The sequence below is a fragment of the Homo sapiens genome, chromosome 8 (genome assembly GCF_000001405.40).
Source record: "Homo sapiens chromosome 8, GRCh38.p14 Primary Assembly".
NCBI classification, from domain to species: Eukaryota; Metazoa; Chordata; class Mammalia; order Primates; family Hominidae; genus Homo; species Homo sapiens.
This window is the reverse complement of record NC_000008.11, coordinates 20,652,036-21,228,751: the sequence shown is the minus strand read 5'-3', so window position 1 is coordinate 21,228,751 and position 576,716 is coordinate 20,652,036. Positions and strand designations below refer to the sequence as shown.

The window sequence follows — 576,716 nt, the reverse complement described above, 5'->3', positions numbered from 1 at the left end:
TCACAGCCCCCCTCCCACTGTGATCCACTCTGGCCTCAGATTCTATCTCAGTTCCATCTCCTGTCTTGGTGTGGGATCCAGCCTTGGGCTATGTGCCCTGTATGGGATGGGGCTGGAACAGGGAAAGGCAAGGACATCAGTGAGCCTCTTCATGCAGACCTCACACTTGCCCCTCTTTACTTTTCTCTCCCTTCCCCAGTTCCCTTCTCTTGTCTCCATCCCTAGTGGAAGTGGGCAAGGAGCTTGAACAATACAACCTGAACTCAAATACACAGATAGGTCACACATGTACTGCTTTTGGGTTCTTTTGACCATTTGTGTCTTTGAATAGACTGAGAATTATTCTTTGCTTCTCCTCCCATCATCCCTTTTACTCCGTTACAGGAATCCTCTGCTCCCAGGTCATCTACTCATTGCCTCCAGATCCTCCTGCCCATCTAAGCCTGCATTCCTCTGCAGACGCCATCCCTTCTTGCCTCTTCTCTATTTTCTGCCTCCTTTATGATTTCCTGTCTCGCAGGCACTGCTCTGGCCACACTGCCCCTAGGAAGCCTGTGCTGGCTACCCTGGCTCTGGCACACACAGGCCTGGCCCACTTCCTGGGTATATCTTCTGATAAAGTATATGTCCTGTCCTCAGCCTCCTTGTAAACCTATTAAGGAAGGAACTGGATGTAAAACCTTTAGCATTTCTGGTACCTGTCCAGAGTGTTTGGTGCACAAGTATTTGGTGGTGAAATAATAAAAATACAGGGGATCCCGTGGAGGGCATCCTAGTAGTGTTAGGGAGGTGACCTGCTCCTTCTAGCTGGGCCGTCTTGCTCAGAACACAGTGACTCATGATATTATTTATTTATGTCTGTGCTTCTAGCTGAAGAATCTCATTTTCAAATACAATATCATGCAGAGCCTTAATGTACTGAGCAGGGTACTAGCTCAACTACTAGGGAGACACGTGAGGAGGGGTCACAGCCCGTTCATCCTGACCCCTGTCCCCAAGAAGGTCCTACAGAAGAGAATTAATGCTCCCTGATGAGATGCCACGTGCCTCCCACCTCATTATGTTTGGGAATCCACTTCTTGGCGTTCCTGGAATGCTCCATGCTTGCTTGACAGTTTGGTTGAAATTTGATGTTGTCAATTTGTGTTTGGTTTTCCTTTCAGGATCTCTTCCTAAAAAAATAATGTGGTGAGGACTTAGGACAAAACACAGAGGGTTCAGTATGTTCTACCCTCCCCTCTCTCACCTTCTCGGAGCCCTGATTCATGCCTTGGCAGGGTTCAGGCAACCTTGCGGCTGCCTTGTTTCACATCAGACCTGTTCCTCACCCTGGACTGTAAACATCAAACTGATCTTTGACAGGTTGTGACACACTCTGGTGATGGAAGAATTTTTTTAGCTGTCAGGGAGGAGAGGCAGATGGGCCTGTCTCTCAGAACCTTTGCTGGGCTTTGGCACATCTGCTGGGGGCTGTGGAGACACCCTACCCCTCCAGGCAGGTGCTTCTTCTCCTCTCTGCTTTACTGATGCTGGGCTGGTCCTGGTGGGAGCTGGAGGGAACAAAGGATTTGGGGTAAAGCATCAATAACAGCTCCATTTCTGGTGTTTCTCAATATCCACTTGTCCTCTGTGAAGGTCTGAGAGTAGAACCTAGCGAGGTTGGTGATATCAGATCCATCCCTATTGGGAGGACATGGAAGGAATGCTATTCTTTGAAGTCTGTAACCTGTTGCAGCTTGCAAGGCATTTTCTGATGCATTATCCTCTGTATCTGTTAGGAGGTCTATGAGGTAGGTAGGGATGAGCCCTCATTTTGTATATGAGGAAATTGAGGTTAGTGTTGAAGTGAATTTCTAGCTAGTGGTAATTCTGGGTCTAAAGCTGAGGATACAACCATAAAGTGAGACCAATAATAATTGAAGGCAAATATTTTTTCCAGCTTTAAAAAAATCTACCAGGCATTATTGTAACTGTTTTACACATATCAGCTAATTTATTTTTCCTCCCAAAACACTATGATGCAGGTATTATGATTGTGCCCATTTTATGGAGAAAGGAGGTAGAGGTACTGAGAGGTCAGTCACTTGGCCAAGGTCATCAGCTGGGAAAAGGCTGAGCAAGAGTTTGAACTCTGACAGTCTGGCTCCAGCATTTTCTATGGCTGTTTCACCAATTCTTTGCTTGCCTACTTTGCAGAGTTGCCATGAAGTTCAGATGAGCCAATGGATGATAAAGCACTTAGAAAAGCATACAATTTTTATGCAAACGCAAGGTGATTTATGGACAGCTTGTTCCTTCACCAGATACTGGGATGACAGTCAAATTTGACTTTTTAATTAATTTGAAGGCAAGCCTGTCAGGTAGAGGCAGGGAACACCAGCCCAATCAGACTCTAAGAACATCTCTGTCTTTTCTGATGCCTTCAGATGGCTTTGGTCCTTTCTCATTAAATCCTTGATTCCTGGTCTATTGAGAATTTCAGTCAGGTATATATTTGTTAAATAGTGAGATAGCCTCATAGAATCAGACAGGAGCAGGCTTTGAGACCACTGAGCCACTCAGCCTTGTGAATATTTAACCTGGATTTTTTAAAATAACTATCTATGGACCTGTCATTTATGGCTTTTTCTAGGCCCCTGCAAAATTGATTTTATGTGTGTGATTTTTATATCACATATCATCCCCTTCTAATAAAGGCCGTCCACCCACAGACTCTCATGGAGAAGCAACATGGAACTCCAGAATCAATGCAGGTGGGCAGGAGGGGAGTCTGGGTGAGAAACGGAGAGAAGGATCTGAGAGGTCACCCCGTGCACGCCTCCAGTCCTCGCTCCCAGCACTGCCATTGGCAGGCATATCTGAAAGACTAGAGCAATGAGGAGCACCTGCCATTTGTACTACCACCCCATCGGGTCCCTATCTTTGACTCAAGTGGAGTCAGAACACATCCATAGTTGGTGTTCTACCTTTCTCAACAGTCCCGTAATTTTCTCGAGTGCACTCGGTTTTCTGCTTCTAGTTAGGTGAAAAGTCCAATCGTACACACAGTCCTTACATAGGACCACATCTTCTGGGCGGAGATCTGGTTGGCAGAATCGGAGCTTGACTTTTCTTGACCTCTTTGCTCCCATTGGCTTGTTCCTGATCTATTCTCACTGAGTTTAGGATTTCCACACCTTAGGGTCCTTTGCTTCCCAGGGCGATCCATGTTTTACCCTAAGTTTGTTGCTGTGGGATCCTGCCCTCACCTGCCTCTTGGGATTTATGACACCTGCTTGTCCAGTCTTTCCTTGCTGTCCACACATCGGGATCACTATGGTTTGCAAGAGATAGCAACAACATGAAAAAAGCAGAATGACCTTGAAAGCAATAAACTTGGTTCCACCAGTGATCAGAGAATCACTCTCATCACTCTTGAAGTCTAAAATCCGAATACTTAGAAGGAAATCTGTGAGGTTATAGCCATGTTTCACCTATTTTTTAAAAAGTTCTTTATTTTGTATTCTTTTCCTTTTCACCAATGGGAATCTAAGCTAAGGACCTCAAGGAAATACAAATCTTACAATACAACGAATAAAGTTTTTTAATTCTTATAATTAAAAAATCTTAAATTTGCAATCACAAGTGGAGCATGTTCCGTGTTTCGGAAACCATGTTGGGCATGTTACAGGTTTCATCTAGTTTAATAATGTTAAATTGATCACGTGAGGATTACACAAATGGGAAACGTCAGAGTCAGTATTCTGTACTCTGGGTAAAATGACTATTTGAGCTTGATGTAAGGTCATTGACTCCTTCTGATTACTAAACTGGGAACACAAAGACGCCACATCCCCCTGATGTTGTAATGGAGTTTAGTAGGGTGATAGCATTCCTCACACAGTGGCATAGGTGAACAATAGAGCAAGTGGCAAGAGAGGACCCTGGCCTCAGAGACTCATGGGCGTAACCCACATCCAGTCAGTCCTGAACATCAAGTGAGGTCAGCAAGCATGAATGGCCAGCTCATGATTTGCTCATTCCTGATTCAGGTACTAGAGAGATAGAAGGATCCAGAGGAAAACATAAGTCCTGGCTGTCTTCCTCAAGAACTTCAGAGATGTAGCCAACACAGTGGAAATATGCAAAAAGTATTAAGAGTGGACAGAGGATAAAGACCCAGGTAAGTGGGACAGCCAAAATGGAACATTTAGGATTCTAAATAAAACCCAATGGATCAAGCTGGAAAACATTTGTGAATGTTTCAAGCACTATTCTAAGTGCTCTGGGAATCACCAAAGCTGTAACAGGGGGCCATTCTCCTGGAAGAATCTGTACTACCATTGGAATCTGCATCTCATCAGAGAGCCAGAATTCACCTCGAGCCACCAACAGAAGTGCTGGACTGGGAGACACAGCCTAGAAGGCCAATGGGACTTTATTCTGGGGGATGATGTCCCTTTAAATTCCTCCTCCATTCTGTTTCTGTTCACAGATCCTTGGCTGGCACTGATGTGCCCTTCTTGAGCACAACTGAGAAGTCATAGTAGGAGGGGCTCTCGATGCCACCTGCCACATTTAACAGGGACGTAGGGTGGCTGATGAGTTCCACAGCTCATCCTTAATTAGGAATGCCGCTAAAAACGCCACCAGAGAGCCCTGCCCAGAGCTGCGAAGCCGTCTGTTTGCTAATGCCGAGTTGCTTGGATTGATTGATACTTGTTTTGCGATTCCTTCCGTCAGCTTTCTTGGGTCCAGCCATCTGTTTTCTACCCAACAAGAGGCACGTTGGCTCCGGTCCTTGCCTGATTTGCAGCAGTGATGACATAATGGTGGGTTGGGGGCTTAAACTTGGGGCTTGGCAGTGATTTGTTTTTGGCACAGAATCTTCGCTGAGAGAATGATGTGGCCATCTTGGGCTGGAAAGACTTCTTGGGCTTTGGGTTTTATTGTCTGAGACTCAGGAAAAGTTAGCAGAGGTAATCTGGAGCACCTGATGATTTTCCTTGACCTGCTGTCAGGAAGCTCACTGCCTTCTTTAAGTCCACTCAACAGCTCTTTCCACTCCATACCTCATCTTCCAGGACATTGTAATGTCTGCCCACTGGAACAAAGTCACACCTAACTTACACCTGTATTTGTTGTTGTTGTTTTTTTTTCTTTGTTTTGTTTTTTTGAGACAGTGTCTCACTCTGTTGCCCAGGGTGGAGTGCAGTGGCACCATCTCGGCTCACTGTGACCTCCACCTCCCAGGTTCAAGCAATTCTTCTGCCTCAGCCTCCTGAGTAGCTGGGACTGCAGGCTCCTGCCACCATGCCCTGCAAATTTTTTGTATTTTTAGTAGAGACTGGGTTTTGCCATGTTGGCCAGGGTGGTCTCAAACTCCTGACCTCAGGATATCCACCCACCTTGGCCTCCCAAAGTGCTAGGATTACAGGAGTGAGCCACCACACCTGGTCACATCTATTTTTTTTTTTTTTAATAGACGTTGTTTTACTCTCTCACCCAGGCTGGAGTGGGGCCTCCAACTGCTGGGCTCAGGAGATCCTCTCATCTGAGCCTCCCAAGTAGCTGAGACTACAGGTGTGAGCCACCACACCTGGCTAATTTTTTGTAGAGATGCAGTCTCACTGTGTCACCCAAGCTAGTCTTGAACTCCTGGCATCCAGTGATCCTCCTGCCTTGGCCTCCTGAACTGCTGGGATTACAGGTATGAGCCACTGCACCTGGACTCACCACTGCTGCTTTTGAGGCCAAGGCCTTCCTTTTCTGGCAATAATCTTATTAAAAAGTATATTGGGAGAGAAAACAAGAAAGTAAGGCATAACCTCTGCAGTCTGAGAGCTTATAGTCTTGGTTGGAAACACACACAAACATACACACACACTTAAAGATCTGAGGAAAATGAAGGAGGACTTAGAGCAAAATCAAGATTTAAATTATGTTAGTAGTAGTCCTAAGAAATGAAGAGATCAATAGAGTTTAAAATGGAGAAAAAGTCTTTAAAAGGGAGGCAACTCATGATTAGACCTTTAAGGCCTGGATAATATTTGGATAAGTGAAGCAACAAGGAATGGGTGGAGAAGAAATGTATTTAACACATAAATACAGTACATGTATGCTATGCATATGGGCTAAACTTTGCTTTTGAATAACAGCCTGGTTGTAAAAAGAAAGGCCAGAAAAATGCTAAATTGCTAAACTGTGTCTGCTAAATTACTTCCCCAGCATCAGTCTGAGGTTGTTGATGGAATCAGCAGAGGAGGAGGACTGTGAGCCCCAGAGGGAAAGTCCAGGAAGAGCTCATCCATGCTGGGCAGGGCTGGCTGGGTGAGGTGGAGTAGGAGTGGGTGGCATACAGCCACAGAGCGTGGCTGTGTTGGGGTTCTCTGGAGGGACAGAACTAATAGCATACACACACACACACACACACACACACACATATACACACACACACATATACATGTATGTATGTGTTTATAAGTTTATTAAGGAGTATTAAGTCACATGATCACAAGGTTCCCCAACAAGCTGTCTGTCTGCAAATTGAGGTGCAAGGAAGGCAATCTGAGTCCCAAAGCGGAAGAACTTGGAGTCAGATGTTCAAGGGCAGGAAGTATCCAGCACGGGAGAAAGATGTAGGCTGGGAGGCTAAACCAGTCTAGGCTTTTTGCATCCTACCGCATATTTTTATTCAGGCTGAGCTGGCAGAGTTGTCCCCACCCAGATTAAAGGTGGGTATGCCTTTCCCGATCCACTGATGCAAATGTTAATCTCCTTTGGCAACACCCTCACAGACACCCCCAGGGACAATACTTTGCATCCTTTCATCCAGTCAAGTTGACACTCAGTATTAACCATCACAGGGGCTGGGTAGGGGAGGTTCAGTGTTGTTCTCACCAGCATGCCAAGTTCTGGCTCCACTCAGTGGGCTCTGTGCACTGAGCAGGCAGAGAGGAGAGTCCAACCCATCAAATACCTGGGATGTTTGGCAATAGCATAATTCCAGTCATTGTTGTGGTTTGCAGGAAGCAACACACAACTGCAAAGCCCACAAGAATTGAGAGCACCAGGGGGAAGCCAGCAAGTTGAGGATCTGGGCACACAACTAGTTGTGGTGGGAATTAAATTCCTGACTAGGGTAAGAGAGGCAGAAGTTCAGCCACACACATTGGAAGAGTAGAGAATCATGTGCATTGAGGTATCTGTGGATTTGAGAAGCCAAGGTTCTCCCCTGGCACTTGGCATATAGGCTCATAGGTGGTAAGACAGATTCCAGAGCACTGGGATAGGGCTGAGGCCTCAGGGATGCATTCTCAGTTCAGTAAGGGACTGTTGATTTGAATTACAAGGGCTTCCTATTCCTGGCAGGCCTGAGCAGAATAGGGGCTGCAGACAGAGGGCATCGGCGGTCCTACTGAACTGTGGGGAGCTGGGACAGGTAAAGGTAAGGAGAAAGAGCAGTATCTGAACAACATTTCTAAAAGGTTTTCCAGGAAAACAAACCAAAAAAAAAAAAAAAACAAAAAAAACACCAAGGCCAAGGAAAACACCCAGTAAGGGGAGTTGAGAGCTTGTGACTCTTTGCTAGAGTGAAGTTCAGGCAGTACTGGCAGGAATGATCACTCAGAATTTAACTGTTTAGAAAAGCTGACAGCAGTAAAAAAAAGAATTGCTAAGTAAGGCACCAAGTTTGGGGTTTACAAGTCAAGAAAAAAAAAACAGTACATTTGTGTTTTTACTTCATTATCTTTACTGAAGATTTAGCATTTCACTTTTGGTTGCAAAGTGTGTAAACTACACTTTCTTTTAACATAGTAGTCATTAATTAGTAGTTAACAAATTAACTACAAATTTGTTTTAAAAATTAAAAGATATATATCTATGTTCATATACACATATGTACCTATATGCATAAATACATACATTGATTGACAGATGTAGTATAAACATACTGCTTGTGTATTTAAATCTGCAACCGAAGTATTTCCAAGTCCTCTAGTCTTGGGTCATCCTTCCCTTTTTTATGTAAATAAACTGATAGTAGGCTTCTGTCTTTTGCACTGTTGAAGTTTGTGCGTCAAACCCATCATTTCAGGCTGGAGTGAGTATATGTATGAGGGCGATGGAGATTAAGTTTCTCTGGTTCACTTTCTGCTGCAGTCTCAGTGCCTACTTGGGTCCTTCCTCATGTGGTTGTGAAACGGCATCATTGTCTGGGGTAAATACCCAAGGTTCGTCATCTCACACCAAGGAAATCAAGTAGGCATACACACAAGAGGTGGGTTTAGGAGTGGAGTTTTAATAGACAAAAGAGAAAGGAGAATAGCTCTCTCCTGTGAGTGAGAGGGGCTCCCGAATGGGAATTCTGGCCCAGAATGAGAGTAGACCAGATTTTATAGCCAGGCTTGAGGAGGCTGTGTCTGATTTACATACAGCCTGTGATTTACACACATACAGCCTGTGACCACCAAAGTAGCCCTGGAGGTACTTCAGTAATGACTTCAGGGTCATTCTTTCATTGCCTTTATGTATAGCATGTAGCTTCTCTCCACCCATATTAATCACCTTATCAAACATTCACTTGAATACACCCTTATTGTTCTCTCCTGAACATATTTTCCCGTTGTTTTTTTTTTCTTGCTCGCAGGCTGAAGTTTCCAAATCGTTAAGTTCTGCCTCCATTTGGATGACGAATTCTGTCTTTAATTCATTTTTCCTGACTTGCATCGTACTATAAGCAGTCAAGAGAAGCCATGCTGCACCCTCGATGCTTTGCTTAGATAGTTCTTCCACCAAATACCCTATTTCATTGCTTGTAAGTCCGTCCTGCTACAAAACGCTAGGACATGAACACAATTCAGTGAAATTCTTTGCCACTTTATAATAAGGGTCACCTTTCATTCGATTTCTTGGAACATGTTTCTCATTCCCATCTAAACCTCTTTATGGATGATAAAGAACAGCCTTTATCATTCATATTTGTGCTTTCTGCTCATGACCTTTTAGGTAATCTCTAAGAAGACTGAAACTTTATCTACAGCTCTCCTCTTCTGAGTCTTCACCAGAACCATCCTTAACCCATTTATGCCTGAGGTTGCAAGTTTTTGAATTTTCACAATCAGACTTTGGTGATGGCGTTGAGCAATAGGACATAAATAACTCCCACATGCTTAGCGTTCCAATAATGGAACTCCAGGCATGTTTAATTCACAGTAACACAGGCTTTTTCTAGCATGCACCTCCAAATTCTTCCAGCTTCTCCCTATTACCCAGTTCTGAAGCTGCTAACACATTTTTAGGTATTTGTTACAGTAGGACCCCACTCTTGATACTAATTTCTGTCTTGATCTGTTTAGGTTACTATAACAAAACACCCTCAAATGGGTAATTTATAAACAATAGAAATGTCCTCCTCATATTCTGGGAGGCTGGGAGGCTCAGGATCAAATTGTCAGCAGATTAGGTGTCTGGTTAGGGGTTGTTTCTCATACAAAACATCTTCCATGTGTCCTCATATGTCAGTAAGGCAAGCATCCTTCCTGAAGCCTCTTCTATGAGCACACTAATTTCACTCATGAGTTGCAGCTTTCGTAACCTATGTTGGACGTGTTTCATAACCCCAAATGTCAGTTTTTAATCAGCTCTCAAAGGTCCCACCTTTAATATTATTGCATTGGAGATTCGGTTTCAACAAAAAGTTTTTTGGGTGAAGGGAGTGGACACAAAATTTCATTCAGACCATAGCATACCCCAGATTGAATATTACACATCCCTTCCAAAAGTCCTTTGGCCTTTCCTGCCACTTTTTTCATAACCTACCTCTACTTCTTAAGGGCCTACCCTACCTCTTTCTCAGGGCATGTGCCTTACTGGCTGAGCTGTCAGCCCAAAACACAAACCTCTTCCACTTTATTAAGCAGAGCAAGTTAACTATATTTGTTTCTATCTCTTTCTGCCTAGTTTGGTCTGGGCCTTGCCATTTATTAATAAACCTGTGAATATATATATATATATATATATGTATATATTTGTAACAGTAGAGTCATCTATCCTATTTTTAATTTTAATATCACAAAGGACTAGTTTTGAAATAAACTTTGAAATAACACATGTGTTTAAGTTGTCCTGTATGAAATTCTTAGGCCAGGCTCCCTTTCCAGTCAATAATCTCTTTTCTCATAAATGGCGACAGTGAATGATGTAGTTCTCCTTGACATGGACGTTCCCCAGGGGACATACTTTGCTCTGGTTCTTTTGTCTCTTCATGTTAAATATCTGTGCTTGGCAAATGTGAAATTCAAAATTTCACTTCAATCGTATTTTTTTTAGGACACACTGTGTTCCTGGTACTATGCTAGGTTCCAGATAGGGCAGGAACTGTTATTTATTCTTTTCTATCTGAGGAGTTTGGAGTCTGGTGGGGGAGATGGACTCAAGTAGAAATATTTAATAGGATGTGGTAAATGCAAAGATCTAGAGATGCACGGGGCTCTCCAGGAGGTCAGAGGATGAGATATAGAACATCCTGGCGGTTCAAGTAAGTCTTCTAGGAGAAAACGAAGCCTGAGCTCAATCTTGGAGCGTCATTAGGATTAGCCAGGTGCAGACAGAAGAAACAACAATCTTGGCATGCAAAGGTGTATGGGAAAAAGCAGAGAGGCAGGGGAACAAAGGGCCTGCAGGGTCCATTTTGGCAAGATTACAGCACAAAGGAGAAGGCGTAGCCTTGCGGAAGACAAGACAGGAAATGAGACCTGAAACAGTCATGACAATCCTCTTTATCATGCAAAGAATCTTGAACTTTATCCTGTATACAGTGGCAGCTATTAGACAGGAGATGGACCATGGTCAGATGTGGACTCTCATGGTGTGATATTATAAAATATATGTTTGGTCTTTATCCCCATTTCCTGAACATGGCTCCTAAAATCCTTGCAGATGGGGGCACTAGGAAACTCTTTTGTTCTGATATTTGGTCTTTGATCCCCAATTCCTGACACAGCGCTCCCAAGACCTTTGTAATTTCTTAGGGGATAGGAGAGTCATTTGTTTTAATGAGGCAACTTTCAGTGGGCTCCTGGATAGCCTCAGGGTGGGCCTGGTTGCCAGGAGAGCCAACCATCTGTTGAGGCTTTCAGCTCCATCCCCTAACCTCCTGGAGACGGTAAGAGGCCGAAGGTTGAGTTGTTCACTAGTAACCAATGATGTAACCAACCATGCCTATGTAATGAAGCTAGTTTTCATAAAAACCCGAGAGACTGGGTTTGGAGAGCTTCTGAATAGGTGAACATGTGGAGGTTCCTGGAGAGGGGCATGCCCAATAACCACATGAAAGCTCCATGCATCTTCCCCTATACCTTTCCCTATGCACCACTTCCATCTAGCTGTTCACCTGTATCCTGTTCATTGCCTTTATATTAAGCCAGTATATATAAGTAAAGTGTTTCCCAGAGTTCTGTGAGCCACTCTAGCAAATTAAACCTGAGGAGGGGGTTGTGGGAACCCCCAATTTACAGCAGTTTGGTCAGAAGTACAGGCCACAACTTGTGACTTGCAATTGCATTTCAAGTGGGAGGCAGTTTTGTAGGACTGAGTCCTCCAACTGTGGGATCTGACATTTCTACCAGGTAGATTGTGTCTGAATTGAATTGAATTGTAGGACACCCAGCTGGTGTCTGCTGTGCAATTGATTGGTTGCTGGTAGGGAGAAACCCCCACAGATTTTGGGGACCAGAGGCAACTGAGTGGAGGGTAGAACATGATGGATTTTTCCTATCTCACAATACATGGCCATGACTTGGGACAAGATTGGTAGGAGGAGAATTATTTAGAAATGTAGTTGTAATTATTTAAGCAAGAAATGATACAGCTTGAAAGGAAGAGATTTGAAACATTTTGAGAGACTTAATTGGCTTTGGCAATCTGTGGGATGTTGTTGAGATGTGGACCTCAATGGTGTCCCCTCCCTAGCAGCACCACCACATCTCATGCAGCCTGAAGACATGGGACCAGCAAGCTCCACCCTCAGAATGATGAGACCACAACAAGGCACCGAGGAAACCCACTGGGAAAAATGGGAGTTGGTGGATCTGTTGAGTGCTTTAGGGTGCAAGTAAGAAGATCTTCCATCTCAAATGGACTTAAACAATAATAGACGTATCTCATGTGACATGTAACCCAGAGGTAGGGTGACCCACAGGCTGGCTAATCAGCTCAGTAATGTCAAGGGCTCAGAATTACTTTCCCATTCTGTGCTGCTGTCCTCAGCCTGAGTATTTGTTCTTGTCTAGCTGTCCTTCTCATTAGGTGTTATAGTCATACCTGAAGATGCCAAAGGACAAACAATGCCTTCTCTCCTGCTCTCTTTTGCAAAAAGGAGGAGAATTTTTGGAAAAGAATGCCTTCTCTCCTGCAGCCTCTTTTCCAAAAGGAGAGTTCCAGAACCCTCAACAAACATTCCTTCATCTCTTGCTAGCCAGAACTAACATGTCCATTGTTTGACCGTTGGCTAGCAGGAGAGGACTTCCATGATTGGGTTAGACCAATCAAGACAAACTCCCTGTACTGGAAAGGCAGCAGGATTGTTCTCCCTTGAAGTGTATGGCTGAATAAAGAAGAATAGCAAACCTGACCATAATCTGATCTCTGTTAGGAAGGACAGGGGAAGATATCTGATATGACTGGAGAGGTAAGTAGGAATTTAGTACACAAAGAAGCAGATTGCTTCGTTCCAGAAGGTGGAATCTACAAGCTTCCTAATCTCTAAGGTTTGGAGGTACAGATCCAGAGGGAGGAGATAGGAGATGGTGACAAGTATAGTTCTAGGGACTCATAACACTTCCTTCTAAGATCTGTGGGTCCTGACGAGCAAGGAGCTGGTGAGTGGGGCTTGGGAAGAAACCTCAAACTCACCAAAGGGAGAGTAAAAGGAAACGATATGCTTTTGGGAGTTTGAATTGCAGTGACAGCGAAAAAGGAAAATGCATTTCCCTGCCATGTAGAAACAGAATCCCAACAGGAAAGATGTCATTTGTGCCATTACCTCCAGGGCTTAGCAGTGCTCTATTCCTAGCTTAAAGTAGTTTGAGTAAATGTGAAATGTGGAAGAATTTATTGTGCTGTGTGGCAATCCTTTGTGTGTTACGTGATTCACTCCCAAGGTTCCACTTGGGCTTCTTGACAAATAAACTTCTTTCCCCTCTTACCCTATTTTACAGGTAAGGAAATTGAGTCTTGGGAAGAAGCGAGTGACATAGCTGAGGTCCCACAGCTAGTAAATAGAGGATTCCTGGCCTCTGTTCATAACATGACCATCGTCCAATAGCTTAGAAAAATGCTGGAAATAGTTTTATTTGCAAAGGAGAAAAAGACCAAATAAGAACAAAGCCCAGAGGTGGGCAGTGAAAGGGTGGATGATCAGTCTCTGCATCCCCTACCTACTTCCACACCACCTGGCCTTGATGCTGGGGTTGTGAGTCTTGAACCCACATCCATCAGAGAAGAAAGAACCTGCAATGCATGCGAGAGGTAGGGGGTGAATACCATACTGTTCTATTTTTCTGTCCCTTCCTAAAAAGTCTTTAAAATTTCATTTTTTTTCCTTTTTCTCCTAAGAAGAACACCACAAACACACAGCTTTGGCATGTGTCTCCCTCCAGCAGCTCCGCCCTTGTCCTCCCCCCTCCACATAGCCTCTCTCTTTATCCCTTCACACCAAACACTTTCAAAGTTAATTTCAAAAAGCTGGGAACACTTGATAGTTTTAATTAATCCTATGCCTGGGGAAATATGATTTTGTGCATCCGAGGCCTCTCAGCTTCTCTCGATAGATAGCTTGTTCTGGATAATGCTAGCGTTTCCAATTTAGCTGTGATTATGCCACCAACTCCGTTTGTTTGTTTGTTTGTTTATTACCTAAAAGAGAAGCTAATGCTGATGTGTGTCCTTAGGAAGGGATTTCTAGTTTTCCTAATAATGCGTCCTAGTTAAGCAGCGCTGTAGGTCTTTCATGGTGTTCTCACAGTAGCATCTTGGCAGGGACCCCATGAGACGGGGAGGGAAGTCACCATCCCCCACGCAGAGAGGAGGAAACTGAGATTCAGAGCGGTTTGGTGATGTGTGCGCAGTTGTTCATTTAGGGCAAGCGAGGTGCACACCAAAGCTGACTAGTTTGTAAATCAGGATTCATTGCACAACAACTCATTTTTCTTCTTGTGAGAATTCCACTGAGATACTGTGCAAACCACTGCCAGGTGGGCCAGTTGGAAAGGTAGCTTTTGGTCACTTTCAAGTGGAGGGGTATTTTGCAGTTTGGGAAATATTTATTGCTGCCACGCCGATTGAAGTTCAGGGTGCTGAGGCATGAGACCTGTATCACAATTCTTCCTCATATTACCTGGTCCTCTCCAGTCCAGCCAGCTCCATTGCACAGCAAGAGGGCACACATCATTTGACTAAAATGCAAGAGACCCTTGGAGTGCAAGAAACACCAGTAAGTAAGTGGTAGGTAAATAATTCCATATTCTTGGCTGGTTGCAATGGCTCACCCCTGTAATCCCAGCACGTTGGGAGGCTGAGGCGGGAGGATTCCTTGAGCCCAGTAGTTTGAGACCAGCCTGGGCAACAAAGGGAGACCCTATAAAAATTTTTACAAATAGCTGGGTATGGTGGTGTGTTCCTGTGGTCCTGGCTGCTTGGGAGGCGGAGGCAGGAGGATTCCTTGAGCCCAGAGTTTGAGATTGCGGTGGAGCTATGATCACACCACTGCACTCCAGCCTGGGTGACAGTGTGAGATCCTGTCTTAAAAAAAAAAAAAAAAAAAAAAAGGAATAGCTCCATATCTTGGCAAAGGTCCCAACTTAAGGTACCTTTTACAGTAGTCCTATTCAATTTTTATATGAGTTAAGTCTATTTTGGCTTAAAGTAATGGAAAATCCAACTCAACTGGTGACAAACAGTCCAGTTCTAAGTCTGGTGTAAGATGTGGTTTGAGGCGGGAGCTCAAACAATGTCTCCGTGATTCAAATTTTCATCTCTTGACTCTCCTTCCTACTGTCTCCATTCTCGGGCAAGCAAGCTCTCTTTCTGTGGTTGAAAGATGACCACAGTGGTTCCAGGTCTTGTCTTCTTTCAACTTCAAGTTTTTGAGAAAGAAGAAAAGCTTCTCCTGGTGGTCCCACAGAAACCCCTGAGGATCACTCTGATTGGCTTGGTGAAGTTATGTGTTCACTGAGGATCACTCTGATTGGCTCAATCTACAAACAGCTGATTGGTTGGGTGGAGGCCATGTGCTTCACACCTGGTGCTGGGGACAGAGTCAATCTCACCCAAAAGCTGGTGGAGTAAGAATGGGAAGAGGGCTCCCCAGGAAAAATCAGAATAAAATTATCAGCAGAGGAGGGATAGATGCTGGGTAGACAGCCCCCTGCACCCCCACAAAGTAGAGTGTGTTCTGCTTCCTTTTCTCGTTTTCACTTTGAAGTGAAAGTGACTGGAATGATTACATCCATCTCCCTTAATAACCAAGGAAGCAAAATCTTTTCTGATTGAGTCCTCAGCCCACAGCTGGGTTTTAGATACCTCATGTGAATGTCCTTCTTGGATTCCTCCCTCAGAATCTTCCTAAACTAAACTTCCACTTCTCACACCTCTTGGATTAGGGCTTCTAAATTCTTCAGGTAAGATAACACTCCTCTCGCTTCATTTGAACCCAGGGTTCTCTAAAAACCTTGTTTATTTACAATTTGAACTCTTGCCTCCCACTATTTACTTTACTTAGCATCACTAGCTGAAACCTAGTTTCTTCCATCCTGCCCTAAATGACTCCTACTTTCTTGGGAAGACTCCTTTATCAAGTGGACTTCTTTTGGTCATCTTCTTTTTTTTTCCGAGAGTCCATTTTTCCTTTTTCTCCCCATGGCTCCATGCATGTATGCACTCTTGGAAGTAGAGACACATGCTGGGGAAATTAGAATAGAACCTTTTTAGCTTCTCTACATGTCCCTCTCTAAGGAAATGGAAAGTAAACACAGCATGTCACCCACTAAGCCAATATGAATACATGCAATCATTATTATTGGGGCTTTGCCAACTACTTCCAATAAAATAAGCATGAGTCTCAATCTTCTCATCATATTTCAGGAAATCAGAAAATCATAAGCATGCTTGAGACTTCCTGGGAGATGATGCTACTTTCCTTGTCTATCCATTTTGTTTGCTTGGTTTTTTTTTTGGCCAGTGGGTGGATTATAGGGACACTGGAATCCTAATACACCTAATCTAATGAGAACAGACTTCAGAACACTCATCCCTGTAGGCTTTTAATAAGCAAGGAGATAAGAGTTCTCCCAGTTGTTGACTCAAGCACTCCATTCAAACCTCTAAGATATATTCACCCAAAGTGTTTTTTTCCCTCATGATTTTGATGAATTTGTCCCCAGTTCAAGAGATCCTCCAATAGTAGGGAGGATGTAGGTATGCATGGGCTTGGAGAACATTTTTTTTTTTTTTTTTTTTTTACAAAGTATCTTGATATTTTTGAAAGAAAAGTGAAAGTCAGGAGGCAAAGGCCAAGAGTGAAGACAAGACAGTGGTGGGTCTTCAGATGTGATCAAGACAGGTCTTTGGCAAAGCCCAGGGGCCTTTGGGGCCAGCAGCTTCCTCAATGCAGGTTGACTGGACTGTAATCACATGTGCAGCTCTTCATATTGTCTTGGTGGATGACATTCTGTGTTGACTTTCTTGGACTACAGTCTAGAATGACACATTTCTAGATGGTGGGGACAGCATCTTCATCTTATTATCCCAAAGGACTTCACATAGCTGCAAGTTCAGTGGTATTGATTAATGAAAGAGTGACTTACTATAAGGTTGGTGCAAAAGAGATTGTGGTTTTGCCATTGCTTTCAATGGCAAAAATTGCCATTACTTCTGCACCAAACTAATAAATGCATGCAAGTACAAATGAGTGAATGAATCAGTGTGAATAGAGCCGCTTGTAAAAGCCTGTTTAGTGTGATATGTCACTGAGTCCAATTCAACACCTGTTTTATTGATAAATTAGGGAAGTTAGGGACCTAATGATACTATAAACCTTGATAGCTTCATGCCTAAAAGCAGTCAGATGTGACAACTATTACTGAGGTAAGATAAGCTTGAAATAATTTAATTATTTGTTTTCCCTTATGAAATCATTTCTTTCTCTTAGGGGTCTTTTTATGTGACTCTTCCAGCTTCCCAAGAAGGCAGGAAGGTGAAACCAGGTGCTGGGACTCTTTTGTATGTAATGACACTGTCCTGATTCAGCGGCAAAGATGTCATGGTTCTGTTATCAGCCAAGTGCTCCTTCTGCTTGTACTGTTCAGGAGTTCTCCCAAGCCTGTTGACGGAGATGCCTGGTGGAGGTGGAAGACATCCACCATCATGGCACACTCATGAGCCAATGTGTTCCTCAATGAATTAATAAGAAACCTAGGAAAGGACATTGATTTGTTTTCAGTTGGGGAAACACTAGAATCAGATCCAGGGATCCTACTTCTCAGGCCCAGAGATATTCCCCAGGCCCTCATTGTTTTTCCCTTTCTGACTCTTGCAGAGCCTTCTTTAAGGCCCTGTATTGGGTCTTGAGCCTCCGCTGTCTAAGAACAAGGGACAAAGGCAACATCCTCCACAGCCTTTGGTCATCCCAGCTTGGTAATGGGATGTCGCATGAGAGAAGGTCTCTCTCTTACTGTTCCCTCTGCCTCTTCCTGCAGGCAATTTGTTCTGACAAACACATAGAAGCTGGGTAATGGGGAATGAAGCCCTCCGGCAGCAGAACAGGAGGATGCAAATTGATAAATAAATAATTGTTGAATTAAACCAGAGATTCACAAACTTCAGGAGACGTGGGGTAAAGGAAAGCTTCAGACCTATCCCTGATGATGAGGAAGGAAAGGAGCAAAGTATGGGGCACAGAAAGGATCCCTGGAAACTGTTCTAAGGTCTTGCTACCCCAGATTTGAATCCTGGCTTCACTTTTTATTAGCTGTGGCCTTTAGACAACTCAGTCAACTTCATTGGGCATGTGTTTCATTATCTTTATTATAGGAATAGTGCCTACCCTACAGGGCTGTTGTGGTAATTACCCAAGGCAATCCATCATTCGTTCATTCATTTATTCTCTATAGAGATTAGATATAGATAGATCTATATAGATCTATATGTAGATATCGATATCTAATCTCTATAGAGAGATATAGAGATAGATCAATACAGATTGATCGATTGATCTATCAATTGATCTATCGATTGATCTATCAATCAGTCAATGAGGGTTAGTGAAGTAAGTGCCTATCAGAGTTTCATATTTCCTGGCAGATATTAGGTTCTGAGAATGATATATTTGCCTTTTTGTTTGGGACCTTGGTTTTCTCCCAGGAACCATGCAGTGATGGTCTCAAGGGACTCATCTACTCTAACATTTAATAATACAGACAGTCACCCTCCCAGCTCAGCAACAGTCTGGCTGTGGAAGCCGGGTTTTCTGCTTACAGCATAGACCTGTCATAGAAGCCAGCCTCCCACCCTGGTGCCTGAGCTCTGCCATCCGGCTGGCTTTCAGGAAACCACGCCTGTGCAGCGGTTTCGAGCCAGTTAGCATCAGCTGGCATTTGCAAGCGACATTTAAAGGTCACCTCTGATCCTCCTGCCGGGGAAACAGGGAGGGAAGGCGCAGCAGAGAATGTGGACTTGGGTTGAATCTAATGAGCTTGGGCAAGAAGCTAGGAGGCTGCAACAGAGAGGAGTGGAGTGGGAAGGGCTTATGGGAGAAACTCAGGCAGGGAGCCATGCCCAGGAAGAGTGGGAGGATCCTCTCAGGTCTGGAAAGAATGGGGGCTTTGAGCTAGTGTGCCTCATCTACCCTGGTATGGGCATATGCAGGTCCTGGAGTTTGTGTCCTCTAAGAAGTATGCGTGGGGAGGAAAAGGTTGATGGAAAATGCATAAAGAAGGGTCCTTCCTTAGAAATCCTTTATCCTGCTTGAGGGACAAGTTCACCATATGGCTAGAGAGGTTCAGTGAGCATTTTTTTCTGAACCAATAATTAGGACATGTGTCATAAAATCTGACTAGCCAATACTCCATCGTGTGGGGGAGAGTTCATGGACATCCTATTTGAAATCAAGACTACCTTAGGAAATAGGAGACACTTGGAACCCATGTAAACAGGTGATTGGGACTAGAGCACCACTGTTCTCAAAGAAGACAGTGCTACTGATGGAAATCAAAAGGGTGATGCATTGATCCTGTGTTCAGAGAGCTCTTTGATAATGAGGACGATGGGGAACACGTGCCCTCCTGTCAGCCCTGCCAGCCCTAATGTGCTCATTAGCCTCTCCTTTCCTCCTGGAGTCTGGGCTTTCCATGCCTCTGCCATTCCCCTTCTCTCTACACCCCAACAATGACCCCAAGAGTTGCCTCTTCCCCACCATGCTGAAGCAACATCGTTGTCTGAGGTAATACCCGAGGTTCGTTGCCTCATGCGAAGAAAATTAAGGACACGGACCCACATGAGGAGTGAGTTTAGGAGTGGAGGTTTAATGGACAAAGGAGGACAGCTCTCTCTATTGCAAGAGAGAGGGGCACCCGAATGGGACTTCTGGGCCTTGGTGGAGTATGCCAGATTTTATAGACAGGCTTGAGGAGGCCGTGTCTGATTCACATAGGGCCCAAAGATTGTTTGGACCAGGTGTGATGTTTACATAGTGCACGAAGAAACTAAGCACCACATCCTAATCTTATTATGCAAATGGAGTCTCTACTTGGCCAGTCCCATGTTGACTGCTCGTTACTGTGCACGTGATTGACAAGGAAAGGGAAAGATGGAGCCGCCATGTTGGACATGCCTAGCCCCGGGTAGACTTTTCCTATTGGCACACTTGCCAGCATTAACCTGTGCAAGCTTCTAGCTTGCTTATGTCTGCAGCTTGATTTTGTAGGCTGTTCTTTGTTAGAAAAGAAAATGATTTGGGGGCTGCTTTTTCATTAAAAGGAAAACCTTCCTGAGGACTTCTTACCCTCACTACTTGCTTAAATACTTTGTTCTTAACTTCTATGTCAATGCCACATGCACTTGTGCCTGTCTGGTCCTGTGCACCCTCCAACTAGGGAAGGGATGCCTGCCTAGCATTGGTGCTGATCGCAGCTGGGCTTGGGTGTGGGGCACAGTAGCGATGGAAATGATTGCTCGTCTCTCTCTTAAGGGAGGCATTTATCACATGGTTCTGTTCTGGAGGCCGTGTGTGTCTTGCAATCACTTGGGAGGGGTCATGGAAATTGACTTGCTTTCCATCTTTTGTGTGAAGCCTATTGTCACCCCCCGGTACGCCATATAAACCTAAACCAATGTTGAATGTTAAATAAAACACTACCAAGGCTTTACAGCTTCCCCTCTCTTCCCAGTTTCCCTGTCCTTCTCTCCATATTTGAGTCATGCCTGGAATGCTCAGAAGTGGGTCTCTGGCCAGGTGGGATGATTCCTGAGCCCCTCCATTCCCCCAAGCCCTTTCTCCTGCCCTACCTTGTGCCCACGAGGCTGCGCCATTTCCATCCTTGAGGACGTTTCCACTATGTCTTCAGGAATCCCCTGCTAAAATGCAAGCACTCTGGGGAGGGTCTAAACTGCATTAAGCTAAAAGCACATTAAGCTGCTGTCAGTTTAGCCAGGACATTTTGGTGGGGATTAATTTATCAGGCCTCTTTCAGATGTGACACCTAGTTGAGAGGGATTTGGATTTAGGACTGAAGGAGTATGGTGGCAGGGAAAAGAGGGAGAGACAGACAGGAGGAGCCCTCAGAGGGGAAGCTGGCTGTGGGGGTGGGGGGTAGAGGGTGGGCGGTGGTGGTAGTGCTGGGAGGGAAGGTAGATAAAGTACACAGCTGGTGAGGACACAGGAAGGAGAAAGCTGGCAAGGGCTTCAGGGGCTGGCCTGGCCTGGCCAACAGCTGTGCAAGGGCAGGCCTCATGCTCCGGCAGCACAGATGCCTCCTTCCTGGCATCTTGGGGCCCAGAAGCCAGGACAGTCTCAGGAGTACAGCAGTTGACTGCTGGCAGTGACTCCCTAGAGGCAGCAAGCAGCTGTTCTGTTCCCGCCCCCATTTGTTCAGGGTTTTTCCTCTGATCTGTGAAATGCTTTGTGCACCCTTATTTTTACAGGCTGATCTCCACAGGGACTTTAGCATAGCTTCTCCCTCACCTTGCTAAGCATCGCCCAATCCTTGGCTGTTCCCTCAGGGTGAGAGATTTTTCAAAAACAGAAACAAAGGGGCTAGAGTCTGAGCTGTCTTTAGCCTTGGCCCTTCCTTGGGGGCATTAGTGACACAAATCTGAGGCAGCCTTGTGGCATTACACAGAGATCATCCGAGGGACTGGAGAGAGCCAGGTCTCTTGTTTAAAGAAGAGTCCTTTTTTTTTTTTTTTTTTTTAAGTAGGAAGAGAAGGCTGAGAATGAGGTTGAGGAAGAAGAGGAGAAAGGAGGAGAATGGTGTTTATGGACTTTCTGCTATGTCCCCAGACTGTGGTAGGCATTTCACACACACCTTGTTCTCTCCTGCCCCAGGCGTGAGATGTCACAGTCGTAATCACTCTAGTCCTGCATATGACTCAGATTCAGTGACTGGCCCAGCTGGTAAAGGGGGCTCTGGTTCCCAAGCCAGGGTGGTCTGACTCCAGAGGGGAGGAAATCAATGCGAGTAGAGCAAAGTGAAAGGAAAAACAAAAGAAAAAGCTGCTTCTGGTAGAATTAAGTCTCTGCCACACTCTGGCCCATGTTTATAGGACAGTGCAGTCAGGATGAGGTGGAGATCCTGGGATATCTTCCACTTCACTCTATGGACTTGCCCCGAATTCTTTGTTGTGTGAAGTCCAAGAACCCTCTCTTGGGGTCTGGATTGGGACCCTTTGCTGGTAACAATTCCATGACCATTCTCATCTTGAGACCTGTCACATTCAAAGCATCTAACTCTTGCCAGTCAGGACAGAGTGGTCTTAATTCCTTAAATCATGGCGAGCTCAGGTCCTAGGATACTTTCATGTTAAAAAAATTTTCCTGTGAGCTGCTGCCCAAATAGAGAAAATAAAGGGGCGAGGGAGATAAAACCAGGCAAGAAAAACATGTCAGCTGAGTCATAAGAGGCTGGATCACCTTCCCTCCACAGGGCTGGTTATTAATACTCAGAATTCTTATCCATTCATTAGTGTGGCAAGCACTGTCTAGTGACAGGTTAATTACACAGTTCTGGGTAATTAGAAAGTAAATATATGTTAAGAGGACACCACTGTCAAGATAAAAACTGTCTATTAGAAAGCCCTCTCGCATGGTGAATTCCACCTTCATCTTTTCAACCTGAAAGGATTTTTTTTCGTTGTTGGCTTGAGAAAAATCTCCTCTGCTGCTCCCTCTAGCTAAGATGTATTTAGTTCTGCTTCTTCCTCACCTCTCTGCCTCCCACCTTGGTCATGCATCTTGCTGGTCCACTTTGGAGCTCTGCTTCTTTTCTGGGGTAAATGTCTCTAGAGTCAAAACCCTTGCAGGTGGGACTTAAAGCTCTAGTGTGGTCTGGAGAGGTTTGGGAGGAAATTCTGATTCCTCTGGGGCTGGGTGAAGTGAAGGTCATGGGGGTAGGAAAGAAGATGACCCCGTTGAGCATAAATTTGACTTCTTCTGTTGCTGCATGACTAGGTGAAATGGAGGCACTTCTCAGACTGTTGCGATATAAAGTGTGGGTGCTATTAAAGCAGTGACACCCTAGAAGACGGAGATCCATTTACTCGTTAATCCTAACCCCAAAGACAATGCAGAGCTGGTCTCTGCAGGCTTTTCTCATGCTTGCTCTCCGAGGGTGAGCTCCCTTCCATCCACTAGCACCTGGAACACTGAAGTCATAGAAAGACCCATGGATAAGACTCCACGGGTGTGGCTCTGCCCACCTACAATGGCCAGAGACCCCACCAACCCTGGCTGAGGATTTGAACAACAATCACAACCATGTAAATTAGGCTTATTCTTGGTGAGGTGTAATGAATGACCATCTCCACGGATAGGAAGCCGTAGGCTACTATTTTCACAGGCATCTCTTAGCAAGAAAGTGCTCCACGGTGTAAACATTTCTGTGTAGTTTTAAGTGATTTGATTCAAGTTGCTTTAGAATCAGGGTCTATAGTTAGTCTAAAATACCATTCGTTCCTGGTTTGCTCTAGTATAGGGGATTAGTAAGTTCGGCTAAGCTCTCACATCTCCTCCATGAGCCACGCGTTGGAAACTTGAGCACTTAGCTCAAAACCCAAGTTGGGCCATTTCTGCATCTTTACCTCTCTCCCCACTCTAGCAGGCCTAGGGAATTTATTTTAAAAAGCCAATGAAAAGCCAGATGAGTGTCTGCGTCTACCTCCTTTCTTCCTTGAATTCATCCATGTATTCAACCAATGGTTACTGAGTTTCAACTGTAGCCAAGTGCTGAGCTGTGTGTTGGATACACAACTCTAAATTGACCAATCACTGCTCTCAAGGAGCTCATAAACATGACGGAGAGATGAATAAAGAGGCAGTTACCAGACAGAGTGGTAGGAGGCACTGCTTATGTATGGAAGTCATGAGTGTTGAAGGAGCAGAGATGAAAGCATGCCTAACATCACCTTGTCTATGAGAACACCTAATATTGCCTTGTCCGTGAGAACATCTAATATTGCATTGTCTGGAAATGCTTAAAGGATGAGATGAAATTTTCCCCAAGCCAATAACTGACCTACTTAAGAAAAATCTCCTCTGCTGCTCCCTCTAGCTAAGATGTATTTAGTTGTGCTTCTTCCTCACCTCAGTAGCCACAGAACCAGGTCTGGCACCCAGATCTTCTGATTCTTTAACTAAGGCATGGGGTACCAGCCACACTGTTGGATATCAGAAGCTGGTGCAGAGCTGTTGGTTAAATCTGAGTCTCAGTTATGTGTCATGGCCACTCTGTGGCTAGCAAGAGGCCACAGCTCCACTGGGGGCCAGAAGCCAGTTAGCAGTGAGAGGATGAGGGTCTTGGGGTAAGGGGAAGAAAAGCTCAGAGCACAAACACTGGGAGATTGGGGGGTCCATGGCAGATCTCAGGACCCCCACTCTTCTCCTCAGCACCTCCTTCTCTTTGGGACTGTCCTCTGACTTCATCTGCCTCTCTGCTGTCAGGGGCCTTTCCAAATGTGAACTGATGCTCTACTAAGCAGCCTGGCTTCCTGGTGACATTCCTGACATGACATTAATGGGGAAAATGGCGAAATGCATCCCTTGGGCCAAGGAACATTGATTTTTCGTTTAGACCCCTTCACTAAGCATCAACAACAGATTTGGCAGGTTTGATTAGGTTTTTCCACAAGGGCTTAAGGCTAGGCAGGAGAGAGTGATCAGGCTCAAAAGAATTGGAGAGTCAGGATAGAGTGGATGTAATTCCTTAAATCATGGTGTTGAAATGGAAGTGGGTGGTGAGTATAAAGAAGGGGCAGAGAACTGCGAGGACTGGGTTAGGAGGCACTTCTTTATGTATTTTTTTCATTGAGAAAGAACAATGCATTATGGCCTCCTTCCAAAGTCAAATATCTGTCAAAGCTCAGGATGCTGGGATCTGGAGTGCTTGTTCCCAAAAGAAGTATTATAACTCTTTTTTGAGGGAAACCTTTATTTATTTACTTACTTACTTACTAACTAGTTTAGAATATTCTACAGAGACAGGGTCTCACTATGTTGCCCAGGCTGATCTCAAACTCCTGGGCTCAAATGATCTTCCTGCCTCAACCTCCTGAGTAGCTGGGACTACAGGTGCTTGCTACTAGGCCCGGCTAATTTTTTTAAATTATTGTAGAGACAGGATCTTGCTATGTTGCCCAGGCTGGTCCCAAACTACTGGCCTCAAGTAAGCCTCTCTCCTTGGCCTCCCAAACGCTGGGGTTACACGTGGGAGCCACTGCACCAGGCCAAGAAAAAAACCATTAAAATACTTCCCTCTGGAACTGCTCCCCAGACTCTGTTGGTCTCATGCTTTGGCGTAGGCATCGGGATAGAACTGGTTTCTTATAACCAGCAAGCGCTGATCTTTTTCTTTTGTAACTAAAACTTTTCCTTTAAGAAAATAAAATATGATGGCTAGGAAATGCCCACCAGAGACTTCCACCCAATTAAAACTTTTCCTGTAGTTGGGTAGAGCTCAACTTGTTCTCCGTCAAAAAAAAAAAAAAAAAACCCTCAATTATCATGAAATGCATTCCTTGCTCTGGCACAATAAATAAAGCATTTCCACAAAAGAATAATATTTATATTATCATCAGGAATAGAAAAAGAAACACACCAAATGAAAGATGCCGGGAATAATCAGCAATGCCATTTCTACTGTAGTTCTTGAACCTCTTAATGCAGCAACACGCCAGCCCCAACCCCCTGGCTCGGCTCTATTTAAATATACATATCTCTCTGTGTGTATATATCTCACTCCCTGAATATATAGAGATAGATAGATATATATTATCTCTTTAAAATATTAAAATAAATTACATCTTTGCACAGAATACAGACATTAATTCTGTTTCCAGGAGATTTGTCAAATCAGTGGCCTCTGTTTGCATAACAAGCTCTTTGGTTACGCTGTGCAGAATATAAATTACCATGTTGTCAGCTCCAGATGAAAATCACCAGATTTTCAGCAGAGTCGCCTCCATTGATTAAGAAGAGCTTTATGTTATGTGTCCAGGTAATGTCTGTCAGTACCTGGTTCTTCTTGGAAGTAGCTGTCAGTTCAGAAAGACTGAAAATTCCAAAAAATAGGGAATGAGGGGTCATACTGTGATTGGAAAGCTGCCCTCTCCACGCCCCACCCCCTTTTATAGAGAACAGAATTCCTTTCCTTTACTTCATTCATTGAATTTCATACATGCAAGGGTGCATGCACGCACACAGAGACACACACAGCTTCTGTTCTGGGTTTTGAATTATTGGGTGGAACAGTGGACAACTTCCAGATTTAGGACAAAACCTTTGCATGCATTTGGATCATTCTGAGGTTTAAGGCATAGAAGGCTCAAAACAGGCTTACAAACTCCAAAATCCCGAGAAACAGAATTTGTTCTGTCTCTAAGTGTTGTAAATAAGGCTTCTAACAATAGTTAATAGTTCATGAATGCCTAGTATGTGTCAGACACTCTGCTAAGTGCTTTATGTGTACTGTGTCTATATCTAGTTCTATGATAGGTACTGTTACTATTTACCTGTTAGAAATTAGGACACTGAGAGATAGAAAGCTCAGGAAACTTGCCCAGGGACCACACACAGGAAGCTGTTGATCTGGAAATCGAATTCAGGTCTGTCTGAGTCAAGAGTCCAGGCTTCTGAGGCTTTTGACAGGCTCATGGCACTATGCTGCATTTTGATACCTTCTGCATCTCTGAGGACAGCATAAGGCTTCTCGCCCGGCGTTCCAGGGTGGTCAGTTCAAATGATAGTTGATTCCTGGCTGCTCTTGTTGGCTTGAATGGGAGATTAGATAAAAATGTTTGAGAATTTCCCTGTACTTAGTGTGGGAATTTGAAGAACCAGAATGGTTTAGTTACTTCCTGCTTCTCCCACTCCTCTGCCTCTGTTCACCCAAACGTACATTGTCATCTCTTTAATGTCCATGAAATTTGAAACTGAAAGGATGGTTAACTGGTCTGCATGCTTATTTTACACATGAGAATACAGAGGTCCAGGCTAGGCAAATGACATGCACAGGGCGGCTCAGTTTGGGGCAGACCTAGGGTTGGAATCTTCCCCAGTTTTCTGGATCCCTATGTATAGTCCAGAAAGAGTTCGTCTAGGCTGGCTTCGAATGGTGCAGAATCAGGCCAGGATGAGCTTCTGGAGCCATGCTGAGGGATGCTGTGGGCTCTGGGCTGGAGGAAAACACAGCCAGCCCTGACCTGACCCAATGCTACAGCGTTGTGTTCAGTGAGTGAACACAATGGGCATTTGGTTTGCTCCCCCTAGATTCCAGAACGCTAGGTCCGTAGGTGATTTTATGTTGCCTTTTTACAACTGTGGTATTTCCTCATGATCAGTTACAGTTGTAAAATATATCTAGAGTTGTTTTCAGAAGCTGTAAAATTTGCCTCTGCTCTGTTTCCTTTTAGAAATTTTCAGTTCAGGAAGATCAAAGGCCAATGGAGAGAACAAAATTTAACTCTGATTTCAGCCATTCTTTTTCCAGTCTTGAAATTTCTCCTTCCAAATTACATTTACATCAAAAACATTTCAGTCTGTAATTTTCATGACAATACATAAAAGTCATCTCTTGGTTGAGCAGACATAGGAAAACTTCCTGGGCTTCTCTTCAATGTTCACGGCAACCTTTGTTCCATCGAGCCCAATTGTCCCCTGAATAATAGCAGTAGGAACAGTGATCAAAATATGTTGCTTTTATTTTCCCATTTAGCAGCAGGACTAGATTAAGCTGACACCAGATGTGTCCAAATAGGTCTGAGGAATCCTCAAACAGATGATTTTTAGTGATTTTCTGCTACTGACAAAGAACATAGACTTAGGAATTCATAAACTGGTGTAGCAGAGACTCCTGGTTACTTCTGAAATTCACACTTCCTTTTATATAGTAACAGAGCGCAATTTTTAATTGAATACTTTGTTCTCCAGATAAAAGGGATTTCCAGCAATCTTTTGTGACTAAGGCCACGTGGTTAAGTTTTAGCCAATGATCTGTAAGGGAAAGTGTCAAATGAGGGTTGCAAGAAGTCTTGTAAAAGAAGTCTTGACAAAAGTCTCTTTTTTTTCCATTTGGATGCTTGGATCATAAAGGTGATATCTGGAGCTCTAGCAACTTTCCAGAACCATGACAACGAGGACCACATCTTAGAGATAGTGGGAGAAAGCTAGAAAGAGCTTCATCTCTGATGACTGGAGATGTGCTATGATACCCACTGACAGCTACCTCTGGATTTTTTATTTAAGAAAGAAATAAAACTCTATTATGAGATGCCAGTATTTTTCAAGTGTTTGTTAATCTCAGCTGAGTCTGGTCTTGGGCTCAAATTTGTCTTTTTTTCCCCAATAGTTTTTGGGGAACAGGTGGTGTTTGGTTGCATGAAAAAGTTCTTTAGTGGTGATTTCTGAGATTTTGGTGTACCTGTCACCCAAAGAATGTACACTGTACTCAATGTGTAGTCTTTTATCCCTCACTCCCCTTCCACCGGTCCCCCAAGTCCCCAAAGTCCATTTATCATTCTTACGCCTTTGCGTTCTCATAGCTCAGCTTCCACTTGTAAGTAATAACATACGATGTTTGGTTTTCCATTCCTGAGTTACTTCACTTAGAATAATGGTCTCTAGCTCCATCAAGGTTGCTGCAAATACCATTATTTCATTCCTTTTTATAGCTGAGTAGTATTCCATAGTATATATATGTATTTGTATGTGTATATATGTAAAGAAAATGTGATATACATATATCTATTTATAAAGAAAATGTGATATACATACATCTATATATAAAGAAAATGTGACATACATATATCTATAAAGAAAATGTGATACATATCATATATAAAGAAAATGTGATATATGTGATACATGTATATCATATATGTATATATGTATATATCATATATACATATCACGTTTTCTTTATCCACTCATTGGTTGATGGGCATTTAGGCTGGTTCCATATTTTTGAAGTTGTGAATTGTGCTCCTATAAACATGCAAACTTGTCTTCTATCATGCTGACCTTCAATTTCCTTGCTTACTAATTAGACTTATGGGTTTCTACTTTTAACATTTTCTGAGTTGTTCTGAGAGTTGAACATTTAATAAATGCCGAGTAGAGGCAATGCATGGCTCTGTTCCTCCTACTTTGTCTCTCCTAATATTTTCAGGGTGTTGTATGTTTCACCAGCTGGCTATAAAATCTGTGTAACAAGAAAGTTTAGCACAATCAAGAGGTGAACCATATGGATAGGTGGCCAAACTAGAAATACAGAGTGTCATTGCTCAATTTGGTTTGATGCAGGTGAAAGAACTGACCAGACTTTGAGTTTCTCTCTCACTCCAAGGTTTTTAGCTTCTTTCCACAGTGTAAGCCATAGCTCTTTTTCACAGTTGCCCTGTTTACTAAGGAAATATGGGCCTTACTGCATGTTTTCTTCAGGTATTACACCTGTAAAAAGGCTTAGCTTTGCTCCACTCAACTTCGTGATAATGTAATTCTTCGAGTCACACAATCTTTACTTGGAGACACTTCTCTGAATTTTTATTTTCTCTCTCGGCTGGTCTACTTCTGCTTAGCTGCGTGATTCCCTACTTTCAAGCCCTTTCTGATGCTCTCTAACTGACTTTCTAGTCAGAACATCTTTAGGTTAAACTTGCAGCTCCTCCAGCTAGAATCCTTTTTACTTTCCGTTTCTCTCTGACATCTCTGTCCTGTCTCACTCAGTTTATTTAATATATATTTTTAAATTCAGGCATATGATCTGTTTGTATAGTGTTCTGCTTTGTATTTACATATAATTTCATTTGATCTTTATAATCACCTTGCTTGGAAAAGGAGGTGGGCACTATTGTCCTCACCTTTGGCATGAGGAGACATAGCCTGGGAGGAGGAGTTAGAGCCTCATGCGAGAGCGCACAGGTTGTTCCTGATGGGGCTGGGTCCAGCAGCTCATCCTCAGATTTCCAGTTTTATGTTCTTTTCATTATGCACCAAAATTTCCTCACCAAATTTGAAAGCCAGTCACGCAGGCTGCCTATCAATGAGGTCTCAAGTTTTTATTATGATTTCTGCTGCATTCTCCAGACAGATTCATTCTGATCCACATTTATTTCTTGAGGATGAAGGATTTGTCACATTTTGTATTTCAGCAACATTTTTATACCTTTCCAAGTGCTTTCTTATACATTATCTTATTTGATATTCACTGTATGTCTATGAAATAGGTAAGGCAGGCACTTATTTTTCTCCCATTCTGTATATGAGGAAATGAATGTCTGAATAATCTAAATGATGGGCTCAAGATCACAGGGAAAATTAGTGACAGAATTGGGACTGTGTCCTCTGATTGGAGAATTACTATTTCAAAGGATGGATATGGAAAGTAGCCTCCTTTGATTACCTAGACCTGATTCTATAGTGAATACTAGGTCAGACCACATGTAAGTGAATCAGGGATGCGCATACTCTTTTTTTTGAGGTTCTGTGGGAGAGGACAGATCCTCCCTCTTCCTTACCATTCTCAGGTCAATCAGTTACCTATTGAAACACTTGTTTTTCTTGTACCTTGTGTCCAGCATTCTTTCGAGTACTACAGGGGCATGGTTCAGCAGGGAAGGCTAGATGATGACCATTTCAAAGGTGACCCTGTCCAGTGCAGAAGTGAGGCTTTAATACTATGAAAGGTCAAAGGAATAAAGTAACAGCGTGATACCACGAGTCCTCTGGGAAGGCTTTGTGGAGGCTGGGGGATAGTCTGACTCTCGGGTCCCTAGAGTCAGTATGGGATCATGGAATGCGCTCTGAACTGTATGCCCGTACACAATTTGAGCCTCAGCCCTCCCACTAACCTTCTCAGTGGTCTTGGGTAAACCACTTGACCTCCTTAGACCTTAGTTTCTACATCTTTACCATGAGAAGTTTGGACTAGCTTTGGAGGGCCCATATTAATGCATTTGGGCTGCCAAGATAAATACCACAGATCTGGTGGCTTAAATAATGGAGATTAATTTTTTTTTCACAGCTCTGGAGGCCAGAAGTCCAAATTCAAGGTGTCAGCAAGGTTAGTTTCTCCTCAGGCCTCTCTCTTGGCTTGTATATGGCCCTCTTATTCTCTTTGTTTTTGTATAGTCTTTCCTATGTACCTGTCTGTGCCCAAATTCTCTCTTCCTAAAAGGACACCAGTCATATTAAATCAGGGCCCATCAGAATAACCTCATTTTAATTTAATTGCCCCTTTAGGGGCCCTGTTTTTAAAAATAGTCATATTTTGAGGTACTGGAGGTTAGAACCTCAATATATGAATTTTGGGAGAACAGAATTCAGGCCACAACAGTGCCCACATTGGATTGATCATCTCAATTACCCAGGAGGCTTTAACAATAACATTTTTCTGAATTTAGAATCTACTGCCTAAGAACCACAAGAAAGCAATGGAGCCCTGAGATCTGCCTATTTCAAGAGGTCACCAGGTGATGGCATGCCTGGTCATGTGTGGGACCTGCTGCACTAGAGGGTCTCCAGAATCCTATCATCTTTAATGACCTTTGTGCTTAAGAATCCAGAAAGAGGAGGAAAGGGGACACCCTTAGGGAGGGGTGAGAGATATCTAAGCGGTGTCCCAAAGGGCTTCCCCTGCTCTTTGGTTTACAGAAACACTGAGACAGATGTGGGAGAGAGAGCCACCCCTCTCTGCCATTCACCCCCAGGATCCTCCTGTTATGTTAATAAAAGAGGCTGAGCTTGGGACTTTTGACGGTTAATTTTATCTGTTTATGTGACTGGGCTAAAGGATTCCCAGATAGCTGGTAGCACATTATTCTGGGTGTGTCAGTGATGGCATTTCTGGAAGTGATTGGCACATGATTTGGTGGACTGAGTAAAGAAGATCCCCTCTCACTAATGTGGGTGAGCATCATTCAATCCACTGAGATGCTGAATAGAATACAAAGGCAGAGGAAGAGCAAATTCATTCTCTGTTTGAGCTGGGACATTTGTCTTCTCCTGCCCTTGGACATGGACGTCGACACTGTTGGTTCTCAGACCTTTGAAACTGGACTGAATTATACCACTGACTCTCCCGTTTCTCTAGCCTACAGAGAGCAGAATGAGAGACTTTTTGGTCTCCATAATCACATGAGCCAACCCCCTTAATAAACTTCTCTCTGTCTCTCGCCATCTCTTTCTCATTCTCAGAGCCAATAGGATGTGTAAACACATCCATATATATATGTATGTGTATACACACACGTGTATAGGTGTGTATACACACGTGTATAGGTGTATATATGTATATATACCCATGTATGTGTGTATATGTATATATACCCATGTATGTGTGTATATGTATACACATGCGTATATATACATATGTGCGCATATATGTATATACGTATATACATATATGCGCATATATGTATATACGTATATACATATATGCATATATACATATATGCATATGTACACATATATGCGTATATGCATACATATGTGTATATACACATATATACGTATATATGTGTATATATATGTGTATATATATGTATAGGTAATATATATTACATATTGCATATGCACATGTATATTTATGTATACACCCTGTTCTGTTTCTCTGGAGAACCCTGAGAACTGATGAATACAGAACTAAAACAAGGGATTCCAGAAAGAATGAGAGAAGAGATGCTAGAGTGGAATACTCAGAGATTCTTACTCAGAGAGTTCTGACCTGTGAAGCAAAGCAATAACTTGGAGGGTAGTTCGCGTTGAAGACAGCATGAGCTTTGAAGGCAAACAGATTTGGTGCAGACCTGATTTCTGCCATTCACTTGTTGTGTGATGCAGGGTGGGTCATTTGAAGTTTCAGAGGCTTGGTTTCTTCAATACATGAGGGGAAATAATGTCAGATGAGCAGAGTGGTTATGAGAACTCAATTAGATGATGCTTGTAAAATGCTTTAGTTCCTGGCAATTAATGGGACCTGCATAATCAATTTCTATTTGCTCTTCTAAAACAAAGTTGATCACACACACACACACACACACAAGGGAGGGGGGCAGTGCAAGGAAAGAATAAGGAGGAGTAGCAGCAAAGAAAGCAGGCATTCCAACATTCTGTTCCAGACCTGCAGGATCCATTGCTGTTTAAGAGGGAAGTGGTTTCCCTTGTTGGGGGCTCATGCTCATTATCTAGTTGTTAAGCCAAAGGTTTCACCCTCAAAGAGTATAACTACCTTAGTGTTCAGCATATATTCCAGGAATGGCCATATAGTCTAATTTGTGCTCCACTGATGACATCACCTTTGACCTGTCAATGATAACAGGTAATATTTACATTTAATCCATCACTTTTTAAAACATATAAATGATTTACTTACACAGTTAACTTGCAAAGTTAAGAGCTAAAGGTTTAATTTTCATCTTTTTTTTTCTTACATCAATTCTGTGTTCCAGACGGGAAACCCAATGTCAGAGGTTAACATAACACCTAAAAATATGGAGCTCCTGATGAAAATCAAGGAAATTGGGGAAAAAAAGGAGGGGGTTGGCGCAGGTGGTAGGGCTCTGTGGAAAGAGCACAGAATTCATCTTAACATTGTTCTCTGGTTGTTCCTCATGTTGGCCTTTTCTCTGCAACTGGGTCATAGATTCCTTGAGGGGAGGTACCATGCCTGGGACATCTGCATGCCCAGTGGCACTTTTGTGCCACTGACACAGAGCAAATGGGCAATGTGCATGCTTGATGGGCTGAGTGGAAGGGACGTGGATGCAGAAGGAAGTGAGAGCTGCCCTAGTCTTGGAGGCTTTGCCTGGGGTCAAGGTGGGTGGTCCTGAGGAAATGGGCACCCCTTTGTCTGGGAGACATTGCTATTCTTGCTGATCATGTAGCTTTGGCATCACAAGATAGATGTGGAAGTAAAGCAGTATGATGGAAGGATCCTAATGTGCTTCCCACCTCACAGCCCCCTCCATGCCGCGTGAGCGCTTCCAAGGAGCCCAAGGGAGCTGGTTACAGTTTAATTTTATTTCTTTTAATTTTATGAGCGAGAACCCCTGGGTTGATCAACATGAAAGAAAATGGTAATTTGCAAAGTTGCTCTTCTTCCCTGCACACTCTCCCCGGTTGTTTACCCGAGGATAAAGTGTCTTTCTTGCAAGGTGCATTTTCCACTCAGCACATATTCTTCTGTGATTAATTTTGCTTTATTTATTGATTAACTTCTCTTCTTTAGTGTTCTGTGCTTTGTTTTGAGATAATTCTCTTCCCTGTCTCTCTATGAATTTAATCTCATTTTGGATCATTCATTTGAGATACAGCTTCTTAAGGGTAAGGACTGTATCTATTTGGTTAATAGTGCTGCTAGGGCTAAATGTTTCTATCCTTCCCAAATTCATATGTTGAAATCCTAACCCCCCAAGGTGATGATACTAAGAGGTGGGGTCTTTGGGAGGTGACTAGGTCATGGGTGCAGAAGCGTTACGAAGGGGATTAGTGCCTTTATAAAAGTGGCCCCAGGGGGAGCTTTTTTGCCCTTTCTACCATATGAGAATGCAGCAAGAAGGTGCCATCTGTAAACCCAATGAGCAAGCTTTCATCAGACCCCGACTCTAATGATGCCTTGATATTGGACTTCCCAGCCTCCAGAACTGTCCGAAATAAGTTTTTTGTTGTTTATAAGATACCTAGTTCAGTCTGTTCTGTTAGGGAAGCCTGAATGGATGATGATAAGAACCTTGCATTTGCCCTGGCTTTTCCTGGAATTGTGAGCCCTGACTTTCAACACCTTACATGTTTCAGGTGGTTGTCTGCACATTTTTCTTCCTCACTCCAAGGGTGCAGCCTCCTCAACCCTTTGCTCCAGTTGACAACCAAATGTCCTGGGGGCATGGTACCACCTGCTTCAGATGGCCTCCTCACCATCTCCACAGAAATCATGCTTCCCTTTTCCTCTGTCCTCCTTCTCCACAGTCAAGTAGAGAGCAAAGAAAATGGGCTTTAGAGTTAAGCAGCCCTAAGACTGACCTCTGGCCTCTTCACTAAACCTGTTGACAAAGTCACTTTCCTGTCCAGTCCCAGTCTATTATTTATTTACAAAATGGGGAAATGCCTTTTAGCAGGTTAAGATAAGGAGAAGACATGAGAGAACACAGGAAAATCATCCAGTGTGGTGCACAGTAAGCATGGAAAATGTTTCTTGGCTGCCCCCAGGCTTAGTCATCTCTTCCTTTCACCTTCCTCCTTCTCTTTCAGCTCTTCACCAGCTGGATCTTCTCTCCCTTTTCTCGTTCCATGTGTGCCTCAAAATATGGACAAAATCACAGCAAGAGGAACATACCTAGGATGCAGCACTAAGAATAGGACAAACTTTCATTTTGGGGGAAACAGTGCCCACATTTGGGCATCTGAAGTTGTGACCAAAAGTTGTCTTTAAATCTTCATAAAACCTCTTTACTGCCTCCTTCTTTTCCAATTAAATCCAGTTTTCTTCAAACGCTGGCACTTGTGATGAATCAGAAACACTCTTCCTCATTCCACGGTATTATTTTTTTTTTCTGTTTTAATGATTAGTATTGCAACAGTATTTTTCCTGCCATATTTCTTCACAAATATAAGTTATTTCAGTTACGTTATGGTTTAAAAAGGCTTTTGAGTAAGAGCCAGGGAAGCTAACCATCATTTTCAACATGGTTTTCTGTGGGAAAATATATTACCTACTTCAAAACAACCTTCTGAAACATGACTATGTAGAACACAGGCTACTTATAAGTTGAAGGTGGTCTCTTACCTTTTATTTCCTGAAAGCTATTTTATATGATTTACTTTGTTTCTCTGAGCTGGTATATTAGGCTGGGATGGCAGGACCCTGTGGTGTGGAGAAGTTAGGTCAGTGGAAATGAGTCACACAGCAGAGTTGAGCCCAAGTTTCCAGTCTCTGGCCTCTCAGGCCACTGCCCCTTCCTCAACCAGGAGACTTTCTAAATTAGTGCCCACTGGAGAGGACTGTGTATTGTGCATGAAACCACCTGTCTAGGTTCAGCAGAAGGCTACCAGCTGTGCCTGACCTCTAAGGTCCCTCAGGCCACCATTCCTGCTGCTCTGCTCCACGAGCCACATTGTCCCTTGTGGGGAAGCATGCTCATTGGTCATGCCATGAGGAGGGCACAGGGCTGTGAGGCTGTGTGTGCGGGAAAGAGATGACTAACACCCCCTGCCACCAGGCCACGTCACTGGCTGCTGCAAATGCCAAGCTGTGTTGGTTCATTTATTCAACAGATATTTGCCAAAGCCCTGTCACATCGCTGTGATAGGTGTTGAATGACACAGCCATGAGCAAACACTAAGGAGGTCCCCACTTTCACAGAGTTTATAGTCTGTTTACATTTAAACAAAGCAGCCTCACGAATGTCGTCTCTGGGACAGATGTGGCTGATGGAAGCAGGTTGAGTCATGTGACACAAGGGAGGGTACAAGCAGAATCTTTCCTTCTGAGATCAGGGTTTCCATTTTAAAAGTATTCATCAGAAAGTCACTGTGCCCAGCACTGTGCTAGACTCTGTGACAGTGAATAAAATGTGATCTTGACTTCAAAGTGCTGATAATTGAGTAAGAGGGGCAGGTGGTGGTCTATCAGTCAACCTTTGCTATGTCACAAATCACTCCAAAACTTTGTAGCTTAACATAAACATTTCTTGAATATCTCATAATTCTTTGGGTCAGAGCCAGGTCTGGGTTGGCTTGGCTGATGTCTGTGGTCAGCTGGCAGCTTTGCTGGGACTGGATGGCCTAGCACAACCTCACTTTGTTTTTTTTTTTTTTTTTTTGGTTGTAAGATTTTTATTTCAAAATGAGCTAAACAAAATGAGCCATTAATAAACTCAGGATTGTTAGTATTCTAAAGACATTTTTATAATTTGAAAGAAAGTAAAACATTCTTTTTGGCAATCTAAACTACCATGTTACCCACATTGAAATAAAAACAGAATTGGAAAATACTTACAAATATGTATTTATATGGGAATACTATCATGGTAAGTAGGTGAAACATATTTCAAAACCAGTAGTGCTAGTTCGGTAACTTTGCCGTGTCTGGGTCCCAACAAGTGAGACCTCTTCATTAGTCTACATTATATATGTTTTTTTTTCTTTCTTTTATTATTATTATACTTTAAGTTTTAGGGTACATGTGCACAATGTGCAGGTTAGTTACATGTGTATACATGTGCCATGCTGGTGTGCTGCACCCATTAACTCGTCATTTAGCATTAGGTATATCTCCTAAAGCTATCCCTTCCCCCTCCCCCCACCCCACAACAGTCCCCAGAGAGTGATGTTCCCCTTCCTGTGTCCGTGTGTTCTCATTGTTCAATTCCCACCTATGAGTGAGAACATGCGGTGTTTGGTTTTTTGTTCTTGCGATAATTTACTGAGAATGATGATTTCCAATTTCATCCATGTCCCTGCAAAGGACATGAACTCATCATTTTTTATGGCTGCATAGTATTCCATGGTGTATATGTGCCACATTTTCTTAATCCAGTCTGTCATTGTTGGGCATTTGGGCTGGTTCCAAGTCTTTGCTATTGTGAATAGTGCCGCAGTAAACATACGTGTGCATGTGTCTTTATAGCAGCATGATTTATAGTCCTTTGGGTATATACCCAGTAATGGGATGGCTGGGTCAAACGGTATTTCTAGTTCTAGATCCCTGAGGAATCGCCACACTGACTTCCACAATGGTTGCACTAGTTTACAGTCCCACCAACAGTGTAAAAGTGTTCCTATTTCTCCACATCCTCTCCAGTGCCTGTTGTTTCCTGACTTTTTAATGATTGCCATTTTAACTGGTGTGAGATGGTATCTCACTGTGGTTTTGATTTGCATTTCTCTGATAGCCAGTGATGGTGAGCATTTTTTCATGTGTTCTTTGGCTGCATAAATGTCTTCTTTTGAGAAGTGTCTGTTCATGTCCTTCGCCCACTTTTTGATGGGGTTGTTTGTTTTTTTCTTGTAAATTTGTTTGACTTCATTGTAGATTCTGGATATTAGCCCTTTGTCAGATGAGTAGCACAACCTCACTTCCAAGGCAGGCAGGCAGTGGCAGACTGGCCGGTGCAGGGCCTCAGCAGGTGGCTTGTCTCTGTGCCATCTGGTCTTCTCAACTTCCAGTAGGCGGGCTTTTCTTGTGGTCATGTCAGGGTTCTAAAGAAAAAAAGACGGTGGGCCGGGCACAGCGGCTCACGCCTGTAATCCCAGCACTTTCGGAGGCCAAGGTGGGTGGATCATGAGGTCAGGAGATCCAGACCATCCTGGCTAACACAGTGAAACCCTGTCTCTACTAAAAATACAAAAAATTAGCCGGGCATGGTGGCGGGTGCCAGTAGTCCCAGCTACTCGGGAGGCTGAGGCAGGAGAATGGCATGAACCCGGGAGGCGGAGCTAGCAGTGAGCCGAGATCGCCCCACTGCACTCCAGCCTGGGTGACAGAGTGAGACTCCATCTCAAGGAAAAAAAAAAAAAAAAAGGAAAAGGACACCGTAAGCCCCAACACATGCACACACCTTTTCGTCTCTGCTTGCATAGCATTTGTATTCTACACACTTGTCAAAGCAAGTCTGATGGCCAAGCCTGGAGTCGGGAGACAGGGGGAATATACCAGAATACGGATACAGAGAAGCGTGAACATATTGTGCGCCATAATGCTGTGATCTACCACTGCCACCTGAATTAAATCATGTGATGAAGGTAAAGAGAGATGTAAGCATAGGGGGACCACAGGGGACCAAAGAGGCAAGAGCAGCTAACACAGGAAATCAGGACAGGATTCTCAGCAGAGGCAACTTCCTGTCTGGTAGATGACAAAGAGTTTGCCAAATGTAGAGTAGAAGACAGGGCATTGAGCATGTGGATGACGTATCTCCTAGGGGAAGGTACAGACAGTCTGGGGGCTCCGTCCTCATTCTGCCTTTTCTAGCCCTTTGCCAGCAAATGACTGCATGTTATCCTTGTTTTCATAGAAACTATGTCTTTTGAAACAACCATTTAGGCACTCCCTAATCCCAATTTGTTCAGTATTTCTAATGGAATGCCATGAACAAAAATCTGTGTAATCTGTTTATTGAATTGTCTGATCTTACTGAGGCAGACAGTTTTTCTTTTTCACTCATTGTCTTTAAGAATGTTTGGTGAAATTCCCTTTCTGATCCCCTTATCAAATTTTGGAAAGATCCAAAAACTTTCTGGTCATTTTCCGTTATAAAAACCTAGACCATCCAGGAATGTAATATTAAGTGGTCTGTTACTATAATTGCACTGACATAATACTTCACATTATATAATACAACTCTTTGAACATTGAAAGTCTCCCTGGGTAAAAAGTAAGTTTTGTGAGGGCACAGACCAATTTTGAAGTATTTACTCTTGAATTGCTAGCATTTAGAAGAGTACCTCGCATATAATAGACACTCAAAACCTAGTTGTAGTATGGAATAATGAATATAATTCACAGCATTTAATGATAGAAATAGAACAAAGTACTATGAAAAACATTTGGGATGGAATTCAGACTTCGTGGCCAGGTGTGGTGGCTCATGCCTATAATCCCAGCACTTTTGGAAGGCCAAGGTGGGCAGATCACCTGAGGTCAGGAGTTCGAGACCAGCCTGGCCAGCTTGGTGAAACCCTGTCTCTACTAAAAATACAAAAATTAGCCAGGTGTGTTGGTGTGTGCCTGTAATCTCAGCTACTAGGGAGGCTGAGGCAGGAGAATTGCTTGAACCCAGGAGGCGGAAGTTGCAGCAAGAAGAGATCGTGTCACTGTACTCCAGCCTGGGTGACACAGCCAGACTCTGTCTTAAAACAAAACAAAACAAAACAAAAACCCAAAAACCAAAACCCAAAAAACAACAAAAAAAGAAAAAGCAAATTTCATGATAAAAGTGTTAATATAGTAGAATAGACAGATGTTTACTTAATTTGATAGAACATATCTGTATACGCAAACCAGGATTATGCATAATGGTGTAACACTTAAAAACCTTCACACTGAAGTCAGGACTAGGATAAAAATGTTAATTGCTTGAGGTCCTTGACAATGTAATTAAATAGGAGAAAGGGCTAGGTGGCATAAATATTGGAAAGAAGGAGGTAAAGTTATTAGTAATCACTGGTTGCATATACTTATATCTGGAAAGGCTTAAAACAGTTTTAAACTCTAAGAGAATTTCGTAAGTAAGCTGGTAGAAAATAATATTCAGATGTCAGAAGCCTTCATATACATGAACAACCAGTTAAAGTATATAATGGAAGAAAGAGACAGGTTATAATAGTGACTACCATGATAACATAAAATATAACCATTGTAAAGCTACAATAATTAGAAGAATGTGGGACATATGAGTAGAAAGATCAACACTAGCACCAAATGCAGAGGGGGAGACTGCAGGCAATAAGAGCAACAGTAATGACAGTGGACACATAGGGAATGTGCTTGGCATTCTCATCTGATATTTGAACCCTGGCAATCGGATCCAGAGTTTATGTTTTTAACTGCTATGCTATGATGCCTCTATTTTTTGCTGTAGGTACATTTGAAATGCATAAAATAAATGCTTCAGTTAATAATGTTGGAATATCTATGTAGTTATCCAGAAGACAATTAAGTCTGATTTGTGAATTACCTCTTACTCCAAAATAAATTCCAATGTATCAAAGAGGTGTACCAAAAAAGACACCAAAAGAATAAATGGGAATTTTCTCTTGTTGTTGTTAATCATCTCAGAGTGGGAACTATCTTTTAGAGTTTGACACAAAACCCAGTAGCCTTAAGAAAAAAAAAAAAAGACTAGAAAATGGGGCTGTACAAATAAAACAAATTTCTTCATGGAAAAAATACAACAAATAAGATTAAAACATGACAGAGAAGAAAATACTTGTGACATATCACACACATAATGTGTACCTAAACACCAATAAGACAAACAAACCTTAGTCGTCCAAGTTGAACATGAAGAAGAGCTATGAAGAGCTCACATAAAAGGAAATACAAATGATTCCTCAATATTAAAATATGCTGATTCTCACAGCATCAGAAGAAAAAATCAAATTAAAGTTATAATAAGATACCTATGATACTGACAAAAATAAAAGTTTGAGGATGCAAAGTATCAGGCAGGTTTTAAGTAATGGGGATTCCTAACTATTGCTCATGGAAATTTAATTCATACACTCTTTACCAAAAGTAAATGCACATGCCCTTTCACTCACTGATTCCACTTCTAGGAATTTATCCTGCAACTGCGTTTGCACATACACACAATGTTGTTTGCATCAAGTTATTTAATATCATTGCATACAATAAGGAAAGATCATGGGTAACACAAATCTACAATAGGGGCCTGGTTAAATAATCAAGATCACCATATAGTGGAATGATCTATTTGCATTTGGAGGGATGTGGAAGGCTTCAGGTATTGATATGGGAGTATCTCCATAAAATACCGCAACATAGGGTTACCACTTAAAACACGACGAATTTCTCTATTCATTCATCTATCCATCTGTCTTTGCATCATCTATCTACCCATCTATCCATATATCTCTCTATCTGCCTATAAATGCCAAGGATATCTCTAGAAAGACACAAAAGAAACAGCTAACAGTAGTGCTTTGGGGGAAGAAAACTGGGGGACTAGAATAGGAGAGACACTCGCTTTCATATTTTGTACCATTGGAATCTATAAAGCTGATATAAAATGGCACTTATTTCTATATATAAATGCTTGGCAATGACCATGCTATGAGTCCTCATGAAGTAGTCAGATGCTTACTTCTACTGAGAATAAGTTTGGATTTAAGAACTGATCAGAGGGAATTATGTACAAAAAGGAAAATAAAATGAAAGATCACAGATATGGGTAAATCCTAAAATGAAAACCACCATTTGGATAAGAATGAACAGACCTTTGTACAGCATAAGAAATAGCAAAAACATGACCTTGAGTAAAATAGAGTTAGTAGTCTAAGACAAAGTTTAGATTATCCCAGTGGAAAAATGAGAAAGCTCATCTATTTTTATAGATCAGCAATGGTTCCTACATAAATGTCTGCATGGCATTAGAAGATCATACAAGGTATGGGGTAATGCTCTGTGTTGTGTAGGACTGTCCCCTCACTGCAGAGCATCTGTCACATCTGGCCCTGCCCTCCAAATGCCAGTAGCCTGGTGGCAATTCTCAGTTATGGCAGCTGAAGACACCCCATCAATTTCCAAAAGCACCCTAGTAAGAACCAGCTGCTTGCTCTATGTCTAAGATGCTCAAATTGCCTTCCACATTTCTCCCTTCCTCCCTTAGGGGCTCCTTCTGTAGACCAGGAGGTGTGCTTGTCAGAGCTGGCCTTGGAGGATGCCTGTGTATTCTGCTTTTCCACACCCAAGTCTGCCTTATAAAGGCCCAAGGGTTGGGATAAAGAGAAGAGGAGCATGGAGGGAGGGAAACAGAGGCACGGAGGATGGGTTTGCTCTTGCTGGAGTGTGGGTGCATCTGAAAAGGGAGGATGTAAGCAGAGGGAGATGAGGGAGCTGGGTTACCCCAACCCACCAGGCACACTCAGTCTCCACCTGACCACTGGGCTGGGATCTCTGAGCAGCAGACACTGGAGCAGCAGACAGGGGGCATACCTGGAGGAGGGGCCTCCTGAGCAGGCCATGTTTGAGAAAAGGGGTGCCTAGTTTGAAAGGCTGTGATGGAAAGTCAATCCAAAAACGGATGCGTTTCCCCCACCAAAAGAGGGACACTGTCTCATTGTCTGAAGGACTCCTGCTTCCTCTCTTGGATGATTTTCCTTTCCTTGTCTGCTGATAAAGAAGGCTTGCAGAGCTCCTGCCTGGACGGGTCCAATGTCAGGGATCCTAGTCTGAAAGGATGTGGTCATGCAGTCAGTCCAATAATGGGAAAGCCCACACCTGGAAACACAGCCTCTGTTTCCTGTGCTTAGGGATCCTGTGACACACCAAGGCCCTCCCTGTCCCCACAGCAGGCTGGAGTTGGCCACATCCAAATGGGGACCTCTGTGTTCATCTGGCTGCCACTGGTCTGTACCTCTTATACCAGGTGACTGTATTGCCAATTAAAATGAAGTCACAAAAATGAAGGCGAAACTAAACTCTAGTGGTTGTAGTTAAATTCAAGTTTCATATCCAAGATCAACCTCATTTCTTTTCCTTACCCTTCAGTAGGCTTTTCGTGTGGATTGAGGAAGCTGCAGGGTATGTTTGGGTGGGGGATGAATGCCCACTCTAATTTTTTGTTTCCTCCTCTTTTAGCTCCTGCAGGGTTGAAATATAAGGACATGGAAGCACAGGGAAAGAGGCAAACATTTTCTTAATTAATTGAGCCTGTTGTTGGCAGTGGCTGCCTGGCCATCGCGCCCTTCTCTGCAGGAGTCCAGATACTGTTCCCTGTGGGGCACAGGTGTGCATGTTGGGAATTCTGAGGGGCTTCTCTTGCTCCCCACTTGAGCTCCCTGAATGGGTTTCCAGCCCATGGCTTCCTGTTATTGGGTCCTCTCACCTAGTGGCCCTTTGGTGTATTTGACAATGGCAATGCAGTGTGTCTCAGGGCACTCCTGGGTCTATAGTAGCTGCCACCTACTTGACATGCCCTGTGTTGGAGTGTCAGCTGCCCCACTACCAATCTCCTCCGGCTCTCCTCTCTTCCATGCAAGTATCGTATCTTCTGCTCAGGAGGGGATGCAGCAGTTTAACAAGTTCTTTGCAGAAATAAACATCCATCCTGGAATTGAGTACTAATAGATCAAAGCAAACATTTACAGTGCCCTTACTATGTGCCAGGCTGTGCTCAAAATTACCATCCATGTGTGTTTGTCTGCTCAGGCTGCTGTAATGGAATACCATGGGCTGGGTAGCTTAAAAGCAGAAATAGACCTCATGTAACCCTAATTACCCTCCAAAGGCCTTTCTCTAATTACCATTACATTGGGTGTTAGGGCTTCAACATATTAATCTGGGGAGATACAAATATTCAGTCCATAGCAACATGTAATCCTCACAATAACCACACGAAGTATCTACTGTTATCTCAGTTTTACAGATGGGAAAATGAAGTATGGGAAGGTTCAGTAACTTGGTCAAGGTTACACAGTTGGGGCAGCAGAACTGGGATTTGGACCTCGACAGGCTAGCGTCCCTCGGTTTTGCTGGAAACATCTGTGCTATGCTGTCTCAGCAGCAGGTGCTGTGTCTACAATCACAGTCAGTCTCAGCCAGTGCTCCCCTTGGATCCTAACCCCTCACTGGAGGGGATAAAAAGGCTACTGTACAACTGTGCACCTCAGTAACTGAGAGCTCCAAAGATACTCTCTCTCCAGCCACGGTTACCCTACAGAGACTGGAGGAAGGGAAGGGACGCGGGGGGTTGGGAGTGGCTGGTGGCAGTAGAGCCTACTCTGCCACCTTGCACTACATCTGGGTGGAAGTAGGGTCCGAGTCTAACTTTGAAAGCTTTCTTTATATATGTATTTGTATCATTTTATGGGAGGTACATGTGCAGTTTTGTTGCATGCGTAGATTGTGTAGTTGTCAAGTCACTCCTGTTAGGGTATCCATCACCTGAATAAGATACACTGTACCTATTAAGTAATTTGTCATCAGCCATCCCTTCACCCCCTCACCCTTCTGATTGAGTCTCTGTCGTCCATCAACCCACTCTCTGCATCCGTGTGTACACGTTATTTAGCTCCCACTTATGAATCAGGATGTGCGGTATTTGTCTTTCTGTGGAGGCTCTCTTTAGAACATGGCATTCTCAGTGCCTTTTTGTTGCCAGATAGGGGTTCTGGTTGTCAATTCTGGGGTACCAGGAAAAGTCTCTTCCAGTATCCTGTTACCTCTGTGTGGGAGAGAGACAGATGGTTGTTAAACCCCAAGAACTGGCTGACTTTACTTGAGGGAATGGAGACAAGAACAAGTCAACTCCACGAGATTCAGCAAATTCAATTACCTGTCACTGCTCTGCTCCAATCTCCTACGCATCCCATTACCAGCACTGTGGAGCCTAAACTCTTAGGCTGGCTTCACCCTATTGTTCCCAAGTACTTCCTGCTTCAGCCCGGAGTGAAGCTTTTGCTCCAACCCAGCAGCTCCATGCAACTCCTTCAAAACCACCATTTTCTGCACCTCCTTTAGGGATATAAACTTGAGAGGAGATAATGGATTTGAACTGCTTTGTAAGACACAGGTTGCTACACTAACAATAGCCATGAACCCAGGTGGAGCAGGGTTCAGTTTACAAAGTCTTTTAAATCAGTCCTTAAAGCAGCCCTCTGAGTTAGGAATGACTGTTCCCATTTTCCAATTGAGGGCACTGAGGCTCAGAGGGCTGAGGTGGTTTCTCCAGCCCCCCTGGCCAAGAGTTGCTGAGCTGTTGTCAGACCAGGGCCTCTGACTCCAGACCTTGTGCTTTTCCTCTTAATCTCTGGAGAAGGAAGAGAAAGAGGAGGAGGGGAAGAGGAGGGGAAAAGGAAGAGGAGGAGGAGGAGGAGGAGGGGAAAAGGAGGAGGAGGAGAAGAAGGGAATAAGGAAGAGGAGAGGAGGAGGAAGAGAAAAAGAAGGTGGGGAGGAGAGGAGAATGGGGAAGAGGGAGAGGAGGAGAGGAAGGGGAGGAGGAAGAAAATGAGGGGAGGAAGGGAGGAGAGGAGAAAAAGGAAGAGGGGAAGAGGGAGAGAAGGAGGAGGAGGAAGGAGAGGAGGAGGAAAAGGGGAAGGGAGGAGGGGGAGGAGGAGGAAGAGGAGGGGAGGAGAGGAGAAGTGTAGGGGAGGAGGAGGACCGGAGGAGGAGGGAGAGTCAATGACCATCTCTGATTTTTTGGCGAGCCTGAAGCTTCTAGGATTGGTTGACTTCTTTGTGGGGAGAGCCATCCAGTCTCTTTTTATGAATGTCATGTGGGAAACTCATGACTCTTTAAATTTCTAGGTCAGGGAATTTTTATTTCTGTTAACAAATACAGTGAAAATAATAGGAAGTCCAGAAAGGGGGCCAGGTGGAATCTCTCGGGTTCACAGTGCAGGGAAGATAAAAGCTTGCCAGAACACCTAATCACCATGTCAGAATGGCTGCCCTACACCTATACCATTAGATTAGGTTTCCTCAGGCCCAAGGAGAAGAGCAACAGCAAACATTCATCGGGCTAATCACTTTACATGGATTATCTCAATTAATCCTCACAACAACCCTACAAGGTAGGTGTTCATACCAGTCACACTGTACCAGAGGAGAAAAGCTTCATTCATTCGTCCTTGTCATCCAGTCTGTAATCACTCGGGGTCTACCTGGGAACAGTGAAGCTGGTTGTGCAGCTCTGCTCACAGTCAACTCCTGTTTTATGCAGAGAGAAGGGAACAGTGGATCAGGTACTGATGAGAAATACAAACATCACTTCAATTTAGCATTGGGACGTATGCCTCGCCCTGGCATTTGAAAATAGCTGTGTATGACGTTTGGAGAATTCCCAGTGCGGTAAGCGGAAGCCAAATGAGGAAGCTACCCGGTGATGTTCTGACTGGAAAAGGATGAGGTCACTGGCTTCCCTCAGTGCTGACAGTGGTCTAAATCATCTCCCAGTACCCACTTCCCCCTCTTTCTCCCTTCCCCTTCTCCCCACTCTCTTTTTTTTTTTTTTGAAATGGAGTTTCACTCTTGTTGCCCAAGCCAGAGTGCAATGGCTTGATCTCAGCTTACTGCAACCTCCACCTCCCAGGTTCAAGCAGTTCTCCTGCCTCAGCCTCCCTAGTAGCTGAGATTACAGGCATGTGCCACCACGCCCCACTAATTTTGTATTTTTAGTAGAGATGGGATTTCTCCATGTTGGTCAGACTGGTCTCAAACTCCCAACCTCAGGTGATTCATCTGCCTCGGCCTCCCAAAGTGCTGGGATTACAGGTGTGAGCCACCATGCCTGGCCCTCTCCCCACTCTTATTATTAAGGTTGATAATATCATTTTTAAGGTTGACAAAATTATTCTCATTGTCGCTAAGGTTGCCAGGCCTTAGTGCATACGTGTGAGCCCTCAGTGACTGGTCCTTCACAGCCACACTCTGTGGGATGCAGAGTCTGTGCTGGGGCCAGCTCGGGAGAGCTGACCGTTAAATTTCAGAAATGCTGTGAGTCACTTGTTAAACCTGTTACTAAAAATAAAATTATATAAACTTACAATGAAATAGATTACAGTAAAAACAAAGGCAATAAACACAATAGGGGCATTGAATATTTACCAGCACACCACTAGAAGTACTGTTATCCTTGTTGTGAATAAGAGAACTGAGGTTTTGGATAACGCCCATGTCACACAGCTGGGAAGTAGCAAAGGCAGACCTGGATCAAGCTGTCTCCAAGACTCTGGCTTGAGTTAGCTGCTCTTCCCTCTGACTGTGCTGTCTGCCGCATTTTGGTCCCATCCAGTTCTGAGGGGTGGGGCTGGTGACAGAGAGACTTAGTTTATAGGAACTACTGCTAGGTCTTGATTTGTCTCATAGGAGAAACCGCCACCACCAAAAAAATAGACTGTGGCAATAGCATTCTAGCCTTCTCTACCTGTGATATAAAAATGTGTCTAGAGCCAGAGGTCCCCAACTGCTGTGTCAGGAGAGAGGGCAAGGGGTCAGCTCTCCTACTTACAAGCATCCATTCATTTTCCATAGCGTCTCTACCTCTCAGTGAGCACTAAGGTCCCAGAAACGTTTGGGGCCACAAAGCTTCGTTCCCAGAGATAAAACTTACCCATGGGGACAAAGGGGTCAGACTCCAGGTCTTTTACATAGAACAAGAACAAGAGAGGACTATCTCCAGAGGCCATGGAAATGTTGAGAGATGGGAATGAGGAGGTGCATGGTGCCTCTTCATGGCAAAGCTTCAGATCCATAAATATATCCACTGGAATGCAGGACAAAACATAATGTATAAAAGATTGAATAGAAGATATATTATGCTATTGCATAGCAATACTGTCTGCAGGAATTTATAGCTTCGATATATTCCCCATTAAAAGTGGTTCAGCTAGCTGGTAGAGAAGCTCAATTCATCTTCCATCTGTTGAAAACCATCAATATTATGGTTTACCCATTTAAACTGGAAATGGGACCAAATATTTGGGCTATTTATAATAAAAAATATGAAAATCTTTGTATTGGTGTTCATCGCCTAACTTCTCCAATTTAATCAGAAGCCTGCTTATAGAGAGCTCAGAGAAGATTTCTCACCTTTGAAATCTCGAGGATCCAAGAGGCAGGAATGAGGAAGAACACTGGATGTCAGGTTTCTTTCTCAAAGAGCGAGGCAGGTGCCCCTAGCATGGTGAGCAGCAGTGGCAGTGAAAACCTTTAGTCACAGGAAAGCCAGGAGGGCGTTTCCACCTGCCATTGTTTACATGTTCAAGATCAGGAGGGATGGAGAAGCTAGAAGGTATGAATATGGAGAGTCAGTTAGCATCAAAGTGCAGTTAGGCTGGGCCTGGTGGTGTGTGCCTGTAGTCTCATCTAGTTGGGAGGTTGAGGCAGAACAATCGCTTGAGGCCAGGAGTTCAAAACTGCAGAGAGTTATGATCACAATACTGTACAAAGCAAGATCCCATCTGTAAAAAATAAATAAAAAACCAAAGTGTAATTAGCTGAGCCTAGCACATTCCCCATATATTAGGCTACGTTCTTAGGGAAAATGCGAGCTCCAGGGCCCTATCTTTGACAGTGGTGTTGAACCCAGTGTGGTGAAGTATGGTAATTGTGTTATCAGAATTCCCATGGATCAGACATTGATCCTCAGGGGAGGCACTACTGATAGTTGGCAAATTTGTGAGAGGACTTTGGTTCTCTCAATGTGGGGCCCAAGGCTGCAATGCCTAGGACAGTTCTATGCAACAAAAAATTGTATGCCTTATTTAGATTTTTTCCTAGAACAGCTCTTCCCATTTCCCTCTCCTGGGCTTTTCCACTCCTTGGTTTTGCTCCGGTTTCCACTATCTGCCTTAAACCTGACTTTTGGTTTCTGATTCCCTTAGATCTCTCACACTTGGGCTGTTCTCTGCTCTGGAGTCTTGTCTCTGCACCTGCACTCCAGGGCACACCCACAGCTCTGAAGGAGACCCCACTGTCAGCTGGGGTTGTCTGAGCTGCACAAAGGCCCTGTGAGCCCCTGCCCATCAAGGGGATTGAAATCAAGGATCACCTCTTTAGTCATTCCTGCCTTGACTTCGTTCCCTTGGTTGCCTGCTCTCCCTCTGTACTCCCTTGCTTTTACCATCACATAGCTGTCCAATCTCACAGCAGCAGGATTTCCTTCATGAGCTTAGACACAAGCAGGGTCAGGCCCTTCATTGTATTTGAATCCAGGAAGGCCTCTATCTGGGCAGCATCTTCCTGCTAAAGGCTGCTTGTTACACACACACACATACACACACACACACACACACAGAGGCAGGCAGAGGGCCCTTCTGTGGCCCTGCACTCCACACTGGCCTCAGCAGCTCCTGCAAGCCTTGTGGTGTGGGAAAGGGTCACTCCAGCTCAGCACTGGCATTCCTTGTGTCTCCCTCTTTGAAATACTCAGAGTGTCATTCTGCCCTTTTGGTGTGTGCCCAGGGCTTTCTGGGCTATTTTTGAACGCTTTTAGCACTTACTCTCTGTACCATTTGTTAGGATGGTTAGTCATCACTGTCTATGAATGTCGCCTCCTGACAGTGTGGAGTGCAGACAAGCCAAGCAACAGCCGGTGGGCCTGGGAGGAAGAGACTCAGGCTATTCTGATGAGCAGCTAGGGACCGCTGGAAAGAGTCCGGATGAGCATGCAGACCCAGCATGATCCAGGACATGCAGTGGGGTAAGGAGAAGAGCAAGGCATTTGTGGTTGGGTTTCAACATTAGCTCTGCCAGTCTGATGTTCCTAGACAAGTCCTTTGACCTCTCTGAATACCACTCTCCACATCGTCGACAGAGAATAGCCACGTTTTTAGGACAGACATTGACTGTCAGCTTGCATAGTTTCTCAGGAGGATACAGGATTGGAAATATACCATTGATTTTTCTGTCTACACTTACTGTTCCCCTGGATAGAGAGATTAGGAGAAAGACTGATGCTCAATGTATGACCAACCTCCCCCTTTTGAGTTCAGCTTTCTCAATAAAGAAACCCATTCTCTTTTTTTGACCCCTGTTCCCATGCAATGAGCCACCTGGTCCCCTGCCCAGGGTCTCCCTGCTTGCACATGTCTGGGGATCCTTTGCCTGCTGCTGTGGGGCCCTAAGAGACTGGCCAAGAGTCTTCAGGGAAGACATAGTTTTATTGGATAGGAAGAACTAACAAGAGACTCCATTCTGGTCCCAGGTCCAAGTCCAACTCAGCCTGACCATTAATACGGCTGATATTGTGATTTTCTGTGGCTCTATTTCTTAAGTGGCCAGTGTCTAGAAGGCAGGAGTCAATATCTCTCAAAGCTCAATGCATACTACCGTGGCAGGATGGTGGTGTGAATTAAAGTGTCTAGAACATTTCTTTTACCAAGTGGTGTCCATTATTCAAACACATGGACAAACTGAGTAACTTCATGAGGTCATCTAGGCCAACCATTTTACTGTTGACCCTCCTCTCCTAAAGAAAGGTGATCCTTGGAGTACCCATATTCTGAGAGTAAATCGTTTTCAACCCTTTTTTTCTTAAAGTTGTTTTTATTGCAGGTAAACTGTTTCATAAACAGTTAACATTTATTGAGTAATTTTATAACGAGGCATTTTCCAGATGACAAAAATGAAGCACAGGAAAGGTGTGCAACTTTCTCCAGACAACCAGTTGAGAAAGAGGCAGAGCTTGTAATCAAACCCAGGCAGGTAACTCCAGCATTGATGCTCTTAACCATTCTTCTGTACCGCCTACCATGTATGAAAGACTCCCAGGCTGAGAGTGATTACTTAAGATGCCCAAGCTCAACAAGGTAGCAGTGAAAGAGCTAGGGTTTGAATTCAGCCCTCTGTGCGACTCCAAAGCTTGGCTGTGCCTGGCCTCAGCAAGTCCCTTCCATCCTGGGCTGTGCCCATCCTGGTGCAGAGTGGGGAGCCTTCGGTCCTGTCCTCTTGCTTCTCCCTGCCCTGCCATGTAGCCAGAGGCCACTCACACCCCCTCCTTGTAGACTGCAAGGCTCTGCCTTGTTGGACCACAGGACAAAGGAAAAAGAAATGGATTTTCATTTTTTTAAACCAACATCACCCACCCTCCAGTAGTCCCTGCATTCCCCTCCCACGCAGATGGAAATGAACTAGAAACTCAGTTCCCGGAGACTACAAGCAGCACATTTTCTCCCCATAAACTGGTTATCAGCACTTTGAGCCAGTCAGAGATTATTTACTGGCATTCTCTTCTGCAACTTCCCTCGAAAAAGCTTGCACTGTAGTCCAGTCCCCGTGCTTGGCCCATCCAGGGTAGCGAAGCAGCTGATGGAGGTGAAGATGTAGGAAACTAAGATGAATAAGCTTACCTGCTCCAGCAGTGAGGACCTGGCTGGCAAGGAAGGGTGGTTGCCAAGATCCCCCACAGCAGCTCGTGAGGGTCTTCAGGGTTGGGTTACCAGCTTTAGCTTGTGTAGCTTGTGCAACACACATGTGTATATCCACGGCATTATTCATGGGCATCTGTGTACTGACAATGGAGATCAGCTTGCACCCACGTGTGAACATGTCTGTAAACCCATGGGGAATATTGGGTGAGGGCACAGACCTCTGTAACTACAAACATGTACATGCATAGGAGGAAGCAGTTGGCTGGGTGTGCAAGGACTTGACCTCTTTGCCTTTCTTTGCCGCTACAAGATCTTGGCACAAGGAGCCTCCTGTGACTTTGGGTAGGGCTGCGGTCTAGGCAGAGGGACTGGGCTAGAATCTCTTGTGGAGGTGGGCAGAGGGGCTGAGTCCTGCAGCTCCCTTTGTTCTCCTGCTTGTTGAATCTAGTTTTAGCTCTGCTCTCTTGTGGAATGAATAGGCTCAAAGAATATTTAAGAGCAGGGGTCCCCAATCCTCAGGCCACAGAGTGGTGCCAGTCTGTGGCCTGTTAGGAACTGGGCTCCACAGCAGGAGGTGGGTGCAGGTCTGTGGCCTGTTAGGAACTGGGCTGCACAGCAGGAGGTGGGTGCAGGTCTGTGGCCTGTTAGGAACTGGGCCGCACAGCAAGAGGTGAGCCACGGGCATGTGAGTGAAGCTTCATCTGTATTTACAGTTGCTCCCTATCGCTGGCATTACCGCCTGAGCTCCGCCTCCTGTGAGGTCAGCAGCAGCATTAGATTCTCATAAGAGCACGAACCCTATTACGAACTGTGCGTGTGAGGGATCTAGGCTGCACATTCCTTATGAGAATCGAATGCCTGATGATCTGTCACTGTCTCCCCACCCCAAGATGGGACTGTCTAGTTGCAGGAAAACAAGCTCAGGGCTCCCACTGATTTTACATTATGGCCAGTTGTGTCATTATTTCATTATATATTATAATATATTATAATGTAGTCATAATGAAATAAAATGCACAATAAATGTAATATGCTAGAATCATCCTGAAACCATCCCTCTCTACTCCCACCCTGTCTGTGGAAAAATCACCTTTCACAAAACTGGTTCCTGGTGCCAAAAAGGCTGGAGACCACTCCTTAAGAGGATGCGTCTTCATATTTCTGAATCACACAGTGCCTCCACGCAGCCTTGACTATTCCCAGATCACTTTCTCCAACCACAGTGAGGTGGCGCCGCCACCGACTGGCCCAAGACGCGCATGCTCATTCATGCTCCTGCCTTTGCGCCTGCCATTCCCCTTACCTAGGGTGCTTTCCCCATTCCCAACCTCCACGCCAAACACTATTGACCTTGCCATGACTACCCCAGTTTAAGGCATCTTTCCCCAGTGGGGCTTTGTCAGAGCCCATTAACTCTGTCCAGCTTTTCCTCCTTGAATTTAGTGGCTTCCTATTGCTTGCTTTAGACTTCCACATGTATTATCTTACACTATTGGCTGTTTGTTTCATCTGGGTAAGTCCTGTCTTCTGCAAATGGGGGAAATGTGGCTAACGACAAAGGAGGAAAAAGAGTAGCTTGACAGTGGAGAAACTTGGACCACACTCCTCAGCCTTGCGTCGAGGTCAACACTGAGAGGGATAAGGTACACACATCAATTGTGTGTACCCTTGATAGGGTGTGCCAAGAATGGCTCTTCAGCTGTGATCTTCCACCCCCAAACTCATACCCTCACTCTGATCATGAAGAAAACATTAGAAAAATTTCAGTTGAAGAACATTCTTGAAAATATCTGACCAGTATTTCTCAAAACTGTTCAGAACATCAAAAACGAGGAAAGTCTGAGAAATTGTCACAGTCAAGAAAGGCCTAAGAAGATGTGATGATTAAGTGTAATGTGGTGTCCTGGATGGGGTAATACCAGAAAAACCAGGACATTAGGTAAAAACTAATGAAATCTGAATTAATGGTGGACTTTGGTTAGTAATAATGTATCAATATTGGTTCACTAGTTATGATTAATGGACTATAAGATTTTAATAATAGGGGAAACTGGGTGTGGAGTAAATGGGAGTTCTGTATTGTTTTTCCAATATTTTTGTAAGTCTAAAACCATTCTAAAATAAAACGTTTATTTTAAAAACATACAGCACACCTGTGATCCCAGAGCTTTGGGAGTCTGAGGTGGGAGAATCACTTGAGTCCAGGAGTTCATGACCAGCTTGAGCAAAAGAGTGAGATCATGCCTCTAGAAAAAAAAAACAATAAAAAATTAGCCAGACATGGTCACATGCACCTTTTGTCTTAGCTACTTGGGAGGCTGAGGTGGGAGGATCGCTTGAGGCCAGGAGGTCGAGGCTGCAGTGAGCCATGATCACACCACTGCACTCCAGCCTGGGCAACAGAGCAAGACCCTGTCTCTAAAATTAATTAAAAGATACAGTAAAAGGCTGTTGAAAAATATTTGTCATCATAGATGGGATAAAAATCCTATCAAATGAAATAAATTCATATAAGAAAAAAAAGAAAAGAAACTGCAACCCAGCTAATGATGATGACACATCTGCTATGTGAGATGCTGTGCTAGGTACTTCAACGCATCTTAATTTACTCAACCCTCAACCACCCTCCAAGATAGATCTCAGGGTCTGTTTTTTTGTTTTTTTCTGTTTTTTTTGTTTGTTTTATTTTTATAGATAGGGTAGCTGAGACTCAAGTTGGGACTTGTCTGAGCTCAGGTGGTGAGTGGCAAGGCTGAGATGTGAGCTCAGGTCTGTATGATTGTAAAACCAAGCCTTTTCTCACTTCTGCAAGGCACATCTAGTTTCGAATCATTACAGCTGGGTGTTCCTTGACAGCAAAATCCACGCCCTGGACTTTTCTCAGTCCTCTGATTCTCCTACATTATTGGACACTTAATCTATGCTGAGTTAATATTGATGATTAAATTAGATGAAATGTATTAAAAACACCTAGTACATTGCAAGCCCTCGGGGGAAAAAGGCTTGTTGGTTTTTATTTATTCTAAAGAAATGGAAATGAGCTTGGAGGCATCATCTCATATTGAGGCACTTGGTCTCAGATCAGCTTCCTATTGCTATGCCCTGAATGTTTATGTCTTTCCAATATTCTTATAATGAAACCTAATTTTTAATGGGATGTTATTGAGAGGTAGAGACTTTAGGAGGTAACAAGTAGTGAAGGTGGAACCCTCAGGAATGGGATTAGAGCCCTTATAAAAGAGAACTCAGGGATCCTGTTGACCTCTTCTATCATGTGCGGAAGCAGTCAGAAGGTGCCGTCTATGAGAAATGAGCCCTCTCCAGCCCCAGGATAAGCTGGTGCTTTAATCTTGGACTCCTCAGCCTTCAGATCAGGGCCTAGCACAGTTCCATGTGCTTAACAGGGCTCATTTTATGCATTAACCTGCTGGTGAGACCTTGGCACAGATGGTAGGGCCATGGATTATGATGACAATATTTAACAATTGGCTCAGCATGGATATCCACCCATCAGAATAAACACTAGTCTTTAAAAAGAAAAGATGGAGAAGTTCTGGCGGCTGCTGGCTAAATGCCAGGCCTGGGTCATCTGAGGCTGTCTGCTCAGGAGCTGTTTAGTCTTTTTATGCTGTTATAACACATGCCATAGACTGGGTGGCTTACAAACAATAGGAATGTATTTCTCACAGTTCTGAAGGTTGGGAAGTCCAAGGTGAAGGCACCGGCAGATTCCATGTCTCATGAAGATCCACTTTCTGCTTCATAGTCAGTGCCTTCTTGGTGAGTCCTCATATGGCCAAAATGGCAAGGGAGCTCTCTGGGGTCTTTTTTATAAGGACACTAATATCATTTATGAGGGCTCCACCCTCATGGCCTAATGACCTCCCAAAGGCCCTCTCTCCTAATAACATCTCCTTGGGGGCTGGGATTTCAACATATGAATTTTATAGGGACAGACATTCAGTTCACAGCAGGAGCCATGATTGGGAGGAGCCCTGAGTTGAGAGGGCACACCTACCTTCACCTTTACTCTGTGCTGATGGAGGCAATGGCAATGCCATATAGTGATATCGAAATAGCACAGTCTTTGTAGGCAGGCAGATAGTCTGGAGCCTCACTGTAATATAGATCATTGATTAAATAATGCCTGGTTTCTTCCCTAAAGGATGGAGTAGGAGGAAAAAAATGTTATAAAAGGTGAAAAAGTGTGCCTTGGAACCAAAATGATATGCACTTTGAGGTAAACACATACCAGTTTCTTTGCTGTAGAAATGGATAATATCACCTCACATGGCAATGGTGAGGATTAACCAGGAGCTTGCAAATTATTTTCCTACTTCATAGAATATAAGTGAAAAGTCTACCACACATTAGGTGCTCGGCTCTGCTGGTGGGGTGAAGTCTGCTGCCCCCAGCTTAAGGCGCTTTGGTCTCTGCCTACCCGTCCTGGGGGCTCAGCCCTCTGCTCTCTCTCCTTTGACCCCACTCCTCTCTGTTCCCATTTCCTGGGTGCACAAAAGTTAGAAGGATGATGTGTGGAGAGGGTAATGATGGCCTCTTCTCAGGGAAGGATGGTTACTGGAAGTGAGGATATGATTTTTGACCCTTCAATTTCTATGTCCTGACTGAGAAGGGTCCCCTTGGCCTTCTCTTCCTGCCCCACTTCTGCAATTACAGTAACACAGGACAAGTGCTGGAAGAGAAAACCCAGGCCAGTCCTTCATCTAACAGAAGGTAACACTGAGGGCTGAAAGGGAGAGCATCCTCCTCCCCATCAAACAGCTGATGACCACCAGAGCCCTGACCCTCTGACCCCCTGCCCTGCAACTTCTCCTGTGAGCCACACCTCCTTCCTCTTCCTGGCTTTAGACAGGAATGACATTGATGGCAACAAGATGTCAAGTGGGATTCTCCTGCTGTCCGGGAATGGGGACTAAGGCCCAAATCTCAGCACAGAGAACACTAAGTTCCCCACCTTCTAGGTGCAGGGAGTCCCTGCAGCTGGGCCAGCAGAATCGCGCAGGGCTTACCGTGGAGCTGGAACTGATGCCTCCACTGTGCCCACCTCTGCCTCCCTAGTTCATGCAAGGGGAAGACGGTGAGAAGGGAAGTTGACTGGGGAAGAGGAAAATGATTTTTTTCCTCTATGATGAGAGAGGGAAGCTGTGAGAGAGTCACTCATATAGACCAGGGTTTCTACGAAGAGGCAAGACAGGCATTGTGTGCCCAGCCAGTGTCTGCCTATCCTGCAGGCTGGCTGATCTGTCCCTTTGTGACACAAACAGGCAGAAACAGCATGAGAGAGAGATGGCCTGTGGTTTCCCCAACTGATAAGGATGATGGAGTCTCTGGAGTTCCCCACCCTAGACAGGTGGGGTCAGCAGCAGAGATCTAGCAGCAGAGATTTGGCAGCAGGAGGTGAGAGGGGATGGCAGAGCTTGAGCAGAACTGAAGCCTCCCCCTGGGGGAATGGGGCAGTGGAGCTGGGTCCACGGCACCACAGTGTGTACCCCCTGGGAGCTGGCATGGTGATGCCCGCTGCACAGAGGGAGGTGGGTGATAGCCGGAGACTCAAGGGCAGCCCCTGAAGGATGCCTGCCAGCTGGGTGTGTCTCTGCTGAGGCCATCCCTGGGGCTGAGAACAGGCAGGGATGTCCAGGGATGCCCTGGAGTCTCACCCCAGGGTCCCCGGGTAAAATACAGGATGCCCAGTTCAAGGTGAATTTCAGATAACAATGAATATGTTTCAGCATAAATATGTCCTAAATATTGCCTAGGAAATACCCTAAAAATGCATTTGGATATTTTCATTCAATATTCAATATTCATCAGAAATTCAAATTTCACCAGGCACCCTATATTTTTATTTGCAAAATCTAGCAACACAATCCTCTTCATCCCTAACACACACACACACACACACACACACACACACACACACACACACACACACACACACACACACACCAGGCTGCTATAGCCACAGGAGGGGAGCTTTGATCTGAGTTTGAGATTGAAGTTTTAAAATGAACAAGACCAAGTCTTAAGGACCACTGTGATACTGTTCTAATAAATGAAAGTGGCTGGTAGGTGATGGAATTAGGCCAAGATGCCATTCAGGAAGCTGCTGCCCAGTGAGAGAGTCGGGGCTCTGAGAGAGAAGTGTGGAGGGACATTTGTTAGAAAAATAAAACTGTTTCCTAGTCATGGTCCCCAGGGCTGGCTGGCTACCCTCTCCTGCAACAGGACTCTGCTTTTGTAGCCCTTGTGACTTCCCTGGAAGATGCCATTTTCTCTTAAGTTCCTGTTCCTGCAGTGGATGGCATATAGCTCTTTTGTCTTGCAGGACTGGGGGCCCTTTAAGGCTCCTTGTATTCCCCTCTCCCAGGTGATATGACCCACACTTCCCTCAGGGCAAGGCTGAAGCTGCAGAAGATGGACAGGAGGTTGCTAAGGGCACATGTGGCTGACTTGACCATTTTGCTCTGAATTTAACGTATTCAAGTCTTAAATGCTAAAAATATCAAGCTCACAGGTGCTTCCTCCCAATCCTGGACTGGAAAATGTGGCCATGCCTCCTCTGCCCACTGATGTCACCCTCAATCTAACACCTGGGCTATTTATCTCCCCTTGGCCTGTGCTCTCCCTACCTTCTCACTGCTACCACCACTGTTGTCGGGCCAGAACCATCACCGCTCATAGCCTCTTCACCTGCCAGGCTGGTTCCCTGTTCCGGGTTCTTGTCCTTGTGAGCAGGTTGCTCTCATGCACCCCAGGAGCCGTCCTCTCCTCTGGGGCTCCCGTGTGGTATTATGGGTGCCCCCTCCCCATTTTTTCCAGCCTCCTTGCCGCAATGCCTATGCGCATGTCCGCGCGTCTGCTCTCTGCCTGGCTCCGTTCACATCCTGCAGAGGGGAGGGGGCCTCTGGGCTCAGAGCTGAGCCTTGTTGCCCTCACCTCCCTGTGCAGCGCCTCTTATCAATCACTCCTTCCACTGAGCGTTTGGTGGCAGTCAATGGGCTATGCGATGCTGGTGAACCTGATTTCTAGAGGGAAGACCCCAGGGTGGGGAGTTGAAGAGGGCAGTGGGGGCTGGGTCCAGTAGGCCTGAGCTAGGCTGGGCTGGGCTGGAGTGAACCCAGATAGCAGGGCTGACAGGAGCTTCACTAGGGAGAAGAGGCCCCACGGAGAGCAAGGGGAGGTGTCTGGGAGAGAAAATGTGGGATTGCCCAGAGGGAGGGAAAGCCAGACACGGAGGGAAAAGGGAAGGAGGATGGATGTGTGTGGAAACAGAGGGAAGAGTACGGAGAACGCAGGGTAGACGAGTGTGCAGAGAGGGAGGGACAGAGAGAAAGTCCAGCTGGAGGAGCTGCATTTTCAGAAAGCAGAGGTAATTTAGCTAAGCAGGGTATTTTTAAGGGAGAATGTGCCGGCCGTGGCCCCAGACTGTGTGTTGAACACACATGGCGCCATCCTATCAAACCCGCACACATCACTGACTTCTTCCTTCCGAGCCACTGCAGGGGGCATTGCGCTGTCCTCCCAGCTCTCCCGCCCCTAAACTCAGCCAGACGGTAGCACCATATGGGCTTCCTGATGTTCCTGTGTGAGGAAGTACAAAGAATCAGCTCTCCCCCACTCTCACCCCCTCGCTTGTCTTTCCAGGGCTGCTCCTGGAGCTGGAGGCAAATAGCCTAGAGATGCCTCCCTTGCCCTGTGGTTGCTTCCAGCGCAGCTACCGACAGTCAGCCTCGTGAGAGGGTAGAGCAATGGAAGGGTGCAAAGGGCAGAAGGGAGGGTCATGAGGAGTGTCTGTACGCATGTCAGGTGTGGGGAGGGAGGAAGGGCTGTGGGTGGGGCAGCATGATTGACGTCATGAGCCCACAAGATGCAAGGCTCTGAGGAGTCACCCAGTTTATCAGCTCCAGGGGTGTTCCTCCTCCCACCATTGGAGCTTCTGGGGCAAGGAGGGTCAGAGCCTGAGTCCATCCCCTCTATCCCCAGGAGGTCAGCAGTGTCTGAGGCCTCGGTGGTGAAGCTTACTGGGAGTCTGCCATTCTAGACTCTTCACTTGAAGGCAGCCTGCTTTGGCATCGTGAGACTGTGATGAATGTCTTCTGTATAACCGTGATGATGTTGATGACAAGGGCGGTGATGGTGACGAGCTCCCATTTCTTGAGAACTTACTCTGTGCTGACAGTTTTACATGTAGGAACCCAGATAATTCTTACATGCTCCTATGAGGTTGCTACTATTATATACATAGTTACATAAATTATACACACATACACACACATATATATATACACACATTATATATATTTATAAGGAAATTGAGGTAGTGGAGATACTCAGTTACTTGCCCAAAGTCACACAGCTAGAATGGAGGAACGCATGATACTATATGCATAGTGTCCACATGTGGAAAGCTCCAGTGACCAAGGTCGTCTTCACCATCATGTGCACTCCTCCAGCCTGGCAGCCTTGAGCACCTGGGCAATGAGATGCATTCTCATGGGGACACCAGGATGCATGAACCGTGCAGCCTTCCTGTGGGCCCTGGACAGCAGCACATCCTCTCTGGCTGGAGCCCAGGCTCACAGTCTCCCTACCTGGGAGAAAAAGGACTTTGACCAACATTTGGATTTTGTCCCGAGGCTGGCTGGATGAAAGAGAAAAAAGGCAATTGGTTGGTGGAAAGCCAAGCAGATGAGCACCAGTTAGTTGGAGAGCCAGGTGAGAAGCCAAGTCCGCCGGGCCTAGGGAAGCTGGGCCCTCTTTAGCGCATGATGCCATTTGTCTGTGCAATTCACACCCTTTCCTGCCTCTAAGCCACGTATGTTCGTCTCCCTCACTGAAGACCTCTCAAGGGAAGGAGAGCCAACAGCCATTCATCGAGCATTTATTGTGAGTACCAGATCCTGGGCAGGAAAGCCTTCTCCTTTCCTAACTGAGCCTGCACTGAGTTTAGACATCCACCATTCTCCACTTAGTTATCTCATTCAGGGCTGCACAGCCGTACCCTGTCCTGAGTGCAGACGATGGGTTTTGGCAAGGCATAACTTGTGTGTGTCAAGCATCCCGGGCCGATGAGGGCTGCAGGGGTTGGAGAGCTCCCGGGGAAGTTCTGTTTTTTAAAAAGATGGCAAGAATGAACGACTCCATGTCTTTCTCAGTGAATGGCAGCTGTCTTGTGACCCCGATGGGAGAGACCTGGAGAAGTTACCCTCATCTTGAACATTCTGAATGTGGCAGAGCATCAGAAACAAAACAAAGAACAGCCTCATCCTGTGAGGACGTGAAGTCAACAGAGCCACCTGTCTTTGGATTTTCCATGCTGTGAGATTGTAAAATTCCTGGTTGTTTGAGCGAGTTGAGTTGTACTGCCCGTGATTGTATTTTGTCTTGTTGGTTTTGTCGTTTGCAATGGACGCCCCACCCTGGAACAAAGTGGGTGTGAACTGAGGGAGGGCGAATCTCTGCTGCACCCTTCTCTAAAGGCTGGCAAGCAGCTCCACTTCCACATACCAGAGTTCAAGAGGTCCAGCTGCTCAAATTAGAGCTTGAGAATCATCGCAGGGGATCGCCTGGATTCCACTGGGGGGCAAAAAGACAACAAGATCTGTGAATTCTGAAGGTGCATGTCTTTGCTTTCTTGAAAGGGGGATAACAAGTATGTTTTCTCTTGGGAAGACTCTAGAACTGCCTGTACTCCCAGACCACAGAGAACATTCCCAGAAGAAAGCCTGTAGGATTTTCTTTGTGGTTTGACTCCTCCTTCCAAACCCGCCCTTAGTTTCACCTTCTCCCCTGTCCTAGCCCAAAACCTGGAGCATGCAGCCCAGGCAAATCTCCTAGGATGTATGCAGGCTGAATCTCTCATCTGGTGCTTTGTTGCAAGTCCCACAGGACCCTGTCTTAAAATCTTGGTGCTGCCATGTTGTGGGTGAGACTGGGCAGCCACGGGAAAGTGAAGCCCAGGTTGCTTCCCCAGAGAGAACTGTGGTCCAACAGGAATGTTTTGGACATCCTCCTCCAGTGGAGGGGACTTTCCTGGGGATCATGCATTACTCTGAGAGTGAAAAAGAACTGGAATAGAACTCAGAGGTCATTAAGTCCAGCTCTCTCATACTCAGATGAGAAAGTCAAGGACAAAAGAGGGAGGCATGTTCCCAAGATCCAGGGCTACCCCACTAACACTTGCCAGACTAAGCTGTTACTATTCCCCATGTCCCCATCCCCATTTCCTGTGTCTTCGTCTCTTCTCATGCTCTTTCCTCACCTGTGAAATGGGCGTTTGGACTTCGTAAACTTGTGATGAAGATTAACTGAGAGCCACTCCTAGTTCAAACTCCTGTGCAGGGTCTGGTACTCACAATAAATGCTCGATGAATGGCTGTTGGCTTTCCTTCCCTTGAGAGGTCTTCAGTGAGGGAGCTGAACATACACGGCTTAGAGACAGGCATTGGCTCTTCTGCCGACTGCTTGGGTGACCTGGGAACCCTTCTCCCAACTGGACCACAACTTTCTCTAGAGGAAGGACTGAGCCAGGATCCTCACTTAAGTAGCCACGTTCCTGGATCAGAGAGTGCTCGAGTCACAACTTAATAACAACGTTAAGGTTGTTTAAGAACCTTAAGAGTTCTAAGAACCCATTTATTGTGTCTAAGAACACATTTATTAGAGAAAAAGAGAAGAAAGAATAGGGTTTTTGCTGTTTTAAGAGGATTGGCAGAAGGCAGGAATCAAGGGAGAAAGAAAGTGGAGCAGGAAAGCCCAGTTTCATGGTCCTGCCTCCAACTGAGCCAGTCCCTCAGCAAGGTCACTGGCCCCCCATTGTATCCTTCATTGCCACCAAGCAGCCTTATTAAGTGACTGCTGTGTATCAAGAAAGTGCAGTGGGAACTGGTCAGCTCTGGATGGACAGAGGCAAAAGTCTGTAGGCATGAGAGGCAGATGGATATCTAATATCATAGCCAAGTATTGGAGCCAGGGCAGAGGTGGGACAGATTAATTACAATTGGGGCAGACAGAAAAAAGCCTGGCCACTGGCCCCTGGATTCTGTTGGTGGGAACAGGGTTTCAACCTCACCGGCAAGCCAGTGTGCAGACTGCATCAAGGCATTCTCGCAAAAGGATGAAGCTTAGGAACACACTTCCAGGAGGGATGAAACCCAGATAACCAACCTGCAGGCAGTCAGCCTCAAATACCCTCCTGAGTTGCTTGCAGAGTGTGGCACCCTAGCCACTAGTCTTCTCCCCCAGGGCTAGGACTGAGTGGCATGCAAAGGCTAACTGGAATCCTAAGAAACACACAAGGAAAAGATAGTGTATCAGAACAGGAACTTGGTACAGGGATCTAGGCAGGATACAAAGGTGAACTGGAGAGCAGGTCTGGGTCACGGGGATGCTGTCAGGTAAAAGGAAGTGTTCATTTCTCAGCACTGGAGCACTGCCTACTCCTAACATGGGAAGTAAATGGAGGCTCTGTCTAAGATAGCCTGCATCACATTTGGTCATGGAACCCTGGGGTAGCAATGAGCCTGCAGTAGCTCTGCTGAGAGGACGATGATGACTGCAGAGGCCCCAAAAGAACCCATCTGATGAACATTTCCCTCCTAAGAGCTTCCAGAAGCCAGGTAGCCAGTACAGGCACAGCCCCATGACTGAGTCTTTCTTTTTGGACTTGGAGGTGTTTAACTCTCCTGTGGGGGGCCCACAAGGATTTACGCAGGAAATGGCCATAATTAATTAGAAAGGATTTCTCTCTTCTCTTTTTCTCTATTAAATGTATTCTTAGACCCTGTATTGTCATTAAGCTATGACTCCAGCACTCTCTGATCCAGGAACGTGGCTATTTAAATGAGGGTCCCAGGCTCAGTCCTTGCTCTTAAGAAAGTTGTGGTCCAGTTGTGGACCTTTCTAATATCTTTCTAATTCATTATGGATATTTCCTGCTTGAATCCTTGCCTGCTTCTCTTTCTACTCTACGAAAGTTCTAAGGGAGATTGCATCTACCCCTAGGGCTTTGGGTGGCCCCTGCCAACCACATGTCAGGCTGTCCCTGCCAGGCCTCGCTCCTGTGCTGTGGAGCCACTTCCTGGAGCTGCTTTCTCAGCTTCCTCTCTTTTGCAGCTCGCAAGCACTGGAGACTCAACCGCTCTGAAAGTGAGCCTGTCATTTCTCCCTTGCAAATCTGCTTCTCACACTGAATATTTTTATTCAGCAAATGTCATTGTCATCCACCCAGTCACCAAAATGAGTAATTGAGGATTACCCCCTCCTTTTCTTTTATCTTCCCTTCCTCTTACCTCTATCATGGAATCATTTCCAAGACCTGCAAATTCCACCTTCTAAACATGCTCCACTCCCAGACCACCCCCTACCCCCGGCACCCATCATTACTGTAACAACCGTCTGCATGGATTCTTCTCTCATCCTCAGTCTTGGATGACTTCCCAACCACAATTCCATCTCTCCTCCTTGCAATGGGAGTCCTCTTTCTAAAGCACAAACCTGATCATGTCACACCCTTACATCATATCTTTCGGTGGCATCCCAGGCTCTCTGGGAGAAAATCCAGACTCCTTAGCATGATGTGCAAGGTCCCACTCCTCTCTTTGATCATCTCTCACTTCTTCCCCATAGAAACGGTTCTTTTTGGCCATATGGAAATACATGTGATTGGAGAAATGTACTTTGTCTTTTAAGTGGCCTAACCTGTGTATATTTTATTCCCTCTACTTAACCTTCCAAAGTCCACCCAGGCAGGCATAGCTTCTGTTTATCAGCATTCCTTGGCTCTGAGCAGGGTGTGGTACTGTCGCCACTATCCTTCTCCCCCAAGACTGGCAGAAACTGGCCCTTCCTGCCCCACTCTCCGAACAGAGCTTGGTGTCCTCTGTGCTTTCCACTATCAGAGCATTAAAAGTGCTAATTTCACTGATTGTTGTCCAATTATATGCTTCCAGGCTGTGAAGTTTATCTCTGTACCCTGGAGCCTAGCACAGTGCCTGGCACTTAGGAGGCACTTCGTCAAAAGCAGATGAATGAATAAATGAGTTCACTGGACACAGTTTTATTTTGATTTCTGTGTTTGTCCTTGGGAAACAGATCAAGGAAGGGAGATTTCCAGGTGTCTTCCCTTTGGAGGCTCCTATATGCCAGACACACACACCTTCCCCTCCTCTCCTTGGGGAGAAGGCCTGGTGCCTCATACAGCTGTGTCCTTAGCTAGTTAACTCAGAGGACACTCCTTCTGCCAGATGCTGCTTGGGTGAGAGGAATGGCTCGTAGCCTCCTCCATTGCAGCAGAGAAGGTTATAAAACTCCACAAAGAGAAAAGGTTGGCTTGCTGCTTCCAGACAAGAATTAATAGGTGCAACCCATAATCCTGTCTTGAGGGAGATGAAGGGAAAAAGGAGAGCGAGAACATAATGGCCAAATCCACCCGTCTTGCTGCCTGAGTGCCTCTCTGGTGTTTGAAGTTCAATGCATAGAAAACGAGCAGAGAGGCTCAGGAGTCAGCACTTTGGGGGAGTCCAGCATGTGGCAGCCTCCAGGGAAGCTCCAGCTCACCCCTGCCATCCAGCAGAGACGCAGAGGAGATCAAGGGAGCAGAGCTCAGGCTCGCTCTCATCCCACCCGCTGGGATGGCAGCTGCTGGGGATATTTAGCCTATTCTGGTACCTCTGACCGGAGGAGTCAGACAGCCACTCGGTGCTGAAGGAGATAGTTGGGATGCTGCGGTACAATCCCCTTCACCTTTTCAGGTGAGGAACCAGAGGCCAGGCCAGGGCAAGGGACTCTTCCTCTGGAGTCACACGAGGAGGGGAGGCTGACAGGGGCGGGGTTAGTGGAAGGGCCGGTTAGCTCACACAAACATACAGGATCCTCCCCATCTCGACAGCTTCAAAGTGGCCTGCTCCCCTAGGCCTGTGCTGGTGGGTTTGTCCATCCCACTGGGGACTTAGCCTGAATGCTTGCCCATCTATCTGGGCACAGAGCAACTGTCTCAAGCACCTGAAGTGGTGTGGGGTATGCTCCTCCCAGAGTTAGAGGCCCTCACCTGAGCTGATTTGGGGGCCCTTTTCAAGTAGGCCTTGCTTCTTCTCCAACCAACCCCAGCGTCAACCCCTCATGCCCAGAACAGTGATGGCCATGAGGGAAGGGCTCAGTACAGGGGTGTGGATGACTTGGATGATGTTGATCATAGTAGCAATTGTCAGCATTTATTGAGAGCTTACTGAGAACCTTGTACTTTGGATACATGACCTCATTTGTTCTTCCCAGCAAGTCATGACAGGCTCCTGCTCTTATGTCATGGGGATCACAAAAACGCCTGCCTCTCAGTCAGGGTGAAGATAGAAGGGGTTAATACCTGGAAAGCACTTTCACAATGCCTGATACCTAGGGAGTATTTAATCAATATCACTCATTCACCCCCTACACATTCATGCATTCCTTCAACAATTCATTCAACAAAGGCTTACTGTGTGCTCCGTGTTGGGAACTGTTCTCATCTCTGGGGATCTGTCTGAAACTAAACACTGTGCCCTCATAAGGATCAGTGCAAGCAAAGGGAGACAGACAATAAATAAATAAGTAAAAGGAAGATAATAGGCTAGATGGCAATAAGGACCATGGAGAAAGATGAAATAGGGAGGTCAGAGAGGAAGTGCCAGGGCTGGGGTTAGAGAAGTTCTCGCTGAGAAGGTAACATTTGAGCAAAGTCATGGAGCAGGTGAGGGATGTGTCCTCACATGTATATCTGGGGTAAAGGCTTTGCAGGTAGACGGTACTACAAAGGCAAAGGGCTTGAATCTGGAGGGTGCGTGGTCAGTTCAAAGAATAGAGTTAGGCTGGTGTAGTCTGGGCAGAGAGGACCAGTGAGATGAGGCTTGAATGGGAGCCAAACTGTGAGGGCAGAGCCTGTGAGGCCTTGTAGGCTCCAGGGAATGTTTTGGCTTTTACTTTGAGTGAGACGGAGACCCTTTACAGGATTTGAGGGGTGCAAATGACTTACATTATAGTAGGATCACTCCACAACCTTCCTGCAGCTGTACACTGGGAGCTAGGGAAGCTTAGAGATAAGCCAGGAGCTGATGCAGTAGAGGAGTTGGTAGCTTGGAGCAAGGTGGTGGAGATTTAGTTGGGAAGTAGTAGTTTCCTTGATACATTTTGAAGATAATCCTGGGAGACTGGGTTATTGGGCAGGAAGGACAAATCTGAGAACTGTGGCTTGAGCAAGCAGGAGGATGGAGCTGATGTTCACTCAGACAGGGAGACCAGGAGAGGCCTGGTTTGGAGTGGGAAATCAGAAGTTGAGCTTCAACCTGCTAAGTTTGAGACTCCTACTTGATATTCAAGCAGAGATGTCAAGTAGCACTGGATATAGCCTTCTACCATTCAAGGGAAAGGTATGTGCTGGAGTTCTAAATTTGAGAGTTACACGCTCACTTTACAGTAAATAAAACTGAGCGTGGCGGCAGGCGATTAACTTGCCAAGGGCTAGTAAGTGTGGTGGGGGGTGAAGCTGGAGTCCGTATCCACTCTGCTTTATTTTCTACCCTGAGGCATCCCGAGGACAAGGGCTGAGTCTTCTTAAGGATGGGAAGGAAAGAGTAAATGTGACTCAAAGGCTGTCTATGCAGGATGAGACCAGGGGAGAGAGGGTGACCTAGAACTTGGCAGGCCAAAGACAAGGCACTGTCCTAAGAGCAGTCCGGTAGTGCTAACTGGATGGGGGCACAGAGCCCTGTTGGTCTAAGTTTGGTCTGTGTGAGACAGTTACAGCTAAAGGATGGGAGAGTATTATTTTTTGGTCTTGCATGCCCCATGTGCTGAGGACATGTACTACCTATCCAGCATAGTTTGAAGTCCAACAGGAGAATGCAAAGTGGTCTGTATGCCTGGCTCTGCCCTAGTACATGCAGCATCTTAGCAAATACTTATTCTCTGAAAGGTTAGGGGGTCAAGGGAATGCTTTCTGTTGTGTGGAGTCTCTGGAGGTAAGAGATCTTCTGGGCACAACCTGCAACCTCTTCTGGTGGAGCGAGCATGGATGAGATCCCTCCTAGGTCTGGTGGTTGGGATCCTTCTTTCACAAGTCTGAAAATTCCCAAGGGGGCGTCCAGTGGAGTCACCCTTCCATGGCCAAGGTCATGACTGATGGAATGCTTGACATGATTTGAAAGGCAGAAACTCGCCCACATTCCTCTTCCTGCAGCCATCTCGGCATCACTCTGCTCCTGAGGCCTGGTGCTCCACCACTGTGGCTGCAATCCAAGGCACTAAGGCCTGTCTCACTTTGAGTTAAGATCTCACCAAGATCTTCTGCTTGTGAAGCTGTTATTAGCTGTTACTGCCTCGGCTTAGGGTATTATTGTAGCCAGCTGTGGGCAGGCATGTAAGGGGAGGTGGGGAGAAGCTCCAGAGCAGGGGCAGTGAGGAAACTTGACCTGAATGGAGGCTTAGGGCCTACAGGAAATGGGCAGGCTGGGCAGGGATGCTGCGGGGCAGGGTCCTGGGAGTTGGAAGGAGGAACATGCCAGAGACCCTAGTGAAGGAGTCATATGGAAGCCCCTGTTGATTGTGTTGCAGACAACCTTGTCAGAACTGATCCCCCGTGCATGTGTATGTTAGTGTGTGAATGTGGGTAGTGTGTGTGCAAACATATGTCAGATAGTGTGTGTGGGTATGAATATGTGAGTATGGATGTGAGATTGTGTGTGTGTGAGAGAGTGTGGATGAGTGTGGGGGTCTGTAAACGTGTGTGTGTAGAACTGTGTGTTAGGGTGAGTGTGTGTGAGATGGGATGAGTGGGCAAGTGAACTTACGAGTGTGTGAATAACTGAGATAATGTGAGTGTGTGTGAATGTGTGAATGGGTACATGGGTATGACTGAGTATGAGGTAATAGTGTGCAAGGGATGTGAACATGTGTGTGTATTACTGACATAATGTGTATGAATGTGAATTCTGAGTGTGTATGTCTATCAAGATAGTGTGTGTGAATGGTGTGCATATATGACTGTGAGACTAAATGTGAATGTTGGGTATGTGTATGCCTGTGTGTGAGACTGAGTGTGAATGATGAGTGTCTATGGCTGAGTGTGAATTTGGAGTGTGAATTCAGAGTGTGAGATTGTAAATGTTGAGTGTGTTAGTGTGTATGACTGAGATAATGTGTAAGTATGAATTCTGAGTGTGTGTTTGACAGTGTGTGTGAGTGTGAACGTCGAATATGTGTACGACTGTGAGACAGTGGTGTGTGAATTGAGTGTGTATGAGTGTGAGATAGTGTGTGTAGGTTAATGGTGAGTGTGTATGTGTGAGACTGTGAATTCTGACTGTGTATGACTGTGAGTTAGTGTGTGTGAATTCTGAGTGTGTGCCTGTTAGTGTGTGTGAGTGTGAATTCTGAATGTAAGTACGACTGTGAGATTATGTGTGAGCTAGTGTGTGGCTGAATTCTGAGGGTGCATGATAACTGCGTGTGATAACATGTGAGTGTGAATTCTGTGTGTGTGTGTGTGAATGATGACTGTGTGTATGACTGTAAGTGAGATAGTGTGAGTGAATGTGGTAGGAATGTGAAAGCATGGATGTTTGAGGAAGGAGGGGTGGACACGGGAAGAGGTTCCTCCCAGGGCAGCCCTTTACTAACCTGCTCTGGGTGATGCCCCATGGGAGCAGACAGGAGGCATCCCTGGCACCTGTGTCTGCATCTGTAGTTTTGAGAGCTTGCACCCTGCCTCCTTTCCTTAAGCATTTACATCACGCCCTTGCAAAAAGCTCCCCTCATCCCAACAGTGAAATAAAACGCAAAAGGCACAGGCCTGTGTGGGGAGATCAAAGCCTGCCCTCCTAGCCTGGGCTCCCCACTCACCTCCCGCCCCCTCCCCACCCCCGCTCCCTCTCTTTATTCTGATCACTCGCCTTTTCTTCAAAGGCCTCCTTTCTGGAAGAGGAATTGTGCATACTTTGTCTCAAACATGCTGTATTTTTTGTTAACAGCAGCACTGCACCAAAAGAGATCAAATGAGGGGCAGGGAAAAAAGAAAAAAGAACCCACCCCCCAAATAAATAATTTCACCCTCCCCAACCTGGGAAAGGGGGGCTTGAGAAGAGGAGAGGGTACAGAGACTTCAGCCCCCCTCGGTTCTTCCCGTGAGGTGGTCTGGAGGAGCCAGTGAGGGTCTGTCGGCATCCCAACACCACCTACTGCTATTTTACTGACACTTTCTAATTCTGCCTCTAGTCTGATTCTTGCCTAAAATTTTTGGCTGCCCTGTTTGTGGGTGAGGGAGTGGTGATTAAGGAAGGAAAAGGCATCCTGCCTAACTGGCCTCTGCCAGGCCTGAGCCCCCAGCCTCTAGACCCTGCCATATTCACACACTCTGATCCAGACAGAATTGCATTTTGTTTTTTAAACTAACCTGTCAGATCTGGTTATATTGCTGGCATGTATTCTTTTCTCTTGCATTCTCCCTGAATTCCCTTGTGTCCTTCAGGCTGAAAGTGTGGTGCAACTAGGTTGCAGAGTAAATTCAGCAGAAAGAGTAATTTCCAACTCTTGTAGGATGTAGAGTCTGGGATTCTAGGACCCTCGGGATTCCTGGCAAGCGAGCACAGATGAGATGGGCCCGGGCAATGAGAGTCAGACTACCAGGCAGTCTCAAAGGCCAGGTGGCCCTGCCCAGCCAGCCCTCTGCTCAGCACAGCAGGAGTGGCCCTATAGTTCCCTATGGGGTATGAATTTACACCAGATCCCAAAGGTTATCAGATGAGTGAGCTGACCAATGAAGGCAGGAGAAGTAAATCATCAATATCCTCTCTTTCACTGAGCACTTGATACTTTTAAGTCACCATAGAGGCTGGACATGGTGGCTCACACCTGTAATCCGAGCACTTTGGGAGGCCAAGGTGGGCAGATCACCTGAGGTCGGGAGTTTGTGACCAGCCTGACCAACATGGAGAAACCCCATCTCTACAAAAAATACAAAATTAACCAGATGTGGTGGTGTGTGCCTGTAATCCCAGCTACTTGGGAGGCTAAAGCAGGAGAATCGCTTGCACTGGGGAGGCAGAGGTTGCAGTGAGCTGAGATTGTACCATTGGACTCCAGCCTGGGCAACAAGAGTGAAACTCGGTCTCAAAAAAAAAAATTAACTGGGCATGGTGGTGTAAGCCTGTAATCCCAACTACTTGGCAGGTTGAGGCAGGAGAATTGCTTGAGCCCAGGAGGTGGAGGTTGCAGTGAGTTGAGATGGCACTACTGCCCTCTAGCCTGGGTGACAGAGAGAGAGACACTGTCTCAAAAACAACAACAAAAAGAAAGTCACCGTAGAATTACAGAGATGTGTATGACCAGTGTCTTAGTCCATTCCAGCTGCCATAACAAAATACCTTAGACCAGGTAATTTATAAACTACAGAAATTTATTGCTCACAGCTCTGGAGGTTTGGAAGTCCAAAATTAAGGCATCAGCACATTCAGTGCCTGGTGAGGGCCTGGACTTCATAGATGGCTCCTTCTATGTGTCCCACATGGCAGCAGGGTAAGGGAGACAAGCCTCTTTTATAAGGGCATTAATCCCATTCATGAGCCCTCATGATCTCATCACCTCCCAAGGATACTTTCTCTTGATATTTTCATAGTGATGATAAAGTTTCAACACATCAAACAGCAACATTAAGAACACAGCAATTGGTCTATGCAATTTAGGCATGTGTATTTTAGCTGAAAACTTGAGAATGGCAGCAGGAAACAAGCCAGGAAGGGACTGTGGATCAAGAAACAGTGGGATCCTGGGGGTAATGGACAGGGAAAGCCCCAGGGAGGTTGTGTCTGCACCTGGTATTGAAGGCCTGGCAGGATGTCAAGGTGCATGGGTAGGCAGAGAGTTGGCAGGAAGCATGAAGAAAGGCTTGAGTTGAGAAGCAAACAAGGTATGGTAAAAGGCTCCACTGGAGTGGATTCCTTGCAGAGGAGTTAGGAATCAAATGGCCGATTCTGGCACAGGCAACTAAGCATCCCACAAATAAATATCACTCTGGGTATTGGAAATCAATGGACATTTAGTGTTTCAAATAAAGATCGTTTCCAAGGTCATATAGGTTTTATCCTGTTTCCTTCTAGGAGTTTTATAGTTTTTCATTCTACATTTAGGCTCTTGGTCTATTTTGAGTTAATTTTTGTGGAGGATATAAGATCTGTGCCTAGATTCAATTTTTTGCATGTGGATGTTCAGTTGTTCCAGCACATTTGTTGAAAAGACATTTTTTCTCCATTGTATTGCCTTTGCCACTTTGTCAAAGATCAATGGGCATTTAGTGTTTTGTATGTGGTATGACACTTAAATAGTAGAAAATGGTATGTGGAAGATGGTGAGTCTCACGTGCACCCTGTCTCTCAGCTGCTCAGTTCTCTCTAATGGTAACCTGCTTTATGCTTCTTGCATGTTTCAGAGCAATTCTTTGCATATTCAAGAACTTATGAACACTGTTGATTAATTTATTTGTGGATATAAATGGCTATTAAACACATTGCTATGCATCATTCTTTTTTTTAATCTTAAGACTATTTTTATTTTTTATTTCCATAGGTTTTTGGGGAACAGGTGGTATTTGGTTACATAAATAAGTTCTTTTTTTTTTTTTTTTTTTTTTTTTGAGTTGGAGTCTCATTCTTCACCCAGGCTGGAGTGCAGTGGCACAATCTTGGTTCACTGTAACCTCTGCCTCTTAGGTTTAAGTGATTCTCCTGCCTCAGCCTCCTGAGTAGCTGGGATTACAGGCATGCACAATCACACCCAGCTAATTTTTGTGTTTTTAGTCGAGATAGGGTCTCATCATGTTGCCCAGGCTGGTCTCGAACTCCTGACCTCCAGTGATCTGCCCATCTCAGCCTCCAAGAATCAGTTCTTTAGTGGTGATTTCTGAGATTTTGGTGCACCCATCACCTGAGCAGTATACACTGTACCCAATTGGTAGTCTTTTATTCCTCACCCTCCCTTTCCCTGCAAGTCCCCAAAGTCCATTGTATCATTCTTATGCCTTTGCATCCTCAAAGCTTAGCTCCCACTTATGAGTGAGAACATAAAATGTTTGGTTTTCCATTCCTGAATTACTTCACTTAGAATAATGGTCTACAGTTCCATCCAGGTTGCCGCAAATGCCATTAGTTCACTGCAAAATTCCTTTTTATGGCCAGTGGTAGTCCACGGTGTGTATGTGTATGTATATGTATATGTGTGTGTGTGTGTGTGTATACATACACACACACACACACACACACACACACACACACACATAGTATTGAGAAATTTTGATTATATATACGCCAAAATTTCTTTATCCACTCGTTGATTAATGGGCATTAGGGCTGGTTCCATATTTTTGCAATTGTAAATTGTGCTGCTATAAACATGCGTGTGCAAGTATCTTTTTCTTATAATGACTTTAAAGAGTCTACTTCTAAATAGAAATTTCAAGTTCACTGAAAAATTGAGAGGAAGGTACAGAGAGTTCCCATATAATCTCTGCCACCACACATACACAGCCTTCCACACTATCAACATCCCCCAGTAGAAGAGCACATTTGTTACAATCAATGAATCTTTCTCCTCCAAATCCAGGGAGACTTCATTAGTTCAATTAATGGAGACTCCATTAGTTCAATGGAGACTCCATTGACACATCATTATCACCCAAAGTCCATAGATTATATTATATTAGGGTTCACTCTTGGTATTGTACATTTTATGGGTTTAGACAAATGTATAATGACACGTATCTGCCATTTTATATCGAACATTATGATACATCATCACACAGAGCATTTTCAGTTCTGTAAAAATTCTCCATGCTGCTGCTATTCATTCCTTCCCCACCCCTAACGCTTGGCGACCATTGATCTTTTCACTATCTCCGTAAGTTTTGCCTTATCCAGGATATCGTATAGTTGGAACCATACAGTATGTAATCTTTTCAGATTGGCTTCTTTCACTTCATAATATGCATTTAAGGTTTCTCAGTGTCTTTTCATGACTTGATAGCCATTTCTTTTTAGCACTGAATTCTATTGTGTGAATGTATCACAGTTTATCTGTTCACCTACCTAAAGAAATCTTGCTTGCTTCCAAGTTTGGCAGTTATGAAAAAAGCTGCTATTAACATCTGTGTGCAGGTTTTTTTGTGGATGTAAGACTTCACCTCCTTTGGGTGGATACCAAGGAGTGCGATTGCTGATCATATGGTAAAAGTATGTTTATCTTTATGAGAAACTGCCAACCTGTCTTCCAAAGTGGCTGTCCCATTTGGCATTCTCACCAGCAAAGAATGAAAGTTACTGGGCCAGGCGCGGTGGCTCACACCTGTAATCCCAGCACTTTGGGAGGCTGAGGCGGGCGGATCACGAGGTCAGGAGATCGAGACCATCCTGGCTAACATGGTGAAACCCCATCTCTACTAAAAACACAAAAAATAAGCCGGATGTGGTGGCGGGTGCCTGTAGTCCCAGCTGCACAGGAGGCTGAGGCAGGAGAATGGCATGAACCCGGGAGGCAGAGTTTGCAGTGAGCCGAGATTGCACCATTGCACTCCAGCCTGGGCGATAGAGCAAGACTCCGTCTCAAAAAAAAAAAAAAAAAAAAAAAGTTACTGTTGTTCCAAATTGTTATTATCATTTGCTGTTGTCAGTGTTCTGGATTTTGGCCACTCTAATAGGTGTGAAGTGGTATCTTGTTTTAATTTGCATTTCCCTAGTGACATAAGATGTGCAACATCTTTTCCTATGCTTATTTACCATCTGTATGTCTTCTTTGGTGAGGTGAAGTATTTGTTAAGGTCCTGGCTCTTTTTAAAAAGTGTTGTTTGTTTTCTTATTTTTGAGTTTTGAGAGCTATTTGTATATTTTGACAACAATCCATTATCATATGTATCTTTTGCAAGTATTTTCTCCCAGTCTGTGGTTCGTCTTCTTATTCTCCTGACATTGTCTTTTGCAGAGCAGAAGTTTATAATTTTAATAAAGTCCAGCTTATCAATTATTTCTTTCATGGATCATGCCTTTGGCATTGTATCTAAAAAATTATGACCATATCCAAGGTTGCATAGATTTAGTCCTTTTACCTAATAAGTAAGGTTTTAAAGTTTTTTAATATACATTTAAGCTTATGACCCATTTTGAGTTAGTTTTTGTGAAGGATATAAGATCCGTGCCTAGATTCAATTATTTGCATGTGGATGTTCAGTTGTTCCAGCACCATTTGTTGAAAAGACATTTTTCTTCATTGTGTTGCCTTTGCTGCTTTGTCAAAAATCGGTTGACTATGGTTATGTATGTCTATTTCTGGGTTCTCTATTCTTTTCCATTAATCAGTTTCTCCGTTCTTTCACCACTACTACACTGTCTTCATTCCTGTAGTTTTATAGTTAAGTCTCAAAGTCTGTTAGTGTCAATCCTTCAACTTTGTTCACCTTCAATATTTTTTTCTTTTTAAATTTTTATAGGTTTAGAAGGGTACAAGTGTAGCTTTGTTAAATGGATATATTGTATAGTTGTAAAATTTGGACTTTTAGTGTAGCCTTCACCCCAATAGTGTGCATTGTACCCATTAAGTAATTTCTTATCCTTCATCCACCTCCCACCCTCTCACACTTCCAAGTCTCCACTGTTTCTTATTCCACTTTGTGTGTCCATGTGTACACGTTATTTAGCTCCTACTTATATGTCAGAACATGCAGTATTTGACTTTGTTTCTGAGCCATTTCACTTATGATAATGGTGTACACGTTATTTAGCTCCTACTTATATGTCAGAACATGCAGTATTTGACTTTGTTTCTGAGACATTTCACTTATGATAATGGTGTACACGTTATTTAGCTCCTACTTTTATGTCAGAACATGCAGTATTTGACTTTGTTTCTGAGCCATTTCACTTATGATAATGGTGTACACGTTATTTAGCTCCTACTTATATGTCAGAACATGCAGTATTTGACTTTGTTTCTGAGCCATTTCACTTATGATAATGGCCTTCAGTTTCATCCATGTTGTTGCACAAGGCATGGTTTTACTTTTTTTGTCTGAATTTTCCATCATATATACATGCATACATACATACACACACACATACACATATATACACACATACTGTATTTTAGAAAATCTAATCATTCATTGATGGGCGCTTACATTGATTCCACATCTTTGCTGTTGCAAATAGTACTATAATAAACATAGGAGTGCAGGTACTATTCTGGGTCTTTTGCCTCTCTCTAAAATTTTAAATCAACTTTTTAATAACTGTAAAATAACTTGCTTGTATTTGGATTAGGATTGCATTGAATCTATATGTGAAGTTGTAAAGAACTGACATCTTGACTATATTGAGTCTTCCTATCAATGAACACGGAACATGTCTCCATCTACTTAGTTCTTTTATTTCTTTCATTAGAGTTTTGTAGTTTTTTTTAATACAGATCTAGTATGTATTTTGTCAGATTTATACCTAAGTATTTAATTTTTTGGAGTGCCAATGTAAATGGCATTGTGTTTTTGATTTCAAATTCTACTTATTCATTGCTGGTACATAGGGAAGCAATTGATTTTGTATATTAACCTTGCTTCTTGTAATGTTGCTATAATCACTTATTAGTTTCAAATATTTTTGTTGTTGATTCTTTCTGATTTTCTACATAGGAACCCTGTCATCTGAGATCAGAAAGTTTTATTTCTTACTACCAATCTGTATACCTTTATTTTTCTTTATACACAATATGTTTACATACTTATGGGGTACATGTGATATTTTGTTACATGCATGGTATGTGTAATGTTCAAGTTGATGTGTTTAGGGTATTCATCTACTCAATGTATTTATCATTTCTGTGTGTTGGGGCCATTTCAAGACCTCTCTTCTGACTATTTGGAAATATACAAGATGTTGTTAACTGTAGTCACTTGACTCTGCTACCAAACATTAGAATGTATTCCTTCTATTTAGCTGTATATTTGTACCCATTAAGCAATCTCTCTTGATCCCTTTCCGTCCCTACCTACCCACATTCCCATACTCTGGCATCTATCATTCTACGCTCTACCTCAATGAGACTCACTTTACTAGCACCTACATATAACTAGCACCTACATATACTAGCACCTACATTTACTAGCACCTATGTATAACTGAGAATATGTGATATTTGTCTTTCTGGCTTATTTCACTTATGATGACCTCCAGTTCCAGTCATTTTCCTGCAAATGACATAGTTTTAGTCTTTTTTATCACTGAATAATATTCCGTTGTGTGTATTTTCATATTTTCTTTATTTGTCTGTTGATGAACACTTAGTTTGAGTCCACCATATCTTTGGTATTGTGAATAGTCCTGCAATAAACATGAGGGTGTAGTTATCTTTCTGAACAGGCTGATTTCCTTTTCTTTGGATAAATAACCACTATTGGGATTACTGGATTACATGGTCGTTTTATTTTTAGTTTTTGGAGAAATTGCCATACTGTTTTCCATAGTTGCTATACTAATTTACATTCCCACCAGTGGTATGTAAGAGTTCCTTTTTCTCCATGTCCTTGCAGCATCTGTTAATTTTTGTCTTTTTAGTAATAACCATTTAACTGGGGTAAGATGATATCTCACTGTAGTTTTCACTTGCACTCTCTGATGAACAGTGATAGTGAACATTTTTTCATATACCTGTTGACCATTTGTATGTCTTCTTTTAAGAAATGTCTATTTATGTCCTTTGCTTTATTTTTAATGGGATTATTTGTTTTTTGACTGTTGAGACATTTGAATTCCTTGTGTATTCTGGATATTATAATGTCCCTTCTCAGATAAATAGTTTGAAAATATTTTCTCTTATTCAACAAATTGTCTCTTCACTCTGTTGATTGTTTCCTTTGCTTTGGAGAAGCTTTTTAGTTTAAGATAATTTTATTTGTCTATTTTTGTTTTGTTGCCTGTGGTTTTGAGGTCTTAGCTGTAACATCTTTACGTAGACCAATGTCCTGAAGTGTTGCTTCTGTGTTTTCTTCTAGTAGTTTTGTAGTTTGGGGGCTTATGTTTAGTTCTTTAATCCATCTTGACTTTACTTTTGCATATGGTGGGAGATAGGGGTCCAGGTTCGCTCCCTGCATATGGATATCCAGTTTTCCTAGCACTGGTTGTTGAAGAGACCATCCTTTTCCCAACATATATTCTTGGCACCTTTGTTGAAAATCAGCTGGTTGTAAGTACATGGATTTATTTTCAAGTCTCTATTCTGTTCCATTGGGCTGTGTGTCTGTTTTTATGCCAAATATCCTGCTGCTTTGGTTACTATAGCCTTGCAATATATTTTGAAGTCAGATAGTGTTATGCCTCCAGCTTTATTTTGTTTCTTTGTTTAGGGTTGCTTTGGCTACTCAGGCTCTTTTTTTGGTTCCACATGACTTTTTTATATTCTTTCTATTCCTGTGAAAAATGACATTGGTATTTTGATAAGGATTGCATTGAATCTGTAGATTACTTTGGATAGTACGGTCATTTTAAAGACATTAATTCTTCTAATTTATGAACATGAGATGTTCTTCAATTTGTGACATCTAAAATTTCCTTTGTCAGAGTTTTGTAGCTTTTCTTTCACCTTCTCAGTTAAATTTATTCCTAGACATTTTTTTGTAGCAATTGTAAATGGAATTCCTTCTTGATTTGTTTCTTAGATAGTTCATTATTAGTGTACAGCCATGCTACTAATTTTTATATGTTGATTTTGTATCCTGCAAGTTTACTGGATTTATTTATCAGATCTAAGAGTTTTTTTTGGTGGAGTCTTTAGGTTTTTCTACGTAAAAGATCGTGTCATCCGCAAAGAGGGACACGTTGGCATCCTCTTTTCCAGTTTGGATGCCACTTATTTCTTTCTTTTATTTGATTGCTCTGGCTAGGACTTCCAGTACTATGTTGAATACAAGTGGTAAAAGTGGACATTCTTACCTTGTTCCAGTTTTTTTTTTTTTTTTTTTTTTTTGAGACGGAGTCTCACTCTTTTGCCCAAGCTGGACTGCAGTGGCGCTATCCCGGCTCACTGCAAGCTCCGCCTCTTGGGTTCATGCCATTCTCCTGCTTCAGCCTCCCGAGTAGCTGGGATTACAGGCGCCCACCACCACGCCTGGCTAATTTTTTGTATTTTTAGTAGAGACGGGGTTTCACCGTGTTAGCCAGGATGGTCTCGATCTCCTGACCTCGTGATCCGCCCGCCTCGGCCTCCCAAAGTGCTGGGATTACAGGCGTGAGCCACCGCGCCCGGCCTGTTCCAGTTCTTAGAAGAAAGACTTTCAGCTTTTGTCCCTTCAGTATGATGTTAGAGGTGGGCTTATTATATATGGCCCTTATTATGTTAAGGTATGTTCATTCTGTGCTGTTTGTTGAGAGTGTTTATCATGAAGGGACATTGAATTTTATCAAATGCTTTCTTTCTGCATCTATTGAGATGATCCTATGGTCTTTGCCTTTCATTCTGTTGATGTGATGTATTGTGTTTATGGATTTGCATATGTTGAACCATCTTTGCATCCTTGGGATAAATCTCACTTTTTCATGGTGTATTATCTTTCTGATAAACTGATTTTGTGTCCGTGTTCATCAGGGACATTGGCCTGTAGGTATCTTTTGTTGTTGTTGTATCCTTGTCTGGTTTTGGCATTTGGGAAATTCTCACCTCATGGAATGAGTTTGGGAGAATTTCTTCGTCTTCAATTTTTGGAAATAGTTTGAGGAGACTCATTGTGAATTCTTCTTTGTAACGTTGGTAGAATTTGGCAATGAAGCCATCCATTTCTGGACTTTGCTTTTTTGGGAGGCTTTTTATTACTGATTAAATCTCATTACTTGTCATTGTTCTGTCCAGGTTCTCTATTTCTTCCTGATTCAATCTTCATAGGATGTACGCACCCAAGAATGTATTCACTTCCTCTGTCCCTAGGCCCCCCAGTGGTATGTGTGGACACTGGCTGTGCTGTAGTAGGCAGGAGCAGGGTGATCCACAGGCCCCTGAGAGAATGCCTGGGTGGGAGCAGCGGCTATACTAAGGCCCTGTTGCTGGGAGGGCAGGGTGCTTTCTTTGTCAACAGCCATAAATAGGTGGCTTGGAAGTGCACACTTCAGCCCTCACTGGTGGCTATAAGCAGGTTAATATTTCCTCAGAATGCTTTTAAATGCATAGTAGTCCTGCTACCGTGAGTGGTGGAGTTGCTACCAATGACACTCTTCAGCCCTGGTAGCAGCAGCCAGCAGTGGTGTCCAGCTGGGGGTAGGGGATGTCAGTGAGTCTCCAGGGATCTGAAGATGCAGAGACTATTGGGCCGTAGGGCAGATGCAGTTTGGTGAGTGCTAGGCTCTCAAAATGGTGCTGTGCTGTAGCTGCTTTGGACTTGGGGGAGTGTAGGACCCAGTTTGAGCTCCCTTAAATGCTGTTGTGTTGTATCCAGGCAACTGCCTATGTTAGTCTTAGGGCCCTCATGTAATGAGCCTCCCCTGTGGCTCGGACTGCAGGAGTCCATGGTGGAAATGTAGAGTACTGGAGGTCATTCATTTCCTCCTTTTCTGCACTGGGGAGCCTCTCTAGGCTCCCAGCAGATCCCAGTAGAGTAGGCCATCTCACTCTCCTCTCCTTTCTCACCTTACGTGTTTTCTTTTACTTCTCTGTGAGTTATCTGTTGAATAGACCATGCTTTAGATGATCTAGTTGAAGTCTAAGTATCTACTTGCTATTTTAGTCCTTCTTTATGGAGGAGGTGGGTACCAGATGTCTAGTCAGGCATCTTGAAGCCTCTCCTCCCAATCTGTATCTCTTTTATATCCTTTTCTTGTGTTATTACATTAGCTAGGATTTATAGGACAATAATGAAAAAGATGCACCTTGTTTTTTAAAACTAAAAATGTACCTTAAGTTTTTATCATATAGTTAATTATAAAAGTGTCTTGTTGTTTTAATGGCTACATAATATTTCATTGTAATACGGTACTATTTATTTAGCCAGTGCCCTTCTTGTGGGTGTTTAGATTTTTTTTTCAATCTTTGCCTGTTGCAAAAGATGCTATGATTAATCATCCAACATATTCATTAATTTTGCATGAGCATGTTACTCTGCAGAGTAGGTTTAGTAATGAATCATTGGCTCAAAAGATAAATGCATTTTAACTTTTATAAATATCATAAAATTGCCCTTCAAAATGTCATAAACTTGCACAATGACTTAGAATTCATGAAAACAGCTGGTTTGTCCTAATCTTGCCAAATAGTGTTATTATGTGTTTTATTTGTGGCTAATATGATAGATGTAAACATGGTTTATTATTGAGATTCCATTGTACTACCCTTATTAGGAGTGGGGCTGAATACTTTTTATTTAGGAGCTATTCATAATTTTTTCTATACATCAGTCTTTGTATATTTTCATATTGAGTTTTTGGTGCTTTACTGATTTGTGGGAGTTCATTGTATATTTGTTTGGATAAATATTTCTGATATTTTACATGTCATTTTTCTTTTAATTTTTTATAGTACTTTTGTTACTGAGAAAAAGTTGAAATTAATGTAGCAAAATTTATCTTGATAAATCATAATTGTACTACAGTCTTTTTTTAATGGCTTTGCCAAGTTGAGATTATTTTTTAAAAACTAATGTTTTCTTCTGGTACATTTGTGATTCCATATTTTGTATTTAATGTGCTGATTATTCTATAGGGTATAAGCTAGGGATTGTAACTTTCATTTTTTGTTGGATGGCTATTCTGTGAATACAATTTATTGACTCATCCATCTTTACTAATATGTGAAACCACATTTATTACATACTACATTTTTAAGTGTATTTGGATATATTTGTGGATTCTATACTCTGTTTTATTGATACACTTATTCTTTTTTGTTTGTTTGAGTCAGAGTCTCACTTTTGCCCAGGCTGGAGTGCAGTGACACAATCTCGGCTCACTGCAAGCTCTGCCTTCTGGGCTCAAGCGATTCTCGTACCTCAGCCTCCCAAGTAGCTGGGATTATAGGGCATGTGCCACCATGCCCAGCTAATTTTTGTATTTTTAGTAGAGACCCGGTTTCATCATGTTGGCCAGGCTGGACTCAAACTCCTGACCTCAGTTGATCCACCCACCTCAGCCTCCCAAATTGCTGGGATTACAGGCGTGAACCACTGTGTCCAGCCTGATAAACTTATTTTTGATTTGGTACCGTAATGTATTAATTGCCATAGCTTTGTAATATGTTTTAATATCTGATAGATATTTATGGAGGTTCTCTTTTCATCTGATATGGCCAATTAATAGAGTCAAACTATCTTTGCATTTTTGGAATATACATCATTTATTCATGGATAATTATTCTTTTGGTCTTTTGCCCGATTCTCTGCATTATTCTTTCATGTAGAATGTACACACTGATATTCATCAAATGAAAGTAGTTTGCCGGTTTACTTTGTATTTGATTTGTCAGGTTTTACTATTAATGCTATTCTAACTTTATAAAAGTAATTTGGAAGTGATCTTTTGTTCTAAACATATTGAGCAATTTAAAATAGTACTGGAGATACATGTTAGTTACATGGTAGACAATTATTTTGTGAAACACTTTGGCATTATTTTTTTTCTTGCAAGAGCTTCTTGACATTAAAAAAAAAATCAATTTCTGCCAGGCCTGCCCTCCTAGCTACTCAGGAGGGTGAGGCAGGAGGATCACTTGGGACCAGGAGTTCAAGGCTGCAGTGCATTATGATCAGACCTGTGAATAGCCACTGCACTCAAGCCTAGGGAACATAGTGAGACCGCCATCTCTCTCTATTTTTTTTTAAGACGGAGTCTCACTCTGTTGCCCAGGTTGGAGTGCAGTGGCGTGATCTTGGCTCATTGCAACCTCTCCCTCCTAGGTTGAAGCCATTCTCCTGCCTTAGCCTCCTGAGTAGCTGGGACTACAGGTGTGTGCCACCACACTTGGCTGATTTTTGTATTTTTAGTAGAGATAGGGTTTCTCCATGTTGGTCAGGCTGTTCTCAAACTCCTCACCTCAAGTGATCTGCCCTCCTCAGCCTCCCAAAATGCTGGGATTACAGGCATGAGCCACGGCATCTGGCAAGAGCCCCATCTCTTAAAAAAGAATAATAATAATCAAATTTCTTCTTTGGTAAATGATGGGTTTAAGTGGTGTGTCTCCTCTGTAATTTACTTTAGTAATTTATGTTTTTCAAGAAAATGAGCCCTTTTTTTCAGGTTTTCACATCTATACACATATAATTGGATAAGATTATATGATTCTTTAATATCCTCTATATCAGTTTGGTAGGCTTTTCTTAAAAGTAACCCATGAAATATTTTAATATGATTAATTAGATGTTTTATGCAAAAGGAAAACAAGTTTAAATGTGAGATATTTGCAAATGGCAAACTTTATGATTATAAAATGAAGGATACAGAGGTGGTTCCATGCTACTACCTTGAGAAGTTTTTGAGATCTCATCATTTAAGGATCAAAGGTCAAGGATAGATAGTGGTTTGTTTTGCCAGTTGAGAAGAATCCTCACCTCCTTTGCGGGTTTCATCATTCCCATTTTATTGATGGTCAGTGACCAGGCTAAAGGAGTCTAACCGAATTCCTCCCACTGAGATGATCTCTTTCCTGACAGCCACTTATTCCCATGCCTGGTCTAGAGTCTCACTTGGTCCTTTACAGTCTCACTTGGTCCTTTACAGTCTCAGGCTGGTCTTTTTCTGATCCTTCAAACCAACCCAGCTACGAGTATGAAGATCCCCCTCATCTGGCTCTTTTACTGTTCCCATAGCTTCCCTGTGGATCTAAGATAGCTAAACATATATGTATCCAAGAACTTCCATTCAGCCTTCTCCCAGGGAAGAGAAATGTGAAATGTCAAAAGATTCTCTTGTTCTTACATTTTGCTGGGACCTTCTGGAAAACACAGATGGTTCTTGCTCTTGATTTGCTGAGTGTGGAGGTGTTTCCTTCCCTAGCAGATTCATCTTCTCACTCTATGAGGGAGAATGCACAGAATGCTATCCTGAATTCTAGCAGAATTTGGTCTGTAAGCTCCCAGAGAGAGACAGGGCCAGGATTTTTATCTGTGTGGCTTAGTGCATTGAAAATAACTGTATGTGTTCTAATATCTGAACAGTCCTATATGTAAATATGATACTTTTTATGTGTAAGGGTGTGTGTGTGTGTGTGTGTGTGTGTGTGTGAGAGAGAGAGAGAGAGACAAAAGCTGATGGTTTCTAGAGAAAGGTACCCCTCTCTTACCTATAAATATAAGCCAATGAATATGATAAACAATTTTATCTAAAATTTAACTAAAATTTCATTATTTTTAAAAATAATTTTAACTAAAACGTGGAGCCCCTAATACCCGCTAGACATTGTGCTGGGTGCTTTGCTACTTATTGCTGGGTGTCTCTGACCTAAAAAGGTACAAAGAGTGTTAAGAGACGCTTCTTGTAGAGAGAGAGAGCAGTGAGATGTTAGAAGGTTTTCAGGAAGCTGGAGGTGGGCCCCAGACTGAGGCACACCAGAAAAGGTGAGATGTTGACAAGGCGTCATTCCCAAAGCCGCACTCTCCATCCATTTGGTTGGCCCATCTTCATTGACTAGAGCAAAGCAGGGTTTCTAAAGGCCTTGAGGAGCCAGGGACAGAGTGTAAATAGCTGGTAAATGGTATTGGGAGGAAGGCAGAAAGAGTGCTCTGGTGCCATGAGGCACCACCACCCCCAACATATGACTATGTATTGCTAGTGTGTAGGGGAAGACACGATACTTTCATCTATTGCAAGCCAGTTTTTCCACTCAGGTTTCATAATGGCTCCCCAGATTCTATCCTTCAAGACTGCTTTCTTATGGCTCTTTCTTTGACTCCTCATCTTTTCCTTCTTTCTTAGATAGTGATGGTCCTGACCTCTGTATATTCCTATAGAAATTGGCAAATAACCTCTACAGTAGCACCCCCCACAGTGTGTGGCAATGACCTCTTTCTATGACTTTCTCTTCCCCTACATCCTCAGTGCCTAACCCAGTGCTTGGCACATTGTAGACGTTTAGCAAATGTTTGCTTGAGAAATGAATCAAATAACTTCATAATGAATTCTGCACCTGAACCTAACTATCCTCAATACTATCTGAATGGTTGAGACCAAGCCTTAAACACTGAGTCCATTCACTGAAATATGATGAGTATATTTGGGACCAGCATTGCCTCTGCCTCTCCTGTTGTCCCAGGATTTGCTGGAGATGCATGACAAAACAGATGTGCCAGGGCAGCTTTTCCTCATGCCTTATTAGGGAATCTGTTATGTGAATTGGCTTGCAGATGAGGGAGTTTACTTTTGCTTGTCTGGGAACACCAGTCAGTTGCCTGGAATCCTTAATCAGGCTGCAGTGGGGAGGGATGGAGTGAGCCGGGCACACCCTGAGCAGGTGATTCCAATTTGTAATTTGGAAGAGCAGCAGTGGATTTAATTATTCCAACATTCTAGGTCAGACTTTTTCTTTTTCTCCAAGCTCTTGGCACACCTCCTTGGCTTTTGTTTTACAGCTGATTAAGGTGTTCTTTTAAATGAGAAGTCATGTGTGAAAGACAAGAGTTGAGGCTGGAGTCACAGGCATTATAATCTATGGCTACTTCCTTACCAGATGCTAGACTCATAAAGATCATCACATAGATTTTTAAAAATTGTACTGGATTACTCTGATGAGGCTGTGTGTGTAGATGAGGTAGGGTTAGGTGGGTGGGTGTTATCTTGAGGTCTCCTGGCTTACTGAGGCTCCTCATGTGGCTCACAGAGAGCTCTGTCCTTCTGGGCTCACTGACCTGGCTCTTCCCTCAGTGGAGGAGAGAAGGAAAGCATCTCAATCATGACTTTCCCCAGCACACGACCGACCAGTGACAAAGGACCCTTGGGAAGATGGATGGAGCTGGAGTAACTGTGTTCTGGCATACATGAATTAGAAGAGTTGTTCAGACAGAGGATTCACAGGGTGGGATGCCTGTCAAAGTCAGCGTATAGAGCTGGAGTGATGGGGACATTTAAGAACAGCGGGTGTACCAGGGAGCTCATGAGAACAGCATGCTGAGCAGCATGACACGTGCATGTGTTCTGGGGTATAAATAATGTCTAATTAGTAACTAAACTTTGGAAGAAAGCTTTCAAGATGGGACGGCAAGCATGGGCATTACTTTCTGTGGGTAGAGGCTAGGGAGAGGCAGGAGGCTTAAAAAAACAACAACTCATCTCTGCCTAAATGAATAGGAGATCCCTAGAAAAGTATCCCCAGAATCTTAAAAATCTGAAAAGGAATGTTAGCCAGTCTCTGGGTCCAGTCTTCTGTCTCCAAGCCGTTGATTGGCAAGGGGCTGAAGCCTAGCAGAAATCAATAAGGAAAAGCTTCCCAAGCGGGCACTAATGACTCAACTGCCAAAACCATGACTCATCCTAGCAAAGGGGTGAGCAACTAATTCCTGGAAATGCTGCCCACTTGGTAGCTAGTTATTTCCCTTGGTTTTACTTTTTCCCCTATGTTTATCCATATCTCAAGATGGGAATGACTTCATGAAGCCACCTGGTTAGATCCTCACAATGCCAGTCCCCAAACCAAAGATGTAGGTGTGAAAAGCACAGACATCATGCCCCCGCTCAACCTATAAACTCCCACAGTGAAAATTCCATCACCCATTAATAGGTAAATGACTTCTTGTTCTCTGGGAATATCTCCTTGATTCTTTTGAGATAAACATATCCAGTAGGTTCATCTCTCTATCTAAACATTAATTCTTACTTTCATTTATGCATATGAATATATAAGTGTGTCTCTATGTATATATGTATATGTACATGCTTATATGTATATCATATTTAGTAGAATATATGTAAATTTAGTGGACTTACATATAATATATTATTATATGTATATATTTTACATACACCCACATGTACCCTATTACAAAAAGGTAGCCATAAAACTGCCCTGCCCTCCTAGTAGAGAAGTTAAAAGGTATACTCAAGGATAAATTATTAGATGACTGGATAAGGCAAATTACAAGGGAAACCATAAAGTCCCACGGTCTAAAAAGTGAGAACAACTGGGGCCTGAGGAGGAGGCTCCCTGGTGCCTGGGTGATTTTCGAGGCATAACAGAGGAGGAGCATGAGCTGGGTTTTGAAGGATGGGCAGAATCTGTCTATTTGGAGAGCAGGTGGGAGGCATTCATTTGAGTGTTTTGTATTTTGGAGATACTCACACTTTTCAGAAGCGTGTTCTTCCCCCTCTACCCTCTAGCACCATCTTTGAAACAGCTTCTTTTGTTCTTTCTTTCCCAAGAGGACATGTAGCCCATGAGAATGTTTCTCCTGCTGCCTGCTTCTCATCTGGAATAGGTTCCTCTGTGATTGCATCTGAGCACAAAGACAGCTTCCCCCACCTAGATAGCAATCTCAACTTAAGGGTTGGTAGGATTGGGATTGAAGATGAGAGCCCCTTGCCTGGATGGTCCAGGCGACACCTCCTTTCACTCTTAAAAGGATTCTTATTTAGATGATAAGTTAAATGTGCCCCCCACCTACAACAGAGAGGGGGAGGGAAAGGAGGGTGAGTGGTATTAGTCTTTGACAGAAACCCTCCTGGAAAAGTATTCAGCCTTGGGGTGCAGCAGTGATGGTCAGTACCCTGTTGGGCTAAAGACGTAGCACCAACTCCTACAAAAATTCAAAGATGATTCCGTCAGAATCCAAGTGACTGCCAGAGGTTCTCAAACTTATCTTTCTGTCCTTGGGCCAATGGCACCTGCCCCAGAGATGTCTGTGCTCTGACTTGGTGACATCTGGGCATGGGATATGCCAACTGTGCTCACCTGCAGACTCTGCCCAGCCAAGGGCCAAGGCAGGCCCCTGAGATAGCCTCATTGAGCCACAAACAGAATCATTCCCCCATGTCCCCCTCCATCTCCTGCTAGGATCTACACTTCCACTTCAGAAACCAGATGGAAGTCTAAGAGAAACTATACCAACAGTTAGATGCCTGGCATTCTGTCCCTCATTGGCCATGCATTGTTAGGAAAGGTCACTTGCTTCCTATGTTCCTCAGTTTTCTTACTGTAAATAACAGGAGATAATGCTGCCAGACAGGCAAACTTTTTTTTTTTTTTGAGACTGAGTTATGCTCCTATCACCCAGGCTGGAGGGCAGCTGTGCGATCTTGGCTCACTGCAACCTCCACTTCCGGGGTTCAAGGGATTCTCTTGCCTCAGTCTCCCAAGTAGCTTGGATTACAGGCATGTACCACCACACCGAGCTAATTTTGTATTTTTAAGTAGAGATTGGGTTTTACCATGTTGGCCAGGCTAGTCTCAAACTCCTGACCTCAGGTGATCTGTCTGCTTTGGCCTCCCAAAGTGCTGGGATTACAGATGTGAGCCACCGTGCCCAGCCAGCCAGACAACTTTTGACAGTTGTTTGTAATGTCTGAAATTTTTTTGGTAGTCAATTGCTATTTGGGTAAGGGCTTTATCTTGCTGGATTTCTATGAGGGAGCTTGGCAAAGAAACTTTCTCCTTTCTAAATCCTGCTCTGTCCTTGGGCAGGTTTTGGAGTTATCTCCCTTCCAGATTCAGACCTGATATGGGGAAAGTCTCTTCCACCAGCAACCACTTCTGAGCAGGAAGGAAAACTTCCCAAGGGGTGGGGTCATCCTCTTCTTAGAAGTCAGTAAAAGCCTGAAGTTCTAGATTCTTGTGCTTATCTCAAAGGAGACCTGAGAATCATCTTAGGTAAGTGCTTTGACTTGTAATTTTTTTGTTTTGTATTTTAGGCCAATATTTATTCAGCATCTTTCTGTGCCAGGCACTGTGCTAAGATCTTAGCATTTATTATTTTATTTCATCCTCCTGGTATCCTGTGAGGCAAGGTATTGTTATTATCCCGATTTTACAGATAAAGAAACTGAAGCCACACCCATAATAACTGGAGAAGTTAAGATTCTAACCCAGGTTCATTTGCCCCACAACCTTTCTGTTTTTCACGTTTGGTATGGTATTCATAAATTACATGAGCTTCTGAACACTTTATTATAAAATAGGCTTTGCGTTAGATGATTTTGCCTGACTGTTGGTGAATGTCAGTGTTACAAGCACGTTTAAGGTAGGCTAGGCTAAGTTATGATGCTCAGTTGGTTAGGCATATTAAATGCATTCTGATGTAAATATGTTCAGCTTACAATGGGCTAATCAGGATGCAATCCCACTGTAAGTCAAGGAGCATCTGTATATGTTTAGGCTCACTCAGACTGAACTACTGGCACATTAATCATGATTCCAGGCAAGAGAGTGAAGACCCATAACTATTACCACTCCCTCCAGCATCTTCCTTACCACAGGCTTCCCCAACTATCTAGTGTTGTGAGTCACCAGCCCTTTTTAGGTGGATTGCCCAGAAATGATCTCATTGATTATCCCCAAAAGACACTCTTGAGAGAGAAAGATGCTCCGGAGAGACAGGAAGTCTCTGATCAGTGAGGTGGCTGGCTCAAAGCTAACAGGCAGTGGTTGTTTTGAGATTTCAGTGAATCCTAGGGAAGATTCTTGGAACTTGGAAACTATCTGGGCCAGGAAAGACCTTTCCATTCCACCTGAACATTCATTGAGTCAGGTGGTGTCAGCTGTGTCTCGACCTTTCCCACCTCAATTCTTGCTGCTTCTCCAGATGCCAAATTCTATTCCAGCCATTCAGAACCTCTCATCTGTCTTCAAACAGGTCACTGTTTCTTGGCCTCCGTGCATTTGCAGATACTTTTTCTCTTCCTTTCTTCTCTTTGCTAAATCTTGTAGTTCTTTCAAGACTCTGCTCAGAAGTCCTCTTGCCCTGAGAAATGGGCCCCGCTCTGTTCCTCCCTCCTGCCCTTCACCTTGAGCACTCCCTACTGGCACACACACACACACTCAGTGCTGGGTGTGTGGGGTTATCATCCTCTTCTACACTAGATCAGGAGGTGCCATGCCACCATCCCTGCATTGCACTTACCCCTTGCTCAGTGTCTGGCCCTTGAGATGTAGATAATACATCCATGCCTGAGGATGCATGTTTACCTCCAGGATGTCTACCCCTCTTCTCCCACATGCTAGTGCTACCAAGGTATGAAGAGTTACTCCTCTAGGGCATATTTGCTCTATAAAGGAGGAAACAGAGGGAGAGAGCCCAGTGTGACCCAAAAATTGCACTGGAAAAGCTAAAGTAATAGCAGCATTTTGGAAAATGACAAGCAGGTGGGAAAATGTGTCCGGGTGTGAAGAGACTTAGGGTGACTCCCAGCTCCTTCATGGCTAACACCTATCCCGTCGCTCTGGGCCTATCTCCTTTCCTGCAAAGGAGGACAAAGGACAGACTCTGACCCTCCAGGGCTGAGCTGTGCCTCTAGCCAAGGTCTATCCAGTGCCAAGCTCAGATGTCAGAGCAGCTTGTCTCTGTCCACGGAGCAGACCTTCACTCCTGCCGGTCATCTGTGTTCATCTCTGCAGCCCTCTCACCCTGCTTGCCCTCTTTTTATTTATGCCTCCCCTCTCTTGCTCCCTCTCTGTCCTCAAAGCTTTAATTTCCATTTTTCTTGGTGGGGGAAGAGGTTGAAGACTGGGGGGGCCTGAATCAGGGAGTGCCTCCTCACTCGTGAGCCCAACTCCTCCCCACCACACCTCCAGACTGGCATGGTGCCTGCTCACCCCTCCACTGCGGTCTGCTCACTTGGAAGCTAGCATGTTTCCTGCTGCAGCCTGATTAGATGATGCCACGAAGCCCTGTACTGCTGAGCCACTTCTTAAATCAGATGCTCGCTTAGCACAATCACCTCATTATGGAAAGCTTAGCACTGTTGTAATTTTATGTGCACTTTGACAATTGATTTTGGGGTACAGAAGAATTCAATTGTTGTGGGGTTTCACATGTTGAGTTTGCATGCATATTACATTTTTAGAGAAACAATTTCTGGCCATGGAGGTATTTATGAGGTTGGAGCTCTAACAAGAAACCCACAGCTGGTGCGACAAGGTGGGAGGCTTGCTAAGAGAAAACAAATGAGAGAGCAGGTTGGAAAAGGTGCTAGAAGAAAATTTCTCCTCAATTTCCATCCCTGGGGCCACATGCAGGGTCTGTAAGTTTGGGAGAGGACTTTTGAGGATTTCACATGTCCCTGTTTTACAGATGAGGCCATGGAGGCTCAAGCTAGTGGTATAGGCCCAGAGCCATACAGCCCCCAGCTAATGCTGTTTCCTATGACCTGTGTTAAAGGTGACTTTTCCTGGATGGGTCTCTTGGTCGCTATTACTAGAATTTCCCTGGTAATGATCTGCCTGGCTACAGGGCCATTTTGATGTTCTACAGTCTTCAACATTTTTAGAACCGAGCACTTAGCTGCTCTTACCATGGTCTTTCCATTCAAAGACCATAGAGCAAAGTTGTGTCCCAGCTGGTGAGGCTCACAATGCAGAAGCTGGTGGATTTTATCCCCCACTTCTTCATGGGTATCTTCCAGTGTGGATGGTTGTCATTGACTCTCCTTCATCCTTGTTCTCTCAAAATCAGCCTCTTAAGAGTTTATCCCACTGATTTTTCCTAGGGGTTTATTTGTTTCTTTGACAAGGTCAAGCTTCCTCACTGCCCCAGCATAGCTTCCTGGGACCTCCTTCAATTCCTTCCCCCCTCCCTTTATCCCATCATTTACACACTGTCCACTTCAGGGCAGTTAGAAGTTTGGCATAATATCCTAACTTTAACATGCATGGTAAAACTAGGGTCCCCTTCTCATTTAAGTGAGTCTGAGGGTCCTAGAAGGCCAAAAAAAAAAAAAAAATCTGACCACATTGTGCTGCTGGAACAAGGCTTGCATTTTCTTGTAGGCTTTTATCATCAAACCAAACTCCTTCATAGTGTCAGAGGGAGCATAGCTCGCTGGCTCTCATTCTACAGATGCAGGCCATGGGTGGTTGCAGGGTATCTGGGGAGGAGAGGATGGATACAGCCGTGAAAAGCATCGCACCTGCTGCAGAAAAACAACTCCAGTGCATATGGTGGGGCAGCAGTACTATCCCATGGGTACAAATTGATGGAAGGGATGGTGGAACATATGGAGTTCTTGGGTTACAGAGGGGTGATCTCTGTTGGCTCCATTCCTTCTGGGATTAACAGGGAGTGGTATTCCTGAAGAGTACAGGTTTGGGAGGAGAGAAGATCATCCAGGAGATCTGTGAGATCTCACAGAGACGTTATTGTTATGAGTTGAATTGTGTTTCACAAAAAGACATGATGAAGACTTGACACTCGGTACCTCAGAAAGAGACCTTAGTTGGAAATAGGGTCATTGCAGATGTAATTAGTCAAGATGGGGTTATAATGGAAGAGGGTAAGCCTTTAATCCGATATGACTGTTGTCCTTATAAGAAGAGGAGAAGAGACACAAGGAGATGCCATGTGACAGCAAAGGCAGGGATTGGGGTCATGCAGCTACAAGTCAAAGCCTGCTGAGGATTGCCAGCAACCAACGGGAGGGGAGGAGGGTGATGTGGCTCTTCCATCGGGTTCTCCTTCAGAGCGCTTGGAGAGAACCAACCCTGCTGATGCCTCTATTTTGGGCTTCTGGCCTCCAGAACTGAGAGAGAATACGTTTGTTGTTTTAAGCCACCCACTTCACTATGGCAGCCCTGGGAAACTAATACAGTCGGCCCTGCATATCTGTGCATTCATAAACCATACCAAACTAGCCACAGATAAAAACTATTTGGAAAAAAGGAATAAAAATAACAACACAACAATAAATATAATAGGAACCAAAACCACAAAATAACAACTACTCATATCATTTACCTTTTATGAAGTATTATAAGTAATCTAGAGATGATTTAAAGTATACCAGTAGAACGTACTCAGGTACCCAACCACCAACTGCTCCCCAATAACCTATGGAAATACAAATTTCTTTAAAAAATAAAGTATATGGGAAATGTGCATAGGGTATATGCAAATACTACTAAATGGAAGTAAAACACTCCTCAACAAATGCAAAAGAACTGAAATCATAACAAATAGTCTCTCAGACCACAGTGCAATCAAATTACAACTCAGGATTAATAAACTCACTCAAAACCACACTAATACATGAAAATTGAACAACTTGCTCCTGAATGACTCATGGATAAATATTGAAATTAAGGCAGAAATCAAGAAGTTTTTTGAAACCAATGAGAACAGAGACAATGGACCAGAATCTCTGGGACAAAGCTAAAGCAGTGTTAAGAGGGAAATTTATAGCACCAAATGCCCACATTAGAAAGCTAGAAAGATCTCAAATCAACACCCTAACATCACAATTAAAAGAGCTAGAGAGGCAAGAGCAAACTAATCCAAAAGCTAGCAGAAGACGAGAAATAACTAAGATCAGAGAAGAATTGAAGGAGATAGAGACACAAAACGCCCTCCGAAAAATTCAATGAATCCAGGAGCTGGTTTTTTGAAAAAATTAACAAAATAGACCACTAGCTAGACTAATAAGAAAACAGAGAAGAATCAAATAGGTACAATAAAAAATTATAAAGGGGATATTACCACTGACCCCACAGAAATACAAACTACCATCAGAGAATACAATAAACACCTCTATGCAAATAAACTAGAAAATCTAGAAAAACTTGGATAAATTCCTGGACACATACACCCTACCAAGACTAAACCAGGAAGAAGTCAAATACCTGAATAGACTAATAACAAGTTCTGAAATTGAGGCAGTAGTTAATAGCCTACCAACCAAAAAAACCCCAGGACCAGACGGATTCACGACTGAACTCTAGCAGAAATACAAAGAGGAGCTGGTATCCCTTCTTCTGAAACTATTCCAAACAATTGAAAAGGAGAGACCCCCCCCCCCAACTCACTTTATGAAGCCGGCATAATTATGATACCAAAACTGGGAGGAGACACAACAACAAAAAGAAAACTTCAGGCCAATATCCCTGATGAACATCGATGTGAAAATGCTCAAAAAAATACTGGCAAACCGAATCCAGCAGCAGATTGAAAAACTTACCCACCATGATCAAGTTGGCTTCATTCATCCCTGGGATGCAAGGCTGGTTCAACATACAGCAATCAATAAATGTAACCCATCACATAAACAGAACCAAAGACAAAAACCACATGATTATCTCCATAGATGCAAAAAAGATCTTTGATAAAATTCAACATCCCTTCATGTTAAAAACTCTCAATAAACTAGGAATTGATGGAACATATCTCAAAATAATAAAAGCTATTTATGACAAACCCACAGTCAATATCATATTGAATGGGCAAAAGCTGGAAGCATTCCCTTTGAAAACAAGTACAAGGCAAGGATGCTCTCTCTCACCATAGTACAGCATCATAGTATTGGAAGTTCTGGCCAGGGCAATCAGGCAAGAGAAAGAAATAGTTTTCAAATGGGAAGAGAGCAAGCCAAATTGTCTCTGTTTGCAGATGACATTATTTTATATTTAGAAAATCCCATTATCTCAGCCCAAAATCTCCTTGAACTGATAAGCAACTTCCGCAAAGTCTCAGGATACAAAATCAGTGTGGAAAAAATCACAAGCATTCCTTTACACCAACAATAGGCAAACAGAGAGCCAAATCATGAATGAACTCCCATTCACGATTGCTACAAAGAGAACAAAATGCCTAGGAATACAGCTAACAAGGGATGTGAAGAACCTTTTCAAGGAGAACTATAAACCACTGCTCAGGGAAATAAGAGAGGACTCAAGCAGATGGAAGAACATTCCATCCTCATAGATGGGAAGAATCAACATCGTGAAAATGGCCATATTTCCCAAAGTAATTTATAGATTCAATGCTATTGCCATCAAACTACCATTGACATTCTTCACAGAATTAGAGAAAACTATTTTAAATTTCATATGGAATTAAAGAAGATCCCGTATAGCCAAGACAATCCTAAACAAAAAAGAACAAAGCTGGAGGCATCACACTACCTAACTTCAAACTATACTACAAGGCTACAGTAACCAACACAGCATGACACTGCCACCAAAGTAGACATCTAGACCAATGGAGCAGAACAGAGACCTCCAAAATAACAAATCTACCCACATCTACAAACATTTGATCTTCTACCAACCTGACAAAAACAAGTAATGGGGAAAGGATGTCCTATTCAGTTAATGGTGCTGGGAAAACTGGCTAGCCATATGCAGAAAACTGAAACTGGACCGCTTCCTTAGACCTTATGCAAAAATTAACTCAAGATGGATTAAAGACTTAAATGTGAAACCCAAAACCATCAAAACCCTAGAAGAAAACCTAGGCAATACCATTCAGGACATAGCCATGGGCAAAGACTTCATGACAAAAACGCCAAAAGCAATTGCAACAAAAGCCAAAATTGACAAATTAGATCTAATGAAACTAAAGAGCTTCTGTACAGCAAAAGAACCTATCATCAGCATGAAAGGCAACCTACAGAATGGGAGAAAATTTTTGCAATCTAACAATCTAACAAAGGTCTAATATCCAGAATTTACAAGGAACTTAAACATATTTACTAGACAAATAAACAACTCCATCAAAAAGTGGGCAAAGGATATGAACAGACATTTGTCAACAGAAGACATTTACATGGCCAAAAACATGAAAAAAAGATCAATGTCGTTGATCATCAGAGAAATGCAAATCAAAACCACAATGAGACACCATCTCATGCCAGTCAGAATGGTGATTATTAAGTCAGGAAACAACAGATGTAGGAGAGGATGTGGATATATAGGAATGCCTTTACACTGTTGGTGGGTATGTAAATTAGTTCAACCATTGTGGAAGACAGCATGGCGATTTTTCAAGGATCTAGAACCAGAAATATCATTTGACCCAGCAATCCCATTACTGGGTATATATCCAAAGGATTATAAATAATTCTACTATAAGGACACATGCACACATATGCTTATTGCAGCACTATTTACAATAGCAAAGACATGGAAGCAACCCAAATGCCCATCAATGATAGACTGGAAAAAGAAGGTGTGGTACATATATACCATGTAATACTATGCAGCCATAAAAAAGAATGAGATCATTGTCCTTTGCAGGGACATAGATGAAGCTAGAAGCCATCATCGTCAGCAAACTAACACCGGAACAGAAAACCAAACACTGCATGTTCTCATAAGTGGGAGCTGAACATTGAGATGATACGGACACAGGGAGGGAACAGCACACACCAGGGCCTGTTAGCGGGTGAGGGTTGAGGGGAGGGAATTAAGAGGATGGGTCAATAGGTGCAGCAAACCTCCATGGCACGTGTATACCTAGGTAATAAACCTGCATGTTCCGCACATGTATCTCGGTTTTTTTTTTAAGAGAAGTAAAAAAATGTTCTCCCTTAATTTATTTTTAAGATTTTTAAATGGTTCTTGAAATTTAAGGATGGGAACTACTATGTAAGCTCTTACCAGGACCTCTCAAAGCCTGCGTCCTGCTTGAAGCCTTCCTTGATACTTCCAGAACATTGGGTCTCAGGAAACATTTGACAATGTCAGGAGACAGCTTTTGGTGGTCACCACTTGCAGGGGAGGTGCTACTGGCATCTAGTGGGTGAGAGGCCAGGGGTGCCGCTAAACGTCTTAGAGTGCGCAGGCTGGTCCTTGTATGACAAAGAATTATCCATTCCAGAATGTCAGGAGTGTCAAGTTGTCAAAACCCTGCTCCGTATCAATATAGGTTTACTCTTTTATGGTATTTTCAGCATTTACTGTGTGTCCAAAATCTGAATATGCACTTGTCCTGCATCTTGTTTTATATTGTTTAATTATTTCCAGGGTTAAACAGAAGTTTCAATCCTAGCTCTCCCACATATCTGGCTGTGTAATTTTGGCCACATCACTTAAGTAGTCTGTACTTCAGTATTCCATCTGTAAAATGAGATAATGATATTTAACTTGAGGGTTGTTTTAACGATTAAAATTAATGCATGTAAATAATGCAAAAAAAATGACATTTATTTAGTGCTTGTCATGGGCCAAAAAACTGTGGGCCAAAGATTAAGTGGGACAATAAACCTAAATCTTTAAAAAAGGAATAAACTTTATCATCTGACTTAATCTTCAAAACAACTCTATAAGATGAATATAATCATTATCCCTTTGTTTAGCATAAGTTCAGTAAATCATAGCCGTTTATGTAATTATTGTTTCTTCTACATGGGTGCTCTGTGTTGGAGATGCTGAGAGTGAGAGGAAGTACGTGATCCAGGCTCTTGACCGTGGGCATCTAATCTGCCTGTTTGGATCCTGGGTCCATGTCTAGCGGGAAGGGAGCTGGCTCAGCCCCATGTGTCTCCTCTTTCTGGGACCAGCGAGCTTACCCAGGGACGTCCTTCTGATGGAGCAAGAAACATGCTTCTGTGAGCAAGTTCATTTAAAGCCTGTATGCGTCAGGATTCTCCAGAGAAACAAAACCAGTAAGATATACATAGATGTATAGAAAGAGCGTTCTTAGTAGGGATTGGCTCATGTGATTATAGAGGCCGAGAAGTTCCGTGATCTGCCATCTGCAAGCTGCAGACCCACGAAAACTGGTGGTGTAGTTCCAGGCCAAACCCAAAGGCCTGAGAACTAGGGGGAGTCAATAGGGTAAGTCCCAGTCCAAGTCCAAAGGCCCGAAACCCAGAGAACTCAAGTCTTGAGAGCAGGAGGATAGATGTCCCAGCTCAAACAGAGAGCAAAATGCCCTCCTCCCACCTTTTTGTTTTATGTGGGCCCTCAGTGGGTTAGTTGATGCCCACCTGTATGAGGAGGGCCACCTGCTTTACTTAGCCCACCAATTCAAATGTTAATGTCTTCCAGAAACACCCTCGCGGCCACACTCAAATATAAGGTATTGCTGCTATCTGGGCATCCTTTAGCCCAGTCAAATGAACACATGAAATTAACCATCACAAATTCTTAGCCTGCTTTATGTCTGCTAATATCCCATTGGCCAAAGCAAGCCGCATGCCAAGTTCAGCGTCAAGGTGCACTGAAAAGTGATACGGCAAAGGGTATGGATCAGGAAAAGGTAAAACATTAGTTCAGTCTGCTGCAGTGCTTGCAGCTTGAACCCATTCAATCCACCACACTCTGGCCACTCAGAAGGAAGCTCTCACCACAAAGAAGAGAACCTCTTTCCCTGCCAGAGAAGTCAGGGGCAGCTTTGCAAGAGGTTCTGCCTCCTTTTTTCTCTCCATGAGTTATGCTGCACTCCAGGAATGCAATGTTGAATGAAGGTTCTTGGCCAGGGCCCAGTGCTGTCTTGCTAATGCGTTCCTAGCCGGGGCAGGCCTGCCTGGAATTTTCTAGGGAACCAGAGAAAGAGACTCAGGGAAGGTTCTCTCTCACCCCCAGCTAATAAAGCATTTGTAGACATAGAGAGAGATATTAAGCCAGGAGGGGGTGAAGAAAAAGGCCACTTTGAAGAGCCTTTAGAAAGCCTTCTCTCCCATCTGTTCAGCTTGTGGGAAGGCTCTGTTTTCCATACTTAAAGGATTTGTAAATTCATTACCAACAAGTAAAATGTATAAAGCGCACACAGAGACATCGAGGTCTGATTCACCATCTGCTGGGGAGTTGCATCCATGCAAACAGAGCCATGCTATTCCCCATCAGTGAGTGGCATGGACTCAGGCCCACCCAGGACCCAGAGGTGCCAACAGGAAGGGCTGTTTCATCAAGTTTCACTGCATGTGGGGAAGGGGCTGCGTTCACAGGTGCAGGGACCTTTCCTCTGTTCCTCCTTCTCCACATTTAACCCTCCAGAGATGGAAGGTGTCTATGGTTTGCCCTTAAAGAACATCATCTTAGCTTCTGCAGATGCTGGGAGCAGAGATAGAATAGAATGCATTTTAAGCTGCTGCAGTTGCTGAGCTCTGTGTTTCAATGCAGACAGCTTGGCCGGATGTTGGTGGGAAGGGCTGCTGGCACCATTCTCTCTCCTGCTAAAGAGATCTGCTCCCAAAGCCCTATTCCAGCCTCTTTTCTTGGTGGTTCGAGATAAGTCCATTCAGGTCTGTTCCCTAGGAAAAGTGTGAATGAGGCAAGTTCATGCTTGGCTCTGTGGTTTAATGACCTCCTGGCTCCCTGTTCCTGCTACTCTATCTCCTAACAGCTACAGCTGTGGCCACTTGACAGCAGTGTGCCAACTCCTGCTGCCTGGGCCTCTGACATCAACCACAAGCTTCCTGCTGGATGAAAGAAGCAGCAAGAGGATTACAGAATCTTGCTCTCTTGAACACCATTGTATAGTTTCTTCAACTGTCCCAGCCATGTTGTACATAGATATGTCATGTTATTATATATATAAATATATGTATAATTTTGTACTTAAAAAAAAAGGAAAGGAGAAGCTCCCTATCAAGTCCATCCTTGCTCCTCACACCCTTCCCTCACACCCCAGCTCAGGCACCCCATCTTTGGTCATGCCCAGAATTCCACCAAATGCACCCTATGCAGATCGGGAGGTTCTGAACTGCCACTCTGGTGGGTGCCCCCGCTCTTCCAGGGTTAGGCCAGCCTTACTCTTGCCAGTTCTCCCAAGGGAGAGAGTTGTGACCTTAAAGCCCAGATTAGCAGCTAGTGCCTGGCTACCACACCTGACATTGCCTGCCTGCCTCTGTTTCCCTCATTGCTTTGCTTCTCTGCTGTCAATCAGAACATCCCATGTGTCTGGATGATCTTTCTGCACTCGCTTGGAATTCATGTACCAACTCTCTCTTTCCTCTTAAGGCTGCTGGCTCAGCTTGCCCCCCTGCATTGCCTGTAGATGGACTGGCCACAGTCCCCTCTTCTGCCCCAGCAAGTATGCTGGTGGGTGTCCTCCGGGCCCACTGTCCTTCTGTCCACTGGCTGCCCAGGTCTCCTTGCTGTGTCACATCTGCCAGGTATTTCTTCTTCCTCCCCCTGCTGGAGGGATTTGAATGCTCTGTGTCCCAAGACAGGCAGAAGAGAAGGTCTAGTGTTCTCTGTTAATTCCCCAGTCCAACCACTTGCTAGCCAAGAAACATTTCGTTCATTTGATCATATACTTGTTGAAGAAGACGCCAGGCAAGCTAGGTAAGACCTCTGGCGTCAGGAAATTTACTTTGCCATTGATGGGAGACAGACAATAAAATCCAAACGGGGGAAGAATCCAGATGGGGATAAATAGTTACATAAAGAAAATAACAGTGAGTCATAGAGGAGGGTTTTGGGGGCGGGGGATGAAGGGAGAGCTTGAGATACAGAAGCTGAGAGAGTTCTTTGCGGAGCTGCTTTTCAGCAGAGACCTGCAGCATCAGAAAGAGCCAGTGAGCTGGTGACCTGGGAAAAGAGAGTTGCAGGCAAAGGGAACGGCCAGTGCAGAGGCCGTGGGGTAAGAATAACCTTGGTGTGCTCCAGGGACAGAAAGAAGACCAGGGCACCCAGTCCACTGAGTGGAAGGAAGAGAAATATGCCAAGGGTGGAAAGGTAAGCAGGGGACAGATAACTGGGGCATTAGGCATTGGTAAGCAGTATGAACCTTTCAGCAAATGCAATGGTCAGTATTTGTAAGGCTTTACAGGACAGAGATATTACCTGGTTTAATTTACTCTTGATGCTGCTTAGGAAGGAGATGCTGGTCTCTAGGGCTCCTAGGATAGCAGTGAAGATGGTGAGAGGGGGTCTGATGGGGGATAGGTTTGGAGGTACAGACAAAAGGACTTGCCAACACATTAGATGGGAGTTAGAGAACCAGGGATAACCAGGGGAATGAGAACATCTGTTAACAGTTACGAACTCTGGTGTCTTCGCTATAAAATACAGTAAGCCCTCAATTACCATCATCCAAAGGTCCTTGGAAACTGCACCTTTAGGTGAAGCAAGAGACAACAAAACCAATTTTCCCTTAGGCTCATTGGTATAAACAAGAGTTAAGGTCCTACAGTGTATTTCTTGTCATGAAAACATCACTAAACTTCTAAATGAAGACCCGAACACCTCTAATATTAAACACTGAAATAAATGTGGGCCAAACATACACTTTAGAAAGATTAATAAAAGGATAATTACTCATCAGATTTTTGGTGAATTGGTGAATGACAATGGTCATAGTGGTGGTGGGTTACATCAAGGAACAAATGTTTGCAAAGTGAGAATTTTCAGGAGCACCTCCTCCCACCACACAGTTTGAAACCATCACAAATCTTGTGGGCTCACTGAGCATTTTCATGCTGCATCATTTATTGTCATGCATTTGTATCATTATCATATACTTTACAAGCTTTCATTTTCCAATAATTCATTTTCCAAACTGCTTATTCCAGTTCAGGGTCATGAGTAACCACAGCCTATCCCAGCAGCTCAGGGTGCCAGGCAAGAGCCAGCCCTGGACAGGATGTCATCCCCCTACAAGGCACACTCACATGTACACCCACACTCACCCAGTCTCAGAAAATCGAGCAGGTCAGTTTGTTTAACATGCTCAACTGTTGGATGTGGGATGAAAACAAGAGCACCAGGAGAAAACTCATGCAGACATGGGGCAGAACATGCCAACTCTACACAGACAGTGGCCCTGGCTGCAAATGGATTCTTTTTCATCAACATTATAACGAAATGAGATTGAATGAAACAATGTTATTCAAGGACCTGCTATAGTTGCATATTTGATGGACATTCAACAATATAAGCAGCTACATAATTGAATGTGAACCTGCCCTGCTGATCTGAATCTCATTTAGCAGCAAAACAGAACAAACATGCAAAAGACACACACATACTGCCCTAGCCTGCCCAGGAGCAGCAATTTGGAATAGAAGGTTGGATTCACCATGTTCTCTCTCCTCTAGGCCTCTGCATGTGCAGTCTTAGAGAACTGTTCTCCCTCTTGACCCAGCAAATCCTCATATCTCAGGTCTCAAACACGATGTGAATGTTCCAGAGCTTCCTCAGATGTGGCTGGGTTCTTCTTTGACCCTGCTACTGAAATGATGGGCTATTTGTCTATTTCCCTTCTTGGTTTATAATTCTTTAAGGATTGGATCTAAGTTCTCACTGCCTAGCAGAGTTTCCAACTTGTAGCAAATATCGCATTTATGTTTGATGAATAGGTAGAGAATCCTGTTCTGCCTCTCTTTGTCCTTCCTTGCTACCCTGCTTAATCTCCCTTTGAGCTAAACTTTTGTCTTTCTCTCCACTGCTAGCACCCTGTGCCTTCTTAAATGCCAGTCATCCTTCAAGACTCAGTTCAAAAGCCCTCTTCCCAGCTCAGACTCATATTTCGTTTTCTAGAACTGCTCGCCTCTCCTTGCCGCTCCGTGCAGAGAAGAGTTAATGGAACAAACCTGACACCACTCTCTTTACAAAGGACTGATGACAAGGTTGCCCTTTGTTGGCATCTTGGAATGTAGCCAGTTTCCTATGCTTATATAATACATTCCCTAATTGATAAGGGTGGCTCACAGTGTCTACGTGGTGTTTATGCTGAACACCTGCTTCCATTCTGGGAAGCTGGAGTTTTGGTACATGCTAGGCAGATTGTGCCAATGCAGTCACCCCCAATAAAATCCTTGGCACTGAGTCCTTACTGGGCTGCCCTGGGCAGAAATACCACACACATGTTGCTGCATTTTTGTTGCTGAGGGTTGGACAGAGCGTGAGGTATCTTGCACGTGGATTCCACCAGACTCTGCCTGTCCCTTTTCCCCTTATGATTTAGCTAAGCATCCTCACCACATCATTGTCATGAATATTAGGTGTGAGGACAATTATATGCTGAGTCTCAGTAGTGCTTCCAGTGAATATCCAAACGTGGTCTCAGGGACCCCAGTGCATGCTCATTTGAGCACTTAGCATTATTGTACCATTATATAACTGTCTTTTACTATTATATAACTGGTTTGTGTATGAAGGCCTTATATTCCCACAAGATCCTGAAAGACAGAAATAAATCTGAAATGCATTTGTATCCTATTCAACTCGTTGCACAGGTCTAGACACAGCAGGAACTCAAGAAATACCTGTGAACAGAATGAATGAATAAATCAATGAAACATCAAGGCCACTAGTAGGGGGGGCAGTGGCCGTGTGGCAGACTGTGGGCAGGTAGCTGAGATGCTTTAATGTTATTAGAGGTGTCCCAGCTCCTGGGGCAAAGGGAGGCTGAATTGATCAGGATTTAGTAGGGTTTTCAAGTAATACCTGGCATCATAAGGTAGCCAAGGAAGGCTCTGCTAAGACACCCAGGAGATAGAGACTGCTGTGCACAAAAGCAGGAAGAAGCAGTCATAAGACACCTGGAGCTTTTTGCAGACTCTGTATCTGGAACCCAGAGGCTCACATCCTGAACACTGTACACTGTACCAGAGGGCTACAGAGTAGCTGTTTGTTTGCATATTTTTACCACCATAATTGTGGGGATGTGGTTACCTGTGTATATGTACATAGACATGCCTTCATATTATTTGCAACATTTTGAAAATGGGTGTATATGTTTACATGTGCATGAAGAGATATGTCCTACACACGAATGTGCATGTGCAGGCTCATGGGATTTGCTTAGGCATACAAGCATTATTACATGAGTTCATGCTTTGGAGTGTGCAGGCACGTGTGTTTGCATGCACCCATGCATGCCAGAGCAAGCCTGTATATATATGTGCACATGCATACCAATCCCTGCTTATCTCTTCTGTGCTGAGAACGGACAGCTGCTTTAATAACATCTGCAACTGAGCGAATGCGCTAACTGCTGTGGCCCCATCATCCTATCAGAATTGCTTCAGCCCTTTCAGGATTACCAGTGCTCAGTGCAGTTTAAATATATCTCTAGTCCTAATCCCTAAACAAAGACGCAATGATTTCTGCTAAATATGATGGGTCATTTATTAAGATAAAGTCAAGGATATGGGAAGCCACGTCTGGTGGAACACTGATTACCATTCAAGATGGGAGATCATGAAAACAGATGCACCCCCTTGCCCCTGGGGAGAAAGGAAGGAAGTTAAAGAGAAGCCAGCGAATGATAAAATCAGTCCATGTCCTAGAGGCAGAAAGTCCAGAAATGAAGTGACAGCCGCTCATGCAGACACACGGAGATAGGAAAGAGAACAACCAGACTTATCACTAGCTAGGATACAGTTTGGGGTATTCAATAAGGATCAGGGACCATGAGCCAGGCCTGAGGGAGAATCTCCTGTGACAGTACCCCAAAGAGTAAAGTACCTCTTGCTTTAAAAATATTCCCAGTCAAGGAATGGGCCAGGGGAACAGGAAAAGCCATTGCTAGCCCATAGGACATTTGGGGGTAGATAAAGAGGGTGCCTTCTGTTCTCCAAGTGGACCCAGTCCTGGACCAGGAAGCACAGCTTGGTAAGTAGGTCTGAGAGGATGTCAGATCACTCAGGAATCTTTGTTAGTGACTGTGCATGAGCAGATGTAGTACCCTCAGTGCAGAAAAGAAAGGGCAGAGGGGTGAAGATGAGCAAAGCTATTGCTCACTTCAGGGAGCAAAGAGGCCATATTAAGGAAGCCAAAGGCATTGCTTTTTATCTTGGGCCCTCCAGCTCTGGAGACATGGTACTTTTTCCTCCTCCACCTCTTTCTCTCCAGATCGCCTGCTGCTCTCAACAAGATTTTGGTACACAGAAAAAGCTCAGAGTCTTGAAATATCGAGAGGAAGTTATAGTCAAAACAAAAGCCACAGCTTTCTGTGTTAGCTTGGCTCAGTAACTTAACCTTGTTACACTTCAGCCTCTTACGTAGCATAGGAATTAAAACATTTTGTTGTAAAGTCCAAATGAGATAACATAGTCACACGTTATTCAGCCTTGTCAACAAATAGTGCTAGAACATTTGGATATCTCTATGCAAGAAAATAAACACTGGAGCTGGGCACAGTCACTCACACCTGTAATCCCAGCACTTTGGGAGGCCGAGGCGGGCGGATCACGAGGTCAGGAGTTTTAGACCAGCCTGACCAACATGGTCAAACCCCATCTCTACTAAAAATACACAAAATTAGGATGGTGGTGCACACCTGTAATCCCAGCTACTCAGGAGGCTGAGGCAGGAGAATCGCTTGAACCCCGGAGGCAGAGGTTGCAGTGAGCCGAGATCGCATCACCTCACTCCAGCCTGGGTGACAAGAGCAAGACTCTGTCTAAAAAAAAAAGAAAAAAAAAGAAACATTGACCCATACCTCTCACTGTATTAAAAAGTTAAGTGAAAATGGATCATAAACCTAAATGTAAGCCCTAAAACTGTTAAACTTCTACAGAAAACCTAGGGAAGGTGTTTGTGACTTAGGGTTAATCAGTGATTTCTTAGGTATGATATCAAAAGCCTGATCCATAAAATAACAAATTGATAAACTTCATCAAAAGTTACTTCGTATGTTATTTACAAGACTCAGTTAAATGAATAGAAAAGCAAGCCATAGACTGGTTGAAAATAATTACAAAGTACATGTCTAATAAAGGACTTAGAATATATAAAGTACTCCCCAAACTTAATAAGAAAACAAACAGATTTTTAGAAATTGGCAAGAGATTTTAAGAGACACTTTGCCAAAGAAATATATAGACAGCAGGAAAATAAAGCAACTGAAAAGCTCCTGAACAATATTAATCATTAGAAAAATGCAAATTAAAAGCATGATGAAAATCCATTACTTACCTACAAACACTGCATACTAACTACAAGTTAAAATGAAATATTAATACACATCCATTACAATAGCTAAAATTTAAAAGACTAATTTTACCAAGTATTGGAGAGAGTATGGGTCAACTGGAACACTCATAATTTGCTGTTGGGGATATAAAATGGCAAAATCTCTTTGGAAAACAGTTGAGAAGTTTAACACAATTAAACATAGATAGGCCATATGATCTAGCCATTTTGTTCTTAGGTATTTACCCATAAGAAAGGAAACAACGTATTCATACAAAGACTCATGCACACATGTTCATAGTAGCTCTATTTCTAATAGCCTCAAGCTGGCAACTATCTAAATGTCCATCAACAGGTGAAGGGATAATCCAACCGTGGTATATCCACATAGTGGACTATTGGGAACTAAAAGGAATGACAGATACACACATAAACATGAATGAATCTGAAAATGATTATGCTGAGTGAAAAAAAAATCAGACCCAGAAAACTACATAATGTATGCTCTCATCTGTATAAAATTATAGAATATGCAATGTAATCTATAGCAATAGAAAGCATGTATTCCTTGGGGTTACTGGGATGGGGGTAGTGAGTAGGAGCAAGAAGGAAGAAAAGTGTCGTAAGAAAAATCTGGAGTGGGGTAATATTTATGTTCATTTTCTTAATTGTGACAGTTTCATTGGTGTACCACATATAAATCTTATGTCAGTTATACCTCAATAAAGCTATCGAAGAAATTAAAAATAAAATGATTGATAGGTTTTAAAAATTTATAAATTTTTATTTATTATTATTATTTTTTTGAGACAGAGTCTTGCTCTGTTGCCCAGGCTGGAGTGCAGTGGTGCAATCTCAGCTCACTGCAACATCTGCCTCCTGGGTTCAAGTGGTTCTCGTGCCTCAGCCTCCTAAGTAGCTGGGATTATAGGTGCCTGCCACTAAGCCTGGCTCATTTTTTATTTTTAGTAGAGATGGGATTTCTCCACGTTGGCCAGGCTGGTCTTGAACTCCTGACCTCAAGTGATATGCCTGCCTCGGCCTCTCAAAGTGCTGAGATTATAAGTGTGAGCCACCGCATGTGGCCAATTGATAGGTTTTGATTAATTGATAGCGAAGACCAGGAGGCTTATTATAATAAGCATCTAGAGAGATACTCCACTCAGCAAAATCATTGCTTGATTCACTCCACATGATATTTAAATAATAAACTGATGCTGTAAAACATTCATTTATCTATACTCTTAGATTGGATGCATTTATTGCACATAAATTAAACCTCCTGTGGGGGAACAAGCCCAGCCAGATGTGAGATTCCAGGATAACAGAAGCCACAGATGATCATTATCAAGACTGAGGTAGATTCCAGCAAATTGAGAAATCTTGAAAAGGTCACTGATTATTAAGCTTTGAAAAGACATTAAATGCTTGTTACAAATAATCCTCTTTATTGAGTGTGGGTTGAATGTTGCCCTGCCCTCTCTGGCTGGCCTTTTATCCATAGGACAGATGAAGAAAGCCGTATGTAATAAAAGGGCTATGAAGCTCTACTAGAAGAACGTCATCCACTTAGGCTCTTTCCTGCTCTATGGGGAAACTGCATATATCCTAGAAAAACATGACTGAGGGTTGAGGCTCTATCATTGGAGAGCAGATCCTTAAAATGGCATGGGAATGGTAGATGCTAGTGGAGACGACTTTATAGTGTGAACATAAGAGGACAGTTCCCAGCCTTTGGATACTGTTTCCTTCTCAGCAAACCTGAAAATGGAAGACATGGGCTACCTAATAAAGAAGAATATGTTTTCCGGTGTTTTGGGTTTGGATGGGTTTTCAAACCAAACTAAGGAGATTCAAAACACGGAGCTGTCTAGATCTCCCCGCTGTGCGTTTTTATCACTTTGTTTTCTTGACCCTTTCTGGTCCTTCCTGGCACCTGTAGCATTTGGCTCTGGTCAGCACCATGGTTCACTTCTCATTCCCTGTCTGGGCATTCGCAAGTTCTCCTTATTTTGGTTCATCTCACAAGAGTTTGAGGTTTTGGAGAAAGAATTTTGTTAGAGGACCCAGAGAAAAACAAAACAAGTCAAAGGCAGAAAATAAAAATGCAAACACAAAGAAATGATGTAATAACAGAGCAGGGAGCTTTACCTTTTTATAGTCAGGCTATGGTGGCTACCACTTTTTTTTTTTTTCAGACTGACTTTCACTTTTCTTACCCAGGCTGGAGTGCAGTGATGTGATCTTGACTCACTGCAGCCTCTGCCTCCCGGGTTCAAGCGATTCTCCTGCTTCAGCCTCCTAAGTTGCTGGGATTAGAGGTAACTGCCACCACGACTGGCTAATTTTTTTGTATTTTTAGCAGAGACAGGGTTTCACCATGTTGGGCAGCCTGGTCTTGAGCTCGTGACCTCAGGTTATCCACCCGCCTCGGCCTCCCAGAGTGCTGGGATTACAGTTGTGAGCCACTGTGCCTGGCCTGGCTACTGCTGTTTAATGAGCACCCAAGGCCAATCTGAGTTGGGGCTGATTCTGCATCTTGAATCACCTCTTGGGATGTGAGTCCAGAAATATCCCTGCACGTCCCAGGGGTGCACATACATCACCTCTGCGGCTGCTTCCCTCTCTAAAGAGCCTCTTGATTGCTAGACACTTCCCATTTTGCCCCAGCTTTACAAGGCAGGGGTCATGTCTGTTCACGGTTCTATCCCCAGTATGCAACACAGCATGCAGTATGCAGTAGGTGCTCAGTAAGTGCTTGTTAGACTGAGAAGTGTCCCTGAACTTCCTCTGCTGCACTCCTCAGTCCATCTGCCCATTCACCTCTCCTGGAGTCATTAATGGCTATGGCTGCAAGAGTGTCTCACCTCACCTGTTGGGTATATTTTTTTAAACCTGATTTCAAATACTTGCTTGAAATCTGGTTTGATTTCCAGCTCTGCCATGGATGGGGGTCCTCTGACCCCATATTTTGCTTAGAGTGGGCATGAAAATCATAATTTGAGTCACTTAGACGGTTACTTCAAAGACTCCTTTTGCAAATGCACGGCGGTGTTTTGTAATCTGTAAAGGACTACACAGATGTCAGGTGTTGGGGCACAGGACACTTATTCTCCATTTGTCCTCTTCCAGGTGGGGAAGCTTCCACAAAGGGAGCTCTTGGGCCTTCATGACTTCTCAGATGGGCATGTTTGAGAGAAGGAGTAGAGCTTGTGTGGATGCGCTCCCTCCTCTCACCTTTCTCGAGCCAGCCTACCTGCAGCTGCTTCAGCTCCTTTCTCTCCTTCTCTTAGTGTGTTTTCTAGAGGCAGGCTTGAATTTCAGAGGGGTCTGAGGATGGGTGGACAAGCAATAACAAGGATAGAGTGAAATTAAGCCACCTAGACAAACCTGTTTATGATACAGTCTCTATCCTCACCTTTACTGGTAACAACGACATTGTTTTCACATGTCTTCATCTGTCCAATTCATGAGCCTCTTTCTCAGTTCTGAATTCAGGTGAAAGAAAGAGATAGTATTAGTTGAGTCTCTCCAATCCCAACATTTGTCTTTTTTTTTTTTTTTTTTTTTTAGACAGCGTCTCGCTCTCTCTCCCAGGCTGGAATACAGTGGCACAGTCTCAGCTCACTGCAACTTCCGCCTCCCAGGTTCAAGCAATTCTTACTGTCCTGCCTCAGCCTCTGGAGTAGCTGGGCTTACAGGCACCCATCACCATGTCTGGCTAATTTTTCTATTTTAGTAGAGATGGGATTTCACCATGTTGGCCAGGCTGGTCTCGAACTCCTGACCTCAGGTAATCCACCCTCCTCAGCCTCCAGCTGGGATTAGAGGCATGAGTCACCACGACTGGCCTGTCATTTTTTATTGTAATTATTAACAATCTTCCCAGGATTCCTTCTATTCAGAATTCCTAGGAGTGGTATTAAGTAGTTCCCACTCCTGGGTGACAGAACTTGAATTAAAGCCTCTAGAAACTCAGTGCCAAGGGCAAACAGCTGTTTGGTGCAGTGGGGAGGGGCTGGAATAGTTCAGTTCTCTGATCTCTCTTCCCCAGGCCCAACTTCATCCTCCTTCCACAGTCCACGGCCTCCCGGGTCTCATCTCAGGGTCCAGTCAGGGTCTTCTCTTGCACCAGGGCCATCCCTCTTTTCTTCTTCTCTCGCCCCAGTCACCTTGAGTCTAAGCCTCCCTTTAAATCTCCCCAAAGGAACCTTCCCTTTCTCTTGGCACCTGGTGATTGACTCTCAGGGTAAAGTAAGCAGTGCTGATGTGTATGAAGGGCACTCTGCAGAAATAAATTGTGCAGAGGATGAATGAGAGCTTGGAGTAGAAATGCTGGCCCTGGCAAAAGACATAAGAACTCTGGAGGCTGTGCCCACTGCTCTGTGAGTGATGGACCCATCCAGTCTGAGTTACTACCACATGCCAGATTATCATTTTGAATAGTTCCACGTGGCTGCAGGAGGCACAGGCAGGAGTTCACCAGAGCCACTTTCATAATCACCCAGGGTTGATTTTGGCCTGCAGTGCTTGCTGGCATATAGACACCGGAGGACAATTATTATTGTTATTTTTTACCTGGATGACAGAAGTCCACAAGGATTAGTGAAATTAATCATACCTTGAGCATGTTTGAGATCTTAGCAATTGAGAGGCCAGAGAGTGAACCAGAAAGTCAGTCCCGAGGTCCTCAGCTACCTGGGCGGGGCTCCCTTACATTCCCATACTTTGTACCCATTGTAAAAAGCCAGTTGTATGCTAGGTTTGTAGGATATTTGCCAGACTTACAGAGAGGCTTGCTTCTGAAGAGCCACGTTCAGAGGCATGGTGGTGTGGTACTAAGATCGCCCAGCTGGAGGTCAGAAGACAGGTTTGAAATCCAGGATTAGCCTCTGACTAGCTCTTTGACTCTAAGTGAGTCAGGCCCCACGAAGCCTCAGTTTCCCCACCTATGAAATGAAAAAAAAAAAAAAAAAATTATAGCTGCTTGCTGTAACCCACCGTGGTGGTGTTGGGATCAAAAGACATAATACATTTGAAATTACTTTCCAAGCCGTGAAACCTTTTTATAAACATGAGACACTGTCGGTGTCTGTGTCAGTCTCCTTTCCTTCGCTTCTTTGTTCCTCTCTCCTCTTTCCCTTCCTCGGGCCTGCTCTGCATCAGCCTAGGTCACTCACAGGGTGTCTATAGAGGAGTCCTCTGTATTCTGCTTATATTTTCCACGCCTCAACTCAAACATGTTTCTTCTATTCCTTTTCCTAGAGGTGGTGGGTTCTCCCCCAACCAGGGTGAAGAGCTCCTTCAGAGTCAGGCAGTCATGACATAATTGTCACTTTGGGGCACGTGCTACTTGATAGCATGTATTCCTATGAAGAAATGGAGCTGTCAGTGTGGAAATTTGGGGCAGGAGGACGAAGGTCAGAGCCCCTGAAGTCCCCCAGGCCTGTAGGTCGGGTTAGGTGGGGTGAACATAAAGTCGTGGAATCCACAGAGCTTAGTTTTTTTTTCTGGAGCCTGTCTCCCAGCACCTACCCACTCTGGAAAGCCAAGGATGCTGACGTGTGTATTAAGCATTTTGGTCCAGGAGTATAGTCTCGGAGCAGCCTTCTAAATATTACATTCAGGTTTGGTCTGGCTTTGAACTTGCTAGTGTTTCCCAATCCCTGGAATTTCAAACTGAGGGCTCAGAGCACCATGCTGTAGCCCAACCTGTAGTTGATCTTACATGCCCTGAGCCAAAGTGCCTGCAAGAAAAACTAGTCAAATCCTATATTTAACTTGGTGCATCATTCATACTTTAGAAGATGTTGCAGATCGATCAGAACAGGCAGGCTCTGGGGAAGCTCAGCCCAGGCAAGAAGAAATGGCTTGGAATGTAAGTGAATACCTCAAAGACCAGACAAGAAATCCATCTTTTATTAATTGCTTTATTCATTGATTGATTGAATCATTCATCCCTTCACCGAAATGCGTTGTGGTTTACTGTGTTCTAGGCACACCCCAGCAGGGTTTCGAGGAGAAGGACGAAATGTTTGAACTGAGCCTGGAAGGAAAAACAAATATCTTAGGAAGTGATACAGAAGAGTAATAGAATGGGCATACTGGCTAAAGGAACACCATCATAAAGGCTAAGGAAGTAGATGAAGTGATGTGTTAGTTATTAAATAGGGAAAGTGAGGAGAAGGAGTGAGAGGTGGGGCCAAACATGTGGATAGAGTGAGAATTCAGAGGGCTTGATGGAGCAGACTAAGGGGTCTAAACACTTTGCTACAGGCAGTGGGGTTCCATCTATATTTTTTGTTTGTTTTTTTGAGATGGAGTCTCCCTCTGTCACCCAGATTGGAGTGCAGTGTCACAATCTTGGCTCACTGCAGCCTCCAACTCCTGGGTTCAAGTGATTCTCCTTTCTCAGCCTCCTGAGTAGCTGGATTACAGGCACGCACCACCATACCTGGCTAATTTCTGTATTTTTAGTAGAGATGGGGCTTCACCATGTTTGCCAGGCTGGTCTTGAACTCCTGACCTCAAGTGATCCACCCACCTTGGCCTCCCAGAATGCTGGGATTATAGACGTAAGCCACCATGCCTGGCCCCTTCATCTGTGTTTTGAAACCTGAGACAGGATATCAACAGGCCTGTGGCACTAGAAAGGCAACCTCAGCCACAGCATCAAGGGAGTGGTGAAGGAGGCAGGGAAGAGAATGAAGGCAGGGAGAACAGTTAGAAGACTTTTGCCAGGGAGGCCACAAGGGGCAGGCATGGACCGTGACAATGGGAATAAAAAGGGGGAATAGCATGAAGAGATGCTCTGGAGGTGGTGCTGCCATAACCAGGCAGCTGCCTGGATGTACGGGATGTGAAGGAGAAGGAGGGGACCAGCTGGAAAGACCAGAGGAGGATGATAAGAAAACGTACCCAAGAGCAGAAGCAGGTGGTGAGTGGGAAGATGGACTCTGTTTTGGCCACGCTGAGCTTGACGCAAAATCCTATGAGACGTTCAAGGGAAGCTCCAAATCAGGCATTTGGAGAGGCAAGCCTGGAGCCCTAGAGAGCCAGTGGCTTCAGAATAGGTGGCTGTGTCTGTACGCTGCACTGTTTGGTGATGATGGAGCCTTCCGTCGACCATTAGAAGCTCCAAGCTGCCAGGAAAAGGTTGGGGGAAAGGGGAGAGCTGATTTCTTCCTTCTTCTTTCTTCTCCTTTTCCTACATGGTTTTTCCTTTCTACTCCAAAGTGTTTCATTTCGTAGACAGACAAGCACATGTTGCCCTCTCTACTCCAGCATCTGTCTGTCTCTTTTCTGTCTGTCTTTCTCTCTCTTTCTTTTTTCTCTCTCTCTCTTTTTCTCTTTCTCTCTCTCTTTCTCTGTCTCTTTCTCTCGCTCTCTTCTCTCTCTCTTCTCTCTTTCTCTCTCTTTTTCTCTTTCTCTTTCTCTCTCTCTTTCTCTTTCTCTGTCTCTTTCTTTCTCCCTTCCCTTCCCTTCCCTTTCTTTTCTTCTTCCTTTTTTTTTTTTTTTTTTTTTGACAGAGTCTCACTCTGTCACCCAGGCTGGAGTGCAGTGGCTCGATCTCGGCTCACTGCAACTTCTGCCTCCCAGGCTCAAGTGATTCTCCTGCCTCAGCCTCCCGAGTAGCTGGGACTACAGGCGCCTGCCACCATGCCCAGCTAATTTTTGTATTTTTAGTAGAGACACGGAGTTTTACCGTGTTGGCCAGGGTGGTCTCGAACTCTTGACCTCAGGTGATCCGCCCCCACCTCTTGGCTTCCACTCTCGCATCTTTGTATTCTCGTTGGGTAAATAACAGGAGGCCAGGGACTGATACAGCAGTCAGAAGATGGGTAGAACCCTAAGACTGGAGGAGACAAGGAAAGGATGATTCCCCCACTGCCAAATGGAGGCAGGACCCTATAATTAGTACATGTTTCTGCATATTTACTAAGGTCATGCTACCACCTAAGACCATGTATACTAGTTGATGAGCTTCTCTTGATTAACCTGGTTCAACACACCTTTTCTTTTCTCCCTCACAGGGATGTGGTTTCTACCCCTGGATTGAGAGTCTGGCAAACCATGTCTACCTCTGCACTTTGCTGATGGTATTTCTCTCACAGGGAAGTCTCTTCTTCCTTTCTCTCCTCATTATAAGTAAATTTTACCTTCTTTTGGATTCAGCATAATCCCCAGCTTCTCCAGGCCACCTTCCCCAATTAATCCAGCCCACTGGGTAAATTCACCTCCTGCGCTAAATAAAGAGCGTGCCCATTTGAACACTGAATTCTGTACCTCCTGTTTCTTAATGATTTTAATCAATTGCCCTCTCCTTCATGGGAGAGCACAGCCATCACTAAACTGTCAAGCTGGAAGAACACTTGGAGATCCCCAGCCTTTATTTTCTCCTCTTTCCTTTGTTGTGTGGATCTAGGTAATTGGTAGAAGAATGACAAGCTCTAGAAAGTTCATAACCTCTTCTTTAGAAAAGGCAAAGTGCTGCTCAGGAAAGAGTTAGAAGAATAATAGCTTGAGAAAAGCCGGAGAATGGGGTGGGAGAAGGCGGGACTGCCAGAGCTACAGTGGATCAGAGGTTTTGAGAATCTGGGGGACAAGTTTTAGAATAGCTGCTCTCCTTCAATGAGAACAAAGGTGAAAAATGGGTGGCGATGACTTGGCTTTTGTGGTTTGTCATGACATGCAAAGCTTTGGGGCATTTTAAAACTATTTAAACTGTTTTTTCTTTTATTGCTATTAATATTACAAAGAGATTCAATTGTATTTCTACTGTAATTAATAAAGTACAAAATAAATTACAAGTAACTTTGTGTCAACAATATTTTAAACTCTTACTGTCATTGAGAACAGCGAACAATCCCTGGGACATTTTAGAAAAAAAAAATCAATGAAATTTTTAATGAACATGGATTATGTGCCTTGCTTATGCTAGATACTGTGGGCAGTTCCAAAAAACAAATCAATAAAAATATTCAAAGCATTGTTTAGGAGAAATTTAAATTATACAGAGGAAGATGGTAGCCACCATCCATATGGCGCCATCCAAAAAATAACATCTTAGTCTTTGTTTTTAAGAAAAATTATCTTCTTTTAAAAAAGAAAATAAGTGAATGATTTAAGTTTTAAACAATATAGGAAAACACAGAGACGACTAAAAATCACCCTCAAATCACACCATCCAATAGCAATCATGATTTTAACTAGGTGAACATCATTTTGAATGTCTTTCTGTACAAATATAAAGATAGAAGGGGTAGGCTAGGCTGCACTTTTAGGGAAACAGTTACATAAAAGGCCCCTATTTTAAATTTAACATAATTTTATTATAATTTAACAGAAGGGAGAAAACTCATATTAAACTAAGAATCTCTGATCTTCAAATAATTGTATTGTCACCACAGGGGAGAGCTTTTCTTAAAAGATTACTTTCTATTTAAAAAGGGAGATTAAAACACATTAAGAGGTGAGAGTTGTTTTTTCTTAAGTGGTGTTTGCCTATTTAATCTCTCTGTCTCTCTTTTTAAAATTTAATTTAATTTAATTTTTTGGTCATCTACATTGACAATGATTATCTAGGCTACTTTTCTATGGCAGTAATTTGGTTTCCAGAGGTGTCTATTGTGTTCCTTGCTTTTCCACTTTTATTGGTAACAAATGATGTTTTGGTTCCTAGTTTTTTTTCCCCTTTTAGAATTTCAGTCTCACTTTTTATGTCATTTTGCTGTTTTATCATCTTATCCATGAATTCTCATTTTACTGACAATTTCTTACTAGGTTATTTTATATCAAGGATTGATGAATGATTTATGTAGATGGCTAGGTATTCAAATATTTTAGGCCTTGTGTACCATAGCTGCAACTACTCAACTCTGCCATTATAGCCTTAAAGCAGTGGCAGAGAATACATCAACCAATCAGTATGGCTGTGTTCCAATAAAGCCTTATTTACAAAAATGGATGGTGAACCATTTATGTATGTTTCCCTTGTTTAGCATCTGCTAATGATTTTGAGTGTGGGGGAAGTGGATTGCTATAGTTTCGATATTTGTCCCCCTAAAACCTCACATTGAAATTTGATCCCCCATTTTGGCAGTGGGCTCAATGGGAGTTGTTGGGGTCATGGGGGAATATCCCTCAAGAATGACTATTTCCACAGTAATGAGTGAATTCTTGATCTATTGGTTCCCGTGAAATCTGGTTGTCAAAAAGAGCCTGACACCTGTGCTGTCACTTCCTCTTGCTTCCTGTCTCACCATGTGATCTCTGCACTGCACATACCAAGTCCTCTTCCCCTTCTCCATGAGCGGAAACAACCAGAGGCCCTCACCAGAAGCAGATGCTGGTGCATTCTTCTTGTACAGCCTGCAGAACCGTGAGCCAAATAAACCTCTATCCTTTATACATTACTCAGCCTCAGGTGTTCTTTTATAGCAACACAAATGGACTAAGACAAGAATATTCCTCTTTAAAAATGTTTGTTGTAGAATAGGAGACAGAAAAAGTTAGATGTAGTTTCAAGTGATTGTTTTAACCCAAAAATACTGAAGGTTTTGTTTTTTGTTTTTTTTTCTAATTGTTTTCTGGGACATCAGTCTCGTGGTTATTGTGGTCATGGCTGAGACTGTGCTGAGACTGGCCACTGGTAAAGCAGTTCTACTTGGGTTCCATTTAGATGGAAAAAGTGAGGCCCAGAGAAGTGCAGAAACTTGCTCAAAACACATGGGAGATCAGTCTCAAAGGTGAGACTTGAATATAGATTTTTTTTTTTTTTTTTTTTTTTTTTTTTGAGATGGAGTTTCACTCTTGTTGTCCAGACTGGAGTGCTGTGGCGAAATCTTGGCTCACTGCAACCTCTGCCTCCCAGGTTCCAGTGATTATCTTGCCTCGGCCTCCTGAGTAGCTGGGATTACAGGCATGTGCCATCACACCCAGCTAATTTTGTATTTTTAGTAGAGATGGGGTTTCACCATGTTGGTCAGGCTGGTCTCGAATGCCTGACCTCAGGTGATCCACCAGCCTTGGCCTCTGAAAGTGCTGGGATTACAGATGTGAGCCACCACACCCAGACGAACATAGATCATTTTTTAAAAAAGTTTCACTGAGATGAAGTTCATAAAACATAACATCAAGTATTTTAAAAAGAACAATCAAGTGGTGTTTTGTACATCCACAGTGTCTGATCATCATGTGTATTTAGCTCAAAAACATTTTTATTGCCCCCAAAGGAAGCTATGCCCCATGAAGCAATCGCTCTCTATTTTCCCCTCACCCCAACCCCTGGCAGTCACCAATCTGCTTTCTGGTTCTATGGATTTGGCAATTCTAGATATTTTATACAAATGGATTTATGCAATACATACTGTTTTGTGTCTGGCTTCATTCACTTAGCATAATACTTTTGAAGTCCATCCACAGTTTTGCATGTATTAGTACTTCATTCTCTTTATGGCTGAAAATACTTCATGCTATGTATATACCACAGTTTGTTTATTCATCTGTTGACGGACATTTGGGCTGTTTCCACCTTTTTGCTATTTCAAATGGTGGTGCTATGAAGGTGTATGTAGATGGATTTGTCTAGTCCCTGTTTTCAATTCCTTGGCGGTATATTCGAGGTGTGGAATTGTTGAACCATATGGTAATTCTATTTTGAGCTTCTTGAGGAACTGCCAAACTTTTCCTCAGAGGCTGAACCATTTTATATTCAATGTGCAAGTTTTCCAATTTTGCCACATCCTTGCCAACACTTGTCATTTTCCGGGGTTTTGTTTTGTTTTGTTTTGTGAACACAGATTTTGACTTTCAGCGTTCTTATCTTAAGAGGTTACAGGATTTGTCTTACATTTTCCACTTGTAATTTTTTTTATCATTATAATACTTGGCATATTTCAAGGCACGTGACTCATATCATTAAATGTTTTATTGATAAGTTTTCTCCAGAAAGTATAAATTCTCATGAAGTGCTCACAGATCTTAATAACAATAAAATTTCAAAATATTGTTTAAACAAAGTTAGTTGTAATTCATTTTCAAGTTTAAGAATCACAGTTGAAATAACAGCTGAATCTCTTTATAATTCTCATTCTAGGAGAAATAGGAAGGCTGCAGTGCCCATCTGCGAGGGTTGATGTGGAGGTGTTTACTTCCTTGGGTAGGATATTGGACAAGATGGTTGCTAACGTCCTTTCCAACTATGTTTTTAAAATTAGAATTTGAATATTTATGGAGGCCTTTCTGAGAAAGTACAAAGCCCTGAGAATATTGTAATGCATATGGATTTTGCTATCTTGTTACATAGAGGAGAATGGGAGCTGATGACCCCAAATCCAACCAAGATGGGGTGTTACAAGTCAGAAGGTTAAGGGTCACTGCTCTGTGTGTTACCAGTGGAGGGTGTCCAGGTTCTTGGCATCTTGAACAAAGAACTGGACAGAATGCACAAACAAAACAAAGAATGAAGCAACAAAAGCAGAGATTTATTGAAAATGAAAGTACACTCCACAGGGTGGGAGCAGGCCTGAGCATAGGGGGTCAAGAGCCTGGTTACAGAATGTTCTGGTTTGAATACCCTCTAAAGGTTTCCCAGTGGCCACTTGGTGTACGCTTCATGCAAATGAAGTAGTAGACTGCAGTCAGTTTGATTGGTTGTGGAGAGCAACCAATAAGAGGCTAAAGTGAAGTTACAAAGTTACACTTCTATGCAAATGAAGACTTGGCCCCAATCAGTCTGATTGGTTGCAGAAGGCAACCAATTAGAGGTACTTTGAATTTTCCATCTGCCATGCAGAAAAGGTGGGGGCGATTTGCAAAGGGAATAGCCTCTGGTCCTTTTGTTACTTAGGTGTGGAAAGTTGGGGTTTTCCTTATGATTTAGTTCTAAGAAGTCAGTGTGATTCAGCCATAGGTTTCCTGCCTCCAGAACCTATTCTCCTGCCTCATGTGGAGAGCCTGAGAGTATAACAGGTAAGCGACTCTCCTAGTTTGACTCTCCAAACTGGCAGCAGCACTCCAGAGCAGCCCTAGGCTCTGGCTGTGGTTAGCTGGCCCATTTCCTCGGAATCTGCAGCTTCATAAATCTGCTGCAAAATTGGCCAGATGCATGGAGCCCAGGCCCAGTATTCCCACAGCAAGGAGAGGCGTAAACCCCTTGCATCTTAGCCTCCAGCTTGGCTGCACTTGGACCCATCATGAAAGTCACTCCTGGCTCTTGGGAAGGAAATGCCACTTTTCCATTTCTCTATCTCATCTTCTTTACCTTTGGCAGACAGACTTATCTTATGTCCCCATTGAGGACATTTTATTATATTGTATTGTATTGTATTTTTGAGACAGAGTCTTGCTCTATTGCCCAGGCTGGAGTGCAGTGGCGAGATCTCAGCTGATTGCAACCTCCGCCTCTTGGGTTCCAGCAATTCTCCCTGCCTCAGCCTCCCAAGTAGCTGGGATTACATACATTTGCCGCCATGCCTGGCTAATTTTTGTACTTTTTGGGAGAGACAGGGTTTCACCATGTTGGCCAGACTGGTCTGGAACTCCTGACCTCAGGTGACCCACCTGCCTTGGCCTCCCATAATGTTGGGATTACAGGCGTGAGCCACCACGCCTGGCAGAGGAGATTTTTAAAAGAAACCTTCTTCTTTGAGGTTCACAGTGCCCCAGGGAAGGGAACGTGCTATCTGAAAGAGATGATCACAGAAAAGCCCCTTTATAGTATGGGGCTGGAACGTACCTGTCCTGATGTGCAGAGCTGCAAATCAAGTGGGCCTTTTGCAATATATACATATGGAATGAGGTTTATTTATAAGAGGGAAGAAACCTATAAAGAAGAGTTATTAAGTCCAGGAGGGACTGATTTATTTCATAGTAAAATTCAGACTATAGTTCAGCTAGAGGAATGACAGTCCCTGACAGGTGTCCATGAATAAATCCCCCTTATTCTAAAGCATTCTCTTTTCACTAGCCACTGGCCACATTTTTCAGCTGGCTTAGAAATTTGCTCGGCCTGCTTTTCTCCTCATTTCCTTCCCTGTTATAATCTTCACAGGAGATGAGCGGGAGGGAGCCATACACTCAGCCAGCTTTGAGAAATCCTTGAGTTTTCATCACCCCACGCAGGTTTGCAGAGCCTAGAAACGGAGCTGTTTCCCATGGGCTGGTGGATACTGGCTAAGAGATCTGAGGAAGCCAGAGTGGGTGTCAGCAGAGATACCTGGCTTCTGTCAATAAACATGCAGAATCAAAGCATCCCCCTGGGCTGGAGTCCACAGAGTCCTGCCTTTTAAGACTGTTGGTAGGAACTGTTAATGAGATCCTGGCCTCCAGCAGCCATGGCTTCTAAGAAGCTCAGCATACTCAGATCTTGGGCCAAGAGTTCTGCACCCAAGGATGCAACAGTGACTGTCCTCTGTGGACCCAGACAACTGGGGCTTCCTTGGACTACAGACCTCATCTGCATTCAGGTGGGATGCAACATCTTTTCGGCATCTATTGGATTGGTTTGTGTCGGCATGTATAATTGTTCAGAAAGCACAGGCTGACTCTATTAACAGAGTTGGGATGCTGACTGAATAAATATGGCTAGAAGTCATCTACCTATCTTGATACCAATAGCTATTGTCTAACTTTGTATTTGTCTATTAAAGTAGAAAGTAATATAGGGTCCATGACCAAAATCTTATTAGGAAACCTGATCAAATGGACACTTCATGATTAACTACATTCTTTTCTTTCTTAAAATAACCTGATGTGGCTGTCTTCGTTGCAGGAATGAATATTATACATATGGAAACTCTTTGAGACACCCCTTTTGGCTTACTGTGATATCAGCCTGCTGAAGCCTTCCATCAGCATTCTCAAAGTAAAGGATTAAAAACATTTCCCTCCATTTTCCACTTGTGGCCCCAAGGCTTTTTTTTTTTTTTTTTTTTGCGGGACGGAGATGGGGGGTGTGGGGGAATGGAGTCTCACTCTCTTAGCCAGGCTGGAGTGCAGTGGTGTAATCTCGGCTCACTGCAACCTCTGCCTCCCAAGTTCAAGTGATTCTCCTGCCTCAGTTTCCTGAGTAGCTGGGACTACAGGTGCACACCGCCATGCCCAGCTAATTTTTTGTATTTTAGTAGAGATGGGGTTTCGTCGTGTTGCCCATGCTGGTCTCAAACTCTTGAGCTCAGGCAATCTTCCTGCCTCCTCCCAAAGTGCTAGGATTAATTACAGTTGTGAGCCACCAAGGCTTTTGTGTGCAAGAATGAGAGGTGGTTTGAATGACACTGAGTGCCTGATCTCAGTGCTCTCATTCATCAGTCAGGCAATCATGACCCATCTGGAAAGGAGGGGAGATCTTGCTTTCTGATGTATGGGTGGAGAAGAACTGACCCCAAGACCTTGTCCTGGCCCTAGGGTCAACCATTCTATTGCCTCCTCTTTTCAATCCTAGAAAGCTGGCATATCACTGCAAATTCTGTTACTGGTATTACCCAGAGCTGGGGAGGGAGGAGGCTTACCCTGCTCTCAGCTGTGGGATTAGCCCTGGAGCAGAAAATGTGTGTGGCTTCAGTGTGAGAGGTTCTTCCTCAGGGAGAAAGTGAAAGAGGATGCGGTCCTCTGCATAAAACAAGATGGACAAATCCTCAGAATTTTAGGTCAGAACACAGCTACTTGATACTTGCTACTTGATATCCTCTTTCCCATCTGTGAAATGGGGAAAAATCAAGCAACATATTCCTGATCTTTTTTTTTTTTTTCTTTTTTGAGACAGAGTCTCACTCTGTTACCCAGGCTGGAGTGCGGTGGCACAATCTCAGCTCACTGCAGCCTCTGCCTCCGAGGTTCAAGCAATTCTCTTACCTCAGCCTCCCAAGTAGCTGGGACGACACGCACTTGCCACCATGGCTGACTAATTTTTGTATTTTTAGTAGAGACAGATGGGGTTTCACTACGTTGGCCAGGCTGGTCTTGAATTCCTGACCTTAGGTGTTCCACCCGCCTCAGCCTCCCACAGTGCTGGGATTACAGACGGGAGCCCCCACACCCAGGCATACCTGATCTTATAATAGCATTCTAGATATTCCTTTACCTAAATCCTACCCATATTTAATGGGTCATTTTCACTTATCAGTCTTCCATTTATCTCTCCCTGATGCTTCAGGGAAAACAAAACTCAAGAAGAGTGCCTAGATCTCTCATGATCTGTTCTAGAACACATCATATCTATATCTATAACTATATCTATATCTATATCTATATCTATAGATATATATTTCTCTTAAAATTTCCCATGTTTAAGTCTCAATATTCCAGAAAAGTTTTGAGCAGACCTTTTGTCACATATACATAACTTGGGGTCTTCTGGGCATCCTAAATTAGACGTGGCAGTGGAATAAATGAGGGCTATAGAAACACATGTTGATGAGCATTGATCCTGAAAACTCTTTCCAGACTCTTAGATAACTAAATTGTATCAACCAGACTCCATTGTTCTCATGACAGCCCTGGAACTTCCTGATATGCCCAGAAGTCATCATGCAAGATGGCATTAAAAATAGACATGTTTGTCCTAAGACGGATTCCTGTCTTTACTACAGTCCCTGAGATAGCCTCTTGCTTGGAGGCTTCGAGTCATATCAGAAAGGCCAGGGAGGCTGGGGTGCAGTGAATGGGGGAAAGGATTATGGAAGATGAGGTCAGACAGTTACCAGGAACCAAGCCACCATGGGCTTGGGATCAGATTCTAAGTGGTTGAAAGCCATTGGAAGACTAAGCAGAGGAGTGATAGGATCAAACTTAGATTTTGGAAATCTCAGGTTCTTTTCCCCCTGCTCCTTCTCAGCCCTCTGTGGCTGCCCATGGTGGGCAGCAGCCCCTTCACCCCACAGTCCCAACTTCTGCATTCTTCTCCCCATACTGCAGGGGTCTGGCACGCACAAAACCGCCACTCAATGGATACAGTCAGTCCCAGTAAAACTGTACTGTTAACCCAATGTGTTTTCTATCTCATTTTTGTTCGCCTGCGGATTTTGTTGTTGTTAGCATTCACTGATCCCCTTCAAATACACGGGGTCCTTGAACAGTTGTGGATGATGTCCTTTAGAAAGGGAAGCCCTTGATAAAGTCATCTACGCTATGTTATTAGAGGCAACATGGATAACCAACTAGGTAGATGGAGGAAAGAATGGAGTGTTCGGGTTTTAACAGAGGATGGCTGAAAAGGTCAGAGAGGAATACAAAGAGATGTGTCTTATAAGAAGAAATTCCAAGCAGCAGTGGGGTGAGGAGACGCAGGTCTACCTTTGCTCTGATGGAAGGGTGAGGGTGGCCATGAACTCTGCACATGAGCCTGTGCCGTACCAGGAAGGTGGATGATGACCAGACCTCCCCACCAGGGCCCACAGAGGCTTCTGCATCTCCACTCTCAGCACTCGATAACCCAGTGGACTGGCAGTCTCTCCCCTTCAGCACACTGGCAGGGACAACATTCTTCAGAGGTGAAAGTACAGTTTAATTTCTAGGCTCACCCAGGCATGGACTGGGCTGCATATTGCAGCTTGGATGGAGTGAATGCATTCCTATGGAGGTCTGCACCCCTGTCTATCTGGAGGTGGGGAGAGTTCAGAAAAGCCAGGACTTTGTTGCTTGCATTCTTCATGTCCTCTTAGCAGTGAGATACCTTCACCTCTCTCCACCTCTCCTACCTGAACAAATGTGGAGGGAGCGGGAGGAGAGAACAGAAGAGCCAAAAAGAACCACTTCTTCCTGCATTTTCTCTGCTCTAAACTGAGATCCTACAGAGAATGGTATTTCTCTCACTGCAGTTTCCCAGTGACAATGGGGTCAAAGAAAGCATTTTTCAAAAAGAGCTTCTTTTCTCAATTTATGGCAGAGCATCCAGTAGCAAGCAGGAAAATGAAATAGGTCTCTGTTATCTCTCCCCCAAAAAGAGACAGCCCGTACAAGGGAAGGAGATAATTCCCGTCTGGCTTTTATATGTCTCATAAAATGCATTGTGCAGGCATGTAAAATATACAGGGCTGGGCAGACATATGAGGTGGAGAAAGGTACAACCCTGGCTCCTTGTGCTTTTTGGGTTGGCAGACAGCAAAGTGGAGGGATTTTTTTTAAATTCTCCTTTTTGTAAGAACAAGGATGACAGCAAGAGAAACCCGCACATGTAGCGCTTGCTCGGACATTTCATGGCAGATGAGCGCATGGGTGCGAAGAGTAATAATAATAATAATAATATGGAGAAATAGGCTGGGTGCCGTGGCTCACATCTGTAATCTAGCAGTTTGGGAAGCTGAGGCGAGTGGATCACCTGAGGTCAGGAGTTCGAGACTAGCCTGGCCAACATGGTGAAACCCCATCTCTACTAAAAATACAAGAAAAAAAATTAGCCAGGCATGGGAGCGGGCGCCTGTAATTCCAGCTACTAGGGAGGCTGAGGCAGGAGAGTCGCTTGAAGCTGGGAGGCAGAGGCTGCAGTGAGCTGAGATCACACCACTGCACTCCAGCCTGGGCAACAAGAGCAAAACTCTATCTCTAAATAAATAAATACAGAAAATAATACGGAGAAATAATCATATTAAAAATGCTTCTTTTTTCACTTTGTGGATCCACGACTGGGCTTTCAGCTTGCTGGGATCCAGCTCCCAACGTGGGTGAGGGCGCAGGAGATGGGGCCACCTCTCCCTTAGAGTCTTGTAGTATTTGGTCTGTCCGGTTGCATATCTCCTCACAATATTTAGCCCAAGTCACGTGTGCTAATTTGCACATGCACACACACTTGTATAGTGTCATCTCAGCCCCAGCCCTCCAAAACTTACTGTGGGTGCTCTTGCTGGAGGTGGCCTCATGAAAATGTATGCCAAGTTCACAGCCTTCTTCCAGGAGGGAGGATTGGGGCATACTGCAGGCGCCTGGTCCCTTTGTGAGGTGCATTGTCCTTAGAAAATCTCCCACCATGTCCTCTACTCTTTGGTCAAAGGGAATTCAGGAAGCTTAAATGGCAATGCATATCAAACTGTTCCTAAGAACTAGCTGGGAAGCAGGTCATGGAATGAGGGATGGAGGACCGACAGCATCTGTTCTCTGAAGACAAGACCATTTAGATTTGGGCCTGGAATGTAATCTTTTCTTAGTTCTAAATCTCAGGGACGCTGGGCACAGTGGCTCAGTTCTATAATCCTGGCACTTTGGGAAGCCAAGGCAGAAGGATTGCTTGAGTCTAGGAATTTAAGACTAGCTTGGACAATATAATGAAGCTCTGTTTCTATAAAAAATTAGCAGGCATGGTGGCACATACCTGTGGTCCCAGCTACTTGGTTGGGTGTTGGGGGGGGGCTGAGGTTGGAGGCTGGCTTGAACCCTGAGGTCAAGGCTACAGTGAGCTGTGATCATGCCACTGTACTCCAGCCTGGGCAACAGAGGGAGACTCTATCTCAAAAATAAAATAGCCTAGGGATGAGGACATCTGGGTTTTGAGTCAAAACAGAATAGTGTGGTGAAGGTGGGTGAGATTATTTATGCTTCTTCTTTTTTTTTTTTTTTTGAGACATAGTCTCTCTCTGTCACCCAGGCTGGAGTGCAGTGGTGAGATCTCAGCTCACTGCAAGCTCCACCTCCCAGGTTCACATCATTTTCCTGCCTCAGCCTCCCGAGTGGCTGGGACTACAGGCACCTGGCCTGGCATTTTTAGTAGAGAAGGGGTTTCACTGTGTTAGCCAGGATGGTCTCAATCTCATGACCTCATCATCCGCCCACCTCGGCCTCCCAAAGTGCTGGGATTACAGGCATGAGCCACCGCGCCTGGTGATTATTTATGCTTCTTCCTCTCTCTCCTCTTCCTTTCTGTTTTCTTCTAGCCCTTTCACAAGTAATTCTGAGAATCTCATATGTGTGGGGTACCGTGCTAAGGTTTAAAGGCAGCAGAGTTAGCACCTCCTAAGAATCTGTGTTCATTGATTCTCTAGTTCTCTAAACCAAAGTAGAGGCTTTTAGCAATCCAAGTTTACATTGCCTGCCCAGGTCCACAGCATCAGAACAGCAAGGGGATGGGGTCCAGGACTTTGTATTTTTAAAAGTTGCACAGGGATCCTCACAGTAAGCCAGTGTAGGAACCACCACCCTTCTCTACTTCCTTTTTCCTAGAAAGCAGTCAGCTGACCCAACCCTGTACAATGAAAGGGCACAGGATTTGAGAACAGGCAGAGCGTTGTTTCACATGAGTGCTATGATTTTCTGGTGCGAACCTTCACAAAATTCAAGCTCGTTACCTCTGAAGTGGAGATGATGATAGCACCCAACTTCTAAAGTTTGGGTGGGACCAAATATGATCGTGTATGCCAACATGCTTTCTAAACTACACAGGGCTGTGCCTGTGCCTTCCCTCCTCTCCAGCTCAAAATCTTTCTTCAGGGCTAGCAACTGCTTCTCTTTCCCTCAAGCTCTGAGGAGGACCTGTCCTTCCATCTGTTATGCTCTTACCACTGAGCAGAAGTTCCCACCCCTTTATACTCAGGGGCTCCACCAGCTCCTTTTCCTGCCTACACACATGTGTAGATCATGTCATCCTTAAGATCTCTTTCCTCAGAACCACTATTCTCTTAAGCTATCATTTTACTTCTCTCCTTTACTTCTTCAATAGACTTTTGAAAGTATAGGATTTCTTTGCTGCACCATTTTCTCTCTATCCCTTCATCCCAACTCCTTAATTATTGCAATATGCTGTCTATACCTTGCACTAAAGCTACTCCCCAAAAGGTAACCAATGGCCACCTACCATTGGCTAACTGACAGGTCTCCTGCAGACTCCCTGCAGTGTTCAGCACCATTGCTCCAGTACAACGTGTGGTCTGCGTCACCTTTTCACCACCTGTGGTTTCAGATGACACCTCTGTACAGATGCTCTCAGGTCTAAGTATGTGGAGCTCCAGTTCTGTATGAATCACTGCTCACTCTGTGTATCTACCCATTTATTTACCATGAGGGAACTTCCCACTCAGCATGCTTGGCTGGAGTTATCACCCTCTTCTCCTCCTTTTGTGTATCGGTTGGGATGCTTCTGGCTGCAGGTAATGGAAGGATGAACTAAAAATAGCTTTAATGATAATAAAATTGCATGCTCTCACATCCCAGTAAGTGTGGGAACATAATAGTTCTGGGTCCTGTTGATTCAGTGACATTAAGGGACCAGGTTGTTTCCATCTGCTTACTTTTCCATCCTGAGGGTATTGAGTTGATTTTTTTGGTAGGGTTCTCCTTTGGATCCCAAGACAACCATAGCATTTCCAGATGATATGTGAAGATGCAGTATCAAAAGGCAGGAAAAGAGACTGTTCTTGAAACAGCTCTTTTCAAGAGCTGGGAAAATCCATTCCAGTTGACTTCCGGGATAACTCATGTGTCATTGGATAGAATCACATCATATGCCCTGTCTAAATTGCTCATCGGGAAGGGGACTGGAAAGACCTTGATTGCCTGGGCCTCAACTCAAGCACTTGGTAGCTCTAGAATGTTCATGAAAAAGAAATGGAGGAGTGAGATGACGTTGGATAGTCAACCAAGTCAGCTGCCCATCCTCACCACCCCCTTAACAACCCCTCCAAGTTTTCCCATCCCTAGTATTGGGGTTCCATAAACCCCACCCTAACACACACCTACCACCTTTCTCTCTCTTTATCCCAATCATGCAATGATACTTCCATTTTCTGATCTCAATGCAAAGTACTGTGCCTCTATTCTTACACTGTCCTTTAAACCTGGAATCTGGTACTTTCTTTTGCTACGTGCCAACATTTTATTAGAGACTTAACCTGGCAGGGGAGGGAGTGGGAGGCAGGCATCACAGCTAGGGCAACCTCTTTTGTATCTCCACTGTACACTGGACATCTTTGTAGCCTCACTCCATTGCACTCTGTGCGATTGTTACTGTTGGACTGTGTTTTCTTTGAGGGCAGAAAACCTGCTGATTAACTTCTATATGCCTGGTGCTTAGCATAGTGGCAGCATGTAATAGGTTTCAGTAAGTGTAGGTCAGATCAAAGAATGAGTAAACTGTTGAATAGAGATAGTTATACCTGATGAAATTATGCCTCTGTGATTGTAGTCAGCCCACTCCCCATCCCCAATACACATACAGAGTTCTTTCCTGATGCTTCAAAGGCCATTGAGATCACTGGGCCCAGGGAAGATGCCTGGCTTTTCCAAAGCCCATATTAGGAACAGAATACTATTTGAACAAGATACATTTTGAAAGAAGCTTCTAAGTGAAATACAGACCAGAAGGTAGCCTGGCAAGTTTGTATATATCCTCCACAAAGTTCACACTCATCATATTCTCTGAGGTCAGAATCCTTAAGAAAACCCTACCAACTGCTACAGTCCATGACATAAGCCACAGAATATCTTAAGCATAAGGGAACCTATAAGAACAAGTGGATTTTTTCCCAAGCAGCATTAACATTAACAATACAATTTTGGGTGCTTCAGAAGAGCAGTGCCTTGATGTAGGGCTGGACTCTGTCCAAGTGTCTGGGAAAGATGCCTGCAGAATGCACATGTCTCTGGCTCATTACTGCCGAAGGCTGAACCCCTAAGTGGAACATGGGCTCCTGGGCTCCTGGCAGGGATAGGTTGGAATGTGAAGCAGGACAGAAGTCCCTCAGTAGCCCAGCAGGTACCTTGGGGAGAAGCCTGCCTTTATTTATTCAGAGAGATTGATCAGAGCTCCTGCAGGTCAGGCTGGAAGCACCTGGGAGGCCCCCCTCTGCCCTGGTGTGGCTATCTTCAGTTTGCACACTGTCCCCAGGCCAGCCAGCCATGGCTGCTGTGACAGGGCTGTTAGTACTAATAAAGCCACTGCAGCAGCTTATATAAGAAAAACTGCTGGGACCACTTTGCGTTTAAAGTTGGTTGCCCCCTTGGTGGGTACTTGAAGGTTTACGTCACACTGCCTCCCCCAGCTTTCCAGCACAGTTTGGCTAATATGGGTCAGAAAATCTGAGAACCAGTCAGGTGGCATCCAAACAAGTCTATAGGCAGGGAATTCTGTCTTCATATGGCCTTCCCACACCTGCCATTTCTGTACTCTTTATCTCTCCTGAAACACCATCTTTCCTCCCCACCGAGACAGACACTGCTGTCTCACCCAGCCAGCACACTGCTGTCAGCACAGGACCTCATCTTTGTCACCATGCCTGAACGTGAATTGAAGCCCCCCCCCCGTTACAACTCCCAGGAATAAATACTTGCCAATTAAACCTGCTACTACTTGTGGTATGAAAGACCTTGTTCCCTGTTCAGGTTTCAAGCCTCAGCGAGTAGACATACTCTATGAGCACACACGCATGTGCGGACACACGCGCACACACACATACACACATACACACCTGCAACATTTAAACTTGTGTGTTGTATAGTATTTGATCCTCACGACACCCCCATGAGACAGAAGGAATATTCTTAGCATCTTCATTTTACAGGAAAAGAAACTGAGGTTCAGAAAGGCTAAGTAATCTGTCTGAGTCACAGAGGGAATCCAGCCAAGATTCCTACAATTCCAGACTTGGCATTTCATAGTTTTGCAACTTTGAGTGGGGATAACCCTACTGGGAAGACAGTCCTATAGCCTTGAGATGGTAGATGTCTCTACCTCTTCATCCTGAAGCCAGGATCCTCCAAGTGACAAATCTGCATATGACCTTACCCTCCTCTGTGCCAGGTCTGGTATCTCACAAAGATACTACTAATCGCAGTGGCCAGACAGTTCTAAATGACTTTTTTCTCTCTAAACCAGCCAATCTCTTAACCTTTTAAGGTAAAGGGATTTCCCTTGCCCCTTTATATCCTTTGGTTTCTCAACGTCAGAATTCAATATTCTCACTTGCCCCCAGTTTAAAAGACCCTCTTAGTATCTTTGCTCTCTTTGTGCAGCCTCCCCAGAGACCAGGTGAGGAAGGGGTGTGGATAGGACCATCTGCCATCATCACTGGGCATGAGTAATTTGTTCTTGCAAATTGCTGGAGACAACTGGAAAAGGCAAAGAAAAAGTCCTTTTGGAAGCAGAAACAACTGGAGAAATATTGTGCTCTGTGAAACAGATAAGCAGAAGAGCTGTTTATTCCCTTGGTGGTGTGAGGCTCGGCTTTGAGGCAGATAAATCTTTGCTGGTAATACAGTACTTAAACCAGAACTGACACCTTTTTATATCAACTGCAGAGAATCGCTTTTGTGAGGCTCTGATACAAAGGCTGCTGCGGCTGTCTCTTGCATATCAATTGCGTGGTAGTCTGTTGCTTTTCTCAGTCCCGCCCTTTAGGCAGTTGCCCCTGGTCTCCATGTGGCATCAAAGTCCAAAAAGTGCAGAGAAGGAGGGATACCAAAAGGTAAGGGACCACTAACTGGAGCAGGCAGGCACTGGATAGAGTTGAGGTGTCAGTCTGTTGCAGGGATCCTCCTCTGGGCACCCCTCCTAGCAGGAGTGTGCTGGAGCCAGCTGGCAGAGCTGAGCAGATGGGGCTAAGTACAGCCACTGTGCATGCATCTTTGCCAGGTACCAGGGCCCGAAGCACATGGGCTAAAATGATTTTCAAGTTTGTTCTTTAATCGACCACTAAAATATACTCACTGCAGATGAGTTAGATAACACCGATAAGCAAAGAGGACATAAGAACTGCTCATATTTTTGTCTCTCCTTCCCATGGCAAATAGATATAATATATAGAGACATAACACTTTTTGAGACAGTCTTGCTCTGTCACCCAGGCTGGAGTACGGTGGTACAATTATGGCTCACAGCCGCCTCCACTTCCTGGGATCAAGTAGTCCTCCCACCTCAGTTTCCCATGTAACCGTGACTACAGGTGTGCGCCACCATGCCTGGCTAATTTTTTTAAAATTTTTTGTAGAGATGAGGTCTCACTTTGTTGCCCAGGCTGGTCTCGAACACTTGGACTCAAGCAGTCCTCCTGCCTCAGCCTCCCAATCCTCCTGCCTTGGCCTCCCAAAGTGCCGCGTGTGACACTGTGCCTGGCATCATATACATTTTCAATTAAAATTGTACTGTTATGGACTGAATGTTTGTGTCCCTCCCAAATTCCTATGCTGAATTCTACAACTCCCAGTGTGACTGAGTTTGGAGACAGGGCCTTTATGAGAGTAATCAAGGTTAAATGAGGTCACAAGGATGGGGCTCTGATGTGATAGCATTGATGTCCCATTAGGAGGAGACACCAGATCTCTCTATCCCTCTCTCTCTTTTTTTTTTTTTTTTTTTTTTTTTTTTTTTTTTTGAGATGGAGTCTCACTTTGTCGCCCAGGTTAAAATGCAGTGGCATGAACTCAGCTCACTGCAACCTCTGCCTCCTGGGTTCAAGCGATTCTCTTGCCTCAGCCTCCTAACTAGCTGGGATTACCTGTGTGCGCCACCACACCCATCTAATTTTTGTTGTTGAGACGGAGTCTTGCTCTGTTGCCCAGGCTAGAGTGCAGTGGCGCGATCTCGGCTCACTGCAGACTCCACCTCCCGAGTTCATGCCGTTCTCCTGCCTCAGCCTCCCAAGAAGCTGGTACCTCAGGCACCTGCCACCACGCCCAGCTAATTTTTTGTATTTTTAGTAGAGATGGGGTTTCACCATGTTAGCCAGCTGGTCTCAAACTCCTGACTTCAGGTGATTCACCCACCTCAGCCTCCCAAGGTGCTGGAATTATAGGTGTGAACCACTGCACCTGGCCCTCTTTCTTGCTTTCTCTCTCCACCATGTGGAGAGACCAACAAGAAGGAGACCATCTATAAGCCAGGAAGAAAGCCCTTACCAGCAACTGAATAGCTGGCCCCTTGATCTGGGACCTCTATGTCTTCTAAATGGTGAGAAATGAACATCTATAGTTTAAGCCCCCGAGGCTATGGTGTCTGTTAAGGCAGCCCAAGCTGACTAATGCACATTCTACATAGAATTCTGCTACTTTTGCTACCATTTTCTACTTTGATGTATCATACATGTCTCTCTAGTATGCGTACTTCATCACGCTGTTTCTGCACTCACAAATCTCTGACTCTCAGCTTTCTGCTTCTCTGCTTAGCTAGAGGCCTGCCTTCATCTTTCCCTCTCCACCTAACTCAGCTCTCCATTGGAGGTAACGTGGAATCTGCAGACACAATGTTGGCATGACCAATTATTCTGTGACTTTACCAAGTTAATATTACTGAGACTCAGTCTCTTCACTTTTAAAACAGGCTAATAATTTTGACATTATATGAATAAGGTGCAGATTAAATAGGAGAAGACTTACCAGCACAGTGGCTGGGAAATAGAAGTTCAGTTTTTTTAAAAAGGTGGCTTTCTGGCCTCCAGAATATTCTCTCTGCACTGGTGTCTTTAGCATCCTGTGATCCACCATGCTGGGCAACACCTGGGGTCCCTGGCTGGCTAAGACCTGGTCTGGCCCATTCCTCCTTCCCCAGTATGTTTGCAGTGCACCTTCCTTTGTTCCCTGGGCTTGTTTCTCCCTGGCCACTGCTGTCCTTGTTGCCCTCCAGAGCTCTTCAGCCTCCAAGGCTGTTGAACAGACAGAGACCTTGTTTTTACATATTTCTTACGGTTCCTTAAATTCCCAGGCCTCTTTTGATTTTGAGGGTTCGCTGCCAACTGCTGTAGGATAGCTGGAAGTGGGTGACAATAGTGTCCCACATGAAGGGGGACATTTTGCTTTTAAAGACATGGGTCTGGGCTTGACTAGATCAAGATCGTTCCCTGACTCTTTTTGTCTGTGGCCCTTAGGAAAGATCTCTGTGGCCATTGTCCTGGGAATCGATGTTAGTCTTTCCCAGCCCAGATTATGGCACCTATCCCATTCCTAAGCTCTCTGCTTTCTTCTGAAGCACTAGCTTATTCCCAGGATAATGTACCACTTGTAGCACAGAACCTGTAGCTGTGGGTTCTTGGCTAAGCTAGAAACCCACATCCCTGCCAATCCATAGCTTCCTTCCCAAGCAGCTGCCACCACACAATGGAATTAACATAAAACACAACTCGGCAGAGGCACATTTAATTTACAGGGATTATACTATCTATTATACAATACAATTTTAAGTACTACAAGCTCCCTGGAGAACGGGGGGTGGGGGGGGGGGAACACATGTAAAAAGAACCCAACCCTCTCCAAAATCACATAATGACAGAAGAATCTCAGTAACAAAATACAATTCACGGCATAATAAATAGTGTATTTTAAAGTACTTAACATTTCTCAATTCTCTATTTCATGCCCATCAGGAACTCAGTTTATTTCTAGTGGAGGGGAAATATATATATATATATATATATATATATATATATATATATCAACAATTTTAAATTCTGAGAGACAATTAGAGCCAAATGGGGGCTTTTAGAGGAGAATATTCCAGGGTGGATATTGGGTGGTTTCCAACTAGACGGAACAACTCACCAGTGCTCAGTCAGCAGAGACCTGGGCACCATGTTCTTGCCCTTGGAGAGCTCTGACCCTCAGAAAGATAGAGCCGTGCACTTCCTGGGTCCTGACCTCCAACTTCCAGGTCACGGAGCAGGAGCTCATGCTGTCGGTCCCCCCCACACTCTCAGGCCTCCTCTGTGTGAGGGAGTAAGTAGGGATGACACAAAGAACAGGAGCTCTGATGCTGGTCCAGTCCTGATTCACCTTCTCACTAACCCTGCGACTACAGTGGCCCTCTGTTATCTCATCTGTAGAATGGGAATAACATCAGCCACCTGAGAGTTGCTGTGAGACTTTGATGAGATTTCATAAAATAGCTAGTCAGGTGCATAGCATATAACAGGTGCTTAGTCACTTTTTATTGTCTTCCTGTTTTCCACTGTCTTCCCTTCTAAAGTAAATGGAGAGGCAACGCCTTTTGCAGAGGAATGGGTCATGAAAAAGAGGGCTGCCAGGTAGTTCTGGGAGGACCTTAGGCACAAGAGAATCTCTTAGGCAACTTTCAACAGCCCCTGAATCTTCAGTCTGGAGGCATATGGTTGCCTGACCCCATCTGGAAGCAGAAGAGTAGATTGAGTGGCCTCTGGGATGGAAAGTCACACCCCCCAACCTGTGGGGCTACAGCCTAGTAGGAGTGTTAAGTGTATAAGCAGTATGGTGGGTCAGCCTTAAATGAGAAGACAGAACAGACTAAAGTGAGGGCACCAAGGAAGGAGTTGCCGGCCCTCTGGCTCCGAAAGGTGGCAATGTGTGGCCTGTGCGTGTGAGTTACAGACAGTCACATCTGAACTCCACTCCTCCCAGCACACATCGCAAGGACAGTGTGTCACTCCAGGCCTCAAGGAAGGGAGGAGTTTCCACCCCTCTTCATAGTTTGTTTAGCAGACTTCATTGCCAAGATAACCTTTATTTCTCTCAATGCCGCACTTATGGACCGGGGCCCTGTGCTGCTGTAGCACACCCCAGGCCAGACAAAGAGTCACTGCAAAGAAGAACAGGAGCCCGCCCTTCCTTTGTAGAGTGCACATAACAGAAAATGTGCAGGAGTTTCAAACACTGCAGAGGACGGCGTGTGCCTTCAGAGACCTGGAGGTAAACCGAGACATGGGGCAAAAACAGGAGTTCCTGTGCTTCTGACTCTGAGCTTTCTGCTTAGCTAGAGGCCTTCCTTCATCTTTCCCTCTCCACCTAACTCAGCCCTCCAGTGGAGGTAACATAGAATCCGCAGACACAATGTTGGCCTGGCCAATTATTAGTTCTGTGACTGCCAAGTTAATCTTACTGAGACTCAGTCTTCTCGCCTTTAAAACAGGCTAATAATTTTGACATTATATGAATAAGGTGCAGATTAAATAGGACAAGACTTGATGTGGAGTGGGGACATTTCAGCTGAATGAGTTAGGTCAGTGTGGGGTTGCTGCAGGCAGAGGTGTGCCTAGCCCTAATTCTCATGCTGTACACTCATTTTCTCAGAGCCACACTTTAGGGCGGGATCCAGACCTTTTCATCTTTCTCTATGGGATGTAAGCTTAATGAGAGTAGAAAGATATTTGATCCATAATGATTCTTTTCTGTATTATGTGAGAGAAGTAGGTATCAATCAGTCCACACTTACTCACTCTGCACTTTATATGTGCCCAGTGCTTGGAGGGCTGAGCTCTGTAGGGGATCTAATATGATTACTGACATGTACAGTAATTAAGAGTTTTCAGAACATTTTAGTCCATAGTTTATTATGCAATCCTCATAACAAACCCATAAGGTCAGGCAAAATCTAGATATTAATATGAATATAATCTTACATATTATTTTAATCTTCCTTACTATAACCTTCATTTTACAGAATAATCCATGAGCCGCGTTAACTGGTAATGTCATGAAGTCAGGTCTTTGTATTCTAAATCCTGTGCTTTTTTTCACAATTCTATTCTGCCTCTTACAAATACATGTGAGCAGAGGTGTGCTGTTTGAAGATTATTGCTGAAATATCTAGAATGGTATGTAATGTGAATTCCAAAAATCTTGCTGACCCCTGGGTTGCATATATAAGTGAAAGAGGAAATAAATCATCCTTTCTGCTACGAAAGCACCAAACTCCAAACGTTTACTCATCTTAATGAAGTGCCAGCACAGTCTTGTAGGTTAACCTTCTTATTGGCCAAATTTTACCCCTCTTTCTCTCTGTTCCTTCTTTTCTACCATTGTTTGTTACAGAGTTACATAAGAGTGAAACTTTATATAAGAGTGAAACTTGACCCCTTTGATTGATTGATTCCTTCCTTCCTTTGTTCTTATACCCCTCTCCCTCCCTCCCTCTCTCCTTCCTTCCTTCCTTTCTTTCTCTTTCTCTCTTTCTCTTTTCTTTTTCTTTTCTTTTCTTTTTCTTTCTTCATGATTTCTTCCTTTCTCTCTCCCTTCCCTTTTCTCTTGTTCTTCCTTTCCTTTCCTTTCCTTTCTCTTCTCTTCTCTTCCCTCTCTCTTTCTTTCTCATTCTCTCACTCTCTTTCTTTCTCTCTTTCTCTTTCTCTCTCTCTTCTTGATTTCCTCCCTCCCTCCCTCCCTCCCTCCCTCCCTCCCTTCCTTCCTTCCTTCCTTCCTTCCTTTTTGAAACAGTCTGTGTCACCCTGGCTGTTTTCTTTTTTCCTTCCCTTCCGCCCTCCCTTCCTTCCTTCCTTCCTTTTTGAAACAGAGTCTGTGTCACCGTGGCTGTTTTCTTTTTTCTTTCTTTCCAGTGGATCCCTTTCTGCCCCACCAATTGCTACCCTTACACATGTAATAAAATTATTCTCATGTTCTCAGGGCATGTCTGGGTATGAGTCTGGAGATGGGGCCAGATTACAAAGATAATAATCCATGTCACTGTTGTGGTGGTAAACTGGAATAGATTGCATTTAAAAGTATGCCATTTGGCTTTGTATAATAACAATGACACTGTTCTGGAGTTTTCCTCAGAGTGAGCAGAAAAAAAAAACAACAACTATCAATCATCTCACTTGTATTGAGCACAAAGTCCCACCCTTTGGATTTCTCAGAACTTGGCTGGCCATTCTGGCTGTCAGGTCAGTGCTAGGATTTGGGTCCCTGGTCTCCAGGAACCTATTGGTAGAATACAGGTCTGAAGTGGATGAGACTGGCTTGGTTAGTGGACATGAGGCTGGAGAGAATGGGAATATTAGAAAGATTTCAAATGAAAATCGAAGTATTGTAGTCTAGCTTGTTGACAATTTCTACCTAGGAAATGAGAGGACTTCTATATGTAAAGCCCACTGGGGTGTCTGAACCACTTATCTTAATGATCTGGCGGGACTTGGTTTAGCTTCATGGGCTTCCATTTTCATATTTACATGTGCGTGGTATACCTTAGGGATTCAGTAAATGTTGAAAGTTAAAACAGGAAGAAAGAAAAGATGGAAGGGAGGGAGGGTGGAAGGGATAGAGGGAGGGAGGAAGAAAAAAAGGGAGGAAGGGAGGAAAGGAAGGAAGGGAAAGTCATTTCATAAAGACTTAGAGATGTCATGTTAGGGTAGGAACATTAAGAGATCTGCTAAAGTGGTACCCAAAGGAAAGAAAGTCCTACAGAGGAGGACATCATATCACATTTTTTTTTTTCTAGCACAAATGCTAAAAGGGGACCAGGGACAGGAAAACACTTAGGAGAGGAGATTGGTGCCAAAGACTGGTGCAGATATCTGCCTGGTCTTTACATAAGGAATACAAAGGATGAAGAGGAAAATGAAGAGGGAGGAGAGAGAAACCCAAAGAAATAGAGAATGAGGAGGTGAAAAGAAAAGGAAGATGAAGAAAGGGATATTGAAGAAGGGATTGGTGGTAAGAGAAAAGAAATATGGGGAAATCAAGGACAATAAAGAAAGGAAAGTAATTTAGGGGGAGAGAAAACATGGTTCCATTCTAACAATATTGCCACTGCAGGCGTGCGGGTGTTGTCAGAGAAGAGGAGGGGGTCCAGGCCATTGTGCAACTATTATTATATAATTAAGTCTAATAACAGTAATTCTCTGGGAGAGGTCATTGCCTGCCTTGTGGATGGAATCTGATTTGATGAGACTGTCCCTTCTTGTATTCATGCTGCTTGTTGGGGGCCAGGATGGTGGGGAGCCCGTTAGGAAAAATGAAAGGAATAGAGGGTGAGTCGACTTGTTCCCCCTCCAGCTTTCCTGAATAGAGGCTGCTCCAGATTCAACTGCATTCGTTTATTCCCATGTATAATTTTTCCAGTCACAGCCTTGTTTCTCCATTAATTATGGCGATTAGCTTGAACTATTGTTGATGCTAATTAGACTTTGAGAAACGTGTTTGGGCTGCTCATTGGTTGGCGTTCAGAAGGGGAGAAGTGGGTGGGGGGAAGTGGGGGAAGTGCCAGGCTTCATCTGTCCAGACTAGGCAAACACAGTGGTGAGAGCTGCACTAGCTCAGCCACAGAAGGAAAGAAGATCACTGGCAATGACCCTCCTTCCCTGGGTTACTCTTCTGCATCCGTCCCAACTTTGCTTACGGTTTACTCCTCTCCTCTCATTTTACCCTATACGCTGTGCACAGTTGTGACGAGACAAGAAAGTCTTACTCAAGGTTGGCCCCTTGCCACCTCTAAGCTGTTGGATTCTTGCCATTGCTCTGGACTCTGAGTTCATAATTGCAAAGAGAGAAAAGGACAATAAGAGGAATAGAAACTTCCTTATAGATTATGGTGGGAGACGGAGATAATCACTAAAAGGATGATTTAGGAACCGTAATTTATTGAACATCTATATGACTAGCCTTGTGATAGGTTTTGTGGAGGAGGCAAGAGAAGAAGTCTGTGCATTTGTTCACGGGGTATCCTCCCTTTGAAACACCCTCCTCCTGCCTTTCTACCAATCCCAAACCCAAAGATCTCCAGAGTCCAGCTGATGACCCCACTTCCTCCAGGAAGTCTTTCCTGACTACCCTAATTTCAACTGCAATCTCTTTACAGGAATTCTGTTGTTACTACAGTGGAGTAGCTTCATTAAGAACACAGACAGGATTTAGAGTTAGTAAAACCTGCCTTCAAGTTCCAATTCTGCTACAGCTAGCTGTTTGACCTTAGACCAGTTACTGAATTTTAAAAGCCTGTTTTCTCGTCTTTGTAATCTTGAAATAATTAATATTCTCTGCAAGTGAAATTGTGAGCAGGACTCATGTCTGAAGTTTCTTCTATCCAATTTTTCTCAATCCTAAGAACATAGATTATGCTTAATAAGTCCTTGGAGATCGATCAAACAACAGAGATTTCGGTACCTAACTGCAAGGAACTTTTGGAAAAATAAGTTTAGATATGAGAAGAGTTGATATAGAAAAAAATATATAGGCAATGCAAGATGGGAATTGCTATTTCTTTGTTATTAGGATATCCTGGAGTTGTGTTTCCACTATTATTGTTATTGTCAATATCTACACAGGAGAAAAGAGTGGTCCAGAAGTTAGGATAAGTTATGCTGGGACAAGAAAGTCTTACTCAAGGTTGGCCTCTCACAACACTAAGCTGCTGGATTATTGCTGTTTCTTTGGACTCTGAGTTCATAATTAGAGAGAAAGGGACAATAAGAGGAATAGAAACTTAATTATAGATTATGGTGGAAGAGGGAGATAATCACTAAAAGGATGATATATAGGAACTGTAATTTATTGGACATCTATGTGACTAGCCTTGTGACAGGTTTTGTGGATGAAGAAAGAGACGAACAGGGTGGCGGGGTCTCTGTCCTGGATTTGTTTCTGTGGCTTTCTTTTGATTCATTTGATAAACATTTAATGGGTACCTACCATGTGTTGTCTGCTAGGCTTGAAAGTTTAGAGTCTCGTAGGAAATCCTCTTACCCTCATGGGCTCAGTCTGGAGAGAATTTGAGCTTACATAATAGGGTGTGCACAGGTAGGTGGTAGTCTCTTCTGTGGCTTGCTACCCTGCTTAGTCATGTGGTCAGGTGGCTTTGCCCCTGAGGCTGTCAAAGGCAGGTCCCAGATCTCCAAAGAGCCTCTGTCCTGGTGGCTGTGGACCCAGTGAGGTCATGTGGTCTGTTATGGTCTTGCTCCAGGACCCCCACACTTTTCTGACAATCACTCCTTGGGTCTCAGAATATGCCCACAGGGGTTGGGTGCAGTGGCTGATGCCCCTAATCTCAGCACTTTGGGAGGCCGAGGCGGGTGGATCACCTGAGGTCAGGAGTTTGAGACCAGCCTGGCCAACATGGTGAAACCCCGTCTCTACTAAAAATACAAAATTTACCTGGGCGTGGTGGATGGCACCTGAAGTCCCAGCTACTCGGGAGGCTGAGGCAGGAGAATCGCTTGAATCCAGGAGGTGGAGGTTGCAGTGAGCCAAGATCGTGCCATTGCACTCCAGCCTGGGTAACAGAGTAAGATTCCATCTCAAAAAAAAAAAAAAAAAAAAAAAGAATATGGCCGCAGACTTTGATTCTTGCAATTGCCCAACCCAGGTTAATGGTCCTGATGGATTATTTCACCCTGCTTAGTCCATAGATTTGCTTCCCCTTTACAGGTTTTTACATCTAGCTCTCCCTTTCCCAAGCAACTAATCCCATCAATTCATCCAGTAAGCACTCACTAAGTGCCTATTATAGGCTTGGCATTGGTAGTTAAATATAGTTGTTTAAATCATAGGCTTTGGAGTCAAGGCAAATGGGTCCGAAACCTGTCTCTTCCACTTACTGATTGTGTGACCTTGAGTGATACACTATATCACCAAGTGCCTCAGTTTCCTCAACTTTAAAATCAGGCTCCCTCATAGGGTTACTGTGAGGATTGAGTTAATACCTGTAAAGTGGTTTAAACAGCTCCTGGGACATACTATTTGATAAATGTTTACTATTATTACCATCGTTATTTCTAAGGATGCAAAGAAAATTAAGATGTGATTCTATAAACAAAAACATGTAATAAAATGTTGTAAGTACTACAGCGGAAGCCTACATAGGATATGCTGGGCTTACAAAGGAGAAATGTATTATTGCACCTGGAGGGAGTGATGTAATGAGGAAAAGATTAAAGGGGGAGGTACAAGAAAGGAGTGATGGCCAGTTGGAGGATGGGGTCAGCCAAGGAAGAAGCATAAGTAAAAATAAAGGCTTAAGGGCACAAAACACCAAGGCAGTTTGGAAATTGCAAACTGGTTGGTGTGACGGGAGCTTAAAATATGATGCTGAGGGGGTGGGGGTGGGGAGACCTGCAGAAATTGGGGAGAATCCTGAAACTGAAATGGGGGATTTGAGTTTTGCTTCACAGTATCAGGAAGCCACTAAAGGGTTCCATCCGTGGCAATATCAGGATCATGTTGGTGTTCTGGTGCAATCACTCTGGGAGGGTCAGTTGGAAAGCAGGGAGACAAATAAGGTATGAGACTCTTAGAGCAGACAAGACAAAGCTGGGGGTTAACCTGGGCAAGGGCTGTGCAACTATGACAGTTAGAAGGAAGGTGTATTAGTCTGTTTTCACTCTGCTAATAAAGACATACCCAAGACTGGGTAATTTATAAAGAAAAAGAGGTTTAATGGACTCACAGTTTCATGTGGCTGGGGAGACCTCACAATCATGGCAGAAGGTAAAAGACACATCTTACATGGAGGCAGACAAGAGAGAAGTGAGAACCAAGCGAAAGGGGTTTCCCCTTATAAAACCATCAGATCTCATGAGACTTATTCACTATCACAAGAACAGTACAGGAAAGACCCACTCCCATGATTAAATTACCTCCCACTGGGTCCCTCCCATGACATGTGAGAATTGTGGGAGCTATAATTCAAGATGAGATTTGGGAGGGGACACAGCCAAACTGTATCAGAAGGCAAAGACTGAAAATGGGGACTGTGGAAGAGAGTGTATCTGGGTGCTGCCAATCACTTGGAAACAGGCGGAAGAGTAGAGGTTTCAGGGAGAAATCTGAGTTGTTCTGGACATAATAGATTTGAAATGACTATGGGATCTCATTGGCAATGTCAAGTAGAGTGACATTCCATCTGGAGTTCCAGACTGGTCTGAGTTATTTAAAGTAATGTTTTGGGAGTCAGTACCCTATAGGGGTAGTGGAAACCAAGGAAAGAATGAAATTGCATAGGAAGAGCATGTTGGATTGATTTTTATAAAAGGCCAAGAATAGAAAATTAGAGAGGCCAACTGTTAGTCAGTGGAGAAGATGTGTGAAAACAAGACCAAGAAAGAAAAGTTGGTCAGAGAAGTGAAAGAAGACCCAACAGAGAGTGGATTTGAGAAGCTGGAAGTTGGTATCAAGAAGGATATGGTCAGTGGTGTCAAATGCCACATAAATAATTTAACAGGAGGACTGAGAAAGTTGTCCATTGTCCTGGTCTAGGTCCCAGGCCAATGAGAAAATTGTAAACGACTCTGAAATATTTACCTCAGCTGTAGACTCAGGTATTATGGCTCAATAACAGAGTCAGTCCTGCTGCTTGACAACAAATTAGGGAACACAGAAGTCGCCATGGCCCCTGACCCTTGTCCTTCTTACCCCGAAGCACAGATTGCTCTCAGCCTTTGAGATTTCCATTTCTTTCCTCTGGCAAGTGCTGGAGAAAGAGGGATAATAAACTTTTGCTTTGGGTTGGGCAGAACACTGGAGTGCTTCATGTACTAATATAACTCAGGGTATGAGAGAAGCATGGCTATCAAACTGTAGCTGTTGGTGCTAGATAAAAACTGAAGTTTGGAAAAGGAAATCCTGACCTTGAATGTATATGAAAAAGAACTTTGTCCATGGAAAAGCACTGCACTAGTGTTGTTACTCCTGTTAATGTTGTTTCTGGCTGAGCCAAGACAGCCTTTACCACAACACGGATCCAAGGCACCAGAAAAAGTGGAGACTTCTTGTTTCTCAGGACTTCTTGCAGTAATTAGACTTCTTCCCCTCTTTGAGTCTGGCTGTACCAAACCTAGGTGTTAAATGGTATGCCAGTGCCAGAGACCACACTCCCAGAAGGGGTGAAGATAGCACATGGCCTGAAGGAGAGAACAGAGTGAAATGCAAGCAGCATGTCTGGCCTGTCTGAAATGAGCCCAGCTGCTGAGCAAATCCAAGACACCAGTCTGTCTTCATACAACATCTTTCTTATTAATAATGTAAGCATGATGGAGGCTGTTATTGATCTTCGATATGTAAATCTTACTTCTCTATGAATAAAAAATGTAATAAGATCTCAGAAATAAGCTAAAGACCACTGCCTGGGTCTAAATGACAGGGATAAATTACAGTACACTGCAAAAGACTGAAAAATGTTAATGGATGGCAGTCCCAGTTTGCTTACTAGCTGGCTTAGAGCTGCTCAAAGCTGGAGCGATTAGGAAGTCAGCAGAAGAGATCACTGACCCCAGGCCCTCTGTGGCCTGCAGGATAGCACCAGATCCATCACTGTCAAGGGCCCTGCAATGGAAATAGTGAAGCTCCCTTGCTTTGACATACTTTGTCACTTCCGCTTTCACGGGTATGGGTTTGTTGGGGTGGGGATGGGGAACAGATTAAAGCTTTACTACTTTCCATGGGACTTAAGGTGTCATATAAAATTAAGTATGATATAAAATGGGAAAATTAAATAGTAAAACATCAAAAAGAATGTTAAAATAGACATTGCCAAAATAGGAATTGCCAACCACTTAAGATCAGTTACCTATTCTAGCTGGAAGTGTGTTTAGCTCTGTGTTCCATTGCATCTAATATATATATATATATATTTAATATATATTGTTCACTGAAGGTTGCTTCTCTGTGTTCTGACCCTACTTTCACTCTGAGTTTTCAGTTGCACTCCTTTTTCTTCGTATGTCCCACTGTGGTCCAATCCACAGTTTAGGTGCATTGCTTGGTTTAGACGGTGGGAGAGGGCTTTTCAGGACGTGTATCTTATCCAGTGGAGGATGCAATGCGTAGAACAGAAACAGTCAGCTCAGTACTGGCTGAAACTTCTCAGTGTTACCACTGCTTCCACGGGTAAGGGCACATATTTAAAGTATAAAGTGACCTTTTCCAGGTACAGCCTGTTTTCATGTTCCTTTTCTGCTTTCCAGGAAAGCAATTGATAGCCTCCATTTGACCTTGGCAGAGTGAGGCCATGTCCATTTTGGTAGGCTCTTTTGAGACTATTTTGTGTGTGTGTCTCTGAGCTAAAGTCTGCAAGACATGCTCAGCTTTCCAGATTTTTCCTTTCTTTCTCTTTCCTCTCTCTTCTCACCCCCATCTCTCTCATTTTTGCCCACCCATTTCCTTCAAAGATCCACACCTACTGGACTCACCCCTTTCAGCTACTCTTCATCATGACTTCCTTCCCTGGACCAGACCATTTTGCGTCTATTCTCCATCTCTGGTATTGTCACAGATAAAAAGAGCACTGAATCAGGAGGGTCTATTACTCTGTACTCATGGTGTCTATTACTGGTGTCATTAACTTTATGACCTTGGACAAGTCACTTCTTTTACGTTCTGGACAGGAAGTTGAAGACTTTAGATTTCATATTCTCTAAGGCCCTTCCCAGCTCAGAGAAACAGGCTCTTACTTTCACTGTCTTCCTGAAATTGCTCTTTCAAAGGTTACAATTATTTTCTAATTGCAAATCCAATAACTTTTCTCAATGATCAACCTACTTGACCTTTGGGGCAACATTTAATTATTGATTTAGTTTTTCTTCTTGAAACTCTTTGCTTCCTTTCATTTCTTGGCACTTGGTTCTCTTGCTTAATTAAGAATTCTCATCTGACTCTCTTTACATATCCTCAGTTTTCTCTTCCATATCACCAAATATCGGAAAGTCATAGACTGCCTGCAGAATATTAAAACCAAGAACAAAACAAGAGAGAAAACAGAGACCTAAGAATTCCATATGTTGAAGAGTTAGCATTCATATGTGAGAGTCACAAAGTTATTTTTAGATGTGATTCAGAAATGTTACCACCAATTTATCTCTTATGAATTAAAATTACTCAATGAATTGAGGAAATAATAATAATAAAATGATTTAAAATGATAGTTGTTTTACAATAGAATTACCAATGAACAATGAAACTAAGTAAACATAGAATTATATAATTGTTATTGTTATAGCTGTGAAATATAATATGAATGTCAAAAAGTCTATTCTTATAAAATAAGATGCGTAATATGAATAATAATTTAGTGGGAAGATAAAAAATCAGAGCAGGCTAAGTTTTATACAGAACAAAGTTAATAGTTTTAGTTTCATTATTAATCTTGATAATTAAGAAAATTCATTTAATTATTTTAAACATTGCAACTATATAGTCCAAATGTAAAATGTATATAAGCCAAATCATAGGAGGGAGAAAAGAGAGGAAAAAAATAAAAGGAACTTAAAGGAAGTAAATACAATGAAGTATAAAGCAAGATAACAGAAGAAAGATAAAATATATTAGTCTTTATAATAATTGTTAGCAATAGTGGATTTACATATAAAGCATACAATCATGAAACTTTCATAATTAATATATTAATTATAACAGCAGTTTGTGGATACAAAGAGTTCTTAGATAAAATGCCAAAAGAATGATGCATAAAAAATTGATAAATTGGACTTCTTCACATTAGAAACTTTCACTCTGTGAAATGTCCTATGAAGGGGATGAAAAGAAAAGCTACACATGGGGGGAAAATATTACTAAACCACTCATCTTACAGTGGACTAGAATACACAAAGAAGGCTCACAACTCAGCTGTGAAAAACACAAATACTAAAGAAGAGATATGGATGGCACATGAAAAGCTGTTCAACATCATGAATCTCTAGAGAAATACAAATTAAAGCCACAGAATATCACTACATACCTATTAGAATGGTTAGAGTTAAAAAAGTAAAAAAGATACGATGAAATACTGTAAAGGATGCAGAAAAGGGGGATCTGGTGAGAATTGCCAGTGGGGATATAAAATGCTACAGCCACTCTGGAATATGGTGTGGGAGTTGCTTATAAAAACTAAACATGCACTTACAATACAACCCAGCAATTGCACTCCTAGACATTTATGCCAGAGAAGTGAAAACTTATGCTTACACAAAAATGGGGCATGAATGTGCATACCAACTTCATTGGCGATAGCAAAAAAGCTGGAAATGATATAGACATCCTTCAATGAGTGAGTGGTTGAACAAACTTTGGTACATCCATACCGTGGAATAGTACTCAGCAATAAAAAGGAACAAACTATTGATATATGCAATCACTTGAATGAATCTTAAAGGTGTTATGCTTAGCGAAAATAAAAAAAAAAACAGCAATCTCCAAAGGTTACAGGATATGTGATTCCTTCTATATAACATCCTCAAATTGACAAAACTCTAGAGATAGAGAACCAATTAGTGGTTGCCAGGGATAAGGATGGAGTTGGGAGGTATGAATGTGATTATCAAGGGTGGTACAAAGGAGTTCCTTTGTGGGGATGGGACACTTCTGCTTCCTGATTGTGGTGGTGGTTTCACAAATCTATATATTAGGTCAATTTGCATAGATCTCTATCCCTCTCTCTCTCTCTCTCTCTCTCTCTCACACACACACACACACACGCACAGATAAATGCATGCAAAAATGGATAAAATTTAAATAAGGTTTGTGGTCTAGTTAGTAGTATTGTGCCAATACAAATTTCCTGGGTTTTGCTGTCCTACTGTTGTAGAGGTTGTCCCCATTGGAGCAAGCCAGATAAAAATTGAAAAGATTTCCTGTGATTCTATAATTATTTCAGAATTATTGAAAAATTAAAAATAAATAAATGACATGTATTTCCTTGCTCCTTCAGCTGAGACGTTCAAGAAGCAATTATACCCCACTAGCAACAATTGTGCAGATGTTCTGTTCTAACACCATTCTTCAGTTAAAAGAACCAAGGCTTCTTCGAGAAATGATTGGCTTTAGGACTGGGATAGGAAATATGCAAAATGAGTCTGTAGCATCTTATGCCAGAAAGTAAGGAAGTGCTGAACTAACACACAAAACAATGGAAAGATGATGTCAGAGGGACACAGGGCCAACAGAGAGAGCTCTAAATGGGCAAAACTGCAAAAACCAGGGCAGCAATATAAGTAAAATGATATTGTATTTAGCCCAAAGTATATAATAAATAACCTGTGAGTTTATCTTGGTAGAAAGGAGTACCTGAATAAATAAGTGTAGAAGAATAGACAAATCACTGGTATAGAATTCTAAATAATCTGAGTAGATGCTCCACCCTTGAGGAGGTAAAGCATACCTACCAAATCTTTAAGTGTAGGCTGCTCATAGAGACTTACTCCCAAAGCGAACACTATGGAAACAGGAGCAGAAGAGTAACTTCACACTGGAGAAGCTTGGGAAACACTACCTCAGCCGGGTGATCCAGGTCAGTATCAACAGTGACAAGTCATGGTGGTGGTGCCCACCCTTGTTGTGATGTGACGAGAATGGCATTTTCCTTCTGTGGTCTTCCTCCCTCAAACCCATAATCTAAGTTTAAGAAAAAACATCAAACAAATTCTTGTTGAGGAACACTGTACAGAAAACCTGACTAGTACTCCTCAGAATCATCAAGGTCACTGTCACAGCCAAGATGAGCCTAAGAAGATGGGACAACTTAACATAATGTGGTTCCTGAATGGGGACCGGAACAGAAAATGGACATCAGGTACAAACTAAAGAAATCTGAAAAGTTGTTTAACTTTAGCTAATAATAACATCTCAATATTGGCTCATTAGTTGTGACAAATACACTAATGTTAGATGTTGTTAATAGAGGAAAATGAGGGTGAGGGGAAAGGAAATCATTATTAGTTTTGCAAATTTCCTATAAATCTAAAACTATTTTAAGATAAAAAGTTTATATAAAAAGTGACGAGGAAATATCCACATCAAAATACAAGGATTCTTAGATACATTGAAAAACTAAACCCATGAAACTGTAGATTCCACCTATATATATCTTACATATATATATAATATGCAGATATAATTTATATCTTATATATATATATCTTTATGTATATCTTATATATCTCATGTATATCTTACATATCTGTATATATGTTATATACAGATATATATCTTATGTATATCTTATACATAAGATATAACTATGACAAACATTACATATAAAATTAAAAAACAAAAGTATGTGAAATGATACATCAAGTAAATACAAATGAGAAAAAGTCATTACTGAAAACAGGCAGAGGAGAATTCAAGACAAAAGCAGTTAGGTTAATGAGATCTTTCATCATGATAAGGATATAACAGTCATTAATGTTTCTGTTATAAATATCATAGTATTGAAAATTTAAAAATGACTTTGGAACACATGAATAATCCCATCACAGAGAAAGGGAAGCCTTAACATAGCGCTCTCAGTCTTTTAATAGATCAAAATGACTGAGATAAATGGGGATAGTAATGATTGAATAATATAACAAGCAAGATTAATTTTACATATTGTATATCAAAATGTGTCACCTGAGGAAATACACTTATTTCAAATAGTCATGACATGTTTACAAAAAATTGTTCATAGTCAAGGTCACAAAATCTATAATAAATTCTTAAAAGTAGATTTGTATGATCATATCTTTGAATTGCCAAGTTGTAAAGGTAAACTCGAATCTCAATTGCTTTTATAAAATAAGAAACAGTAAAAATAAAAAATAAAGAATCCAAGAATTAAGAAAATAGAAAAAAATTAAAAATCAGTAGAAAAACAAGAAGTTATACATGGTAACAGTAGCATGGGAATTAATGAGTTAGAAAATGAAGAAGTAATGGAAATTGGAAATAAAAATCCGAGAGCCATTCTTAAAATATCTGATAAATATCTGACAATCATAATAAAGAACAAGAAAAAATGGGATTAAACATAAACACACTCAAGATGTATCATGACATTCTAAGAGTAATTCTTGAAACTCAAAAAGATATAATTTTCAACCTATGTTATTTCTTTAGAAAATTTCAATGAACTGAATAACTTACTAATAAGAAATACTGAACAAAATGAACTCGAAAAGAAAAGACAAGCTTCATAGTCTGATTCAAAGGAATGGAGAAAATTTAAGTTACTTTCTGAAATTATCTTATCATCTCATACATGAGCCAAATCTTCTCATTGCTTTTGTTTCTTTTTATTTGTCTCCATCTGGGCTGCTCTGGTTGTGCCTATTCTCCAGCAGCTGAAGCCAGGTCAGTCTCCTGCTGGAACTATCATAGCTCTTTCAGCATTTCCAAAGCTAGATTATTCTAAAACAAAGTCTTGAATGTGCTCCGTCTGTCCAAGTTTTAGAGTCATTGCAACATAAAACTCCGGAGTATTTAAAAGATACAACTGAAGAAGTGTCAGGAACTCTACCAGAAACCAAAATCATGGTGTTTTTTTGTTGTTTGTTTGGTTGGCTTTTTTTTTTTTTTTGACAGAGTCTCTATCACCCAGGCTGGAGCGCAGTGGTGATCTCTGCTCACTGCAACTTCCACCTCCCAGGTTCAAGCGAGTCTCCTGGCTCAGCCTCCCAAGTAGCTGGGACCACAGGCATGTGCCACCAAGCCTGGCTAAATTTTGTATTTTTAGTGGAGACGGGGTCTCTCCATGTTGGTCAGGCTGGTCTCAAACTTCTGACTTCAGGTGATTTACCCACCTCGGCCTCCCACAATGCTGGGATTACAGGTGTGAGCCCCCATGCCCGGCCCAAAATCATGCTTTTATTCAATGGGCAAGTCTGATTCCCAATCTAGAATATTTTTCTATTCAAGTTTATAAGGCTTTTTCTATCCCTGATGTATGGGGTTAAAACCATTATTCATGATTAGGAACCAGAAGAAACAGTCAGAGGGCACGCAAATATGGAAAGGTAGAAAAACATATGAGCAGGATATAAAGTCACCATTGGTTAATACGCAAAACAAATGAAACAGGTAGAAAGCATCTTTGTAGAACCTATTCCAAATACATAATTTTACTTGATTTCTTTCCCCCCTTGAGATGGGGTCTCACCTGTTGCCAAGGCTGGAGTGCAGTAACATGATCTCAGCTTACTGCAGCTTCTGCCTCCTAGGTTCAAGCAATTCTCCCACTCCAGTCTCTTGAGTAGCTGGGATTACAGATGTCCGCTACTATGCCCGGCTAATTTTTGCATTTTTAGTAGAGACGGGGTTGCACCGTGTTGGCCAGGCTGGTCTCAAAATCCTGACCTCAGGTGATCCGCCCTCCTTGGCCTCCCAAACTGCTGGTATTACACGCATGAGCCATTGCGCCTGGCCTGATTTTTTAATATCCAAACGTTGAGCAATTAAGAACAGGAGCTGAGAAATATCTGAAATTAGCAAAAAGGGATCTGAAAAAAAAAAACGAAATATAGAGGCTCAGACCAATGTAAGATAACAACAGATAGATCACAGAAACATCAGAAGAATAAGAAGTCCATAAAGTTTTACACATTAGAGATTTTTCATTCCAGTACATATTGATAAAAATTTAATTTTTTAATTTTTTTTTTATTTTTTGTAGAGATGGGGGTTTCACTATGTTGCCCAGCCTGGTCTTGAACTCCTGGGCTCAAGCAATCCTCCTGCCTCAGCTTCCCAAAGTGCTGGGATTACAGGCATGAGCCACTGCACCTGGATGCTAAAAAAATTTTGTGACTCCTTAGAGATAAATAATTTAAAATCTATTTCAGAACATTTGCAAGTTCAGAACATGCAGACATCTTCTGTAGAAGATACGTAATTTGTTTTATGTAATTTTATTAGATAAATAGTGGGGTAGGGTAATGTATGCCTCTCTCTTATTGCAAAGTATGGGTTTAATCATTCTCTAATCATCATATTATTAACATTTTGAGATCTAGGGAATAAAAGCCCTCCAGATATTGTTATTGATTATAACCTTGACTGGGTTTACCCACCCCCTGAGAATTTCAATCATAATATAGACTTATTTCAGAATGAGACCTAAATCAGTGTTAACCTGTCTGGCAGTTCCACAAACTCAAATATAGTCTGACTTATCCTCTTCCTAAGTTTCATTCCTTTTCTGGAGTACACAGAAATACTGCATTTCTCAGCTTCTCTTGCAGTTGGGTTGAGACATGTGACTAGTTCTGGCCAATGAGCTTTAGCACAAGTGACATGAGTCCCTCTGGGCCAAAGGATAAAGCAACAGTGTTAAGTTTGCTACGTATTCTCTCTTCTGATGTTCTGCTTTATTATGGAAGCACCTATATCAAGATTGGAGAGCCACAAACTGAAAGAACCTGGGTCCCTTAGCCAGTATTTAAAGGGAGCTGTCCTGGAGAGATGGAAGCATCTGCTTTGCATGAAGAAGAAATATTTCTTTTCACACGAAGCTACTGAGATTTCTGGATTTGTTTATTACTGCAGCCTCACCTAGCCTATTCTGACTAAGAGCTTTTCCTTCCCAGCTGGACATCACAGTCACTATTATTCTTTATTGAAAATATACAGCTCCACATTTTAGACAACTCATTGTTTTACTAAGAATGTAGAAATGTTTATTATTCCACATTTTTGTATGCCTTGTACCTCTGTCTATACTGTCATTTCTAACACTAGTCCCAATAAATCACAATTATTTGGGGGCTAGGGAATGTTCAATGAATGTATATATATATATATATATATATCCTGTCTTGAAGCCTAAGTTGTTTCCTCTGCCTAAAATATTCTTTCCCTAGATATCTGCTTGGTTAACTCCCTTACTGTCTTTAACTCTTTGTTTACGTCTCAATTTCTCAATGAAATCTATACTGACTATCCTGGTTAATACTGCCACCTGCACTACACACACACACACACACACACACACACACACTTCAAATCCCTCTTATTTCATTTTTTTTCTACAGTGTTTCATTTTTTCCACAGTAAGTTTTACCTTCTTGTATGTTACATAATTTACTTGTTTATTCCAGGCATTGTCTGTCTTATATTCCTCTCTGTCCTGATTGTAAATTCCATTAAGGGTAAAAATTTAAATGTTTTGTTGATTGCCGTAAGAGTGTCTAGCAGCTAGTAGGCATTCAATAAATATTTATGGAGTGAAAAAACATTCATTTAGAGCAAGATCTGGTGCTGGGCACTAGAAGAAATACAAAGATCTGCAAAATGCCATTTTGTGCTTGGTATGGGTGAACTTAAAATCTAGCAAGAGAAAAAATGAAATTCAGACATCACTGCAGTGTTACATATGAAATGTGGTATATTCAGGAGATCGTAAGATTATTTACATGGGAAATGTGGTATGTCCAGGAGATGGTAAGATTATTTACATATGAAATGTGGCATGTTCAGGGGGTGGTAAGATTATTTACATGGGAAATATGGTTATGTCCAGGAGATGATAAGATTATTTACATATGAAATGTGGCATGTTCAGGGGGTGGTAAGATTATTTACATATGAAATGTGGCATGTTCAGGGGATGGTAAGATTATTTACATGGGAAATGTGGTATGTCCAGGAGATGGTAAGATCATTTACATATGCATATGAAATGTGGCATGTTCAGGAGATGGTAAGATTATTTACATGGGAAACATATGTTCAGGATATGTTAAGGTTATTTACATGTGAAATGTGGCATGTTCAGGAGATAAGATTATTTACATGAGAAATGTGGCATATGCTGGAGATGGTAAGATTCTTTCTAGCTTCAGCCGTGTGTGTGTGTGTGTGTATGTGTATGTGTGTGCGTGCATGCTGAGTGTTTGTTTATACCCTATAATGTTTTAGGTGCAGTTTCCCTCCTAAATTTGTCCTGCTCTCTCATACCTTGTAAATTTACCGATTCACGCTGCAGTTAAATGGTGCGGTTGTACCATAACCCTCAATATTAACAAAATAGGAGTAGTCCCAGACAGTGGAGAGTGTGTGTGGAGCTAACAGACCTGTGAAACTCAGGGCTGAGTCTGTTCTCCAAGGCTCCTCCAGGGTGTTTCTCATTACATCCCAACATGTCTGCCTTACGGGGGCCCTGGGGAGAAATTCATGGAAGGCTTAAGAGTCTGGAATAGTTTTGTATCTGCAGAATGATTGGTCTGTTTTTATCATACGGAGGGTATGAATTACATAATTAATCAGGTTTTTCTTTTCAAATAGTCCATTCTAAAGCTTAGCACCAAATTTGTGGTTCATCATTTGTGAAGGCATGGTCTTTTCTGGCTTGTTTTTTATTCTGTTTTCCTCATTCCCAGCTCCATTTTCTGTCTCTACCCTTGTTTTGGTTTTTTCCTTGCCACCTTTGTTTAAAGTGTGTTTATTTATTTATTTTATATCCCTTTAAGCTACTTCAAATCCTTTATGAAAAGTTAGGGGAAATATAAAGAGAGCAGTCCTTACATGTCTCTTTTGGGTACATCAGTGTACTGGGTCTAGGGAAAGGAAGATGAAGAAGAGATGCAAGGAAGAAAGAAAAAGAAAAGAAACATGACAGTGTCCCTGCCCTCAAGGAACTTGGGGAGTGATGGCCCAGAGCTCTCCATGGCTGCACTGCTCATTGATTTCTCCCCTCTCTGAACTCTAACAGCACTTAGAGTCAATAACACCTAATTTAGCACTTGATGATATACTGCCTGGTACTGTCTGCTTATTGTTTTATGTGGCTAAGTGTTGCCTTTTGGGCAGGGACCTTGTGTTAACTTCTCCTGTCTTCCCATAGTGAATAGTGCAGTTGCTCAGTGGATTGATTGATCGAGAAGCCATCCTTACCAGGAGGAGGATCTATGCCCCTTGGAAGTCAGAGACTGGTGCAGAGACACCCTTAGACCCGCTAGTCAGACAATGGCATTGACTGCCTCATCCATCCTTTCTGGGCTGCTGGGGTCTCTGAAGAACTGGACACTATGTATAGCTCTGTATGTCAGGTTTGGGTCTAAATGTGTTATTGTAAGGGAAATTGAAATGGTTTAATAATTATTGCATTCAGCAGAGATTTGCTGTTTCCTTACCCTGTGCCAGACACTGTGTTATGCTTTTGTAATATGTCAGTAAACAAAACATCCCTGCACTGATGGTGTTTACATGCAGGCAGCATGGGAATGGGAGAGTCAGATGTTAAGCATGAGATGTAAAACAGGTAAATTATATAGCATGCTAGAAAGAAGTAAGAGTTATAGAAAAATTTAAGAAGGTAGACATGAGAATCGGAGATTGAAAGTGCTATATGTGGACAGGGCATTGCAATCACAAATACAAAACAGCTGTAGGTGCTATGACCTGTAGCCAGATTCTAGAAATATTTTTTGAAGCTGGAGGATACGGTATTTCTGGGTTTGGATGGAAGATGTGAGAGAATGGAGTCAAGGATGACTCCAAGGTCTTAGGCCTGAATAAAAGGGCAGAATTGCTGCTTCCAGAGCTGAAGAAGACTCTGGGAGGTACTGATGTGGAAGCGAAGATAAGGGGTTTAATTTTGGACACACTAATTTTTACATATCTGTAGACATCCAAGTGAAGATTGGATATACTAGTCTGCTAGTGGAATGCTAGTTGGAAAGAAGTCTGGAACGGAAATGTGAACTTGGGATCCATTGGAATATAGATGTTATTTAAAGCCCTAAGACTGTAGATCACACATGATGAGAGCTGATAGGTGAAGAGGACCAAGGAGGGAACTGTGACCTTCCATCAGTAACAGGTACAGGTGAAGAGAAGGGATCGGCAAGAGAGCCTGAGAAGGTGTGGAGCAGAAATTCAGGAGAGAGTGGTATCCTAAAAACCAAGTAAAGAAAATGTATGAATGAGAAGGGCGTTATCAACCAGGGCAGACTCTGCTGTAGGGTCAATTTAGAGGAGGACAGAGAATTGATTTAGCAATGGTGAAGTCATTGGCGACCTTGATATGAACAGTTTCAATGGATTGGTGTGGCCAAAGGATTGACTGGAGTGAGTTTAGGAGAGAACGCTAAAAGGAGAATTGAAGACAGTGAATGAGGATAACTCTTGCAAGGATTTTGCTGCAAAGAGGAGTAAAGAAATAGATCAGTCACTGGGAGGGAAGTGAGAATCATAAGAAGCTATTTGTTTGTTTTTTATTAAGATGAGAGAAATAGCAATATAGGGATATTTTGTATGCTGATGAAACTGTTTTAGTAGAAAATGAAAAAAAAATGATGATGCAAAGGAGGGTAGAGAAGGGCAGTATTGCTGAAGTAATGTCCTTGAATATGCAAGAGGGAAATAGGAAGGAGTGCAGAGAGCCTGGCTTGAGGTGGGGCAGAGATCTTGGTAGGAGGCAGGAAGAGAGTATGTGGAGAAAGATACATGCTGCTGGTGAGTAGAGTATTGTCGTATGAGAACCACCATTTTTTTTATTACATAAATAGAATGTGCTAATATCAAAATATCAAAATCCCAATATCAAAAATCCCAATGAGGTGGTAGTTATCCTCCATATCAAAAATCCTAATGAGGTGGTAATTAGCCTCCATATTTTACCTGTAAGGAAACTGAGGCTAAGAGAGTGAAAATAACTTGCCCCAGGTCACACCATGGCTGGCAACTGGTAAATGCCAGAATCCAAGCCCACATTTTTCCTACTCCAGAACCCATAACAGTGACCATTGCTCTCTGTGGCTTCTGTGGGGGATGAGCCTGTGGTCCCTTAGGCTGGGGTCTCTGGGAGAGTAACTGGGTATCTCATCGCAGATTCCCACAAGGGCCACAAGTGAAATGGGACTTAGAAGGGCTACAGTCAGGACAATTTGTCACCTTTTCTCTCTTTCTGTCTAAATACTGGATTCCACGTAGCCCCAAATGAGAAGTCCAAGGGAAAAGCCTCCCCCAAGGATGGCATTGGCATTTAATGTTACCCTCCGAGAATCGAAGACATAGGGACATGGTCTAGAACCAACTAAGAAGATCGGAGAAGGAGATAGGAGATGAGGAGTGAGGTCTGACACGGATCCTCCGACATTAAGCTCTGTGCCATCTGCATGCAGACCTGTGTTTAGTACAGGAACTGAGTCCAGTCTATTCTATCCTCTGTATTACCTCCTGTAGAAGATAAGAGTCAAAAGATGGTTAAAATAGAGACCGCTTAGTCCGATTTCCCACCCAGGGGAGAGTGCTCTCAGGAATGACTCTACCAGACTCTTTTTAAACACCTCCATTGTTGGGGATTTCACTGCCTTATTGGACAATTGGCTCTATTATTAGGCAGCTACAATCATTAGGGTTTTTCCTTAAGCATTGCTGAAACCTGCTTTTTTTTACGCTCCCCACTAACTGGCTGTAGTGATGTAGTCACACCTGCTGTGAAAGTCAGGCTTTTGAAATTTCTGAATGATTCATCCTAAGTAGCTTCAGTGGAGGCAGAGGAGAATACTTCTTTCTACTAGCTTGTAAGCTCATGTGGTAGTCATAAGAGAAGGAACAGACAACGGCTGAGGGGGTCTCTGCTTTACCGAGCACTTGGCTGTGATGCTTTGGACCTTCTGAGTAGGCAGAGGAAGACTAGATTTGGTGTAAGCTCTGACTCTACCTCGATGTCCTGTAACTTGAACAACTCAGTTTCCTTCATCTGCATGGGCCTGCTTTGCCATGATTCTCTTAGCAGTGCTTGTCTGGAAGATGGTGGGCCAAGAGGCTCCCTGACTGCCCCTTCTCTTCCCACCAGACTTCTTTGATTTACCTTGAGTACTCCTTGCTTGTAATGCCCCATCCTTGGGGGAACTCTGACTTTCTCACTTATCAAAGTGACACATAGCTTGAAAGAGAAGCTGTCAACTCGGAAATGCCATCTTTCTTGCAGAAAGAAGATCTGTGAGGTGCCAGGGGCAATGATGGTAAATGGTCTGGACATGGCATGTGTTCTTCCTGCCTTGTCACAGAGTAGACAGGAAAAAGCTATTGTATAGAGCTCCCCAAAAGTGCGCTACCACTCCGGGCCCCCGGTATGCCCAGGAAGACCCATTGCTGCACTGAGGTAAAAAAGGGGCATATTTTCTCCCCCTTTTTCTTCCTGGAATCTCTAAATTGTTTCTACCCATTATAATTTTTCTCCCTTAGAACAGCTCTGTGAATAAGCCATGAATTAACAGAACATAATGTTCAAACCATGTCCGTTGTGGGCATGAAGTTCTGCTTTCGAAGGGGACACCAGAAGGGGTCCCCGGGCAGAAATTCAAATGCTCTGCCCGGCTGGTTGTTCCCTTGCCTCTCCCACAGCCGTGTCCCAGACGTTACAGCCCAGAAGCCAACACTGACAGGGAGAGCTATAGGTAGCTGGGCTGCCAGTGGCCAAAGGATGGTCCACCTGAGTTTGGAAAGTAGAGGACATGGTAAGATGTTTGGGCATGAAAAGTGGAAGGAACATTTCCATTTAAGCCCATTCTGTGATACCTTAGTGAAAACGTTTCCAGGCTGACAAACTCTTCTGTGCCTCTGAAAAGACCTCGGTATTTAGTATTCACTCTTGACCCCACCACACAATACGGAGCAGCCACTGATGGTGCCTGGTGCCATGTTTTTGGTGCTTCTTGCTGGGTGATGAATCACAAGGAAGAAACTGAAACATGTCCTGAACAAGTACCATAGCCCAGGTACCATGCTAAATACTTTCACATATGCTAGCACATTTAATCCTCCTTCTTGTGAAAAGCAAGATATTACTGAATCTCCCAGATAAGATAACCAAAGCTTACAAATGTTGTATAACTTAGTAAAGGGCTGAGCTTTGGTTGATTTAAGGTTTATGATTTAAGGTTGTTTAATCCTAGATTGAAACATAAGGTGTTTCCCCTGCATACGTCAAATTATGTTTGTGATAAATTCTAGAGAAGTATCTTGATTCTTCTCTGGATTTTGATTGTACGTTGCACTGTTTGCAATAAGTGGGCTAATAGGGATTTGGTACCTATAATTTGTTTTAGGATTTATAGGATGTTTTTCTTTGGAGTCAGTACTATCTTTTGGAGGGTGTGTCATGGAGGAATTGTCAATAAATCCTATCCTGGAGACAAAGTGGACCTAAACTTTGCTTTCAACTCAGTTGAATGGGAATGTATTAGGCACACATTGTGGTCTAGCCATCTATGAGAGACCAAAGTACAGACATAATCTCTTTCATTAAGCAATTCACAAATTGCTTGAAAGGACACAGGATTCAGCTGTACAGATACACAGAGCAATGCCGGTAAGTTATAACAAAGGCTCAAGTGAGTCCTGGAGACAGTGAGAGTTATAGGAGGTCAGAGGAGTGAGTGATGAAACAGCTGTGGTATTCAGGAAACATTTGATGCAAGAGGGAAGCTTGAGATGAGCTTGAAAATGCATAGAATTGCTCTTGGGAAGAAAGAAGTAGAGATTTTCTAAATGAGAGGAGGGGGAACTGCTTAAGTGTGGAGGTAAAAATGCTACTAGTGTGTTTAGGGGATGAGGAGAAGCCCATTTTTGTTGGAACCACACAGGAAACCGTTGAAGATATGATAGGAAAGGCAATGAGACCTTGAACGCTAACTGGAACGTAAACCTTATTCCAATAGCTATGCAAAGCCCCAGCAGGTTCTTGAGCAGAGAAAGGTTGTAAGAAAAGGAGTTTTCAGAAACTGAATCTACAAATGGCAAGCATAGGAAGCAGTGGAACAATATTAAGAGAAAGGAGATCATTTAGGAAGGCATTGTCATGATTTAGGAGTGAAGTCATGAGCACTTAACCCAGGTGAAGGTGGGGGAAAAAAAAGAAAGGGGTGGGCAGGGCCCAACTCAGGAGATATTAACAGCAGGCCCAGGGACTTTCTATGGAGGGAAGGGAGAAGGAGGAATCAAGGGAGAGATCGTGGATTAAGCTTGGATAGAGTCAAAGTTATTCTCATTTGGGACCAGGCTCCATGTGAAGGGCTGTCTTGTCTGGGAGCTCCAGGAGCCTTGGGCTGAAGCCTTATCTCTGTACTAGTTATAGCCAAGTCACCTTCCCACCCACAGGCTTCACATTCTTTCTATGTAAGGCAAAGACAGTTGGCAAAATGCACTTTGGAAAAGTCTCTTCCAGCACCTTCATATAGAATTTTGTATGACAAAGTCCTAAAAAGTATGCATCTTTCTCATCCCTCCTTATCCCCATGCCTAGCATAGATTAATCTCCAAAAGGACAGAGGCTCCAGCGACCCGACTTCGATGTGCAAGAGGCACTGTGCTCCATTCTGCACCACCATGGGCTGACTGAGCATTTATGTTGCAGACTTTGAAGTTAACTAATATTCAGAGGGTAAGACTGAGCTGGGGTGTGCCAAGCCTCATTAGCTTTGTGGTTAGGTCACGGTGCCTGCCCATGAGGATGCTAAATGGCGGCATTGTCAGGATGAGACAATGTAACTGTCTCACTGCATTAACAACCCATCAATCCCTACAGCCACACTGCATGGCCCCTTTCCCCCAGCAGCAGCCTCCTTGGTGAGATGGTGTATGAAGGCTGCAGCTGGCTGTGCAGGAGGGATGCTCATCTGTTCTGTCTCCAGCTTCTGCTGATCGCAGATATGGTGCAGAATGAAGGATGCTGAGACCCTGGGCCTCACCCCATGACAGGACATTGCAGTGCCCATGTCATAAACATAAATAAGTATACAATGAAAGTGACCCCAGGTGGAACCTAATTTCTGCAGCCTTAAGAAGCTTCTTTTGTCATCTCAAGGGATACAGTGGCTGTGGAGAAGCAAAGATCAGAGCAGGTCTCAAATGCAGATGGACATGCAAGATTTCAAGCCAACAATAAATGTCTGACCTGCTCAAACGTAAATCCTCTCTCTTCTTAAGTGGACCTAAAATTCCCACTAGCACACATCCATTGCTCTAAGAAATTGCATTTTTGGTCACTAGGTGACAAGTGACCTCTTTTCAAGTTCCTCCAGGTGGGATAACACATTAAGTCTTTTAAACTATCCTATATATATATTTTTTTCTGGCCTGCTATTAATAATGTCACTTAACATCCACATTATCCTTTGCATACACACAGTAAGTTTTAATATTAAAACAGTCCTAAGAAATATTAACATTAGTCTCAAATTTTAAAAAAGAACAGATCAAATTTACTAAATGCCTTATTTCCTCCAACAAAGTACTCTTTGTTGGCATATGTTAAAGAGTCATAAATTAGATGTCTTACAATTGTTATATATATTACATATATAATATAGTTTCTCTCCCATTTAAAAAACAAATGGCTACTAAATAGCCACATCAAATTGAGGAAATCCAGTGTTAGCTGGCTAGTCCACTGGCAATACCCCAAGATATGGACTTTGGCCAGTTCAGTGTTGATGGGATGCATCAAAAGAAAGACTCAAACTGTGGAGTGCTATGAAGAGGAGGCATCATTGTACTGGGGACCAGAGTGGGTGACCCTGAGAAAGAGTCTGAAGGCTCTTTGCTGCTTGAGAGTGGGGATAGAGAAGAGAAAAACAGGTCTAAGGTTGATGACAGTGATGCATGTTTTTGAGGTTGAGGCCTTGAACTGTATACTTATTTTGTGTAGTATTTGATCTGTCCTCCCTATAATGCCAAGCCCCTATCGTCTACACAGTAGTGTCTTTTTCTGAATCATGGCCCAACAGCTTGTATCAACATGTCTCAAACATACTTGACCATCATGTACTTAGAAAAGTGGACTTAATTGATGAGCATCAACAAGAGCTGAATATAATGTGTATATTTTGTTGATATTTCCCTTCTGTGACACACCTATTGTGAGGCACTCTAGCATGGAGGTTTAGAGTATGAGCTCTGGAGGCAGATAGATACTCTGGGATTGAATCCTGATTCTATCACAGTCTATATGATTCTGCACAAGTCATTTAACCTTTATGTTTCAGTTCTTCCTATCCCTCCTCTAGCCAAAATTTGGCTGACTTTTATCAAATCTAGATCTTTATCCTTATTACCCTTGTATCTCAGCGTTGGGAGGTATGAAAAGTATTCTCTTGGCTACCCATTGCCTTTTCTCCCTCCCTTTTGTAAAAGCCTATAGTCTTTAAGGCTCAGACCAAATCAGCCTACTGCTTTCTCCCCCTTCTTCTAATAATCATTTGAGGAGCATCTTGCCTTGTGTCCCTATGCATTACGACTTGGTGCTGATTCGCTGTCTTCTCCTTTTCAACTCCAGTCCTCATCCTAGGCAAAGTCAGCATGCTTATGGACCCCACATTAGAGTCCTGGCTTCTTGGTTCCTTGAATTTCTCACATTCAATGACCTTCTTTACTTCAGCTGAGCCATTCACTCCATGATAAGATGCTAAACCACGTCATTCACAGAAACATCTCCACCTCCAAAATCAAGAACTTCCATGTTTGTACTAAAAGCTTTTATCCTTCTACCTCAGTTGTCCAAATACTTCCACTGCATGAATACGCTGACCTCAAAACTTTCAACTCATTGAAGCCCATTTCCATCTGTAAATCACCCCGTCTTCACTTCCCACTTTATCCATCTTTGCTTGCTTATTACATAACTTTAGTCAATCTATTTTAAAATAACTCCAAATCATTTGTTGCTTACTTTCTTTCCATTTCACTTACCTTGAAAAATGTTAATTCTGACAGAAACAACCCACTTTCTCTTGTCCACACCTGAGCAGCTGGGCATAGGAGGAAAACATAGAAGTAGGAACATAGATATAGCTATAAAATAATGAACACTGTCTTAGGTCAAGCTTCCTGGAAACTGATTCTGAGCTGGAGATTTGTGTGTAGGAGGATTGTTGGAGAATGGTCACCGGAATATCTCAAAGAGAGAGAGAAAGGCAGGAGTGAGCAGAGGGAGAATTTGACCTATGACACAGTTGCAGCAAAGGCCTTGGCCAACCTCACAAGAAGCTCTGGAACCACGATGGCTCTTCAGAGTTGTCACTGATTCAGGCAAGAGGGCTGGGCCTTTGAGGATATGGGATGCCTCTGGGAAGGGAGAGTAATTACCTTAAACCTTTGGCTGAAAGTAATTCCTGGGAAGTGACTCATCTGGAAGCCACCAGCAGCCAACATTTACATGGCTGGGGGTTCCTGAGGCACGGGCTTGGTGAAGCAGCATAGAACCCACTTCATTATAAACATTATAGTGCCTGGCTCTGCATTCTTCCTGCAGTACCCCTATATGTGAACAGCTTCTCCAAGATTCTGGCTGTTCTCATTTCCTGAAAAAGCTCTTGCCTTCCTGACTTCCTACTTTATGTCTATTTTAGGTTTTCCTTTCCCTGAGCTAGCACCTCTGCTAGCCTGTGTGACTTACCTCCTCGTGATGTGACTCATACGCTTATCCTCCAGAGGTCTGAGCCCCTGGTCAGCAAACTCCTCTTGGGCTGTAGCTGCTACACATATACCAAGTTACTGTCAAAATTGGGTAGAAAAGTGCCAATAAAAACTCCAGTGGATCACTGGAGAAACAAATGTATTTCTCTCTGCCCACCTTGTGTAAAGAATAGCCCAAACTCCATCTGATTGTTAAGGGAAATTAACCTGCCAGGACTGTGAGTGCTTTCTGTGCCAGCTGCTGATACAGCTAGGCCAAAGTGGCCATAGGCAGCAATAGCATGTTTTTGTTTTGTTTTGTTTCGAGACGGAGTCCTGGTCTGTCACCCGGGCTGGAGTGCAGTGGCGCAATCTTTTCTCACTGCCACCTCCGCCTCCCGGGTTCAAGCGATTCTCCTACCTCAGCTTCCCGAGTAGCTGGGACTGCAGATGTGTGCCACCATGCCCGGCTATTTTTTTTTTTTTTTTTTTTTTTTTGGTATTTTTAGTAGAGACAGGATTTCTCTCTGTTGGCCAGGGTGGCCTCAAACTCCTGACCTCAGACGATCTGCCTGCCTCGGTCTCCCAAAGTGCTGGGATTACAGGTGTGAGCCAATGTGTCCAGCCAACAATAGGAGAAGTTTTAATGACATTCTTGGTCTGTTCCCAGTGGAAAATTAACATTGGCAAACATAAAGGGTCACTGAGAGTGATGGTAAAGAGGGGTGCCCCAACTGCCATTCTTCAGTATCTGAATTTATTTCTATATAAATACATGTAGTATATGTATAATGGTCTTGAATTTAGGAAGCATGGCAGTGTTTTGCATCCTAGAAGACAGGCTTCCCATTCTTTCAGAGAATCATATTGAAACTGGCACCTCACCTGTATCCTCAAAAGACCATTCCATTGCTCTATCAGGCTGTCAATTTCTTAGGAGTCGTTGCATGTAATAAGATGAGTGAATTTCGTGGTTATATGCTCCATCTCCCCTCCCTTGCTGTAAAGTAGGTTTCCTGGTCTAATGTGATGTTGTGCAGGATCCCATGTTGCTGGATTAAACACTGATAAAGGCTTTAGACAGTGTGCTGGCTAAGGGCCTGGGGGCAGGGAAGGTAAGCCCATACCTGGAATATGTGTTTATATTATCAAAATGAACCTCTGCTGCTTCTGGGGTGGAAGAAGTTCCATGTAACCCATTTGCCATCAAACATCAGATTGGTCTCCTATAGGGATGCTGCCATATGGGAGACATAGCATTTGTCTCTGCTGGTAGGTTGGACATTTGACAGGGTTAAGAGCTAGAGCAGTCATGATAAGCAGGAGCTCATGTCCCTGAGTCTGTGTATCGTATCCATTGCTGCCACCATGGCCACTCCATTTCATAAACCCATTGTGCAAGTCAAGATTCTGTTATGAGAGCCTGGCTGGTGTCAGCTGGCTTAGTTGTTCTCTTTAAATGCTTATTTAGTCCTCTTCTTGGGTGGATGCTCTCTGGAGGGTATTAACATATGATGTAAAGATCTTCACATTTTGGGCCAGTCCCATAGGCCAATCCATTAGCCTCTTCTCCATTCTTTCTTGTCCCAATCTTCTAATCTGTTTTCTTACAGGTCCCTGATCAACTGGCGAAGACACTATCACTTCCAATGAGGCCATATAGAGCCTTACTTCAGGCCACTTATACTTCCACTCAACGTGGACAACCAGATGTCTCACCTGCTTGTAGTGCTTCTCTTCATTGCTCTTAGAGGATCACCCCCAAGAGGGGATACAGTGCAGCAGAAGTTCACTTTCAGTTTCTGCTCACATATCAAACAAACCCATCCATGCCCATGATGAATCTCTTTCTCCTGTGTCAGGTAGTTGTTGTCCAGAGGTGAGTTGAAAGAGAGATGCCAGTGTAACTGGTACAAACAGAAGGGTCTGGGCCACCTGTTGATGTGGCTTATTTAAAACCTTGGGGTCTACTTGTGCCTGGCCCTGGGGTTACTTTCTCTGAACAGTGGGTCATTGCTGAGCCTGCCTGGATATATTAGTTGGTGGATCTGGTAGAACTCAGCTTATGAAGGGCTGTTGTGGCTGCATAGCCACTTGACGTCTTCTGGTCAGATGTTCAGTTTCTATCGTGCTCTTTAGCTGCTAGTAGTCATTTTTTGAATGGTGTATTAGTCTCTGCTGTACACGGCATGGCCCTGCTACAGAATTCTAGTGGTCTACATTTTGATTCTCCTATTAGGATTTGCTATAATCTCCACATGGTATATTTTCCCTTCACAAATATCTCTAGTACCATAGGGTCTGCCAGGTCTATGGCACAAGCATTAAGCCTCCTTGCATACCTGACTGACCTGCTGAAGTACCCTTTCCTGGTCTGGGCCCCATTCAAACCTGGTGCCTTCCATTTTAGCCATGCAGTGGATTGGCATAGTATTCTCAAGTGTGACATATGCTTCCTTTAGCATCAGAAGAAGTATATTAAGCACTGTGCTTCCATTTTATTGCTGGAACATGGGAGAAGCCATAATTTGCCCTTTACTTTGGAGGGAATGTCCTAGCATGCCCCAGACACTTGGACCCCTAATATTTTCGCTAATGTTACAAGTCCCTTAATCTTCCTAGCTTTCTGCAGGTCAGGCTGCTTCTACCCAGCTGCCACATTGACTTTGTCAATCATTATGACATTGCATACACCTTGCTTTGTATGGTTAAATGCCACCACCTGGCTTCTGTTATTTCATGACTCTGTCATCTCTGTTATTACTAGGGAATTTAGTACTAGAACAGCCTCTCCTCTTATAAACTCTAGCCTGCAGAGGACAGCCACCACTGAATTTTTCAAGAATTTTGGTAATACTATGTTTTAGTCAGTTCCAGACTGCCATAACAAAATACCACAGACTGGGTGGCTTAAACAACAGACATTTATTTTCTCACGGTTTTGGAGGCTGAAAGTCCAAGGTCAAGACTGTTGTCAGCTTAGTTTCTGGCGAGGGCTCTCTTCCTGGCTTGTAAATACCTGCCTTCTCACCGTGTGTTTACCTGGCAGGAAGGGAAAGAGAGAGACAGAGAGAATGGGCTGTCTTGCATTTTTTTTTTTTATCTTACAAGGACAATAATCCTATGGGATTAAGGCCCCCTTCTTATGACCTCATTTAACCTCAATTACCTACTAAAGACCCTGGCTCCAAATAGAGTCAGACTGGGGATTATGGCTTCAACTTATGAATCTTGGAGGGATACAGTTTAGTCTATAGTATCCCCTCACCTATGCATTTCTTATCGCTTTGATAAATGAAGTGTCGTTCAGGTTGTCCCATAGAACATGGTAAGCCGATCAGGTTTTCTGGTCTTGTGCAGTATATCCATTCTAGCCTGGCAAATTATCTGAGCTTTGGTTTCTGTTTGTCCATCATCTGCCACTACAGTTTTGGCATTTCTCCTTCATTTAGCGGAGCCATCCCTTTATCCCAGCTTCCAAGAGATACCCTTTTAGCATATCAGCACCCTTTCTCACAGTACTTGCCAGGGTGTTCATCTTATGTCTTGGAATGGTGTTCCCATACCAATACATTTTCACTTATCCATGCTTGCACCCTGCCACCCTTGACCCAACACCCTCAGGAGCCGGTCTAGTGCTTGGTCTCTCATCTCCTGCTGCTGCGCAGGAGCTACAGCCCATAATCCCTGGTATATTTCCCTCTTCCTTGGTAGACCCAGCATTTCTCCAGTTGATGTTACACTAACTATGGATCTTGTGTCAAACAGGATACAAGTTAGGGTAGCATTTCATATGGAGGGTAGTATGCATGTTTTTCAAATAAGAGGCCTTTGCACACTTTTAAGCAAAAGGAGGGGGAGCATCAGCTTCTAAGAAGGAGGATGGGGCACCTCCATAGAGAGTTCATGGACATATGGGCTTTCAAGGTCCTTGAGTTTATCAACATAGATGTCCCCATCGCTATAGTCCCGTTCCCTCCTTCTCAGTCACAGCCCTAACCTTGGTGGAGCAGACTTGCTGAAGTTGAGAATTCAAACTCCTCTAAGGCTTTGCTCCCCTTGTAACTCAGCTTTTGGCCTGACCCTCAGTCTTTCTTGCCTCCTGCTGCAAGAGAGGGGGTTCTTGTTCTATGCTGCTAAGGAGGCCCTTTGACTTTCACACTTAGCTTTAACTTCACGAATAGTCCCCGTCAGCCTTTATTGTCTTTCTCTAATGCATCAGTAGCACTCAGCAAAGACATTCAATTCCATAAATTTGAAACTTACTATTTACCGATACTTCTCAAATGCTTGAGATATCTCACCTGCCCATACTTGCCCTTCCACTGGTATCTCATCCCAGTTCAACACAAATAAACATTCTAACAACCGTGCCAATACAGCATGCCAGGGACTAACAGGGACTCCAGCAGTCTCCACTGATAAAGCCCTCACTTACAGCTGACTCTACAGAGAGAGTGATAATGCTCCAAAATCCCATTTAAAAAATCTGCTTCTTGATACCAACTGTTTTATGTCAGGTTCTCTGAAAACAGACTTTGGAGATTTGCGTGGAGGACGTTTATTATGTACTCCATCAAGAGCCACACCTGTAAGGAACTGACGGATGCGGGACTGGGCTGAAAGAAGGGGTTGAACTGCAATGCGTCTGCAGCAAAACCTCAGCCAACCCCACAGGGAGTGCGGAGATGAGATAGATGACCCTGCGGAGTTGTCCCAAATTAATTTTAATGTAGTAATTATCCATCAGCCTCTTGATTTCTGCTTTTTGTGCCTTGAGAATTACAGTGAAGACATTATTCCAAACCAAAGGAAACATTTATTTTCTAATATTGTCTTTTATTTGTTTATATATTTACTTCTTTCAGCTCCTGATGGACAAAATCACCTTACATTTCACAGTTATTCCTCTTTCACTCCCCAGGTTGCTGTTGTGATCTTTGGGGAATCCTGGATTGTCAGTAATTGTCAGGAGACCAGAAGGCTAGTGTCAGGCCCATTTTTGGCAAGGGAATAAGAAATAAAATAAAACTCCAAAATGAATTATAAGAAGAGATAGTTTGAGAATATCCAGAAAAAGAAGCAGAGAATCCTAAGACCTAGAATTCTCTAAGAGCATGCCATGTCAGATTTGTCTTTTTTTTCTTAAGTAAAAGTGTTAGATTGCTAGATTAGGAAAGTGTGTTTCTGATTTTCATTAAGGCATCCTGGAAAAAATCGTAGCATATTACACCATATCTTAAGATGTATTCAGAAAGGATCAAAGCACTCTTAGGCAGATAACTTAGTGAAGGATCTAAAGATCTGAACTGATGATGAACTGGAGAGAAGTTTCTAGTGAACTTCTCCAGGGTTTGACTTCATCTGGATATTAGTCAAAGTTTTAATGAATGACTTTTATAAAGAAAGAAGCCAGTCATCAAATTTGTGGATGACAAGAATTTGGGACTGTTAGCAAATATTCTAGATGACAGAATCAGGTTCTCCCAAGTTCTTGACAAGCTGAAGGAATGAAATGAATCCAAAATGATGAAATTTGGCCAAGGAGAATATAACATTCTATATTGAGTTTTAAGAAAATCTCGCAATTACAGAATAAGATCATTATAAAGTAGAAGCAATACTTGTGAAGGAATATATACCTTCCTTCGTGGGATTTAGTTGGGAGTAAATTGCTGGTGACCACCCAGAGCAAATAGACGCTTGGCAACATGAATAAAACTGCATTGTCTAAAGTGGTAGAGGTGGTTATTTTGCTATATCCTGAGTAAGTGAAATCACACAAGAAGAAATGTGTTCTAGACCCCACACTTGACCAGACCAAATTTAGAAGAGAGGAACTAGAACAATGGAGGGCCATAAAACTTTGCATATTGGTAATTGTTTTGGAAGTTGATGGTATCTAGCTTGAAGAAGACAAAGCTGAGAGGAATACATGGTCCCTGGCTGCAAATGTTTGCAAGAATGCCATTAGAGGAAAGGGCTTGCTTGTTCTTTCTTTGCAAGCATTAGAAATGGGACCGTAAGTGGGGACCTCCGGAGAGATAGATTTAGGTTCAACATAAGGAAGAACCTCTATTCGGATTTAACTTTTGAGTGCCCTGCCATGGCATGAGCTGTCCGAGGAGGTGTGAGTTCCCGGTAACTTGAGACGACAGAGCATATACCAGATGATGACATCACGTGTGGGTTTAGGGAGAGATTCAAAATCTATCATTTGGACATTGGACTGGATGAGGATTGAGGTTACTTTCAGCCCTCAGATTCCATTTTACTGAACTGAAGACTAATATTTCTATTGATTTTAAGCAGGTCATTATTAAAATATGGTCTTGTGCTCAGGGCACAGCAAAGCTAGAATGAAGGGTGCCCTTTTAAACAAGAGCCCTTTTGAAAGATTGTGACCTGTTCGTATGCTGTTCCCATGCCTGTAAATATTTTTGAGATGCAAGCAACAGAACACAATACTCCACCTCAGTTGATCCCCTCTTTATCTTCTCTGACCTGCTGAAACCTGCTCTTATGTCCTTAATTCAAAGCCAAGCATACAAGACTAAAATTACAAGACTCAAACTGTTATTTCCTCCAAGAAATAAGATTGTCCAGGGTTAATAACTCCTATTTGTTAAATACTCTATGCCAAGCACTATGCTAAGCACTTGATTATTTTTAGCCATTTAGTCTTCAAAACAATCCTTTTAATGGATACCGCCATTGTTGTTGTCCATTTCCAGATAGGGAAACCAAGGCTTGGATAGTCAGTAGTCACAGTAAGTGGCAGAGATGAAACTCAAACCCAAGTTGTCAATCTAGTAATGAAATAATGCACACTGTTAACCACTATACGTCGCTGCCTCTCCATGGCAAAGAGAAGATTCTAGTTGCATGTAAGAATTCAGATGGCAACGGTGTCCATCGTGCTTTCTGGAACAGCTGAGCTGACCTAAGTGTGGAGCAGGGCACACTGGAGAATATGGTGCATTTCAGACAAGTAAAGGAGCAATTGCTTAGTGCTGACAACATTTTTGGACTAACAGCAGCCACAGTCTGCTTGCATAAATGGAGTCTTATTTCAATTGGCTCATTTGCTCAGAATAACAAGTACATATGCCAGTGTGGATAAAAACAGAAAGGCCAGAGACAGAGAAGATGGAAAGGGCATTTTACTGGTGTCTCAAGGAAACACACACACGCACAAGCACGCACACTTACTATGTTTTTTTCTCATCTCAAAGGTAATATTTCCTCATTGTAAAACAAATTAGAAAATACATAAAGCACAAGGAAGAAGATATCATTTGTAATCATCACACTGCCCAGATGCCTGGATGACCACTGAGAACATTTAGGCTCATATACTTTTAGTCGCATAGGAATAAATCCACACATATTTTTTAATAAAAATGCAAGTGTTCCCTGCACACTGTTTTGTAGCCTCTTTTTCTCTCTGAATATATTGTTGTGAATATTTTTCCACCTCATTAAATTTTCTTCTACCCTGTCATTTTAAATGACTACATAACATTCCACTATATGGACATGCCATAATTGGAACTTCATTTTTCACAAATAAATAAGTAAATCTTGGGTAATTTCTCCCGCAGGTCAAGCATAATTGCTGCAAGAGGTGGTAGAGCAATGCTGAGGCCAGGATGGGAGGAAAGGAGGAGCGCAGGGAGTGGGAATATTGGTTGGAGTTTTGATTTGAGGATCTACCAGGGGCTTTAAGAAATGGGAGCTGGTGAGAGACATTTAAAAGAGAAAAACTGCCCAAGAGGGAAGGAGGGAGGGGAGGTGATAGACTGGATAAGGTTTCTGAGATGGATTACATGGCTTGGCTGTGTCCCCATCCAAACATCTCCTTGAATTGTAGCTCCCATAATTCCCACATGTTGTGGGAGGGACCCGGTGGGGGATAATTGAATCATGAGGGTGCTTTCCTCCATACTGTTCTCCTGGTTTTGAATAAGTCTCACGAGATTTGATGGTTTTATAAGGGGAAGCCTCTTTCACCTAGTTCTCATTCTGTCTTGCAGCCGCCGTGTAAGAAGTACCTTTCACCTTCCACCATGATTGTGAGGCCTCCCCAGCCACGTGGAAATGTGAGTACATTAAACCTCTTTTTCTTTATAAAGTATCCAGACTTGCAATTGTCTTTATCAGCAGTGTGAAAATGGACTAATACAATGAGAGGAGATACAGGTTTCAGAGACTCTTCTTGGGAGAGAAAGGCTGTTTGGGGAGGGGAACGAGAATCTTGGTCTGAATAAAGAACAGAATAGGGTCTGGAGAGGACCATGATCAAGAGGGAGAAGTTGGAAGGCACAACTGTGTCTATTCTACTGTGTAAAATCCTATGCCTACGTTGCCTCCACAGGCACTGAGATGGAGTCCTCTGGCCCTCAGAAGGCCTGGACTGTGGCTACAATCCCTATGGGCTAATTACGCAAGAGAAGAGCTACAGGGAATGGGGAAGGATGAGACTCTGTGGTTGTATCTCCCTGGGAGATTCCCCAGCGGTGCCCCTCAGCTAGTGGCAAGGAGAAGGAGAAGGGCAGATTTGCTTCTTAGACCACAGAGTGCCTGGGAGCCACTGGATGGCCTTCCTCCTTTCTGTCCACCCTCCACTGCAGCCTAGGGACCACAGTATTGTACTGTTCTGTACACACGGGGCTCAGGGTCTGTAGGTGAAAATGGATGTTTATGGGAGTCTCCCCAGGTGGAGCAGACTGATTTCTCTCGTGGCCATGCCTCTTAGTCCTCAGCAAGAGGAACCCAATGCCAAGGGTCTTATGAACGACCCAGAAAGGAAGCCGGAGGCTACTGCAGCCAGCAAAAGGAATAGGGAGGTGCAGTGGGGTGGGATCAAAACTACCTCCTTTTGATCTCTGTCTTTACAAAGACAATCTGACCCCATGCCAGCCAGCCCTTTTACATAGGATTGAGGGGAGCACATGCCTAGCCTTTTCAGACTCGGAGGGGGGGATCTTTGGAAATCTTCCGTGATTCTTGTTATGTTGCCGAGGGAGCCTCAGGATTGTGTAAAGTCAAAATACCACATGCTCTGTGACCTTGAGCCATTGGATCTTAGCTTCCTTATTGATAAACAGAAGGGGTAATAAAAAAATCTATGTCATACATGTGGGGATTAAATGCCAGAATGCCACCTTTCTAAAGAAAAATTCAATACCTACTTTTCCCTGGGAGAGTGGTCTGTAAATGCAGGGTCTCAGGCATCTGACTGCTAGTTTTCTAGACAAATTCCCCCTTTTCTGGGTCCTGGACCTCAGTGTAGTGTCCTAGACCTCAGATCTGTCCTGTCAATTGAACTCGGATCCACTCGTTTACATTAACAAAAGCATCAAGAGGCATATGTTGGAATGGTACTATGAGATGGACTGTATGTAAGTTGCTCTGGCCTGTCCAGTCTATTCTTTCTCTGCACGCAAGCCATATGGGTCCAAAACTTATCAGAGGGATGTTTGAGGATCGTAGATTCAGAACCAGAGAAAAGAATTCTATGACTCCATTGTCAACTGGCTTTGTCAGACTGAAGCATGTATCTTTATGGCAGGTGCCTGCCTGTCAGATGAACAGACACTCACAGAACCCTGGAGGGGCAGGTTTGGAAGATGACTTTCTCCTAGGAAGGCACAATACGATTGATTAGGGTTCTGCTTACCAAATTACAATCTCACTCCAATATTATCTCTCTGAGTTTGCTCCCAAATCACCTTGACTGGAGTTTTGGGTGTTTATAAATCCTCAAGTCACCCAATTACAGATAATCTCTGCACTGACATTTTCAGTTGCCAAATCACTTCCACTGTGTGTGGGTTTTGCTAGGTTTAGCTCACAGGGGAAGATGGCATTCCCCATCCTGAATTCTTGGAGTTCTCCTTATCTCATGATTACCCTCCTGTAGACTACCAATGTAGAAGTAGAGCTGAACAACCAAGGGTTATTATTACTGAAACATTGGGGTGTGTCATCATTTTGTGTTGTTAATAACAAAAGTTAGACCTCAGATCTCAGCTTCCAGACTGGGGACTCTCTCTCCTGGGTATAAGGATAGTAAACTAATTTGTGAAGTGCCAGGAACACTTACCTGACTATCAGTGTCCAATATTCTCTGTCTTGATTTTGTTTGGTCTCACATAGCCCTCTTAAGAAGCTGATATCTTGACATATGTTAACTGCTCATTGCTTTCAGCATTAATGCAGTGGGTTTATTCCATCTGAGGAGCTGTCTTCTCCTCTGTTGGTACAGAACATCAGTCAGTGAATTGTATAAATATTTCTTTGATGCCTACTCTGTAACCAGATAAACACAGAAGGCCATAGACCACAAGTCATGATCTTTGAAGAGAAAACTCCTGAGTGTTTGGTCAGCAGACATTGCAAGTGACAGTAGGCCATAGAATCTTTTTAGGGGGCTGTGGGGCAAGCTCTTAGGTTGCCAGGGGCCCTCCTCTTTTCCTCTCTGCTTAGTAGGCTTCTTGCCTCTGATAACAGATTATCACCAGCAAAACCTCAACGGCAAACTCTCTTTGAGTCGGTTCTCATGGTTTGGAGGCAGCTTAGATTGGGCATTGATGACAAGGCCCATTAGCAGGTTTTGCCATTGCTCCTGGCCCCATTTATTGTCTTCTGTGCCTGCCCTGGCCCAGTGGCAGCTGTCTGAAGACCTCTAAGAGGTGATGTGTTGGCTCCTCCCTCCCCAGTCCGGGCAAGGAGCTGTGATCCCCTTCTCTAGTCCTTCCCACCTTTGGGGGGTCCATGTTTCATGACTCAGTGTTTTTTCTGAACTGGGAGGCTCTTGGGGCCCAGTCTGTTTGGAAGAATCTCCCTGCATCCAGTCCTGAACCTTCCATTGCCACTCCCTTCCTGGTGCTTCTGCCTGGACACTTAACAAAACCAGGGCGTCTGTTTCCACTGAATAGTGTCCAGCGGAGGGTGTGGAGGGGGAGAGCTCAGTGCTGTTTGTTTCTATCACACACATTAAAATCGATGGTGTTTGCTCATCTGGCGGAATGACAACTCATTCCTCTGGACAGGTTGGCTTCACAATTGCTCATGCAAGGGGAAATCTGGTAAGAAACGATAGTCTGGTCTTTGGGAGCATTAAACCGTTGTATTCTAATTTAAACTTGAGGCGCACTGACTGTCTTCTTCTCCTTTATTTATTTTTTGTTTCATTTTTTTTTTTACATTATTGATTTTTTGATTCTTGCTTTTTTAAGAAAGAAAAAAAATCCTCAAAACCAAATGACCAGATGAGAAAATTCAGTTAAGGTCATCACAGACTATCTGCAAAAACAAGGTCCCATCCACTCAGCCCAGGCAATATTCGGATGGCAGGAATGAAAGGATCCTCACACATTTCCCAAGGCTGTTGTGAAGAAAGAAAAGGAGGGTCAGACCCATCCATAGCCCTGTTGCAATACTGCTGTTGACCTATGGGGCGGTCTTTGACAAGGCCAATCTTTTGGCTGCGGGAGGAAGGCTGCATTTATTCTGAGGCATGAGCTGCCAGGATGCACAGATCGGGAAAACCATGTGGAATAATAATAGTAACGTTAAATACAATCCTTATGTTGGTTAAAGTGCTACAGTTTTCCATGTTCTTTCAATGCATTACCTTATTTAGAATCACAGAATTACAGATTATTGTGCAGGAAAGAATGATAGAGAACAGCTAGTTCAAACCATGCTTTTTAAAGAGGAGGAAATTGAAGCCAGGAGACATGAAGTGGCTTGCTGAAAGACTCACTCCCCATAGCAGCTCCATGAAGGGGCAGGACAGACAGGCTTATTCTGTGCTTTTTCATACCTACTATGTGCCAGCCACTCTGTTAGGCTCTGGATATACAATGATGAACAAGGAGAGTGAGATACGCTCACAGAGCTTAGAGGTTGGTGGATGAGACAGACAGAGAAACAATTACACCACGTGGTGATGGTTATGATGGGATGCGGTGAGACTCCTTAAGAAGGGCACCTAACCAAGACTGCATGCGATCAGGGAAGTTTCCTGGAGAAAGTGACTTCTGCAGAGGACCAGGATATGAAGAGCTAGAGTTAGCCAAGTGAAGGGTGGGGCTGGAGGCTGGTATGTGTAACTAGCCATGGAAAATTAGAGTGATCAAGTGAGTTCCTCCCCAGGGTTACCTTTTGAGGGATGAAAAAGAGTCTAATCCCAAGTGCCTGTCTCAGCACAGTGACCAAAAGGGACAAGGGTGGTGTGGCCACTGTGGGGCATCTTTAACATCATTGTCACAGCAGCTGCGGGAAGGACATAGAGCAGTGATCATGAAGAGGAAACTGAGTCACAGAGAAGGCTCAGTCATGTGCTCAAAGTCAGGCAGTTGAATGGCAATAGAATTAAAGCGAGGTTGCTGTATTTTAGGGACTCTGGGGCAGACAAATAGAGGTACAAATGAGCTCTCAGGAATCTGGGTTGGAAGAAAAATGTTGGGCAAGAAAAATATCAAGTTCTGGGTTTTGTCCTGAGCATTAAGCAATTGTGGGCCTCTGTGCCATTCACAAAGTGCACAAGATGAGAACCAGGACTTGACTGAATATGGAATTCTAGAGCTGAAAAGAGCAGCCTTTATGACCTGGAAGGAGCTGTATGTGAGTTCAATATAGGCTCCAAAGTCTGTTTTTGAACACACAGAAAGGCTGCAGTTATCCTAGGAGGCATTGTGAAACGTCTAAAATAAAAGAAAATTTAAATAGAATCAATTTAAATCAATTTTACTTTTAAAAATTCATGTGCAGTACTTTTAAGAAATGGGAAGAATGCAAAAATGAGCCATCTGCAGCTTCCCAGAGAGACGACGAAACCCTGTTCTTCCTTACACAGGGTAGGGATGAGGTGGAATCTAGACTGGCAGGTAAGAGAGAGCTTTTGTCAGTCTGCAGGAGCTGTGGGGTGTCCACCCTTCCCTCACCCTCATCTGCAGAAGCTCGGGAACATAGGCTGTCCAGGATCCATGCTTTCGGAGTGTAGTCTTTGCCCTGGGAAGTCAGAAAAGGAGAACCAAGGAGAGTGGCATGTATCACTGGGCCTATCTCCAAATGCTGGGTTCTTTCGTCTTTGTTTTCATGTCATTTGATTTTTTTAAAGAGGAATGTTTAGAGCATGTTAAGATGTATTCTCTTACTTGTCATCACAGCAAAGTGGAAAAAGCTGAAGTTTGCATCCCAGTTCTACCCTTGATTTACTGCCTGGTGAGCATCCTACTTAACTATTCTAAGTTTTGGTTTAGTTGTTACTTAAGTAGAGAAAATGCCTACTTCATAGCATTGCTGTGAAACTTAAATGAGTTAAGAGCTGCAAAGTGCCTAATATAGCATGTGGCACATCCTAGGTGTTTGGTACATGATGAGTATGATGTTTATTCACCTTCTCCCTGGTCTCATGATTTTAATACAGAAAGGAGGATGACTGTGTTCCTATAGAGAGAAGCACTGTACCGCAAAGAGGTTCAGTGCTGCTACTGTGATGAGAGTTGGAATTCGAAAAGAAAGGTCTTCTGACACTCAGTCCAGGAGCTTTTCAGCTCCACGGGCTTACAATAATATACAGCTTTAGCGTCTCTAGAAATCCTTTCTGATTTCCCTTGGAAGCAGTCATGTAGGCATTTACTGGCACTCAGCTTTATTCTAAATTTTGGTCCCAAAATTGTTTTTTTTAAGATAACATCAAAAGCTATTTCTGGATGCTAGGGAAAGAGGTTATTTTTCAGACAATCTCTCCAAGCAAACACCACCATGGCTCTTGCAGGAAATCTGCAGTGTGTGTGTGCAGCTAACAGGGGTAAGTGGCATTAGCTTGTACTAATAAGGAGATAGAACACCAAACCAAGGCACACCCTATACCCAGACTCTGTGTCATCACAGCCCAGGGTGGTCCAGGGTGGCCCAGGGTGGCTGAGCTTCCAGCCTCGGAAAGAGAGAAGGGTAGCCAGGCAGGAAAGTCTTATATGTGTGAATGATTGTCTGCATTCTTATCTTGAAATAGGAAGCTGGGCTCCTTCAGAAGCCCCCAGTGATGGGTCTTTAGAGAGAAGCAGCTAAAGTATCTACAATATCCAGCTCACCTATCCAAGAAAGGGTGGTATAAGGGACACTGAACTGAGCTCCTAGGAAAATTGGGAAAGTCTAGGAAAACTGGGACTCTTTGACAAACTGGGACAAGAAACTTAACCTTTTTTATGTAAAATATGCTTAATCATACCTGCTCTGCCAACCTCAGAATGTCATTGTAGGAATGAACAGGCAGGTAAAAGGTCTTTTGCAAACTGCAAATGTGATGTAGAGCCCTGTAGAGTATGGAGGTGGGGGTATGGGACAGATTGATGCCTAAAGGAAGCTACAGCAAAGAATCAAGTAGTTGAACAAGGAGAAATATAAACCAGATCTTTAGGGCTTTAAAAAATTAATTACTAATTAATAAGTTAGGCAAGGATTTATTTATAGCCTACTTTTTTTGCATCATGCAGTTTGCTAGACACTATAGATTTGGAGGAGAAAGACATATGCCCATGTTTTCAAAGATGCTGATGGATTGTACAGAGAAGCCTGTAAAAAGATACACTTTAATGCAATAGAGTAAAAGCTGTTGTTCATGTTATCTAATGCCTTGTAACAAAGTGCCCCACAACCTAATGGCTTAAAACACCAATGGGCATTTATTATCTCTCACAGTTTCTGTGGATCCAAAATAGGAACCACTTAGCTTGGTGGCTCTGGCTCAGGGTCTCTCATGGGTTGCAGTCAAGTTGTTGACTGGGAACACAGTCATCTGAAGGTTTGACTGTGGCTGAAGGATGCACTTGAGACAATGGCTCACTTGCATGCCGGCAAGTTGATGTGGTTAATATGGTTTGGATCTGTGTCCTCACCAACCCTCATGTTGAATTGTAGTCCCCACTGTTGGAGGTGGTGCCTAGTGGTAGGTGGTTGGATCATGGGGGTGGATTTTTCATGAATTGTTTAGCATCATCCTTTTGGTGCTGTTCTCGTGACAGTGAGTGAGTTCTCATGAGATCTGATTGTTTAAAAGTGTACAGCACCTCCCTGCTCACTCTCTCTTGCTCCTGCTCCCTGCAGGTGAGATGCCTTGCTCCCCCTTTGCCTTCCATCATGATTGGAAACTTCCTGAGGTCTCCCCAGAAGCAGAAGTCACTATGCGTTGTGTACAGCCTGCAGAACCATGAGCCAATTAAACCTCTTTTTATACACACACACACACACACACACACAAATTACACAGTCTCAGGTATTCTTTTATAGTGGTGCAAAAATAGACTAATACCTGAGTGTTGGTAGGAGGCCTCAGCTTTGTCCCCTTGGTCTTGGTCTTCCCCACAGGCTATTTGCAGGTTCCATGGCTGCTGGATTCCCCAGAGTGAGCCATGAAGGGAAAGGTAGAAGTTGCAATGTATTTTATAACCTAGTCCTGGAAGTCACACATTCTCACAGCTCTATCCTACTGGCTACATAGGTTATCTTCATTCAGTGTAAAGAGGACCAGACAAGAGCAGAAATTCCAGGACATGAGTAGGACTGAGGACCGACTTGTAGGATGGCGTTATGAAAGCATGAACAGTGTGCTTCAGGTGGGCAGAGGAAGAATAGATTTATTACCCCTAGGCTGTGAACCAGGCTTTGAGTGTACATAGGAGTTTTCTAATTGATTAAGACAGGGAGCAGATTTTCAAGTTGACAAGGAGTCATATCCAGGGGTGCAGAGTTGAAATGGACTCTTATGTCTGGGGAACTGTGAGACAGGCATTACAGCAGGAGCAGTTCCATGGTGGCAGAGAGCAGGAAGAAGAAGGTATGTTGGGGCCAATTATAAAATATCTTGAATGTATCTGAAGCCAAGATGTGTGGATTTCTCCTGGAGGCAGTAAGGAATCAGGATAAGATGATGAGCAGGATTTTAAAGAAGCCAGCTAGCAGAGTGAGCAGGTGGGCTCATGGAGAAGAGGCCAGAGGCTATGGAGAAGCAAGGGGAAGGTGACCCATGGCATCTTTTTAGAAGATGCAGTGAGGATGGGGGAGAGGCCTCCCTGAGAGCCAATCTGCTGTAGAACCAACAAGATTGGGGAGTTCTAGAAATCACTGAGCTTTATCCTTTTCTTTCTACAGCTGGGGAAACATTGAGGCAGAGGGACAGGGTTCATTCAAGGATAACGCAGCTTTTCACTAAAAAAAAAAAAATTTAGATTGCTGATTTCAGGCAACAGGGACGTACTCACAGAAAGAAGTATGTGTGTCACAAGAACTCAGAAAGGGAAAGGATGACACTTTGGGAGGTAGTGAGTTCCTCTAAATGTGGAATAATCAATAATGAAAGGATTGTAGGAAGACTTTGCTGATACCTTTGGCTGAGTTACGGTCCTCCTTTCCAACTCTATCTTAAATTTGTCACACAGCATTATAGTTGGGTCTCCACCTCCCACACTAGATGTGAGGTCCTTCCAGCTTCTTCCTATTTATCCCTGTCATTTCTGAATCTCTGGTACCTAGCCCAGTGCCGGACACATGGAAGGAATGTGGGGTGGATAACTGAAGGGGCGTTTAAGCCATAGCTCCATGGTTGGGCTAGATGATCACTAGGATTCATCAAGAAGCTTATGATGAAGGCAGGTTGCCCAATGTGGAGCGAGGAAGATAAAATAAGTTCAGCAGGAGATGATGGCAGTGGGAAGGGATAATCTGAAAAAGCTTTGGAGTCCATTTTAAGAACTTTTAATTGTATTCTTACCTTGACTTCTCATTAAGGAAGAAATTATAGTTCTAGAATATCAATCAATATTACATTGCCAGAAGGAAGAAAGGGTGACTTGGGATGAGGTAAGCAAAGGTGAGAGGGAGTTCTGAGGTCCTGCTGTCCAGACTTGGGTCCCCTGAGTGGGTAGGGTGGCACCAGTGCTTAGGCAACAGCAACCCAGCACCATCCTTCTGGGATGACAGGTGCTCAGTGGCCCTGGGACTCAGACTGAGGCCGGAAGAGCCAGTGACAACTATGGGACCATAGGAGGTAGCTAATATGTATGTTAAACATATGGAAATGAGAGCAAATAGCAGAGCCGGGGAAACAAATATTGAACAGGGTCTGGGCCTGAGACTAAACCAACACAGGGAAATGAGAGGCTGTTGCAAGCAAACGAGCTGCCCAGGGGAAGAGGAGGATGGGCAGAGGGAAAGACAGACTGAAATGGGACCTCAGGGAGCACGCTGCCGGCTTTGGCTGCAGGCTGGCCAGCCCTGCTGGGTGGCCCCAGAAAGACACTGTGCATGCCAAGACAGGTCCAGGCAAGCTGCGAGGGACTGAGTTTGTCCCGTTTGTTGAAGTTTCCCTTTCTTTGCACATTTCATCCCTCCTTAGCACCTTGTCCCCATTTTCAGGCAAGCCTGTTATATGCCCCGACCAAGGCTGTCTCAGGTTGGAAATATACACCCTACTCACTTTCCTGATGTTGCCGTTTGGTTGCAGTGACTCGAGAGCCAGCTCCAGAATGTCCCTATAATAGAAGCTTAGGGACAGACATCTGCATGGAAGTATGGGAAGACTGTGGCTAAGGGACTTTTCTTGAGGCTCAGTTTGCAAAGCAGACGTGCTCTTTTTACCTAGGGGGTAATGTTTAGGCTGTCACTGTCTGAAGACAAGTGGGTGGGATTCATAACCAACTTTCTTCTCTTCTATAAAACAGTCATGGCAGCTGAAATGGTAGTTCCACCCAACCCATGGGAGAGGGCCGGTGCACCAGCCGAGAGAGGAAGGAGTAAGCCACAGGCTGAGTGCCTGTCTGTCTGAGAGCACAGGACTGTGCCCCAGCTGCTTTCTGGGACACTGGGGGACAGAACAATCTGTGTCACACCAGGACAAAGCCCTGTCCTGAACATGTAGGGAGGCTCTGCCATCCGAATACAGGGACTGTCCCCTCTTGTTCTTCCAATGTGGAAGTTACTGTGACCCCTTGAGGAGAGCTTGGAGACGCGGGGACACTATGAGAGGGAGCCCAGGTCCCTCCAAGGTGTTTCTTGCAGGAGTGTTACATGTCTAGAGTGCTCCATCTAGACAGTAGATGCCACCTGGCTGGCCTCATTTATGAGATCCAGTTCTGTATGAAATAATGCCTGAGGACACACAACTCAGAACAGATCAGTCTTCAGTAAATTGTGCAGTTGGAAAGCTTGTGGGAAGAGGTGCTTTAGAATCAGGTGGTGGCAGGGGCCCTTGAGTCAGAAACATGGACAGAAAGGAGGGCGGAGCCTCCCAATGATGAGTCCACTCCATTGATTGCCCAAAGCCAACCTGAGAGAGAGCGTCTTTGGCCTTTATCTCCCAGAAGAAGCAGTGGACCTGCAAATGCTCCCCAGTCCCTGTCCCTCCAGTCCTGGGGCCTTACAAAGTACTCCCTTCCTCCATCTCTAGTTTCTATGACCTGTCAGGAGGCGTGCGGACTGATCTTAACTAACTGCACAAAATGTGTTGTAACCTCTGATAGGTTCCTTTTTTACGGGTGGGGTTAGGATAAAAGGATAAATAAGGCACTACTTCTTCTGTCTATGAGATGAAGGTTGACTGTGAGAGGCAGATTCATCCACAAATGGCTGAGATAAGATCAAATTGGATAAGAAGTAAAACACAAGCTTAAAATCAATCAAGAGAGTAGGAGAGGAAGGAGTTAACAGGGTTCTGGCCAGGAACAGGCCCCATGAAAGCACATGAATTAAGGAAGACCTCAGCATTGGGAAAGACTCCCAGATAGAGAAAGGGAAGGGCCTTCAGGCTTTGTAAACAATATGGATGGAGTGACAAATGGGATAAGGCAGTGAATACTCATTCCTGGAGACTGGTGGAAGCTAGGAATGAAAAGACAAACCAAACAAGCTCACAGTGGTCTTTGTGTGGCTGGATGAGGAATTAGGGTCCATGTTTAAGGCATAGTGCATTTCCTGAAGATTTCTGAAACTCAGAAAAATAATTTTCCTCTCCTTGACATCATACCTGGGTTTCTTGAAGAGAACCAGATTTGCCATACCAGCCCTTTAGGGACTGTTCATTTCTTCAAGGAAACAATACCTGCAATTGTGTAGCTATTAACTGGTGAGCCCAGGTGCCAATTTATGGCCCAACAGGCAAAGGAAACTAAGGAACTGAAATGAAGCCTAAGCTGCATTTAGATAATTTATGTAAGTCACTTGCACAGTGCATGGAATACAGTAAGTGCTCAATAAATGTTGTCATTATTACTGAATCTTTATTAAAACTCAATGAAATAGGTTTTATTATCCCCATTATATAACATAGTGAAGCTCAGACAGGTTATATTACTCCAAGAGTTTACAACTAGTCGGTGGAGCACTGGCATTTGGACCTGGGTCTGAATCTAAAGCCCATGTTTTGCCCACCATGCCTGTTGCTAGAGCAGATAAGCTGCCAGGTGAGGACAAGGGCTATTGGATCATAGCCAAGAGACATTAGAAACTTTGAGGTGCCAGGACTAGAGAGTGTGGGGAGGAGTTTCTCATCCAGTCCTTACTCCTGCAATCAGAACCTAATTGTAAGCACCTTGTGATGGTTAATATTGAGTGTCGACTTGATTGGATTGAAGGATGCAAAATGGACTTCCACTCACCAAGGCTGATCTGGCTATAGCCACCACTGAGTGCCTGATTGGCCAGTAGCAGAGACCAACAATGAGTCCTTGATATGGCACCATTCCTCTGGGTGATCGGCCAGCTACTTTGTGGCAGGTTGATTATATTGCATCATGGAAAGGGCAGCAGTTTGTCCTCACCAGAATAGACACTCCAGATAGGAGCTTGCCTATCCTGTACACATTGTTTCTGCCAAGACTACCATCTGTGGACTCACAGAATGCCTTATCCACCATCATGGTATTCCACACAGCATTGCCTCTGACCAAGGCACTCACTTTATGGCTAAAGGAGTGTGACAGTGGGATCATGCTCATGGAATTCACTGGTCTTACCTCGTTCCCCACCATTCTGAAGCAGCTGGACTGATAGAATAGTGGAATGGCCTTTTGAAGTCACAATTACAACACCAACTAGGTGACAGTACTTTGCAGTAGTGGGGCAAAGTTCTCCAGAAGGCTGTGTATGCTCTGAATCAGTATCCAGTATTATGGTACTGTTTCTCCCATAGCCAGGATTAACGGGCCCAGGAATCAAGGGGTGGAAGTGGAAGGTGGCACTACTCACCATCACCCATAGTGACCCACTAGCAAAAATCTTGCCTTCTGTTTCCACAACATTACCTTTCACTGGCCTAGAGGTCCTAGTTCAGAGGAAGGAATGCTGCCACCAGGAGACACAAAAATGATTCTATGAAACTGGAAGTCACCTGGCCATTTTGGGCTCCTCCTACCTCTAAGTCAACAGGCTAAGAAGTATGTTACCTTGTTGGCTGGGGTGACTGACCTGGACTATCAAGAGGAAATCAGCCTATTACTCCACAATGGAGGTAAGGAAGAGTACACATGGAACACAAAAGATCCATTAGGACATCAATCCCATGCCCTGTTATTAAGGTCAACAGGAAACTACAAAAACTCAATCCAGGCAGGACTGCAAATGGCCCACAACCTTCAGGAATGAAGATTTGGGTCCGTCCACCAGGTTAAAAACCACAACCTGCTGAGGTGCTTGCTGAAGGCAAAGGAAATACAGAATGAGTAGTTGAAAGAAGGTAGTCATCAAAACCAGCTATGACCACTTGACCAGTTGCAGAAATGAGGACGGTAATTTTCATGAGTATTTCTTCCTTATGTTAAGAACATGTTTGTATATTATACAATTGTACTAATACCTTCATTTTATTTCTTTTATTTTTCCTTTATCATGTGACATAAGATTTCTTGACTTCATATCAGCATTTAAGTGCTATTAACTTTCTATAACAGCATTTGGGTTAAGAATTAGTGCACTTCTGGTTGTGTGAAAGATAGCTGTATTATGTTAGGCATAATTATGACATTATTGTCTTTATTTGAAGATTATGTATGGTTTCAGGTGATGTGTGTGGGTTCAAGTTGACAAGGGGTGGATTTGTGATCCTTAATATTGAGTGTCAACTTGATAGGATTGAAGGATGCAAAGTATTATTCCTGGTGTGTCTGTGAGGGTGTTGCCAAAGGAAATTAACATTTGAGTCAGTGGACTGGGAGAGGCAGATTCACCCTCAATCTTGGTGGGCACCATCTAATCAGCTGCCAGCGCAGCTACCATAAAGCAGGCAGGAGAAGATGGAAAAACAGACTTGCTGAGTCTTCCGGCCTCCATCTTTCTCCTGTGCTAGATGCTTCCTGCCCTTGAATATCAGTCTCCAAGTTCTTCAGCTTTTGGACCCTTGGACTTACACCAGTGATTTGCCAGGGGCTGTCAGTCCTTCAGCCACAGACTGAAAGCTGTACTCTTGGCTTCCCTACTTTTGAGGTTTTGGAACTCATACTGATCCACCACTGTCCTCCTTGCTCCTCAGCATGCAGATGGCCTTTCGTGGGACTTTACCTTGTGATCATGTGAGTCAATTCTCCTTAATAAACTCCCTGTCATATATACATATATTCTATTAGTTCTGTCCCTCTAGAGAACCCTAATACACACCTTCATTAGGAAGTCATCACCATATTGGCTGAGAAGGCCACCACGGATTGGGGAGCTCTTTGGGAAGACAGCAGGTTCAATCAGATACAGCCAGACTCCTCTACCCCTGTGCGGCAGGTACTTCTTGGGTCAGCCTGGCCCTGGCTGACATCAGAACAGACCAAATGAGAGCTCCTCATTCTTACTTGTGGAATCAATATCTGCAGCATCCCTGGGGCTTGACACTTGTAGTGTCTCCCTTTAGGGAGAGAAAGTCTGCATCTTCCAGTAACCCTTCACACAGCAGGGCATCGTGGAGGGCATCTTTGTCAGGCTTTCTTGATAATCTGGCTCCAGCCATGTGGGAGTCAGTATGGCCCACAGAAGAACTGCACTGGATTCTACCTTCATGTTTAACAAGCAGTTGTTCACTTTGTTCTCTTTTTCCTTGCACAGTGCTCTTGTGTCTACTTCCCTCCTCATCCTCAATCTGAGCCTACAGGACCACCCTCAGGAGCCATCTGCGCCCTACCTATAGTTTAACACCCAACTTAGATTCAGGACTGTCCTGCCTTTGGAGTCAATTAAGAGAATTCAGCTTCAAGGTAGACTTGCTGCCAGCATTGCTCAGACCTTCTACCTCGGTTCAGGACTGCTTTTTATTGTGATTTCTAAGGCTAATCCTCCACTGGTATATGTGAGCTCCAGCACCCGGACTGGAGCTTTGTCTGGATTATTTGCCCAGTCAGTACTCCATTGCCTCTGGGCTGAGTTTCCACCTTGCTTTCTTTTTTTTCTTTTTTTCTTTTTTTTGAGACGGAGTCTTGCTCTGTTGCCCAGCCTGGAGTGCAGTGGTGCAGTGGTGCAATCTCGGCTCACTGCAAGATTCTCGTTCCCCTCCCCAAACAGCCTTTCTCTCCCCAGAAGAGTCTCTGAAACCTGTATCTCCTTTCATTGTATTAGTCCATTTTCACACTGCTAATTTTTTGTATTTTTAGTAGAGACAGGGTTTCACTGTGTTAGCCAGGATGGTCTCGATCTCCTGACCTCGTGATCCCCCCACCTCGGCCTCCCAAAGTGCTGGGATTACAGGAGTGAGCCACTGCACCTGGCCCCCCACTTTGCTTTCTTTACCAATCTTTGGAGTTGATGGTTGATATAGTTTGGATGTTTGTCCCCTCCAAATCTCATGTTGAAATGTGATTTCCAGTGTTGGAGGTGAGGCCTGGTGGGAGGAGTTTCAGTTATGAGGGTGGATCTCATGGATGGCTTGGTGCTGTCCTCACAGTAATGAGTAAATTCTCAGTCTATTAATTACCCCAAGATCTGAATGTTAAAAAGAGCCTGGTACCTCCTCTTGTCTCTCTTGCCATATGACAAGCCTGCTCCCCCTTCACCTTCCACCATAAGTAAAAGTTTCCTGAGACCCTCACCAGAAGCAGATGCTGGTGCCATGCTTCTTGGACAGCCTGCAGAACTATGAACCAAATAAACCAAACAAATAAAAGATCTTTATAAATTACTCAGCCTCAGGTATCCCTTTATGGCAGTGCAAAATGGACTGACACAGTGATGGTCACCTGTTTGTCTTCTCACATTTCCATATCACTGTCTCTGAATCCCATCACCTACCTTTTTTGTGGGTCACTGCTTATTGAACCCGGGAGTGCCTTCCTGCTACCATATACTGTCTGTTTCCTTTCATCATACCCTTTAGGATCAAACCCTCTCTCCTTGCCTGCTTAATCCTGGGTGGACTCTGAAGCTTCAGAGCATGTCTACAGATCCCTAAATCTCATGTTCTCAACATCAGCCAACAGCATAAGCTAGCCAGACTGGGCTTCCTGGACTGCTGGGCATTGGCCGACCTGGAGACCTATTAAGAATTTCATTTTCAAATCCCAGGTGATATTGACACACATTTTAGGGAAACTTGAGCAAATTTCATGTTCTATTAGTATTTGCAAAGTAAGAAAGTCAAGTCATTATGAAATGATATCCTATTAACTTACATTAATGAAAGTGACACAGCATAAAGTCATTCCTCTTGGTCCAGACATTGCCCCAGCCTGCCTGGTGGTGCTACCTGGTACCCAAGCACATCTCCAGCTCCCACTCTGTGCTTGGAGGGGTGCAGTGAAGACATGGCACAGGTTCCAGGTACCATCAGCTGAAGATTCCAACCAGGTGGGAGGTAGGAGGTGGGATAGTGCAAGGTGGGCTTGGAGGATGGTGGGGAGGAGGTGGGCTTGGTGGATGATGGGAAGGAGATGGGGTGGTGGAAGGTGGGGAGGAGGTGGGGTGGTGGTGGAAGGTGGAGGGGAGGTGGGGTGGTGGAAGGTGGGGTGGAGGTGCGGTGGTGGAAGGTGGGGGGGAGGTGGGGTGGTGGAAGGTTGGGGGGAAGTGGGGTGGTGGAAGGTGGGGGAGAGGTAAAGTGGTGGAAGGTGGGGGGAGGTGGGGTGGTGGAAGGTTGGGGGTGGTGGAAGGTAGGGGGGAGGTGGGGTGGTGAAAGTGGGGGGAGGTGGGGTGGTGGAAGGTCGGGGGGAGGTGGGGTGGTGGAAGGTGGGGGAAGGTGGGGTGGTGGAAGGTGGGGTGGTGGGAGGTCAGGGGGAGGTGGGGTGGTGGGAGGTGTGGGGTGGTGGGAGGTCAGGGGGAGGTGGGGTGGTGGGAGGTGGGGGGAGGTGGGGTGGGGGGAGGTGGGGGGAGGTGGGGTGGTGGGAGGTGGGGGGGGAGGTGGGGTGGTGAGAGGTGGGGAGGTGGGGTGGTGGAAGATGGGGAGGTGGGGTGGTGGAAGGTGGGGGGAGGTGGGGTGGTGGAAGGTGGGGGAGGTGGGGTGGTGGAAGATGGGGTGGTGGGAGGTCAGGGGGAGGTGGGGTGGGAGGTGTGGGGTGGTAGGAGGTCGGGGGGAGGTGGGGTGGTGGAAGGTGTGGGGGAGGTGGGGTGGTGGAAGGTGGGGAGGTGGGGTAGGGGAAGGTGGGGTGGTGGAAGTTTGGGGGGAGATGGGGTGGTGGAAGGTGGGGAGGTGGGGTAGGGGGAGGTGGGGTGGTGGAAGGTGGAGGGGAGGTGGGGTGGTGGAAGGTGGGGGGAGGTGGGGTGGTGGAAGGTGGGAGGTGGGGTGGTTGGAGGTCGGGGGGGAGGTGGGGTGGTGGGAGGTGTGGGGAGGTGGGGATGTGGGGAGGGAGGTGGGGTGGTGGAAGGTGGGGGAGGTGGGGTGGTAGATGGAGGGGAGGTAGGGCGGTAGAAGGTGGGCTATCTTGCTGGGGCTTTGAATCACCAGGTTTTCTCAAAATGACTAGGGATGCACTCTGGGGTGAAGAGCATAGTTTTGCCAGTCAATCCAAATAAATCTGAGACTCTTAGACTTAGAACCAACCCTGAACATCCTCATTGTCACAGTGCAAGGCAGACAGAAGTCCTTTCCTTCCATGACCACTTCTTACCCTCTTACAGCTTGTAATGTTAATTTGTGACAACTCCCTCTTCTTTCTCATCAGGGAGAAAGATGATGGCTATTTTAACCTGATCTGACCTTAGAACAGACATATGGGCAATAAGAACCAAATGGGATAAACAAGAGTAAGATTTTCCTCCCTCTCACCCAGTACAGTATGGTGTTCGGGTTCTCCAAGAAGGCCTGGGCCAATTTTCCAGCGCTGACTGGAACTTCTACAGAGGACCCTGTCACTATCCTTAGAGACCTAGCTAGAGGAAGCCCTGGCTTGGTTCAGGGGAGATTGACAAACAGTTAAAGTGATGCCTGGTGACATGATCAGTGAAATACTACCCCAGGGTCTGAGTCTGGGGGGCTTCCAGGGCCTCCTTTCACCAGAGTCAACTACAGGCAGTCCTTTCTCCTGGTATTTTAACCATACAAACCTGCATAAGAATACCTGTCATCAGGTGAGAAGCAGGAAGGCTCAGAGATACAAATGACCCCCTGAGACCACGGCTCTCTCCACAGCTGTCCCAAAGATCACTTGCATAAACGTCATGGTTTCAGTCCTGAAATTTTTTCTTTAGAGGGTCAGTCATCTGTCTCAGAATGTCAGAACTGGAAGTGACTTAGAGGTCATCGGGTACAGCCACTCTCAAACCTTCTTTGCTCACAGACCCCATTGAGAATCTGATGAAAATTGTGACTGTTTTCCCAGGTAAATGCACATGTACATAATACCCATTCACAGGAGTTCTCGTATATAATTTTTAGGGAATTTTTTGGCCCTCCAAGCCCATTCATGGGCCCTGGATAAGATTCTTTGATCTGTCTCTAGCTCTACATTTCTTAGACAAGGCACAGAGATGACACGCAACTTGCTCAGTGTCACACAGTCTAGTAATGGCCGAGCCAGAGTCAGGACAGTTTACTTCCTGCCGTTCCAGTGTTTCTCCAAGGCCTCCTTAAATGCTTAGGTCTTGAACCCTTTACAGGCCTCCTGTGTTTCCTCTGAAAATGGGAATACCTGAAGGGGTCACCCCTTTGACTGCTGCAAACTAGCAGGGTCCTAGGGGGCTGGCTGAGGGTCATGGGCCAGGAAGACATCTCAGGTCATCACAGGGAAAGCAGCATAGCTGTAGCTGAGCAGGGAGTCTGCGGTCAGCCAGTTCTAGATCAAATCATTTCTCTGCCACGTGACTCTCGGCAGGTTAATTAACTTCTCTGCACCTTAGTTTTCTCAGCTCCAAAATAGTAATGATAGCAATGCCAATGACATTTGTGGTGGGAGGTCAAGCACCTAGGGGGTATTGGACTGAATGGTAGCACCGTCCTTTTCACTTTGCTGTTTTTCTGGGGTGGCCTCAGCAGCCCCGGCCACACTGCAGCCTGCCACTGCACCCAGAGCCAGGTTGTGTGAATTTTGTACTTCCCCTTTAATCATTCTCCCCTAGCTCAGCCTTCTTCCTGGCTGGCCCTGAGTCTTAGGCCTCCTGGTCAGGAAATACGATGCCAGCAGCAGAGAAGTTCGGTCCTTAAATAACTGCCTCCCCTGCAAGGTTAGCCGCTGCCGCTCCCCCGCCCCTCCCCGCTGCCTGTCACTGGCTGGGCTGCCGGCTGCGGGGACAGTGTGCCCCCTGCTGGCCACCTGGCCCTGGAAAGCTGCGGGCCATGGCCAGGCAGTCTCCAGGCTGAAGGGCTGGAGGAGTTGGAGGTCGGCCTCCTGCAGGGGCTGAAGTGGGGAGAGATCTAGGACGAGGGGGGTGGGCAGAGCTGCGGTCACATTCCTAGGTAGTGCTAGTGTTGGGGGGAAGCGGAGCTCCTGGTGGCCGGCCTGCAGATCCCCTGTCCCCCACATATTATCCAGCTGAAAAGAACCCCAGGGGCGGTGTGGTACCCTGGGAGAGGGGAGAGGGGAGAGGGCGGGGAAGTGGAGGCCAAGGTGAAGGGCGGTGGCAGGAGAGGCCAAGGTTTACATCAGGGTCTCAGGCTCATAGGCTTTGGGTGTGTGTGTGTGTGCATGAGAGAGGGGGAGAGACAGAGACAGAGATGAGAGACAGAGATGAGATACAGAGACAGAGGCAGAGACAGAGACAAAAAGACAGAGAGGCAGAGATAGAGACAAAAAGAGAGAGGCAGACAGAGACAGAGAGATAAAAAGATACAGATAGAGACAGAGATGAGGGAGGGAGAGACAGACAAGTTGAGACAGAGACAAAGACAGAAACAGAGATAGAGACAGAGACAAAAAGAGACAGAGACAGAGACAAAAAGAGGCAGAGACAGAGACAAAGAGACAGATGTAGAGAGACAGAAGAGACAGAGTTAGAAACAGGCAGAGACAGAGATAGAGAAGCAGAGACAGTGAGAGGCAGAGTTAGAAACAGAGGCAGAGACAGAGGCAGAGAGGCAGAGAATGAGAGGGAGATAGAGATAGAAAAACTAGAATAGAGAGAGACAGAAGCAGAGAGGGAGGGAGGGAGAGAGAATATCTGACTTGTTCGGCACACGCCAGCCCCTCCCCTTTGGGCGCGGGCGTCCATGGTCTGAGACGCAGCCTGTGGCTTTGGGGATCCTGCCTGGTTCCCGCCACAGGACACAAAAGCCAGACCAGCTGAGGCAGGAGGCTGAGCAGGTGAACGACAGAAACGGCCCAGGGCGGCAGCGCCCCCTCCAAGTCGGAGCTCCCTGATGAAGGGACGAAGCAAGCGCATCTCTTATCTTTCGTGAACAGTTAAATTCCCCTACATCAAGCACAAATAGAATCCATGCCTGCAAGGCTGGGCTGGCCCGTTCCCGTTTAGAGCTGCTGCTTGCCTTTCAATTTAGTCTTAAGATGCGATGGATACAAATTGCAAAGGTTTGGTCAGCTTTTGAGCGGAAAGCAAATTTTACAGCAAGGAAAGGGGAGGTGGGAAGTGGCAGGAGGCAGAGGGGAAAATAGCTGAAATAGAAAAATTGCTGAAAAGCCTCCTGCAGCCTGTCAGGAGTATTAACTTAGGATGATGTAGGAGAAACGACTAAGTGGTTTTTGTGTCAGCTACACTGAATCAAACTTGTTCAAATATATGCATGTGAGCGTGCGTGGCAGCCAGCAGAACCCACCTCAGAAATGGGAAACAGCTTTTTAGTTTTAAGGGTTTCTTATGGTTTGCAAGTATGAGAAAAGCTATACATAAATTAGATTTGAAAGGGAAAGATGGATGGGGATGGCAGCTGTCTTGGGTTTCTGCTGGAGGGATGGCAAGGGCTGAGAGGCCAGGTCCGGGCTCCCCAGAACACCCCATCTTCCTCCAAAAGTAAAGAGAGCCAGGGAGCAGGAAGTGGGCGTGGGGGCTGCTGCAGGGTCCATTGGGCCAGGGAGAGGCAAGGCCTTGATTGTGAGGGAGAGTTCAGGGCCGGAAGGAAATGGGGTTGCACTCTGAGACCTGCAGGAAGGAAGAGTCTTTTTCCTGTATCTTTCTCACCCCCCAGTTCCAGATGCCTCCACCCAGAGCATAAACTGCTGTCTCTCTGCTCCCCAAGGGAGGTACAGCACAGAGAGAAAGAGCACTCTCAGGTCCAGGCCGTGCACGGTGGCTCACACCTGTAATCCCAGCACTTTGGGAGGCCAAGGCTGGAGGATCGCTTGAGGTCAGAAGTTTGAGACCAGCCTGGCCAACATGGTCAAACCCCGTCTCTACTAAAAATGCAAAAATTAGCCTGGCATCGTGGCGCGCGCCTATAATCTCAGCTATTCAGGAGGCTGAAAGAGGAGAATCGCTTGAACCTGGGAGATGGAGGTTGAGGTAAGCTGAGCTTGTGTACTGCACTCCAGTCTGGGTGACAGAGTGAGAATCCATCTCAAACAACAACAACAACAAAACCCAGCACCTTCAGGTCCAGGGTGGCAGTTCCTGGGCCTGCCTTTACCAGTTCCTGGGCCTGCACTAACCAGTCAACTTCAGACATTTGCTCCTTTATTCAGTGCTTGCTGCATGATAGGTTTTTTTCAAATTCATTCATTTATTTAAAACACATGTCATAAACACATATGATATGTGCTATGGACCAGACATTATTCTAAGTGCCTTACAGTTATTGATTAATTCAACCATCATAACTGCTGTTATGGAGGAAGCATTGTTGCAAATAATCATTTTACAGAGAAGGAAAGTGAAGACCAAGGAGACCCATTTGCCCAGGGACATACCCTACGGTGACAGTGAAGGAGTCAAGCCCTTGTATAATCCTCTCTCTTTGAGGGCAGGGGAACCTCTGACTTGCTTCTAAGCAATAAAATGCAGCAAAGCTGAGATGTCCCTCCGTGATCAGGTTACATTGTATTAGAGTGTGTCTGAGCAAACTGGAGAGAGACATGCTCTCCTGCATGGCCCTGGCATATGTGGGAAGGGCCACATGGCAGGGAGCTGTGGGCGGACGGAGCTGAGGGCCTCAGACCTGCAACCACTGGTTGCTAAATTCTGCCAACACCTGGAGACCTTGGAAGAGCACCCCCAGCTTCAGATGAGATCATTGCCCCAGATGACACGTTATTGTAGCCCAGTGAGATCCTGAGCAGGGGACTCAGTGTAGGGCCTGGGCTTTTGACCCACAGGAACTGTGACATAAGGAATGGGGGTTGCTTTAATCTACTAAGTGTGCAGTGATTTGTTAGGTGGCACCAGAAGCCTAATACAATGGCTGGGCCAAGTTTGAGCCCCTGCCTTTATGTTGCCCTGTGCTGCTGCTTGCATAGCCATTGTTTCTCACATTCCTTATGGCAACTCTGAAAACCAGGTTCTTTGATTTCCATCTTATGGTTAAGGAAACTGAGGCTTGGAGGGTCAGTGGACCGTAGTCCCACAGCTGCGAAGGCCCCATTTGGAATTGAAACATCTGTCCTTTCTCCACTACCTGACATTCTCTCTTTCTGTGTTCACAGCTTTAGGCTGGAGTACACTGTTCTGTAAGGTTAAAGGCTAGACTTGCTCTGTGGGTCTGCTGATGTCTGCTCACCTGTTGGGTGATTGCATTAGCCTGTTCTTGCACTGTTAGAAGGAAATGCTTCAGACTGGGTAATTTATAAAGAAAAGAGGTGCAGTTGGCTCGCAGTTCTGCAGGTGGTACAGGAAGCGTAGTGGCTTCTGGGGAGGCCACAGGAAGCTTTCAATCATGGCGGAAGGGGAAGGGGAAACAGGCAGGCCTTACATGGCTAGAGCAGGAGGGAGAGGGGGACGCACCACACCCTTTCAAACAACCAGATCTTGTGAGAACTCTATGGTAAGAACAGCACTAGGGGGCACGCTAGGAGGCTGGTGCGAAACCATTAGGAACTGTACCCGTGATCCAGTCACCTCCCACTAGTGCCCACTTCGGCATTGAAGATTACATTTCAACAGGAGATTTGGGTGGGGACACAGATCCAAACTGTATCAGTGACATTCTTACTCCCCTTTCTCCTCTCCTTCCTTGCTTTTCCTTCAACTTTTTCAACATCTTCCCTCTTCTCTCCTTTCCCTGCCTTTCTTCCTTTGTATCCTGCATCCTCCTTCCTGTAGTTTCCCTGATATCCAATTCACTGCCTTTTATTCCCACCTTCACTAAGTGCCTCACAAATGCTGGACGATGAGATGGGGCTGGAAGGTACAAGACAGTCCTTCAGTCCCATGTTTCTCTTTATCTCTCCACTTCTTTCCTTTTCCTGTCACTTAAATCATCTCTTGTGTTTTGCATCCCCACAGCTGGTCCTGAAGGTCAGCAATCTGGCACTAGAAGGTTCTGACCCATCCTGGGAATGCTGTGGGAGAAGATACCTGATTCCAGGGCGGTTCAGGAGCAGGTATCATCCTCACTGCTGGCCTGCCGCTCCGGGACGCCCCTCCCAGCCCTTGGACCCACCTTCACATGGTGACCAGCACTCCTGTCAAAGCAGGGCCCAGGCCCGCCCACCACTCCTTCCCATCTAGTTCCTCTCCATGGTCACCATTCTATTCCTGCTCCTGACATCACCTTAGCTAAACTGCTCTCTATGTGCTGATCATTGCGGATTGACAGCCTGGAGGACAGCCCAGGGAACGGCTGCCCCTCCACTGACCTCTTCCATCTGGCCTGTCCCTTGGACAGAAAGTGGGAAGACGGTCAGTGAAGAAACAGTTCTTGGCACCTTCACCAGAAGGCGGGCAAACCGTGCCAAGATTGCTTGTCCCCAGGCCAGAGGATGGGTGGCACAGCGCCCAGGAGGTTTCGAAGGCCCTTGTTATGATACGAGACAATGAAACCACTCTCAGCCCTGGGTTCTTTGCAATTTGCCTTCTCCATTCCCAGCCTGGACCTCCAAGAGAACATTGCAGTCAGTTCTCAATGCCTGCGATTGTGTGCACACACATGCATGTACACCCACACACATATACACAAACGCACATGGGCACACAGACATGTGCGTGCACACACATTCACATGCACGTGTAAGTGCATAAGTGTCAGGCCCAGGAGCCAAACGCTTTGTTTCCTTGCTGATATTTCTGCATAAGCATTAGACTTTTCCAACTTCCCCTCTAAGACATTTCCTCTGTACCTGAAGCTCCTTAATTTGAAACTTTTTCTACACTCTGAAAAACATACATAGGATAAAAACTCTGAGCTCAACATGCAGTTTTTATCAGGATCAACTGAGATAATATATGAGAATGTGTTTTCTGGTGTGTAAAGAGCTAGATAAATTTTTGCAGCCAAGTGTCCTAGCTGAGCCCCAGTTCATTTGATCTTTGTGTAAATCTTGCGATGGGGATCCAGGGAGCCTGCCATTTGCACACCTGTTCTGTGTTAAGGCTTTTTATTAAATATGCATTTTACCCTGTCTTTTAGATTCCGGGAGGTAGGTTTGTTTGCGTCTCTTATTGCTATTGTGACTGAGCTGGGGACTGATCAGAAGTGATGAGGAGAGCAGTCAGCATTTTCCTCCTGCCCTCGCTGAGTGACTGATTTCCATCAAGTGAGGAAGGAGTAGGCAGATTCAGAAGCTGAAGGGCTGGACTTGGTTGATCTGGATCCAAATGGTTCTGCTTAGGGGCTGAGGGTTTTGGTGTGAGGCATCCCTACCTGGTCCTCTCAAATCAAAAGTGGCTTTGGCGCCCTGAGGGTTCAGTGTGGATGCCGTGGACAGAGAGACCCTCTGAGGCACCAGGCAGTGCTGCACGGGGTCTCTTGGGCAGCTCTCTCAGGAACCCAGGCTCTCGAGGAGTGCCTTTTCCAGGAGGCCTGAAACTATGCTCCTGCGGCATGGGCAGTATGCCTAGAAATTCTCAGATGTGACCGGGAAGATGTTCAGGGGGCACTTAGCAGGGCTGGTGCTGCCCTGCACTCAGGATCCAGTCACCGTGGCCGTTCGGGGATTGTTACTGACAGGACCCAGTCGCTTATACCCATAAGTGGTGATACCCCAGGCACTCAGTTATAGATTATTATTGTTCATAGACATCATACCTAAGGAAGGATGTGCTGAGCCTGCACCCTCACTGTCAGTTCACAAGGTTCTTGGTTCCTCCTAAGGGAATGCCAAACTCAGACTCAGAAATGATAGAATCCATCTTCAGATATTTATTAAGCACCACCAGGGTTCCCAACACCGTCTACACTGGAGGGTGCACTGGAGGTTGTCTTGGGTGCCATGGATAGGTGCACATTAGAGCAAGGTGTGCCCGCTTGGGCCAGAAAAAAAAATGGCAAAATGATGCCTTCAATTACAAAAGGGGCTCCTTATTTGGACCAACCAACTAGAAACAGATCTCATGGTTTGTGGGTTTCAGTTGCTACATTGCATTTTATTAGGCTCGAATTGCACACCAGAGGTGAAAATTCCATCCCTTTCACAGGGAGCTCACAATCTAATTGGAGAAACAAGACAGACACAAAGGAAAGCACACTTGATTGTACACTGCTTACAAAGATTCTGTATGTGAAGAGGGATGAGGCTGTGCTGTCAGCCTTTTTGAAGGAGGATGGATGCTTTGGGATGGAAAGATACAGACTAGGAATATGGCTTGCTGGACATTCCTTCTTTGACTCACAGTGAAAACAACAGCCTTCCTAACAATTTCTAAAATACCAAACTGATTCAAATATATGACTCAAAGAGCCCAGGGTTCTGTCTTCTGTAGATACCTGTTTAGAAAATGGGTGTGTTGGCTGCGTGTGGTAGCTCATATCTGTAATGCCAGCACTTTGGGAGGCCGAGGAGGGCGGATCACCTGAGGTCACGAGTTCGAGACCGGCCTGACCAATATGGTGAAAACCCTGTCTCTACTAAAATTACCCAAATTAGCCGAGCATGATGGCATGCACTTGTAGTCCCAGCTACTTGGGAGGCTGAGGCAGGAGAATCGTTTGAATCTGGGAGGTGGAGGTTGCAGTGAGCTGAGACTGCACCACTGTACTCCAACCTGGGTGACAGAGCGAGACTTCATCTCAAAAAAAAAAAAAAGAAAAAAAAGAAAGAAAATGGGTGTGTTATGGGTCAGTAAACAACACCCCGCAACGAAAGCCTCAGAAGCAGCCCCTGAAGCAGACGTTTTTCTCTGCCCTCCTCCTGCCCTACTGTCTCCCAGTCCCACTCTCCCCTGACGGTACCCACAGAAACCAGAATCCTTTTCCCCAGTGGTGACTCCTGGAAACCAGAGCCCCTTTTGTTCAAAGCCAGCCAGAAAACCTAAAAGTATGACTCTAACTTTCCCTGTGCCTTTCTGTGTAAAAACTGGACGCAAAGAAATTATCTGGCCGAGCGTGGTGACTCATGCCTGTAATCTTAGCACCGTGGGAGGCCGAGGTGGGTGGATCACCTGAGGTCCGGAGTTTGAGACCAGCCTGGCCAACATGGCGAAATCCTGTCTACTAAAAATACAAAAATTAGCTGGGCATGGTGGTGGGCGCCTGTAATCCCAGCTACTTGGGAGGCTGAGGCAGGAGAATTGCTTGAACCTGGGAAGCAGAGGTTGCAGTGAGCCAAGATCACACCACTGCACTCCAGCCTGGGCAAAAGAACAAAACTCTGTCTCGAAAGGAAAAGAAAAAGAAATCATCTGACCTTCCTGTTTGACTGTAGGTCATGAAACCCTCCCCATTGCAGAGAGGGCCTGCCCCACACCCCGAAAGAAGGAACGCTGCTCAGAGTAGCCAAGAAGAATCCAGACAGACAAGCCTCTCTGGGTTTCCCCACTCAGTCTGTTAATATTAGATCACGCCCTTTTTGTTCAATCATATCTCTACACAGCTGTCCATATTTTGTTGAACCTAAGCATAGAAATGAACAATTTCTCCTGTATCTTTGGGTCTTCATTCTGAAGGCTCCTGTGTACACCCATTGAATAAGTGTGTATGCCTTTGCTCCAATTAACCTGCCTTTTGCAAGTTGATTTTTCAGCAAAACTTCAGAGGGCCCTTGGCCTCCATAGGTAAAATTGAAGTTGAAATGCATGAACCTGGCATCAACAGATTAAGGTCATAACTTGAACTTCTCTTGGGAATGGTGTCGTGATGCCATAGCCACAGTGCTGATATAATAACTACCAGTATATGTAGTATTTGTGGAGTACTTACTACCTGCCAGGCACTGTGTTGTGTATGTAACATTTCATGTAATGCCCATGACACCCTTACAAGGTACGTGTTAGTATATATAACATATACTTATGTATATAGTATATACAAGGTATATAGATAAAATTTTACGATTTTATAGATAAACAGGCTCAGAGTAAATAATGATCAGATAAAGAACCCTTGTAGAGTTCTTACTATGTGCCTGGCACAACTATAAATCCTTTATGTGTATTACTTATTTAATCTTCATAGTAACTGTATAAAATAGGTATGCTGTTTTTTTTTCCTAATTTACAGATAAGAAAAATGAGGCCCAGATGTGTTAAATCACTTGCCTAAGGAAAAAGAAAAAGCTCAAATTCCCATGGATGGCAAGTGAGAACCAGAATTCAGACCTAGGCTGGTAGGTCTCCAAAGCCCAAGACTGCATGCTCGAATATAGGACAGCATGGCTGAGCTTTCCTTGGATGGAGTCCCAATAGCAGAGGCAGGAACACCTACCCCAGGGGTCTGGGAGTGTTGCCTAAGGCAGCTAACTGTCAGTGTGAACTTTCTTTGAAGCCGTGTGCTTTATCTTAGAAAATGTTTGTGAACTTTGCATTCTACTCCGTAATTTATATTTTTAACATAAAAATAATGTTTTGATTTTGGCTGTTTTTCTCAAAATTTTGCAGAAAAAAAGATGCTCCAAAAGCCATGCTATGCTCACCCCATGGCTTGGCCTACCTCCCGGCCCACAGCTTGGTGCTCCCGGATTTCTACGTAGGTGTCCCACAGTGAGAATGGTTGAAGTTGAAAGTATGTGGGTTCAGAACCAGCCAGATTAGAGCTCAGATCCTGACTCCATTTGCCAGCAAGTTCTGTGACTTTGTCTCAGAGCTGCAGTTTCTCAACATCTATAAATCAGAGATAATAATGCATGCTTGTCAGAGTCGGGCGAGGCACCTGTCACTTAACAGAACTTTGGTAACTGGCACTCTTCCAATTGTCTCCTTATGGCTCGTCATGCCCTCATCATCCAGCAGCTACTATGGGTCCACTGCTATGCTGAGCAGATCATCTCCATGGCCCTACAGTTTTTGGGTCTTGTGGGTTTGGAGCTGCTGTTCATTCTCCTTGGGGAGGAGCTCTGGTGCGTTTGATGTTCCTGATAAGGCTATGGCATCTGTGGTGCTTAGGCGAGAGTTGGGGGCTTTCTCTCTCTCCTTTGCTCACATTTAGATCTCCCCTTGGCTTGGAAACGTCATGTTTCCTGTTGACTGGTAGCTTTACTCAGAAGAAAGATCACCTTGAGGTGTATTAATAATACACATATTATCTTTATATCATATTCACAGCATGTGCATATTGTGTTCAAATCTCTGCTTCAAACACTTTCCAAGACCCTCTAAACCTCCAACCAAGGCTTACGTAAAGAGGAGAATCAACTAGTCAGGTGTGATCTGGGAGGGGGCACAAGGAGCTCTTGTTGTCATTTAGGCAACTTTACATTTGCAGAAAAGCCAGTTAACCTTGGTGAGCCTCACTTTTCTGATTTGTAAGATGATGTTAACCTGGCAAAATAGGACCATTAGGAACACTTTATCACATTCATTATAATGGCTATAAGAAAAAAAATAGTAACAAGTGTTGGTGAGGGTGCAGAGAAATTGGAACCCTTTTGCATTGCTGGTGAGAATGTAAAATGGTGCAGCTGCTGTGGAAAACAGTATGGTGTTTTCTCTAGAATTACCATACGATCTAACAATTCTACTTTTTATTTTTTTATTTTTTATTTTATTTTATTGAGACAGAGTTTTGCTCTTGTTGCCCAGGCTGGAGTGCAATGGTGACATCTCAGCTCAATGCAACCTCTGCCTCCCGGGTTCAAGTGATTCTTCTGCCTCAGCCTCATGAGTAGCTGGGATTACAGGCACCCGCCACAGTGACCTGCAAATTTTTTGTATTTTTAGTAGAGACAGGGTTTCACCATTGTTGGCCAGGCTGGTCTTGAACTGCCAACCTCAAATGATTTGCCCACCTCAGGCTCCCAAAGCACTAAGATTACAGGCATAAGCCACCACTCCCGGCCCACAGTTCTACCTCTAAGTATGTACCAAAAATAATTGAAAGCAGAGACTGAAACAGATAACCTGCACACCAATTCATAGCAGCATTATTCACAATAGGTAAAAGGTGGAAGCAACCCAAATGCCCATGGACAGATGAATGAATAAACAAAATGTAGTATATGCATGCAATGAAATACTGTTCGGCCTCAAAAACAAATTCTGACACATGCTGCAACATGGATGAACCTTGAAAACATGATGCTAAGTGAAATAACCTAAACACAAAAAGATGAGTATTACATAATTCCACTTATATGAAATGCCCAGAACATTCAAATTCATAGAGACACAAAGAGAATAGTCATTACCAGGGCCTGGGGGAGGGTCTATGAGGAGTTCCAGTTTAATGGGTATAGAATTTCAGTTTGAGGGCTGGGCGTGGTGGCTCACGCCTGTAATCCCAGCACTTTGGGAGGCCAAGGTGGGCGGATCATGAGGTCAAGAGATTGAGACAATCCTCGCTAACACGGCGAAACCCCGTCTCTACTAAAAATACAAAAAATTAGCCAGGCCTGGTGGCAGGGGCCTGTAGTCCCAGCTACTCGGGAGGCTGAGGCAGGAGAATGGCGTGAACCCAGCAGGTGGAGCTTACAGTGAGCCGAGATAGTGCCACTGCACTCCAGCCTGGGCAACAGAGCAAGACTCTGTCTCAAAAAAAAAAAAAAAACAAAAATTCTGTTAGGGATGATCAGAAAGTTCTGGAAATCGATGGTAGTGATGGCTGAATGTCATTGAAGTCTGAACATTGAAAATTAGTTAAAGTGCTAAATTGCATTTTATGTATATTTTACCAGAACAAAGAAAAATTTAAAGAATGCTTTAAAAGTAAATAAAAAATAAATTGGGCTTTTTTTTTTTTTTTTTTTTTTTTCCTTTCTGTTCTTCACTAGAAGATTTGGAAGTTAAATCCTTCCTTGCCTTTGAAGAAAAGGGAAAAGTAGCTTTAGGCTTAGTAGATCCCTGGGCTTCATATCAGAAAGCTGGAGCTGGGGTCTGCGGGGTAGGGAAGGCGGCCTGGAAATTGAGCTTGGAAAATTGGCCTGTGACCTGCCCAGTCTCTTGGTTAGGGCTCTCGTTGCTTGTCCCTGGTGAGTGGTCAGGCAGACAGCCAGAGTCTGCAGAAGCCATGGCAAGGCCAATGGGATAAAAGCTCTGAAAAAAGAGTAGAGGAAGCTTCTTCCCTGTGATAGTGGCACCCGATATCCACAGCAGCAGCATGGCTTTGCGGAAATCTGAAGGCTGGGGATGTGTACCCTCTGCCAGCAGGTGTCATGACCAAGTATTCTCCATGAGAAACCCTCTGTGAGGTGTAATATGTAGACTTAGACTTTGGAGTATCCTTGCCTTCATCTTCTGATGCCTTTGCTCAGTCACTATTGCCAGTGAAACATTTCACCAAAGGTCAACTGAGAACAAATGAGAAGGGAGAAGGAGGGTTTTGCCAAGGAGACAATAGAGATGGGATTGGTGGGTACAAACCAATGTCCTGGAGAAGTGTCAGGGAGAGTAGACCTAGCCTTCTTTCTACAGCTTCCCAGGCTGCAGGAAGGATGGGAGAGAGAATAAATGTATGTGGTAAGACCCTAGGGTCTACAGGCTGTGAGGTCATCAATAGAAATAGAGACAGCCAGGCCGGGCACAGTGGCTTATGCCTGTAATCCCAGCACTTTGGGAAGCTGAGGTGGGCAGATTACTTGAGATTGGGAGTTCAAGACCAGCTTGGCCAATATGTTGAAACCACTTCTCTACTAAAATACAAAAAAATTAGCCAGGTGTGATGGCACACATGCCTGTAATCTCAGCTACTTAGGAGGCTGGGGCAGAAGAATCACTTGAACCAGAAGGCGGAGGTTGCAGTGAGCCAAGATGGCCCCTGGGTGCCAGAGCGAGACTGGGCGTCAGAGTGAGACAGAGAGAAAAGAGAAAGAAAAAAGAGAGAGAGACAGCCCCTGGCCTGCTCCAAGTGCCCAGCAAGACCTAAAGGCCACAGGGACCACCATAAGGTTCCCACAAGCCGTTGGGGAGCCGGTTATCTGCCCCAGAGCCTGGCTGTCTTTTCCCTTGGGGTCCTGTGTGGCCAGCTGGTCATTTCTTGGCAGCCAGAACCTCCTTTGATGGCTGCTCAGGGGAGTGACTGATCGGAGATTAGCACAAGATTTTGTTCAGTCCTTCAATGAATTACCCAAGTGGACATCTTCTCCCAGCTTCATGATGCTGCAGGACACACACTCAGCCCATGGCAAAGGCCACTGGGACGATGGACTTCACACTGGGTGAGGTAGTGCCGGAATTAAACCTGCTGGAGACCTTCTGCAGGAAAGAGTGGTTAAGAATGCCCTTAGGATGATACTAATAATAATGACGATAATAACAACAAAAATGACTTCAGAGATATTGAGAGAATTAAACAAAATGAGAAAAGGGGTCTTGGCACATAATAGTTACTCAACAGGTGTTAATTCACTCTTTCTTTCCCTCTGGGAGGGCGCACACTTCATCAAAACACTCCTCCTCTTTATTGTTGTTCATAACGCCCCTTCTTTCCTTTGAAAAAGGGTCAGCCTCTTTTTCCCTTCTCCCTCTTTCCTTTCTGTCCGCCAACCCTTCAAGGTCACATCCCACTCACCGTGAGCACAGCTGCGCCCCTCCTGCCAGGACATTCACATTCGAGCAGCTCCACTCCCCTGCATAGAAGAGACAGAGTGGAGTTCATTACCCCTATTCATCTTCACGACTTTTCTCTTTGTTGTTACAAAGATTTTTCTGTGTGGCACAAGAAAAATTCCTAAGAAAAATACTCCCCCACCCTCAGAAACACATTCTCCTTGCTCCGCTGGCCCTTACACATTTCCATTTGGATTGATTGCCTACTACAGCCTGTGAGCTTTTGAACATCAAATTTCAAAACAGAAACATAAAAGGGCTAACATGAAATGAGCAGCTCTATCCTGCCCTCCATGCTGGGGGACACGTGTTCTTGAAGTGAAGGAGATGGGGGCGTCTTGTCTCTCCCGCCTACATCGTCTCCTAGGCTTCTGATGCTGGCTCTTCCTGCGGCCTTGACAGCAGGGTGGGGATAGCATTTTCTATGATCTGAGCACAGTGCTGGGCACCAGAGGGTGCCCAAAAGTAGAGGACTTGGGGCATAAATGGATATTGAACTCTCCAATAAGATTCAAGATGCATAGGCCAGGCGTGGTGGCTCACGCCTGTAATCCCAGCACTGTGGGAAGCTGAGAGAGGTGGATCACCTAAGGTCAGGAGTTTGAGACCAGCTTGACCAATATGGTGAAAGCCCGTCTCTACAAAAATTAGCCAGGCATGGTGGTGGGCACCTGTAATCCCAACTACTCAGGAGGCTGAGGCAGGAGGATTACTTGAATCTGGGAGGTGGAGTGAGCTGAGATTACACCACTGCACTCCAGCCTGGGTGACAGAGCAGGACTCCATCTCAGAAAAAAAAAAAAAAAAAAAAAAAAAAAGATTCAAGATGCACATACATAGGGGATTAAAACCAAGGGAAATACTGAAAAAAAAAAAATCACACCGAAATGCTAAAGGAATAGACATAAGGGTATTTACTACAGCATGGCCATAAAGTGACAGTCAGAGAGTATGAAATAAGAGATAGGAAGGCTTACAGGCAGGGAAATGTACCTGAAATGTAACATGGTTGAGTCTGACCTCAACCCTTTCCACTCAAATTGGTAGACGTTATTCTGTAACAATCCATGTCTCTGTTAAAGACAGTTTCCACTTATTTAGTGACTCCAGCCAGAAACCTAATTTCTCCTTCTACCTTACCCTAAGCCAAGTGTTCACCATGTTCTATCGATTCTTTCTCAAATATCAGTAGAAGTGGATCTTTCTGTCTGATTCCCCGGCCACTGTCTCCGCCCAGACTTTGATCATGGTTACTTGGATTACTGCAAACATCTTCTAGCTGCTCTCTTTGATTCTTGCCTCGCACACCTCCGATTCCTTCTTCTTACTGCTGTTGAAGCCGTCTTTCTGGAAAGTAAATGTGTTTTTGTTAGTCTGTTATTTTAAATCCCTTAAACATTCCCATTCTCTGTAAGTCGATAAGTAAACTCTTCAAAGTGACATTCAAGGATCTTCATGATCTGACCCCTCCCTACCTCCTGAACATCACTATTGGCTGTGTACCTACACCCACCTCGTGCCTCAGCCTTTCTGTTCTACTGGAAGTTCTTTAAATAGTCTGTGTTCTCTTGTACCTGTTCTGTACCACTGTCTTTTCTGCTTGGAACAATGTCTCCATATGCCTTACTTAGTTCTCTTTGACATAGTCTTCAAGGTGCAGCTTGGGCATCTCTGGAGAAGGCCACCCAGACACCTTCTGCTCCATCCTTTTCCTAACAGGTGTTCCTACCCTTGTCAGAGCCCTCATTGCACTGCATGGCACTAGTGGCTGATTGGATTGGTGAGTTCCCTCAGAGCAAGAACTATATCCTGTTCATCTTTCTTTATCCAGGACCTGACATAGCACTTGGTTCAGGGCAGGGACCTCATAAAAATGGACTGAGCAGTGTACATCAGAAAGTAGCATGAGCAGGGCCATGAAGGTGGGAATGAGACATAAGATCTCAGTATGCCAGGAACAGGAGAGACCTTGTATGTTTTCAAGTCCAACACTCTCATCCTAGATGATGGAGAATGTGAGATATAGAAAGAGGAAGTGGCTTCCTAAGTGTACATAGGCAGAATTAATGTTAACAGGTGGTTTATGATAGGACAGCCTTGAAAGCAAAAGGAATCAAAATGGGTCATGAAAGTAAAAATAAAGATCAAAGTATAGAATTGGTTAAACAATTTAGGATTAGAGCGGGATGTGGGAGAAATGATGACATCTTAGAGATGGAGAGAAAATGGGGAACTAATTCAATCCCTGCTGAGGAGCCAAGAGTGCTGAAGCTGGTTGACTCCATAGACCAGGTAAGTCCTACTGGAAGCCAAAGAGTGAGAGGCAGCTGGGCATATAGTGAACAGGGTAGGGGGATAGACAGACTCAGTGAGAGAGGAACTGGATCCCATGTCAATTATTGAGACAGATTCCTCCTATGGCATTGTTTTTTGATGACCCAGTCTCTGTCCCTTATATCAGAGCCCAACTCTATGTTAACGTGTCATGCTTCATGATAGGCATTGGGTTGAACCTAATAGCCATCTGGAGATGGAATGAGCTTAGCACAGGGAATATTAGTGAGCCTGATCTAGTTACTTCAGAGGAACTGTGCTAGGGAGATAGGATAGTGAGGCTGATTATTTTGGGAAAACATGGAAAGTTGGGTTGAATAATTTAGATTTGTTGCCATAGAGCATAGGGACTCATTATAGACTTTTGACCTGAAGAAGGGCTGGTTCCAACCCAGATCCTTCTCATAGAAGATCATTCCTTGGGTACTTCATTTACACTTGCTATTCTTTCTTTTTAGAATACTCTTTTCCCTAGCTGTTCTGTGAATTGCTCTCTTACTTCCTCAGGTCCCTGTTCAGAAGTCATGCCATTAGTACAGCCTGCCCTGACCACTCTATTTTAATTTGCACACTATCTATTCCCAGTCTACATGATCCATGAGCTGTTTCTCTATTGCACCCATCACCCTCTCACCTATTATAAATATTTCCTTTGTTTATTTGTTCATTGTCTGTCACAACTTGCTCGAATGTAAGCTCCAGGAAGGCAGGCATTTTTGCCTGTCTGTTCATTCCTGTATTTCCAGATTTCCAGCTTCTAGAATATTACTATACATGGCACATCATAGGTGTTCATGAAACATATGCTGAAAAAACATAAGACTATACACAGGAATTGTTGGAATAAAGCAACAGTTTGTAGCATTCTCCTTCCCTGCTCTGTGATGGGATCACAGCAGGAAGACCCAGAGTACCATGTGAGATTGCCACTTTGTGCCTGTGAGTAAACACCACTTACTTCATCTTGATTTCACGGTCTCCCATCCTGGGTCTACCCTAAAATCTAGGGCCTTCCCTTCCCATTCTAATGTTTGTTATTAATTCTGACCAAACAGGAATTGTCACTAGCGGGTTCTTTCTCACAAATTATACCTACTCAGACCCAGCCTCTGTTTAACTAATGGAGAAGCTATCAGTGAGAGGAGACTTCCTTTCTTCTTGTTCCACTGTAAGTGACATTCTGATAGTAAGTGCCCTTTTTTTGTTTGTCTGATTTAGATAGATTGTGGCTAAGTAAGGGGTTTGTAAGCAATTTAAAGCAAGGACCACCCCCTTTCTCTTTATCCCTGTGATGTCTCACAATGCTAGGTACCCACAGAGTCACTTAATATATATTTGATATGGTTTGACTGTGTCCCCTCCCAAATCCCATTTTGAACTGCAGTTCTCATAATCCCACATGCCATGGGAGGGACCCTACGGGAGGTAATTGAATCGTGAGGGCAGTTACCTCCATGCTGTTCTTGTGATATTGAGTGAGTTCTTACAGTATCTGATGGTCTTATGAGGGGAATTTTCCATCCATCTTTGCTCTGCACTTCTCCTTGCTGTGGCCATATGAAGAAGGACATGCTTGCCTCCTCTTGTACCACAATAGTAAGTTTTCTGAGGTCTCTCCAGCCTTGTAGAACTTTGAGCCAATTAAACCTCTTTCCGTTATAAGTTACACAGTCTCAGGTATGTCTTTATTAGCAGCAATGAGAATGGACTAATACAATATGTATGCATTGACGTAAAAAAGAGAGCAGTGGCCGGGCGCGGGGGCTCACGCTTGTAATCCCAGCACTTTGGGAGGCCGAGGGGGGTGGATCACGAGGTCAGGAGATAGAAACCATCCTGGCTAACACGGTGAAACCTCGTCTCTGCTAAAAATACAAAAAATTCTCCGGGTGTGGTGGCGGGCGCCAGTAGTCCCAGCTACTCCGGAGGCTGAGGCAAGAGAATGGCGTGAGCCCGGGAGGCGGAGCTTGCAGCGAGCCGAGATTGCGCCACTGCACTCCAGCCTGGGCGACAGAGCGAGACTCCGTTTAAAAAAAAAAAAAAAAAAAAAAAAAAAAAAAAAAAAAAAGCAGTGACCATGTTCTGGGAGAAAGAGATGCTTGAGACAGGAGGTATGTCCTCTCAAATGATACTGTTTGGTGGCACCTGCTTTCTCACCTGAGCCCTGGAAAAATGGATCAACTCTTCACTTCTAGCACATCTTTTCCGGACTTTGACTGATGTTCTTACTGCTTGCCAACCTTCAAGGCAGAGATTTGGACAGAGATTCTCTGACTTTGGTCTTTCCTTTTTTTTTTAAGATTCCCTCTTTTTTTTCCCCTTTTAGTTGCTGTTACCTTCCTTGAAAGCTGGTCTGGATAATTCCCAAGAATGCCCAGTGTGAAATGCTGCCTGCCCCGGTTTCCCTAACCCAAAGCCTTTCCCCAGACACACTCGTCAACCCCTGAGCTGCCTTTCCTCTCCCAGCCTTGCCTGTTTGGGAGACCCCATGCTCTTTTCTTGGCTCTCTTAGCCTTGGCTATTCACAGGAGGTCCCCTAAATTCCTCTGATCAGTTTAACAGGCATGCATTGAATAGCTCCACTGTGCCAGACACTGGGGATGTGAAGATTAGCCCTGGCCTCTGCTCTGGAGGCTCTTACCTTCTGGTGGAGGAGTAGACCTGGGGTCAGGTGTTCATCAACCGGTGTGCTGCATGCTGTGGTCCAGGCAGGAAGAGGCACTTTCAGAGCCTGAGGGCACTGAGGCAACAACAACTCACTCTGGGGCCTGAAAGTTGTCACAAAGGAGGTCATCTTTGAACAGGGTCTCCAATCATCCAAGTTGCTTTCCTGTGTTTGACCTCTAAGCACATTTTTGGCCCTGAGAATCTCTAAACATATTTCTCAACTCCTGAATCTTCAACAGGTTCCCCGACAAGACTATTCTGTCTCTTTCTGTCAATTTCAGAGACTTAACACATCTCATTTCCTCTTTTACTTCATTTCTGTCTGTGATACTTCACTTGTCCCTTGATACATTCAGCCTGGCACTTGAGAGCCTGTTTATTATCTCCCGGGTACTCCACTCGCTAGCAGGATATGTGGCTGTCTCCTTCACATTTCATTTTCTTTGATTACCCTCTCTCTGAGGAGAGGAGCTACAAAGTAGACACGGAGTGCATTTTGCCAATTACAGATGGACAAAATAAAGTCCCAAGGTGTTCAGTCACTTTCCCGGTCTTCTAATCATTAAGGAGTTCAGGACTCTAGTGCTTGTTTCTCTGTGAACTCCTGGTTGGACATCTGCTCCCTGTGGAATTGAGGAGTAGAGATGATTCCTTCCTGTTATGAGATCCCCAGAAAGCAGTCCTGTAGTTAGGCAGGAATGGAGTAAGGTCTTCAGGCTAGTCCTGAATGGTAATTTTTAATGGTAGAAAAGGTAACAACTGGTATAAGAGGTGAGGCTTCTGTTTTCGGGAGGTTTCTGTGAGAGGTGTTCTTGCAGGAAGGACAGAAGTTAACATGACACCATCTTCTGCCCTAGTCAGCGAGGGAGCAGTAATCCTAGAAAGACAACTGATACATCGAGTCTTGGTAGCATAAAACCAAGGTTGCTTTGGGAACTAAAATAGGACTCATCAGAATGGAGACCATTTAAAATTTAAATCCTTGCATTTGTGAGGTTCTGGCTTGTCAGAAGCTCCTAGAGCTTGTGGAGAAGTCTGTTAAGTTCCCACCACATCTTGCCATGGGTAGGTGGAGGGCATCATCTGTGCTCTTTTCAGAGCATCCAGATGCCCTGGAGCCAGGCAAAGGTTTAGGTCAAAGGGTGCTGGCTCCTTGCCCATTTGTCAGAATGTCCGCTCAGCCACGGCAGGCTGGTGACCTGTGGACCACACCAGCACACACATCAGAATCTCAGTGTATGCATGAAGATGGCCTGCTTTATCCCTCTACTCCATGCTAAGTAAGGGAGCTTGGGAGGAAGGTGTGGATATGTTGGTAGAAGGAGAGAGAAAGAGCTATAATTCTGGACAGATGCACTAAACCTCAGGCATGAGATTGGGCTTTTCTGGAGCCCCAGGGCAATGGGGACATTTGATCCTTGCTGGGAACAGCTTAGAGCTATGTTCTGCTGTGGAATCACTGTAGAGAGGAAGTTAAGGTCAGAGTTTCTAACAGGAAGGAAATCCTATGTCTGGGGAAAAGAGCCACAGGTTCAGAAGTCAGAAAATGTGTGCCCCAATGCAGGTCTGACCCTCAGGGACTCTGTGGTCTTGAGCAAGGCTCTCAGTGCCTCTGGGCCTCAGTCTCCTCTTTTTAAAATATTTTATTTCATTTTTTTAGAGACAGGGTCTCCCTTTGTTGCTCAGGCTGGAGTTCGGTGGCAGCCTCTTACCACTCATTGCAGCCTCTTACTCCTGGACTCACACAGTCCTCCCACCTCAGCCTCCAGAGTAGCGAGAACTACAGGTGCACCCTACAATGCCTGGCTGAGTTTTAAATTTTTTTTATAGAAATGGGGGTCTCACTGTGTTGTCCAGACTAGCCTGAACTCCTGGCATCAAGCAGTCCTCCCACCTCAGTCCCCAGTTTCCTTTTTTAATGGGATATAGGGGATTGTTCCATGCAGATCACAAGGTTGTCACATAGATTTAAAATGGGCTCCTCAGGCATGCCCACTCCATTCTGGGGAGGTCTCACAACTGTTTTCTTAGCAACTGGTAGAAGTATCTGAAAACAGTACCATCCAGTAGAAATATGCCAGCCATAGAGGCAAGCTACACATATGCCTTTAAATTTATTTTTTAAATATTTATTTATCTTTTAATTGAATAAAAATGTATACATTCATGGTGTACAGCATGGTATTTTGAAACGTATATATTGTGAGATGGCTAAATCAAGCTAACTAACATATGCATGACATCACTGGCTTATCTTTATTTGGGTGTGGGGTGAGAACACTTAAAATCTACTCTTCTTAAATTTTCAAAATGCCACATTTTAAAATGTGAAAAGGGACAGGTGAAGTTAATTTTATTAATAGTATTACATTCTATTTAATTTGATATATTCAGAATATCATTTCAAGATGTAATCAGCATAAAAAAAGTCAATGAGATATTTTACGTCTTTTTTTCTTTTCACACAAACTCTTTGGAGTCTGGTGTGTCTTGCACACTTACAGCACATCTCATTTCAAATTTGCATCATTTCGTTTGGTTTAGAGCTACCTGTGGCTACTGGCCTCTGTGGTGGATGGCACAAGCTCAGAGGATTGGGTGGCAGATGTTCAGGCAGCTACACAGTTGGCCAGTGCTCCCCACTTCTTTTGAAGAGGGCTTCCCAGAAGCGGTGAAGCTTGGATTGAGTTTTGAAGTCCAATAAACAAGGAGAGCAGGCAGAGCACGGTGGCTCACACCTGTGATCCCAGAAATTTGGGAGGCCGAGGTGGGTGAATCTCTTGAGGTCAGGAGTTTGAGATCAGCCTGGCCAAGATGGCAAAACCCCATCTCTACTAAAAACACAAAATTAGCCGGGTGTGGTGGCACGCGCTTGTAATACCAGCTACTCAGGAGGCTGAGGCGTGAGAATTGCTTCAACCCAGGAGGCAGAGGTTGCAGTGAGCCGAGATCGCACCACTGCATTCCAGCCTGGGTGACAGAGCAAAACCATGTCTCAAAAATAAAACAAATAAGCAAAGAGAGGACCTGGAAGGCCAACTATAAGAGGAAAAATGGCTAAAACAAGGGTGGAGAGGCAGCAGCAAGCAGGCCTGCCTCCTTGGGACATTTCCTACTCACGGAGGAAGGAAGCTCTCATTCATTGCTTTTAGAGGCTAGTGTCCAACTCCACTCCTCACTTAGGGTTCACAAACAATTTGCACTTGTTTACATTGTGTATTTACGTTTTTTTTCCTCTCCCTAGCCAAATGCATACAGCCCTAAAAAGGGTCCATCCATTTGGCCCTGCTTTCTGGTTAGCTCCCTGTTGGTTCCCTGCAGGCCCTCTGCTACCCCACTTTGTGCCTCAGTCTCTCCTATAAAATGGAGTTAATAATATCTATTCTTGCCTCTCCTCCACTCCAAGGAAAAGTACAGACTTAAGGGAGCATTAACAAGTATGAAAAGTGTTTGAAGCAATGCAGAACAAGGAGCTTGAATACAAAGTGTTTAATTATTCATTTGGTTTTTCAGATCTACACACTACCTTCAAAAGGTCTGTGGGATGAAGAATTCTGGGGGCCCCGTGGAACTGACCTTACCCATAATTTGGGATGCCCCCATTCCACATGTGTCTGCTCCATGGAGGTCGATGTCTGAGGTGTAAATGGGGCAGGGCTATGTCTGATTGAGGAGAGGTGCTGATTCCACCCCCACCGTCTCAGGGCCCTGTCGGCCATGCATTTTCCTGCAGCCTCCAGGTACCTACCTCCCTTCCCTGTAACAGAAACAACCTGTGACCTTCACAGTATCAGCCTCCTGGAAGAATAGTGCCTGTTACCCTTCAAAGCTGTGGTGTGCCAAGCCTCCACATGGAAACTGTAGCCGTGGCCTTTTAAAAAATAGCATTTCATGCAGTAGACATGCTTTGTTCTTAGCAATTACTTTTCTCACCTAGCAGCTTAACTGGATTTTTGTTTAGTTACTTGTACATGTCTTTTCACTGGAGAGCACTACCAGATTCTGAGAGGGAGCCAACAAGATCTGAGATGATGAAAACAGAGTTATACAAGGGGTAGGACTCCCATTAAAAAAAAAAAAGGAGAATGGTTTGGGTCCTCAGACTGGGGAATGGGACCCCATATTTTTAATTTCCATAAAAACTGATGGGACCTTTCATATGCCTTCCCCTAACTTGCACAAATATCTTATACTTCCTATTTGTTAGTTTCTTTGCTTGTTTCTCCCCTTAGAAGAGAGACCCCTCTGGGTATAACTGAGGTGGGGGATCTTCTTGCTGCGGTTTCAGAAAGCAGGATCCCTGGTCCCTGATGGGAAGTCACTGGCTTTAGGAGAGGCCAACTCTCTGATCTAGGAGGCTTATAGAGATGAAGCTACCTGAGGATTGGTAATCTCTCCTGAGTTCCTGATGCTTCAATTGTAAGTTGCAAGAAATTACTGAGACCTAACTGTGCTTCCGTGGAAGAGTTGTGTGGGTACATGTGCAGGAGTTCAGGCTGCCCTTTCTCTCATGATTCATCATGAACAGAGCACATTTGTGTCTACTTTATTCATCACCACAGTCCTACAAGGTAGAGTCTCAGCCCCATTTTACAGGTAAGGTCACAGAAATTAAAGAAAAATAAGGAAATGGCCCCAGTTCCATGGTTATTTCATGGTTCCACTGGAGTTATCTCCCAAAAACTTAAAGGAGGCATTTTGGGGTATTAATAAAGGAGAGTTAACTTCACAAGTTGGAAAATGGGCATAGGGAATCATTTCTTGATGAAAAACAACACACAGAACTGGAATCTGCATCTTTCCATTCAGAAATTTTTTTTTTTACTCTTATGCACATACACGTGTGTATGTTCTCATACACATGCACATGTACATACACATGTACACACACAGTTTACCCATGAATACAAATACATTTGTGATATCTCAGTGTTGTTGTTATTCACATTATCTATACACAAAGCCGAGAACAGGAGGCTCTGAGTCCATGAAACAGATCAAGGTGGTTTGTACGCATCTTAGGTTGTATTCTGGACGTCTTCCCTGAGATATCCAGGAACTGTCCTGAGATCGCTGGGTGGGTCTTGGTGAAGCCCCTTCTAGTCTTAAAGATTTTGGCTGCAGGTGGAGATGATCTGAGCTTCTCAAACATAAGAGCATAGTATCTGCCAGTGTTAAAGAGCAAAGGGGGCTCCCTGTCTGATGTGCTAGAAACCAATACTATGACACCAGGTTTTTGAAAAAAGAAGTTTTTGTTCAATGCCAATTTCCAAGGAGATAGGAGTCAAGCTCAACTCTGTCTCCGCTGACTGGCTTCAAGGCAATATTTATGTCAGAAAAGATTCAAGGGGTGGATTTTGAGATGGGTAGGTAATTCCTGGAGGGAAGGGGGGGTCTCGACAGTCCTGGGACATGCACAGTTATTTCTTCATCCTAACCCATGGGTGGCTTCTGCAAATTCGGGAGAGTTGGCATGAAACATGCAGTGGAAATTCAGTCTGTGACACCAGCAAGCTCGTTCTGTGCAAACTCTAGTCAGCCATCTTGGTTCCAACTCATTTTCGCCAAATCCTTTTTTCTTATAAGGAAGGGAGTGTACATGTTTCAGCAAGTTGCTGCTTTTCTTATCTACCATCCTGCAAACTCAATTTCTGCTAGTCATTATTTACTTTCACTTTCTGGGACAGAGTTTCACCAGGGACAGAATGAAGGACAACTCGGGTAACTGAAAGAGGCAACTTTGGAACTAATGAAAGAAGAGTTGACTTTACAAGTTAAGAAATGGTGAAAGGAGATAATTACCATGAAAAGAAAGAAGATGCTAGGAGGGGCCTGAGGTTGCACCCAGCCCTCTGACTGCAAACGTAGGGCTAGCACCATGCCAATTCCTGGGTTTCAGAGGCAGACGCTGGGGCAGGCTGTGGACTTTGGGAGTTTTAAACCCTTATGCTTTGCTTTTCGATTGTGGTATTAAAAATTGCATCCAGTTTTTCTTCTGCTTATCTTTCGTGCTGAAAGAGAGTTTGGGGATCCCAGGGAGCCCGTTTGCTGGGCATCAGGAAAGGGCTGAAAAGTGGCTTCAGTGCTTTCATTCATGAGGAGCTCCCTGGTTGGTAGAATGGAGTCATGGGCAGACACTGGCCCTTGACAACCAGTTGCTTCATTCATTTTCACAAGATCCTGGAAGGCATCCCCCAAGCAGAAAGCTTGCATCATTATTTTTTGCCACTGCTGGAAATGAAAGCTTGAGAGGCCATAGGATTTTCTCTAGACACATAATTCCAGTTAGAGGGATGGGTGCACAGGCAGCTGCGTCTCAGGCCTATCCACGCACCAGCAAAGGAAGGAGGAGAAACTGTGATTGCCACTGGGCAAGGGTCCCCACTCTTTGCATTGCCAGCTCACTGGAAGTCTAATGTCACTGAAGAGCTGCGACCTGGGACCCTCATGCCCTGCAGCGGCTGAGTTTAGGACCTCAAAGGAAAGCTGGGGCTAGTGAGATTCTTCTGAGAAATTCAGGAGACAAGGACTTTGTGACATACACTCCACCGTCAACCCTCTCCTGACACCTCATTACCTGGCACTAAACTCGCTGTCTTCAGAACAAAAGTGTCTTGCCTTTTCAATACATTTTCAACCAAGGCAGAAATGGCAGCAAAATCTAAACCCGAGTGCCTAACCTGTTTTCCCACAGGTGTTCTCAGGGAGGAGAGCTGTATATAAGAACTTGTTTAACAGAGATAACCATTACATGGCACCACAAAAATATAGACAGTTGAAGGAAGGGCTGACGGATCCCAGATGAGTTTGAGAAACATCCTAGTTAGACACAGCCTTTTGCCAATTTGTTATATATTTCCTCTACTTCTCCCCTGCTTATTCCTGTTCCTAGCAAGGGGAAGATAAGGAGAGGGGAGACACATGCAAAGAAAGAAATGGAAGGAGGGAGTGAGGAGGTGGGGGAGAGAAAGAGAGAGGGAAAGAGGGAGGAAGGCAGAGAGAGAGAGGGGCAGAGGTGGAAAGAATGAAGGAGAGACAGTGAGAAAGGGCAAGAGAGAAAAAGAGAGAAAGTGGGGGAGAGGAAGGGAGGGAGAGAGACAGGGAAAAGGAGAAAGGGAGTGACAGAGAGAAAGAGAGAGAGATGTACAGAGGGGGAAGGACAGACAGAGAAAGGCAGAGAGATGAGAGCAGAAAGAGAGAGAAAGGGAGAGAGAGGGAGAAGGGAGGCAAAGAGACAGAATGAGGCAGAGAGACAGAGATCAGGAGAGGGAGGCTTTGTTACTTCTGCCTGCCCCAGTGCTGAACCCCAGCCTGTGTTTGCAGACTGCTGTCAGCAGAAGGGACCATGTTTTCAATCTCCCTGTTTCCCTGTTAGAACCTCCCAAAGGGTCCTTTCCAGACTTTGATCTCCAGGCTCTGGAGCTGGATGCCATGGTTTTGCTCCCAGGCAGCATCACCACCTCCTTCTATGACCTTGGGCAAATTGCATGACCTCTCTCTGCTCAGCTTCCTCACCTGTGCAAATGTAAATGTATAACCCTCTGTGTCCAGGCGCCTTGCCCTACAGGACTTGCATCCCACACTTGGCCTGGGCTCCCTTCCCTGGACACTGGCTGTCACTTCTGAGGTATACAGTCCATTTGGTCAGAGGAAACCAAACTGTGCCTTCCTATTTCAGGTCTTTGAAAAGCTAAGCACTGAATTCTTTGGGGGCTCTGGGAGGGAATGCATAAAGAACTCCTCAGCCAGCACAATGTTTGTTCTAGACTCAAGTCCCCTTGGTCACCTGTGTGGTCCTGGCCCACCTGCCTTTTCCTGCTGGTCAGACCTCATTACTTTTCCTTCCTATGAGCTGTATACTCTCAGGATCTCTTTTCTGCAGAGAAATTTCTGCCTGTGTGATTGACAAATTGCTTATCTGGACTCATCTATCCTCGTGTACAGCAATCTTTTTACATTTCCCTGGATTCTGATCTATTTGTCCTAACCCAAATGTGTTTTCCGCCTTGCAGTGAGGGTCTCTGGCATCTGAAGACCCACCAGCTTGCATGTCCAACGTCTTCCTGGACACAGAGTCTTAGCCTTTGTTGTGCCAATGTGACCCCATCCCTGCCCCATCACAAACACAGTCATCAAAGCTGCACACAGACAAGATATTATGAAAGACTCTTAGTAGACTCTTATGCTGGATTTATTCAGGAGGCGTTATTATCCCTTTAAGGATCCTCTGGGAAGGCTTGGTGTCAGAGGTTGGTCTGTTTTCTGCGTGCTCTTAATAAAGTTTTCCATTAATTAAGCAGGGCAGTATGGGCTTGCAGCTCTGGCCACATTATTTGTCTTTTTATTTGGTAGTTACATGGCAGTATCTTCAGTACAGGAGCCCTGGAATTATACACTGGGCCCTGATATTTCAAGACTCAACAGGAACAAATATGCAATTATATAGTTCAGTGGTGCAGCGCCACAGCAGTGTAGGGAGGGATGAGAGGCGCCACTCCAGCTCTGGAAAAGTTCTTTCGAAAGGGAACTTGGCCTTTGGACTTGACTCTTTTCCAAGGCAAGGATCCTGCTCCCGAAGCCAGCAGGAAACTCCACCTGCCTCTGGCCTAAGTGCAGGGCATCCGTCCATATCCTTCCGGGCAAAGGAGGTGTGCATGGGGGGACTCACCTTCTCTGATGCCATGCACATCTCCTGCCGTCTTCATAGCAATTCACTGGTAAGGAGGTGGTAGTGCAAACAAGTGGTCTGTGGTGGGACACCGCCTGGACTCATATATGTATCTTTGGGGAAGTTTGTCATTCTTTCTGAACCAGGGGTTTCTCGTCATCTAGCATATGAGGATAGAAATGACCCCTGCTTCAAGGGTGGCTCAGAGGATCAAATAAGATCATCCAAATAAAAGGCATGTCTGCTGTTATGATCCCCATTTGACAGATGAGGAAATTATGGGTCAGAGAGGCTAAGGAACTTGTCCAAGGTCACACAGACAGCAAGTGATGTTAGTCATGTTTCTAGTCCCTCGTGTGTCTGGCCTGCTGTTTCCCCTAAGCCTTGTGGTAGACTCTGAGCAAAGTCAGTTAGTGGCCCCACCTGTTCATAATGGTGCTTGACTATAATTTAGAAAGGGAGACACGCTGTGCCTGGTTCCACGTACAAAGGGCAGCAGCCTGCTTGGAGTCAAAGTGGCTGGAAGGGATGACCCAGGACATCTTGCACAAGTCCTAGGGCAGTCTCTGAGCACCTCATGGATAGAGAGAGCAGGAAAATATGAGGGCTCCAACAGAGTCGTGCGTGTGTGAGACAGCGTGAATGTGAATGTGTTTGTGTGAGTGTGTATGAGTGTGTAAGTGTTTGCATTTATGTGAGTGTGAATGCATGTGAATGTGTGAATGTGTGTGACCATTTGTGTGTGTATGTGAATGTGAGTGTGAAAATGTATATAAGCATGTGGATGTGTACAAATGTGAGTATATAAGTGTGTGGCCATTTATGTGTATAAGTTAATGTCTCTGTGACTGTATGTGTGCAAATGCATGTGTGTGTGTGTGTGTGACCATATGTGTATGAGTGTGCCTATGTAAGTGTAGGTGTGTAAATGTGCGTGAGAGTGTGTGTTTGCGTGTGTGAATGTGTGTGTGTTGCAGGGAGGTGTCTGAGGGTTCCAGGAAGGAATCACATAACCAGAGGTTTCCATGGCAGCTGAGATACCCGCTGGTCCTTAAATAATTAACCAGCCAGAGCTTTTAAATACATTTCAAAACAAATACTCATTTCCCTTTAATGCAGTGCTGATTCCCCTTTTACACACTGCCTGAAGCTAATGTGAGCCTGACTGTAATTCTCCCTCTCATGCAGCAGCAGCATCTTAGGTTGTCATGGAAAGTAGCTCCTGTTGTCAGGGGGCCAGCCCATGACCTCACCTTATCCAGAGGAAGGAGGGGGGTGCAGGGAGGGAGGTGCTCTTCCACGCCCCTTCCGAAGGTGGTGCTCGGGATGTCTAACGGGTCAGCTGTATCTCCGCTCCCGCACTCCTGTTCACTTGCTAAGAGTCTAACAGGCAGACTCCTCTGAAGAATTTTCTCCTGCATACACCTCCTAAAAGAGAAGTCTCCCTCAGTGCACAGACTTTCCAGTCATTTTGTTCTCTGGTGACAGTTCACCCTGACCAGGGCGAGTGAACCCAGCTTCTCCTCCCTCCTCTGCATACCACAGTGTATGCACCATCTTGGCATATGTAGCCTCTATCTAAAATCCATCTGCCGATTTGCCTCCTTAGGAGGGAATCAGCCATCTGACACGGCCGTTACGTTATTTTCTGTTCTTATATATCTGATCTTCTCATACCCGCGTCCCAGAGGCCTAGAGCTCCATAGAACTGGGTGTCTGTGTGTGTGTGTGTGGGGGGGGGGGGGGGGGAAGTGTGTGCTAAATATTTTGAATTATGCCTTATCTGGGTCTCATGCCTGACTTTTTCAGCCTCAGTGTCATTTGGGTCAGCAAGTGACATTTGGGGAATCTGGAAACCACAGCATCGGCGGAGAGGCCCATGAGCCAGAGTTTGCATCACTGGGGAGGTTGTCCTGGTGTGATGCATTCCTCCTAGGTGACAGCTGGGTCATCAACTGTGCCGTATTTAATCAGCATCCCAACAGGACTCCAGTCAAGGCAGGCGGTGGTGATGGTTCTGGACTATATGCCTATTAACAATAACAATGAAAATAATGCAGCCAGTATTTGTCAAATACTTACTAGCTCAAAAGCTCTGGATTAGGTATTTTACCTGCATAACCTCATGGCCTCCTGACCTTATTATATATGACCAGGTATTATGATTATCCCCATGTCACAGAAGAGGGAAGCAGGCCCACACGGTTTACTTAATTTGCCTGAGGTCGCAAGATGGCCAGTGCTGGAGCCAGGAATTGAACCTCGAACTGTACGGTCAATGCCTTTAAACCACTATGCTCACTCATGTGAACAGACTCATAGCTTGGGGAAGAGCAACCCAACCCAGTCCCTAAAAAAGAATCTGAGTGCACATGGGTGAGGTCTGAGCATCCCCAGTGGAAGGACTCTGTCCTAACTGAACTGGGATCTACTTGCCCACACAGTGAGACCAAACACCCACACTGATGTTTGCAGTGGGAAAAATGAGGGCGTTCCTTTGCAGGGCACCAAGCAAGGAGAATTGAGCAGCTGACACCTAAGAGTCGACCTTTCTGATGGCATACCAGCAAGAGTTCTTAAAGGCAGGGAAAATTTCAGGAAAGCAGAAATTACCGGCAAAATCATCAATCAATACATGGAGATTTTACATTGGTTTGGCCTCAACAAGTGGGATATCTTGAAGTAAGACCTTACAGGTTATAGGTAGATTAAAAGATTTTCTGATTTGCAATTCGTTAAGGAAGAGAAGTGTGCTTCACAATTGGGATCAGCAGAAAAGGTTAGCTCTGGCTTGTGGTTGTGACTTCCCACATGCCCTTTTGGAAGAAATTTAGAACGAAGAATGATGATCCGAGTTCAGGGCTCAGTTCCTCTATCTGAGGTCTGTGTGCCAGCAGATCCACTTGGTAGGGTTTAGGGTTTCTGAAAAACAACTCAGGAACATATGTTAAGATGTTGTCTTTCGTTTCTATAAGGAACCAAACATCCTGTGACTCTAACTTCCTTGGCTGTCGTTTTAAGCTACTATTGCCTTCTTGCTTATTATGTTGCCCATTTACTTCCTAGGGCTAGCTAGGTGTCTGGAATTTCCCTTGAATGTACTCAAGATTTTACTTTACTTCCATGCTTGCAAAGCGGTGTATGGGGTGGGGAGGGTTAGCAGAGGGTCCTTAGGAGGAATTCCCACTCTGTTTCAGGTCCAGGAGCCTCAGGCATGAAGAGAACATAGAGTGACAGTTACAAGGTGCAAAGGGAGGAGACTTGAGGTGCCAGGCTGGAGGGTGACCCCACAGCAAGACAGGGAGGGAAGACACGGCACCTTGAGGAAAGAGCACAGCAAAGAGCAGGTGGGGTGGGAGCCTGGCATTTGAATCAGACTGAGTAAAGAAGGTGGCCCTCCTCGATGCCAGTGGGCACCATCCAATCTATTGAGGGCCTGATTAGAACAAAAAGGCTGGGGAAGGGCAAATTCGCTGTCTCTGCTTGACCTGGGGAACCCATTTTTTCTTGCCCTTGGACATTGGTGTTCCTTGCTCTCTGGCCTTCAGACTCAGACGTGGACTTAAGCCATCGGTGCCCTGGTTCTCAGCCCATTGGGCTTGGATAACTACACCACTATTTCCCTGGACCTCCAGCTTGCAGATGGCAGACTTGGGACTTCTCAGCCTGCACAAGCATATGAGTCAATCCCTCATAATAAATCTCTTTTCATATATCTGTACAGATTCTGATGCTTTTGTGACTCTGCAGAACCCTGATGAGTACAGTGGATGAGGTATCTGAGAAATGTCTCCTGAGTCTCTCTCACTCCTACTGCCTAAGCCCAGGGGTACAAACAGGACTTCCACTAAGAATTAACTCTCTGAGTATTGCTCCAAACTCACCATTTCTCTCCTGAGAGCACCTTCTTCTTCCTCGCTTTGCCCACTGCCTGAGCACCTCATCCTGGGCTTTCTTTGTTCACTTGCATAAGTCCGGAGGTCCCTGGGAGGTCATCACTCACTTTTCCCAGGCTGGCATGGTCTGAAATCCTTCTTTTAACTTCTAAGCATGGCTTGGAGGAGGATGTGCTTTGCCAAAGTTAAATCAAGCATGCAACATCCACCAAATGACCTAAAGTTAAATAAATACTGTGCAAGTAATCTATGTGTCCTAAGAGAATCAGCACTAAAGAGCTTTTTTGAAGAGTCAGGAGAAGGACCTAATAGTAATCACAGTCTGCATTGGCATGACACAATGTGGTTAATAAATTCCTTAACATGCCCTCTCGTTGGTTTCTCAATGCGATTGTCTGTGATGGTTGTACAGTAATCCTCATTTGATGGGTGAGGGGACGAGGGCTCTGTAAGGGCCAGTGACTTGCCCAAATCTGGACTTAGCTGTGAGGCTTGGTGCAGAGTCCACACCTTTGGGCTCCAAGTGCTGAGGCCCTTTCCCCCTTACTCAGATAAATCAGTGAGAAGAGAAGGGCAGCAAATCCAAGAAAGAATACAAGCATAAGAACAGCACCAAATGGGAGTGATCATAGCCATGTGAGGCCCCCAAGCAAGTTCCCTTCCAACCTAAGCTTACGTAGGCAGTGGGGCTCCTGCCCAGGCTGAGGAAGACTTGAGGTTTAATATGTGATCAAGTCAGATTTTAAACTGAAATATCAAAATGTCAGTGATACCAAAACACACAAAGTCCCAGGCTGACTGTCTTCATGCAGTGTCTATAATACCAAGCAAATGGGGAAAACACAAACGGGAATGTGTAAAGGAGCAGAATTTATGCTAATTTCTCATCCATCGTTCAAAATGTTTTATTATGGAAAATTTCAAAAATACATAAAAGTAAGAATACTCTTAATTTTTTTAATTTTTATTTTGATATAATTGTAGACTCACATGAAGCTATAAGAAGTAATACAGAGAGGTGCTGTATAGTCTTCATCCAGGCTCTCCGAAGAGTAACATCTTGCAAAGCTGTAGAATAAAATCAAAATCAGGAAATTAACATTGATATCTAACCACCCAGCAGGTTCACCTTGGCTGCTGCCTAGACAGAGCTCTTTTATCAAGACAGGGGAATTGCTGTAGAGAAAGAGTAATTCACATAGAGCTGTCTGTATGGGAGACTGGAGTTTTATTATTACTCAGATGAGTCTCCCTGAAAACTTGGGGATCGAGGGTTTTTAAGGACAATTTGGTGGGTAGGGGCCAGTGAGTTGGGAGTACTGATTGGGTGGGTCAGAGATGAAATAATAGGCGGTCAAAGCTGTCTTTTTGCACTGAGTCAGTACCTGGGCAGGGGCCACAAGACCAGATGAGGCAGTTTATGGATCTGGGTGGTGCCAGCTGATCTAGCAGGGCCTACAGAATATCTCAAGCACTGATCTTAGTTTTTTACAATAGAAATGATGACCCCAAGAGCAATTTGGGAAGGGTCAGAATGTTGTAGCCTCCAGCTACATGACTCCTAAATCATAATTTCTAATTGTGTGCTCATTTGTTAGTCCTGCAAAGGCAGTCTAGTCTCCGGGAAGGTTTGTTTTGGGAAAGACTGTTTTCCTGTTTGTTTCCAAGTTAAACTATAAGCTAAGTTCCTCTCAAAGTTAGTTCAGCCTACACCCAGGAATGAACAAGAACAGTTTAGAGATTAGAAGGAGGATGAAGTTGGTTATGTCAGATCTTTTTCACTGTAACATTTGTCTCAGCTATAAATTTGCAATGGCAGTTTCAGATATAACCCACCACACTTACTCAGAGGTCACTAGTTTTTTGTATGATCATTTGTGTGTGTGCATATTAGTTCTATGCAATTTATAATGCATATTAATTCTATATACATAGATTTATGTAACCACCACCAGAACCAAGGTACAGAACAGTTCTATCCCAAGGATCCCCTATACCATCCTTTTATATCCACATCAACCTCCCTTATCCTCCCTAATCCCTGGCAACCACTGATCTATGATCCATCTCTATAATTATAATATTTTAAGAATGTTATATAAATTTACATGTTAATATGTAAATATATACATTATGTAACTGTATTGGTATATTATATAAAATATTAAAAGTAGATAAAGTAAACTTCAAATAAAATTACTAGAGACAAAGAGGGATATTATATATTAATAAAAGGATCAATCCTTATTTGTAAGGAATTCTTTGAAATCAAAATCTTTGAAATCTAATTCCTGGGACTTCTAGGTTTTTATAGTTAACATATTATTTTATTTCTGACTTCAATAAATTGTTAACTTCAAAGTTTTAATAAATTTATATCTTTAAAATAAATAAAAGGATCAATTCACCAGGAAGACATAAAAATCCTAAATGTGTATGCACCAAACAACAGAGCCTCATGATACATGAAGCAAAAACTTGATAGAAAAGAAAGGAGAAATACAAAAATCTGCAATTATAGTTGAGGATTTCTCTGCCTCATTCGCAGCAATTGATAGAGTACTAGAGAGAATATTAGCAAGGATATAGAAGAAGTTAACAACACCTTTTGTAATGCAAACAACCTTTTGTAATACAAAAGGTATGTAAGACAAATCTCAATCAATTTAGATGTTTATTTTGCCAAGGTTAAGGACATGCCTGTGACATGGCCTCAGGAGGTCCTGATGACATGTGCCAAAACAGCTTCATTTTATACATTTCAGGGAGACCTACGACATCAACCAATACATTTAAGATATACATTGATTTGGTCCAGAAAGGTGGGACAACTTGAAGTGGAGGGTTGGGAGGTATTGGGCTTCTAGATCATGGGTGCATATGTGGATTCAAAAATTTTACAATTGGCAATTGGTTGAAAGAGTTCATCCAAAGACCTGGAATCCATTAAAGGGAGTGCCTGGGTTAAAATAAGGGATTGTGGAGACAAAGGTTCTTATTACGCAGATGAAGACTCCAAGTGGCAGGCTTCAGAGAGAATAGATTATAAACGTTTCTTATCAGACTTAAAAAGGTGCCAGACTCAGTTAGTCCTCTCCTGGTTGAGGGAAAAGACTTGGGAAGGGAAAGGGATTCTCTGTGTGATGTAGATTTTTCCCACAAGAGATGGCTTTGCAGGGCCATTTCAAAATATGTCAAAGAAATATATTTTAGGGTAAAATACTTTGATTTCCTTCAGGGTCGGCTATCTGTCATGTGATGCCATACTCATGTCACACCAGAATTTGGTGTCTTATTGCTACAAAAAGTCTTAAGAGCTCTGTTTTAATGCTAACGCTGGTCCATTGTGCCTGAATTTCAAAGGGAGGAAGGTAAAATGAGGCATATCAAACCCCAACTTCCCACTATGGCCCGAACTAGTTTTTCAGGTTAACTTTAGAATGCCCTTGGCCAAGAGCAGGGGTCCATTCAGATAGTTGTGGGACTTAGAATTTTATTTTCAGTGTACACAACCAATCAACATGATCTAATTGGCATATGTGGAACTCTGTCTAACAACAGCAGAATACAGTTGACTCAAACAACATGGTGAACAATTGCACAAGTCAACTAGTACAAGGATTTTTTTTCTAAAATACAGTATTCATGGGATATGAAACCTGTGTATATGCAGGGCTGACTTTTCTTATATGTGGGTTCCACAGGGCTGACCGCAGGACTTGAATATGAATGGATTTTGTTAGCAGAAGTTGGGGATTGGGGAGTAGGTCCTGGAACCAATCCCCTATGTGTATTGAGGGATGACTGTATAAATTTTTTTCAAGCAACCACGGAAAATTCATCATGATAAATTATATCCTGGGCCAAAAAAAAGTCGACAACACTAAAAATTATTGAATCATCAACACTAAAAATAATTGAAATCATCAAAGATATTTAACATCATTAAACATTAGGAAAATGCAAATTAAAATCACAATGAGATATCACCACATACCTATCAGAGTGACTAACACCAAATACTAGTGATGATGCAGAGAAACTGGATTACTCACACACTTCTGGTAGGAATTTAAAATGGCACAGCCACTCTGGAAAATGGTTTTGGCAGTTTCTTTCAATGCCAAACATGTACTTATCATATGACCCATAAATTGCACTCCTGGACATTTATCCCACAAAATGCCAAACTTATGTTCATGCAAACACCTGTATAAAAATGTGTATAACATCTTTCTTTATAACCGTCAAAAACTGGAACTGACTTCAATTTTTTTCAATGGGCAAGTTTAATCAAATTGCATATATGCCTATCATGGAATACTACTCAGCAATCAAAAGGAACAGACTTTTGATGCGTGCATCACTAGGATGGACTTCAAATAACATTATACTGAGTGAGTAAAACCAACCTCAAAATGTTACATAGAGTGTGAATTCATTTATAAAAAATCTCAACCACTTTTAGGAAGAAATACTAAAAAAGTTTGCTCTAAGCATGCCAACCATCATGTCCAGCTTTTTATAGGAACCATGGCTCTGAAACAGATGGAATCCACTGCTCCAGCACCTGGTTTGCCCTTCTGTGCCCCGCTTTCATTGTTATTTGGGGGATGTTTCCCCTTAAGGTAGAAATGGCTCTGGATCAAAGCCAATATGTTTCATGCAATTACAAAACAAATTATAGAGTCACAGAATGTTAGAGGGAAAGAACCCTTAGAGATCATCTAGTTCAGCAATTCACAACTCTGGCTGAACAACACCATCACCTGAGGAGCTTTAAAATAGACTGATGTCTGGGGCCTTAACCCCAGAGGTTCTAGTGTAATTAATTTGAGGAAGTTTCCAGGCACCACTATTTTTAAAAAGCTCCCCAAGTGATTCTGAAGTGCAGCCAGGTTTGAGAACCACTGATGAATCCAAGCTCCTCATTTTACAGATGAGGAAACTTCAGGCCTCCAGAGGTGAAATATTAGCCCACAGTAGGCCACATGACCAGACTGTGTTAGAGCTGTCTCTTGAATCCCTCCCCACTGTGTGTGTGGTGTGTGACACTTTCACATTCGTTGTCACATCCATCCCCCTTACAAGACTTTGAGGCAAGGTTCACAATTATAATTACTTCCATTGTAGAGATAACACAAGTGAGGCACACAGAGAGAAAATGCTGTGCTTAAGATACTGCAGATTGCAACAGAGAAAAACCACAAGTTTGGCCTCAGCTTCCAGCCCAGTAAGAGGACCTAAAAGGAGAGCTGAGCATTCATTTATCAAGATGATGTGGTTGAGAGACAAACTACAAACCCAAGCATATGGAGGACTACAGAGCTTTCCAAGGGCACCCTCCTGGACCAATTTCTCTTGCATCTGTTCAACATAACTCATTAAAGTATCCTCAATTTTCATAGATCTTCATCTGTTACTGTCAGCACCTATTGGATCTCCATTTGCACCCAATTTATCTCTGCCTCTTACTGGGAATGAGAACTAACAGCCCCTGCCCTTCTCACTTCTGAGGTTGCTTATTTACAATTGCGTTTTAGTGCGAATTGGCCCATTTATTCATTACTTTTAAGGGGTCCCTTTCAATGTCTAGTTACCATCAGAGATGTTACAATCATTCACTGTAGCATCCTGGGTGTCTACGTTTTATTAAATATGGTTTGTAACAGTGGGAGTGGGGGTGTGGATGTGGAGAGAAGGGCATGAAGACGGCAAAATGAGGACGCTAAGCTGGCAACAGACACCATGGTCCCTTGGGGATCTTGGTGTTTCAGGAGGTCCCTGGCAGTGACTGGTGGAGGGCAAGCAAGTCCAAGGACTGTCTCTCAGGAATTCTCTGTGAGGCAGAAGAAGATGCCCAAAACATCCAAAAAGGAATGAAAACCAACTCTTGTCTTCATGCTGAGTACACTTTTTGCCAGTTGTCTTGGTGCCATCACTGCTTGGAAAATAAATGCCTTCATTGTTGTTTCTCAGCTAAATCATTTTACAAGAAGCATCTGTGAAATTTAAGATATGTATCAGAAAATGTCAGTAGTGTTTTTGGTTTATGTGTTACTGCTTTTCTGTCATTCTTTTTATTTTTATTTTATTTTATTTTATATTTATTTATTTATTTATTTATTTATTTATTTATTTTGAGATGGAGTCTTGCTCTGTTGCCCAGGCTGGAGTGCAGTGGCGCGATCTCGGCTCACTGCAAGCTCCGCCTCCCTGGTTCACGCCATTCTCCTGCCTCAGCCTCCCGAGTGCCCGCCACCACGCCCGACTAATTTTTTCTGTTTTTAGTAGGGACAGTGTTTCACCGTGTTAGCCAGGATGGTCTCGATCTCCTGACCGCGTGATCCACCTGCCTCGGCCTCCCAAAGTGCTGGGATTACAGGCATGTGCCACCACGCCCGGCCTATTTTTTATTTTTTTAAGTTGAAACTGGTTCTTGTCTTTAAGCCAAGTGAAATGGTGTGTAATTTTAAAGAAAGAAAACTTTAGCAGACAATATCTCCCAAATGGCAGCCCATGGTTCTGGAAAAACTTGGCACTTGAGCCACAGCCCTGGGTTTGGATATGGCACTTACTAGATTAAGGGCTAATCCTTTGCATTTGAGTTACTGTTATACACAAACCCAGTTAAATCACTCAATGGGAGTTGTATGTGTGCTTTAAATACTGACCTTACAGTAAGATTTTTAAAGTCTGGTTAAAAAGGATAAAGTAAGACTCATGGGGTCCCTTTTAGCTGGGCCTAGGCAGAACACAGGTCAATTCTGCCTCTGAATTTGCAGGGCACTAAGTCTCCTCCGCTTGTGGTCTTGATAACTTATTCATCTTTGCACCTTAATAAATATCTGTTCTTTAATCCATCTGCCTGTCCATCCATCCATCATCCATCTGTCATCCATCCATCCTCCATCCATCCTCCATCTATCCATCTATCCATCCATCCAGTCATTCTGTGGACTCCATGTCCCTTTCATTTGCAGGAAGCCTTGCATTAGAGGTTTTAGGGAATCATTCCTGCAGCTGGCCACTCTGCTAACCACAACGCAGTTGAAAGCTCCAGCTCTGAAATGATATTGGCTCAGGGCTGTATTGACTTTCGTGGGCCTTAGGCATTTATGTTCATAGATCCTTTTAGTCCATTAAAAATGTGTGAGTTTGTGTGTGTGTGTAAAATATTTTATAACTGTGATGATAAAAATAAAAATATAAACCAGGATGGAGCATATTTATTTTTTTCTGATTAAAATTAACACATTTTGGGGGGCCCCCAAAAGTTTTGTGGGCCTTTGCCTTTGTGCTTATAGTAGAAATACAGTCCTAAAGCTGATCTCTGCTCCCAGATCCAAACAATACTCCCACTCACCTTTCTAGAAGGGTCGTCTTTGTCTAGCTAGGAGAAACTTCTGAACCTAAAGTTGATTTCAGCTTGAAAACTAAAATGTAATGTATTCTGGGTGAGTAGAGAAATGTCTAGCCTAGGACAATCCCATTGGGAGCCAGAAGCCCAATAAAATATTCATAGAGTGAATGAATGAATGAGTGAATGCTTTAAATAGGATTGTACATCTCACCTTTGCTTCAAGAGAAGATAATTCAAAAATTATAATCAAAGGCTGTGTTTACTTAAAAAATGCCAACTGATGCCAGCTAATCAACCAAGTTTAGAAAATATAGGACATTCACATCCAAAGAAAGGATGGGTGAGCACCTAAGGCCAAATGCCAGATTTTTTTTATAGAACCACACAGCAATTTTGTTAGGTTAAAAACAATAATGAGCTAGTGCCACCATTTAATGGATCACCTACAAAATTTAGGCACTTTAAATGCATTATCTTTCACTCTCACCAAGCTAAATATTTTAACTCCATTTTATAGTTGAGAAAAGGGAGGAAGAGTGACCTACCTGCTCAAGACCAGGGACCCCTATAATGTTGTTGCTATATGGCCTTGGATAACTTCCTTACCTTGCAGAGGTTTTCCAGGTATTAAGTGCAGCTTGTATGCTACACATTACTAGGCAAATGCAAATAATCCTTGTTGTTTTCAATTGTAGTTTAAGAATAAATTAATGGTAATAATTATATTTTTGAAACTTGACTCCCCAAGGCTTTGTGAAATTTCTAAGCAAGACATGAGCAAAAGAACAAAATTTGGTACTGGGATTCTACCTCACCTGTGGAGCGCCTACCTTACCTTATCTGCCTTACCTGTGAAGTGCCTACCTTGCCTTGCCTTACCTACACACCTGTGGAGTGCCACTAAAGAGATCTTGGAGAGAAGACACGTTTAGGGTGACCAGCTTCTTCCTGTTTGCCCAGGGCTTTCCAACTTTTAGCTTTGAAAGTCTTATGTCCCTGGAAACCTCTCTGGTGATCCTAGATTTATCTTCCTAACCTGCTCCTGGTTCCTACCGAAGGCAAAATGTGGCTTATTAGGAGGCAGATGCATCACCCTCACAGCACTATGCATGCTGTATGTAATTGTCCTCTTATTATAGGTGAGGAAAGTGAGGCTCAGACAGATGCCCTAGGTGACTCAGCTGTGAAACAGGGATGATCTGAATCCGTGTCTCTCATTCTCAGAGTCATGGTCTTCCCTTTACATTGTGCTCCGGGAAAGACCTCCTGGCCTGAGTGACCTCTGTGCTCAAGTAGCATCTGTCACACAAGACCCTAGATCGGTTTCCTCTGAAGGGATTCCCAGCAGCAACTATGATACAATTGGGAGGTGGTTAATTTGGTGCAGACGGGACATGGTTAATGTGGCAAAGGGTTTCCAACTGCAGGGTGAAGCCATCATGGTCTGTTGTTTTGGGGGAGGAGGGTGGGAAGCTTGCCTGGAAATGGATGGGAGGGGAAGATGCTTTGGAGCCTGCCTGCCCCGCTTTATTATTAGGTTAATTGAAACCATAAAAGCAAACTCCGATTTGCATTAAAGCCCTGCATAGCAGATGGCGACAAGTTCTGAGGATCATAAAAGGAGGATTGAAAGTTATAAAGCATCTTGGGCTCATCTGCGCCAGAGTGCTAGACGAAAGGCATTGTGGGAGATGGGCTGCACCCTTCTCCAACCCGCGAGTCAGCGCCCGGGACTATGTGACCCCAGTCCTGCACCCTGCACCCCCTCCTCGTGTGGCACACAACTTCCCCACCTGGGATAGGTTGTTTTCCCCGGGGCTCACAAGTCCCAGAAATGTCAAATATCTTTCCTTTTGCTCTCTCTTAAAGCATGTTTTCACATCCACTTTCTTTGGGAAAAACAAGGTTTGCCTTTAGTGCCTCTTCATCTCTACTCATGGGCATGAGTCAGTTGGCATTGCTATAAAAAATACCAGGGACTGGGTGGCTTCAACAATGTGAATGCATTTCCCACAGTTCTAGAGGCTGGAAGGTCTAAGATCCAGGTGCCAGCCAGCTGATTCTAGTCCTGGTTGAGGGTTCACTACCTTGTTTGCAGACAGCCACCTTCTCGCTGTGTCCTTACACGTGGCAGAAGGGCTGAAGGATCTCTCTAGAATCCTTTTTTTGAAGGCACTAATCCCATTTATGAGAGCACCACCCTCATGGCCTAACAATGTCCCAGAGGCCCCACCTCCAAATACCCTCACACGAGAGATTAGGGCTTCAACATATAAATATGAATATTCAACGTATAAATATAGATACGAAAATTCAACATATGAATTTTGGAATGGGAAACAAACATTCAGTCCATAGCACCATCTTTATCCTTTCAACCTAGTACTATTCTTGCCCCCCATCCCCAACAGTGTCCAGTTTGTCATTCTCCCCTAAATACCTTTCCCTGGGAGGTCTCAGGCTCCTAACATACCTTTTCTGTCTTAGTTTGTGCTGCTGTAACAAAGTGCCATAGACTGGGTGGCTTATAAACAACAGAAACTTATGTCTTAGAGTTCTGGAGGCTGAAAGTCCAAGATCAAGGATCCAGCACGATAGGACTTTGGTGGGTCCTCTTTCAGGTTGCAGACTGCCTACTTTTCATTGTAGGCTCACATGACAGAGAAGAGAGAGGAGAAGCAGGTTCTCCTGTGCCTCTTATAAGGGCACTAATCTCAATCAGGAGGGCTCTATCCTCATGACTTCATCTAAGACTTCTTACTTCCCAAAGCCCCACCTGCAAATATCATCACACTGGGGTAATCCCTGGTTTTGACACATGAATTTTGAGAGGGCACAAACGTTCAGTGCATAACGTCTTTCTTTTCCTTGTCCACTGAATCTGCCACTTCTCTCTGCCACTTCTCTTTGCCCATTCTCTCCCAGAAGAATGGAACCTAACGAAGTGATTGACATTCTCTGTCTATGGTGAATACTTCTCTGTGATGGTCCCACCCTTCCCCAAACCCCTCCTCACTTTCAGTAATCGAGAAAACAGAATTCTTTAGACAAGAAGCTCTAAAGATCTCAATGCTGCCAGTGATCCTCCCACCCATCTCAGAGAAGAGGACCCCTGCTCTGCCACACCTCACACCTCATCCCAATTTGTCACATCCCCTCTGGACTTGGCTCTGTCAGTTAACTTCTTTCTCCGGCCACTTTGAATTTTTCTGTCTCCTCTGGTCTTTCTCTGTCTACACACCATCCGAGAAATAAATCCCCACCCAGTCCTGGCTTCCTCTTATTTGATCTTCACCAAAGCCTCTAGCCTCTAGCCTCTCCATGGAGTGGTTTTTGTCTACTGCCTCCACTTTCCTGTTTCCATCCCTGCCATGTCACTAAAATGCCATCCACTTTGCCCCCTCTCAACCTCCATGGGGCTATCTGGACAGCCCTTATCTGCTTGTTGGCCTGCAGACACTTTCTGTAGAAGGTCGAATGTTCCATATGCCTTCAAAGTGTATCAATAAAGACATTTCTTGCCCCACCACCCATACATGTGATTGGAGATCTTCAGGACTTTGTGTGCACCTCTATAATTCAACAACAAAAAAAGTGCTATCATGGTTACTAAAGTGTGGTTCTACCCTCTAGGATGTTGTGTTCTTTGAAGGCAAGGGACCCTACCCTGGTCACCCTTGTATTTAGTTCTGGTAAGACAGGCATTCAGAAAATGTGTTGTTACTTAATGAAGGGAAGATCAGAAGAATGGCATTTCCACGGTAATTTCCTGCTGATGCCTACATAAGGAGTCTGAACAAAATCTTCCTGCCAAGCCCTTGCCATTGTGTCACTGTAAGGTCGTCTTTACCAACCTGTAATTTAATGGGTCACATCTTTAAGCCACAGTACAAATTGAGTTTTCTAAGATGTGAAAGGAAGGAAAGGCAAGAGTAGATGTTCATCAATCTTGTACTGTGTGGGAGCCACCATACCAGTCACTCTGTATGTATTCACTCAGGCAATCACTGATAGGCAAATGTTTTAAGCCACATTATTTTAGAGATGAGGAAATAGAGGCCAAGGAAGGTTAAGCAATTTGGACATTGGGGACAGAGATAAAACAAGACTGGCTATGTGTGCATAATTGTTGAAACTAGGTGGTGGGCATATGGGGGTTTGTATTAATCAAGGTTCTCTAGAGGTACAGAACTAATAAGATAGATGTATATGTGAAATGGAGTTTATTAAGGAGTATTGACCCACAAGATTACAAGGTGAATTCCCACAATAGATCATCTGCAATCTGAGGAGCAAGGAAGCCAGTCTGAGCTTCAAAACCTCAAAAGTAGGGAAGCCGACTGTGTAGTCTTTGGTCTGTGGCCAAAGGCCTGAGAGCCCCTGCCAAACCAGTGGTGTAGGCTCAAGAGTCCAAAAGCTGAAGAACTTGGAGTCTGATGTTCGAGGGCAGGAAGTATCCAGCACGGGGAAAAGATAGAGGCCAGAAGACTTAGCCAGTCTCATCTTTCCACCTTCTGCCTGCCTTTATTCTGGCCTTGCTGGAAGCCTATTAGATTGTGCCCACCCAGATTGAGGGTGGGTCTACCTCTTCCAGTCCACTGACTGAAATGTTAATCTCCTTGGGCAGCACCTTCACAGACACACCCAGGAACAATACTTTGCATCCTTCAACTTGATTAAGTTGACAATATTAACCATCACAAGATTTATTATACTATTCCCTATTTTTAAATATGTTTCAGTTTGTTCTATAGTAAAGTGAGGAAAAAAGCTGCTCACTATCACTCAGCTAGTGTATTAGTTACCTATTGCTGCATGACAAATTACCCCAAAGCTTAGCAGCTTAAAACACTGCACTTTTATTATCACACTTTCTGTGGATCAGAAATCTGGGCTCAGCTGGTTCAGGGTCTCTCACAGGCTGCAATCAGGGTCCTGGCTGGGGCTGCATTCATCTCCAGGTTGAGTTGGGGTGGGGAGGATCAGCTTGTAAACTCATGCATGTCAGGGCCTCCCTGGCTGTTGTCCAGAGATATCAGTTCTTTGCCACATGGTCATTGCCATAATGTTACAGCGTAGCAGCTAACTTCCTCTAAAGTGGGGGCTCTTAGAGACAAGGAAACAGAGTGCCTGAGATAAAAGCCACAGCTTTTTTATAACCTAATCTTGGAAGTAACACCTCATTACTCTACTGCACCCATTAAAGCAAGTTAAGGGAAAGTCTGCACTCCAGGGGAAGGGGCTACAGATGGGTGTGAATACCAATGGGGGCCCTCTTAGAGGCTGCCTATCAGAGCACCAGAGCTAGGAAGTGCCTTCACTAGCCTTTAAACTTTTTTCCATTTAACACCAAATTATGTGTTTTTCTACTGCTCTCAGCACCCTCATGGATTCACCATTGATAGGTAACACTTCAGTTCCAATTAGCTTATCAAATTGACCCAGCAGAGTGCAGGTCTGTTTGCTGAGTGTGTCTTGGAATTTGGTTCTGGTTGGAAACAGGGCTCCAGCATCATGTGACTCTAGAGGAGCATCATCGCCACTTGAGAAATGGAAAGTACCAGATGAGAAGCATGAAAGCCTCTTCTGAGAAGTGGTCCAGTGGGAGCTCTGGGTGGCAGAGTGTAGGAAGAGGAGCTTTTGACAGGGGTATCCACTGAGGGAAGAAAACTGCATTATCTTTTTACCATCAGCCCCCAGCAGACTGTCTAGTAGGTGGTCCTTCCATGTTTGTGGAGAAACACAGATGCATAAAATGAGACGGGGGTGTAGGTATGTTAGAAAAGGAGGTGGAGCCCATTGGGAGCAGACCAAAGTCTGATCCACACCGGAGGTGTGGTCCTGGTGGGCCAGATCCATGGGAGGGGGCAGGAATCCTTCCCCAAGGGCAGGCCCCTGAAGGAATCAGTGCAGGCTGAGCAGCTTCTCAGGGTCCCTGACCACTCATTCATGGTTTCCTGTGTCTCCAGAGATGTCAGTCATTGACCCTGGGACCCAGCTCTGGGCCCTGCCAACATGACCAGCAGAGGGCTTACTACCAGAGTTTGCAGTGTGTGTGCCTCATAGCCCCAGGGTTTGTAGAGGTGACTCAGGTGCTGCTGGAGTCACCCCTACAAAGGGAAGTCGAAAGACAGGTCTCTGGACTCCCAACTTCTGCTCCCACAGTGGCATGGTTTTGTGAGTTGGATGAGAGGATGGGGATACCTGGGCTTACAGGCTTTCTTCTTTGAGCCTGCATGGTTTTCAAATTTCATCTCCATTACTAACAAGCTGTGTGACTGGGGCCAAGTGATGTAACCTCTTTGTTCCTCCCTTACTGGTCTATAAAAGAGGAATGGTAATATATTACTGAGGCTTTGTGCATATGAAATAATTTAATTCATGTAAAACACTTAGAAATCAAATGTTAGCATAAAAATTATAACATTATTATTATTATTATCATATAGGTGGTTTGCTTTCTCGGGTTGTGTTTTGCCTGTGGGCTGGAATGACAGGCATCTTGTCCCTTCTCAGCAAAGCTTTGAAACCCTCCCAACCCAGAGGGGCCCCAGGGAAGTGGCACTTTTTGCTTTCATCTCAGAGAGGTGAGAGGCAGGCACAGTTCCAATCCCAGGAGGCACTGGGGCTGGAGACGGGGGATGGATTTCTTCTAGTTTTTGTTGTTGTTTTAATTTCCAAATGCATTTCTCCAAGGGTTGGGGGAGGCTGCGGAGCGCGGGGAAGTCTGAGCACCCAGGAGCCTGTGTGGCTGTGATTAGATGGCTTAGGCCCAGCAGCAGCAGCTGTTAATCCTGACTATTAATTAGAAGATATGGGGAGAGAATACCAGCCTGCGAGCTCAGTTAAGCCTGAGCAGCACTCTGCCTTCTTCTGCAGCGTAATCCCCTTTGAGACTTGGGAAAGCGTGGGCCCCAAGAGAAGAACCAGGAGGGTCGGTATAGGCAGATACCTGCCATCAAAGGCCCAGATGTCTCTGCTCCCAGAAGTTGCCAGCTCTTCCGTAGGGACAGTACTTTACAGTCTCCTAAACCCATTCAAATGTGCTTCAAAGGTACCTGTCTTTATTCCTATTTGGAAGGCCAGTAGGGAAGCCTTGGAGAGCCTGTGGGAAATGCAACAATGAGTGTAGCGGTCAGGGCTCCCCGCATGCCTTCACGTCCATGTCTAGCTCTCCATGAGGATCTGGGAGGAGAACTGCTGGTGCATCCCTGGCTTGGAAATCAAAGCCTGTAGGACCCTCCGATGACTTTACAGGTCATTGTGTTTGACCTGATGTCCTTGTTCTTGCTGGCAGGAATGGAGCTGGCCATGCCTAGAGGGAGCAGTTTCCTCTCCCAGCTCTAGAGGTTGCTTTCCAAACTCCATAGCCTGGTCCTCAAGATTCCCTAAACTTACCTCCTGAGGTTCCCCACTGCCGCCAGTGACCCTGTACCTGGAGCCATCTCCTTACAGTTTACAGAGAACCCTAGTCCTGATCACATCCTGTCTTCAGCACCACCATGAGAGAAGTCACGCTAGGAATTCAAGTCTCTGATTCTAAAGATGGGAAAGCTTAAGGGGCGACACTGCTCAGGTCAGTTCGTCAGAATGAGAGCAGGGAGCAGGCTTGAGACGCATGTCTGTTGATTCTTTTGTCTGATCCTGAGCATAGGTATCTCCACTTCCATACTTTCCCTCCCGTGACTCCTTGGCCTGAATGGTTTTCCCCACTCCCCTCCCCCTACAGACATCCTCTGTTCATTCAGGACCTAACTCAAGTCTTTTATTCCAAAAGGTCTTCCCCAACTACATCATGTCCATTTATCTTCCTTTCTCATGAACTCTCCTGAACATCATTGATACCATGGGCACATTCTGCACAAGGAGAGGATGTGCCTGGGCACCAGTTCCTGGTTGAGGGAGGGAACATGGAAATGAAATGGAAGGCTGGGGCTCCAGTCCTGGGTTTCATTTCTGACTAGCTGTGTAACCTGGATCAAGCTCTCCACTCCACCTGTCCTGTTTTCCCATCTATGAAATAAGCAGATTTGTCTGTGGTGGGGGATGACTGAGAGTCAGGGATGTAGGTGAAGGAGGTATGGGAGAAGGTATGCAAAACTGCTGATTACTAGGATTACGTCATCTCTGAGGTGAGTTAAAACAACTGCTGAGAACTGATATAGCTAGAGCTGGGCTTTCTTTTCTACCTTCTCCTTTCCCATCTTATCAGAAAGGGCTTCATGGAGTTGCCCAGGGAGAATGCAGCAACTGCCAGGACTGAAAGTCCAGAATGTGAACTTTGAAAACAGAACGTCCAGACTGAAACTCTGGTGATGATGATGACAATGATGATGATCTCAAAAAATTTTTGAATATTCATCATGTAGTAAATTTTATGTTAAGGCTTCACATGCGTAATCCTAACTACTCTTCACAGAAAAACAGGAACTGTTTTATTTGTTTTGCAAGTAAGGAAACAGAGGCTTACAGAGGTTAAATAATTTACCACTCTGCTAGCAGGCAGCATTTTGGGTTTTTAATTCACACTTTGTAATTACTACGGTTTGCACTCACTGCAAAGTTACACAATCTCTTCAAGACTCAGTTTCCTCCCTGAAAAAGATGGAAATAAAAATATGTATATGTTTGTTATTGGTGCTTTGTCTAAGTAATATCACATGTGTGGCATGCTTACTGTTGTACCTGGTCCATTTCAGAGTCTCAGTCACAGGCAGCTTCCTTCCTTACTCAATGAGATGTGTATGGTTTCATAGGGAACTGGTGCAGTGCCATAAAGCACCTTGCACTCTGGCCACTTTGGGATCAGTCTCCACCAGTGATTCTCTGTCCCATCTGCACGTTCTACATTAAATAGAAAAGCATTTACAGATGATTTAGCTCAAATATCTCACTTAACAGATGAGAAAACTGAGACCCCAAAAAGCCAGGGGTCTGCTTAAGATAGCATGGCTTTTTGTAGACACAGAAGGAATTTATATCCATGCCTCGTCCCCTCCAGGCAAGGTTCTTTCAGTAATCATCACATTACATGCATTACACATCAAATTGACCATATCTTTTTGCTGTTTTAAACTTTTTATTTTGGGATTATTATAGAGTGACATGCAGTTGCAAGAACTAATAAAGAGATTCCCTTTACTCAGTTTTCTCTAATGATAACATTCCGTGTAACTGTAGTACATAGCACAACCAGGGTATTGACATTGGTACAGGCAGAATACAGAGTCTTTGCATCACCCCAGGGATCCATCATGCCTTTGTATAGACACACTCACTTCCTTCTAATGACCCTCTCTTAACTCCTGGCAACCACTAATCCACTTCCATAATGTTTTTCAAGAATGTTCCATAATGAGGTTGCCTTTTTTGACTCAACAGAATTCTTTGGAAATTCCTTCAGATTGCCATATGTATTAATAGTTTGTTCCTTTCTATTGCTTAGGAGTGTTTCATGATATGGATGTACCACAGTTTGTTTAAACAATCATTTGCAGATGTCTTTCACATCTGTGTTGTTTCTATTTATTGACTATTATGGCTACGGCTGCTATGAAAATTCATGTATAAGTTTTTGTGTCAACAGAAGTCTTCATTTCTTTGGGATAAACATCCAGGAGTATGGTAGTTGCATGTTTACTTTTATTTTAAGAAACTGCCTAAATATTTCCCAGAGTGGTTGTATATTGCTTTTTATACTCTCATTACCAATTTGTGCGTAATCCAGTTTCTCTGTGTCATGGTCAACACTGGGTGGTGTCTCTATTTTTTTTCACTTTAGCCATTCAGTTAGATATCTAGTGATGTCTCATTGTGGTTTTAATTTGTATTCCCCATTGCCTAATGATGTTGAACATCTCATGTGGTTATTTGTGGTTATTTCCAACCTGTATACTCTTTGGTGAAATGTTTCTTCATGACTTTTTTTTTTTTTGAGACTGAGTCTCACTTTCTCACCCAGGCTGGAGTGCAGTGGTGCAATCTCAAATCACTGCACCCTCCATTTCCAGGGTTCAAGTGATTATCCTGCCTCAGCCTCCTGAGTAGCTGGGATTACAGTTGTATGCTACCACGTCCAGCCAATTTTTGTATTTTTAGTAGAGACAGGGTTTCACCATGTTGGCCAGGCTGGTCTTGGACTTCTGACCTTAGGTGATCCACCCACCTTGGCCTCCCAAAGTGCTGGGATTACAGGTGTAAGCCAAGGTGTCTGGCCCATGACTTTTGCCCATTTTGTAATTGGATTTTTTTTTTTTTTTTTTTTTTTACCATGGAGGTTTGAGATGTTTTCATATAATGTAGATATCCATTGTTGGAACTGTGGTTTGCAAATACTCTTGTCCAGTCACTAGCCCATGTTTTTATTGTATTAACAGGGCATATTGCAGAGCAAAAGCTTTTCACTTTAATAATGTTCAATTTATTATTATTTTTTGCCTGTGGAAGTCCAATTGTTCTAGCACCATTTGTTGAAAAGGCTATAATTCCTCCATTGAATTGCTCTTGTACTTTTGTCAAAAATCAATTGGCTTTATCTGGGTAGGCCTATTTCTGCATTCTGTATTCTGTTTCATTTACTTATGTGTCTATTCTGCCACAAGTCTTAGTTACTACAGCCATATAAAAATTCTTGAAATTGAGTAGACTAATTTCTTCCCATGCTCAGAATTGTTTTAGCTATTCTACCTCTTCTGCCTTTCCTTATAAATCTTAGAATAATCTTATCTACAACTATAAAAATCTTGCTAGGATTTTGATAGGAATTGAATTAAACCTGTATATCATTTTGCAGAGGATTAATATCCTTACATTGTGAAGTCTTCTGACCCATGAACATTGTATGTCCTTATTAGTTACTTAGATCTTCTTTGATTTCTTTCATCAGCATTTTGTTGTTTTCAGCATACAAGTCTTCAACATGATGGGCTAGATTTACACTTAAGGGCTTCATGTTTTCTGAGAGATTGTAAATGGTGTTGCATTTTTAATTTTGTTGTTCGTGTGTTTATTGCTAGTATATGAAATATAATTGATGTGTGTTTATCTTGTATTCTAGGATCTTCTGTAAGTTTTTCTGTCATTGTTTTGAAGAGGGAGTTGGGAATTACTGTGTATATAGTCGTGTCATCTGCAAATAGGGTCAGTCTTTTCCCCTAAGATTGGGAACAAGATAAAAATGTCTTCTCTCACCATTCTTGTTTGACATAATGCTAGATGTTCTAGCCAGTACAGTAAGGTAAGAAAATACAAGACATAGAGATTAGAAAGGAAGAAATAAAACTGACCTTATTTGCAGATGTCAGTCTTTCACCACTAATATAATGTTACCTGTGGATTTTTGTAGATACTGATTATGAAGTTGAGAAAGTCTCCTTCTATTCCTATTTCTCTGAGAAATTTTATCAGATGGTTTTATTAAAATATTCTATGAAATTCTTTTTCTGTATTGAGTTATGTGATAATATGATTTTTCTTCTCTATCTGGCTAATAATGTAGTTCCTTTTTAGCTGGCTTAGAAGTCTGGTTCAAAGTATTGGACCAGTCTCGTATCCTTGAAATAAACCCCACTTGGCCATGGTGTAGCATTAATTTTTATATATTGCTGAACTCTATATGCTAATATTTTGCTAGGAATTTTTTGTCTATATTTCTAAAAGATATTATTCTATAGTTCTCTCTCTCTCTTTCTTGTACTGTCTTTGTATGGTTTTGCTATCAGGGTAAAACTATCTTCATAAAATTAATTGGGATGACTCCCCCTCACTGTTTCACTTCTGTTTTCCAGAAAATATTTTGTAGAATTTATGTTAATTCTTTCTTAAATATTTGGTAGAATATTTTAATAAAACCACCTAGGCCTAGAGATTTTATTTTTAAGAGTTTTTAAATTATGAATTTGATGTATTTAATAGGTATAGGATATACAAATTTCCTATTTCTTATTAGATGAGTAGTGGTAATTTGTGTTTTTACAGGAGTCAGTCAGTTTCATCTAAAGTATCAACATAATGTGTGTAGAGTTGGACACAATATTTCTATATTATTTTCTGAGGTCTACAGAGTCTATAGTGATAGCCCATATTTCACTCCTGATATTGACACTGAGTCTTCACTCTTTTTTGTCAGTCTAGCTAGAGGTTTGCCAATTTTATTCATTTTGTCAAAGAATCATTTCTTTGTTTTATTGATTTTTCTTTTTTTTTCTGTTTTTATTGATTTCTACTCTTTGTTATTTCATTTTCTTCTGCTTGCTTTGGATTCTTTTGCTCTTCCTTTTCTAAGTTCTTATGGTGGGAGCTTAAATGATAGATTTGAGAGCTTTCCTCATTCCCAATATATATATTTAGTGCCATAAATTTCCTTCTCAGAACTGCTTTAGTTATGTACCAAAAGTTTTGGTACATCGTATTTTGGTTTTCATTTAGCTCAACATATTTTTGCAATTTCATGTGACAGTTCCTCTTTGACTCATGGGTTACTTAAAAGTGCATTGTTTAGAAAACTGGAGGAATCACGTTACCTGACTTCAAATTGTACTACAGAGCTATAGTAACCCAAACAGCATGGTACTGGACCAATGGAACAGAATAGAAAATCCAGAAATAAATCCACACACCTACAGTGAATTCATTTTTGAAAAAAGGTGCCAAGAACATACACTGGGGAAAAGAAAGGCTCTTCAATAAACAGTGCTGGGAAAACTGGATATCTACATGCAGAATAATGAAACTAGACTCCTATCTCTTGCCATACATAAAAATCAAATCAAAATGGATTAAACAATTAAATCTAAGACTCCAAACTATGCAACTACTACAAGAAAACACTGGGGACACTCTCCAGGACATCAGTGTGGGCAACAATTTCCTGAGTAATACCCCATAAACACAGGCAACCAAAGCAAAAATGGACAAATGGGATTATATCAAGTCAAAAAGCTTCTGCACAGGGCCAAGCGCAGTGGCTCACACCTGTAATCCCAGCACTTTGGACGGCCAAAGTAGGTGGATCACGAGGTCGGCAGATCGAGACCATCCTGGCCAACATGGTGAGACCTCATCTGTAGTAAAATACAAAAAAAAAAAAAAAAAAAATTAGCCTGGTGTGGTGGTATGTGCCTGTTGTTGCAGCTACTTCGGAGGCTGAGGCAGGGGAATCGCTTGAACCCAGAAGGCGGAGGTTGAGGTGAGCCAAGATGGCACCACTGTACTCCAGCCTGGTGACACAGAGAGACTCCATTTCAAAAATAAAATAAAATAAAATAAAATAAAATAAAATAAAATAAAATAAAATAAAATAAAATCTTCTGCATAGCAAAGGAAACAGTCAACAAAGTGAAGAGACAAGCTACAGAATGAGGGAAAATATTTGCAACGTACCCATCTGACAAGGGATTCATAGCCAGAATATATAAGGAGCTCACACAACTCCGTAGGAAAAAAATCAAATAATTCGATCAAAAAAATTGGCAAAAGATTTGAATAGACATTTCTCCAAAAAAGACAAATGGCAAACAGGCATATGAAAAGGGGCTCAACATTACTGATCAACAGAGAAATGCAAATCAAAATTATAATAAGAAATGAGATAACATCTCACCCTAGTTAAAATGTCTTATATCCAAAAGACAAGCAATAACAAATGGTGGTGAGGATGTGGAAGAGAAAAGACCCCTTGTACACAGCTGGTGTTGGTGGGAATGTAAATTAGTATAACTACTATGAAGAACAGTTTGGAGGTTGCTTAAAAAGTTAGAAATAAAGCTACCATGCAATGCAGCAATCCCAGTGCTGGGTATGTATGCAAAAGGAAGAAAATATGCATATTGAAGAGATACCTGCAATTCCATGTTTGTTGCATCACTGCTCACAATAGCTAAGATTTGGAAGTGGCTTAAGTGTCCATCAACAGATAAATAGATAAAGAAAATCTGGTACGTATATACAGTGGAGTACTATTCAGCCATAAAAAAGAATAAGACTCAATCATTTGCAACAACATGGATGGAACTGGAGGTCATTATGTTAAGTAAAATAAGCTAGGCATAGAAAGGCAAACATTGCATGTTCTCACTTATTTGTGGAATCAAAATCAAAAGAATTGAATTTACAGAGATAGAGAGCAGAAGGATGGTTAACAGAGGCTGGGAAGGGGAGTTCAGGGTGGTGGGGAGGTAGGAATGGTTAGTGGGCACAAAAAAAATAGAACAAATGAATAGACCTAGTATTTGATAGCTCAGTAGGGTGACTATAGTCAATAATAATTTAACTGTACATTTTAAAATAACTAAAAGTATAATTGGATTGTTTGTAACAAAAGATAAATGCTTGAAAGGATGGATACACCATTTTCCACGATGTTATTATTATGCATCACACATTTGTATCAAAATATCTCATGTACTCCTCAAATATATACATGTACTATGTACCCATAAAAATGAAAAATAAAAAAATTACAAAAAGACACAATAAAATAAAATTTTTTAAGTGCACTGTTTAGTTTCCAAGTGTTTGGAGATTTTCTGGTTATAATTTTACTACTGATTTCTAGTTTGATTCCATTGTAGCAGAAGGTACTCTTTACAATCCAAATATTTAAAGTTTGTTAAAGTTTGCCTTATAGCCCAGGATATGATTTACATTGGTGTATATTCCATGAGAACTTTAAAAGAATGCATATTCTACTGTTGTTGGGTGGAATGTTATACATGTTGATTATATTCTGTTGGTTGATGACATCGTTGACTTCTTTTATATCCTTGCTGATTTTCTGTCTAGTTTTTAAATCACTTGCTAAAAGAGGAACATTGAAGTCTCAAACTATAATTGTGGGTTTACCTAGTTCTACTTTTAATTGTGTAAGTTGTTGCTTCACATATTTTACAGCTCTGTGGTTGGTACATACATATGTAGGATTGATATGTCTACTTGCAGGATTGACCCTTTTATTATTGTATATATCAGACTCTGTCTCCGGTAATTTTCTTTGCTCTGAATCCTATTTCATTGGATTTTAATATAGTCATCCTTTCTTTCTGTTGGTTAATGCTTTCACAATATGTCTTTTTCCATCCTTTTACATTCTACTTATTTATGTAGTGATATTTGAAGTAAATTTTATAGATGGCCTATAGTTGGGTCATGTTTTAATATATTTTACCAGTCTCTGTCTTTTAATTGGTATATTTAGATCATTTACATTTAATATAATTATTTATATGCTAGGGCTCAAGCCTGCATTTTTGCTTGTTTTCTATGTTTTCTTCTTGTGTTCCTTGTTTATATTTCTCTGTTTGGTTTTTCCTGTCTTCTTGTGTGTTAATTGAACATTTTATGGAATTCATTTTTCATTTATCTGTGGTGCTTTTAAATGTATGGGCTCCTTGGAGGTTACCTTAGGTAATAAGTTAAATAGACTTTTCTCAGTCTACTTGAATCATTTTATCAGTCCAAATGAAAAAGTTTTATCTCCCTTTATATCCTTGTACACTCCCTTGTTTCTAATATAATTTAAATATTTTCTCTACATTTAGAACTACTTCAGATGGTATAATTTTTCATTCAACAATCAAATATAGTTTAGAAAACTCAAGAAGAAAATGAGACTATTGTATTTACCTTTTTTTTTTTTTTTTTTTTTTTTTGCTTACCACGTTCTTTCTTCCTCCCTACATAAATGTAGATTATTGGTACAGTCCCACAAGTTCCTGAGTATCTATAGGTTTTTTGTTTGCTTGTTAGATTTTTTCTTCCAGTATACTTTTTTCTTTGTTGTTAAGATTGGGTGATTTTTTTTTTTTTCTTTTTTTGTGAGGCAGAATCTTGTTCTGTCACCTAGGCTGGAGTGCAGTGGTGCAATCTCAGCTCACTGCAACCTCTACCTCCTGGGTTTAAACAATTCTCCTGCCTCAGCCTCCCAAGTAGCTGGGATTACAGGTGCACACCACCATGCCTGGCTAATTTTTAGTTTTGTATTTTTAGTAGAGACAGGGTTTCACCATGTTGCCCAGGCTGGTTTTGAACTCCTGACGTCAAGTGATCTGCCCATCTTGGCCTCCCAAAATGTTGTGATTACAGGCATGAGCCACTGCACCCGGTCAAGATTGGATGATTTCTATTGTTCTATCTTTCATTTCATGAATTCCTTCCTTGGACTCTTTCATTCTTTTGAGCCCATTTATTAAGCTTATTTCAATTATTGTATTTTGCATTTCTGAAATTTCCATTTTGTTCTCTTTGATAGCTCCTATTTCTTTACTGAGACATTCTATATATATTTCTTTTCCAGTGGGCTCATGATTGCTTGAGTATTTTTATGATGGTTGCTTTAACATCATTGTCAGATAATTGTAACATCTCTGCCACATTTGCTGTTGGCATCTATTGGTTGCCTTTTTTCATTTAATTTGAGGTGTTCCTGATGCTTGGTATGACAAGCAATTTTCTATTGAAACCTGGATATTTTGGGTTATGTTATGAAACTATGAATTTTGTTTAAAAATCCTATTTTAGCTAGCTTTCTTTAATACCATCCAGGTAGGGAAGGGGTTGTGCTATCTTGCTGCTGCCGACTACAAATAAAAGTCCAGGTTTCCAACTTGGGTTCTGTTGCTACACCCAAGGAGTGTGCTTCTTGTTACAGAGATGGAAGTTCTGCTCCCTGCTAGGCCTCCATTGATAAGTCTCTGGTTGGGAGGGGTTGGAGCAACTCATTACTATTCCTTCTGTGTTCTATACTGACAGTAAGTGGGCAGCAGAGTGTGGCTTACTATCCCCTGGTAGGTAATGCTGAGTTGATGTTCAGGCCCCCTACTTGCTCTTCTCTGCTACTACCCCAGCAGAAAAGCTGGGGTTCCTCAGTATACCTAACAAGACTGTAAGCCTAGGCTCCCTACTCTACTTTTGCTGGCATGAGTGGAGGTAGGATTACTGTCTTTTCTGTAGCGTTTGACTGAAGTAGAGCAGTTATTGTCTAAAAGTTTTATGTCTTTCTAGGTTGTTCTTTTCCTACTTGTTTGGCTAGAAAAAGGAGACTTTTGTTTAATCCTCACCTACCTATTGGTATTTCTGGGTTGCTGGTTTTTCAGTTCCAAATAGGAGTGTACAAAGCAAAAAGGAAATTCACGAAACTTACCCTCATGTTGTTCCTTAGGTTCTGAAGTCCCTAGCCAGTTTCCTTCTTTTCTTCATTTTTCAGAGTTTTCTTACATCTGTTTTATATATAACATGCAGGATTTTTAGTTACTTTGTGGGAGGAATAAGGAAAAGTATGTCTAGTCCATGGAAATCCCAGATATATATTTTATCATTGCTGTTGTTGTATCAGAGGGAAATTCCATTTAGGTAAGTGAATTTTCAAAGGAAAACTTTGTTAGGAATACATAAAATAGTGTCAGGAAATATGGGGCCAAATCTGTCAATCCAGCAACATTTTCGATTGTCTTCCTGGCATCATCTTTTTAGGCAGTCCTCATTTTTCAGTGCCTCTTAACTCATGCCTCATAAATGGTCTTCTTCTGGAGTGTGAGTTGTCTGTAACCTCCCTCTGAAACTACATATAAAGTTTTGTAGTTCGTGCATGTACATGTTTATCTGTACAGGTTATAAACTTTTCAAAAGAGTCTCCAAGGGCATATAGCTTCTCAAAGTTAAGACTCTCTGCTCTAGGAACTGTAAATGTTACCCTTTTTCAAAATACCATCACCATGCTTCCCAGGCAGGCCGCTTTGCCTCTCCTGTAGTATGCTTTGGCATTATGCCATTGAGAGGCTCAGATTAATAGTCTAACAAATGTCATTATGGGGATTTTGCTAAGAATGTTTTCCTCTAGAGCATTGTGTCCTCTTCATGAGGGCCCATGGAAGAAATTCCTCTTGAGCATCATCATCAGGAAGAGCTGAGTTCTGCTTTTCTGCTTACAACTGACATTCTTTAAAAAAATTTCTTTCTATTATAGGCAGTTTGCTTCTTGTAGCCATGTGTTTTATCCTTTGTTTTGGCTGTTGGGAAACTCAGATTCACATTTTGAAACACTCAATTGCCACAGTACCGGATCTAATGGTCTGCATTCGATGGTCTGTATGCTAGTTTTTCCCTTATTTTTATTGCCATATTTTCCTCTCATAACCTCCTTAACCAATAACTCTCTTGTGTATTTATTTCATTCTTTTATATTGTGGGCATTTTATACACAATGTCAAATACTTATAGTAACGAGCAAGAATAGATAGATGGATAGACAAATAGACAAGTAGACTTATCCCTTGAGCAGTGTTGAGGTCTAGTCTATCCAAATGCCATGGCCTCAGCACAGTGACCAGGGTGCCTCGTGCTCAGTCATCATTCCCAAGCTGCCTTTTTACTGTTGCACATACCTGCAAGGGAAGAATGCTTGTCCCTAAGCTGAAGTCCTGCCTTACCCCCAAATTCCCAAGTGGGCTTGTTTGAAGGTGGTAAGAAAAGAGGGTACCTCCTTAATAGGGTAGAAAGAGTGATAAGTCCTGGAGCCTACTTCCTGTCTCTTTTCATCAGCACCACCTGCTTGATGGGCTTTCTTCACTATAGACCCTTCGAAAGTAGGTCCAAAATATACAAGTGGAAGAGAGGAAGCTACCCTCTTCCTATGTTTCCTATCTTCTCTCTAGCCAATCACTCTCTCAAGAGATCATTTTATAGGATCATTTTATTCTGTTCCCCACTCCATTGTCAAGGCAGGTGGAGCTGCAGTGCTTTAGGCGATCACGGCTCCTGGCCACTTGCAGCATGAAGGGGAGTTGTGCTCACTTTGGGGCTTCCTGGTTGTCCCCAAAAAACCACGGAGACTTTCACAACTAGCGTATACTATTTCTAGTATTTACACTTGGTGTCTTCCCCTGCAGAATGGAAATAATAAAATATTAACTTCCTCACAGGGTTGAGGTGACCTGTAACTTCAGTGGTAATCTCCACCTGTAATCCTTACCTATGATTCTCACCTTACAGGTGAAGATTTAAATTAGATAATATAATTAAAATTGCTGTGTAAGTTATAAGACATCATAAAGATGCTAGTTTAGATTACTATCATTATTATTATCATTGCCACCAAACACACCTATTTCTTTCCCACCTGGGAGTCTTGGCTCATACTGTTCCTCTGCAGTGTGTCTCTCTCCTGGCCTCAGGTCAGTCTTAGTCTGTCCCTCAAATACTTCTTACTCCCCAGCCTGTCAGTGGAGTGTCAACTTCTCCTCTATCTCATTTGTGTTCTGTAAGACCTTAAAGAACTAAACTAGTGATTCTCAAACCATAGAGCACTTAAGTATCACCACAGAAACTTGTTAAAATAAAGATTCCTGAACTCTACCCTATTTTTTAACAGGAATCTCAGGCATTTCTAATACAGGTGGCCCAACTGCTAAGCCCCTTCCTGACCATAGAGGATCCCATGGTCAGGAAATATAGGTCTTTATGTTAGTTTGCCAGGGCTGCCATAAGGTACAATGGAGGGTGTGGCTTAAACAACAGAAGTTTACCTTCCTTGTGATTCTGGAGGCTGGAAGTCAGAGATCAAGGTGTTGGCAGCGTTGGTTTCTTCTGAGGGCCGTAAGGTCAGGATCTGTTCCAGGCCTCTTTCCTTGGCTTACAGATGACTATCTTCTCCCTGTGTCTCTTTATATCATTTTCCCTCTGTGGTTGTGTCTGTGTCCCAATTTCCTCATTTTATAAGGACACCAATCACACTGGATTAGGAACCACCCTCATGAGCTCATTTCAATGTAATTTCCTTTTTAAAGACCCTATCTCCAAACATGGTCACATTCCCTTATGAGGGGTTAGGACTTCAACATATGAATTCTAAAGGGGCACAATTCAGTCAGTAATAGTTAGACACCCAAGGCAGTATTTCTGAAGACCCTTTGGAAAAATGAACAGGATTTATGTATCTGTTAGGACTGAGTTTAGCTGCAAATAACAGAAAGAAAACAGCAGTAGCTTAACAAAATAGAGGCTATTTTTTTCACCTGACAATAAATCTCAGGTGAAAGTCCAGAACTGGTTGAACAGTCCATGATACCTGCAGGGGACTGGCTCCTTTTATTATTCTGTCCTGGCCTCCTTATCATGTGACTCTCTTTGGAGGCCAGAATATGAATGCTGCATCCATGGGAATCTCTTTTCCATTCTGGTCAGGAAGAAGGGGTAAGAATAAGACAAAAGCTATGTGTCAGCTGAGTCAGCTGTTGTACACCTATTTGTATATACAAATATATTGATAGGTACATATACAACAGACTTCCGGGAAGTACAGCCCGGAGATACTCACTTCTACCTCATTGGCCACTACTAGTTCATATGTCCATGATAGGTAGGAGGGAGGACGTATGCCAGGAGACTCAATAAGACAAAGAGAGATGCAGAAGGTAGCACAGACAAGGTCAGATGTTAGAAATCAGGAAAAGCAAACAAAACAAAACTAGGATAATAGGGAGAAAGAGAAATGCATCCCAGACAAGAGATGTAGGCAATTAGTGTTCTTTGCGAAAGACCTTGCAGCAAGAACTGTGTGTGGCATTCTGGAGCAGCCATTCCTGTAGATCTAACCCTGGAGCAGGGATGACCTTCACCTTTCTATGGGGCTGGATCTGCTTTCCCAGGTGGAAGCAGTTAGTCACTCTCAGCCAGAATGTAATTGCTAATACCACTCCCACTTACTCGTAAATTGTCCTATAGTTAACCTTCATCTGGGCTCCAGCTGGAAGCCCACTTCTGCTGTGCAGAAGGCACACCCAGCAGTGCTGAAATCTCCCCAGGTTTTGTCTCTGGAATTGCTGCTTCTGACAAGATGGTGCTAGACAGGATGAAAAAGAGACTCCCACTTCTGGCACATATTCTTTTCCACGGTGCACGGGGCTAAGATGATTGAGCAATTATACTTTGACAGGTTTATTTCTCAAAATATCCTAGGATGACTTTGTTGCACACAGCCTCCTCTTCAGGAATCATGGGAAGTACTGCTGATGTCTGTCATGATGTTTGGGTGCAGACAGAATGAGAGTGCACAGCAAAGAGGTTAAGTCAGCCCAGAGGCTCCTCTCTGAGTCAGCACCAGGAGCTGAGACAACTTATCCTTTTAGTGGATCACTTCTTTTCAGGTCTCAGATCCATAATCTCCACTACATAGAGGAAACTCTGATACTAAAACTGCAGGTCTGTAAACATACACCTTTTAGATTACCCATCGATTTCTTGAAAGATGCAAAGAAAGATGAGATGGGTCAGTCCTGCAAGTCCCTCTCAATGGCTCCAAGTATGGTAAAACCTAGAATTGTCCTGGACACCATCATTGCTAGCTAAAGAGCCTTTCCTACAAGGTGGGCCCTGTGATGTGAGGTTCAAGGGCAGCAGATGGTTAAAAATGGTTATGCACAAATATTGTCTGCATGAGCACAGATGGATGCCAGATAATGGAGACAACACCATAAAGAGAGGCAGGAAGTTTGAGCTCTGCTGGTTACCTGTGAGAGTCTCCATACCAGTAACTTTGCCTCTCTGGTTTGATCTTGATGCTTCCTTCAGTCTCCAGGAGACTGCCCTTCTTTCACTCACTGAATTTCTGCCTTACATAATTTTTTGGCAATGCCCAACAGGTAAAGGAATGGAGGCAGAGTGAACCTAGGTCAGGCTAAGAGGTTAGATGTGCAATATTAGCTCTGTAAGGACCCAGAAGACAAGAATGCAGGGTTTTGAATCCAAGAGGAAGTGATGAGTACCAATCCAAGGGTGTCGCCAAATGAAAGAGATAGGAATAACTAAACTGTTTTTCCTACTTTTGCACTCAACACTCGAAACGATACTTCATGTCTGACACCAGATGTGTCAGGGTTTACCAAGCAGTTCTCCAATGGACCTCAACTCCTAAAAGTTAGCCCAGTTCTAACATTATCTACCAGCAGTCAGCATCCATTCCCACAAGTTAAGGGCTCAGTTCCACAAGACTGCCTCCACTTCACATGTCTGTTGTGAGTCTCAGGTTGACCAGCTATAAATCAGGGTTCTCCTCTTTAGGTTCAATTAATTTACTAGGATGGCTCACAGAATGTAAAGAAACACCTTATTCTGTGTACTCATTTATTATAAAGGATATCACAAAGGATACAGATGAACAGTCAGATGGAAGAGATGCACAGGGCAAGGTAGGGGAGAAGGGGCGTGGAGCTTCCATGGATACATGTATAGTTCCTTGCACACCTTGGAGCTATCCAAAGTGTGCCACCCTCTAGGAACTTCCATGCATTCAGCAATCCAGAAGCCTTCTGAACTTTGTTCTTTTAGGTTTTGATGGAGGCTTTATTATGTAAGTATGATTGCTTAAATCATTGGCCATTGGTGAGCAATTCAACCTTCAGCCCTTCTTCCCTCCCCAGAGGTTGGAGGGGTGGGACCAATAGTTCCAACCCTCTAATCACATGGCTGGTTCCCGAAGCTATCCAGGAGCCCACCAGGAGTCACCTCATTAAAACAAAAGATGTTCCTATCACCCAGGAAATTCCAAGGGATGCAGGGGCTCTGTGTTACAAGATCCTGTCTCTCAGGAAATTACAAAGGTCTTAGGAGCTCTGTGTCAGGATGTGGGGCCAAAGGCCAAATATTAGAATAAAAGATCTCCAAGTTTCCCTACCCATAAGAGTTTTAGGAGCTCTATGTCAAGAACTGGACAGCGACATATATATATATATATATATATATATATTTCTTATTATTTCACACCGAGGGACTCACGTGAGGCAGACAAGTTGTTACAGACAGATCTCAGCCTGATCTGTCTGAGGCCCAGATCTCAACCTGACATCAAGCACTGGTGCTTCTGGACTTAGGGAAGTGGAAGTGCCAAGGCAGCCGGAGAGCATCAAAGGAGTGGGGCACAGGCTCCCAGGTCTGGAAGGGTGGCTGACACTGAGACCCCCAGGTGGGGAGGCACGCCAGGTTGAAAGGGCCTGCCTGATAAAGCGTTTCCCTAAAAACCACCAAGGTCAAGGGTCCTAAAATTCAAATGTCTCCAGGGGCAAGGCAAGTAATAAAACAATAGCTAGGACGTCCTTACAGTAAAGCAAGCTAGGTTCAGGAAAAAATTTCTTGAGTACTCTATTTGGAAATTAAGCAGCAACATTGTTTCACTTCCTTCAAAAAAACATATTCTTGCCCCTGGATTGAGATCTTTGCTTTCTAGGTCTATTTTTGTTTTCCCACTTCTAATAGAGATTGTGGAGACGAAAGCGTACATGTTCTTTGAAAAAATGGCAAATCCTGTTGGCCTCTTTCCACAAGTAGTGAGGATCAAATTGTAGAGTATGTCCCCTGACGTATACTGTTTAAAGGAAGCTGACTGCTGTTACTCCACACCTCTAGACTGCCATTATGTTGAACATCGGCTCAATACTGTCAGACCTTCAGATGTTTTTAAGAAAGTCAAAATCCGGATTTTTAGCTGAAATCTCCAAATATTTAAATGTTGGCTTTTAAGAAAAAAAAGTCATAAAATACACACAAAATATGTCAGTCAGCTACAAGTGTGTGACTTCTATCGTGGAGGGAGGCAGTGGCTTTGGCTTTTAGGAACTGGGGAGTGGCCAAGGTAGGGGTTGAAGCTGATTACTGATTTGTCCTAAAAGAACAGATTGCATAAAATTACCTAGATTCTATAGCATCCATTGCTTGATATATTCAGAAGGCATAGCTTTTTGCAGGCACCCCTCAGTACAGCAGGCAGTATTGACAGGTGCCTGCAGACATAAGCTGCCTGGCATCCACAAGAATTTCCCATGTGTATGTAAGGATTGGGTGGTAGAAAGTAAAACATTTTGACATTAGGCTGAGCTTCTCTATTTTCCAATATACTATGCATACTATTCCCCCTAGGAATCAATGCTTATGAATTCATTAATTCCTGGAGACTGTGATATTTGCCGGAATACAAAAAACAATCAGCTCCAACCAGAACATAAATTGCAATGTAGAAAAACTTTTGTAATTTAATTTTCAAGTGAATATAAAGAGGTTGTACGTGACTATAGCTTCAATGCACTAATAATAGGATGCAAATGAGATAGGAACATATTCATTCTCAGGAGGTGGGCAGGAGGGGTGGTGAGGGAGAGACAGCTTGCTGGTTGGAAGAAAGGCCACCTCTGTCCATTCTGTATCTATGTAAAGCCAATAAAAGGAAAGTGAACCAAGTGTCTAGGCTATTAATTACTGACTTAATATTAAGATGCAGATTTCCCACTGCTGAGATCCAACTTGGCTAATTTAATAGTAAGAAACTGTGCCTGTGTTTGTGTACGTGCACAGGTACACTGTGATGTGTGGAGACATCCAGCCACCTTTGCAGGCAGCTGAGCAAACTGTGCTCTGCTGGCTTAGCGTGTGTCTACATGGGCAATCCTGCTTGTTCATTTATATTGAAGACTCATTAGAGCAGTCAAACAACTCTGGATTTGCTTTTCCTGAGCAATTGAACTGAGCAGATAAATTAAATCTGTATTTAGGCTCAATGTAGGATAAGCCATCCCTTCCCTTCTTTTAAGGACTGTCTAAGAAAAGACAGTCCTTAAAGAAATAAGAACACAGCACTCTGAGGTCCTTGGAGACTCTGCTGGGTATCCCACTGTGCAAGGCAAGTCATGCTGAGGGCCCGATGGTGAGGACACTACCTTCCTACTCTGCTCTCTCTCAGACATCTCTGCACCCTGGCTCCCGGGCATCCAGGCTCCGAGGGGATATGGTCATGCTTTGTCCTTTTAAGGAAAAATCCATGTTACAGGAACACAGGCTTGGTAGAAGCTTTCAGGGCCATACTCTCACTTTATGATGCAAAAAACTGAGGGGAGAATGGGTGAGAGCGAGACAGCGAGAGAGCGAGAGCGAGCAAGCTTGTCCAACATCAACTCCTCAATCTAAGGCTTCTGATTTCAAGCTAGCTCTGTTTCCCAAGCTGCTGTCCCTTAAGAAATCTGTTCCTGGCATGCCCCACTTTGGCTCTCTAGGGTCACGTCCACTCTAGGTTGAAATGTTTGGACTTTTGGGGGACTTTTCAGTCTCCTCTAGTCTTTGGAGAACATATGCTTCCAACCTTTCTTTCTAAGAATCATCCAGGAGGCTGGGTCTTCTGAGCTGCTTCAGGGGGCATGCAGAGTGTGGGGTAGGCTCAGTCCTACCATGGGGCCCAGTGGGGTGATGCATGAGCCCCTCCCCTCCAGAGTCGTTTAGAGGAGATGACACTGTTGCTGGGGAAAATGTTTCTTGCACCTCTTTCCAGTAACAACTCCTTTACCCACCCACAACTTCACCACTTTTAGCTCCCCTTCTTTCTGGAAGAGGAAAGTGCTTTCTTCTTTGTGGATAAATCTAGTGTCGCTTGATTAATACATCAGCAATCGACCAGGATGACAGATGTACATAGTGGCTAAAGATGCAGCTGCTGGTGTCAGACCCAGTTTGAGTTCTAGCTCTGACACTTATTAGCTGTGTGACCCCAGCTAAGTTACTTAGTGTCTTTGAATCTATTTTTCTAGACATAACATTGGAAGTGATAATATTCTTGGTTGCTATGAGGATTAAATGCGATAATGCATGTAAAGTACTTAGAATAGTGCCTGGCACATAGTAAGCATCCTGTAAACATTCCTTACGAATACTATTACTATATCTTATTAGTATACTCTCCTCTGCAGAAGCACCTGCATTTTCAGAGAGACCTGTCTGTGAGAAGGTGATGCTTAACTCAACAGGATGCCACACCTGATCATGAGCAGTTGGGTATCAGGCACCATCAGGAGGTCTTTATTTTGGAGGAGAGACTTATTGGAGCACCTCAACATTCTCCCACACTGGATCCCTGGCATTACTCTGTACATAAGGCCAGGCAAGCCAAGACGGCAGATGCCTAGCAAATGGGCCAGAGTTGGCCGTCTTTGTGAACCACAAACAAAGTAGCCCAAGAGGGAGAAGTCACAGCAACAGAGAGCTTGGCTGGGAGTTTCTCGGGAAGCTGGAGGCAGCCCAGGGCCTCGTGTTCCTAGAGCTTTCCGCCTCTCTTTCCTGGATTTTTTCCAGCCCTAAGCGGTTCTATTTTTCAGCTTTGGCTCTTGCCTGACATTTGAAGGATGAGCTTTTAACGATACTAAATTAATAACGGTTATAGAGTGTATTTGAGAAGATCATAAAAAAATCAGTAATGTCATCATGTCAAGCAAAGTTTCTGATGGTTTTTTTAAATTATGCATGTCTTTTATTTTTTTCCCTTCCAACATTGATCCAGAGCTTTCAGAGGGACATTAATCTACCTGACCACATCAGAATCCTTAATTATTCGCGTCCAGCAATATATCTAATTCTACAGAAATTCCCCATGGACTTGCCATTGTTGACGTGGAACCCGGCAGCTCAGCTCTGTCCATCTGCTCACCAAGCCCAGCCCCTCACACCCCTCAAAGACACAAGCTACCTCCCTGACTTCTTCTCTGCTTTGACACACAGATGCCCAAGCTTACAATTCAGGGAAGTATAATTTCTCCTAGTGTGATAACTGTAGAGGCGATTTCCCCCTTGCGGAAGGACAAACTGGGGCTGAGGAAAGGATAGTAAACTTAGGGATTGTGAGCCCTCATCTGCAGGACTCTGGAGCTGGAGACCTTGAGCAAGTTGTTCAGACTTCCGCCTCTGCTTGTGCCTTAGTCAAATGAACTCTGTGGCTGCCTCACTGACCTCAGTGCTGATGAGAGCCAATTAAAGTCATGGAAAGCCCATTTTAGACCAGCAGAGCCAGGGAAGTGCAAAAGAATAAAGAAAATACTAACGCTGGTAATGACAGTCATGAGAATATGAGATAGAGTCACTCAGTGGCCGGTAAGGCCTTTGCTGGAGAGAGTGGAAGCCTCTCCCAGTTACTGAGAGGGGCAGACAAGAGTGCAGAGCTTCATTGCATAGGCGTCTTTTAGTGGAGAAAACAGTTACTATGGTGATGCTTTGTAAAGCCTTCATGGGGCAGCTTTCCAATGCTCTCAAGTGGGTAGGGAGGGAGGCTAGGGCAGAACAGTTCAAATTGGCAGTGTGAGTGAGCTTAGATGCCCCATTCCTCTGTCCTCCACAAGGCGATGGGCAGGACAGGTAGGATCTCAAAATCGGTTCCATTCTGTGTCTCTGTCTCTCTCCTCTCTGGCTTACTCTGTATCTCCTCCCTTTTCCTCTCCCTCCTGTTCTCTTCTCCTTTCTTCCTCCCTCCTTTTCTCCAGTCAACACATGATCTGCTAAGTGTCACTCAACAAGCATTCTAGTGAGAGTTTTGACTGTGTCATTTGAGGACTGGAAATCACTGCTGCCGTTAGGGAGGCTTGGAGTCTAGTTCAGAAGAGAGGACTCATTCAGGGCTACTAGGGAGGGGTGAAGGATTCACCGCCTCAATTTCAGGAACCCACATTTGTCAGGGCATGTTTCTAAAATTATTTTTTACTATGACCTCAAAAAAAAAAAAACCTCTGTGAAACAAACAGTCAAGAGGTTTTGGGAATTTGGGTAGTTAACTCTAGAAGAGTTGAATTTGGACCCTCTGATATGGTTTGGCTGTGTCCCACCCAAATCTCATCTTGAATTGTAGCTCCCATAATTCCCATATGCTGTGGGAGGGACCTTGTGGGAGATAATTGAATCATGAGGGCAGTTTCCCCCATACTGCTCTCATAGTAGTGAATAAGTCTGACAAGATCTGATGGTTTTATAAGGGATTTCCCCTTTCGCTTGTCTTTCTCTCTTGCCTGCCACCATGTAAGGCATGACTTTGCTCCTCCTCACCTTCTGCCATGATTGTGAGGCCTCCCTAGTCATGTGGAACTGTGAGTTCATTAAACCTCTTTTTCTTATAAATTACCCAGTCTGGGGTATGTCTTCATCAGCAGCATGAAAACAGACTAATACACCCTCCAACAGGAGGGGAAGGCAGGCATTACTTGGTAGATGGGGAACTGACTACAAGCAAGGAAATGGTTGGTGCTGCCTGGGCCCATGCATCAGTGGACTGGAAGGCAGGAAGGAGAGAGGCTTTTATGGGGGCAGGGGAGGCAGGTCACCACGAAGAACCACTCAAATGTTCTCACCCTAGCCCAAGGTCAACAACTCATTTCCTAGTTCCTAGAATCCATATTCAGTATATTCTTGTAAGTGAATGAAAGAATAAATGCATGCAGGAAAGGCTGCCTTGAATAAAAGAGGTAGAACAGTGGAAGTACAAGAATTCGAAAAGCACAGCCATCCAAGGGCCGAAAAGTATTGTAGCTCTAGTAGGAGAAGTTTAATAGGGAGAGATGGCAACGCTAGCCCCACAATCGTGCCCATATCAACCCATGTTCATAGGAGAAACTGACCAGCAGTTGAAATTCCAATTCTGACTGGGGAGCTTAAAAAAATATTGATCTTAGCCTCAGTGACTGATTTAATTGGTCTGGGGTGTGGACTGGACTTTGGACATTTTAATAGTTCTCCAGTGATCCTAATGAACAGATAGATAGATTTGGGAATCATCAGTTCAGGAAGAAAATAAGACTAATTGAAACTAGGGTTTGTACTGGGAAGCCATGGTAGGGTGTTTTATTGAGTGACTTATAATAAACCCATTTTCTCAAGAAAATTATAGGTCTGGGAATGTAGGTTTGTTCTGAAAGGAAATGAGAAGTGTCAGCAAATAAATGGGTTCCACGTGTACAGCTAAGTTCCCGTGAAATCCTCTAAGGTCAGTCACATCCTTATATAATCCTAGGCTGGAGTCACAAGGTCAAGTCTCAGCCCTGTAAGGAGCCATAAGACTGCAAGTTAGCAAATGTTAACTCTTATTGCACACCTACTCTCTCAGACTCAGAGAGGGCCAAATCCACTCACACTATATATATTAATGTTCCCAGAAACCCTTAAAGGTGGGAACTCCAGAGTAGACATACTAGAGGCAGTGGAGTTCCAGTTTAGATGTCACTTCCTTAGAGGGACTTCCCTGAAGTCCAGAGAAGTCTTGCTTCAGAATTCTCACTGCTTTCCACTTGCTGAGAGCAATCTGCTAATGACTTCTAATTACCATGTTGTTGCCATCCTCATTGGAGTCCATGAGTGGAGAAAGCCGTGTGTTTTCTTCAACCTCATCTTGGTATCTCTGCTGCCTGACGTAAGGCTTGGCTTCGAGTAGTGGCTCTCTAAGCCTATATAAAGAGGAAGGCTACAAATAAATGAATTAATGAATAGATGAATGATTATATAGTTCCATGCACTGGCACGAATAGGAAGAGAAGCTATTCGGTTGGTATGGAACATATTCCTGGTGTCACAAATGACACTACAGGGGCAGCCACAGGGTAAAACTAAGCCGAATGAGTTTGTATCCAATGTGCCATTCTTTCCCATGAGTCCCTGACAGCCCCATCTTCCAGTCAGCACTACAGGGCCTTGTGGGTAAAGAAATGCACTTTGCTGCCCCAGGGGAGTGAGTCTGAGGCTCTTCAGGCAGCAGCTGGATTTGAAGGCTTTCTTTTCTGCTCTGGGATTAGGGGACCAAAGGACCCTGGACCACAGACTTTAAGGAGGCCCTCACTCTCAGGTGCTCACCCTGCCCTCGCATGCCCCTGAGGGCCAGCGCCTCCTTTAAGTCCTGCCTCACAGGCACCTGTCCTTTCTCACCCTAGTCCAGGCCTTGCTATGACTTCATAAAGAGCACACAGGACTTGGAGCCAAATGAACCTGGTTGCAGTGAGAGGTTTCAGCCCCCATCAGCCAAATGCTCTTGAGCAGGCCTCATCTGGAAAATAATGACTGTGTCTCAAAGGATGACGAAGAGGAATAAATGAGCAATGTGTTTCAATGAGACAGTATCGGTGAGTGAGTCTAATGCTATTTGAACTGGTTTATCAGTTCCATCGCATGCAGTATCCCTCTCGCCCCAGCCGTTCAAGAGGAGCAGCCACTACGATGGGTGGCAGGTGAGGGAGGGTCTGGGAGAGTCGCTGTTCCTAGTGGTGGCTGCGCTGGTCACCGTAGCAGTGCTCCATGTCCAGCCAGCACTTCTGACTGAAAGACCAACCACCTTCCTTTCTCTTACGGCATTCTGTAGTTCTGTCTGTCGCTTGCCAGGAACCTCCTGTCCCACCCACTTTGCCAGGTCTCTGGTTTCTAATGTAGGCTCCATCCTTTCTCCATTTAGCAGCAGAAGTGGGGCACGGCTTGGCGGCAGGGGTGGGTGCTGTGGCACTTCCAGTTCCACAGTCAGCTGTGGACCTGAGCTTTGCAAACTGCCAGGGGATAGTTCATTCACCAGCATTGAGTGGAACCATGACTGGCCACTCATCCGGTCACCATTGTCCAACTGCCGGCCCAGGCCGGTGCTGCAAGATCATCATCACCCCAGAACAAGAGGCATTTCCCTCTCTAACACCTCCCATCATCAGTGGTGTGCAGCAGCTCCACACTGCTGCCCATTTTCCCCTCTTAGAGTTTCCTTGCTGCCCTTCATATATTTGGTGATTTTTGCAGATAGTCCCAATTTCAAATACTCTCTCCCTCTGGAGCAAAGCTTGGCGAGCTCCTCACTCAACCCATCTTCTCCTTCATTTTGTTCATGCTGTCCCTTAGCATGGAGTGGCCCTAGCTCCCATCTGCCAAAGCTAGCAGATGCTGTCGGTGTCCCATTCACATCCCCTCGGGCTACCTGCCCGCAGTCCTCAGCTCTCTGTGTCTCTTGGCCTGAGAACATTCTCTGGCCAAGGGAATGTCAGAAAGTTCCTGACAGGAAGCACTGTCAATTCTATGTGGCACTGGAATGAGCAGATATACACCGCAGCTTCCTGGCCCCTCAGCAGGGTTGAGCCCAGCTGCAAACAAACAGGGGTGGCTTGCACAACAATGGACCCTTTCTGGGCCTTGCTGCCTGTCCTGACTCATATTCTCACTCTCTCCCTTGTGCTTGATGAGAACATCTGCGCATCTCTCAGGCAAACTCCTTTTGCCCAGCCTTTGTCTGCCTCTGGAGGCATTGAGGCTGGAACACCCAGGATGCTCATCCTCCTGGACCCATCGCAGCCTCAGCTCCTCCATGGCCTCATCTACGGGCCTTTCCCACATCCTGTGCCTCCTCCTTACACCAGCATGTCACTGAGACAGCGCAGTCTAAACTGTGCTTACATCCTGCTTCGGGTTACCTTGATGTTATTCTCCAGCTGGGAGGGGCCCACAACTTCTGCTCCTTTGGAATCCCCCAGCACTGGCACTGGCAGTGTATACATGGGGCCTGGGAACACCTTGATTGTAGGTATTCATGGAGGCACAATGCCCTGCTTAGGAGAAAGGCAATGGTGTATCTTTTCATCTGAATAGGACTTGACAGTTTAAAAGCATTATTACATTTACTTGCTACCGCCTTTGATTCCAACAAAGCACAAGTTTGTTACTTTTCTCATGTGAAAAGTGAGGTGGATGAAGCTGGAGGGGTGGTGAGTTCCTCATGGTCACATAGCTAAGTGTTTAGAAGCATGTCGTGAGCTCTTCCCCTCCAAACCTTGCCTCATTCCACGGTGCTGGCTGCTCCCATCTCATATGCAGATGGTTACACTGGGTCCTCACGATGACTCTGCAAGGCTGCTATTATTACACTCATTCTGCAGATGAGAAAATTGTGACTCAGAGTATAAATTGCTAAAAGACACTCGATCAGAAAGTGGCAGCAGTAAGACTTAAAACTCGGGGACTATGCTCCTATGTGGGAGAGAGAGTATGAGAGAAGCCTTCCCCTGATTCCTTCACCAGCCCTGCTTGTTGCTTTTCTAATGGTTTTGCACATGCACGGAGGGGGTTGGAAAAGGAAAAAGTGAATGTGACAATGTAGTCACTCTTTTTTGGAGACGAAGAAGTCTCGCTCTGTTGCCCAGGGTGGAGTGCGGTGGTGTGATCTCAGCTCACTGCAGCCCCTGCCTCCCAGGTTCAAGGAATTATCCTGCCTCAGTCTCCTGAGTAGCTGAGACTACAGGCGTGTGCCACCACACTTGGCTAATTTTTGTATTTTTAGTAGAGATGAGGTTTCACCATGGTGGTCAGGCTGGTCTTGAACTCCTGACCTCGTGATCTGCCTGCCTCAGCCTCCCAAAGTGCTGGGATTACAGGTATGAGCCACCGCGTCCGGCCAACAATGTAGTCACTCTTAATCCCCAAAATCGGTTCTTCCGGCTGGCTTTATGACGCCACGGTGTTTCAAACTTTTACTTTCTCTCTCTTCCAACACAACATGGCTTGTGGGTTCTGCATTTCTCCCTCCCCCACAAATTTCTACCATGCCTAAGACTGAACAGGTGCTTTCCATTATTGCTGAGTTTGCAAAAGCAGACCTCCCCTGTGGGACTGGCAGCAAGTGTTCCAGCCCCACCCCTGCAGGACATGATACTCACAATTCTCATCCACGATGGAGGAGCATTTCAAGCATTTTTTCTTTTTTGAGATGGAGCCTCACTCTCTCGCCCAGGCTGGAATGCAGTGGTGTGATCTTGGCTCACTGCACTCCCACCTTTCAGGCTCAAGAGATTCTCCTGCCTCAGCCTCCTGAGTAGCTGGGATTACAGGCACCTGCCAGCATACCCAGCTAATTTTTGCATTTTTAGTAAAGATGGAGTTTCACCATGTTGGCCAGGCTGGTCTTCATCAAGGTATTTTTGTTGCTTATACCTCTGTGTAAGTATCAGAGCCTTTCTTGGAAACAGTGACAGGAGTAGGCATTGAGGAAAGACAAAGGACTTGACTTCACATTTTTGTTTTGTTTGGTTCCCAGTAGGGTAGATAGGCAGTGAATGTAATTTGCCAATGAACTCTTTGATGAAAGCACTTAGCCACTGTTTGCTTGGCATGCCCAGAATTTAATCTTTTTTTTTCCTTAAAACTCCATATGGAATAATCCAGAGACCAATCAATTAGAGAAGTGTTTTCCACTGTAGTGGAAAAAGTATTTGAAGTCAGCTCAGCTGACTTGATCTCTACAATTTGTTCACTGACTTTATTATTTACTCAATGTGTGAGTCAAGGTAGGTCACTTAACCTTTGTGAGGCTCCACACCCTCATTGATAAGATGACAATAGCATAAAAAAGATTACAGCTGGTATAGAGTTGGTTCTTGACACATATTTGTTACAGGAATGAATGAATGAATTTCAAGGTTAAGAGTATTAAATGAGATAAATGTGGGTGAAATGCTGTAGATTGGCAACTCATCAATGTTTTTCTTTCAGTCTGGTTTAGAAAGCTAAAAGTCGGTAGGTACCACTGAAGGAGATGTTTATGTGGGGAGAGGATGTATGTGGGTTGGGGGTAGGGTGGAAGAGACTGCTGCAAGTGCTAAGTTCTGGAGGAAGAAGCCAGGTGGGAAATCACCTCTCATGGCCTTTAATGGCCTCTCCAGCCAGTGTCCCCAGCTCTGGCTGTCACTTCTTGACAGCCCCAAAAAATCCTAGGGTGAAAAGTTGTTTACATGACAACACTCCATCCCAAGTAAGAGATCCAGGCAGTCACCTTCTCTTCTTCCCTCCCCTTTCAAGCATCAAGTGGGGAGAAATCAGGTTTCTGTGTTCTCTCTCCCAGGAGGTAGCTGTGGCACAGGAAGGAGAGAGGGGATGCAGAGATCCTGAGTGGAGGCATTTCTTTGAGCTACTGACCTCCTGATTCCATTGCACAGGAGGCACAGCCAGAACGTCCATGACTGTAGCTTGGTCCCCATCGGGCTGGGTCTGAAGTAGCCATGGACACACTGTCTTCTCCATCTTCCACCCATATGGCAGCTGCTGTGGGGAGGGGGGTACCACGCCACTCCCATCTCATCTATTTGGTCTCATCCCAAGTGTCACTTCCTCTTGGAAGTCTTTCCTGACAGCCCCTCCTCCAACAGACTAAGGGGCTCTGGTCACGAGCATCCATAGCTGCTGATGGCCCCTTTCCATGGTTTGTAAGGACACTTTGACTGCACTTTTAAGCAAGAAACTTGTCTGCCTAATTTACAGCTGAAATCCTGGTGTCCAGCACAGTGCCTGGTACCTAGTAAGTTCTTAGAGCATGCTTGTGGAGCAACGAGGTCTGTAAATGCATCTACCACTCCTTCCCATCACACAGTCAGGATCACAGAAGGGACCATGTATCAGGAGTTAATGACAGTCGTCTCCAAAATGAACCTACAACCCACTCACTTGTAGATTACTTACGCTCTTGGTGACCTCAAAAGAATATTAGGGGAGTAAAGTGGTACAGTGTCTCTACAACATGAAGCTATTGGGTAATATTGCTACAGATTGAAAGTTTTCTCATGGTGTTTCTTTCAATCCAGTTCTTAAGATCTATGAGTAGCTAATATCAATTAATGTTTATTAAGAATTTATAATGGACTAGGCAGTGTGATAAATGCCTTCTGTGCATCATCCTCATTACATTGTCACAGTGACAATGACACGGAAGCACTACAGTATTTTCCCATTTTACAGATGAAGCTCCCGGGGCTTAGAGAGGTTAAATAACTTGCCTTCTCCCACCAGATCTTACATTCATGGAGCTTTCCCCTATCCAGAGGCACAGTGACCGAGATTGCCTTTTGAGTATCTTCAATGGCTGTACCTCTGTTCAAAGCAAGATTTATTGACGGAGCTAATCAATTAAGCAATCGTTATTTATTGAGTCCCTCGTGAGTTATTCAATATTTATTGAGCAGTCTCCATGTAGCTAGCTAGCACTTGTTCAATGAGCCATGGAGGATACAAGCGAGGTGTAGGATTCAGCCTTCATCTTCAGGGAGCTTGAAATCTAGCAGGGGATCGGAGGGGGGAGGTGGACAATATTAAATTACATGAAGAAATAAGTACTCACATTTTACATCGATCAGTGCAAATGACATATTATATTCAAAGAAAGAGAGGAGACAGAGCCTCTCTAGTATTAAATATAGTGTAAGATTCATGAAAACGGTGGGGCTTAGTATCCTTCAGAAGCAGGTAGCAGTAGGCTAGGAAAAGGGTGGAGAAGAAGGTATTTCAGATGGGAAAAAGCAGCATAGGCAAAAACACAGAATGCTCATGGGATGTTTCAGCACTTAGAGAGATCCCACTAAATGGAGGGTGCTAGCTAGAGAGTTGTTCTTACAGAAAACATTAAATACAAGAACCACAGGCTTGCTTCCTCAGCACCCAGCATGGTGCCTAACACCGAGTAAGCACTCCTTATGTGTTTGTTGAACTGAGCTCATAAAAAAAAATTAAAACAAATAAAGGACACAGTCAGTCCCTGACCTGTACCAGGAACTCAGCATCTCGTAGAATGGAAAACACATGTATGTATCTACTTATGGCACAAATGAAAAGTGCTAAGTGCTGTTGGTACTATGATAAAAAAATTTTTTCTCAGAGTAGGTAATATAATTCCCCCTCTTTGTAAAGCATCTAGAAGTGCTGATAAAATTCAGAAAAGTAACCACATTTTTTAATGCATGCACTGAATTGACAAGAGAACAAGAGAAATCCCTAGAAGTAAAAAATGAAGTGAAAACACAAATCTGAGAATTGGAAGGAGGACAGTTTGGTGAATTTGGATGAATTTAAGTACAATGATGCTCCCTCCCTAAAAAATTCCACTTGCCAGCAGAGGCAGCCCATTCTCCTCTACGCAAAACACCAGCTTATCCTTGCTTAAAGACCAGCTAAAGACCTCACCTACAGCAGTCATGAAGCTATGCTAAAGTCTTGGGCTTCTGCCAATCCCCAGTGATTGGAACCTCTATTTCCATAGTTGTACAGAGGCAAGAGGCGAAATCTGGATCCATGCAAGGGGCTGAGGGAGATGAGTTAGAGACCTCCACACAAAGCCAAGACATTGAGTGATCTCACCCCCAACGTAAGATGGGCTACACCCATGCTGTGTGGGGTGGCCTCTGATCTCCATCAGGCCTTGCTCTAATTGGTGGGCCACAGTACTGTCTGTCTGTGATCTTCGGGGATAAGTGTCAGCTCTCAGCGAATATTTAGTAATCTACCCCACCAAAGGCTGGTTAGTTCCCTTTCTTCCATGCACACAAGTCCTAATAAATGGCTATAGGTCTCTGTGGGTGAAGTTTAGGAAATCAAATATGCAGCATAAACTTGCATCAGGGTTGTAGAGTCCTTCCTTAGAGTCACCTAGTCTTTCCTTTAATCAAGAGTCTCTGGGTTGGTGAACTGCCTCAGTTCTTAGAATAAGGCGAAGGGCCACAACTTTTGGTGCCAAGATTTGGGTCATGGGTCTTAGAACTTTTTCAGTTCTTTATATCAAGTAAAACTTCACTTTCAGCCCTAGAGACTGAGTTAGTAACAAACTAATTTCATTGCTAAGCATTCCACAAATGAATTACGTTCTACCAAAGACTCCTTTGAAGTCTACCCATTATGATTACCATAAGTCAACCTTAGAGATGTTAAATAACTTGCCCTCTCTCATCAAAGAAGGTTATTTAATGTTTGTGAGCCCCAAGAGCTTCATCTGTAAAATGGGAAAATACTGTAGCGCTTCCCTCTGATTGTCACTGTGACAATGCAATGAGGAGGATGCACAGAAAGCATTTTTCAGAAGGCTTAGTGCATTATAAATGCTTAACAAATATTCATTGATATTAGCTGCTCATTAGGCCCTACTGCATTTTTTTCAGCAAAGGTGCCCACTGTGGTTTTGTTGGTTAAGGGCTGCCCCTCGGCTTCTGGCATCACTGGGTACCATCATCCCCATCAAAATTACAGAACCATCTATCATGACCCATCCTTCCTACAGAGAACAGGCATTATAGAGCTTTTCAAAGAGGCTGGCTTCCCCTTCACCAATCTATTTCCCAGTGTGTTTGTTTTGTTTTATTGTAGCTGTTTGGTTTTTATTTCTTTGTTTGCTTTTTGGTGAAGAAAGTGTCCCCTGAGTCCTCCAGGGAGATATTACAGTGAGGATGAGTGGGTCTCACATGCGACACATCCACTCCAATTTGCCCATGTCTTTTCAGAGGTTGGATTTCTTCCTCTATATTATGCCGAAGAAATGTGGCTTCATCATTTACTGTAATTCCACTGATTCCAAGTTGCAATCAACATTCCAAGCACACTGTTAGGGCACTTCTCAGCTGTTCTAGCTAACACACCAAATCTAGACTCTTCATTAAGTGCACTCATATCAATAAATTTGACTCAATTCTACACAGTGTTTCTTTTTCTCTGATCTGGCACTCCTGAAATCTATTGCCACACATACTCCTGTTTTTTCTTTATTTTATTTTTTATTGTTTGTTTGAATTTATTGTTTGAATTAGCTCGACCTTGTCATTCTTTCACTATGTAAAATAACAACCATTTTCCTGAGCCCTGTAGGCAATGGGGAGCGGTGAAGGTGGGTCTTAAAAGACATCAATATACTATGCAAGGTTACTGCTTCAGTGGGGGTTTTTAGCTGACCTTTAAGCAAGGATAGGCTGATGTTTCGGGTAGAGGACAATGGGCTGCTTCTGCTGGTAACTGGAATTTTTTAAGGAGGGAGCATCTTGGTACTTAAGTTCATCCAAATTGACCAAAATATCCACCTGCCAAAGCTCATGTCCCATTCTTCCTTAATCAGTGCCCTCACTTTTACATAAGAAACTTAGAACAGTCATAAATTCAATTTGTGTAGTAATTCTCAAACTACAAGATCAAATTTTGCAATGAATTTTTAGGTACCTTGGTTATATTGCTATGGTAGATGAGATAATATTTTAGTGCAATTATAGAAACATCTGGTTTCCTGACATTACCTTGAATGAGAATTTAAAGGACTGAGCTTGTCATTTTCTTTCTCTAAGCTTTTCGGGACAGTCATATGTATTCAGCCCACCCTACCATCCTTGAAGTTCTCATTTATTATGAAAGTCTATTAAGTAACCAAGAAGTTGGGTCTTCATAGCCTTGCCTTAAGTAGTAGTTCATTTCAAGAATTACAGGTGTTCATCAAGAGACCATAAAGAAATTCAAAAAGCAAGCCAGAACTGTGAGAAGATGTTTGCTACACAAACAGAAAGGGTTAGTATTCAGAATATATAAAGAACTTTTATGAATCTATAAGAAATCAGGACAAAGATATGACGAGGCATTTAACATAAAAACACTGGTACAGCCAAGACAATTATAATAAAGATACTTATTCACAATAGTTATTAGAGGAATGGAAATCAAAACATCTACCATTTAGTGCCATCAAAATCACACACAGAATTTCCTGAGTCTGACAATATCAAATATCAGCAAGGCAATGGAATTTTCATACACCAGAGGTGACAGTGTAAATTAGTCCAACTCCTTGGAAAATAATGTTTTCTGACAAAGCATAAAATGCAAATACTCTACCAGCCAGCAAATCCACTTCAGGAGAAACTCTTGAACATCTGCAAGTATGATTATAACAGAAATATTTATAATAGTAAATATTTGGGGGGAAAAATCTACCAACAGAAGAAGGTATAAATACAGTGTGGCAATGTATAATAAGTGCAAAAGAATTAACCAGAGCTCCCTCTATTAACATAGGTGACCAATGCAATATACTTGGGAGGGAAAAAGCTTGCAAAGCGTGATTCAATTTATAAGACATTCATAGATATGAAAATCCAACAATACATACTTTTAAAATAAATACCTATGGTGCTCATGATGAGCTTGGAGCATTGTGGACTATTTGCCTGACCTAGGCACTTGCACCCACGTGAACTTAAATAAACCTCCATTGTGTTGGTAACAACACCTGCAGCATAAATGCTATGATCCCTATTTTTGCAAATGAGAGACATTAATCATTCACCCAACAGTGTGCAGCAGGTGGTAGTGAGAACTAAAATCCAGATGGTCTGGGTCCAAGGTCCCAGTTTTTCCCACCTGACCACAGCCAACACGTGTGGCCACCTGGTAACCCACATCTCACTCATCTCTCCTCTTCTGACACGTAACATCTCAATGTCTCACTGACTTTTATGCTGTCTTTTACTCTCAAGCCCCTCATGCTGTCTGTCTCTTGTCTCCAAGCCCAGATCTTAAGGGGGTCTTTGGGGGTGGGACTGTGCCTTAAGTAATTGCTATATTTATTGTGGTGTTTAGTACTGGCCTAGACACCAAAGAAGTTCTTATCGATCAATCGATCAATTCATTGAGGGTGAGTTAGAAGAGTGGCTTATGGAAAATCCTCCAGGACTAGAAACGATTGGGCGGGACATTAAATTTCGGAATGAAGTTGGTCATGGGCTGGCGGCAAGCACATGTAGTGAAGGCAGCTGAGTTGCTTACATCGGAGAGCACAAAGATCCCTTTGATTATATAATAAAAGCTATGAACCACTTTCCCAAGAGCACACACATCTGCAAACACACAGACACAAAATTCTGTACACACATTAACCTCAGGATAAGGATCTTGGGATATAGCACTGGCCTGGAATTAGAGTCAAAGTGTCCGGTGATGTCAATCTGCTTTAGGGACCAACTCCATCCTAATGAGAGTGTCTTACCAGTGGCATTTGGGGAGAATTCTGCCTCAAACTCGCCTCTGGCAGTCCTGGATCTCCTTAGTCTCTGGTTATCTCACTTTCTCTTTGTATTAGTTTTTCATATTCACGTTTATCCCTAATCAGGCCTTCATGTATTCTCCCTACCTCACCAACTTTGGCCAGCTCTTCTCACTCTGGTTTCCTGGTCACAGCTTCTTGGACTTAGTGCGCTAACCTCTGTCACTCCCTGTAGGTGGACACTTGGCCAGGCTCAGCCTGAGATTCCAGATTCTCAGCTTCCTTCCCTGATTCGAGCCTAGCCCTGCTCCAATGAGACCTCCCTGGGTGTCCCAACATCAGCACTTTCTCAGTCTCTGATCATCTAAGTAATCTCTTTCATCACCCCGAGGCTCAGGTGCCTTGCCTGAGAATGAGGAAAATGACAAGTATCTCACAGCATTACTGAGAACACTAAATGTGAGCTCTGTGTGTGTGTTGTATGTGTGAAAGTGTGGGGCTCTGACAGAAAAAAAAAAAGAGTGCGACACATTTGCTGATTGAAGGCACTATTTTCTGTTTGTAGCTTCTGCTGAATAAAAGTGCCATAAAATTATTATTATTATTTCCATCATCATCAATAAGAAAACTGGCTGTTGGGTGCCAGAATTCTTTTCACCATACGACAATGGATACAGCTTTATTAGTAGAGGAAATGCCAGCTCTGAGCACGCCTTACCTGGGAGCAATGGAGGTGTCAAAGAGAAAGACTAAGGCCCATATGCATGGCTAGTTCACCTATAGGTGGCCCTTAAGCTGCTCCACACTGCATTTGGCAGGTGTGAGAATTCCAAAGCTTAGAAGGACCCAGGGGCTGGCAGTGCCCAGGAGGCCTCCCTCTACCAGATCTTGACAAAGGCAGGGGCTGTGCACTGGTCCTTGGTGGCCTATTTTTGGGATAATTGCCATGCTGCTTTTTTGGGTGACTTGCATCAAAGATACGGAGATGAAAGTAAGTAAAAAATGGGGAGCTTTGGGCTGGGTGTGGCAGCTAACACCTGTAATTCCAGCATTTTGGGAAGCTGAAGGAGGAGAATTGCTTGAGGCCAGGAGCTCAAGACTAGCCTGCGCAACATAGTGAGGCCTTGTGTTTACAAAAGAAAAAAAAATTAAAAAATTACCTGAGCATGATGGTTCATTCCTGTAATTCCGGCTACTCAGAAGGTGGAGGTGGGAGGACATCTGAGCCCAGGAGTTCATGCCAGTACCCTCCAGTCTAGGTGCCAGAGTGAGATCCGGTCACTAAAAAACATTTTTTAAAATGGTGAGTCTTGTATCACCTCTATACCCCAGGCTTCTCCACAGATACTCTAGCGGCTTCTACTTGAGTGCCTTAGCCATCAGCTCTGGTCCTGGCCTGACTCCACCCTGCCATTGCTGGCCTAATCACAGGCCCTCCTCCTCTTTCTGCAAAGGTCTTCTGCCTCCTGATCCTGAACACTTGTTCCACAGTCAACCCCTTCCCTGCTGGCTAACTCCTTCTTTTCCCTCATCCCCTGCCTGATTACTCCATATGTTACTCTCTAGGCAATAATCCTTTAGGCTATTGTTAGTAACAATTTAATTGTAGCTATCACTGATGAGTTAATATTAGCCATCATTTATAGAGCAAATGCTAGATGCCAAGTCATCTGCTGAGCGTCTTAGATGCATTATCTAAACCTTACATTCCTAAGAGTTGGATTCATTATTTATTAATTATACTTTAAGTTCTGGGGTACATATGCAGAATGTGCAGGTTTGTTACACAGGTACACACGTGCCATGGTAGTTTGCTGCACCCATCAACCTGTCACCTACATTAAGTATTTCTCCTAATGCTATCCCTCCCCTAGCCATCCCCCAACAGGCCCCACTGTGTGATGTTCCCCTCCCTGTGTCCATGTCTTCTCATTGTTCAACTCCCACTTATCAGTGAGAACATGTGGTGGTTGGTTTTCTGTTCTTGTGTTAGTTTGCTGAGAATGATGGTTTCTATGTCCATGTTCCTGCAAAGGACATGAACTCATCCTTTTTTATGGCTGCATAGTATTCCATGGTGTATATGTGCCACATTTTCTTTATCCAGTCTATCATTGATGGACATTTGGGTTGGTTCCAAATTTTTGCTATTGTGAATAGTGCCACAATAAACATACATGTGCATGTGTCTTTATAGTAGAATAATTTATAATCCTTTGGCCCAGTAATGGGATTGCTGGGTCAAATGGTATTTTGAGGAATTGCCATACTGTCTTCCACAATGGTTGAACTACTTTACACTCCCACCAACAGTGTAAAACCGTTCCTGTTTCTCCACATCCTCTCCAGCATCTGTTGTTTCCTGACTTAATGACTACCATTCTAGCTGGCAGGAGATGGTATCTCATTGTGGTTTTGATTTGCATTTCTCTAATGACTAGTGATAATGAGCATTTTTCAAATGTTTGTTGGCTGCATAAATATCTTCTTTTGAAAAGCATCTGTCCATATCCTTTGCCCACTTTTTGACGGGGGTTTTTTTTCTTGAAAATTTGTTTAAGTTCTTTGTAGATTTTAGATATTAGCCCTTTGTCAGATGGATAGATGGCAAAAATTTTCTCCCATTCTGTAGGTTGTCTGTTCACTCTGATGATAGTTTCTTTTGCTGTGCAGAAGCTCTTTAGTTTAATTAGATCCCATTTGTCAATTTTGGCTTTTGTTGCCATTGCTTTTGGTGTTTTAGACGTGAAGTCTTTGCCCATGCCTATGTCCTGAATGGTGTTGCCTAGGTTTTTTCCTAGGATTTTTATGATTTTAGTCCTTAACGTTTGAGTCTTTAATCCACCTTGAGTTGATTTTTGTATAAGGTGTAAGGAAAGGGTCCAGTTTCAGTTTTCTTCATATGACTAGTCAGTTTTACCTACATCATTTATTAAATAGAGAATCGTTTCCCCATTGCTTGTTTGTGTCAGGTTTGTCAAAGATCAGATGGTTGTAGATGTGTGGTGTCACTTCTGAGGCCTCTGTTCTGTTCCATTGGTCTATATATCTGTTTTGGCACCAGTACCATGCTGTTTTGGTTACTGTAGCCTTGTAGTATAGTTTGAAGTCAGGTAGCATGATGGCTCCAACTTTGTTCTTTTTGCTTAGGCTTGTCTTGGCTCTGCAGGCTCTTTTTTGGTTACATATGAACTTTAAAGTAGTTTTTTCCAATTCTGTGAAGAAAGTCAATGGTAGCGTAATGGGGATAGCATTGAATCTATAAATTACTTTGGGCAGTATGGCCATTTTCATGATATTGATTTTTCCTGTCCATGAGCATGGAATGTTTTTCCATTTGTTTGTGTCCTCTCTTGCTTCCTTGAACAGTGGTTTGTAGTTCTCCTTGAAGAGGTCCTTCACATCCCTTGTAAATTGGATTCCTAGGTATTTTATTCTCTTTGAAGCAATTGTGAATAGGAGTTCACTCATGGTTTGGCTGTTTGTCTGTTATTTGTGTATAGGAATGCTCGTGATTTCTGCACATCGATTTTGTACCCTAAGACTTTGCTAAAGTTGCTTATCAGCTTAAGGAGATTTTGGGCTGAGACAGTGGGGTTTTCTAAATATACTATCATGTCATCTGCAAACAGACACAATTTGACTTCCTCTCTTCCTATTTGAATACCCTTTATTTCTTTCTCTTGCCTGATTGCCCTGGCCAGAACTTCCAACACTATGTTGAATAGGAGTGGTAAGAGAGGGTATCCTTGTCTTGTGCCAGTTTTCAAAGGGAATGCTTCCAGTTTTTGCCCATTCAGTATGATATTGGCTGTGGATTTGTCATAAATAGCTCTTATTATTTTGAGATATGTTCCATTGATACCTAGTTTATTGAGAGTTTTTAGCATGAAGGGGTGTTGAATTTTGTCAAAGGCCTTTTCTGCATCTGTTGAGATAATCATGTGGTTTTTGTCTTTGGTTCTGTTTACATGGTGGATTACGTTTAGTGATTTCCATATGTTGAACCAGCCTTGCATCCCAGGTATAAAGCCAACTTGATCATCGTGGTGGATAAGCTTTTTGATGTGCTGCTGGATTTGGTTTTCCTGCATTATATTAAGGATTTTCACCATTCATGTTCATCAAGGATATTGGCCTGAAATTTTCTTTTTTTGTTGCTTCTCTGCCAGGTTTTGGTATCAGGATGATGCTGGCCTCATAAAATGACTTAGGGAGGATTCCCTCTTTTTCTATTGTTTGGAATAGTTTCAGAAGGAATGGTACCAGCTCCTCTTTGAACCTCTGCAAGAATTCAGCTGTGAATCCGTCTGGTCCTGGACTTTTTTTGATTGGTAGGCTATTAAATTACTGCCTCAATTTCAGAACTTGTTATTGGTCTATTCAGGGGTTTGACTTCTTCCTGGTTTAGTCTTGGGAGGGTGTATGTCCAGGAACTTATCCATTTCTTCTAGATTTTCTAGTTTATTTGCATAGAGGTGTTTATAGTATTCTCTGTTGGTAGTGTGTATTTCTGGGAGATCAATCAGTGGTGATATCCCCTATATCATTTTTTATTGCATCTATTTGATTCTTCTCTCTTGTCTTATTAGTCGGGCTAGCGGTCTATCTATCTATTTTGTTTATCTTTTCAAAACACCATCTCCTGGATGCATTGAGTTTTTGAAGGGTTTTTCATGTCTCTATGTCCTTCACTTCTGCGCTGATCTTAGTTATTTCTTGTCTTCTGCTGGCTTTTGAATTTGTTTGCTGTTGCTTCTCTAGTTCTTTTAATTTTGGTGTTAGGGTGTCAACTTTAGATCTTTCTTGCTTTCTCTTGTGGGCATTTAGTGCTATAAATTTCACTCTACACACTGCTTTAAATGTGTCCTAGAGATTCTGGTACGTTGTGTCTTCATTCTCATTGGTTTCAAAGAACATCTTTATTTCTGCCTTCATTTTGTTATTTACCCAGTAGTCACTCAGGAGCATGTTGTTCAGTTTCCATGTAGTTGTGTGGTTTTGAGTGAGTTTCTTAATCCTGAGTTCTAATTTGATTGCATTGTGGTTTGAAAGACTGTTTGTTATGATTTCTGTTCTTTCTTTTACATTTGCTGAGGAGTGCTTTACTTCCAACTATGTGGTCAATTTTGGAATAAGTAAGTGCTATGTGGTGCTGAGAATAATGTATATTCTGCTGATTTGGGGTGGACAGTTCTGTAGATGTCTATTAGGTCTTCTTGGTCCAGAGCTGAGTTCAAGTCCTGAATATCCTTGTTAATTTTCTCTCTTGTTGATCTATCTAATGTTGAAAGTGGGGTGTTAAAGTCTCCCATTATTATTGTGTGGGAGTCTAAGTCTCTTTGTAGGTCTCTAAGGACTTGCTTTATGATTCTGGGTACTGCTGTATTGGGTGCATATATATTTAGGATAGTTAGCTCTTCTTGTTGCATTGATCCCTTTACCATTATGTAATGGCCTTCTTTGTTGGTTTAAAGTCTGTTTTATCAGAGATTAGGATTTCAACTCCTGCTTTTTTTTTTTTGTGCTTTCCATTTGCTTGGTAAATATTCCTCCATCCCTTTATTTTGAGTCTATGTGTGTCTTTGCATGTGAGATGGGTCTCCTGAATACAGCACAGAGATGGGTCTTGACTCTTTATCCAATTTGCCAGTCTGTGTCTTTTCACTGGGGGCATTTAGCCCATTTACACTTAAGGTTAATATTGTTATGTGTGAATTTGATCCTGTCTATTTTGCCCATTAGTTGATGCAGTTTCTTCATAGTGTCGATGGTTTTTGCAGTGGCAAAACTGCACGTTGAGTGCTTCCTTCAGGAGTTCTTGTAAGGTGGGCCTGGTGGTGACAAAATCTCTCAGCATTTGCTTGTCTATAAAGGATTTTATTTCTCCTTCACTTCTGAAGCTTACTTTGGCTAGATACAAAATTCGGCGGTGGAAATTCTTTTCTTTAAGAATGTTAAATATTGGCCCTGACTGTCTTTTGGCTTGTAGGGTTTCTGCAGAGAGATCCACTGTTAGCCTGATGGGCTTCCCTTTGTGAGTAACCCAACCTTTCTCTCTGGCTGCCCTTAGCATTTTTTCTTTTATTTCAACCTTGGTGAATCTGACAATTATGTGTCTTGGAGTTGCTCTTCTCGAGGAGTATCTTTGTGGCATTCTCTGTATTTCCTGAATTTGAATGTTGGCCTGACCTGCTAGGTTGGGGAAGTTCTCCTGGATAATATCCTGCAGAGTGTTTTCCAACTTGGTTCCATTCTCCCCGTTCCTTTCAGGTACACCAATCAAATGTAGATTTGGTCTTTTCACAGTCCCATATTTCTTGGAGGCTTTATTAGTTCCTTTTTATTCTTTTTTCTCTAATCTTGTCTTCTCTCTTTATTTCATTAACTTGATCTTTAATCTCTGATATCCTTTCTTCCACTTGATTGATTTGGCTATTGATACTTAGTTGGCTATTGATACTTAGGTATGCTTCATGAAGTCCACGTGCTGTGTTTTTCAGCTACATCAGGCCATTTATGTTCTTCTCTAAACTGGTTATTCTAGTTAGCAATTTGTCTAACCTTTTCTCAAGGTTCTTAGCTTCCTTGCAGTGGGTTAGAACATGCTCCTTTAGCTCAGAGGAGTTTGTTATTACCCACCTTCTGAAGCCTACTTCTGTCAGTTTCTCCACCCAGTTTTATTCCCTTGCTGGCAAGGAGTTGTGATCCTTTGGCAGAGAAGAGGCATTCTGATTTTTGTAATTTTCAGCCTTCTCGCTCTGGTTTCTCCCCATCTTTGTGGATTTATGTTGGTGACCTTCAGATGGGGTCTTTCAGTGGACCTGCTATTCCTTTCTGTTTGTTAGTTTTCCTTCTAATAATCAGGCCCCTCTGCTGCAGGTCTGCTGGAGTTTCCTGGAGGTCCACTCCAGACCCCATTTGCCTGGGTATTACCAGCAGAAGCTGCAGAACAGCAAAGATTGCTGCCTGTTCTTTCCTTTGGAAGCTTCATCCTGGAGGGGCATCTGCCAGATGCCAGCCAGAGCTTTCCTGTATGACGTGTCTGTCAGCCCCTACTGGGAGGTGTCTTCCAGTCAAGGATACAGGGGCATCAGGTACCCAACTTCAGGATGCAGTCTGACCCTTAGCAGAGCTTGAACGCTGTGCTGGGAGGTCCGATGCTCTCTTCAGAGCCATCAGGCAGGGACATTTAAGTCTGCTGAAGCGTGCCCATGGCTGCCGCTTCCCCCAGGTTTTCTGTCCCAGGGAGAAGGGGGTTTTAATCTATAGGTTGACTGGGGCTGCTGCCTTCTTTTCAAAGATGCCCTAACCCAGAGAGGAGAAATCTGGCAGTCTGGCCACAGTAGCCTTGCTGAGCTGAGTGGGCTCCACCCAGTTTGAACTTCCAGGTGGCTTTGTTTACACTGGGGGGGGGGTAAAACCACCTTCTCAAGCCTCAGCAATGGCAGATGCCCCTCCCCAAGCTCGACTGTCCCAGGTTGATCTCAGGCTGCTGCTGTGCTGGCAGTGAGAATTTCAAGCCAGTGGATCTTAGTTTGCTGGCTCTGTGGGAGTAGGACCTGCCTAGCCAGACCACTTGGCTCCCTGGCTTCAGCACCCTTTCCAGGGGAGTGAATGGTTGTCATGCTGGTGTTCCAGGTGCCACTAGGGTATGAACAAAAAAACAGCTCTTGCAGCTAGTTCAGTGTCTGCCCAGATGGCTTCCCAGTTTTGTACTTGAAACCCAGGGTCCTGATGGGGTAGGCACCAGAGGGGGTCTCCTGGTCTGCGGGTTGTGAATGCCATGGGAAAAGCACAGTATCTGGGCCGGAGTGCACGGTTCCTCATGCTCAATGCCCCACCCTGTTTTGGTTTGCCCTCTGTGGGCTGCACCCAGTGTCTAACCAGTCCCAGTGAGATGAACTGGGTACCTCAGTTGGAAATGCAGAAATCACCTGCCTTCTGCATCAATCTTGCTGGGAGCTGCAGACTGGAGCTGTTCCTCTTAGGCCATCTTGCCAGCCGAGACCTTATCTTTCTTTTATAGATGCAATGTCTGAAGTAAATTGCAGCACCTGCACACCACATCAAGTTGGTTGACTTGAAAGTCTTTTCCTCTTACCAGTATTTCTCCACGTGAGAGAGATGTGCCCTCTTTTAAGGGAACAACATTTTGCGTGGATCCCCTTAAATAGTTTTAAGACATCTGAAAACATAAAACTAGATATTAATTTATTATACTTATGCCCTTAAATAGTTGTAGCACCTGAGTCTGTCAGGATAGGCAGTAATAACAAAAGTCCTCAAATCTTAGTGGCTGCAAACATGTATTGTTTCTTGGAATAGCAGGGAGCTCATCTGACCCAGCAGCCACCAATACTGCACCAGTCAAGTCCTGGCAAGAGACAAAGAGGACACCTAAACTAAAGACTTTGAGGAGAAGTTTATTATTTATTTGTACTACTTACCAGGCAAAGAGGGGGGTTAGGCAAAGTGGTAAGAAGTTATAGTTTAGTACCAGCAGGCTAGAAATGCCTAGCCACCCTTACCCTGAAGGGACAAGGTGGGGAAGCAGTTACCAGCACCTGGACAGTGACTGACTGACAGAGGGTTGCAGCCAACCCAAATGGACCTGGCACACGGAGCCAAGAGACTTATGCCTACTCTTTTGACCCCATTCGCCTCCTGCCCTGCAGTTTCCTGCCAGAACGCCCCATTGGCCAAATCCAACCGGAAGTTAGAATGGAAGGGAGACCATGGACCCATTTTCTCCAGACCTGCTTCCAGCGAAGGCACAGAGGAGTTGGGACGCACCTGGAGCAGCACACAGGGAGATACTTAGTGCAATCTCAAACGTTGCTAGAGGCAAAAGCGGTACTGGAGAGACTCACACTGCAGCTAAATGCTATGAAGTGTCACTTCGCACTCACAACTCACTGGCCAGAACTAATCATGTGTTCTGCACAACAGAAGGGGGCCCCACCGTGGCATTTTACCACATGTCCAGAAAGAGAAGAGCAGGCTGTCTGTGGCAGCCACAAACCCAAAACAAATTTAAAGATTAAATACAAAGAAGATGACAGAATCCAAACAATTCAAATTAACAAAATTAACTCAATATTACAGTCGGTATTGCTTTGCTAAAACTCAGTCAACCACCCAGGACATGAGCACATCCAACAGGTCCTCTGAGTTTGGCTTGCCTCTGCTTCCACCTGCCTTGTGAAAGTTCAATTCTCCCACGAACACACCAGCATCTATGAAGTCATTTGGTTTTCACTTGGCAGAAGTGTGCCATTTACATTGCAATTTCCCCTCTGTTCTTTTCTATCTAGGCTGCGTCAATGATTGTAGTGCTAATTGTTACAGACATGACCACAATGCCAAGGCGAATGGGGACAATGAAATCCATGGCTGGTTTTAAGGTAGTTATCTATATGGTCGGGAAAAATGCTTATATTAATTTTTTTGGATTGCTATTGAATCGAAAACAAAGTTAAGCAATTCTCCTGGAGAAGCCAGAGATCCCTTAGAAACAGCTTCTACTAGTCCTTTCTTTTTCCTCCTTCTCACCCCAGCACAGGAAAGGCGGAGGTGCTAATACCCTAGTCCCCCTGGCAGGTGTATCTCTTGGTCCTTCCACCCTTATTCCTCTGCTCTCTCACCTTCTCCTCTTTGCACTGCATCAGTGCCCTCCTTAACTCAAGAGCCCTGGCTTTTCTGTATCCTGAGCTGCTTCCTGACTCAGGCTGATCCAGAAGGTTCTGTCTCCATCCTTGCCCATCAGCCCTGATGCCTGGGATACTCTCTTCATTCTTTCCAACCCCAACTATATTAAGTAATCCCTGAGTCACACATCTGAACATGTTTCTGCCATATAACGACAAGCTGAGGTTTCCTGAGAACATTTTCTTACTCACTACAACTCTCTACTGATATCACCCTCTCACATCTGCATGACCAGAGCAGTCCAGGTCTCCAAGCCCTGTATAGTACATACCTACCTTAGAGGCCTCTGGATCGGCTTCAAATGATCTCTTCACATTCCAAAATTGAATGCAACATTTTATGTGTAGGTATTCTAGTACATCTTGTTTGTGGGAGGAGAGGTTGTCCAGAATTTCATCAGATTCTCAAAGAGGTCTGGGACCTAATGAATGCTGATGTCTTCTGTTTTACACTGTTCATTTAAAACTTCATGATACTCATTTCCATTTTACAGAAAACTTCTCTATACTTCTGTTAAAACAAAATAATGTAAGATCCTCCATTTATATATGTAAAATATATATATATATATATATATAGTAGAATGCAGACACACTATATCAAATACTGTCTGTGGTCTACATATAGCCAAGTGTCCCTTGTCCTTCCTGTAAGAACCTGATTTTGAACGGGTTTTCATTCTCCAGTGCATCAGATACTTTGGCTTCCTTCTTCTTCCAGTGGTTAATCATGATTCAGCTAAGCTATATGAGTATTCTATTGTTGCACAACAAATTACCACCAACTTAGTAGCTTAAAATAACACATGTGTGATGTCACAATTTCTGTCAGTCAGGAGTCTAGCCATGGCTTACCTGGGCCCTCTTCTCTGGGTTCCACAAGGCTGGACTCAAGAGTCAGCCTGCCTGTGTTCTCATCTGGGAGTCTGGAGAAGAATCAGCTTCCAACCTTACTCAGGTTGTTGGAAGAATTTATTTTCTTAGGTTGTGGAATATAGGGCTTTTATTCCTTGCTGGCTGTTGGCTTGAGGCTGCCCACTTAAAGAAAACCTTTCCACCTGGCTTAATTCATCAAGCCAGCAAGCAAAAAATCCTAGGGAGACAGAGCCTTATATAAAGTGACGTAATAAAATCACAAACGTGACATTCTAACAAAACATACTCAAGGATGTGACTCACACACCTTTGCCACCTTCCATTGGTTAGAAAAAGTCTCCTATCTCACACTCAGGGCAGGAGGGATTATACAAAGGCGCGGATAGTGCGGATACCAGAAGACAGGCAATATTGGGGGGCCACCTTAGGGTTTGTGCACAACATAAACCAGTCTGATGATTTTCATTCTCTTGACAGTGACTCATTTATTCATAAGCTTGGGACTCACACATCACCAATGAGAACTGAGAGGATGTCTTACGTTTCCTTCCATCTACAGGGCAGGTGCAGAGGATCCAGCATGTTATTCTGAAACCCCAGAAGACGCTGCAGCTACCAAATAGAAGGAGCCTGGATCCCTGAATGTCTTCATGGAACAGAACATTCTCCTCACTCCAGTCTGTTTGAACCAGAATATGACCTGAGCAAGAAATAAGCCTTAATTATATTTGACCATAGAATTCTGGTGATATTTCTATGGCTGTAAGTCCATGTTGATTAATACAAAGGGATGCTGTAAAGCCTCTTCTATTAAAAAAAGTTGCCCAAGGAGTGAAAGGAGAGATATTTTCTGTAATTAAGATTTTCATAATACATAGAACAGGCTATAGCACCTGGCAATCAATCATATGGGGTACAACAGAAAGAGGAAACATTCCTGCTATTAAATTAACCAAACTGGAGTTCTTGTTATATAATATAGTAAAATTTCCTCAATCTTTCAGCCACCTTTAGTTCTGTAATCTATTATTTCTGGGTAAAAGCATACCATTTGATACACAATCCAAACCCAATTCTTAATTAATAACGTGTATCCACTGTATCTTACCACATCCCAAATCATCTAATACTTAACCACCTAGTTTCTATGTTCCACTTACATCAAACATATTCATGTTTGGAAAATTGAGCCAGCATCTACTGCCTTATCAGCTGATGCATAACAATTTACTTTGTCTGTGCTCTATAATAATGCAAGTCTGCTTGGAAAGATAACACGTTAAAGGGTTATCAGACCCTAACACCTTCGTATAGATGAATTTATCAGATCCTCTGCTAAACCACTTTCGAATCCTTGGCCAGTTCTCTACATTTCATGAAGAGTTAGCATAGCCAGTCCAGGAGATATTATCTTCAGGATGTGGTCAGTTGTGGAAAGGAAGATAGCTCTGAGGATCTCTTTCCAGGGAAAAGAAAGACATGAGGATTGCTCCAAAGATCCTCTTTCTGGGGGAAAACGCACATACTACAGAAAGGCTACAGAAAAAAAAGCACTCCCTCAGCAACATATTCACAATCTATTTTGTTGGAATTACAGGCCAATCCTTTTCAGACAGTTGAGTCCAGAGAGGACTGGGAGACTGCCTGACCCCATGGGGTGCTTGACAAGGTCAGATTCCAGGGCCTGGTAGGCTGTTAAAACCAAAGGGGGCCAGTGCTCATGGACAGTGAGTTAAGAGGCTCCTGACACTGGGGGTCCTTTCAGAGCACATACAGAAGGAGGAGTGTCCTTCTGTTACACAACCTGAATTACTGGAGAAGGGCCCGCTGGTGTCGTTCTCCTCAATACAATGCACCTCCTACAATGCACCTCCACTTCTGGGAGAGGGGAAGGGGGAAAAAGAGACAGAGAAGGAGGGAGAGAGAGAGAGAAAGAGAGCGCTGTCTCCCTCCCTTCCTTCTTCCTTCCCTTCTCTCTTTCCCTTCCTCTTATCTCTCTGTGGATCTCTTTCAAGTATTCCTAGAAGAATCTGGAGCTAAAATGAGCCTGCGTCTGAATTTTACTCCTGGCTCTGCAACTGATAAGCTATGTAATCAAGTCCCTTCCCTGCTTCTTTCTTTCTCACACACACACACACACACACACACACAGTCTCTCATCAAATGCTTTGTGGGTTCTTACTCTGACAAGCCAGGCATTGTGCTAGTTACAGGAGATAATCTGAAAGAAAATAGCTCCTTCTTATAAAATGATGATAGACCAGGTGATCTCACAGGTATATGTTGATGATGGCTAGTTTAGTCTTGCTAGCTCTGCTCATGCACCTCCCTCCTTCAATCATGTACCTCCCTCCTTCAAATCAATATCCTCACCTGCTTTCCCAAAGCCCTCTTGCTATTCCTTCTCCCTCTGAGGTACCATTTTTAGCCTAGTATCAAAAGGCACCACAGCTCTTTCCGTCCCCCACGCCACCCATCCTCTTCCCCAGCATCAACACCAAGCTGCCCTGAATGCTATGCTTTCACTCTTTCCATCAGCATGCAGTTACTAATCCCTTAATGTGACCGGAGCAGAAGTCTAAATAACTGCTCCATAATCCCCTAGTATTTGAGCATCCAAAATAACATTTGCATTTTCATCAGGGTCTTAAATGGTCTGGTGGCTTTCTTTTTATAAATTAGTAATTTAAGTATTTATTTTTTAAAAATTCAAACACAGATATAGATATGTTTATGTAGGACTACATAAAGATTTATAATTTTATAGAATTACATAAACGTGATTATATTATATATAGCTTTTCATTTTCTTTCTCTCTCTCTTTCTTTTCTTTGTATCTTCTTCCTCTCTCCAACCTCCTCCATACTAATAATTCTCAGCCACAAATCCTCCACAAAACCATGGAACCCATGTTAACCTTTTATGTATCCTTCCATATTTTTCTCTATTTGTCTAGACTCACACCAGTGTCTAATGACATATGTGAAGGGATGTTCTTGGAGTACTCTTGTTCGTGGCAAAGAATGATTGAATGAATTCTGGTACAATAATATATTTCAGTTAGGCTAGGCTGCTTGTTGATATGGAATAAACAACTCCAAAAGCTTAATAACTTAAAACAATAACAATGGATTGATTGCTCATACTATATGTCCAAGTCAAGCCAGTAAAGGACTCTATTCCTCAGGGTCATTCAGGGACCCAGGCTGATGGAACAACTATTACCTTAAATATTTCCAGTTGCTGTGCCATGGGGAAATGAGTTCTGGAGGGTCTCGAACCAGGTGATTAAATGCTTCAAGGCAGAAGTCATAATTCCTTGGCTATGACTAGTCACATGGCCCCATTCAGCCAAAGGTGAGCCAGGAAGTGCAATTCTACCATGTGTCTGGAAGAGAAGAAAAAAAAAAAAGTATTGGTGAATAGCACTAACAACCACTACACACCCTGCACTGTATCTTGTATCTATTAATAAAGAGGAAAGAATAATAGCATGTCAAGCAACTTAGAGGGATTCTACAAGGAATTGTTGAGTGAGAAGATACAGATAAATGAGTAAAAGGAATTGCATTTTTTGAAATGATGGCTCAAAAATCTCTACATATGGATTTGCAAGTGTTTACAGGAATATATATATATATATATATATATATATATATATATATATGCTATAGATATATACGCTTACCTAGTTATTATCATACATTCTTACACCATAATTACCCTGGGGCCCTTGTTAAATGTTAGAATTCCCGGCCCCCAACCCCAATCTAGTGAATCCAATCTGTTCTGTGCATTAGTGAGAGAGCCAGGGCCTGATACCCAAGGCTGAGTCCTTTATTCCACCACATGTAGCCCTCACCATAGTGATCCACTGATTCCTAACAACTTCCTAAAGAAAAATATTGATTCATTGATTTATCCATTTGTCCATCCTTTTATCTACCAAATATTTACGGAGACTCGACTATCTGCAGGGACATTGCTAGATGCTAGGGATGCAGTAGGGGACAAAGCAAACTTGGTCCTGTTTTGATCTTACAGTCTAGGGTAGGAAAAACATTTAAAAAGAGGACACCACATTAATTCACATGTATGTACAAATTGTGATAATGCCTAGGTAGGAAGAGAGTGTCGTGGACAAATATAGTAGAGGGACAACATTTAAATTGGGGAGCTAATGATGATGACTCAGAGCAAAGGCTAAGTAGAGAACTATCGGGGTGGTGACCCTATAGGCAAGGGACACAGAGCTGAGCATAGAGCAGTCTAGGCAGGGGCGCTACCTGTGGGGAGGGCCACAGAAGGGAATAACAGCAGGCAAGTGTGCCTGGAAGACAATGACCTTGGAAACAGTGGTGAGAGATGGCACCAGACCATGCAGGGCCCTGTAGAATGCGGTGACAAGTCTAGGCTTTAAGTGCAGTGGGAACTGTAGTAGTTAGAAGCAAGCAGGTCAGAAAGACTTGATATATGTTGTCTTTTTACAGCAACTTTAGTGAGTTATAGCTTACATACAATAAAATGCACACACTTCAGATGTTCATTTTGATGAGTACATAATACAAATATATATTCAGATATATGTATATATGTGTATACTCACATAAATGTATATATCTTTACATCCACCACTACAATCAAGATATATAAAATATCAGGGCTGGGTACAGTGGCTCACCTCTGTAATCCTAACACTTTGGGAGATCGAGGTAGGAGGATTGCTTGATCCTAGGAGTTTGAGGCCAGACTCAGCAATACAGTGAGACCTTGTCTCTATTAAAAATAAAAATAAATTTTAAAAAAGTGTAGGATATTTTTATTATCTCAAAATGTTTTCTTGTGCCTTTACACAATCAGTTTCCACTCCTGGCTCTAGACAACACTGATCTGTTTGCTGTGACTTTATTTTTATGTTCCAGGGTATATGTGCAGGATGTGCAGGTTTGTTACATAGGTAAACATGATGTGCCACTGTGGTTTGCTGCACTTATCAACACATCACCTAGCTATTAAGCCCAGTATACGTTAGCTATTTTTTTCTAATCCTCTCTCTCCCCTCCCTCTGCCCCCCAACAAACCTCAGTGTGTGTTGTTCCCCTCCCTGTGTCCATGTGTTCTCATTGTTCAGCTCCCACTTATAAGTGAGAACATGTGGTGTATGGTTTTCTGTTCCTGCATTTAGTTTGCTGAGGATAATGGCTTCCAGCTCCATCCACATGCCTGCAAAGAATATGATCTCATTGCTTTTCATGGCTTCATAGTATTCCATGTGTATGTGTACCACAGAGTGGGAGAAAATTTTTGCAATCTATCAGACAAAGATCTAATATCCAGAATCTACAAGGAAGTTAAACAAATTTACAAGAACAAAAAAACAGTCCCATCAAAAAGTGGGCAAAGGACATGAACAGAAACTTCTCAAAAGAAGACATTCATGCAGCCAACAAACATGAAAAAAAGCTCAACATCACTGATCATTAGAGAAATGCAAATCAAAGCCACAATAAATTACCATCTCACGCCAGACATAATGGCCATTACTAAAAAGTCAAGAAGCAACAGATGCTGGTGAGGTTGCAGAGAAATAAGAATGCTTTTACATTATTGCTGGGAATGTAAATTAGTTCAACCATTGTGGAAGACAGTATGGCGATTCCTCAAACATCTAGAAACAGGAATAACATTTGATCCAGCAATCCCATTCCTGGGTATATACCCAAAGAAATAGAAATCATTCTATTACAAAGATACATGCACATGTATGTTCATTGCAGCACTATTTATAATTGCTGTAATGGTTGATCAGTCTTTTCTAGAGATTGATATGAACAGAACCTTATGATGTGTACTGTTTTATGCCTGGCTTATTTCACACAGCAGAATGTGGTGTGAGTAATCCACATTGCTGAATGCATCATGAGCTCATCTTTCTAAATTGCTAAGGAGTATGACATTACAAACCTATGTTTGTAATTTAAAAAGATGATTCCTGACATGGCTGAATTTAAGTCAAGCTGTGAAGCTCCAGGTTACAGCTTGTTTATTCATTCACCTGTTGATTGACATGTGTTTGAAGCTATTATGACACAGCAGTTTGGAGCTATGGTGTGCTTTGTACTTCCTGTCTAAGTCTTTGTGGGGACATTTGTTTTCCTTTTACTTTGCTAAATACTTAAGTGTCCAGTTGGCATCTCATATGGTAAATTTATGTTTAACCTTATTAGAAACTCTCAAACTGTTTTCAAAAGTAGTTGTACCATTTTACATTCATAGCAGCATCATTTGTGTGATTATTGCTCCGGATACTAAGTAATACTAAGGATGATTAGTCTTTTTAACTATTCCAGGGTGTGTGTAATAGTATCCATAGTTTTAATTGACACTTCTTCTGATGAACTAATGATGTTGAGCATCTTTTCATGGGCTTATACAGCATTTCTATATCCTCTTTTGGGAGGTGTCTGTGAAATCATGTGCTAATATTTTTATTAAGTTGTCTTATTAAGTTGTAAGAGTTCTTTATATATTTCAGATATAAGTTGTCAGATATATGTAATATAAATATCTTCTTCTGATCTGCAGCTTGTCTTTTCATAATGGTAGTTTTCAAAGAGCAGAAGTTCTAAATTTTGATAAAGTTCAATTTATCACAGTTTTTTGTGAACAGTTTATGCTCTTTGTGTCCTAAGAAATATCTGCCTAACTCAAGATTGTGAAGGTTTTCTCCCACAGCTTTTTCTAAAAGTCTACAGTTGGCTTTCATATTTAGGTTTAAATCCACTTCAAGTCAAATTTTCAGTGTGGTGAGGATAAAGTAAGGATAAAGTTTCTTGGTTCTTTTTTTTTTTCTTTTCTGCATGGACTTTTAGTTGTTCCAGCACAGTTTGTTGAAAAGATTTTCCTTTCATTCATCAAATTGTCTTGCCTCCTCTGTTGAGAATAAATTAGACATACATGTATGGGTCTATTTCTTGACTCTCTATTCTGCCTCATTGATATATAAGTCAACCCTATGCCAGCGCTATGCAGTCTTGAGTAAAATAGCTCTTCAGTAGGTCTTAAAATCAGCGAGGGTGGGTTCTCCAACCCAGTTCTTTTTCAAAATCATTTGGGCTATTTTAGATGTTTTGCATTGCTATACACATTTTAGTACCAGCTTGTCAAATTCTATTTTTAAAAAAAGTCTGCTTGAATTTTGACTGTGATTGTGTGGAATCCATAGACAAATTTGAGAGAATTTACATCTTAGCCATACTGGTCTTTCAATCTTGGAACGATACGTAGTTGCTCTTGATGGTTTTAAAGAGATTGCCCTTCTGCCCATGCTTATGGCCCACGGTACCTCAAACAACAGGAATGGCTTATGTCTTGGAGGTTCAGAGGAGTCCGTGGTTATTGATTCTGCAGTACTCCTGGGCACATCACACACGAAAGTTTCCTCCTCTCCCAGATAGGGTAGTGGACCTTGCCCATCCAGACCACTTTGCTTCTTACTCTAAACCCCAGCCTCACCTTTAAGGGAAAGTGGAATTATGAGTCTGAGACCGGGGCAGCAGTCTTGGAAGGACAAATTTAGAGAAGGCCCAATGGCAAGATCTTCCAGAGTGTACCACAGGTGCAGTGTGCATAACAGCGGAAAAAATGGAGCTTCCCTGTCAGGAAACTGCATGCATATCCAGGCTCTGCACTTCCCAGGCAGAGTGGTCTTCAACAACCCCGAGCCTGTTTCCTTATCTTTCCAAAGGAACATCTTAGCCAAGCGTGGTCGTGTGTGCCTGTAATCCCAGCTACTGGGGAGGCTGAGGCGGGAGGACAGCTTGAACCCGGGAGACAGAGGTTACAGTCAGCTGAGATCACGTCACTGCACTCTAGCCTGGGCGACAGAGCGAGATCCTGTCTTAAAAATAATAATAATACTAAAAAGGAAATAAACATCTCTAGCTTTCAGTCACTATGGGGAATAAATAAGGTGGCAGAGGTAGGGAGGAAGCTGAGGCTGGGGGAAAGTTAGGTGCAGAAAGCAAAGGCGGGAACAGGAGACAGACAACCTCCTCTCAGCCAGAAACACAAAGGACAGCATCGACAGCCTGGACTAGAACCACACAGAAAGGAATGGGTGAGGAAATGACAGCTTCCCTCCCTCCTGAGCCCCCTGGCTCTGTGTGCTTCCCCTGCACTTTTCTTCTGCCCATCTGCTGTGGAGGAGCCCCATCCTGGGCCTTACTGGGGGCGACGCTGTACAGAGTATGGACAGACAGGGACAATGCCCATGACCAACTCAGATTTCACCCAGGTCTTCCCAGCTACCAGCGTCCTCTCCCACCAACCACCCTCTTCAGTGCCCAGGGACTCAGCATGACACAGCTGGACATTGCCAACCCCATCTGAGAACGTCCATGAGCTTTTCCTTATCATGTCCTCAGCTAGGCTTATGTGTGCATGTGTCTTCCACATGAAGAAAGGAGAGTTCCTTCTCTTTGTCTTCAAACTTGTCTGGCTTTGTGCAGCCCCAGAACTGTGGGATGTGGTGCTGGGTGCGAGGCCTCTCTCTCAGGCTGTGATGGAGAGGCTAGGTTTCCACCTGGTAGAGATGGGGAATTTCCCACAAGCCTGGAGTCAGGGTAACTCATGATTCTTGCATGGGGACGAGACTCAGCCTACTGTCTGGGAAGGGCTGGCAGAGTTAGACCTGGGTGATTTGGGGTGGCAGCCAGGCTGGACACATTCATGTTACTTTAAGGATTTTTCTCTTCCATACAAGGGACCTACCCAGGATTCCTTCCCCTCCATGACTCCTCCAGATGAGGATTCCATTGACTAGACATTTATTTTTCATAGCCCTTTATAGGAATGACATCAAGTGGATGGGACCACACAGGAAAGCCACCTGATGAAGATGGGAGGGGTGTTGGAGGAGAATGAGCGGCTCATCTAGGTCTACTCCCCAGAACCAGGACAGTGGCCCAGATTGGATTTGCCTGAAGACCCCTCGGGGAGAAAAAAGCAAGCAAGTTGTTAGTATCAGCCCTCAGGAGTTCTATTCTCTGTCCCCAGCTCCTTCTCCTCTTTTCTCTCTTCCTTGGGCCTCTTCTGGAGCAAGCTTCAGGCCCCTGAGCAGGCTGAGGGGTTCCGGGGTGAGGTTTGGTGTCTGCCTCCCTCAGGCTAGGGGGAGGAGCAGCCTCCAGCTCCCTCCCTTCCTCTTCCTCTTAGTGCTGCCTTCTCTTTCTCCTCTTTGGCCCCCTTTTTCCCATCAAGGAACTCTCGGATCTGAACAACCCCCCTTAAAGAAGACAGCGCGATTCCATGCATTACTTTTCCCAGGAGTATGTGCACGTCAGAAGAGGAGCCCAGGGTCTCCTGGGCTTAAACCAGATGCACGATGCACCCCTGCACAGATGCTGGCATCCACAGGCAAACATTCCTCCCTAGAATCCCCTTGGGTGAGGCCAGGTGGCTTTTCTCCTAGACAGGTCAGCTGTTGCTGTCTCTCCATGATACACAGCTCATGGAGTCAAGAAGGATAGCACAACACATGTGCCACTGTGTGCACAACTCAGGCCCTGCCCTGTCGTCTCTACATGGGGTTCCACCGTGCACCAGGCCTCCCTCCTGTAGTGAAGCAGCCCCATCCCTTACACGGAGGCTGGGCGACACCTCGAGCCACTGAGACATGTGCCGTCTCTCCTGAGACTGGGAGACTCAGAAGTCGGATTCTACAGTTGTCTGCCCCTCCTCCCAGAGCCTGTTCAAAGTGCTTAATTAACAAATCTTGGGTATCAGGAAGTTATTTACTTGGCTTCCTCAGGAACTGTTCTCTAAAGAGCTCAAAGCACTGCTAATAGATTTTTTTATTCTTTCCATCCATCAAACAGCCTCCCCTCCTTCCAAACTTTACGTCTGCCTGAGCCCTGAGGGATCTGACTCTAATTTGAAGAACTCAGGAGAGACCTTCTAGCTTCGCTATAAGCATCTCTACCCAACCGCTACTATGCCCCACCTCCGCAAAGTTCCTGGCTCCACTTTAATGAAAGAATGATGGGGAAAGAGCAGCATCTGCAGACCCAGGTCTGCAGGAGAATCGGGTCCTCTCTGCTCTTGGAAATGCTGCTTAGCTGCCCACACCATTTGCATTGCTTTTACTTTGGCCACCCCACCCACCGCCCTGCTGAGAAGCAACCACAGCACCTGTGAACCTGCAGCAATCAAGAATAGAACTCACCTGCTGGTCTCTGACTCCTCTTGGGCCACAATCAGCACTTGGGGACCGTGGGGTGCTATAAATTAGGCAGCCTCCCTTGTACCATTGTCTCAGCTATTGCTGGACTCTGCTGCCTGTCTGCCCCCTGTTCCTCTAAACCACATGTCTGCTGTCCTTGCAACATCCTCTGGGCCTCCAGTGGCTTGACTGGACTCCTAGTTTGTTTCCTCTTGGGTCTATCTGTTCCCACTGAGGCCTCCAAATTCAGGAATCCTCCCTCCACACTGCACTTTGGGCGAACTTGAGGGTGCGCTCATAATCAGAGGCACTGCCTGGCGGAGACAAGAGGTGAACAGAGAGCGTTAGCCCAGGACACTGATCTGCATGGCACAGAGATAAACGTTACGATAATCATTACTATTGGTAACATTTATTGGCACATGCATTGTGCCAGGGAATTTGTATTCATCATTGCATAGAATCCTCTAAACCACCCTCTGATGTAGATGCTACTAGGAAGTGGCTATGCAATCGAAACACACAGTTAGTGTTATTTTATCACAGACTGTAATGTACTATCTACAAATGGCTCATTATGTATTCACCTGTGTTTTCAGATATAGAGTCACCCTGCATTATTATGCCAATTTCACAGATGAAGAGACAAAGACTTACAGACATCACTGTAATCAGAGAGTTCAGATTCCAATTCAGGTCTAACTCCAAAAGCTGTGCCCTCAATCTTGTACTATGTGAATCCACCACGTGGGTGCCAGCCCCTATGATCTCTCCACTCCTGAAGGCTGCCCCACTGCACATGCAGAGAGACTCGGACAACCCCATCCATAACGTAACTCAGGGAGGGAGTTCCATGGGGTGTGGGAGTTTTAGAACTAGAGGATCTCAGAATTTGAAAGAACCTTAGGGTTGCATGCAGTGATTCTGAACTGTTTCTGAGCTACTTAAGAATAATGAATGCTATATGCACACATATGCTGTGGCCTACACTTTGGGGGTTCTTGGACCCCAAGAAGCCTGGCCTTGGACCAAAGTGCCTTGGTTGGCACTCCCCTCCCCCTTGCTCCTTTTCTCCATGCATGTACATATCCCGGGTCTGGCTTCTTCAAGCCATTCAGGTTAGATTACGACAAGCTAATGACTCCTATCTAGCCCAAATCCCTGCTTGTGCAAAAATGGAATCAGGCCAGGGAAGGAAAGTTCTTTGCCCAACATCACAGAGTTAGTGGGGCTGGCAGAGCAGGCCTAGAGTCAGAGTGGATCACTTAGGCCAGAAAGTGTCCTGGGTGCTTAGGATCAGCGCCTGGCCCACCCAGGGAGAGCAGCTGCCCCTAGGGCCCCTAGGTCAACCACTTCAAGGGAGGACCAAAGCCTCAGTGTGCAGCCACTAAGCTCGCTCAGGGGTCTTCTGTCTCCCTTGCTGCCTCCTCTCCTGCCAGCCCATTCTCACCAGCTTTGAGGGCTTCAAATTAGACCTCCTGGTCCAGGAGAGAGCTGGAGAAGAGCTCAGGGAGGCTCTTTAGGGAAGAATGAGACAGTTTTTCAGGAGAGACTCTGAGCCCCCCAGTCCTGGGAGCCACATTCTCTATGTAAAGATCACCCTAGCTTCCCAGAGCTGAGGCTGTTCATCTCGGAAGCCATATCCTTCTACTCGGGGATCTAACCCAGGGATGAGGGGCCAACTCCAGCTTGAACCTCAACCCTCTGGTAGCACTCATTCCTCTGGTTACTCAGTGGTTTCCTAGAAGCGCTTACCTCTTCAGCACTGGCTTAATGATCTGTGCACAGCGGGTGCTCAGCAGTCACTTCTACATCTTGCATAGACTCTGAGATCCAGATCAGGAAGGCTTTGGGTACTGCTAGGCATATATCACCCATCCGACGACCCCAGTCCTCCCTCCTGCCCTCTGCATCTGCTGGAAGGTGGTAGCGAATCCAGCTCAGGGGGTGATGGGCTCATTATTGTGTCAGTAGGAGCCACCAGTGTCAGCCATAAATATTAACAGCCCTTGTTATGAACCCCGCTCAGTGCGGCTGCTTCAGTCCAAGTTTACACAGTAAACAGTGCAGTTCATTTATTTGATCGAGGGACACTCTTCAGACGAGCTAATAGCTCTGCGCCCCCACCCCCTGCTTTTCTGTTAGCTCAGCAGGCATAGCTCTGCAGGCAAGGGAGGCTCCACTGCTGCGCAAGGCCAGCGTTGGCTCTGTGACGACCAGAGGCCAGGCCCCTGGGGACAGCAGGCCAGGAGGCACAGGGCTAGGGCAGGGCCTCCTGCCCTTAGAGCTGTGGGACAGCTCTCCTGGGAAGCAGCAGCCTCCACAGCTCCTCTGGGGCAGCCAATTATCAGCACTTATCAGCTCTCGGTGGCTGAATCCAGTTTCTAAAGTATGAGCCGACATGGACACTGGGTCCTCTCATTGGTTTAATGGCGAGTAATGGAGAGAGAGGAGTTAAACACTAATGATATTCCAGCTTCTTGCTTTATTTTTTTCCAAAGCCGACCGCAGAGACTCTTCCATTCCACGTCACCCCAGGATACTGAGACAGCACTCCTCACTGTGAAGGGTGCATGTGCACAGGGGCAGGCTCGGTCCTGCCAGGAGCCCAGCAAGGGCTTGGCCCAAAAGTACAGTGTCAGGGGCTCAGTTTCCAGATTTCCCCAGACTGATACTTGGGCGGAGCTGGCTGTGGACAGGAGGGGATTCACATGTGCAGCTGCGGGGCAATCGCAGTGTCTGACTTTGGAAAATTAAAAGAAGTTGAGATGTACAATGCCAGCCATGAGGTGGGCAAGAGGAAAAAGGTGGGGTAGGGTGGGGCAGTTCCACAGAGGCCTGGCTAGGGGAAGAGAGAGACATAGAAGCAGCCAAAACTACCCCACTACCCAGAAGCGTGGGTTTTGCCTGCTTTTTTTTTTTTTTTTTTGAGATGGAGTCCTACTCTGTCATTCAGGCTGGGGTGCAGTGGTGCGATCTCAGTTCACTGCAACCTCCACCTCTCTAGTTTAAGCAATTCTTCTGCCTCAGCCTCCCGAGTAGCTGAGATTACAGGTGCACGCCATGATGGCTGGCTAATTTTTGTATTTTTGGTAGAGACAGAATTTTGTCATGTTGACCAGGTTGGTCTAGAACCCCTGACCTCAAGTGATCCGCCCACCTTGGCCTCTCAAAGTGCTGACATTACATGCAGGAGACACCACGCCCAGCCTGCCTGCTCCTTTTGACTCCAATGTGATTTTTTTCTTGCTTTCTTCTGTCACTCCCTTTTTTTCTCAGCCTTCGCAACAGGAGCTGCTGTATATGTGTGTGTGTAGTTAGGGGAAGAGTCTGGAATGAATCTGGTTGTTACTTTCCTATTCAGTATATCAGGGTGCGCTCTGGGCACCCACTGATAGACAATCCATGGCCTTGTGCTACCATGCTGCCTCTGCCTCAGCGGTCTTGCCCGGCACCTCAGCTTCTCACTGACATTGGCGACTCCTACTTGGACCCCAGCTGATTTGGTTGTGGCCTGGTCACCATGCCTGAGTCCTATTCATGTGGCTAGAATCCTGCTCTCAAATAACTCCTTTGCTCCAAAAATGCCTCCATCAACCTGATATCTAGTGTCACCAGCTGTCCCATCCTCCTCCCTGTGTCACTTGGATCCTGACAGCTACCTGGACTACTTCTAAATCCAACAGGGGCCCCAGATGCCATGCCCTGGCCTGCCTGGCACCTGCTCAGGAGACCAGGGCAGGTTTCCACAGGGTTGGTTCTAATTTTTTTCCCCATCCTCCATCTCCTGCCCGGCCTGCCTTGCACCTCAGCTGGTCTCGTCTGCTGCACTTTTCTTTCTTGCTTTCTCAGAGACAAGGAAGGGCTCTATTGGACAGGCCCTCGTGTGGAGCCTGGATCTGGCTGCAAAATGCAAACCTGTGATGATCAGAGAGCCCATGGCACTGCCCGGCAGGGGACAATTCCATGGGGTGCAAGGAGGGAGAAGCAGGCCAGACAGCCCTGAGGTCAAATACTCTCCTTCTGCCCGTTCTTTCACCCTGCGAAGCCTCATAAAATGGGCTTCGTAATAGCAGGAAGCTCACTTTCACTCAGTACATATTTGAGGATCTGCTATGAGCCAGGTACTATTCCAGCTACCATGGATACAATGTGAAACACACCCAGAGCCCCGCCTCACTGAGCTTGTTAAATGTTAGTGTTGGCCTGAGGATTACATGAAATGATGCATTCCAATACTTCAGTGAACATCCATTGTTTCACGTTTGTGGGGCTCATGTTCCCGTTTTTCTGAGTGCTATTACCCCCAATTCCTCCTGTGTATAAATCCACCTCCACTCTCATTATTATTGCTTGCAAAGTTGCCCACCCAACACCCCATTCCCTCAGCTGCAGACCAGGGCGGGGACCCACATACTTGACTCATCCTGGTCTTTGGCTGTGATGCTGGTCGAGGATAAAGCACATTGTCCATGTCCAGCCTCTTGGAGTCCTTCCCCAAGATCTTCATTCTGAAGCTGGGCTGACAACCTATCTCCTTTTCTCTTTGTTTACCACTCCTAAAACCAGGGCTTCCAGAACAGTTGGTGGCTTCAGCTCTCCCTGCAAAGGAACCCAAGAGAATGAGCCCCAACCTGGACTCAGGTGCGAGGACAGATGCAGAGCCAGGAGGCTGCAATCTCTCCTGCCTTTTCAAGCTTTAGTTGAAGGATCAATGTTTATCTTTTTTGCTTCTGAGCTATTTTGAGTTAGTATTTCACTTATAACAAGAAGATGTCTGATGAATACAAGTGGTTTCACATAGTAAGCATTCAAAATGTTCCTCTCCCCTAGGAAGGGTGAATGTGCCAAGGACAAAGCGGGATGGAAAAATATGAAAGATTTGGAAAGGGGGAGCTATTGGAAGTTTCTAAGTAGCTGGGCTTGTGTAGTCTGCATTCTTTACTGTGGCTAGTCTTTAGTTAAATTAGACTGAAGCACCAGGACCTCATCAACTTGCTCATTTTTATGTATCTGTAGACACTGACTGTTTCTATCTATCTATCTATCTATCTATCTATCATCTATCTATCATCTATCTAATCTGTCTGTCTGTCTGTCTATCTATCTACCTAATCTAATGCTCTTTTGAGAGTTTCACCAATTCCAGCTGAGCTGAGAGGGAAGGGATTTTGTAATTCTTCAGGATTGCTCAAGACAGTGAGAGCTGGGCACTAGTGTACCTCTGTGAATTTGGTAGTAGTTACAGCCATGGGCCATCTGTAGGAGGAAAAGAACTCAAAGGGGATGGAAACTGGACAGCTGAAAAAAAATTGTATGTTCTTCACACACTGGGGACTGATGTGGGGTGGGGGGAGGGGGGAGGGATAGCATTAGGAGATATACCTAATCCTAAATAACAAGTTAATGGGTGCAGCACACCAACATGGCACATGTATACATATGTAACGAATCTGCACGCTGTGCACATGTACCCTAAAACTTAAAGTATAATAATAATAAAATTTAAAAAAAAATTATGTTCCCTCCTACAAGTCTCTATTTCCTTTTCTTTCTTTCTTTTTTTTTTTTTTTTTGTTCTTACTTTGTTTCTCTCTAACCTCACTTGGGTCCTTTTCTTCTCTGCCCACCACCTCCACACAGGAGGACACCACACAGATGGACACCTGTCCACCACAGGAGGACATACAAGGGAACACATCAGGCTCTAGTAACCACCATTCTAAACAAACACCTGTTCTTATGAGTTAATGTTTCTCCACTTTTGCCTGCAGAAACCATTTCCATTGTAGGGAATTCTAACATCAGCTTTCAGCCCTGGGGTAGCTGGTAAATCAGTCACGGTGGCTCAGCATATCAAAAAACAAGCAGAAGAAGAGCAGAAAATCACCGATACTCACTCAGAAGCCTCCTGCTCCCATCTCTCTGGATCTGCAGCCAAATCCGTGGAAGGAAAAGCCAAGGCTCTCACTCAGGGCAAAACCGTAGCCTTCTTCCCATTCCCATTCCTGAGCAAAGAGCGAACATACTATTTCAATGGCCTGGGTCCTGTTGGTCAGGACTAGACTTGATGTTAATAAGAAAAGAATCAGGCTACAGCTCACAGGGACATGCTGATAAAACATCCATCCAGGAGGAAGCAGTGTGACCCATGATCCCCTGGACTCTATGGTGGGAGAGGGGGAAAAGGAAGTATGTCACCGTCAAATGTCGAGTCACAGCCTCTCTGAGTTTCAATTATTTGTCTGAAAAAATGAAGACGATAGTCTTCACTTCAAGGGATTCAAATTCAATAAAAACAACCCATGTGAAAACACTCAACACAGTGCAGGTACTGGGTGTAAATTGAAATTGGATTTGTCCTATTGACTCATTACAGATACATGCACATGAGCTCATGTGCACATACAACTTCTAGATGTGACCTGGATTCTGTTAACATATTCTCCAATCTCTTTTCAGTTGTTGGAGAAACAGACAGCATGAGCTGCTCCTCAGATGATGTGACTCACCCCTGCCCAAACACCAGTGGTCAGAGAAAAGCTCAGGCTTGTTCACAGTAGCCCCAGAGCTCAGGGGAGTGGACCCCACACGGTCTGAGGCTTTCAGCATAGGAGCTGGAACAACATGAAGTCTTCTGTCCACTCTGAGTTGATTGGAAAGCCCAAACATGGCATCTTGTCTTGTTCTTGATTTTTTTTTTTTTTTTTTGAGACAGAGTCTTGCTCTGTCACCCAGGCTAGAGTGCAGTGGCACCATCTCGGCTCACATCTCGGCTCACTGCAAGCTCCGCCTCCCGGGTTCACACCATTCTCCTGCCTCAGCCTCCCAAGTAGCTGGGACTACAGGTGCCCGCCACCACGCCAGGCTAATTTTTTGTATTTTTAGTAGAGAAGGGGTTTCACCTTGTTAGCCAGGATGGTCTCGATCTCCTGACCTCGTGATCTGCCCATCTCAGCCTCCCAAAGTGCTGGGATTACAGGCGTGAGCCACCGCGCCCAGCTGTGCTTGAGCATTTTATTTCCGGTAACATTTGATACAGGCAAACAGAAAGGACTACAAAAAACAACTTAATTCAAAATGCAATTGTGCTACACACAAAGCAGAAAGGGAGGTGAGGACAGAAGGCAAGGTGATATAATAGTTTGCGACACATGGAATTTGAAGCCAAATCTGCGCTCAAACCCTACAATGCCACCAGAACCCAAGTGACCATGCATATGCTTCAGTTTACTCATCTGCAAAATGAGAATGTCAATGACCCCTTCTTTGTCTATTTTATAAGGTTGAGGTGAGGATCAAGTGAGATAGCATCATTGAAATCACTTTGCAAAATATTATATAGCTAGCAGTTATGACAGTTGTTATTAATGTGGAATGTGCACAAGAGAGTTGGAAATCTCAAAGAGCCGACCTATTACCATAGTCAAACCATTTTCTCTTGAAAATCTCAGATATAAAAGGTTAGGTGCATAATGGCAGATTTCTTGCCCACAGGAACCCATTTTCATGAAAGAACAAAACTTTGAAGGATTCCTTCTTTTCCACCTGTATTCTACAAATAAAGATAGGAAGGAAGGCAAGGCTGTCTTGCTGGCTTCTCGGGTGGAGGACGCTGGGCTGGAGCAGTGCCTACAAACTTTGATCCTGGTGGAAGTCAGGAGCCTCTGGTGAGGCTTGTATATTTCACCCAAAGTGACAGGGACCTTGTTAGCCATTCTTGCATTGAGGAGCTTGATGGATTGAACTCCTGGGGAGAATGTGGCGGCTGTGATCTGCCATAAAGATGATGAATAACTTTTTTTTCTTAAATGATTACTGAAAACTTTACAGCTAGCCAAAGCTGGCTTTCTCAAAGCCCCTGGAGGAGAGCTTTTATAAAGTGTCATTTAATTAATAAGGAGGTTATTGATTGCTGTCATGCATGGAGTACTGCACAAGGGCCAGGTGAGAAAAAGGGATGGAGGACCACAGGCACAGAGAGGAAGGCAGGGGTGGGCCTGGGCCTGGGCCTGGACTGCAGCCTGGATAAAAACCAGGCCCCTGAAAACACTCTAGATTGCCAGTTAGGGGCAAAGCAGTCACTGTTTACCAGAGATGGTTAGAAGTGAAAGAGATGTTCTTATTTATAGCCTGATTTAGAAAATTCACTGTCATTTTGAGATAAAAAGAGAGGCAGTGTGCTGTGATGGGAGGTTTTCCTGGCTAAAAATTAAGGGACAAGAACCCTCTAGTAAGCTATGGTGCAGGCTAAAGAGTTGCTTAACTTCTTGGGTTTTAGCATCCTCATCTCTAAAATGATAGAACTGGACTAAATGATCTCCAGGATTCCAACTCAAATATGAGGGGTTCTCAAAAACTTCATAAAAAATGTGTATTAAGAAAACACTATCTCTTCTCATATCGGCAGGTCCAGGCCCGACCGCCAGACAATGCCACTGCATGGAGTGGCTGCTGGGCCTCTACTTCCTCAGCCACAACCCCATCATCCTGTTCATGGACCTGTAGGCGGTGCTGCCGTGCGAACTCTACCCAGTACAGTTTAGAAATCTGCTGAAGTGCTATGCTAAGGGGTTCAAAGGCCCGCTGCTACAGGAGCCACCAGTTTGGTTTAAGTCCTTTCTGTTTTGCGAGCTTATGTTTCAGGTGCCTTTCTTTCCCATTGCAACCTATGCCTTCCTCAAAGGAAGCTGCAACTGGATTCGAACCCCTGCAAATCATCTACTCAGTTCACACCATGATAACTTTAATTCCACTACTCTCCACATTTCTGTTGGAGGATTTCTCCAAAGCCAGTGGTTTCAAAGGATAAAGACCTGAGACTCTGCATGAACGGTTAACCCCTGTATCTGTCTATGCCCCCTACTTACTCATCCCATTCGTACTTTTAATTTTCATGTTGCAGAGCCCCTACTACAAGTATGAGGAGAAAAGAAAAAAGAAATAAGAGAAACAACCATTGGCCCAGGGTAGAAATGCCTGCAGGGCAGTTGTTTGTTGGATACAATACAGGGAACACTGCTCAGAACCCACATCTTCATCAGCATTTGAAACACTGGCAGCAATGCACAAGAGCAAGATGGTGTCAGAAACCACGTCAAAAACTCACCTTTTTTTTTTTTTTTTTTCAGACTGTCTCACTCTGTTACCAAGGCTGGAGTGAAAGGCAGTGGCATGATCTCGGCCCACTGCAACCTCCGCCTTCTGGGCTCAAACGATCTTCCCTAGCCTCCCAAGTAGCTGCGACTGCAGACATACACCACCACACATGGCTCATTTTTTTTAGTTTTTGTTTTTGTTTTGTGGAGACGGGGTTTCACCATGTTGCCCAGGTTGGTCTCGAATGCCTAGGCTCAAGTGATCCGCCCACCTCAGTCTTCCTAAGTGCTGGGATTACAGACGTGAGCCCCTGGGCCCAGCCCAAACCTTCACCTTCTAAGTGCACTGGGATGAACATACTGACCGGCTTCAGAGTGGGCAAAGAGGTGTGGGCTGGGTTATAGGGAAGTGGTACCAAATACTTGACTATGTGCCTAAGTTCCACTGCACCATTACTAAAAGCAGGACCAAACCAGAAACTGCTAAAGAACTTGGCCTGCTTGACATGTTCATGAGTCACCTGACCCCACAGCATATATGCTTATTATGATTAAACCCTCTACTCCTGATTCTCTAGAGTATATCACCTGTCAGCAAAATGAACAGTGGGATGTTTGGGGCCATTTAAAATGTCAAATTTTGCCTCTTTCGTATTAATTCAAAACTATGTCATGTTTTCTTGTCCTCACCTCTAACCCAAGGAAAAAAGACAAAATACTATGCAAAGGAAGTTTAAACTTAGTTTTCCTTAAGGTTCAGCCCTACAATGACTTTCAGTCAGAAATGGGTTAAACTGGAAAATGTTTTTGTTTCTGTTGCGAACAGATCATCCTAGGAGAAGGGTTTTTTTGGTTTGTTTGTTTGTTTGAAGTTACTTTGCTGGCCGGGCACAGTGGCTCACGCCTCTAATCCCAGCACTTCGGGAGGCCAAGGTGGGTGGATCACCAGAGGTCAGGAGTTCAAGACCAGCCTGACCAACATGGTGAAACCCCGTCTCTACTAAAAAATACAAAAATTAGCTGGGGATGGTGGCAGGTGCCTGGAATCCCAGCAACTCAGGAAGCTGAGGCAGGAGAATCACTTGAACCCAGGAGGCACAGGTTGCAGTGAACAGAGATCACGCCATTGCACTCCAGCCTGGGTGACACAGCAAGTCTCCGCCTCCAAAAAAAAAAAAAAGTTACTCTGTTTATTCTATTTCTAAATCTTAGTCTTCTCATTTGTAGAGGCTACCTGACATAAGTCCCTTTATCTGAAGTCTAGTATCTCAAGCCTGATCTAGAAGTGTGCTCCCTAGTGGCTAACTTCATCCTTCTAATATAGTTCAATCATTCCCATCTTGTTCTCAGAAGAAGGGAAGATGGCAGCAGCTGGGCATAACATAGCCACCTTGTGCATATAGGGTCTCTTCACGTTGGTGCTTGGCATTCCATCAGCTTTCTCTAAGTTTGTACTCAAGTCTGACCTTAAAATGATGTTAGACAATAGGTCCCGGTCAGTTCCCTCTATTTTCACCCATGTTGCTCACAAGCCATACTGGTCTGACTCACGTGTCTGATCCAAATATAGGTACCTCCTGACCACTTAAAACAACAACAACAAAACACTATGCATGGATTTAAAAAAATTTTGGCACCCAAACTCATACTAACTTGTTATAACGTGTCTGAACAGGATCTAGTTTGAGGCACCAAGGAGGAGAAAATATCAGTTTGAAAAGAACCTCTATCAAAGCAACATGAATTTTGCTAAAATTGAAGCAAGAACAAACCTCAAATTTATGGTGAAGCTTGGGTAAAAGAATGGTGCAATCACTGATGCTTTATGAAAAGTTTCTAGGGGCAAATCTCAAAAGAAATCAGCAGTTTACAAATGAGTAACTCATTTTAAGAAGAGATGATATTGAAGATGATGCCAGCAGCAGCAGACCATCCTCATCTATTTGCAAGGAAAAAATTCATCTTATTCATGCCCTAATTAAAAAAGACCGATAATTAACAGCACAAACAATAGCCAACACCATAGACACCTCAGTTGGTTCAGCTTACACAATTCTGACTGGAAAATTAAGGTTGAGCAAGCTTTCCACTTGATGAGTGCCAACGTCATTGTGCCCATGTCAGTTGCCAAGAAAAGCAGAGCTTTCAATGGAAATTTTAAACACGTGGGATCAAGACTGTGAAGCATTTCTTCAAAGAATTGTGACAGGGGATAAAACATGGCTGTACCAGTACTATCCTGAAAAGAAAGCACAATCAAAGCAATGGCTACCAAGAGGTGGAATGGTCCAGTCAAAGCAAAAGTGGACCAGTTTCTTGGGATACTCAGGCACTTTGCTCATTGACTTTCTGAAGGGCCAAAGAGTAACAACATCTGCTTAGAAAGAGAGTGCTTTGAAAAAGTTAGCCAAAGCTTTCACAGAAAACCCTCTGGGAAGCTCCACCAGAGAGTCCTTCTCCACTGTAACAATGCTTCTGCTGATTCCTTTCATCAAATAGAGAAAATTGTGAGAGCTTTGATGGGAAATCATTAGTCATCTTCCATATAGTCCTGATTTGGCTCTTTCTGACTTCTTTTTGTTTCCTAAAATTAGAAGAAGTGTGTAAAGCATACCGGGTTTTCTTAATAATGTAAAATAATTACATTATTAATAATAGTTACATTGTTAATAATAATTAATAATGTAAAAAAGACTGTACTGACATGATTAAATTCCCAGGAGCCTCAATTCTCTAGGAATGGGCTAAATAGCTGATAGCATCGCTTACAAAAAAAAGCGTCTTGAACTTGATAGAGATTGTGTTGAAAAATAGTTTATATTTTCAGTTTTATCTTTTAATTCCACTTTTCCACAAACTTTTTGAAGTTCCCTCATATTCTATTTTATTCTGAATTGCTCACAAGGGAACGGGATAAGGCAAAAAATAAAAAAAGAAAACATTTTGTCTACAGCTTTCTCTGGCTGAGTTCCTCAAAGAGAGAGCATAGATAAATACTGGCATGAGTTCAGCTATAACAATTATAGAGAAAAGGATAAAGTTGAACTCAAAATAGGCATCAGGGGGATATACTGACATTGGCAAACCTTAAGTTGTGTGTTCTAAAGTTTGGGGGCCCATCTTTTTCTTGAGCTGGTGAGCATCTCCTGTTATGGAAATCCAATTTGGGGCTTCCTGATCCTAGTGACATTAAACATTCCCTGACCAAGAACACTAGATTATGCCAGAGAGCTCTCATCCTGTTGGTGAGGCATTATACAGAATGACTTCAGGGGCTTCAAGTTGAAAGATGAAACAAGTTGTTATTTAAGATAAATGGGATTGGGTCTGAATCTTGGCTTTGCAACTTATTAGCTGTACAATTTTGAGCAAGTTGGTGTCTCTGAGCTTAATGGTACTAATGCATATCTGCATGGGTTACCATAAGGATTTAGAAGAATGATGTATGTAAAAGTACAGTGTCTGGAAGAGAGTAGATTCAGTAAAATATTGCTTTTCCTTCTCCTTCCGTGCTTTCTTGCTGTTTTTAAAACTGTAGAAAACAGGATATCTACCTGGTGAATGATGCCAAGGCAGCAGAGAACAGTACACACTGATGGATAACCTCAAGCTACTTGTAAGTCCTCAATCAGCAGCATTAATGACTAAAATAAACCTACTTGGTTTTAACAGCAATTAATGCATGGTTCATATTTGGCATCAGATTCAGAAGACTTGAAGCGAACACCACTTTTCAAGAAAAAAACAACCTGAGGTTTTCGTGGACTGCAAGCTCAGCGTGGGCCAACAGTGTGATAAGGCTGCTCAAAAAAGTTACTGGAACTTTTACTAATGGGTAGTAATTTATGGATCAAGGGAATGTGAGCATATCATTGATTTCTGGTAGATTGTAGCCAATTCTGGATGTCACGCACATTTAGGTACTACATTGGTAAAATTGAAGTTTCTTAAGAGGATAACATCACAGAAAAATTTCAGCACATCATAGGTGTTGAAAAATAGTTATCAGATCCAAAAATATTGAGATTGGAGTACCATAATAGCCATGCCCTTTGCTAGTTAATGTATAGCCTTTGCGCAAAAAAAGAGAAAAGCCGCTCTCCACAAGTAGGGGAAGCCCCATACCAGGTTTCCCACTCACACTACTCTGCACAGCCATATTCCCTTGTTCAGTGCACAACTTACACAATTGTATGTGGCAACCCTGTTGATAGCAAGACTTGAATTCTTGATAAGATGCCTTGTGGAAAATGGTGTAGATTTTTTCCATGTATCCACGCAGAGCAGGACGTGGGCGACTGGTGGGAAGGAGTTATAGAGAGACAGTGTTAGGCTTAAGAGAATTCCCTAATGATGATAGGCTAATGACTGTTATAACTCTAGTGGAGGCCTGAACAAATCAAAAGAAGGATTATATGGATCTGAAGAAAATCAGTCACAGAGGAAGCAGATCCCTTAAATCCAGCAGTGGCACTGCCAGTCCCGTGAATGGGACAGAGGATTCTCGGCCAAAAGAGTATCCCCTCCCAATGGCAAGGACATCCTAACGTGGAAATGGGTGCCAGGAGCTGAGGTCAATAGATTCTCCGTATTCCCCAGGGCACTGGCCTGATTAAGCTTAACATGTGACAGTGATCAGATTGTGGTCGCCTGAGCCACCGAATGGGCCATCCTATTGATGAACTTCTCTCCTCTGGTTCTAAGCTCTCAAGACATTTTTATTTTGATTTGACTCCACATGCAGTTTTACTAACAGGTGTAGTTTCTGGAACAACTATATTTCTGACTGTAAACGGATACAATTTCAGCCTCATTGTAATTTGGTGTCCCCTGAAAAGTGACTGTTCTTACTACTGTAACTCAATCATTTGGGATTCTGGTTATAGACATCAGCTTATTGGATGCAACTGCTTTTCAAATGAGGGTGATGTGAAGCCTATGGCATATTAGAAAGAATCCGCCTTCCTCGGCTCACACATGACTCACTCACTCTGTGATGGGAAACAGGCCACACATGCTGGTTCAGGAGGACAGGGATGAGGACAGCGCTCTGCACACTGGACGAAGGGACTGCATCTGAAAGGCCTTGTCTTCCAAAGCTGGCTGCTTTTTTCCTCTTTGCAATCTTCTGTTGTTACCCTGAGAACCCCTAACAAGTCAGTAAGGGGATCCTTCATTGACTACAGTTAAGGCCTCTGTTAAGGCATCCTCTCTTGAATTAAATATTCATTTGATTCCTCTTTTCTTTTTCTTCACAGTGAATTTCAGTTCTACTCTCAGACACATGCCCAGGCACTTTATCCTTCCATCAGTGCTTATTAGGTCACATTGGAGAAAGAGAGAGTGTCCAGCCCTGTAGGCCTCCTGACTTCCAGGTAGAAGGTGACTCTTCCTCGCTATTCTCCAAAACACAACTGAGTCTACATAGCAGCCCCAGGAAGATTCCACTTCAACCCCTTGGGGAAACGCTGCAAAGACTCAGCCAATATGTGAATCCCAGTGGTAAATGTTTGTTAGGGGCTTACGGATTTCCTAGATAAATCTGCTTCCAGTTTCATCACTGTGTTTACTTCCCAACAGCCCATGAGCAACAGGGGTAGACAAAGAGTGCAGTCACAAATAAGAGTCGGAAAGAGCAGGACGCAGTCCTGAACTGGAAAGGAGGGCTTATCACCTCCTGTGGCTTCAGGATTGAACAGAAGAACCCAGCCAGTGGTACTTACAAAAGATTTATTCATGATAAAACATCAGTGCCTATACTGTGAAGATGCTAAACCTTTACAAGGAAGAAAATACTTGCCATCTGAGCTGAAATAGAAAAATACCCTGTCTGAGTTGGTGGCAGGAAACGATCATGGTTCTGGACATCGCTGATAAGAATTGAGGCAGTTTCAGTGATGTGTGAGTCCTTGACTCTGGAAAATCACAAGTGCCCCTTGGGCTATGGAATGCTGGCCCTAGGCTCCAGAACAGTTTGTGGCTATGGAACTGGTGAAGGAAGTGCCAGGAGGAGACCTTTCATGTGTGTCCACCAAAGCAGGTAAAATTCTGGTGCAAGTCACTCGGGGTCATTGCAGCTACTCTTGCAGTAAGATCCCAAAGAGTGTTCTGGCAAGAGAACATTGCCTGTCTAGGTGAGGACCAATGGCCTGTCCTCAGGAACCAGTAGAAAAAGACACTTGGAGCAAGGTACTTTTCAGAGTCTCTCCTATTTGGATGACCACAGCTCAATGAGGTGGTAAAAACAGTAAGATAACTAGCCAGGAAAGAGAGTTCCAGGGGCTCAGTAGCCTCTTCGCACCAGTGCATTTCTGTGAATTCTGGATTTAAAATATTTCTTAAATAGTTGATTGTCAGGAAACGAAGGGAATTCCTTGGAGGCCGGAAGTTGAAAAGAAAGCGTGAAGGTATGTGTGCCCTGGAGTTGGCCTTTCCTCCTGCAGATCCCTGCTGTCCCAGAGCATCTATTTTATTTTTTATTTTTATTTATCATTTTTTTTTTGAGACAAGACTCTCACTCTGTTGCCCGGGCTGGAGTGCAGTGGCATGATCTCAGCTCACTGCAACCTCCACCTCCTGGGTTCAAGCGATTCTCCCACCTCAGCCTCCCAAATAGCTGGGATTACAGGCATGCGCCACAACACCTGACTGATTTTTGTATTTTTAGTAGAGACAGGGTTTCACACCATGTTGGCCAGGCTGGTCTCGAATTCCCGACCTCAGGTGATCTGCCTGCCTGGACCTCCCAAAGTACCGGGATTACAGGTGTGAGCCACGGTGCCCATCCTCAGAGTATCTATTTTAATAGGCACTGGAGCACCAGGGGACAGGAGACGAAGCCTAGGGCCTGGGCATGGTGGGAGATTCAATAGGTGACCCCTCATAAAGCCAGGACCCTCAAAAAGACACCTAATCAGCAGGGGTATCAGGTATCTATTGCCACAGCACTACTGTGTGGGAAACAACCACAGCTCCTCAGTGACATGCAAGACTAGCTGCTCCTTACTCACACATCTAGCCAGGCAGCCAGGTAGTTCTGCTGATCATGGCTGGGCTAACCCGCACCTGTGCAGGTCATCTGGCTATCCACTCGAACACTGATGGATGGAATGATGGGATGACTCTGTTCAGCTCCATGTTTCTTTCCGCCTCTGCCTGAAACTGGGGCAGGTCTCTCTCAGGGCAGTGGCAGAGGGCAAGAACAGCAAGTAGTGATGCACTTGCTCTTCTTCAAGTCTCTGTTTGTACCACAGCGAGAGACATTCTATTGCTTAAAGAAAGTCACATGGCTGGAATGAACATCAGACGGGGAGGTCACTACAAAGTTTCAGGGCACAGGGTGTGTATATGGAAAGGTGTGAGGGGTTGATGAGCACCCCTCAAAATTCATGTCCACCTGCAACCTCAGACCGCAAACTTATGTGGAAGCAGGATCTTTGCAAATATAATTAGTGAGGGATTGCAAGGTGAAATTATCCCAGATTTGGGGGAGGGAGAGGCTAAAGCCAATGACTGAGAAGAGGATTCAGAGAGATACATAGGGAAAAAAATGAGGCAGAGATAAAAGTGATGAAGTCACAAGCCTAAGGATGCCGAGAGCCACTAGAAGAGGCATCCACTAGAAGAGGCAAGGAAGCGTTCTCCCCTGAGCCTTTGGAGGGAGCACAGCTCTCCCAGTGCCTCGATTCAGACTCCCAGCCTCCAGAACTGTAAGAAAATACATTTCTGTTGTTTTCACCCACCAGCTTTAGGACAATTTGTTGCCGCAGTTCCAGGAAAACTAATTCAGTAAGGATGAAGAACTGGGGCCCTGAATTCAATCAATTGGCCACAGAGGGTAAACTTCAAAAATATAAATTTGCTAAGCAGAAACAATGGTTGGGATTAGGGGCTTTCCTGGCCTTGTACTTGGCTAGAACAAAAAATAAAATTTCCTCAGAGAATTTTTAACTACCAACTTGCCCTCCTACAAGTTAAGGGCTGAAATTCATGCAAACTCTGTGCACTATAACCCCCTCCACCCCCACCAAAGAAACCCCACAAAATCCAAACTCAAAGTTTAATTAAGTGGCCACAAATTAGAAACACCCCAGATGCCTCCCAGAAGCAAAGGAAAATTCTCTCTAGAGGGATGTATGTTAGACACAGGCCACAAAGAATCGCTATACGTAAGTTGTAAAGAACATACTTTCCCAACAGAAAAACACTCATTTTGCAAGGCAACAAGAATCAGCAGAAACATTCAAATGCAGAGTCACACAAGTGAAGAACATAGTTATAAGAAACAGAAATATACAATTTAAATTGTGTTATGAACTGAACCTGTCCCCCAAAATTCATATCTTGAAGCCAGACCCAGTAGTCCTTCAGAATATGACTGCATTTGGAGTCATAATATAATATGACTGTATTTGTTTTTGTTGTTGCTTTTTGAGACAGAGTTTTGCTCTTGTCGCCTAGGCTGGAATGCAATGGTACATCTTGGCTCACTACAACTTCCACCTCCCAGGTTCAAGTGATTCTCCTGCCTCAGCCTTCTGAATAGCTGGGATTACAGATGCCCGCCACTATGCCCAGCTAATTTTTGTATTTTTAGTAGAGATGGGGTTTCGCCATGTTGGGCAGGCTGGTCTCAAACTGTTGACCTCAGGTAATCCACCCACCTCGGCTTCCCAAAGTGCTGGGATTACAGGCGTGAGCTACCACACCTGGCCAAAATATGACTGTATTTGGAGTCATCTTTAAAGAGATGACCAATTTAAAATGAGGCTGTTATGGTGGACTGTAATCCAATCTGACTGGTGTCTCTATAAGAAGAGGAAATGTAGAGTTACACAGACCCAGGGGATGCATGTGCATGAAGGAAAGACTGTGTAAGGACACAGACAGCAGAAGACTATCTGCAAGCTGAGGAGAGAGAACTCAGGAGAAACCAACCCTGCCTCCACCTTGATCTTGAACTTCCAGCTTCCAGAACTCTGAGAAAATAAACGCCTAATATTTAAATCCAGTCTGTTGTATTTTGCTATGGCAGCCCTGGGAAACCAGTAACAACATGTTTAAACAAATAAAAGTGGGGTTTGTAGGTGTGACTTATTAAGCAAGATATTATTAAAATAAAATCAACCTCTCATTTTTACTAGAAGAACCAAAAAATTCTGAAAATTAAAACCATCCTAATTAGAAACAAAATAAATAGCAGATTCCACTTAATCATAAACCTGGAGCTAGATCTAAAGAATACCAGAATATAGCACAGACAGACAGAGAGATAAAAAATAGAAAAGACTTCGTGACATGAAGGTAGAATGAGGAAGTCTAACATGCATATGGTGAGAGTCGTAGGGGAAGAGATAAGAAAGAATGAGGGATCTATAATTAATCATCCCTGGTTGAGACGGTGGCCCATCTCTCCTGGATGTTGCTAGAGTAGGCATGACACAGGTGGCAATGTTTGATATAGACCTGCCTCGTGACAAATAAAGGACAGTAATGGAAGCAGAGGAAAAATATACCTAAAGATACAGAGGCTTGAGAAAGCAGGGTGTCTCCTGGGTGCGAGGAGTTTTGACAGTACTGTAGGGTGTGTGGGCATGTGGCACCTCTGTGGCCATCTGGGGACCAGGGATTTGGAGGCAGGCAGTGGCAAGTGGTCAGATGGAAGGGCTTTTCCTACCGACTATGAGACTCAGGCTGTGTCCTGTAGGTGACGGGAAGTCAATGGACACCTCTAAGCAAGGAAGTGACATGATCAGCTTTATATCTAGGAAGATAAAGCACCTAGAAGAAACTCCATAAGTGCTTGTGGTTTGATCAATGTAGGCTGCTGATACTGATCCCTTTGTTCTTGGAAGGCTGTGGCTAGGATAAGCGTAAGGCCTTCTTGATCCATCTTCTTCTGCAGAGAGAGGATTCCTGAGGGAGTCTCTGCCTTTGAGCACACTGGGTTTCAGGCTGGCAAATTAAAAACGATGACCTCAGGTGCTCTGGGTCTGCAAAGCACCTTTGTAAGACATCGCTCAATTCTTCCCAAGCTTTCCTTCCAAGACAGAAGCTTAGACTAGAGAAGCTCTGTTTCCCCCACTTAATGCCAGGCTCTGCCTGACTTGACTTTAGGACCACACTGTCCAATTCCAGGCCAGGCACAAAATGGATCTCAGAAACCCTCCCTTATTCTCATTTTTCCAGGCAATTTTGATCTCTTCTGGTTTGGTAATTTCCTCTCCTATTACTTGGCCTTTTGTTGGTGAAGTGCAGTTGGTAGGTGGACAGAACTAATATTTACTGAGTATGTGCAACTTTGTAGAGCTGTCAGAAGTCTCCAAAGTGCATCATCCCAACTGCTCACCTGGCAGCCTCAGAGTGTTCATATTATTATTCTCATTTTATGAAAAAGGTGGAGCCATTTGCTTACATTCCCGGCTGTAGGAAAGAGTGAGTCTGGGATTCCAACCCAAGTGAGCCAGTCTCAATTGCTCCCAACTGCTCCAGCTACCTTTCTGTGCTCATCTCTTCAGCAGTACCTTAAAAGCCAGTTACCACTGGCAAAATCGCACGCTGTGGGCAAGCTTCATTCCCCGCAAGCTGCCTTCTTCCATCTTTCTGTCTGGTTAAAAGTGGGTCCATGTCACCATCTCTCCCACATGTAGACACATTTGTGATGGATGCATCTTATCTGTTACTTTTTAATCACTAGCATTTATAATTTACTTCTATAACTGATCTTTGTTGCTTACTAAATGACACATCACTATTGTGGGGGACCTGGTAGCTGACACAAGCAAACAGCCCTGTGCGTGAGATCAGGACACTGTTGTGTTCTGCCCGGTTAAGCACACGTGTAGCCTCAACTGATTCCAAATCCAGCCCCAGATGTTCATTCCCTGGAGAGCAGTTTTCTGTAACTGCTCTTGCACCAAGGCTGCATTATTTGACTTTGGTATTTTTCCAAGTGAATAATTTGGACATCTTCTAGGTGCAACGTCTGGCTGAAATTATCTCCAGATATAGACTCCAAAACAGAGAGTCCTCCTCTAAAAATGAGCTGACAACAGGTGCCCACTTCTGTCGTGTCGTGTCTGAGAACAGCATTTGTGTGAATACCATAGACCTTCCAAATCTGAGCCTCTGGGAGCAGTAGCCACCAATCTAAATGTGAACCCAATCCCTGGTCATTCTTATTTAACCAGCCTAATGTTTAGGAAACACTTGGCAAGAGAAACAAAAGACAAAAGAAGAAAAAGGATGGAGGAAGGGGAGGTACAAACATATAGTTAATAGAAGAAATAAGTCCTAGTGTTCGACAACACAGTAGGGTGACGATAGTTAATAATAATTTATTGTGTATTTCAAAATAACTAGAAGAGAGGATTTGAAATGTTCTAACACAAAGAAATAGCAAATGTTTGAGGTGATGAGCCTCCTAATTACCCTGATGTGATCCTTACACATTGCATGCATAATTCAAAATATCATATGTACCTCATAACAACATACAATTATTATGCATCAGTAAAAATAATGCAATCTTTTTAAAATCAAGTTTTTTAAAAAACTGAAAAGAAGGAAGAATGGAAGGAGGGAAAGAAGGAGGGGAGGTCGGCAGGGAGAAAGAGGAACTCGGTTCAAGCTGTCAGATCATCCCAAACCTTGCTTGAGAAAATACATAATTCACCTCTTCTCTAGCCTCAGCATAGCAAAGAGCAAGGAGTGGGAGCACCATAAATATTTTTTTGACTGACAGGATAGGTCTTGACAAGAGAAGATGAGTTCATGTGGGGTTCAGCCTAGGGCTGGAAGGGGCCCTAGAGGAATGTGGCTCTCAAGGGGTTGATGCCTTACCAGGGGTAAGTTTGGGAATCTGAGGAGGCATTATCATTTATCACAATGATTGGTAGAGGGGGCGGTGATTACCAGCATTTAAGGTAAGATGGAAGGCTAGAAACCCTGCAACATTTGGGGAAGTCTTCCCGAGGTGGAATTGTTCTGCACCCCACATGATATCTGTATGTTCCGTAGGTGAAAACCCTGCTTATAATTACCCAGGCCCAGAACTTAACTTCATTGCATGACATAAAACCATAATATGTTTTAAAATATGGTTTTAATATAGACTGTATTTTCCAGAAATGACTTCCTTGTAAATCAAGGAAAGACTGTGTTGTTCAGAAGTTTACCAGGAGTTGTTTACCGTTTGGGAAAATCATGTCATTGATAGCAGTGTGGTCTGTGCTATTTGAATCAATACAACCCATCTAGAACCATCCACATTTTTTTCTCTTTCACTATGACCTGAGATATAGTGACAACCTTTAAGTTCTACCTTATTGCTTTCTAGTATAAATATGCTGATCACGTATATATTGAAAACCTTACATTATAATAATCACTTTTTCCTTATTCTTCCTTTATATCACTCATAGTACATTATACTTTGCAAGTTGTAAGTATAGACAGGTTGTTTTGTTTTTGAATTTCAGTTTGGAATAATTATGGGGCATTGCAAAATATTTGCTATGATATGTTAAAAAGCCACTGATCAATACTCTTATATTCATCGTACATAATCTGAAGTCCGAAAAGGTAGAGACTTATTCAAGGTCAAGAAGTGAGAGGGCTAGAACAGAGAGGGTTAGAAGCCAAGCCTTCTCACTGCTGATTCAGTGAACTTGTCACAAGGTCTCACCTCTCAAAGTGACCAAGAACACCTTTCCTATAGCTAGAACCCTCCTTGTGCTATGCTTCTGAGCAATGTCTGCCAAGGCAGGCACAGCACTGTGTGAGACCTCTTCACCTTCTAAATCATATCTTCTCTGATGTGGTTTGGCTCTGTCCCCACCCAAATCTCATCTTGAATTGTAGTTCCCATAATCCCCACGTGTCATGGGTGGGTGGGACAGGTAGAGATCATCGAGTCATGGGAGCAGTTTTCCACATCCTGTTCTCGTGACAGTTCTCATAAGATCTGATGGTTTTATAAGGGGCTTTCTCCTTCACTAGGCACTCATACTCTCTCCTGCCATCCTGTGAAGAGGTGCTTTCTACCATGATTGTAAGTTTCCTGGGGCCTCCCCAGCCATGTGGAACTATGAGTCAATTAAACCTCTCTCCTTTACTACTCAGTCTTGGGTATTTCTTCATAGCAGCATGAGAACAGACTAATACAGTAAACTGCTATCACAGAGAGTGGGGTGCTGCTATAAAGATACCTGAAAATGTGGAAGTGACTTTGGAACTTGGTAACAGGCAGAGGTTGAAACAGTTTGGAGGGCTCAGAAAAAGACAGAAAGATGTGAGAAACTTTGGAACTTCTAGAGACTTGTTGAATGGCTTCAACCAAAATGCTCACAGTGACATGAACAGTGAAATCCATGCTGGGGTAGTCTCAGATGGAGATGGGGAACTTGTTGGGAACTGGAGTAAAGGTGACTCTTCGTAGGCAAAGAGACTGGCACCATTTTGCACTGGCTCCAGAGATCTCTGGAACTTTGAACTTGAGAGATATGACTTAGAGTATCTGACAGAAGAAATTTCTAAGTGGCAAGGCATTCAAGAGGAAGCAAAGCATAAAAGTTTGGGAAATTTGCAGCCTGACGATGTGATAGAAAAGAAAACCCCATTTTCTGGGGAGAAATTCAAATTGGCTGCAGAAACTTGTATAAGTAATGAAGAACCAAGTGTAATCACTAAGACAATGGGGAAAATGTCTCCAGGGCATGTCAGAGACTTTCATAGCAGCCCCTCCCATCACAGGCCTAGGAGGAATAAATGGTTTCCTGGGCTGGGTCCAGAGCCCCCATGCCATGTGCATCCTTGGGACTTGGTGTCTTGTGTTCCAGCCACTCCAGCTGTGGCTAAAAGGGGCCAAGGTACACCTCAGGCTGTTGCTTCAGAGGGTGCAAGCCCCAAGCCTTGCTGGCTTATACATGGTGTTGGACCTGCCAGTACACAGAAGTCAAGAATTGAGGTTTGGTAACCTCTGCCTAGATTTTAGAGGATGTGTGGAAATGCCTGGATGTCCAGGCAGAAGTTTGCTGCAGGGGTGGAGCACTCATGGAGAACCTCTGCTAGGGCAATGTAGAAGGGAAATGTGGGGTCAGAGCCTGTACACAGAGTTCCCACTGGGGCACTGCCTAGTGGAGCTGTGAGAAGAGGGTCACCATCCTCCAGACCCCAGAAAGGTAGATTCACTGAGAGCTTGCACTGTGCACCTGCAAAACCTGCAGACACTCAACATCAGCCTGTGGAAGCACCCAGGAGGGAGGCTGTACCCTGAAAAGCCACAGGTGCAGAGCTGTCCAAGGCCCATGAGCCCACCTCTTGCATCAGCATGACCTGGATGTGAGACATAAAGTCAAAGGAGATCATTTTGGAACTTTAAGGTTTAATATCTGCCCTTTTGGATTTTGGGCTCGTATGGGGCCTGTAGCACCTTTGTTTTGGCCAATTTCTCCAATTTGCAATGGAAACATTTACCCAACGTCTGTACCCCCATCGTATCTTGGAAATAACAAACTTGCTTTTAATTTTACAGGCACATAGACAGAAGGGACTTGGCTTGTCTGAGATGAAACTTTGGACTTGGACTTTTGCGTTAATGATGGAATGAGTAAGACTGGGGGACTGTTGGAAGGGCATGATTGTGTTTTGAATTGTGAGTACATGAGATTTGGGAGGGGCAAGAGGTGGAATGATATGGTTTGGCTGTGTCCCCACCCAAATCTCATCCTGAATTGTAGTTCCCATAATCTCCAAGTGTTGTGGGAGGGACCAGGTGGAGATGGTTGGATGATGGGGCATTTTCTCCCATTCTGTTCTCATGAGAGTGAGTTAGTTCTCTCGAGATCTAAAGGTTTTATAAGGGCTTCCCCCTTTGCTGGGCACTCATTCTCTCTCCTGCTACCCTGTGAAGAGGTACCTTCCACATTGATTGTAAGTTTCCTGAGGCCTCCCCAGCCATGTGAAACTGTGAGTCAATTAAAACTCTTTCCTTTATAAATTACCCAGTGTTCGGTATTTCTTCATAGCAGTGTGAAAAAAGACTAATACATTCTCCTTTTTTTTCTTTCCCCGTCAGACCCACTCAGACAAGTTATCATCTTCTGATATCTAAGAGACAGATGGAAACCCAACAGAGAGGATGGGTGCTCATTCTAGGCTTATTGATGGTGTATTAGCTTGCTAGGGTTGCTGTAACCAATTACTACAAACTGGGTGGCTTAAAACTGCAGAAGTGTATTGTCTCTGAGTCCTGGAGGCCAGAAATGTGAAATCAAAGTGTTAACAGGACCATACTCCCTCCCTCTGCCCTAGGAAGAGCTCTAGGGCAGAGCCCTTCCTTGCCTTTTCCTGGTTCTGTGGCTCCGGGGATTCCTTGGCTTCTGGCCGAATCACTCCCATCTCATCCTGTGTCTTCACATGGCCTCTAACCTGTGTGTCTGTGTCTGTTTCTTCTTTACTGCTCCTATAAAGACTTGTCATTGCAGTTAGGTGTCACCCTAATCCAGGATAATCTCATCTCGAGACCTTTAACTTAATGACCCTTTTAACGAGACACAATCACATGAGGTTCTCAAAGGACACATCTTTGGGAACCTAGATAAAGGTGTCACCAGTCAACCACTACAGATGGTATTAGCAAATAACAACTGCCTGACCAGGTAAAGATTCAGACTCAGAATTTAGATTCCACATTTCCTAGCTCCTGAGTTGTGGATTCCAAAGTCTACTCAGTCATGGAAATGTTGGGTAGAAGTCACATATAGGTGGGTAATCCATGAATTTACCCAGTTCTGCTCTTCATGTTAGAAATGAGTATGCGGAAGTCCGGAGAAAAGAAGTGACTGACCCAAAGTCACTCAGATATTGGGGTCGGAGCCAGAACCCAGATCCAGCTTTCTGGGTTTACAAACTATGCCTTGCATAAAGCTTGTCCATAAGACAAAGCAAATCCTGTTTCCCGAACCCTCCCCACCAATAACCCTTACTGTATTACAAAAGAGAAGCTCCTATCACCCTGAGATTTGGGCACTAGCCTTTGGCCCTTCCCTGGGAAGTCACGGACCCACTGAGGGGCACAGAAAGGAAGCTTCTGCAGGTTCCTGGGGATTTACAAGATGCAGAAAACCAAGGCAAGCTATTTCTTTTTTGGTGGGGTTGAGGAGGACAGGATCTCATTCTATCACCGACAATGAAGCGCAGTGGTGCAATCACAGCTCACCATAGCCTCAACCTCCCTGGCTCTAAGCTATCCTCCTGCCTCAGCCTCCCACATCGTTGAGACCACAGGCAGGTGCCTCCACACCCAGCTAACTAATTTTTTTTGTTGTTTTTTTTGTAGAGACATGTGTCTCACTATGTTGCCCAGTCTGGCCTCAAACTCTTGGGCTCAATCTATCCTCCCAGCTTGGCCTCCCAAAGCTCTGGCATTACTGGCGTGAGCCACGGCACCCAGCCCTAAGCTCTTTCTTGCCCTAGGCTGCCTTTCCCTTCACAGACACTTGTTCCATATTTACATTCCATTTATGTTGCCTCTTGTTTATCTTGTTACCTAAGTGCTTGGCACAAAAGTAATTATTTTGTTGCAAAAGCCACCGCAGCAACCGGCAAAGTTTAAAAAAAAATAAAAAATAAATAAAAGGCTTTGACTTCGGTGCAGAATTGTACAAATAACTACCCCAACAGAGACATGGGAAATTATGCTCACTGTCAGCCACCACCACCACTGTCAGAAGATTCCGAGGGTGACATCTTGCCATTGTGCAGAGGAAAAAGATCATTTCTTAGCAAAGTGATTTTTGCAGATGCTCTCAATGCTGAATGCTCTCTCCCCACACACTCCCCTCCCCTCCTCCAAATGATCAGTACAGTATCAATTCACATAGCACAGCATGCAAAGCAGATAGAAGGCAACTCCCTGCCGAGTCTCCATCCAGATAATTCTCTCTCTTTCATGCCAAAGCAAACAGTGGGGAGAAAAAAAAAGGACATTTTTCCTTGGGGAAACAAAAAACGACCTTCCTACCCAAATGAGGCATGGTGGGTTTGGAGGCTGTACCCAGGCCCACACGGGCAGGCCCATACTTTCCCCCTCTTGACACGTACTTACAAAGCTATTTTTAATTAGATAGACTTCATTTGACTAACAGCAAAATAGCAATTTCACTGTTTTCGGGGAAGACGAAGGAGAGGAAATGGAATGCGATCTGCTGGGAATTGAGGGGGAATAAGGGTATGTTTCTTCCTCCCTTGAGAATAAGATTTAAAAGAGACTGTGGCCCTCAAATCCTTTTGATGACTGAGCTGCAATGTCAGCTTCCCTGCTCCTCCCATTCCACGCAACGTGCGCAGAAATTCTCGCACTGCTCTTTTCTCTCCACCATCTCTGTCTCCTCTCCTGTTCCTGCCTCTCTTCATATTCATCCGCCCGTGTGTCTCTTCCCACGTGTTCTCTTTTTGGGTCCTCTAGTTTCCTTACTCCTTCCTCTCTCTTAACTCTGAGGTCGACTCCTCTGAGCCACCCAGTTTCCCCCCATACCCACTGCCCTGGTCACAGATGATTTCAAACCTCCTTTTACCCCAGGAATAAACAGGGTGGGCTGTCCGGGGTATTCAGAAGGAATGGAGCTGGCAGAGGCTGGGGTGGTGGGTGAGAAAGGCTTGGTGGATCTGGACTGCAGGACAACCCTTCGCAACTCCAGGCCCGGACCACTCCACCCTTCCTTTTCTCATTAAGAGCAGAAACTCTTGAGCAGGGGCTCCCAAAAGTGTCATTTGTCACCGTGATTGGGCACCAGGGTGGTGGCAGAGAGGGTGCCTGCTAGACAAGAGAACTGTTCTGTCTTTATAAGAGAGTTGAAAGAGAGAAAGGAAAAAAAGAAAGAAAAATTCCACATCACATGAAATACGAGTAAGAGAATTTGCCCTTCTCAGCCCAGTTTCTTTCTGGTTGGTAGGCCGGAGGGGCATGGGGGAGGAGGCAGGGAGAGAATGGTAATTACCAGAGTTTCTCCATTTCTGTATTTTCTTGATGTCCTCAGAGGTTCTTAATGGAGGGTGGACTGCTTGCTGCAGACATCTCGTCCTGGAAATTTCTTTACCAGCAAGCCTTCATATCTGGACTCACCCTCAATCCGTGCAAGGGCTGTGCTCAGATGTGGGGATGGGAGGCACGTTTCGTCATACTGGTACTGTGAGAAAACATTTTAAATGGTCCATTTTCAAGGCATGATAAATCTAAGTACCTGCAGCCAGCCTGCAGATGTGACAAGCCACACAGCTCATGCAGCTAGAAAGTCACGCTAAGTAAACAGAATATAGAGGAGTGGTCAGCCCACAGAAGGGAAGAAAGTTTCATTATTGGGAAATTGAAACTTCAGTGGGGAAGGGGACCAGGGTATAACCTCATAAGGGGGGATAATGAAACTTAGGCAACATCCAGGAAGATTGTTACCCTGCAGTACTGGACTAATGAGGAAGTGGGGGAGTGACTTGCCTGCTAGGAGATAAATTACCCGCTGTAACTGCCCTGGGTGTGCCTGCCTTCCAGACACCCAATCTTGCAAGACCACCATCAAAAGTCTCACTTTGGCTATTCTTCATGTCTCCAAGTACATTCTTTGGGTTTGGACGGGTAAATGTGTTTCTCACAGTACCTAGAGTGGGCTTCAAGCCTCTAGGAAAACACGAGGTACCAGTTACCCAAATGTGGACATCTACCTGGACTATCTCAGAGTCATAAGTCTACCCTGTCCCTGTCCCATCACTGCCCCCTCCTCCTCTCATCAACTTCAGACCCATCTTATTCCTGTAAAGTCCCTGGGGGCTCCACCTGGAGATGCTGACATCCACCTAACCATGCTGGTGACCAGGCCAGAGCCTGGAGTGAGGAAGTCTCTGGGCTTTGGCTGGTGGCCTGCCTTACTCTGTGTCTCCTTGAACAAGTCCCGGCCTTGCTGAGATATAACGTCCTCTTGTTTAGGATGAGACAATAAGTGAACTTTCCTCCCTCAGAGCGTTGGCCTAATCAAGCATCCTCATCCCAAGTTTCATGGACACCGAAGAACACAGCCCCGTCAGGATAAAGGATTTCATCATTGAAAAAACCAGCACAGATGGATAGAAAAGGCTGCTTTGGGGCAGTTGAGTGCATGTGTTTGTGTGTGGAGAGAGGAGGGATGCAATGTCTTATGAAAAGAACTAAGAATCAATGAAAAAGGGAAAAAAAAGAATAGAAGAAACAGCAAAACCAAGACATAACAACTTGAAAGTGGGAAATCTGAAAGCACCTGAAGAATGTGGTTTGATGTATAACTTACAGAGAATCCATGAAAAGAAAGTGAACGGGGTCCCAGGGGATACGGGGAGATAATGATGCTCTCAAGCTATCACGTGTGCCATTCTGCTGTCTGTTGCTGTGGCAAATGATTAAAAAAACCTACAAAATCTGATTGCTCTGCCCTTCCACCAAAAGAGAAAATTCACGACCAAGAACTTCACTACCAAGAGCAGTACCTTTCCACTAATGAGGCAATATTGAGTAAAGCCATTTTCAACATTTATGATAGCTTCAATGAAAATGTGTAAACAGTGTGTTTATTTGGATAAATGAAAATGGTTAAAAATTTTAGGGTGCTGTAGTTTTGATCTGGGGCAGAGGAGGGTAATGACTACTTCCCACAATTCTCTTTATGGAAAATTCAAAAATCTCAGAGACGATGCCTGATCATTTTCCCCCTACCCAGTTCTAGCTCCCAGCCCCCTTGGCTCTCCAGAAGCCTGTGGTGAGCTGTGATCAGCATGGATGTTATCCAAGACGGAAAAATAGACCTGTCCAAAAAGGAACAGCAAAAACAACAACGACAAAACCCACTGTCGAAATTAATGTCCAGTGAGGATGGACGAGGAGAGAAAGACTCTAGCTTCACACGCCGAAATGTGTTTTCCAGACCGGCTAAATGAAGCTCGTGGTATTAAAGGCATAAATCAACCTCACAGCTGTCTGGGCTATACATGGGCAGGTCTGCTTATGAAACAGATGCCATCCCAGAGCCAGATTTCCAAAGGAGGGTCATAAATGTCCAATCCCGAGGCTGGCTCCCCAGAGGCCACCTGATTTGTGCGCCGGCTGGTGGAGTTAAAGAGGTTGGGATGGCATGATTTTTGCCAGGCACATTCCACTACATCATTGCCCCTCTTTGGAAGGTGAGACATCACTTAGGGAAGAGAAAAAGCTAGAATCAGTCTGGATCCTGGGTGGGGCCCAGGGTGGTCTTCAGGTCATCCTCCCTCCACTTCCAGCAAGTGTCATCCACTGCCAACCTCTGGCCCTAGGTCTCCAGTGGATTAGCCCATCTCAGACATTCTGGGCACCACCTATCTAGATTCAGAGAATTCCACACCCCATGCATTGGTCAAGAGCACAGTTCCTGACTTAAAAATGGTCCACAGGGAAAGGCTGGAGACTCATCTCCCTTTGCTGTGCTAAGACCACAAAAAAGCCGCCTTAGGTGGTCAACACACAGCCTAGAAAATTGAAGCCCGGGGTTCCAGGCACTAGTCGTTATTTGTGAGAATCTGTATGCAACCATTTTCCTCTTGGGCCTCAGTCTCCCCAGCTATCTAATGGGTGGGTTGGGCAATACATGATCACTCAGGAGGCCCTGTTCTGTTCCAAGATTCTTGGGAGTCATATCTATGCCATTTCAGCCAGACTGTTATCTCCAAAGGAATTGAATGTCAAAAATTGTCACATCGTAAGTCACACTCAAAACAGACATCAAAATAAATGCTCTGAGTAGTCTCTCCCATTCCTCAGGATGCCTCATGCCATCATGACTCTGTTAAAGAGACTGGCCTGTGGCATCAGCAGTGATCCAGATTTGAAGCTATGCTTCTTACCAGCTGTGTGACCTTGAGCAAGATATCTGATTGGCCTCACTTGCCTGGTTTTAAAAATATGGTTGACATTTTTGACCTCTGAAGAGCACAGTGAAGAGTCAGTGAGATAAGGTGCATGGAAATACCTAGCTCCGACCTATGCTGGCTTCTGCCCTTCTGCTTGGTGTTCTTTTTCCCAAGGAAGCTGTTCAAATAAGTCAGCCAGGAGAAGCCGGAGCACTGGGGTGAGGCGGGGGACCAATCACCTATCCCCCAGCTGCGTCACCTAGTATGAGGAGGGTCCAGGGTCACGCCCTGCAGGCTGAGCAATGAGAACCTGTGCTGTCATAGGGCAGGCTGAAGAATCAGAACCTAGTGGGCTGGGGGGCCGGGGATGCATGGACCAGTCGGTAGAAACCAAAAGGAGAATTGTTGGATGCTCCCCATACACAATAAATAAGAGCTTACTAGGCGCAGTGGCTCACACCTGTAATCCCAGCACTTTGGGAGGCCAAGGTGAGGGGGCAGATCACATAAAGCCAGGAGTTCGAGACCAGCCTTGCCAACATGATGAAACCCTGTCTCTACTAAAAATACAAAAATTAGCCAGGTGTGGTGGTGCATGCCTGTAATCCCAGTTACTCAGGAGGCTGAGGCATGAGCATCGCTTAAACCTGGGAGGCAGAGGTTGCAGTAAGCCTGGGTGACAGAAGGACACTCTGTCTCAAAAAATAAATAAGAGCAGTTTGGCTGCATGGAGATGGGGCTACAGGTCTAACCCAGAAAGAACTAGTGACCTTCCAATCTGAGAACCACCAGCATCCACTCACTCTTTCACCATGCCTGACTAGGCCCCTCCCATATCCCAGGATACGGCAGTAAACAATAGGCCAAAATTATCTGCCTTCAAGGAGCTAACCTTTCAGCAAGAGGATAATGATAAAATAAAGATGTAAGCTGCATAGCATCTCTGGTAGTGACAAGTACTGCAAAGCAAAGAAGAGCAGAGTAGCATGACAGGGGCCAGGGGGTGCAGGGAGAATGTCTTTTGGCCCAGAGAGCTGTTTGAAGAGTATTATCCCTGCGACAGGAAGTGGTCATCCTGGCATCCTGACCTCCTCCAAAAGCTGATATAAAGAAGAAGAAAGGGATAAAGGAGACTTGGCTTTTGTCCTAATGGAACCAAGGCAGAGGGTGGAGGTGAGCTGTGAATATTGGATGGGGATAGCTGGGACGTGGGGCTGGGACCACTTCTCTTTCCTGCCCATAGTGATGGGGATACTGCAGGAGGGGCCGTGTGACCCAGAAGGCAGGTGGAGCTCTAGACTTTCCTGGGCTCCTGACATTGCTCTCTTCTTTCAGTCACTTAGCGATCACTTTCCGTATTCTAGGCATTGTGGGAGCCACCAGATACAGGGCTGCTGAGAGGAACCACATTGCATGGCACTGAAGCACCTTCCAGTTTAGAGGGGAAGATACTCCACTGCTTTCCATGCCAGAAAATAAGACTGAGGGGAGGGAATGGGACCAGCCAAGGGGAGACTGGATCTATCTGGCAAAGTACTGAGCAAATCGGCCCAGATGAGTGGACAGCTAGGCAAAGGGGACATTCCAGGAGAAGGTGCACTGGCAAAGACACAGGTAGTGTCCAGGAAGCTGTAAGAGGTCAGCAGAGGATGACTGGATTTTACCTTGAAACAGGACTAAGACTGGTCCAAGGCTTGTGCACCATGCATGTAAATTTTATTCAGAGGACAGAGGAGAAGAAGCGTTGAAACATGAGGGTTCACTTCCATTCAAAATCCCATTCTCTAAAAACATGAGCATCACCCTTTGTCTGTCCCAGTTTTCCAGGCAGCCCAGCACTAAGGTGTGCCAATGAAGTTAGGGGGTGAATGAACACAGAACCTTGTCGCAGGCCGAAAGTAGGGAGTGGGGTCCCCCAGCCCTGGCCCTGGGCTACTGATTGAATCTTTCTGCTGTCAATCTGGTGGTTGGTGGACTTTATGGCGAAGCCCCTGGAATTTACGAATTCATACCCCCAAAATGTAATTACCACCGACACAAATGAGGAAAGACTCTATAAACACTGCAATTTATACACCTTCTGTGGCTATAGGTCACCTGTGATGCAATAACTGGTACTGTTCCTGGAGGAGAGTGGCTTCATTTTATTGGTCCTGCATGAAATTTACACTCCTCTCTACCTGCAGCAAGACAGATTTACTTCTGAGCATCTCTTGCTATTGTAACTTATTTGTTCCTTTTCTAAGGGATGTGAGTTTTGTGTGTAAGTTTTATGTGTGAGTGTATGTGTGTGTTTGGGGGGCTAGACTGAACCTGGAAAGGGGTTCTCAGATCCATTCACTGAAAGTTTGTTGTATTTCTCATCCACTGGCTTAAGACTGCCCTGTCTTCCAGATTGTCCCTGCTGCCTGCTGTCATTGGGGTTGACCCAGAGGAACTTGCAACTGCAAATTAAAGGGGATGGGCCAAAATTTCTTTTCAATTTTGACCTGTTCTTAGTTTTCTCACTCCCTCACTTCCCAGCTAAGGGGCATCTGAGCTGGCTATTTTATTTTCAGCCACTTGGCTTAGCTCCTGGTGGATGCTCTTGAGACAAGCCCCTTTCTCTTCCCACTCACTGTCTCCGTTTTCTTGTTTCAGGCTCTTTGCTGCAAATGCTGCCTCAATCCATTCATCAGCCCAGCCATGTGTCTCCATATATCTATAGCAACAAAACCCATTTCAGCAGTTTCCTCCTTTTGTTCCCTTTGTTTTACGGCTGCTACTTGTCGTAGAGTTCCCTTTCCCCTTCATTTAACAGAAAGGCTTTCACATTAAAGGAACATTTTAACAGTACAATCAAGAAATAGAAATCCAGTTAACTTCTCTCCAAGCTTCTCTCAAATCTCCCAGCTGTTTCGGTTCAGTCTCTGCACTATCTACCTGGCTTTGTTCCACACACAGCCCTCTCCCTCTACTTAGCATTGGGGACCAGAAAGCTGGGACAGCAGAGAAGGCATAGAGAGGGAAGGAAGGAAGGGCTGGGGACACAGCACCTACCCCCAGCACCTCCCCTATCAGCAGCCTCCATGTTGTTGCCTGGTACAAACACCCTGTTCCCCAAATTTTACCCTCCTGCTCCTATAATCCACAATCTCATTGGAAGACATTGCCCACTGGCCATTTATTGTTTCTCCAAAGGTGCTACGAGATACATTCCTATCAGTCTTTGGCTCTGTCATGGGAGATAAGTGACTTGCCTCTCCAGAAAATGCTATTTTTTTCCTCCTACCAAATAAAAGGTATCAAAAACCCATCATCTTTCCCTTTTTGCTTTGCCTTAAAGGAAGCTTCTAGACATATAATTCCTTTATCTATGTTAGTCAATGGGCATAGTTTATTTGCCCCCTCCCTTTCCTTTAACAGCTTTGCTTTTTCTATGTCTAGTCTAAAAATGGTGTATAGACAATGAAAGACATACATATTGCCAACACCACTGGCATACAGGCAGAGGGGAATTTTCAAGGTGCTGCCTGCAATCAAGCTATGCTTCTCCATTCAGTGTCTTGGTTCCTGTTCATCTGGCACCTGCTGGATAACAGAGAAAAGATGTTCTTTCTCTTCCTTCCATGAGTAGAGAACAACAATCTCCTGATCAGACCCTTGCTCTATCCTTATTCTAGCTCCTAGCTAACATGAAGCAAAATGAACTGATGAACGCAGCTGGTGTTCTATATCAAGGCCATATGGCACCAAGCGTTGGCTGTGTTCTTGCGGAACAATTCTAACAAGCAGTACCAACCGACAGAGGCCCACCAAGCCTGCTGGAAGAAAACAGTGGGATGACCCTATAACTCAAAATTGAAGATAGGATAGGGCATGGTGGCTCATGCCTGTAATCCCAGCACTTTGTGACTCTGAGGCGGGCAGACCACCTGAGGTCAGGAGTTCAAGACCAGCCTGGCCAACATGGTAAAACCCCATCTCTACTAAAATTACAAAAAAAAAAAAAAAAAAAAAAAAATTAGCCGGACATCGAGGTGGGTGCCTGTAATCCCAGCTACTGGAGAGGCTGAGGCAAGAGAATCACTTGAGCCTGGGAGGCAAACGTTGCAGTGAGCTGAGATCACACCACTGCACTCCAGCCTGGGTGATGGAGCAAAACCCTGTCTCAAAAAAAAAAAAAAAAAAAAAAGATGAAGACAGCTGTCTGCCATGCTGACAGCAATGGTTCCACAAGTGAATTGCCTCCAGGGCCTGCACTGTCCTCCCAAGAAAACCCGTCACCCTATCATGGAGTAAGAGGAAGGACACTTTATTTCCTAGAAAACCCTCCCCAGCAAAAGCCCTTTTAAGAAAGGATTTTGAGCTTCCAGGATCAGCAGCACTTGGTTCATATGCTTTTCAGTTCCCATTCTGGAAGTTTAAGGAAAGGAAAGGAGAAATCATCAAGTAATAAGCTGTCAGAGCAAAAAGTCCTTCTGAAAAACTCTAGTTCATGTTCTTTATTTTACAGGTAGGGAAGGGAGGAGGAGAAAGGGAAATGATAAGTGCATGACCAGGGTTATAAAGAGAGGGGTGTGTTCAAAGGTGTCTGAGAAAGGAGCTAGCCAGAGATTGAAGTGAGAGGAGAGAGAGGATACAGGAAGGTCAGCAATGATGTGCGGCGTTTTCTATCATACCAGTTGCTGCCCTGGATAGATAGTGCCTCAACCACCAAATACTTGTGCTCCCACACTGCACTGCTGCCCAGGTGAGGTGCTCCCTGGGCCTACATTCTGTGGTCAGAGACGATACTAAAGCTCCCCACTGCTCCAAAGCTCCCCACTGCTCCAAAGCTCCCCACTGTTCCAAAGCTCCCCACTGCTCCAAAGCCCCCCACTTTTCCACCCTGCATCAGACTTCTGACGTGAAGGTTGGCAATGTCTGAAAGGATAAAGGAGGAGGAAAAGTTCTGCCTAGGGAGCCCTAGGGGGCTGGATCTGATGGCCCAGGAGAGCAGTGACAACACTTGTTGAGAGCCGGAGCAATGGCTCTCAGCAGCTGCAGTCACCCCAGGAATGGAGGAAGACCTTGAGCCACACATGACCCTTAGGAAGGAAAACAGCAACATTCTACTCTCTTAATAATACCTGGTCAGGATAAGAACTACAGCCTCTTATTGGCTACTCAGCTCTTGAACTTCCTCCAAGGTAGCTGGGCTGTGGTTCCAGTTTTACAAGTGTGGGGCACTTGGAGAGAGATGGAGAGAGAGAACTCATCAGCTTGCTGTGTGCTCCTGCCTCTGACTACAGGAATAATTAGAAAATCATTTTTCTTAATGGCTTCAAATGTTCTCAGTTTATAGAGAGACATCCATGAACACTGTGTCAGAAATGAACCCTCTCAGATGGAGAATAATTTGGTTGCCTGACACTGACAAGCAAAGCTAACTTAGCAGGTACTAATGGCCCCTATTCCTCTGCCCAGAACCCACCAAAATGCCTGACACTGAGCAGACTCTTATGGGGCACTGGTTCAGTAGACTGCAGGGTGTACCACAGAGGCTGTGGTTCAGGACAGTGGCCATGACTGTCTGGCTCCTCAAAGCTCCCAGAGCAACTGGGTATGCTTCTGCAGGTAGCCTGATTTGCATCCCAGGATAATTTGTGCTTTTGCATAATTTGGGCAGAGGGCATGACACTGGGAGAGCAAAGGTACTCCTGTTTTCTAGCAAAGCCCTCATCCCTAGGGAAGCAGCCAGCCTCTGCACAAGAATGGTTGGGATGCCACCTCTGAGATGAACTGAGATCCTACTGGTGTCAGTGGGGAGGGAGGAAAAGGAAACAATGGGATCTTCAGGGAGGGCTTTGCCTTCTACTCCCAGGCTTCCTGACTTGCACTGCCAGGTGTGGTTTCCTCCCACTGGGCAGCATAGGAGAGGGGCCTTGTGCCCAGGTGTAGGATGCTCTGAGGACTGTGTTGAGATGCCCTGGGGATGAATGGCACTGCCTGTGCAGCCTTCTGTCCAGGAGTTTTACCCTCAGGTGGCTCAGGGAACAAGGATACCCAGCTCTTTCCAACAACTGCCAAGCACAGGATACTCTAACAATATTTAGAATCAGTGCCAATATCAAAGTAGTTGCACCCAGAGCAGCCTAGCCAAACCCTTAAATATGTACCTGGTCTCAGTATTGATGAGGCCTGACATTTGCATGGTGCTTTAGCCTTAACTGAGGACTTTGAAGTTCATTTAAAAAATGTTAACATGCACAACAATGCATTGGAGATAGGCAGAGCTATAGGCTCCCATTTTAGTATTATGGACAGTGAGATTCTGAAAAGGATTATATAACTTGTTCAAAGTCGTGCAGTTAGGAGGTATTGAAACTGACTCTCCACGGCTCCCTCTCCAACTGCAAGGCAAGGCTCTTTCTTCTAATATGCTGCATCTTAGATGTGGATCAAGTTAATCCTTCCACTCAGGAACCCATTGGTGCAGGTGGGTAGGCCACAAAATTTCCCACAACTGTCATGGATGGTGGAACTCTGCAGCTCAGCAATGCATTAAACAGGCACCCCTTCTACTTTGGAGACCTCATAGTCTGGCCTCCCCATGGAGGGCCTATGCTTTCGATTGGTTCTTCCTGAGTATGGTGAGTGAGCAGTGAGCTGGGGCCGGAGAGGGAGCGGGGAGGTTGATGGAGAGATTGCCTTTGCAAGTGAGAGCTGCGTCAGCCTTTTCTGGCTTCCCTCCAATGCCTGCATCTAATAACTGAGTTATAGTTTTTTCATTTTGATGAATTTATCTGTTCCTGGGGTTTTATTTTGTTTTGTTTAGCCTTTGAGAAGTCAGAGTTTTAAAGCCAGAAGGGCCCTTAGACATCATCTCATCAACCCTTAGTTTGGCAGTGGAGAAACAGACTCAGGAGAGGGAAGGGGACCTTTTGGGACAGGGCTGCTGAGTGCCAGAGCTGGTGCTGAGCCTCAGTTACCTGAGGCCAGGCTTTTCTTGATGCTTGTGACTGAAGATATGGAGAGGAGGAGACAACGCCCTTTTAAGAGATGCTCCCTCCCTGAAACCAGGCACACGACAATCATAACAGGCTGGAGACAGAGCTCAGGGATGCAGCCTGGGAGTTCTTTTCTTTATGGAGAGAGGAACCTGCCCATGATGGGTGTGCCTAGAGGAGGGTGGGAATTCCCAGATAGCAGGAGCTAGGCAGCCAGGAAGCAAGGCATTAGCACCTCCAAAGCAGGAATCATGAATCGCATTCCCTTTCTCCTCCTTCCCTTCCCTCCACGTGCAAGGCAGTGGGTGGTCTGCACATTGAAGCAGATGCAAAGAAGTTTTTATATCTTTCCCCATTTAATTTGCTACAAAAGCTGGGCATGGTGGCTCATGCTTGTAATCCCAGGACTTTGGGAGGCCGAGGCAGGTGGATCACCTGAGGTCAGGAGTTCAAGACTAGTCTGGACCACATGGTGAAACCCCATCTCTAGTACAAATACAAACGTTAGCCGGGCATGGTGGCAGGCACCTGTAATCCCAGCTACTTGGAAGGCTGAGGCAGGAGAATTGCTTGAACCCAGGAGGCAGAGGTTGCAGTGAGCCAAGATCACGCCAGTGCACTCCAGCCTGGGCAACAGAGTAAGACTCCATCTCCAAAAAAAATTAAAAAAAGAAAAAAAAATTCCTACAAGAGCCCTGATGGGGTGGTGGTGTTAACCCCATGTTACAGATGGGACAAAGTAAGCTTAGATATGTGATATAATTTGCCCACAGTGACACAGGCGTGCATCGTATGAGCAACAGAGCTAGGATATGTTCTCTCTGAGGTATGCCTTGCCCCAGGGTCCTTCAGTCAAAAAGGTGGCTTGAATAGAGTCTGTCAGCTTCCAGCCCCACTCTATGCAATTATGGGACATCTATACCCTCTTTTCCCTCTCATCACAACTGATCCACAGGAAGGGCTATGATAATGCTTTAAGATTTCACTTCCTGGGCTTCCCATAAAAGGTTCTAAGTCTGAACAATCCAAGGACTGAAGTTTTTAGTGGAATGTCAGTTTCTACCTTTAAGAATGGAAACTGATTCCATGTCTTTTCCCATTCATAAAGGCAAAAACTGACATTCCACTGAAGTTAGAAAAAAAAAAAAAAGAATGAGAATTGTCACCATGCACTGTTTTCTCAAGAAGAGGCTGTCCTATAGCCAGCTCATTATCTTAAATTTGTCAGTGGCACTAGGTGGCCCTGGCTGGCTGCAGATGTTGAGTCAGCTCCATAGGACCGTCTTTGCAAATGTCATCTCGTGCAAGAACAATAATTATCCTGTCTGTTGCCAGAGAGTTTTAGCATTTACAAAGTGCCTGAATACACCGAGACTTAGAAATGATTATCTCTGTGATAATGGATGGAGAAATGGTGACTTCGTGAGGCCAAATAACTTGCTGAAAGTCACACGATATGAGGCTGAATGCAAACCTTCTCCTGCTAGGCTCTTCAAGGCCATGCAGTCTTCACTATACTGTGGAAACCTCACAAGTAACCACTGGTCTACCATGTCTTGGTACCAGTGAATAGACTGGGTTGGCCCAATAGATGCAAGGCTCCCAGAGAAAAGGAGACAGAGCTGTTAGTGTTGAGGAATGCACAGTGGGGAAACCTGAGCAACTTGAGGGGCAGAGGAGTAACAGGATGTTGGACTCGGGCATCTGCAATGAAGAGCTCACCTCCAAGGCAAAGATGGTGCTTGGCCCATCTCTGGACTTCCCTAGTGAATAACACACAATAGGTGTTGTTCCTCCTTCAGTTTCATTACTCCAATCCCTTCAGAAAATGAACAAATCCTATTTTTTATATTAGGAAAGAGAATCTCAGAGACATCAAGTGGTGGACAGGGTTCATCCATAATAGAGCTGACATAACTATTTCCTCTCTATACTCAGGAATGCCTTCTATGTTTTTGTATAAATTTGGGGGGTACAAGTGCAGTTTTGAAACATGGACGTATTGCTGTCCTTTAGTCTGAGTGTGCGTAAGAGATACCCACAGGCCTAACCCTACACTACTCCCTTATACACAGTTGGATTGCAAGTATGAAAATTATATGCACTGAAAAAATATGGATTAAAGATATCAAAATAATGCTAATAATACACAGTATCAGAAGGGTAGGCTGAATGAAAGTCAGGGACCTGGGTTTAGTTCAAGCCTTGTCATAAACTTGCTCTTATAGACCCTTAAGCTTTTTGAGCATCAGTTTCCCTTTTTGTTCTGGAAATGACACATTCTATTCCTGAGAATACCTAATTCTTAAGTCAACAGAGTATTAAGTGAATTAATAAAAAAACAATAACTTACTAATATTTAAGCACAGGCTTGTCTGCTTCCAAATTCTATGCCATTTATAAAAGAAAACTAATGCCTCCATTTCCTTATCTGTTATACAAAATCATTATTATTTATCCTGCCTAAGTCATAGGGTATTTGTGGAATGAAATGAGGAAAGCTTATGAATGCATTTTGTTAACTATAAAGTGTCTAGAACTCTGCCTAGAACAGAATTTTCTTCACAAGGAGCACCTATTATTATGATTATTAATAAAAATAAAGTAGTATAAAAATATCCATTTTATTGCTTGTTCTTCAGGAGTATTTGCTCTTCTTGCAAACCTGCTAGCAGTGCTGGACATATTTATTGAGTGCTGACCTGCAGCATTGGTGCCCCTTGATAATGACCTGTCACAGTAGATCCTCCTCTTCTGCAAGTTCCTGGATGGGGTCTCCTAGACTGACAGTCCTTGGGAATAGAGTTGAAGCCAAATGTACTTTCTTTAACCAGCCTCTATTCTCAGCAAACACAATCCATCTATCAATGGACATGTTTATCAAGCACTTGCTCCTGTTAAATTGCCTGCAAACCCACTTCCAGGGCAGGTCTTCAAGAACTTGGCTGATCAGCAGGTGAATACATATTTTGACCTCTGAAAAGAAGTAACATGTTCGGCTCTGAAGATCACTGATGGGCCGAGACTGTCATGCTCAAACCTGCCATGGCCTTCCCCAAGACTATCAAAGCTGGTCACTGTCAGAGCTCTCTGGACTGAGTCCAATTCTCTGTGTTTACACTTGAAATAAAGCCCCTTTCATTGTTCTTATACCATTCTGGGGAAGGATGTTACCTCCTCATTCAACTGGAATTTTCTTGAAGACAAGATTGCATATTACATTTCTCTGATAATTATCACAAATTATCCATCCGGATGCTAAGCACTTGTGGTATTTTCCCACTTTTCAGACACAAAGTAGATTACATCAGTCTTTAGAATACAAACTTGATGTTGTGACATTGGACACATTGCTGTGGATTTTCAATTTGTCATCTGCAAAATATAGGGGACAAGAATAGACAATTCCCAGGTTTTGTAGAGTTCTGAAATTCTAAGTTCTTTACTGGTTTGTCAAATGACACACACTTAACCACTACAAGGTCAATGACAGATTCTAGTAATCAATTTCAAAACTAATTCCAATTAAACCCAAATTCAACTTTAACCTTCAGAGCATAGGCAACCACTGATGGTTGCATGTGAGTTGGAGCATTTTGCCATGGCGACACCCAAAGCCTTTACTCTGCAGTGTCATGTTTGTCCTTGTATCTCTATGGCTCAGGTAAGATCTGCTCCTACTCCTTCTCCTTTCTTCCTTGCTCAGTAAATCCTACAATTCCTCCACTAAGAACGGAATGGATTTTAAACATTAACTTGGGTGACTGTGACTCAGCAGGGTCTCTATTTCCATGGGATTTGCCTTTTAAAAGATGTTCGATAGAAAATATTTGTAATGTACAGCCAACAAAGGGCAAGTATCCAAGATGTGTAAGTAATTCCTAAAATTCAATAGGTGAAGAGAAAGACAACCCAAAATTCAAAAATGGGAAAAGACACGGTAGGCATGTTACCAAATAAGATATCCAAATGGACAATAAGCATACTAAAAAGACACTCAATTGAATGGAGCATCAGGAAAATACAAAGTAAACCCCCAAGGCAATAACCCTTCACAGTGACCTGAATGCTTAAAATTACAATATCAAATGTGGGTGAGGAGCAACTGGGATTCTCCTACATTGGTGGTAAAATGCCAAATGGCAGAAGCACTTTGAAAAACAATTTTTAGTTTTTTGTAAAGTTAAACATTCACCTAACCTAAAACTCAGCAATCCCACTCTCAGATATTTATCCCGGAGAAATGAAAACATAAGCTCACAAAAAACGACTTCAACAAAAATATTTATGGCAGCTTTATGCATAATAGCCCCAAATAAGAAGCAACCCAAACTCCTGTCAGTGGATGAATAGACAAACAAATTGTGATATATGAACAAGGGAATATTCTTTTGCAGTAGAAAGGAGCAAACGACTGATACACAAAACAATGAAATGGATGAATCTCAAAAGTAATAGCTGAGTTGAATAAGCCACACCTGATATGGTTTCCCTGTGTCACCACCCAAATCTCATCTTGAATCATAGCTTCCATAATTCTCACGTGTTGTGGGAGGAACCTGGTGGGAGGTAATTCAATCATGGGGGTAAGTCTTTCCTGTGCTGTTCTTGTGATAGTGAATAGTCTCACAAGATCTGATGGTTTTATAAAAGGGAGTTTCCCTGCACAAGGTCTCTCTTGCCTGCCACCGTGTAAGACGTCCCTTGCTCTTCTGCCATGATTGTGAGGCTTCTTCAGCCATGTGGAACTGTGAGTCCATTAAACCTCTTTCCTTTATAATTACCCAGTCTTGGGTATGTCTTTATTAGCAGCATAAGAACAGACTAATACAACACCCAAGAGTGTACAGACGGTCATGATTTCATCTTTATGAAATTCTGAAACAGCAAACCTAGTCTGTGGTCATAGAAATCAGTTCTGTGGTTGTCTTGGGATGGGTATGTGGGTGTCAAGGGGCAAAGACTGGCTGTGAGGGGAAACAACTTTCTGAGATAATGAAATGTTTTCTACCTTGATTGGGTGACGGCTAGCAAGAAGTATATACTATTTTTGTCAATAATTTATCAAACTGCATATTTAAAATGAATATATAATTTATGTAAATTATATCTCAGGAAGTTGATTTATAAAAAATAATACTAGGAGATATTAATACCAATACACATCCATCATGATGGATAAAATATAAAAGACTGACAATATCAAAGGTCAACAAAGATATGAAGCAAACAATGCTCACTCAGAATTGTGGGGAAAAAAAGGCAGGATGATCCACTTGGGACAGTATGCTGTCTGTCTGGCAGTATGTAATGAAGCCGATCATATGCACACCTTATGGTTCAACAACTTCACTTCTACATATATACCTACCAGAAATGCATCTAGACCAGAAGATGTACACAAAAATGCTTATAGCAGCATTATTCATCATAACTACAGATGAAGAATAATTCTACAGCTCATCATCAGTACAGTGGATAAAGATTGTGGTATATCAGACTCTGTAGTCATTTTACATACAATTTTTAGCATTGTGGAGGCTAAAGCAACTCCATCTTGGATGCTAATCTGCCCTGTTGGCTTCTGATTAACCTATGTTCCAGGAAAGCCTCCAAGATTTCTTATCTGTTGTGCCTTGTGTAAGAGCAGATACTTACCATAAATCTTGTCCTTAGCTTAAACAACCTAGGTGTTATTATGCTTCAGTTGTCTTATATATCCCTTCTGAATGACTCCTCCCCTGTGGTATATAAGCCCCAAGTCCTGGGGTGTAGTGGTATGGGGATTCACCATCTTGTCTCACTGCCACCTGAGACACAGATAGCTTCTGTTCATAAGTTCCTGTTAAATGTTTCTTTTTTTTTTTTTTTTTTTTTTTTTTTTTGAGACAGAGTCTTGCTCTGTCACCGAGGCTGGAGTGCAGTGGCATCATCTCGGCTCACTGAAAGCTCCACCTCCTGGATTCACGCCATTCTCCTGTCTCAGCCTCCAGAGTAGCTGGGACTACAGGCGCCCGCCACCACGCCCGGCTAATTTTTTGTGTATTTTTAGTAGAGACGGGGTTTCACCATGTTAGCCAGGATGGTCTCAATCTCCTGACCTCGTGATCCACCCACCTTGGACTCCCAATGTTTCTTTCCAAGAAACTGGATTTGTCAACCTTTTTTTTCAGCCTCTCAGCTTCCTTGGACTTTGGGGCAGGTTTGCATAGACTGGTCCACAACAAAACAAGCAAAAAAAAAAAAAAAAAAAAAAGATCATGAGACAGATGAAGAAACAGGAAAATGAACATGACCTGTAATCAAGAGGAAAACAGTCAGTGGAAGTAGACCGTCTAGAGATCCAGATAGTGAGTGTACTAATACATGATGCAACATGGCTGTACCTCAAAAACATTATGCTAAGTGAAAGAAGCCAGGCACAAAATGTCATCTATTTTTTATTTCACTTATATGAAATACCCAAAATAGATAAATCTATACAGACAGAAGGCAGATTGGTGGTTGTCAGGGTAACTCTACGGGTAGAAGGAAATAGGGAATGAGTAGTTAATGGATTGGGGTTTACTTTTGCAGTGATGAAAATGTTTTAGAACTAGAGGTGGTGGTTGGACAACACTGTGATGGGACTAAATGACACTGAATTGTACACTTCAAAATTATTATTTTTAAGTTTTTATATTTCACTTTGACTTAAAATAATTCCTTGAATGGGTTTGACAGTAGAATGAACACAGTAGAAGAGAAGAATAGCAAACTCAAAGACAGTACAAAAGAAACTATCCAACTGAATAAAGTACAGAGAAAAAAATAATGGAAAGAAGAGAAAAAAGCATGAGAATTACATAGGAGATTGTCAGCTAATATAAAATTTGTGTAATTAAAATCTCAGAAGAAAAAGAGCAAGAGAATGAGGCAGAAAAAAAAACTGTTCAAAGAGATAATGGCTGATAATTTCTCAAAAGCAGTGACAGACAACAACCCATAGATCCAAGAATCTCAGAAAACCTCAAGCAGGATGAAAACAAGAAAGCCATACCTAGGCACATCCTGGTCAAAAGACAATAAAAAGAAAAACTTGAAAGCAGTCAGAGCCAGGTGAGGTTGTTCATGCTCTTTTTTGTCACGAATACAGGTGAAGAGTAGTCACTTCAAACCAATTAGACATTGAGCTAAGTTGGTACTGGGCTGTGGGTTTAGTTTCATTCAGTTCTAACTGTAAGTCTATAGCACAAAATTTGAAAAACAGATTCTTCCCTTTTGGTAGAGAACTTTTCTCTACCCAGACTGTGTCTCTGATAAATCAAAAGACTGCAGGAGATTTATCTCTGACTTTCCAGCCCAGCCTGTTATGCTCCATGCCACTCCAGTGTTCAAGAAAAGCCAGTGGGGAGAAACCCAGGTGAGACATGACTGCAAGTTTGAGGCTCCTCCAAATTCTGATCCTTCCTATCAGCCCACAAGTCTGTTAAAAGTTCTACTACTTTTTTAATCTCTTTAGCTGAATCCCTCTGCCTATGGCAAAAAACAATTCTCAGCCCATACCCAGACTTGGCAGATGACCCACAGAATGACAGTGGTTGCTAATCTCCACCCACATAGCACTCCTTTCCTCTCTCTCTCTCTGTGTATATACAGCTATATGTGTATATATTTGTGTGTATATGTGGGTGTATGTGTATGTATGTATATATATGTGTGGGTATTGGTGAGTGTATATGTATACACATATACATACATACATATATTAGCTGTTAGAGTAGGAGGAAGGTTTGTTCCTACCTTCTATATCCTTCAGGGTTGCATTCCATCACATCATGTAGAAACTGGTTTATGAGATTAATTTTATTAATTCATTCAACTAACATTTATTGTTAACTATCTATGTGCCAAGTATTGTTCTAAGTGCAGCAGCTATTTTAACATTATTAGCCTTAGCAACCGTGTGAACAGTTGTACCATTTAGGGAGATGTAACACTGGGGCTGGAACAAGTTTTTGCACGGGAGGTGTATCAAGAGGTCTGTTTTGGACAAGCTCAGTTTGGCATGCCTATTAGGCATCCAGGTGGAATTAAAATGCAGGCAGCTAGATACACAAGTCTGTAATTTGGAGGAGTCCCCACCTGAATAAATTTTGGGGTCATGAATACATGGATACAATTCAAAGCCCTGGGTCTGAATGAGATCATCTGGGAAATAAGGATAGTAGGAGAAGTTTTCCACAGTACTGAGCCCTGGGAAACCCCAACATTTAAAGATGCAAGAAGGCAACTCAGCCAGCAAAGGAAACAATGAGAAGGCAGCCACTGAAGGAGGAAGGACATCAAGACTAAAGTTCAACAGAAGCCAAATGAAGAAAGCATTTCAAGAAAAGGAATGACCAACTGTGTTGAGTGCTCCTGAGAGAATAAGTGGAGACAAAAAGGTGGCCATTGGTTTGGCAACTGGTAGGCTTAAAAAGAACTGTTTCAGTAATGTGGTAGGGCCAAAAGCCTGACGCAACTGAGTTAAGGAGAAAAACTGGAGGTAAAGAGGTTATAGGAGGAAAGGTCCCCTCGGCCTTTCCATCCCGAGGATGACCTTGGCCAACCCAGTTCTTCCCACATCTCCTTGAAGAATGTACTAAGAATTTAACATCCTGAGATAAGGAGGAAGTGTCTGAAACAATCTAAGCTATGTCCTTGTTCTGAAACATTTGTTCTCATTGAGACAATTGGTGCCCAGGGTATACAAAACCCAGGACAAAGTACTTTTAGGGTAACTCAGCTATGGTCCATTGTGAAGTACATGCAGACAAGATTCCACCCACCTTGGGCACTTTCCTAGGCCTTGAGGGAGTAGCTTACCATGGATCTTAAGCTTCTGTTTATCCTTGATGCCTATCTTTGAGTAATAAATCAGCTTTTCCTGAGGAGAAAAGAAGATTGTGGTATGATCTTACAATGAAATATTATACAGCAATGAAAATGAGTAAACTACTATTACAAGCAACCACAATTTTGAAACATAATCTTGAATCAGTGAAACCAAGCAAAAAGGTACGTCCTCTACTATTATTGTGACAGTAATGATCTATGGAAAGGAAGTGGGGTTATGATTTGAAGGGAGCATGAGGGGTCTGAAGGAGGGCTGGAAATGTTCTATTTATTTTTATGTGAGTGGTACTTAAACGGGTGTGTTAACTTTGTGGTAATTCATCAACCCATTTTCATGTATGCTCTTTTTTAGATATAAACTGTAATAAATATCTTTTACTTATTTAAATATGCTTAAATATTTTATTAAAATTATTTTTTAAAATTTATTAATGCAGTTTTTATGTTTAAAACAAACAAACACCAAGAGGCCCTATAGGGAGGAGCTAAAACTGACTTCATGGAATGCAGAGATAAGGGATAATTTGGGGGAATCATAGCACAAGAGAAAAGGGAAAGATTTAGGGGCAGAGGAGCTGCCTTCCTCATCATTCACCAAATGATGATTAGTAGAAAGGAGTCTAAGTCGCCTGTGTATAGTGCCAAGCCTCCCTGTCTCCTTCCTACCCTCCTGTTTGAGAAACAGGGAAAATCTCCATGTCTCTACCACCCCCATATTTCCAGCAAGGGGTTTACAACCGAGAGATAATCGCTAGAGCCCACATGCTCTGGTTCACTTGGAGGAGACTAACGTGAAATTCAAGTCTCTTGTGGCTAGTTCAGGTTGATAAATGCCCACAAAGCAGTTTTACTTTTGGCAGAGAATTGCATGACTACTCCCTCCCAGCAACAACTCTGTTTTCTTTCCACAGATGAAGCAAAGTAAGGGGGCAGCTGTCTGAGGAGTGATCTTTCGTCACCAACCCAGATCTCCAGCAACAATCAGAAAGCAAGCCACACTGCCATGTTCTAGAAGCAGCACTCTTTTCCATATTCCCACAACCAGGCATCACCTCCTTGGGTACTTTAATAAGCTAACTCCCTCTGCGCTCAGACTAGAATCTGTAGGATTATCAGATTTACAGTGAACATATGTCCATAGTTCTTAATATTGAGGCTCCAGATTTTCAGTTCCATGAAGGATCCTGCTGTCTTGCTCACCATTGTGTTTCCAAAACCTGACCCGTAGTAGGTATTCAACATTTGTTGAATCAATGAATGAAAGGAGGGATGAGAAAAAATGTCATTTTATTAGGACATAGGCTTGAGAAGGACTAAAGGCCTTTCTCCTGGTTGGAGAGGCTTCTGCCTTTTCCTGGAGTGACCACCGGCCAGACTTGAATCACTCACTGACCTGATGTCCTCAAGTTACTTAATTGGCTTTCTAGAACTAGAAACTAGACACAGGCTCATTGCTCCCTAATTCTCTCCCTGCTACCAGCGATATGATGCCTGTCATATGGATTCAGGACGTCAGGATTTAGCAGAAGGAGCAGAGGGTCATGGCCAGCTTGACGCCCATAGTGCTTGACTTCACCTTTGTATCCCTTTGCTCCAAGATAATCCATCTAAGTTTATAAGCACTGGATAGGGGAGCCATATTCTCTCAACTTCAACCCCTCCCTCAAAGCAATTAAATTAATACTTGCCAGTTGCTCTTTAGTGTATAAATCTGCAAGATGAATGTAACAGACTGGCTGATGGGGTAGAGGCTATATTTTTAGACTTTTTTTTCTTTTCCTTTTTCCAAGAGCGATGCTAGCACTACTGTAATGCACCATTTGATATTTTAGCATTTCAGATATTTTACAGTAAATTACTTCAGTTTATGGTACTTTGCTTCCTTATATAATTGTTATAAATAACCTTCAAATGACATAAAAGCCATAAACATTGCAAAACTGAAAAGTAAATTATAGATATTTCAGTGCATACAAGTAGGAACTCAAACACGTTAAGGCAAGTGAGGAAGGTAAGTTTGTTTGTTCTCTCCTTCCCTAACCATCCATCTCATATTTCCACAATAAATAATCCACAGTAAATAAATGCCGAGAAGCAGAAGGGATCCTTAGCATACTTTCCTAAAGACTCAAGTGGCCCTGCAGGTGGAGGCTGGCTCCAGAGCCAAGGAGCCAGAGATCTGCACTCAGAGAGGCTGCGTCTAAGGACACTTTATGGCTGCCAGGAGGATTAAAAGGAGAGTGGGATGGAGACTCAAGAAGGGGTTTGCACCAGGCAAATACTCAGTCTATGCCACACTCCCCAGGGTGACTTACAGGTGCTTGCAAGGGCTTGCTGAACTTCAGGATTGCCCATACATCATCAGTGTAATAGCTACTATTTATTGAGTGCCTACTTGCCATGTCAAGCCAGGCACTTTACAAACATTTTCTCATTGAATCCTTTACCACACAGAAGATGTGCAGCAGAGGAGGACATAACACAGATAGGTAGGAGTTTAAAGGGGAAAGGAGCCACTGGATCTGACCGTCACTTTCATAACAGGCCTCAGTGTTGCTAAATGATATTCTACCTGTGTGTTATGTAATTGAAATATTACTTTATTCAATGTAGATATATAAAATATGGTCTGATTTTTGTTAAACTTTTTCAACGTTTTTTCATTTGCTTAATTAACCAAGACAGTCAGAACATGGATGTGGTTTGTGTTGCTCTCAAATGCTGAGAGACTTTGGTTATATCCCCATTTGACACATGAGAACCCTAAGGCATCACAGAGGTTGAATTACTTGTCCACGATTCTAAGAGGTGAGGAGGGAAGGACATCCACAGCCAGTTCTGTCTACCTCTAAAGCCTGCGATCTTTTCTCTGATGTATGTGCTTCAGGAGAAACTGTCTGAGGCACCTGCTGTGTGAGTCCCCTTTGCACAGTAGGGCTGAACTGTCTAGATCACTGGAACCAGGGGCACTCTCTAATGAGTGACAATCTGTGCCCAGAGTCAACCAAAATTTGTAGTCAGGGTCCAGTCTTCTGTAGAAAGGCAGGCACCCTTCCCTTCACCTCTGTAGCATCACAGAAACACACTTAGGAAAGATAATATCTTAGACTCATAGAACGTCAGAGTTGGAAATGACTTGTGATTTGTCCTTGGGTGTAATGCCCTTGTTTTACAGATGAAGAAACTGAAACAAATAAGAGTGATTTGCCCAAGGTTACACTGCACGTTAGTAGCCAAATTAAAATTCAACCCCAGAGCTTCCAACTCTTTTTGGCCAGTATGTTTTATAGTATACCTTCTAAAATTCTTCTTTCCCTAGAACATCTAATATACATTCTAGAATTCGTTCTCTAGAATATCTTCTTTAAGGTGGATTTCTTATCTGTGACACATTTTTTTTCAGTGGATAATGTGCTTCTTTGGCCCAAAGATGTAAATAATTTTATATCAATTGATGAAGCATTTCAAAATTTTTTATTTAAAAGCATACTGAAAATAAGTCTCATAGCATAAGTGATATTTAACTAGGATTATTTCTTGTTTGGCTCATAAACAGCCTACCTCAAAGCCACCAGGTTGACTGGCTCCAGATGAAACCAGAACCATAAATCTCCAACATATATGTGCCATCTATAGCCTCAACCTTGAACCATTTACTTCAACTTACTCCTGGCAGCCAGCCCATCCTACCCTCAATATGCCTGACTAGGACTGATTGCTGATCTCAACACAGTCATCAGCTTCATTGCTGATTTTTTTTTTTTTTTTGAGACCAAGTCTTGCTCTGTCACCCAGGCTGGAGTGCAGTGGCACGTTCTCGGCTCACTGCAACCTCCGCCTTCCAGGTTCAAGTGATTCTCTTGCTTCAGCCTCCCAAGCAGCTAGGATTACAGGTGTGTTCCACTACACCCAGCTAATTTTAGTATCTTTAGTGGAGACAAGGTTTCACCATGTTGGCCAGGCTGGTCTCGAACTCCTGACCCCAGGTCATCCTTCACCACAGCCTCCCAAAGTGCTGGGATTACAGGTGTAAGCCACCACACCTGGCCCATTGCTGATTTAAATTTGTCTTCAGATTTGACTCACACTGTTGTTTCCCTGAATATGGTCTTTTCTATCATGAACAAGTTTGTTCATCTCTGATAACCCTCATAACACAGCCAGAGGAAACCTGGGTAAAAACCCTTTCTGCAGCCACCTGGCCTCAAAACCTCTCCCATTTGTGCTTCAGTTAGAGTCTGACCTCTAGTTAGCATTAGCTCAACTGGCCAAATTCCACAGAACCAGAAAATCTTTCTGCTGTACCCATCCCACTTCCAGTATGTTATAGCAAAGTATGTTATTGTATGCATTCCATAGACATGTATCCTCTGATTTCTAGCATTTTGTGTAAACTGCAATCTAGATATAGACACTGTAATTTATGTGAAATAATGTATTAGTCAAGGGTAGGCTAACTGCTATAACAAACAATTTCAAAGGTCACTGACTTAACACTGTACAATTTTATTTCCATTTTATGAAATACTCCATTTTAAGTGTTTCTGGTCAAGCAGTTCTCCTGGGTGGCTCTCCTCCATGCAGTGATTCAGGGACCCAGAATCCTTGCAATTTGTGACCTTTCCATCTCTTGTAGTCCTCTGCTGTTTGCTCATATCCAACCAGCAGATGGGGGTGAAGAAAAAGTGTGATGAGATGTGCAGAGTGTTTCATAGCCAGGCCTGGAGGTTACATCCATTTGATCTGCCCACGTTCTACAGGCCAGACTCAGTCACAGCAGAGACTGGGAAATGAGGTCTAGCTATGTGCCCAGTAGGAAAAGAATAGAACTTGAGGAACACAGAGAACTCTCAATTTAGCAGAAACTGCAGGGGAAGGATGGTTACTTGAACACATAGTACGGTAGGTAATGGAAATATACATTTAATAAAACACAAGTTTTATTAAACTTGTTAACTTATGTGATACAGATACTCTTCAAAATAGCTCTTCAGGTTATGAATGTAGATTCATCTCAGGGGTTGATGGATTATGTTGTAGAAACACTTCTGCATTTCAGATTTCTAACCACACTGTGTAGAAGGAGACAGGTATAGACTCCACCTCTTTGCTAAATTTGGAGAACATTACAATGGCTTTAAACTTCTACTAGGGATTGTATTACATGGTGAGAGTCTTGTACTTTATTCAAGTAGTTTAGTTACATACAGTTTCAGGGAAACCTCATTGTCTTTGCCCAAAACCAACTGGAAGAACGGTCTTCTAATGCAGTCTCCAGCAATGATCCAATATGCCAGTTAATATATGAGATTAGAGCTCAAACTACCCCATAAAAATGGTGATTACACTCTCTGATTATTGGTTGATTTTTAAGGGAATATCATGAGTGGTCATGTACTGAGTGAAATTCAAAATTACTCATCATTCTATTCTGCTCAAATATATTCATTCCTTTTTGGCAACTTTAGGTGCCCTTATGGTTTTCCAGGGACCCTGTTTCTTAAAAGGAGAATAGATAAATTGTTAGCTTACCAGCTAACAATTTTTGGGAAGTCATAAGAGCTGGCTTGTCAGTGGACACAGATCATTTATGCTTTGCATTGCATGATCTCTGAGATTCCCCACAAAGGCAAAGATTCCATAAGGCAAAATAACCCCTGAGAGGGTGATACTCAGCCTAAAAGCCAAGAAGAGAAAACAATAATATAGAAGAGGGAGGGAATTACAAACCAACATTAATATGACAACATAACATAACATAATGAACACAAAGTGATGTTGGATAGCTGCTCTCTTTCTGGGTAACCAGATTAGAACTGTCTATTAATGTCTCATTCCTGTGATAATTTGGGAGACTTTTCAGGAGAAACAATTACTGGTTCAAGGCTCTTATGCTTGTTATAACACTGCTTCTTTGATATCTCCCAGCCTCATGAAAATGCTTTGATATGGAGAGGCAGCTGTGAGATCTTCTGGCTCAGCCCCCTCAGTGGCTCTAGGAAACACTACTTGAAAACGTGGTCTAGAGCAGGTGGACCTACTGACCTTGGTGATGATGATGATGATGATGATGATGATGATGATGATGAAATCAGCTTCTCTTTAACATGTAGTTCCCAGTGAACTTTTAAAAATACTATTTTTATTTTTAAGACAGCAAGGGTTTTTTGTTTGTTTGTTTGTTTAGATACAGGGTCTCACTCTGTCTCCCAGGCTGGAGTGCAGTGGCACGATCACAGCTCACTGCAGCCTCAACCTCCCAGGCTCAAGCAATCCTCCCACTTCAGTCTCCCAAGTATCTGGGACTACAGATGCACATCACCACGCCTGATTTTTTTTAAACATTTTGTAGAGATGGGGTCTTGTTTTGTTGCCCAGGCTGGTCTTAAACTCCTGGACTCAAGTGATCCTCCTGCCTCAACCTCCCAAATTGCTGGGATTACAGGCATGAGCCACTATGCCTGGCCAAGAAAATCAGATTTTAAGATAAAATGAAAATGCTGAAAATAAGCCAGTGTTCCACCCAATAAGCAAACACATAACAAACGTATTTTTTTCAATCAACAACTCTTCAGATATTTAGAAATGACCATATATATTCTGTTTGAGTCTTCCTTTATGTTAAACATATCCATTCTCTTGTTCCAGGCCTCATGACATAATTTACGATATGCATTTACTTATCTGTAGTCCTTCTCAAACAAGTTCCCATGAATAACACAGATGTAGTCTGGCCATTTATTGTAGATCTAGGTTTTAACTGCTCTCCTTTAATACTAGACTTCTATTAATAAAGGCATAGTATGTATTTGCTTTTACTGATATGGTCAAAATTGGATAATTTCTACCAAACAAGGTAAGACAATTTTTACTGTACTAAGCAAAGTTGTTTATTTTTATCATTTGGGGGGAAGGAGAAGTAAGCCTCTATAAATGTTATCTTTATTGTATAAAAACGAAGAGAAAGGCAGCTTACAGAGGGGGATGTCATGAAGGATGGCTTCAGCCAAACTCCTACATCTCTATCTAGTCTGTTCCAATCTTTGATATGAACAGGCAACATTTTCTCAATCTTACATGAAGTAAAATGGAAACAGTGTCAAGAACCCTCATTCCAATCAGGCTGTTTTCTCTAAGCCACTTGTTGCAGAAATTCAGGAGCCACCACTTCCAAGGACCTCAAAATGGGATGCAGTTGTTGCCTTTTATAGGCAAAGGTGTAGAAATTGATGTAACAAAAAGTAAAGTCCCTCTTGTTACTGACTACAGGAATCAGACAAGTTATTGTCTTCTTCCTTCTCTAAGCCTTAGTTTTTCCATCTGAAAAATGAGATAACGAATCCCGGCCCTATACCAGCACTGTCCAATAGAACCTTCCCTGATTAATGGAATGTTCTGTATCTGCACTCTCCAACATGGTGGCCACTGCACCCTGCAATCACTTAAAGTGGGATTAATGAGATTGATGAACTAAATTTTAAATTTGATTTAATTATAACTGAAATGACACATGCAATTGAAATGTCATATGGTGGCTACCATACAGGACAGCATCAATCTGGATCTTCTTGTCGAATAAAATAAGTAAACTACATCTGTAAGGTCATACGGGTCATCTGATAGCTTAGGTCCAGAGATCTGGCTGGACTGAGAGGTCATATGATCTCATCTTCTCTATTTCGTCTCTTGGTTCTACATGAGGCCTCCTGACTTTAGAAGAATGAGATTCTACTCTGGAATTCATTGCTAATTGGCTCTGAGTGCAGCTTCTCCTCTCCGGGCTTTATTTTCTTCCTCTATAAAAAGCCAGGGGCTTGCTGAATTTTGCTGAGACCTTTCAATCGGAACTACCTGTGGACCCTAAGGAAACATGGACGAGTGAGAGACAGGCCTTTGGAAGAAAAAAAAAACACAAGCAGGAGGAAGCTAGAGGGCTGGATGTTGATGCTATGGCTGCCATGAGTCAGAAAGAACCTGTTACTGTGGGAAGGGCAGGGCCAGAGGAAGAGAAGAGTAATAAAATGTTACCTGCACAGGATGGTCTGTGAGGCCACCTGGAGGGCCAGGCTGTAAGTGTATGCAGAGGCCCTGAGGGGCTTTCTCTTTTGCATATTTGGCCCCTTTAATGACTGGACCCTGTGCCCTGCCTGAACCAATGGGACCCCGAGAGAAATCCAGTGTGTCAAGCCTGTTGCTCACCTGATAATCCCCTGGGGATGCCAGCTGGCAGTGCTACCTTCAGGGAGGAAAAAAAGAAATAGCTGCTCTCATCTACAGAAGAGCAATATTTTGCCTTTAGAGTTTTTTTTTTTGTTTTGTTTTGTTTTTTGTTTTTTTTTTTTTTTGAGATGGAGTCTCGCTTTGTTGCCGAGGCTGGAGTGCAGTGGTGCGATCTTGGCTCACTGCAACTTCCACCTCCTGGGTTCAAGCGATTCTCGTGCCTCAGCCTTGCAAGTAGCTGGGATTACAGGCACACACCACCTTGCCTGGCTAATTTTTGTATTTTTAGCAGAGATGGGGTTTCTCCATGTTGGCCAGGCTGGTCTCGAACTCCTGACCTCAGGTGATCCACTGGCCTTGGTTTCCTAAAGTGCTGGGATTACAGGGATGAGCCACCATGCCTGGTCTCTCTCTACTTTTAAAACCTCCCTTGTTCCCTCTTTTCCAAAATGAAATCAAGTCCTCATGGCCACCCAATGAGCAGCCATTGGTACCTCCATTGTCAGATAAAACAGTCATGCAAGAGGGAAGAGCCTCTGCTAAGGCCACACATTGGCCAATGGAGAGACAGGTTTAGCAACCGCCCCTCCCACTCCCCCACCGCCCCACAGGTGCCCGAAGTTCTGGCCCAGTGCTTACAGTGCTGCAGTGCGGGGTACCACAGCAACCTTCCTGTTTTGTCTCAGACATGGCTACTAGGTACGTTGCTGTTGGTGGCTCTGCAAGTCCTGGAGGCTGAGCCACTCACCCTGGCCTCCCTGGAGGAAGCTAGACAAGCAACAGGGAAACAGCCCTTCATGATGCCATGGGTAAGACCCGGGCATGGTTGTGTTTGGGACAAAGTTTGGAGAGGAACAAACTACTTGGCTGTGTTTTAAAAAATGGGTAGAGTGTTCATGCCAAGACCCCCATGGAACTGGGGGCAGTGAAGACCCTCCATTCCTTCTTCCTCAGCCCCTCCTTACAAGCATCTCAGCATCCTTCTAGGCATATAGATGAATCTAAGTCTCCAGTCTCCAGGGCTGCTTTTCCAGTCCCTGCCTGGCCCCACTAATGGCTGTAGTCTTTGCACCGTCTGAATCAGCAGGGCCCACTAGATGCATGGCCGAGGCCTTCTGATACTAATGGCTTTGGATTCAGTTCCAGGAGCTATCCCCAGCGGGGATCTCATTCTTGCTATGCTGGGCCTGGGTGTCTCTTGGGCAGATTAGTTTTTGATGGGGCAGGTACTGCACCATTTCCATTAACTACCATAATGCAGACATCATTATCGGCAGGTGCCCTGACCTCTCCTTGCTAATGAGTAGCCATTGATATGTAAGCCACGTAAGCACTTTCCCCTTACGAACCTTCTTCCTTGCTGCACCACCCCCAGTCCTGTCCCCACACATCCTCCCCTCCCTTTCCTGCTGGATGGAGCCAGGACACTAGAGAGCTTGAAATGAGGATGGCCAAGTCACTTAGTTCCCTAGAATAATGAAAAAACACTGACCCAGAAGTCAGGAGACAAAGGTCCCTTCTCAGGGGACATGGAGCAAGACATTCATCTCCCTGGGTCTCTTTTGCTCATTATTCAAATGGGTCTAATAATGACTGTTCTACCTACCTCGCAGGGATATTGTAAGGATCAAATGAGATTAAAAGTATGAAAATGTTTTGAAAAGTTAAAAGCTCTGTAGGGCTAAATGGGATTGCTTTTAAGCCAGATGTAAAGGAACTGAGGGTTTAAAAAGTACTCAGGGAAAGGGGAAATTGGAGGTAAAAAGGAAATCGAGTGTTTTCCATATCTTTGAAACAAGATGGGTCTTCCAAAGGTATCCCTGAGATGAGATGAGATGCTGGGCACCAGCCGTTCACTCCTTGGTGTCCCTGAGTAGAAGCAAGGTGGTGACATGAGAACACAATCTGAATTCTGTTGCTCAGTCAAGTAGTTTAATGAGAAGTCTTGTCCAGATCTACCTCTGTGACAAGCAGGGTGTCTAGGAAGAGGATCTGGTACCAGGGTGAGGATCACTTGTTTGTGAGCTCAGCGCGAGAAGCTGAAGGGATGATGCCAGGGAGTAGCAGCACCTTGAGAAACCAGAGCCAGGCAGGGATTCCCACAGAGCTGACCATTTGAAGGAATCATGAAAAGAGGGGTCTCCAGATTTGAGAACATGGTGCAAAAATAAGGAAACCAGGAGAGAAAGCCAGTTGGACTTCCTGACCAGGAAAAACTTGTGCAGTGGCTTTCAATGGAATGGTGGGGGGCTTCCGTTGGGTGGGAAGGGAGTCTTGAGGTCAAGACTTGTGACTGTGACCAGGCTTGGTTAAGATCATTGTCAAGATGGCAGGAGGGTGTCATTCTCACTGGCTCACTCTCTTCAGGGCTGGGACATGGGGATCAAGGAGAGGAGGAGGATCCTAAGGAGTAGAAACTAAGACAGAGGGGAAAAAAGGAGAAGAATGTGATCAGGACCAACCTGCTAGGTATTGGGCAAAAACAGCAAAGGCCTTTAGCCTTTTCAAGGCAGTGGGGAGAATTCTTAATTTGCATGAGTCAAATTTCAAACCAAGTGCCGTCCATAATCACCAACTTTGCCTCCTCTATGTTCCAATGTTGTGCTAAAAACTATGGCAGATGCAGAGATAAGTAAGTGATAAGATCTGCTCTAAAGGAGCTGATAAAATATTTGAGCAAATTAAATATTTGAGCCACATTTTATTTTTATTAATTTTTTTGCCGTGGAAAAAGAGTATAATTAAGTAGCATTTTAAAGCAAAAGTCAATTTCTATTATAACACATGAAATGCTACTTAAAGAGATCATCAGTGATATAAATTTCTGTGAGCTAGAATGGCCCAGGAACGATTTACTAAAGGACTTGAGTAGGGTTTAGAGTTTAAATCCAGTGTGAACAATGGAGTGAGCAATAAGGTGGAAGCCAGGATGCATTTTACTGATAGAGGAATAGATGAGGATCGTTAATACTTTCCTTCCCCTTCTTTCCTCCCTTTCTCTCCCCCCTTAACTAAACTAACTTCCTTCCCTCCTTCATTACTTCCTTTCTTTCTTCCTTCCTTCCATCCATCCATCCTTTTCTTCTCTTTAGCTCACTTGCTTGCCTTTCTTTCCTTTCCTCCCTCCTCCCTCTCCTTCCCTCCCTCCCTCTGTCTCTCTTTCCCTCTTTGCTTTCTTCCCTTTCTCTTTCCTTCCTTCCTTCCTTCCATCCATCCTTCTTTTCTTCTCTCTGGCTCACTTGCCTGCCTTTCTTTCTTCCTTCCCTCCCTCCCTATCTCTCTCTCTTTCTGTCCCGCTTTTCTTTCTTCCCTTCCCTCTTTTCCTTTCCTTTCTCTTTCTCACTCTTTCTTTTCTTTTCTTTTTCCTTCCTTCCTTCCTTTTGTTCTTTCATTCTTTCCTCTTGCCCTCGGTCTCTGTTTCTCTTGATACATTCAATACCATCTAAGTCTTCTCTACCTCTAATAGGGTTTGATTTCCCCTTCAGAGTTCTATTTAGCATCCATCTCATTCATCAACCCTTGTCTTCCCCACATCTCAGCTTCCAAGTTAGGACATCTCGTTACTGTTACCTGTTCAGCACTCAGGATCCACACATCCCACCTGGCTGCATCCTCTACACAGTGTGTGCACAACACCAGTGGCACTTAACAAATGTTCAATATGATACGTTACCCTCTTCCACCCCAAAGGATTTCGGAACAAAGAGCCTAATGTAAGAACTGCCCCTAGAGACACGTATTTGCAACTCGCTGCGTATGAACTCAGACCAATTAGAATGCAATCTCCACATTAATTTTTTTTAAACAGGACTCTTAAAGCCACATGGTGTTAAAACTGTCTCGCCAATAAGCCACATTAACCAGCTCATCAATTTTTCCCCTAGCCCATCCTCCCCATAGGCAGTTCCACTGGTAGTGAAATGAGCATAATCAATGTGTGCTTATTCACTGGCTTGCAATCATTTGTAGATTACCCACCTCCTCGCCGCAGCAGCTGCTTCTGCCTGCGGCCTGCTGCGGGGGATTTCTCTGTCCTTTAGCACCTTGGCCAGACAGTGGGCAAGCGGCTGAGAGGACGCTCAACATCAAGCCATTAGTGGCTTCAATTAACAAAAGAATGGCAAGGAGCAAGCCGAGGGTACTTGCCTGCCAAGATAGGGCTTGGGGAGCAAGGATGGATCCTCCTACCACCAAGAGTAATCAAGACAGAGCTGGTAAACATTCCTTTCAGTGACCCCTTATCTCAAATGAACTTATGCTGGTTGGGATAGGCTGTGTTGGGGAAACCAGGTAAAAGGAGGGCGTGTAAAGGTGAAGGTTGAAATGTGAACACTGGAGAAGCTTCTTGAGCAATGTAAACACAGATACAACTGCTCATGCTCAGATTCAAATGGTATTCCCACCACCACATCTCCCAGCACTTCACCAGTTCCCCTGGATGCAGCAGAATTCAGTTTTTTTGGATTTGCTCCAGGAAAATCTCTAGTGCACTCTGGCATGTTATGGGTGTGCAAGGAAGACTTCCAGAGCTCTGGTTCTGGTCTGTTTGATTGCTGGGGAAACTGGTTGCTGGACCTGGCTAGCCACCAGTAGGAATCTAGCATCTCTTCCACCACATATTCAGATTCTTCAGGGTCTTGGCCAGGAATAAGAGTTTCTGAACAAAGCTTTACGGAGAGGAGATAAGCCAAAGGGAGGGGCCAGGGTCAAAGGGCACAGGTGCCATCATCTTAAAGAAGTCCAAGTGGCCGTCCCTTCAGGAGGCAGTGATGAGTTTCTTCATCTCTTTACTCCTTTAGCATGAGCCTGAGAGTCAGGCAGCATCTCTCGCCTCACGCTACAGCGTGGCTATAGCCTATCACAGTACAACTCCTCCTGGCCTTCAGCCACCAACAGTTATTCTGCAGGACTTTCTGAGCGGCACTCAGATCATTTTGGTACTGACAAACTTCCAGGACAAAGTGCCCTATGGTGGTAGAAAATGTGAGAAGGTGGCAATGAAGCAGAGCACTGTTGCTCCGAAAGTTATGTACCATGCCAGAATGCAGTGAGCGAGACCATGCCATCAGTGATGCGGAGGCTTAGTGCTAAGTGTATTTTATTAGAACCATATTAAAAAACTCTAGTGCTCATCTCTCTCTGAGTGTTAAGTTGTAGATAAAAACCTAAAGGACTCTGGTTAATATTCTCCCAAACCAGTGTCCACACTCAAAGCTTTAGTCCACAATCAGGCAGCTTGACAGTGCTTGGAGACAAGGGGCCTCATCTACAAAGGGTTGCAGCAGAAGGAATGAACAAGAACCAGTGTGCAGGTTAAGCATAGCACTTCCGGGAGGACATCTTACAGAATATTCTCACATCCATATAAGTTGCGAGGCACGCGAGGGGAGGTAGGCAAGGAACAGGTAACCACATCCTGAATGTTTAGGAAATGGGAAAAGAGAGCAATTTTACCTTGTGTTTAAGGAGACGGTTCTGGTGTAAAAATACAGAGAATCCACAAAGTCACTATAGGCCTTGTAGACTGCTGGTGGACTGCCCGTGACCATCCACGGTGAAGTGTGGGAGCCTCATGCTCTTGGGCAAGGCCCCTCCCTGACATCAGAAATCCTTAGCATCCCTGCTTCCCAGCATCCTCCAAGGTGTCTCTATGCCCCATAAAGGTAACATTGTACTCAGGTGCTTACCTTAGCCCATGCAGGATCTCCTCTGTTAGGGTTGCTAGATCTCCTGAATCTCTCTAGGGGAAGGAGGCCCCAGAGCTGGTATTTCTTCTCCATCCTCTTACTCTGTGATATAGTTTAGATGTTTGTCTTCTCCAGATCTCATGTTGAAATGTAATTTCCAGTGTTGGAGGTGGGGCCTAGTGGGAGGTAATTGGATCATGGAGGTGGATCCCTCATAAGTGGCTTAGTGCTATCTCCTTGGTGGTGAGTTATCTCTCTAGTGGTTCACATGAGATCTGGTTGTTTAAAAGAGCACGGCACCTCCCCTCTCTCTTGTTGTCTCTTGCCACATGATGCAGCTTCTCCCCTTTGCCTTCTGCCATGATTATAGTTGAGACCCTCAACAGGAGCAGATGCTGGTGCCATGCTTTCTATACATCCTGCAGAACCGTGAGTAAACTAAACCTATTTTCTTTATAAATTACCCAGTCTGAACTATTCCTTTATAGTAATACAAAAATGGACCAGCACATTCTGGCTCCTGGGTCTGGATATTATCCAGTTAGCTTGGGTTGCCTTATGCCAAAGAACTGTCAAAGTCCAGGAGGCCTAAAGGATGGCCACTGGGCCTGGCAGTACAAGAGGTCCCAGATCTTCTTTGTCCCAGGTCTTCCTTGGCTGCAGAGGTATGAGAGCTGAAGTAACTCCCACAAGCCTCAAAGATGACCTGGAGTGTGAATAGCTCCACTGGGGAACAGGAGAAGATCTGGGGCAGAGGGAGATGTGAGGATATCTGGATGTTTTGAAGCTGAGATTCTCCCCAGAATGACCTCGCTCCTGCCACACAGTGGGACAGCAGTATTCCATGGTGCAATGAGGACCCAATCTTCTGATTTATTTTGCAAGAGAAGTAACAAATCTTTCTAAGTTGAAATATTGACTCTTCACAAAAAGCTATAGGTGGTAGTAAACAAAATCTGTTTTCCAAGTGCACACGGCCCCCAGCACCTCAGTTGGCAATATCTATTTAGGGAACACAAAGTCACATCGAAGGAAACAAAGAAAACCAGGATTAGGGTCAAGGAAACGATGGTCTTAACAACATTAGCAATAAAAATATGATTTTTTGTTCACTATATAAGCAGAGGACATCCAGCAAATATGCTTCAAAACCATCATAGACAACTTCCTCAAGCAGAATCTTCCGATGATTATTTATTTATTCTTTATTTTTGCTGTCCCTGATATAGCTTGCATCAGCATCTTGACATGTATGTATCTTTATAATACGTTCCTTATCTGTGAGGCTTGATTGGACTTGCAAGGTCTTGGAAGATGAACAGGGCCAGGTGGTCATTTGCAGATAGCTCAAACTCCCTGCAGGAAGGAAGCTTCCCTCTCATGGGCCATAACACACAGATATTTATACTTATGCTTCAATATGTATATGTGCATACATATATAACTATTGTAAAAACACACAGGCAAAGCCACCAGCCAGCCACAGGCAGAGTTATGAACTTTGAGCTGGTTTGTGAATTGCTCCATAAAAGGAAAAAAAAAAAGGAACAAACGTTCTGAGGAGCAACCCAGAATTGCAGCAAAGCTTGGTGATAACAGCTTGCATTTCAGATCCCAAATGGAATGGAAATCAGCAATGAGGCAGCATCTTTGGAGTGGGGTTGAGGAACACAGTATAGGCTTCTCTTCCCTGAGAAATGAGGAGGCCTGGGTTTTGCAGCTAATCATGAGATTGTTTGTAGTAGGCAGAGGATGGAATGTCTGCATTCTTTTTCCCATTAGCCACCCTCAGAAGCCACCCTGCTGAGCGTATCAGCCATCCCAGGCCTAATGAGGCCCTGCCAGAGGGAATCCAGAAAACTATTGGGGAGCCCAGGCTTTTACATTCCCTGAATGGCGCATCACGAGGTTGATTTATGTCAAGCTCTGCAGAGATAATTCACTGCCAAGGCAATTTACTAATCCTTTAGATTATGCATTTTGTGTGTCACCCAAATTGGCTCCTCCGTGCAGCGTGGCACTCAGGGGACCATAATTTGTTTGTACATATTCCAATCAGGAAGAAGATTCATAAGCTACTGTTGAGGAAGAATGGATCACTTGCTTTTGACTTTAATGCAGAGAGGTTGGCTCCTGGGATTTTGGAATAAATATTTGATCTTTAAAGATCATTTTGTAGCTTGTAGCCGTCAACCCAGCCAGGTTTTTAGTGTTTGTTTATGGTTTACACCATATGATTCAATAAACTCTGCCGGAGACACATGTGCATAATTAAGTTTAAAAGCCAGCCCCAACTATACTGCAGGACTTGCTGCTCAAATCACAGTTTATGCACCAAATTCTATTTATTGCTATTGAAATTTTCTCCCCCACACTCAGTGACTCAGAATCTGGATGACTGCATGGGCATCTCTGTTTCCTTTCTGATGGCAGTCTTTCTCCTGATGTGAATGCTCCTCACACGTTCTTCCCCATTAGGCTAATTTCCAGTGGTAGATTTAAAAAACACAAATGTCAGCGTCTGCCCAAACCACCAAATAGGACCCCTATTTCAGACACAGCACTTACTATGTTGTGCTTAGTATCAATATCATACAAACAAGAAATGGGGCACGGGGGTTGTTTACTATTCCCATTTCATAGTCTTATAGGATGAGGTCTAAGAAAAATAATAGCTCATTCTTTTTTGTCTTTTCTTCAATCAAAGCATCATAATAGATCCTTCTTACACAGTAGTTACTATGTTCCAGGCTCTGTTCAAAGTGCTCTGCCAAGATCAGCTCAGCTAATCTTCACCAACAATAATATAATGTAAGTACTATTGCCCTCTATGAGGAAACTGAGGCACAAAAGGTTAAATGAGTTAAGCTGGTTTCTATGTTAACCACCGTGCCATATTGTCTTTCAGGCATATTTGTATCACAGGACCAAGCAATGAAAACAAACATCACACAGTAAAGCACAAACTCTAATCAACTTAGCTTAGGGTTCACCTTACTTTGCAGCTCAGCTTCAAGAATGAGCTCAAGAACGTGCTCCACCAGAGCTTACAGTTTCATTATTAGAAAATAAAGGTTCTGAATTAAGTTACTCTCTTTCTGTTTACTCTTTAAGAATAGAGCACTTTCTGGCAGAGATGGAATACGCCTCCTTAAGAACTTATTTATAATATCCTAGTGAATCTTTTCTCAACTTAGATGAGATGAGGAAAGTCAAAACCATTCATTCATCCAACAGATATTCATTGAGAACCTATTACGTGCCAAGTCCTGGACCGGCCACTGCTGACCTGGTAATGTGTAAGACACATCCCCTGTTCTCAAGAAGATCCTATTGATGGGATTATTTCTCCCAGCCCTGGCTCTATTCGGGACCTGAAACCAATGCTCCGGAGGCTGGAGCAATACTGGAGAAGACAAGGAGAACAGGCACCATCTGAGAAGAGCAGGATGACTTCTAGTAGCGAGTGCAGTTTGCCAATGTGGATCCTAAAGCTCCAGAGGCCAACTCTACTCATTGTTCACTTTGTCTCTTTTGGGAACTTGTCTGAACCTCCTCACAGATGACTGCAGGGGAAATGAAGAAGTGTGAAAGCAAGGCAGTACAGACACCAAAAAGAGGAGCTGTCATTCCATCTTCACTGCCAAATGTATGCAGGGCAAAAGATCTGCAAAGAATAGCAAGCTTGCATTGTGTACACAGAAAAGAGTGATGGAATTGCAAGAGCAGGTGACATTGTCTTTCTCTCTCTCTCTCAATATTTATTTCTCTCTCCCCTCTTCCTTTCTCCTTCTCCTCCTCCTCTTCCTTTTCCTTCTTCTTCACTCTCTTCCTTCTTTGCTTTCTCCCACGTTCTTTTTTCACTTTCTAAACAAGCAGCTTTCCTAGATTCTGTGTTTTCTACCAAATTTATGAAATTCCGCTGAAGATTATTTTTTATATCTGTAATATTTCCACCTGACTAATTGCATTTAGTGAAAAGCTGACACTAGACAATTTCTTGGGCTCATTCAATGGTGGATTTATTAAAGCCCTAAATCATCCATCATCTCAAAATTTGGCAGGTTATGTTTATACATAAATTAAATTAACAAGTGTGTGCTGTGCTGGGTATTTGTGTGTGGGAGGGAATGCAAATACAGACATGTAGACGTCCATCTGTAGCTGGGGATCTGCTCCACAGTGAAAACGCCCTGACCTGCACAGCCTCCAGAGTTAGCTAACACACAGTGACTTTTTCAAAACAGATGAACTCAATTCGTAACTGAGAACTAGATCTGATTTAATCAGAACGCCCAACTTTTCAATCCAAAGGTAGATTTCATCTCACTGGCAAGTGTGATGTAATGAAAAACAATTGGCCTGAGGTTAAAGTTGCACACAGCAGCCAGGAGATCTGGGTTTTAGTTGTGCTCTGACACTGACTTCCTGTGCAGACTTGGCCTCACTTTCTTAGTTTGGGTTTTGGTTTTGTCAACTGTGAAATAAACAGACAAACACTAGAAAGGTCACAAGCTGAAAGTTGAACAGAGAGAAGGTGTCTAGCAAATACGGGTCAGTATGAATGCAAAGAATGAAAGGTTAGTGCTTCTTTCCATGTGTTTACCCACTGGTAATGGGGAGCCGTATCTTTTTCTCAGAACTGAATTGACAGATATCAGTGCAAAAATGAGCCCTTAGCTTTCTGATTGACACATGTGAAGAACTGAAATATCACTTTAAAAAGCTACCCAGTAATGGGATTGGTGCTTTAGGGAGATCAAGAAGAGAGAGGTAGAAGATGAATCGTATACGTTTGCAAGCTAAGTAATCATCTTCATGTTATTACTAGGAAATATAGGGTGACTTCTTATTATTATTGATAGTCTTAATAATAATCACCATCACCGCCACCATCAATAATATTTCATCAGCAGAAAATATGGGGCAAATAGAGATCTCATGATATGCAGAGGAAAATCAAAACTCTACTAGAAAGAACAGGTTATCTTCACTAGACATTGCAAGTGTATTTCACCAGTTAATTGTGGTATTTATCCAGATCTGGCAATAGCAGTTTGAGGATACAGTGTTAGATTGATGCTATCATCGACTGTTATGGAACCCTAGGATTAGAAAGGACCTCATCATAACATCTCGTCCATTCCCCCATTTCATCTAAACTGAGGATGGCAAATATATTTTAATATCACATGCCACTCTGATTGATTGACAATGGCTGCCTAGAATGCTTCATTGAGAAGTGTTTTGAGGCTACTTATAAGCTCCAGGAGAGAGAGGGCTGTGATCAATTAGGTGTGTCTCCCTTGAGCACCCATGGGAAGATTAAGCACTCATGCCATATATTTGCCATTCTCCAACATCACTATTCTGCAAAACAAGAATTATTTTTCTGACTGTAAAGTTACTTTTGAAAGGACCCTGTTTCCCTCTAGAATTCCTATCATATGGCTTTCATTTTGAGAAGATGGCTCTTTATGTAGAACTTCAGTCCATTAAGATACAATTTAACCTGAATTTCTCTTGCATAATTCTCAGTAAGGATGGAGTAACCCTGGGCACATATGCCTCCTGAGAACAGAGATTGTTTTATTTATTTATGGGCTCAAAATCCCAGTGTTGGTGTCAGGATCTCCAGCACATTCTGGGAGCTGCCTGTATAAATCTTGGTAGGGTTGCCCACTCATGTCTCTTTTCTTATAGGATTGAGGAGGCTTTAGGGGAAAAAAGTGATCCTAAGGGAAGAGACAAAGGGACAAATAAGCTTAGTCTAGTAAGAAAGCCTTAGAGGTTGTTGAATAGGAATGACTCTGAGAACCACACGATACTTCCCTTTACATCTACCTCCCAACCCAGCCCACCACAGACTGTTCTCTGAATCCTGATGGCTGGGGAAGGAAGAAATCCAGATTATTGAAATCAGGGTTTCCCTTCAAACTCTGTAAATTACTGGCACACAGGAGTTCTTCATTGATCCCCCATCTGACATGCAAAATACAAATGGAAGAGAGGTATTTTCTTTCACAACAGTGTTGGTAAAACTCCTCAATAATCTCACTAATCCTAACAGAACAGAAGGAGCACGCTTACTGAGAGGTTGCGATGCACCTGGTATCAGGCTGAGTGTTTACATACATTTGATCCTCATAGCAACCTTATCTAATATAAAGCACTGTTACATAAGGTCTAATGTAGTCCAGGTAGAAAATGGCAAATCAGGATTTGAACACTGGGTGATGGACTCTATGGCCTGTATTCTTGATGCTGCTTTCCTGCTTCCAGGAGTGGTACCAGCAGAAGCAGAAGGGCTATCCAGTGGGTGGGTTCTGCTAAATGGGCTCAGGTGATGGTAGGGAAATCCCCGCTTTGCAGTGTTTGCCCATTTCTATGGTGTACATAGGCCACCATGGCCATCGTCTAGCTACCAATGTGAACGTGGAGTCAAGAGCACATTCAGCTAACTCTCTGAACCAGCTCCTGCCTGTCACTGTGTCGCGTGGCCCTAATGGCACACCGTGAAAAGCTCTGCACAGGCAGTGGGTGTCAGCAGGAGTGAGGCTGGTGCTGTAGGAAAAGGCGATGTCTGGCATCTACCTGAAGGCAGCCACGGAGAACAGGCTAAACACACTTTATGCCGAGAAAATGGCAATTGTCAAACACAGACACAGAGCTCTATATAAACCCCTCATTATTTAGAGGAGAAACTGAGGTTCAGACAGAGGAAATGACTTGTCCACGTGCTCTGTGTGATAAAGCTTGACTTGGAGACAATGAGTATGTTACTTACTAGCCATTTCTTTTTTTGGTCCCTTCATACTAAAAAATCTCAGGAGGTTTTTAAGAGCCTTTTTATAGTTTCTGTATAGTTTGGGAACTCTGCCAGCCTCCATGTATTTTCCATACTTCTCTCTAGGTCTCTAAGTTGCACTGTCCTCATATGGACTCTAAGAATCTTACTAAGCAGAGGATGATGGAAAAAGAGGAATCCCTGCCAGTTGTTGGCCGGAGGCTATTGATTCTGCACACTGATCTAGGCTCGATATCTGGCTTTCCAGGCTCCAATATTACATCTCTGTAAAAGAGTTTGAATTTTTTGACCCTCCTTTTAAATCTACATTGTCAGGGCTTCCTGCCTCCAAAGCAGGACTGCATGCCTCGCTGCACCCAGCTACTACTGCCCAGACTTCCAATATCGTGCTAGATGAAATGAATTAGAGACTGATTCAGCCTGACTTCACCCAGGGGCTGGTGATTTCTGAGATGGAGTCAAGCCCTTAATGTAGCCTGCTCCTGCTTTCCCAGTCTATTAGTCCCTCTTTCTTTCCCTCCAACACTGTGCCCTCGACACAGCTGGTTGCAAAACAACTGGAGCGAGAGGGAGGAGAGAGGAACAGTTAGTTTAAAGGAGCTGATTGGATGTGTCCTCATTGGAAAGTGATAGGCAGAATAATGGTTCCCCCGAGGTGGCTGTGTCTGATTCCTGGAAGCTACGAATGTATTACCTTACATGGCAAAAGAGACTTTGCAGGTGGAATTAAGAGTCTTGAGTTGGGGAGATTATCCTGGATTACCAGTGGCCTAATGTAATCACAGGGGTCCTTATAAGTGAGAGGGGAAGCAGAAGGTCAGAATGATGCAATGAGAAAAGACTGGAGCTGCCGTTGCTGGCTTTGATGCCAGACAGAAGGGGCCATGAGCCAAGTCATGTGGGCAGTCTCTAGAAGTAGGAATCACAAAGAAAAAGATTCTCCCCTAGAGCCTTAGGAAAGAATGTAGCCCTTCAAATTTATCAATGTTATCCCAGTGAAACCCAAGTCAAAATTTTGACTTATTGTATGGTAATCAACTCGTATTATTTTAAGCCTCACATTAGGATAATTGTATAGTCATGAACTTGTGTAGCTTTAAACTACCAACTTTGTGATAATTTGTTACAACAGCAATAGGAAAGTAAGACAGGAAGCAATGATTTCAACTCTTGCACGAGATTAAAATTAAGTGTTGGGCTATGCCCTCATTCTGCTATTGGCTTGGGAGTGGAAAGGAAGTTATCTACCACCCAGCCAGCTCTGCTATTTTCTTGGCAATGTCTTAAGACTCCTCTCCAGAGAGATTTTCCCCAGTTGCACAGAACCGAATTAATCATAATCTTAGTTCGTGGAACACTCTCATTTTTGGCCTATGCGTGGTTTCTTTTTTTTCTTTGAGATGGAGTCTTGCTCTGTCGCCCAGGCTGGAGTGCAGTGGCGCAATCTTGGCTCACTGCAAGCTCCGCCTCCCAGGTTCATGCCATTCTCCCGCCTCAGCCTCCCGAGTAGCTGGGACCACAGGCATGTGCCACCACGCCTGGCTAATTTTTGTTGTTGTTGTTGTATTTTTAGTAGAGACGGGGTTTCACCATGTTAGCCAGGATGGTCTCGATCTCCTGACCTTTTGATCCGCCCACCTCGGCCTCCCAAAGTCCTGGGATTACAAGCATGAGCCACCGCGCCTGGCCAGTTTGTTTTCTAAATTAGGATTCCAATATTAGAGTGGCTAGGAACCCTAGCCCGACAGAAAATAATGGGAAGCTTGGCGTAATGTTTACAGTGTACATTTCATAGGCTATTTCTTTTACCTAACAGATGCCCTAATGCTTCCTAGTCCAACTTGTGACCAGGAGGTCCCTCGCACAGGAAACTTCTTCATACTGGCAGACTCCCTTGTAGTTCTTGGGTGACTCGTGTCCAGTTTATGCCTGCTGGACCATCGCTCTGGTACTGGGAGCCTGACTATGTTTTCTCCCTAGCGTCCCAGTTAACCCTTGCCTAGATTGAAGGTGCAATTCAATGTACCACCACAGTAGGAAATAAGTTCAATCATTTATTATTACTTACAGACCTGCGGAGGGCATAATGAGCTAAGAGGGTCCATTTCTGGGTCATGAAAGGCAAGAATGAAGAGTCAGGGAGACAAGCAGAGAGAGAGTGAGAGAAAGAGAGCACCCAGTTTGCTAGGTGAGAAACATGCCTCTGAATTCTTCTCTCTGGCCACCAGCTGGAACCGTTTGTGTATGTTCCCCTTCTAATGTGTAGGCAGCAACCTTTACTCTACTGTTCCCACTACATGTTTTTATTTAGTTAGCTAGTTCTGTTTCATAGTGTGACAAGCACTTACAAATCCTCTACCCAAAACAAACAATAACTTAGCGCAGCTACATGGCACCCCCATTCCCATTCTACACTAGAAGTGACCATCATTCTGAATCATTTTTTCTCTTTTGGCTTTCTTTTTGTAGGGTTTTATTTTATCTCTATATTTTCCTAAACAGTAATTACTTGTTGATAGCTTTATAAGGATGTTGCGCTAGGTTTAATTGTTTGGGTTTTATCTTTGGTTAACACTAGATTACTGAGATGCATTCATATTGTTATGTGTCACAGCTATAGAATATTTCACTGAATGTACATCCCGTGCTTTATTTACCTATTGTCCCACAGATGAGCATTTGGTTGTCTCCAAGTGTTTCTTTTGTGAATGGCGCTGTTATGACTATTCTTGTCCATGCCTCCTGTGGCACATTCACAAGAGTTCCTTCTAGCAGTAGACCTAAAAGGGCAATCTCATGAAAATCCTTTTGCATAGATTTTGGGTGCTCTAGGGCCAAAGTTAATGTGGGTGGGACGGGTCAGTGGGTGCTCTTGCTGAAGATGGAAGTGGCTGAGTTTGAATAGCTAAGACAGTCAAAAAGGCAGGGGCAATTACCACTGAGTCAATTCCAAGGTCTCAGTCATATTACAGAGGCTCCCTCCAAGGTGAAGAGAAGTAGGAATTCCATTTAAGAGCAACCAGAATGAAGAAATAGAATTTCTTGTTTCTGTTTTTGTGTTTTGAGACAGAGTGTCACTCCGTTAGCCAGGCTGGAGTGCAGTTCTGAGATCTCCAATCACTGCAACCTCCGCCTCTCAGGTCCAAGAGATTCTCCTGCCTCAGCCTCCCAAGTAGGTAGAATTACTGGTGCATGCCACCACACTCGGCTAATTTTTGTATTTTTAGTAGAGACAGGTTTTCACCATGTTTTCCAGGCTGGTCTCAAACCCCTGACCTCAAGTGATCAGCCTGCCTTGGCCTCCCAAAGTGCTGGGATTACAGGTGTGAGCCACTGTGCTTGGCCTGAAACCGACACTTTTAAGAAAGAGTTGGGTCCTCATGCTAAGGAGAGAGAGGCTGGCAGCACTTTTGAGGCAAACCCTACGGACATCCTCGTCCCTCTTGTCCCTCAAGAATTTTATCAGGAACTCCTATGCATCTGCCTTAATTCTAATCACAAGGGGGCTTAAAAGAAATATGGCGCTCATTCACCATTTGCAGAATACTCTCACTGTAGTTTCCACCTAACAGGAAGGCCAATTCTCTAGTCCTCCCAATTGGGAAGGCCATAAGGAAATTTCTTATTAACTATCTCATGCTCAATGCTGTATCATCAGGGCACCAATGAATAAGCATCTTTCTTTGCAGGCTTCCAGTCACCCCATATGTCTCCCATTAGAAGCAGCATCTGTAGGCATCAAGGGCATGATAACCCATGAGCACTAGCAGCAGGTGCAGCTCCTCTGTGCAGGGAAGATGCATCTGGACAGGAGCATATCCTTCCCACCGGCCTCCCAATGACCAGAGTTGACCCTGCCTCTGCTGCAACCCCACATCATCCCACCCTTCACTGCCCTATGAGCTGAAAGCTTGCTTCCCTCTGTTGTGGTTGGAGCAGGCAGGGGCTTCGCAGAAACACAGAGGCTACGTGACTCTGGAAAACCATGATTCTCTGGGGAAGACAAGAGACAGTGGTCACTGCTGCTCTAAAAGAAATGCTTTTCAGTGCTTGTATCTTTCTTTCTCTTTATTCTCTGGCCCCCTTGACTCTCAACTGCTACTCCCGCCCCACCTCCATTCTTCCCTCAGACCTGCCATGTCCTCACCTCAGCAGCCAGAAGTGACCAGAGGCCCCGAATGTTAATTCCCCAAAAGAGGCCCATGAGCAGGGATGATCATCCCACCAATGCTCCCTCTTGGAATGTCAGCAGCCACTGTGACAGTTCTGGGAAACTGGGACAAAACTGGGGAGGGCACTGTCAGACTTGTGAATGTTTTTTCAAAGAGGGTATGGGAGCAGATTTGGGGATGCTTTTTCAAACAGAAGAAAAAGGCTCCAGGGCCCTGGGCTATTTGATCAAGTGGGAGAATTGGAAGGGTTTGAATGCAATCTCCCTGCTGGAAGCTGGGTGGCTGGGGGTCTCAGGACAGCAGGTTGGAGCTGCCAAGAGAATGTGAAACTTTGGAGAAAACTTCTGGCTTCTGGGCTCAGGCTGTGATGGCAGCTGTTCTGGGATGACCCCTGCACACCCTGCCCCTGCCATCCTCCCCATGCCCTTCCCCACATATACCCTTTGAAAATGACAATGTGTGGTTTTTTGTGGATTCAAGGAATGGGAAATCTGAAAGGAGCTTATGGGGTATGGTTCCTGATCATATCAGTTAGAAAACCAAGCACAGGAGTAAGATGATGTGCCCGAGATTGAGTGGTTGCTTAGGAGCAGAGAGAGGAATAGGGAGGTCCCGGCCACCCAGCTGGTGTGCTCTTTCCTGCTTTTGACACCTGGAGAGCTCACAAGGCAGTTTTGCTGGGGAACAAAGCACCACTTCCTACAACATGAAGAAAACTACTAGACACTGCACTTGTGTCTCAGGCACTAGAGAAAGAGAGACCCAGGGGAAAGAGATTTGGTGCCAGGTGTGAGAGAGGGCACAGGACAGGAGATTGGAGCTCTGGATCTTGTTCTTTCCACAAATATTTGTTAGGTGTCAATGTTGTGTCAGCAGTTGGCTACGTACAGTGGCGAACAAAGCACTGGGTGGCAGCAATGGGTCTCTTGCTGTGTCTGTGGCTCAGGAGATCCAAATCCCTCAGGAAGCTTACAGTTTAATCAAGGAAAGGGAGTCCTTGAACACCCATTCTGTGCCAGCCGCTGCTAATGGTGTCATAGCCTTCATCTGACATGTATCTACACCTCCATGAGACAGAAACTGTTATTCACAAGAGGGGAAAATCGATGCAAGACAGCCAGCTAATAAGAGGTGAGTGAACAAAGCCAACCAAAACATGCCTGATACCAACACCTGGAGAACATTCTAGCCAATCCTGAGCAGTATTTAAGGAAGTGCCATGCAATTTGTGAGTCTAAAGAAATGAACAGGATAGAAAAATCTAGCTGGGCACATATATAGGAAGGGTGAGAACTTCATAGAAAATCCGGTAAACAAGTCACTGAGTGTGATTCTCAATTACTCCTGTCTTGGTTTCCTCACCAGGCCCTGTCCCATTCTTCCCTCCCAGCACCCTGCAATTTGTAGATCTTGATAAGGAGCTCTATGCCCTCTATAGACTGCCCATTTAGTATTTCACTTGGACATACCAACTATACTGGGAAAAGATTGGGAGGAGCATTACGCTGTCATTACAGAAAATTAGGCTAACACTCAACTTCCCAGGCTGATTCAGCTGGTTTATAATAAACATAGAGCAAGAACCCAAGTCTCTGATATCCTAATCCAGAGCTCCTTCCACTAACCTGGAATGTTTCAATAGCGCTGCCTTGCATTTTAGCACATACCCAGTGAACTTGTTCCTGTCCTATGAAGGATCATCTATCTACTCAAAAGACCCAGATCTCTGCAGGTACAGTGCATATATATTAAATGTGTCCAAATTCTATCACTTCGTAACCATTTGTGGCAGACTGAAAACCATGGCCACCGTCTTCTGCAGCTCCTACTATCAAGAAGTAATGTCTATTTTCCCACTCCTTGAATCTAAGTTGTCCTTGTGACTTTGACCCATAGAATGTGGTGGAGGTGATGTTACAGAAGCCCCAGAGCCAAGGCATCATGGGGCCTTACAGACTCTACCTTCCTGTAACCTGAGGCCACCATGCTCTGAAGAAGGATGAGAGGATATCTGAAGGACAAGAGATCCATGGACCGAGACAGACCATAGAGACAGAAAGGTCCAGCTGAGCCCCTAGGCCTGTAGGTAAAGCCATCTGAGATGAGCACAGAGCAGCTTCAGTTGACCTATATCCTGCTTTTTATTGTTATTATGATTTTTGCTATTTTAAGCTTTGTGGCAAGCGTACCAGAGGCCTCACTTTACATCTACCCTTTCCTGCGTCCTCATGCTGGCACTGCCATTGTCTAGCTGAGGGACTCAACAAAGCCATTTCAGCTCCTTGGGCCTTTACTTTCTTACCTGTATAGTGGGGCTGATACATAGTATCTACCTCATGGGATAGTTTTGAATATATGATGAGATAATCCACATGGAAATGATTTATAAACTATTAAACAATATAGAAATAAAAAGCCTGGCACTACCAAAGCACGTGGAATATCCCACAAAGATCACATGATCAGAATTTATAAGAGTTTTTCATAAACTAACTGACAGCACTACTGAAAGGAAAATAAAGAAAGCTCACAGCCAGAAGCTATTATGCCTAAATCCTTAACACATCAAAATTACAGGCTTTTATGCATGATTTGGTACAACCTAAGACCCTCTCCAGGAAATGCCTTGTGGTCAGCAGGGTAGGCGAGGGTTTGTAACATTCAGGTGAGACAGAGAGAAACCACTGAAATTCAGCAGGAGAGAGAAAGGAGACCCTTATGATTATAAATTAATAAATATCAAAACAGCTATTTGAAATGGAAAGGGCTGCAGATACCAGGCATATGAAATGGTTCAGTGTTTCTTTAATACAAAATTAGAGATCACTCATTTTTGAGACTTTAATTTTTTCCACTGACTAACCCACGATACTGGCTTATTAGGAAGGAGCTGATTTCATCATCATATCTTTATGTTTTTCTCCCACTCTATTCTTTATCTTTGGTCTGAGAGAACAGGCTCATTCAAGTGCTCCTGTACCGCAAACCTTTTCACGGAGCAGAATTAGAAGCAGAGTCCATCAACTAACATTACTTTAGACCAAAGTGAGACCAAGTCTGATTCCTGATTTCATAGGTTCGAAGAGGTCTGGTAACTTGCCCATGGTCACAGGTCACATTGCTAGTTAATAGGAAAAGGGTTCAACAACTAGGTTTTTGCCCACTTGGTTGGGCCACTCTGGAAGAAAATGAAGCACATGACTTCAGGATTTCCAGTTAAATGATAAAAAGAGCAGGAATACCATTCAGGCAGAATTAGGACCTGTCGTTTCCTAACCAATTACTACCTTGATTCTGTTAGCTTTTGTCTGGGAAGGCAGCAGAACACTGTTTATGGTGAGAATGACTAATTTCATACACAGTTTAACTAGGTGGTTCAATCAAACTGTTCTTTCCTATGAAATTTGATGGTGGGAAATGATTACCATATAAAAAAGGTTTCACTCTGTTTGATTGAGTGATTTCTATAAAGCGTCTATAGCATAATTTCATGGCTGTGAACGTTAATTTCACAACAGCCAACTGTAATTGGGTTCCCAGGCAGAAAAACGGAGCCCTCTCGTCTACAGATTTTGACTTTCTGGTGTGGGGAGGAGGGGACATGGCAGGGAGGGAGTGGAGGGAGGTGGGAAGGGAGAATGGATGGAACCTCACTTGAATGTGCAGATAAAAGTTTAACTTTCTGCTCTGAAAACTCCTGCAATAAGAAACAATAAATTGCTATGCTCATTCGCTTCTGTAAGTGATGATGAGCTGCAAACGCACGCTCAGCTGGGTTTATTTATAAGGGGAAGAAAATTGTGCACTGGATCACCCAGGGAACCTGACCATATTAAATACGACAACATTTGCACAGATTCTTGCCTGCCTCTCATTTCCTTGGAACCTCTGGGTCTTACTGGTAGGGGGGGATACCCCTGAACCATGGGGCTGAGGAGGGCCCCTGGCATCTGACGTCCGCAGCACTAAGGGACCAGAGGGTGATTCTGAGCAGATATTTGCCTTAAAAAGCTAATCTCCCCACCCAAACTGTACTGCCTACCCATTTTTCTCCTGCCTTTTAAATACTGGGGTAATTCGTCAGGGGAGATTGAAGAATAAATTCTGATTTCTGCAGATAATTTTGCCCAAAGAGAATTGCCCAACTTAGAAGGGTACTTTGTCGTCGTTGTTGTTGAATTGGGTATGTACCAGGAGGGAGAGTCAGACTCAGAGATATTGAGGAGATTCAGACCCACGGCTTTTGCAGTGAGCTCTAGAATTCTCTCGTCTCCTCCAGTCCTGGATTCACTGCTCTTCTTCATTGCAGTGGGGCAGAGCAGCTGGAGAGTGAGGATGAGCCTTTAAGGGGTCTTGCAGAGCTTCTTGCACAAAATTATGTCCCCACCACTATGAATAATTCTATCATAAGAGCTCCATTCCCTGGAGTTTAAAATAATTTTTGGTTTGGAAGAATTGTTTTTCAGATGGCAAACATCTCTAGAAAAAGCAAAAACTGTAAACCTTTCTTGGTTAATTCTAGGTCCCTGAGAAATGAAACCCAGGATCGAGACATGGTTCTAGGGAGCTGGACACTCGAATCTGGAAACAACGCACTAATAAGAAGGGTCTGGGCAAATGCTGAAAGGGAATGCCATTCAGCTCCAGTTAACTGTTGGTGTCCCAGGGCCAGTGGACTCTTCCCGGCAGCCCTGGGCCACCCATCTAGAGCAACTGGGGGGAGGTGGGGCAGGATGAAATCGGATGACTCCTCTCTTTGGTTTGCAGCTGACTTCCACTTGTTATCATCAAGCAGTCCAATGGGACATTATCCTGAGGGACGCTCCCAGCTCAACAGCCTGAAAGGAGAATTCCATCCAACAGCTTTCACGGTACCTGCCCCTCCTGAGTCAACAGACATCTGCATCCAGGGAGGGTTTGAAACCCTTCTAGCTCCTCCTCTCCCCAGTCTTCCTATCTTTCTCATCTATTGTCATTGTTGGAAGTGAATCCTATAAACAAACTTTTTTTTTTTTTAATTTACAGTAGCCCTAATTGAATTGTCTTGTCGCATTGTTATGGAGAAACAAGGGTAATTTCCTGTCAGTTATTGAGCTATTTAGCAATTATTTCTTATCATTAGTTTGCAAATTCAAACAGCATCAAATTCTGTTTGCCAAGTTAGAAAGGCATGGCATCACAGGGTACTCTTTGCAGATGCCAGGCCTGTTTATTAGGCATTTTCAGCCACTATCTCCTTCCCTCCTCCCCTCCTCCCAGCCCGTTGGTCTGCAGCAGCTTCTGCAGGAAAGGTCAGGGCCCAGAGGAAATCTGCCTAATGGGTATTTATCTCCTATTGGCTCTCTCATTAGCTAATACAGTAAGCTGTTTCCCATGGGAGTGATGGCCCCAGCAGGGAGCTTGGAGTTGGCATGTGCATCCACCACCACTGGAATTCGGTCACCTGGCAGGCCAGCTTCTACTAAATAGCTAGGAAAGATGTGGATGTGAGCATTCCACATGCCAGCTTTCTCAGTCTGCTCTCTCTGCTTACACCAAGGTCTGCTTCCCTACATCAAAATCGCACTTAATCGCTCATGGCATTCATGCCCAAGAATGCCATAGACATGGTTCCTATCATTAGGAATACAGACATGGGCTGCAGAGGAACATTAATGCAAGCAGAAAATAGTCAGGAGCAGGCTGTTTTGCAAGGGAAGTGGTGGCATTAAGCAATTCTCACCAAGCTTTTCACCTACAGTACTTGCTTTCAAGTGCAATTACGTGATGTTCCCTGAAGACAGCCCTGGAGAGGACAGGGGTTACAAAGTGCACTCTTCAGTGACACCCATAAGAACTGCAACTATTTCCTTGTCTTGGTGATGGGGCTAAGAGGAATTTGTGGTCTGAGGGAGCTACTCTTAATTTGGTATCAAGGGCTAAAACCAACGCTTTTTCTCCCACCCACTGCCTTCATGAGTCACTGGGAAGCTGCCTGGTTGAATCACAAGGTCCTCTGTTCTCTCTACCCCACCACCCACAGCCCTCACTCCCAAAAAGCCAGTAAAATGCTTGGTACATGTAGAAGCTGACAGTATGAGAATTAGCAATGAAGACAAGGACAAATGGTAGTGAGAGTGGGTTGGTTCTTTTTGCTGACTCTATTCACTATTTCTGTGTGACAAATTACTCCAGTATTTAGCATCTTAAAACAACAAATATGTATTATCTCATTGTTGCTATGTGTTAGGGAAACATGGTAATTTGGTTGGGTGTCTCTGGCTCAATACTTAGGAGGCTGAGGTTGAAGTCAAGCTCTTGGAGGCTGCAGAGTCATGGAAGGTTGACTGAGTTCAGGGCACTTACTTCTAAGTTTACTCATGCGGAGGTGGGCATGTGGCCAATCCTGGTACCTCATTCTAGGGTCTTCTCTCTGGGCTGCCTCACAAGAGGGTAGCTGACTTTTCCTAAGCTGAGCAATAAGGAAGAGAACAAGAGAGGGTGCCCAAGAAAGAACCCACATTCACTTTGTCACCCAACCTCAGAAGTGATACCCCGTCACTTTTCCCATCGTGTATTTGTTAGAAGCCAGTCACCAGCTCCTGCCCACACTCAGAGGGAGGGGCTTGCGCAAGGACGTGAATATCTGGAGGCAGGACCACTGGGAGTCCCCTTAGAGGCTGCCCACCATACTGACCTTCAAGAACTCAATGTGCCTCTGGATTTTGCCCTCCTATTTTTTTCTTTCCTTAATTAACTAATTTAACAGTAATTTATGGAACATCTACCACACAAAATGCCTTGTGATAAGTACCATGGGAAATTCAACACTTAATAACAGAGCTTCTTACTTCCCTTACGGGGCCCAAGTTTATGGGTGAGATAAGGTGAGTCTGTCCACAAGCATCCCAAAAGTAGCTTGAGTGCTCAGTAGAGGAACACACGGTGCTCCAGTGACCCTAAGGAATGAAGGGATTCTTTGCAGGACTGTAATCCTGGAAATCTTCCTTCACTCTTTCCATTTCACAAACATGAAGAGAGGAAGAAAGGATGGAGGGAAGAAAGGAAAGATAGAAAGAAGGAAAAAGGGGAAGGGAGAGAGGAAGACAGGGAGAAAGGGAGACAAAAGAAAATTGTGCCAACTTTAGCTTTCTAGATTCATACTTTTTTCATAAAAATATTTTAGTGATTCTTCACTACTATATATATATATTTATATATATTTATATATATTTATATATATATATTTATATATTTATATATTTATATATATTTTTATATATATTTATATATATATTTATATATATATTTATATATATTTATATATATTTATATATATATTTATATATATTTATATATATATTTATATATTTATATATATTTATATATATATTTATATATTTATATATATTTTTATATATATTTTTATATATATATTTATATACATATTTATATATATTTATATACATATTTATATATATTTATATATATTTATATACATATTTATATATTTATATATATATTTATATACATATTTATATATTTATATATTTATATACATATTTATATATTTATTTATATTTATATATATTTATTTATATTTATATATATATTTATATATATTTATATATATATTTATATATATTTATATATATATTTATATATATTTATATATATTTATATATATTTATATATATTTATATATATATTTATATATATATTTATAAAATTTTTTTTTTCGAGACAGAGTTTTGCTCTTGTTGCCCAGGCTGGAGTGCAATGGCGCGATCTCGGCTCACTGCAACGTCCACCTCCTGGGTTCAAGCAATTCTTCTGCCTCAGCCCTCCAGAGTAGCTGGGATTAGATGCACCTGCCACCACACCCAGCTAATTTTTTCATTTTTAGTAGAGATGGGGTTTCATCATGTTGGCCAGGTGGGTCTCGAACTCCTGACCTCAGATGACCCACCCATCTCGGCCTCCCAAAGTGCTTGGATTACAGGAGTGAGCCACGGCTCCTGGTCCTCTACTACATAATATTTTATAACTTAGATGGTATTCAAAGTTTTCCAACTTGTTCTTCCATTACGTTTCCCCTCACTGCTCCCCAACCCCCTACACAAACACTTAAATGGTAATAAGTAATAATTGATGGATCCAGGATTTTAACCCAATCCTGCCAGTTTCTAAAGCTCAGATGGTTTCTACTATACTACCCAGCTCCCAAAATCAATATAACTTGACGACCAGTCATGGGTAGTGGGAAAAAAGACCAGTTTGATGGTCACTTCAGAATCTTCACGTGGAGTGAATCAGGAAATGGTAATGCCACTGATGGAGGTAGTGAGGTTAACAAGGACAGCGTGTTGAAGAGGTGATTCTGGACTTAGCACTTTCAGATTCTGACTAAACCTTTGAAACTTATGGCCTGAAGTGAGAGTGAGCTTGGAAACTGTGGAAGACTTTCAGAGTTGTTTACAGAAGTGATAATTAAGTTGTAGGAGCTGTTGAACTTTCCAATACTGACAAAACCAACATTGTAAGCTATAAACTTATAGCTTACAAACTATATTTGTGGCCTACATATAAGAGACCATAAAAAGGTTAAGCAACAGAACCCCAGGTGACTGCATTTAGCCAGACATTGTTCAATATAAAATAGAGGTAGCCATGGAGAAATTACCTTTCAATAATCAGAGGACTCTTTCTAGTAGAACTCAACCTGGAAGGGGTTCTCTTCCAGCAAAAGACATGGAAATCCATATGAAACTTTATACTACTTCTAGTGGACAGCCTCTAAAATGGCCTCAAGTGATCCCCACCTCCTGGTATTCACACCTTTAAGTAACGTAGAGAGACCCCATCTCTACAAAAATAATTTAAAAATATTAGCCAAGCATGGTGGCACACGCTTATGGTCCCAGCTACTTAGAAGGCTGAGGTGGGAGGATCGCCTGAGCCCAGGAGGTAGAGGCTTCAGAGAGCTAGATTGTGCTAATGCACTCCAGCCTGGATGACAGAGTGAGATTCTGTCTCAAAAAAGAAGGAAATATATAGAGCTATGAAAATGTATATATTTAGCATCATGGGCACTGCTGAGTTTGGCCCATGTGCCACAGAAAACAGAAATACTGAATTTCTGCAATTAAACAGCCCCAATCGAAGGCTAAATATGTATTGACATGATCTAAGTCTGAGAAATGAAGCAAAAGGAAAGGATTCAAACAAAATTCCAGAAAATCTTAAGTGAGAAGAATTAGAAATAAAACCAGAGTACCACTGTACTTATGTCTAAGTATCAATTAAAGTGTGTGGTTCATATAGTAAGAATCCCAGAACCAAACTGTAATGTCTTTCTACCATGACGTGAGTATCTAAACAGCAATCTATTATATTAGCCTGGGTATGATATAAAAAGAGAGCTAACCTGTGTATAAATGCCTGCTATGTGACAGGCAGTCTTTCAAGGGCTTTACCTATCATCGGCGACCTCATGAGGCAGATCCAATTATTATCCTCACATTGCAAATGAGAAAACTGAAGCACAGAAACTTTAAATAACTTGCCCAAGCACCCAGCTAGGGTGACCAGGGTAGGGCCAGGATTTATACACGTGTAGCCTTTGGAATTCTTGCTGCTAACACTATGCTGAGATACGTTTCTGATGAACCTCTTTGTGGAATGGTGAATAAAGGAGCTGAAGGCTGTAAACGGAGGACACTGCTTAGCTTTCCAGAGAGTGTAAAAGACAAGAGAAGAGCTCACCCTTTGGGAAACCTAGACGGAGGGTAGGCTGGACTTCTATTACTTCTCGAGATCTGCTCTCTGCCCCTATCCACCCAGCTCTGTTCTCTGGAAAACTGAATGATATGAAGTGCAACAAATTTCTCTCTCGTCTCGGTTTCTTGTTGGATTTGGTAAACAGGAGGCCAAATGAAGCAATGTGGGAATTTGTTACCAAGGAAAGGCACCTCGATTCCTTGACTACCACAACACTGACTGTCTAATTTTCTTTCTTCTCAAATTGTTTATTCTGGTTCATCAAAATTTTGACTAAAATGCCAGCTACGTATAATGAATTTTCCTTATCAGTACATATTCCCTAAAGGAGCTATTTCACTTCTGAACATTATACAAATTAACAATTACTTTCAACAGCATAAATACACATAATGTTAGCTTCCCTAGGGCCACCAGAGAGCTGACATGTATGAACTGCAACAACTTTCTTATCCTCTGGCTTTCTGTTTAGATTTGGCCAACAGGAGGCCAAATGAAATTGTATATAGATTTATTACCAATGAAAGCCACCCAAATTTCAACAGTGGTAACAAGGGGAGGCCTGCAACTCCCCGATTATTGGGTCATCGTGGATTGGTTGCATCCCCTCTAGAAGATCTGTGCTCCTGCCTGGCAGCTTTGTCTTAGAGCTACCTGCTCCAGGACCTGGTAACCACTCTCTACCTCTGCTCTTTAAGTCCCATGCTTGGGAGCTAGTTCTGATGGTATTATACTATCCCTCATGGGTCCCCTAACCCTGCCCCTCTGTACATTTTATTACAATCCCTTTATTAAACTCTCTTCTCCCCTTTGAATGTGTCAACTGCCTTCCACTGTGACACTGGGTAGGTCTTAAGGTTTACCTACCACATCTAAGAACCTTGCCTAGAGGTTCAGAGGAAGGAAGATTTCAAAAGTAGCACTGTTTAGTGTTACCCACATTATCTTCTCATTCTGTCCCTCTGGGTCTTGAACCAAGCTTTCTTGGAGAGATGGACATAGGGCTCCAATATGAAAAGGTGTATTATCAGAGGTGAGTAAGAAAACAAAACAAGAGGCAACCTGGCAGCCAACTGGACAATTGTAATAGGTACTCAGGGGCACCTTGCAGACAAGCCCAGAGCTCTGTAAATATAAAAATTAACATTTGTAGAGCTGTTTCTCCAGCTCTTTTGCTAGAAAGGACTATAAACCAGAGAATATTGTCATTGTGACCAATTTCCCATGATTATGATCTCAATTGATATGACCCAGGGGAAACTAATGTATGTATTTATGCTGTTGAAAGTAATTGTTAATTTGTATAATGTTCAGAAGTAAAATAGCTCCTTTAGGTATGCTGATAAGGAAAATATATTATACATATGTTGACAAAAAAAGCCAAACTCTAAAAATATTTGAAAAGGTATATTCTGAGCCAAATGTGAGGACCTGTGACCCAGCCTCAGGATGTCATGAAAACAAGACCTTAAGGTAGGTGGGTTACAGCTTGATTCTATAAATTTTTGGAAGATAGAAATTATAGACAGAGACACAAATCAACACATATAAGATATACATTACTTCGGCCCACGAAGGTGAGACATCTCAAAGCAAGAGCTTCAGCTCATAGTTGGGTTCAAAGATTTCCTGATTGGCAAACAGTTGAGAGAATTAAGTTTTGCCTAAAGAGTTGAAGTCAGTAGAAAGAAAAGCTTCGTGTTATGTAGATGAAGCCTCCAGATACCAGGCTTGAGAGAGAATAGATGGTACATGTCTCTTATTAGATCTTAAAAGGTGCCAGACACTTAGTTAAATCAATCTTGGATCAGGAAAAGACCTGGAAAGGAAAGGGGATTCTCTACAGAATGCAGTTTTCCCCACCTCAACAAGTGATTTTGCAAGGCTATTCCAAAATATGTCAAAAAAATATATTTTGGGGTAAAATACTTTGATTTCCTTTAGAGCCTGCTATCTGTCATGTGATGTTATACCAGATTCAGGTTTGAGTTGGTATCTTACTGCTACAAAAAGTCTGTTTAGTCAGTCTTAGGATGTCTGTTTTAACGTTAAAGCTGGTCAGTTGTGTCTGAACTCCAAAAGAGAAGAGATTATAATGAAGCATGTCTGATCACCCCATCCCCTCATTGTTTCCTGTCATGGCCTGAACTACTTTTTCAGGTTTCTTCGGAATCCCTTTGGCTGAGAGGGGAATCCATTCAGTCAGCTGCAGAGCTTAGAGTGTTATTTCTGGTTTACACACAGCTGGCATTTTAGTCAAAATTCTGATGAACAAAAATAAACAATTTGAGAAGAAAGAGAATTAGATAGTTGGTGTTACGGTAGTCAAGGACTTTAGGTGTCATTCACTGGTAATGGATCTCCACATAACTCATGTGACAAAGGCCACTATTAGTTATTCCATTGAACAGCAGGAGCTGGAGCATGAAAAGGGTAACGATCAGTTCAAGTTCATTCAGAAATCCTTGACTCTACTGTCTCAGCCTCACTCTGAAATACATTTTTATAGGCCAAGGATCAGCAAACTTCAACCAGCAATCCAAATCTACCTCCATGCCTATCTTTATAAATAAAGTTTTATTAGAACACAGCTATACCCAGTTGTTTACATATTATCTGTGGCTGCTTTCCACACTGTGTCAGAGTCGAGTGGCTACAATAGAGACTGTATGACCCACAAAACCTAAATTATTTGCTCTCTGGACCTTTACATAAAATAATTTGTGACCTCTAATCTAGACCACCAATAGTTTTGTTTCTTCCTGCCCTTCTTAAAATTCTGATCACAGGCCGGGCGCGGTGGCTCAAGCCTGTAATCCCAGCACTTTGGGAGGACGAGGCGGGCGGATCACAAGGTCAGGAGATGGAGACCATCCTGGCTAACATGGTGAAACCCCGTCTCTACTAAAAATACAAAAAATTAGCCGGGCTTGGTGGCGGGCGCCTGTAGTCCCAGCTACTCGGGAGGCTGAGGCAGGAGAATGGCGTGAACCCGGGAGGCGGAGTTTGCAGTGAGCCGCGATTGTGCCACTGCACTCCAGCCTGGGCGACAGAGCGAGACTCCGTCTCAAAAAAAAAAAAAAAAAATCTGATCACAAAATATCAAATAGTAACTTTCCCTTTCTTCCTTCTTCCCCTTAGACTCTGTAAAGATAGATTATCTGTACACTGTGAAACTTGACTGAACAACTCAGAAACAGCAGGACGGAAAAGGTCAGGATCTGTGTCCACCTAGTTCAAAAGGAAATGATTTTACTTTCTCTAAGCTTTTGTTGGTCACAAGAATCCCTTCACGCTCTAAAACTATGAATGCGAAGAGTCTAAATTATAAGTTTTGTAAATAACTACTGTTGTGTGTTGAGAAAAAAAATGACTTCTTTAAAAAAATTACTGAAGCAATGGAGTAATTGTCTCAAAACTGCCCTTTCAGATGAATCTTCCTACTCATACCAATATCACACCCAAGGCATTAAAAATTTCTCCTGTCTAGTGATCTAGAGCTAGAGATATCACATGGATAAGAAAAAAGCTATGAAAAATTAGTAATAGAAATAACTGTATAATAAAATTTATGTAAAATTTGAAATATGAACTACACATTTGTAGACATGCATATAAAACTGCATGAGAAAGATAAGCATGGAATTTCAGAAAGAGGAATGTCTGATTGGGGAAGGAAGGGGAATATGATCTGGAATGGGTACGTGGGAAACTTCAACTATAACTTATAACTTTTTAATGGGTAATAGAGAAAAGATGTTTATTTTTTTCACTCATTCATTCATTTTTTCATTTAAACTTATTGTGTTTATGAGTTTTTTTAAGTATAAGACGTAAACTCCTTAGTCATTGCTGGCCATCTATAAACTCTTCCAGTCTCATTTGCCGGCACCCTCTCCCTCAGCCATGCTAACCTATAAGCTTAAACTATTCCTTATTTCCACTTTGAGTACTTCTTCTCTGGCAATTTTCTTAACACTGCTATCCAATCTGCAAACTTTTTCCCTTATCCTCTTCCTATCCCTAATGTTTTACATATTTCATGGCATTCCCAGCACACAAAAACTGTTCTTTTTTTTTTTTTGAGCAACTATGATGCCTGTTCTCTAAGGCAACATTAGGCTCCTAGCAAAGAAGCTATAGATGACAAACTCTTCAAAAGAATGGGCTCTATGTTGCACATGTCTGTAACTCCCATAATGACTCTTAGATTTTGGATCCTCAGCAGAGAACGATAGCTTAATAGATATTCTAAAAGTATTTAAAATCCCATTAGATTATGGCTTTGGTCCTTTCCCTTTGGTTCAATGAGTTTGGTACAGCCAAGGCTCCGGGGGCTGTAGATGTCCACAGAACCCCAGTTGTTGCATACCATCCTCAGGAGATGATCTCTTGAGGGAACAGTCCCTGTGCAAAAGAAGCCTGGCCGGGCGCGGTGGCTCACGCTTGTAATCCCAGCACTTGGGAGGTCAAGGCAGGTGGATCATGAGGTCAAAATTTTGAAACCAGCCTGGCCAACACAATGAAACCCTGTCTCTAATAAAAATACAAAAATTAGCTGGGCATGGTGGCAGGCACCTGTAATCCGAGCTACTTGGGAGGCTAAGGCAAGAGAATCGCTTGAACCCAGGAGGCGGAGGTTGCAGTCAGTGGAGATGGTGCCACTCACTCCAGCCTGGGCAACAAAGCTAGACTCTGTCTCAAAAAAAAAAAAAAAAAAAAATAGGAAACTTCCTAGGGTTGCTTGGCTCCATTTTGTGTCCTTCTGTGTTTTGTCCTTCTGAAAATATCTCTCTAGAGAATAATGATGTCAGAGAAGATGGCATAATAAGAAGCACCGAGAATCCATCATTCCAATAAACAAAAATTGTACTGACAAAAACTGTTTGAACTATTTTGCAAAGATGGAGTCTATTTGAATGCTTATAGCATCTGGACGAAAGCTTCGCTGGTAAACTGCAATTAAGAGAGAATCTTAAAGGCAGCAAGAGGAAAGCTACTCATTACATCTAAGTAATTTTTAATAAAATTATTCATTTATCATCCAAGAAACCTTGGAAGCCAGAAGATCGTGGGTTGATACACTCAAAGTTTTAAATGGAAAAAAAAAAAAAACTATCAACCAAGAATGTTATATATGACAAAACTGTCATTCAAAAATAAAGAAGAAATCAAGACATTCTCAGATATTAATAAAAAGGTTGAGAGAGTACATTACTACTAGGCCTGCCCTTCAAAAAATTATAAAAGGAGTCCATCAAGTTGAAATGAAGGGAAGCTAGACAGCAACTAGAAACTGTGTGATGAAATAGAGACCTCTGGTAAAAAAAAAATAAGTACAAGCAATTACAAAAGCTAGTATTATTGTATTTTTGGTTTACAAATCCACTTTTTATATTCTACATTATTTAAAAGATAAATTCATAAAAACAATTGTTAATCTGTTACTGAGCACACAATATGTAAAGACACAATCTGTAACACCAATAACAGGAAGAGGTGAAGAGTAAAACTGTGTAGGAGCAGAGTTTTTGTATACTATTAAAGTTGTACAAACAAACCAGTGTTATAACTTTAGGATGTTCAGGGGAATCTCTATGGTAATTGCAAAGAAAATGTCTATATACACAAAAAGAAATAAGACAAAAATGTTGCGACATTAAAAAATTAACTAAACACAAAATAAGGCAGTATAAAGGAAATAAGGGACAAAAATGCTTTAAGACATGAAAAAAAAACAAAATGGCAGAAGTCTCTCTTCATTAATAACGACTTTAAGTGTAATTGGATTAAACTGTCCAATCAAAAGCCAGAGATTTTCAGAATAGAGTAAAAAAGAAGAACATGATCTCACTCTATGCTATCCATAAGAGGCTCACTTTACATCTGTAGACACAAATAGGTTGAAACTGATAAGATGCAAAAATCTAGTCTATGCAAATTATGACCAAAAGAGAATTGGGATAGTAATACTAATATTAAATAAAATATTGGCAGACTGAGGCAGGCAGATCATGAGGTAAAGAGATCAAGACCATCCTAGCCAACATGGTGAAACCCTGTCTCTACTAAAAATACAAAAATTAGCTGGGTGTGATGGTACACGCCTATAGTTCCAGCTACTCAGGAGGCTGAGGCAGGAGAATTGCTTGAACCTGGGAGGTGGTTGCAGTGAGCTGAGATCGCACCACTGCACTCCAGCCTCGCAACAGAGCGAGAAAAAAAAAAATTAAATAAGATAGACTTTAAACCAAATGAGGTAATAACAGACACAAAAAATGATATATTAACCAAAGATTCAATATAGCAAGAAGATATCACAATTATAAACATTTATGCACTAATAACAAGATGTGAAGAAATTGGAACCTTCTTGCACTGCTGGTGGGAATGTAAAATGGTACAGCCACTGTGAAAAACAGTTTGGCAGTTTTACAAACGATTAAACACAGAACTACTATATGACTTAATGAGGCAGGAGAATAGGGTCTGAAGGCAGAGAACCTAAAGCCGATTTGCACTGACTTCCTAGAACTGAATGGAAAGGAAAACCCCATCCCTCCCCACCTAAGTAAGGAAAGAATAGGAGGCTGCTTCCTTTGCAACGCCCACCTTTCCGCTGCGTCACACATGAAAAATGGAAAGTAACTCTGATCGGTCCCCTTCCACAACCAATCAGACTTGGTCATGGGCCGAGTCTTTACTTACAAAGGGTATAACAAAGCAATCAATGGGAAACCTCTAGAGGATATTTAAACCCAAGAAAATTCGGTAACCAGCCCTCTTGACCCACTTGCTCATGCCTGTTCCCACTCTGTGGAGTGTATTTTCATTTCAGTAAATCTGTGCTTTCTTTGCTTCATTCTTTTGTTGCTTTGTTTGTGCATTTTGTCCAATTCTTTGTTCAAAATGCCAAGAACCTGGACAATTCATAGTCAAGAACCTCCACCAGTAATACCAGCAATTCTACTCCTAGGTGTGTGTGTGTACATATATTTCTCTAATATATACCTCCAAGATATATACATCTATATATAGATACATAGATATATCTCCAAAATAATTGAAAGTAGGGACTTAAACAGATATTTATATACTAATATTCATAACAGCATTATTCATAATAGTTAATAGGTAGAAATGACCCAAATGTCCATTAATAAATGAATAAACAAAATGTGTTTATATACACACACACACACACACACACACACACACACTGGAATATTATTCAGCTTTTAAAAAGGCATGAAATTCTGATATATGCTACAACAGGAATATACCTTGAAAGCACTGTGCTTAGCAAAATAAGCCAGCACAAGACAAATATTGTACAATCCCACCTACATGAGGTACATAGACTAGGAAAAGGTAGAATAGTGGTTATCAGGTACTGGGGGGAGAGAGAATGGGGAGTCTGAAAAAAATAAACAGTTTTTGTTGAGGATGATGAAAAATTTCTGAATATAAATAGTGGGGATGATTACACAACATTATGAATATACTTAAAGCTACCAAATTTTATGCTTATGAATGGTTACAATTATAAATAGTGTGTTATGTTATGTCATGTAAAATAATAAATAGTATGTTGTATATATTTTACCATTTTTTTTAAAAAAAGGTGTCTCTGGAGACAACTCAGGAGCAGAAGAGACAGCTTCACAGCATAAGCAGATCACCCCGATATGGGGAATGAAAGGTCTGAGGCGGGTGGAGTTTGAGAAAATGTTGTAAATGCTTAGAAAACAAAAGTCCTCCTTACCATCCCTGTCCAGATCCTGGCAGAATGTGTACAAAAACACATCTTAATCTGAATCCATCCACAACATACAATAATGATGATACTATGCTTCGAAGAGCTAACAGCAAATCTATATACAAGTTAACGGTAGATAACATGCTATAATAAATTGATTTTTGATACAAAAGTCAATTTTATTGTGGAATGGAAAGGCTTGTCCCCATTCCTGGACAAGTCACCAAAAGATAGACGAATGATGGCAGATCAACTGGAAAAGAGTGTGTTATCAAGCTGTTAGAATTGGTTTTTGAATCCAGTAAACCTTCCCACCTTAGCCTATTTACAGCCATATCTCCAGCATCTGGCAGAATGTTGGCACCATTTAGAGACTCAAAAAATATCTCTTGAATGAAGAAATGGCTTCCACTTTAAACTCCTAAAATAGATAATAGTATATTTATGCCCATATAGATAGTATTTGATGAAGTCACTTATGTATAGCTGTGCTCTTGGTATATATGTCTTGAATAATTTCCTAATGTAGGAAATGGGTGACACCAGTTGGAATCCTTCCCAGATAGAATATTAGGGGGCGAAGCCCTCTAGATGCTGTTAAAATTAATTGGTTAGGTTCAGTAGTAACTGGACTTTGGTCTTTATCTCTGTGTAACATCAGTATCCACTTGTCAATTACAGCTTGCATTGATTCCATCATGAGATTCTTTTGTGTATTTAAAATTCAATAATTTTGTTTTCATTTTTATTAAAAACAATCTTTAAACAGTACTGAAGCAAAAGAATTAATTTGTGCTCATGCCTGTATATAGTAACAATGCAAGGATAACAATGATTAAAGATCCTGAAAGGAAGGAGAGAGGAATAGGAAAAGGCTTCTGTAATGAATAAGCGTAATTCTCATTTACCCTTAGAATTGAAGTCCATTTCAACCATAAGAAGAAAATGCATGTTTTATCTATATAACGTTCCGTTATTGCTATCTCACCTGCAATCTATGTCATAAAACTTTAAGGGTGAAAAGTTTTAAGCTATATTCAGAAATGAGGAAGATCCTGCATAAACAGAAGGAACAGGTAGGTTCACACAAACAGGCACATATATCGGCAAGCTGACATGTACAAATATAGACACCATCCAAAGAGGGCTGTAAGGAGAAAACCATGTCAAAGCTGCTAAATTATTCATCACCTGTTCTGCAGAGTGAACACTATCAGGTAATGATCTGTAATTATTAATAAATAATTTAAACTTTAATAGCTCTGAAATGAAATGCTTAATTGCATCACAACATAATTAATGGAATTAGCTGCAATGTTTAAAATGAGAAATTCTTTTGTCAGTCTTTCTTTTTCACATTTTCCTTCTTCCAGATTCTGGTAACCCAGAGGATAAACAGGATGATTAAACTTTAAGTGTGTGTTTGGTGATGTGTGTGTGTGTTTGTGTGTGTGTGTTTCAGCATGGGGATGTGTGTGTGGTTTTGTTCTGCAATTCTGGATATTGAAGGCATTCTAGGAAGCAGAGAAGTGGACTTGGCTAACTCATCTCTGTCAGTAACCCTAGCAGTGATTTCCCTGCAGGTTGGTGCAGTATTTTATTCAGTAAACAGAGAGCACATACCATGCCCCAACCTTTGTGGTAGGCATGGAGGAGGGGATGGTTTGAAAGGAAAGGAAAGGGTGGTGGCTACAAACATATATAAGATGAACTCCTGGCCCTTTGGGGTTTATGATCTCCTGGAGAAACAGTAGTTATTAGAGGCAAAATACTGACTCTAGTTTACAATTTTTTGGTAAAACTGTAAAGGACTGAGACTAGGATCATGAAGACAAAGATCACTACGTACAAGATTGAAGTTTGTAGGCCCCAATAGCTCATGGGGCTCCAGGTGCCACCCAGCCCCTGGCTCCATTAACTTTGTCACTGTTGGGCCCATAGTGGGTCATAGAACTCTGAATATACCCACTTTAGCACTGGACTTCCAGACTTCCTCTACATTCCCTTCTTTCTGGGAGTCCAGGCTCTCTCCTCATCTTTACTATATCCTCCCAAATCATATAGGCCCTTATATCTTGGCAAGCCTTGAAGGAGACCCCAAGTCGAGAAACGATAAGGAAAGTCAGATTTGAGAAGGATAGAGCTCACTGGGAATGTGTTCCCCTGAAAGGGGAGAGTCAGGCAGGAATGAGTAAGCAGAGACGAAACAGCAAGGATTCTACCGGGTGGGGCAGAAGGAAAGGCAAGAGCAAAGGATAAGAGGGATAGCAAATGTGTTCCACGGGAAGGTCCAGAGGGTGGCTGAGAGTTTCGGATGCAACATCCATGTCTAGCAGATTCTGTGCCAGGTGATTTTCTAGGTACTTTACAGACATTTACTCCCTTAATGTCTCAATAATCCTATGAAAAAATCATTACCACTATCATGATGCCTATTTTACCAATGAGGAAACTGAAGCACAAAACAATTAAGTGATTTGCACAGGGACACACAGCTAGTTGGCAGTGGGACTAAGAATGGAACCCAGTAAGAATGGCTCCTCTGTCCACTCGGTTGCATTCTGTGCTTCTCTGAGTTTTAGCAGTCTAAATTTACAAAGGAGAAAATGGAAGTTTACATGAGAAACTTTAAGACTTATCCAAGGCCAAGTACTATGCAACTCTACCCAAGGGTGACTTGGTCTCAACTCTTCACCGCCAGTGGTTGTATTCTGTCCACAGCCTTCTTCCCATGTCATCAGAGTGGAAGTTTAACAGTGAAAAGGAGACCTAGCCTGACTAACTTCATTTTGCTTCTAACCATCACCCATTATATCTCTTAGGTGAACTGCTTTTGCTTATCTCTGCACGTAGGCCAAGCTAACTATAGGAGGCATTTATTTTGTAGTTTAACTATAAAGCAAGGATAATAGTAGTCCTTTCCCAAAACTAACTCCTGGAGAAATAAGGGTGTACACACACATCACAATTTCATGTTAAAATTTCACAGGAGCATCATGATCAGACCAAGGATAAAGAAGTTTACCCTCATTGCTTCTCAGGTATGTGTGGTCATCAGTCACCTTTTGACATTAACCCCCTCCATCTTCCCCTTTCCCCTAACATAAAAGGAGCCCCAAATTAGCTATGGTTCTTTAGGATGCTAGTCCACCATCTTCTCAGTCTGCTGGCTCTCTGAAATAGTCACTTTCCTTGCCCCAGTACCCAGTCTCTCGATTTATTGGCTGTCATGCAGCACATAGTATGAGCTTTGCACGGGGCCACAGAAGGCATGTGCATGCTTCCCTATCATGCAGCTTTGGGCTTGGCCCTGGGGCTTGTGTTGGCCGATGGGATGTTAGCGGACATGACTTGAGCAAAGGGCTGAAATGTGCTTGTGTGTTTCGGCACACTCACTTGTGCTGCCTTTCTCCATGAGTAGAATATAATCTAGGTAGCCACTTGTTCTTAGAAGTTATAAGACAAGTAGAGCAAACCTGGACCCAGTTCTCTACTTGAAATCAGAGTTGAGCAAGCACAACACAGATGAGTTGACCCATGGTGACCTGCAGTGTCTCTAGGGACCCACAGATCCTTAACCTGAACGAGAGATACCCCAGCTGACCTGCGTACTGGTGTGCACGGAGATAAAAGCTTATGGTTATATGCCATTGGCATTTTGTGGTTGTTTGTTATGTAGCATTATTGTGACAACAGCTGACTAACACTGCTCTACCACTCCACCCTCAGTCATTCTCAGATATAGACACTTAATTCTTTTCCATATTAGTTACAGTGGCCGCTTCAAGACAAGTTCCCAAGCTCTTATTCCAACCAGATGGCTTCCCTCAAGCACTCTGTTGTAAAAATTCTGGAATAACCACAGCATAGCTAACAGTACAGCTGGGATCCAAATCCATCTTTTTGACTCAGAACCCTGTATCTCAGCCACTGAATTAGAGACCCCATCAAATATGAATGAACCTCTGCCCAAGTCCCCAGCTGCAAGTGCCTGCCAAGGGCTTCAGGCTATAGCCCTCAGCCTCGCGATTTATCTATACTACCTCTAAGTCACTCACAGTTCCTTATTTTACCTCTTATTTATCTGAAAGCCTGTTTAGTTCTATGCCTGGACTCCTACTCTTTATCTAGCCCTGAAATACAGATAGCTCAGTTTGAGATAACTTTCCATATTCAATTTCAGCATCATCTCTGAGATGCAACTTCTAGTATTCCCTCTTTAGTCCAAACACACTTTGGTCTTAGGTGAGAAGCTTTCTTGCCTATAAAATTGCTCCCGGCCTGGCTCCTCTCTCATTCATCTAGTTCAGGGGATGAGAGATCTTAAGCAGAGATAAAAGCTCAATTCAAACTCAGATTCTACGCAGAGTATTTAGCACATTGACAGCTAAATCAACAACCTTTATATATGGTCAAAAGGGTTTTGGGTCATGCAACAATGGGGTAGGCCTGTTTGGGAGAAGCCAGGATAGAGAATACAATTCAGCAGATACCACAAGAGCAGTATGATCTGTCATACTTATGTGCAGGCAAGAACCAAAAGTCAGCAGGCTGGATCCAGATTCTGGAAGACTAGAAGGAGAGTAGGCATGGCACCTATGAAACAGGACTGGGAGTTCCACCATATTACCCAGTGGGTTCGGCTGGTATGGCTACAGGGGAACTGGTTTGGCCAAGGCAGGGGCAAGGGTAAAGATTATGAGACACCACATTGTGGCAGGGACCTTGCCGTCCTGCCTTACTTTTCCACACTGGCCATTTCACCCTGGCAGATGACAGAGGTCGATGTGAGTGAGCCAGACCGTCTCTAGAGGCGCCTGCCTGTCCTATCTGGTCACAACCAGTCCCCACACCCCATTGCTTTCAGCATGGCTGGGATTATTTTCTCACATTTCCATACGCTTTTATATTTATATTTATAGTACCACACTCAATCATTTTAATTCTAGCTTTTAGTGCCAAAAGGTAAAAGAGATTATTGGACTTCTTTTTCACTGTATCCATCAGAATCATATTTCCCTTTCCCTTCTTCTCAGCCACCAATAAATTATTATTATTATTGTTATTACTATTATTATGAAAAGAAAACTATATGTAGGTCCAAGATTATATCTAATTTAAGGTATGCTTCAAATATGCTGCACATATTACCCCACAAGATCTATTTTCTATCTGTTTGTATAAAATAAGCTACTGGAGGGTAGATGAGATTTTTCCTAGGGTTATCCTAAGAATAGATAGTGTTTAGAATTCAGTCCTCAGCCACTCTCGAGCAGTATTAGTTCAATCAATTCAGTTACAGCTACCCTGACCCTATTAGACTGCAATTACTCACTTAAACAAACATAACCCCTTTACTGGCGTATCAGAATTGGACCTTTGAGAGGTTCTAGTCCAAACTCTTTAGTGGTATGGAAACTGAGGTTCAGAAAAAGAAAGTTGCTTGGTGGTCTGGAGGTTCCACAGGGCCTCTTTTGTTGTTGGGCAGTGGGGGTGCTGGTGGGAGAGGGTAGTGTAGTTTTTAGGAGCTTGGGCTTTGCAGGTAGAAAGCTTAAGTTTGAATTCTACCTCTGACACTCACTAGCCTTGGGCAACTTAACCTCTCTAAACTGCAGATTTCCCATTTGTAAAATGGGGCTAAAATGATATCTCTCTTACAGGACTACTGTGATCTTTAAATAAGATAACTCATTTGACATCTTTACCATAATACCTGGCCAACTATAAGATTTTAATAAATATTAGTTGCTTATGCAAAGCATGTAATGTGTACAGGGGAGGGTGACCAGGATGCTAAGTAGGTTGAAACCAAGCCTTAAAGACAAGAGGGTTTTTGTTTGTTTGTTTTAAGAATGGAGATGCTTAGCTTCAACATAAAAGGGGAAGAGATCACCTTTGTTTCTTTTTTTGTTGGTGTTTTTTTTTTTTTTTTTTTTGAGACATAGTCTCGCTCTGCTCAGGCTGGAGTACAGCAGCGCAATCTCAGCTCACTGCAACCTCTGCCTCCCGGGTCAAGCGATTCTCTTGCTTCAGCCTCTTGAGTAGCTGGGATTACTGGCGTGCGCCACCGCACCCGACTAATTTTTGTATTTTTAGTAGAGGCGGGGTTTCACCATACTGGTCAGGCTGGTCTCAAACTTCTGACCTCGTGATCCACCTACCTCAGCCTCCCAAAGTGCTGGGATTACAGGCGTAAGCCACCATGCCCAGCCTGAGACCACCTTAATTAAACATTTTAGGGACTATTCTTTTCAAAGGGCTTAAAGGTATTCTCTTGGCTCCAGAGGACAGAGTCGATGCCCACAGCTTTGATCAGGTTACTCAATGATTAAAACCTTCAAGAATTCTTGATTATCTGTGGGAACAAATCCAGTAAATCATCCATGATCCTTGGTGATTTGGCCCTTGCAACAGTTTCCAACCTCTGTTCTTATTACTTCCCTTCATGGACTTTGTGCCTCTGTCAAATGGAACTATTTACTCATCCAACCTATGGTTTCTTCTCTTCACATCTTTAACCATTTTGTTGTTGCTTTGCTCTGATTATTTCCACTTATCAAATCTCATTTCCTCTCCAAACCTCCTGACCCATATCCCGAAATAACTTTGCACCCCTGTGGTCTCCCGTAGCATTCATTCATGCTTCTGTGGTGCCTGGGCCTTTATATGTTAGCTTATTTTGGTTAATGCATCCCTCACCAGTCTGTGAGCAATGTGAGGACAGGCTCCGGCCCTAATCTCTTCCTCTCTGGTTCCCCAGCAGTGTCTGACACAGTCTCTGGAAACCACAGAAGTTCTTGGAGTTGGTTACAGCTGCATTTCCCACTGGCTCTTCCAGTTACAAACTTTGACTTGAAGACATTTCCTAAACCTCTGTACCCCTAGCCCTCCTCTACGAACTGGGAGTCATAGAACCTACTTTTGGACTGGGCATGGCTTCTAGAAACGGAATTCCTGCCTTGGCCCCCAAAGCCACCCTGTTTAGTTCTTGAGTTCACTCTTTACTCCTAGCTGAGGCCTCTATCCAAATACTTCTTGACTCTGCCTTGGTAAACTGGGCAGAGGTATGCATAAATCTCATGTGTACCTGCACACCCATTCTTCACTCTGAAAGTCTATGTCGGAGTTAGATGTGAGCAGATTACTCATGCCCTCTGTCTCTAGGTCCACCTTTAACACCCAGACCCTCAAAAACCACACAAAAGGTGAATGAAGCAGAAGGAAAATGAGTGAAAATGAACTAGAGCCAGTGGTTAGGAGTCACGTGAAAGCAGATTCAGCTCAATACTGGGAGATCTTCCAAAACCAAAAATTGCCCCCAGAGGAAGGGGCTCTTCTGAACTAATGAATTCACCCATTGGAGGTCCTCAGGAAGAGGTCAACCAAGCACTTGTCAGCAATACTGTAGCAGACAACCATTTTTTTAAAAGGGGCATTGGTCTGGTGTTCTGCTTCCAGGATTCTTGGATTTGGACAGGAAAATAAGCCTGGATCATCCAGGGACCAAGGCTCATCTAACAAGAATCCCTGGAGCAACGTTTGGTTTGGTTACCTTTTTGCATGTACCTATCTCAAGTAAGTGCTCTTCTATAACCTTTAACTTCAACCAAATAAATCTGCCTAGTGTCTTCTAAAAGCTGAGTGTCCTTTTTTTTTTTTTTTTTTTTGAGACAGTGAGACAGTCTCACTCTGTCATCCAGGCTGGAGTGCAGTGGCACAATCTTGGCTCACTGCAGCCTCTGCCTCTCGGGTTTCAAGCGATTATCCTGCCTCTGCCTCCCGAGTAGCTGGGACTACATGTGCACACCACCATGCCTGGCTAATTTTTGTATTTTTGGTAGAGACTGGGTTTCACCATGTTGGCCAGGCTGGTCTCAAACTCCTGGCCTCAAGTGATCCACCCACCTCAGCTTCCCAAAGTGCTAGGATTCCAGGTGTGAGCCACCATGCCCAGCCACTGATTGAACTTTCACATGCTGTGCCTTTTCCACTACCTGACATGCCTTCTCTGTTTCTTTTCATCAATCTTCATTGTACTCTATTGAGGACCCAACTAAAAGTTCAGTCTCTTTGGTGATGTCTTCTGAAATTACACACCCATTGCACTTTGAAATCTGAATGTTGACATCCTCCCAAAATTTATGTGGTGGAACCTAATACCCATTGTGATAGTATTAAGAGGTGGAGCCTTTGGGGAGTGATTGGGTCATGAGGGTTTCACCCTCATTAATGGGATTAATGTCTTCATAAAAGAGGCTTGAGGCTGGGCATAGTGGCTTACGCCTGTAATCTCAGCACTTTGGGAGGCTGAGGTGGGAGGATCACGAAGTCAGGAGTACGAGAGCAGCCTGGCCAATATGGTGAAACCTTGTCTCTACTGAAAATACAAAAAAAAAAAAAAAAAAAAAAGCCATGCATGGTGGCACACGCCTGTAGTCCCAGCTGCTTGAGAGGCTGAGGCAAGAGAATCGCTTGAACCCAGGGGGCGGAGGTTGCAATGAGCTGAGATCACACCACTGCACTCCAACCTGGGTGACAGAGTGAAATGCCATCTCAAAAAAAAAAAAAAAAAAAAAAAAAAGACTTGAGTGAGCTCCCTTCCCCTTTCCACCATATGAGGTACCAGCAAGAAAACACTATCTTTGAAGCAGACAGTGGGCCCTCACTAGACATCAAATCAACTGGTGCCTTGATATTGGACTTTCCAGCCTCCAGAGCTGTGAGCGATAAATTCCTGTTGCTTATAAATTACTTAGTCTAAGGTATTTTGTTATAGGAGCCTGAATGGACTCAGAAAAAATCTACGACTTTCTGTCTTCAAAATAAACCCATCATCTGTCCTCTGCTCTTCTCCCCCATGGCTACATCGGGTCCCAACCACCATCATTATCTCTTTCCTAGATTACTGCAATGCTTCCTAACAAGTGCCTTGTTTTGCTTCTATCTCCTGGGGCCAGGTATTACAACCAAAATAATCCTTTTAGAACTCAGAAGGTCATGCCACTTTTTTTTTCTCAAAGCCTGCAACTGTTTCACATTTTCCTGGGAGTCAAAGCCAAAATCGTTCTGGTTCCCTGCAGAACCCTACAGGACCTGGCCTCCAGTTACCATTTGGGCCTTTTCTCCTACTTGCTCACCTTCTGCTCTGTTTCAACATCCCCCTTGCAAAGCTTTCCTTAAAACCTCTGGTTGGACGCCCCTTCTAACTGAGATGCTCCCTCTAGATCAGTGCAGTCATCACCCCCACTTCTTTCAAGTCTTCACTCACCTACTTCCTTCTAATTGAGGCCTACGCTGATGGCCCCTGCTATGGGTTGAATGTTGTGTCTTCCCTAATACTTTAATACTTTGAATCCTAATCCTCAATGATGGTATGTGGAGGTGGGGCCCTTAGGAGGTGATTTGGTCATGAGGGTGCAATTCTCATGAATGGAATTAGTGCTCTTATAAGAAAAGAAAGAGACTAGAGCCCTCTCTGGGCCACATGAGTATACAATGCAAAGGTGACTGTCTTCAAACACCCAATCTGCTGGCACCCTGATCTTTGACCTCCGAGACTCCTAAACTATAAAACTAAATATTCGTCATTTAAGCCATCCAGTTAATGGTATTCTTGTTATAACAACCCAAGCTGATTAAGACATCTCCCCATGTTTAAAAGTTCAGTCCATCCCCTTACCATCTTATATTACATTATTAACACATTTATTATGTTTACTTTCATTATTTAATGTTTCCTATTTTTAAATGCTGTTCTTCTAAGTAATCGGTAAGCTTCTAAAAGATAGGAACTCTCTCCTATTAATCTTTTAGCATGTATCATATATTCTCAAACTTAAAAGCTCACTTAGATTTATTGCTAAGATGATCTCATGAAAATGAAGCAGCTGTTTTGGGGTGACTGGTTTAAGCAAGAAAAACTCATTCTTTGAGCCTTTGGTAGGAAAGCAGGGCCATCCTAGTGAGTCAGCATTTATTGAGCACCTAGTGTTAGCCGACTTCTGCCCCAGGCTCTAAGAGAGAACTTGCTAAACCACCCTATCTTCCTGTGAAAAAAAGGTTGAACCAATGATATGGATCATCCAGGGCTTTGTATTTTCCTGTGCCCAAATTTCCCAAACTAGTATGGTTGCATTACCTGGACAATTTAGAAACATATGTCTGTAGGAGATGACAAAGACTCTTTGCTTGGCAAGACATTAGTGAGACTTCTAGCCCTTCTCCTAGCTCAAGGCTACATTTCCTTCTACAGATTGATTCCGTTTAGCAAAATAACTCTCCCAAGTCAGTTTAGCCAGAACTGCCCATCTTCAATATTGAATCATCCTCAATATCTGATCAGGCTCCTCCTCCTTTACCATCTTCCAGGTGGCCTGTTGATATGGTTTGGATGTGCGTCCCCTCCAAATCTCATGTTGAAGCATGATTCCTAGTGTTGGAGGTGGGTCCTAGTGGGAGGTGTTAGGGTGGTTTGGGGCCCTCTCTGCAGTAATCAGTGAGTTCTTGTTTTCTTAGTTCACTGGAGAGCTGGTTGTTAAAAAGAGCCTGGTACATCGTCCACTCTTAATTGCTCCCTCTCTGGACATGTGACACATCAGCTTGCCCTTTGCCTCTCGCCGTGAGTGAAAGCTTCCTGAGGCCTTACCAGGACCTAAGCAGATGCTGGGGTCATCCTTGTACAGCCTGCAGAACCATGAGCCAAATAAACCTCTTTTCTTTATAAATTATCCAGCCTCAGATATTCATTTATAGCAACACAAAATAGACTAATAAACCTGCCTTCAGCAAGAATTTTGTCAAACTTAACCAGAATCTTCCTCGCTCTTGGTATTTCCTCGTAATTTTTCACCCACTGACCCCCACACTGCTTCTTGGCTATAAATTCCCACTTGCCTAATGCTATGTCTGGAGTTAAGCTCAATCTCTTTCCCCCACTACAAGACCCCATTACAGTGGTTATAACTATCACAATGGTTCTGAATAAAGTCTTCTTAAACATGCCTTAAGTATCACTGAATATTTTTTTCTATAGCAGAGGAGGATTATATATTTTCTGAATTGTTAACTCTGGATAATTGTTTGAAATGTCATTGCTATTGAAACCCTAAGTCAAATTCAGTTGCCTGGGGCATATGATCAGAGCCTCATTTAATGAGTGTTGGTTAAACAGAGGCTATCAGAAAGATGAAAGTAAGAAATTATTCTGCCTGTGGAAACATGCTTTCGTTTCCTGGGAAGAATACACAGTTGTCCCACCCAACTGAGCTAATTCTAAAACTGAGAGAAAAAGAAGCAAAGGATCTCAGTGGACCATGTTCTATATGAACTTTGTCTGCCTTGCCAGAATGCTCTGACACTGCTTCTCATCCTGGCCCATTTTCTGCCTCCAGAGGGTCCTCTGTACACCAGGATATAGGATTTCTTCCCCACAAAGCTCTGCATTCCAACTGACTTCTTGGTTGCCACAGAATAGATTGAAGTTTAGGTAAGACACAGAAGATTACTAATGGAGCAGCTACTTGTATGTGCAGGAATTAACATGCTATTATTAATAATTAGAGGAAACATTTATTAAGCACAAGGAAAATATTTGACACAGACCAGGTGCAATAGCTCATGCCAGTTATCTCAGCATTTTGGAAGGCCAAGGCAGATCACTTGAGCCCAGGAGTTCCAGACCAGCCTGAGCAACATGGTGAAAACCTCACCTCTACAAAAAATTCAAAAATTAGTGGGGTGTGGTGGCATGAACCTGTAGTCCCAGCTACTCAGAAGACTGACATGAGAGGATCACCTCAGCCCAGGAGGTTGAGGCTGCAGTGACCCGTAATCGTGTCACTGCATTTGAACAATTGTCTCAAAAAAAATTTTTTTGACACAGACACATCACAAAAATAAGGGCAGTTTCAACCCCACACCCAGTGAATTTAAAACTTACATTCTGCTTCTGCACAGCTGCCACTGCAGAACTGCCTGACCCCCAAGATACAGTTCCAAGACCTCTGACAGTTGTCATTTTGGTTCAGGCAGTCTCTTGTTGAATGGCTCTAAGTTGCTTGACCTCTCTGGAGTTTGTGATTCGGGATTTATTTATTTATTTATTTTATTTATTTATTTATTGAGACAGAGTCTCACTCTGTTGCCCAGGTTGAGGTACAGCGTCGTCTTGGCTCACTGCAGCCTCCGTCTCCCGGGTTCAGGCAATTCTCCTGCCTCAGCCTCCTGAGTAGCTGGGACTACAGGCATGCACCACCACACCCAGCTAATTTTTGTGTTTTTAGTAGAGATGGGGTTTCGTCATGTTGGGCAGGCTGGTCCCAAACTCCTGACCTCAAATGATCCACCCGCCTCGGCCTCCCAAAGTGCTGGGATTACAGGCATGAGCCAATGTGCCAGGCCAGTTTGTGATTTTTAAACACTTTGTTTAAATAGCTATCACGCATGTATATGAAAACAAAATAAACTCCCCCCGCAATATACGCAAAAACCTAGTACTTTGCTCAATGACCTGTGAATGTCCACCCTCAACCTCCACTTCCTGCATTCCCCAACCCTCTTGGTCAGACTCAAGGTCTGCCTCCAGCTTTCACACTGCTGTCTAGACCTGGCTTCTCAGCTGCCAAGGACCAGACAGGAGTGTCTTACATTCCTACACGCCTTGTCTGGCAGTTATGATGTCTCCCAGGGCACATTCCATACCACTCTATTTCAAAGTGTATCACTTTATGTTATTCTTATTTCCTGATTTGCTTGCGTTACTCAGTAGACTGTGAGATCCTCAAGGACAGAGAACATGTTTTATTCATCTTTGTTTTTCTTACAGTGCTTATTATGATGCCTGGCCAGAATAGGTCTCAATAAATGCAGGTTGAATGAATGTCCCTCTGAAAATTGCCAGCATGTACGCAGTCAGTCTTCCAGCGGACTCCTGATGGCTTCCTGGGTTTGTTTGTTTGTTTGTTTGTTTGTTTCCCTAAGCCCCTATGCTTTAGTTCTGGGTTGAAACAGAAGGGATAAGTTTGCACAAAAGCAGTAAAGGGCTTAAATCAATGATTCATATAGTGGCCACTGAGTAAATGCACATTGACGAATGAATGCCTGACAAATGGAATTGCTGATGAATGAAGGAGACTTTATGGCCCCTCCTGTCTAGAGCAGCCACTTCTAACTTTCTTCCTAAGCTTAATGCTGCCTCTTGCCACTGCCCACTTAGTAATCCATGGGTAGACACCCGCAGGCTGATGTGCCTAGCTTTAAAAATACCTTTTCTGTGCCAAGGCCACCTGATTCATAAGGGTGACCAAGTGGCTTCTCTGTGTCCTAGGCCATCAGGCACCTTCAGCTATCCTAGTAATCCAAGGAACATCTTATTAGTAGGACCAGAATGAAGTCCAGATTCAGAGAGTTGGACACACAGGTATACACAAAAAATTAAAGGGCCGCAAGCCTCCCCCAGGTTGTGTGACTTCTCTAAGAAGTGCTTCCTATGCTTTTGTGTCTCTTAACCCTTGAATATCAGCCAGTCACTAACTCTCAAAGGCTTTCATCACAACCTCTTTCACCTACCTCCTCCCTCATCTTTTCCCAAGGAAAAAGAGTGAGTTCTAATATGGAGATAGCAACAGAGAAACCTGCAGGAAAAATAATAGAAGACCTCACCTATTCCATCAATTCCACAGTGTGACCTTGAAATAAGAAAAACAAAACCACAAAGTACTCTTAATAATTATTAGGTTCTTATCATGAGCAAGGCATAGAGTTTTAAATGTAGCATCCCATTTCATACTTTTAATAATCACTTGGAGTAGTTGACATTCTCCCCATTTTGCAGTTGAGAAAAGTAATTTTTAAAGACGAGATTTTTGCAGATGAGAACTCACTGTTTTGCTAACAGTTAAGCAGGTGATGCAAAGCAAAGATAAGTCTTGCTTAATAGCCTCATAGTGGCCTCCTGTGCATAGCAATTGCCCTCGGCAAACATTGCCCTCAACTCTATCCTGAGTCACGATACTTGATCATTTCCTAGTTCCAGATATGAGTACTCGTCTTGGTTGAGTTAGTTTTCCGCTAAGTTGAGAAATGGAAAGCTATTGCTTTTGAAACCACACAGCTCTTCTGTCACTGCTCATGTTAGCCTTCATGCTCAACATTCCTCAGAATTCTTGAAGTCTTCTCCCCAAAATTCTCTGCTCCGGAGTACAGCTCTCCAACTCCCAGCCCACTCTTTTCCTTGGGGCCCCATGCCCAAAGGCTGTTTCCTCCAAGGAAGTCTTGAGTGACCTGGGCCCTCAATTCTAACCCATTAGAAGACTGGCCAACGTACTGCAAAAATTTCCAGTAAGTAGCTGAAAATTTTCTAATACGTAGCTGAAGTCACTCCCTTCTGGCTTGTGATACCATATCTAAACCCATAAAATGAATTATTTACTACTGGGCCTTTTATGCACTATTAACAATTCTTTCAATATTGACACACCTTTCCTTCAAGTTTAAAACTGTGATTTTCATACCATATGTACTCAAAAACGGCAAAGGAAAGAGAGAAGCAGGAAGATGGGAGGGAAGGAGAGAGGACAAGGATGGGAACGGAAATTCATGCAGGTAAGTTTTCCTTCTCTTCCTTGTAGGAAAACAGTAATTTGGATTTCTCATTATATGAGCCTCTTATTTTCCTGCACAAAGTAGTTCTATCCTATTCGTTCTGGAGTAGAAAAAAGATGCTGCACAGCCACACACCCTGCCAGTTTGGGATGCAGAAATGATAGGGGACTATCTCAGCAACAAAGCGGGAGGAGTGCATGTCGGCGGAATGCAATCAGCCAACGTCAAGTCCAGCGAGGAAAACTCGAGTTAACAATGCCCCTCTGCTTGCGAAAATTGTAGTGGCTGGAAAGGAAAAATGCATTTGAGAATATAGTCAGTAATAAAGTGGCTTCACTGGGAGGCAAGTTATGAGAAGAGAGACATTGTGAGTTAGATAATAGGGTTTAAGGTCCAAGGGTCTTCCTGACAGAGACAAGGAAATTCAAGGTGGGAGCTGTCACTGAGGGACAGTGTGGTGCAATGGAAAGAGCCCAGGCCTTGGCTAGATCCTGGATAGAAGTCAACCCCATTGCATTTGGTGGACTAAGCAAATTCCTTAACTTGCATCAGACTCAAATTCTGGGTCTCTAAAATAACAACAATAATATTTACCTTGGAGGGTGGCTTGATGATTAAATGAGTTAATATCTGAACAGTTTCTGCTAAATATTAGTTGTTTAGTAGATGTGCCCTTATTTTCCCCTTGAAACCAGGCATAAATGTTGTTTTCCCACCTTAGCACCACGTGAGACAGAATTGTAAAGTAGAGAGATGAACAGTTGGAGCTAAAGAAAAACTGAAGGGCATCTAATTCAATCCTCTCATCGTATAAAGGCAAAAAGAAAAGTCCAGTTTAATAACATGGTAGAAAACTTCCCAAAACCCAAAGTGATGGTGTTTACGTGTAACAGTTCAGATAGTAGGAGACCCAAGGGGCTATTCTGGGGCAAGAGGTCCCTTCCTGTTTCTCAGGCTCCTTTAGGATCCCATCCCCAGCACACAAATCCTATTGCTTCTGTAGACGCATTTGATGTGGCTACAACACACACCACTTTAAGTTTGGATGGTGATAGCCATCCTTAGGACGAAGGTGGTCTCAAGATATGGTGGGTTATTTCCACTTCATGGTGCTGAGACACCACATTAAGAGATCTGAAGCCACTGTTTGGGAACCAGCTTTGAAACTTACAAGCTATGAGACCTCAAATAATTTAACTGACTGCTCTAAATCTCATCTTCAAATTTGGAAATAATTATATTACCAACCTCACAAGGTTTATTTTAGAATCAAATGAGATCATACACGTATCAGAGGTGACAGATGATTTTTTTCAAATTGCAGAAGTCTTGTAAATGATAAAGTACCAGGCAAATGCCATCAGGATAAACATTTTAGCATGAAGCTTGATTCAGAGTGTCTAACTGCAAATCAAATGGCCCAGAATTTCAAACTTTAGGTGGTCTTGGTGACTCTTGTTTTAAACAATAAATGAAATACTTGTCAAAGAAGAAGAGATAGAAAGAAGCAAAACAATTCAATGATTTCTTTCATGCCCACTAAGAAGCTTATTTTGTATCCTGAGGTGTATTTCAACACCATCAGGTTTCGTTCTCTGTGTTTGTAACACACCTGGCACATCCCCAGTCCTCAAGGCACTTTTGAGACAGATTGAACCTCCTGTTTTATTGCTGTGGCTGGCTCACCAGCCACTGCCCTCGTCTCTTTACTGCCCAAGGAAGCACAGGTGTTGCTGGGTCCCACATGGACTGGATCCTCCTGTGAGACCCACTGACCAAATAGTTGGCCCATACTGAATTCCCCAGGCCACGGCCCATTTGGGGTGGAAGGTCACCCTTCCCAGTAAGGAGACTGCAGTGGTAACAGTTGTTAATAAATGCAGCTCCATGGCCAGCGGCTGGCTTGGAGCATTTTATTAGGCAATCATATATTTTCATTAGTGATGGTGATGAAGCACTTAGGTTTTTATGGGGTGTTTTAATGTTTCATTTTGCCACCATACTTTATTATTGCGCCAGCCTATTGCCTGCTGGGGCAGGTCTTGCCCGGTCTTTTCTTCTGTGCAGAACGCCTTCCAGACATTTCCTTTCCCCATGCTTCAGCCATAAGATTACCTCCCATCTGCTTAAGGAGACAGCAGGGCCATTAAAGGCCATGAAGTCAATGACAAACCTAGCTCATAATTTTTATGTCCTTGTTATAACCTGACACCCCCCAGAATGTTATCACGAAGTTAATGGTTTAAGTTAAGCAGGAAAAATCAAGACAGTCTCACAGTGGACGCCTGGCTCTTGGTTTGCGACACTGACTAGGCTGAAACTGCTTGGGGAATAGGAGGTGGCAACTTCTCTCTGCTACCTGTAGAAATGAACTGAGAAATGTAGTGTTAGAAAGGTCGTTGGAGGTTATCTAATCACCACACCTCCTCTCATTTGACACAGGAGGGACCTGGAACCTAGGGTGGAAGGTGACCTGCCCAAGGTCACACAGGATGGAAATTCAGACTTCCAAGTCCCAGATCAAGGTTTGTCTCCTGGGCTGTGCTATCTTCACAGTCAGGCAAGGTTCAAGCTCTGAGCTTCAGGAGGCTCAAAAGAAACAGTCTCCATCAGAGGTTATCAGAGGAGACTTAAAGGATTCACCAGCTTATCCACCGCTGGATTTGGCAGACGAGGAAATGGAGTCTCTGCTGCCAGTCAAACCAGTTCCCAAGCCAGACAAAAAACACTGTCTATTCATAGGGGAGCAAGGAGCCTGGCATGACTGGGGCCCCCATAAGGAATGTGATCTCTTTATGAAGTACTTGCAGTTCCTAGTACAACGTTATCTCAAAACATTTGCAAAATTCTATTTCTGTGCCATTGTGGGTTACATATAAAATTATAGATGAATTATTGCAATAACAACTCTGCATTTTCTGGACGGTGGCAAATCAAAAGAGCCAACGCTTTACAGTCAAAAAAGCAAGGGTTCAACTCCTGAATCTACCCTGTACCAATAGGACGATCTTGATTATCAGTTTCCTACTCTGTAAAATGGAGATAAAATCCTCCACCTTAACGTATTGAGAGAATTCGGCCAGGCAATGTGTGTGAAAAGCTTTGCCGCCAGCACAAAACCACAAAATATATGGTAGTTACTGTAATTAGCATAATCACAAATAGAAAGAAAAGAGTTAGGATTGTGGTATATGTGACTTTCAGATCCCCTTCATAATCAATGGTTTCTTTCATTCTTACATGCTTAAATGGAACTATAATGGACATGAAGAAGTTATAAGAGCCCCTTGACTTTGCAATCTGTGTAGCTATGGATACACAAATTCTCACAACACATAATGGTTAAAATAAGTTGGTGATGGTGACATTAGAGAAGGAAGCAGGGCAAACTGGAAGGTTGATTATCAGAAAGGGATCCAAGGTGAATGCATAAAAGAGGAAATCAAGGCAGCCATAAAAGGAACTCCTTTGTTCTCCTAAGCACTTAGCAGTGTTCAGTATATGGTCAGTGGCCAATAAATGTTTGTGAAACACTGAATGAAGCAGGCTGGAAGACCAGGAAAGATGTCCCTGTCCTCTTTCCAGGAGGGGACTGCAGAGAAGAGGGTTGGGAGGATGCCAGGAGAGGGTCCTTGTTTTCTTGTACAGCAAGAGCCCCAGCTGCTAACAGGATTCAGAAGGAATGAGAGCTGCTATCATTGTTGTACCTATATCAGGGTAACTTTTGCAGAACACCCCAAGACAGTTCCATAAAATATTTCCTGGAATCTTTCCACGGCAACTTCTGAGATATAAGACAACAAATCGTAAAACTCTCCAGACATGGCCGTATGTGCCTGCAGCCCAACTAGTTGGGAGGCTGAGCTAGGAGCAATGCTTGAGCCCAGGAATTTGAGTTCAGCCTGGGCAACATAGTGAGATTCCATCTCCAAAAAAATTTTTCTTTAATTTTAAAAAGTAGATATATTGAAGCAAACTTACAAAGATTGGTTAACAGAGGACACTATTTTACACTTAAACCCAATTACATATAAAGAGAAGACCACCTAAAGACAGAGAGATATCGGAGGCTTAGTCTGTAGATCCTATCACCTTACTTATAACCCATGAACCCATGATACTCTAAGCTTTTCCCTAAGTGAACACAAAATACCTTAGAGAGTACATCTTTTGCACAGGAATCTATTCATTTTCAACCACTGAAATTTCTACCCTGTGTGCTCCTAATCGTTCTGCCTGAGTTACCCTCATTTCCTCCAAGGAAGCACCAGCTTCTGTAGCTGTGGTCCCACCTACTGGCAACTGAGTAATCATGCAAGAGACTGGCAGGTGTCCACTCCCACATTGCTGAAGGGAGAAACAACCAATCATCTGCCGATATACCCATTGCTTTTCTACTCAAGACCAGAGTTGCTGGTATTCTGTATTCAGCACTCAGGAACTCTTCGCTTTTAAGTTTTCCAACACTTCATCATTTGATCACATACATGTTGGTACCCTTCCTGTTGTACCTCCTCACGGATGCAGGATGTCCCCTGAAGCTCCATAGAGAAAATTTAAAGTTGCAAAGCAAAAAAAAAAGGGTCAGGTTCTAGGGAGCGTTAGGCACCTATTCTGTCTAATCATTTTACCTGCCATCATTTTGCTGTTCCCAAAGGAATGCTTTCCATACTGAAGTCCACAAAGGAGCTCATCAGATGGGTCAGCCATGCTGGTGCCAATTTCAATTTGCTCATCTACTCTCTTCCTGCCTGTTCCAGGGAGGTGGTTGTCAAATGGAAGGACAGACATCTGGGTGGAGTATATTTTGCAACATGTCCTTCAGTTTTGGACTTAAGCAAAGGCTTCTCTCCTTAGAAAAGATGCCTACCCTTAAGCAAAGGGCTACTGGGGATTCTTATACACTCTGTCTTTTTTTTTGAGACAGAATCCCACTCTGTTGCCCAGGCTGGAGTACAGTGGGAAAATCTTGGCTCACTGCAACCTCCACCTCCCGGGTTCAAGCAATTATCATGCCTCAGCCTCCCAAGTAGTTAGGACCACAGGCGCATGCCACTGCCTGGCTAATTTTTATATTTTTAGTAGAGACAATGTTTCACCATGTTGGCCAGACTGGTCTTGAAGTCCTGGCCTCAAGTGATTCACCTGCCTCAACTTCCCAAAGTGCTGAGATTACAGGTATGAGACACAATGCCTGGCCTCTTATTCACTCTTGATTAGGATGGATTATATCCTCACATAACCACCAAGGCATTCATATTTTAACATAGCAGTCTACAAGAAACAAAACCAGTAAATGTCATTTGTGCAAAAATAAATATGCTATGTATTCTTGAGAGCTTCCTACTGGTGATAAAGGTGGGTCTGTGAGCAGTGATTACCAAGTTCTCATTGGCACAGAGACTAACATCAGAGCCACTAGTGAAGCTGAGGGCTTGCAAGATCTCAGAAAAGGGAATTCTGAATGGAATAACCTGCTTTGATTTTTATTTTACAGAACTGCACCACTAACTGATGTCTAAAAATCACCCAAACTATTAATAGCTAGTCTGGATTATATAAATGACATTTATTTATGTGTTCTGGCCCTTTTCACTTTAGATACCTTTTTCTGGTGAAGAAAGCTTCCTCTGCCGTAACTGGACCTGCAGCCTAAACTTCAGATTGTCTTTCACTCTCTTGACCTGCACACGCAAGAGCTTTTCTTTCACCAACTAGTAACTTTTGCTTGATTTGATATATGCTTTTCTTCTCGATAATTGTTTCTCAATGTTTGATTAGTCCTTCCTTGCATTCCTTTCTTCTCTCTTTATCTAGGGTTAAAGCTACTTCCTCTCAATCCCCAGACTAAATTTATTACCTTTTTCTCTAAAATGAAGATGCAAGTATTTGTTTTGCTCAATAGCTATTTTTTAGTTTACCATTAAAATCACAAATCCAAAGCCTGCAAGGGCTATGCAAATAATGTAAATGAATGAGGAAAGTCACGTATAAGACAATACAGAATGGAAATCTGCAGAGCATATGTCCCTGGAAAATGCATGCCCCATCCAAAGACATTGGAAATAATTTTTTCATATCATGCACCCCAAACAAAACACACATGCTGACTGTCTGTAGGCTCTAAGTCTGCAACACCTGGTATGAAGTATCTGATGCAACCTTTGCCAAGGGGCACAATAAATAGCATTCTCATTTATTATCAAGATCTGTGTCCCTTACGTGGCCAAACTGTTAAAATGACTATGTATCATAGGGCCAGGCATGGTGGCTCACGCCTGTAATCCCAGTGCTTTGGGAGGCCAAGGCAGGTGGATCACAAGGTCAGGAGGGCAAGACCAATCGGGCCAAGATGGTGAAACCCCATCTCTACTAAAAATATGAAAAAATTAACTGGGTGCTGTGGCAGGCACCTGTAATCCCAGCTACTCAGGAGGCTGAGGCAGGAGAATCGCTTGAACCCAGGTGGCAGAGGTTGCAGTGAGCCGAGATCACACCACTGCACTCCAGCCTGGGCAAGAGAGTGAGACTCTGTCTCAAAAAAAAAAAAAAAAAAAAAAAAAAAAGACTATGTATCACAAAAGTTAAGATGAAAGTTGTACAAATATTCCTGAATGTATGTAAGCATAGAATAAGACACATGTTTCAGGAACTCAGAGAAAGGAATGATTCATTTTTGATTAAGAGATTAGAGAGTTCCCACACAAACATAACTCAGAGAAACAAAGATCCACCTGCTCTATCAACTTCTGAAGATACTTGGTGGTCCAAACATATCATGGTTATATGTTCATATTCTCTCCATCTGATATAGTTTGGATGCTTGTCTCCTCCAAATCTCATGTTGAAATATGATCCCCAAGTTGGAGGTGTTTGGGTCACATATGCGGATCCCTTATGAATGGCTTGGTGCCTTTAAAAATGAGTGAGTTATTGCTCTATTAGTTCATGAGAGAGTTGGTTGTTTATAAAAGCCTGGCCTCTCTCTTGCTCACTGTCTCAGCACGTTACACACCTGTTCCTCCTTCACTTTCTGCCATGAATAAAAGCTTCCTGAGGCCTCTCCAGAAGCCGAGCAGATATGGGTGCCATGCTTGTATAGCCTGCAGAAGCTTGAGCCACATAAACCTCTTTTCTTTATAAATTACCCAACCTCAGGCATTCTTTTATAGCAACACAAAACAGACTAATACAACAACCATCTTCTAGGTAAATGTGAATCTAGATGGCATTTACTTCAGTCTTCTCTCATAACTTAGAGATAATATATATGCCGTTAGTTCCATTTTGCGTTTCTGTCTCTGATGCTCTGTCTCTCATACTCTTGAATTTCAGTAAGTGTGTCCCAGTAATGTGTTGAATTTCATACACATTGCTTAAGTCTCAGCCGTTAATATTTACTAATGTTAACATTTCTTTATCCACATGGCAGTTAGCATGGTCACAAAACCTATCACTGAGGCAACTAGTGACCCCATCACCTAAGTGTATAAAGATCAACACGTTCTTATTTACTTCTGCAACTGTCTGATAAGCCTACAAGGTGTGACTACTTTTTAATGGAAAATTTTGTAACAGAGTCCAAATTTCCAAATACTTCCACAGCAAGTTTCTCAACATTTTATTAAAATGAGACTCTCTCTTCAAGTGCCCCTATTCCTGGCCCAAATTCCTAGTTTATCCTACTGAAAAGGCAAGTAAACAGACAAATGAAGTCCAGTCACCAGGAATCTGAGGAATGCTTTCTAATCTGAGGCTACAACTGCCTGTGTATCTCAGAATTGTAAATAATCCAGTGACCCACATTATGGCATACATTCACTCCAGAATTTGTTTATTTAAATAACTCAATTTGTTCACATGGAGTGTTTCTCTCCCAGCTCCCCTCCCTGGAATATCTTACAGCTATTTACAGGGGTTTACCTACTTTTGGTTTGGCTCAAAGTGCCCTTGATTCACATCTGTGGTTTAAGCCAGATAACAAAGATAGGTCTTAGAGTGAGAGGATATGAAACCTTCACATGCCTTCATGTGTGTGTGCAAATATTACTGACTGTATGTAAGCATAAATGTCAGTGCATTCCTGAGAGCTTATTCTGCAAAATAAACAACTTGGAATAATAAAAGCTATTATTTTTGCAGTGCTTAATACTTGATATGCTTTGTCCTGAGTACTTTAGATGCAAGATCTTACTTAATGCTCATAATAATCCTATAAAATAACAATCATTATTTCAATTTCAAAGATTGAAATTGAGGCTTAACAGAGTTAAGTAACTTGCCCAAGGTTACGTAGCTAGGAAGTGGAGAGGCTAAGATTAAATCAAAGTCGTTCTGGCCACAAAATCTGAGTCTTAAGTACTGTATTTTCCATTTCTTGGTTCCTAATCCTAGGAAAACTGGCTACAAGTTCACTTAGCCTTGAGGGATCTAGACCCAAGGGCTGACCCTGAGACCCTGCAGGTTCTAGAAGGTATCTACAAACTGTGGGGTCTTTAACTAATGGGTTCAGAGAGACAATCCATAAGATTTCCAAAGTCTGTGGAGGGACATGATTATTGTGATAAGTTTGTTTAAAATACCAATTTACTCACTGTGATATAAAAAATTAAGAAATTATTCTCAAGTGACATTAATCAAAGGCTTATGATACATCTCTTAGATATAGGACATCATGATACAGATATATATGTGTGATCATATTTTCCAAATAAAAATTGAGAATGTATGGCTGGAATGACAATATCTTTATGGGAACAAGAAGTGTCCAAAGAAATTCAAAACTGCTCCATAAGGTAAGATGCAAAGATGTACTAAGACATGGTCTTCAACCTCAATGAGCTGAATCAAGATGAGAAAGTAAAGTGCAAACCCATAATAATCATGGACAATCTTCATTAGAAGATTAGAATCCACAAGCTGAATATATATATATTGGGAAATAGTGTGTCTGTGGTAAAGATCAGTTAAACAAGATCATTAAGACCTTTTAAAATATTGTTTTGTAATAATCCACTTTAGTGAAATATTATAGATGTACAGTAAAATAAATCATAAGTATAGATTGAGAAATTTTGACAGAAAAATAAGGCCCATATAACTACCAGTCTTATCAAGAAATAGACTATTTCCAGCAGCCCAGAAGCCCCTTCAGATCCCTTCCCTGTCACTAATACCTTTCTCCAAAAGCAGTCACTGTCCTGATGTTTACCACAATAGAGATTATGGTTTTTTTAAACTATATATGCATAAAAATCTAGAATATGTGTAATTTTGTGTCTGGCTTGAGGCTCAACATTATGTTTGTAAATTCATCCACATTGCGGACTATAGCAATACCTTGTTCATTTTCATTCTCATATTGTGTTCCATTGTATGACTTTTACTAAAATTAATCCACCTGACTATCAATATTTGGGTTATTTACAGTATTAGGTTGTCATGTATATTGATAGTTCATTCTTTTTTATTACAGAGTAGTATTCTATTGTATGGATATACCACAATTTGTTTATCCATTTACCTGTTGATGGACATTAGGGTTGCTCCCAGTTTTTGGCTATTACAAGGAAAGCTGCTATAAATATTCATGTGCAAATGTTTGTATGGACATATGTTTTCATTTCTCTTGGCTAAATACCTAGGAGTGGAATAAGTAGGATGCATGATAGGTGTGTGTTTAATGTCTTAAGAATCTGCCAAATCTTTCTCCATCCAGACTGTTTGTATCATATTATATTCCTACTAGGAGCAGAGGACTGCTGCTTCACATTCTCACATGTGTTTCGATTTTAATTTTAAAGTTCAGTCATTTTAGTATGTGCATTATTATCTTATAATTTTAATTTTCACATCCATGATGATAAAGATTTTGAGTAACTTTTTACCTGCTTGTCATTCTTATATCTTCTTTAGTAAAATGCCTAGTTTACCTGTGAATTTTTTATTATTAAGTTGTAAGAGTTCTTTATATAGACTAGGTACAAGTCTTTGGTTGAATATTTGATGGGCTAAATTTTCATTTTTTGTTTTATATTTTTCGAAAATTTCACTGTTGTGACCACATGAAAAGACAATTGATTTTTACATAACAAGTTTATCTATCAATCTGCGTAAGTGCTGGCTTCATTCATTAATTCAAAGTGTTTTCATAAATTCTTTTTGATTTTTAAAATTTATTTCATATCATCTGTGAAGTACAACAATCATGCTTTTCCTCTAGTCTTTATATTTTTAAATTTTTTTCTTTTCTTATTGCATTTGCTAAAAATTCTTAGAATCATATTGAGTAGAAATAGTAATATTTGGCATAATTTACTTATATTTTCATGTATTTTTAATTTTTACCATAAGTATATTTTATACATTTGTTGTAGGCTATTCTGTATGGTATTAAGAAACATCACTTCTATTCCTTGCTTAATAAGAGATTATGATGAATGTATGTTAAACTTTGTCAAATGCTTTTTCTATGTATGCTAAGATGATCAAATGACTACAAAGGGGCACGGCACAAGTATGGGATGATGAACTATCCCATAACCTGCTTGCTGTTTAAATGACTGTATTTGTCTGTAAAACTCCCATCATTATACACTATAAAAGGTGAGTTTTACTGTACGTAGTTGAGTGCAAGAAATTTCTTAAGGTCAACCATGGATATTTTTCCACTTCTTTGAAAAAGGGAACCTAAGTTTTCTCAAACTTCACATGATGGTGTCACGTCAGTAACATCACACATTTCACTGGCTCTTACCCTGTGCTGCTTGCCTTATAACTCAGCTCCCAGCAAAGTCCCCAGGGTCCTCTTGAAAACACTACTTCTATGAGGCTTTTTGTGCACCCTCTCCTCCCCCGACAGTGAAGACTTCACAGTAACGTTGCCAAATTTAGCAAATAAAAATATAGGATTCCAAGTTAAATTTGAATTTTAGATAACACACAAAGAATTGTTTTAAGGACATGCTTATGCTGTCTGTTACAGGGCAGCCCGTCTTCATGGTGCAATAGCTATGGAAGCTAGTGCTGAGGATGGGAGTCAGCCTTCTTCTGTGCTACCCTTGGGTCTAGGGGCACATAATCTCATGTCTCAGTGGCACACAGGTTTTCAGTAAAGCAGCAGTTTCTATGCGTCTCATCATCCCGTCTCCCTGACACGAGGCACAGTGAGTCCGCGTGCCCCACTGGAGACACAATCACACATTCTTCATAGTTGTCTTCCCTGAAGATGAATGCTTTGCTACCAGGTCAAAATGGCCCCCTCGTGAATTTTCTTGGACCAGAGGGCCATTTTGTAGACGAGATACACCCATACCTGCCTGAATTTAGGTAAGGCCTCCATTGGAAATCCCACATAATCCAACACACACAGTGACATGGTTTAAAACACACAGTTTACCCCTTAACTGCATTAATTTTTATGACTGGCCCGTCTGTGAGTCTGCAAAGCAGACCATTACAGATGCAAATGCCGGAAGAGGGTTAACACTGGAAAGGGCATCCCAGCTAAAGTCATTCAATGTTGACTCCGTCTCTGTGTAAGATAATTTCCGGTGGCTCAGCCAGCCTACCACGGTGAAAGCTGAGAACATGAAAAGGGGCTTTCAGTGACAGCTTATCAAACTGAGACCAAATATAAGCTGAGCTTTAAAGATAGGACAGACTTCAGGCCTCTCCAGCAGCAAGAGACGAGGGTCTCTTTGTATTTATCATCTTTACCTCTCTATTTTGCTGTTGTTTTCTACTGGGTCAACCTGACACTTGGAACAGTCCTCTCTTCAGGGCTTTGAACTCCATAAACATCTCAGAGAACTTATGCTGATCTAAAAATCATATGCATTTCACTCAGCGATACCTTTCCTTACTTGGACCACTGATTGCAGCTAGCAATGCCTTAGATAAATGTGGCCAAAGTTATTCTCCATTCCCAGATTTCAGAAAGCTTCTGAGACCAAGTAATTTCTGGGAACGCTGTCATCGGTGCCCCAGTTGCACAACTATTATTCTTCCTAATATCCCCACCAAGGAATTTCACTATAAGGTAAGCAGGGGTTCGGTCGTGTATCCTTCCATCTCAGACCTAAGAGACCCAAAGGTTTTCATAGCACTCAGAGCGTGCAGCATGCTTTCCCACTATCATCTCATTTTATCCTCACCATCTTGCAAGGAGAGAAGTGTTATCTGCATTTTTAAAATTAGGGGTTCAAGATTCAAAGACCTTAAGGTCAAGGTGAAGGTCAGTGCTCAAGGTCAGTGATTGTCAGAACTTGATGAATGGGCTTTGGGCTCCAGATGCATCCTTTTTTACACCCAAAAAGAGGCCGAGAAGCAGGAATCAGCGCCTACATTTTGCTTGGCAACTACAGTGTTTCAAATACATTTGAGTCAACATTTTGAGATTTGAAGAAGTCATGGAGAGCCCTGGATTTCTTCTTACTTTTCAAAAAGAAGATTTGGTGATGTCAGGCTTATATTCCTGCTCATTAACGTTTGGCTGGAGCTAAACAGCAGCTTTCGCCTTTAGTCCAGAATATAGGCTCCAGTCTGGTACTGCGCCCACCACTCCTTATGGTCTCCCTGACACTGAGAACAAGTGTTAGCTGCTATTTATTATGATGTTCTGTCAGTTTATAGGAAAAGAAATATTATAAGAAAGAATTTTTTTTTTTTGCATTCATGATTCTATTCAAATCAGGAAAATGACCAGTGAGATAGAGGACTTCACGCTTCTAGGAAAATGAACAGAGCTATTTCTTTATGTAAGGGAAGGCTAGTGGCACATGTTTAACCTGAAAACAAAGTGTGTCTGTGGAAACAATGTATCCAATTACCTTTTCATTTGTCAGGAAGCTGCCTGGCTCCTGTGAGCATTTAAACTTGCAGTTTTCACACCACCCCAGGCTGGCTGGTTCTGGTTCGTGAGCAGTTGCTAGAGGTTCATAACAAGCCACTAGGTCTCCTGACTCCACATCAGCCAGTTACACATTGACTTTGACTCATAGGACACCCTTGCTCACAATTATCAAAGGCTCCCCATTGCTTTCAGGATCAAGTCCAAATTCCTGGTGTTAACAGTTACAGAGGCCGGGCGTGGTGGCTCATGCCTGTAATCCCAGCACTTTGGGAGGCCCAGGCGGGCGGATCACAAGGTCAGGAGCTCGAGACCATCCTGGCTAACACTGTGAAACCCTGTCTCTACTAAAAATACAAAAAAAATTAGCCGGGCGTGGTGGTGGGCGCCTGTAGTCCCAGCTGCTCTGGAGGCTGAGGCAGAAGAATGGCGTGAACCCGAGAGACGGAGCTGGCAATGAGCTGAGATCGTGCCACTGCACTCTAGCCTGGGCGACAGAGCGAGGCGCGACTCCGTCTAAAAAAAAAAAACCAAAAAGCAACAACAAAAAACAACAACAACAACAACAACAAACAATTATGGGTCCATACTTTCCCTCCTTAGACTCCTGCTGGCCATAAGCATCTCAAAATCTAGCTGCAATGCAATTTCATTCCATTCAATGCAATGCATATTTACCGCATGCTTGCTAAATATAAGGCAATATGCTTGGCCTAATGGGAGGGAGAACGCAATATTCCTCACAGTGCTACAATTCGGTAAATAAAGGTAAGCCTCAAACTCGAAGAATGTAAGTGAAGGAGAAGGTCATGAGCATTAAGCAGGGATGTATTTCAGGTTTAGAGGAGAAAATATTACTTTTAACTGGCCTGGGGATCTGTCCCTTCCATCTTCTGCTGTTCCTTGATGTGAGCCTGAGCCAGTTGGCTGATCATTCAATAGCCATCCAAGGCCTTGTGTAATTTCACCACCATGCAGTTGCTATGCTGTATAAATGGTCCTTTCAAGCAGCTTTTTGCCTTTTTGCCATTACTTTGGTCTGCCTATCCCATTAGCCTTCCCTGATTTCCTCAGCCCACAGTGTCCCTCCTAGCTCCTCCCAGCACAGCGAGCAATACATTTTGGTCTGGATTTCAAGTTGCCTCTTAATGGCATGTGCTGGCCTCCCTTAACCCAAATGGAAGCCGCTGGAGGGCACAGAAAACATTGTGTGTGGTTTTGCCTCTTTAAAATAGAAAACAGACAATGAACCCAATAAAAACATGTTGGCTTATTAATCATTCTCACAACAAATCCCTATAGACACAAACAGCTTCAGTGCTGATTGAGACAGCATTTTTTCCAGGGTTCTGTCTCAGGCCAAACTGACGTAACAACCCACCAAGCTGTTATTCTAAAAATAAACCTCCGAACCTCGGTAACCACATATGGCGTGCGTCCTCCTTGGGCCTCATAGGCTCTGGAGCTTTCATTTGCTAGGATAACCAGAATGTTGTGGGTGCCGAATTACAGCTATTCTGTGACTTACTCTGTCTTCGTGCTACATTTTATCCTGCTGTGGGCAAAACACTAGATGGGCAGTTTCCTTCCCCCTTTTTTTTCCCTCCCTTGGACAAGGCTGCAGTTGAGCTCTAAAATCCTAAGCCAATTTGAAAGGGGGATGTCACATGGTTTGTGTATTATGGGTCTGGAAAGGCAGCATACATACAAAGTGACATGAAGCAGGAGATCAAGACAAGCCATACTCCTAAAAATGTCCTTTGTGTGTAGCTCTCACCATGGGACTTTCTTCCATGACACTCAATGATATGCTTAAAGGCACAGGACGCTATGCAAGACTGATTTCAAGGAAGATGGGCACATAACATCCTAAAGGAAAGAATGCAGGGAGATGAGTATGTAGAAGAGTAAAGAACCATCCTTCCCTGAAGCCATTAGGGGATAGAAAATGAGATAACCCCATGGAGGCAGAAGCCACAGATGCAATGAGCTGTCCTTGCTGGTCTAGGGGACAGATTCAGGGACTCAGGGGAAGCCATTTGGTTGTGTCTATAAAGGCTCAGAAATACCCTGATATTTGTCTACTTTTAGAGTTAATTTAAACCATGGATCTCAGATGGAAGGCAGTCTCTGTTTCCCCATTTATAGAATGATTAAAGTTGGACATTGTATTCTTTGAATCCAGGGATGGAAAGGGACTTGATTGAGGTGAATGTGGCTATTACAATCTTAATGTTTGTGGTCCCCCAAAATTCGTAAGTAAAAATCATACCCTCTTCCCAAGGTAATTGTATCAATAGATGGGGACTTTGTAGGTGATTGGATAATGAGGGAAAAGCCCACATGAATAGGATTTGTGCCCTGATAAAAGAGGCCCCAGGGAACTTGTTTGCCTCTTCCACCTTGTGAGGACGCAATTAGAAGGCGCCATCTATAAACCAGGAAATGGGCTCTCACCAGACCAAATCCACTGGTCCCTTGATCTGGGACTTCCCAGCATCCAGAACTGTGAGAAATAAATTTCTGGTGTTTATAGCTACCCAGTCTCTGATATTTTATTAAAGCGGCCCGAACAGACTAAGACAGTGGTAGAGATGGTAACACTCATGAAATGTTTTCCTGGCTACCTTGCATTTCGTAACCTTCTGCAGTTGGTGGGGCCTCATAACTATCTCTCACCAGTGAAATGTAAGTCTTCATTGCTTCCAGATTGAGGCAGCAAAAATCCCTCATGCCATTCTCTAGTCTTTCTCTGCCCCTGCCAGTGCAACCAAGAGGGCTCCCAGATGGTGCAGCTACAATATGGCAGAGCCCCTGCCTCCTGGGTCTCTGAGTTACTGCATGGAATGGAGCCCTCCCAGCTTACTCACAATGGACATGCGGAAGGGCGAGAAAAAGATTTCTCTTGTGTTAAGCCACTGAAAACCAGGGAATACTTGTTATTGCAGCAAAATCTAGTCTCTCTTGACAGCTACAGTGAACTAATGACTGGCAGCCTGGAGGACAGAATTCAGGTTTTCAAGAAACACAACTCCAGGGGTGTCACATGGGAGAGAAACCAAAGGCAAGTAATCTCCTCCACTCAGAGAGGAGAGGTCCTTCACTAATTCCTTCATTCAGTCATTCACTTGCTCCTTAATCAAATGAAACCCACGTTCGCTGAGAATCTGCTGTGTATCTACACCAGGGCAGAGGACACAAAGGTGAATATGGAAGACTGTGCAACTGTGCTCACAAGTTTATGATCTGGCTGGGCAGGGAAGGCAGCTGTGTAGACAAGGGAACAGCAGGCAAGAGAATCAGCCTTGTAAAGGCCTCTGAGGGTGGTGCTGTGAGAGTGTTGTAGAGGTCCCAAACTGCTTCAGAGCAGCAGACAACGCTTCCCAGTTAATTTGTCCCAAGGGGTAAGTAAGATTTACTCAGGAAGGTAGAAAAAGAAAAGATGCTGTAGTCGGTAGGAACAACACTTAAACGCTCAGAGGCCCGAAAGAGGAGGCTCGTGTAGTTTCTCCAGAGAGGGAAGCAAAACTCAGATCCTAATGAACTAAGGAGTTTGGATTTTATCCTTTCGGCCATGGGGAACCATTGGAGGATTTTAAGGGAAGTTACACTGGAGCACCTGTTAGGAGCTCCTTGCAAGACCAGACATCTGATGAGAAGAATCTAAACAAAAATGGTAATGGAGGGCACAGAGAGGCAAGGATATTTCTTTTCACTCTACAGTACTTATTAGGGAGACCTTAGGCTACTAGGTTGTATCAGGTGAATTTCTCCCTTGGAGAACAGCCAAGCCAGCCACTCTCCAGCAGGCTTTAATGTGGCCATGGCCCAGGTATCATAAATGTAATGGCTCAGAGATCCTGGGTGTCCTTCTGGCTCCCCTCACCCAGGTCACGGTGGCTCTGTAGGGACAGCCTGGAAATAATGAACCTTACGAAAGTCTCCAAAAGCAATCAAACGTGTTGTCTCCCGGTGCCGTGTCCTGCTCATTAACTTATTGTGGAGATTCATTAATCCAGTGTAAAACTGTAATTAAAAATAATCTCCTTTTCTTGGAGAAGTCGGGAGGGAAGGGGTTCAGAATGAAGCAGCAAATAACTAGGCCAATTACCACAGTCAGAACATGATGAGAGCAATTCACCTTTCTCTACCTTTCTGTAAATTTCTCTTTATTGGGGAAGCTGCAGGCTCTCATATTGAACAATTTTCCTTTAAATAAGTGTGTTTATGGCTTTATGGTGTTTTGACTCCCATTCCCCCCTCAGTCTCATTTGCTTCTCTGACCCTATCTGAGAGGTCGGTGAGGAGGCTATGGTGACCCCCATTTGGCAGACAAGGAACTATAGCCCAGGAACAAGTGAGCATATGCAGGGTTTACACAGGGGATTATGGGGGAGGCCACACGACTGCACCCCTGAATCTCAGTCCAGAGCCCCATTCTGCTTCACCAAACTAGTAGCAAAAACTCAACGGTGGTCTCACTGGTGCTGCACGGTGAGTATATGGGCCTGCAGCCCTGCTTCAAGTTGGGCACATGTAGAGACAGAATCACAAGCAAATGCATGTGGAGAAACACGGGCTTTGGGGTCAGGGAGATGTCGTTTGGATCCTGCCTCCCCCATTTGCCAGCTATGTGACCTATGACCATCAATAAATATTTCTGTGCCTCAGTTTTCTCATCAGGAAAATGTAGCTATGAGTCATTCATTCAACACATGTTTATTGAGCAGAGAGAGGCTGTCCTAGATGCTGGGAATCCAGTAATGAATAAAACAAATGTTCTCCACTCATGGAGTTTATACTATCATATATTGGTTAGAGAAGATAGGTGGTATCTGTCTTATAGGGTTATTTTAGGGATTAAATCAGATAACTTCACACAGAGTAGATGCCAAGGAAGCGTTAACCCTTTGATCTGCAATGTCTCCTCCCATAGGACTGTTCTAAAACGACCTATGAACAGGGAAGTTCTCTTTACTTTCCATGTCACTCGTTCCCTTTCTCCTGGACTCCCCCCTCCTCCCCAGAGCCTTGCCCAGGACTTGCAAGTACACAAATCCTTTTCAAGAGGACCCAGACATGGGCATAAGGTCAGCCCACTTACATGTTAAAGGGGCCACTAGCAAAGTAAACCTAGAAAACTTAAGGAGTATATCTGGAACCTTGGACTTTCAGGTTATGTGACAGGCCCTGGGGATCTAATTTGATGCCCCGACCTCATCTGCAAATCACACCATGAAGGTGGGCATCTGGAGCCCAAGGGCAGATGTCCAATTATGATCTGTCTTGATCATAGACGGAAGAGCTGAGTGGAGCATTGGGAGAGTCAGTGGTTTTCAAGGTTAGCTTCTGGGAGTGCTGGTGGCTTTCTAAGGATCTTTCATGGGCAGGGAGGGGAAAGACCAAAGAACTTGGAGCTGGCTCCACTGTCTACCTCAATCTACTTCAACCAGTTTTGCAGATCAGAGTTCCACAATGATTCTGTGGGGGCCCTGATGTTCTAACTTCCCAGCCAGGTTATTCCAGCCTGGACCTTGACATTCTCCTTAAAACTCAATCGCTGGTGGATAGACAGTCACAGAGCACAGATGGCAGACTGGAACCACAGCTCCCATGACTGCAGGCAGGTCATTATATAGAACCCTCTCTTCACACCTGGGATTAACTGTGAATGCCCAAAGTCTTGTCAAGTGTCAGGAAGTTTCCTGCCTGGCCATGGGCACAGGATTCTACTATCACAGAGTGAAGGCTTTCACTCCATAAGGTGAGCTCAGACTTAGACACAGAGGCCCCTGGCAGAGGGCACCAAGGACCAATGACCTTGTCTTTTCTCTGAGGCCATGAAGGGATGAGGACAACATGAGATGTGTTCCTGACTGAGGAAAGATGCTCTGGAAAAAGCAAGGAGAGAAGACACTGGATGCCCCAAAGACAGGCCATTTGCTTAGCACTGGGATCCTGACAAAAGGCTTCCCCTATTAACTATGGAAGAAAACTGACCTCCTCGAAGATGCCCTACATGGCATATTTTAATTCACTAAAGGTGCATTTAGTCTCTAGATGTCCCTAGAGTTCAGCAAACCCTGGGAGATACAAAGACACAGCAGACACAGACCCTTCTCTTGAAAAGCTCAGCTGTCCATCAGAGGACAACATAAATTTCGGGAAGAGCTAGAGATTAGCTGGGGCACTCTTGCTCTACAACATGCTCTCTGGTACCTAGGGAAATTGATTCAACTTCTATGAGGCTTAGAGATAGTTCTAGTAAGGAGAGAATAACCTGAGCTAGCAGTTACGGAGCACCAACATGCCTCATCCTTACTATGCAAGACTATGCTGGATGGTCACAAAAATGTGGTGTGGAAGATATTACTATTATTGCTATTATTATTATTATTGCTATTTTATAGAAGAGCAAAATGATGCTTTAAGGGATTAGAGAGCAGCCTAAGGTTGCCTACTTATGGATAAAGGGGTAAGCATCACACCTAGATGGACTGTCTCACAGAGACTCAAAAATATTTCCAATGAGCAAACCATTGTACATTCTGAAAGATAAAAATCAAGACAGCTTTGCTAAATCCCAGGGATAAATACAGTGGATTTGATTCCCATTTAACAAAGGAAGGAGATTGAGACAAGGAACTAAAACGGCTTGACCTCCAGCTATGTGCCTGGCACTACACAATGCCATTTCTATGTATTATCTCATTGAACCCTCACCCCAGCAATATGTGAAATAGGCATTGTGTTTTACAGGCAGGAATCAGAATCTGAGTGAAGACTTCACCCATGATCCCACAGGAAGAAAGAGACAGCGCAGAGATTCGAACCTAGATCTGATGGTTGATACGAGTGTCAGAGGCCTTTCAACCAGAGCGACTCCATCTTGAGTAGGGGCTCGGTAAAATGAGGCTGAGACCTACTAGGCTGTATTCCCAGAAAGTTAAGGCATTCTAAGTCACAGGATGAGATAGGAGTTCAGCACAAGATACAGGTTATAAAGACCTTGCTGATAAAACAGGTTGTGGTAAAGAAGCCAGCCAAAGACGAGATGGCAAGGAGAGTGACCTCTGGTTGTCCTCATTGTTCGTTATACGCTAATTATAATGCATTAGCATGTTAAAAGACACCTCTACCAGCACGCTGACAGTTTACAGATGCAATGACAACAACAGGAAGTTACCCTATATGGTCTAAAAGGGGGAAGAACCCTCAGTTCTGGGAATTGCCCACCCCTTTCCTGGAAAACTTATTAATAATCCACCCCTTCTTTAGCATATCATCAAAAAAAAACCCATAAAAATGGCCAACCAGCAGCTCAAGTTTCTGCTCTGCCTATGGAATAGCCTTTCTATATTCCTTTACTTTCTTCATAAACTTACTTTCACTTTACTCTATGGACTTGTCTTGAATTCTTTCTTGCATGAGATTCAAGAACCATCTCTTGGGGTCTGGACTGGGACTCTTTTCCATAACATGAGGACTTGTTAAGATCACCCTTGGTGCCTTCTGCAGGGAAACAAGAAGGAATTCTATGTATTGTCTAAAGATCCAGACAGGCAGTGAAGGCTTCCTGGAGGAGGTAAGCCTGAGCTTAGCTTTGATGCTTAGCTGGTGCGGAGGTGGGCAGTGCAGGAAGGGAGAGCAGGACATCCAGTCTCTATGCTCGAGCCCCTCCCTCAGCAAGAAGGTTGGCCATGAACCACAGATGACTCCATGGCTACAGCAAATTATTTTTGAAGGCACTACTAGCAAACAGCTTAATTGCACCAGGCAATCCCTGCCATCTCTTCCATAGACAAATAGCTTCCAAAGAAGGCATTAATTGGAGTGGTTTAAATAGCTGTTGTTTATTTACTATCACAGAGCCGGCAACTGTTTTGAGCACCCAGTAGAAAGGACTGCCTGAATTTCCACCCCTACCCTCTTTTCCTCACCTCCCCATCCAGCCCAACAAGCCCCTCCAATCTGACTACCTCCTCCTTCCCTCCTTTTGGGAGCACTGCTGGATCAGCCTTTTTATTTTATGTCGCCTGATTTATCTGTTCTGGGAAGCTTTCATCTCAACTTGGAGAATGTTCAAAGTAAAGCTCACCCTGTTACAGACTTAATTGGACCATATTTCAGTCCCAGTGCATCTGTTCAGTGTGGCTTCCGTATCCTGGGTCCATAAACTTTTATTAAGTTATATATCAGGGAATATACACATATATTCCACTAACATGTTTGGGATCTTTTTTCTCCTTTTCCTTTTTTTCCCCCTCTCCTTTTCTTTATGTTGTTTTTATTTTCACCACTGGGGAGGGATACCTATGGGCTCAGAGGGAGATGGAATAGAATTTACTAGATTTCCCTATCTTTGTTTAAACCAGAAAGGACAGGATCACATTAACCTCAATTTAGTACAGCGACTAGATGTCTGAGTCGGGATTCTGCTAATTTCCATTCGGTTTACTGGGTATGTTTGATATGCTAATTCTCAACACCCATCTCCCCAAGCTCTCCAAGAAATTTGCTTTTCAATAGCCCTGCTTAAGCGGGGGAGGAGAGAGAGATAAGTGAAAGGGATAATTTTGAAAAAGAAAACAGACTTAAAGCGGAACAGCAACAACTGTTTGCTCAATCCTGTTTACTAATTTGAAATAACAGTTTAAAATAGATGTGAAATACCATGCCACCGGAGGGAAAACGTATCTCTGCCCTTGGGCCCAAGTGTTTCCGGATTTGACAGTCTGGGTTGAGCGCTTTGATTGGTTGACCTGGTACTGACGTCACAATTGTTCAAATCTGCTGGAAGGAAAATTCCTCCCCTTGAACGTTGTCCTAGATCATCTCTAGTGCTTGGGTTGAGACCTTTCTGAACCAGGTGACAGAGGGTAATGGAGAAAGGTTTTCCCAAGAGAAACTCTGGGAAGCCATTGACGAGCAGAAAGCGCGCGGAGTGGCAGGGGTCATTACCGTCGTTACTGGCAGTAATGATGCGGCTGGTTCCACGTGATGAGAGCTTCCTGCTTTCCAGTATGTGCAGCAAAACTCAGATTAAGATTTTGGTGCTGGTGTCCACTGAATTTTAAAAGCTCATCAAAATTCCCAAGGCCGGGTGCAACCTTTTCAAGTGTGGCTCTAACCTGCATCTATCTAAGCACCAGTCAAGCCCGTTGCATCCACAGCTCAACTTCAGGCCTTGGGGAGCATTTTTCTAATAGATTTTGAGGTCCCACTGTGCCTTCACCAGGACATACTGTTCCACTCCTGCGTGCCACCCCTACGTATTTACTGATCTTCTTAAGTCATTCTCTAGTTTTTTACTCCATCCGTCAGCACCATGGTGATCTTCACCTACTGTTTGTTCCTGGAACCCTGGGCAGGAATCTGCCATTCACGTTCATAAGAGCTCTCCGGGTCTTCCTCAACAATATCTTCTTGGATGCCCTTTATTTAAAGTTTGTAAAGAAAGGAGAACTTACAGGATAATCAGGCAGCTCTGGGACTGAATCCCAGCTTCACCATTAGTTCTGAGGCTTCAGACAAGTTATTTAACCTCCCTGAGCCTGGGTGAAACGGATATAATTTAATTACCCTACAGGGTATCTTGAGATTTAGTGATAGTGTATCTAAAAGCATTTAGTGCAGAGCCAGGCTCGTGGATACGTTAATAATAATATTTTATTAAGAGTATCATTATAACATTACTATTATCGTGACCATATTGTTTTGTTATTATTATGATTATGTTATATTCTTATTTTACTATTATGACAGTCATGTGCCGCATAACAACATTTAGTCAATGATGGATCACAAACATGACAGTGGTCCTATAAGAGCTCACTTCCTTGCTTCTGCTTTCACTATATTATGTGTCTGCTCCCTCTTTGCCTTCTGCAAATTTAGTGTAGCCTCAGTGTGCCATATTTATAAAGCCTACAGTGTTGTACAGTAGTGTCCTAGGCCTTCACATTCACTCACCATGCACTCCCTGACTCACCCAGAGCAACTTCCAGTCCTTCAAGCTCCATCCATGGTAAGGACCCCACACAGGTGTATCTTTTTATCTTATACCCTATTTTTACCAAATCTTTTCTATGCTTAGATACACAGATACTGAGAGACAGGACTAGCTGGATTTCCTAGGCTGACTAAAAATCCCTAAACTTAGCTGGGAAGTTGACCGTGTCCACCTTTAAACACGGGGCTTGCAAGTTAGCTCACACCTCACCAATCAGAGAGCTCACTAAAATGCTAATTAGGCAAAAACAGGAGGTAAAGAAATAGCCAATCATCTATTGTCTGAGAGCACAGCAGGAGGGACAATGATCAGGATATAAACCCAGGCATTCAAGCTGGCAACGGCAACCCCCTTTGGGTCGCCTCCCTTTGTATGGGAGCTCTATTTTCACTCTGTTAAATCTTGCAACTGGTCCGTGTTTGTTACAGCTGGAACTGAGCTTTTGCTTGCCATCCACCACTGCTGCTGGTCAACGTGGCAGACCCGCCACTGACATCCATCCCTCCGGATCCGTCAGGGTGTCCGCTGTGCTCCTGATCCACTGAGGCGCCCATTGCTGCTCCCCATCCGGCTAAAGGCTTGCCATTGTTCCTGCACGGCTAAGTGCCCAGCTTCGTCCTAATGGAGCTGAACACTAGTCACTGGGTTCCACGGTTCTCTTCCGTGACCCACGGCTTCTAATAGAGCTATAACACGCACGGCATGGCCCAAGATTCCATTCCTTGGAATCCGTGAGGCCAAGAACCCCACGTCAGAGAACAAGAGGCTTGCCACCATCTTGGAAGCAGCCCGCCGCCATTTTGGAAGCAGCCCACCACCATCTTGGGAGCTCTGGGAGCAAGGACTCCCGCAACAATACTTACCACTGTGTTACAACTACCTATTCAGTCTAGTAACCTGCTGTAGAGGTATGTGGCCGAGAAGCAGTAGAGGATATCATACAGCCTAGGTGTGCAGTAGGCTATACTCTCTAGGTTTGTGTAAGTACACTCTGCGGTGTTCAAAGGGTGTTGAAATTGTCTAACGTTGAATTTCTTAGAACGTATCCCCATCATTAAGCAACATATGACTGTATTATTATTATTATTATTTTACACATGAGGAAATTGATTTGAGAGTTTCATTCCTCCAATGTCAATTTTAGAATTCTGTTTACTGAAAATCCTAAATTGTGGATATGCCCAAAGCCCTGTGTGAGGTAATGGAGATAGAAGACGAACACAGAGTTCCTTCTGACTAGGAATTCTGGGTGTAGTGGCTGAAGGGGACCAGGCAGAGGGAGTGTGAGGGAGGGGAATTAAGGGGGTGGGGAAGGCGCATGAAAGGAGCACACTTCATCCATAAACCACCACAGCACCACAAAGTGCTCTAAGTGAAATGCACTGAAGCATTTGGGAGTGTAGAGGAGTGGCTGCCTGGTAGACTGGAAGTGCCATCTGAACAGCCGTGTTACTACAGATGGGTTTTGATAAAGGAACGTGTGTTACCAGGCTGGAAATTAATAAATGGCATCAAAAGAGGAAATAAATGATATATACAAAAGTCTGAAGATGAAGGATGTATTAGGGACTTGCTAGAAGTTCAGTGTGATAGGAGTATTGGGTGTGCAGGTATAATAGAAGTGAGTACAAGGTGAGGTTGAAAACTCAGTGTATTAGTTATCTATTACTGCTTAATAAACTGCCCTAAAACCTAGCTTAAAGCAACAAATGTTTATCATCTCACAGCCTCTGTAGAACAAGAATTCAGGCCCACTTCAGCTGGTGCCTCTGGTTCCAGCTCTTATCTCTAAGGAGGCTGCAATTGAGGTGTCAGCCAGGGCTGCAGTCATCTCAAGCATCCATGGATGTGAGGGGGATTATCTGCTCCAAGCTCACTCAAGTGGCTGTTGGCAGGATTCGCTTCTGCACTAGCTGCTGGCTTGAGAACTCCCTCAGCTCCTGGCCCTGTAGGCCTCTCTATGGGGCAGCACCCAACAGGACAGCTGCTGCCAGCAGGGTGAGTAAACAAGAGATCAAGAGAATTATCTGGTGCCAGCAAGATGGAAGTCAAGGTCCTTTCTAACCTTAGACATGACATCCCACTCTGTTTGCCATATTCTATTTGCTAGAGGAGTGTCCCTAGATTTAACTCACATTCCATGGCAAGGGATGACACAGGGGGTAAATACCAGGAGAAGGGGACCATTGGGCCACCTTGGAAAACTGTCCACCGTGTGTACGTAGGGGGAAGCTCATAAAGGAATTTATATGCTTGACGAAGGAATGTGTGCTTTATTTTAAGAGGCACGAGAAGCTACTAAAAGAACTTCAGGGATGGGGAGTGGAGATTGACACTTTAGGTAGGATCACTCTTACAGAAGTGGGGAGAGAGGATTCCAGTGGGAGACTCTGGAGGGACGAGGCTAGTTGGAAGCCTGCGGGATTAGACGCAGGAGATGATGGGAGCTTGACCCAAGGCAAGGAGAGACGATGCAGAGAGAAGGGTTCAGGTTGCAGAGCATTTCATAAGCAGAAACAATGAATCTGTCTTGGTGACTGGCTGGGGAAGAGAAGCAAATCAACCTACCTCCAGGTGGATGAACTGTGATCATACCACTGTACTCCAGCCAGGGTGACAGAGTGAGATCTTGTCGCAAAAAATAAAATAAAACAAAACACAACAAAAATCTTACTATATACCTACAGATGAGCGGGATACTTTAACTACAGTTAAGTTCATCCTCTAGCCCTGCCTTCTCTGACAGCTGCTGCATATTAAAAGCACTTTAGTTAGATCTCTGTTTGTGTGGTGCTTTGAGTGTTTCTGCCTCTTTAGAGGTTGGTGTCTGCCACTCCTGTCTTCAGTGGGGGAGAATTTTTAAATGTCCCCTCTTACACTTCCTTGCCATCCACAGAGCCCAGAGAATATTGCAAATGGCAAGAAATGCCTTCTTTAAAAACAATCTCTTTGTTGCTTCATTTATTCAACAAATGTGTATTGGAGATGGACTGTGTGCCCAAGGCACCCTGCAGGCACTGGGATGCAACAGGGAACAAGACAGATGGCTCCTGAATCATGGGCCTTACTTTTGAGTGGGAGAAGTAAATCAGATGCAAAAAAAAAAAAAAAAAAAAAATAGTGCAAAGAAGGAAATAAACAGAGTGCTGGGATTCAGAATAGCCATGAATGGCCAGAGGAGGCCTCTTTCAAGAGGTGACATAGGAGCTGAAGACAAGAAAATCTAGCCACATAAAGAGCAAGAGGAGGGTGTTCCAGGCAGAGGGAAGCCCAAGTGCAAAGACTGAGGTTGGAGATGGCTTAGCATGTCCTAACAATTGATAGAAGTCCATGAAATAACTCTATTCAGTTGAAACAAATGTGAGCCATGTATGTGATTCTAAAATTTATTTTCACAAAAAAGAGAAAAAATTAATATATTTGACTTCACCTAATATATCCAAAATATTATCATTCAACATGCAATCTATTTTCAATTAGTCACTTTTAAAAATACTTTTACTCTTGCTAGGTTTTCAAATTTCAGGGTGTGTTTTACACTGTGAGCACATCTCAGTTGCAACTGGCCAAGTTTCAGGGAGAATGAGACCAGAAAAAATATGCTCACATAGTCCCTGAAACTTAGTCAAATGCAGACATCACGTGATGCTCCCTCACTTACTCTAGGACAGGAATATGGAGGATGGCAGTCACTGGTCATGTGGCTCCAGGTCACCTCAACGGCTTGATGGCAACACGTGGCCAGCGGCTGCCATCTTGCATATCCCTAGAGTAAGTGATGGGGCATCACGGGAGCTGAGGCTGAGGAGACAGATGGACGTAGCTGGTCGTGCAGAGCCCCGTAGAATGTGGTAGGGAGGTGGGGGGGTCAGTCTCAATGTAGTGGAAACTACTCAAGCTTTCAATGCAGACAACGATTTCTGAAGGAGCAAGGAAGGAATCGGAGACTTTAGGCAGAAGGCTGTTGTAACAGTGTTAAGTGAGAGAGGAGATGATAAGGGCTTGAACAAAAGCATTGGCAATGATTGCAATACTAGCTAATACTTAGTGTTAGTTTCCGAAAACTTTTACACGGGTTAATTGTTTTAACCTTCACAATGACCCTATGAGGAAGGTACAATTGTATCACGTTTTCCAGATGAGAAACTGAGGCAAAGATAGGGACAGAGTAGGGATTGGAACTTAGGTAGTCTGGAGCCCTGCTGTCAGTGTTCTACTGCCTTTGTGGCAGGCAAGAGCACCTCTGTGAATGTGTCTATCTATTCACATAGATAGACACATAGATAGGAAGAAGGATGGAGAGCTGCTGGTGGTTGTTGGTGAAGACTGAGGAATCTGGGGCAGGCCTCTGTAAGGTTGTCCACCTTTCTTGAATGAGCAATCTGGTAGATGAAGATGTATATTATTGGTGATACAGAGAAAGGAGAAACTGGAAAACAAACAGTGTGAGGTGTGGGAATAGTTGATGGTGAAGCTGCCCAGGCAACTGGGGACATCAAATGGCAGTTGAATCTGAGGTTCCATTGTGGAGAGGTCTGGCCAGAAGATAGACATGTGGGAGTCCGCAGCATGTATACGGTAATGGGAAAAGGATGAGGGCACTTAGGGAGAGAGAACAAACAAAAGAATTGAGGCCCCAGCACTGAACTCTCAAGATCTCCCACGTATACAGGTGGGGAGAAGCGTCCAGGCAATAACGAAGCCTGAGAAACACGGCCATTTCTCACATTGCTGCTTCCCTATATCCACGTGCTGTTCTTTCTGCTGGATACCCTTCCTTTCCTCTGCCTGCTCACCTCCTGCTCATTTAGATTCACTCCAAAAATTGTCTATCTCCTCTCTAGTTTTCTTCATACTCTCTGAGGCTAGGTTGGCCATCCTCTCCTATATTCGTTTCTTAGGGATGCTATAATAAATTATCACGAACATGGTGGTTTCAACTACAGTTTAAGAAATTTAAACAGAAATGTATTCCCTCACACTTCTGAAGACTAGAAGTCTGAAATCAAGGTGCTGGCAGGGCCACGCTCCTGCTAAACACTCGAGGGGAGAAGCCCTCCTTTCCTTTCCCAGTTTCTAGAGGCATTGGGTGTTCCTTGGATTATGACAGCATCACTGCAATTTCTGCCTGTCTTCACACTGCCTTCTCCTCTGTGTCTGTGTCTCTTCTGTGCATGTCTCTTATAAAGACGCTCATCACTGGATTCAGAGCCTGCTTGGATAATCCAGAATGAGATCCTTAATTTAAAGACACTTGCAAATGCAATTGGTAAAAATTTGGTATTTGATAAATATACCAAATAAGGTAACATTCCCAGGTGTATCCTTTTGGGCCATTGTTCCACCTACTACAGGTCCTCTGAGCTCATTTATGTCTTTATAGCTACCTCCAATATAGGAAGGAAAAGAAACACATCATTGTTTCCATTCCAACTAGAACATGCATTCTCAACAGGGGCAATGTCTTTTCTAAGGGGGAGAGTATTGGTTGATGAGAGGGAAAAGATTATATACACAGTATATAAGCAAATACACAGTATGCCTGTGATATTAAAATGTCATGGGGAGGGCAGTTAGGAAAATATGTCTAAAAAGGCTCTGGAGACGGGGGATGTTAAGTTGATAATGGAAAAAAAGAGTTTGAGAAACACTGCACTGGAATAGTGTCCCTCAAAGGCAGGTACTGTGTTATAGTCACCCTTGTACAAGTGACTTGCACACTCTCACCCCCTCCACACACACACACACACACACATACACACACCGCTCCAACAGCACAGATCAGGGCTGACCACGGTAAAGATGGCACAGAGGCATTAATGACACATGGATCTGCCTTCCTCCTGCTCTTAAATGTTTCCTTTAAAGTAAACCCGGAGTGGCCAGAGCATCACAGGGCAGAGTCAGGACTGCACCTGGCCTCACCCTCCAGTCCATCCACCCTCCATCTGTCTCTGCCTCTCCAGTGTATGATGGAAGCATCCTAAATTATGGACTTTAATAGGCGTCTATTTTATAGTCTAAAGTCACAAACTCTAATGATTTAAAATATCACTACAACAGCCGTCGCTCCTTTCAGAACTCTACATATTTAAACAGAATTTCAGTTACCAGAAACAACTCATCTTTAGAGAGGAAAAGGGAGGAATGGGGATGGGAAATCCATTGATTTAAGGTTTCATCAAGAAGAAGACAGTGTGGAGAGAGCCTTGCTCAACATCAAATGGGCTCCAGTGTTGTGCATTTAGCTAGGCAGAGAGCAGTACAAATTGGAAGATTTAAAAGCCTGAAGTTTAAACATCATTTTTGTTTTTCTAGGCCCTAGATAATAATAATACCATTGTGCAAATTATAAGTCTTGCCTATTTATGAGATGGGGGAAATCAAACGTTTGCATCAACCAGCTGATTGCAATTCTGAAGGCCGAGATTTCCAAGTCCCCTTTCCTCGAGGCCAGTTCTCCTGGTCCCAAGAATGGCATTACCTCTTTATACTGGACCCCTCCGCAGCTGCCCTGCATAGTGTTTGAACATCTGTCCTCCAGCATCTATTTGTCTTGCTTCTTCCCACAAGAAGGAAACTGCCAATGCCCTGGTGCATGTCCTCATCACCATTCTCCTGAAATGCAATTATTAACTGGTCTCTGGTTTTAGCTGCTTCTTCTTCTTTTTATTTTTCTTGAGACACAGTCTCGCTCTGTTGCCCAGGTTGGAGTGCAGTGGTGCAATCTCAGCTCACTGCAAACCTCAGCCTCCCCAGTAGCTGGGACTGCAGGTGTCGCCACCATGCCCGGCTAATTTTTGTGGGGTTTTTTTGTTTTGTTTCATAGATACGCGGTTTCACCATGTTACCCAGGCTGGTTTTGAACTCCTAGCCTCAGGTGATTCACCTGCCTCGGCCTCCCAAAGTGTTGGGATTACAAGTGTGAGCCACCACACATGGCCTTAGCTTCTTTATTCTTTAATCCATCCTGAATATTTCTTCCCTATTTGTCTACTAAACTATCTCTTTCATCATGACACTTCTCTTTTCAAGAATCTCTACTGGCCCTCTGCTGCTTATAAAATAAAGCCCTAATTCCTCAGCTGGGTTTTCAGGGCCCTCCATAGGTCCTAGGATGTGTCCCATGTTCCCTGCTTCTGGGTACATTCCCAATTCCCTAACCAAGCCAGAAGCTTCCCTACCCCTCCTCTCACACCACCCTCATTCACATCTCCAGGTCTCTGCTCCTGCTGAGTCATCCACCTCCAATGCCTTCTCCTTTCTTCCCATTTATTCTTCTCTTTCCTCTCCTTCCAGGACCTGCTCAAATCCCACCTTATTCATAAGCTTTGGAGTCTCCAGCCCACCCTGAGAAGGGAGATTAACACTAAACCATGCCCCACTCCAGTACTTCAGGCACACCATTCATCAGGGAGATTTCCTAACTGGCAAAGAAATGAGCTGAGTTTATATGACTCTTGTGTCCTTCACAGTTCTATACAAAATGGTAGGAAATATTGTGTTTGCTTTGTTCATTTATTATTACCATTAGAATTGCATTAGCCACCAGTTATTAAGTACTTACTATAGGTTAGTTTATATATGAATGTATATCCTTTAATCCCCCCAAGCAGCCCTGCATGTTAGTGATATCTAATCTGGAAATATAGAAAAGAGGGAGATAATGGGGAGGAAGGATGCACATATTTGTCTCATTGCACCTTGGTCCTTGGCTCAGTATGGAAAGCTTCATAGTTATCTCATTTGATCTCTTTCCATTCTATCATTAATAACCATGTATTTTGATCCTATTTTTCAGATAAAGAAATTAAGGCCCACAGGGGTTAACAATTTGCTCAAATGCATGACCAGTGACTAGCGAGTGCAGAACCGAACACTGAATTCACGTCTCTCTGACTCAAAATTTGCACTTTCCACTCTCCATGCTCCTGCAGATGGGCAGCCATTGCTTCATGCAATACATCTCCTTTTCATCTGTAGAATGGGAAGAATCACTCTGTATTTTCTGCTTTTCTTTAAAATGGAGATTGTGCTTGAAAATCTCTCAAACATTGTATATTAGCTTTGTTATAAATACCACTTGGTTGGTGCCTTGAAATCCAGACCCATTCATTCAAGCTGCACAAAACACCACAGAGCCAAAAAGAAGCCTCACCTACTGAGACCTGTAAATATCTCTTTCAAATGGTAAACAGCTTGCTGGAATACTGCTTACTTCTGACTTGATGGCATGCAAACTGAGACAACTGTGCACTCCATTGTACAGTACTTTAAATGTATCTTGAAGTCTTAACACATAACAGTGTATTTAGGATGCATCTCATGTACAACTGTGCACGTGTGTGTGTTAAATAAGCAACTAGACACATTTTTCTCTTAGAGTCACTGGTAAAATATGGAGTCATAAGACTTAGTGCTAACACGGTGAAACCCCGTCTCTACTAAAAATACAAAAAATTAGCCGGGCGTGGTAGCGGGCGCCTGTAGTCCCAGCTACTCGGGAGGCTGAGGCAGGAGAATGGCGTGAACCTGGGAGGCGGAGCTTGCAGTGAGCCGAGATCGCGCCACTGCACTCCAGCCTGGGCGACAGAGCGAGACTCTGTCTCAAAAAAAAAAAAAAAAAAAAAAAAAAAAATGACTTAGTGCACCAGCAACAGGAGAAATCAAATTCTACCCATCAACACACAGAGAACAAACCATCAGGATATTCAGGAATTCTAGCGGCAATAGACTCTGCCTTTTTAGCTCCTTCTCCCTTCACACGTTGTATTAGTCCACTTTCACACTGCTGTAAAGACACTACCCAAGACTGGGTAATTTATAAAGAAAAGAAGTTTAATTGACTCACAGTTCTGCAAGGCTGGGAAAGCCCCAGGAAACTTACAGTCATGGCAGAAAGGGAAGCAGGCACATCTTTCATGGCAGCAAGTGAGAAAGAGTCAATGAGAGTGCAGGAAAAACCACCATTTAAAACCATCAGATCTCATGAGAATTCAGTCACTATAAGGAGAACAGCATGTGGGAAACTTTCCCCATAATTCAATCACCTCTCTCCCTTGATACCTGTGGATTACAGGTCCCTCTCTTGACACCTGGGGATTACACTTCAAGATGAGATTTGGGTGGGAACACAGAGGCAAACTACATCAAATGTGGAGCCGAAGCTGTTAATGCACTGGTTTTACCATCATGCCTTAGTCTGTTCTGCATTACTATACAGAAATACCTGAGACCCGGTAATTTATAAAGAAAAGAGGTTTATTCAGCTCTCAGTTTTGTAGGCTGTACAAGCATGGCACCAGCATCTTTTTCTGGTGGGGGCTTCAGGAAACTTCCAATCATGGAAGAGACAGCCATTGTAACACACTGCAAGAGAGGTGGAGCAAAAGAGGGGGAGCAAGAAAGATGCCAGTCTCTTTAAACAACCAGCTTTCACATGAACTAAGAGCGAGAACTCACTTATCACCAAGGGCATGGCACTAAGATATTCATGAAGGATCCACTCCTATGATGGAACATCTCCCTCTAGGCCCCACCTTCAATGTTGAGATTCAACATGAGATTTAGAGGAGACAAACATCCAAACTATATCACATCACCACTTGCTTCTTCTCATCTTTCCACAGGCAAAACCATTCACATATACAGGAAAGGAAAGTGTGTCCTATGACAGTGAGTTTCTTAACTCTTATTATTTAGCAAAAAAAAAAAATCCTTCCTTTTCAAGTAATATCTAATATGGGACCTTAGCACATAAAACAGAGAAAATAATATTTTGTTCTATATATGTATGAATTTACATTTTTATCAGTCACTTACTATAAATTCAACCCAATGATTAAGTTTTGATGAATACAAAAACTTGAAGTCAGGATTATGGATGACAAGAGTGTAGTCATATACATCTCAAGAGCTAATTCCTGTATTTTCTTTTGGATGCACAATATTGAGAAAACCCTAATCTAAAATGGATAAGGAGTATGTGTAGTTCTGAATTAAAATAAAATAAAATAAAATAAAATAAAAAGCATAAAAATGATGTTGAGCTACAATTATACTAATCACTGATTTAGCCATAGGAATTTCAAATGCTTTACAGAATACAGGGTGACAAGCTTTATACTGAAATCTTCCCCAAAACATGTTAGCCTAGCAATCCAACTTTACATGCAACTAGGTTCTCACGTATTATCATTTGGTACATAAAACATTTGAATTGTGTGTGGTGTGTGTGTGTGTGTACATGGGCATACATGTGTTTATTTCAGGTTGAAACAGAATAAAGTAAAAATTTCAAGAAGTGGGAATCCAATTGATGTGGAGCTTTCCAGTTAATGGTCTCCACTGAACCTTAAAATTCTGGACAATACAATATGAAAACACTGATTCTAAGGTATGGAGAGGCAGCCAAAATGGGTCTGAGCTTAGTGTTACCAAATGAGTTTCAATCTCAGTGGTCCACACTCGGAGCACCATGACACCATAGACCCTCAAGTGATCAAGAGATGTGAAGCAAATGCAATTTGTCTCTCAAGCAAGACAGGATAAATTGTACAAAGATGCATCCACCATGGGTCCTGATCATGCCACTTCTTTAAAACCATCAGTGTGGCCCCCCAATGCATGCATCAGCTTGTCTCAACTCTGAATCTTGCTACACAAGCATCTTCACAATCTGGCCCTGGCAATAGCTCATGCTGTGACCCCACTTATGTTTGCATCTCTTGTCCTCTGAATTTATCTTCTAATTTATCTTCATATACTTTCTTGTTTAAGCAACTTCAATGTCCTTTTCTCTAAATAAATTTTCCTAACCCATCCTTGCCATAAAATCTAGGCAGAAATATTGTTGGAGTAGTTTTCTTCATTTATTATTACAATTAATAAATTTGTGTTAGCCACATTTATTAAGTACCTACTACAGTCCAGCTTACATATAAATTTATGTACTTTTATTCTCCCAGGCAACCCTGCATGGTAGCAATATTTAATTTTCTTACATTCAGAGTGATTATATATAACCTATCCAGATGTCAGGCATGGACAAGGCAAAATTCAAACCCTTGTCTGCTGACTGCAAGTTCTGCCATATTTTCACCTACTATGTTGTTTTCTTTTTCTGAACTTATGTCTGCTAGATCTTAGTACATAGTTCTGGGACAGCTTTATCAAGTTGTATGGCAAGTAAGTATTCTCATGTTGCCTCCTTCATAAAATTCTGTGAACTTTTTGATGGTATAAATGGTGTTGAAACCAAACCTCTAGGTATGACCCATAGTTATACCTCAAAAAGTTGCTGAATTTAGTCTAAATGAATAGAACCATAAAACTGGTAGCTCAAAGCGATACTCTCATTTACTTACCTACCACCAGGCAAGAATTACAAAGAATCTATCCTAGATAAAAAATGTCCGTGCTTTCAATGATTATGACTGTGTTTTAGTCCTAGACTGTTTTGGGGTCAAGATGAGCATTTCTCAAAGTGAGGTATTACTCAGGGGATGAAATAGGGTTTCATGTCCACAAATATTTAGAAAATTCTGCATATCAAATCAATCCTATTGAAAATATTATCCTTAGCCTATTAAAGACTCTAAGAAGTAAAGAAAACCAATTAGCCCTGTTCAGCCTAGTATTTCTCAAATTTGTATGCATATCATAGAATTTTTTCAGATAAAACCCATTAGTAGTCCTTGTATCCAATGTTCTGCAGAACCCCTTTTGCAAAGATTAGGTCTGCTCTAATTTTTTATTGATTGACATTCTATCATGTTCTGAAAAGGCTTTACGGTGCTGAGTTGCACTTCAGTTTTCATCCATTTCATCTCCATGATCAGTAGGGAACTGAGAACCATTTATTTCCTTCCCTTATAAATAAGAGGACTAGTTTTCCCAAACCTTGGTTCATCAGCAGAAAGCTCTCAGGGTCATTTCACTTTCCACACACATTTAGGATTTGTGGTATCAGACTGATCTCAAGGGAAATAAAAGCTATAAAAGCCCCCTCCACGTTCAACAAACAAGGTCCATTTAGGAATGGAGGAGTAAACTCTGGCTTCTATGCCTCACTTGAGCACTGCCTCTGGGATGGGATTTTCCCACCAATGTTTGCCAAGTAAGATATAACATAGCATGTCATTCTTCTCCAGAATTCACATAAGCTCATAGGCTCTCACAAATTATTTAAGTGATTTTCCTGGAGGTCAAGGGAAATTTATACAAAATCATAAGTCATGGGACTTTCTACAAAGCCTTCTGTTACATGTGTGTAATACATTGTGATATGGTTTGGCTATGTCCCCACCCAAATCTCAACTTGAATTGTATCTCCCAGAATTCCCATGTGTTGTTGGAAGGACCCAGGGGGAGGTAGTTGATTCATGAGGGCCAGTCTTTCCCATGCTGTTCTTGTGGTAGTGAATAAGTCTCCGGCAGCTGCACCATCTAGGAAGTGAGGAGCGCCTCTGCCTGGTCGCCACACCATCTGGGAAGTTAGGAACGCCTCTGTCCAGCGGCCACACCATCTGGGAAGTGACAAGTGCCTCTGCCCAGCCACCCAACCGTCTGGGAAGTGAGGAGCGCCTCTGCCCGGTCACCGTGCAACCCTCCAGGTGGGAAGTGTCAGCCTTGTGTGTGATCTTTCTGCACTCCCTAAGTTTGCATTTTCCATTTTAAAGTTTACTTCTAAATTAAAAGTTTTAAATTTGGGAACATAATAATAATAATAATAGTAATAATAATAATGTCTCACAAGATCTGATGGGTTTATCGGGGTTTCCACTTTTGCTTCTTATTTTTCTCTTGCTACCACAATGTAAGAAGTGCCTTTCATCTCCTGCAATGATTCCTCCCCAACCATGTGGAACTGTAAGTCCAATTAAACCTCTTTTTGTTCCCAGATTTGGATGTGTCTTTATCAGCAGCGTGAAAACGAACTAATACACATTGATATATATGTCAATGCAGTGACTTCATCAGAGGACAGAGCGGATACCTTGAATTCCAAAACCTTGACTTCCTCTTTCTCTCCCACACCTCATGGTCAATCCTACGGCAAGTCCTGAGAGCTCAGTCTTTAAAATGTATTCATAAATAGACTGCTCTCACCAATCCATCACTGCCGCCTTTGTCAAGCCTCTATAGTCTCTTGATAACCACTGCAACAGCTTCCTAACTGGTCCTCCTGCTTCCACACTTGTTCTTCTGCATTCTATTGTCAATTCCTATGAGCAGATGATTTTTTCAAAACATAAGATAGACCACGTAACTCCGTTGCACCCAAGCACCAAACCTACCATGACTTCTGCCTCAGAGTAAAAGCCAATGTCATCACAATGGTCTACAAGGCTCTCTCTAGACTTATCTCTGACAACCCACCAGATTCCCCTGCCCAGCCAGCTTGGCCTTCTTGCTGGTTTCTGAGCATGCTAAGCATGTTTCAGCCACAAGAACCTTGCATTCACTACAGCTTCAGCCCGACCTGCTCATTCGCCACTAAGTGTGTGTATATTGCTTTTTTGCCTCTGTGAACGCCAAAAATTTGAGACAGATCTCAGTTAATTTAGAAAGTTTATTTTGCCAAGGTTGAGGATGCGAACCTGTGCAACAACCTCGGGAGGTCCTGATCACATGTGCCCAGTGTGGTCAGAGCACAGCTTGGTTTTATACATTTTAGGGAGACAGGAGACATTGATCGATATATGTAAAAATGAACATTGGTTGTCTGGATAGGTGGGAAAACTCGAAGCAGGGAGGGGGTTTCCAGGTCACAGGCAGGTGAAAGACAAATGGATGCATTCTTTTGAGTTTCTGATTAGCCTTTCCAAAGGAGGGAATCAGACATGCATTTATTTCAGTGAGCAGAGGGGTGACTTTCAATAGAATAGGAGGCAGGCTTGCCCTAAGCAGTTCCCAGCTCAAATTTTCCCTTCAGCTTAGTGATTTTGGGGGCCCAAGATATTTTCCTTTCACACCTCCTTCAATCAAGTCTTTGCTCAAATGTTACCCTCCTGACTATCAACTGCAACCTTACCCTCAGGAGCCCTCACCCTCCTCTGCTTTCTGTCTTTCTGAAACACTTATCACCTTCTAAGATACACTGTGATTTAGCTAATATTTTATTATATTTGTTTTCTGTTCCCTTTCCTTCCACATATACTAGAATGTGAGCATGATGAAGGCAGGAACATATGTTCATTTGATGCTTACCTAAATCTCCAGAACGACTTGATCGTAGATGATGAGAGCTAGACAAGAGCTTTGAGTGAGTAGACAGAAACTTAGAGTGAGTGGGCACTTTGGAGATTCCCAACCTGTTTATACAACTCTGGGGTTGGGCACAGGTAGTGATAAGGACTGGTGAGTTATTGTTAATATTTGACAATGTCAAATGCACTCCCCCATCTATCCATTGTGAGGCTACAGGACACCCTGAAGTGTCATACTTCTTTGCTTCTACTTGAAATTATCATAGCTCATTGTGTTAACCCTGATTATATAAGACTGATCAGAATCTCTGTCTACCAGTTACAAATGCCTTTGATTTTTAGACTTGGCGAAATGAATTAATTATCATGTAATATATGCAGATTGGTAGACGTTTTTGAAAACATGGATTCCATGGTTGGGGGAGGGGCAATAAATGAGGGCAAGCCATTGATCTCTTTCAATCCTTTGTGCAAGATGAGGACTTTGAGACTCTGGGAGATTAAGTGACTTTCTCAAGGTCACACAGCTAGTCACTGGCAGAACAAGGACTAGAACCTAGTCTTTGATTCCCAGCCCTTCGTTAGTACGATCAAAGACACAGTTTGCAGCAGAGGAGACATATACATGCTGTATATAACATTTGCATAACATATTACACTAAAGACGGCATCCCAACTGAGATTCTCAGCAGGAAAATAACAATTATTTAATCAGGGTTCTATTTAAACTTTTATTGTGAAGGTTAGGTTAAGATTCATCGGCTTGATTAAGGGTGCTGCCTACACATGAAAGTGTTTACTGAGCTCAGCTCCCTGGAGTGAAATTCAAACAAACTTGTGACATCCAAGGCACATTTTCGTGTCCTGAAAGCCATGAATATCTTTATTGCGAGCCAAATCTTCTTCTTAAAACAAACAAATGGGTATCCTTAAGGACAAACTATAAACAGAGTCTGCCAAGACACAGAGTCCTCTCTCTATGCCGACAGTGGCATTTCATAGCTAGTTTTAGTCTTTAAACCTAATGAATATGAATATACCTAGATACACAAAATGAAAAGCTTCTGTGTATTCAAGAGCATTATCATGTGCATTACACTATTTGATCCTTAGAATAATCCTGCAGGATTGGAAAAGCAGATATTATTATCTCTGTTTTAAACATAAGGGAGCTGAAAGCACTCAGGGAGTTCAAAGATCTGCCCAAGGTCTCCCAGCTTATTAGCAAAGGAAAACACTAGAATGGGAGGGGGCATTTATCCTCATGCACCACACTGACACTTACAGTACAGCTCTTAATTATTGACAAAGGAGTAGGGGAGGAACACTGCATAGTATTTCACTGTCCCTCTCCCATTGATAGCACCAATGACCTGAGACTTGAGCTTAAAACAGGAAATGGTTTCCATTTTACAGAGCAGGAAGGAACAGAGAAGATACCCTTCAGGATCATCCAGTACTGTGGAGGTGAGTTGGAAGTGTAAGGTGAGGCTGAGCTCCGTTCTGGCACTGCTGCCTTCTGTGCTTGCCTGGGGCATTGTGCTTGGTCGCTGATCTCTGCAGGCTTGGCTGGGAGCTGAGCTCCTACTGGGCATGTGGTCTTAGGCCAGTCACTCCTCACTCTGAACCTCTGCTTCCTCATGGGTAAAACAGGGCTTGCAATACTTACTTACCTGCTGGCATTTTTATGATGATCAAAGGAGATAAACCACCCTGGAAGCCTAGCTCTGGGTCTGGCAAGAAGTGGAAGCTCATAAATAAGGGCTCATTGACCTTTGTGGGTTCATCATCCATTTATCTGATGTGTATACAGGATTTCCTGCATCCCCATCCCTGGGTTAGGCGATATAGGAAGAAAGCAGAAACACAATCTCCTCACTGAAGTCTGGATACACAGATTGATGATTCAAGACTTAAAAATACCTGGCAAGGCTACCACTGTACTTTAAAGAATTGTAAAGAAAAGGTCATCATGTGATCAAAATATAAATAAGTAATGTTGCCATTCTCAGCAGTACAAGAAGAAAGTAGAGAAGTTATTTGGGGTCACTAGACCCTGACACCCCAACCTCTATCCCCAAATCACTGAGTCTGGCCCTGTAGATTAGTGAGAACAGGTTCCTATCTGCACCTCTTCCACCTGCCCTTTTGTTCCCAGTTCTTAGCAATGTCAAGGAAGGACTCTTTCAGCCATGCCTCATTGACCCAGCCCTGATCTAGTCTTCAAGCCTAGGTCCCCGGAACTCCTCTGCAAAGCTCCTCTGCCATTCAGTGTTCAGGCCTCCTCTGCTCCCGGCCCCAGCTCCAACACATGCTTCTGTCTCACTGGCTTTCACTTGTCCTCTCTCCTCTCTGGGAACTGGAGTTTCTTTAAACAGACAAGCAATTACTGGCATGTTATCCACACTCGACTGTGTGTTGGTACAACACCCGCTGATGTACAGTAGCAGGCAGCTTGATAATGGGACGTATTTAAGCTGATTGCCACTGGAGATAAGTGATCCCTCTGAAAGAATGCACTTTTGTTAAACTTCTGAAGGCAGAGAGGATAAGTAAAGTTTTATTATATTTTCTGTTTAAAAAAAAAATAGCAGCCTTTTTGAGAATGGCTACACCTCCCCCGAGATTCTCATTTCAGATTAGGCTATCAGGTATATAGTGCAATTGGAAGCTTCAGCTTCCACTGGAGCCTCTGTTTGATAGTCAGGCCTTCCATAAGATCCTCCCTGAATGGCTGACACTCCCCCCTTGCTAGCTGGCTGGCTCTGTGTCCTTAAGGACAGCTATATTAAACTCAGGCCTCTCTCTCCTCTTAACTCCTCCCCTTTCCCTTCTCTCTTTCTCTTCCTATTTTCTTCTTCACATCCTCTCTCTTTTCTCTCTCACATTTTTCTCCAGCCTGTGTCCCCCTTCTCCCCTCGTCTCTTCTCATCTCTCCGCTTCTTCTGCTGTCTTTCCATTTCGCACAGTCTTTCTGACTCTCTATGCCTGTCTTACCTCCGTCTCTCTCCTCCCCCATCCTGGTGCAATTGCTTCTCTGAATCCCCTGGGAAAGCTAGCCTTGGGGAAGCTGTTAGGGTGCTAGGACTGTAAGCATTGTTTTTGCAGAGCAAGAAAACATGGCAAAATCACATAGGTTGCATGATTTGCTCACCAAGAGCTAAATCTGAGGAGGAAGGCAGGCGGTGCAGGGCAGAGAAGAGCTCAGTAGGTTGCTGGAAGTTGGACTAGGAGGATAAAACGGGGATTTAGGGAGAAGACAGCTGAGTCAGGGAGAAGCAAAAGGGAGCTAGAAAACAAAATGGAGATGTTGGCTACAATTGCCTGACATAGGAGCAATAAGGAGAAAAAATTTCATTAGTCACACATGGAGCTGCTCTCCAGCCAGTCACCACTGCACTGTTTGGATACAAAGGTACCAAGGAGAAAGCAAAGCGCCAATCAATCTCTTAAAGGGGCCACTTGCTGGCATCTAATATCCAGATAAGTGGCAGTGGGAGACAGGTGATGACCGCTTTACTGTGGATTCTTTAGTCGGTGAGTGGAGAGGAGCATCTTTATAAACACATTACACCTCATGGGGAGTAGGGAGAAATTCAATTAGGTTTGAATGAGAAAGGTAACTTGAATATCAATTAATTGTCTAATTGAAGATAATGGAGACCTGGGGGCACCCTGCCAGATTGATTCCCATACCCAAATCCAGAGATTTTCTCAGGGATTAAAGACCCAACTTCATTACACATTTCTATTAGATTAGATGCTGATTGCATTCGGCACTCTGAGTTAATTACATAGTTAATTACACAGCCAATAACTCCCCTTTCCTAATAACCCTGCTGGATGTGGGCTGGTGCTGCCCAAGGGGGATCCTGCACCTTTAATGGGAGTCCTGGGAGCCCAAGGTGGAGGGAGCCGCCTTCAGCGAGGGGACATGTGAATACTAATAGGGAATTATTCTAATTGTCTCTTGTTCTTGATGAATAGTCAATTATTCTAATAACATTTACCATTGTATTCATTCATTATCCAAGGGTAATTAGGAATGAAGGGCTTGTGGGGCCTCTCCTGTGGCACAAACAAGGCTGCACTAACTGGGATTGTCTTCATTTCCCACCTCAGGCGCCTCCAGGACAGCCTCCCCTTCTCCTTGCTTTCCTCCACCCACCTGGGACAGAACTTTGCACTTGCCGAAGTACTTTCCCATGGCGTATCTTCTTTGATTGTAAACTGAGCTATGAAGTAGGTCTCAGTTTTCCTATTTTATTATCTAGAAGGCAGAAGGGGCCTTTGACTGGGAGGAAGGGCATCCAGTAATTTGTCCAAGGACACAGGGCAGGCAGAGGTGGTGTTGCTCACTGGGGTCTGGGTTTCGCCGCAAAACTCCTTCTTGTCTTGTGCACTTCAGGGCCTCTCAACTCAAAATTCTTCTTTCTAGTATGTCTTTATCAATTTGGGCTGCTGTAGCAGAGTATGTAGACTGGGTGGATTATAAACAACAGAAATTTTTTTCTCACAGTTATAGAGCCTACTAGAATTCCAAGGTCAAGGTGCTTGGCAGATTTGGTGTCTGATTAGGGACCACTTTCTGCTTCACAGAAGGCTATTTTTCATTAGTTCTGCATATGGTGGAAGGGACATGAGGTCTCTCTTGATTTATAAGATTGCTAATCCCATTTGTGAGGACTGTACCCTCATGACCTAATTACCTCCCATAGGCCTCATTTCCTAATATTGATGATTAGATACGAATTTTGAGAGGACACAGATGTTCAATGTATAGCAGATTTTAATTCAAGGTTGAGTGCATTTGAGTTTTAGGTACAGATAAAACAGAATTCAACACATCCAGTTGGCTGCCTGATGGCACAACTACCAAGACTGAAATATTCATTATTCTCAAGATTTCTAGACACCATCTTTCAGCTGGTTCACACAGGGACATGGAAGAGCATGCATGGAAGGGGCAGTCTCCTTTCCACCTGCCTACCTGCACTCACTCACTTAGGCCACAAATAGCAGCAACCCCAGTGAAACTGACAACATAGGGTGTTTCATCTGCCATGACCACTTTGTGTTAGAGAGGGAATTATATGAGAAAGTCTGTCATCAGGCCAAAGAGAAAGGAGAGGAAAAGCCGGCCCCACAGCCTTCCAAAGGTTTCCTGTAGCTAGTGAACATCAGCAGATGCCTAGTGAGGCAGGCCAAACCAACCCAGATGAAATGGTAAACAAAAGCATATTGATGATAAACCAATCAACCAACCAACAAACAAAAAAGCAGCTATGGTTTCCAAACACTTCATTCCCCTCCACTCAACACATTTTTTTTAATACGTTATACTTTTGCTCATGCCATTTCCTCTACCTCTGCCTCACTATTAAAGTAGCTCTTATGAAATCATGTCTTTTGCTGCAACGTGGATGGAATTGGAGGAGATTATGTTAAGTGAAATAACTTAGAAACAAAGTTAAATACTGCATGTTCTCACAAGTGGAAGGTAAATAATGTGCATACATGGACATAGAGTGTGGAATAATAGACATTGGAGGCTCAGAAGGGTGAGCAGGTGGGAAGAGGTTGAGGGATGAGAAATTGCTTAATTGGTACAATGTACACTATTTGAGTGACTGTCACAGTAAAAGCCCAGACTTCACCACTAAGCAATATATCCATGAAAAAACCTGCACTTGTACCCCTTAAGTTTATATCAATAAAATCAATCAATAAATTAAATAAGTATAAAAAGATATCTCTCATTAAAAGCTCTTCTCTGAAAACTGTTCTGATGCTGCTGTTCTTCTTTCTTCTACCTCTCTCCCTTACGTAGGGTCCTGTCTCATGTAGCACACTGTAGTGTGATGTCTGCTGACATGCCCACTACCCCATACAGAGGGAAATATTTGAGCCTGTCAGCTATTTCTTCTCCATCTGTGTCCAGCATGGCCTCAGCATATGGAAGATACTCAGGATGGAACTTTCTGCTTTGCTGTAGCTATTTGGAAAATTGGATATTCAATCACACAGCAGGCTTGACCAGCCTGGATTTTCCTCACTGAAGTTTTGACGACACTGTTACGGCCAGCACAGCCACTCCTGGATGCGACTCTAGAAAGGATTTTGATGGCCAACAACCTTTCATAGCTCTGCAGTCTTTGGGCATCAATCACCAGGGGAGTCTTGGCAAGGAGATGGTTGAAATGGGGAAAAGGGGCTGTCCTGTGTGAGGTGTTCTATCTCCACTCCCATCTCCCCATCGCGGCTCTCCACCTCCCTCCTGAACACTCCCAAGGCTTTCCAGCTTCCTGATGCTGTATACTCCCTGGGTACCCAAGCCTTTCATCTGTGTCCTCTCACCCTTTCTCCCAGTGAACCCCATCCACGGAGTAGGTCCTGATACTGAGGATTCTGTCCTCAAGCTTTTCTACCAAAACTAACCTCCTCAATGCCCTATATGGCAAAGGATCCTGTTTCTGTTACAGAGGGTCTAGCTGTCTCAATGAAGATTTAGCATTAATAGTTAACAAAACCTCAGAATGCTCAATGCATTCTTTACACTGAACAAAAGCTCCTTCAAACTCCTTAACTCCCTGGCTTTCACCTGAGGGTGGTACCACCCCTATGCTTCATATAGAAATGGTTCAGGAGTTCTGCATTGTCACAATGACTGGGTGAGTCGCTATCATTTAATGGGCTAAGAGCAAGGACGTTCAATGTTTTGCATTGCAGAGGGTAGTCCTGCACAGTGAATTGTCCCACCCAAACTGCCAATAGCACTTGTTTAGAGATACTGCAGTGAAAGTTGGGGTGAAAAGTACCAACTGCAGCAGAGTCCTGAGATAAAGAGGGGAGGTGCTTATTTTGGGGAACAAAGAGCCTCCTGAGAAGTGGCTGCTTATCCTTCATGTACCCAAACCTGCCTCACAGCCTTCTGTAGTCTCCCCTGACCCTGCCCTCCTCTATTCCGGGGCACTGGTCCTGAGTAATGCCAGGTGTAGGTCTGAAGATTGGTAGGACCAATCTCCACTGGTGCGTGGTCTCTCCAGCTAAGGACAGAATTGGGAAAAGAGACTAAATAAGCACATGTTCCTTCTCACCTAACTCTGTTCGTGGCCTGAGCAAGGCTCCCACAGAGAGGGCAGTCTCATGTCAGGGTAACAGGGTGGGCGATTGCAGTTGCTAGATGTAGCCCAAGGGTCCCCTTCAGACCAGTCATGGATGTTTTAATGGCTCACTTGACCAATGGGGGCACACAGCAGCTGTACGTGGACTCCTCCCCAGGGAGCCCTCAGTCATTTTGAAAAAAAAATTACATCTGGAGAGGTTTTACTTTCCAAGGGAAGGCAGAGAGAGCAACTCCTTAACCGACATTTCAAGTATGCATGCTAAAGCTATCAGTCTGGAGGGAGGTAGCTGGCCCCACGCCTCTTCTGCCCCAGGGGCCTTTCCAGATGGGTGGTGTGTGGGCTCAAACCCACTCCTCTACAGGTGATGGATAAGACAGCAGAACAGAAGACATAGTACTCAGGGTCCTTGGTTTCAAGCAACTGAAAATCACACTAGCCAAGAAAGGAATTTATCTACAAAGTATTGGGTGCTTAAGCAATTTGTCAAAATGCAATGAAGACCAGGTTCAGAAAATAGTATAGAACAAAGAAAAACTGGGAAGCCATAGCCCAAATCAGACCACACCATAGCCAAAATCAGACCTCCACTGCCACGGCCACCCAGCGAGGCTGCAGGCCGCTCTGCCACACTGGACACTGGGTATACCACAGTCTCCACCATCATCCCAGTCCCTACAGAGACCTCACATTGTTGCTATCACCACTTCCAAGGCAGCCTCCCTCTGGCCCTTGCTTGTTTGTGCGGCAGCTCGCAAGTTGGATGGATGCATGTGATTGGCCAAGCACGGGTCAAATCCCTGCACTGTATTTCAAGGGAGGCTGGAAATGTGTCTGGCCTTTTTAGCTTCTGTAATAGAAGCAGATTCTGCCTTCTATGGCAGTACCTATGATACGAGGTACCCCAAACATTAGAAAGATATTCAGATGCTAGGCTGCCAAAAATAGGCAAATATTTACTGCCCCCAAAAACCCATAATGGAAGTGGCTACAGAGATGGTTATTACAAGAAATGCATCCAGACCAGTCAAGAAGTAAAGTCACTGGTATCGATGATGAAGACAGGAAAATATGGACACAAGATAAAATACTAAATTCTGGGCCCTCAGGCTGAGACAATTGAGCAAATTAAGATTTTCTTATCCTCCCCTGACAGATTCCAAGAGGACTTAAATTAACTAAAATCACTTGCCTACAGTGACATTGCCAATTAGGAAGAAGCAGAGACTAGAATCTACCACCCACCACCATGCCCCCAGCACAGTTCACCAGGTGCCCTGACAGCTTTGTCAGTAAACATTGCCCAGTACTGCGAGACACAAGCCCTGAGCATCCACACTGAGAGTGTACAGACTTCTCCCTGAGTGTGCTGCTATCATCCAAGGTTCAGTCTACAAGAGGATTGAGCAGTTTCATCCATGCTGCTTTTTTTTTTTTTTTCATCACTCTGTCACCAAGGTTGTAGTGCGGCAGTGTGATCTCAGCTTAATGCAGCCTCGACCTCCCTGGCTCAGTGTAATCCTCTCACCTCAGCCTCCTGAGTAGCTGGGATGACAGGGACGTGCCACCATGCCCAGCTTAGGCTGGTTTTGGCAAGAGAATAATGAGCCAGTATAATGCACATGGATGTGCTGAATTGAATTACTGTTCCCAGTTCTTTACCTTTCTGTGTATCCATACCTTTCCCACGGCCTCATCTTGAGACTTGCATATTTCTACTTGCATATTTCTACTTATATCTCTTGTGCCCCAGCTGTCACCATGAGAACACGCCCCACCTAGCAAACTAGCTCAAGCAGACTAACAGACAGGTGGAGCACAGCTTTTCCAGCAGAACCCAGCCAGATCAGCCAACCACCGGCCAAACTGCAGTTGGGCAACCAAAAATAAGCCATTACTCTTTTAAGCCACTGAGTTTTATGACTGGTTGATCATGGATTAATTACTGACCAGTACAATAAACCTTAGATTCTTTTTTTGTTTTTGTTTTTGTTTGAGACGGAGTCTCGCTGTCTCGCCCAGACTGGAGTGCAATGGTGCGATCTCGGCTCACTGCAACCTCCACCTCCTGGATTCAAGCGATTCTCCTGCCTTAGCCTCCCAAGTAGCTGGGATTACAGGTGCCTGCTGCCACGCCCGGCTATTTTTTGTATTTTTAATAGAGACGGGGTTCCACCATGTTCCCCAGGCTGGTCTCAAACTCCAGAGCTCAGGCAATCCACCTGCGTCGGCCTCCCAAAGTGCTAGGATTACAAGCGTGAGCCACCTCGCCTGGCTGATAAACCTTAGATTCTTTTTTAAACACTTGACTTATTGTTTAGAATCCAGCAGCCTGGAAATCAACCCTATCCCAACACAAGCACACATACACACACGTACATGCACACACTTTTGTTCACACCCATGTGTACACACATGCACGCAAAGCACAGCCAGGAGAAACCTTGAGTTTGCAGTTCCTATTCTACCTAGAGCTGGAGGAGCTCCTATGACATACCAAAACCACTCTGTAGTTGGCTTCCTACCTTTCTCTCTCTACTTCCAACCCTCTTACCATCTCTCTTGCACATTTCATTGACTGTAGGTCCAGGGCCGGGAAGCACTCTACTCTCAGCCATAGAAAGAAGGTGAGGAGAACAGCAGGTGTCTAAAATCATAATGTGACCGAAGATCTCCTGTCACCTATATGTCAACAGCCAAAGATTTGGTCACTGAGGTTGGGTGGCTGCTAGAAAATGCCAAGTGCTTCTCAGTATTCCTAGAGGTTTCTAGATAAGTGGGTCCTGAGGGGTCGAGGCAGACATCAACATGGACATGCCACAGAGATTGACACCGCATCGTGGGGAGGAGGCCCAGAGTGTGGGAGAGGGGAGGGAGCCAACCAGAAGACAGGCCCATGTTGGTGAAGATAGTGAGGAGACAAATGAACAAAGCAGTGTGGCATCTCAGCGGCGCATGCACTCCTGGTCTTGAGCTGAGTGAGGCGTCCGGCAGATGCATTTTAATGTCACTTAGAACTAACCTACAGCTCACATGTCTGTTAGATATGGGCTTGAAACGAACTCCATAAACACTGCAACAGCCCACCACCACCATGTCTATAGCCATGCCTCCTATTGAAACCTTTCTTTTGTTTCATCTTCCCCTGCTAACAGCCTGAGTCACAGGTGGGTAGGAACCTCATGCCAGGCTCTGTGGATCCTGGAGAGCCGGGAGGCTGAGAGAGGATGAAGAATCTCATAGTGATCAGAGCACCTAATAGCTGAACCCACCCCAAATCTCTGGGAGCTCTGAACCATGAAGGGAACATGAGGAACATATTCCAAGGAAACACTTTATCACTGAGAGACAACATATTGATCACAGATTCCAGGCAGCTGATTTCTCAATTTGGGATGCAGTGGACGTGTTAATAAATTCCTTTCCTGCTGGGAAGATAGAGATCCCAGGTTTCTGAAAGCTGGCTGCAGAGGGAAGGCAGCCGACAGATTTCCGCCAGAGGATGGGGAAGGAGTGGCTGGGCTCAGGCTGACCCTGGGACTCTGATCTGGTGTTTGAAAGAACTTTTGCCAGAGGAAACTTCCCTACTTGACTCTAAGCTTCTGCTAATTAGCAGGCATTTTGTACCTTACCATTGCTTTTCCATACATTATTTATTCCAACTAAATGCTCTAAACATTGTGAGGTCCTTCCTCACTTGCTAAACATTTCAGACCATGGGGTTAATATGGGATGTGACACCGAAAAGCAGAAATGAAAATGAGGGATCACTAAAGGATGGGGCTGAGAGGTGGTGACTCCCAGCTGCTCCTACTTTTTCTCTCTAGGAGGAAACGCTTTCTATGGGTCCTGCGCAGGAGAAATTTAAGAAGTACACATGCCATTTATGAAATCATGGCTGCAGCCTGGAGGAGAGACACTGATGGCAGAGGCTAAGGAGATGGGAGGCCAGCACTCAGTCAACACAACCACCTCCCTCTACACCATGGGATGGGGTGGACCTAGGCCTGAGACATCCAAGTCCTGAGTCTGAGACTTGCTCCTGCCAGAACTGTCTGTGTGATCTTGGACAAGTTCCTTGATAGTTTAAAGCCTCGGTTTCCTCATGCATGAATGGGATCTGAGGACTGACTGACACTGGCCTTTAAAAGGCTCATCCAAGGACTCTAAAGCCCAGAGAGGTAAAGTGATTTGCCCAATGGTGAACAGCCAGTGGGATTATATCTCAGGCCTGCCTTTAAAAAAAGCCAGTTTCATTTTACTTTCACCAGACCACTTCTTCTGATTTGGGTGATTAGAGCTGTTAGGTCCAAACGCTCCTTCTGAAAAAAAGCATTTGTTTAGGAGTCAAACACGCCTTGGCTCAAATCCTAGCTCTGACATTTATCAGCTGTGTCACCTTGGACAATAGACTTAACCTCTCCATGCCTCTCCTTTCTCATTAGCAAAATGGGGCTATCAAACCTGATCTCAAAAAGTCATATAATAGGAGATAATGCATGAACTCAACACAGTAACTGAGATCTAAGATAATTACCAAGCAATACTCTGAGTATTTTACATCAATTATTTCATATGATCCTAACAATCTCTTATGGTAGGAACTGTCACTATCCTCATTTTTACAGACAAGAAACCTGAAGAAGCATGGAGTAGTTAGGTAGCTAGGTAGGTAGGTAGCTCACCTAAGGTCACACAGCTGGTAGTTGGAAATGGCAAAATTTCAACTCAGGCTGTCTGAGGAAACACCTCGCATTGGTATGCTCTCTTGTACTGACTATATCCAGGCAGTCATGATTATCCTAGGAAGAGGCGAACCTGGGAGTAAGCATCCTAAATAATTCTCCCTGCTGCTTTTTGCTTCTTCTCTTTTCATCTTATCTTTGGGTTGAATCCTTATCATCGTCAATGAGAAGAGTTAGAATTAGAACAAAGACAATCCCTAAGGCCAAACAGTATAATTAAGTTATCAAAGACCTTGGGTTTGGTCATAACTCAACAGGCTTCAGCTGGAACTGTCCTTTGGGAGTAATTTACACCATTGAGGAAGGAAAAAAAGCTGTGAATGAGTGATCTGGCAGTTAGAGAAATTAACCTAATATGTGGGTCTGAGCTACCCTGTGGCATCTGGGGCAGCTGAATCATTCAATGCCGGGTGTCCAAAGGTCATCAAACCAAGCATGCAATTTGGCAACGCAAGTTTAGAAGCCCAGCAGGTGATGGCATCCTTGGTCTAGGCCTGGGATGCCAATAACAGTAACTCCTGTTGTCATTCTAACTCCCTGTCTTACAGGAGACCTTGCTAGATGATCACAGCGCCATTTTCTACTGGGTCTAGATATGGCCTCAATATTGTTCCCACCTACCTGGATCTGGCCCTTGAGGAGAATCACATCGGTTACCTTTGTCCTGAATGTTTGCGAGGAGCAGAAGCAGAACCTGATTGCAAGAGTATAGCTTGACAATGAGCTCAAACAAGGCTGGAAACTCTAGGGCAGAGCTTCCACTCTCCTAGGGAACTAGAAAGAAGACCAGGATAGGTTTGAGGACAAGATGCTAGGGAGAAATAATATGAAGGAGGCAACTTAGACAAACAGGGCTGAGACTCACCTAATCCATACTGATGTGCTTAGATAGAAAGACCTACCTTCAAATACCTTCCAGAGGGCTGGGCTAACATCCCTGATGTACACTTGCACCTGTCCTGGAGAAGCCTCATCTGGCAGCTGGAGGTATCAGCCAACCTCACAATGAGTATCTAGGGTAGACAAGGTGGAGAAGGTGCACCATGAGCTGATGTTGGTACCATGGAGACGTAACCATGCCCAGAGGTCTAAGCCTATTCCCAGGTCAGCCACAGAACCAACTCTCTGGCAATAGGAGACTGGAGGGCTCAGCCTAGTTGTCGGCATGCCTCGCTGTGGGGATATCCGACAGTTACAGCAGAACTAACTGAGGTGGCTCTGAAATTTGGGGCAGCCTTTGCCATACAGAAGCGACAAGTGAAGTTCTTTCTAAGCCAGTGGAAGCCAGTCAGTGATTCAGAACATGGATTCAGTTTGATCCTGGTACCTGGTAACTTGAGTAAATTACTTACGCTCTCTAAGCCTCACTTTTGTCATTTATAGAAATAAACGATTCTAAAAAACTTGTCTTAGGGTGGTTGTGAACCTTACAGAAGATAATTACACTAAAGGCTTAACAGTACACATAGTGTTTAAGCATTTCCATCAGTGAAGACTGTACAGAGAAGAAGGTAGTGGAGATGACAGATGCGCGTGTGTATGGAGCATTTACTATATACCCACAGATCCTAGAGAGACAGGGTCACCACAGTCCGCAAGGGGGCCACATGGAAACAGCGCCAACGGAGTGTACTTAATAGAGCCTGCGGGGATTCAGGAAGGAGGGAGGACCTGCAGGCAAGTGCCTTTATTGAGGGTCACGTTGGAGAACACAGCAAAAGGTGCAAGGGAATTTCATTGGTGCATATGAATGTCACTAGGTCACAGTCAGGGGTGTGAAGGAAGGACTTGTGGCAGTGGTCAGCACCCTGGTGCAGCTGGCCACCCGGGCACGGTGCTCACAGCCAGCTAATGGAGATATTAAGGCAGCAGGAAAATATGAAGTTCTGAAATTTACAAAACAACATTATTCAAATATCTTACATGTGTTACACATTTAATCCTTACAATAACAATGAGAGGTTGATTGCACTGATGACCATTGTTGATGGACTCCCTCCATCATTATATTTTGTAACATGGTTTTCTGTCCTAAAAAAGATGGAGTCTGTTTCTCTACCCTTTGAACCTGACCTAAACTTATAACTTGTTTTCACCAGAATAAAGAGGTAGAGCTGATGGGTGAATTCCAAATCATTCATGTATTCTGTCTTTTGGAATCCTGCCACTGCTGTGTAAACAAGCTGAGACCATATGGAACAAGCCTTGAGCCCAGTTGTTCTAGCTGACACCACTAGACAAGCCTATAGCCAGTTAACCTGCAAGCATGTGAGAGGGGCTCAGACAAGATCAGCAGAGCCACCTCCCTGACCACAGATGCGTAAATGAGACCAGAAGATTGACCCAGCTGACCTGGAAAGTTATAAGAAATAATAAAGATGTATGTTTCAAGCTATGAAGCATTGAGACCGTTTGTTATACAGCAATCACAAGTGATACAATAAGTTTATGAAGTTGAGCAAAAGAAGGTTAAGCAACTTACACAAATCACCCAGTTAGTAACTGTTGCAACTAGGGCACAAACTCAGGCTACTTAGCTCCAGAACCTGCCCTCTGAATCAGTGTGCTACAGCAATCCCTTAGAGATGACAGTTTCCTCCCCTGCTGTAGAAATACATGAACGATCCCCTCATTTCTAAAACATTGTTTAAGCAAAGATGCAACCACTTCTCAGAAGATTTCCCATTCTGAGGCAGTCAGATGGGAGTTTGGGGTAACTTATCAGTCCTTGCTGTGATCACGCAGTCCAGTCAACAGATGGTCAAGGTCTCAGCCCGGCTGGATATTAAGCACTTTATATTTACTAGTGAATATTTACTACTTTATATTTGCTGCTTTAATTTACCACTTTATATTTTCTATATTTAGAAATAGAGTTGTACTGTCTTACACTGGATGGTTGAAGCATTGCATTAATCGAGATAATCTAGGCCTGCCCATGGCAATAAACACTTAAATCTCAGCGTCTTGATCCAACAAAGGTTTATTTCCGCTTGATATCACATGTTGATGCAAACCAGGTGGCCATGCCTGATAATCTCTGAGAAAGAGCAAGAAGACTTCTGTAGGAGACAGGGCTCGGAGTGCCTTACATCCATTTTTCCACATCCCATTGGCCAGAAAGTAGACCCAATCTAACTTCAAGGCAGGCTGGAAAATGTAGTCTTCTCGTGTGCCCAGGAAGGGAAAATGGCATACCACCTATGGCATTGTCTCTGCCAAAGAGATCCTAGGCATCAGCTTTGCAGATGCTCAGGACCTCTGGAGCTCCTCTGTCTGCCTGGGTCTCTGCTGCCCAGTGGAAATGCTGCTGTCCCAGCAGGCAGCTGGGCCTACACTTCTGGCTTAGCTCCTGCCAGTTGTCCCTGAAGCAGACCCACTTAGAGTCTGACTTTGCTGAGCTTCCAGGTCACAGGTCAGACTTATATTAGCACTCCAGTTGCCTTAATTTCTAAACTGTCTCCCACACTCATCCCATTTCTTTGTTATGGGTGTTCTTTCAATATTGAGGCTTCCCAGGAAATTGACTTGATGAGGTCATAGGTCCCCCCTTCCCCATCTTTAAATGCCTAAACAGACACACAAAATATTTCACTGTATTTCTGAGGGCTCACGGCTCAGCAGAGAGCCACTGGGTAATGATGGTCTGCATGAGAGAACATCACCTAGCCCACCTGCCTCATCTTGTGGGTGAAGCCCATACTACTTAAGAAATTTGCTCAAAAGCAGAATGCTTTTGCTCTTGGCAGGAGTAATGAGGACATCCATGCTAGGATTGAAAGACAGGGTTTGCGGGCGGAGGAGTCCAAAACATTGGGCCTTTGCCCGACTCCCACTACCCCCTGTATCATCAAGCACACCATGTGTAGAACAGGCCTATAGAAAGTGGTTCTGTATGACCCTGGTGAGTGTTTAGTAATTCAAATATGCATGGGGATTACTGACCCTCTTTCCTTCTCTTTTTTTGAGGCCTGCTAATGATATTTCATTCTTGAAGTTGTCCTGAGAGTGTGAGCTGATTGCTGCTCCCTAGAGGGAAGTGGGAAGAGGGGACGTGCAGCTGCCCCTGGAGGATGGGGAGTGGGTGGGACTACAGAGGACCCCTTAACCAAGAAGATGAGGTATTCAGTGGGGAACAATGGAGAATAACTAGGATGAGGAGGAGGTGACAGGCCTGTTTCCAAGGAGATGCCTCACTGCTATCTTCCCTACACACCCATTGTCCATCATCCAGCCTCTCTCTAGAGACACCAGGCCTTCCACCCCAAGGTCACTGAATGCTATTCAAAGCCAGGACCCCTTCTCCCTCTCTGGTCTCACTGATGGACATCTGGCCCCAATCAAGGTCAACAGTGAACCTCCCTCAACCAAGGTGGGGAAAGGAGGGCTTCACACACAGCTCAGGATCATTTTTTTCTTGGGGAGAATTAAGCTAAAATGAATAGTAAACACAAAGGGACAGGAAGTGAAGAAGAAAGGGGAGTGGGAGGACAGGAGGAGACCAAGGACAGATGATGTTTTGCTTTAGTGGTAATGGTGATATCCTCAAGGGGAAAGGCAATTGGATTAAGCCTCCTGAGCTTGTGAATGGGCCTTTTAAAAGCCAATCTCATTCAGTCCTCAGATCTGTTACACTCGTGAGGAAACCGAGGCTTTAAACTATCAAGGAACTTGTCCAAGATCACATAGACACTTCTGGTAGGAGCAAGTCTCAGACTCAGGACTTGCAAGTCTCAGTCCCAGGTCCATTCCATCCCATGGTGTAGAGGGAGGTGGTTGCGTTGACTGGGTGCTGGGTGTGAGTATGAGTTTGTGTTTAAGGAATCAGCTTGCAGCAGTACAGAACCTTCCCCCAACCACATCAGGAAGCCCAGTCATCTTCCCCCTAGTCTGACTCTGCTTCTTTCCAAACAAAAATGTGTCATCACTGGACTTTTTTTTTTTTGTCCTGTGATGACAATGTTTTGTGTCGCTGTGCACATGGTTGTGTGTGTAGCATCTGGGATGATGGTGGCAGTTGGCTCAAGGCCCAGTGTCAAGGATAGATGAGAGGTAGGGGAAAAGATAAAGAGAAAAATTACTGATGCTTCTCCTTCTATCCTGACTCAAAAAGACTGCAGAAATGTCAGGATCGAAATGTCCTGAGAAACAAGGTGGAATCTGTAAGGACTTAATTACAGTTGCTCTCATCACTGCAGCCTGAAAGACCTAACAGTTTCCTCCGGAGCCTGGACTGTTCACTGATGATGGAGAAAGACCAGAGAGAGAGATCGGCAATGGCATCCCTGTGTGCTCTTGCCAGAGCCAAGAGCCTGTGCCAGCCTACTCTATTATTTATCATCTAGAGAGCTTTTCAGGAACGTCAAGGGCTTCATTATCTTCTGATTAGCCTCAAGCTCTGGCAACTCCAGGAGTGAGGTCAGTTCCATTTCAGGGATGAGATAAACAAAGGCACAGACTGAATGACTTGGAAAACATTGGCTCGAAGGTTGCACTATTTTAAAACATTTTTTGAGTACCAGCTATACACCACGGTCCAAACAACAGTCCCAAATGTCCTTTATGACATGCGTTGGTCTTGGAGTGTACTGGGCAGTGTGGTGTGTTGACTAACAACCCCTAGATCTCAGTAGCTTCAAATGGCAAAGGTTTATTTATTTGTTTACTTACTTTGTTGCTTTATTTGCCCACTGCAGGTTGTCTGAGAGTTGTGCACCCCAATAGTCTCATTTTAGGACCCAGATATTGCACTATTTGAAATGTTGCTGGCCACTGTGGTGGAGAGAGAGCTTGGGAAATTGCATGTTGGCTGTTAACCTTTCAACCTAGAATTTTCACAGGTCACTTAGCTCACATGCCATTGGCCGTACCTAACTCCAAAAAGCCAGGCAGGTGCAGTCCTATAACACACCCAGAGGAAGAATCAGATGTGTCTGTGACTAGTACTGATAACTATCAAAAGAGGGCATATTTCTGGGCTACAGAATCATAGAATATTAGAGATGAAAGAAGCTAAGAGATCATTCAATTAATCTGCCTTCATTTATTGAAGACCAAGGTTCAGAAAGGATATAATTTACTCAAAATTGCAGTAATCTATGTTATAGCTCCCTTGCTCAAAATGCTTCAATGTTCTCCATCACTCTTGGGACAAGGAACATATAACCCACGATCACCCAACAGGGTTGGCCCCTGCCTGCCCCTCCAGCCTCACCCCTTCCTATTCACCTTCTTGCTCTCTAACCTGGGCACAACGGCCTTCTTTTGATTCCTCATATGTACATCATCCTCCTACCTCAGGAACTTGGTTCTTCCCATTCCTTCTTCATAGTTCTCATCCCCTGTCCCTTCCCCTGGCAGATTCTTATCTCTCCCTTCTCATCTCACACCAAATGTCACCACCTCAGGGAAGCCTTTTCAAATTCCCAGACCGAATCAGGCTCTCTCACAGGCATTTGTACTTCTCCTCTATGGATCTTATCGGGGTTTATATTTGTATATTTGGATGTGATAGGAAAGTCTTCCTTCTCCTCTAGCTAGTATGTAATCTGCATGGATGCAGGGATGGGGTCATGTCTGTAGGTTCACCTTTGTGTAACAAGAAGGCCTATGGACAGAGATTACTGGCATTTACTCTGATCCTGTTTCCTAAACATGCACAAGGTGTTTAAGTACTGTTGGTTAAGTACCATGCCACACTTCTATCTAACTGAGGATGCACACAGCAGGGACAATAGAAATCAGATGGTTGTGAACACCACTAACCCATGAGCTGATATTAGGTTGATGCAATTACTTTTGCACCGACCTAATAGAAGCCGGGGTGGGGTGGGGCGCAAATTTCTGATTCATCTCAGCATCCCCAGCACTTAACAGTGTCTGTCACTGGTAGGGGCTCATTAAACGTATGTTTACAGTTGAGGAAGAAAAACTTTATCTGAGGTGAGTGAGCCCGCTCTAAATTACTAGGCCCAGAGAGGCATTAAGATGAAACAGCAGTCCTCTTTCTAGACTAAATGTCGCCACCAAGAGCTATAAATTAACCTAACAATGCCACGTGCTGGACACCATAACTCACATCCTAGAGTTCAACAATGTATCGCCAATCACTAATCAATGTTATTACTGTAAAGCTATGAGGATTCCTGGTAAACAACTTTTGCAATCAGATCCTCTTTGATTCTTCTTCTTTTTTCTTTAAAAACTAGAGCCTCGGCCGGGCACAGTGGCTCACACCTGTAATCCCAGCACTTTGGGAGGCCTAGGTGGGCGGATCACAAGGTCAGGAGATCGTAGCCATCCTGGCTAACATGGTGAAAGCCCGTCTCTACTAAAAATACAAAAAGAAATTAGCCGGGCGTGGTGGTGGGCACCTGTAGTCCCAGCTACTCGGGAGGCTGAGGCAGGAGAATGGTGTGAACCTGGGAGGCGGAACTTGCAGTGAGCCGAGATCGCGCGTCTGTACTCCAGCCTGGGCGACAGAGCAAAACTCCGTCTCAAAAAAACAAAACAAAACAAAACAAAACTCCAGCCACCCCTTTGTTCTCTAGAGTGGTTTCCAATGTAGTCTGGAAGTGTTCCCAGGCTGCAGTCTTCAATCTTGGCCTAAACTCTCTACCCATATCAATTTCACCTCTGTTTCTTTCTTTAGGTCAACACTATTGTCATTGAAATCTGGAAAAATAAAAGCCAGGGGGCAGGTTTTCAGCAAAAGTGTATTGACAAGTGTGAAGTATTCTCCTTGCACACACTGCAGGCCATGGTCACAGAGGAGGCAGGTGCATAGGTGGTGCTTGGCCAGTGGAACTGAGCTATTGGCACATAATATCTACCCAGCCAGCCTGGAATGTTCCTCACTGTATTCCTTTGGGCGACAGTGTGATGGACTGCAAGTGAATTAGCTACTATATTGCAGGTGGTTAGTTGATTTGAATAACCATTAACGCTTTAGATTGCCATTAACTTTTTATCACCCATTATCACCTTGGTGTCAATTACTAATCAAAGACCAGGACCCTGAGGTAAAGGAACAGGAAGGACAGCTATGGAGCTGGCAGGATGAAAGCAGAGGGTAGGTAGGAGCGGTGGGTAGGAGCTGGGCCTCCCTGATCTGAGTGGCCAGTTTCTAAATACCTGGGGCTGGGAAAGAAGAAGTGGAGGTGGAGACACACAGCACCAAGCAGGGCCATCCCCTCGCCATCTGCACAGGCTCAGTCTAAGGTGGGAATTAGAGCCTATTTTGCAATGTTGGCTCACACAGAGCATGATCAACCAGATTTCAAATCATAGCCCTTTGCTAAGAACAATGAATTTATTTCCATGAATCTCCTTCCTTAAATCTTTACTGCAGGATGAAATAGAAAGCATTTTAACTTGAGCATCTCATCTTCCCTTCCAGCTTCCTCTCTCCACTCCCCTTAATGCCTCAACCTCACAGCCCACAGAAAATGATCTAGTGCTTCCAAGTGCCCCATAATTAGTCCTGCCTTCCTGATGTGTCTCCCTTATCATCTCTTGTACACAGAATGGGATGGCAAATTTTAAGTGTCAACATGATTGGGCTATAGGTTGCCCAGATATTTGGTTAAATATGATTTCTGAGTGTGCCTGTGAGGGTTTCTGGATGAGATTCATACTTGAATTGTTAGACTGAGCAAAGCAGAGTTCCTTCTCCAATATGGGTGGACTTCAGCCAATCTTTTGAAAACCTGAACAGAATCAAAGGCTGAGTGAGAAGGAATTCTTTCTCTCTGCCTGTCTTTGAGCTGGGACATCAGTCTTCTCCTGCCTTTGGACTAGGACCAGGACTGGAACTTACACCGCAAACTTTCCTGGTTCTCATGCCTTTAAACTCAGACTCAAATTTATACCATCAGCAATCCTGTGTGTTCAGTTTGCTGGCTGCAGATCTTAGACTTTTCAGCCTTTATAAGTGTCTCTCTCTCTCTGCCTCTGTCTCTCTCTTTCACACACACACACACACACACACACACACACACAGTTTATATCTATGGCTTCCAATTGATTGGAGAACCAGCAGACCACTGGTGATGGCAGGGCTGACCCTGCCTTCCTCCTAACCCTGATAGCAGTGGCTGATTATTTTCAATCTGCAGACTTAGCCTGGTCTACATAGAGAATAAACTAATCCAATGATAAACCAAACCAGCATCTAGTTAGACTTATGACGGTTGAACACTTTCATCTCCCAGTGACTTGGAGATTTTCTTCTACCACATCAAAGCTTGGCTTTCTTCCAGGCTCGTATTCCAGTTCCATTATGACTCAGGGGCCTAACTTGGGCCCTTTATTCAGTATCCCCAAGTTTGGGTGCTGATCCTTGCTTTTAGACATTCCTAGTCCCTATGTCCCCACTCTTAAACCTGGGCTAATTCATCTCTGCTTGGAGAGATCACCGAAATGGGATTTTTCTATGTGGATCTTCTGTAAACAATGTTCACAGCCTTCTTGAGTTAACCCTTGGATTGACATTAGATTCTAGTCCCTGGTTGCAACCCTAGAATAACCAATTTCTGGACAATCCACTATTTCTACTCCAGCTCCACACAATCCTGTAGCTTTTCCTGGCTTCCTATCCCAGTGTAGCCAAAGATCTGGCTTTATCAATGTATTGTCATATTGGAATTAGATTTAGGGAAATTTCATTTTCTTATATTCCCAGAAAGCTTAAAGGAACATATAGATTTGGCTGAGGAGAATTTGTTTTCTCATGGGAGAAAGCTCAGGGGTGAGAATGGACTCTTGCTTTTTTGTGTCATTTTGTTAGCATGTTTGTTACAGAGCTATAATTACATGCAGGAAAATGCACAGATCTCAAGTGTACAGTTCAAGGAATTTTGGTCTATCTATGTAACTAATACCTCAATACCCCATGTAACGAAGACCTCAATCAGGATATAGAGTATTGACATCATTCAAAATTTCCCATCCTTTCCTTTCTACTCCCTACCACTCCTCTGTACACCCAAAAGGCTATCATTATTCTAATTTCTATTTTCATGGACTAGTTTTGCTTTAGGTTGAGCTTCATGTAAACGTTATCACACATAAGTACAATTTTTGCATCTGGCTTTAAAATTTATGATGTTTTTGAGACTTACATATGTTGTGTTGCGTATTATTAGTCCATTCTTAGTTGCTGAGATACATCTTATTATATCACTATGTTACAATTTAATTATCCACTCACCTGTTGTGGACATTTGGGTGATTTCCAATATTTTACTATTATGAATAACACTGCAATAAATGCTCTCACACAAGTCCTTTTGCAGATATATGGTGTTACTTGTTTTGGTAAACATCTAGGAGAATTCCTGAATCACAATAAATTCCCAAATGGTTTTCCACGGTGATTGTACTATTTTATACCTCTACCAACTACGTATGAAACTTCCAGCTGTAAAACATCTTCTTCAACTATTAATTTTATCAAAAACAAAAACAAAAACAAAAAAACCAAAAAACAAAACCAAGCTTCTGGACTTGTTAATCTTTTGAATGTCTTTTCATGTCTCAATCTCCTTCAGCTCAGCTCTGATTTTGGTTATTTTGTGTTCTGCTAGCATTGGGATTTGTTTGCTCTTAGTTCTCTAGTTCTTTTAGTTGTGATGTTAGATTATTAATTTGAGATCTAACTTTTTGATGTGGGCATTTAGTTCTATAAATTTCCCCCTTAATACTGCCTTAGCTGTGTCCCAAAGATTCTGGTATGTTGTATCTTTGTTCTCATTAGTTTCAAATAACTTCTTGATTTCTACCTTAATTTCATTATTTACCTAAAAGTTATTCAGGAGCAAGTTATTCAATTTCAATGTAATTCTGTGGTTTTGAGTACATTTCTTAGTCTTGATTTCCAATTTGATTGCTCTGTGGTCCGACAGGTTATTATTATTCCAGTTCTTCTGTATTTGCCAAGGGGCATTTTACTTCCCATGATGTCATCAATTTTACAGTATGTGCCCTGTGGCAATGAAAAGAATGCATATTCTGTTGTTTGGGGGTGGAAAGTTCTGTGGGTGTCTATCAAGTCCATTTGATCTAGTACTGAGTTCAGGTCCTGAACATCTTTGTTAATTTTCTGTCTCAATGATCTATCTAATGTGGTCAGTGGGGTATTAAAGTCTCTCATGTTAGCAAGTGTGTAGTAGAATCTCATTTTGACTTTTAATTTTCATTTCACTGGTGATTAAAAATGTTGAGCATCTTTTTATGTGCTTATTAATAGTATATACTTTTGTATGTACTAATAGTATAAATAAGATTTTTCTATATTCTATTTGTGTATACAAGTTTTTTTGTATCTTTTCTCTGTTTTAATTATCTTTTTATTATTGATTTGTAGGATTGTTTTATATATTCTAAATAAAAGGTCTATATTACTATTTTTTTTCCTCCTAGTCTATGGCTTCCTTTTTTTGTTTTTGTTTTGTTTTTCCTTTCATTTTTTAATTGTCATTTTTGTTGAGAAAAAGTTAATTTTGACAAAATTTAGTTAATTGTTTTATTTTTCTTTTAAGAGCTTTTATTATTCTGAGGAATCTTTGGCTACCCCTAGGTTACAAAATTATTATCCTGTGTTTTTGTCTGGAGATAGTTTTTGTCTTTACATAATCTGTCTATAATCCATCTCCAGTTAATTTTTTTGTATAATGTGAGGTCTAGGTCAAACTCATTTTTTTCTTATATAGGTATCAAGTTGACCTAGAACTGTTCAATAAAAAGACATTTTTCCCCATCGAATTGAATCATCACTTTTGTTAAAAATAATTTGACCTCTTATGCATGAATCTATTTCAGTTTTACTGATCAATTTGCCTACACAAATGTGATTATCTCATTGTCATGGTTATTACAGCTTATTAGTCATTGTTAAAATCAGGTAGTATTTATCTTCCAGCTGTTTCATTTTTATGAATATCTTGAACGTTATTTTGAAATTCTATATAAACTTTAGTATCAGAATATTTTATAAAAATATTTTCTAGGATTTCGCTTGGCACTGTTTGGAGTCTACAGATCAATTTGCAGAGGACTGACATTTTCATAATGTTGTGTCATTCAGCTCATGAGCATGGTATATCTTTCTATTATTTAAGTAGTATGTAATTTATGTCAGCAACATTTTGTTGCTTTATAGAGGTCTTTTACATCTTTTCTTAAATTCGTTTTCAACAATTTTGTGGTTTTGATGCTATTATAGTGTTAATTTTTCATTTTTTCTATTGCAGGTTGCTAGTATATACAACATAATTGGTTTTTGTATATTGATCGTGTATTCTTAGATGTTGCTGAATTTACTTATTAGATCCAGTAGTTTTTATATTCGTTTTGTTTTCTTGGAAGATTCTTTTGGATTTTCTGTATATACAATTATGTCATCTGCAAAAGGCATATTTTACTTCTTAACAATGGTTGTATCTTTTTACTTTTTCTTGCCTAATTTCATTGGATAGGATCTCTAGTAATATGTTGAATAGAACTGGTAAGAGTAAACATCATGCCTCATTTCTAATCTTAAACACTTTTAATATTTTTCTATTAAAATGATGATAGTTGCAGGTTTTTCATAAATGTCCTTTATAAAATTGAGGAAATTCCCTTTTATTTTTTATTTATTATAAATGAGTGTTGAACATTTTGTGTACACTTATGCATGTATTGAAATGATCTTATGTGCTTCCTTCTTTTTTTGTTGTTGGTATGATCAATTACATTCATTGGTTTTCAACTATTAAATTAACCTGACATTCTCAGAATAACTTTCTGTTTGTTGGATATATTAGACTTCTTATATAATGCTACAAGTTGATTTGCTAACAATTAAGAATTTTTATTTCATCTATATGTTCACAAGGGATATTAGTGTTTAATTTTATTTTCTTGTAAGGCCCTTATGAGGTTTTGTTATTACAGTGGCCTCATAAAATGAATTGGAAAATTACTCCTCCTCTAGCTTTTGTGAAAAAGTTTGTGTAATACAGGTATTTCTTTGTAAAACATTTATTTGAATTTACAGAATAGCCAGTTGGGCCAGAAATTTTCATTGTGGGATTTTAAATTATTACTTCAATTTCTCTGTAGATCTAGGCTTATCCTGGTTGCTCTCTTTTTGTCAGTTTTGGTAAGTTTTGTTTTAAAGCAAGACTTTTCATATTTGTTAACTTTTTTTTAGCACACAGTTGTATATAATGTCCCCATATTCTATCAATATTTGTAGTTTTTTTGGTGATATTCCTTTTTTAAATTTCTGATTTTGTTATTTTTTTTCCTTGATCTGTCTTCTTAGGGATATTTAACTTTCTTAACCTAATTCAAATAACTGAGTTAAATTTCTTAAGTTTTTTTCCCTAAGTTTTGTCTCTCTTCTATTTCATTGATTTCCACTCTATAATTTTTAATTTTTATAATCTTCTTCTTCTACATACTTTGGTTCAATTTGCTCTTTTTATTCCATTTTACTAAGGTGAAAACTTCCATCAGTGATTTTAGACTTCTGTTATTTTCTAACAGAAATAATTTAAAATACAGACTTGCTTCTTAGCAGCACATTAGCTGGATTCTACATATTTTAATATGTTACATTTTATTATTGTTCAGTTCAAATTTTTTTTACTTTTTCATGTATGTTTATTTTCTATCGCTGCTGTAACTGTCACAAATTTAGTAGTTTAAGACAATACAAATTTATTTTCTTACAGTTCTGGAGGTCAGCATCTGAAATCAGTGTCATTGGTCTAAAATCAAAGTGTAGGCAGGCCAGCACTCATTCTAGAGACTCCAGTAAATAATTCATTCCCTTGCCATTTCCAGCTTTGACAAGACGCCTGCATTCCTTGGCCTGTAGCCCCTTCCTCCATTTTTGAAGCCAACGGTCTACCATCTTCTCTTCTCTTCTGATATTTGCTTCTGTTCTTACATCTTCTCTTTCTGACTCTGACCCTTCTGCCTCCCTTTTAAAGGTCCTTTGTTGTTACATTGGGCCCAGCTGGATGATATAAGATAATCTCTCTAGCACAATACACTTAATCCATAAAATTATTTTTATCACATAAGACGATGTATTCTGGGTTTCAAGAATTAAGACATAGACCTCTTTGCCAGGCCATTATTCCAGCTACACTCTATTTCATGCCATACTCCTTTTTTCTCTTGTGAGTTCAAAATACTTCCTAATTTCCCTTGTGGCTCTATTAGAAGTATGTTATTTTGAAAAACTTAGCTACTAACACAAATACCTGCATTATTTGAAGATCTGCTTCTATTTAATGTTTCATACCTTGATTTTCAGATCCTTTTCTCTGCTTCTTTCCATGGCTAGAAAATTTTATTATGTAACAGAATCATTGATGAGACATTTTAGAAGTTTATATTTAGCTGGGTTAATTCTGAAGAGAAAAATACATTTAAAGTTTAAAAATATACTTTTTAATAAACTGAAGTTATATTACTAACTGAGGTTATGTTTCTAAATATTAGACATAGACAGTTTGAGATAGATGGAGATTCTACCTCAATAAGGAAATCTACTAGAAATTATCTTCCAAGATCAATTATCTTCCAGGATCAATTCTAAATCTATTATATTTTACTTCTGCGTTGTCTAATGTGTGAACCTTCTTGGGTGCTGTCAAACCCATGATGTGTATCAAAGTAGCTAGCTATCTTGATGCTCAGAAAGCCTGGTTGTCAGTCCAAGTGGAGGTTCACCAACTAGATAGAGGAGAAAGGAATGCATGTGTCTATCTAAAAATACTGTTAATGTAATGAAAATAATGGCCTTTAAAAGTGAGATTCTGGGGAATTTCACAGACAGCATCTGGTCTAGGTGAGGTAGTCCAGGTTATCACTTTAGAATAATGGAATGAAGACTATTTTAAAGTTATCAAGTGAATCTGTTAGTTTTTATTGCATCCAAAGCATCTGAAAACTTAGAGGCTTAAAATAACAGTCTTTTCTTCACTCGTGATTTTGCAGACCACAAATCAGTCAGTGGGATAGAACTTATTCATGGGCCTGGTAAAAATTAAGATACCAGAAAGTCTTATTTATCTATCATATTCTCTAAGCTGACTTTGAGGTTGGGAAGAAATATTAGGTTGGTGCAAAAGCAATTGCAGCGTTTGCCATTACTTTCAATAGCAAAAACCACGATGACTTTTGCACCAGCCTAATAAACACAGACTCACAAATATCACTGATCGATATAGTTCTGACTAAAAATTTACAAATACTTATGGGGTCCTGCAGTATATATATTTTGGCTGCACCTCTAAATTCACCTTTCACCTTGTCTGGCATGCCTAGGAGACCAGCCTTGATGAGTTACTGTCTAGCTAAGGTGTCCATCTGTACCAGTTTGACCAGTTGGAGCACTGAAAGTTCTGCAACTCAAGAAATTTCTGAGTTTCTGACATACTGGGACTAATGGTCACCTTATTCCTTGCCTGCTCCTGCCTTGTTGGGTTTGGCCATTAGAAGCCACCAGCAGGAGATTAGAGGTTGGGAGCAGATTAAAATTGTTTTTTTGTTTTGTTTTGTTTTTTCCTGGGCTCCCTCCCTGCTGAGTCACTGCTGGTTGACCCTTACTTTTTACCAAAGCCATGGTTTCTGTTGAGTGGCCTTCTCCAAATAGCTGCCCTTCCAAGGTTCTGCCAGCCACCACCTGTTCCTTCAGGCCCAGAGGTTGCAATGGCTCCTCTGAGCTGGTAGACCTGGGATGCTTCGCTTTCCCATTTGCTTCCTCAAATCACCTGCAGATCTTTGCACCTCTCCCCTTATTAAATTCACCTCAAATTTGCGAAAAATGCTACTCATTTTCAGATGAGATCTGATTGACGCTGGTGCAGCCTCCTGAGACCTGTGCTTGATACTGTGAGAGATATAAGAAAGGTCTAAAATATGGTTCCTACTGACAGCCCAGTGGGAGGAAATAATTTGTAATAAAGTCATTAGAAAGCAATGGAACAACATCCAAGCCTCAGTTCTCTTCAGCTGTGAAATAAGGGGACTGAACTCAAAACATGCTTTAAGAGATTCCACAAAGCAAGAAAATATTGCCTTCCAAAATGTTTATCTCACTAATCATCTTTATCACTGTCTCACTCGTATTTTATTAAACATAAAAAAAAATTCAAGGTAGTTTCTGGCCCCAACACAATGACTGCTCACTTCTTAATAAAGTGCTAGGTTAAATACAATGTACAGGGCTATCCAAGGAGAGTAGCATGCAGAGCTGGCCTGACATTTTCATGGATGGTGTCAATGACTTTAAAGATGGGTAGTCTGCAATACAGAGAAGCCAAAGGGGTGAGGACATTCCAGGTTTAAGGCATGACTATAAATTAAAGCAAGACATGAAAGAAAGCCTTGTGGAAGGCAAAGAGTCAATGGAGAGGCTGATGTGATTTGTTCAGGATAGAATATCATGGGACTGGATTTCAGGAGCCTCCAATGCCAGGACAGTTTGAGAGGCATAGGTGTCCTGTTTTCCTAGGTCAAGCAGGAAAAACAAGACATTCTAAGAGTATAAGATGTTAACATAATCTTCTCCCTTCTTAAATGGAATTTTCTTTCATTGTGTGTGTTTGGTGAATTCAGATAAAAATAATAGGAGGTCACAGCTCATATGTTCCCATGGAAGCAGAGAAGATCTACAGAAGATGAGACTCCCAGACGGGTGTGTTATTTTTACCAGACCCAGTTTGGGGAGCCATTCCTTGAAGGGAGACCTCAATATTAAGGTGATTTTTCAAATCTGTGACCTTCAAAGGTCCTGGGTCTATCATTTAGAAAGACCCTACTAATCTCTACCTGTTTCATAGCAGAGGATTTCCAAAGCAGGGAGGTTCCCTTGAGGGAGTTATTTGGTAACTGTTTACACATTTGCACAATTAACATGCCATTTAGGTGTAAATAGAAATCAGCCCAGGGAAACACATAATTAAGTAGCAGCAACGTGCGGTGGGTTTTAAAAGGGTCCACCAGTGAGAGGTTAACCCTCATCCTTGTACAACACCAAATGCATTAACAGCCATGCCAGACAGAGGCCTGTGGAATCGCCAAGCTCCCAGAATGCAGCGGGGAGGCCAGCACTGTGGAGTTATTCCCAGGTGACACTGTTTGAATGTCATTTAAAGTTCACTTTCATTATTTTAATTGTCACTGTAAAAATTTCCCATTCAGGACTGATTATGTTCTAAGGGAAATCAGAACTTAAATTCCAATCAATCATAATTGAACGTGTTGTTGCAAGTGGCATATAAAGCTGTACCTCGGAAGTGATTAAGACAAGTATTAGTTACTTGTGAAAAGCTGCAGGGAGATTTAGGAGCAGACAGGATTAATTCTGAATAATTTGCATGGCCAAAGCTATCAGACAAGGGATAGAAGTGTTTTACAGGTGCCTCTGCAAGCCCAGAGGAGGGCAGGGCTGCTGCTTGGAGCTCAGCTAGGAATCAGCAGGAACATGAATGGCAAGAGGCAGCTGCCTTGCTTCAAGGCTTGGACTTCATTAGGCGACCTGGGATCTGGTCTTAGATCTTGTGGTTACCGGCTAAGTGTAGGGAAGGCACCCAACTTCTTTGAGTCTCAGTATCTCCCTCTGTAAAATTTCTGCCCTAGAAATTTTAGAACAAATTATCTTTTAATTACGAACATGCAAAAGCTCTTTGTAAAGCTCTAAGATGCTCTTGAGTGCTAACTTCAATTGTGATCAAATGTTGGCTACACAACAGGGATGACCTTGGTCCAGAGGTGGATCAGCTAAGCTCCATTAGGATGGAAAAAGGATGGCACCAGTGTGGCCCTCAGGGGAGCAAGCCCAAGACAATGTGTCTCATTAAGGAGTCATTAGGTAACAGGGTCAGGGTCCTAGCCAAGGGTGGTCACCACTCTTCCTGCCTGTGTCCTTTTCTCCCCCTCCCCGCCCAGGTCCAGCTGTGCACATGGACACAGGCTTGAGGGGCTAGCCTTGGATTATTTCACTGCATACAACTGGGAATTAGGCATAGAGTATCTTGTCACAGAACTGGCATAAAACTCAAGTCCCCTGAACAGAAGGGAAATGAAACTCACAGGCTTTGGAATTAGGCAGAGGTATTTGTTAAATTTCTTAATCTCGTAGGCCCAATATTTGCATCTGGAAAACAGGGATGAGAGGTACCTCATGGTACTGTAGAAGGATAAACCCAGTACTTAACAAGCTGCAAGCTCTCACAAATTGTAGCAATCATTGCAACCCTCAACTCATCAACAAAATTTTAGGATTTGTTCAAGGATTTAAAAATGAAAGCCAAAGGCCAGCGCCCCTGGTTTCTGCTTCCCAGAAGGTTTTTGACTGATGAAGTGGCCATGAGCCTACAGTCCCTTGGGTCTGAACCTAGACCCAGGGGTGTAGAAGGGGAGAGTGACAAGCTGTTAACAGTTCTGACTTCTTGCTCTACATTCCAGTGTCAGTGGCTCTTCTTACGGCAGGAGGCAGGACACAGAACAGGAAATAACTTCCCTACCTAAGAGGCACCAACAGCCTTTCATTCCGGAACCTCCCAGAAAGACGAGAACCCCAAGGTCTTTCCTCCCCCTACCTTCACATATAAACCAATTTTCTTGGAAAGAAAAGTCAAGGGAAATGTTAGGAACCTAATAAAGGTCTCTGAAAACAATGTTCCTCCATTTGAAAAATAAACTATGTCTTTAAATGCATTAACTCTGTGGGGAAATAAATGTAATAAACCAAATTCAATCCCTGACAAAATTTGTTTTCTTATCTATGTAAAATCAATATACTTGTTGCAATTATGTCTTTCAATAAATCCTCCCAAAGTCTTATTTTCTCATAAGATTTCCTGCCGCACTTAGATTCATTGCATTTATTTTCCATCTAGAGAAATTGTTTCTTGCATTTTTGAGCCATCGAGTTTCCTTCAAAGACACTGAACCGCACCCTCTGCCCCTCTTAGCTGCAGCTCCCTTCTGCAAGGGCTGTTTAGGCGACAATTACTTTAATTGGATTGCAGTGTGAGGCTGGGATTTGCACTGATGATAACAGTCCTCTTGGGTGGAGGGGTGAATTTTCCAGCCAGAACTGGCCTCTGCCTGCTCCTCCTTTCCATAGTTCTCACGGTGCAATGTGGGAAACTGTAGTTCTTTCCTCTCTAGGATATGAGCATGTGGCCATTTTATTAGGGGATGGATAGTGCTGCTGCAGTGAATTCTTCAAATAGGAATATTTATTTTATTTTGCAATGGATATGTGTGTGCTCTTGGGTCTATCTCTGCCAAGCCTAAAGGAGTTGGATCGCAGCATGCTAAAGCCCAGACAATCTCAGAGAAGAGTCTGTGTACCCGTTCCACCAGGCCCTGGTGTGGAGGTAATCCCACAAATAAGGTGTGCTAGCAGCTCCCCTGATACCTGCACACAGTAGGTCCTCACTAAAGAGATCGCTTCCCTCTCTCTTATGGCGGAGAGCAGGAAAATGATTCAGAGAAGACTCGTCCCAGTATCAGCACTGCACTTGGATTGGTGATTCCAGATACAATGTCACATGTTATGCAGTTTTGACACCGGTCTCCAGGCAGCTTCATGACTTTCTTTTCTCTCCTAATTGCCCAGGTCAGGTTACAGAGGCAGAGCCCTGTCTCTCAGCATCTCCTACATTCTCCCCAGATATGTTTTCCACAGGTCCTTCCTTCCCTCCCCCACTCCCACCCGATTCTCTCCTAGGGACTTGCCCCAGTCTCAGAGGAGGGAGCCAGAGCTGGCCCAGCCCTCCCCACCTACCCACTGCACTCCATGGCACATGCAAATCGGCTGCTGGTTTCAATGATTCCAGAGTGACTGCAAAGACACAGAGCAAGCACTTGAACCATCTCTCTCTTGCCAAATGCTGCTGATAGTGACAGGACAGTAAAAGGCCACCAGGCCAGAGAAGCCCAGCAGGAAGCAGTACAGCTTGAGGAGCGGAGGAGACAGGAGATGAACGAGCTACCAGAGACACTGGAGAGACGGGAGACTTTGACTTATTTATTAAGCTAAATTATTTACACTGAGGAGTCAGCTGCTCTGAATAATTTATCTCGGGTTCCAAGTCCAAACGCCATGTTGAATGGGAATGGGTGACCCTAGCCAGTAAAAGAAGACTCAAAAGTATAAAAAGAGAGAGCGTGCTCAAGTGCTCAACCCTTCCTTGTCGACGTCTGTACCTCTGAGGGGAAGAGGAGACTGGCAGGGAAAGGGGCTCTGGAGGTGGCCTAATGTGCCACCCACTGCAAAGGAGGGCCACCTGGGCTGGGTGGCTGCTCTCCCATTCCTCTTTGCTGATTGGGGAGTATGACTCAGGCTGCCAGGGGCTACAAAGCCACCAGGCTACAGGGGACCAGGAGTGGCTTCCTAAGATGTGACGAGAAGCTACAGAGGACTCGAATCACATCCCACAATGATGAAGGGAGCTCAATTCAATATTTGTAAAACCCTGGGTGGGATCCCCCTCCTCACATAAGAATTTAGTAATTATCACTGGGAGGACATTTGCTATTCATCTCTTTTCAATTATTCACCAGCAGGAAAGGCCAGGAGTGCATGGAAACCCAAGCACGAGCAGTTAGCCAGGTCTTCCCCAGTGTGGGAGACCCCAGAATTTGCTGAAGACAGGACAACACAAAGGCACCAGGTGTCCCTCCTTCCAAACTCACCCAGGGCCTCTGAATCTACTGCCAGGAAAAGCCAGCTCGGTTTCAATGGAAATCTCACCATGCTTTTGGGCTTGTAACGTGGAAGTGGTCATTCTACCGTTGCTTCAAGATCCTTTGGGCCGGGCGCAGGGGCTCATGTCTGTAATCCCAGCACTTTGGGAGGCCAACGTGGGCGGATCACTGAAGGACAGGAGTTCAAGACCAGCCTGGCCAACATCGTGAAACCCTGTCTCTACTAAAAATATGAAAGTTAGCCAGGCACAGTGGCGCTTGCCTGTAATCTCAGCTACTCGGGAGAATCACTTGAACCCAGGAGGCGGAGGTTACAGTGAGCCGAGATTGTGCCACTGCACTCCAGCCTGGGCAAGAGAGCAAGACTCCATCTCCAAAAAATAAATAAAAATAAAAAAAATTAACTGAGTATTCCATTTCCTATTAAAGAAAAATGGAACTACATTCCCTGGATTGAGTCCTTTGTGTTACCAGAAAGTGGGTAAGGCCCCAGGCCCCAGCTTTGGAACTGAAAAGATTGGGTTGGATTTTTGACTCTGTTTAGGAGCTGAATGACCTGAGGCTGGTATGGCCTCCATGTCTACATCAACATAATGGCGATGACAATGTGTACCTCATTGGATTGTCTTTAGAATTAGTATGTAAAAAAGAGTCCTCACATAAGCAGTAGTCAGTATAATGGTGAAGATTACTGTTGTTCATTTTTACTCTCTTTAATATTCTTTATTGGCAGCATAGAAAACTCATCAAGATTTTTTTGAGTATCTGGCTCTCCTTACCACCCAGTGGAAGAAACAAACACTTTTAATTCCAGAAAAGCATGAATTTCTGGAATCCTTTCTATTTCTTCCATACTCCTCACACGGATCTATTTAATACAGCACCTGCTATCTTCCTGGTGTTGCATCAAAATTGTGCTTGTGAGATACATGGTATTACCCAGATTTTATAGTTGAGGATATTCAGATGCAGAAAGTCTTAGAGTGAAAAACACTGAGCAATGATAGCTTCTGTTATTAAGCCATGAAGATTTTGCCATTGAGTCTCAGAAAGGTGTGCATGAAGGTCATTTTTGAGTGGTGGGAATGGACTTCCACTAAGCCCTTCCCCTTCTATGCTCACTCCTTGTGAAAGGCCATGCTTACCAGATGGGACAGGCTCTTGTGTGGACAGTGTGGAGCTGGTGTCCACCCAGTGAGTTGGATGAACCAGCCCACAGGGTGGCTGAGCCTATAGCATAAGCTCACCCATCAGGACCTGAGAAGGAAATCAATGTCCCATTAAAATAACTCAAGGAGTATTTAATATAAAGACTATTTACAAAGATGTGGGCAGAATTTAGGGAAATCACTACAGATAGCCAGCCCCTCAAAGTGAGAGTTCTGACAGCCCCACCAGGCCTGAAGCGGCCAGGGAAGGAAGCCATTCCTGGAACCTGGAAAATGCTCTGTCTGGCAGGACATGAGACCTCTGTAGGAGGGATGGAGTCACCCACTGCCAACCCACAGGAAGGGAGCTAGAGTAGGAAATACACCTTCCTCTTTCTCTCTTCTCACCTTCTTTAGCTTGAAATCACCCTGAAATAAGGAAGCCACTAATGAAGGTCTCTATCCCTGGGCACAAAGAAGGTAAAAAGTGGAGAGTGGATCAGGAGATGCCTGCAGAAGGCACCCTGCATACTAGTTGACTGTGTTAACTCACTACACACCTAGTGGAAAGCCAAATGAGTTTCCATAAACATCACCCATCGCAGGGCAACTGATTGAAAGTCTCCAGCCTCTTATGTACCTCAGTGAATGGATCGGTTATTTCTCTGCCATTTCTTCTAAAGCTGAGACATTGGAAATGAAGTTAACAAATTGGACCCCTAGCCGTGAAACCCCAATGGCCTCTTGTTAGGTGCTCAATCCACTCAAATTAGCAACGCCTCCAAAAACACATATTTGTACTTTTCTCCTGGGGACTTGTGTTGGTAAAATCTCCGGACAGTTGGTCAATTCAGTGAGGTAAGAAGCTTCAGCAGCAATCTGTCAATTTTTGGACAGCCAACTGATTCGATTTTCACTCTTCAATCATTTGCTTGGGGCATGATACGCTGTCAATTAATGCCTTATGTCTGCTCTTCATTCTGGATCCTACACTGAATATCCCACCAAGGCTCAACTCCCCAAGTCTGGCTGGGCTCAGTCCTAGCCTAATTCTGGCTAATGTTGCAGTATAATGGGAACCTTGTCTGTTCCCACTGATGAGATTTAGGATTAAACTTCTGCCTTGCTCCTTAAATTCTTTTGCTTAACAGCCAGATATACGTCTCCAGTATCAACCCTTGGGAACTAGATTGTCTAAGTGACGCAACTTTCTTTTTATTCTCCCTCTTCATCTACTGTGTTATCTGAGTCAATAGGGCAAGTCTTATGCTTTGATCTTTACCCTTACTCATTGATTCATTATGTATGAGAACCTATTCTGTGGGTCACTCTATCCTGCTTAGTCATCTGGCTTGGTAGTCCAGGTTATCCTTCTAGGAATGGAATTCAGTATAACCCTTGCCTCCCACTTATCAGTCTATTTTCTGTGAGTAAACATTTCTTGGTGGTTGACTGCCTGTCAATCTTCTAGTCTTCCAGGTATAAACTGATGCCTAGCCACTTGAAGCTATACTTTCTTACCTAACTGGAAGCCACTTTCTGCCTGTCTTACAACTGCCTTTATCACTTCCTTCCCACTCAGCTGACCCTTAGGATCACCATTTACAGAGGGGTACATCCAGGTCTAGAGTCCCACTTTCTCCCAGTTGTGATGTTTGACCCTAGCCCTCATCCCTTATTCATGACAGGGAGCCCTAGAGTAGTTATACCTGTTTCATAGTCAAAGACTTTTAGGACATTTCTATGAAGACTTGCCTGATCCCCTTCAATTAAAATAAATCTGTTGTTTTGCTTTACCAACCTCCAGAAAGGTACTAACTTTATTTTTTACCTATCTTTCTCTTCCATAATCTCTGTGAGGGCAGCGCCAAATTGTATTCATAGCACTTAGCAAACAATGGATGAGTGTATTAGACTGAATGACTGTCTTCCCTGGTAACTGTTGGTCAATGGGAACATGTGATATGGCAAAGACATGTCCTTAGGGGTTTATAGTCACGGATACAGTGGTCAAGTAGAGACATGGACAATGGTCAAGTAGAGACATGGACATGAACATGCTCCATTAGATTGCATGTTAAAGATAAGTAAATGCTAAGTGAAGGCACAAGTAAAGAACCCAAGATCCTAGAAGAAGAAGAAACCATTCTGTGTTCAGAAGACCCAGGTAAGAAGAGGATTCCTGGAAGAACATCAGCATACACTCTTCTCTGTAGTTCTAAAGAAGTACAATGTGTGCCCTTTGGAGGTCCCAGTAGGTCTTGGGACCTTGAGCTGCATTGGTCATTGAATTTTCCCATTCTTTGGCAAAGTTGCTATGAAGTTCCACAAATAGATGTATTCTAAGTGAATCAATGTTTTTATCAGGCTGTACCATGTTGCTTTCACTGTACTTTCTATACTTTCCTTCCCAAGGCAACCAGTACAAGTGGGTCTGACTTCTCACTACGAGTTCAGATAAATTATTTGCTTGTATATCAAAGATTACCCAGGGAGAGAGAAAACCAAAGGAATGACTCAATGATGTTAGAAATCAGACATGGTGGAATCTGACTGGTACAGTAGGTTCTTATTTTGGAATAGAGGTGCTTCTCTCAGCCACTCAGATAACGCTAGGGGGAGAATATATATAATTGTGCCTTTGTGGAGGGGGGTCCATTTAATGTCACCAATCGTATAGATTTGATTCTTATTTGCCTTCACTAATCCTGGAAATGACCTACACAGACACTTTCCCTGTTCAGAAATGAAAGACCACTTTCCCCTTTTGCTCACAAGACAGATGTGAGAAGGGGGAAAGTCCTCAGCATAATAAGAGAACTGCTAGACTTTCAATATTGGGGAGGGTCATCCACTTGAAAGCTCAGCACCCAGGGCTCACCATGCTCAGAGAATGACTCAGAGTTTACATTTTTATAGAACAGCCATTTCCACTTACCTAAAACGATCTGCGTCTAATAATAACAGAGCTGGTTGAGTTGCTGTTCACATCACCCACAGACCATCTTGGAGATTCCTATTTTAAACTCTTTGGCACGTCCTACCCAAACACAAAGGAAAATGCCACCCCTTTCCAACAGCTCATTATCTAGAGAATAGGATGTTTCTACCAAAGACTCAAGAACTCTCAAAATTATGGCTCTTGTCTAGAGAAGGGATTCTGAGATTTTCCATAAGCTCAAGTCTTATCTTCTCCACTGAGCTTTCTCTGACCACTCTAGTTCCATTGATGTTTAGCTTTGTAAAATTAATTTTCTGCAGAATACAGGTGACAACCACGAACCGCTTTGAGGATTTGCATGTAATGGTGTAGTCTTATTTAGTTTTTATTATGAAATATAACGTTTTCATTGGTTAGTCTTGCCTCCAATTGTTTCATAAATCTTTGAGACCAGGAACTGTGTATGTAAATCTTTAAATACTACATAGCTGCATATATAACATAACATTTTGCTTAATAAATATTTATGCAAAAATAAGAATACAGACAGATGTCTGTCCAGTTGGGTTGGAAGCACATCTCTATCTTTTCATTGAAACTGACTTTCACCTTTGTGTTCCATTACTGTATCCCACTGTTTTAACATAGTGCCTGGCACAGAGTGGGTGACCAATAAGTACTTAGGAGGTCACTAAATATAGGAGAGTACTCAGAATTAAATGATTGTTTTTTTCCTAACTTCACCCTCAGACAAGAGTAAAACAAAAATCAATTTGCCTCTAGAATTCATAGACTAGGGAAAGATTCTGAAGGTGCTACTTTTTGTATTCTTCACAAGCAGGAATACTCTTCACCATACCCTAAAATCAATAATCGGATGCTCATTACTTTTCAGAGCAGCTCTATCTATCTAGAGACTCCCTAACTATTACAAACATCTTCCTATGTACATTCTATTCCTGTGTAATAGGATGTCACCTGAGAATTGCTGACCAGAGCCCAAAACTAAAGTAAGAAAAGAGGAGTCTGCTTTGAATGTAATGAAAGGAACCTCCAACAATGGGGCCAGCGACTACCCTCTGAGTTAGTCATGAAGCAGTGGCAGAAGCAGCCTCGCACCTGCCCTCCATGGTCACAAATTCCACATTCCTCCCCACAACCCCTTCCCAATCTATAGAAGCAGAGGCCAGAGAAGGAAGTTGAAGGTAACATTATCTACATTGTGTGCTCTTGAACTCATTTTCAGCTACCTACCAAAGTAAGGAGTCCCCAAGAGATTCAGTGTAGCCATTGGGATGCCTGGAATAATGGACACCAAGCTCTTATTCCCAAACTGAATGCATACCAAGGGTGATGAAAGTTTTCTTTTTTTTTTTTTTTTTTTTTGAAAGAGTCTCACTCTGTCACCCAGGCTGGAGTGCAATGGTGCAAGGGGCTCACTGCAACCTCCGACTTCCAGGTTCAAGCAGTTCTCGTACCTCAGCCTCCTGAGTAGCTGGGATTACAGGGGTGCAACACCACACCTGGCCAATTTTTGTATTTTTAGTAGAAACGGGATTTCACCATGTTGGCCAGGCTGGTCTTGAACAACTGACCTCCGATGATCTGCCTGCCTTGGCCTCCCAAAGTGCTGGGATTACAGACATGAGCCACTGAGCCCGGCCTTTTTAAAATTTTTCTTATTGTAATTCTTATATACATACAATATTTGCCATTTTAACTATATTTAAGTGCACAGGTCTGTGGCATTAAGTACATTCACATTGCTGTGCGACTAGCATCACCATCCAGATCCAGAAATTTTCCATTTTTCCCAAGTGAAACTGTGTTCCTATTAAATACTAATACCCCATTCCCCCTCCCTCAGCATCTTTTTTTTTTTTTTTTTACTCTTGTGGTTAAAACATGTAACATAAAAATCGACCTTTTACATCTATAGTACGGTATTGTCAACAATATGCACATTGATGTATAGCGTATCTCTATAACTTTTTAATCTTGCATGACTGAAACTGTATATTCACTGAAAAGCAACTCCCCATTTTCTTTCGCTTCAGCCCTTACCCACAGTCACCAGTCTACTTTCTGTTTCCCTGAGTTTCACTACATTAGATAATAACTCATGTAAGTGGAATGATTTGGTATTTGTCTTTCTGTGACTGGCTTATTTCACTTTGCATAATATCCTCAAGATTAATCCATGTTGTAGCACAGGACAAAATTTTATTTTTTAAGACTGAATAATATTTCATTGCATGCATGTCACATTTCTTTTTTCCATGCATCTACCAGTGGACTTTTACATTGTGTCTACCTCTTGGCCATTGTGAACAATGCTGCAATAAACATAGGAATGTAAATATCTCTTCAGGATCCTAATTTTAACTCTTTTTGCTAGATACCCACAAGAAGGGTTGCTGCATCATATGGTAGCACTATTTTGAATTTTTTGAGAAACTTCCATACTGTTTCCATAGTAGCTACACCATTTTCCACTGCCACCAACAGTGCACAAGGATTCCAATTTATTCACATCATCGCCAATACTTTATTTTTCTGTTTTATTGTTGTTGTTGTTGGTTTGTTTTTTGAGATGGGGTCTTGCTTTGTTGCCCAGACTGGAGTGCAGTGATGCCATCTCGGCTCACTGCAACCTCTGCCTCCCAGGTTCAAGCGATTCTCCTGCCTCAGCCTCCCGAGTAGCTGGGATTACAGACGTGCACCACCATGCCCAGCATATTTTTGCGTTTTTAATGGAGACGGGGTTTCACCATGTTGGCCAGGATGGTCTTGAACTCCTGACCTTGTGATCTGTCCACCTTGGCCTCCCAAAGTGCTGGGATTACAGGCGTGAGCCACCCCGCCCAGCCCTGTTTTTTTTTTTTTTTTTTTAAATAATAGCCATCCTAGCTTGTCCGAACTGCTATCTCATGGTTTTGATTTACATTTCCTTAACAATTAGTGTTGTTGAGCGTCCTTTTATATACTTGTTGGCTATCTGTGTCTTCTTTGGAGAAATGCCTGTTCAAGTCCTTTGCCCAGTTTTAAAATCTGATTATTTGGGACTTTTTTTTTTTTTCTATTCACCTGTAGGAATTCCTTATATATTTTGGATATTAGTCCCTTATGAGATAGTTTGCAAGTATTTCCTCTCATTCTGTAGATTGCCTTTTCAATCTACTGGTAATTACCTTTGCTGTTCAGAAGCTTTTTAGTTTGACATGAGCACTTTAAAGTTTCAGATGTATGTGAATATAAGGATGGTGTCAGATTATTTCCTGGGCATTTTTGAAGGCAAATAGCTTACTGAAGTAGTCTAACACAGGAGGCTGAGTAGGGACCACCAGTGGAGTCTCTAAAGAAAAAGGTAAGGCAATGGCTACCCCAGGAGCAACTCAGCAGTTTCAGAGCCTCCATATGAAAAAGCACTCAGGTAGAAAAGGAAGCAGATGCACTTTAACAAGAGGGAGATTTGGGGCATGATCTGATGCTCCCAGGAAACTTGACTGCTCCTAAGGGATCCACAGTTACTGAGGAGGGCAAGGTAGAACCGAAGATATCTAGGCACGTGATCTACACAGAGACCACCACATCATGTATGCCACAAGCAGCAGAAGAATGAGACAAACTAGGGAGGGGCATGTAGTTAAGATCACCCCTTCCAATATATCCTGTCACCTTCTGCCAGGCTCCAACAACAAAACAACAACCCGGAGAAGGAGAGAGAGGAATAAAAGAACAAACTATCCCCTGGCCACTGAATATCACTTGAGCCAAACCTGAAACATAATGAGGTTTACATTTCACGTGAATTTCATTGAGTGAAAACAACAGCGTATGTCATTGAGATTTGGAAAAGAAATTGATCTGTTAAACGATGACTGAAGGCATTCATCAGAAAAAAAGAGAAAAAGTATTGTTCAGTATTTGTACCTTATTTTGACTATTCAGGAAAGTGGCTGCATTAATATTGACCCCAAATCAGACTATCTCTACTTTCCATCAACTGATCCTGATCCTTCCCACTAAAGACATCATCTACATCATCTTTCACGCAGGGGCCCTTTGGTTACCAGAAGATGGCTGATTTATCTTCTTTCAGCTGGATATCTGCCATTTTTTTTTTTAACTGTTCACTTAGGCCATTGTTTCTAGAAATTTCACTGTTATTGAGGTTTTCCTTTGGATATTCTCCAAATTGTCAGGACCTATTTAAAATTATGGTAACAGGGAGTGAATCTAGTATTCCTGCAGGGATCTTGCCGAACAAAATAGAGGAAAAATATTTTTGGCCTTGATCTGAAAGCCATACTTGCATACAAATTCTGATTAAGTTGGCTAAAAATTAATATTTGCAGATTTCTTACTTTGTGTCAGATATTAAACTAAGGTCTTCTCTTGTCCTATATCATTCAGTTCTTACAAAAATTATTTTGAAGACATTCTCTTTTGGCTAAGATAGAATAACACAAATCAGATTTATTATCCCACCTAAAATAACTAAAAAGCTGGACTGAATATATGAAAAGACAACAGGACTAAATATTGGACACCAAGCAATAAAAGGCAGTGCTCCCTTAGAGGCAGGAGGAAAACAAACAGAGCCATATGATTGTTCTGACTTACTGCCTAGAGAGTTTTCAAGGCAAGGCATGGAGAGGTGGAGCCCAGGCAAAGCTTAATGGTTTAACTGCGTTGAGGAAGCAGAACTGGGAATCAGGCAAGGATCAGGTGGCTAAAGTTTACAAGGCAGAGATCAGGAGAAGAGAGAGCCATACTTAGAACTTGAGACCTGTAGAAGACTCCTGTTGAGCCTTCAACTAAAGTCTCATTTGCACAGGCATTTAAAGAAGATACTCTAGGCTGGCAAAAGAACCACCTGAGAAAATTAGAAGGAACAATTCTCAGCCATCGCACAGGGCCAGAAAGTGTCTGAGAATGGAAAAATTCAAAATTCACCAAGTACTGAGTAGACTACTAAGAAGGGATTACCTCGGTAGTGGGAAAAAACTAGCCCTAGACTAAATGTATTCATGTTTTGAAAAGATCAAATGGTTTCTGTGTAACTTAACTGTGTCTCAGAACAAAACTTAGGAATATTTTAGGAATAAAAAATATATTCAGACAGCCCAGGCATGGTAGCTTATGCCTGTAATCCCAGCACTTTGGGAGACCCAGGCAGGTGGATCGCTTGGGGCCAGCAGTTCGAGACCAGCCTGTCCAACATGGTGAAACCTCGTCTGTACTAAAATTACAAAAATTAGCCAGGCTTGGTGGCACACACCGCTAGTCCCAGCTACTCAGGAGGCTGAGGCATGGGAATGGCTTGAACCTGGGAGGCGGATGTTGCAAAGTTGCAGTGAGCTGAAATCACACCACTGCACTTAAGCCTGGGTGATAGAATGAGACCTTGGCTAAAAAACAAAACAAAAAAAGATACATATACATACACATACACACAAGATTATATCAAGTATGTAAAAAGCAAAAAAGTACAACCTATAATGGGGATAGAAAGCAAGCAATTGAAACAAAACCAGAAAAGACACAAATCATATAAATGATATAATTAGTAGGCAATTGCATTAAAACAGGTATTATAACTGTATTAATATGTTCAGGAATCTAGAGGAAAATTGAACATATTAAGTAGAGACATGAAAGATACAAGATAGGCCTAAATAGAAATTCTATAGATTAAAAACTACAATGCCTCCAAAAATAAAACACAAAAAAAAACAAAACCAAGCAAACAAAAAACAGTGGATGGGATTTACGGCAGATTAGATATTGTAGAAGAAGAGACTAATGAACTTTAATGCAAAGCAACAAAACTATGCCAAATTTAACACACAAAGGGGAAAAGAGATGAAATAAAGAATGAACAGAGCATCAGTGAGGCATGAGGAAACTTTAAGTAGCCAAGAGGTTCCAGAAAGGAAAAGAGGGAGAGAAAAAAATATTTGAAAAAATAATGTCCAAAATTTTCCTGAATTTAATGAAAAGAAGCTCAACAAAATCCAAATATATTAAACATGAAGAAAGTTACTCCAAGGTGTATCAGAATCAAATTGCTTAGAACCACCGATAAAGTCTTAAATGAGCCAGAGTAAAACAACTTGAGACATACAAAAGAACAAATAGAAAGATGACAGCAGATTTCTCAGTGGAAACAATGCAAACCAGAAGACAATGAAGCAAAATCTTTAGAGTTCAGAGGTGGGTGGGGTAGGGGGAGTTGGGGGTAAGGGAGTAGGCGGCCGGGGGCACAAAAAAGCTAGCAACCTAAAAATCTGTAGTCAACAAAAATATCTTTCATATGGTGAAGGCAAAATAAAGTATTTTTCAAACATACGGAAGCTGAAAGAATTCATTAACAACAGACCTGCATTACAAGAAATGTTAAAGAAAGTCCTTCCAGCAGAAGGAAACAATTTCAGATAGAAAAATATATCCATACAAAGGAATTAAAAGCATTAGAAATGGCTAGTATATTTTTTTCTAATTTAAATCTCCTTAAGCAATAATCAATTGTTCAAAACTAATAACAATGTATTATAAGTTTTATAACATATGTAAAAGTAAAATGTATGAAAACAATGCTACAAAGACTAAAAAGGGGAAATGGAAGGATGCTGTTGAACGGTTCTTATACTATATATGAAGTGGTGTAATACTACTACTTGAAGATTGCGATAGTTAATGATTTACATTACAAACCCTAGAGCAATCAAATAACATTAAAAAGAGGAATAACAAGCCAATGGAGGAGATCAAATGAAATTATAAAAAACAGTCCAAGGGAAGACAGGATGAAAGGAAACTGGAAACAAAGAACAAACAGAAAGCAATTAGTGTTTTGACAGATTAGAACTCAATCATATCAACAACCACATTAAATCTAAATCCTCTATACACCCCAATTAAGAGGCAGAAGTTTGATTTAGGAAAAGCAAAACACAACTATATGTTGCCTACAAGAAGGCAATTTGATACATAAATACACAAATTTATTACAAGGGTAATGATGGAAAAATATAGCAACCTAATACTAATTGGAAAAAGAAGAGAAAGAAACTGAATTGACTATATTATTATCAGACAACATAGATTTCAAAGCAAGATTATTTCAACCTGCTAAAGGGGTCAATTCATCAAGTGGATGCAACAATTCTAAATGTTTGTACATCTAATAACAAAGCTTCAAGATACATGAAGCAAAAACTGAGAAATAAATGCAAATTATAGCTGGAGATTTCAATATACTACTCTTAATAATTGGCCAAACAAGTAGAAAGAAAATCACTAAGGATACAAATGGCTTGAATAATAAATAATACCATTAACCAACTTGATCTAATTTCCATTCACAGAACGTTCCAGCCAACAACATTCAACAGCAATGCACAAATTCTCCTCAAGTGCACATGGAACACAGACCACATTCTGGGCCATAAAAGACGTCTCAATAAACCTGAAAAGATTTAAGTCGTACAAAGTAGGATTTCTGACCACAATAAAATTAAATTTAAAGTCATTTATAGAAAAGTATCTGGAAAAAAATTTAGTAAAATACTTATTTGCTAACTTACACACTTCCAAATGATCCTTGGATAAAAGAAGAAATCAAAAGGCAAATTAAAAATTATTTTTAATTGAATGAAAACAAAAGCACAGTATATAATTTGTGGGGTGAGACACTCTGTGGTTTGAATGATGTTCCTCCAAAATTCATGTTGAAATTTTATTTCAATGCAACAGTATTAGAGGTGTAGCTTTTGAGAGATGACTAATGTGGACCACTCATGAATGAGATTAACACCCTGTAAAAGGGCTCAAGGTTGAAGGGAGCATCTCTCCTGCCCCTCCACCTTCCACCATGTAAGCATACAGCAACAAGGCACCATGTTGGAAACAGAGAGCACCTATCACCAGTCACCAATTCCGTTGCCTTGATCTTGGACTTGCCAATCCCCACAACTGTAAGAAATAAATTTTATTCTTTATAAACTGCCCAGTCTAAGGTATTTTGTTATAGCAACACAAATGGACGAAGACAAGACCTAAATGTAAAATATAAAAATCATAAAACTTCCAGAAGAAAATATAAGAGAAAATCTTTATAATCTTGGATTAGTCAAATATTTTTTAGATACAACAGCAAAAGCATTATCCATAAAAGAAAAAAATATATAAATTGGACTGCAGTGGTTAAAAGGAAAGAACTATTGATATATGCAATATGGATAAATCTCAAAATAATTTTGTTGAGTGAAAAAGCCAGAAAAAAAAGAGCACATATTACATAACTCCACTTATATAAAACTGTAGAAAATGCAAATGAATCTACAGAAAACAGATTAAGAGGTGCCTGGGGAAAAGGTGGAGGTGGGGAGGGGTGTGAGGAAGGGATGACAAAGGAGGGGATAATTGATATACTCATTATCTTAATTACAGTGATAGTTTCACGGGTGCATATGTACTTTAAAACGTATCAAAAAAACACTTTTAAAAAGTGCAGGTTATTGATTTTCAATTATACATCAGTGAAATAAGAATAGGTTCTTTCAGTAAAGCCATCTTACAGATGCAGAATCAGAGCCCCAGGTAAGTAAGTGTCATCTCCCAGGTTTTACATCTACATGTGGCTGGGCCCATACTTGAACTCAATTCTATCTGACTATAAAATTCTTCCCTATTCATTTTCACTGTAGAATGTTGCCTCAGCATTCATGAGGCCCGTACTGAGCTAATACTTGGCCAGATAACTGAGGACTTTCTCAGATGCACTGCTTTCAGGTATGAACTCTCCCAAACAGAGCTAATGTAGCTGTGAACATAGGGAGGAACGTGGAGCTCGATGTGAGCTTCTGTCAGCCGTCTAACTATATTTTATCCCTGAGTAATATCAGCCAGTCCTGTAGCTTGAAACCTCATCTTCATGTGTGATAACTTTCAAATGTGTACCTTCATCCATGAGTTCCAGGTTTGTGTACCCTATGACCAAAAAAAAAAAAAAAAGGCTACTCCTAACAACAATAAAAACAGCCTAAAAAAACTGTATTGACAGAAACATGGGGAATCCTTCTCTAATAACAAAGCAGATGAGTTTATAACAAGAAAAACTTGCCCAGACTTCATTTCATAAAAACACCTGGAATTGGATAGAAAAACATTTTCTTATTTCCCTGTCATCTTTCTCATATCTCAAAGACCTGTGTCTTCTAACTCTTGATTGGGAAAGTGATTCTTCCATCAGCAGCATGGCTGTGCACTGGGGAGGAGTGTGATCCACATATCCTGGGTGTTGGCAAACTCCGAATATAGATAATGTGCGGCACATTTGGAAGTTACACTGAGAACAAAGTCAAAGCAACGTGTCTTGATGACTCAGAGGAAGAGCAGTACTCCATAAACATCTACTGTGAGATGAAAAAACTGTTTGACATTTTCAAAAGAATACAGAAGAACTGGTTTCCAAAAAAGCCAGGACAAATAATAAAAGAAGTAAAAGAAATACAGGCAGAAGAATCAAAATGGGACAATGTATAGTGGGATGAATTGAAAACAGAAATAGATAATATAGAGAAGAATTACAAGAAAAGTTAAAAATAAGAAAGCAAAATTAAAATTTTTCTTTGGGATTGCAAAACTGTCACGCAACAGAGGAAACTTAAGGAGATACATGGTGGCGAAACGCATTGTGGAATCCTGGATGCGATCCTGGAACAGAAAAAAATAAAGAAATCTGTAGGAAAGATAAATTCGAATAACTGGAGTTTGGTTGATAATAATGTCATATACAGTGGCAGGCAGAATAAAGTCCTCCTAGCTCCAAGATACCTATCTCCAAATTCCTGGAATCTGTGACCTGTCTTGGCAAAAAGAACTTTGTAGATATGGCTAAATTAAGGAGCTTGAGATAAAGAGCTAACCTGGATTATCTGGATGGGCCCTGTAAAATCATAAAAGGTCCTTTTAAGAGGAAAGTGAGAAGGTCAATAGAAGAAGGAGATAAGACAACCTCTGGAAACAGAGGTTGGAGTGACGTGCTCTGAAAAAGAGGCCTCGAGACAAGGAGCACAGGCAGTCCACGGAAACCAGAAAAGACAAGGAAGCCCCTTCTCCCCTAAAGCCTCTGAAGGGTCATGCCTGGACATTAGAACTTTGACCTCTGTTGTATTTGTTACAGCAGTAATAAGAAACTAAAACATGTCCCAATGTTGGTCTCAAACAGTGAAAAATGAGCCAAGGTAATGTAAAATGTTGACCTATGGGGAACTGAGTGAGGGTGGAGGGAACGTTATGTACTGTCTTTGCAACTTTTCTGTAAATGTAAAATTATTCCAAAAGAATAGTTTATTTAAAAACGCTTTGGGGCCTTAAAAACAGAAACTGATACTGCAGAAAATCGATTAGTGTAGAAAACAAGTGAAAGTCTCTCTCAGAATACAAAAGAAAAAGACATAAAAATGGTCGCCAACATGGAAGGCAAAGGACAAGTATAGAATGTCTGGATTACTGCGATTTTGGAAGAAGAGATCAGAACAAAATAAATAGAAACAATAAACCTATTGTGCCAGAAGAAATTCTTTCTGAACTAAGGAAAAACCTGGGCTTGTAAACCTATTTTGGCATTTAAAAAAATAACAGGAATAAAAATCCTGTAAAATTTCATCCAGAAAAAAAATCAGGTTGCTTTTAATGGGGCATCAGTCAAACTGGCTTAGGTGGTCTTCAGTACACGTAGGTGGGTTTCCTGCCTGTCGGAGCTCAACATTCTGCCCAAAGCTCTTTTATATTGTGGTAGATACTTGGCTCAAGCTGGAAATGCCTGATTATCTTTTTCAGGAATGAGAAACCTGGATAGAAAGACTGGATAGAAACCATACAACATTTATGGTAATTATTTTGAACTTTCTCACCTTCCCAATGTTTGAATTTTAGCTATTCCTCCATTTATAAAGTGATCCTTTCAACAAATGTCTTGTTTTCTTAAGTTAGTCACAGTCATTCTCTTTCTCTTACAATCAAAATAACTTTAATTTGTACACTTCCAGAAGATCCAAATTGCACTGGCCTCAGGAGTCTCCTCTGTAACACTGAAACCCACGAGATAACAGAGCAACTTTATGGTAAGGGAAAACATGTATTATGCAACAATTTTATATTCGTTAAAATGTTCTTGGCAGATATGCAAGAACCCAGAAAAGATGGGTTGGTCAACGGATACAATCATATAGTGTGATAGAAGGAATAAAATTTAGTGTCCAGTAGCACCATAAAGCAATAGAGTTGACAATAATTTATTACATATTTCAAACTAACTAGAAGAGTAGATCCGGAATGTTCCCAACACAAACAAATGATAAATCTTTCAGGTAATGAATATTTCAACTACTCAGATTGAATTATCACACATTGTAAAACTGTATCCAAATATTACATGTACCCCATAACAATGTACAACTATTATATATCCATAAAAATTAAAAATTAAAAAAGAAAAACAAAATATAACACCCCAATATACATCGAACAGAAGAATTACTTGAAGACAACTTTATTATGCTGAACAAAAGTTAGCGCTCAAGAATGGGAAAACTATAATGTAGAAGGAATGACAGTCCTACAATTAGTAAAACAGAATTGTCTTAAAACTACAAGTCTGGCTCAAAAGGAACACAGGCATTAAAGTGTTTCTTGAAACAGTGGATATGTATTGTAGAATTTATTAATTTGAAACTGTTAAAATAGCTGTAGTTTTATTAATAGATTACATCACATTATAATAACAAAATTATATTAGCAAAAACCACAAAGGTGAAAGGGGAAAAGTAAAGTACGTTAAAATGTTGCCAAACTCTTGCGTCAGGGGTACATCAACATAAGCCCTATTCATTTCCAAACATAGATTTGGAAAATGTTTTTGAAAAACTTCAAAGAAATCATCATAGTAACAACTTATTTATCTTCAGAAATAGTGGCCATGAAAATGAACAAGCTAAATATAGTTCATTTAACAAAAGACAATAAGGAAAGAGAAGAGACAGCAGAGAAACTTCGTATGATAGGATTATAAAAGTGAGACTGAAGTTTTAACTACAGCTATAAAGGTAAAACGGGTCGGGTGCGGTAGCTCATGCCTGTAATCCCAGCTCTTTGGGAGGCCGAGGCAGGTGGATCACAAGGTCAGGAGATCAAGACCCTCCTGGCTAACATGGTGAAACTCCGTCTCTACTAAAAATACAAAGAAATTAGCAGGACGTGGTGGCAGGCACCTGTAGTCCCAGCTACTCAGGAGGCTGAGGCAGGAGAATCGCTTGAACCTGGGAGGCGGAGGTTGCAGTGAGCCAAGATTGTGTCACTGCACTCCAGCCTGGGTGACAGAATGAGACTACCTCTCAATAAATAAATAAATAAATAAAATAAAGGTAAAACGTACTAATCTCCTCAATTCAGTCAGAGACGTGTGGATTGGCCTGAGCAGTAAAGTACGTTATATGGAATATTATAAAGACATCACTAAGACAAAACTAAACAAGACTAAATGAAACAAGAAAAATTAAGGGAAAAATAACATATTGAAGAAAAAATCTTAAGCAGTAGTCATAGCTTTAATGTTAGACTAAGAAAATGTCAAGGCAAAAAATGGAATTCCTATGTATCAATACCAAATTCTTCCTATTAATGTAAAACATCTTTAGCAGTGCTTATGTAACACTATAAAATTTTATCATATAATGGAAAAAAAATTCAACAAACAACTACTACAGGTGATATTCTCCAGTAATGATACCATTCTATAAAATAATTTTTAAAGTTCATATTTAAAAATCCCAAATCACTCATCATTAAAAACTAAGAACTCCTAAATATCTCTCAGATCAAAGAAAAAACAAAATGTGAATTAGAGTGAATAACAAAGCAAATCTTTGATATCAAATTTATGTGATGTGGCCAAATTGTGTTGAAATTTTAAATTCTTCGCTTTAAATAATCATTTTTGTAGTTTTGAAATGATGAAAATAAATTAACTGAATGTTCTACTAGAGAAGTTGGGGGAGGGACATTTTCACATGAAAATTAGGAAGAAAGAATTTATACAGATTTTTTTAAACTGCTGATTTTAAAAACTGTAAGTCCACTTTCATACTGCTATGAAAAAATACCTGAGACTGGGCAATTTATAAAGAAAAGGAGGCTTAATGCACTCACAGTTCCACATGGCTGGGGAGGCCACACAATGATGGTGGAAGGTGAAGAAGGAGCAAAGGCACATCTTACATGACAGCAGGCAAGAGAGCTTGTGGAGGGGAACTCCCCTTTATAAAACAATCAGATCTTGTGAGACTTATTCACCATCAAGAGAACAGCACAGGAAAGACCCACCCCCATGATTCAATTACCTCCCAACAGGTCCCTCCCACAAAACATGGGGATTATGGGAGCTACAATTCAAGATGAGATTGGGTAGGGACACAGCCAAATCATACCAAAAACAGAAAAGGAATTTAATATATTTAGTCTATATATGCTCTTTTCCTTATGTCGTACTACCTTTTATATTATGGAAATAGGCTGGTTATGAATTCTAGTTTTCAGTTTTGTAATGTTCGCATTTTCAAAGTGATCTGAGAATATGTTCTGGGAGCAAACTGTCAACTGGATATTTATAGAGTGTTGGTTGCTGGGCAGCAGTGGAGTGGGAAAGGGAAGCTTCTACAAGGAAATGAAGAATAGTGCAACCAAAAGTATCTCAGAATCCCCTGGATTCTAGGTACTACAATGGAATACCAGTCTGGGATCTCCTTATCTCATGTACATGTGGTTACCTCTCAATCCCATCTCTGTGTTACTTGGTCTTATCAACTAAGTTTTTCGAATACAAATAATGCTGTAATAAGTAATTATTTATTGTATAATTGTTATAAAATAGTAATTATGCCTCACTTTTGCGATGTTGTATCTTACACTTGCTGTTATATCCAATACTGGACTGTCTGAGCAGATTGAGAATATATCCAGAGCAACAGTAAAGGAAGGGTCCCCAAAATCATTTGTTGGTGAAGAACCGGACATCTGGCATTTTAGAAAATTATTAAAATACTCATTAGATTTTTGCTGGGCTTCCTTACGCTTATTTTACAGTTCAATGTTGGCTTCATTTAATTACATAAGTAAGAATGCAGTCTCAGTTTCTAGGACATCTCATTGTTCTAACTGGGCTGTTTGACAAACATTATCTCAGCAGGGCTAGTAGCGGGAAGACTGTGATCTCTGGAGCCACAGAGCTCTGGTTGCAAGTCCCAGCTCCACCAATTTCAAGTTTTATGAATCTGGTGATGTTTCTTCTTGATAAAATGAAGTTGGCTGATATTCTCAACTGTAAAATGAAAACAATGTAAACTACTTCCTAGTCTCATGAAAATTAAATGAGATAATATAAAGTGTTTAGTACAGAGCAGGAACTTGGTGCATGTCCACTTCCTTTCTGCTGATCATTCCATTCTTCGATGCTCTAGGTGTTACCGTGCTCGCTTTATAGAGGAACGCTCATTCTATAGAGGAAGATAGAGAACATGCTCCCAAAGGTAAGACATTTTAAACCCTCTTTGATACTCCCAGTGAAACTAAGAACAATGGTTTCTCACCTCATCTTTTCCCTCAACTTCCTGTTGCCTTCAACTCTAATGAGCAAGCTGAGGAATGATTCTTGGCAAGTTCTAGTGAGAATAAAGACCTGGAATCCCAAAAGCCTCCACTCACAGGGGCAATTTCTGGCATATCCCTTGGCTTCTGCCTCTTACCTGCAGCCAATGATATAAAGCTTCTGCTTACTGCTTAGTCAGTCCACTGCCTCCTACATCTCTCTCAGGAGCTCCTACAACTTTGTAAGCAACTTCGGTCAATTACCATGTCTACTGTCTGTGAAGCGCTGTTGCCTCTCCCCAGATACAGAGCCCTCAGGTCTCTAAAGCCATTCAGTGTTTTTCAAAATTAGAATGCTTTCTGCTTTTTAAAAAATTCCTGACTATTAAAAATATGTTGGCCAGGCACGGTGGCTCACGCCTGTAATCCCTGCACTTTGGGAGGCCGAGGTGGGCAGATCACGAGGTCAGGAGTTCAAGACCAGCCTGGCCAACATAGTGAAACTCTGTCTCTACTAAAAATACAAAAAATTAGCTGGACATGGTGGCAGGTGCCTATAATCCTAGCTACTTGGGAGGCTGAGGCACGAGAATTGCTTGAACCTGGGAGGAGGGGGTTGCAGTGAGCCAAGATAGTGCCAATGCACAACAGTCTGAGTGACAGTGTGAGACTCCATCTCAAAAAAAAAATTATACATATATATGTGCATGTATATATATGTATAGATGTATGTGTAGATATATAATGTGTGTGTGCGTGTGTGTGTGTGTGTATATATATACACACACACCTCAAAGATCCTTCCTGCAAAAAAAGCCTTACAGGACATTTTAGTAAGATAATTCATTTTCTACTTTCCCCTCTCTCAATACGTCCAGAGCTTCAGAAATATATAGAAGGTGGATATTAGAAAGAGGACAGAGCTGGCCAGGCACAGTGGCTCATGCCTGTAATCCCAGCACTTTGGGAGGCAGAGGTGGGTGGGCTGAGCTTGAGCTCAGGATTTCGAGACCAGCCTGGGCAACCCAGTGACCTAGTGAAATCTTGTTTCTACTAAAAATACAAATAATTATAATACTAATAATAATAATAATAGGCGTGGTAGTGCACACCTGTGATCCTAGCTACTTGGGAGGCTGAAGTGGGTGGCTGGCTTGAGAGACGGAGGTTACAGTGAGCTAAGATATTACCACTACACTCCAGCCTGGTGACAGAAACAGACCATGTCTCCAAAAATTAAAAAAAAAAAAAAAAAAAAAAAGAAAGACAGAGCTGAATGACAAATTCAAGGATTTAATTAGAGTTTTCCTTCCTGGACCAAGCTTGCAGGCATGGCCGTTTTTCTATAAGGATGAGTTTTCTCCCTGGAGAAGAAATACATTTCTGATAGGCTCTTGCATATCTGAATCTCCATGATACACACAGCCAAACCCCTCCTCTTCTGCTCACTGACACCACAAACCTACTCTGCTTCTGACTTACTGTGCAAGCTGCAAACCTCAATGGACAGGTCACTCCACAAGAAGTCTCAGAGCCCCTTGGAAAATAACTTAAAACTTTATACTAAAAAATGGAAAAAGAAGGAATAAAGAACGTGAGGATAAGTAGGAAGTTTAACAACATTATTGATACCTCTTAGCCACGTCAAGAAAAACAAAATTGTAACCCCCAGAATTCTCTCTACGTTTTCCTAGTTACATCTCACACCATTCCCACTAAAGGTAGCCATTATTCCAACTTTTTTGATAATCACTTATTTGTTTTATATTCTGTATTAGTTTCCCAGGGCCGCCATAAAAAAATGACCACAAACCAAGTGGTTTACAACAATAGAAATTTATTTTCCCATTGTTCTGGAGGCTAGAAGTGAAATCAAAATGTTTGCAGGGTCATATTCTCTCCAAAGGCTCCAGAAGAGTCCTTTCTTGCCTCTTCCAAGCTTTTAGTGGCTCCCAACAACCTTGCCATTCCCAAGCTGTGGACACATGACTACAGTCTCTGCCTCTGTCTTCACATGGTATTCTCCCTGTGTGTGTCCACAGAGTCTTCTTTTTGTTTTGTTTTGTTTTTTGAGATGGAGTTTCACTCTTGTCGCCTAAGCTGGAGTGTAATGGTGCAATCTCGGCTCACTGCAATCTCCACCACCCAGGTTCAAACGATTCTCCTGCCTCAACCTCCCAAGTAGCTGGGATTACAGGCACGCACCACCACACCAGGCTAATTTTTGCATTTTTAGTAGAAACGGGGTTTCACCATGTTGGCCAGGCTGGTCTTGAACTCCTGGCCTCAGGTGATCCACTTGCCTCAGCCTCCCAAACTGCTGGGATTACAGGCGTAAGCCACCATGCCCGGCCACAGGGCCTTCTTATAAGGACATGAGTTGTCTGATTTAGTACCCATCTTAATGTAAGATAACTACATTGTAACACAACTGCATCTGCAAAGACCCTATTTCCAAAAATAAAAAGCTAACATTTATAGGTTCCAGGTAAACGTGAATTTTGGGAGGTTACTATTCAAATCAGTACATACTCTTAAAACTTCAGTGTATAATCATTCCTAAATATTCTAGCTTCATTTTCCCTGTTTTTGAACTTTATAAAATGGAATCCTACAATACGTATTTTTATCTTGCTTCTTTCACTCAAACTTATGTGTGTGATATTCAGCCACGATACTACACGTAGTTGAGATATGTTTCTTTTCATTGCTTCATGATATTCTACTATATGAATATACTTTGTTTATCTAATACTCCTGATGGATATTTTGAGTATACACCAATATATACCAAGTTTGTGTTTATTATGAATATGTGCTCTGTACCTTCTTCAGCATGTCTTCTGACGTGCATATGTGTGCATATTTTTGAATACATACCTGGAAAAGACTAAATAGTGAAACCTGCAAATGTTATCCTACTTGAGAAAAGGGTTTTTGCTGATGTGATTGAGGATTTTAAAATGAGATTGTTCTGGATTAGCTAGATAGGCTTGAAATCCAATCAATCACAAGTATCCTTATAAGAAAGAGACAGAGGGAAAAGAGGAAGAGGTGATGTGACTACAAAAGCAGAGATTGGAGTGATGTGGCCTTCAGTCAAGGAACGTAGCAGCCAGCAGGAACTGGAAAAGTGGAGTAACTGATTTTTCCCTAGAGTCCCTGGAGGGAACATGACCCCCTGTCTTTTTTTTTTTTTTTAATGTATTCACTGTATTTTTTTTATTATACTTTAAGTTCTAGGGTACATGTGCACAACGTGCAGGTTTGATACATAGGTATACATGTGCCATGTTGGTTTGCTGCACCCATTAACTCGTCATTTACATTAGGCATTTCTCCTAATGCTATCCCCCCGCCCCCAACCCTGACAGGCCCCAGTGTGTGATGCTCCCCACCCTGTGTACAAGCGTTCTCATTGTTCAATTCCCACCTATGAGTGAGAACACGCGGTGTTTCATTTTCTGTCCTTGTGATAGTTTGCTGAAAATGATGGTTTCCAGCTTCATCCATGTCCCTGCAAAGGACATGAACTCATCCTTTTTTATGGATGCATAGTATTCCATGGTGTATATGTGCCACATTTTCTTAATCCAGTCTATCATTGATGGGCATTTGCTTGGTTCCAAGTCTTTGCTATTGTGAATAGTGCCGCTATAAACATACGTGTGCATGTGTCTTTATAGCAGCATGATTTATAATCCTTTGGCTATATACTCAGTAATGGGATCGTTGGGTCAAGTGGTATTTCTAGTTCTAGATCCTTGAGGAATCAACACACTGTCTTCCACCATGGTTGAACTAATTTACACCCCCACCAACAGTGTAAAAGTGTTCCTATTTCTCCACATCTTCTCCAGCACCTGTTGTTTCCTGACTTTTTAATGATTGCCACTCTAACTGGTGTGAGGTGGTATCTCATTGTGGTTTTGATTTGCATTTCTCTGGTGGCCAGTGATGATATTTTTTCGTGTGTCTGTTGGCTGCATAAATGTCTTCTTTTGAGAAGAGTCTGTTCATATCCTTCGCCAACTTGTTGATGGGTTGTTTTATTCTTGTAAATTTGTTTGAGTTCATTGTAGATTCTGGATACTAACCCTTTGTCAGATGAGTAGATTGCAAAAATTTTCTCCCATTCTGTAGGTTGCCTGTTCACTCTGATGGTAGTTTCTTTTGCTGTGCAGAAGCTCTTTAGTTTAATTAGATCCCATTTGTCAATTTTGTCTTTTGTTGCCATTGCTTTTGGTGTTTCAGACATGAAGTCCTTGCCCATGCCTATGTCCTGAATGGTATTGCCTAGGTTTTCTTCTAGGGTTTTTATGGTTTTAGGTCTAACATTTAAGTCTTTAATCCATCTTGAATTAATGTTTGTATAAGGTGGAAGGAACAGATCTGGTTTCACGTTCTACATATGGCTAGCCAGTATTCCCAGCACCATTTATTAAATAGGGAATCCTTTCCCCATTTCTTGTTTTTGTCAGGTTTGTCAAAGATCAGATGGTTGTAGATATGCGGCATTATTTCTGATGGCTCTGTTCTGTTCCAATGATGTATATCTGTGTTTTGGTACCAGAACCATGCTGTTTTGGTTACTGCAGCCTTGTAGTTTGAAGTCAGGTAGCGTGATGCCTCCAGCTTTGTTCTTTTGACTTAGGACTGTCTTGGCAATGCGGGCCCTTTTTTGGTTCCATATGAAGTTTAAAGTAGTTTTTTCCAATTCTGTGAAGAAAGTCATTGCTAGCTTGATGGGGATGGCATTGAATCTATAAATTACCTTGGGCAGTATGGCCATTTTCATGATATTGATTCTTCCTACCCATGAGCATGGAATATTCTTCCATTTGTTTGTGTCCTCTTTTATTTCGTTGAGCAGTGGCTTGTAGTTCTCCATGAAGAGGTCCTTCACATCCCTTGTAAGTTGGATTCCTAGGTATTTTATTCTCTTTGAAGCAATTGTGAATGGGAGTTCACTCATGATTTGGCTCTCTGTTTGTCTGCTTTGGTGTATAAGAATGCTTGTGATTTTTGTACATTGACTTTGCATCCTGAGACTTTGCTGAAGTTGCTTATCAGCTTAAGGAGATTTTGGGCTGAGACGATGGGGTTTTCTAGATATACAGTCATGTCATCTGCAAACAGGGACAATTTGACTTCCTCTTTTCCTAATTGAATACCCTTTATTTCTTTCTCCTGCCTGATTGCCCTGGCCAGAACTTCCAACACTATGTTGAATAGGAGTGGTGAGAGAGGGCATCCCTGTCTTGTGCCAGTTTTCAAAGGGAATGCTTCCAGTTTTTGCCCATTCAGTATGATATTGGCTGAGGGTTTGTTATAAATAACTCTTATTTTGAGATACGTCCCATCAATATCTAATTTATTGAGTTTTTAGCATGAAGCATTCTTGAATTTTGTCAAAGGCCTTTTCTGCATCTATTGAGATAATCATGTGGTTTTTGTCTTTGGTTCTGTTTATATGCTGGATTACGTTTAGTGATTTGTGTATGTTGAACCAGCCTTGCAACCCAAGGATGAAACTCTCTTGATCATGGTGGATAAGCTTTTTGATGTGCTGCTGGATTTGGTTTGCCAGTATTTTATTGAGGATTTTTGCATCAATGTTCCTCAGGGATGTTGGCCTAAAATTCTCTTTTATTGTTGTGTTTCTGCCATGCTTTGGTATCAGGATGATGCTGGCCTCATAAAATGAGTTAGGGAGGATTCCCTCTTTTTCTATTGATTGGAGTAGTTTCGGAAGGAATGCTACCAGCTCCTACTTGTACCTTTGGTAGAATTCAACTGTGAGTCAGTCTGGTCCTGCACTTTTTTTGGTTGGTAGTCTATTAATTATTACCTCAATTTCAGAGCCTGTTATTGGTCTATTCAGGGATTCAACTTCTTCCTGGTTTAGTCTTGAGAGGGTGTATGCATCCAGGAATTTATCAATTTCTTCTAGATTTTCTAGTTTATTTGTATAGAGGTATTTATTCTCTGATGGTAGTTTGTATTTCTGTGGGATCGGTGGTGATATCCCCTTTATCACTTTTTATTGTGTCTATTTGATTCTTCTCTCTTTCCTTCTTTATTAGTCTTGCTAGCAGTCTATCAATTTTATTGATCTTTTAAAAAAAACCAGCTCCTGGATTGATTTTTTGAAGGGTTTTTTTGTGTCTCTATCTCCTTCAGTTCTGCTCTGATCTTAGTTATTTTTTGCCTTCTGCTAGCTTTTGGATGTGTTTGCTCTTGCTTTTCTAGTTCTTCTAATTGTGATGTTAGGGTGTCAATTTTAGATCTTTCCTGCTTTCTCTTGTGGGCATTTAGTGCTACAAATTTCCCTCTACACACTGCTTTAAATGTGTCCCAGAGATTCTGGTATGTTGTGTCTTTGTTCTCGTTGGTTTCAAAGATTTCTGCCTTCATTTCATTATGTACCCAGTAGTCATTCAGGAGCAGGTTGTTCAGTTTCCATGTAGTTGAGTGGTTTTGAGTGAGTTTCTTAATCCTGAGTTCTAGTTTGATTGCACTGTGGTCTGAGAGACAGTTTGTTATCATTTCTGTTCTTTTACATTTGCTGAGGAGTGCTTTACTTTCAACTATGAGGTCAATTTTGGAATAAGTGTGATGTGGTGCTGAGAAGAATGTATATTCTGTTGATTTGGGGTGGAGAGTTCTGTAGATGTCTATTAGGTCTGCTTGGTGCAGAGCTGAGTTCAATTCCTGGGTATCCTTGTTAACTTTCTGTCTCGTTGATCTGTCTAATGTTGATAGTGGGGTGTTAAAGTCTCCCATTATTATTGTGTGGGAGTCTAAGTCTCTTTGTAGGTCTCTAAGGCTTGCTTTATGAATCTGGGTGCTCCTGTATTGGGTGCATATATATTTAGGATAGTTAGCTCTTCTTGTTGAGTTGATCCCTTTACCATTATGTAATGGCCTTCTTTGAAGTCTCTTTGGATCTTTGTTGGTTTAAAGTCTGTTTTGTCAGAGACTAGGATTGCAACCCCTGCCTTTTTCTGGTTTCCATTTTCTTGGTAGATCTTCCTCCATCCCTTTATTTTGAGCCTCTGTGTGCCTCTGCACATGAGATGGGTCTCCTGAATACAGCACACTGATGGGTCTTGACTCTTTATCCAATTTGCAAGTCTGTGTCATTTAATTGGAGCATTTAGCCCATTTACCTTCAGGGTTAATATTGTTATGTGTGAACTTGATCCTGTCATTACGATGTTAGCTGGTTATTTTGCTCATTAGTTGATGCAGTTTCTTCCTAGCCTTGATGGTCTTTACAATTTGGCATGTTTTTGCAGTGGCTGGTACCAGTTGTTGCTTTCCATGTTCAGTGCTTCCTTCAGGAACTCTTGTAGGGCAGGCCTGGTGGTGACAAAATCTCTCAGCATTTGCTTGTCTGTAAAGGATTTTATTTGTCCTTCACTTATGGAGCTTAGTTTGGCTGGATATGAAATTCTGGGTTGAAAATTCTTTTCTTTAAGAATGTTGAATATGGCCCCCACTCTCTACTGACTTGTAGAGTTTCTGCCGACAGATCTGCTGTTAGTCTGATGGGCTTCCCTTTTTGGGTAACCCGACCTTTCTCTCTGGCTGCCCTTAACATTTTTTCCTTCATTTCAACTTTGGTGAATCTGACAATTATGTGCCTTGGAGTTGCTCTTCTCGAGGAGTATCTTTGTGGTGTTCTCTGTATTTCCTGAATTTGAATGTTGGCCTGCCTTGCTAGGTTGGGGAAGTTCTCCTGGATAATATCCTGCAGAGTGTTTTCCAACTTGGTTCCCTTCTCCCCATCACTTTCAGGTACACCAATCAGAAATAGATTTGGTCTTTTCACATAGTCCCATATTTCTTGGAGGCTTTGTTCATTTCTTTTTACTTTTTTCTCTAAACTTCTCTTCTCACTTCATTCATTTGATCTTCAATCACTGATACCCTTTCTTCCAGTTGATCGAATTGGCTGCTGAAGCTTGTGCATTTGTCATGTAGTTCTCGTGCCATGGTTTTCAGCTCCATCAGGTCATTTAAGGACTTCTCTACAGTGGCTATTCTAGTTAGCCATTCATTTAATGTTTTTTCAAGGTTTTTAGTTTCTCCGAACTTCCTCCTTTAGCTCGGAGAAGTTTAATCATCTGAAGCCTTCTTCTCTCAACTCGTCAAAGTCATTCTCCATCCAGCTTTGTTTCTTTGCTGGTGAGGAGCTGCATTCCTTTGGAGGGGGAGAGATGCTCTGATTTTTAGAATTTTCAGCTTTCCTGCTGTTTTTTCCCCGTCTTTGTGGTTTTTCCTACCTTTGGTCTTTGATGATGGTGACATACAGATTGGGTTTTGGTATGGATGTCCTTTCTGTTTGTTAGTTTTCCTTTAAACAGTCAGGACCCTCAGCTGCAGATCTGTTGGAGTTTCCTGGAGGTCCACTCCAGATGCTGTTTGCCTGGGTATCAGCAGCGGAGGCTGCAGAACAGCGAATATTGCTGAACAGCAAATGTTGCTGCCTGATTGTTCCTCTGGAAGCTTTGTCTCAGAGGGGTACCTGGCCGTATGAGGTGTCAGTCTGCCCCTACTGGAGGGTGCTTCCCAGTTAGGCTACTTGAGGGTCAGAGACCCACTTGAGGAGGCAGTCTGTCCTTTCTCAGATCTCAAACTCCATGCTGGGAGAACCATTACCTTCTTCAAAGCAGTCAGACAGGGACATTTAAGTCTGCAGAAGTTTCTGTTGCCTTTTGTTCGGCTATGCCCTGCCCCCAGAGGTGGAGTCTACAGAGGCAGGCAGGCCTCTTGAGCTGCGGTGGGCTCCACCAAGTTCGAGCTTCCAGGCTGCTTTGTTTACCTACTCAAGCCCCAGCAATGGCGGGAGCCCCTCCCCCAGCCTCGCTGCTGTCTTGCAGTTCGATCTCAGACTGCTGTGCTAGCAGTGAGCGAGGCTCCATGGGCATGGGACCCTCTGAGCCAGGCGCAGGATATAATCTTCTGGTGTGTTGTTTGCTAAGACCATTGGAAAAGTTCAGTATTAGGGTGGGAGTGACCCGATTTTTCAGGTGCTGTCCATCACTGCTTCCCTTGGCTAAGAAAGGGAATTCCCTGACCCCTTGCACTTCCTGGGTGAGGCGATGCCTCACCCTGCTTCGGCTCACACTTGGTGGGCTGCACCCACTGTCCTGTTCCCACTGTCTGACAAGCCCCAGTGAGATGAACCCAGTACCTCAGTTGGAAATGCAGAAATCACCCGTCTTTTGCATCGCTCACACTAGGAACTGTAGACTGGAGCTATTCCTATTTGGCCATGTTGGAACCAGGCCCCGACCCTCTGTCTCTTTGATTTTAGCCCTGTAGTACTAATTTCTGACTTCTGGCCTCTTGAACTGTGAGAAAATAAATTTCTGTTGTTTTAAAACCATCAAGTTAGAGGTAACTTTTGACAGCAGACATAGGAAATAATACAATACCTGAAAGTAGAACTGTCCGAGTATGGCCATGCTTATTTTCAAATTTAGTGTATAATACTAAACAGTTTTTAAAAAATGATTATAGCAACAACAACTTAAAACTGTTGTAGCAACCAACTGAAGTGGTTGTAGCGCTTCACAACATCAATGTAGAGAAGTCTCTATCACTGTAGGTCCTCAGAGCTGTTGTTCAAGGCAGCTAAGATACAATGGAGGTATTCTGTGTAGACTACAGAGGTTTCAAGCCAGAGACACCTGCTCAGCATTTTATCTGTCTCTTTTCGATAGAATTCTCTTTTGTGAGATATCTCATCCTTGAAGAGATTCCTGGTATTAGACCTCTGAAAGCCAGTGAGCCACACTGCCTGGACTTTGGAATGGAGTAGGCACAGAAGAGCTAGGGCTGGTATCCACAATGCCAAGGCAGTTCCCAGCACTGGACCAAGATGAAAATTGAAGGATTTTGCTTCATTAATTTGGGAGGCAAAGTATGCCTCACCAACACAATGGTGATCTCCAAATTCTTGAGGATTAGGTAGCCAGTAGCTTCCCCTCTTTGGGGTACATGAAAGTGACTAGATATATATTTCACAAGGAGCAGCAAAGGATCCAAGAACAAATGACTAGTCAAGGATAGGGCAGCTCACAAAATTAATGCCATGCCTTGAGTTAGCTCAAAAGCCACCCTATACTTTATAAAATGCAAATTATCAGGTGGAAGTGTTAATACACAGATGTTTAGGAACATAATCCCTTCCCCTCAAAAATAAAAAACCTTAGCAGGTGGAGACTTGGCAAGATGACAAGATGACTGTTGCACGGAGGTGGTTTGCTCAGGATACACCAGGCGAAAGAAAAGAAAGACAAGACAAAGAAGGGAAAGAACTCTATGCCACCCTTTGTTAAAAAGAAGAGTGATGCAGAGTTCCACAGACACAAAAGTCCTGTGAAAGATTTGGGTATGGGCTGCAAGACACCAGAGGAAATGGGTGCATGTGGGAGGATGGAAATTTCAAGTCAGAATAAAACTCTCCAATGATAAGGATGCAAGCTCTAGATAATCAATTGCTCTAGATAATCAATGGCTGCCCAAGAAAAGGCAGAGCAAGGAAGACAATCAAAGGCAAGGCAGTCAAGAATGAGGTTTGTTGGCTAGTATTAAAAGGATGAAAAATGACAAGTGTTGAGGATATGAAGAAAAGGGAACTATTGTACAGTGTTGATGGGAATGTAAATTAATACAGACATTACAGAAAACGGTATGAGAATTTCTCATAAAATTAAAAATAGAATTACAATACGATGCAGCCATACTACTTATGGGTATTTAGCCAAAGGAAATGAGCTCAGTATGTTGAAGAGATAGCTACCCTCCCATGTTCGATGCAGCATTTTTCACAATAGTCAAGATATGGAGTCAACCTAAGTGTTCCCTAATGGATAAATAGATAAAGAAATATAGTATATATACACAATGAAATACTATTAGGCCTTAAAAAGGAAGGAGATCCTATCTTTTGCAAAAACATCAATAAACCTGGAGAGCATTATATAAAGCCAACTAAGCCAGGCACAGAAAGACAAACACCACATGATCTTACTTATATGTGGAATATTAAAAAGTTGAACTCAGAGTAGAGAGGAGAATAGTGGTTACCACGGACTGGAAAGAAGGGATTGGGGTAATGTTGCTTAAAGGATATGAAATTTCATTTGGGAGGAATACATTCAAGAAATCTGTTGCACAACATGATAGCCATTGTTAATAACAATGTATTGTATACTTAAAACTTGCTAGGAGAGTAGATTTTAAGTGTTCTCACCAAAAATAAATGCTAAGTATGTAAGGTAATACATATGAAGATTTGCTCGATTCAGCCATTAAGATGCATATATGTTTCAAAACATCATGGGTAGAGGTAGGCAAGATTTAAACATACATAAGTGTGTGTGGTGTATTTGTTATTTCTGCACTGTTCTTTCTCTTAATCATACACAACACCGCTTTTTTCACTAATTGTCATCTTCTATCCTAGCCAGAATTCTATATCCTCTGCAGATATGACCAAATTAAATTGCATAGCTTGGTTATTTCCTTTATTTACAATAATTACATGGTGTAATCCCTAAATTAAGATAAGCCTACCCACAGAATATAAGATACATGGCTTTCAGAGTCGAGGCTCTTTCCAATGAGTGGAAACACTTTTTTTCCCTCTGTGTGGTAACTACTATAACCATATTTTCTTACCCCATCCACTCCAAAAGAATAGAACACATTTTTTCACATGCAACCAAAACTGATGCTACTTTTGGTAAGGCAATCTGTGATACATGAATCATTTGCTAGAACTTCAGCTGTAGTGTGGGGACAATGAGCATTTCTGAAGAACACGTAGGACATCTTGTCTCTATACCTGTATGAATCTGTCAAATCACATAATAGATACTCAATAAAGACCCACTATGTTACCTGAAATGTCAACTCAGGGCCAAGAACTCTTCAAACTCTGGCACAATGTACTTCGGGCTGTCTCCCATTAGCACCTTTCTTTTCCCCTAGCTGTGAAGTGAAGCACTTGGGGAATGTCACTTCTCCATTGCCCATCAAAGGCCAACTCTGATTAGGGCTCTGAGACCATGGCAGACTATTTTTTGAAAGTATGTCTGCACTAATGAGAATTTTTCCCTCTTCAGTTACTGTGAAACTATAGGTTTGGGTTTAGAGAAAGATGACAGTTTGCCAGGAGTAGGAACACAGAAAATACAAGAATTTTTTAATGCTAATTATATGGATTTAAGGTGACTCTATAAATATATACATCAAAAAAAGATGAAATAAAAGTTAAAATATTCAAATCAGGACTGTAGGAAAAAGGAAATGTCAAAATAGCAGATAAGATATTGTAAGTGGTTAGCACACATGATACACACTGTATATTTAGTAACGGCATAAACAAATTTGGCACTAAACTATTCAGCATCCAAGCCAGGAAGAAAAAAAAGAAAAATTTGTATAATTTTTAAGGAAAGATATAAGAACAGGCTGGAGGAACAGAAAGTATTTATTCAGCAACTCTTCCACTTAATCACAAAGTAAATTCTATGCAAAACGTGTTGGATTCTATTCTGAAGATGAGGAAACTGAGTGTCTAAGGTGTTTAAGAAATATTTTAAACATTTTCTCAACTATTATGTATAAACCTAAGTCTCTAACACCAAAGATCATTCTGTTTCTATTATAGCACACTACTTCTAAGTCCTGTCTAAGAAAGCCTTGATTTAGGAAAATTAAGCAAAAACGTCTTATGTGGTTAGAGCAGGATACTCTCCCCCTATTTCTCTTGGTGGATCCCTTCTTATAGCAAAGACTGGGTATTCTCAGAAACCCCATCAGGCTGGTCACATGCTCTAAAATCATTTCAGCTTCCCAGGGTGGTAAGAATAGGTGAAGACAGATTCTGTTCTAGTTACTCCTTCTTGATAAGCATGCAGCTGTTAATGGAGGGAAGAAAAGAAAATCATTGGTAGAACCTAAGGTATTTCTACAGAAAGCTTAAGGCAAGCAAATTTTAAAAATAATAGATACTAAAGGAGGAGGATAATGAGTTCTATCTGACAGTATCATGAAAAATCTTTCTCTTCAATTTCCTGGTAATTACTAGCCTCACTGGCAGTGAGTTACCTGATATTAATTAACTGTATTTATTGTTGTTGGCAGTGACTATACAGTAAATCAAGCAATTAACGGCCTCCCAGATTACACTCAGAAGAGAGGTAACAAGGTGCCAAACAGATTAACTTCTTGCTTGATTTTTCATTCAGCATTTCTCTTTTCAGCCAGTTGGCGTTTGTGCTATTCCTATTGTGGGAATTTGGTCAGCATAGGTGGAGCTTTGAGGTCCTTCAAGGAGTAGGATATGGACCTAGTAGCTGGGAGGTCCAACGGTCTCAGTCAGGAGTTGCTGAAGGCAGACACTGGGGATAACAAACATGAAGCAGCAGGTTCAGTCAGGAAATGGGGAATGATCTTAACTAGTCTCGTTTCTTTTGTTTAGACTTTGTAAAGACTGTCAACTTTATGTCACAGATCACTATCTATAATTGGAAGACCCATCTCTTCCTACTGGTTCAAAGTGTTAATAGAAGTTGGAGTGCCCAGAATTCTTTGATTTCTTTTTTGTTTTTGGAGTCAGGTTCTAGTTCTGTCACCCAGGCTGGAGTGCGGTGGCATGATCATGCCTCCCTGCAGCCTTGACCTCCTGAGTTCAAGCGACTCTCCAACCTTAGCCACCCCAGTAGCAAGGACCACAGGTACACAACACTATGCCTGGCTATTTTTTAAAAATTTTTTTGTACAGACAGGATCTTACTATGCTGCCCAGGCTGGTCTTGAACACCTGGGCTTAAGCGATCCTCTCACCATCGTCTCCCAAAGTGCTGGGATTACAGGAATGAGCCACTGCGCCCAGCCTGGATTCCTTAAAAACTAGAATAATTGGGCCATGCTGGAGGCATATGTATCTTTAAGAAGAAGGGATCTGCCCATCTTCTGGAAAACTCTCTGCCTGTGGATACACAAAGTCTCTATGGTCTTATTCTCCTAATTAGCTGAGTTTCCTCAGTCATCTAGTGAGGTCCCAGCCTGTAATAACTCTTTGCTTAAGTGTCCATCACTGCACTTTAGGTGCTGCTTAAATTTAGACTGACTACGGAAGAAGAGAAAGTATCAGAATTCTCAGCTCACTATAGGAGAATTCCCCCAATAGATGAAGGGGGTTCAGTTAGTGTGTGGTCATAAAGAAATGCCCATGAAATGGAAACAAAGGGTTCTACTAAAGAAAATAAACATTTCATCTGGCGGCTTGTGTGAGTTTCAGATAATTTTTTTTCCGAAAGTCTGGTTCTTGGCCAGCATGTGTGTGTATGTGTTATAAAATCCCTGGAAACCTATGTTTGAATAGTTTCTAGTTTCTATCACACACATGCACACACTCGCACGCACACACACACACACACACACCCCTAGTTTTTTCAGACTATCTTCATCTGGCACTACCATGGGCTTGTTGTCCCTAGTGATCTTCTTGTCTGGCTTTTAAAAGCCAGACAAAAAGAAACATCTCATCGACTCCAGACCAAATGCACCTGGTACTTTCCAGGCAAAGCTGGTTTTAGGAATCACCCTGGGGAGGAGACAAACTGTGAAAGTCTGGGATTTGCAAATTGCGGAGTCCAGGGCCTTGGCTGAGGGATGACAGATCTCAATCAGGGATGAGGCACAGCTCGTAAGTACACACGTGCTCACCATATGCCAAATGATTTCCGACTCAGACACCTCTTTGTGAGTCTGCAAGGCTCTAATGGTTGACAACAACTGATACAGATAAATTGGCTTAGAAAAAGGGAATGACAGCTCTTAATGACCCTATTCCAGGGCCTTGTTGAAATGGCATCTAATCATCCTGCTAGTGTGTGAGAAGAGACTGTGATGAGTGGCACATATGTGATATCTGCCATGTGGCAACTGCTTGCAGCCAATGGGAGGAGGTGGTGGTAGAGGCAGAGGCTTGTTTAGAACAGGCTGTGCCTGAGAGGTGCATGAGAAAAGCATGTTGCAGAGAAGTGAGTGGGATGGGTCAGGAGTCCAATGGGCCCTGGGGTGGAGGCTCATATGCCAGGTACTGCCTTGCTTTCTAATACCTCAAGTCTTTCTGTCCTATCACCGAAACATTTCCAGGCTAATGATAATATGGCTGTCAAGCTGTTTTCCCTGGTCTGTGTGATAGACTTGGCTGGATCATCTGAGCACTGAGCTGTCTTATCCATAGAGAGGGAATTTGTGGACAGTGTCTGGCCTGTTTCCTAAGAACACATGCAGGAGAGCAGAAAGTAGGGAGGGGGTTCGTACTGACCGTAAGGGCTGACCCCAATTCTGCCCCATCACTAGGTTGAACTCGTTCATCTGGCCTCCCTCTTCCACCTTTTCTCTCTCCCTTTCCATTCTGTGCCATATCGATCCACCCACATTTCCATGCCAGGGGCCTGCCCTCAGGAATAAATCTCCCAGGCCAGCGCAGGGCTTCTGACCTGCAGAAGCAGGCCAGAAAGTGAGGCGAGACCAATTTTGGGACCAGGGATGATCGAGGTCATGTAGGTCCTGGAGACAGAATGTTTTGATGCCTGGGAAATGCATTCACCTAAAAAATAACATGTTCAAAAACACTTTTAAAAGCCTAATTGTTGCTTTTTTAAAACCTCAGATCATTCTTTAACTACTGGCCTTCATGACATGAGAAATGTTGTTTGAGATCAACCATCTTCTATTTGTTCTCATTCCCTCCCCTCTCCACTTCTATTTTCCCATCTCATATCTCTGTCTCCTCTTCTTTTCTCCTCTTGTCCTTTATCCTCTACCCCACCCAAATCAAGCCTTTCCTCCAGTCAAGGCCAAGTTCTCAACAACCTGCTGTAACTGGCATGGACCAAGACACTCTGAGTTTCAATCTGTTGCTTAGCACCAAGGTTGCCTGGATACATCTCCTGGTGACAACTGGCCTTTGGCTCTGACTGCTTATGCACATAAACCATGCAGTGAGCATCTCTGTTCAGAGGGGCACTGGGCCAGAACCAACTTCCACAATCTCCTTTTGAAGTGCCTGAGTGGTGGTGGGAGGGGGAGCTAGCTTTAAAGGAAAAGAGACCTAAATTTTTACACTGCGCTACAAGGTAACATTTTGCAGTGATAAAGAAAACACTACACAGTGATAAACTGAATAAAATTTCCTGTTGACCACAGCTCCAGAACGGGCTTAATACCAATATATAAACGAGTCAAGGGAAATATAGTCAGAATCTTTCGGGGAAAATAATTTCTGTTCTTCCGCCCTGTGAATTTTCAACTGTACCTGTGATTTGTATTAAGAGAAAAAGTGTTGGAGAGTGTTGTGTTTGAGGATGAGGGGTTTGTATGAAGGAAGGTGAGAAGAGAGGAAAGGGAGAATCAACATAGGACATTTTGATGAAAGCCAAGGCAAAGTAAAGAACTGGAATCTCTGTGCATAAAGACACCAGGGAGATAGAGATGGTGCTTAGAGTTTGGAGAAGACTTTGTTTCATGGACTTCCCAGACATCCCCTTCTGGATCTGTTTGGCAATGACTTCTTCCACCACCCCATTCTTAGTTATGTCCAAACTTCACTTGTGCCTAGAATCCTTCTTTCAACCTCAGTGTTTCATTGTGTTGGAGAGACTGTAGTCGGGGATGAGAAGGACAAGGGAGAGATGGCTATGAATGGAATGGTCTGCAAAGGTGAGAGTAAAATCAGAGTATGCAGGAGACTCAGCAAACAAAGCATAAACAACTCTACAAATCATATTCTGGAGAAGGGAAGCCCTGCGAGAGTGGTGAAAAGCAAGACATGGGGCCAAGATAGAGTGAGAGAGGGGATGGACAAGTGGTTAATGAGCTGCAAGGTGGAATGCAGGGTGGAGGACGACATTCCAAGGGGACTGGCAGGGGTAAGCATGGTAGGGGAGAAGCATGCTGAGGTCACTTAAAGAGTTAAATACGCATGCACACCTCTCCTAATGCTCCACATGTTTGCTACAGCATTTTTCTTTCTTTGCCGAAAGCAATAATCATTACTGCGTTTTTCAAGCTAGTATGTCTTTATTCAGCATCCACTGTGTGTGAAGCCTTTCATACAGCAGACACAAAAAAGGCATAGTCCCTGCCTTGTTGACAGCCTCGTCAGAGGGACAAGATGTGCAGGAATGAAAAAGCTGCTTGTAAAGAACATCCTGAAGCTGTGTGCATTACAAGAATGTTGCAAGAGTTCACAGAGGAAAGAGATGGGGTACACAAGGAAGAGAAGAAAAGAACTGGGATTGATGTTGGGACAAGAGAGAATGAGTTTTAATGATGTGGCATTGAGTAAGACTCATTTTTCTGGGCTTCAGAAAAGGGAAGGGAAGGTGGGCTCACTAGATGACCTCAATCGCCCCCACCAGACTTCACATCCTATGGCTCTAAGATAGTACCATGCTCGGCACGTTTCTGAATCAGAAAGTCAGCCCATGGATTTCATAGCATGACCCGTGGTGCCTACCCTCCTGTGCCCATTCTTTGCACCTGCACCACCTAAGCGTGGAGATTGATTCCCAAGGAGGGAATTACAGCAAGGAAGGGGCCGTGCGTAGAACCCCTACCGACATTGGTAAAAGCCATCTCAGCTTTCTTCTCTGTTGTACATGGCCCATTCCTTGCTCCATGCTTCTGACCAGATGGTGTCTGAAAAGACCATTGATGCATGTTTCTTTGTATCAAATCACAGCCCTATTAATGGTCAATGAAGGGCCGTGCTTAGAAAGGGGAAATGATTTGCCCAAGTCACTCAGCTATTTTGAGGACTTGGAGAGCTGGATTCAGAACTTATGTTCTTTAATACCAAACCTGTATTCTCTCCACAGTCTGAGTTCCAAGACCCTTGGAATTAGGTGGAGACACTGAAATACTTATAAGTAGTTTGGATTTCAGCAGGTCCGAATGATAAGGGTTAAGGAAACATGGGCACATGCCTTCTAGATGGGTGCTCTAGCTGCTTACCTCTTGTGTCTGAGGACCTCTTCTCTGACCCTGGAGATGAGTTCTTTATTATGGAGTCAAACAGGGAAATTTTTCCATGGAAACTGCCTTTTTCCCCCTTGGATTCTACCAAGGTCTGTTATTGAGGCACAAGATAGGTGGAGGGAGAGAGACATTAACAAAAATCTTTCGGCCGGTTGTGGCGGCTCACGCCTGTAATCCCAGCACTTTGGGAGGCCGAGGTGGGTGGATTATTTGAGGTCAGGAGTTTCAGACCAGCCTGGCAAACATGATGAAACCCTGTCTCTACTAAAAATACAAAAATTAGCCGGGCGTGGGGGTACATGTCTGTAATCCCAGCTACTCGGGAGGCTGAGGCAGAAGAATTGCTTGAACCCAGGAGCCGGAGGTTGCAGTGATCTGAAATCATGCCACTGCCCTCCAGCCTGGGCAACAGAGCAAGACTCCATCTCAAAAAAAAAAAAAAAAACTTCCTTGCTAAACTTTTATGTAACCTTGAACAATTCCCATCCAGAGTTAGTTTCCTTATCTTTGGGAGGTCTAAAGGGTACATCCCATAAAAGACATGTTAAAATTATTACCAGCACCCTCCTGGTATCAAAATATCTCGGGCTATGCCCAGGAATCTCTATTTATACCAAGCTTCTTAAGTAATTCTGATGAGCTTCCAGGTGTGCAAACCATGCTGCTTGATGATCCCTGAACTTCCTTCCACTCTAACACATCACATGCTGGCAGAACATGAGGATATTCCTAAAAACTAAGAGGTTTCTATCCTCTGGGTGTCCTCATCCAAAAGAGTAGTAAGAGAACAAAAAAAAACAGTAGATTTAAAGGTAAAAATGCCCTGGGGCGCTGTCTGTTTCTTTTTAAGTTTCATGCTTAATGAGATAGTATTACTTCCCAGCATTGGGCCATCCCTTGTAAACTGAATTGCCTGGACCCAATATTACTTTTTGTGTTCATTTCTGTTTTGCTTTCCCATACCCTTTGGCAATGTCTTGTATGAATCTTTCAGCCTGGTTGCAACTGTACTATAAAGTATAATGGGTTGAGTCAGACAACTGCTGGGTAGCTAGGAAGAAGTACTGCCCCCTCTACCCCCACAAACCCCCAGCAGAGGTCAGAAGGGTGAGGTCATAATCAATAAAACAGTCCAAGATGGTCAGATTGTGCAGTAAGAGGCAAATTTGAATATCTAATTGTCCTCTCCCCATAGAGATTATTCTCCCATTGTTTGCCTTAGAGGTCATGAAGTATATTTTCATTAATAAGATGTAAAATAGTGGCCTCTCCTTCTAGAAAATCTCAGAAAAAGGAGGCGAAGAGAATCTGAGCTCTTCTGCCTACTGAAGAGACACTGGCATGTCAGGACATGGTATGTGACCTTCAAAGAGTAGAGAAGGTCTTGGAGTTGATAGATGCAGCCTGGGTCACCGGGATTGAACCTTTCACAGAGCATAATCCAGATGAGCAGGTAACTCACCTGAGGCCAACACACCTGTGCTGTTCCTAAACCACAGTCTGGAGAGCCCTGAAATCCACATTGAGACATCCTACCACCCTGCCCAAGACAAAATGTTCCAGATTTCTCAAGGGAAGAGAGACCATTCAGAAACAGAGATGAATCTCTCTAATGAGAAGACAAATAGTAGTTAGAACGCTGGCTTTCTTCCCCAAGTGAGGGCAATAAGGGTGGCTGTGACGTGGACCAGGTATGCTCAAACCCATACCAGGGCCAGAAAACAACAGCCAGAAGCTGATGCAGCTCAGGATCAATGTCTCAGGATCATTGGAATGGTCACTGTCAGAGGAAAGATGGGATTTGGTGGCTTGGGATTGCTGATTAGCAATGCTATAACTTTGACCCTTCCATAGTTTTCCACGTACTCTGTGGCAGTAAAGCAAACTGGTAATTCTATGATTCTTTTCCATGATTCTCCTTGGTCCTGAGAAGGTGGCTGTCCCAGGGGAGGGAAGTTCTTGAGCTGACGAAGCCCTGTGAATCACCAGTCATAGGTAGTGCGGTCCCTCTGCTGTCAGCCATCACCTTTAATGATGTATGTGTGCACGCATATGTGTGCATATGAATGCCCAAGCACATGCCTCTCTAACACTCAGGCACCTGGGCCCACATGGCGGGTGCTCCTTGCTGTGATGCCAGGTGCAGCCCCTGCCATGCACAAATAATGAGGCACACGGGCCTGCCTTCTGCTCAGGGTGTTTTTCCTCCTTTATCATTCACATTAAATGTTACAGGCACTTGACTTTATGACTTCTTCATTCTGCATATTAAGCAGCTGACACAGGCAGCCTTCTCCAGACAGCGGTCTGTACAAGCCTGCAGCATTATTTAACGTTCCATCTTGAGGAATAAGAGACAGAAAGGGTCTTTCATGTCATGCCAGGGAGCCCCTTAGACCTCAATAGGAGTTCTCCCACCTAAAAGCTGCTCTTTTGTTGGGGGGATGGGAGGGACAAAAAAGAAAGGATCAGGGCCTAGACTTCTTGCCACCCCTACGCAGTGGGACAATCGGCGGCTCAGCGGCTATCTTTGCTTATTCTCTTAATAAGACCCTGAACTGCGTATTACCTAGGAAGCTCAGGGATGCTTTTCAAAGCAATTCTCATCCTGCTGTTGGACGTGACAGCACCAGCATATATGAAAGGTAAAAAAGCCCCCATCAGGAAAGCTGTTCTTTGCCCATCCCAGACTGGCAACTGATTCTGGGAAAATAGAATTCCTTTCCTCATCTTTCTCTGTTTCCCATTCCTCCTTCTTTCCTGTTCTCATCTCCTCCCTTATCTGCACTCCATTTGACTCTCACTTTCTCTCCTTAGTATCTCTTCTCCTGGTCTCTGTCCAGGACTCCCTCTACACTTGCTAATAAGGAATTCTGAGAATTCTATACTCCAAGCTCCAGAAATTACAGAAGGGCCCAATTTCACATCTCAAAGGCAAAGAAATGAGCTCAGAGCAGGAAAGGTCCACTCTGCCAGATGTTTTCCCATCTGACCTGCCATTCCCCATCTTCCTTAGCCTGCACGCATCCTTAGCCTGCCTGATCCTCACTCTCCCACCTATTTCCATGACTGCTCAGTTTGCCAGTGTTTTTGCAAACGTCAAGTGTGATTGAGAGGCTTGGGGACCAGCTGCCAGGGAGGCATTCTTGCCTTGAGTTCCCATTTCCCTTCTCTCCTGGCCCAACAAGCAGGTATGAAAACAACAGTGCCCTAGGTTTACAAAGAACCTCTCATCCAGGAAATCTCAAAACACTGTTGCCAGCCAATCTGATTACACTCATTTTTCTGATGGAGGAGAGTGTCTTTTCTGGGAGTGAAGTCAATTGCCAAAGGCTGTTCTAACTGCCCCTGGAAGAGCTGCAGGGTGGACCCAGGCACTGTTCCCATTGGCATCCTGGGTCTCCTCCTGCTGGCTCTGTGCTACCTTTGCAGGTATGGATTCAGATAATGGGGACTATAGGACAAAAGACTCTTCCAAAGCCAGGATCTCAGCCCTGAAATCACAGGATGAGGTAGGAAATGGCATCTCCCTACACTGTAGTTGTTTTTCTAGTTAAGCAAAAGATACTTAAGAGCTATTAGAAATTCCAAAGCCCGTAGTCTCACAAGATTCAATTCAGCTAAACTCCATAATCCTGACAGAGGTCTTCCCTCTCATGAGCAGTTCAGTGTCTCCCTGGATTCTTATTCTCTTGTTACTCTGGCCCGCCCAGGGGCAAAGCCAGAGTCTTTCTGTTCCTTTTATAAGAGCATAAATACCCCTTAGATTGCTTCCCTATGGCCAGCCCTCCCACCTCATGCTGAGAGGCTACAGGTCTATGTATTGTGTGTGAAGCGAACTTCATATGTTCACACTCGTAAGTGAGAGCTAAGTTTTGAGGAGGCAAAGGCATAAGAATGATACAATGGGCTTTGGGGACTCAGGGGAAAGGATGGGAGCGGGGTGAGGGATAAGACAACAAATTGGGTACAGTGTACACTGCTCAGATGATGGGTGCAGCAAAATCTCAGAAATTACTACTAAATAACTTATTCATATGAGCAAACACCACCAGTTCCCCAGAAACCTATGGAAATGAAAAAAAATTTTCTTAAAAAGCAAAGGAATGAGGAGGAAGAGAAATAGAAGAAAGAGGAGAGGGGAGAGAGAGGAGGTTGGCAGAGAAGGCAGCAGAAGAGGGAGGGAGGGAGGAAGAGGAAAAGGCCTCCAGCGAGAAGTGGGTAGAGAGGAAGTGGGAGGGAAGTGAGGTGGAGCCCATGTATTTGCAGGGATCATGCTTGATCCCACACCAGGAATTTTAGACACTGTATTTGTTTGCTAGGACTGCACCAAGTACTACCAACTGGGTGACTTAACACAAATTTATTCTTTCACAATTCTGGGGGCTGGAATTCGGAGACTAAGGTGTGAGCAGGGTTGGTTTCTATTGAGGCCTTTCTTTGTGGCTTGCAGGCAGCATCTTCTCTCTTCTTCCCATGGTCTTCTTCTGTGTGTTTCCTCTTCTACTAAGGACACCAGTTCTTTTGGCTCAGAGCCCACACTAATGACCTTATTCTAATTCAATCACCTCTCTAAAGATGTATGTCCAAATAATGATCACAACCTGAGAAGGGCTTAGAACATCAGCATACACATTGTTGGGGGTTTAGAACATCAACATATACATTTTTTGGAGGGGAACACAATTTATCCCTTAATAGACATATTATTTCTAATCCTTATGATACCTCTCAGGGGTATAAACTATTGTCCTCATTTTAAAGACAGAGAAAATGGGAAACAGGAGAGACTGGACATGGTGGCTTACACCTGTAGTCCTAGCTACTTGAGAGGCTAAGGTGGGAGGAGTGCTTGAGCCCAGGAGTTGGAGGCTACAGCGAGCTATGATCATGCCACTGCACTCCGGCTTGGGCAACAGATCAAGACTGATTCATTTATTTCTGTCTCTAAGAAATAAATGAATAAATAATAATTAATCATTTAAAAATAAGAAAAATTAGACAGCATGCCCAGAGTTTTTCAGTTAGTAAGCAACAGAGATAGAATGAGCACCAGGTCTGGCTTTCTCTCAAGCTCAGCCACTGTGGCCATGCCTCTGGGTAGAGGAAGGATGGCCAGTGAGTGGCTGAGAAAAAGTGCGGTCTCTGAATCCATACCAACTCCAGTTCCTTCTTTCCCTGCAATACCATCTTCAGGACATGCTAGACATCCCTTTTTATTTTAGATAGCTCATCTCTAAAACTTAAGATCTGCAATAAAAAGTCATGGTTGGCAAAGAACAATAATACAATTCCCTCCTTATCAGTCACTTTGTATGGGACACATATATGTGTATGAGTGGGAGGTGACAGTCTAAGACAAATACCTATTGATATGATTGTTTAATGTAACTTTTTTTTTTCTGAAACAGTGTTTCACTCTTGTCACCCAGGCTGCAGTGCAGTGGCACAATCTCGGCTCACTGCAATCTCTGCCTCCCAAGTTCAAGCAATTCTCCTGCCTCAGCCTCCCGGGTAGCTGGGATTACAGGCACGTGCCACCATGCCTAGGTAATTTTTGTATTTGTAGTAGAGACGGGGTCTCATCATGTTGGCCAGGGTGGTCTCAAACTCCTAATGCAACTTTTCAATGTCAGCATGTACATGTATATATATTCCCACACATGCAAAGACACAAGGTAGGACATGAGGTCTGAATCCCCAACAAGATCCACTGGGAGCTGGCTTGATCCCTCCAGTGTGTCATTGCCATGGTTCAGCTATCATGAGATGCCATCTTGAATTGTGGTGGGCTAGATAGATACATATCTTTCTAGATAAATACTCCTATCTAGACAGGGACATCTCTAGGGCAGAGGTTGTATCTTTCACTTCTCCTGTGTCCTCACAGGGCCTAGCATTGTTCTGCCAGGTAGTAAGTACCTATCAATGCTTTGTGCATGGGGGAGAAGCCTGTGGAGTGAGGATTTCATAGCTACACAAATAGGTCTTTGTATTAGTCATTTCCACAATTATGCTATATAACTACCAACCAAAAATATCAATAGTGAATATAGTAAGAGTGGATGTCTCACTTAAGAGCTTTCAGGATCGCTGGGCAGCTCTCGTTTGGTGGTGACTCTACTTTATGTTTCTTACTCTTCTGCAGATAGTGAGCTAGCTAGGGCATGGTTTTCAAATGGGGGTGGCAGAATGCAGGCCCCACTGCTCAAGTACATCTCAAGATCCCAGTGGCATCACATCTACTAACATCTCTTTGACCAAAGTAACTCCCATGACTGAGGCCTTCAGGCAAACAGTATGGAAGTACACTTTGTTCCTGACAAAGCCACACCAAGGACTTAGCTCCTGGGAAGCATGAAGAATTGGGGCAAACAACCCAATCCGTTGAAATTTCTCTTCTGACTTCCCAGCTATTTTTAAGACTCTGTCATTTTGTTTCATCAGGAATTCTCCATTCACAGAAATTGTGGAAGAATATCAGCACTTGTCATCTTTTCGAGGATGATTCATCAAAAGGGTATCTCCAGGCCAGGCACAGTGGCTCATGCGTGTAATCTCAGCACTTTGGGAGGCCGAGGCGGGCAGATCACCTGAGGTCAGGAGTTTGAGACCAGCCTGGCCAACAGGGTGAAAACATGTCTCTACTAAAAATACAAAAATGAGCTGGGCATGGTGGCAGGCACCTGTAATCCCAGCAACTTGGGAGGCTGAGGCAGGAGAATTGCTTGAACCCGGGAGGTGGAGGTTGCAGTGAGCCGAAATTGTGCCACTGCACTCCAGCCTTGGCAACTGAGAGAGACTTTGTCTCCAAAAAAAAAAAAGAAAAAAAAAAAAAAGAAAAAGAGGGTATCTCCTGAGTCTAGAAATTAATCTCAGGGTGCTGTGGCATAGTTGAGGTTCAAAATGAGATAAATCCTAGAGAAACCCAAGAGTTAATGCCCCTAGCATCCTATCTCAGAGAAGTCCTCTACCCACGCTGTGTATATAATGCATCTGGAGTCTAGAGTAATACTAGTTTTTGATGTTCTCTACAGAATTATCTGGGCCCATCCCAAGCACTGGCCGTGACCCACATCTCCAGCTACAGAGAACTAGTAACCTGCAACTCAGATGCCTTTAGGGGTCCCCGACTCTACTCCCCAGTGTCAGGTTGCTCAGAAAGGTATTTAAAAACACCCTTCCATTTAAAAGGACCTTTGAGCTCAATCCTTGGGCAAATACAATCACGAAGTGGCATGATAAAGTGATTTCTTAAGTGGGTAGCCCAAGGCAGAGCCAAAGGGCAGCCAGGAGTCTGAAAGAGCTTCTAGAACAGCTGCTATCAAGGGAAATGCAGTTTGGTGCAATCTTAAATGGCAGAATCTCACCTCACACCTACTCTTATCCAAAAACACTGAGCACAGCTCAGTGTCTGGGTGACAGTTTCTACCTTATTAATGGTGCATTCTTCCTAACACACTTCTGAGGTTGGCTACAGTGGGATGTGACCAGTTAGAATGATGCATAGGTAAGGGATTATACATGTATAGTGACCATAAAATATTCATTTGTTTATCTACGTGCTTGTTTAGAATATGCCTCTTACAGGGATTGGCTGTGAATATAGTTCTGGAACTACAAATCAGACACTTCATTAACCCAATAATGGTTGTAACATTTGCAGATAAGAGAGCAAGCCTTCTGCTTCTGCTTCTTTCAACATGAACTTCAGGGAGTCACTTAATCTTTCAGAGTAGCCATTTTTCATTCACAAAAGTGGGGTTAATGACCCTTCCCTCAAAGGGTTTTGGTGATGAATAACAGAGATGATGTACTTGTACATGGCAAGTAACTTTTCAGTAAGTTAGCTTCATTTCATGCAATGAGAATGATGAAAACAGATATTGTCAGTGTTTTGCAGAAACTACAGTCTATGAATGCCTGGAAATATGGGGATTCTACATCTGAAGGCTTAGCCTCTAAAAAGGGGAGTGTAGGCCAGAGCTGTAGCTCTATTTGGTCACATGGATATTGATGCTACCACTGATGATCTCTGAGGAACAGGGCAGAGAATGAGGTCTTCATAGCATCAGCAGCAGAGGGGCCCTGCTGGCTGTGGAGAAGATAAGCACAGAGAGACAAACAGAACCAGGTCCCAGAAAAGCCTGTGGGCTCTGGAAGTGGCTAACTTGGTAAATGGATCCACAACTCAGGACACAGGCTTTCTGCAAACCCACCCAGATTTGTGCCTATTCTAGTAGGTGGGCTGGGGCAATAGAGATAGAACCCCACATGTTTAGAAGAGGTGTCAGACTTTGGATGTTACTTTTTATATACCACCTCTTTAACATCTTTTTTTTTTTTTTTTTTGAGACAATCTTGCTCTGTTGCTCAGACTGGAGTACAGTGGCACGATCTCGCTTTACTTCAACCTCTGCCTCCCGGGTTCAAGAGATTCTCCTGCCTCAGCCTCCTGAGTAGCTGGGACTACAGGCATCCACCACCATGCCCAGCTAATTTTTGTATTTTTAGTAGAGATGGGGTTTCACCATGTTGGCCAGGCTGGTACTGAACTCCTGACCTCAGGTGATCTGCCCACCTCAGCCTCTCCAAGTGTTGGGATTGCAGGCGTGAGCCACCGTGCCCGGCCCAACATGTTTACATGAGTTAAAAAGACAGATGTTTTGTCATTCTCATTAAACTATTATCAGGTTGAATTAATGAGTTCTCCTCTTGAAAGATAACCAAGGAAGCAAGAGGATGGGATTTCCATGAGGGAATGAGGCAGAGGATGCTGAAGACTTGACAGGGAGCAGATAAGGGATGGATTTGGTATGTGGGAAGCTGCTTGGTGAGAGCAGACAATTTAGGGAGAAGGGAGATCATGCCACAGCTTTGCTTAATGTTTGTCAATGGCAACTGCAAGCTTCCTGGAGCTTACCCTAGCCAGGGCTTCCAGCTGAATCATGTGATGCCCTGTCCCATGCACCTGCCTCATTCTAAACTACTTCTCCAAACACACCACCTCCTCCTACCTCAGGGCCTTTGTCCATGCTATTCCATCTGTCTAGAGTACCAATCCACAGCTTGTTTGCCTGCATAATTCATTGATTTTTTCAGGATTAAACTTAACTTCTGCCTCCAGTGAGGAACCTTCTTGGATCCAGTGAAGGTTTGGGGTGCTCCTTCTCAACGCACCATCCAGACCTCACTATCATTCTCTGGCACCTCCTTCTCCCCTTAGGCTGTGAGCTCCTCAAAGACAGAGACCATATAGCTGTCACCTAGCAAAGTGCCTGCAAAGGAACAGACTCCAAACCTTTCTAAGGAAGAAGCAGTGAGGAGGAGAGAAAAAGGTCTGTAAGAGTGGATTTGCGCTGGTGCCACCTGGGTTTTTCTCAGTCTTCCTGGGACCAATTCCCATGACAGAGAAATTTGCCTTAAGAGCAAGAAAATCCACTGGGAAGGAAGTAAAATTTATATGATTCTATCAAGTGAATTATAAAGGAGCCAGAATCTCTGGCACACTCCTGCTGGGAAATGAGGAGGGTGAGATTTACCACCTGCCTCCTGCTTTAGGTTTTTATGACCTTCACATTTAGATCTTTAAAAAGTGAGGGGAGATCTTTAAAAGTGAGGGGAGAATCCTTGTCCATCGTTCTTTGTATTAGTGAACATTAAAGGTTCTCAAGGCCTCCTAAAATCAACTATTCCAAAGAATGTTAGACTGGGAAGAAGCCATCTAATCCACCTGCCTGCCTTTTCAGATGAACATAGTATCCAGTATATAGGATACACTCGAGAAATAATTGTTGAGTGAATGACTGAAAAAAATGCAAGAAGCTCCTGGTCCGGAGGGGAGAGTAATTCCTCTGAGACTCTGCAGCTGACTAGAGACAAAGCTGGCTTGGAACCCAGGTCTCTTGTTCCTCAGTTAAGTTGTCCTCTTACTAACATACTCTCTGACCCTCAATGCAAACTGTCTCTTTGCAGCTACTACATACAGCAAGCACATTATTTTCCATTCAAGGTGCTACTGTGTGCTATTACAATTTCAAAAGTAAGGTGCATACACAATGCAATGCATCATTAAGCAAAAACAACAAAAAATACTCCAGGTGCTAGAATCTCCATTTATTTCCCATCACGTAGACAAACACCGTTTGTTGAGTAAAGATACGATCCCAAGTGCAGCCCTGCCTAGTTCTTGAACATCAGAATCACACAGCAACCAAGGCCGCCAGCGTCTCTGGAGGGAGGATGTGTGTGAAGGTTAGGGAGTATTTCTGCGTGGGCAAGCTCCAGAGAAATGGAGGCCAAATACCTCAGGCTTCCATTCTTATTTTTGTTTTAAATATTTTATTGAAGTAATAAAGGCCATCTCATAAATCTGAAGGCAGTAAAAAGTATCTTGAAAACACATAAAATAATATTGTTCTTGAAACCCTGATGTATCCTTAAAAAAAAAAGGATCCCTCTCAGTATCCATTGCTCACCACAGTCCAGGCAGTGAGTGGATGGCAAGGGAGGGTTTCAGAAAAACGTTTGCGATGGGGTAGAGAATGAAACCGAGCTGTCGTCTTCAGGCCCAAGGGGTGAGAGAAGTGCAAGAAATAAGCAGCGCACACAGAGGACACTCTGAGGGTCTCCCATTGGGTTGGAGTGAGTGACGGGGATATCCAGGACCATTGCGTTGGAAGAGGGTACTGTGCACATGGGCACATTGCAAAAACTCTGCTCACAGTGGGCATGGTGCTGCCTGCAATGCTGCTCTCTTGCATAAGGCAAAGACCGAGAAGGCCGTTCTAGTGACTTAGAGCTCTATCTTGCCCCAGGAATTTGGTCCTTCCAATGCTGGGGATGTGCCTGTGACCCTTTCCTCAGCCAGTCCACTCAAAACCACATGCTACCAGTCACCTATGGCCCTAGGCAACAGAACACATGAAATGTCAGCTTTTTAGGTTCCCAAGCTCTCATTATTCCTCCTTCAACCCCTGCTCCTTCACTTCTGGCCTTTCAGGTGACCGCATTCCCTGGAGCCCAGGACATTTATGCCATCTCCATATTTCTCCCTTATCCCGGCCATTTCTAAGGAGAGGGCTCTCATCAATAAATTCACCATGAGATATAAAAGACTAATAAATTTTAATAACTTGCCTCTCCCAGGAGGATTTGCATTTTAACAGGGGAATAGCAGCCTAAGCTATAGGAATTAGGCTGTAATGGTACAATTTCAGGCACCATCAAGCAGCTGAAAGAGGCATTTTTTGGCAGGCAGGAGGACCTCCCCAGGACTTCTGGGGCAGCCCTGCTGGAGGCTGCCTCCTCCAAGGTCAGCGAGCTGGTCAAAAGGGAGACAGAGCAAGCACACCTGTGCCCTGGGCCCATCCTACCACTTCATTCTCAGCCCAGTCCCATAGGCTCACCTTCCCAGGGTGGTGTGCTCCTTCCATCCCCTTATTCTCTCATTTACCTTTTGTTTCAGTCTGCAAATATTGACCAGGCCCTACTATGCGACTGGAGACTGCCTACGTGCATTGAAAGTTCCAGAGACCCAGCAATAACTTAGGGATTGATATAGCTTGACTGTTTGTCCCCCTCATATCTCATGTTGAATTGTAATCCCCAGTGTTGGAAGGGGGGCCTAGTGGGAGGTGATTGGATCATGGGGGTGGATCCCTTCTGACTTGGTGCTATCCTCATGATAGTGAGTACTTGCGAGATCTGGTTGCTAGAAAGTGTGTGGTACCTCCCGCTTTCTGCTTTGTCTCTCTCTGTCTCTCACTCCTGTTCTTGCCATGTGATACCCCTGCTACCTTCTCACCTTCTGCCATCAGTAAAATCTCCCTGAGGCCTCCCCAAAAACCGAGCTGATGCTGGTCCCATGCTTCATGTATAGACTGCAGAATCATGAGTCAATTAAACCTCTTCTCCTTCCTAAATTACCCAGCCTCCAGTATTTCTATGACAATGCAAAAATGGCCTAACATAGGGGTTGAGACCACAGCCGTGAAGTCAAGCTGCCTGGGCTCCTGGCTGGCTCTACTCCTTGTAGCTGTGACCCTCCCACAGGATCCTTCTCTGTAAAATAAGAGCAATAATATTACTTACCTTAAAAAAATGAAAAAGATTCTGTGAAAAAAGTTATATAACCATGGCTTGGTAAAATGCAGGATATTATTATCATAACATTAGTATCTGTAGATTCCAAGAGCCCACTGCTCAGAAGCAAAGACGGGTATGCAAAGAACTCCAAGGCACATAGGAATTTCCTCTCTGTCTTCCAGGCTAACCAAATAGCATAGCCATGCTGCTAAAGTAGTTAATTCTGATGAGGGGCAGCAGCAGGAACTTTCCAAGGAACAGCAAGTCTAGTGTCAGCAGAGCAAAAGCAGAAAGCAGGATGGAGGTAGATTTCACAGGACCTTGAATTCCAGGGAGCATTTAAGGTCTTCTTAAACAGGTACCGCATCTGTGCTTAGAGAAAACAACTCTGGCAACGTGGGAGACGAAGGCATGAATAAGAGAATGATGAGGTGGCTGTTTGCAAATGATGTAGGTCAGACATGGGCCACTTGATGGATGCAGGGATGGAAATGTGGGTGGATGAGCAAAGCAGGACTTTTCTAGTGAGCCTGCAGCTCTCTCTCTCATACTGTTTGAAATTTTGTGTCCCCAAAATGCATTCCTATTTGAAGACCATATTTAAAGTATATAGATGTGGTACCTATTTAAGGAAACCTTGAATGCTCCTTGGAATTCAAGGTCCTGTGAAATCGACCTCCAGCCTGCTTTCTGCTTTTGTTCTGTTGAGTACTCCAGCAGCATGGCTTTGCTCTCTGAATAGCCCGGAAGAAGAAGAGGAAATTTCTACGTGCCTTGGAGTTCTTTGCATGTCTGTCTCTGCTTCTGAGCTATGGGCTCTTGGAATCTACAAATACTAATATTATGATAATATCCAACACTTACCAAGCAATGATGATATAACTTTGCACATAGCAGCTCATTTAATCTTTAAAGATAAGTAATATCATTACCCTTATTTTACAGAGAAGGACCTTGTGGGAGGGTCACACAGCCATAGCGAGCAGAACGTGCAGGGAACCCAGGCAGCTTGACCTCAGGATTGTGTGGAACTGAGTGCTAATGTGTGAGGGAGCTGTCTCCGTTGAAAACATTTTAAAAGGGCTTCCTTGTGTTCTCAGGAAGTTTCCATTCCCTCCACTCATGCAGCCTGGTTTGTGTTGGGTTTTCCCTTTTCCTCATTCTTGATCTTTCCCATTGTTTGCAAGCGTCTCCCTGAAATAACTTTTGGGCCGAAGTATATATTTTTCAAGAGCCACCTCTCAGTGTACTTCTTCCACCTCGACTAACCTTCCCCTGGAGTTGGACGCAACTCTACAAAGAGCATCTGCCACTGTTATTACCAAAAGATGGGCCCATCAGCTCCTGCCATGCTTTTCTGAGTTCTTGGGACCTTGCAGGGCCTCAGGAGCCAGGAGAGGGGCTTGGGGCAGCCCATGAGGTATATATAGCAGCAAGGGAACCAATAGGATTTGGGACAGCAGTGTTCCCCCATCCCCTTCCTAGTGCTGCTCTCATGAGCAAGATGATGGGTTGGAGAGATCCAAGTGGAGACTGAGATAAGGAAGCCTGCATTTAAGCACAGAACGCTCCTCAAATATCTCACAATATCTTGGAAAAGAAGGGCAGAGGGAAGTATTAAGGAGAGGCAGAAATCCAGTGGGTTGCTGATACCATCCCACCAGAGTAAGGACCACTCAAGGGCAAATGCTGGAGCTTGTGCATATTTCTGTCTCCATATCCTAGTTCCTCAATGCCTTGAATAGGATAGGAATTCAACAATAAAATGAGATCATTGGAAAGTAGGGGTGGGGTGGGAAAATGTCAGCAACTTACATCCCCAGTGCCTTGCAGGGTCATTTACAGCTTTCATACTCTCACCCAGAGTCTCAGCCAATTCTGACCAGAAGCAGCAATAAATTAGTCACCTGAGACTACCAGGGGATGAGATCTAGAATATTCTTATCGACCTAAGCCAGGTTTCTGATCCATCTGGGGAGAGTCCTGGGCACCTGGTTGTTCAAACCCCTTGAGTCTCTTGCTGTCTTTCCTTTCTGGGCTTACCTAGTCCCCGTGACTGGCAGCCTATTTTGTTTGCTGTCTGGCTATTTGGGTCCCCCATGGGCTGGGAGGCCTTGCTCTAAGCCCTAGCATTCTTGCTGAGACCATAAATCTTTTTCTAAATAAAAAAATAGACTTGACCCTGTCTATCATCATCTGAGCCACCAAAGCAAACCACCAGGCTCATCTGGCTGAGGACTAGCTTCCCATTCCGATGGCCAGCTAGCTCCTGCAGGCTCTGTTTTGGTCCTTATGGATACTGATGGCAGCCCAAGTCAAGCCAAGGTCACTAGGAGTTGTGCATTTAAGTATACATAATCCTACCTGGGGCCCAGCCCCAGCTCACCTTCAGGGTCCAGCAGTGAGGCATGGAGCAGACAGGGAGGGTTCTGGGGAGGTGTCAGACCCAACTCCCTCTAGTCCTCGAGAATCAGTGACAGCTTCTCAGAGGGGAGCAGTAATGGAGTTTTTATTGCTTGTGCTTCATTGCATTTGATCCTAATGCCAGGAAGTTACTGTTCTGATTTTTTTCAGGTCAATGCTAATTAAGTTTATTAATGTATTTTGGTGAGGGAGAAGCAATGAAACTGGGTTCTGCTCATATTTGTCGGCCCTTATAGTCAAGCGGCATTGGACGCAGCATTGTCTGTTTAGAATCTGGAACTAAGGGGCAGTGACCTTCTAGATGATCCAGAAACCGAGAGTGGAACCCACAGGTTCAGGAGAGGGCTGTCTCCTAAGGAAAGGAAGGATGGAGGGGAGAAAGCAACACAAAAGAAAGAGGCAAAATCCCATTGGTGAAATAGAAGGGAAAGCAAAGCAATGTGCTAGTAGGAGCCTGGGTTCAAATTCCACTTCCACCCTGTACGTGCTGTGGGTGCCGGTGGCCAATCACTGAGTTTCAATTGCTTCTTCCATTAAATACTTGCCTCAAATTGTTGCTAGAAAGACAGGCGCTCATGAAAGTGAAGGAAAAAAAAAACTTAGCTTGTAATAAGTTCTCAACATATGTTAGCTGAATTTTAATGGGATCTGTATGTCTGAGGTGTGGGCATCTAGGTTCATTCACTCTTTCTTTACATAAACATTTGTTTAGTATCTACCGTGTTCCAGGTATAGCAGTAACTGATACAGCATAAGCCACAAAATCATAGGTCCTAAGATGCCCTTATATACCAGAGTGTTGAGTACTAGCCCAGGATAATCTCATAAAAAGGAATTTTTATGTTTTATTGTTATTAGGCTTTACTTAATTGCTATCTTCCCAGGTATTTTTTTTTACCCCATAGGCTACAGACTATATCTCACACCCAATTATGTCACCACCTTGAGCCTCTGATCTTCATGTAATATATAATATGCCCTTGATAAAAATGGACAGACTCCCTTCTACTAACTCCAGCCCTCAAATAGAGACAGAGCTGGCTAAGGAACCCAAATGACTCAAAATCCCTCTTGAAGTGCCTGTAGACCCAGCTACTGGGGAGGCTGAGGTGGGCGGATCACTTGAACCCAGGAGTTTGAGGCTGCAGTGAGCTATGATTGCACCCATTGCACTCCAGCCTTGGTGACAAAATGAAATGCCATCTCTAAAATAAAAAGATCCCCCATGAAAAACTCTGTGGAGGATGGCTTCTCCCATTTTGACCAGGTTCATTTCCATGAAGTCAACCCACAGAAGCCCATAACCAGTCCTGCTATCTCCAAAGAAGACGACGTGGAGGTCAACCCAAGTTCAGAATGCTCATTTTCGCTCAGATGAGGTCAAGACTAAGGTCAAAGTCTAGGTTTCAGAAGTTAGGGTCCACCATATCAGAAGGGACTTGAGCTGCATGGGTTTGAGAGCCTTCGAGTTCTCTCAGACCACGCATGACCTGCACCTCGGAGCGTCTCCCTGAGAGATACTCATGAGCTTTGTCAACAACCTAGCTGGGCTGGGGAGGATCTAACACCCTCCTATGCCTTGAGAGAAGAAAAGGAGAGGAGCTTCAGAGTACAGAATCAATGGCAGCAAGGGAGGTTCCTGGTAAGAACAGAGTCCACCTCACTAAAGGACAACATCAAAATTAGGCACCTGTGACTAATGGAATCTGAAGACTAAGAAGAGCTCTAGGTCACTGTACATTTCCTTTTCTAGGTAAAATAAAGGATCACACAGCTCAGGGTATCAGAAGTTACAGAACATTTCAGTAGGCACTTTATCAATAATTCACACAATGTCTTTACTTTCTCTCATACTCACACACCCTCCTTCACACACAAATGCAGCCACTAGATTCCCCAATATAATTCTGCACAAACTATTCTCAACTCCAAATCTCACAGAGCATGAGACCCGCGTGAGATCTGTGACACCAATGCACACACACACACACATCTCACACACACCCACAGGCAGAGCCCAGTGAAGAAACAGCCATCAGGGGGCTCTGGTGCATTATTTCCATTTTTTTGGACAAACACATAAATAAAATAGTAATAAAAACTCCATTACAGTTCACCTGCTGACAGAGGATGACTCATCCCTGTAATTCCTTTTCCAGTTCCTAAGCGGTTCCACAGATCACTGAACAGATTAAATGTCCTTCTCTGTGATTTGGAACATTTGCACGGCTGAGGACTAACAGTGCACTGAAATGCCAGCCCTGCAAAGTGGCCAGCTGCAATGTTGAGAAAGCACATGGGCCTGTGGTCAGATGCCTGGGTTCAAATCCTGTCTCTGCCCTTTCCACCTTCCCTAAACTTAGATAAGGCACTTGGCCTCTGTTCCCTGGGGGTAGAAAATGGGAGTAAGATCTTGTCTCCTGAGGATTCAATGAGGCCATCTTTGTCAGACCAAATCTCCTGTATGCTAAATAAATGAACCTTCTAATCCTCTCCCTGTGCCTCTGACTATTAATATTATTAACCTGGGGTCCTCTACTTGATTTCAATAGTTCTCCTTAAAATTGTAGTGTTTCAGTTATCCTTAAAATTGTGATATTTTGATTATTTGCTTAAATTAAAGCAATTAAAGATGAGTTCTCTTGAATTATGACAAAAAACTAAAGATACCATAGGGCATCTGAGAATCTAACCTAAGAAGATTAAAAGACTCTGAAATCATATGGATCTAGATAATAATTCCTAACACTTGTACAGAAACTTTACTTTTAAGACACTTGCTCATGTCTTAGGTCCTCAGACCCACAGTGAGTAGGGAAAGGTTTAGGCAGCCAAGCCGAAGAACTGACTCCACCCAGGCAGTGCCCCCAACGGGCTGCAGAATCTGTCCCAGGGTGTCTGAGCCAGGGCAGAGCCAAGTCTGTCTCCCAGATCCATTCTGACTCCAATAGACAATGCTCGTGGTGCGTGGATGGACTGCAATGCCCTTGTTTGGGCACTGCGGTGTCCTATAGCACGTGGGTCTGCAGCACTGCCCATCTCTGGGCACCAGCAGCTACAGTGCAGCAGGTGTGCTCACAGAAGGACCCTGGAACACACCACCTACTGCCCTCTGGCTTCAGATGCACACACACTCGTCAGGCAACACCCATCATGTGTCAGATTCAGTTCTTCTCCTTTAAATTCTACAACTCCCACCCCCAACGCTGCCACACACACCCTTTTTGTCTTGATGTCTTTTCAGACGTGGAATCTGTTTAAGATTTAAGAATATGTTTAAGGCTCTTGATGGAAACATCTCAATTGCTTAGCCTAACCATCAGTGTCTGAGAGTGTTTATCTGTCTCACACCCTCACCAGCACTGAGTGCCATTTGTGTGTGTCGGGGAAATGGAGTGGGAGGTGAAGAATCTTAATTAGGGTACCAGCAGGGGATACACCTGGGTGTGGCTTTCTGAAGCCAGAGAGGGGAAATGTAGACATAAACATGATCTCCTGACATGGAAGGGCAAGATGTCACCAAAGTGCTGCATTTTCCTAGCCTGATGATGTTATAAATAATTGTAATTTGATGTAGAATTGCTGCTTTCGACTACAAGGATCATCATTTCAGAATCAAAAGCTTTACGTATTGCTCAAATAACAATAATTGTAATTTGGTGAAACCCAGGTCAGTCTCCTGGATTGGAGAGTTGGGGAATGTGTACTTTGGCTGAAAGTAGCAAAACACATTCCCCTCTTGCTTCTCTGTCCTCCACCAGAGAATGATCACACTGAGGAAGTTGAGGCAATGCTGTTGCTTTCAAGTTTCTCTTCCTTTTGCTCTTTCAAGACCCATTTAATATAGAAACATTTTGATGAGCTAGAAGGAGAAGAGATGTGTTTTCTGGTAATTCAGTATTCTGATTAATCAAGCATTTATTTTATTATTTAATATGTGCTGATAAAGTACCTGTGCTATGTCAGGTGCTGTGCTAACCACGTTGCAAATATTAACCCATTAAAGCCTCATAGAAGACCTATGAATAGGTCCTATTATATCCTATTTCAAAAAAGGTAAATCCAGCTACCTCTGTTTAGCTTCTTAACCAGAAGTCACATGGCTCCTAAGAGTGGAGCTAGGAGTTGAACCCAGTGTCCCGGGTCCATGGCCCATGTGCTTAACACCATTCACAGGGCGGTAGCTAACAGGCTTTGCTTTAGTAAAAAATCTTGTTATTGGAAAGCTTTAAAAATTTCTATATACATTTCAGCTAGTGAAGTAGGATAAGGAGAACGGAATGTCGCTGGCATGGTTTGAGAATCCCATAGGATTGTGAGGTACCTCTGATGAATTCCTGGTCTCCATGAACAGGCCTGTGAATTGGACAAAAACAGGTTCAGGAACCTGCAGAAGCCGTGCCCTGAGCCAAGAACCCCACACCCCACCCACCAAAATTGTTTTTTGTTCTTTTCTATTTTCTGCTAAATTGCTGCTGTGAATTTACTTTTGGAAAGGGACCAGGTTTTGAAGTCAGAAACATCCCCCAAAATTCCTGTTCCACTGACATTAACTGGGTGACCTTACACAGCTTACTTATCTTTTGCAAAGAGCTTCACTTTTCTCTGTAAAATAGGTTGTTGTAGTTTTAATGGTTAAAGACATAACTTCCTGCAAAGGTCCAAAGAGTAAGTTTGAGGTTCTGCAGACCAAGCGGTAAAATTGAGGGTACTATGTAAGTATTATTAACATAACAAAAGAGAAAACAAGTTTGTTGTTCACAAAATTCAGAATATCAAATAATATATATTAAAATAATAACTGTGTATCATTTTAAAAAATACATGTCTATAATAAAAAAATTGACTTCTTCGCAGGGAGGATTGCATGTCCTTTAATTGGGGTTTCAAAGTGAGTTTTTTCTGTCATCATGTCAGTTGCAAACGTTCATCTTAATGTTCACAGGCTGTACAAAATCAGGTAAAGGGTTATATATGGCCCTCAGGCCTAGCTTGTTGGTCCCTGATCTAAATTAATTTCTGGCACACGAGAGATATTTGACAAATACCTGTTACCCTTCCCCGGAAGTAAGCTGATGACACTGGTTTGCTGGACCTCACTTAAACAAACGGCAGCCCTATAAGGTGAGGGATAATTTCAAACACATTCTAAGACTCCCTTCTCAGTGATCAAGTCCCATACCTGGCTCCAATTCTCTGTGATACAAGAAGCAGCAGGTTTTTAAAAGTATATCTGTGTCTCAGTTTCTGTCTTCTAGAAAATCAAGACTAAAGTATTCATGTTCCTCTAACTCTGTCAGCCTAATGGTGAGAAGTGGGAATGGTATTTGAAATCCAAAGAGGAGGACAAATTGTATTAAAGTAACTATCTGTTGAGAAAATATTTATAAACTGCATATGTGATAGATTTGTATCCAGAATATATAAAGAACTCTCCAAATTCAATAACACAAATACAAATAGCCCAATGTTTAAAATAAACAAAAGATTTGAACCGACATATCAGCGAATACGCTATACAGATGACAAGGAAGCACTTGAAAAAGCGTTCCGTGTCCTAACATTAGGAAAATGCAAATTGAAATGTCAATGAGATATTGCTACACACCTATCAGAATAGCTAAAATTAAAAACAAAACAGGTGCAAAAAGCTAACAATACCAAATGTTGTGGAAGATGCAGACAGCTGAAGCTCTCATATATTTATGGTGGGATTGCAAATGGGTACGGCCACTCTGGACAATAGTTTGGCAGTTTCTCATAAAGTTAAACATACGCTTACCATGTGACACAGCCAATATATTACCTATCTATCCAAGACAAATGGAAACCTATGCTTACACAAATATTTGTACAGGAATAATCAGCTTTACTTACGTATGTCTCTAACAGGAAGCAACTCTATGTCCATCAGCCAGTGAATGGATAAACTGACACATCCACACAACTGAATAGCACTCAGCAATAAAGACGAACAAATTATTGATACAAGCAATGACTCGGATGAAATGGAAATACATTTTGCTAAATGAAAGAAGCTAGACTCAACAGCCTGAATACTATGTAAGTCCATTCATATGGCATTCTGGAAAAGGCAAAATTACAGAGACAAAAAAAAAAACGCACAGTGTTTGCTGGGGCCTAGGGTTAGAGGAGGGGGTTGATAAGCAAAGGGTGGCAGAAATGTTCTAGATCTTGATTGCAGTGGTAGTTAAATGACAGTATGTGTTTTTCTAAACTCACAGAACTATACACAAAAAGAGTGTGAATTTTACTGCATGTAACTTTAACCTCAATTAACTTGACTCCAAATAAAGTAAATATGTATCATGTAGTGATGACAGGCTCTGTTAGGAACAGTGACAGGGACACTGGGTCTGGCTGACCTGGAGAATGCAAGCCATCAGTCTAAGCAGTTCTTCTGGAAGAACATTTATCTGCTCACCTGTTTTTTTCCCTTGCCTCATTCCTTTTTACTGATCCTCAGCCCCAGCTCTGCAGAACAACTCCAACTTAACTGTATACAGTACCACCTGCCACCCAATCCCCTTCTAGGGTTTGGGCCACTTGGAAGAGAGGCCTCCCCATACCTGCCCCAAGCCCAGATAGGGATCCTTTGTGCATAGGGAGAGGAGAACCAGATTACAGACTGAACTGGCAAGGGTGAGTCACGCTGGCTCCCAGCAGGCATGGGTGATGGAAATGGAAGTCAGTGCATAAAAGTCACAGAAAGCGGCCGGGCGCAGCGGCTCACACCTGTAATCCCAGCACTTTGGGAGGACAAGGCGGGAGGATCACGAGGTCAAGAGATTGAGACCATCCTGGCCAACATAATGAAACCCCGTCTCTACCAAAAATACAAAAATTAGCTGGGCTTGGTGGCTCATGCCTGTAGTCCCAGCTACTCAAGAGGCTGAGGCCTCTCGAGAATCAGTTGGACCTGGGAGGCGGAGGTTGCAGTGAGTCGAGATCACACCACCACTGCACTCTAGCCTGGAGAAAGAGCGAGAATCCAGCTTAAAAAAAAAAAAAAACAACTCACAGAAAGCATGAGGTCATATCCTGTCTAGGCAAAGGGTCTCAATCAAGACCCCAGCTTATATTTGGGCTACATTCTGTAGACCTATCTGGAATGGTTTGAACTAAGGTCAATAAACTACATTTCCAGTGAAATGACTCCTGAGAACCAAGCCAGCAGGGCTTGGTCACCATGACTGGCAACCCTTCAAACAGAGGGGTTGAGGGAGTGGGGATGGCCTAGAATACCCTTGGGGAGCCCTCCTCTGCCTCCAGGAGGCTAGAGAAACTATTCTGTGTCTGTGTGAGTGTGTGTGTGTATGTGTGCACGCGTGTGTGTTTGTGACAGGGTCTCCTCTGTCGCCCAGGCTGGAGTGCAGTGGCGCAATCTCCACTCATTGAAACCTCTGCCTCCCGGGTTGAAGCGATTCTCCTGCCTCAGCCACCCAAGTAGCTGGGATTATAGGCATGTGCCACCACACCCGACTAATTTTTGTATTTTTAGTAGAGACAGGGTTCCGCCATATTGACCGGGCTGTTATCGAACTCCTGACCTCAGGTGATCTGCCGGTCTTGACCTCCCAAAGTGTTGGGATTACAGGCATGAACCACTGTGCCCGTGCCCTGGAAAAACTATTGTGAGTCTCGAAGTCCAACCTTTTAGAGGATGCCTGGTTAACAATTAGGTGTTCAGACACAGGGCATGTCCTGTTAACTTTCTAGAGTAAATCAGTCTGAGACCGTCAAAAGGAGCAGGTGAGACATTGATGATGAAGCAGGCTTCCCTAGGAGGAAAGAGCTTCATTTACAGCACTTGCCATGGTGCTCAGGCAGCCTGCCTGGGCCCATGCCCCACCTCTGCCTCTTCCCATTCATGTCACCATATGCCCACTCACAACACTTTCTGTGCCTCAGTTTCCCCATTTCTAAAATGGAATTACTAAGAGCACCTCCCTGAAATAGTTTTTGTGAGAAATAAATGACTAGCAAAATGAAAAGCTCTTAGAATGGTGCCTGGCACACAGTAGATACTAAAGAAAAGAGCTTCTGCTGCCATTTGTCACTCGGATTCAGATATCAGACTGGGCAGCACTGAGGCTTTGGAAGCAGCATTGTGGGGAAGGCTGGTGGAGATGGGGACGCTTTGGGAAGTGCATCCTATCTGATCTCCTTCAGAGAATTCGAGGCCTGGTGTGATGGGGATTTTTGTAACCTGGGTTGGTGCTCCCTTGAGTTCCCCTGACCACAGGTGCCTATCCCCAGACAGAGTGGCAGAAGGACAGAGGCTGACAAAACTTCTGACAGTGAGAGAACTCCTCTCCCTGCCTGGTGGCTTCTTGCAGCCACAGTGCAAGCATCTGGGCTTGTTTTCATAGCTCTGGTTTTCTGATACACCCTTGGCCTTTTGGGAAATTGGACAGTTCGGTCATGGTGAACATCAAGTAAGCTCTGGATCCCACTCAGAGTGCTTGCTTGCCTTGTGTTGCAAGTATTCCAGAGTCCCCCTGAAGGCTGGATGTCCCCGTACTGAAAATGAGAAAACAGCAGCAGCATAACCACAAAAAAAACAGGGTCAAACATGGTCTCCTGACTTCTCCTTCATTGTCGGGGAAACCCATTTGTGAATTAGTGAAGGATTATAGTTTCAGACCAGCCACCACCCCCACCCCCAGCTGATATCAATACTACAACTGCCTCGTCCTTGTTCCTGTCCACTGGAAACATAAAAATGCTAGGGCCCTCTACTACTGCTTTCCTCATCTGATCTACTTCCTTGCCTCAGTATACGTCTCACTCCAATCCCTTCTGTCCAGCCCAATGAGGACTTCAGTGCTGCAGCTCTAACTTGGGCCCAGCCAGTAATTCCTCATAAATTACTACCCTACTGCACCCACAGATTGCTTGGTTCTGTTAAGTCTGTAGCTCATACTCTTGTGTAATGCAAAGCAAATCTTCAGGAGCTGTTCTGGGGAAGTTGTCACTGTGACCCTTGCTGACCTTGAACTTAACTCTCCTCCTTGCCTTCCCCAAGGCAAGGATTGAGCCATTTACACATGGTAAATTTCCTTTATTGACCCCACTTCCTCCCCAACTCCATTCTTTTCTTCCACTCAGATGCTAAACTTTGGTAAAGAGTAGATTCACTTTTTAATAGTTGATCATGGAATACTATGCAACCATAAAAAGGAATGAGATCATGTCCTTTGCAGGGACAAGGATGGAGTTGGAAGTCATTATCCTCAGCAAACTAACACAGGAACAGAAAACAAACACTGCGTGTTCTCACTTGTAAGTGGGAGCTGAACAATGAGAACACATGGACACAGGGAGGGGAACAATACACACTGGGGCCTGTTGCGGGGGCAGGAGGAGGGAGAGCATCAGCATAAACAGTTAATGAATGTAGGGCTTAATACACAGGTGATGGGTTAGTAGGTGCAGCATACCACCACGGCACACGTTTACCTATGTAACAAACCTGCAAATCCTGCACATGTATCCTGGAACTTAATAAAATTTTTTTCAAAAAAGAATAGATTCACAGGCTGCCTCTAATTGATCATTTTCCATTCTACACATCAGCCTACTCCAGTTGATTTTCTGCAATCACCCTCACTTTATCTTTTTGAATCCACATCACCAATGGCCTCCATGTTGCCAAATCTACGGGACACTTTTCTCACTTGGCTTTACTTAACATTTTTGTAATATTTAGCATCATCAATCACTCTTCCTCCTTTAAACTCCCTTCTCTTGGCTTCTGTGAATGTCACATCACACACCCCTAGATTTTTCTCTTACATTTTGCTGCTCAATCTCAGGCTCCTTTGCTGCCATGCTCCCCAAGTTCTACCTCAAGTGCCCTGAAGAGAACTGCTGTGGCCACTTCTCACCTCCCTCTCCCCGTGTTCTCAACCATTCTCCTGTCTTTGAGCACCTTTGGGAAGCCAACAACTTCCAAGTTTATATCTCCAAGGCAAACCACACCTCAGCTTTTTATATTTGATTTTCTACTTGACTTCTCTAGTTGGGTATAGGGCTCATTTGGCTTAACATGTCCAAAACTAAACTCTTAAAGTCCCCCTCAGTTAGCTCCTCTTCCAGTCCCCTGCCATCTCAGTAAATGGGACAACTTCCTATTAAGCTGCTTAGGCCAGAAGCCTGAGTGTCACTCTAGATTGTCTCCGTCATTTCCTGGACCCAATCTATCTTATCACTCTTACCATTTGCTAAGACTACTGCAATCTCTCTCCAACTGGTCTTCCAACATTCTCTCTGAGTGCTGTGGAATCCATCCCTTACCTTAGAAGACTCTTTTAGAAGTATCATATTTCTATTGTATTTCTGAAAAAACCTAACCTGGGGACCCGCTTTTGCCCTCATTCTATCCCACCTTCCTCTCATTCATGGGTTCTGCCCATGTTGCCTTCTTTCCATCTAACACACCCACCCTTTCTTAAGCCCTTTACACCAACCTACACTTTCTTCTACCTAGATATGGCTTTCCTGGCCCTCCATGGGCTGGCTTTTTTCAGGTCTCAGCTTACAGGTCACCTCTTCGGAACGTCCCTTCTGGGTCGCTTTACCTACGTGAGTACCATTAACCCTAATTAGTCTCCCTAAGGGAACCCAGTTTGTTCTCTTGATAACAGTACTCCTTTTAAAACTCATTTATTGGTTTATTTGCTTATTTATCCTATGAGGTTAGACACTTTCTTCAAATTGCCGGGTCTAACACAGTACATACTATACTTGCGTGCTTAACAATGTGTGTTGCATAGGAATGAATGAACAAATGCTTCCCTGAGGGCAACCTCACTGTAGTACATGTGTTATCATGCTTTTGTGACTAACTCACTCCTGGGTTTGGTGGCCCAATTAGGAACATCAACTTCCTCTTACCATATCTCCAGGGAGCCTATGTCTTTTGCACAATTTATGCTACAATATGACAGAGTTCTCAGGCAGATATGCAAATGGCACTCTAATGAACAGTGCAATGTTGACTTACTCTTTTATTACTAGTATTAAGAAAAAGAAAGGAAAAAAGAAGAAATCAATCTAAAAATATTGACGGAGCCAGTGCCAGACACTGTGCCGCCCACTTTTCTAGGACTATAGCAGGAAATCAGACACGGTTCTACCACCATGGGTCTTACAGAGCGGCTCATATATACAAAATGCTTAAGCGATTGCAAGCCCCTTTGCCATCCTTCTATTTTAACTTTTTCCTGATTTTTGGAATATTTATATAGGTGAAAATTTTTCCACTGTACTTTTTCTTTTGAGATGGAGTCTCGCTCTGTCACTTGGAGTGCAGTGGCGCAATTGCAGCTCACTGCAACTTCCGCCTCCCGGGTTCAAGCAATTCTCCTGCCTCAGCCTCCTGAGTAGCTGGGACTACAGATGCGCACCACCACACCCGGCTAATTTTTGTATTTTTAGTAGAGATGGGGTTTCACCATGTTGGCCAGGATGGTCTCGATCTCTTGATCTCGTGATCCACCCACCTCAGCCTCCCAAAGTGCTGGGATTACAGGCGTGAGCCACTGTACCCAGCCCCCAGCATGTGTTTTAACTCTTCTTTCTCAGCACATTTTTGGGGTTCCAGTGTAGAGCTGGGTGTTAATCCTAAATCATTCATTAGTTCACTGTGGAAACTTAATTGCTTGTAGAGGAGATAAACTGAAAGCAGTGGTTGCTTCCAACTCCATGTTATTTTTTAAGGGGCATGTGGGAAGCCCCAAATCTGTCCCCAAACAACTCTCCAAATAACTTGTCTCCAACATCTAGAGTTCCTCCATAGGAATCCTTCATGTGTCATTGTCTCCAAGGGCAGCATCAACATTGGTTACCCATCATTCATACTTTCAAATGGAATGTACAGGACTTTATCAGAGGGACATCTAGCTGGGAATATTTAATAGAAAAAAGGAAATAACCAATCACAACAGGCTGGAGGGTTCAAGCTGAAGTAGGGCACGATTGGAAATTCAGGGTCACTAGCGAATGGCAGGCGAGAAAATGCAGCTGCGGTGGGCAGGGGAGGATAGGAGGTACTTAAGCGTCATGTTTCAAGACCTGCTCAGTGATATCACAACCCAGATGGCTTCTCTTTCAGCCAGACAGGTTATCTTCTTTCCTTGATACTCTCCAGCCTGTTACTTCTTTCTCCTCCACTAGATTATAAGCTCCTAGTGGGCATGTATGCTTATCCATCCTGCCCCCTCCACACTGCTTATGGTACCCAACAAGTAGCGTCTCTTCCTTAAACATTTCTTGCATTTGTGAATGAACGGTTGTTGTGTACTATGCTGGAAGCAGGCAGAGATAGTGATATCAGAGATAGAGGGTTGTAAGTGGACAACATTATTATGCATCTGTTGATTCCTAAGAATGTCTTCAGGAACTTCTATGTGCCTTCTTGTTCTTATCAAATGATGAAAAAAACCCATGAGCTAAGCACAGCACTCCTGCCCTCCTTGATCTAACCAAGGACTTAGAAGTGGAGATGAATGAAGTCCAACAATTTATGCAGTAGGATTTCTGAGAAGAAAAGACAGGGGTAAGCTGGACACAGATCCACAAAGGAGATGACACTTTAAATTTTCAGATAGAGGCTAGGAACAAGTAACATTTTAGAAGAAGATGAGGAAACAGCCCACACGAAGATGCAAAGGTAAGGCTGAGCAAAGCTCATCTTCCAGGCAATGGGGGGACCCACCTGGGAATCTGAATGGAGTTAACAGGTTAGGCACCAGGTGAGAGAAAACAGGCTTAGCTGGGTGGTGCAGATGACTATAGGCCTAAAGAGCCAGGCCCACGGGCTGGACTTGGTGAAACAACCAGGGCCTACAGGGAGGGTAAAAGACCTAGCATCAGAGCAAGGTGCTGGAAGAACTGATTTTGATGTCTGGCTATTACTTTAGTTTCCCAATTTATTAAAACAAGAATTTGAACTAGGGGACTTCTCATGTCTTTCTCAGCTCTTTCTCAGATGCTCAACTTGGAATCTGTGTAAGTCCTTCCAGAAGCACAGCTTTGGCAAATGTATGCCTGTGCAAAATGGGTAAGAGGGAGGCTGACTGGACTTAATGGAAGCGCCTCCAGGGATAACCGCACCTGCAGAGGCGGCTTGCGTTAGCAGTAACAAGGCAGACCAGGAGTCAGAAGGCTTGGATGTATCTCTTATTTCATAGTGGCATGAGCTTGGATCAGCTACTTCATTTCTTCAAATGCCAGCTTTTTATCTGTAGACTCAAAATACCAATGAATACCCATCTCCCAAAGCTGGAAGCATTCAATGGGAGAGCATACCTGGAAGTGCATGAGTGAGTGCCCAGCAGAGACCCACTGCCCAGTAAGTGTGCAATGCAGGTGCTGTTGTTAGACCAAGTGACAGCAATCACAATGGCATCAGTCTCATAACGCACCTCTGGGTGGATCTCAGGATGCTGACTACCTGCTAATGTACCCACCACCAGAACAGCCCTCCCCCCTCCATTAATGATGTGCTATTGTTCTTTTCCACTCTGCTAACCCCATTGCTGGCAGTGACATTGCAGCCAGCCTATGGAGGGGCCTCCTGTCTGGTGGCCATGCAGAGAGCTAGAGACAGTGAATAATAAATGCCCAGTATGACAACCCTTCTGAGGAGGGTTCTGCTGCCCCAACATGAATATGCATGGACTGCTGGGACTGACTTGAAGCCAGGAGTGGGTGAGAGGACATGGTGGGCTGGCCCAAGCTGAGAGCAGCAGGCAGACTGGTCACCGGGGAGATGCAACTAACTCTGCTTTGCTCTTCACCGGGTGGAATGGAGCGGTGGCTTTCATCAGCTGTGCCATCAGCCCTGCTATCACCCGGCAAGACAGGCTGGCAAATGTGAACATAAATACATCCCCCTCTTGCCTCACCTCAGTGCCCTGAGGAGCTATTAGAGACTTAAAATTACCATTCCAGCAAAAGAGGAGAGACAGAATTGCAGGGAAAGAGGCTAGCTGTGTTTGTTAACTTGGGAGCATCATTGACTCCAGTGGGAGACCACCCTAGGGAGGAGTGGAGACAAACTGGGTTTTCAGACATGCAGGAGCGACATCTTCAGACCTGTCCTGTCCCTTCCTGCATCCCTTTTAGGGCTCATGCCTTACCCGTAGGCAAAGAGACTCCCAGGCATCATTTCGGAGTTCTCTGTTATTCCAGAAAATGGTAAAGGCATCAAGTCTTGACGCCACTCCCACCCCTGCACCCTAAGGCGTTAGGCTGGATCCTGAAATCACACAATTAGAGTTTTCTGTCTCTACATCTTTGTAAATCTTACTGGTCCAGAGTAAATGTTTATTTCATTTGAATGAATAAATGCTAGATGTTTAGAAAATATTTGGCTACTGATGATTGATTGGATCAAGCTGGGCACTTTAATCCCCATAAATTCTCCAGAAGAAATTGCCTGATGTGCTGCAGCAGTTATTTACACCTAGATATCCTGACTTGGGTGCAGGAGGGAAGTGCGACGCACACGACTCTGCACTGTGGAGCACCCAGAGACATCACCAGCTCCACCTGCCGCCTGCTTGTTCCACATGGCTCTGTGTCCCTCATCATGCATTCAGGTCATAGGCACTCACACTTGCAAGGGGAAGTCAGAAAATAAGGAAATAAACAGGAGAGTGACAAGTCTTTATAAGCCCCCAAACTCATGTCTTCCTCTCTGCAGATTGGATTTTCTCCCCAGACCCCCTGAACAGTTAAAACAACACAAGGAGAATTGGTATCTGTTTTTCTAGGGTTCATCACCAAACTGGCTAGGATTTCCTAGAGTTTATCGTTAAACTGGCTTTTACAGATCAGGGGAAGTCTGCCTTCCCTGTGTAGGAGAGAGCTAAGAAGCTGGTCTCGGCCATGTGGCAGAGCCATCACCTGGAAAGACCAGACCATAGATGTGAGTTTGGAGTCATTTCATAGCCTAGATGGTGTTTCATTGAGCTCCTCTTGAAATTTGGTCAACCATTTCCAAAGGGTGGGTATGGACTGAGGCCTAAAGTGGATTTCCTTTTCCCTTCTTGAGAAGTAATCAGCCATTACATTGATGAGCAACTAAAGCCCTGGGCCTAGTTGCTTAGCAGGGGCCCTCACTTGGTTTAATGTTTGGCAGTCACCATCTTGAAATGTTTAATACTTTTGGACAAGTGCCCCAGCATTTTTCTTTTGTACTAGGCCATGCAAATTATGCAGCTGGTCCTGCCTTTCAAGGACTGCAGACAGCCTGGCTTCAGGGCCATCCATTACCTTTCAAAGTCCCACTCCCCTCCTCTAGAATATGGGGTGGTGTTTAGTTAAGTCTCCTTCCGGCCCTGAGACCCTGGGAAGGGGTCTCTCAATGTCAGCTCCAGGCTGAGTCTCTTATACTTAGAGATCAAGTTCTTGAGAAGGGGCAGCCCAAGACCAGGGCAAGCAAAGCCTGTTTCAAACCCCACTCCTACCGGAGGTGCTTGTATAATCCCTGCATCTCTCTACTTCCTCTGAGATATCAGGAGGTTGATGGGAACAACTGAGTGGGTAGGGATCCCAATGTCTTTATCAGGGGAATACAACGAAAAACAAAAGCAAACTGAAACAAAATCCCTCTTCTGTTCAGAACCCTTTACCTCCTGAGCTGAATGGCATCTACTAGGGAATAAAGTAGATCAAGATTGAAAGAAGAAGGCAGAGAACGGTGGTTTACTACTTCACACCCTTCCATCAGACTGGGCTTTTCTGAAAGCTGGGAAGCAGGTTCTGACAAGAGAAGGACTCCGGGTTCTAGATGCATTTAATTTTCACAAATGAGGCAAGATAAGCTTGGCTGTGCAACATTAAAAATTGGCTCCCATATCTCAGTGATTAACCAACCAAGGTATGTTCTCCTTCACCTGTGTCCAATGAGGGCTGCTGGGGCACTCTTCTCATTCGAGTTTCTCAGGTCTTGGCAGGGGCTCACATAGTCACTGCAGCAGTGGAAGGGGACCAGGCAAGGTGTACTCCAGATCCTAGAACTTTCACTCAGCTGTGACATATGCAATGTCTGCTCACATGTTATTGGTCAAAGCAAGTCACATGGCCATAACTTTTATTGCAATCCTAACATGTGTCCAGAAGGAGATAGAACTAGAAATAATTGGTGTCTAAAACCAATGGCACCACATGTGTCAAGACTGAAGGTTCCACTTCCCTACTGTACCTGGCATCATGGGGAAAGGAAAAGGACAAAATTCCACCACGTGTGAGCTAAGCAAAGTCTTACCTTTCTCCTCTCTCTATAAAAAGAGCTTAAAGTTCCCTAGCACTGTCAGAGATTAAGTGAAAACCAAATGAAATAATAGATGCAAAAATAAAAGATAACTCTCATTGAATAATAAGTGCCAGGCATTATTGTAGTGCTGTAATCCTCACAACAAGGGTATGGCAGGGGTCAACCATTAGCCTTGCTTTTCACAAATGTGGAAACTGAGGCACAGAGCATTATGTAACTAGTCCCAGATCACTCTGGAAGACCAAGACTTTTTTTTTTTTTTTTTGAGATGGAGTCTTGCTCTGTCACCCAGGCTGGAGTGCAATGGCACAACCTTGGCTCAATGCAACCTCCACCTCCTGGGTTCAAGTGATTCTCCTGCCTCAGCCTCCCAAATAGCTGGGATTACAGGCATGAGCCACCACCCCCAGCTAATTTTTGTATTTTTAGTAGAGATGGAGTTTCGCCATGTTGGCCAGGCTCGTCTCGAACTTCTGACCTCAGGTGATCCACTCACTGTGGCCTCCCAAAGTGTTAGGATTACAGGTGTGAGATACCATGCGCGGCCAGGAAAACCCAGACTTTGACCCAGGCAGCCTGTTCTTAAGTGCTGTGCTGTGAAGGAACCTATATGCCAGGAAGCTTTACAGTGTGGAGCTTCCAGACCCCGTGTTTTCTGAGTCTGGACCAGGACAGATGCACTCACCCCTTCTCTTTCTGGCTTTGCTTGACTTGTCAGAGGCCTCCAGGAAGACAAGGAAACATCATCACTTTTTCCCAGTTCCCTGCACTGAGAAGCAAGTATCTGCAGGTCCACTAGACCTGGTCAGATCTCATCAATCTGTTCATGAGCTCAGAGGCCAACACAGGACTGCCTGAGCACTGAAATCTCCCAGATGCCAAGAAAAGAAAAAGCAACTTTCCGCTTCCATATTCCCTGCACCCCATCAGCTGGAGAAAAACAGCCAAGGGTAGAGCCTCATTCCTCGCTCCCTCCTTCCCCAGCTTTCCCAGTTGGCACTTAGGAACTATACATGTCACATCTCTGGGGTCACATTCTGTAAAATAACATCTGTCATTGCCGGCAGCCATCAGTGGGGCTGGCACGCGGTGGCTCACTCTGCCACTCAGACATGGCTCCAGAAGGGAGGGCGCCAGAAAAGATGCCTGGGAAACTCTCTTCGGGGCCAGAACCTCAAGGGTGTGGACGATGAACCCAAGCAGAAAATGAGGCCAGCCTTGTTCTCAGGATGCTCCAGAAGGTGGAACTGTTCTCATCGGCAGCTTTGCGCTGAGTCTGCCCTGGCTGTGAGCTCCTCTGACGCACATCTTCACCTTCCCTGCTCCTGCCAGCCCCACTGTGCCTAGATAAATTACTGCTGAGCACAAGTCCCATTTCTACAAAATGGGCGATGATGAGGGAGAGAAGATATGTATGCCTAAAAGCATAAGCCAAACTTCATAGTCTCAGCCCATAATGCCCAGAGTAACCCCCCTGCCGCCAACACCCACATAGAAGAAAAGATCATAGAAAGGGTAAGAATTCCCCTATTTGGCAAGATTTGAGGGCCACCTGCAGTTCCACCTCCTCCTACACATAAAATTCAACAACTGGGCCCTCAGAGACCTTCCTCTGAGTGAATCATTGCCTTCTCTCCAGATGTGCTTTTTCAAAATACAAATACTCTCATTTAACTTCCCCCAACCCAGTATGAATATGCTATCAGTTGTCTCTCCTTCCATCAGGTAGGCATGGTTCAGGCAATGTGAGAGTTCTGGAGGAATTTGGGGGAAAGGGAAGGGAAACGGCCCTGGAGTAGCAAAAGGCTCCGAGCAGGCTGAAGAGGTGTGGTTTAGGATGGGAAAAAGCATTCCTTCCAGGGACACAAGGATGTTCCGGAAACCACCCGGCAGAGGCACCCTGTAAGGTGCCTGGAGTAAGCCCGGTAAGCCCAAAAGTGTTGGAGAGAACAATGTAGTATCTAGTCTGGTCCCTGCATTGAAAGAGGGGAAAACTAAGGTGCAGGGAGAGCAGCTAGATCTCTGCTCTTGGCAGACAAGACCCTAATTCTGACTTCCTGGATGAGTGGATATGGCTGCCTTTGGGACCTCAGGCACCTAGAATGGAAATCTGGAGAGGCAGGCTAAGATCAGGGCTCAAGGACTCCTCCTGCTACTCCGGGCACCTGTCACAGTGGCTATACAGCCAACTGCTTCCCAGCCACATGGAGGATGGATCCCATCCAGCCCCAGGCCTCCCTGGGAATACAGAAGCAGAGCCTATGAGGGCTTGGTCCCAGGTACCAGCTTCTGGGCAGCCCCTCTGTGGGTCTGCAGTGACCGGAGAGGGGTCAGTTGGTGGCTGACCAGCCTGGGTCATTAATCTCATTAAGTCTGGCAGCCGGTGGTGGGAACAAGTACAGGAGCCCTGCTCCAATCGAGAGGGAATTTCAGGGCTCCCTTTAACCTAATTGGGCCAGCAAAGCCACGCTACAAAAAGCCAGGCAAGACGCCCATTTTGCTCCACTGCTCGCTTTGAAGTCTCGCTTCATCAAGTTTTTAAACATGAGATGCAGCCGTTTGATTGTTCATATTTAATGTGTAACACAGGAGATCAAAGGGCAGATAGAGATGGGAAACATCAGGCAATAATTAAGCATCACTCTGAGAGCCTGGCTGGCTCCCCTCCTTTCCCCTCCCCACGCCAGCCCCTGCTTATTCCGAAGCCCCTTCTTTCATCTTTTCCTCAGGCTTCTCCACTCTCCCCATCTCTACTCATCCCCTCTCCTCCTTCCCACCTTTTCACCTCTTGGTTCACTGGCCTTTCACATTTCATCCCCTCCTGCAACAACCACAATTACCCACCTAGCTCCTGCTGTCTCCCCCAATCAAAGACTTCCACATCCTCCCGGAAACTCCCTCCCCTCCACCTCTCTCTCCCTTCCTCTCTTCCTCCCTCCCTTTGCTTTCTGCCATCTTCCCCTTTCACCTCCTTTCCCCCCTTTCTGCTCCTCCCTCTCTCTCTCATTCCCTAGTCTTTTGCACCCTTTCTCTCTGCCTGCTAGTGGAGTCACCATGACAACGGCCTCCATGACAATTACAGCCCAGGCAGCAGTGCCTCTTCCCATGAGGCACTCCAATACTCACTTGGAATTTGCTCCCTGATTTCATGGCCCAGGCAGTGAATTTGCCTCACTCCCCAAGTTTCCACAAGGCCACAGGGAATAGACTTGGTAGCCAACCACAGCCCCGAAGATGGGAGAAAGCAAAGAAGGAAGAATGAAGCATGGGAGAGAATGAAAGAGGAGAGGGGGAACTGAAGCTCTCATCTTCCTCTTCTCTGATGGAACACAAAGGACTCCAGCAAGTAAGAAGGGGGGTTGCAAAGGCTGGGGAGATGGGGCTGGGTTTGCTAAACTGTATCCCTTCTCCCATCCTGAGGCCTCTGCAGAAAGCAGTTGTTTCCTTTAGGTCAGGAAAAAAGAAAAAGGGTGCAATAGCATAGTGTGATGGGTGCTGCAACTTTCTGTTTCACTACCTGGGAGTGCAATCAACACAACTCCCAAACTGCTTTGCACAGTTCCTAAAACTCTTAACACTTGGTAATTGTACTTTGGCTAGGAAGGTAGCTCCTGGCCACATGTGTGTGGAACATCTACTTCATATGCAATACAGAGCAGGCAGCAGCAGAATGCACAGAACACAACACACTGTGACCAAAAAAACAAAATACAGGTAACTGAATACCTACCACTAAACACTTAAGATGCAACTATATAAGTAGCAGATCAAAATAAAGAGATGCAAAAAGACACAACACAACTAATTTCTTCACAAAATAGGAAATAAGTTGACAGACAGCACCATCCCTTGCTCACCTGGCTCTTGGGGCTCAAGAGAGTTTATATGGTTTGGCTCTGTGTCCCCACCCAAATCTCACCTCGAACTGTAATCCCCATAATCCCCTTGTGCCAAGGGAGAGACCAGGTGGAGGTATATGAATTATGCGGGTGGGTTCCTCCCATGCTGTTCTTGTGATATTCAGTGAGTTCTCATGAGATCCGATGGTTTTATAAGCATCTGGCACTTCGCCTACTGGCACTTCTCCTTCCTGCCGCCTTGTGAAGAAGCTGCCTTGCTTCCCCTTGGCCTTCTGCCATGATTTTAAGTTTCCTGAGGCCTCCCCCGCCATGCTGAACCATGAGTCAATTAAACCTCTTTCCTTTATAAATCACCCAATCTCAGGCAGTTCTTTATGGCAGCATGAAAATTGGCTAATACAGGAGTAGAGCAAGAGTATGCTCCGGAAGGCTGAGTAAGGCCTGAGGAGGCAGAGAAATGAGCTTGGAAGGTTGGCCCATGCCGACCAGAACAATCACTTAGCCACGTCATGAAAAGACTTGGATGCCAGGCTAATTAGTTTCAACTTTATCTGGTAGTTTTCGGAAAAGCATCGAAGACGGATTGCAGTTACTTACCTACATACTAAAAAGTCCAGCATGTATGTAATTTGTTTTATAAAAAGTGAATGTCACTGAAAGACTGAAAGATAGTAATGGGAATACTGTGCACTGGGCAGGGTGGAGGGGAGAAGGGGAGTCCTGATGTGGCCACATGTGGATGTGATCCCCTCAAACTATGCAGGTTGGACCCTCCTGCTCTGCTGACATCATTCGCCAGCCCTGGTCCGGTGGCACAATCACTCAGCCACTCAGCCTGCTTGCAGCAAGACCTGCTGACTCCCTGGCTGTTTTTATGCCATCTTCCTGCTTCATGCCTGAGGTTAGGTTGAAGAGATGAGGTTTTACTTGAAAAGTTTATTTTCCTTTCCCAGATGCCTTGGATAGAATAATGAGGATGTGAACTTGAGAACTCAAACCTTGTAAAGGCCTATAGTATCTTGTTCACGGAGAATACAATCAGTGTGGTTATATAAATTTCAATCACAAAGCAGATGGAGATGAAGTGAGGTCATGCCAGCTTCTCTGAGAGGCTGGGTGATGTAGCAGGAAGGAAGTAAACTAGGGGGGTGGTGTTGGGGCCTGGTGTGCCACCTGCCAGCCAAGGGGCCTGAAATATCAGGTAATCTCACTTCCACATCTATACCATGGCCAGAATCAAACAAGGCCTATTTATCTCATGGGGCCGCTTCGAAGACTGAGTGAAATAATAGATCCAAATGCCCTGAGGTGGCTGAAAATAGTTTTTGACTTACGGAATCCCCACATCTCTCTCGGCAGTGGTGGTTGCGACGTGACCCTTAGGTGACCAACACATCATGGTCACAAGTCTGGGCTGAAAAGCTCCTGGGTGGTGTGAACAGAGACGTGATCCACTTGGATCTCAATTTCATCATTGGTGAAATGACAAGGTTGGACCAAAGTCACCTTTTCTCTAAAATGTAGAGCAGTGGAGATCATTTTAGAGGGAGCATGAATATAGTAGTAAGTTACATTTAATCCTGAGTGAGCAATTGATCTCCTTTTCAATTATCATTCAATCCTTCAAGTCCCAGCTTGGTTCTGAGTTCTCAGTTAACACCTCTTTAATGGCTACTAATTTACCTTTTCAAGGAGGAGAAGGCTGGCCTCAGGCTTAGAACCTTGACAAGCAGCAGTACCTCACTGGAATTTAATGACATCGCTGAGTTTTCGTTTTATTTCTTTTTTTGCCTTCTATTTATAGGAAGTGATATTGGTTTTACATTTACAGTAATAGTACAAAGTGTTTTTTTCTATACATGTTTAAGTAAAAAGGCGACTGGTATTAAAGGAAAATACTGCATCAATAACTGCAGATGGTGTGCAGATATGGCAGAAATTGTGGAGGCAGCAAGAATTGGAGAATTGCTGGGCCAGCTGATCCTTAAGATTCCTTCAAGCATTAGCGTCACCTGATACTTTCACTTCGCCTCCTCATATGAGCTCGGTTTCCCACAGGGCTTGTCTCTGCCTTGGCAGTCAGTGAGACAACAGTGATTTAGATTCCCAGGAGACCCACCTTCAGCACCAAGGCAGCCGTGCTAAACCAAGGAGGTCCTTAAGATGCTTCCCCAGTCCACTCCTGTAGGATCTCCCATTTGATCTCACATTTGGCAAATAAGGAAAATGGACCCACCCCACCTGCATTTACATGATTTTCCCAGAATCACACTGTTGATGGTGAATCAGGGCTCCAGGTTAGTTTCTCCAAAGCCCCAATTCTCTCCAGAATCCCTTCCTGTTTCTATAGCCCCCACTATTCCTGGCTACATACAACAACGGCAACACCAAAAGCCTCTTTTGTGTCTGAAAAAGTCAATGTAATTTCTTCAGATCAGGGAAGAATCTGAGTCCTTCAGACCCAGCTGTGGGATGCGTATTACCCACCTTGCCTCAACAGGATGAAAAGAGAGACAGTCCCAGCCCTCTAGCCATGAACTCTTTCAGTGGGAATAGTAGACAGAGCAGGAGAAAAAGTGGTAATTGGCATTGTCCATTGACGTCACCACTTCCATCTTAGGGAACCCTTTCCATCCCCTAAGATGGAATTGGACCAAAATCTTTTTTCAGCTCACCAAACTTTCTACAACCTCTTAAATGAATCACAATGAAAAGATCATCTATTTACTCATTTAACAAACATTGAGCATCTACTGTGTGCAAGGACCTAAAACATATGCCACGAACAAAAAGACTATGACCTCACAGGATGGATTAAAATTAAACACACAAGCAATTATAGCACAGAGCAGACTGTGATAATAAAGATTATTATTAGACATAATTATAAAATGCACATCAATGAAGATCTTACCATGTGCCAGGCACTATTCTAAGAACATGTTTATGGGTTGTTTTACAACATGCAGAATGAATTCTATGAAATACTAGTAATATGCCAATTTTTCAGATGAGGTATCTATTAGATAAATAACCAGTTCAAGGTCAGTCGGCTCCTAAATGGCAGAATCACACTCAAATCCACCTGACCCCAAGGCACCCACTCTGCCTGCTAGAGCAGCATTTTGGACTAAGCACCTTTATTCATTATCTCACTTTTACTAATAGGCAGTGTAGCTATGCTGTGAGAGTTCAAACCTGGAAGCAGGTTGCCGGGGTTGAATCCCCGTTCTGCAACTTCCAGTTCTGTGATGTTGGGAAAGTTGCTTCACTTCTCTCTGCCTCAGTTCCGGCACTAAAGAGGGTTTTGTTGCAATGGTTCAGTAAGTTAACATGTGCAGCATGCTTAGAAGGTTACTCAGCACATGCTGTAACTGGATGAGTGAAAGCTGTTATTACAATGCTGTAGATATTATGAGTCCCATTTTACAGGTGAGGATACTGACCCTCTAAAAATGAGCTAGCTTATCTAAGGTCTTGTATCTGCTAACTCTTTCCCTTATGTAAATCATGTGGTGTTTAGAAAAGAGGATAATTAACTACAATCCAAGGAAGGACAAAGGCAGTTCAGAGTCTGGAAAGGCTTTTTTTCCAAGAAGAGACAACACGAGGAAACCACCATAGAGGAGAAATGCGAAGATAGCCAACGGCTAGGAGAGATTCACTGGGCTACGATATAGGGCCCTAGGAATGGACAGTCATCTCATGGCTAGGATAACACCAGACATGGCACACCTGAAATGCGCAAGCAGGAAGACCTAGAATGACACCAGACATGACAAAGTATTGAAGGCCCTGAACAAAGAAACTGTATCAGAACCAGCAGCAGTGTGAGAGGTCACTAAAGGCAGAGAGATTAGACTCTCTTATATATTAACTTATTTAGAAGTTAGTAAGACACTGAATAGACTCCGTTTTTAATAACATTTTTGTAGACAGGGGCAGTAAAAAACAGATTGGAATTTATTTAGATATTATTCATTTGATATAAATGTAATGAGCATCTATTAAACACTAGGCACCAGGGATGCAATATGTGGTGAGCAAGATGCAATCGCAGTCTGCAGGGAGGTAGAAAATCAAATAGGTAATAATAATATGTGGTAAGTGTGATGGAGCCATATGGAAGCCGAATCTGACCTAGATTGGAGGGGTCAGAAAATACTTCCTGGAGGAAATGACATCTAAAAGATGAGGAGGAATTAGCCAGAGGGAAAATGTGCGCAGGTTGTCTTCCAGGCTAAGGGGATAGCACGTGCAAAGGCCCTGAGGCATAATAAGTCATGGCTTCTTCAAGAAGCAGAGTAAGGTGGTGGGGATTGGATAGAGCTGGTGATGGGATAAGAAATGTAGCAAGAGCTAGATCTTCTAGGACCTTTTAATCAGCATTAATGAATTTCTAGTTTATGATAGAGATCAAAGGGAGCCATTGAATTGTTCCATAAGATCAGGTTTATTATTTAGAAAGACCACCACTGTGCAGATTGGAGGAGGCAAGAGAGATTGCAGGGAGACTCAGCAGTGGGGTAGAGTAGTAGGTCTTATTAGAGAAGATAGTAACTTTTATAGGGACATAGTGATGAAAACAGGAAAAAAAGGATAGGATTTAAAATAAGTTTAGAAGGTAAAACTGACATGATCTGGTGATGACTGGATGTCAGGGGTGAGCAGGAGGAGAAAGGGTGAGTTAAGTCACTGGGCAGATGGTCCTGCCCCATCAGAGACAATGAGTCCAGGCAGGAACAATGGGAGCCAGTTTATTAGCATTCCATTCTCCAGAGAAACAGAGCTAAGGGGATGTATATATGTAAGAGAGATGTTTAAGAAATTGGCTCGCAAGATTATAGAGGCTGGCAAGTCTGAAATCTACAAGCAGGAAGGGTCAATGTTGCAGTCTTAAGTCCAAAGACCATCAGAGGCGGAATTCCTCCCATCTCAGAGCGCCTCACAGTTTTTTTAACACTGACAGCTGGTAAGATGAGACCCACCCCCCCATTATGAAGGGTAAACTGCTTTACTCAAAGTCCTCTGCTGTAAATGTTAATCACATCTAAAAAAATATCTTCACAGAAACATCTAGACTGGTGTTTGGCCAAACAACTGGGCACCATAGCCTAAAGAAATGGGCATGTAAACTTATCATGGGGGAAAGAGAATTTAGTTTTAGATCATTCCTCACAGTGGAACATCCTAAGGAGCTGTTGGCAAGGTTAATTCAAGTTCACAAAACAAGTCATTGATTTGGAGGGGTCTTGTTCCCAGAAGCAGCTATCAGAGGGAACTATGCCTTTGTGAGCAGCAGTGAGATAAGGAGAAAAAATTAAGACAAAGGATATCATCCTTATTCAAGAAGGAAGAGGACCCAGAGAGGAAAACTAACGCCAAGGAAAGAGCCTTTCAAGCAGGAAAACACAGTCACAGAGTTGTGTGCCAAACAGAGGGGGCAAGAGCACTCAGAAAATTACATAGGGTTTGCATTTTTCAGTTGCTGATTCAACAAGTTTGAAAGAGAGAGAATATGAGCTCCTCCCACATGCCAGGCAGTGTCTAGACAGTGTCTTGTCAACTGGCCACAAGCTCCCAGGCAGATAATTGCATGTGCTGCTATCCAGAATTTTCTGCTGGTGCACCACGCGTCCTCGTGGCTCCCAGGAAGTCTGCTAGGTCAAGCATGGCCAAAGACAGCTCTTCCTTTCTAGAGGGTGCTCATGGGACCCTGTGTACTCCTGCTGTGTTAATTTGTACTTCTTCATGTGCTCTACACATTTTATGCAGGTAATTGACTCTAATTTCTCTGAATAGACCTGCTGGCTCCTCAGGGGACTGAGATTGTGCCTTTTATGCTGTCAGAGCTCAGCACCCTCCCCCAGGCCACTTACACACTCCTTGGGGCCTGGCAGAGGGATCTGCATCCAGCAGGTCCTGCTCAAATGACTGGCTGACCCACTCCCTTCATGAACAGCTGCCTCCCACTGCTCCCCTCCCCAGGCTGCCTTCTCAGCTGCTGCCAGAGTGACCACCTTCATAATTACAGAGAGTATCACCTTCCTCCTCTACCTCAATTCCTTTGCAACATCACCTCTGTGAAAAGAATACATCTAACTCTCCAGTGCATCTTATAATAGCCCTTCAAAGTCTGGCCTGAGCCTTCTCTTCTCCAGGTTTATTGATTCAACATTCTTTCAAAAAATATTTACTGAGACACAGACATTGAAGACAGGGTGATTGAGATAACCGACAACAACAACAAAAAACGCTTGCTCAGATGGGCTTACATCCTGGTCGGGGGAGAAAGAAATAAATGAATAAATAGTGGCTTTCATTTCAGAACCAGTGAAGAGAGAATAGAGAGTAAGTGGGCACACCACTTCATAGGGACAGGAAAGAGAGCCACCCTGGAAAGGCAGCATTTGAGCAAAGACTGAGAGGAAGTGAGGGTGAGAACTTTGCAATATCTGCAAAGTGGAGTTCAGGCAGGCAGAACTTATTAGTAAAGCCCTAGAGTTAGAGTAGATACTTAGAATGGTTTTTTCATCCTCTGAATTCTCCTTTTAGAGTGGTTGGAAAGCTTACATACAACTTTACTTCCCAGAATCCATTGCAGTTAGGGACTGGGTATAAACGATAGTCAGTTATCTACACTTGCACAAGATTTGCCAATTACCCACCCTTGCAAATATTCAGAGCCACTTCTTCCAGTGTTTCTGACAGCTGCTCTGCTCAGGGAGGTTCTGGTTCTATAGTGGCTGTCTGTCCTGCAACCTCCCAGGGTCCAGAGGTTGCTTTAGGCAGCAGCTGCTGCCTCTCAGGCAGCTCCTTCCCACAGCCAAAGCTCCAAGAGAACCACTGCCTGCTCCTCTGGTTGCCCCTATAGGCTTATGTGAAATGAAGACTTCCCACTGGGCCAGTTCCTGCGGCTCACCACACCTTTTCGGTTCCGCTAAATCTGCCCATACTTTCTTTAATAAAGTCCCTTCAAACTGGGCCTGGTGGCTCATGCCTGTAATCCCAACACTCTGGGAGGCCAAGGCGGGTGGATCACCTGAGGTCAGGAGTTCGATACCAGGCTAACCAACATGGAGAAACCTCCTCTACTAATAATGCAAAAATTAGCCAGGTGTGGTGGTGCATGCCTGTAATCCCAGCTACTCTGGAGGCTGAGGCAGGACAATCACTTGAACCCGGGAGCTGGAGGTTGCAACGAGCCAAGATTGAGCCATTGCACTCCAGCCTGGGAAATACCAGCAAAACTCCGTCTCAAAAAAACAAACAAACAAAAACACTCCTCAATTACTCACTAGGTACACTGTCTACTCCTTGAGTAGGTGTTAGTCAGAGAAAAGATATGGACTGACCACCAAGGGGTCTGGGGAGTCTGTCCCCTGAGAAGTTAGTGCATGTACAGTGAATTGGTTCACAGGAGTGAAGGGGTTTTGAGGAACTGAGAAGGAAAGGAGATACTAGGGTACAGAGAGCAAGGGGTGAGCAACATCAGATGCGACTGGCAGGCTCTGACGTGATGCTGGAGGACTTGGGAGACCACGCAGACAGTGATGACCAGCCAAACCAGGAACCAGGCATCCGACTTGGCACGCAACGCTCATTCCAGTTCTATCCCATCATAACTTCTGGTTTCTGTTCTCTTTGCATGCCTCCTTCTTTCTATAGCATCCTCCCTTTTTCCTCCTTTGTATGTTTCCCAGAAATCACACAGTGATGAGTGGGTTTAAAGAGCCACCTGGAAAAAATGAACATAGAACCCAGATTTCCCCAACACTGCTACTACCCTGATTTGTCACATGGCCAGGAGAGAGGGTTCTGAAGCTTTGAATCCCTCCTGCAGTATCTCAGGGAGAGGTGCAGGAGATGTGGTTATGAAGTACACAACACCATGAGATCTCGCTGATTTATTTCCCTTCTCCTGGGATGTTGAGGTGCACAACTCCTTCAAATCCCCAGGAACTGGCCTTACTGCCAAGGCAGCCAAAGCTTCTTCCTGAAGCTCTCTTTTGTTTTTCTAACTGTGCCCGCCGCCCACAACTGCTCCTCTGAAGCACCAACAGTGAGGGTCATCTCAGGTGTGCTTGATTCTGTTGCTCCTTCAGCTATTAAGGCACTTGAGCATGATGCCATATTTCCTCAGTCTTAAGAGCTATCATCAAAACTCTGTTTGTAACAAAAAGGTTCCCAAGCTGCTCTTAAAAGCCTAAATCTCAGCATCGTCTGCAGAGATATTCAATGGAGTGTCAGTTAGAGGGTAGCTGTGTATTTTCAGAATGGAAACTCTCATTGATACTCTGCAAATCAAGAAGAGTTGAGGGGTCCCAGGAGCCCTGGGTTTGGAACCCCTCTCCTTTATTTTGCCCCATGTGACTGTGTTTTGAAAATTTTTCTTTGGTTGACTAGAAATCTCTGTAATTCAGAATCACTGCCATTTTAAAGTAAATTTGAATTCACAAAAAGTCTAAAATTGGGGAGTGTTAATGAATGCAATATATTCCTTTTAATGTACTTAGAGCCCCTCTCAATTTGTGATCAGTTGCACTGAACATGTAGGTATAATGTAGAATCTGGATATTGGAGTTATGGGAAGACAAGACTCAGGGGTTGTCAACATATTAATATTTATGTTATTTAGGAGCCTCCCCTGCAATCTTGATCAACATTTTTAGTTTTTCTATATATTTATTTATTTTGAGACAGGGTCTTGCTCTGTCACCCAGGCTGGAGTGCAGTGGTGTGATCATGGCTTACTGCAGCCTCAACCTTCTGGGCACAAGCAATGCCCTGACCTCAGCCACCCAAGTGTCTGAGACCACAGGTACACACCACCACACCTGGCTACTTTTCTTTCTTTTTTTTTTTGCAGAAACTAGCCATCATTTAAGCCCAGGCTAGTCTCAAACTCCTGGGCTTAAACAATCCTCCTGCCTTGACCTCCCAACTGCTAGGATTACAGGTGTGAGCCAACATGCCTAGCCATTTATCAACATTTTCTTCCACTCTTGCTAGCCAAATTCTGCTCATCCTTCTAGACCAATTTGAGGCCTGCTTCCTCCATCACGATGGTTCTGTTCTCACTGATCATCCCCATCATGACTTGCCATTGAGTTTATTATCCATCCCACTCATTTGACTCTGAAATATCAGAATAGTAGACTGACAGAGCTTCAAACATGATAACTTCTTCATGGGCGAGGTATTTTGAAAACACATGGGGGTATTCTTGGTTACCACTATAATTATAGAGCACTATTAGCATGTGCTGGAAAGAGAACAAAAGTCCGACAGTGATGGGACAGTCCTGCAAAACAAGGAACTGCCTCATATCCTACATAAATCTCAAGTGCCCCACCAGAAAACCAGAGACTCCATGCATGAATGCACGCCTTAACATATGGTGGGACTTCACATGGAAGGTGTATGTTCCGTGATGCCCTGTCACTCTCCCATCCCGTCACAACATCAGGCATTATTTTGACACCATGTTTATAAATAAGGCCCAGCTCATCTGTAAGAATATTCATTTTCCCTACTTCTACATGCAGCTTATAATTAGAGTTGGCACATTGTCCTTGCTTCAGTTAAAGCTGTTTCCCACTTTCTCTTTTTATGTGCAAATAAGTCTAGTCTGTTACTTGTTACCCTTACATGGATTTTAGTTCTAGAATATGAGTGTGTGTACCTCTGTTCCTTTATTTCATGTACTTCCAGCACAGACTGCTTCTGATCTTCTCAATGCCTCTTAAACTCAAACTTATTCATTGTAAGTAGGTGCAACCACCCAAGTACTTCATTACATCTTCTATTGTAGCTATATCTGAAAATTTACATATTAAAGTGCATATTATTTATTTTAAAATGCTTGCTTTTTATTCCTTCTTTATATTATACTTAGGGTATTATACTGATTTTTATTACATATCTAAGTATAAAATCTGCAAATTTCATTTCAGTTTGGTAAATGAGGCATTACAAATTATTTGTTATAAAAGGGATATTAAGTGCAGTAAGTTTGAGAACCACTGATCTATTACAATCCCTCATTTTACAGAGGAAGAAAGTGAGGTACAGAGAGATTAAGTGGCCCCATCACTAAGTTGTGGATCAGGAATTAAAACCCTGATCCTGCAGTCCAGTTCTCTTACTTTGTTCTCTAATTTTAGCTGAACATTGAGTCATTCTTATTTCTGTAGTAGGATTATACTCACAATCTCCTTAAGAACAGAGCCATTTTGCACAATGCTTTTTCTGCAATCATCACAGTGACTAACACAGCATTAGACATAGAGTAGTTACTTAATTCATACTTAATATGTCAGATTGAATGAAACTGAATTGCATTGAATTGAAAGGAAATGATTTGAACTGAATAGTGGGGTTCTAATGTTGTATGGCAAATGGTGGCATCCAGTGGGAAATAATCAGAACCATCAGTTCTGGGCCAGGGAGCCACGGCTGGCACAGCTACGTCGGAGTCCCCTCTTTACCTCCTCCCTGTCCTTTACCTGTTTCCAGGCTCTTGCCATGAACTGAGTACATTTTTTGCCTCCCCTTTTCCCATAGCTGTTGACCTGCTCAGCTCAGGGCCATTTTAAGAGGCCTAGCAACATTCATCTCTGGCTGTCCCTTCACCAGCCATATCCTTGGGATATAGGTTGATTCCAAAGCTGAGAAAGGTCCTCCAGGCCCTACAATATTTCCAGGGAAAGAGCTAAAAGTCAGTTGTCCCCCTTTCAAGTTTTTTCAGGTTCCAAATTACTTCTTTTCCTGGCTTTTCCTAAATGTGTTAAGAAAGTTAGTCTATGGTGAGATGCTTTGTTGACACGACACAAGAACTAATCCTACAAGTCAGTGGGAATGGCATGAAAATACTGACTCAGAAGCCAGATTCCAGAGTGGATAAATTGTTGTATCTTCCTGGTGAGTGTGCATGTGTGTGTTTACACACACACATAAGCAGGAAAGAGAGACAAGACCCCGCACCTAATACAGTTGCAAAATTGAAAATGAGTCCCAAGGAGGTGGGAGACTCATAAAGGAGTGCTAAGAAGTTTCGGCAAACTGTGGAATCATGAGGGTTGTGACACATAGCATGACCTGTAAGGAGGAAATTATTTGGGACCATGGTGAAAAAATATGCATCATGGCTCTAGACACCACATAGAGTAAGCTGATTAGATATAAATCTTGCTTTCCTATATGACATTCAACTATACGGGCACAAGGCACCATGAATAACAACAATAACAATGAGTAAAATGCTCCCACTTTTGATTTAGATTTTAAAAGTTATGAGATTATAACTTCCACCTAATTACCAAGAGAAAACATAGTACTAATAGCCGTTATAGAACTAATAACACAAAGAAATCTAAATGAACTAAAAATAAGAAAGAACTCCCAAGGCATTCCAGATCTTCCCAAGACCTCTGAAGACCGGAAGAATGGCAACAGGACTGAAAGCAAACTCCCAAGGTGCAGAGAGCAGTGGGCAGGACTTGAAGGCAAAGACAATGTATTAATGACCAAGGATTTGTCAGCCTAGTTGTAAAGCAAGGAGAGGTCTTCCACATATCTGAAAGCTGATGGCTCAGCTGTGAGTCACAGGCAAATCCCCAGAACCTCACCTGTGCTGAGACCTCCATTTCTGATAAAACGGGAAAAGTGCCTATCCTGTCCTTAAGATATTTGAAGCTAGCGGTGAACTGAATAAAACTAAAACTACAACAGAATTATCTCAATCTAGTCTAACTCAGATGAGATTGATTTATCCCCCAGTCTCACGGCGTCACAGAAAAACAGGAGTGCACCTTTCTGGAAGCAAACATTACTTCCTTCAGTATGTAGTGTTCTTTTGTATGTAATGAGAGCAGAAAAAGGTAAGAAAATGGTAATACAATGTCAAGACAGGAACAGACAATAGCAAACAGTACCAGAGATGATCTAGATGTTGGAATTACCAGACAGAGAGGCTAAAGGGGTTATGATAAAAATCCTAAAGGGTCTAGTGGAAAGGAGAATACCTGTGGGAAGAGATCGGAAATTTCAGCGGAGACATGGAAGCTATAAAAAAGAACCAAATCAAAATGCAAGAAATAAAAAACACAATACTGGAAATAGTTTATTAAATGGATTAGCAGAAGACTGAACATGGTAAGGGCAAAGATCAGTGAACTTAAAGACACATCAATGGAAAGTGTTCAGACGAAAACACAAAGACAAAATGGGTGAAAGAAAAACAGAACAGAGCATCCTAGATCTGGCATACAACAGCAAATGCTTTAAAATATAAGTAATGTGTAGAATGTCCCAGAAGAGACAAGGGAGATGGTGAAGCAGGAGAAACATTTGAGGATACAAAGGCTAATGAACGGTTCAAAGGCATCAACCTGTACACCTAAGAAGGTCAAGGAACTCCAAGCAGGATAATTACAAAGAGCCCCTCCACCTCAGGTGCACTGTAATCAAACAGCCTAAAGTAGTAGTAAACAGCAGATCTAAGAGCAGTCAAAGAAAAAAGACACATACTAGGGAACAGTGATAAAAATAATGACTGACTTTTCTCTGTAAATAATGATGAACAGAAGCCAATGGAATGATATTTTATTTACTTCTCAGTAAGCTAAGTTTAATTTGTTGAAGAATTTTTTTTTATAAATTCAGTGTGGCCTAAGCCAACAGTGTTTGTTTCCAGACAGAGTCGCGCTCTGTCACCCAGGCTGGAGTGCAGTGGCGTGATCTTGGCTCACTGCAACCTCCACCTCCCAGGTTCAAGTGACTCTCCTGCCTCAGCCTCCTGAGTAGCTGGGATCACAGGCAGGCACCACCATGCCTGGTTAATTTTTGAATTTTTAGTAGAGACAGGGTTTCACCAACCTGGCCAGGCAAGTGATTCACCTGCCTTGGTCTCTCAAGGTGCTGGGATTACAGGTGTGAGCCACCATGCCCAGCCAACAGTGTTTACATTGTACCCATTAATTGATTTCCCGTCATCTACCCTGTCCCACCCCATCGCCCCACTGAGTTTCCATTGTCTATCATTCCACTCTATGTACATGTGTACACAGTTTTTAACACCCACTTGTAAGTGAGAACATGCAATATTTGACTTTCTGTGCCTGGCTTGTGTCACTTAAGATAATGACCTCCAGTTACATCCACTGGAATAATATATTTAAAGTGCTGAAAAATTCAAAAGGATGGAAGAAGATCTACCAAGCAAATGGAGAACAAAAAAAGGCAGGGGTTGCAATCCTAGTCTCTGATAAAACAGACTTTAAACCAACAAAGATCAAAAGAGACAAAGAAGACCATTACATAATGGTAAAGGGTTCAATGCAACAAGAAGAGCTAACTATCCTAAATATATATGCACCCAATACAGGAGCACCCAGATTCATAAAGCAAGTCCTGAGTGACCTACAAAGAGACTTAGACTCCCACACAATAATAATGGGAGACTTTAACACCCCACTGTCAACATTAGACAGATCAATGAGACAGAAAGTTAACAAGGATGCCCAGGAATTAAACTCAGCTCTGCACCACACGGACCTGATTGACATTGACAGAACTCTCCACCCCAAATCAACAGAATATACATTTTTTTCAGCACCACACCACACCTATTCCAAAATTGACCACATACTTGGAAGTAAAGCTCTCCTCAGCAAATGTAAAAGAACAGAAATTATAACAAACTGTCTCTCAGACCACAGTGCAATCAAACTAGAACTCAGGATTAAGAAACTCACTCAAAACCACTCAACTACATGGAAACTGAACAACCTGCTCCTGAATGACTACTGGGTACATAACGAAATGAAGGCAGAAATAAAGATGTTCTTTGAAACCAATGAGAACAAAGACACAACATACCAGAATCTCTGGGATGCATTCAAAGCAGTGTGTAGAGGGAAATTTATAGCACTAAATGCCCACAAGAGAAAGCAGGAAAGATCCAAAATTGACACCCTAACATCACAATTAAAAGAACTAGAAAAGCAAGAGCAAACACATTCAAAAGCTAGCAGAAGGCAAGAAATAACTAAAATCAGAGCAGAACTGAAGGAAATAGAGACACAAAAAACCCTTCAAAAAATTAATGAATCCAGGAGCTGGTTTTTTGAAAGGATCAACAAAATTGATAGACCACTAGCAAGACTAATAAAGAAGAAAAGAGAGAAGAATCAAATAGACGCAATAAAAAATGATAAAGGGGATATCACCACCGATCCCACAGAAATACAAACTACCATCAGAGAATACTACAAACACCTCTATGCAAATAAACTAGAAAATCTAGAAGAAATGGATAAATTCCTCAACACATACACTCTCCCAAGACTAAACCAGGAAGAAATTGAATATCTGAATAGACCAATAGCAGGCTCTGAAATTGTGGCAATAATCAATAGCTTACCAACCAAAAAGAGTCCAGGACCAGATGGATTCACAGCCGAATTCTACCAGAGGTACAAGGAGGAACTGGTACCATTCCTTCTGAAACTATGCCAATCAATAGAAAAAGAGGGAATCCTCCCTAACTCATTTTATGAGGCCAGCATCATCCTGATACCAAAGCCAGGCAGAGATACAACCAAAAAAGAGAATTTTAGACCAATATCCTTGATGAACATTGATGCCAAAATCCTCAATAAAATACTGGCAAACCTAATCCAGCAGCACATCAAAAAGCTTATCCACCATGATTAAGTGGGCTTCATCCCTGGGATGCAAGGCTGGTTCAATATATGCAAATCAATAAATGTAATCCAGCATATAAACAGAACCAAAGACAAAAACCACATGATTATCTCAATAGATGCAGAAAAGGCCTTTGACAAAATTCAACAACCCTTCATGCTAAAAACTCTCAATAAATTATATATTGATGGGACGTATCTCAAAATAATAAGAGCTATCTATGACAGACCCACAGCTAATATCATACTGAATGGGCAAAAACTGGAAGCATTCCCTTTGAAAACTGGCACAAGACAGGGATGCCCTCTCTCACCACTCCTATTCCACATAGTGTTGGAAGTTCTGGCCAGGGCAATTAGGCAGGAGAAGGAAATAAAGGGTATTCAATTAGGAAAAGAGGAAGTCAAATTGTCCCTGTTTGCAGATGATATGATTGTATATCTAGAAAACCCCATTGTCTCAGCCCAAAATCTCCTTAAGCTGATAAGCAACTTCAGCAAAGTCTCAGGATGCAAAGTCAATGTACAAAAATCACAAGCATTCTTATACACCAATAACAGACAAACAGAGAGCCAAATCATGAGTGAACTCCCATTCACAATTGCTTCAAAGAGAATAAAATACCTAGGAATCCAACTTACAGGGGACGTGAAGGACCTCTTCAAGGAGAACTACAAACCACTGCTCAAGGAAATAAAAGAGGATACAAACAAATGGAAGAACATTCCATGCTCATGGGTAGGAAGAATCAATATCGTGAAAATGGCCATACTGCCCAAGGTAATTTATAGATTCAATGCCATCCCCATCAAGCTAGCAATGACTTTCTTCACAGAATTGGAAAAAACTACTTTAAAGTTCATATGGAACCAAAAAAGAGCCTGCATCGCCAAGTCAATCCTAAGCCAAAAGAACAAAGCTGGAGGCATCACGCTACCTGACTTCAAACTATACTACAAGGCTACAGTAACCAAAACAGCATGGTACTGGTACCAAAACAGAGATATAGACCAATGGAACAGAACAGAGCCCTCAGAAATAACGCCGCATATCTACAACTATCTGATCTTTGACAAACCTGAGAAAAACAAGCAATGGGGAAAGGATTCCCTATTTAATAAATGGTGCTGGGAAAACTGGCTAGCCATATGTAGAAAGCTGAAACTGGATCCCTTCCTTACACCTTAGACAAAAATTAATTCAAGATGGATTAAAGACTTAAACATTAGACCTAAAACCATAAAAACCCTAGAAGAAAATCTAGGCATTACCATTCAGGACATAGGCATGGGCAAGGACTTCATGTCTAAAACACCAAAAGCAATGGCAACAAAAGCCAAAAGTGACAAATGGGATCTATTAAACTAAAGAGCTTCTGCACAGCAAAAGAAACTACCATCAGAGTGAACAGGCAACCTACAGAATGGGAGAAAATGTTCGCAACCTACTCATCTGACAAAGGGCTAATATCCAGAATCTACAATGAACTCACACAAATTTACAAGAAAAAAACAAACAACCCCATCAAAAAGTGGGCGAAGGATATGAACAGACACTTCTAAAAAGAAGACATTTATGCAGCCAAAAGACACATGAAAAAATGCTCACCATCACTGGCCATCAGAGAAATGCAAATCAAAACCACAATGAGATACCATCTCATACCAGTTAGAATGGCAATCATTAAAAAGTCAGGAAACAACAGGTGCTGGAGAGGATGTGGAGAAATAGGAACACTTTTACACTGTTGGTGGACTGTAAACTAGTTCAACCCTTGTGGAAGTCAGTTTGGCGATTCCTCAGGGATCTAGAACTAGAAATACCATTTGACCCAGCCATCCCATTACTGGGTATATACCCAAAGGACTATAAATCATGCTGCTATAAAGACACATGCACACGTATGTTTATTGCGGCATTATTCACAATAGCAAAGACTTGGAACCAACCCAAATGTCCAACAATGATAGACTGGATTAAGAAAATGTGGCACATATACACCATGGAATACTATGCAGCCATAAAAAAATGATGAGTTCATGTCCTTTGTAGGGACATGGATGAAATTGGAAATCATCATTCTCAATAATCATCATTCTCAGTTTACTGAGAATGTTTTGTTCTTGGTCTGTCGCAAGAACAAAAAACCAAACACCGCATGTTCTCACTCATAGGTGGGAACTGAACAATGAGAACACATGGACACAGGAAGGGGAACATCACACTCTGGGGACTGTTGTGGGGTTGGGGGAGGGGGGAGGGATAACATTAGGAGATATACCTAATGCTAAATGACGAGTTAATGGGTGCAGCACACCAGCATGGCACATGTATACATATGTAACTAACCTGCACATTGTGCACATGTACCCTAAAACTTAAAGTATAATAATAATAAAATAAAAAATAAAGTGCCGAAATAAGAATCTGTCAACTTAGAATTCTATCCAGTGAGTATACATAATATATATAGTATGTTATATACAACATACTACATATATTTTTATGTAAATATACATAATTACATTTAATGTATTTAATACATGTTATATACCACATTAATTTAATATGTTTAATAGCTACTTATATGTGAATACATTAATCATATAGTTATATGTATAATTACAAATGTATTTATATACATAAATATATTTATATATTCCATATATGATGTATTTTTATATATAAATAATGAAGTATACATCCACTGGGTAAAATTCTAAGTTGACATATAAATACACCATATACAACATAAATGATTACTAACTTTGTAAAGCAAAAACAATAGCAATGAACCATGGGCTTGTAGCATACATAATAATGCAATTTAGACAACACCAGCACAACGTGTAAGAGGTATGGAATTATACAATTATAGATTCCTCCACTCTCATAAAGCAGTACAATTTATTATTTTTGTGCTAACTCACAATGTATTATTGATAAATTTTTTGAGAATGATGGATAAATTTCAAGAAGGGTTAGGGTAAGGTTGACTTTCTCCTGCTTTTAGTTCTGTGTATACAAAGCCCACATTTATATTGTTAATCCAAACTACATTTTATTTTCCTTTTTTTCTGGCCCAATGGAACAGCAGAATTTAAAAATAGAATTCCTCAGCAACTTGTTTCATGATCAGTACAGACAGATTTACTATAAGATTCCTAGGCAACATGTTGCAGTATTTAATTTGAGGTTGGGCAGCTCAAGGCCCAAGTCCTGCCTCTATCTGCACTGTGTGACCTCAGGCATGTTACTTAAATTTTATGAGCTTAATTATCTCATTTGTAAAATGAGGCCAATAATTCCCAATCCACAGGATCATAAAGAATTAGGTTAAATAACATCATAGAGGAGCAAAGCACAGTGCCAGGCATATTTCAGGAAATTGCCAGCTCCCTAGTCCCCTGTAAGCTCCAAATCTATGTGGCAACCAAGAAAATCTGATTGGATTCTTTATGTATTGGTTGACTTGGAACTTCTAGGAATTTGTCTTTATTCTCTTTATATAAAAGTCAAGGCCGGGCACAGTGGCTCATGTCTGTGATCCCAGGACTTTGGGAGGCCAAGGCAGGTGGATCACTTGAGGTCAGGAGTTCGAGACCAGCCTGGCCAACATGGTGAGACCCCGTCTCTACTAAAAATATAAAACTTAGGCGGGCATGGTAGCACACACCTGTAATCCCAGCTACCTGGGAGGCTGAGTCGGGAGAATCGCTTGAACCTGGGAGGCGAAGGTTGCAGCGAGCCGAGATAGTGCAACTGCACTCCTGCCTCTCCCGCCTGGGTGATAGAGTGAGACTCCATGTGGGGGGAAAAAAAAAAAAAAAAAAAAAAAAAAAAAAAAAAAAAAAGTCAGGTAGTGGCTACAAAATAAGTAGATAAAAGAAAAATTAACACTATTTAGGACTTAACAAGCGGCACTTAAATGAGCCCTAGCAAGGACAATGACTCAGAAATAAGTTGATTTTTCTGCAGATGCTTCTGAAGTTCTCAAGTACTTGGGGGTCAAACTGGCAAAATTTATAGAAAGATTCACTAAGTCCTAGAAAGCCTTGGAGCATGTGAGGGAGGAAGGTAAAGTAGAAATATCCGTGCTTGCCTCATTCTGGGCAAGCAAGGCGGGGCACTCAGTGGATATTCAGAGGGCCTCCTCCCTGGAGGGAGAAGAAGACTTGTGCAGAAGATCCAGGCAGGCCCATTTCTTTTTCTTTTTCTTTCTTTTTTTTTTTTTTTTTTTTTTTCCCTCAAGACAGGGCAGCAATCTGTTGCCCAGGATGGAGTGCAGTGGGTTGATCTTGGCTCACTACAACCTCTGCCTCCCGGGTTCAAGTGATTCTCCGACCTCAACCTCCCGAGTAGCTGGGACTACAGGCATGCACCACCACACCTGGCTAATTTTTGTGTTTTTAGTAGAGACAGGGTTTTACCATGTTGGCCAGAATGGTTTCAAACTCCTGATGTCAAGTCACCAGTCCACCTAGGCCTCCCAAAGTGCTGGGATTACAGGAGTGAGCCACCACACCTGGCCAAGACAGGCCTATTTCTAAGCCCCTTCTCTTCCATCTGTATGGCTCCAGGCAAAGTCCTTGACATTTCTGACCTTCAGTTTCTTCCACTATGAGAAGAGATAATAAAACCCATCTTCTAGCATTGTTGATAGTAGTAAGATCAAACATGTAAAGGAAAAGTTGAAATCAGGAGCTCTTTGGAGCAATCTGGCTAGCAGATGTACTTTGCTTAGCCTGCAGAATGCTGCATAATGTTTTCTATTTTTTGAATTATTGGTCAATTGCTTATAAATAAGAGATTGCACATTTTAAAAATCTATATTTCTATATGCTCTTGAAATACCAGAAGATCTGGCAACCTTATGCCTATACTTCTCTAAGAAATTAACCCCTTAAAACTAAGTAGTAACCATTTCTTGTGTACAGAACTTATTTTCTCCAGATTGTTACAGACCTCACCATTCCTCATTGTCTCACTTATACTGAAAGTCAATTCACTCGCTGATATTACCTGCCTGTTCTATGGAAACTCTTTTGCACTAGGGATGTAAAATGTCCAGCTCTACAATTAAGGGTTAATAGATACTCTTTCCATTCTTCCCTCCACCTGGAAGGTCCCATGACCAGAAGAGATTCAGAGAGGAACGCAACTGGTGGGATCATCTCCTCAAGAGCCTGACCCTTCTCTTAACCTTGCACCTCATCAGCTACCCTCATTTCAAGAACATAAATGGGGAAAGGAGAATGGGTAGCACTTTCTTAGCCAAAAGACACAGACCTCTTTCTCAGCAGACTACAGTTAGTGCCAGCTACAGAGGAACACCGTGATGCATTAAAATCACTTTAGAAATCTTTTCCAGGAACCTGGGGTCTGTCTCTGAGACCCGATTTAAATGTGACTCATCTCAGCCATATAAGGGAGGAAGTATGGACCTGGTGCCTGAGGTCCAAGAAGAGAGGTGGGGCCGGGCGTGGTGGCTCACGCCTATAATCCCAGCACTTCAGGAGGCCAAGGTGGGCAGATCATTTGAGGTCAGGAGTTTGAGACCAGCCTGGCCAACATGGTGAAACTGTCGCTACTAAAAGTACAAAAATTAGCCTGGTGTGGTGGTCCACGGTTGTAATCCCAGATACTTGAAAGGCTGAGGCAGGAGGATTGCTTGAACCCAGGAGGCAGAGGTTGCAGTGAGCCAAGATTGCACCACTGTACTCCAGCCTGGGTGCTTAAAAAAAAAAAAAAAAAAAAGTGGGAACTCAGCAGGTCTCTCCCAGCAACCCTTGAAATTCACTAGGCCTTGACTCTTCTGAATCCATCAGTGCAAGCTTCCTGAAGGGCAACTGCAGTTCTCTAGAGGGCTAGATGAGAGGGAGAACTGTGGATGATGAAGAGGAGAAAAGCTGGTGAGCTAGGAAAGGAGTGTGGAATGGGAGTGGTTTTCCAAAGGATCGCATGTCTTTCAGCAAATAAGCTTATTGTTACAGCACAAAAGAACTAGAATGCATTTGAGAAGGGGCAAGCCCACTGGAAATTGTGCAGCTCAGCCTCTGGCTTACTGCAGCGGGCGACAGATGTATAAATCATATGCAGCAGGTGAGAGAGAATAGCTGGGAGCCAGCAGCAAGTTGGTTAAGATGAAAAGCATTCATAAATCCTGGGCTTCAACATCTGCCACCTATGATTAAAAATTAACTGGAGGCATCTGACCTTTCCGTTGCCCCAGAGCAGCCAGCTGTAGATGCCAGGGACAGCCGGAGTCCCTGAGGGGACAGGTGAAGCTTGCAGAGCAAGAGACATGGAGTCTAGGAGGGAGTCCTTAAAACCAGGGTCAGAGGACACCCTGTTGGGATGAAATGTGACTTCTGGGAACCTAATCTTCCACACCTGATATACTCAAGTATTACAGTTGGGAAAAATTAAGAGGATGGATAGTTCAGCATCCTTTATCCAAGTTTTTCTTTTTTTTGTTTTTTGTTAGTTAGTTTGCTTTTGAGACAGGATTTTGCTCTGTCACCCAGGCTGGAGTGCGGTGTGCAATTTTGGCTCACTGCAACATCCACCTCCCGGGTTCAAGCGATCCTTCCACCTCAGCCCCCTGAGTAGTTGGGACTGCAAGCACACACCACCATGCTCGGCTAATTTTTAAATTCTTTTGTGGAGATGAGATCCCACTATATTTCCCAGGCTGGTCTTAAACTCCAGGGCTGAAGCAATCCTCCTACCTCAGCCTCCTACAGTGCTGGGATTACAGGCATGAGTCACCACTATGGCCAGCTTTATTCAGGTTTTTATGCATGAGGAACTAGAATTCTGCAGAGGACAAAGGTCTTTCTCAAATTCTCATGGTGAGTTGGGAGAAGAAGAGCTAGTGTTACAACTTCTGCCTCCCAGAGCAGTGTCCCTTATGACTCCTGGCAGACTTCCCTGGCCTCTTCCCTTGCCTGTCCTCAACAACTTCATGCCCAGGCCTAAAGCTCACAGGGTCAATCTCAGTAGCTGGGATGGATATCCCAGCACACACCAAAGGCCTGAGATCCTGACATGGTTCTCACTTGGTCTGTGGGACAGGGACAAGAGTAGAAAAGGTCAACTGAAATTATGCTGCAAAGTGACCCCTGCCCTCTGGAAGCTTCCTATTTATTTCATCTTCCTACTTGCTCACACCGGGAATCAATGACCTGTTGGGTTTAACACATATCAGCCTTGAGGCATTCCTGTATTTTTATCAGTCTTAGTGCTTTCCTGATACTATAGTAAGTTTTGTTTTGTTGTCCCTCTTCCCTGTCTAGGCATTTTGTCTCCCTGGCTGGAACTGTAAGTGAATTCAAGTCAGAGGCTGTAAAATGTCTGTATTTTTAATTCCCCACTCCACCCTCTGTGCCTGGCAAGGCATCAATGACTCTTTATGGCCGAATGGATAAATGCCTCCCTTTGGCACCACACCTGCCTTGCCTGACTTCTCTGGGATGGTCCCAGGAAGAGTTGGGTTTCTCAGGGTTTGAGTGGAGGCCCCTGCCCTCAGGGAGCCTCTGCACATTGGATGTAAGGAGTGTCACTCATGTTCTGTCTCCATAGGGGCCACGCAGTCCCTATCTCCTGATCCTGGAATCCAAGGCCTCCATTGATAACTGGAATTAACCTTAGTAATAAACCTACTTGTTATTTGTGGATAACCTGCTGGATATCAGGCATTGGGCTACACTGATGGATTTTATGTGATCTTTATAAAAACTGCAGTGAGTGATCATGCCCACTTTATAGCTACAGGAACAAGCATGGGTAAGAACTTACCCAGGGTCTCACTGCAAGTAAGCGAGAGGTAACTAGGTCTGCCTGAAGGTGAGCCCATGCTCTCAACTCCTCCCCATGTAGGGCCTGCAGGCTCTCCCCTCCTGCCTTCAGACATAATCCTCCTCACCTACTGGTCTCCCTGGGTCCCTCCACCAATGGTGAGGTGTTACTGTCAGTCATGGGAATGGTTCCCCCACAGGTGCAAGGGGGCTGCTTCTTGTTACTTCAAGGTCTGCAAAATGCTGGCTACCTTTCCTCTCATACAATCCGGTCCCTGCTCAGTCCTCACTATGCTCTTCCCTCCCACCAGCCACCGCTCCCTCTAGTCACCAAACTGCTCTGTCAGCAGCTCCTGACAGCTCAATAGAGGGCCCAACACTGCTTCTTCCCTTTCCTTCCCAGGCATTATTATTTATTTTTGCTCTAAGTCATATGATTATCATAAAGGCAGGTCCCTGCCTGATGTTTCTATAAAATACTCTTATATCTTCAACAAAAAAGTGGAGAGAGAAGCCTCCTCACTTTAAGAGGTGATTTCCGCCTGCGCTGATGCAAAGTCAGATGGCCAAGCCATGCACTGCTTAGACATTCAAGCCTGACCTCAGTTACGAGGCAAATGGAAGAGAAAGTAATTAATTTCTTTAATGGCTCAGAAATATACCCAAAAAGAGGATGGGGGTGGGCAGTGCTGAGTGTTTACATCAGCAGGTTTGGGAGTTTAATTTCTCTGTATTCATTAAGCTTTGAGATCCATCTGACATGCTATGTTATAATACAGTGGCCCGCTGGATGAGGACTATTATCAAGTTAGAAAATGATAAATTAGAGAGACAAAGATTATTTGTTTCTTGAGCTGCTGTTTGAAAATTCTGGGCATAGATTTCTGTTTCAAAGGGTGAAAAGGTGAAGATATTTGTTTCTCCCCGTTAGACAGTATTAAGAAGAGAAAGTGAAATGTTTTCCCCCAACTACTCTGACAATGTCATTCAGCAGGTACGCCTCGCTCTGAATCCCAGGACTTCCTCTAAGATTGATGACACTGGAGAGAGAGCTGGCCTAAGCTCCCTGGGGCTTGACTCTTTCCAAGTGCTCTCGCATCAGGATTTCTAGAAGTTATTGATGAAATGAGAAAATTGCAAGTCTCTTGCCTATATTTCATTTCATGTTTAAGGCAGACAACGCAGTGCAGTTGGAAGCATGTGTAGTGGAATTCAGTCCCAGCCCTGCCATCGACTGCTATGTTGAATTGACACAACACTCAATATCTCTACGCTCTCTCCCCTGTTAAACAGGAGTACAAATATCTTGCAAGAGGGTGGTGAAGGGTTAAGAGTTTGCCTGGAGTATGTATATATACCTCTATATAGCTCAGCACAATCCCTGACACACAGTAAGGTGCTCAAGAATTGCACCTGATTTCTGGCCTCCCTATGCTGGGTCCTGGCTCCTTTCTCATGCCCAGCTTGAGTCTCGGGATAGTAGTTGGCCATCTCCTCCAAAACAGGACATTAAAAATCGTGCAGATTTCACTTAGATTTCATAGGGCAAGAAGAAAGAGATTTTACATAGCACACAAAACAGCAGAACTGTCATGAAACTTTCCATCAGACATTTCTAAGAAGGCTGCACATCACAGTCTATGTGATGGTGGCCCTGGAGATGTGAGGTGTACATCCTTCTGCTCTTGCCTCTGTTCTTTCCCCACAGCTTCTCTCCTAAAGGCAATGATCTCATATCCTCTCCCCTTTAGAGAAGAACGTCTAAAATCATTTCTAGTATACCATCCCATCAGCATTGGATATGCCTTCATACTTCACTAATAAATGGCTCAGTAATTGATCCAAGGACACCCATCTGTTGTTCTCTGCTGTCCTTAGGGTGTCCTCCCCTCACCCAGTGGTTTATCAAAGTATTTGCACAAGACACGCATGTCCCTTAAAGGAGAGTAGTGAATCTGGTGGTATTGGGAGTATGACAACATCTGAGAAAAAATGTTTTCCATATGGCTCACTCATACCCACCAGAGAGGCACAGAGTGTCTGTTTAAGGACTGCAGGCTGATAGAAGGAATCTCTGCAGCACTGAGCTCTGAATGCGGAGACAACACCTCCAAAAGCAGATGAGCTGTTCTAGCAGGTGCAGCAACAGCTTCTCAGGGACCCACAGCCACTGGGCAAAAATGGCCCAAGGCTTGTGGCCCTAGGCATTGTGAAGGGAGTACATATCAAAGTTGGGTCTGTAATCCATTGAACCTCAGAACCATGTAGCATTACAGGGGACTCCTTCAGTTTACAAACAAGCTTGTTTGCTGCTGTTTTGAATAAACCTCAAAGGAGAGAATATATTTGGAAATAAAAAAATTTGGAATGTTTATTTTGTATAAAGAGAATTTTACCCTCCAACTGCCTTTTTGTGTATCTGATTTCACTTTCTTTTCTCAACAATTCTGTTAAGTTTATTGTCACTATTTTATGGAGGAAGAAAAAAAAAGGTTCAGTAACTTGCCAGAGGATATATATCCAGTAGGATATCCCAAGCCGAGTATCTTTCTTACAGTCTTACAAGTCTTACAAACTTAGAGAGCAAATACAAGTCTAACAAAGTGGTGTTTGTTATGTTAGTTTTCTAATGCTGTGTAATTGACACCAGCTAAGCCAGTAAGGACAGCACCCATTTATCGTCTCACAGTTCTGCAGGTAAGAAGTCCTGGGTGGCTGGACTTGGTTCTCTGCTTGGGGTCTCGAGGTGTCAGTAGAGCTGTGTTCTTTTCACAAGCTCACTCAGTTGGTGTGATGGTTAATATGAAGTGTCAACTTGATTGGATTGAAGGATGCAAAGTGTTGTTTCTGGGTGTGTATGTGAGGGTGTTGCTGAAGGAGGGTAACATTTTAGTCAGTGGACTAGGAGAGGAAGACCCATCCTCAATGTGGGTGGGCACCATCCAGTCAGCTCCTAGTGCGACTAGAAAAAGCAGACAGAACAAATTGGGATAAGCTGACTTGCTAAGTCTTCCAGCTTTCATCTTTCTCCCATGCTAGATGCTCCCTGCCCTTGAAAATCAGACTCCAGGATCTTCGGCCTTCAGACTCTTGGACTTACACCAGTGGTTTACTGGGGACTCTTGGGCCTCTGGCCATAGGCTAAAGGCTGCACTGTCAGTTTCCCTACTTTTGAGGCTTTGGGACTCAGACTGAGCCACTACTGGCTTCCTAGCTACTCAGCATGCAGACGGCCTATCAAGAGACTTACCTTGTGATCCTGTGAGTCAATTCTCCTTAAAAAACTCCCTGTCTTATATACAGATATCCTATTAGTCCTGTCCCTCTGGAGAAACCTAACACAATTGGTCATCAGAATTCAGATCCTTGTGGTTGTAGGACTGAGGTCACAGGTCTTGGCTGGCTGTCAACCAAGAGCTTGTCTTTCAGCCTCTGAAGGCTGCCTTCATTGCTCCTCACGTGCCCTGCTCTATTTCACAACCAGTAAGGGTTAGAATAACCCCTTCTGCCAAATCTGTTTGATGTCTTTTGCCTTTTAAAGGGCTCCTATGATTACAGCAGGCCCCCACCCAGATAATCTCCATATTTTAAAGTGAACTGACTAGGGGCTTTAATTCCATCTGCAAAATCCCTTCCTAGAAGCACCTAGATTCATGTTCAGATAACCAGTAGCAGGTATTTTGTGGTAGGAGTGGGGTGGGGCATCTGTAAAATTCTACCCATCACAATGGTTCTCCAACTTTAGTTCAGAATCGCCTGGATTGCTGGTTGTCAGTGTCAACACTTGGCACTATTCCTGGAGATTCTGGTTCCCCTATCTGGGGCAGATCTCAAACATCTTCAGTCTTAATAGGCTCCTTCTCCCTCTCCTGGCCCTACTGAGACTCTGATATGGCTCGCCCTAGACCATGTTTCCACAATCATTGTTCTACACTTAGCTATGCCTACAATAATTTCTCAAACCTGCCTATACACCAGGCCTCATCTAATTCTGCAAGTACTAACTCATTGAATCTTCACAACAAACACTAGTGAGTTTGATACTGCCATTAATTCAATTTTACAGGCCCAGAGAGATTAAGCAATATCTTAATATCACACAGATTTTAACTGATAGAGCTGGGATCTCAACTTGAGCAGGTGGGCTCCAAAATCTCTGTCCCTAACCATTATGCTCTACTGTAAATTAGAACACACCTTTGTTGCATGAGACCTGAATAAAGTACAGACCAGACTAAGAACCAGCTCAGAAGACCATTTTTCAGGTGTTACTGACATCTGGTGTGGGTGGGTGTGGAGGAGGATTTTAAGGTGACAGGATGAGAGGGATTGGTCAGAACAATTCCAGACCATCTCAGATCAGCCACATGCCCATCCCTGGAAAATGCTGCAGACACACACTTACGTCGTTTCTGATGGCTGCTTTACTTAGCTTCTGGTTATGATCCTTATCAAAACTTATGACTGGGGATGACTGTAGGGAAGCAATATGATAAAGAAGGTGCTTATCCTAAAGTAGCCAGGTTTTCCCAGGATTGAGGAATCCGTGCTGTCTGCAAGGTTCAAAGACATCCTCCCATGGGACACTGACCAGAGCATCAGCTCAAGAACTGGCCTCCTTCCCTGACAATGGACAGGGATCCAACATCACACGACTGCATCTAATGTCGTCATCATTCACTCACTTACCTCCACGGGACTTGCACAGTCCCAGCTTCCCCCTCATCCATGTTAGCAGGTATCATCCCCATTCCTCTCACCACAGCACAGCAGTGGAACAGGGGCTAGGACTTGGGGTCATCACTCCAACAGAGCTACTCCCCCCTGCATCACATGTTTGCTGAGTAGTTCTGATTCTTTTGGTGACAACATCAGGGTGCTCTTTAGCTGGCAGGGCCACAGCCATGTGGCTCAATATGTGGCCTTGGAAATGCTAACAGCTGTCAAGAGACTCCCAGCTGAAACCCACAAGCTGGCCCAGACCTGGAGCCTAGGTAGCGGGTTCTTGGGTACGGCATCCAGCCCGCACGGGGACCCTAGCTAAAAGGACCAAGGGCTCTGCCCTCCCGACTGCCCATTCCCAAATACCGCACAGCGTCACTTCGCAGGGGGTCCACACAATGTTCTGCCTAGTTACAAATATAAAAAAATCATAACTTGAATAGCTTTAAATTCATCGTGATGTGATAAATGATCTGTTATATTACACAGTCTCTGCAGGGACTCATCTTTAAAGAGCCAAGTCCCACTACCAAATAGTAATTAGGAAGGAATCACAAGCATTATTTACATCTCTTTAAGACTGTGAAAGGGATCTAATTAATAAGCCACAGTAACTCTTTTTAAAGCCCTTTCTTCTACTACCCAATTCTCTCCCATCCTACAGAGCCCTCTGCACACAAGCCCTAGAACTTCCCCCAGAGCCCCAGCTGAGCGGCTTCTATTCTCTTTCTCTCCTTCCCTTCTCTCAATTCCTTATCGTATAGGTCAATTTAGCATCTCTATCCCACCCAACCCCTTCTATCTCCCTTCTTGGGCCAAGTCTCTTTCTATAGATTATGACAGATTTAGGAGTCTGCTGGCATAAACTTCACTGTTCCCTAGTGAACAGTAAAGGAGGTGTGTGTTTGTGCAGTGGCAGAGTTGTACAGGTTTGGGGCTGGGGAACGGAGCACTAGCCTAAGAGAAAAGCCAATCCCCGTCTTATTAATATAAGTGAAAAAAAGAAAAAAATTAAGATAAAACAAAAGCTAAGTAGAATACAAACTGCAATGCATATTTATAGCTATAATGCATGTAGCACTTTGACACCTACTATTCTATTTGGTTCTTACAGCTTCCTTATGAAATTGCTCTAGAAAAGATGCTTAATCCACATTTACCAGGAAGATAGTCCAGGGAGCTAACAACTCGTTCTGACTTGGCTAAGAGAGACCTGGCTAAGAAACTTCCAAATTAGTAACCCTTTTAGAAGGAGAGAGGGTGAATGCATTCAGTCATATTTAGAGAAGAAAGTGAATGAAGAAATCCTGGGATTCAGGAAAACAATCAGAAAATGAAAGCAATATTATAGGCATGATTAAAACTCAAATGAATGAACATCCCAAGAAGAAGACTGTCCTGCCTCACACACCTCTCACACACCTCTGGCCTTACTGCTCAACACACTTTGCTTTGGCTGCTTGAAAGGCAGAACCACTTCCTGATCCTTCCAGCTGCACCTACCATTCAGGATATCTCAGGGAAGAAGGAGGCAGGACAGCTAGGAGAGGGTCTACATCCAACCCCTATTTTGTGCCCTGTCTTTCCAAAGCAGCTGTGGCATAGTCCAGCTCCTCCATGCCTCCATCCTTTCCTTCCCTGACCCACCACACACACACAGACGTGTGCACACGCACACACACACAAATTTGCTCGTAGGATCAAAGAGGCTTACATGCACATGTCTGTCACCAAGGATTGAGGCCAATTCATAATTCATGCCTATTAGCACTTTGTGTCAAAATTAGTACCTGGCAGCACCAAAAAGCTTGAAAAGTCTCTTTATTGCTTCTTGACCCACCTTCACCAGCTCTCTATGACACCCCCTCACCAGCTCTCTATGACCCCATCCATCTGCTGGTGATGAGCTTCCATCTATCTGCTTCTAAGCCAGATGAGTAGGGACTCCTTCCCTGGCACAGAGGCAGAGGGTAGCAATGAGCCAAAAACCTAGACTCCAGTGTGTGTACCTGCAGAGCCCTTTAGGTATACTGTATATGTACTGTAGAGGATACCGGGCTCTACGATGACATGAATGGGCTACTCCCTCTGCAGCTGAGAACAACAAAACCTAACCAGGTAGAAAACCACTGCATTTGCTACAGTTAATCATCTATCATCTCAGATTGTGGTCTGCACGCCAGATGACTAGTACAGAAATTTTTTTTATTTTATTATTTTTTATTTTTTTATTTTTTTATTTTTTACTTTTTATTTTTTTTATAGTACAGAAATTATATCATGGAGGAGCTGAGAAGAGACCAAGCACAGGTGGGCAACTGGCTTATCTGAGCCTTAAGTAAGAGCAGAATTTACTGCCAGGAGAGGTGGGAGTCTGGGCAGGATGATCTTTGTAATGACCCAGACAAGGGGTGATGAGAACGTAAACAAGCAAAACAATTGTAGAAAATCAAAGAACTGAGAATAGCCAGGTAAAGTTTAGTACAGAGCCCAAGGGGACAAGGATGTTGGTATTGGTTAAATCATTGTATTGTCTGAGGTGGCCAAGAGTCAAACGCAATCTAGAGGGCCTGTCTTCAGGGAGGGGGGACAAATAAAATGTGTGGAGGCATAGCATCTCAGCACGCAGGAGTTCAAAGCGATGAGCTAGATGCCTTCAGAGCAAATGTAGCTAAATCTAAATGGAAAAAAATTAGAAGCAAAATAAGGCCTATTACCAAATATTGCTTATGTCAACCAAAGCACATGAACATACACAATACTAGAAGAACACATATCCAGCACATCAGAGCAGGTGTCCAGGCAGGTGAGGGGAGTAGGAATGAGAATCAGGGACTGAACAGGGGAAAATAAATGGGAGAGGAGCCTTGTGGTGAATGATGTTGATAGTGCTAAGAACTGAAGTGTGTGATTAACTCAACTCTGCATGAGCCCAAAAGGGAGATAAATAATTGTATATATGCCTATATAAATTTATGCAAACACTGAAACATACAAGCAATAGTTTGGAGGGCATTATGAAGAATTGTACACAGGTGAAGAGCAAAAGAAAGAGAAATGGAAAAGGACACCAGGTGTTGGCAGCCGCGTGACTGGCACTGCTCTTGCCTCCAAAATGAGAGTGGCATCTTCTTTCCTTCCAACTTCAGTTCTATGAACACTTGTCTTGACCAGTAACCATATTCTAAGAAAATAACCTTTGTCATTAGACTGATGGGTGTATGAGTCACTTATTACTTTCTGTATAACACAGAAAATTTTTTAGCCAATTCCTTCTCTGCAAAAAGGACCGTAATATTTCACATAGTGCTTAAAGGACTTCCATGAGCTAACAGAAGTGGAAGATCTTCATACAGAATTTGGCTCAGTACATAAAATGTTTTTTTCTGATTGCCCTGGAACCAGGGACCTCAGGTTTTGGCCAATGTCCTCTGAGTGGCCAGTAATAGAAATGAGAGCAGAGCTTTGTGGAGGACAGTGACAGCCTCAGCTCAGTTCTGGAAGCTTCTGCTTTTCTGGAGGAGGACAGACAGAAATAACCTACTGGGCTTGAAGCAGACCCTCATCTCCTACTTGGCCCATGGGAGGGCAGCATCCTCGTCTGGCTGTGTGCCCGAGGTCCAACAAAAATCTGCTCAGAAAGGCTGGGCTCCTTTATACCCAACGTAGCTGCACATTTTCATCTTTTTTATGTGTTTGGGATGTTACACTAATTGTGATGGATGTTCTCTTTGTGCTCACGCTGAGGGGCGGATGATGAAGCCATAATGTAAGGTAATATGTCTATTAAAGATTTAAAATAACCCGCCTGCTAGAAGATTCCTCACTCCTCTGGCAGATTCAAGCTTCTTGGGAAGAATTTGACTCTATATTAGAGAGGGCGATAGGGTGGGAGGAAAGCAGGGGACCCAAAGGATATTCTGTAACTTCTGGGGGCTAACTGGTCTATCTTTTCCTCTCTTAATTAAGAAACATCTGCTAAGCACCTAATATATACCAAGCTTCAATCCTGGCTTTGGATACACATGGATGGTTAATGACTTTGGGATCTCTTAATTTAGGAGAACTATTATCTGGACTTCATGAACAAAATCACAGTACTTAAAAGTCACGAATTAATTATCTTCATCTCTGATGCCCAGATGGACATTACAACTCTGAGTTATGGGTGTGTCATTAGAAGTGATTCTTGGAGCAGCCTGATCCCCAAATTACAGAAGCAAGATGAAACTTGGACTCATAGAACCAGGTGATCTCCCAGCCACATCTATCTCTAGCAAAACAAGAACCTTAAATAAAAACCAGGCTGAACTGTGGTATCTTCTGCATCTATCTCCTCATCCTGTGGTCTCTATTTTACTGAAGAGGAAGAAATAGCAAGAGGTGTGCCTTCACCCCAGCTAGAACCTCAGGGCCATGTGGCCATGAAAGCCAACAGTTTCACTGCTGGAGAGACAGCATGCCAACAGACAAACTCACAGGAGAGCACGGTAGGTGAAGACCAACATTCCAAATATTAGTCCTAGCTCTACCACTTATCTCAACTTTTCTTTCGGGGCTCCAAAATCCTATGACTACACTTTGGGAGGCCGTGGCAGGTGGATCACAGGGTCAAGAGATGGAGATCGAGATCACCCTGGCCAACATGGTGAAACCTTGTCTCTACTAAAAAATATACAAAAATTAGCCGGGCGTGGTGGCATGCACCTGTAGTCCCAGCTACTCGGGAAGCTGAGGCAGGAGGATCGCTTGAACCTGGGAGGCGGAGGTTGCAATGAGCCGGGATTGCACTATTGCACTCCAGCCTGGCAACAGAGTGAGACTCCATCTGAAGAAGAAAAAAAAAATCCTATGACTAGCCACAAAAGTCTAGCTTCCTTCCACTGTGGCTCATCACCCATGACTCCCTTCATTGCAAACCAGCCCCTGCCTGCACTGTCTCCTCTTGCCCATCCCTACCTCTGCTCCTTCCCTCTTTCAGGCCTCTGCCTGCAATGCCTGCCTCTCTCCCATCTACCTCCAGAACCCTGTTTTAGCTTATAGATAGACATGATGAATGGAGGAAGATAAACAATATCCCACCCTATTACCTATTGAAACTAACATCGGTAACAACATTTTCATCATCAGTAACCAAAAATAAATAAGACATAATCTTATGTCTTAAATTTTGAGTAGTGGTTGCCAAGAAAATCAAGAGAATATTTGGGTTGGGCATCGCCCATCAGAAGTCCTAACTCCATGCTTCATCCTTCATGCACCCAACAGGTCACATGAGGCAAACAATGTTGTTAATAAAAATCTCAAGAATACAACCCCATTTGAAAAGACATAGAATTAAAGTGTGAGTATGTAGCCCTGGGCAAAGATAAAGACACATTCTCTGAAAGAGAATATCCATTTACTAATGCAGTAAAATCATCACTCCTAACATATTTTGAGTATCTACTAGGTCATGACAATAACCCAGCACATGCAATATTCTATTTAAGCCTCAAAAATCCCTGTGATATTATTAGCTGCAGGGTGTACATAAGAAAACAAGGGCAAGTTAATCCTAACTGACATTCCATTTTAGTAGAGGCAGAAAAACTACTTGGATTTACCTTTTTTTTTTTTTTTTTGATTATAGTCTAAATTAGGGAAATATTCCAAAGCACAGGGTATTTCCTGACATAAGTAAGATGTACCCTTGATCAGATTTGGTGGTCTCAAATGGTTTATTTTTTGAAAATCTCAGAAGACTAGGGCCCAGATTATCTAACAAACTTTCTCACAGATCCACCTCAACTTTTCAACTGGCTCTGAAGCACTGGGAAACCGAAAAGCGGTAAGAACATAATACCACTAGACTTTGGCTAAAGGGGAAACCAAAACTGTCTCAATAAGATAGGAAACATGTTTAGAAGCATTTGTCCCAATGTACCACAGCAGTCAGAGTTCCCCATCCTTACATGAGCAAGAGGATGAGGTGGGCATGTCATGGTGGTTGTGGAACCTATCACAGGAAAATCCCGAAGGAAAGCATGGGCTACAGGAGACAGAGAAACAACTCGGCAGAAAACATAACCCAAGGAACAGAAGAAAAGTTCTAGCAGGTGGTTCAGGCTATGGAATAACTTGATAATATTAATAACATGAATTATCTGTTTTATAAAGGGCTTTAAGACAGCATGCCAAGAGAACAGAATGAGAAGAAAAGAGACATTGCAGAACTAAGGGAACTGATTGAGGACCACAACAATATCATTACAGAACGAATAATTAGAGCAGCCAAGAACAGAATAGACGTGACTGAAATTTTAATTAAATCCTCAAAATGAAATTCCTCAGTGAATGCAAAGGGAAGGAAAGGGGAAGATAGGATGATTGCGGATAAAGTAACAGATATCAAGGGAAGACAGAAATGATACAACATATGGATAAAAAGTGTTCCTGAAATAGAGAACTCAAAAAATACAGACAAGAATTATTCAAAGATATTTTAAAGCTAAATTTCCTTAAATGAAAAAAGAACTGAATAAAAGGGGTAAATTATAAAAGCACATCCATTCACAGAAAACACTTATACAGAATGGCTAAACCCAAGAGATATCCTGGTTACATTCTTGAACTTCAAGGATTAAGAAAGGAATTATTTAGTTATACTTGCAGAAAAAGGAAGAAGAGAAACCAAAGGTGTCTTCAGTTCTCTCCAGAGCAACATCCAGTGTCAGAAAAGAAAGGGGCAATACTTCCAAGTTCTGAGGCGAAAAAATCATGACCCAGGAATATTATACACAGACAGAAATCCTAAACTATAAAATGCCATCACAGTTTGATTTGATGAGGTCCAGCACCCATCCCACCTCCTCAATGCAAACTTCCCTGACCACTCCAGCACTCATCAATCTTTTTCTACTCTTATTTCATGTGTGTCAGTCTCTTCTCTTAGGCTATGCTACGAGCTCTGAACTTTCTATTGTGGAGAATACACACACACACTAACAGTCTGGAAACAGTTTGTTTTGGTATAATGAAAATGCTCAAGAAACTGTAAAATCCTGTACAGATGAAAGAGACTGTTATCATTGGCTGTGATCCAAATCTTAGCTCTTACCATTCTTCTGTCTCTTCTCTCATCATCCTTCCTCTCATTATTCTTCCTTTCCAGAATGTAGATGTGGATAAATCTGTAAAGAAACAGGCCAGTTGGTTATTTTGTTTTGTTTTGTTTGCATATGAATGAACTGTGGCTCACAGAGGTTAAGTGCCTGGCTTAATAAGGTCATAGGCAAGTTAGTAGCCAAACTGAGATTAAGACTCAGCTCTCTCCATTTCTTACACAGGATGAATGATTCTGGAAAGCCTCCAGCATACCTTTCTGCTGAAGATAATAACTATCTGAGTCAATTTTGAAGGCTGAGGCCAATATATTGCACAAATACAGCTAAGCACTTCTGTGATCTGTATGATCTGATGTGGTTGTACTTGTTAAAATGTTGAAATGCCTCTAAACCAGTTGATAAACAGCCACTGTCCTCTGGGACCTTCCAAGTTCCCCAAGATCCAATAATCACAATGGTAGTGCCCAGCATAGGAGGGGACCTCAGGGCTCTTTTGGAGTGCCACAGCCTCTGGACATTTTGATGGGTGATTGCCCAGGCTATTTAATACCACGGTCACTAAATATTGTGAATGTGCCCCTGCAGACACACAGTGGATGTGGAGATAGATGTGGCTGTGGGCATATAAGGAGATAGGGTTGGAGAAACAGACAGAGTGAGACCTCAACCCCATTCTCTTGTCCCTAAACCTTTGTGGTCTTCTAGGGACATGGCCTTGAACACAGGGGCTCTTCTTAATCTGAGATCTATTCTCGTGGCTGGAGCCACTCTAAATGTGCTCAGGTAACAGGCACTTTCATATTTTCTCTGGGAACATAACAGAAAGTCCCCTGTCAGGGAATTCACATTGCAATAAATTTCAAAAAGGTAGAAAATATTAGGACTCATCCCATAAAGTTCTGTTATTGATCGATGAACACAAAAAGTACAGAGGATGGCTCCGGAATGTGTGAGCTGGTGTCCTCACACACACACAGTGCTGTCCACACTGTGTGTGCTTACAAAATTCCCAAGTGTACCATCTATTCTAACAGCTTCAATTAAAAAAAAAATCCTATTCCATTCCTTTCCAAGAAGTGGTAGAATAAAGGGTACAGGTGTGAATTTCCAGTAAACAGAGTTCTTATTGTTAAATGTTATCAAGTTTGTAAGTTTGTTTAAGCAATTACAGCCAGAAAAGTAAACAGTTTATAGTGTATTCTTTAGAAATGTTCATATCAGGGCTGATCAACAAGTGTTGACAGATCTCCAGATACTTCCACTTGGCAATCCCATTTGAATCCAGAACCATGTTGGAAGGAGCTGACTATGGTGGGGAAAGCCTAGAAGTTAGAGAAATAGGAGGCACCCTTTGGGAGTGTTCTAAATCATGGTCTTGGGCATCTCCCAATTTGTACAGCCAGATAGTGAGGCACTGAGGACATTTATAGGACTTGTTTTGGGGATCTGGGAAGAGAGGGACCCAAATGATTTATCCCCTCAGTAAACACAACCTCATCTCTTCATTCCAGATATTCACTAGACACTCATGTTTAATGGTTCACCTGACCATTCAATTTAATAAGTATTTTGGTGCCTATTTTGTGCAAGAGAATACATGGTGCTGTGACTTTGTGATGGATAACTGTGTTATAGTCCATGGTATTGCTGGATTTAAATCTATAAAACACTGTGGCTATGGTCAATATCTGATTGTTTCTGAATCTGTGGTTTATCTATGACTCAGAAGAAAGCAGTTATCTAATTAGAGAATAAAAACAAAAACAAAACAGAATGAGAAGAAAGAAAGAAGACATCAGAAGCTGAAGAACCAGAGAGTGAAATAAGGAGGCCAGAACTGGACAAAGAACTGTGGTCCAAAAAAGAAAGAAGAAAGAATTAAGATAGAGGTGGGATGAGGTAATGCATGGAGGCTGAGGAGCTCGGTCTGTCCTGATAAGAGTTTCAGACTAAAACCATAGAGGTCACCCTTTAGCAAGCCTGGGACTCATGAAGGCCTGATGTAAAGAGCTAGACTAGCAAGGTCAGCCATCTGTAGAGAAAGAGCTTCTTCACGTATGGTGAGCTTCAGTTCAGGAGAGCCTCAAATGTCCTCTGGAGCTTCACTCTCCATCTGTAAAATGAGGACCAATATCTTTCTCTGGTCCATTCAGTAGAGTCTTTAGAAGTAGCAAGACAATGGATGCCTGATCAATTGTTAAATACATGAGACTGGTCTGATTACCATCCTCAATTGCCTGAAACTGCAAGAGAGATTAGTTTTATTTAACAAGAGACCCCTTTTAAAATGCAAATATATTTCACTCAATTAAAGAAATCAAGTTTATTCTTAGTTTTTGTGATAGGTTTGCTTTATAAAGTATCTGCAAACACTGAGTTAGCAAATACTGAGCCATTGTTCCTAGGGGAAATACAAGGTAAGGTTCCTGCAAGCCTGTGATCATAGCCTTGTTGTCAACCCATCAACACATAACCTTGTTCTATGTGTATTTCTGTTTAAAGACACCTTTCTATATTTATATTTATATATAAATATATATATATAAACATTGAACTCATGCCAACAGCACTGTAACTAATGCATGAACAAAACTTATCTAACACATATTTTTTTCCATAAAGCACATTACAGCCTTCTTGCAGTTACAAACACTAGACAGCACTTTAGCAATCTACTTGGAGAGCAGTTGAAACAGCAAAATTACCAATGAAAACCGCAAAAACATGAAAAACATGACACCAAATAGACCATGAGAAGACCCTCTTTCATAGTATAAGAGCTGAAGCAAGATAGCAGAGCATCACCTTGAACCCTGAGCTGGGAACGTCTGTGCCAGCTGACTCAACTTTTTCACCACTGTGTCTGTCTCTGAATGTCCACAAAAGTAGAATATGTGAATTTGGGGCTTATAAATAAGTTCTATCAAGTAGGTGAATTTGCAAATACAGAATTCATGGATAATGATGATCAATTGTATTCACTGAGCACTTAATATTTTTAGACAATATCCAGGCATTAAGGTTATGACAATGACGACAGACTATATATGTGTGTGTGTGTATATAGATATTTATATATACACACACACACACGTATTTATATATTTATATATATAATGTATTCATATATTTATATACTTATATACATTATATATTTATATACTTATATATTTATATTTATATTTATTATACAACAATCAAGACAGACTATATATGTGTGTATATATATAATTCTCTAATAAATATAAATATATAAGTATATATATATATATATATATCCTTTAATAAACCACATATTTAGGGAACAGAAAAGACAATACATAAAATAAACACAAAAAAGTTGAAAAAAATTGCCCTGAAAAAATTCAGCATGGTAAGAGGAGTGCAATTTAAAACTGGATATTCAGAGTAGACCTTAAATACAGTGTGTGTTTTGAACAAAAATGTGAATGTGGAGAGGAAATGAGCCTTGCTGTTACCTAGGGGAAGAATGCTCCAGGCAGAGGAAGCAGCCAATACAAATGGCCTGAGCTATTGGAGGAATGGGCTACAGCAGACTGAGAGGAGAGTCACAGGAGGTAATGTCAGAGAGGTAATGAGTCAGATTGTTGCCCCGTGCAGGGTATAGTATTACTAAGTACTTAGGCTCCAGATAAAGTGACCTGGAGAGCCATGGCAGGGTTTTAAGCCTTGGACCATGAGAATGGCTCACTCTGGTTATCATATTTAAGAATAGACTATAAAAGGATAGGTATGAATTAGAACAAAGAAGCCACTAGGAATCTATTACAAAAATCCAGGCAAGATGAGAGTGGCAGCAGAAGAGTTGGTGAGAAGGGGCCAGATGCTGGATATATGTTAAAGGAAGAACTAACATGATTTCATGAAAGGTAGGATGCAGAATCAGGGATGGCACCTAGGTATTTTAGCCTATTTTGATGGACGGATGGAGTTGCCATGAGCTCTGATAGAGAAAAGCATGGCAAAGAGGGTGTGGGGAAACATCATTTGGACGTGTTAAGTTTGCTATTTCTATAAGACATCATTGACAGAGCAGGAGCATCGCCATCTTGGACAAGCCCCTCATCCTAAAGTTTGCCTTATTAAAAAACCACCTAAATCCAAAGGGCATCGGTCTAATGGCTAAGGTCATTATGACCATAAACGACAAATAACATCTCCAACCAGAAACATTCCAAACTCCTCCCTGACCAGAGACATGCTAGCCTCAAGACATCCCCCTCCAGCCTGAAAGATGTCGGCCCCAAAACAACCCCCCCTCCTCCCTGAGACATTCTAACCCCACCATAAAACTTCTCCCTCACACAGAAACATTCCAAGCTTGTAGTAAGCCCCTCACCCTGAAAGCAACATATACTCTTAGTCTCTAAGAGAAAGCACTCCTGACTAAAATCAGCCAGAAGCCCCTCTCAGGTTTTATCTAAAGAAAGCCTGTCTTTGACTGTTTAGCCATGTTTCATGTTTCTTTCCTCTTTAACTCTTACAATCACTATTGAATAAGCAGCTGGATGGAGTCAGGAATTAAGTGGCAATATCTGTACCGGAGACGTAAGTTATGAACACATTGGTGGGATTTAAAGCCATAGGATAGGATGACATCACCCAGGCAATAAATGTAACGGAAAAGAACAAGGTCCAAGAATTGAGCCCTGAGGCACTCCAATAATAGAAGACAAGATAGAAAAGGAGAAAACAGAAAAAAAAGATTAAAATATGACCAGAAAAGTAGGAGTAAAACCGAGTGTGTGGTGTTTAAGAAGCTATGGGATGAATGTGTTTTCAGGAGTAAGGAATGAACAATCGTGAAATGTTTACTGAGAGGTCAAATATGAGTTTTAAGAACTGATATGGATTTAGCAGCACTGAAGTCTTTGTGACCTTAAATGTGGGTGGTTTTAGTGGAGGGGTTGAAGGCAAAATCTTGTTTGACATGGGATTATGGGATTAAGAGAAAATAAGAGGACAGGAATTGGAGGTAGTGGGTGGAGTTAGTGGGTAGAGGCAGTTATTTTGACGAGTAATAATCTAAGGTGGAGCAGAAAAATGCGAGGTGCAGTGAGATCAAAAGACATATTTTTAAAGAATTTATTTTTTAGAGCAGTTTTGAGTTGCCTGCAAAATTGAACAGAAGGTAGAGAGATATCCCATATACCCCTTTCTCCCATTCATGCACAGCTTCCCACATGATCAATTCCCCCACCAGAGTGCTGCATTTGTTACAGTCAATGAACTTAAACTGACATGTCATTATCACCCAAAGTCAATAGTATTCATTAGGGATCACTCTTGGTGTACATTCCATGGGTTTGCACAAAAGTCTAATGGCATGTACCCACCATTATGGTATCATAAAGAGTAGTTTCATGCCCCTAAAAATCCTCTCTGCCGCAATGATTCATCTCACCTCCTTGAAACTGATCTTCTTACTGTTTCCATAGTTTTGCCTATTATAGAATGTCAAAGTTAGAATCATACAGCATATAACCTTCTCAGATTGGCTTTTCACTTAGTAATTTGCATTTAAGGATTCTTCATGTATTTTCACAGTTAAATAAGTAATTTCATTTTAGCATTGAATAATATTCCATTATTTGGATGTACCACAATTTATTCATTCACTGACTGAAGGACATGTTGGCAGGTTTAAGGGACTTTTTTAAGATGGGAGAAATAAGCATATTGGGCATGATGACGATAATGATTTACTAGAAATGGAAATATGGATGGTATAGGGGGTAGAGAGAGAAATGTTGGAGCAATAACCTTCAGTAGTTGGGGGTGGGTGAAATGTGTGGTGCTGTGGCCTTAGAGGGGTACATGTAGAGTTCACCTCCATTGACACTTGGGAAGCTTATGGGTGTAGATGCTAGTAGATGGGTAAATGTGGTGGTAGAAACATGTGGACGTTCTCCTCTGATTGCTTCCTACTTCACTGATAAAATTGAAGCAATGCTGTCAGCTGAGAATGATGGTGAAGGAACATATGGTGAAGGTTTTAAGATAGAGGCAAATAGATGGAATGTAGTATGAATGCCAGGGAACACTGTGACTCAACTGTTAAAGTGAATTACATATGGCCCAAGAAGGACTCTGTACTTCTATATTTGAGTCCTTGTGGATGAAATGCAACCTAACTTAATAGGTAGACAAGATTGAAAACCTAACTTGGGAGTATGCATCTGTAACAATAGCTGAGCCTTGGCCAATCCCAGCAGCCATACTTCAATCACCCCTACACTGCTGAGTATTCAAAACTGTTCAAATAAGGCAAATGCTGAGCTGTAACTAATCCAGTTTTTTCTATATCTCACTTCTGATTTCTATACGTCACTTCCCTTTTTTTGTCTATAAATCTTCTTCCACCATGTGGCTGCACTGGAGTCTCTCTGAATCTGCTGTGATTTGGGGCACTGCCAAATTCGCAAATTGTTCATTGCTTCAAGTCTTTTAAATTTAATTTTGGCTGAAGCTTTTCTTTTAACACAACTTAAAGTTGGTAGCCCAGGCCAGGCGCAGTGGCTCACGCCTGTAATCCCAGCACTTTGGGAGGCCGAGGCGGACGGATCACGAGGTCAGGAGATCGAGACCATCCTGGCTAACACAGTGAAACCCCGTCTCTGTTAAAAAATAGAAAAAATTAGCTGGGTGTGGTGGCGGGTGCCTGTAGTCCCAGCTACTAGGGAGGCTGAGGCAGGAGAATGGTGTGAACCTGGGAGGCAGAGCTTGCAGTGAGCTGAGATTGCACCACTGCACTCCAGCCTGGACGACAGAGCGAGACTCCGTCTCAAAAACAAACAAACAAACAAACAAAAAGTTGGTAGCCCATAAGATGATCAGCATGATTATGTATTTTTCTCTGTTTCAGGTTGGCTGCATGAGTGTAGGTGCAGAGATTGTGGAGAGTTTGCTTAGGATCTTAGTTCTCTTGAGAGAGTATTAAAATGGGACAAAGAAGTTCAGGGACAAATACAAGAGATGGGTATAATGAGTAGAATAATGTATTTTAAGCTGAATATCAAGGGTTTATTGAAGTCAGAGCACTAGAAGAAATGAGCTAGAAAAATAAAAGGTGAGGTCAGAAGGTGGGCTCTGTTAGTAAGGATAGGGCAGAATCCAGCCGTGAGATCAAGTGGTGGAGTAGAACAGAAAGAATGCATTCATTAGAGAAAAAAGAAATTCAAGGAACTAGAAGGTCAAGAGTTAAAGGGATTATGTACGTATATATGGAAATCACCCAGCATTAAGATAGAACGAGAGTCAGAGGAACAGTAAACCAGCAGCTAAAATCATTGAAAACTAAGAGGCATAACTCTGGGATTAGAAGTTAACTGTAGTTAGAAGAGGAGTGGGCGGCATACTCTGAAGACAAACGATTCAGATCCGCATGTTTAAAGGGAAGAGAGGAGAGGACAGATTAGAAGCAACAATGAAGAGAAGGGAGGATCTCTAGCTTTCCTCCACAACATCCCGTTGTATAAGGGATAAAGGCAAATAAATAGCCCTCACTCCAGAAAGATCCAGAAAAACCCTGTTCTTGGGGGAAAGCAAGACTTTAGTTAGGGCAAGAAAATGAAGGGAGAATTCAGACAATAGGTTTAGAATACAGGGGGTGTTTTTGCTGATGGACCATTTGTTCTAGCAGACACAGTGTTCAAGAGTTGGGGAGGGCAAGGTGGGAGATGGGGACAGAAAAGACAGACTACAGAAGGCAGAAGTGGCATAAGGCAGAAGTTGCATAGGTCTGGAGCTTCTCACGGTGACTCTCATACACAGGGACATGAGATCAGCCTGGGTGGACTCAAGAGCATCAAAGGTGGCCCAACCTGTTTGATGGGGTGGTTAGGAGTGATATCTAAGGCTCCCTTTCAATCCTTGTAGATGGAGGGTAGAACGTTTAGAGAGGCAGAAGTTAACCATCAATATTTTATTAACATTAATATGGTTAGAAAACAAGTGAAGAGGCAGGGCTGAAAGGAGAGTGGTTTGGATAAGAAGGGTGAGGAGGGCAGGAAGGGTATGGAGCATGGTTCATACAGAGGCAGGCAGGACTATGTAAGCCATGGCAGTGGGGCTGGGAGAAGCTGGGGTCAGCTGGGGTTCCTGGGGAGCAGAGAAGGGATCCCAAAAAGTATGAAAGGAACACAGATGTGAATGACAGGCACAGATTATCAGAGCTGAAAGGGACCTTCCAGACCAATCACGTTCAAATGTTATTGCTCCTATGCCCCAAAAAGATTTTTATTCATGTTCTACACCTCTCTATTTCTTACATTTTAGTAGGCATTAGCTCTCAGAAGATGTATCCCTTTGAAAGAGATGGGATTGGAAGGAGTTTTGTTATAGCAATGTCAGTTTCTAAAATTCCTTCTATAAGCTGAAAAGCACTTGAACTATTAAAAATTATTTTTAGTGATCTATCACAGGACAGTTTGATTAGGCTCCTATTCGCTTCTGCTGACAGCAAAGAATTGGAAACCATGTGAATTGAAGAGGGGTGTGCGAGTGTGTGTGTGTGTGTGTGTGTGTGTGTACTAGTTCATTTTTGCACTGCTATAAAGAAGTATCTGAGACTGGGTAATTTATAAAGAAAAGAGGTTGAATTTGCTTGCAATTCTTCAGGCTATACAGGAAGCATGGAAGCATAGCAGCTGCTTCTTCTGGGAAGGCCTCAGGAAGCTTTCAATCACGACAGAAGGCAAAGGTGGAGCCAACACTTCACATGTCCAGAGCAGGAGGAAGACAGAGAGCCGGGAGGTGCCATTTTAAACAACCAGATCTCAGAAGAACTTACTGTCACCACAAAATCACCAAGGGGGATGGTGTTAAACCATGAGAAAACCACCTACACGGCCCAATCACCTCCAACCAGCACTGGGGATGACAATTTAACAGGAGATTTGGGCAGGGACACAGACCCAAACCATATCAGTGTATGTACATTTTCGTTTATTTACTTAAAAAAAAACCTATTAGAATCATTCACTGTCACTGTACCTGGGAGAAATACCAAAACAACTTTACTAAAACTTACTAAGATACTATTATTGTGCCCATTAATTGTTTTCCAGGGAGATGCACATTTTTTAGCACAAAATGCCCAGATAGAATTGGTAAAACTGAAAATATTAATTTTAATACGTCTTTAACAATGTAATGTTTTACCAAAAACTTCTCTTATCTCATCCTATTCTTTAAATATAAACTTAGCTCACTTGCAAATGGGGCCATGTCTGCCATATAACCTAGTTAGTAACATCAGTCACGACTATCAAATTATCAGCCCAATCAGAGTCACTTTATGTCATAAAATGTCTGACTTCATTTTTGAATTTAAGTAAATGGACTAATAGACGTTTCAGAAATATTGTTAAAAATTACTCAACCATATATCGTGGAACTTGTGTTTTTTAAGGTAGCATACTAAAAGCAGTCAAATCAAGATTATGCTGATACAAAGCGAATATAGTCTATTCATATAATTTATAAAAACAACAAACACTTATGCTGCTTCTCACTACTTAATTTGAAGTAATGCAGTGTAATCTGCAGCAAATATGTGTTATTTATGGACCAAGAAGTATAAAACTCTCGTTAGTCCTTTGGTAAATATGGGTGCATGTATGAATTGAATCTGTCTCTCAGCTTTTGAAAATCATTAAATCACAATTATGAATAAAATTTCAGAAATAATGCCATTAATTTTGTGTGACATTATGACCAAGATTTTCTCATCTATTTAGTTAAAGAGAAAGGTACACACTGGTAAAAAGAAATTGTTGTTACAGCTAGAGTATCATTTTATTCTTCATTAATCAGATCTGGAAAATACTAAGCATTTTGTAAGAAGAAATAAGCTGAGGACTGACATAAATAGTTCATGATACCATTTTATAAAATAGGTGTTAACTTATTGAATAACGAACACTGAATTTAAAAGAAATCAGCTAAAGCTTTGTTCACATACATTTTAACATTTACTTGTCCTCAGAAACATTCCCATTACATTGAATAGAATCTGTGTCCCTAACCTGTACACTTTCAGCTGTTTCAAGGTGCTTTTCTTTCCGGATAATGCTGCTTCCCAGGAATGAGTATTGAGAATAGCTGAACATAATTGCTTGTGATTAAATTTGTGTAACAAGGTCATTTTTAGCATCCATTATTTCTTCTCAACTCTTAGCTTTTCACCTACCATATTATCCCACAACAGCTGAGCATCTCTGACAATAGTCAGGCCTTGGAAGAGGCGGGGTTGTGAAACACAATGGTCATAGACTGCCATTGTCTGTGCCATCCCCAAAAGGGCCAACACACTCCATGTCTAACACATTTCTTAAAGAAAAACGAGTGAAATCAGTAAGGAGAGGCACCCTCTGTGAGTTTCTGGTGCTTTGATGAATATAGGAGGTTTGGCTTTCTGGAGGCATTTACACCCTAGAACAGTGTGCCAGAGGAAAATTCGGGAATGCCGAGTGGCCTTGGTTTTGTAAAATGGGAAAAGAGCTATTATGAAATGCGTGTGAGGAGGGACAGCAGGGAGAACCTGCGAGAGACCAGCAGACAATGGGTGGAAGTTGAGGAACTGAAAATCAATTTAGTAAGTACATCAGTACAGTCACTCCCGGAACAAGCCCTCAGAGTTCCTGATGCCACTGCTGCACTCCCACTCTTCAGGACACAGGCTAAAAAGAGGTTCATGTTAAAGACTGGGATCAGAGGAGAGGGAGGCCATAGTCCTAGGGATTCTATGTCTTCAGAGTGTGGATACAAAGGCTAAAGCTCAGTAGCTACCCTGTTGGTCTTCAGAGTGTAGGAGGAGAAGAGAGAGGAGGAGAGAGGAGAGAGGACGGGAGGGGAGGGGAGGGGAGAAGAGAGACAAATAAGGGAGAGGAACAGAGAAAGTTCATGGAGGAGAAAAAGGAAAAGGATAAAATTAAAAGTTCAAAATTAGCATCCCAATTCATTTTTCTTCCTCCTAGAGCACTGAGTAGTATATGCCAGAATCAATAACAAGTGCACAGGAAATGAAGACAGGAGTTCATTACGCTCTAGAACTACACAGGGAAAGTGAACTCTTTTGAGACTCCTTCACGTGGCTCCCCGGGCTTTGCTGCTTCAGCGGAGATGCTAACTCCTGTGACACAGGGTGCAGGCATTCCCTTCCTCCAGCAACGCAGAGTATGTGTGTGATTTTACTTTGTTTCTCGTGGACCAAGCAAACACAGAATGTGCACTCTTTTGAATGATAATGTTTAATAATGATGTGTACTTGTTAGTAAACCACCGCCACATCAACAGTCATTGCCTGGCCCATAGGGACACCACCTCAGGTTTCCTTATCGCTGTGATGGGGACTGGGACCTTCTTTGGGAAGGCCTAATGGAGATGCCAGGTGGGCTGTAGAGAGCCATGGGCATCACCCCCAAGGCCATGAAGCCCACAGATGGGGCATTTGGTCTCTCTCTATGCCAGGGATGTAAACTCCTTTTCCAAATAAGCCCAGACCACACCGACTAGCATGGATCTTTCATTTTCTTTTGAAGCAAGAATGGAAATAAAATGTTATACTGGACTGTAAGGTAGGATTCTGGGAGTAGCGTTTCAGAGGATAAGGGAGAGGCTGCAAAAGCACATTGTAATCTCAACCAAGGAGGAGCTCCAAGAAACTCTAGCTGTTCACACTAAAGGATGGGAGAGAACACAATTTTTCCATCGCTGTCATAATCAAACCATGACAGGTAAGCCATGGAGTCCATCAACCCAGAAGACTGTATTGTGCAGCCACTACACAACCAGCTCTTGGGTTCCGTGAGAACCAGGATACTTGGCCACTGCCCACATGACACTTAAAACCTCATCCTTGGCTCAGTGTGGTCTCCAATAAGTCAAGTGGCCACCATGCCATGGACACATTCTGATTTTATTCCATTTTATTCTGATTTGCATGTGTGAGCTAATGTGCCTATTTACACCTGTGTGTAGGACTAATTGGAATGTACACGTGTTAGCATGCATCCATGTGTGTAAGATGGCATGTTGGCACATACACATATGCATATAGTTGTATGTCTATGTCTTTACATATATATATATATCTTTGTGTGACTGAGTGTAACTTTATGTGTTCTTGTGCCAGTGGATGTGAATGAGGTTTATGTATATAGACGCATGCACATGTGCACATGCATAAATATCTTCCTGTATACCTCTTCCTTTGTATGCAGTGAAGTCCTTCAGCCCACCTGATAAACAGACCTCACATGATATTTACTTATCTTGATCGGCTTATCAAGGTCCCTATTAGAGAGATAATTACATCTATGCCTGAGAACAAAGCGGCTCCAGTGCCATTACTGGGTAATCCCTCCCCTGCTACCAACACTTAGCTGGTCTCCTCGCTGAATCACAACACTTAACAAATCCATCCATCCTTCACTGGGCAATATAGCCCAGGGAAACTGGAGGTCTCTGGTTCTCATACTCACTGTGCAGCCATCTCTCCCAAATCATTTAATTAGCCTCAGCAGAGAAATGGAGGTTTCTCCTTTCTTCTACTCTTCACTTTTCTCTCCATGACTCTCAGGTTAGACCTTCTTTCCTTTGTAAGCTGCCTCTGACAGACCAAGCATACGTAGGCCAGTGTGAGTTCTACACACGAGTGGCCTGACTGAACTGTGAACCAGGCATCCATGCACCAGCGTAAGGCCCAACCTTAGAAATGGCCATCCACCTCAGGGAGAGGGGCAACCAATTTTAAGAAAAGAAAAGAAATTGCTTTCATAATCTAAAGCAAACTGGGCAAGTGAAAACAGGTGTGTCCTGGTAGATGCTGAAATTCACCTG

The 576,716-nt window shown here is 43.2% G+C and overlaps 5 long non-coding RNA genes and 1 pseudogene across 6 annotated transcripts, besides 8 other annotated features; 3 read left to right on the top strand and 3 right to left on the bottom strand.

Moving 5' to 3' along the window:
• Positions 54,002 to 54,111: an enhancer, noted in NCBI's record as "active region_27066". NCBI's record gives its function as "activates an Ori minimal core promoter by ATAC-STARR-seq in GM12878 lymphoblastoid cells {active_cell/tissue: GM12878}" and the evidence as "EXISTENCE:reporter gene assay evidence [ECO:0000049][PMID:35858748]".
• On the top strand, positions 59,294 to 61,686 carry LOC124901902 (uncharacterized). The gene is made up of 2 exons (XR_007060846.1): positions 59,294 to 60,196; positions 60,466 to 61,686. It is a non-coding gene; the product is annotated as an uncharacterized LOC124901902 (long non-coding RNA).
• Positions 60,238 to 61,437: an enhancer, noted in NCBI's record as "CDK7 strongly-dependent group 2 enhancer chr8:21024826-21026025 (GRCh37/hg19 assembly coordinates)". NCBI's record gives its function as "activates an origin of replication core promoter dependent on BRD2, BRD4, P300/CBP, MED14 and CDK7 cofactors, with strong dependence on CDK7, by STARR-seq in HCT116 cells {active_cell/tissue: HCT116}" and the evidence as "EXISTENCE:reporter gene assay evidence [ECO:0000049][PMID:35650434]".
• Positions 159,867 to 161,066: an enhancer, noted in NCBI's record as "CDK7 strongly-dependent group 2 enhancer chr8:20925197-20926396 (GRCh37/hg19 assembly coordinates)". NCBI's record gives its function as "activates an origin of replication core promoter dependent on BRD2, BRD4, P300/CBP, MED14 and CDK7 cofactors, with strong dependence on CDK7, by STARR-seq in HCT116 cells {active_cell/tissue: HCT116}" and the evidence as "EXISTENCE:reporter gene assay evidence [ECO:0000049][PMID:35650434]".
• Positions 161,027 to 161,643: an enhancer, noted in NCBI's record as "H3K27ac hESC enhancer chr8:20924620-20925236 (GRCh37/hg19 assembly coordinates)". NCBI's record gives its function as "activates a minimal SCP1, AML or CMV promoter by ChIP-STARR-seq in naive H9 embryonic stem cells {active_cell/tissue: H9 hESC(naive)}" and the evidence as "EXISTENCE:reporter gene assay evidence [ECO:0000049][PMID:30033119]".
• LINC02153 (long intergenic non-protein coding RNA 2153) lies at positions 233,633 to 254,766 on the bottom strand. The gene is made up of 5 exons (NR_033894.1): positions 254,099 to 254,766; positions 244,646 to 245,295; positions 242,266 to 242,341; positions 233,814 to 233,972; positions 233,633 to 233,723 (listed from the first exon to the last, which is right to left on the bottom strand). It is a non-coding gene; the product is annotated as a long intergenic non-protein coding RNA 2153 (long non-coding RNA).
• Positions 239,880 to 276,107, top strand: LOC105379316 (uncharacterized). The gene is made up of 4 exons (XR_007060845.1): positions 239,880 to 239,989; positions 254,831 to 255,019; positions 274,008 to 274,097; positions 275,836 to 276,107. It is a non-coding gene; the product is annotated as an uncharacterized LOC105379316 (long non-coding RNA).
• On the bottom strand, positions 259,814 to 275,119 carry LINC03023 (long intergenic non-protein coding RNA 3023). 2 transcript variants are annotated; one of them, NR_130774.1, is made up of 5 exons: positions 275,059 to 275,119; positions 274,677 to 274,911; positions 272,918 to 273,067; positions 265,851 to 265,971; positions 259,814 to 259,965 (listed from the first exon to the last, which is right to left on the bottom strand). It is a non-coding gene; the product is annotated as a long intergenic non-protein coding RNA 3023 (long non-coding RNA). The 2 variants fall into 2 exon arrangements; NR_130773.1 differs by lacking the exon at positions 272,918 to 273,067 and adding an exon at positions 272,632 to 272,878.
• A 4,347-nt stretch (positions 276,108 to 280,454) lies between the features above and the next one.
• LOC105379315 (uncharacterized) lies at positions 280,455 to 563,916 on the bottom strand. The gene is made up of 7 exons (XR_949569.4): positions 563,846 to 563,916; positions 438,196 to 438,306; positions 312,594 to 312,782; positions 291,397 to 291,504; positions 289,914 to 290,098; positions 285,500 to 285,810; positions 280,455 to 282,792 (listed from the first exon to the last, which is right to left on the bottom strand). It is a non-coding gene; the product is annotated as an uncharacterized LOC105379315 (long non-coding RNA).
• Positions 293,889 to 296,180, top strand: TMEM97P2 (transmembrane protein 97 pseudogene 2; annotated as a pseudogene).
• Positions 409,498 to 410,044: an enhancer, noted in NCBI's record as "NANOG hESC enhancer chr8:20676219-20676765 (GRCh37/hg19 assembly coordinates)". NCBI's record gives its function as "activates a minimal SCP1, AML or CMV promoter by ChIP-STARR-seq in naive and primed H9 embryonic stem cells {active_cell/tissue: H9 hESC(naive and primed)}" and the evidence as "EXISTENCE:reporter gene assay evidence [ECO:0000049][PMID:30033119]".
• Positions 423,260 to 423,760: an enhancer, noted in NCBI's record as "H3K4me1 hESC enhancer chr8:20662503-20663003 (GRCh37/hg19 assembly coordinates)". NCBI's record gives its function as "activates a minimal SCP1, AML or CMV promoter by ChIP-STARR-seq in naive and primed H9 embryonic stem cells {active_cell/tissue: H9 hESC(naive and primed)}" and the evidence as "EXISTENCE:reporter gene assay evidence [ECO:0000049][PMID:30033119]".
• Positions 423,761 to 424,261: an enhancer, noted in NCBI's record as "H3K4me1 hESC enhancer chr8:20662002-20662502 (GRCh37/hg19 assembly coordinates)". NCBI's record gives its function as "activates a minimal SCP1, AML or CMV promoter by ChIP-STARR-seq in primed H9 embryonic stem cells {active_cell/tissue: H9 hESC(primed)}" and the evidence as "EXISTENCE:reporter gene assay evidence [ECO:0000049][PMID:30033119]".
• Positions 530,872 to 531,385: an enhancer, noted in NCBI's record as "NANOG hESC enhancer chr8:20554878-20555391 (GRCh37/hg19 assembly coordinates)". NCBI's record gives its function as "activates a minimal SCP1, AML or CMV promoter by ChIP-STARR-seq in naive H9 embryonic stem cells {active_cell/tissue: H9 hESC(naive)}" and the evidence as "EXISTENCE:reporter gene assay evidence [ECO:0000049][PMID:30033119]".
• Positions 563,917 to 576,716: the final 12,800 nt, after the last annotated feature.